This window comes from Serinus canaria, chromosome 4 (assembly GCF_022539315.1).
Source record: "Serinus canaria isolate serCan28SL12 chromosome 4, serCan2020, whole genome shotgun sequence".
Lineage (NCBI taxonomy): Eukaryota > Metazoa > Chordata > Aves > Passeriformes > Fringillidae > Serinus > Serinus canaria.
Window position 1 is genome coordinate 18,084,712 of NC_066317.1, and position 576,716 is coordinate 18,661,427.

Consider the following 576,716-nt stretch of genomic DNA (forward strand, 5'->3'; position numbering starts at 1 on the left):
TTAAAGCCACAACCATTGCAATAAAAAGATTTATAGATAAGTAATTGATTTTAATAAGTTACTCTCCTGCATAGACTATTTTAAAACTTTAAGATTGCTAAAATAAGACATTTAATAAACACAAAGGGAAAAGAATTTCAGTAGCTGGATTTAAAAAAAAACCAGACAACTGCCTTTATTCACACATCTAACATTGTCTGGGAAAAAAAAAAGAAGAGTTTTAAAAATATTGTGGTTAAGTATTTGAATAAAGAGTATAGAAAATAATTTTTCAAAAATAGATCTTTATTAGCAGCCTGGGTCAGAGAATTGGATATTCACTTTGATTAGGGTTTTCCATTGAGAGGAATAAAAATTTTATTTCACAGGTTGCAAGTTAAAAGATATGGAAAGTGATGCATTTACATTGCAGAGATGAAACTGAGTTACAGTGGCTAATAGGATAAGTGTTGCAAGTTAGACATTAGAAGAGGGATGTGAACCCAATTTACCAGGCAAATTAACTTTGTTAGAACACTTGAGCTGGAGCAAAGATAACAGCACCTTTAGGAGACAAACTGCCTGCCTTGCTGGTGCACTCCAGTGTTTCTCTAATGATTATAAAATTCTTTAGGCAAGATTTTTTTTTCACCAGCCTAAGGGCACCGAAAGGTACTGATAAATGTGCAACAGAAACAGAATGAAATCTGGACTCAATGCCCTGACTCTTCATATCCCAATACCTGCTGAAGCAGTTCTGCTTCTTTTGCTCAGCCTAACTAAAATTGTGCTCCTGCACGACATGGGTGCCACTGATTTGCAAAGAGAGCTACTCAGTGTTTCCAGGACTTGAATAACAAGCCCAGAGAATCCCTTAAGAAATAACGTCCTGGAAAGCCAAGTAGCAGCTAGATCCTGTCCAAGGAGAAGGGGAGCTGAAGCCTGTCAGCAGTGTCCACCTGAGGCAGTTCAGGTATGGACTGAAATGCATTTGGCATCTCTCTCCTGTTTGATAATGAGCCACACTCTGTTTCACCTTGTGCCCAAGGATTTCACACTGCTTCATACAAGTAAGGTGAATGGTGTCTGGATGCAGCCAGGCACTGAACAAGGGGATCTTAACACACTTGTTAGTGCAGAAGGCTTTCTGCTATTTGCAGGCTGTTCAGTGTGAGAAAGGGAAGTGAGCCTCAATGATGTACCCAAGGTTATGCCTCAAATTAGTTACAAGATGGGAAGCAGTCACAAGCAGTCCCCTTGTGGGATTGTGGGGATGATCTGCCTACCTAAAAATAAAAGAAAGACAGTCCTCTTTGCTGTGAGCAATTTAAGCCAATTTGTATTAAACAATTTGCTATGAGATTTGATTTAAAAAAAAAAACAGAAAAACTTAGTGAAGCTAGACTAAACAGTGTTCACAGCACAGTGGTCATCCTTTGATGTGATGCTTTAGAGGATCTGAGGCAAAATGTGTTTTTCCTGTGCAGCTTAATAAAAATAAGGCTGTGAAACATCTTAGGATGAAAAAAATCCAAGACTCTCCTCAACATCTATAACTGAACCTTAAAATTACCATACCTGAATGTGGCAGATGAGTTGTGTTCATTAATTTTAGCAGCATCTGTGCCCATTTACACCAGCTAAATATCTAGCATTCAATATAAGCAATTTTCTTGTCCCTTTTCAATTAGCTCCATTACAGAAAATCTAATTAAATCATATCTTTTAGCAGGAACCAAGAATTCAAGAGCTACATTTTTGCATTTAATTAAAACCTCTTCATCTTGAACTGTTAATTTCCTGAAAAAGATATTCAATAGTTTTTCCTCTGATCCACTTAGTTCCTGAATGAAATGGCTCATTTAGCCTGAGTTGGCTCTTGAAGTGTACACTTGGGCTCCAACTCTGGTGACAATCTCAGAAGATGATGGGAATCATGGCTGCTTTTCTCCTCACTTCTGGATAAAATCTCTTCAGATACAGCTTGTGTTTCTTCTGGGCCCACAGAGACATCTGGATGACCATCAGGAAAGCAAAGATGCCAACTAGCAGGGAACAAGATTTAAAGCAAAGGATCACGTGTGTTCTTTCAGTGCCTGTTTCTGGAAATGCAGTAGGGTTTATGGCAATATTTGCAGTCTCTTCTGTGGGCAGAGACAGCACAGCAGGTCCTCTCAGCCTGGCACTTGCTGATATACCACAGCCCAAGGCTCAGCCTCCCCCTCAGAATTCACATTTGTTAGATCCTGTACCACCTCTACTACACCATAAATCCATACACCACAAGGCTTCCTTGGCCATGGTGCTGTCTCAACCCATGACCTCCCTCAACCATGTTTCTAGTTGGCTTCTGAACTACAACACTTCTTTGTTTCTCCCTCTGGCTCCCAACCATGACAGGGAGCTGTGCTCTGACTCCCTGCTATGTCGAGGGAGAGCTCAGCCCTAAAGCAAGCAGGCAGTAGCTGCCTGATCCAGCAAATAGGCACCAAATAGGGGACAATTTTACTGCATGTGCATTTTGGAAATTCATTATCCTTTGATTAATGTGGAGGTGGTTAATGAGAAACATCCATTTGGTGTCCAGTCAAGCTATATCTGGGACTATTACAGCAAGGATGAGTGTGCTGCATGTGTTTCTGTTCCTGCCACTTTAGGGACAGCCCTACATTGTCCCCAGACTTTCAGATAATTTTCATACCAAAGCTAAAACACAAGAATATTTCATCTTTTTAAACAAATTTTCAATTTATTTTTTGCATGATGCAGTTTAACCCACTTTTGAAATTCCTTCTTTTCCATTTGTAAGCCATGTGGGGCTACTTCTTACAAGTAGATTTTATAGGTTTCTTTCTGGAAATGGAAAAATAATTGAAAAGTGAATGTTTTGGAGAGCTCAGTCCCATATTTTTGTGAGTGTTTAGGTCTTCTAAGGATGCAGCAAAGTACTGAGGAAGAGTCACAAATTCCAGTAAGCTGGCTGCTCTTATGAGCATCTTGGAGGTTTATCTCATATGGCAAATTTGATGGCAATATTTCATATACTACAAACTTTTTTGGCAAATCTTAGATTTCTAGAATTCTCTTCCACAAACACTTTAAATGCTGTCTTCATTCTGTTTCAAACTTACCTGGCAGAGTTTGTGTCATCACCGTGAAACTAATCCAAGACCCAGCCTGTTGCAAAGAAAAAGGCACTGTTGGTTCTATATTTTATGTAAAGCAAAATGGCAAGTTTTCAAAAGCTCCACGTGGAAAAAGAGTGTGGTACTTGTACTGAAAATGGGAGAGGAAAAACAGTAAGAAATGAACCCCCCAGTGTGCTGGATGGGGTGAAGAGATGGGTGCTAAATCTTGAGATCACTGGGGAGACTGTAGTGCAGGGGAATATAGACAAAAGCCCATGTGAGAGTGATGTGAGGAAAGAGGAGGGTCTGGGGGAGAAACACTTGTGGGAGCAAGGAAGAGACTCTGACATACAAAGCACAAGGATGGATGTGCTGAGGAAACTGCTTGGAGGTGTTGCAGATTTTCTGCAGACAAAGGCTGAAGCAGTAACCCCCTACCCTTTGCACATAAGCAGAAGAAAGTCATGTACCTCATATGTATAGTTGGGACAGGATACCAGCAGGAAGAGCCACGTGAAGGGGTTGTAGGTTGGACTTGGAAAACAGGTTCTATTTCCTTGTGAAAGGCGAAAAAAAAAAAAAAGGGTGGGGAAAATCAGAACCAGTTTCAGTCCAGGGAGAGGAGAACTGAGCCTTATCACAGCCTGCCTATGTAACAGCAATCCCCTGGGCCAATGCTCTCAGGGTACAACCTGTTAGAAAAGTTTCAGTGAAATCTTTTGAGGTAGCAAAAGCTGTATTTATCCCAGTGAGAAAGAACTTAAATCAATTTTTTGGCTCTTTCTGCTTTTATGCTGAATTAAGCCCCTTGCAAGAAATAACATAAGCAGTTTCCTAACCACAGTGCATGAAAACATTCCAGAATAGAAATTGACTTCTGTGTGTGAAGTTGATCATACTGTGGTATTTACTTTAATATAGGGTGTTCTATTGGGGAAATTACACTATTAGTGTCTGAAAACATATTTTACTTTTCAATATATATTGCATAACCTTTATTCTCATGACACAAAAATGCAGAAACCCCAACCTGTTAAAAGCATATATATATATATATATACACTGTGTAAGTATTCATGAGTCTGTCTCTGTGTATTTGAATATATGCATGTACATCTTTGCATGAGATGAATGTGTCTAAAAACTCTGCAATATAGTTTAAAAGTTTTTGAGACTTATTTAAAAAATGAAATGCATTGATGTCAGTCACCAGCATGCTTTAAAGAACTTCAGCGCTTAAATCCATATTTAAATTGCAGTTGTGTTTAATTATGACAAATTTGCTATAAGTTTTGAAACAACAGCAGTGTTGCTAATGTTTCCTTGTCACAAATTTTTGAAGGTGTTAGACCAGTGGTATGGTTACTACTTTATCTTTCTTTATTCAATGGCTGTAGGTATATAAATCACTGTACATCAGCAGAGGATGGATAGGTTAAGGAACAGGAAAAAAAGACAGACCTGAATTGGTTTGGTGAGCTAAAGCTACGTTGATAAAGTGATTTCCAGCTTCACACATCTGCAAGACATTAAAAACATATTTTCAGTTGTATGCCTAAAAGGCTGTGGCAACTGTGTGCAGTGCATAACCAGAACCCTCCCCATTACAGCTCAGTCTCTGTATCCTGGAAATATGTATTCCAAAAAACAGCCTGTCATTTCTTGTCACACACACAAGTGTCCAGTGAACACTGTGGGTGCAGCCTGGGCTGAAAGCCCCTGGCACATCCCCACAGAGCTCTGTGCAGCCAAGCCTTCCCCGGGGTTCCCATGCTCAGCACGTGCAACCTGTTTGGCCCTGGGGAGAGCAGGGAGATTCCCAGGCTCTAAGGCATTCATCAAGGTGCTCTTTTTGATTTTTTTTCAGGATTTAATCCAAGCTGCAAAGAAGCAGGTGAAAAGCTGACCTCTGGTTTTGTAACGATGTCACGAGTTAATGTCCCTACCCCTCTTCCTTCCTTCTTCAAAGGTGTTCAGCAGAGCAGGAAGGAAGGAAAGGGTGATTAAAAAAGCAGTAATCTCTAAAAGGCAGACTGATTGAATGGACAAAGGAAGGGAGCCAGTCCTGTTCCTGGCTCTGGAACTCTCTGGTTATCCCATTTCCAGCCATAACCAACTTCTCAAAGCTGGTCTCTAACATTTAGGTGTGTCAAACCTTTGGCTGTGGTACCATTTCTCTCCGTTTGGTTACACAGCCTGCAGCACAGGCTGGGTTCAGATTTGCTTCAGGCTTTCAGTACTTCATAAGGTATGACTGCTGAAGAATGAAAATCAATATTTGCCCATATTTAAAATGGGAACTGGTAGGAAAATCAGTTTAAATTCCTGAAGAAGATAATCTGTCATTTCAACTATGTAATATTATGGTTTTCATTTTTTCCCCTACCCTATGAAGAAAACTAAAATGGTGCATACAGGTCAAGCTCCGGCTGAATTTATTAATTTCTGGGGTTGCAGCCTGATTTGGCCTCTCAAATTGAAAAAATGCAGTGTTAAAAAGTTGCATTTTCTTATATAATTGATCATTCTATATCTTGCAAGGGTCAAAAATGTTTAAGAAATTAAAATAAAAAGTAAAATGTTAAAAGCTAGAGATGTTAAAAGTGTGAAGTTACAAAATTAATACAAAAAAGGAAGAGCTTCAACTGTCTTTTTTAAGTCAATTCTGAAAGTCATCCATAACAAATTTTTGTTAAAGCTAATTGAAAGAAATATGCAATTTCATTTTATATTGAAATGTGCTATTACCTGAAAGAACATTGTAGATAGAAGAATTGTTGAAGAATTTTCCCCTTTTTGACAGGGATTTTTGTGGGGTTTGTTTGGAAGATTTAAATCAGGCTTATTGGTAAATAGATCTGTTATTAGCTGTTATTCTGCATGGGTAGGTAGTTACAGTTCATGTCCTGCTGTCCTTTTAAATTCTTTTCATTCCAACTAACTGACAATCCTCTACTATAAATAGCAGATGTAAAACACTAAATAGCCAGAAAATGAAATTCCATTATAAAATACCATATCAGAAGCTATCACTCTAAGCATAGCAATGGGCATAATTTTAATTTACATACTTCCAATTATGAGCTGGGAATGTGATTTGTCTTTTCTGATTGCTATTATTATTTTAAAGAAATAGGTTTTGTGGTTAGAAGTAGTTTTGTAAAACACTATGGCTAATGAGATGCCTATAGTATTGAAGAGCAAGAGATGTTCACCCACTATAATTAACCCCTACTGATTCTGAGTCAAACAAGCTAAAGGCATTTCTGCAGGGATTTTTATTGGCTTACCTTTGACTCAGCAGCTGCATTCTGCTGTGATTAACTCTATGTCCCTCTTTAGACATGTGACTGTTATTGTTCTACATTAATAACCACTGCTAAATTTAAGCTAGTCCTCAGTTTATCATATTTAAAATATGGGGCAGTGGGAAACAGCAAAGAAAAAGCTGAAGCTATTTGCAGTTATAAAATATTGAAGTCTACACACTGTTTCACCTCTTTGTATTCCAAATGTACCCTATGAGGAAAACATCCCTGCAAAGCTTAATTTCTCTAAACATGAAAACTTTCCAGGAGGACCTGCAGAAACTCTTCATATTACTCAGTACTGTTGTTTACAGCAGCTGCAGATGTATACACTTAAATCAGGATATGTTACAAAGACAAGACTTAAAAGAGGGTAAAAAAAACATCTTCCAAATATTTTATTCATATGTTTAGAAACCTGTGAAAACAGCCCAAATTATTTTATTTTGTCCATTGATGTTTTAAATTCTTTGTCTGGGAATCTGCCAACACAAGATCTCAAAGGGACAGGTCTTGAGTTTCCATGGGTAAGGAGTTCTCAAAAGAGCTGTAAGAATTCAGAGCCTAGACCAGGTGCTGATGCAGATTTTAAGGGGATTGACATATTTTACAGCAAACACCCCCAACAGGACTCATCCCTTTGCTTGATGGCAACATTTTCCTTGCAGGGCACATTCCACTGATGCAGGGAAGGATATTTCAAAGGAGAAGGAGGCTTTCTCTAAGCAGAGACTTTGGTGAAGACTAGTTTTGCTGGAAACACTGAATATTTAGGCAAGCGGTTTGCTTGGATTGAAACACCCCCCGCGCCTGGGAAGGGTGCACACAGCAAGGTTCTGGGTGTACTGCTGGCTACCAGTGCCACAGCCTCCTGTCTCTGCACTGCTGGGCTATTGCTTTTGGCTCTAGAGCATCATGGAGTGTGTGAGCTTCTTCATAGAAGTGTTTTTCTCATCTTTGCTGTACCTTGTTGGAGCAGGAAAAGCTGAGAACTGCATGGACAAACCCAGAGACAAACACTGCCAAAACTGTGACCTGTAAAGGTCCCAGTTTACAAAAGCATTTAAATATTGCTAGCAAGTTTATGGATGTTTTTCTGAATAGTGTTTGCCTGAAGGAGCCTAGACATATTATTGTCCCATCACTCTGTCATGTTTCTGGAAACTGATCTGTATCTGATTTTCAAAGAGGATGCTTTGGCTCTGGCTCAGCAGTTCCAGAGGACAGAGAGGATATACATTTCCATGAGAACTTCTTACCAAGCCTCTGTCTCACTGTAAAGTTATATTCAAACAGCAGGTTGGGTAGTCTCAGCCATCCTTCATCAGCTACGCTTTCCCTTGGTTTATCCCAAACTGGTTTTTCCCAGCCTGGCAGGGCTTATTTATATTGTTTTTAATAGCTGTTGATGTAAGTTATTCAGGTCACACTGAACTATTGCAAAGTCTGCTTGGTACATAATTCTTCAGTGTTTTAAAAAGGACAAGGTTCAGTCTGTCTAAATATTAGTGTTCTAACACAATTACCAGTAGTAATAATGCTGATGATGCTCTCACAGCTCACAAATACAGTACTTCAGTTTAAACTCCATGTACGAAAATATTAGTAGGACACTTCCTGACTGAGGAGCCTTAATAGATTAGTACTAAATCCAGTCAAAGTACAGAAGGCTGTGGACATGGACTTATATGTATTTATACACACAAATGCACAGAAGCACTACTGCATTCTGCTAAATTGTGAGTTAATCCCACTCCATAATCATAAATAAAACTTCATTTTTGTACATACCAGAAAAGCAAGAGCAGCGTAAGAAACTTGTTTGTGGCCAAATGCTAGAAAACAGAATGAAATTAGAAATTGCATTTTACGGTATGCACATGGTTTGCTATGGATGAAATTAATCTAGTGCTGAGGAGCAGAAATGCTTCTTTCCTGACAGGCTCTGAAGAGAAATTGGATATTATCACACACAATATGAAGACAATACAACCAGTAACAGCACTCTAGAAATGCCAGCTTTACACCACTGATCTCAACACAGTTTTCACCCAATTTTTTTTTAGTATTTGCCAGCTTCACATATCCAAGTGTTTTGTCAAAGCAGCTGGTGGTGGTGAATCCCTCAAAAAGTCAAGGAGGGGAGTGGAGTGAGGGTCAGTGTCAAAATCAGGCTGAGAATTGCAGCCTGATCCAGAGACCCTTCTACTTCCAGGAGCAGAAAACTCAATGCATAACCTGTCCATTACCTTCTTTTTACTCTAGTAGTGAGGCAATAGTGAGGCTTTACTACACAGCTACCACCTGCTTCACAGTCATGCAAGAAATACATTTAATATTTGTAAATTTTACCCGCCATCTGGCTGCCCCCTCCTTTTTCTGGTTGTCCCCAAACCAGAGTAGGGCTCTACCATGTTCATGTCCAAAGGTTTACAATTCCCAAGCAAACCTTGGCCATAGCTGGGGGACACAAACCATGTGTACCTACCTCATTTGCCTTGGCTATGTCTCATCAAGCCTTTACTTTTGAGAACTCCTTTTTCCTGGCTGGCACAGGGCCCCTCTGTGGTGCCAAAGGCATTTTAAGGCAGTGGCAAGCAATTAGAAAGATTTCTTCTGGATGCTTCCTCTTTTGTGTCTTGAACAAAGAGCTTCCCCTATAAAGAAGCTGCACTTATTGATTTGATAGCCCAGACTGCTAAAACCTGTGTCTAGGGAGGTTTCTGCACTGTTTGCAGCATTGTTGTTAAAGCTGCACCGAATCCAAGTGTCATTCAATGAATCACACAATTTTGAAATCGAACTTTTGTGCTAGTTTGAAAGAAAAGCAAGTGTCACCTAGGAGAAATTTTTGATTGAAAAAACTTAGCAATTTAACTAAGCGTAAATAAAAATGGCAAAGCAAATGCTTTTCCCCCAAAGTTCATATATAAATCTGAGATACAGAGGAAAAGAAAGACTAAGATGTAACAAGGAAAGTAAAGTAGCAGAAAATAAAACCTGTGCCAATTATTCTCAAAAGAAGCAAAAGTGCACAGAGAAAACAGAAAAAATCATGAAGAAACAGCCGTGCAAAAATAAAATATGATGAGAGGGAACAAAATGATGGATGGAATACAAATTTTTTTAAAAAAACTTTGTGTTATCAGCAGTATGTGATGGATTTTTACTGGTTTCTCAGGGAAAAAAAAACCAAAAAACCAAAAACTTTAATTTTCATGAAAAGGATGTATCTTTAGGAAGTAAATATCTCCACCAAGAAAATGCAACCAGCTCTATTTCTTTCCTGCCTTCTTTAAGACAAATGTTGTGAAGATGAGCAAAACATATTGATCTTTGTGTTTTCTCTGCTGGTCCAAAATGTCCTGCTTGTAAACTGGACAGCAATTGACCATTGCTGAAGAGGCACCAGCATTCAGTGGCACAAAGCAGAGCTGCTTCCAACACAACAATCTTCCTCCTGACAGGGAGCAATGACTAATTTCTGGCTGGATCAGTCATAGGATTTAATGTGGGATCAATTTCTTGATTTTGGAGAACTTCAGGTTACACAGCAAAGAGTTTTTCAGAGCGAGTCTGTCAGTTTTGTGTCCTACCCATACCTACATGGCGGCGTGTACCGAGGGTGGTTGATGTAGTATGCAATCCAGGATGTGAATCCCCAGTAAAAGGCACAGCCCTGGAACAGACAGATAATGTTTTTGAAAGGGCAATAAGGAAGTGCAAACTGTAACTTTAAAAATTCTGCCAAGTGCAAAACCTGGGTGACCATTGAAAGGCTTTGCAGTTGTTTTTGAGCCTTAGAATATATATCTTTCTAAGATGCTGTGAAGCCAGTAAAAAAAAAATAGGGACACAGTGTAGATTTTTTCTATTATTTTGTTGAAAGTTTTTTATTCCTGTTGTGGGAATCGGCACTTTTCTTCTCCTTTTTTGATTTTACTGCTGAAAATCACATTTCTATGAGCAGTGCTATTAAAAGTCTAGGGCTGCTTAACACAGCTGAGCTGTTACTGTACCTGAAATTCAGCATTTCCAAGCAAGACAGAGCAAGACAAACAGAGCACTAAACCAGGCAAAAAAAGAAAAAGTGAAGCCCTGTGTCGTAGCCATGTGTTAATCTCCTTCACCAAAATCCTAAATGTTTGAAGGGAGGGTCTTTACATCACACTGAATGGGACGGAGGGGTGATACAAAATGGCCAAGACAGAGTGTGTAAAATAAAAGAAAAGAAGGCCTGTGAGTAATGACACACTGTTGAAATTCAGGAGGCTTTGGAAGAGAGAAGATCTGGTCAGCTCAGTATCTTCCTGCCTGAGGCCCCCATCTACAGAAGGAGAATGTTTTTTCCTACTTGTAATTTGATTTTTACTCCCTAGCACAAGGCTGTTTCTTGCTCTGTATTTATACCGCACATAAGAAGCAGTGTATGATTTCTGTCAACACTGCTAGATGTTACAGCAGCAGCTATCACCATAAAATAGTACTGAGTTGAAAAATAACCTGGACTTGACAATCAGCCCCTTGGGTGAATGAGTCAAAGTGGACATTTACATGCAGGAGCAAAAATGGACATTGATTTCAATTTATGTCCTTGGGAACATGGTCCTGAAATCCATCCTGTTGTCTGTATTTTCATAATTCAACATAATTCCTGTAGCAACAAAATAAACTAATTTTTATTCCCCTCTCTTCTTCCAAGGACTGCTTTGATATGAGGATATTCTCTCTTACACAAGACGATAAAAATATTGTCACCTTTATCATATTTTTCAGAGGAGTGTGCCCTTCCGAAAACTTGTGAACAAATAATGTCTCCAGAAGATGTCTGATGTAGTGTAAACAGTGACAGAAGCAGGCCAAGCTACAAAAGGAAAAAAAAAAGGGAAAATTTAAGTAAGTGAAAGATTATTTTTATTACTTCACAGTTAATGTCACGAAAGGAATAAGAACTAATATTCCAAAACTGCAATCACATTAAAATTGTGGGATTTTAGATACTGTCTTAAGTGAAGCTACTGGAACCAAAGATTAATGGAATAATTTTCAGTGTTAAACAAAGTTGCTTGCATTCTGCAGGGAAGCAACTTATTTTTACTAGCCTTGAAATAAAAAGAGCTCCTTGAGCTTTGAATGTGATCCGTGGTCCTGACAAGACATTTAGACAGGACAGCTGCATGTACAGCCAGGCGTCTGACGCGCTTTTCCTAAAGATGTCTCCCACGTTTTAAGGCCACCTTAATGCTCCTGTAGGATGTGTCTGACATTTTAAAACACTCTGATTTTCTTCTGAATGGTTTCCTTGTCCTTTGCCAACTCAAGTAGCTGCATGGAGGTAGTTTGTGTTTCATTTCCTTGTGGACGCCAAATGAGATTTTGTTGCAAGTTAATCCATTCTGATGGCTTTTTTGCTGCCTGTTATAAAGAAATGAGGCAATTGTGGTAGAAATTATTATATTGATTCTCTTTTGAGGAAGATTATGAAACAATAACAGGCATTGCTGATTTGCTTCCGAGAATGAGCTGCAGCTCCTAGTGATTGAGTTTCAGAAACAAATGTCAGGAGTGATTCCTGATGGCATTTTATCTTGGTTACATTTACTGTACTACCATAGCCCTTCTTGCTGCAAACCAATTATAAGGCATAAATGAAAAGTGTTTTTCAGCATGTGAATTCTCAAATAATTTTATTATGCATTGTGTATGGTAGCTAAAGTCAAAAATTAAACAATTTCAAAGTAATTAAACCAGAGAGAGTTGAGCTAAGAGAATTTTGAACAATTAAAGACTTATCCAAAGCCTGGAGCAAATTTCCAGCTTTGCTGGAAATTTTAAAAATAATTTGGCTTAGGATGGGGACCTCAGATGAACCCACTAAGGAGTGGTCACTGGCAGGATTCTGCACAACCCTTGCCCACATAGAAGAAGGCAAAGGCGTTGCAGGTTCTTCTGTGCTGCCAGAAACTCTCTCCTTTTAAGCATATGCACAAGAGAAGGAAGACAAGTATCTTGCAGCTCTGGATTTGAATTCAATTATTCTGTGTTCTCATTCCCAGCTCCACTAACTCCCTTAATGTCTCTCCAAGTGCCTGTTCCTCCATCTGTAAATGGCATTATTACTCACTGTATTTCTCTGCTGTGTACCAGTTCCCCTGATTCTGCAGTCACAGTGTGGAAGAAGTGTGTGGGAAAGCCCTTCAGTCCCTGAGCCTCCTAGGTGCCTGTGTACCCTCCTATGAGTGGTCCAGCTTATGCAGGTGACAGGCTTTCCTTGATCACTTGTCACCTTTCTGCCAGGCACTAATCACCCAGAATGGGGACAATTCCACTGAAGGAAAGTTCCTTTAAGTGTGAAAGTTCCCAGGCTGCCTGGTGCATTCTGCCTCCATCCTGTGGAGATGCTCCTCTTGAGTTTCTTGACCTGACTCATGACGTGCACACCTGTTGAATTTCCCCCTTCCTGTGCCTAGCTGAGAGCTGGTGTGAGGGTAGTTATCTTCTGTGCTGGATGCTGATGCTGCTCATCTCAAGGGCAGGAATGTGCTTTAAGGCAAATGGGAGTAGGGCGCCTGAAGTCTTGTCTTCTCTGTCAAGCATGGCTTTGGGTTACTACCCACTGTGATTATTATTTCACTTTCTGATTTGATGTCAAAGTTCTAATTTGAGTAGAACACTGCATCTCCACGGTGACCAGGTGCAGTGACCATTGCTGGGATCCCATTTTTGGTCAAGCTTATGAGGGTTGCTAAAATGACACACAGGTATTGGTAATGACTGAATCTGACCCCAGGCAGGCAGCCTCAGACCCCCTGTAACGTCCTCAGCTCTGGAAATGCAATCTCCATCCCTTTGGTTTCTCATGATCCAGGAAGATAACTCCACAAGTGTCACTTACTGGACCACTGGGTGGCGGAAGTTCTTCCTGCTTTCCACTTGATCATAAATGGTCGAGAGGCGAATGTAAAAGAGCAGATATATGAGAAGAGGCCCGGTGTATTCTGTTAGAAAAAACTAGAAATGAAAAATAAAATTATATCAGGAAAGGTGTGAGAGAGAGGATACCCCTATCCACAACCCTTATTCATCCTTCAAATTACTTTTGGCTTCATTTTCAGGACTTAAATGACACATAGGGGATTCTTCTACAGTCTCTTTAGCAAAGGAGTAAAATCCATCTAGAAAATGAGAGGTAGGTTTCTGTGCAGAACATTAACCCAGTCAGGAATGCTTCGTGGAAGGTGTTCAAAATCACAGTTATCTCATCTCTATATTTTTGGCTGTGCCATCAGGTGCCTATTTGGAATCTAAACAACACTGAAAAACAAGGCCAAGAAACTGAAGGCAGCTTGCTTTCTGCCAGTGCTTTTTGCAATTAAGTGGTACATCAGTTAAAAGCCAACCAGGCATGACAGAAACAAACACAGCTTTGAATCCTGGTAGCTTGCAGAGTCATCTGGAAGAGAGGCCATCATTGCTTGACATTTGGTGGAGGATGGAAGAGCAGGACCAGCCTGCATGGTGCTTTGAGCTCTTTTTTGGTTACCATGTGTTTCTCCTGCCTGTGCAGGCACCAGCAGAAATAGCCTGTGGTGTGCAGACTGGACAAATTACCCTACTGTGACAGAAACAAAGAAGAAACCATTTCATCTCACCATTGTCACCCCTGCTAGGCACAGAGAGCTGAGAGGAGGGGCAGGGAGAGAAGGCAGAGTCATGGAGATGACATGAGCCACCCTCAGTTTTAAGGTCTCACTTTGGTTGGGTACAGTCTGTATTGCTTTTTGTTGGGGAACATTCTTAAGCCACACACAGGTGGAGGAAGTAAAACAACATTAGAGTGATGAGAGATCTAGACTTGATCACCTGTCCCCACTGGACTGAATCCCAGAATAAAATGGAAGTGGTGTAGTCCTACACATTTACAAGGACTGGCAAATCGTATCTCAAGTGCCTATCATTGCTTCAGGGAGAAAGATTTATAGCTGCTGGGTGTTTTGGCTTTATGGTGTCTATTGGCACTGCTGTAGAATTGTAATGAAGGAACACCTGTGGCTTAAGGAAGCAACACTGACTTCAGACCTTTTACAGAACTAGTATTTGGCTTCCCATCAGGATGTTCTTCTAATCACTCTTCAGAAGAACATTGAAAGAGAAAGGTTTTCCTGCAGGAATATCTGGCAATTAGGTTCTCTTTTCCTCTCTTACAGAGGGAATCCTTTTGAAATTTTATCCTTTCATAGCAGGACAGTCTCCAAAAGTAACAACGGACTTAAGTGTTCTCTACCAGGGGAACATCAAATTCCCTTTTGTTCCAAGTGACATCATGATTCCTGTGCTCCATTTAGACTCTGCATGACCCCAAGAGCAGGTGTGTGTTTGTGTGTGTGTGTAAAAATATTTAATCCAGGAGTCCAAGAGCACTCATTGTGGAATACCCCACAGCCAAGGGCTCATTAGAATTTTGTCCTGACAGCAGTTGTATGGATCTGTTCCAAAATGTGAGCCCACTGTGTTTGGCACTCTACAAACACTGTAAGGGATGGCCTCTGCTATTTAAACCTAACCACTAAAAATCTAGGCTATGGTGGTGTAGGGGGCAGAGGTGCAGGTAATGTGGTCTGGGCAGGTCAGGGGAAGAGCCTGGAATGAGCTGCTGTGTTCAGTGAAGCTTTTTCTCTCTGCCATGAGCTGCACCACAGAGCCCCTCTGTAACTGCCAGCTTTCAACATCTGTTTGGCCCAGGCACATTAGAAAGCTGCCAGGAAGAGTTTGGCAGGACTTAGCACCAAGTTGTGTTTACTTGTCACTGCACCAAGTGCTCCCCCCATACCCCCTGACTGATTTCTGATGTTGAAAGGAGAAGAAGAGTTTCAAGATTTAGTAAAAAATCTCTTTTTAAAAGCCGAAGCTCCAGACACAAGATAACTGATTACGTGTGATGCATGGGGTTTGATGTGGGAAGGGGGGATGCATGAGTGCAACTCAGAGCAGCAGTTGGGAGCACTGACAGAGCTCTTGAGCTGGGGTTTGTGGAGGGGAGCAGCATCAGGATGGGGACAGGGTTCAGTCTTGTCTGTGTGTCTGTCACATCACCCCTGTGGAGGCCAGTGGTGCAGGGTCAGCCACGAGATTTGCAATCTCACTGGGCAATGTCTGGCAGACAGGACTGTGTTTGCCTTTGTCATAACTGAGTCACACTGACACATAGTTAAGATCAGTAACTTTCTGTTTTAGAGGATGAGGCTCAATTTGCTATAGTAGTTTTTGCTGTACTTTACATTAGTTTAGGTAAGTTTCAGACTCTTTGCTTCTGTTGCATCTCCCATGCTGTGATCACTGCTCTCAATCTATGGTACTGATTTTAAATTTGTCATAAATGAAAAACAAGTTTCAGAAAGGCAGGCAGAGAAACTGCTAAAAATTGCCATTAATTCAAGCAGGTGAGCAGGAAAGTAGTCTTAAATTAACACATTACAATTATTGGTTCTGCCCACTGGAATCAAGGGCAAGCACCATTCTTTTACTATTGATTCTCAATGATTATATGCAATTAAGCCTAACTAGTATCTTCATACTCATCCTATAGCTGACTAATTGCTGGGCTTGGGGAGTTACTTGTTGTGTCAAGGATGAGTCCAACCCATCATCTTATAGGTGCTCAAAATTAGTAATTCCTGCTGACACATTCTGCAAAAATAATAATCACATTTTAAACAAAGGCCTGAAAGTAATAACATTGTATCTTGCTGTTTCAGAAAAGGAATATAATTTTATTTTTTAAAAAAGTTATCATTCTAAGCACAGAGCACATTTACCCTGTAGAAATGTAAAAAGCAAAACAAACAAACAAAAAAACCAAACCCCAGTATTTAGAAAAAAATTATTTTTTCTTTACCATCTTGTGGTCCTGCCTAGATTATTTTGATGTATTGGGTGCAACCAACTGCAGTGATCCATAATAAACACAAATGTATTTTCCTGGAGGAGCAGTGTGTCTCTAAAACAATGAGCAAATCTCAATAGGATTTAACTGTTGAGCTCATCATTAGCTCCCTGAAGAGAGAAAACAGGAGATTGCCTTTTCTTTCCACATCTGTACACTCTTCTTCATATCTTGCACAGTGTCCAGTTCTCTTACCTTCCTTCTCTCCTCTCCAGTGTCTGACATTATATAATTTCTAGACCTCTTAGTAACATAAAGTGCTCTGAAATGAAAGTAGTCTGGAATCAAAACTCTCCCCAGCATGGTCAGCATACAGGGTGCTAAAATCAAGCTTCTTTAACCATCTCACTCATCAGTCCTCAGAGATCTGATTCAGTAACACCGAAACTGGAAATATCTACTACATAAACATCAAAACTGAGATCCAAAACCAGTCAAAAGAGAGCTAAGTAGGAGTTTCCATTATCCAAGAGATGATGGAATAAAAGGTAAAACAATACAGGAGAGCTAATCAGCAAAGCATCTTTCCTAAGCCAGTTTGTACCTGCTTCTCTTATCCCTTGTTCAGCTCCTGGTGCCAGGAACACCTTGCTGAACAGAGTACCAGCCAGGAATTCAAATCCCAGACCTGGTGAGGTATATTTATGGAGCTATGAATGCTGCAGAGGTGAGAGGAGTTCTCTAAGGATATCAGAAGGATTTTCTGGCCGTTAGGGCTGACATAGTGCCTGACACTGTCCCAGGTCTGCCAAAGAGAGTGGAAAGGATTTTGCTGTGAGTTAAAGTACCATGTGTACTGGCTGGGAAAAGGCAGAACAGGACAAAAGGAGGCAATCTGGAAAAAGTCCAACCAAATCTTTATAAATGAACAGCCCACATATTAGTATCTTCACATGAGGGCATCAGCTAATTCCTCTCTGTAATGTTTATGACCTGCCCTTTCTGTATCATCACACAGCACAACACATGCCCTATCTTGTTGCCTTTTGGCATAGTCTCACATTATCTCATTTAGGACAAGCAGCAGAGCTGAGGAAAGGCCAAACAGCCTCTTCCACACTGATCCCTTTCCTGCACCTCTTTCCATGCCATGTAGGGCCAGTTTCCCAGGCACCAGTGCTGCTTGTGATGCTTTCTCTTCCACTGCCCACGGGATGTCGGGATGGAAGCAGAGGGCATGGGATGAGGGTAATGCCTGCAGCCAGGACAATGGCTTTGGGTCACTGTCTGTAGTCCTCAGCCCAGCAAGAGATAGAAAACAGCTCAGTAATGTCCTGGGTGACTCTGATGGAAAAGCAGCTGCAGTGTATAAATTATCTAATGGCCAGGGCTTAGTTTCTCTGATAAATGTGAGATAAAGGCAGTAGCTGCAGGTCTGAGCCAAGGTCAGACTGGCACAAAGAGGAGGATCTCCTGCTATCAGACAGACAGACCACTGCTGTGTGTGAGTGTACAGAGCACAGCTGGAATTTCAGAGAAACCCAAGAGAAACAGGCAGTTAAATTCTCCCAAGTCCCCAGATCACCTTAAACTCAGCATATAACTGCCTTAGACTCCTTTTACAATCCCAGCCCTAAGTACTCTTGAGCTAATGATCATTAAGAAACATTAATTTCTAGTTTAATTTCTACTTCATATGCTTTGTTACCTCATTAAAGGCCATATAGTTACCTGGGGATGATAATGGCATAATTTTAGCACCTCCCCTAAATCTTCACCTTTGTAAAAGTTTTCTAATTTCATGTTTGCAAAAATCCACAGCAGCAGCAATTTTGCATCAGGTAATACAGTTCTTAAGGGCTGCTTGAATATTCAATTAATTTTTGTTCCAGTTCTCATGGAACTGACTAATCTGTTCTACAAAACCTAAACTGTGCATGGAGGGGCACGTGAAACTTCCCTTGTCTGGGCAGATTTTGTAGGGACTCAGTGTCTCTGAGTATTTCAGGTTGCTGCTCAGTATTTACTGCAAATACCAGAGATAGGGATGGATTTGCTGTAGGATTTTGTAGGCTAATTGCAGCTGAGTCTGGCCAGTTTCAGGAGCTGGGGAGTGAACAGCGATGGATGCTGTTTGTCCCTGAGTCAGGCCTGTGAAATAAGGGAGGTGAAATCCCAACTTCCTCCTGTCTCTCCTCCTAAGACTGACCTGTCTGAAACCATGGCATCAGACCACTTCTTACTATGGTCAACATTCTTCCATGAGACTACAAGCCATTTCATGTTTCTTTCTCAAAATGGAAAATTATTGCAAATTAACAGATGTTATTCTTATGCTCACACATACATGTATGTTGTATGTGTTTGTATCTATACGTACTCAGTGAAGAATTCAAGCTCTGTTTGTAACCAAACACCAATGTGAGTTCAGATTTGCTGCCAAAACTTTCCAGGTCTTTGACAGCATTTTGAGATCTGCCTTGTAATGTGCATCATTTTAAAATGTGTATTTATCATCTGCTATCATCATCACCTTTTGATATGATGATGATGTAAACAAAATAATGCTTTTTAAACACCTGGTTATTGTAAATAACTTTGTCTGTGCTTTTCATCCAGAAGCCTCAAAGCACTTTGCAAAGTGGAAAATACTGTTACTTTCTTGCCAATGTTTTGGAAGCTGAAATACAGAGAAATCCAGTGACTTGTCAAGGGCAGTGATTTGGGTGAAGGGACACCTGGTCCTCTCAAACACTGGTTCAGTCTCTGGTTCTCTATGCTGAATGCAGGTTCACCCTGTGGTTCACTCTTCTCTGTGCTCTCCTCACACCCTGGATGGGGTCAGGCAAAATTCCCCCTACAAAATAATTGTGCCAGGTTTTTGCATTCAAGAGGGACTAAAACTGCTCAGATTTGCATAGAGTGACTAAATGTCAACCTCCCTGGTTACTCTGAATACAAATAGGAAAATGTCTACATTTACCAGCTCTGTACATCAAGCAGCTCTTTGTTCCTTCAGTAGCAGGAAGGGTTTCAGCATAAAGTTATGCACAACTGAAAGAAACATATTGTTCAATTTATGTTTACTGAATTCCCCCTACCTTCTTTTTGCACCCAAAGGGGTAAAAACTCAAGGGCATCCCTATAAATACTTAGGCATAGGTCTTTCAGTCTTTACTGTGCTTAACAGTAACTAGAACCCTCAGAATTAATTTTTCTAGTAGCTCCCTAATTCCCTTTGGCAACTGAAAAATTGACTCTCTGGCATGGTTCATTGTGGCATTTGTTGCTGAGACCAAGAGAAATTATTGCAACACTGTTTGCATCATTGGAAGCAGCATCTGAGGAATCCAAATCAGCCAGCTGGGCAGTTTCAGAGATCTCCTCTTCCCTTATCAGTTCACTTCATGCTGCCACTGGGCAGTAACAAAGAGCCAGAAGTACATGTGACCCAAGGAAAGGCACAAACAATATAAAGCCATGGCAAGAAATCAGGCAAAGGCAAGCTGTTCTCTCCTGATAACCCTGGAGGCTGAAAAATATTAGACTTAATTAAATGAAAAATAAGAGCAATCTTGTGTGAGTAGTTTGCCTTTGTGAGAGGTCACAATGTTTTTAAAAGTCCTCAGCTTTTGACTGGGATCAGCTCAAGACTTGGCCAACTGTACCAAGGTAGAGCAACACTTAATGTGTGTTCAGGCAGAGACCTCTGCCAAGTACAAATTGTTAGCTGTAAAACAGAGGTGCTTTGCATTACAAATAATTGTAGTTGGGAAACGTGCTGTCAAGGAAATAGTGACTTCTTTTTTTTCCTGGAGATCATCTTCTATACCAAATTATCTATTGATCCAAGAGGCTTAGCAATGAAAATCAGTTTGACAATTTTTCTGTCTTTGGCACTTTTTGTAGCTGTTATTAGGCTACCCACAGATCCTCACAGAATCAAACTTTATGTTTTTTTGGCATTTCTGCAAAGTTTCTCAGATATTCACAATTCCCTGAGTGTGTTATTCAATTTTTAGGATCCTAGTCCAAAGACTGATTCTGTCTGAATTGGCCACAAAATATGGAAACCCTGATATGCATCTGCTGAGAGCCACATTCAGTGACATTCTCCTCTACATCCAACAGATCCTCAGTTCTCTGTCTTACCTGGACCTCAAATACCTCTCTAAGCTATGATGAGTTTTCTTACTCTTATCATCTTCACACTGTCTCACTATTTTGCTGGGATTCCCAGTCCTCACCCTTCTTCAAACTCCTCAGATCCTCTCTTTTCCCTTCTGTTGTAATTGTCTGTACTTTTGCATCCCATTGAGAGGTTATAAACCTTTATTGAAATCTCTTCTTCTGTTCCCAAATTAGGGAAAATATCTTAAGTTGTTCCCCATGGGGAGTCCAAGTCTAACCTCAGTGTAGAGAAAGTGGAGAAAATGAGTCTGCAGAAGTTTGGCTGGGTTTTATTCCAAACCCATCAATATGCAAATTGCTCCCTATCACAATCATCCCATTGACTTCTTGGGACTGTTCCACATTTACAGGACCAATGGACTGAGCTGTGCCAGACAGACAGAGCAAACTGCTGCTCCCCTGATCACCAGCAGGACTGAAAACTTTGATGCAAGAGGAGAGAACCACACTCACCAAAACACTGCTTTCCCTTGAGAGAGCAGCAGCACCTCCTCCCACTGCCCACACCTGCTGTGCATAACCAACAGAGCTTCACACACAGATCCCTTCCTGGCTTCTTGTTCACTTCCCACAATGTCTAACTTGGTGATAAATTTGCTTGCCAGCCGGGAGAGAACAGATGAATTAGTGAAAAATGTGGATTTTCAGACTTCAAAGATGCTCCTGGGTTTAAAGAAGTATTAGTCTCTACATTTCTAAATTGAGCAGGATCTTTTTCTTTGGGAAATTTGAAGTGGAGCAGTTCTGCTGCCAGCTTTACTATTTTAAGACCCTCAGGAGTCAAAGTACTTAAGCAATCTCTAATTTTAAATCACAGTAACGAAAAATATTTACTGAAGTACTGTGTTTCAGGATTATTCTTCTGAAATTCACTGGCTTGGTTGTAAAATTATTTTTTTTTTCAGTCCTATGCTGTTTTCTCAGTTCTATTTGAATCCTTTTGGTAGCTGCCCCAGGTAGCAACAGGACAACAGAAGCTGATAAATCAGAAATTGCAATCTTTGCTCAAATAAGGAAAGCTTTAGCAGCAGTGTGAATTTGAGCCAGAAGAATGGATTTTTTTCTGTTTTTTTCTCTTTTCACTACAGCAGCAGTGTGTATTCTTAGCAGTTAAACACCAGCAATGTTTCCAAAAGTCACCACGCCACATTGCAATTATGTAAAAAGAGGTGTCTGTCAAACATGCTTAGAACCAAAATTTCATAAAGATTAAAAATAAAAGCCATTACTCCAGTGGTGGGAATTTCAAACATCCCTGGGGGTAAAGTCTTTACAGGGCCATATAGAGCAAATCTATAAATCCAGCTCCCATTAGTATCTCTGCAGCACCACTCAGCAAACCTCAGCTATGCCCTCCAGGCAGGGTAAAGAAATTGGTGAGCCTTGTGCAGAAGTAAATTATGTGTTTCAGGTAATATTTGTTTTATATAAAAGAAGGGAGAGTAGAGCAAGAGTTCTTACAAATTTCATGGTACTAAGAAACAGGTTTTGTTTTGTCTGAATTGTATTCTGGAAATCAGCCTTGAGGGCCTCCTTTCTTCTAAAAGAGCCAGCTGAGGTTGAATATCTACTTTTATCCCAGAAAAGGACCTCATTTCTCAAAAGAGGTTGACAAATAATTGTTCCAGTGGAGGAGAATCACAAATCCCTCACCCCAGTTTGTCCTCCTCCCTCCATCAGAGCAATCCAGCCTCGAGAACTTGTTGAAAACTGATCAGCCAATCTCAGAGCTGTGGGAAAGTGTGAGCCCAGGGGAAGTCTGGCCTTTCACAGCACAAAACAACAGAAATATTTTGGTCACTGTGCTACAGTGTTTTAGGAAAGCTGAGGAGGAGGAGGAGACATCCTTCCTGCAAGGTGTCAGCCTCTGGCAGAGGGAATAAGTAGGCAACAGGAGACAGCAAACCCTTGAGCTGCCAAGGTGGAGTGTGACAAGTATTGTAAATCTGAGACTGCCCAAGCTCCACAAGGAAGTCTTGATTTTCCCAGACTTATTGATACACAAACTCTTTGTTTGGGAACAGATAGCAGCATCACCTTTTATTTTACAGCCTGTTTGGAAAGGGTGCTGCTCCCAGGAGGGGGAGGTCAATTCTGTTTTCCCCTTTTAAAAACCAGAAGTCTTTGTCTTGGTGTAAATCCCCAGCACTGGTGTTCTTGGCCCTCAGGTGTGAGTTCCAGTGAGGAGAGAGAGCCCCAGAAAACCCAGCTCTGTGCTGAGGCTTCCCCTAGACAGACCCATGCCCAATGCATCGACCTCTGGAGAACCAACATGTCTCCATGTCCTTCTGGATCTATTTTTGGAGTTCAGACCTGAATGTGGCCCTTTGTACCTTAGCTATCATTTTGCTGATGAGATAAGAATATTTTTATTCGGTGCTTTGTTTATTTAAATGTCAAACCTTTAAATCAGAAGCCTCCCTCACTGTGTGCATAAATCTGGTAGAGCATCAAGGGAGATGGGAGCACAGGAGATCTAAAGACAGTAGAAATGGCAGTAAAACTACACATCCTGTGTACAAATGCATTTGTAATTGCTGTTGTTAGGATATAGTCTTCTGTGAACCTTTTCTCTATTGCTGTAGAGTAGCTATAATATCAAAGTCTCTTGACTGTTTAAATGACGTGGCTAGGAAGAAGATTTCTCCCACTGAGAATGGAGACAATTTAGAATGTGGAGCAGAATGGGATAAGATGAATATTCAAAAACTCACACAGAGTCAACTTTTTACATGCAGATTAACTCATAAAAAAATGCCACTGCCTGCAGTACCTACTCCTGGTCATAACTGCAGTATTTATAATGGGATATTAAGCTTTAGTTATGTTACTGTCTTAGGCTACATAAACCACCAGGAAAAGAGAGAATAAATAAGGTTCTTGCAGATTACTTAATTGTAGCAAACAGGAAGCTGCAGTAATCACAATTTTGCTTTGCAAGGAAATTCCATGGTTGAGAGGTGGTGGAATGGATTCGTGAAGGAAACAGGACTAGCATTAATTAGTCCGGTCCCAGCAGGCCATTAATCAGGATGGGGTAAAGCCTCAGTAAACTCACAGACCTCTGCTCAAACAGGTAGGTCACACAGTGGGAAATCTCTAGCTCCACTGAAGTAAGCTGCTGGTCACCCCCTGGGGATTTGGATCCTGTCAGAACTGGGAAGGATGGACACAGGTCATGTTCTTCTTCACAGGGACTAAAAGCTGCCAGAATTTGTGCTGCTCAGGGGAGGGAGAAGTGCATGTGATCTCAGGCAGCTGGGATGGAGATGTGACCTTATAGACCTGATCCAGAGGCTGGCTTTTCCAGGCCAAGGGTTACTGTTGGGGCACTACCCTTCACCTTGAGTGTACATTTCAAAAGATAAGGAACTGTAAAGTAGCATGTCCATTCCAAGTGTCTTGTAGGAATGCTTCCTAGCCTGTAGTGACCTGTTGGAGAGAGGGACTGGGACTATCACCTGCAAGCTGCTCAAACAGCTGACACTCACCATCCTTGTAGGCACAGCCAAGGAAGGACAGTGGCTTGTAGTCCTCCCATGTGAGTAGGGTGGGATCTGTGAGCTGCCTAATACTTTGGCCAACAGCCATGATGCCAGTTAGCAAAAAACTCCCTTGCTTCATTAAAGGAATTGCAAGCAATCAGTGGTTTGCTTTCCATTGCCATAAGTATTCTTTTCATAGCTTTTATGGCTTTCAGAAACTGGAGTTCTATCTTACCCATGTTTCTCACTGCAGAAATTGGGAATCTTGTTGCCCAATATCCAGATGTGGGCTGTGTGTTACTTCATCTAGTGCTCTACATGCAAACTGCAGCAAAAGCTTGGTCAGAGTGATTGTGAGACTACTCTCAGCTCCTCCACAAGTGCCTGCTGCAGGACATTAGAGAGGTCTCTCCTTCTCCCATTCCTTCACTGTCCTTTCAAACCCTTCTACTGCCTTGTGTTTTTGAGCTGTGAAAGAATTTAATCTTTCACTTCTCCCTTTCCCAAAGGAGCCTGAAAGGTTAGAGTTCCCTACATCCTATTTGAGTGGAATGTACTCCCCTTCTCTCAGCACCCTGACTTTCCAACAGCTGCTTATAGGAAAATAACTAAAGTCAAACCAGGTCTACATACAGCATAAGACAGGTACTATTGTCATGGCAAATGCTTTTGTTTTACAAGGAGATTCAAAAGTTTTTACTCTTGAGCCTGGCTGGACATTTTCTGCCTGGAATCCTTGGCCCCTGTCAGAGCTGTTCTTTGCTTGAACAAAGAGTAAGGTATTTCCATCCAATTATTTTCCTGCATTAGTAACAGGATTACTAGAGATCCATATTTTCTTTATAGTATCGTTCCACTTTCAAAGCTGAGGAGTCTTTCAGAAAATTAATGTATTTGGCTACAGTTCTGCACAGGCATATGAGCCCAAGATAAGCTAAAACTGTTTTTTAAAATTGGTTTTTTTCCCTCAGGCAATATTTTTGTGTTCCCCTTCTAATCTTTAATTGGAAGTCAGAGTTAGCATATTGATAACTTGGCTCACTCTCCATTTAATTCTGTTTTGAGTGCTGATAATCTAATTACACCATTTTACATAAGGAAGCACAGGCTGGGGAAGTTGAAGCAATTTGATGCCAAAACATACAACCCATTAAGATGTATCATGCTGACTGGTACAAGGACATACTTACTGTGGTCCAACCAACCTGCTGACCCAGGTCTGTAAAATACAGTGTAATGATGGAGGAGACAGCCAGGCTTTGGATGCTGATGGAATCCTTCAGAAAGGGCCCGTCTGCAGTGACAAAAATGGAAGAGGAGAAGGTGTGAACAGCAGGACCCTCTTGGGGGCTGCCCTGCTAGTGCTTCAGATGTAGGCCCAGCTTGGATTCTGATTTACTTTGGTGACTTGGTACCTACTCTCCAGGTTAGCAGCTCAGAGCTCCTCCATGAGAGTTGTTCTCTTCCTATTTTACCCCTCCAGGGTGCTAGATTCCATCAGGTGCTGGTGGAATTTAGCACCCATCAGCCTCATTTTCTGTGGCTTTGCACTCTACACACCTACAGACCAACCACCAAACAGCCTCTGGCAGCTTTGTCTTCCACTGCCATGTATTGGTGATTTTTTGGCTCAATGTCCGGGAGGAATGACAAGGAGGATTCCATGTTATCAGAAGGCTAATTAATTACTTTATTATACTACATTCTTCTATACTATATTACATTATGCTACATTATATCTAAACTGAATCTGCCAAGCACCCAACTGCACAGCATCTCGTGACTGTCCCGACACACACACTTGGCTCTGATGGGCCAAGGAAACAAAACACCATCACCCTGGGTACACAATCTCCATACTGCATTCTACTTTGGCACAACACAGGAGCAGTGAATGAGGTAAGAATTGTTTTGATCATTCTTTTCTCTGCTTCTCTCACTGCTTCTCTCAGCTTCAGAGAATGTGAATCCCACAGCCATGTCCACCAAGAACTTGTGGACTGACAGGGAGGTTGTCTCTGGCAGCCAGCTGCATCTTCTGCTGAGGCAGGGAGCAAATATTAATACAGGTAATGCAGTGAGGGAAGGAAGGAAGTGAATGGGCTTAAAACAACCTTGTCTTCATGTAATGGTCATACACTGTATTCTGGAACATTTCACTCAGTGCCTATGATAACCATTAGGTTCCTTTACTAATGAGAAGAACTAGGAAGGGAATAGTTGATGTCAGTTGATGAGAATGTACCAACAGTTCACTCAATAATACATATAGAGAGAGCAATGCTGTGAGGAGGAGAATCTGTCAGAGGATTAGTAATACATTACATGGATTAGTAATTAGTAATACATTAGGTGGATTAGTAATTAGCAATACATTAGGTGGCTGTACTCAGCCATATGAATTACTCACTGCGTTCCAGTTGCAGGCCAACACGGGATGGGTACCACTGGGGACCTGTTCCAATCACAAAGCATGGCTGTTAATTTCGTGATAGAAAAGCTAAATTTCTGTTAGGTTTGGGGTGGGTTTTTTTCAGCTGATAGCTACAGAAGTGAGATGGAATAAAAAACACCTTTCTTCTGGTCTTATCTATACAGGGAGAATACAAGAGAGCTGGGAGGAGCAGAAAATACACACATTAGAGCATGAATCCCTTCTCCCATTTCAGTGTTGGAAGGGCCAGTCTCAATGCTGAATGCTCCATCAGCACAGATTGTGTGTGCAACACTGGGAAATATAGAGAGGATACTGTTTATTGCTGCATTTGCCAAAACTCAGTACCAAATGTATCAGCCTTGCCCCTCCTAAAAAATATGCCTGTGCTAGACTCTGGTCTAGGGCTTTGTGTTTCCCATTTAGGAATGTAAAATCTAACTAGGGATGTGCAGCTTTTCTTAGCTCTCAATCAGAAATTAGTAGAGACACCGAAAGTAGAAGTACATGGATAGCTAATACTGAGTGACTTATGACTTCCTTCCAACTTGAGGATGTTTCCTAGAAGTAGATTTTTAAATGCTCTAGTTTAAAGGTCATTCCAGAATGCACTATTGCAGTTGGCTGCTGTTATTGGATTCCCCTTGGTGATTTGGAGCAGAGACCTGTCAGGTTGTTCAAGCAGGAATGGATCTCCAGCTGCCTTTGTTTCCCTTGGTGTCAGAGTGAGCAGGGAATTGCCACCAACACGCTGCAGGGGGATCATGGCTGTTCAAGCTGTGCACTTGGCCAGCTCTTGAGTTCCTCTGTGCAGGAAGCTGTGCTTCTGCAGCTGAATGGACAATACAAATACTCGTCCTTTGCATCACAGGACAACTTTGCTTAACCCATACACACTCTTTGCTTTGCTGTTGAGGGTTTTTAGGGCTGACCTAGCACATTTCTGGGCTCAGCTGAAGCAATGTGGTGAGAACTTCCACAGTCCATGGTGTTGACTGACATTTGGGGGAAGCAAAGATTGTCAGAGAAAAGTGAGGAACCTGCTGCACTATCACCACCCCCAGCCATTTCTACCACACGTCTGTCTTTATTTCCTTTGACACACCTGAGGACAGTTGATAGCCTGAAGGAGATTTGCTTTGTCTTTTCAATTCAAAGCCTATGTGAAATTGCTCAGGTTTTTTTTAGATCTGTCCTACAAATCTTAGTGATCCTGTGTTAAAGGTACAAATATTCCCCTACCTCTACATGGAAAAAAATGTTTTCAGTGACTGTGATCAAATGTGGAAACATTTGCCCCAAGAAGTTGTGGGATCTCCTGGACATAGTCAGGGCCTTGTCTGGGGATGCCCTTGAACAGCCTTATAGGGCTTTAAAGCTGGCCCTGTTCTGAGCAGGAGCCTGGATCTGGAGATGAGCTCTGGAGGTTGTTTCTCTCTAACTTATTTCAGGGTGATGAGGAGAGCTTTTTCACTCCACCAGCTGCCAGCTGGAGGGGAAGGAGCTGTACACGGTGTGCACTGTGCAGTGACACTCAGCACACTCATTTCAAAAGCACTTGGTCTGACTTTTGTAGGCAAGAACAGGCATTAGGTGAACCCATGAACCAGGGCTAATAGCAGGAGGTGAGACATCCATCAAGTAAGTTGCAAACATTTTTTTCAAGGTACCACAACAATCCATGGCTATTAAAGATAACAAAGGGAAGATAGAGAAGGAGCAGCTGTCTGACTTGTCAGGGAAGATATGATTTGCTCCAGGACAGCAGATATCAATAGTTATTTGGGAGCCTGAAATGCAATGTATTTGTGTTAAATTGGAATCTTCCCCCCAGCTCCCCCCTTCATATTACAGTATGTTTCAATAAAAGTCAATTTACCTGATCCTGTGGCAATGCTCTTTTAGGTATGGCTCATAATCTCCACAAGGGCAAACAGAGGTTGTGCATTTAAGCACGTCATCCCACATTTCCAGTCCTTTAGCCTCAGTGCACCATTATGCTCAAACATACTCAAAGATTTAGACAGATGGAAGTGTGCCTTTGCTGCTGCTCCTCTGCAGTGACCTTGTTGGTACATCAGTGTGTCTCTGGTTTCCTGGCCATGCTTGGAAAGCTGTGTGTATTCTTCTGGAAGGATCTGGAATTAGCTGTTCCTTCCCTGCTCCTACTCTTGGTAGGGGGCCACTAGCTAATCTCAAGTGGAAATGCTGAATGGAGTGGGGGACAAAGTCCAAATGTCTTTCTGTGTTGGTCTGAGTGAGAATACCAAAGCTTCCCACTTTCAGTCTTTACTGTCAGCAGATTTTAGCCAGGCTGTTCCCAAGTGTTAGCTGTCCAGGGTCCTGCAGAAACCAGCGTCGCTTTCTGGGGAGAAGTGGGACCCCAAAAGGAGTCTGCTCTCCTGCCTTGATAAGGCTCCTTTCAGACAGGAAATCTCACACATTCCTGGGCGTCCTGCTCACCACTTGGTAACAGTCAGACAAAGGGACCTGGTCCCACCTGTCACCCCTTATTTGCCATAGTCCTCCTATGACTATATTCCACAGGGATCCTCCAAAAATCTCACTGGAACTGCTCTGGATTTCTGTTTGGCAATATGGGAAGATATTCCAATCCAGCCTGCCTATGGCAGACACACATTCCTCTCATTCCTGTAGCAGGACAGCTCTCTTTTCTTTAAATAGTGAAAAGAAGCCAAACCGAGGGACTAATTATCACTTGCATTAATTCTTGCTACTGCCTGTCAGAATGAGGGGTTGATGGCTCTCTTGGGTGTCCAGAGCCAGGGCTGTCTGGCAGAGCAGCTTCACCTGGCACCAGCAGGAGTCCAGGAGTGCCTGTGGAGAGTCCTGCTCCCAGGCAGGGGAAGCACACTCACTCGCTAAGGGCACAGGCACAGCTGCAGCTGTGGGCAGCACTTGAAGCCCCTCTGCACTGCCACACCTGGTAGAGCTCCCTTTGCTCCCAATCTAAAGCTGAAGGGCTTTCCTTTTGCAGGGTTGTTTTGGGGGGTTTTCAGCAGTGTATAATTCCCAGGATTTTCTTATTCATGTTTTCCATTGCTGCCTCCTGCAGAGATTAATGGCAATCCAAGGCCACAGGTGGCAGAAGTTTCTCTTGTAACTCCTGTTGCATCTAAGATCAGGCATACATTAATATTTACTTTCTGACATTGTGATGGTGCATCAGAGCTCAGCCACAGCGGGTCACAGTCTCTGTACAATCCTTGTGGTTAGCAGAGCTGTTCAGCTCCCTTGTGCAGGGTTTATGGGTTTGGATGTGTATTTCACACTTGGAACAAAGTTGGAAAAATACCACTTCAGCTCACTTATATCCCAGACTGGCTTTGGCTTGGAAAAGCAGCTACAGACTGTCCAGAGAGTAAGAGTGGCCATGGTGGTTCAAACCACAGGTCTGTTTAGCCAATATGACATCCTCTAATCTTTAGTCAATATTGTGGTTCCTCCACATCTATTGCATTTCTAGCATTTAGGTAAAACAGCTTTGCTTCCTCTCTTTGCAGCATCATTGCACAGCCGCTGAAATGTCTTCCTAGTTTTCCATCTCTCTTTGATTACTTCTACTCTGCTGGCTTGTCCTCCTCTGGAAGGCTGTTGGCCTCAGACCCCACTATGGTCACCCCCCAACTGCAGGCATGTTGGCACCTGAAACCTTTGCCCATTCCTCAGCTGAAAAGTCATTCACAAATTCCTTGAATTTAGGTTATATCAATTTCATTCTTCTTCACTGTGCAACTTGATTTAGCTGAGGATGTTGCTGACCATACCAGGGAGGCTGGACTAGGTGATCTCTGATTTTAACCCAAACTGTTCCACTGTTCTGAGTTATTAAAGACAGAAACATAACACACATTCTGTGTGGTGCAATTCTGTTATGATTCAGGCAAAGTTATATCTATGTGTACAGGCTTCCATTAGTCTGCAAGTGTAAGCAATTATGACAAGTCTTAAGTCTTTGACCACATTCCATCTTTTCTCTCGGGAATTTGTTCCAACTTTGTGTTAAAATATTCATACACCTATTTTTTTTTAAAAAAAAACACTTAAAATATTTTAATTCTATGATGTTTGAAGCATTGTAATTTTCCCAAACAGGATGGTATTTGCTTGGAAAGCAACTCAATGTTTACCTTTAATAACCTCTTTTTAAAAATGAATCTGAGGAAAAATTAATTTTGTGGGGGTTATTTGTTGTACCTGTCCATATTTAAAAGAGAAATTTAAATACAAGCAAACTGACAGGACACATAAAAAGAGACCACCTTTAATTTTCCCATAGCCAGCTATGGAATTACCTATTAATACTGGCTATAAAAAGGAGATGTAGTGCTGTCAAACCACCATACAAACACCAGCTAAAATGACAGCCTCAGTGCCATGCCCAGCTGCAAATACCACTGCACAAAAATGCACAGAAAACCAAATTCCACTGGTCCTGCTGCCCACATGGTGGGTTTTTCCACTGCCAGTATACTAGAATCCCAGTAAATTAATCAGCTAATCAGACAATCCTAGGAAGTAAGAACAGTAAGAAAAGCCCCTGTGCAGCTTTAACACTGTCCTAAGGTGCTCTAGCCACATGACTCAAGCTGACCTTAATGTGTGCTCCACCACTTAAACGTCACAAAATGTTTTGAAAATTTAACAGCTAAGAAATCTAAATACTTGGTACTTTTCAATAGTTGTGAAATTGAAGAATTGGCCTAATTTTTATTAAGTTTCGTAAAGAATCTTCTACACACACCAAAAAAAATAGTGCACTGTCTGCTCTGCAGTAAATTGCACAATCAAATGCCCATTTGTCACAAAGTATTTATGAAGTTTTGTGAGCCTGTATGAGAACAAAGGTAACATGATGAAGAGCTCCCTTGCTGGGGAATTTGATGTGTTCCTTAGAATGCAGACCTGCAAAAGCTGTTCTGCTGGGGAGAGAAGAATCTAAGAAATGCAAAACACAACTGACAGACACAATTTGGAGATAATTAGCAGATTGACTTTCCATCATCAGCTAATTTTATTACCAGTTAAATTGTTTGCTTCTCATTGTATTTCACCACCCATGCATCTCTAATAACAAATAGCCTTAATAATTACAAACAATACCTGCTGTGATATGAATAGGGTGATATGAACAACAAAATTACTATAATCAATCATCAGCAGCATGTTGCTTAAATTTGCAGAAACAGTGGAAATTCCAAGGAAGCACTGCGGCACCAACCTCCCTTATCTGATGACAAAAATGTTGCAGATGAGCTGGGAAGTGAAACAGCACCTGCTCATGTGAACTGAGCGTGGCTGAAGTGCACTCCAGCACCTTGACCAGATGGCAGATTTGGTACCCATGCAGCAATAGGAAGAGTTTGCTAGGGAAGATTCACATTTTGGTATGTGTGGGTGTGCTGGCTTTGTGCATAATTTATAGAGACGGGCAGATTATCTTAAAACTTGCTGAGGTCTTTCCTTGACAAGAAACACTGAACAAATACAGCTGTTCCTTGTCTGTGACTTTAGACAGTGGCCATGCTGTTGTCTCCCTTGGTTGCACCTGCCCTGTCTGAGTGTTCCCAGGAACACTTCTGAGAAAACAAGGATAGAGGCATCACCATGCCAGCAGCCACAGCCTTTGCAGGGCTGAAGTTTGCCTACTTCTGCTTCACTGAGCTGACAGCAGGAAAAGCAGGATGCTGAAATGGCTGGAAGCTATTGCTTTCTGCTTTTATTTGGGAAAAAAAAGGCTGTGTGATTTATTGTGCTAACATTGCACTCAAGTGATTCCTGAGCATGATGGCAGAAAGCAAAGTACACCAAGGAAACCACAGTAAAACTAAGCTGGGCCACAAGATCAAGAGAGAAAGTATCTGAAGTGATTACTGGCTGTGCTTGCCTTCCCTGTAATAAATGGCAGCTGCTGAGAGCTGCAATCTGAACGACCAGCCCACTTGAAGGATTGCAGCTCTCAGCAGCAAGCCTGGGGCAAGCAGGGCCACAGCATCTCTTCACATGGCCCCTCTCAAAAGGCCCTCCTTGGCTGCAGGCCAGGAGATGTTTTGACACACTAAGCGCCAGCACAGTCACCTGGGTCTATTTTCCAGGGCTAGTGCAGAGACCAGCTCTGGCCTGGCCCCTCCAAGTACCACTCAGCTGGCACCAGGCTGAGCTCCTGAGCCCAGCAAGGCTCACCAGGGTCAGGCTACCAATTGTGTGCTGCTTCTCCCTCTTGCTAAGTCTTTAGGGCACAGGGCTGACCTTGGGAGAGCACTTTCTGGACCCAGGATCGTTCAGCTAGGCTGTGTTTTCCTGGCAGAAGGACCTTTGAGAAGGTCTATCAGCATATTAAAGTGCAGGAGCAGATCTTGAGCTAGATCCATGTTTTTATGGGAAGTTAGTGGAAAGAGTAGATCCAGTGTTCAGTAAAATCTCAGCAGAGAACTGAAATGGATGTTGTTTTTAATGGTTCCATAGCTGGGGATAAATCCCTTTTCTTTGTCAGCTTTTTTCTCTGAATACTCTCTCTGATTTGTTTCGTTTGTAACCTTTCCAGGGATGATCTTTGGCCATGTGTTTTACAGAGGCACCTTGAACTCTAGTTGCTATGGGGACACAAAAAAGCACTTTCTTAATGGCATGTGGAATTTGAAAAATTAGCTGTTTAATCATAAGCATCCATTTCTTTCCTCTGGTTTTTGCAGTACTTGAATTCATCAAGCTACAGCCACAGTGCTGAGGGAGAGCAGGCAGTGGGCTGGCTGAGCTGATGTCTCCAGACACACTGGCCAAGTGCTAAGGACAGGCTCTGGCCCAAAGGCAGGACAGCATGCACTTCCCACACACTACTAAGCAAGTAAACCCCAGCCTGACCGAACACCTGGCTAAAGGCTTCTGCTTTACCTGTTCATTTCATTATTCCCATTGGCCTTAGGTGTTTAAAATCTGTGACCACCTATTTTTCCTACATAAAGTCATGTACCAGTCACCCTGGCAGCTCCACTGAAGCCTCACAGAGACTGATCCAGAAGGTTTCTCAGAGCATACCTAATGTCTCTATAGCACAATGCACATAATTCCTGCACTCATTCCCCTTAAAAAAAAAAAAAACTGTCAGAATTTTGCCTTTCTTTTCCTGGCCAAAAAAGCATATCCCTGTCCATATTTTGGTTCTTGGGAGCAGTTCAGCTGCTGTCACTGTGCCCAGATGTGAAGCTCCAGCCTGTGGAACTCTGCACTGCACCTTGACTCACACATTTACTTGACTGCATTTTTATTTTAAAAACTTGTATAAATGCCTGGACTTGTTGAGGAACAAAACACTCCCCCTAAGCCTTTTTATTTTCTCCACTGAAAAAAAAAATTAAAGTCTCATACTTCAGCTTTATTCTGATCAGGTAATAATGGACAAATTTCTTAAGAGTCAGCATAGTTTTTCTTAATGGAGATTGATTCTTATTAGTGGTAAACAAAATATTATTTGTCATTTGGATGTCAATTTATGTCACTGAGAGATTAACCTTTCAATATGCCTTCTGGAACAGTCTGCAAATGAAAGCAACTGTGGAATTTCGCACAAGAAAAAACATCAGGAAAAAAAAAAGCAACATGCAACATTTAGATGCATATGTTAATATTTTTCTGCATTGTTTTTTCTTTGCACTTCCAAAAAATCAAGGAGAAAAGGGAAAAGCCAGCCCTGTGTATTTCCATTTTCCATGTAGCCTGCTGCAGAAAGCATAATTAATTTTGATCTTTCTGAGTGAATTTGCATTTAAATTAATGTGCGTGGGCAAAGGAAGGGAAAGGGAATGAGGCTCACCTTCTATTTCATTAATAACAGCCATAGACCAGAATACAAAGAAACAAGAAAATAGGTGCTCTGACAAGCCTGGAGCTGGAAGGAACCTTCCCATGGGGGATTGTCCTTCATCAGTGCAGGGAGGTGAGGAGGAGCCGGGCAGGTGGTGCTGCCCAGGGACAGCAGCGTGACCCCACGGGCAGTGGCACTGCAGGGCTGGCCCCTCGCCCTGCCCTCACTGTGACACTCACACACTGCAGGGTGGCAGGGGTGGCCACAGCAGCTGGGCTGGGCTCTGCCCCATGGGTTTGGGCAGTCCTTGGGCCAGGGCTGCCCAGGGAGGGCTGTGCCTGTCACCCGTGCACTGTAGCAGCGCTGGGTTTGCTTCGTAGGCACAGACAGTCGTGTTCTGGCTCTGAAATGCCAGCCCAAATTAAGAGATGAGTAATTTATGCCAAGTGAGGATCTGTATTCTGGTAGTTGTGTTTGCCTTTGAGTCTCCCATCTCCACACGTCTGGAAAGGGTAACAAAGATAATTGTTCAGGTATCAGGGACTGTGAGAATTTGAGCAGGATTCTCTTCCTAAACATAAGCTCTATCAACGAAGCCTCCACACAAAGGGCAACACAAACCTGACAAATTGCACATTAAGAAACACACATTTGCCAAACTAAGTATGTGCTTCAGGGCTGAAAAAGATCCTTCTTTCTCTATCTTCTTGTCCATAATTTGGCACGGGATTTCTGAAAATGCAGCTTAATATTTGGTGGTTTATGGAATCACTTGCTGTCTATCTCAATCCATAAATGCTTAACCATCTCTGAGGTGTGGAGCTGCCAGCCCAGACAAGGTTTTCACTGGCAGCAAAGCAGAGCATTTAAGCACAGGTATCTGTCCACCCTTGTGGTCTCAGGAAACACAGGCAGTAAGGCCTGTTTTAAAATGTTCCTTTTAAAACCTTTGCTCCCCCTCATCCCGTGCCAGGTTCTGAGGGAACAAACAGTGCTGTGCCTTGCAGAGTCGTAGATATGCTGTGCTTCAGGACACTGATAGCACAGGGCACTGCTCCCTCTCTGCACAGAGTGTGGCTGCTGCTGCAATCAGCACTGCTGCTGAGTGCATTTAGGTAGCAGCTCTCCACAGAGCTGCAAGAGGGACAGAGAGCAGGGAACTGCTCAGGTCAGTGTTTCAACCCAGTGCTGCTTGCACGCTGCCTGAATGCATTTCAGTGCCAGCAAAGGTTACAGCAGGACTGTGGCCCTGCTGGTTTTATGTTCCAGCATCAGAAAATACACAGTGGTCCAGCAATCACAGCTGATACGGGAAAGATGGCTCAAAAGCTCATTTGTGCCTTCCCTGCTGATGTACTGGGAAGAATCCTACCCCAGGCTCTAGCTGTTTCTTTAAAAGCATTCCACAGTCAATTAGCTAATAAAGTATGCTAATTAAGTATAATTTTCTTTCAATATTGACTGTCCAGGGGATACTGCTCTCTCCAGCCACTAAGCTGATCAGGATGCTTTCCCTTACTGACCCCCAAAGCAATGTGGGTTTTGTATCTAATGGCCACACCAATGCCATCAACGATTAACTGAGCACATTTGAATTGACACGATTTCTTCCTGAGAACAAATTAACTTCTCATAAGTTCATTGGTAAATTCACCACACTGAAAATTAATCCCCACTAAGAACAGGGCTAAACTGTAATTTCTCCAGGAGCAGTGAGAAAAAGGCAGCAGAGATCTGCCCTGCTCTGGCAGCAGATCAGACACTAGCATGGGAGCCAGAGGCTGTCATGTTCCACTGTCCTTCCTGGGAGAAGCCCATTAGGGCTGGTTTAATTCCCCCATCCCACCACTTTATTTAGGTCGTGGAAAGGCTTTTGTGCCTCAGAAGCACCGCTGTGAAGCTTGAGGGGACCTCAAGGATCAGTCTCTACAACTCCCTGAAAGAAGTGGTAGGAACGTGGGGGTCAGGTTCTTCTCCAAGGCAGCCAGTGTCAGGATGAGAGGACATATCCTCAAGCTGAGCCAGGGGAGGTTCAGGCTGGGCATCAGGAGGAATTCCTTCATGGGAAGTGTTCTAAACATGGGAATGGACTGCCCAGGAAGGTGGTGGAGTCACCATCCCTGGAGGTGTTCAAGAAACAACAGAACGTGGCACTCACTGCTGTGGTCTCGCTGACAAGGTGGTGATCAATCAAAGGTTGGGTGCAATGATCTCAGAGGCCTTTTCCAACCTAAAAGTTGGTCAGCAAAGTCCTTTCTACAAAAGTCCTTTCCACAAAAGCTTTCCACAGCTTTACAGACAGAGCCCATAAGGGACTGGATTGTGGTGACACTGCTTGGTGATTTTCATTCTCATACCTGAGGGATGATGTTTCATCCCAATCTATAGGCAAACACTTTGTGGCCTTTGAACACTTCTACTGCTTCCCCTCTGCAAATGTGACAGACACAGCTCATCCAGACTGTTTGTGCACTCTGGACTTGCAGTCTAATGGCAGAACATAAAAAAAATATTGCCTTCCACTAGTATGTGTTTAAACCAGAGCAACATACATTGTTCCAGTATAACTCACACATCATTTGTTTCACAGTGAGTAATTTCCAACAGCAAATATATTCAATATCATTGCAATTGGGGACAATTTAAAAAGAGGCAAAACTGCCACATTATTTTTACTGTGAATCATTTGTTCACCTTCTTGTCTTTGATGCATTGCTTTCATTAACTTGAAACAGTTGCAAATACCAAATTTTGTTTGAAAGATTTTGGTCGTTCTTAGGGTTTCTTTCCCACCATGCACAAATAAGAAAATAAAGACAGAAATGGGCTACAAATATGAGAGAGTGCTTGTGTCTGAACAAAGACAAAACAAGCCACTATCACAGGGTGAGATCTTCCCCATGAAGTTCTGAACAGCCCCCCTTGCTCTCGTGCTCACCTGACCCTACCCCTGGAATTGCAGCTGCTTGTTGCATCACAGCTCTTGGCCCCACAGAAGGGAGGGGCTGCAAAAGCACATCCAGGGAATCCATGAGGAAGAGAAGACCTGGGGGAAAGTCTGAACTTAGAAGCTGAAGCTGCTGCCTCTTCTCTAACCTGTCTAGCAGAGATGACCCCAGAGGACTTGTCATTCATTTCTCTTGTTCTCACAGGTTTTTCAAGGAGGTAGGTTCCTCTCACTCTGGCAAGGGAGATTCACTTCCTCTCCTGCTATCCAGTGCCTGTTGGCTGTCTTTCACAAGAATTCCTGGGACACTTCATACACATCCATTCCAAGCAGCCCTTTGTAAGGGAAGCTGTTGGACCTTTCAGTAAAGCCACGTGCCAACTTAGGTGCTCAAAAGTGCAGGGACTCCTGTGAAACACCTGATGCAGATGCAGAGCACATCTACAGCCTCAGGTGACCCTGACCCTGCCTTAATCAACAGTCTTATCCATGGACATGAGATTCTTTTCACACTGATGAAGGCCCACTGGGACTTTTAGCATCCTGAGTTCCTTGAATGAACATGAAACCCACGAGTCTGCTGGTGAACACCAGGTTAACGCTGGAAATGAGTCTGTTCTTTGGACAAAAAACATTAATATCTGAGTTTAAATTGATGTAGGAGCGGTTTTAAACCCAAAACTACTTTGGCATCTTTTCTTGACAGTTGAGTAGACTTTAATTCCTCAAGACTGGATATTCCTGGGGCCTGGATTACTTCTATAGGGCCTCCCTCTGTAATTTTTCAGCTGCACCATAGGCACTAATATAAGACACATTGTAAATAATAACAGGCAATTCTGGTAAACAAATTTGGATGTTTTTCATCTAGATCTGTCAATTAAATCTACTATAAAATCAAGAAAAGCAAAGAATCTAGCTATGAAATTTCCCTCCCCTAATGAGGCATTTAAATAGCATCTCACATTTGTTCTCCAGTTGTTTACATAGGATGTCATTTGTGATGCATTGTTGGAGCCCTGTAAATCTCAGCTGGGAACAATATCCCAGAGAGCAGAGGGGGACAGTTCTGCTTCAAGCTACATCTCAATAGATTTTCTGCCTTTTCTTTTATTATGTTACTCATCTGAAATGATATCTGTAATCCTGCTAATGAAATGCAATAACATCAGATGCAGCAGCTGTCAAAAAAAAAAAAAAAAAAAAGAGAAATAATGTGAATTTTCATTAAACTTCTTGAGCTGATCTTCACTTTTTCCATTGCTGATTCAAATATTGCTGGTTTTCTGAAGGTCATCTAATTTCTATAAGGCTTTAATGAATCCTGGCTTTTGTGTTTTAGACACCTTTACTCCCTCTGGTTCAATAGGTCATTAAACATATATTTAAGCCATCCTTTGTCCCAAGTCTTTCTTATGGGATCACAGCCAAAAGAGAAAAAAGATCCCAAGGTGGATGAAGGGCAGATTAATTATTCTTATTTTATAGATGAGAAAATGAAGTTTAAAAGGAAGAAAGTGTCTAGCACACAACTCACCCCTGTCAATAGCATGACTCCTATTGGTCAAGCCTTAAAGACCTAAGTCTTAAACATCACATTCATTTCATTGTTAATCAAGAGACTTCAAAAGTCCCAGGGGACCTTCTGGCTTTTATGATTCTCTTTTGAAGACCAGAATGCTTTAAACATCTGCCTCTGAAAGTCTTGTTTAAAGTTCCCTGTGCCCTGCTTCTAAATCAGCTTGCTGAGCCAAACCTCCACCATAGTTTCCAAATTCAATAATAAAATATTTTTGCAACTGTGTATGTATTTCAGAAAGCAAAACATCATGGATACCTGATCAGATGCTTTTCAGACTGCTGCAGCATCTCTTTTTCCACAACTTATGATGAGATTCAAGTGCTCAGCAGAGAAATGACCTGCAGGTGCCTGGTCTGGTGCTCTCTCACTGTTGGTACCTCAGCAGCCCAGCTAGAAATGTCCAAATGCAAAATCTGGGCCTTAGCAGCATTGAGAGACATGAGTTGGGCTTGAATGGGAGGCTTGTGACCACAGCTCAGGATGCACAATAGTGTCTGTGAAGTGCACAGAACCTTCTGGAGGGCATATGCCATGGGCTCCATGCATTGTCTGTCCCTTTTGGAGCAATTCCAGAATAATTTTCTCTGTAATTCCAGCACAGAATGGGGTGTGGGGGGTGTGGTGCCTGAGTATAAGGCACCACACACTCTCAAGATTAAAATCATAAGGTTAACTCAGTTTGGCTTCTCCTTTCTTTTAACAGTGTTAGGTCAATGATGCCATTCTCATTTCCTGGCTTTTGCAAAGGAGTGAAAAAAATTCCCAGCTTTCACAGGAGGGCTTCAATTACTTTGACAGCCAAGCCATCAATTCAGGTCACACAAATCAGTATCAGCAGACAGATTCCTGTATTTGTGTAGGGAGATTTGCACAGATATGTCACAAATAAGCTGAGAGGAGGTCGTTCTCCTGATGCTTCTCCCTGCACAGGATAGAGATTAGGCTACTGGACAGGCTGGTTTTGTGACTAGAGCCCCATCCTGAGACAAGAATTCTGATAATGCTGCACAGGCAGGAAGCAATTTACTCATGGGTGAGATCTCTGATTGTGAGCTGGGAAGGAAGAGGGTAGCAACCAGTCTGAGTTTTGTGGCAGGAGCTGTTGCTTACTTTGTGCTTAGAGCTGGGAAGCAAAAAGTAAAGAATTCAGAAGATACAAGCCTCACTGTGTCAGTAACAAGAAATTCAAGGAGTTTCTAATAAACTGGGTTGTACTGACAGGCATAGAGAAGTAAAAAGATCTTAGAATTGTGTCATTTGAGGGGTACTGAAATTCATCAGGAGCTGGCGTCCTATTGATCTCTGCTGCGGGACTAAGACAAAAGAAAAATAAATTATAACTATAGGATGAAATAAATACCATGTTTCCTCCTAATCTAGTAATTTCCCTTTACAGAGTCAGCACAGATGAATGAGCAATTTACACAGATGAAATCACTGTCCTTCTTAGGGCCCATTTGTAACAACTGCCCATCCCCAGCCATTCGCCTCCGTTGTGCCCTTTCCAGTGGAGCTGTTATGAATGCAGAGAGGGGAGAATTTATGGAAAACAATAGCTGGATGTGACTGCCAGCCCAATGTGCTCTGAGAATCCATACTGGGGATGTAATGCTGGGCCTCTGAGCTCTGCAATCAGACACTGCTCAGCGGGATATTGTCTGTCCTTTGGAAAACTCCTTCATATATGGATTCTGGGCTAGTGAGAGCTACTTAGGACACAATCAGGGAGGAAGGAGTTTGAGATCTGATAAAAGCTATAGACTTTGTAGCTGCCTTTCTGTCCAGGGAGTGCATCCAGCTCATGGTGGGATCAGATCATTGCCCTCTTTCAAACATTTTGGCTTTCTCAAAGTCTGATCTCCTAATATAGGACAGAAGAAAGATCCCTCTGGAAGGCTCTGTGCCCTAGATATAACTTATTTGGGTCTCTTTGGTTTGTGAAACACATGGCTGATTGACAGGCCAAGACTATGAAGTCAACTTTGCTGAGCCATAAATAGCATAATTCAGCTTCTCTGAGTCCCAGCAGACGTATTCATCAGGCACATGAGTCTCTCCAGGCATCAAAATTGACAGATTTCATTAACTTGCTGCAACCTGAGAATCCAGCTGTAATAGACAGTGTGGAGGAATCAGAGGAAGTGCAGGTTCTCAGCAAGACTGTGTTATCAGACAGTCCTGATTATACAGAGCCGGTAGGCAAGGACTGGCTTAGCAGTCACTGCTCTCCCTGGTACTGCTCTTAATGACTAATCCCCACAGCATCCTTCCTCACCTCTCTGAGCCTTGCAGTTTAACATCACAGCCAGCCTCCAGAAGGGAATAACGTGATGCAGTGCAGCCATCCTTTCCAGCAGCAGCTCTGCATCCTTCTCTTGTGTGTCAGCACAGGCCTGGCAAAAACCAGTTATTTCTGGTGCCCTTGCTATTGAAATCCTGCTCCTAAGTGCACCTCACTGCTCAGGTGTCAAGAAAACCAGAAAAGTTTTGCATTCAGGGCATAAAAACCCTTAGCAGCCTTTTTAGAAAGGAGGAAAGAAAGAGGACTTCCTCCACTAAAGAATTATTTTTACTACTTCTTGTGCCTTGACCTGTGCTCACAAAGCCTGCCTTGTGATTTTTAAGTAATGAGAGATTCTCCTCCTTGCTCTTCACCCCATCAGCTCGACTTCCCCTGATCTGTGTTTTGAAGATCTGCTTCAGAGGTCTAGGTGAATGAGGACCTGTTGACTTTAAAATGCTGCTCTCCCTGCAGCTGCTGAGACTGCCTGAGCTGAGCACTACTGATGGGTGATGGGATCTGCAGGGCTGCCAGTTCTCCTGTGGCTTCTGGGACACATGCAGGATGAGAGCAGTAGGGAAAACCTGGCAGATGACTCCTAACACACTGCCCCACTCTAAGGAGGAGGCTGAAAGAGAGATTGGTCCCATCATGAAGGAGGACTTACACTTGTTCCTTGTCCTCTCTCTAGAGAAAAGCAACAGAGAATATTTCAGCAGCATTCCAGGGAACATGGCTCCCAGGATCACTATAGAAATACCTGTAAGGAGCAGTTATAAGATGGTATAGCAGGGTTCTAAAGTTTCATATTGTTCAGAAATTATGATGTTTATTCTTGAGTGCCATCTACTGACAATTCCTGTCTTTATGATTTGCCTTCATTGATATTGCTTATTTTATATAACCTCTATATAATTCTATATAACTTTTGTTAGCTTAGATGTTCCTTATTCCTTGAGCACTTTATTGCCCTCTGAGGACCAGGATACCCTGTGCATGATCTCTTGGACTTCTCTTTTTCCTTCCACTCCTCACCAGGCTTCCTCCTTTCCCTGCCTTCTCCTTCTGCCTAGAGGGCAATTTCTGGCCTTCCTGTGCTCACCCTTCTGGCTTCAAAATGCAGCTGTGCTGTCCCCCTTGAGCAGGAGGTTGCCTCTATCCATTTGTTACAGCACTGCTGAGATCTTATTTCCCCATTTCCTTTCAGTTCTTCCTCTTCTTTCAAGAGCTTTTTCAGCAACTTTCATACAGTGACCTTGAAAATATTTAATGATCACTGACTCCACTATAATATATACTACGTGTTCTAGGAGTATTTTATTTTAGTTATGTGATACTTGAATTAGCATTATTATTACAGTTTTTCATTTTCTATCTGTAAGATTTCCTCCCCCAGCAGTCCAATACATCTTGCAAAGATAAAAATAAATTAAAGGTGAAAAGTTATTGCCAAGGACAAGAGCTCAGGAAGTTTAGCCTGCAAGATATTTCTTTCTCCATTGAAAACATAATCTATATAGATAAAGAAAATGCCAGGTAGCTAACTCATTAAAAGCAAAGGAGAAAATGGGGCAAGAGACTTTTTTCTTACACACTCAGTTTTTGGCTTGGTTCCATCTCTGCCAGCTAGCCAAAGGAATGAGGAAAATTCTAGTAAAGTCTCCTAATGCATGTCTCCTACAGTTTTGACTGAGGCCCATGCCTCAGACAGCTCAGCACGATGGCCAGTGATAGCCTGACACTCAGCTGCCACTCAGCCTCAGGCTGAAAACATCAAGCTGCAGAAGTGCAGACACTCCTCCACCACGGGCTTGTACTGTGGAACTCCTTCCCTGAGGATTTTGCTGAGGTCAAAACTGTAAGTAGGTTTAAAAAGGATTAGACAGACCCGTGGTGGGCAGGTGTGATGTTTGCTATTAAGCATGACAGCCTGGCTCTAACATCTGTTCCAGAAAGCCCCTGTGGAGCTGGTGGCTGGAGGGGGCTGCAGCAGGGAATCTGCTGTTCTGGGCTGGCCCCAGTTGGTGCTGCCCATCCCTCCCATGGGCAGTGGCTACAGCAGCCAGGGCATGATTAAAAGCTGCTTCAATCTGGAAAAAGCCTTTGAATTCGCATGAAAACAGCACTTTGTCTTAAATGGTTCTTCTCCACTGAGATCCCTGAATCTCCAGCAATAAAGATGGGATTGCCCCCCTGAACTCAATGGCACAAAAAGCACAAGGTTAGGCCTTTCTGGGGTTCTCTCAGTAGAGACAGTTTTGCTGAAGCGAGGGCTGAGGAGTATTTTAGTATTTGTTCTTGGACTTCTAAATCCATATTCTGCCTTTTGTATAAACACACATCCAAACTAATATTTGACTAACTTAGAAACTGCTTATCAGTAAGATGGCAAGTGTCACTTGCATCCCGTTTCTTTTATTTTAATGACTAACAGCTTGTGCTGCAATTCATAATTCAGTCTCTTTCCTCCTTTCTTGAATCAGGCAGCAAAACCTGATCAGTGACAGAGATGATTCTTGTGAAATTGCTGCACAGGGGTTCCTCTCACTGAAGGGCTGACAAGACACCAGCTGAGGAGAAAGCTTAATTGCATGGGTGATCAAAGGAGAATGTATGAAGCCAGGGAGCCTGTAAGGGGGTGTGCGTGGGAGAGTGTTTTAATGAGAGATTATAAGGGAACATGTGAGTCTGGCACACACAAGATGACAGAAATGAATGCATGAGCCAGTACAAAATAGCATGCTAACCAAAGGCACCCACAGATCAGCTTCAGCCCCTTCTCAGCCCTTGCCTAAGAGAGCTGCATTCTATGAGCTGTCATCCCACTAACTGTACAAAGAGAAAAAAGTCAAGGTTTGATCTTTGCAACTGGGAAAGGAGAAGGGGGGAGGGAACCTCTTGAGACAACAACATCCAGGCTGAACTGGAAAAGAGAGAGATGAAAGCAATGAGCTGAACTGAGAAGAAGGGACACAGGACACTGATACGGCATGCTCCCGGGAATGGGATAAATTGATGTAAAAAACTGAGAATTTAAAAAGCATGGATGGCACTTGCCAGCCCTTGCATGTGCTGTAACACACTGCACAGACAGAGGGTTGGTTCATGAGGTATACTGTGCTTTCTTGTGTGCTTACTGTCTTACTTTATACTCAGCTCCACTTACATCACTGGGGGTACTTGAGGAGTAAGATGCCTTTTAATATCAAAACAGGTGCCATTAAAATGGCTTATGCACAATCTCACATCATTTTAGCACAAATCCATTAAAAACCTCATTACAGTTATATTGGCATAAACCTCAGTGCCAGTGTTCTCCAGCTGATTTAAACTGCATCAATATAAATCCAGTTCCAATTGATTTAAGAGATTCTAGGCAGAAGTGCACTGCATTTGACAAACTAATGGGAGGACATACTCTTATTGAAATACTAAAACTTCTGCACTCGATCTTTTCATATTCAGCAGCGTGGCTTTTGAACTTTTGCCATTTTGTATTTCACAAGCCCTTACAGGGAGGGAAAATAAGTAACTTTGGAGCAGTCAGGTTAACAGCCTTTCACTTCATCAACTGAACCCGTGTGCAACCACAGATGCCTTAAGCTTTAGTGTTTTATAAAATGATAGGGACACAGGAGAAGCATATTGCCTTTTCTACTTACCCTACTCTGAACTCAAGCATATTAGTGGCTGACAACCCTTTTTTGTTTTTTTTCCCTGTAAAAGGCATCTAGCCTTTAGTTGAACATACCTCTTTTTTTTGTAAAAATAATGAAAGCTCAGTATCTAAGATGCCACCCAAACTAGACCAGGTTGCTCAGTGCCCCATTCAACCTGGCCTTGAACCCTTCCAGGGACAGGACATCCACAGCTTCTCTGGGCAGCCCGTGCCAGTGCTTTGCCACTCTCACCATAAAGAATTTCTTCTGTATATCTGACCTAAATCCAGATGTTATTTAATAATTCTGAGCTCATGTTCTCCACTACAGCAGCTTTCTGGTCAGTTTATGGCCACCATGAAGCAGTCTATAGTTCCTGAAGTTTATCCATTATTACACTGGGAGAAGAAATGCAGTACTGGCCTTGAAATGACACCATGCAATGTTAAAAACAAGATAAAAACTACTGCCCCTCATGTGCTGGCAGTGATGAATTATGCAGTTCTCTCCTTCCAGTCTCTCCCATCTGCACTAGTTACAAGACAACCTTGGTTCAAACACTGTTCTCATTGAGCTCTGGAGCTGTCAGGCCAGTCTCAGCTTTTGTGTGAGATTCCTGAAAAATAAATTTGACAATTTCTTTGAGCAAAAGGCCTCTAACCATGTCTCCAGCCTGGTGACCATAGTACTTACATGCTTTGTGAAATTTGTGTTTCACATCAAGAATGGTAGATGCTGGAGGTACCTGGAAAAGAAAGCAAAACGTGTGCAGATTAATTCTTCATTCTTCTTCACTTTGGGGTCCCTTCTCCACCCCTCCAATGAAGACATGCTTAGATTTGTCTGCAGGTCCTTCAGGCTAAAATGAAAAATCAGCAAATTTATTTTCACAGGTTGGTATGTTATTAAGGATTGTCCAAATTTGAATTATACATCAACTGGACCACCTCTGCTTGGTCAATGGAGGGGTAAAATCACAAGGGTCAAGAGGGAAAGCTGCTGGCCCTGCTTGATGCAGTAATTGCACCCTAGATCAAACCAGTGGGAAAACTTGAAGGGTTTAGCTTTAAAGTTAGGTTCAAGCACACTGAGGTCCATGTCCTGGGGACATGAAAGGGCTCTCTGGAGGGGGCAGTAGCAAAAGTGGTGGGCTCTGTCCTTTCTGCCTGAAATGAGTTTGCTTCTGCATGCTTTTGTTCATGTGCACTGAGGCAATTCAGGTGTCACAATTTTAGGGGGCAGCCTGGAGGCCTTTTAGGCTCTATTTTATTATGTATATTGATTTCTTAATATACTTTGTACAAATTACCTGAGAAACACATTTAGAATTAGAATTAACTAGAACAAACTACTTGGATTTGCCTTTTGTTTACAAGGAGAGGCAGTGGGACTCTTGAGGAAGTAGCATGTTGAGCTACTTATTAGTGGATTGTGACAATAACCACGCAAATAAATAGAGAAGAACATAAGAAATTCTCCTAGTAGAGATCATTTAGCACCTTAACAAAGGCTGTGTTGTTGAAAAGACTGTTTGGAGAAATACTGATGCAACAAAATAAAATTGCTGACTCTAAAGCAAGAAATCAGTGCAGAAAGAAAAGTTTACTCTTATGTAATGTGACACCCCACACAAGTGTACAGTGTGTGTGCTTTTAGCACCTATGAGTAACCCAACTTGCTTCCAGTAATATGAACAGGAAGAGAGCTCAATACAGATTTCAGTGATCTAAAGAAGTAAAATGACACCTGGGCTAAGAGGTAGTAAAATACAGATCTTTTCTACATTTTATCTTAGGTTTAGATGAGAACACTTTATTTTCCACACTTACAGAGGGTTTCACTGGGCATTTACAGAAACTGCTGTAAATGAAACTCCACTTAAACCCTGACTTGCCTCCCTAGTGTGGCTGCTAATCAATGCCAGCTCCACCCAAATCAAGGCCAAGGCTCCTCGAAACCAAGGATTACCCTTTTCCCCTGTCCCCAACACCCATGTTGTCCCAAACCATCCTGAACTGTACTAGGCCAGGCAAGAGACACTGCCCTTGGAGACCCTTTTCTTCCTAGCTACAGGAAACAATAGAAGAAGCCATTTTATCTTTCTTAGTTTAAAAAGGAAAGAAAATATTTTATCTGAAAGAAAATATTTTATTTTATTTATTTGAGCCATGCAACACCCAGTAGAACAGCACATCTCTGTGTATTTTTCCTATCATGTGTGCAACATCTGTGGTCTTGGGGGGGTTATGTTCTCGAGATCTCTAAAAATGTCTGAAATTGCTTTCTCACACTTTGTAGTCTCCCACCTGTGAGGCCTGGAGCCCAAAATCCCCCAGACAGGTGTGCAAGCTGTTAGCTGGCAACACCTCTTCAGCATACAAGCCTGCAGACCGAAATCTGTCATGTGTCCTAGCACGGGGCAGATGTGCAGGTACTCAGAGCTGGCACTGCCAGCTGAAGGATGGGGATGGTCTTTTCCACTTTGATGGAGGATGAGCTGGCTTTCTAAATGCAGTATAAGCCACATTGCTGCAGGGCCTGCAGCCCTACACATCAGCACCTCACTGTGATGGGTTCTGGGATAGAGTAGCTAGGGCCACCCCATGCTCTGGAGAGCTGATCAACCAGTTTAGGCAAAGAAAGCTGAAAAACTGTAAAGCTTAGCATGCTTAAAGAGCAGTGCTTGCTCAGAACAGAGCCAGGTCTCCATCTCCAGCTCTCCTGAGTATGTTTTGACTTCAGGGCAGAGCTGCCCTCAATCTGTTCAAAATGTCTAGCCAAGCCTTGTTAGCAACTCTACCTTTACATCCTTCTTCCTTTTTTTCACCCTGAGACAATCAGCGATTTCTCCCCGCCACATCCTGCTATGGCAGCAATGGGGCTCACATCATCTAACTTCAGCTGTTTAAAAAATGAATCCAAGCTCATGTTTTAGGTTCACCAGTGGATCCATGCACATGCCTCAGGTGTTGCCAAGATACCAAGAGCTTGCAGTGTCCTGCTGCAGCCCAGGAGCGGGTGAGTGGGCCCCTGGGGGGGGATGAGCAGCACCAGGCAGCACTCACAGCTGGAAGGGCCGTGCCCTGTACATCCCTGAACGAGGCAGAGCTCATTAGCAGGACACTGCTGTGCCAGCCACATCCAAGCTGCTTTAGGCCAGAGCTGGTTTAAGCCCTGCCAGCCCGTGGGCAGAGATGTGCTGGGCTGGCAAGTCACGGTCTGGCAGTTCTGCTCAGCTCCACGCAGGTTGTGGGCACCCTGGGAAGGCATGGGGCTCACATCCAGCCAGCAGGGCAGCAGGACACTTGTTCTGTATGAGCCAGCTGCCTTCCAGAAGGACCCTTCCACTCGAGACAAGCTACACAGGTGAAGAATAACACAAATACTTTCCCCTTCAGAATGGGCTGTGACACAGAAGAATCGCAGTGTCCTTTCCCAGGCAGAATAATGAGGTTGCAGCCACAAAAGAATGAAATACATTTTTTTATGATCTTGATAATTCTGTGTCCTTTTCTAAAGACCTCATAAAACAACCAGTGAAGTTGTAGTTTCCAATATTGATCAAGGAGAAGATGGATGCTGAGACACCAGCTTACTACTAAGAGTGTCCTCTTCGTAGACCATTAATTATCTTTTGTTCCCTTCATTGTACATCAATACAAGGTAAGGAGTTGTAAGGACTGGGAAAGCATCTGCTCTTATTGCCCTTTGTGCTAACTGAATAAAACCCCCTGGAATATTTCACTGTAATTATTAGTCTTACTCTCATTCTTTTGAATTATGTCTGAAAGTGTTAGAACCCTTTCTTTCCTCTATTTCAGCGCTTTACAAATATGCAAAGGCAAAGCAGAGCCAGAGACCACCCTTAGTTTGTTTAAAGCAGGATGGATTTCTGCTCTTATTTGTATGTATCTTCTACAAGCTGATGGTCAAGCCACCTTTTCCCTACAACTTCTTCACTTGTAATCTAACACCTGATTTAAAGAGTAGTCAGCTTTCCAGTAAGTGACTATCATGTGTAAGGTTCAAGACTACTTTCTTTTGAAAAAAATGTTATGAATGTTATGAATAAATGCATATTTTACAGCTTGGATTGCAGTCATTACACTTTTCGTTCAAAAAAGATTATTTCAAAATGTCAAATCCTGATTTTCCTGTACTTTTGCAGGCAGAAAACTTTTCCATTTGAAGCAAATGGAAGTAAACTTTTCATTTACAGGGATTCAAGAATTAAAGGACCTTCTGGGTCATCCATACCAGTTCTATTTTCCTTCAGACACCAATGCACAAAGCACCACATTTCTTATTAAGATTTAAAATAGTATTTTATACTAGGACTGAAGGAAGAGCACTAAGTGGAAGATATTAAGGGAACTTAACACTGCCTTTTGTGAGTGCAAGGTAATCAGATAGTTATCCACTTTCATATCTCTTTCACATTTGTAAGTCAAGGAATTTTGCCAAATCTAGTGATCTGTAGGTAATTGCATCACACAGTTCTTGCACTAAGGAATTATTGTGGGGGTCAGAGGCCAGCAGAATATTAAGAAAAATTTGAATAATAGAATTTCAGCAAATAAGTAATCTTTCATTCAACATTTCTCTCTGAATACCTTTTTCTCTTTGTGACATGTCAGTGCCACTGCACTGCTGAGTTGCCTACTTTGTAACAGACATTTTCCATAATTGCAGGAATTCAGAAATTCTGCCACTCCAGTTGCTCATTAACCACTGCCCCATCTTCAGCCACTGTAAATTTGTTCAAAAGGGTGACATCAGTTTATTGCAGCTGAGGATCTGGCTGCAAGACAGATAACCAGCTAATGGAAAGCCAGGTAATTTCCAAATTCAGCACTCAACAAATACTTCATCATTACTACTTTTGCACCCTGTCCCTTCTTTGGGACTATGCTGTATTATAAAAAAAACAGCAGCATTCCACAGAAAGTTAATTAGAAAAACACCTGTTCTAGCTGATGTCTGTGTTATGTGAATTTGACCTCTAGATCAGATTGGCTCTTTCTTATGGTCAGTTTTCACAATCAGAATTAAAAACTGGGCACTGTTTTGCTTTAACCTTTCCCAGAGTGTCCCACAGAGCTCTCTTGGGGAACCAGTGTGCTGGTCATGCCCAGAGAGATATAAATAAATGAGCTCACCATGGAAATGACATAGAGCTACCTGCATATAGACAAGTGCTGTCAGCAGCCACACAAAGGCTTTATCTAGAACCCAGTATTTTCCTCAGCAGGCTGCAGTGAAGTGGCTCCCAAACAGCTGGCTCTGGCCTCAGCCCAGCCCTGCCAGAAGCAGGAGATATTCCGAATTACGGCTTTCCAGCACACGGACGTCAGCAGAGGCTGTCTCACTGAGCAATCTTCCAGATTATTTATTATCTGGTCACATGAACCTTGGCATATGAGATAATCTGACTGACTAATATTTCCAGTGATTATGGGCCAAATTAGCTAAGAATACACAGAGCCACATGCTTGCTGCGTGCAGTCATGTCAATTTACACCAGCCAAGTTCGTCTCTAAAGATGATGAATTGTTTTTGTGCTGCTAGCTGGGTATTTCTATTTAAAAAAAAAAAAAGAATAATTAAAAAACCCCAAAAAAACTCTCTCTTTGCAAGAAATTGCCTGAAAGAGTGTCAGGCACCAAAAAGAGCTTTTTCTCTCTCTGCTAAAGATGAGAGTGAAGTAAAGAGAATGTGATTCATTAGCAGGAAGAAGGTGTGCAGAATTGAACATGCACACCAATTTCTGAGCAAATCTGACAAGATTGGTACATCCCCATGCCCTGTGACCTTTTATTAAGGGGAGCTGAGTAAGGTTCCTGTTCACCTCAGCAGCTGAACAGCAGAACCTGTCAGGAAGCCTCTGTCACAACACTTTTCTACCAGGGAAATAAAATTTTTCTGGCACAACCCTGGATGTGTAAATTTGTGTTGACTTCAAATGTTAAAAATTGAATAGAAATTTATAAAAAAATCTGCTTTTGGCTCATGCTGGAAAAATGGATTTTTTTTGTGCTATTTTCATTACTTTTTATTTTTCATCTGTATCAAACTTTCATTATTTCTGCATTATTTTATGACACATCTATCATGATAGTGCAAATAATATAACACATGGCTCTCATGTCATTGAAATAATCCAGTAGGAAATAATATGCAAATAAATGCACTATTAAGTTGTAAAATAAATTGAACTTGAAATATTTATTGTGTCATAACAGATTGAAATATTTCAAAACTAATTTGTAATGTAATCTTTCCCAAATTCTACCTCATCAAAAATTCAAGACTCATTTTTTTCCACTGTCATTTTCAAAGAAAACAACATTTGGGATACGCACTTAAAAACAAAATAGTTGGCAAAAATAAAGTGATATCAACTGCAAATAATAAAATAAACTTTTTTAAAATTATAATATTTAAATAGAAATAAATATAGTGATGTTTTATTGAACAAAGTATAAATCATAAAGAATAATAAGCAGTAATTTTAACCCATACTTCTCAGGAATAAAGTGAGGCTTAGGGTGGTGTTTATGTTTTTTGTTGGGATTTTGATTGCCAGTTCTAGCACACATAAAGCATATGGCTGAGATGTGGAGCCTCTGAATTTGTCTTCCCTTTTCTATCAAATAGCTGTATAGATTTTTGTTTGCTTTTTATAGCTACACACACTGCTAAAATTAAAAATCAAGACGTGCACCCAAGAAACTCAACCAATATTTATCAGAAGATGGTCACAATCCATCTGGGGGACTGCATGAAGTGAAAAAAAAAAAAAAAGCCAAAAGATCAACCAATTCAAAAGAAAATTCACAGAGGAATATATTTTGGCAAAACAAGTGGTTCTCTGGGTAGGAGGGGTAATAAAGCAGGTCCATGGAGGGGAGCTGGAAGCTGAGAAGCAGCAGAAAGGGATGGGAAGTGAGGGTGATATATGAGAACAACCAGGCAGCATCAGGTCTGTTGGAAATCCAAATACTTTTCTTTATTCAATACCAAGTGCTTGCTGTACTTCTGATAGAGGTCCTCTGACTGCCACAGTTTGTTCTTTTGAAGCACAAGAAATGTAGCTGCTAAGGAAGAAAAGCTCACATTTTAAGGAACTTTTTAAGGAACAAATGCAAAATTGCCTAAACACAGGCAGATGCAATAACAGCATTAACATGTACTGCTGGGTATTTACAGGTCCATGACTGCATGGATCAGATGTTCTGTGAAGAATCACACACTGGACTTTAGAAAGAACCTGAAGCATGTTCTGATGAAGCAATAAATCATTTGAAGGGCTATTTTAATGCTAATAATGCCTATAAGAGATGCCATTATGCACCTAACTTTCCATCATGGGCTGTGCTGTTAACTATTAGACTCATAAAACACCTACTGCTCCCCATGGTTTTGTACTGCTCCAGTACCTTTATTATTTGCAATAATCTCTGAATTATCTCTGATGCAATAAGGCAAATGTGTGGCTGGGGTAAAATGTCATAAATTTGGTGGGAAAGAGGACGTTTCCACACTGGCTGGGAATCTGTCTCCACAGATACAATTTTGGCAATGTTCATTGCTCTGGTGGCGTAGCTGGCTTTTGCTGCTGGCCAGAATGTTCAGGAAGAGTTGGAGCACCACCAGTGTCTCACAAATTCACTCTTGTTTTTGCTCAACTTTATATGCAACTTTAATTTTTTGGAATATTTATTATATTTGCTTTTTTATTTCTTCCCCCAGGCTTAGACTTTTTTATCTAAAATAAGAGATGTATAAAATCTGTCATTTAAAGGCACTTCTAAGCTTTGATTGGTATCAGCTGAAGCATTAGTCATCTGTTGCAGCTTCTGTAGTTCTTTAAATTATCCCTTTGCAAATGCTAAATGCCCTAAAGTTACCAGCTTCTCCCCTCCCCAGTCTCTCTCTTCTAGAAAAATCAAAGGCCATTTCTCCAGGTATTCCATTTAAAAAGCCATCTCACAGCAAGCAAAAAGTAATATGTATAGTTGCCTCTTTTCATCTGAAGCCATCCGTAGCTATATTGACATTAAAATTATGTGAATTTCTAGCAGAGCAGGAAGAACTAAGTGTCATGCATTGCTACAACAGAATTTGAATATGTTTACCTACTTTACCAAGTATAAGTAATAACTGAGGAAGAAAATACTGCTGTCATCACTTCCAGCACTGTGGGCTGGGCAGAAGATTCAGTGCTTACAGGCATGAAAAGACAGATATTTTAAAATTGTATTTTTTCTCAGCGCCCCCCAGCAGGGGCCAGATCCCCGTTGTGCTGGATGCTGAGAAAACATACAGTGAAAGACACAAGACACCATGAAATCCTCCTTCCAAAAGGAAGTTAAAAAAGAGGATTTCCACAGCAAAGAGCCTACATCCAGCTGGTTTTTTGTCTGTGTCCCTTCAGCCATTTCGCTGTGGGAATTGCTGCTGTGTGGACTCAGCATCCATGTCTCACTCTGGAAGCCCCCTACTTTGACACAGCTGGGTATTCAGCCCCTTTTGGCATCTCTGGCATCAGAGGTGGCACACCACCAATGACAGATTGCTTGAGTGAGAAAAATTATGGTAAAATCCTCAGCATGGAATGAGACTGCTGTGGATGGTCACAGGTTCTGCTTGTTCTCCACAGAGAAAAATATACAGCCCTCTGAAGTGAAATATTAGAAGTGAAAGATTTAAGGGGGGAAAATACTTAGAATGGCCATGAAAGTATTAATCTCTTTCTTGGGAAAGGACTTCTTTACTTGGCTTGCTTAGAATGAGGCTAATGGGAAGAACCTGACATTAGAGGCAATGTTCTGAGTTCCTTTGCAGAGTTTCATTGCCTGCTTTAATGACTGCACTCGCTCACCTAAAATGAATGTGGTATGTCTAACCTCCAAGCCATGATGTGAGAAGTTATTTTTATTTGCTAGAGCTGACTGTGCAAAAGAGATGACTGTTCTCCTCGGCTGTTCCCTTTCTGTGACAGAGCAGCAACCCACAGGCAAGAGGAAGAGATTTCTGATACCAGAGGCAGCATTTCTGCATGCAAATGGCTTTGCTGACAAGCCAGTGGAAATTCATTGTATTGCTAAGCCATAGCATGCAGGTACAAACACACTGCTGCTTCAGGTGCTTAACAAACAAACAAACAAACAAACAAACAAAACAGAAACAAACAAACAAAAAGCTTATAACTCCTTCAGAGAAAAACAGGTCTTTCAGAGCAATCAGAATAAGCCCTAATTCATCTTTGGCAAAAGATGCAGTGATAGACACTCTGTAATATTTAACTGCAAGAAGTGTTGAGTAAGCACAAGTGACTGGGTTGATGCATAGACTTAGTGCAAGGGTGTTTTAATTCCCTAAAAATAACAATATTCCCATGACATTCATTGTAGGCATTGCACAGCAAACAATGCCTACAACTCACAAACATACAGCTAGAAGTTCCTCCAGTGTGTACTGCCAGCCATAAGTGTTCAATTATCACTAAGATAATTTTACAAAGATGTTTCAGAGGGAGGAGGCACTGGGTGGAGGACAGAGAGCTGGCTTAAGGAACAGTAGGAAAGCAACCTCCATTATCTTTGCAACACATCAAGGAAAGAGGCTCCTCCTGCACATCTGAAGAAGCAAGATCTCTTCTGCAGGCTTGGGAAGTGTTCTGAAAAGGGAGGGTCCCTGCACAGTGGCCAAAACCTGAGTTTTCACCTCTGTTTACAGCTTAACTTGCAAAATTGTACAGCACAAAACTACTGAGCTCTGAGGCTTTTGATGGGAAAAAAGCTTTCTCTGCTGGCTTCTCCAGAGGTGATTTGTTCTGTAAAAACTGTACTGTGTAACATTTCCTGCCTTAAAAGCAACTCATGCAAAGTTAATTACATTGCACTATGTTTGTGGGAAAATGCATTTTACTACAAGTTAATTTGAAGAAAAAAAATATTATACAACGAATGCTATAAAAGAAACAGTTATGAGTTGCTTTAACAGCATTTGTAAATCAAATCACTGCACATCAATAACTTTAAAACCAACCTACATCAGGTTTTTGGAACAATGTATGAGGGAAACAGTTTTTGAGTAGCCATGTATTTTTCATAAGTTGTGGGTGGCAAAAAAAATGTGGGTTATTTGTTAAAAAGTACAAAAAGGAATTGTTTTCTTTGATTTATAAGACTTGATGATTTTTGCGTCTTCTGCTGTTTTCTGTGGCTTTTTGGAAGCAACACAGAAGCCAAAATCCTTAGACAATTTGTGATGCTATTTAGTTGAAAATATTTGTTACAAGAAATCTTTAATTACATGCTTTCCTCTTTACACAGAGATAGGACTTTCATCCATACAAATTAATAAATTGTGAGAAAAAAAGGGACTTTTGATTATCTAGGCTCACCTGCTTTTTTACACTGGCCAAAGAAGAGATTTATTCCTTGCTAAATACTTCTTTCACTCATTGAGTGAGAAACATGTATGATTCATGTTTCAACTACAGAATATCTTCACACAAATGCAGAATTGCTGTGCATGTTAAAGAGCTGGACACTGGCCCACAAGACACTCAGCTCTTACTTACCATCCCTTGGCTGTAGAAATATAGGCCAAAGTTCTTGGCTACATTTTCCTAATTGTGGCTTTCAGGCACCAGCTCTTGTAAGGCCTTTGGCTGCTTGGCTAAGAACCTTTCTGCTCAGAAACATCCCCTCCTGGGGAGCAGGGGAAAAAAGAAGGAAAACCCAGGATGCTGTCCTGCAAACTGGCCCAGACACCTGGACTCTTGTCCTGCCATGGGCTGTGTGTGGAGCAGCAAGCTGTCCGTACACCTGCTCAAAACTTCAGTGCCTTGTCCCAGGGCACCTCCTCTGAGCATTTATATACTGCTTTTAAGGAGAGTTGTAGCCTAAGTCTAAATAACTTTCCCTACTTGAGGATTTCCCCTAGTTTGGGGACATTTTTTAGAATAACTGGGAGAAAAAAAAACCCTGAAGCTGGTTTGTGACTCCTCCCCATCCTCCAAAATCAGAAGCCTCTTCTCCATGGCACATCACCTCAGAATTAATTTCAAGAGCAAATATGGGGGAAAAAAATCTCACACTGCTATTATTTCTCCTCTAAATTCTTTAAGTAACTCACTGGAAAAGCTTCTGTGCACCAAACTACTTGCATAATGTCATAGCCAAAGCAGAGAAAGTCCCCAGAGCAGGCTGACAATATTAAATAAAAGAAATTGTACTCCTATAAAGAATTTCATGTTCACAGTGTGCATGTGAAAATAAACTGCCACTGTTGCTGACTCGTGTGAATTTAGGTTTTGCAAGATTAGGTAATTTTCCTCCAAACCCTGCTCCTGCAGGAGGTGACTATGGGACCAAAATGTCTGGGATTTTTCTCTTCTTCTGATTCCTTTCAGTATTTTTTCTGCCTTTCCTGGTTGTGGAAAAACCTGCAATATGATGTGAGTGTGTTTTAAAGGCTTAAAAAAATATATGTATTTATTCTGTTCCTTGAAGTTAAAGACAACCAAGAACTTTTAATAACCATTTAATGGACTTGACTGATCCTTCTTAAAAGTGTAAGATAGGTAAGAAAACTCAAGGAAATAATGTTATTTTTCCTTTTTTAAATGGAGAATTAATTCAGAGAAGTAATTGTGCTGGATTCAAAACTTTTGGATTGATGCCAACTGACTTCTCAAGATAACACAGCCAAACACACCTTTTATAAATTCCTGATACTGCATTGAGGACAGGAAAATATTTCTTGCTAGATGCCAAAACTAGTTAAATGTTCCATAATTTTGGAGATTTTACAGAGCTCCCACTAATCTGAATGGGATTCACAGGGACATGCAAGGATCTCAGAGAAACTCAACCTCTTTGATAAAGCTCCACAGAGCATTAGCATTGAATCACTTGGCCTGAGTTTCTGTTGGGTGGAGAAAGAAAGGGTTCTTCTCTCTGCCATTATAATACAATTTTTCCCTTCAGATTTATTAATCTGAGAATATTATAAATGCATTTGCTCTAAATCATACTATTCTGAACCACTAGCAATATGCAATAAGAGTTTAAATACGTGCATTTTATCTATGTTTTCCATTATCTCCTATTCTGGCAAGCAGTAATTACATGCAAACCCAAGAAATTAAGTTAATCAAAGCTATCTCAGAAACAGGCATTAGAAGTGTCCTGTTGGGCCTGTACCAGTTATATTTAATTAAACAGAAAATTATGCATAATCCAGTACACCAGTCTCTTGCTTGCTCTCACAACCAACTGAAATTAAGTTCACCAATAGTAACAAGCTCATGGAAGCAAGGGACTCAACTTCTGTAACTTCAGGGCTGACTTAGGGATTATCACAGCAAATAAAAGCACTTGAACAGCCAGGTGAATGAGCATTCAGAAACCAAATTCTTTAGGCAGCCTTGGAAATCTCAGCCTTGCACTGTACTTGTACCAATTCCTTGATACTGTGCCAAAATTTTTTTAAAAAAGCCCATACTGCTGGCCATGTAGATTGAACATATATTTCTGGTTTTGAGCAGAGACTTGCAGCTGTTATTGCTACCCTGTGTGTATTTCACCTCTGAATAAAGAGCACTTAGCAATCACTACTCCTGTCTCTCTTTTCACCGCTACAGGGGCAGAGTCCATGGTTTGGAGGAGGTGTAAAAAATCTTTGGGGTCAGAAAAATTCAAAATAAAGATTTAAACACAGCTCTGGTATCATCCCAGCAGCATGGAAGGATCCCTGAAACATGCATGGCTCTCTGCCTAATGCTGTTTCTGTACCCTACTACTTCTGTACTGTACTACTATACTACCCATATTTTAATGACATTTTAGGAAAGCCCAATATAAGAAACAGATTTGTCTTTCTTTTGACCAAAACCTAATTCTAAATGTATGTAGATAAACTAACAACTGTGTAAATATCACTCAATAAAGTAATGTGAACGCTACCATCAAAATTGTTATTAATAGTGATCCTATTTGTTTGACCATTTTGTGCATGTTCCCTCTTTGGCTGGATTAACAAAAAATAGCAGAAAATATTTTGCCCCATTAAGAATTAACAAATGAGACATTTACCTTTAACTAGGGACACAAATTGCAAAAACACCCTTTAAATTACCAAGAACACTGGAAATCTGGTAGTATCCACCTTGCATATTTCAAAGGCATGAAATTAAACATTTGAAGCAAACTTATCTACCTGGTCCAGCTGTTGCCAATGAGGATAAGGGAATCTTTTTTCTAGAAAGACAGTAAGTCCCGAAACTCCACTAATTTACTGAAAATTCCATAGGCTAAATAGATTAGGATTCCCATTTTCGTGGCATGAAAGAGACCAACTCTTTCACCGAGGGACAATGAATCACAAAAACTGTGATGAAAATATTTATGAAGCATTTTTACCTGTTATTTGTGGGTTCATGAACTTTTGTCCTACCCAGTCCTCTCATCTATTTATGCAATTTGGCTGTAGTTTATATTTTACTCACATTATTAAAACAAACAAATAAATAAACCAAACAAAATTTCAAAACACCTCTTTTAGCTATGACTTTTTGTTTAAAACTAATTTTTTTTTTATTGCCAGGTCCAATCTAACAAGCAGGGCACAGCTGAGTACATTTAGGTACCACCAAGTCCTCATAGCATTGCAGAGATGGTAGGCTTTACAAATGTATTAAAAATGAGTATCCATTCTGAAACAAATGTTTAAGTATCGTGCTCTGGAATAGACACTGTGATCTAAGTGTCAAGAGTCAGCCTAAGGACGGAACCTTGAGCCCACAGAGCTGCCAAGAGGTCTAAAACAAACCAGTGCAGGATTGTGTGTAAAAATCCTGGAGAAGACCAGCCCAGGGTTGTGACTCACAAGGAATTCCCAGTGTCTCCCAGAGAAAGGAATGAAAGCACTTCCCCTGCAGAGTAAGACCACAGCACACGGAGAGCAGAGTCCCTGGATTGGCGCCGTGGGAGCCGGGCACAGCCCCGGCGGGCTGGCATAACACACTCACCTTGTCCACAATGCAGATCTGCTTCTTGCTTTGCACATCAACAATCTCTACTTCAAAGTAGGTGATTTTCGAATGCTTGAGCGCTGGTGATGGTTTGATTTGGCCAGCAGAGAGCACCAGCTGAGACAGGTTGAAGACAGAGCGTGAGTCATTGTGAGACATGGGCAGAGCTCCTCCATCGGCTGCGAGGTGCCGGCTGTGCTCGGCAGCGCCGGGACTCTGCCTCTTGAGCATGCTGTGCCCCGGCAGCAGCGAGCGTCATAGCAGCAGGGGACACTTCCAGGGGGAAATGCTTCCTCCCTGCTGCAGTTAAATACAGCCACAGACCGACCAGACACAAAAGGTCAAGTGGCATTCCATGTGAAGTGTGCTGTCTTATTTAGCAGGGGTGAAAACAATGGCTCTGTAATCCGTGTCTATATTTAATCTGCTAGCGTGATGTCCTGTGTTGGTGCTGCTGCTTTCTTATTTTCTTTTTTTCATTTTATTTAAAACAGCGTTTGAAACAAGAGATCCTGAAATTCCCTATTAGCAGGTATCAGATCTTGAAATTCCAGAGCCCCAGAGGAGCAAACAGAAATGAATGTAGGAAATTCCACTGTTACCTACTGAGACAGATGTTTAAAATATCCACGGACACACACATGTGTAGGTATAAATGTCACCTATTCTAGATAATCATGATCAGATGCCAGCTATTCTTAGAAATATCTACTAACAAAATAGCATGAGTTCATCAGCAAAATTTAGGGGATGCTTGCAAATATCTGCTTAGATTTGGCACATTGGATTTTCTGGTATTTAATGGGGTAGAGCTTTCCTCACAGTACTGCCAGGGAAAATCAACTGAAGGAATGGAAATCATAACCTTAAAGGCATTCATTCAGGGCTTGGATCATTTCACTATTTTCTTATTCTTTCCTGACAATTTTTACAATGAAAGTCTGCAACAAAACAAAAGCAGCTTTAATGGTAAGAATAAAGACTATATAAAACAACGATTTTTCTCTGAAGCAGCTTCCCCAAGCCTTGTTTAAACTTCATTTCTCCATGTATGGCTTTTTAATAGGATTTAACAGAACTAGCAGCACTTTTCCATCCTGAAATTCTCCCCAAATTTCCCTGGGCTGCCTAGGATTACAGTGTAAGAAGGGCACCATGAGTTTCAGCAGACAGCTCTTTCCACAGAGTAAATTCTGAATACATTTCTCCATGGTAAAATCTCAGGAAAACTACAATCACTATTACAAAAATCATGTGGGTTTGTTACACTGAGGAAATTATTTATGTGGAAAAAGCTTCCACAAGGTAAAAATCACCACACAATTAATACCCACTCTGGGGATGCAGGGTGGAAACAGAACAGCTCTCTTTTCTCTGATTCTGGAGAAAATGTGGTGGTTCTTTAGCCATAGTTCTGACTAAAGGAGCCAACCCCAACTCATATCTAAGTTGCTGTATAAGAAATTTAGAAGTAGCCTAGACTGAGAGAAAAGCCCTGACTGGGGGAATGCAGGTGGACAACAGCATCAATCCACTACTACAAAAAAAAAAAAAAAAAACAGGATTAAATTTTGACTATACTGGAATCAGTGTATTGGCATTGGTGCAGAACAAGTCAGCATCTACAGAAAAAACCAGACTTGATTATGTCATATCAAAGTTCACCTGTCTCTGAGGTTAAATGAAAGGGGTTCAAGGAACCATCACCTTGGTGGAATCAATACAGCAAGCAGAAATTTTGGTAAAGCTAGTCACAGCAGGGAGAATGGCAAATTATTGTCTTAGTGCAAGGGGCTTGCTAAAACCAGCCACCCAAAGCCCACAGAACACACAGGTCCTAAAATCCAAATGTGAGAAACACTTATTTGAGTGTGCTGCTCTAAAGAAACTGTACAAACTGCTGTACAAGGGATGAGACAAACTCATACAATATCCCCTTTTAGCTGTAAGATTTATATGAAGTGAGCTGTAATAGCATATATTAATAAATTTCTAAATTTATTTCAATTCAAAACCCATAAAGAATAATATTGATCATCAAGGCTAATTTCTGTGTATATAAAGGAACTGGTGTTACAGTCATTACTGTGAGTATATTTATAACACTTAAAATGATAACATCTGAGCTGCTGCTGCTGCTGCTGAGAAAAAAAAGCTTTTGATTTACTGCAGACATTTAAATGATCAGAATTTTATTACTGACCAATGAATGCTAGAATATCTGAACCAATTCCAGGAAAATGCTTACAAAAATATACTCCCATTTTTTGCAATCCAAGCTAGTCATTTGCAATTGTAATATTTTGATGAACAACCATCTCAGCAGACCCAAACACTTTGGTGACATTAATTAGGAGAGCTTCCCTAAAGGTGGCTGGCCTTTTCCTCCCTCTATTGTATTATGGATTTAGGATCAGACTGCAGGAAACATAATGCTTGTATGTAAGGTGGATGAGAGCTACTCTACCAAAAATAATCAGGGATAGAGTTACCACTGATAACCCAAGCTCTGAAAGGGAGATGAATAAAAGCTGTGATGGTTTTGCCATTATTGTAACAAGTGCTGCACTGTCTTGAAATGGCATCACTGGGTTTGGATGTTCCAGCTCAGTGTGAAGCCATCCAGCCCATTCTGTATGGAAGTGCACACAGAAGGGAAATATTAATTACTGGACAGAAGGCACATCTTTCCTTTCAGTGCCATTATAGTGCCTCATCTCAGTCCTCACACTGGAGATGGGCAGTCCCAGCACATGGGGACAGGTGACCAGCCCTATGGAGAGATTGATTGATCCTCATTACACGGCCATAAGGTGCTGTCCCCAGAGCTGTGACAGTGCTAGCAGCCAGCAGCCACCCAGCCCCTGACCTCAGCTTCGTTCTGGGACTCTGAGGAGAGTCAAAGATCACTCAGCAAGAATTAAATCATCTCTGACAGCTTCAACTCACACTGAAGTTCAGGCCATATAAGGAGCTGATATTTTTGAGGGGCTGCAAGAACGGGCATCACTCTTCTCAAAGTGTGGCTCTGCCTCCTCTCCTCCCTTGGCACTCAGCTCACATGAGCTCTTTTGGAGACAGGCAGGCACTTGGTTAAGCCTTCCTTCCAAAATGCACCTTTTCAAGGAGGCAGAGAATGCCTGTCCCAAAATCTCACAGCCTGGCCACCATCTCTGGTTAACAGAACTGCTGATATTTTCAGAAAAAAAGTTACACCTGTAAAGGATTTTTTTCACCCTTCTAAACAATATCTGGAAACAAGCATCAGCCTATGCTGGTCATTACAAAATAGGTGACAAACCTTTGGTCAGGGGCTAAGATTTAGCATTCAGTTTCTGCTTATGACACTGATTTCCTGTGAGGTGTTGGGGAGCTGCTGGTTTTCCTGCTGTTCCCTTCCTATTCCACATGCCATCCCTGTGTGAGGCTCTCTTGCACTGTGCATTTTGCAGATAGCCTGGCACAAAGGGATTTCAAAGGATCTCAGCTGGGGCCTGAAGATGCTTCTGAAGTTTCTTTTCATCTCTGGTGATGTTTTGAACTCCTCCTTCCCCAGTGAATTGGTCATCTCCTCTCAGCCTGCAGAATGTCAGCTGCTAAGTCAGCAGCAGAGGGTCACCTCTGTCAGCCCAGATGCTTGTCAGCAGCCCCTCACATGTCACTTTTTTATCCCACACATTTGGAATGCTTGGTGGCACCAGGGTGATTCCTTTCCCACAGACAGACACAGAACTCCAGAGCCCAAAGCATGGGGGGTTCAGAACCACAGGTCATGAAATCTAAAGCAGAGCAGAGTGCCAAGGTCACACTTAGCTCAGTGTGCCATTCCTGGAGATTTCTCTGGGCCATTTCTCTTGCTGGGGAGGGAGATCTGGACCTGTGTGTTCACATGGCCCTTGGCCTCACACCTTTCCCAGCAGCTGTGCAGCCCTTACACCTGGCACTGTGCTTGATCCAACCACACTGTGAACATCTCCCTGTTGGACTTCATGTTCTAAGGGCCAGCCAGGAGTGTGGAGCTGTTCTTCCTGTGCCTTTTTATTGAGCTGGCCAAGGAAGGATTTAAGAACCTGATCTAATTTACTCATTTGGAAGAGCACTGACAATAATTTGTGTGTCTGGCTTTTTCTGGCAGAGAGTTTAGGAATAGGTTTATCAGATTATTTGGGGGGCTCCTGCATTTAAATGTTTGGTTTGATTCTGCTACCCATAGCAATTAAATAACAGCTAGAATGTATTTCTGAAGCATTGCAGAAATTTAAGCATGAGCCTGGCTACTAGGGAAAAGAAACAACCAAAAAAAAAGACCAACAAAAACCATTGTGCATGAACCTCTGGCATTTCTTTGCCTGCACACACCTACCTCAGAAGTTATAAAGTCAATTTAAAACATTCTATCTACATGCTTGCACACAAAAATGCCACTTAGATGCAGCTCCACAGCATTCCTACGAAAACTACTCAGGTCAATTCGTTTTCTCTCTTGAAGCTAAGCCTCCTAAAACAGTAGTGGACAAGAGAAAGGCACAGAAGGAGAGCGTCCTGACTCTAACACTAAACAACCCTAAAGCTATTTTAAATAATGCTGAAGTCAGGACTAAACCCCACCAGCTAGGGGCCAGGTAAAGGTGATATACCCCCATGTTCCTCCTCTCCAGCTACACTGGCAGGGCTCCTCAGCAGAGGGTGACAACCTTGCTGACCCTGTGAGCTGTGCAATGGAAACATTACATGGCCACAAGCCACAAGCCTCAGGCCACATCCTTCAGAGGCTGTGCAAGGGAGAGTCAAAGGAGCAGCTTGCAAGCAGAGCCCTGGGATCTCCAGTGCCCACCTTGTCCCTGCAGGAGCTTTTACCTCTGACCAGACCAATGATGTTTTGTCAGCTGTTTAAAATCTCACTGTACTAGCCTGGTTTTATCCTCCTGGCTTTGAAAACTGAAAATATTGACTTAAAACTTTGGTGTGGGTGGTGCCAATTAGAAGCAAATTCACAGCACAAATCAAATCCAAAGGCAGTGTTTGTTTTATCCCCTACAGACATCCACGAGAGACACAAGGGAAATAAGCAAAGTTGAAATCCAGGATAGTAATTCTATCTGCAATCAGTACCCAGTGAAACCTCCATCCCCAGCTCCTGTAGCACACAAACACACACCTACTTCTCTACCAAAACAAGTCTGATACAGAACTCAAATCTGCTGATGGGCAGGATATATCATAGCTGCTGGACTGTAGTATGGAAGAAGCCCAAGAAGAGGCTCCTGGTGATGAAGAGACCCAAATGAATTTTCAAAAGCGACCAGTCTTTTAAGGTCACTGACAATAAATAGCATATTCACAGCTGAGAAGTTTCAATTCTTGTTTGCAGGAAAACAGTGGAAATTGTGCTATTCCATTACTTGAGGCAGGAGGTCTTCTCCTCTGTGCATCTGGAAATACATGGCTATGTGAAATGCTATGTGAAAAGTCTTTTTCTTAAACTTATATATTTTGTCATACTCTTTCACTCAGGTAAATGTGTAGCCCTTTTAAACACACAGGAACATCTGAAAACTTGACTCCAAAAAGCCTAAGGAAAAAGATTCTTTTTCTTAATTTCAAAACAGAGTCTGTGATTTTTAAGCTAGTCTTGGCATTTTTCAGAAAGACAGGGAGACCAACACACTACATATTTAAATCCTTGCACAGTCAATTTCTTTGTACCCCATTGTTTCTTTGAGGCAAAGATTAGAAATCAGACAAAAAACATCACCCAAACTTGTCCACTAACTACTTTTCAGGAAAACTCCACTGACCTTTACCTGCAGAATTTCCCCTACAGCATTACACTCATCCTTTAGCATGTCCTCGAGCTGCTTTTGCCTCTCAGTGGCAATAAGTGCTTTCATACATTTGCCTTAATGTAGTGTGACTCCCCTTACTGCATCATCAATTCTGCCTAATAAAATGGCACTTCAATTAACAGGGGTTAGAAACTGGCTTGCAAAGGTCTGCCTCTGTTTCAGCTTTTCACAACAGGCTTTGTGCACCTGAGGAATGCCACTGGGATGAGCTCCCTGCCAGCCTCAGCCCAGCAGCAAAGCCATCAAACAAGGCAGCATCTGGGTGGGTGAGGCTCCTCAAAGCACAGGCAGGCAGCAAGTTTGCACGGATTTCATTGTGGCTTTATGACATTGTGTCACTTCACAGAGCAAAGAGGAAGGGCTGAGCAGATTAATGAAGGACAGGTGCTGATACCCTGTGCTTTGCAGCACTGAAGCTTACTCCATGCCCTCACTTAAATTCAGTTAAGAACAGGTATTACTGACAGCATTTTTTAAAATCCCCTCTGAGAACATACCCTGATGAGATAATGGATTGTCATTTCACAGGATAAGATCAAGTAACCACATTATTGGAAGCTGATCAGCCACTAAGCAAGGATAATGAAAAGAACTACAGTAAGGCAAAGCCATTTTTCACAAATGGCAGCAGTACAGAACTGGCAAATCCAAGTTCTTACAGCTGAGATTAGGTGCATCTTACATTTGGGCAAAGTTATTACATGCAAGATGAAGTTGGAGTCACTTGGAGTAGTTTCAGGGAAAAAAAATGTTGTTCAAATATGCATTTTTCAGTGACACTGAAGCAGTCAAAAACATTTACTCATTTGGATGAAAAGATTTTGAGGTTCAGAACAATCTGGTCTCTTTAATAATTTCTGACCAGTAGGAGGGAAGAGCAGCCTTGATTAGAACACCTACAGATTCCTAAAGAAGCTCTTTCAACGTTAACATATTCAAAAGCTCTTGTTTGCTAATGCAGAATGTATAAAACCCTGAAAGCTCAGTAACTGCCACAAAATATAATCACACTCTTTCAGACAGTTCTATCCAGAGGTATGTTTAAAAGTTTATAATGACAAAAAGAAACCTCACTCCAATTTACAATCCTTCTTTATTGTCTGCAGTTCTCGGGGTGATTGGTCTTTCATTGCTTTTGAAATGGTACGTGGTATTTCTTCTCATGCAAGAAGCCAAACTGCTCTCAGTCTTTCTCATTTCAGGGCTTCATTAATTAGGTTTTGAAACATCTGTCAGCATAACCTCCTTCTTTCACAAACTTTCAAGTTTCCAGAAAAGTTCCCATTTATTATGACATTTTTAATACTCAGTCTCAGTCCCTGAGCTAAATTATTAGTCTTTTTTTACAATCATTTTGTGACTAAAAAATATTCTTGTGACACTTTTCTTTCAAAGCTGAATAATTTCGAGAAACAGTAGAATTACTGGAAACTGGAATTAGACAAGTAAACAAAACAAGGACCTCATTTATTTCATTAGAGCTGTTGTTCAGTGCTAGTTTTTTTCAGACTTGAAATGTTTGAAAAATTTTTCTATGAAGCAAAATCTGGGGGGGGGGGGGGTAGGAAGCATGCTCATCAGAATGAAATGCAATTTTTTTTTCTTTAATTCTTTCTCTTGTTAAGGCTCTTCTGCCCCCAGACTACTGCCATTCCCAGTAACAACCCTGATAAAAAAGTGACCCTACCCCAATATGAGTATTGTGCTGGTGCCTTCTGTTTTGACCATTATTCCTGTCAAGCCTGCACCAGAACCACACTCTCCTCACCAGAGCAGGAATTCTCTCCTATTTAAGGCACTGCAAGAAACCCATTCCTTATTTACACTTCAGAAGCAGAAAGAAGCCTCACCTGTGGACAGATCACTCTCCTGCTGGGGCTGGGGGCTGGTCCAGCCCCATGGGAAGCAGGGCTGAGCCAGGCAGCTCTGCTGGCAGCAGGCTGAGGTAGGCACATCACTGACCTACTGCCCCAAACTGAGCAGGTTCATGTGCTCAGGATTACCCCCTCATCAAACCTGCCATCCTCACAGCACCTGGAGACACCACGTGCCCTGAAATAAAATCTGCCTTTCACAGGGGGCTCTGACAGAACCACAGGATGGGGTGGCTCCAGGGGGAGCCCAGTAGCACACCCCGTGTGTCAGGCTGACCCATGAGATCTGGCTCTCTCAAAATCCAGTTCTGCTCATGCCTAAACATGATAGCTGCCCCCAGACATAATGAACCTCAGCACAGCACCAGGGCATCCTCCCATGCACGAGAGGATGGAGCCCATGGGAGCTCAAGGCTTCCCACCAGAAAGAAATACAGACACAAACAAGAGTGCATTTCACCTCTGTATGGGTATTGTACCACACAGCAACCTGGAACAAGCTGAAAAGGAAAATGGCACTGTTAGCTCCAGAAATGCCTTTGTGCCTTCTTGTGAATCACCTGCACTCCTCGTGAATAAAGCAATTTCCACCTGGCCTAACCCAGTTTACCCACGCTTTGTTTTATCACACCAACACTGGCACAGAAGTGTTTTAATGTTAAAAAATGCTCTTCTGTCCAGCCCAGCTGGCAAGGAAGAATGCACTAATTTGTGTGAGCTGTGAATGCACAGGTTTCCCTTGTCCTGTACCAAGTGAAAAGCAGAGAGGCTCGATGCAGCTTATATTAGTTAGCATGTGACATCTCAGTGATAAGGAGTTTGGCTCCAGAGGCAAGCAAAGCAAGATTGCCGTGGTGGGCTCTAAAACCTTGACAGAACTGATATGGGAGCTTGGGCTGCCAACAGGCAACACTTGTTGCTTGGCACATGAGGACAACAGCTCAACACCTCTGGAGCCTGAGCTCCAGCTGAACAGCTCTCAGCCAGGAGTGACTGCAGCCAGCCTGCAAGCAATGGCAAGACAACCACCACGTGGTCACATCCAGCTGTCAAAATTATCTTTGCTTTTAAAACAAAACAAAAACAAAAGAAAAAGAAAAAAAGAAAAAGAAAAAGCTGATGGTGTTCCTGGGCTGACAGCTGTCTGTGTAAGGCATTTCTGCAATTTCCAGATCCATCTCAGGGCAAGGTCATGGAGATAGGTGTGACAAGGAGAGTCCTGACATTGAACAGTCTGGGAAGCAGCACTGGAGGATTATAGGTAAGATACCAACATGCTTCACCACGAGATGAATTCCTGTTGCAGAAAGCAACTCCATTCCCCAAACAGCTTCAAAATGCTGTAAAATAAAGCCTCTGGATAGAAACAATGCCCTCTCTTTATACAATGCCCTCTCTTTATACACAGCTGTGGGAAGTACTCTAAACGGCTGAAGGTGCAGTTCATATACAAAGGGTAAAATGAGAGAAGATTCAGTGTCACATCTGCAGTTTTCCAGGGCTAGAAATAAAATGGTGGGATGGGAATATCCACAGCTGCCTAGTGGGATTTGATGAAGTTATTTTAGATATGACAATTTGATGAGATACATAAATTCTTTTTTTTGATTGTTGTTTTTTTGGTTTTTTTTTAAGCCTGGCTTACCTGTGTTCATCCAGCAGGAGGCTGGAGTATGTCTGCATTTGAAAGGACAGGGAGGTGTGAGGTGACCAGGGTCACAGGCTGGGCATGTGTGACAGCCCCACAGTGCCTTCACAGTGTCCCTCCTCTTTCTCTGCAGAGCTGCAGACAGCTGTGGCCACCACTGCCACCCAACCAACACTGCTCCAGCTGCTTCCTGATGCAACTTTCCCCGAGACCAGACCACAGACAAGCAGCAGAGATGCTGTACCTGAGTCCATCCAGTTTCCAAGATTTTGTGCCTGAGCTCTTGGTGGTGTGTCAGCCCCAGGACCAGCTGGCTGTGCCTGCAAGTTTCCTCTCAGATAAGGAACCTGCTTTGCTGTTGCTGCTGTTCATACGGAGGATCTGGGAGTGGCATTAAAACAAAGCTGATTTTGCATGCAAAAGCACAACAGCCAAGAGCAGACAAGGAAAGAAACTTTTTTTAAAAGAGTTGATCACTGCCTTTGTAGGTTTAGGTATTAAAGTCTCAGATTTCTAACTGAACATTTGAATTCACAGCATTTAGAGCAAAGCTGCCTGACCACTGGTGTCAGCTTGCTGTAAGCAAGCTGAGCACAGGGCACTACCTTCTTCATGAAAACCTCAAACTCCACCTCCAAATATATCTTTCAGAGCACTCCCTTAGCAGACTAATACCCATTTAAACTTAATTATTTGGTTCTTCATCAAGAATAAAAAATACGGCTTTAATGAAGAGGGCCAAAAAAATTAATTTCTCTTGATGTTACTCCCAGAAAACATTTCTGTTTTCAGCTAGCTGTAGCTCTCAAGGGTGAAAAAGACTCTGGCAGAACAGGAACATAGCAGCCCTCTATCTTTCTTTTGCACAACTTACCACAAGGCAAGGATAAAATAATTTCTACTTGTTCTGCTTTTATCACTTTTATTATAAATCCATTTTAAAGCATTCCTAAACAGAGAGGGGGTTTTCAAGAACACCAGAGGCCCCAGGAATGCTTCACACAGAGCCCAGCAGAGGAGAGCCCCTCTTGTAGGTGATGCACAGGCTGGAGTCATTGCCAGGGGCACACTCTGACTGGAGCCAGGCTGAGCTCCTCAGCTCCACAGCTGCACTCAGCACTGCTGAGAGGCTGATAAAGGAATAGTCAGACATCTTCACTGGCAAAACCCTTAAAGGTTGCTTTTTAATAATGTTCTGTGTGTAGCTAAAGGGCAAGTTCTGAGCCAAAAGTTAATGGTTTCCTGCTTGATGCCCTTTGGACTTTGAGAGACAAGCATCTCAGAATCAGTAGTTTCTCTCTTGAATACACTTTCCCAGCTCTCTGCTGCAAAATCCAGCTCAGAAAGGCAAAATATTCAACAGCAGCATGTGCCTCATTTTCAATAGTTCTTTCAGCTTTGACTCAGAGAAGCTGAAGCACAGTTTACATCTCTCCCTCCTGAAATCCACCAACTGATGGAAACAATGCAGGACCATATAAAAGTGCCAGTGAAGCATCTGTAACTACTTAAAAACAACAGAACAAGCAGAAAGTCATTAGTAAGACTACTGAAAACCACAAATTAAATTATATATTTCTCCCCTGAGGAAAATGGGAGGTTGAGCATCACAAACTATTCCAGAGGAAAAAACCATCTGGGCAGAATTTTGAAAATCACAGCAAGTGCATTAGCATGGACTGGGCATTTGGCCAGGGGGAATTTACCAAAAACTGAAGGCCTCAGGGGGCTCAGTGGACAGGGACCTGGAGACTGAGCCCTGGAACAACACAAACTGGGATTAAACTCATTGCAGCAACCAGAAGAGACTTGGTTTTGCTTGAATAACACCAAAATGCTTGTGTCCTTGATTAAAACCAAAGGTAGCACTTAAAAAATGAAATATAGTGAAACCTAAAAGAGAGACTAACTTTTTATAGGATAAAAGGTTTAAAGAGTTTTCCGTTTAGTCATCTCATCCAGATGATTTTGAAAAATTTAGTAATTAATTTATTTAGAAATTAATAAAATAAAGCTATTCACACCATCCAGCACAGGTAACTGCATTTTATACCTTTCCTACATACACAGGGAACAGAAGGAAAATCAAGGCATCTGAATCAGGCCTGAGGAAAAAAAACATTTCCTTTTCCATGGAATTGCACACCTAAGGTCAGGCTCTTTGAGCATCCTTCTGGATGCCTACCACCAGAAACTCAGAAGGAATGAAATCTCTGTTTCCTGCTCTGCTTTAGTCACTGCATGGCTGAAATCCTGGGACTAGCAGAGGTCTCAGAAGAGGTAGGCAAGGATCCCACCGAGCTGTACATAATCAGAAACTGCACCTTGTTGATATTTCAGCTACAAAAAGCCTTCCTGTGGCTCAGGACTCCTGTTGGAGTTAAGTCACTACCCCATTCTCATGTGAGCCCCTGCTACCAGAGAGGGAAGGACAAGGTCAGAATTCCAACACCAACACTTGAGACAAGTTTTTTATGATGGAAACATCTGCACAAACCTGTTAGCCCCAGCACATTTATTGACACTCCTTAGGGGGTAACCAAGATCAGGATCTGGGCTTTCACTTTCCCCACACACAGTCCAATTACCAGCAGATAGAAATATAAAATCACAGCCTACTTTGAGAACTCATTTTTAAAGATGGATATTTATCATTTTTCTGCAGATTAAATGGCTAGGTTAAGTTTAATTCATGTTTATTGAGGTCCATGAAAGCCCCTGTATGAGAGACAAATAAAATTATCTTTACTATGGGAATAAATGTATAATGAAATCCTGGCTTTCCCTTGTTAAAATAATACACTTCACAATAAGCACAGATTTTGGCAAAGCAACCTTCTCCTGCCACACAGCACATGTTTAATGAAGTTACTCCTCAGCTGTTACTGAACTGAGCCAAAATGAGATCAGCTGAGCTCGTAAGCACTCCTAGTCTATTAAAATGGAAACCTCCACTGAAGAAAAATGCTTTAGAGTTTCAATCTAAAAACTGTGTCAGCTTATTGAAAAGACAATCATTCTATCTTCTCTCAGAGTAATTAGACCAGAAAGTAATCACAGAAGGGAATTAAGTATTTGTGGTCAGATTTCCCATCAGGATCACTCAGACCAGCTGTGTTCATACAACCTCATATCTTTCCCTTTGCCTTGTCACACCCTGGCCAGCAGCAGCTCTGGCACAGGTATACTGAAACAATGCCAACAGCACTTGAATGCCCTGCAATTAATATGCAATATTCTAATTTACATACTTTAAAAATTCTAGGAGGGTAATGAAAAGCCATTTTCTTAACAAAACAAACTATTTTCTCTGGTCTGATCTAATTATCCTATTATTACACAGCCCACATGAACACAGATGGGAAGATTTTTGCCTTCATAAAAAAAGCCCAGGACTTTTTTGCCTGGAAAACCGTGTCACTGGAACAGTATGAGCTGCAAAGTGGCACTTTAATAGTCAATAAAGACAGAAAAAAAGACACTGCTTGCTACCTCGTAGCTAGCAGGCTTTCGAATTATGGAATTCATCTGTCACACTCCACTTAGCATATCTATATCACTCCACCAAGTAATGCAACCATCAGATAGTTATTTTAATAGTAAACAGGTAAATTAATAGTGTAAAGAGTGATAGAATGGGGAGGAAAAAGAGACCAGAGAATTAAGGTAAGACTTTTTTCTTGTTCTCTGACACTGCAGAGTGAAGATTCCTCTTTGGCTTACTTTAAAAGGGAAGGAATGTAAAAAAGAGAGAGAAAGAGGCACATTTAAAAAAATACAGGAGAAATCTGCAAGCTTGTTTCAGGGGCACACCTCTAGTGGTGCTTGCAAGCTGCCTCCCAAGGGTAAACAGAACCTACTCTATCCATTTACATAATGCAAACTGTGGTCCAAACTAAAGAGTGGCTTGAGGCTAAAAATCAAAGCCTTTGATTTTTCAGTCTCGGCTGCTCTGCCGAGCAGTTCTGGAGGCTCTTGAGCAGGCTGGCTGTGCCACCGTGCCCGCAGTGCCCCCTGAGTGGGCAGCCTGCACAGCTCTGCTCCACCTGCTCCCCCCAGCACTGGGGACCTGGGGAAATGTGGGCTGCCTTTCCCCCACCTCACACTTGTTAGCACAGCTGAAGCTGTCAGGAGATTTTAGTAGCCACTGAGTTTTGCTCCCACAAGTTGTTTCCCCCAGTTGCTCTGGCTCCAGTGCCAGCTTGGGCTGGAGAGGCAGCACAGAGCTCAGCTGCAGCCTGGCAGCTCAGGGCTGTAACATTTCATGGTTTGTTTTTAAGCTGCCTTCAGCTGCTCCTTTGCAGAGCAGGGGGACTGGGGGAGTAAAGGGAGCAAAGAAAGAAGAGCTTTTGCACACAGGGCATGTTTTCTAATGCAGAGCCCCAGCACCCTCTGATACGTGCAGCCCACCCATAAAACCTGCCCCCTTATAAATTGCTGCTGCTCACATACTGCCACATTTATTAACCACCCCACCAGAAAAAACCCTGTTCTTCCAGTCTGCCCATTCCTTTTCATAAAATGTAGTGTACCAATTGCACAAGAGATTATCTGAATTTTGCAGAGATCTTTTGTTCATTATTTACTAGAAGACGATAGCATACATTTGGGGACTATAAAAATGTTTTATTCACTATCTTCAGCTGACTCTTATTTTTCCTCTACCCCAGTAATAGCATTAACACATTTGTACACATTCTCAATGTAGCATGTCACATTCCACCTGCAGATATGTCTTTTTGTCTTTGAAATATCTATGAACTGCATTGAATAATCACTGCAAGCCATCTTCTGTTGATAACTTTATCATTTTACTGCCCTGAATTATTCATACAAAGCCAACACCATATCTCTGTATTACTACAGGAAAGCAATTAAGGTGGAATGCACAGTTTCAGGAAAATGGAAACCCCTTTATTCTGCTGCACAGAGCAGATTGTTTCCACCTTTTACTTAGGTCAGTGTCAGACAACATCAGAAGCCTGCAGAGCTATTTGGGTGTACGTGTGTGGGAGAGGATGGTTGTGCAGTGGTGTTCCCAGCTGCAGAGAGAAATAAAGACAGGTTTCTTAGCCCCAGTGCCTGGCTCCAACTGAGCACTTGTCATCAACACACACATAAAGAAGTTGAGTGCAATTTTTCCCCTGTGCACAGCCGGTGAAACAGAGGTGTGGCAGAGCCTGCCTCAGGTCATACTCACAACTCCTGGCTGCTGCAAGGCACCTACAGCTCCCAGATGCTGGCTCAGCACACAAACTGCTCTGCCACACAAAACCACACCAGCAAACAAAAGACCAACCCCATCCCAGCAGCTGGAAGTGGCTGATTTTAAAAATGCAGCAACTGGTTTCAGGTGCCTGAACACCTGTGTATTGCTTTCATGTACCTGTGAAAGCCACTGATCCTTTAACACCAGCCTGGAAATTAAAGTCTGCACTGTGACTTACTTCATGGCAGAATCTGAGTCCATCTGAGCACCAATCCTCTATCTGTTTGAAACCTGACTTACTAAAGACATACTTATTTCCTTCACACAACACTCCTTATATGAGATAAGACTATCCAATAATTGTTGGCTTTTTTCCCCCTTTTAACTCCTGGAACACTGAATAAAGCCCTCTCCAATCTAAAATACATATCAAATTCATGGATATAGTTGATTTAATGAAACCAACTGGGAAATTTGTATAGACCATCAGTATAGTTTTTGTGTTCTGATTTAATACAAACATGCCAGAACAGAAAGTAGGAGCTGTCCCCACACAATCTCTCACAGCTGTCATTATGTCCTGGAACAGCAAGCCTGTGATAAAAATGTATCCTGGGTGATACTGACAGAAAAGGGAAACACACCACAGTAAGACATCTCCCCAAAGCTCTCTCTTCATCATGAAAAGCTTTTGCTATGAGAAAGTATAAATACCATTAGACATACAAACATAATAGAAATCTAAATCTAAATATACCTATAAATAAATATAAATATAAATATAAATATAAATATAAATATAAATATAAATATAAATATAAATATAAATATAAATATAAATAATATAAATATAAATATATTTGGGGGGTTTTTACTAGTCCCAATGATGAGTTATTCTTTTCTAGGAAGCACCGAAGAAGTCGATGAAACATTTTCTCGCTCTACAGAGACTTATTTGGGATAATAACTGTGAAAAACAAAAGGAAAAAAAAAATAAGCAAAAATAAGAGCAGGGTTCAAATACTGAGAGAAAAAGAAAAAGAAAAGAAAAGAAAGAAGTCCCTCTCCTTACTCCCTCTCCTTTGAACAGCTGAATTGGTTAAAAAAAGGATAAAGAAATTTTTCCTGCTTTGCTGCTATCCCCCACATCAGCAACTGTGCCTTCTCACAGGAACTGCATAGTCAAGTAAAAATACCAAAACATGCAGCTATTGCATATGGAAAGTGAAGTGAAGCCTGTTCCCTCTGCCCAGTGCTGTGCAGCACACAGATGAAACCACAGCCCCGTGTGAATAGCAAAATGGTGAGGCTGAGCCTCTCTCCAGCATGTCCTTGAGGTCTACAAGACATCTCCAGCCTCTCTGGAGATCCTGCCCACTCAGCACTGTAAAGTATTGGGCAGAGAGTCACCATCCCTGTAAGCAACAATCAGGAAAGAAAAATAAACCCTCCTGCCTTTAGGTAGCTCTGTCCTTTCGTATTAACTGGAAACAGCCCTCATGGATGTAGAGCTCAGAAAAATCACCTCTAGGTTTGCAAGAAACCACTTTAGGGTTGATGGAAAGAAAAAAAACCCTCTGTCAAGTCACTTTCTCTGTCATTTGCACAATGAGACAATGGTCAAATAGGCACTATTTGCTTATTCACACTCAGCAACCCAGAGCATAAAACAAACCAGGGAGTTGGCAGGTTAGCTGAACGTAACATGCTGTGTAATTTATTATACACAGCTCCCTAATGAGCTGTGAAATAAATTCAGATGTGGCCATTTTAGCAAATTCAGAATAATCTCTGTCTCTCAAATACCTGAGGTACTGATTCACAGTTTGTTCAGAAATGGAAATGTCACTCCCCTGGTCTGTTGCTACTGGTTGAATGTAAGGGGAGCAGCAACAACTCTGTATCCCTTCTTTACATCACAGAGGTACCTGAATGCTCCAGGCAAACTCAAGTTTTTCTCCTACCTGGGACTGCACAGTCTCTTTGCACCACCCTCACTGCAGGGAGGATATTTGCTAAGAATTTTGAGACAGCTCAGAAAATATCTTAATCTGAGAATTTGGGCAAGGACTATCCTGGCTACTCTTCCACATAGTTATCATCACTTTTGTCCATTTAGCCATAAAAACAGCTCTCTATTAAGCATACCTTGGTATGAGATTTTGGGTTAGAGTTGTTGGTTGGTTTGGGTTATGGGTTTTTCTTTTCCAAAAGAGAGAGGAACACATACACATTAAAGGCAGAAAAAAATATAGTTGGTTTGTATGACCCTTAAACACACGTGATGGCAGGCAAAAGGTAAGATGCACATGGTTGAGCCCAAGGCTGCAAGCAGCTATAAATTTACCACACCATAAATTTCTCAACCTTCAAGACACTTGTATTCTGTCACACCCAGTTTTAAGTCTCAGGCAAAGGTGATTTTCAGACTATTATATTTCATTAGCAAGAAGCTTTCTGGATACTCATTTACAATTTTCCCTTCCTTAATTAAGTCCAACTACTTCTAGTTACACCTTTGTGTGCTTCATTAAATCATTTAATTTCCTCCTTGGTGTTTAATAGCCTTCAGTCATTTGCAGAGCGCTGGGCCCTCTTCTCACCCTTTAGGTTAGCTAGTGGCCAAAACTAAACTAGCCAGCTCAGATCCTCAGCTGGCATAAATCACTTCAGAACTTTTAATCTTTCTCATACTGTACCAGTTGTTCATTCCAAGTCCACGATCTGCTCATCAATTTATTTCTTTTTCAGCTCTGACCTCTCCCTGCTGATAACCCAGTGCTAGCCAGTTCTTGAACATTGTGCTAGCCCAGACTTAGCACAATGTTCAAGAAATGAGTGCACTCATGTGTGAAGGCAGCCCAGGTTGCCACTGGCTTCTTCTGAGCAGGTTGCAAGCCAGTGTCTAATTCTGGTCTGCTGTCCAGACAGTGGACTCTGTCTCCTTCGGTATTTTCTTTCCATGCTGCCTAAGTGTGGATGGTTCTGATAAAAATCATTGGGAAAAATACAATTTCATAAAACTCACCTCACTTCCATGTATAATTCTGTGGGTTTTTCCCACTCCAATGCTTTTTGAATCACAGACTCTGTCTTTTTGAATCACAGACTCTCAGGTCTGTTTCTCTCATTCAGTAAAACGTAAGCCCCAAACAAATCTCCTTGGAGCGTGCCCCATTTAAGTGTTTGGGATTAGCTACCTCTGAAATGCAATGGCATAACCTACTCAAACCTGCTTACCTGGAGGGATGGAGGGGACACCTGTGGTGCTTACAGATAGCTACAGTGCAGAAGTGAAGGAACAAAGCTAAAGTCCTCCAATCTGAATTATTATCTAGCAGTGCTAGGGCTGCAGTGCAGACAGAAAATGAGTCCTTGGCTATGGTGCTTGCAGCACATGTAATTCAAAGAATTGCAGGCCTGCTTGGGAGTAATTTTACTGCTTGCTACTGAAGGAAGTATGCCTGCTGCATAGTGCTGTCATGAGGTGCAGAACTGATCTCTCTAATTTGATGTATTGTCCTCAGTAATTTCCCAGTGACTTCAGCTGAATAGCTGACAGAAGGAAATAGCTCCAGGCTTCTGCATCTCTGAGGACTCAGCTTCCCTCACAGCCCAAGGCAGGTGTTGCTGTTCCTGCTGCTCCAGGGACTGTGCTTCTGAGTTCTGCTTCCAAGCACAAATGCAGTCCCAGAGTCCAGAGTGCTCAGAGGTCATTCTGTGCCAGGCAGCGCCTCAGAAACCACCACTAACCAGCAGGCTGGGGATGGGAATTGTGACAAATGGGTGTGCTAGGAGCAGCAAGGGCTCCTCACAACAAAGGAGGCAGGCTCAGGGCTGATAAAAGACACCAAAGGCATTTAACACCCAGCTTTTCAATTGCCCAAGTAGAGTGATTATTTTCCTCCAGAAAGAATATAATCACGACTAGGGTATTGCAAAATAGTGTGAGCTGAACACAAATGCCAGGAAATAGTTTTCGACAGAGCTGACACAGCTGAGCTAGTGTTTAGCTAACAGGTCAGTAGCTGGGGCTATCCCAGAGGGCCCCAAATGTCAACATGGCCAAGTAATTTCTGTGTGAGATGAAGGGAATTACATCCTGCCCATTCTCTCAGAATAGCAACAGAAGGGACAGTGGCGTGACTGCCAGCTTCTGGAAAGATGGCTGTAGTTGCTTCTTGCCCTTCCACCCTAAAATGGAACACCTTTTGCATCCCATAAGGCATAAATATCTATCCCATAGAGCAACAACAGGATGGTGAGCTGAGAATGCAGGTTAACAAAATAAAAACTGCCCTTTAAGACACACTAGCAAAAAACCAGCCCTTCATGCTCACCAAAGAGCAGTCAGGCAATCAGATGTTCAGATTTGTTAATTGGACAATTCCTTGCTATTTCTTACTAAATCACCAAAATTAATCATGACCGCTTTAGAAAATCCTGTTCTTTACCTTCAGATACATCATGCTGAACACTCACAGCTTCTCAAAGCAAAGTGATTAACATGTTAGAAAGTGCAGACTATGAGAAAGCTGCTTCCAACACATTGATTCTCGAGACCAGAACTGGCCCCATTATTTAAAGCTGCTCTGGGGCTGCTCTGAGCTGCACCACACACACGGGATTTTAACACAGACAGTGCCAGTGCAGGAAACCAGCCAGCCCCAGCCAGAGATGCTCTGTACCTTCCTTCCATATGGGCTGCATATTTCTTCTTTCATTATTAGATGCTAGTCATATTGTAATGAGTGCTAATATTTGTCTCATCAGTGATCTCACAGGTCCTTCCTGCTCTCAGACACTAAATGTTTGGCCCTGATCTATGCCAAATGTGGGTACAGCCACATGATCCAGAAATTAGGGCTGTTATTAACTCTTGACAGGAACATCTCCCATTCCCACATAAACACCATTTCTCACCAGCTGTGACACATCCTAGAGCTTTGGGATGACTTTCTAACCCAAGGAAAATTCACACAGAAGTTGTAATTTTAATTCAAGCCCTTAGAGTGTCATAAAATAAGCTGTATGCAGCAGAGTCCAGCCAAATTTCAATATGCATGAAAGATTATTGATATCAGATGATAAGAGAGAAGTCAATACAGGAAAATGTGGAAATCTGTGTATTTTACCCAGCAAGTTATAGGAAGAGAAAGTGGCAAGTAAGGCTGAAAAGACGAAACTAGACCTGAATCAAGAGTCAAGCTGTCATCAGGAGTTCTGACAAGCTAGTGCACTGCAAATTATCCTGGACTATAAAAGCTACAGTTTGAAACTAAACAATTTTTAAACTAATGAAATACAGGAAAAACAAACTCTATTTTCTCTTAGAGAGGTCTTTCTTCCTAAGAGGGTATCTTTCCTTTGTTTTCTATCACTTAAACTGTTTTCATTCTGCTGCTGACAAAACCAAGTCCCATTATGGCACAGACTGCTTTTCTCCAAATTTATCCTGTTCTGTAAATCAGATCTGCAGAGATATTAAGCACAAACCTTGCAAGTTTTGAGATTTTCAAGACTTCCTGGAAAAATTCACCTCTTGGACTAACCTCTTAGTTATGCAAAACCACACTGATCCCAAATACTAGTGCTGACTTCTTCCCAGTGTATCTAAAGTGTTGGGGGAGTGACAAGCTGTTTGCCTTCAATTTTGGAGCAGTTTAACCTCAAGACCCTATCTAATTTGAATGCAACCACTTCAAAAGGAAGAAATGTGAGAGGGCATTATCAAATGTCTCCTGCAATGGCTGCTTTAATTTAGCTGTGTTGAATCAACTGCACTTTGAGCTTCCTCTGCCTCTGTTTGCTGGGCATGAATCATCTTCATCATTTCTGATTTCATTCTTTTGCTGATGGAAAAGATAGCAGGACAGGATTCCTCAGGATTGATTAACTGAGCTCTCACCCCATTACCCTTGGTAAGTTTAAAGAGACTGGAGGTTATAATCATCTTTGTCACTGCACCATGCAGAGCCACGCAGATTTCCATCTTTCACTTTACCCCGACTTTGCACTTACAGGAGCACTTTGCTGTGCTAAAGCAACCATCCCCTCTCCCTCCAAGACAGTCCTGGACAGATCTGGAGCAGACCACGCTGAGGAGCCCCCTTTGGTGAACATGGCTTTGTAGAAGTGCTTATTGTGGTGTAAAGTACCTGCCCTTGATTATACGGGGGCTGAAATCGGCGCTCCGTCCTGCATAACTTTGGGCTCTTCTTCAGGTTGGATTACAGGGACAGAAAAATAATCCTGTAGCCATAATGGCATTTATTTTTTGTCAGCAGCAGAATTAAAACAGTTTAAGTGATGGAAAACAAAAGAAAGATCCCCCCTAGGAAGGAAGATTTCTCCTACAGAAAGTATATTTCACTGTGTTTTTTGTGGAGCTTGCCTTAGTGATACTAAAGAGATGGCCTGATGGATCTGATGGAGCATTGATTCCATCTCCTGGTTGCCAACTGGAAGTCTGAAGTGGGATAAGATTTTGTTGCCACACACAGTAAAGCTTTCTAAGTCTCCTTCTTCTAAGCAGTAAAGCAGAACAGAAAGGAATTGCAAAGAATAAACACACAGACTGTGGATTTTTTTCCAGGGTTTAAAGGTGAAGTTGTACAAATATCAGAAACTAATTAAGCTGACTGTGTGATATTTAGTTATCTTAGATCCTGGGAGAAAAAAATTGATTTCTGTTGCACTGAATTAAATTACATTTTCACACTGATTGACACAAGCTGACTTTGCTTCTACTTGTCTTAGAAAATTACCCATTATCTGACTTTATTTCTTGAAACTGGGCTGCTGACCCTCTGCAGTGATGCTATTTTAGCACTGTATTGATGAACAAACACTTTGTCTACGGGTAATATTGGTCTGAAAGGCCTTACATACATCTTACCTCACTTGTTCAGCTAAGTGCAGGTTTGAAAAGGACATTACTTTTCCTAAGCAAAGCAGTATTTTTAACCTGTGCAAGTATGCTCTGCTGCTACCAGCTTCCACATGCAGAACCTGTTGTGTGACAGTGTGAATGCACATAAGAAAAGCTTTTTTCCTCCCTGAACTACAATCAGCTTTTAAAACAAAGTCAGTGCCTGGAAACCAAGCACTGTCACATGTCCCAGCTGATACCAAGCACCATCTTCAGGAAGAGGAGCCTCAATCCTCCAGCTGGTCTCCTGTCTGGTGCCAGAAGGATGCTGAGCTGCATGATGGCCCTTGATCAGCAGTGGGGCACGTGTGCAGGGTCTGGGGGGGACAGTACCTGCTTTAGCCCACTGCCTGCCCTGCTCTCTCCATGACCTCTTCCACTGTAGGCTGGTTCAAGCATGAATTAAACCGCAGTACAAATTGAGGTGCAAAATGCTTCAAATTATGACTGCTCATCTGACAAAACCTCCAAATTCAAGGATGTGACATCTACTGCTTGGTAGTATTTGATCTCTCATTGACAGGTGAGCTGGTGCTCTCATCCTCTGAATGCTGATTGCATTGGCAGTCCACATCCCTCCTACACCACAAAGGGAGAGGATGCTTGTACCTGTGGATTGACAGGGAGAGGCAAGGAGGATGTGGCACACTGCTTTTAAGCGAACCAAGGAGATGGTCCCAAATAAGTGGGAAAAGCACAAAAACATTTTTGGATGATACTAAACCTGCTTTATTACTGTGAGAGAATTTATTATTTGCTTGGGGTGGGGAAATAAGAAGGTTAATCTGAAAGTGTTGTGTTGCTATTTTGATGCACTTGGTAATGGATGATCTTCCTTTGATCTTCTAAAACAAGTTTGAGAATTGTTAGAATTTGAATCCTATGGAAAGCAGGCAGACCTGGAACCGTCCAAGGACTCCAGTTCAAACAATTTATTGAATGCCTGACTCCCTCCACTCATTCATGCTTCTCATGGATTCCTGATGATATCTGTAATGGAAATTGCATGTGACATGTCTTTCACACTCATGGGCTTATCAAGGTAAAGCTGACAAGTTCTCTTTTCTCAGCCTCTGACTCTACATGACAACCTGTAGTAAGCCTTGGCAACTTCCAGACAGATGACTTCTTCTGTTTGGCACCAGAGCAGAGAGGCTTTGTTGCAGCGATAAAGTGCGTGTCACTGAGTGCTGGGGTTAAGTGCTGCTCAAAATACACCAAAAGCAATGGGGAACTGGCACAAGAAACCATGAAAGGGAGGAAAGGAGCTTCACAGACCCAAGGATTCTGAAAAAGTTGGTCACTTTACTGGGAGAGCAGCTCAAATTGAGCTGGACAAAGCTTGAGTGGACAAGCTTTGGATGATAGACAAAGACGAACTCACATAGATTTCTTAGGATACAGCCATGTGCTCTACCTGCTTCCCAAAGTTTTAGGTGGTTTTTCTAAGCACTGTGAATAATTTGGACACAGAAATCTGTGCTCAGAATCTCTGGGACGGCAAATCAAGAGTTAAATTATGTAAAGGTTGTCTAAAAACCTTCCTGTGTATTTGGGTTATTGTTTCTAAGCCCTGTAGAAAGAGGTGAAAAGGCTTTATCCATTTGCAGTTGTTTCTTTATCATAAAAACCTGTCCTTCCTGTCCCATCTTTATCTTAAATAATGTTCATTAAGGCACAGTTCCCCTTCCTTTATGAAGGCTGAAGTAGATGCTCTCTTAGATGTTATTTGAAGAAAATCTGGATTCACTGAGTATTATGCAGACTTCTTACTCATTGGGTTCATTCTTTCATTTTGGGTAGTTTACATCAAATGAGTATAAAGACATTTCCTTTGTTAGCAAAAATTATTCCAGTACTGCCTCACACAGGAATGCAGAGAGACAAAAAGTCCTAATTTGTAAGACTAAAGTTTGTGAGACCCACTAGCAAATGTGAGATGGTTGCAGATGGTGTTGATAAAAAGCAAAAGTGCCAGGATAAGCAGAAAGGATAGAAATAAATGAGGTAGAAAGGACATTCTAACAATACCAAAATAGCCTTCAAAGATCAAGAGGTTGTAGCTGAGACAAATGAATAATAGTGGAAGCACAGGCTGCTGATGCAAAACCAGAAGAGAAATGATGGCTACAGAAGTGGCACTGGCCTTCCCCTAAATTCACCAGCTTACATGGCCTCTGTTAGAGCAGATTTAGCCTGCAATCTGTTGTTTTTATTCCCATGCCAACATTAGCTCCAGGTCAGAGGTGGACACTGACTTCTCAGAGGGGGCACAGGGACAGTGGTCAGAGAGCAAAGCCAGCAGTGCTTCTCCTGCCCTACACTACCCTGCAGCCCACCAGGTGCCTGCTCTTCCTCTGCTCAGCCCGTTCCAGAAGCAGTACTCAAGGACTAAATTTCCACTTAATTTAATTGAGAAAGGCTGCAGGGCTTTGCTGCTATCATTGTTTAGCAGTTATTTTTCCTGAAGCTGCAATTATCACTGCCAATGCAATTCAGTGGGTAATGGAGGAAGTCAGGACAGTGTATGCTTCACAACCTCCCAGGTGCTACCTACCCATGGCACTTATTGATGAGGCTCCCACTCTGCTCTCTGGTTTTTCAGGAAAATTATAAAAACTCTCCCTGGTTTAAACATCCAGCTCATCTTCTTCCCGTGCATTTGAAGGAGTAGGGAAGGAGTGCTGGGGGAGGAGGGGAAGAAAGTCACTAAGTTAAACAAGGATAATTAGAGAACAAAGGCAAGAAGTCAGCCCTTGCTAATTTAGCCCTTGAAGAGCTGATGAAGCATCAAAGTAAGAGACAGTTAAAGTCATGGCCAGGAAAGAATTTTAGCTACTGCAATGTGGACCAGATAAAGTTTTTGTAAGAAATGGTGGTGGGATTTAGGCTTTGGTAAATATAAATACAGGGGTCACTTGGCACTCATTAATTTGTACTGAAGTGCTTCCAGTTTCCCCCTTGAGGTTCTCCTTCAGAACCTGGATCCCAGCCCTTGAACAGAAGGTGCTCCTATGACAGTCAGCCACTCTACATATTTCACCCCAGCCCCTGAAATTTTTTAACTTCGGGCCGTGGTCATTTACATTTTTCCATTTAGGTTCTGCCCATAAAGAGCTGATAAATGTTTCAATGCTTTCTTCATGAAGTCATAAAGTCCAACAGACCAGCAAGTTGTTTCTACCTGTGGTCTGTAGCCATCTGCAGCATTCACTGATGTATGTATAATCATGCAGAGAGAAGTGGCATATGTGACAACATTTAATATGCATTACTAAACTCAAATAGACCGCTGGAGAATGTTACTTTGATATGAAGCTGAATCATAATTTTATTATTCAAAGGACATAAACTAATTACCACCTACAGTTTAGCCAAACAGAAGGTATAATTGTTTAGTTTCAACAGCAATTTATTATTTATTTTTAACTGAAAGGACAAAAGAAAACCCTGAACCACCCATGAGCACATGCAATGAGCAAACCTGCTACCTACAAGCCTTCAAGAATAAGAATAAGAATAAGAATAAGAATAAGAATAAGAATAAGAATAAGAATAAGAATAAGAATAAGAATAAGAATAAGAATAAGAATGAATAAAATATTGGGCAAGGAAGATTTGTCCCCCTTGCAAGAAAAGGCTCATCAGGACAAAAGCAAGTTTCTTACCAAACTTACTGAAATAATGAAAAAGTAATGAATTATCCAGGCAAACTTCTGGGATTAAAATTGCAAAATACAGGGCTTTCTTGATGTAATTATTTTGTATGCCCTGCTTATTCCTACTCAATACTACAGTGTTAGATTTCTTTAATCAATTAAACAGGTACATTCATGATGCAGAACAAATTAAGTGGAACAACTTTGGACAGGATTTGCATGTGGATTCCTCTTGCCTTCAGCCGACAGTGCGCTATGCAAGTGTGCCATCAAGTGGTACAGAGAGAAAGAGCTCGGCAAAGAACTGATCCTCCACCTCAAAGACGGGAGACCGAGTGTCCCCTGAAATGCCACCTTTTTATCCGAAAATAATCAGGGACAAATATTCAGATGCCACCATAGAACGAGATGGGAAAGAGCTGTATGGCCGGGGCTGCCGGACACGTGGCTACAGGGGCAAATGTCTGTGAATTGAAAAGCCTCTGAGGCTCTTGTAACAGGCTTGTGTAAAAGCCTGACATTTCTTAAGTCTGCCAAGGGCCCTAATTACCACCCAGCTCAGAGAACAAAGCAGCCCCTGAATGACCCTTCTGAAGAACCGCTGAGCAGCATGTCTTGGTCACAGAGATGATGCTGATTTCAATGCAGCTCAGTTGATCCCGGAGGGGAAATTGTCACTGCCATCTGGGACCTGCTGGTAGTGCCTGGCTGGGGGAAGACCTCTGCACCCATGTGGTGACACCGAGAGATTCTCCATCCTCATCCTTGCACTGCTTTCAGCCATGCTGGAGCTGATGAGTTTGGCTCTGACTTGGGTCAGAGGACTAGGGATTCATTTAGGTCAATAAAGAAACATTTTTGGTGTGAAAAATGCGTATTTTATGATTGGCTTTTCGCAAATATTGAAATGAATATTATATGTATTGTGTTAGAAAGTAACGCTGTGTTAATTCTCTTCAGTAGTGTGTTATATATAGTTTTAGGTTATAAAAATTGTTAAAATAGAAACTATGCTATGTAGGATACTTTTTTTCTAAAGAAAGGACTTGCAGCGAGATAGCAGGACACCTAAATCTTTCAGAGAAAGAGAATTTATTGCTCCCTTATCAGAAGAAACAAACTTCTTCCCACCTTGAAGGCACTGTTAGGATTAGGAGGAAGAAGTTGATGATGACCAGGCCGAGTCCTGTGTTTGAATGGAATTTATGCATCATGCATGAAGTGTATGAATATGGAAAAGGCTGTTGTTTTTAAGGGTTAATCCTTTGTTAATGGGTGTCCTTTTTCGTGCTTATGCTGCCCAGAAAAAGGTACCGGGGCATCCGTAACTCTTTGTTTTTATTGCCTCATATTGTCTTATTTCAAATTGTCTAAATTATTATTACCCTAATTGTATTACTATTTTTGTAACTATTTTATTACTATTAAATATTTAAAAATTTAAAAAACAAGTGATTGATGTTTTTCACATTTGGTGATTTCTGAGCATTCCACAACCCTTCCATCACCAAACCACTTCAGCATCTCAAACCTGAATGCCATGTAACTATGAAAAAAATGTTTTCTTACTTTGTTTTGGGGAGCTTGTTTTACACCCAGGTAATTTGAGCACATACGAGAAAATAGCATACTTCAAGAGCTGCTAAGGCACCTGTAACTCAATAAAATCCCTAGAAATTACCTGTCCCTAAATACCTTTACAAATATGATATTAGGACATTCATCTCTGAGCATACAAGTACCTTGTACAAGCCCACTGTTTTCTTGGTGGGTGGTGTGGTTTTCTAAGTGTGGTGGGTGGTAAGACCAAGAGCATCTTAAAGCAGATCTTTTATTTTTCAGACTAGCCTGGCTTTGCTTTTACCTCATGTATATCTCTCACTTGGGAATTACCATTGCACTTTCCATTCTGGTGGAACTGAGCACCAAATATTACCCTGTTTTTCCCCCCCAATATCACCTGATGCAAATCACATCTCAACACTGCCTGCTTCCTTCAGTGAAAAAATTTGTGTTACAGTACACCTCTGTAAGACAGTGTGTGGTTAGTGTTGAAGCAGACATCTGAAATAACACAATAGGAAAATGCCAAGGAACAAGAACAGTATGAGCAATAACTGAAAGATTGGTTGGGGAGCATCAGTAACTTGTGATTAGCCACACAGAGATGTTTGAATTGGGAAGACAATTGGTAATTTCCTAAAAGCAAACAAAACAAACCTTTATAAACCAGCTTATTCTCACTGTGAAAAGTGCTAGGACACATTTTCTCTTTTTCACTGATTGTGAAGACTTACACTCAGTACAGTTATCCATGGTCAGCTGAGCTGGGATATCTGTGTTTCTGTTCTCAGCCACAGCCCACCTTCCCTGGCAAAAAGTCAGTGGAGCATAAAGGAAGCCCTCATTTACCCCTTGAGGACTATCTGTCACCCTGGCATGGTGAAATAGCCAGGTGGTCTATTCTCTTTGTTATCAATTAAACATATTGCATACTGGCAGACCTCCTATGCTACCCAGGAAGTGTGAGTGACAGGGAATAGTTCCTCAGAAGACAATGACAAAGAATGAAAGGTGATTTATTAGGAGATCTATACCAAATTATTACCTGGGAAAGCAAGGAAAGGAGCACTCTGCTCACTAAAAACATCTACACATCCGAAAATGCTCATTATTAAAACTGCAGATATTCTCTCCTCACCTCAAGTGCTGTTGGAAAAGTAAATCTGCTGATGCATGGAGGCATGACTAAGACATGGGAGATGTGAAAAGTAGAGGTTGTGCTCTGAAGTGATTAAGGAAAGTGAACATCAGAATTTCCCAAACTCTTCCAAGGTGCTGCCTTCTCCCCTCCTGTCTTGGCTGCTTGAGTGACTGCATTGCTGGTTCATGGAAAGGGCAGCTCACCCTCTGCTCTTTAGCCCTTTTGTTGTAAGGCACTGGCTTTGTTCTCTCTTTCAAAAAAGCAAACTTTAAATGAGCTTTCCTTTTCCTCACACTGTGGCTAATGTGCTGCTCTGTCCTGTACAGCCAGACTGGCCCAGGCTCTTGCTTTTGGTAGAATTGGGTCTGAAGTTTGCTGCTGACAGATCTGTGTCAAATAAGGGCCATGGCAGCTGAGGGCAGTGCCAGAGGCACCATCACATAGGTACTCATGATCTAGCTGTATTTGCTATAAGCCCTGTGTTTAGCCTGCAAAACTGAATGAAAATGCTCCAATTTATAGAAAGCAACAATGTATTATTAAACAGAGGAGCTTTCAAGCATCTCTGTTTATGTGTGCAAACCTCCCTGAGGGAAAGCAGGCGGAGTTCAGTGAGACTAATGGTCTCTGTGGAATAGACAGAGCTACTGTGCAAATGTTCAGAGGATCAGAGCTAATGGTGTTAGAAATCTCAATGGCAGAGAAGTATCCCACAGCAGTAGGATGCAAGCTGCCCACCCCTCTTCACTGTCTTAAAAATTATGAAGTTGACTTAGATGGCATTTTAATTGAATTTACCTTTTCCTCTCATCTGCTCTTCAGGTCTTCTTGCTGCAACTTGCAAGACTGCTCAATTTCAACTCTTCAAATTGATTTTCTCACAATTAATTGGACAATTAACTGTAACTTAGTAATTATTTATCAAGTATGCTCATTATGCAAATACCTACAGATCTAAAATATATCCACACTCAATGAATTGAATAAGAAGGCATCACTGTGGATATTATAGAATTGTTCCTCACTTGCCCCAGATATTTGAAAAGCAAATGTTAGAATTATATTTGGTTTTGCAGTCACCACAGATTTTTTAAATGTGTTGTAGAATGTGTTCACTGTCACCACAGACCAGTATGCAATAGCTCAATTAATGCTGAAAGGTCTGTAGAACATCCCTTTCATGCATCCCATGTCTCACCCATGAGCCATAACTGGACTGTGTGCATTCCTAGAGCACAGAGTTGTGCTTTGTGCTCCTTGGATTCTGCCATTTGATCAGACTGATACCTGGGCTGATGTGCAGCACCCTGTCATCTTGGATTAAATTAATGGCAAAAGCTAATCACTGAAAGGGCAAGTACAAAAGGAGGAGCAATTTTACTGGTAATCACCTTGGCCTGGGTGGTTCTTTTTTCCTCCATGCTTCATTCTTTTGTCTTCCCTCTTCATTCATTTATCCACTGATCCACAGTACATTAATGTTTCATATAGATATAGAGAACCAAGGAACCATAAATGTCAGTTCTTGGTCTTATTTCAGCATCCCCCACTCCTATACCCATAATGAGTGACTTCCTTTGAATTACAGTCAGTTCTGCCCCTCTCCCATTTTTTTTTTCCTGCTGTTGCTGCTGTTCTTATCTCTATCACAAGCCACTCAAAGGAAGGTGAAAACACTGAAATGGGAAAATTTTGGAGGTCTATGGCCATTTTTGTGATTGGCTATTTTTATTTTTATGGCTGCTTGAGAGGAAAAGCGTTGGAAATATTTGGCCTGCAGTTATTTGTCACTACTGTTAAAATATTCATTTTCCCGACAAGTTGGAAAGTTCAGAAGGACATTTTATGATTGGAAAATTAAGTTGCATCAACATTTAGCAGAAGAAAGCTGCAGAAACCCAAGGGCAAATGTAAAGAAAGGTATATATCACTTTAGGAATCAGAATTAGAAAGAAATATTCAGGAATACTTATGGGTGGGAATCCAGAAAGTTTTTACTCGTATATTGACCACATAAAGTTTTAATGAAAAACCTGTGATATGATCAGTCTGATTAGGTTGTTTTCAAATATTTCAGCTTTCACAGCATGCTCAGTGAATGGCTTTTTGTTTTCCCTTTTTGAAACTTTCCCAGTAGGATAGTTTTGAACGATATTTTTCCCAGTCTGATTTACCTTTGTCTCTGTTTTCCCTGGTAATCTGACTGCCTGAAGAACCAGTTAATCATATCTGTGTTCCTGGTAATTCACTATTCCATTTGCAAAAAGATGTAGAAAAAGCCCCAAAGAATTCAGTATTGTGTGGGTATAAATTATTCTGAATTACTCTGCAGGTGCTTCTTTTTCCACTGTGGTAAATCTCCAGGAAGAAAAAGAGATCCAGCCAAGATAGTTCTGGCTTATTTCTAGCATTTTAGGAATAGAAAATGTCTGGATGTTTAAGGAAGACGTATCCCACCTGATCCACAACTCAGGGATATAAAGATGTAACATTTAGTGGCAGGTTGCACAATCACAAATCCACAGATTCCTTGGGCCACGTTGCTCAGTAATTATGCAGTGCTTAGATGTTTTCAAGTGAAAGTGGGTTTAGGCAAAAGCAGAAGTAAAGCAAGGCCCAAACGAACTGTGTGTTGTAAAAATTCACTATGCATCATACTCTGGAAAGTAAATAAAAATCAGTGGCAGCATCAGCAGAAATGCTATTACATTTACTCACTGTGTAAACACAGAGAAAGAATGAATAATCTGATCTATCATTTGAGGTTTTATATGCTCCCAGGTAAATAAGCCCCAGTCAAACCAGTAGCCCTTCTATCACAAATATGAATAAAATACAGTCACCACTGTTGTCAACAGAAAATGTATTTCCTTCAGGCAGCCTCTGGCATCTCTCTTAGAAATCATTTTAATTGAAGTTAGCAGATTAAAAACAATAAGAGAGAAGGTTTTCCTTCCTTTTAAATCTATATCCATTTCCATCTAGGTTTTCATCTTCTTACCAGCACGACAAATGTTTTTGAGGTTTGATGTTAATGTAATGCAATTTCAGGAGAACTCAAAACAACTTAAACCTTTTTTGACAGATTGTTGAATATCAGAAGCATGTGTATTATTCCTTATGCTTTTCAAAAGCTGACCTGTTGGCAGAAAATGGAACAATGTCACTAAGATTTTGTCATACATATTAGTCCTAACCCAAGACTGGAAATAGATTGGTGCAAGCATCCATTTACCAATGTATGTTCATAATGCAGCTCAAGATAAACATGTTAACATTGAAAAGAACATAATTCTCAAAAATTGCAGGCAGCAAAATGTTCTTTCCATAACTAGTTGAACCTAATGCATTCTTTTCCCCTTTTAAGTAGTGTTCTCAGGATTTATACATATGGTTACTTTCATCCTGTCACGTTGGTTGACCTTGAATTTCAGTGAGGCTGCCCAAAATGTGATGAAGGGCTTGCTTGGGTTTTGTTACTTTGCTGTTTTGCTAGAATTTCTCTTTGCTTGGCATAAATGACAGCTTTAACCTCAATTTAGTTATCTAAGAGTTAGGCATGTTTAATGATCTTCAGTTTGACAGTGAAATGATCTGCACACAGGGATAACTTTGAGTACAACAGTTCTGCACTCACTCTCAGTGGTGTTCATTTCCACTTCAGCCAGTTCCTTTAATTTGTAGTGTGTTGCTCCTTTAACCACCACCAGCTTCACCTCTCTCATGCTCCATTAGCCAGACCAGTGCAGTGCACTTTGCAGTGATTCCAGAGAGTCCCCTCAACCAAAAGGTGACCAAAAGGCTGCCTTTTCAGAATCAAGTATCATAACCCTAACCTAAGTCCCTGAATGGTTCAAACAGGAACCATGTTTTGGCCTGCATTGTTGGGAAACAGGAAATTTTATTTCTGGTTGTTTTATTTCTAGGCTTACTGTGGTTTTGGCATCTTTCTTAAGCATGGCCCTCTACATGTCCCTCTTTCAGAGGGCACTGACAGCCCACAGACTCCTCCTGACCCCCTTTGTCTTTAGTTTTCCTTTTTGTGCAGGCTTAGGAATGGGGAGAATAGGATTTGCCAGTCCTTGTGGAGTTAGGCTAATAAATGCCATTTGTTAGCATCCTCACTGCTTTCTCAATGACTCTGTATTCTTAGCCCAGATCTCAGGGTTTTCATTTGTTAAGGTCACTACACATTGTTAACTTGCTGAGGGTTTCATCCCACAAGAGCCCCTGTTGATTTACTGTAAGATATTAAATGGGTCAATTGCATATTTTTTAATAAACAGCACACATCATACATTCATTCCCCTCCTTGCCACAGAAGCTTTCCTTACTGGGAAGTTCTGACATCACTCTTGGTCATCCTCAGGATTTATCCCACCAGTATCACATTTAAATAAATTGAGCAGCCTGAAGAAATTTGTGTGAACTGGTTTAATTGGCCAGTTCCTGCTTCTCAAACAGGACTGCCAGCAATAAACCAAGTGGCAGTCTGCCACTGCCCTCACTCATCCAAAGGTGCTTGTCCATACAGATGCCAGTGATCCTGAAACACACTCATTCCTTTTCATGACTTCCATACTCAGCAGCACTGACTACCACAGCATTTCAAAGAGTCACAGGCTCTTTTAAAAAGGTTGGATTATGTATTATCACAAAAGAATTCCTGGGAGCTACTACACAGATGTAACCACAAGTCCTAGAGTTGCATGGAGGGAGCCCAGAGTGCCCAAAGCCCAGCAGCAAGGTTGTAACATGGATGTCAAATGATTATTTCCAAAATGCTTGCTGGATTCATAAAGATTGGATGCTCAAATTTAAAAGCATTTGCCTGTCCACTACAGTTTCAGCCAAAAATCTCTAACCTTAAAATCTGCTGGATTGCCAGTAGGGATAAACCTTAAATTTTGCCCCAGTGAACCCCTGTGTCAGTTCATTGCCTGGTAGGTTCTAGTCAAAGATTTTTACTGCATTTCCCAGTTGGTTCACACCAGTAAAAAGATGTCCTCTAAGGCACTAATTTGAAAGATTTAGCTGCATGCATACTGACATATTTCCTAATACTTATTGGGAGGAATTTCTTTTACTTCTCTAAATTTCCCTTATTCCTTGGACAAAAAGGAGTCATATGCTCAAAGCTCTCTGCCTGTGGGTCCCCTCACCTTGTAGAATTACAAAGTATGAACAGCATGTGAGGTTAACCTCCCTCTGTTGGATACCATGTTTTCACACTTTTTTTCTTTTCTCCCTTTTCCCATATTTCCTCTGCTTGTCATAACTGCAAGAGGTTCAGCAAATTCTCAGAACCTTTGCACATGCATTTGATATATTGTTATTTTCTTGTCCCATTGTTTAATGTTTACAACATATTTTGTATTTGCAAGATTTTATTAAGGTCTTGGCAAATCTGACATTTAGAAGCTCAAGGACCTGCTTCTAACCTCTAACTCTGCCTGCCTTGACTTTTAGAAAAAATGTCAGGCTTCCCTCACTTCCCTGTGTTTTTCTAAAATTAAATGTGCTTGTTTTGCAAATATAGAATGTACTGAAGTGGTTTTCTTATCTTATAGACAAATAAACCAAAGCTACACCAAATGTTCTAGAGGTGTAGAATAAAATCTCTCTCTTTTATAACTGTGGATAGCTTAATTCAAAATTCCAAAATTCATGTGACTATATACCTGCTTATTAATTTCAGACTAAATGCAGTACAATCTACCATGCACAGGGAAAGACCAGGACTAATTTTGTAGTTACTTTTTTATTTTCAATTAGCAAATGTGTAAAGGCTTAAAGGTATTGCTTCTGACCCCAAGAACTGTTTGCTGAGTTCAGGTGTACCCTTAAAACAAATGCAGTATATTGTCTTTTGTAGTTTTGGTTATGGAGCATACATCAGATCACAGACACATGATATTTGATCTCTGTGGACAGATTTCTGATAGTTGTGTGAAGACAACCTGTAGTTATTTATGTTTCCCTCTGTTTGCATAACACTTGTCAATTGTAGCCCATTCTAGAACTCTTTTAAGGTCTCTGGGGCCCAAACTCCAGGCCCTGGTTTTGAAATGATCCCGTGGTGAGATTTGCACATAAGACCACAAAGTTTAAACCTTGTCTCTAAATGCAGTCCTCTTTAGGCAGTTTCTGCTACTTACTTTTTTCTTCTATTTGCTCCTGTTTTTTCCCTCTTCTTTACATTTTGAGTGTTTGAATTTCTTAATCATTTTACCTTTCTTTTTCCAGACACTTCAGTGATGGAAACAAATCCAAACTTTAATTCTTCCATAAAAGTTTGAGAAACAGCCTGTGCAAATTACAGTCTGTTTCACATTGGGAACAGAGTGACACCACCCCAGGCAGTGCTCCAGGAAGAACTAAAGCCACCATATGTGTGAGAACTTTACAAAGCCAAAAGGCAGAGCCAGGCTAATTCACCTCTGCAGCCCATGACTATTATGCTAAGCAATTGATGCTTTTATGGAAATCAGTACCAAAGCTACTTTTAAGCTGGAAACCAGACAGGCAGGAGTGATGGATTCTCCTGTGGCCTGTAAGCACAGCTCTGAATTCAGGCAACTGCAGAATTGCATCAGCCCCAAAGAACATTATAGTGGCTTTTGCCTCCAGAAGCTGCAGTGCCTTTCACACCTCTGACGTGCAGAGGGGAAGTGTTGTCTACCAGCCCCTTCTCATGATGTACATCATCCCCACACCTGCCATACAGCCAAGGATGAAAAGCAATGGGTGGCACTTTGGTATCTTTCAATACCTCCACCTGCTTTTGGGTTGTGATATTAAGGTGGCAGTTCTGGCAGATCTTGATACTCTTTCTCTCTCACCACCATCTGACACATGTAAATCATCCAGGAAGAACTTTGGATTGGTGCATTTGTTCAAGATTCAGAGGTCCCTGTCTCAGTATTCTTTTGCATTCTTCTCAGTTTTCTTGCCTAAGACGTAAACTGCACAACAAGAGATGTTCACGCTGTTTCTACACACATAAAGAAATTGTTTAGCCTCTTGTCAGCTTAAAAATGTTCAAGATACACAAAGCAACATGGTTCTCCCATTTAGCTATGAGCAAGTCAAGGAAAGTACTTGATAAATCCATGGCCTGCTCAAAAAGAATGGGCAGAATTTGTACAGGGGTTGGTTTGCTGTGTGTGTTACAATAGTTGAGATAAATGTGGTGCTTTCTCTTCCATCACCACAAAAGTAATTTTAAAAAGAATCTCTCTCAAAAAAAAAAAAAAAAAAGCTTCTAGAATCTTGTTCTTAAACATTAAAAAGATGTGGTTTTTTCCTTTGTAAAAGGGAAATTGAAAATCACAGCATTGTGAAGATTAGCACAGCTAAAACAGATAATCCTCACACCAGTCCTGCTGGCAACTCCTTCAGTAATTTTGGCAGCCAAATGTAAGGCCTGCCAAGAGCACAAAGTAATCCAGCCAGGAAGACAGCTACAGTCCTTTATACCCATGCTGGAAAAAACACATTCTGGAGCTTGCTGCCTGTGCTCTGAGGCTTGCCAAGCACACCCTAGGAGTGGCCACACATGTGCTGGCTTTCACAACAGAGAAACAGAGGAAAACAGGAGACCTCTGTGAGTCACAGCCTGAGCAGTGAGGAACATGCTGCCATAGTTTATTTTTCTCTAGAAAGAACCAGAAAAGGCTTCCTGAGAAATCAAGGTGAGAGTGCACATATTTTGTCTAATGTACAGGAGGAACTGTAGTCTAGGCTAGAGACAGACTGAACACATGTGAGAAACATTCCCTGGGTTCACTGGCAGCAGACTGACCTTCATAAAGAACTGATTTTCTACACTGGGAGAACTGGGCAGCTGCCAGCAAGGATAGAGAACTCCCCCAGGACAGTGCTGAAACCAGCACTTCTCAAAGCCACCATGGCCCCACCCAGCCCACCCCATCTCACCAACCCCCAGCATGGGAAGTAGGGAAGAAGGTGGCAGTGCAGGGCAAGGAAGGGCTGAAGGGAGTGGCAGAGCACACAAAGTGGCTCCATAGGAAGTCCCAGCACCTTCACATAGGGGATGAGAGCAGCCCTGAGCAGGGCCTGCACACAGACCCACATGGTGGGCTGAAAATGGGGGGAAACAAATTACAAGGCAAAGGGATAGGTTTCCCTAAAGGAATGCCAAGACATCCCACAGGCAAGAATGGTGAGAAGAGAATGCTGAATGAGCCAATGATTTCTGCTGATCACCCAGGCTTCTTCAGGACAACAGCCAAGGACCCAAGGACAGCAGAGCTGCCTCTGGGGACCAATGGACTGACTGAGGAAAACATCAGTGGAACGGTAGGGAGATTAGAAGATACTCTTTTTTTGCCTCTTTTTCAGCAGACTGACTGGCCACGTGTCTCTCACAGTCTGCCTGTCTTTTGCAGATTGAGCACTTTTATTATTGCACTGGAACTTTCATGTGTTTAGCAAGATGCTCATACCCAAACAAAGAGTGCATTCTCAACTAGGCCAACAAAAGATGGTCTTTGAGAAGTTTTATTCTATACCCTTGGTTTCCAAAACCTGTATCCAAGCTACAGAAACCAAATCAAAGCAGTGAATTGCAAAACTTTCCTCTTCAAGCACATGAGCAGACCTGCTTTTCATTAAATCACTTTTCCTGTGTCCAAAAGCACACCCTAATCTGCTCCAGATGCTGAAGGAGAGAAAGGACACTTCTGGTCAATGTTGTTGAGTCAGTATCAGCCACCAGAAGGGTCATACCCACACTGGAGCATTCCCTGCTCCTTCCAACTCCCCCCACCCCCTTAACTATGGAAACACCTTAAGAACGAGGTGATGATTTCTGACATGAGGGAGCATGTCTGCAAGAAACCACCTACTCTATGACAGGTCAGGCAGGTGAGCTTCCACCCTGTATTTCAAAAGGGGACAGGTAAAGGGATCTGCCCATCAATGCAGATCCTAGGGAGAAGCAGTTTCTCCTCCCACAGCAAGGTCCCAGCCTCTCAGTTCATTCAAAATGGATGCAGTTCAGCAGCTGGATCAGATGTGGACTTGTGGAGCTTCCCCACAGCTCTGCTTTCCAAAATGTGTCTGCTGGCCTTTCAAAATGAGTCCCAACATTTTCTGAATACCAATAAGTCACAAGGTTCTCCAGGGGCTGTTCTGGCTTCTGCCTTGCTCAGATGCTAAGAAGTGCTATCTGATTCCCGTGGTTCTTAGGTTTTCCACAAAGGAAGGAGGCTTTTTGGTCCTGTAGGCAGGAGTGCCTGGGATCCTGGCCCCTCTGATGGTACTGATGTAAGGCAGAAGGGGAGGCTCCCTCACCACCAATGCAGTGCCCTTGGGAGTGTAGGCTCGGAGCAGCAATTCCTCTTCCTCGTGAGCCGTCACTGCCACCCAGCCTGCACAGCCAGAGAGAATACAGACAGTGAGGAAGACAAGTCCCTAGGATCAAAACAAGGTTCTGACACAAACTGCTGCCTCCCAGAGGGGCTAAAAATCTGAGCTACCCTCATGTGGTTGCTGGAGTAACCAAGCTCAAAGGTCATCTCCAGCCCTTTCCCAACAGAAGGCAGCACCTAAAGCCACGTTACTCTTCTCAGACACAGCTCTTTCCTGGTAAACTTAAGAGGGATGGTGGGAACTACAAAAACACAAGAATGAAGCTTTCCAATCAATGGCCCTTTCCCTCTCACCTGGACAGCTGACAGTGTCACAGCCATTCCTGATGCTGTAGAACCAGTATGGCAGCCAGAATATAAAGTATTCCAGTGTTGCCATCCTTTACAAGCATGGCTGCCAATCTCCATGGCTGCCAATCTCCATTCTTGGAGGCTGCCACACTTCAGCTGGACAAAGTCATGGCTGCTATGATTTTGTGTTGTTGACAGTCCTGCTCTGAGCAGGAAATACAGCTTCACCCCTTCAGAGGCCTCTTCCCATCAATGTTTCTAGGATGCAGACCCTGCAAAGCAAACTAATGAAGAAATATTAAATTACCTGCAGAGGAAAGCTTGATATCTGCAACTGCCTCAGTGGCACCAATTCCTTTCAGTGTAATGTCCTGAGGGACAAGTGGGGGGAACTCTTTCATTCTCTCTTCCCCACCCATGGGGACCTAAGATTAAAACACAGAGAAATTACTTAACAGTCAAGAGATTCTTCAGCATTCCTACCTCAAACTGGGAAGCAAGGCACAAGGAAGAATAAAGACATTAAACATTTGTTAGCCTATTAAGAGCTGGACTGCATAACCTCCAGGAGTTATTTCAGATTTGTCAGAAGAGAGTCAGGATCACATCCAGAGGAACCCTGTGGGAGGTGAGCAAAGATGGAGTGCCCACTACAGGATGCAGCTGGTGAATCAGGCCAGCTGCCTTGATGTGAGTGACAGCACTTGTTGTCTATGTGCACAGGAGTGGAAATACCAGGACAGGGACAGCTCACCCCATCTCCCATCAATCTGCAAGTGCTACACAGAACATAGCCATACCAAGGAATAAGTCAGACCACCAAGAGATGAAGATATGTGCAGAAGATCTAGCAAGGAAAGAATAAGAAAAGTAAATTTTTCAGCTGCAATCTGGTCTGAAACCCTAGTCTGCAGGTTTGCCATGGAAAATATCCCCACTGCTGCCTGCACTTTAAGGCTGTTCAAGAAGAGCCAAACACGAGTAAGCAGAGCACTGCAAATCTTATCAGCCTGAATGCTAGAAGAAGAAACTCTGCTGAAAATGCATCATCTTGAGTGCTCTTTCCTAAAACACTTCAGCCACACAGTCTTGTGCAAGACTGCTCCACACTGAGCTTTTCCACTGACCCACTGCACAGGAGCCAAACTCCTGATACCTGTGGATGTTCCCTGTCAGTTGTGCCCCAGACAGGGGTCACCTGCAGCCACAAGCTTCCTCCAGCACCTCCCCTTACCTTTAGGAACTCTTGGCCTGCATGCTGCTCATAGATGGTGTCTGCATTACTCAGCGTAGTAACATGGACTGGCAACAGGTTAGAAGCCAAGACAGAAAACCAGGCAGGCTTTTCTCCCTGAAATAAATGCCAAAAGGATGTTAATTATGCTAAGAGAAAGGCAGCCCTGAATTGCTCCCTCCTGCCCCATTTCTTTCCTGCATGTTGAAAACGTGCCTTGCTGGATGCCCCCTCCCTGTTTGAGAGGTCCTTGCCTCTGCCAGTAACAGCAGCCATGGTTTATATAAAACTGGGATTTGAGTTTCCAGAAGAGAAGACCCACAACTTCAACTTCACCATCCTGCCTCAAAGCACCCCCAATGCCACATTCACAGCCAGCACAGCTGCTCAGCTCAGGTAAATCATCCAAGAGACATCTTTGCTCTCATTTAATTCACAAGAACAAACTCAGAGTGGTTATTCAGTGCAAGAGGTGATGGACATCTGGTCGGGTGCATCTTCTCCTATCACTCTACACTTCTAACACACAGTGCTCATTCAACAGGACTTGGCTCCAGCTGCTCTCAAGCTATGCTAAGCTGGTGGAACAATTTCAGCAGGCACTCTCATCACATTTGGAGGCATAGAAAACAAGGTCAGAGAGGGGAGAGATCTCTCCAAACACTGCTAGCAGCCAGAAATAAGGGCAGGAATTCCTTCAAATTCAAAGGTGTAAGCTGAGGCAGGAATTTCTGTCATGATCTGAGCACAACTGTCCTCCAAGATCTCAGGAGGATAGAGATACACACGACTGATACAGTGATGTGTGCTCCTGCCATACCAGTACATTTTTTACTTTACAGAATCCAGCCCTCTCCACCTTTCTGGTTTTCTTCCAGCAGGTCAGGAGTGTCCTTAGCCAAGTACCAATCCAACATTTCTGTGGTGATCCTGGAAAGCAGACTGAAACAAAGGAATAGCCATACACACCCCTGAAACAGGGCAAGCTACTGAGAAAATGATCTAAGACTTATGATAATGTCTAATGTTCTTATGAAAGAAACTGCCCCTTACAGAGGAAGCATCACAGGAAGTCAACTCCACACAGTTCAATAAAGGTGTATGGCATGGGATTTTTAATAAATGGAAAAAATCTGAACAACACATTTGAACAATACTTTTTACAGAAACTAAAATACACGTGCAATTAATTGCTTCCTTAGGCAAGCTCTTCAGAGGTCTGCCAGGAAATCAAAATGTCTATGCTCTTCTCTCTTAGCAGGCAGCTTTCACAAAACATAGAAATGAGGAAAGCCACCGATTTTCCCAGTTAATTCTGACATTCTCCTCCCATTCTGACACTCTCCTCCCTCCCTCATGCCTCTCTGTATGCCATGGGAAGCACATGAAACTGAAGATGGTTTGTCAGCATTCAAAAGCAGTTCCCATTATACACCATGTAATATTGCATGCTGGTACCAAGTAAAAAACCCTCCAACTACCCACTCCAAGGCATTCTGACTTCATGCAGTGATTTAGTAACTGATTCATCACCTCCACAGCAGCAATGAAAGGGACTGGGAGAGCTACCCAGAAAGCCTTTTATGGCTGGTCCTACAGTAAGAGATGAAGCAGCTGCTCCCAAAATCCTTTCTTCCCTTACCTCTAAGTAGTCTATACGTCCCAAGGCTGCTAAAAACAACACCATTCCTGGCTTGAGAATGAAGGTCCGTGGAACAATGGCATGTGATGGCAAAACCAGTTTTACTTCCTTCTCTGTTAGGAGATTCAAAACCTGCAAAATAAATTGTCATAACTCATTCCAGATGTTTCAATGGGAACAACGAATTTAGTATTGGCATATTGATAGAAGAAAAAGACCAATCAAAGCAATGTCAAGAACATCTGACACAACAGTTCAATTCTGGTCCACACAGTAAGCGAGAAACAGGAACAATGTCCCCTGCCAAAATCTGCCACAGACAATCTGCTTGTCCTCCACTCAGATTGAACATGGATTGCAGGAACAAAATTTGATCTGGAACTTGGTATGGAACTCTCCAAAGGAGAGCACGAGGATAATCAGAATCAGAAACAGAAGCAACTATTTCTGGATGCAAGAAGTATTTTCCACAAGTATTAAAATCCAGAAGAAGGGAAGAACACACACAACCCCAAGTTACCAAACCAGATCTCGAAGCTGATGTCAGTCTTTACACTGGCTATCAGAAACCAAAGTGCAGCCTAGTAAAACAGGTTATGGTCTGACAAACACATCACTAGAAAACCAGGAGTTTTCCTAGTGTTCATGAAAGCAGCACCTGCACTTGAGCTGTAAAGTCTCACCACAGTCCTTGCATTCATTCTCTTCAGAATTTTCCTGTCTGCCTGTACTATTAAATCTTCCCCAGATGACCTGCAGTTCTGCACAGGTATTAAAAAGACCAAAAATCAAAACATGCCTGTTTTAGACATGCACTTTGTGAGCACTGGCTTCAGGAGGGCATTGCTCTACTCTCTACTGACAAAAGCCTGACATACTGGAGCAGAATAAGCAACACTGCAGATCCACCTAGCTTCAGGAGAATGCTTTCTCTAAGACGTGGTTTGGTCATAAAACTCTGGTTATCCTCCTAAGCTCCACCTTCTTCCGTAGGCTGGGAGCTGAAGAAGTGTCAGCTCCATTGGGTGATGCTGGAGTGAACTTGCTAAGAGCACTCTTGCTTACTTTTCTTGGTTCAGAGGTTGTGGCAGTTTGGTGACACAGCCCTGCAGCTCCTTTGCAAAGCTGGAAGTATTGCACTACTCAGAAATGCAACAGCATTACCACATGAACTCCTCTCAAGTAAATACAAACCTTATCTTAACACATCTCCCAAGCTAAGAGAATGCTAATGCTAGGACTACAGCAGAAGCACTCTCCCACAGGCACAGCTAAGACAGAACAGCCCTCCCAAACCCTGTCACCCCAAAACACAGCACCACAGAGTACCTACACAGTCTTCCTTTACAATTCCTGGAGTGTCAAAACACCACCGAGCATCCTTCACTTCGTTGTGAGTGAACTCCTCCCTTTCCTCAAGCTTCTTAGGGGCATCTCTAGGGTCTTCATCCATGCTGTAAGAGAGTGTGTCAGGGTCGAAGTCAATCTCAGCACTAGACTTCTGCTGTTGAAATGTTCTTCCAACTCTTCCTGGATTCAAATGAAAGGTTTTCCTGGTGATTTACTTTTTAACTTGCTTTCCTTTAATCAAACATCTGCTCCTTTCATGGCTTAAAAGAGATACACAGGAGTAGTATAAAGGTGATAAAGACACTATGTGGCTTGAAACTTGTGTTCAAAAGACAAAATGCTAAGAAATCCCTTCTATAATTCTTGCTTAGCACTCCTCATATCCCAAAATCCCAGTAGGGACCAGATCACAGACACTTAGTTATTTCCAATTTATGGTAAAGCAGGCTGCCTTCTATTTTCAGAGCCTCAGACTGCCAAACACAGAATTATCTGAAAATCCAGAGCTATCTTCTGGCACTCCCCCTCTTTTGAATACATACTAAAGTGATGTACAACCCCTGTAGCCTGCAGCCCAAATGTGATTATTTAAAATTAAACTTCTTTTCTTTATTTGGGAACAAGAGATGGCCCCTACTTGCAATATGATATCCTTGCAAGCTACTAAGCTATCAGAATTTGCCAGCCTCCTTCAGAGAGGAGATGCATTGCACAGGGGAATTCTCTTCTACTACAGCAGGTGACAAGTATTCAAAAGTACTAATGATGCTGCTTATGGAGGAGACAGAGGTCTTGCCCCCATTAATCTGGGACCAAACACTGGTCAAAATAATTTAACCTTTGTGTAATGCAGTATTTTCATTAGGGGCAGAAAGATAACACCTTGACTCACCCACTAGGTAACCTTGCTTTTTAAGTTGATTAAGGTACTTTTTTTCTTCACTGCTTAGCTGATCTTCTGTTTTTGTTGCCTCCTCTTTTAGCCTCTCCTGCCTTCGGAATATCCTGTCACATGTAGGGTTAATAATTGGAAATTTCAACAGGTTCAGTGTGGTTCCTGGAAAAACAAACAGAAAGCACTTCTGGATCTCTGACTACTTGTCAGCTCTGAGGAACAAGATTACAAAAAACTTTCTCTAACTTTTTGGTGAAACCCAATAACACAAAGTTAGAGGTAGAAGTAGAACTACAGGGGCTCCCATAAAGTGCAAGCCTCCCAACTTGAGGAACCAAAAACAAGCCATCCAGCTGCTTAAGACCTGTTCTCACCTATAGTTTGAATAAAAGGGTCTCAAAGGTGGTGCCAAGGCTGACAGTACACCCCATTCAAGCCTCAACTCCAGACACCTTGGTCTGTCCTACAGGTGCTCACTATGGCACCTCCCAGCCTCTCCAGACTGGAGGATGCCTCTAATAGATAGGGACAGGCAGGGCATGCACATCAGGTGCCATCCTAACTGGCAGGGGTACACACAGACCCACGCTGGTTTAACAAGCCTCTTAGTGCTACAGGATGTGCAATAACCTCAGCATATGCATCCCACTCCTGCTGCCCCCCCATGAGGAATCACAGAATCAATTAGGCTGGAAAAGACCTCTGAGATCATCACCACACTGACTAGACCATGGCACTGAGTACCACATGAAGGCACAGCGACTCCATCACCTCCCCAGGCAATCCATTCCAATGTGTAATTACCCTTTTGGTGAAGAAATTGCTATTAATGTCCAACCTAAAGCTGCCCTAGCGCATCTTGAGGCTGTGTCCCCTTCTCCTGGCTGCCTCGGAGAAGAGACTCACTCCTACCTGGCTAGAACTCCCTTTGGGTAGATACAGCATGATAACATCTCCCAACCCGCCTTTTCTCCGGGTTAAACAATTCAGCTCACTTCACCTCAAAAGGTGAAAAAGTGAAGCACGGCACACCTCTAGAGCTTGCTGCCCACCATGGAGGTGCTCAGGGAGGCAGGTACCGCTCTGGTGACAGGTTCTCCTGCTGCAGGGGTGATCGAGAGCAGCCCAGAAGCGTACAGCTCCCTGTTTTTTACACACCCCACATCCCCCATTACCCGTGCTACAAAGGGCCGAGCAGTGCACTGACCTGGCCACGGGGACACGGTGGCCCTGTCGATGATGTCGGGGGCGCGGGACTTGCAGTAGTCGGAGCGCAGCAGGGTGTTGAAGAGCGTGGACTTGCCGGAGTTGGTGGCGCCCAGCAGGTAGACATCGCCGGCGCACTTCCAGGAGCGCTGCAGCCGGCTGACTAGCCCCTCCACGCCGTAGCCGGTCTTGGCGCTCACCAGGCGGATGTCCACCAGCGCGGCTCCCCGCAGCCCGGCCCGGGCGCAGGCGGCCGCCACCCGCTGCCGCAGCCGCCCCAGGTGCCCACGGCAGTCTGCGGGCAGCAGGTCCACCTTGTTGCCCACCACTAGCACGCCGGCGGCGGGCACGTCGGGACCCAGCAGCGCCGGCAGCTGCGGCAGCACCGGGTCGGGCAGCTCCATCACGTCGAGCACGTAGAGCAGAAGCGGCCCGCGGCCGTGGCGCGGCGGGCGGCGCAGGGCCGCGCTCACCACGCGGCGGTGCTCGTCGGGCGGCAGCCGCAGCCGCAGGGCGCTGCCGTGGCGCGCCAGCGCCCAGCACCGCTGGCACACGGCGCCGCGCAGCCCCGCGGGGCCCTCGGACACGAGGCTGCGGTACCGCTCGGCCGGCACGAAGCCCGGCGCGCCGCCGTCCCCGCACTGCAGCTCGGCCCCGCAGCCTGAGCAGCTCACGCCGCTCGGCGGAACCGACGGGTCGGATAGGCTCGGCACTGCCGCCGCCGCGCCCCGCTCCCGCCGCGGCTTCAGCTTCAGCTCCCGCTCCCGGTGCGGCTTCAGCTCCCGCTCCCGGCGCGGCGGCGGCGGCGGCCTCTCAGCCGCGTCCGGCTCGTACTCGAGGAAGACGAAGCGCTCCTGCTCCTCGCCATGGCCCGCCGCCGCCGCCGCCGCCCCGCACGGGCGCAGCGGGGCGCGGAGCGGGGCGCGGGCCAGGCGGGCCAGGAGCGCGGGGCCCAGGCGGAGCATGGCGCGGCCGGACGCACCGACACCGCCGCGGGGCGCGCGCGCCTGACGTCACGGAGCGCGCGGGCGCCTGGCGGGAGACGCGGGTGTGACGTAGCGGGCCGCGCAGCCGCCGTGCCGCTGCCGCCGCTGCCGCTGCTCGCCCGCGCTGCGCCGCGCTCCCGCTCGCCCCTCGCTCGGCCGCCGCCGCTGCCCCGCCTGCCGCCACCATGTACGACGCGGATGAAGGTGAGGGGTTTTCCTTTTCTTTCTCCTAGCCTTTTACTCCCGCCCGTCTCGGCCAGCGGTGCCGCTGGGGCCTGCGGGAGATGGGGGGATGCGGCGGCCTCTCCCGGGATACCGGAGAGTCCCTGAGCCGGTCCCACCACGGCGGTGGTCGGAGCCTAACTCACACGTTGTGCTTCCCCACAGATATGCAATATGATGAAGACGATGATGAAATCACGCCCGACCTGTGGCAGGAAGCCTGCTGGATTGTTATTAGGTGAGCTACTGGACTCGCTGTCCTTGTCCCTTCAACACCTGGGCTCTCGGCCTCGTAGGTGACATCCACCTTGTTCTGGGAGCTGCAGGCTTGCTCACGCTGAACTCTGTGCTGCGGCACGTTCGGGGCAGGAGGGCTTGTAGGAGAAACAAAGGGTTGTAGGCACGGATTAAGAAGTTCTGCTGACCCCCAGCACACAGTTTTTTCAGTGAAGAAAGAGGTGGTTTTGGTTCCATATCAAGCGCATGGTTTTGCCCACTAATCTCACTGCTGTTGCTGGCATTAGGAAATCAGTACTTGGGTATTTTCACCATTTTGGTGGTGGTGTTGTTTTTTCCTGTGTGGCTGGAACAGAGGGGATCCAAGCTAAAAGTTCTCAGTACTATTACTTGGACTTGGGGGCATGCTCCCAGTTTACTGCAGCTTGAAAAATTACTAAAGCAAAGTCACTTACAAGTGTTACTGAAAACTTGAGATGGAGCTGCTTTCAGTGAGGCTTCTCATCACATTTCTCTTCCAATTTAAGGGAAATTTGAGGCACTCGCTGTGCATGCAGTCATGGCTCAGCCAAGAGGTGGCAGCAAGTCTGTCATCAAAGTGTCTGTGTCTTCAGGCAGGGAATTGTTAAATATTTCTGAGGAGCATCTGTGTTTGAAACCCATGCCTTGAGTTAAGTGAATGTGTTTGATTCTGCACTAGATTTCATGATGTGTGGAGTTTTGGTAATAAATGTATCTTAAGTTTGTTGGTGTGTGAAGGACATTAATTAAATTAAGATTTCTTATTAACTTGCTCTTTTTTTTTTTTTAAGCTCCTATTTTGATGAAAAGGGTTTAGTCAGGCAACAGTTGGATTCCTTTGATGAATTTATTCAGATGTCTGTGCAGAGAATTGTTGAAGATGCTCCACCAATTGATTTGCAAGCTGAAGCCCAGCATGCCTCAGGAGAAGTGGAAGAGCCAGTAAGTGGAGAACCTTGGCAGAGATTATGTGTTTTTACAATTCAAAGTCATTTTTCATTTGTTTTATTCAACCCCTGATCTGCTGTTTGAGTTGAGAGGTGACCAAGAGCAAGTGGCTGCTGCAGCTTGTCAGTCCTCTGCAAAACTGCATGGACAGAGATTTAGTAGAGCAGGCCAGGTAGCCAAGACCAAGCTGTGTTTTGGTGAGATTTTGGTTTTTCAGCAGCTTTACCATGGCAGGGCTTATGGCTGAAAACTTCTCTCTTATCTTTGACGCAAGTTGGGCTCAGGCTAGGCCCAGGTTTTCAAAGGGTGCTGTTGTTCATGTTCTTCCCTTGGCACCATGTTCCTAAGAGCACAGATTGTCTCAATTCTGCACCCCAAGATGGCTCCTCTACAATGAGCGTGCACCTTCTGCAGTGGCTCTGGTGCTTTCACCTGTGTCCCTTGTGTAGTTTGATCCCTGTTCCATAAGGGCAAATGGTGATGAGCCATTGCCCTGCTGTCAGTCACTACCTTGCTGTTTCCCTCCAGGGATTTAAAGGAACTTTAGGACACCAGAGCATTGAATTTGTTATATGGTTTTCAGGTTCCTTCACCTTTTTTGCAGACAAACAACTATCCTGTAAAGAATAACTGAGATGTCTTTTGGTTTATTTGATAGGCAAACAGTTCATAAACATTTAGCTCACTAATTCTTAGTATTTCCTCTGTGTGTTATTCTGTGTGTATTATGGCAGAATTCTCTACTTGTGCTGTTCTGCAGCTGATGTTTGTGCTGTGCCTGGTCACAGTTCATACTGCAAGCGTGGTTTATGCTGGTCTGCTTTTTGCCCAAAGGCTAGTATTTTACTTCCTCAAATAGTGTCTCATTCTCATTTATTTAATGCAGGTTTTTAGGAATAGGTATAGAGATGAGAAAAAGAAAACTTGCTTTTACCTTCAGAGTCACTTGCAGGCAATCTCTCACCACATTTGAGGATTCTGGACTAATTTAAGGAAATCGTGTGTAGCAGGAAAAACTTGATTTTTTTTTTTTTTTTTTTTCTGTCTTCCTCTGCTTCTCAGTCTCAAATTTTGAAGGCAGTTTAGAGCACATGAGAGGGTTTAGCAACCATGCTCAGACATAAGAATGATGGTAAATATATTCTTAAGATTGCTTTCATGAGAACTTGGGAAATTATACTGTATGTGGCTGTGGCTGCAAATCCAGGAAGTGGTGTTTCTTCACATAAGAATTGAGATTTTTTTTTTTTTTTACCTACGAAACATTTGCCAACAAGGGTCTGCCACCTCCTGTTTTAGGAAGCTTTTGAGCATTTTAAAAATCAGAACATTTTCCAAAAACTCAAGTGTTCCTTTGTTTACTTGTGCTATAGAATCTTTCTAGGAACTGGTGTTACCCAACTTGTTGTGTTTTCATTTATTGGTAGTGGTTGTTTTTCTGCAGTAGCAGTTCTGGTTGCTAATAGGAGAGATGTTTCTTCCATTACAAGTAAATGTATTTTTGTTTTCCAGCCCCGGTATCTGTTGAAGTTTGAACAAATCTATCTCTCCAAACCTACACATTGGGAAAGAGATGGAGCACCCTCACCTATGATGCCAAATGAAGCCAGACTGAGAAACCTTACGTAAGAGCCAACTCTGTGGTAGATAAACACAAGGAAGAACTGCCTCTGCCTTATTAATTCATAGCCTTTTGCCATATAGTAGTGCCTTGAAAATGTAATAGTTGCTGCTTTGTTTAAACTTCCATGTCTAGTTGTTAAATGCAGATGGTGATTTGGTAATAATGCTTAATACACTTGTGAGTGCATTACTCAGGGTTGTACAGAAAGGTAGGAACTGACAAGTGAAACAGTGCTGGTTTTATTCTGTAGGTATTCTGCCCCCTTGTATGTGGATATAACTAAAACAGTTATTAAAGAAGGGGAGGACCAATTGCAGACCCAGCATCAGAAAACCTTTATAGGAAAAATTCCTATCATGCTGCGTTCCACGTACTGTTTGCTGAATGGCTTAACTGACCGTGATCTTTGTGAGCTGAACGAGTGCCCACTTGATCCTGGTGGCTACTTCATCATCAATGGATCAGAAAAGGTAAGGGATATACCTTGCACAGCCATCTTTACAGACATTGGAAGTTCTGTCACTTGTTCCCATATGTTTTGCCAGGAGCATAAACACTCTTATTCCATCCCACAGAGATGTTGTGGGAGCTCCTGATCTTGCAGTAAGATGAGCTTTTAGTCATCTGTTAGGGCTTTCTCAAGCCACCTTTTCTTCTTTGAGGCACATTTCCTGTCTTCAGTTCTTCCCTTCTACGGTTTTGTGAACTGCTTTGCATTTGGTGAACTGTTTGCCAGTAAGTGCTCTAGATATTTTTATTTCCTTTTCCAGTATTGCAGAGAAGCATGCATTCTGAAATGAGGCAGTTCCTCCCTTGTAGTGTCTTCCAGCTTGTTCACAGCAGTATTTTTGATGCATTTTGCTGTATTTTTGCTGATGATTTTGCTGTATTTTTGATGCATTTTTCTTTAAGAAGAGGTTCTTGCCTCCATTGCTATGGAAGCAGCTTCAGAAAATCATATCCACACCCTGTTAGTGCCTCACCAGTGAAACTGACAGTATTTTCTAACTGATAACCCAGGTAAACACAGCAAAATAATTAGAATTTTATATTTCTTCTTGAGGGTAAAAGACTTCTGGCTTTGATTGTTGAGCTGGCATTTAAATTTGCCTGTGTAGTGCATTGTCCTTGGAAAAACAGATAGTGAAATGTTTTATTTATCAGTGTGCAAATTGTCTCAGCACAGCCAGCATGTGTGGTAAGTGATAAAAGACAAGAGTTCCCTGAGTCTCTTGTTTGGACTATTTCATCTTAACTAGCTTATATTTTGTTTAGACCTGAATTTTTAAAATACAGAGTTTGGCCAATTGACTTCATGCTGTGCAGTGCTCTTAAAGTTGAGGTACCTGAAGGAATAGTAGAAACAGCGTGAGTGTTGCTTTCAGTATTCTCTCTTGTCAGTTATTTACTGGTGCTCTTGTTTCTCACACAGGTTCTGATTGCTCAGGAGAAAATGGCTACAAACACAGTGTATGTGTTTGCAAAGAAAGATTCAAAATATGCCTACACAGGAGAGTGTAGGTCTTGTCTGGAAAATTCCTCTCGACCAACAAGTACTATATGGGTCAGCATGCTGGCCAGAGGTGGACAGGTATGGCTAGGTGGTAATAACCCCAGAAACTGATTTAGGAGTTTTGTTACTGTCCTGTCTCTTTGGTTCATTTGCTTTTGGGATTTTGAGAAGAAACTTCTTCTGAAATTGGCAGTGTTGTAAAGAAGATAAAAGCAAATGAAAATTTGTTTGTCATATGTTATGCTTGTCCCTATAATAAATTATTTGAGGATTGAAATGAAGACTTGTGGCAGGTTTTAGGGCAAGGCTAAAAATCATTTTTAAATTACTATGCATGAGTTTTTAGAAAATTCAGACAAGCTGTGTCCTGTTTTTTCACAAAGAATAAGTAAAAGAGCAGGGATCCTGTCTTTGCTGATGTCCAAGCTAGTGTTGAGATGTATTTTGCAAACCATATATTAATTCATATTTAACATTTAATTGTGCCATCTGTGAGGGGAAATAAGTGCTACTTGGAACTTCAAAAGGTGTCAGTACTCATTTAATATTGCACTGATATTTTGTAGTTTTCCAAGAGCAACTTAAACAGAAGCATTACAGTATTCTCCTGATGTCTGAGGCTCTCCTGATTTCCTATGCATCCTTCAGTATTTCCTTCTGGAGAAGGGGAACAGCTACTTGAATAACCACTTGCACAGTGGGTTAGAAAAGCTGAGTTTAAGCCTGACAGAAGGAACACTGACAGTGGATAGGATTGCTCTTGGCACTGAGGGAGAGAAATGATGCATATGGGTGAATGAGTAGTATTGATATTCCTTTGTATCAGCAAAAACAAGTTTTCACGGGCTTCTAAAGCTTGAAATGTTTTGAAAATAAGAAGTCATCGCTGGAGTAAGGTTGCAGAGTAGCTCCTTAGTTGGCCTGCTGAGAAGCCATGTTTTCCTGTGGTGCTTGAATAAATATGCTTGTGTTGTATCATCCAAATCCAGAGAGAGACTTTTACTGAAAGGCAGGATAATTTAGAGACTGTCATTGAAAGGCAGGATGATTTAAGCCTAAGCCCTGCTCTCCCCCATCTTTGCAGGGTGCAAAGAAGAGTGCCATCGGTCAGCGCATCGTAGCAACTCTGCCGTATATCAAACAAGAGGTGCCCATCATCATTGTCTTCCGTGCACTCGGCTTTGTGTCCGACAGGGACATCCTAGAGCACATCATCTATGATTTTGAAGACCCAGAAATGATGGAAATGGTAATATATATGAAATTATTTCCTGTTCTCATGTTCAGTGGTGTGTTGGTGCAGGTAGTCATCGCTTGAAGCGTTGTTCATTTTCTAGTTATAATTTATTTATTATTTTTGTGGGTTCTCTATTAGAAGTGTTGAAAGTTCTCTGCCTGAATCTATTGTAATGAGTACATTAAGGGGACAGAGCACATGGAAAATTTTTTAAGAGTTAAAATGTGTTTAGAGAGTTAGGGTCTTCTCCTGCTGTTACTGACTTTAACTGTAAAATATTGATTATATCTGAAATAGCATCAGACCTAGAATGAACTTGAATGACAACTATTTTATGAAGTTTAAACTATTTTTTGTGTTTTTCCTGCATGTTTCATTGCAGTTTTCTAGTGCGAGAAAGACCTGGCACTAGAAAACAGCACCAATAATTAGCACCAATAGGCAACAATAATTAGCAGATCCTGAAAAGAATCATTAACAAACAACTGTGTCATTTCCTTCAGCCCCAACAGGCACTGGTTGCTACAGGATTTGTGCTGTGTTTTTCTGCCTTAGGTCAAACCATCTCTGGATGAAGCATTTGTCATTCAGGAGCAAAATGTTGCCCTAAACTTCATTGGCTCAAGAGGTGCCAAGCCAGGTGTCACCAAAGAGAAGAGAATCAAGTATGCCAAAGAAGTCTTGCAGAAAGAAATGCTCCCACATGTTGGTGTCAGTGACTTCTGTGAAACCAAAAAGGCCTATTTTCTAGGGTATGTCAGAACTCTGTGTAATACCTGCTAATGGATATTTTTTACTCATGTATACAATTGGAAGAATGCCTTGAATGGAAGTTTGTTTTAACCTCAGTCTTCTGGATACTCAGTGATAAACCTTGGGGCACTGGTATTATTTTTCAGGCTGAGAAAATGCAAGTTTTGATAAACTAGGAAAAAGATGAGCCTCAAACACATTTTAGATATTAAGTTAAATATGATGAGAATGCTAAATGACTTTTTGATATCCAGTTGCATGGATAACATGGATAAGTAAGATTTAGATAAGTACTGATAAGCTGACTGTAATGTAAACCACTCTTAAAAACCAGTATCACATTGCCTTGATCACTGTTTTACTGGTATGCAGATGAACTGTAGCATCAGGAGACTTATGATTTTATACCTGATTGCATGTGCTTAAACAGAGCCCATATTACAGATCAGAGCAGATATTTAGCAGAAAAGGCATGACTTTCATGATGTAAATATTTTCTTCTCCCTGTCCTTAGCCTGAACTTTCTGTGGGTCATCCACCTCTAAGGATGTGCTGAAGAGGTTTATTTTAGGGCAGTGGTATGCTAAAGATCTAGAATGGACAGTTTTTAGGAAAGAGTTCACTGACTTATCTATGAAAACATGTAATCTTTGTTGTGAATGCCTGCTGTCAATTTAAAACATAAACTGTCTTATTTGGTTAGGTATATGGTTCATAGACTGTTGCTGGCAGCACTGGGAAGAAGAGAGCTGGATGACAGAGATCATTATGGCAACAAAAGACTGGATCTTGCTGGGCCACTCTTGGCTTTCCTGTTCAGAGGGTAACTATCACATGCACATTTTTGTTCATGGTAGAGGCATTGCCAACTCTGTGCTTCTAAGTCAAACTAATTCTGTTGTGTCAGGGAGCCAGTCTTGAGCAACACAGCTTCTGTCTAATTATGACTTTTTCATGGAGTGGTTGAGTTTCCTATAACAGTAGGTGGCCAGCATTTCCTTTTTTTGAAGCATATTTTGTGCATGTTTACAAACAGTTGCATTTGCTTTACTCTCCTCTGCCCTCTCACTCTGGTTAGAAATTGCTTCTTTTCAGGAGGCCAGTGACTTCTTTTCATATAGACCAAAGTAGGCTGAATTGCACATGCACTGTTTAATCAGATTTCTTGGTGTCTTTCTTCTACAGAATGTTCAAGAATTTGCTGAAGGAAGTGAGAATATATGCACAGAAGTTCATTGACAGAGGGAAAGATTTCAACTTGGAGTTGGCAATTAAAACAAGAATTATTTCAGACGGTTTGAAATATTCATTGGCAACTGGAAACTGGGGTGACCAGAAGAAAGCTCATCAGGCTAGAGCAGGAGTATCTCAGGTACAGTAAAAGCTTTGTCAGGTTTACAGTTCTTATGGTAAAACTGTTCTTATGGAAGAGTTTAACATTGCTTAGCAGCCATGCATGTTGTATGTTAAACAGAAATATTCTTAAAAGGAAATTTCCTTAGGTGACACAAATCAAACAGATCCAAACAGTTGGATCTTAATTAGTGTGTGTGGTTTAGGGTTTTTTTTGTCATGGTTTGTTTGCTTTGGCTGTTGCACTCACTGCTAAAAAGTTGGTGTAACTCCTGTAAAGATTTTTGTGTTTGATTATACACTTTTGTGTAAATTCTTAGTCCCAGGGAATTATCCAGGATGGTTTTCTTTCCTTTAGTTACTTCTAGTGCTTCACAGGTAGTTAAAAAAAAAAAAAACTTGAGTGACACCTTATAATATAAAAGTTCTGTATTCTGTGGCAAATGATGAGGAGCACTGACTTTATTAGTCCATGGTCTTGCTGTGGTAAAAGCATGCTCTGGGAACTTCTGCCACTACTTCACTGCTTAGGAGCTTGGGATTCTAGGGGTAGTGTGAGGTCAGTGGAGGTGAGCTGAAAAGTGTAGCTAACAAGAAATCAAAGCTGTTTTAGTTCTTTTTAAGCACATCATTTCCAGAGGACATTGATCCTTTGTGCTAGTGTGCCATGATGCCTGTCAGCAACACATTTAAGAAGCTTTGACTGACTGAACTCCTTCCCACATGCAGGTGTTGAACCGCCTGACTTTTGCATCCACACTTTCCCACCTGAGACGCCTGAATTCTCCGATTGGGAGAGATGGAAAACTGGCCAAGCCCCGGCAGCTGCACAACACCCTGTGGGGAATGGTTTGCCCTGCTGAGACCCCTGAGGTAATGAAAGCAGGATTTGTGTACTAACTGCCTTTCCCTCACGGACATTCTGTAACCATGGCACTTGTGGAGGTCCCTTGCACTTTTTTTTTAATAATGCTGACACAAATATTTAGCTTTATAGCTAACTCAGTGGTTGGAAGCAGGTTTTGTGTCTGGTTCCTTGAGGAGTTAACCTGAAATTCTTGAATCTTCTTGATTTGAAAATGCAGCTTTGTGTTTCTGCTAGGGTCATGCAGTAGGACTTGTGAAGAACTTAGCCCTGATGGCTTACATTTCTGTGGGGTCTCAGCCATCCCCAATTTTGGAATTCTTGGAAGAGTGGAGTATGGAAAACCTAGAAGAAATATCTCCAGCAGCAATAGCTGAGTACGTGCAAATGAAACTCTTTAAACAGACTTAAGCTGTGTCCTGCACAACACTTCAAGGGTTTGAGGGTTATTTGGTGGGGTGGGATATTTTTAATTACTATTTGTTTGTGTTTCCCCTTTTAGTGCTACCAAGATATTTGTTAATGGCTGTTGGGTAGGAATACACAAAGATCCGGAGCAGCTGATGAATACCCTAAGGAAGCTTCGTCGTCAGATGGACATCATTGTCTCAGAGGTATAAATCTTTACATTTAGAGTTTGGGTGTCCTTTTAGGCAAGAGAAGATAATGCCTTGATACTACTTTGCAAGTTTCAAGTAGCGTTATTTGCAAGTCTCTTTCTGAATATACTTCCTGTTGGGTTTGTTTTGTGGGTGTTTTGGGGAGGTTTTTTGTAGTTGGTGCATTTGATTTACTACTATATTATTATTATTATTATTATTATTATTATTATTATTATTATTATTATTATTATTATTATTATATGCTTGATTGTGTATGATTTGCTGCTTGGTTGTGGGGTTGGTTTTATTAGGGGGGGTTTGTTTCTAAAGAGGTTCAAGTTGAAAGACAAAACAGTTGAAAATAATCTTCTAAAACACTCCTGTTTGTAGGAGTGTTACTCTTTGTTCTGTGGTTCTGATAGTGCCTGGAGAGTCTTTGCTTTAGGGAATTTGGTTATCCTGTTTTGTGTTCTGTAGTTCTGATTCCAAGCTGAGACTCTGTACTCATGAGGTGCTGCTGTCTTGCCCAGGTCTCCATGATTAGAGATATTCGTGAGCGGGAAATCCGCATTTACACTGATGCAGGCAGAATTTGTCGGCCCCTTTTGATTGTGGAGAAACAGAAGTTGCTGCTGAAGAAAAGGCACATAGACCAACTGAAGGAACGAGAGTATAACAATTACAGGTGAGGGACATTCCTGAAATTCAACTGAAGGTGTCATTTTCCATCTTGGAAGCTGCCACATTCAGGTTGGAGAGAGGAATGTTTAAAACTTTGTGCAGCACAAAGATGCTTTCTCTGCCTGGTAGTTTAATCAGTTTTTTTAATCACACTGAGGCAGTGATAGTAATAATAAGCCAGAGAAGACTTTGTTCCTGTCACTGCTGAAGAGACCCATTTTAGGTGTTAATTGAGTTATTGGTTGTTCAGTTGGCAGGATCTCGTGGCCAGCGGTGTGGTAGAGTACATTGACACCCTGGAAGAAGAGACTGTGATGCTGGCAATGACTCCAGATGACTTGCAGGAGAAAGGTGTGGCATACTGCTCAACATACACACACTGTGAGATTCACCCATCCATGATCCTGGGAGTGTGTGCATCTATTATCCCTTTCCCTGATCACAACCAGGTCAGTGCACTTCTGCTGATGTCCTGCTTGTAAAGCTGCTAGAAAACCCACAGGTGGATGGGTGTGTGTGTAATTATTGCTCTTCCCTTTGTCTGTCTAGTCTCCCAGGAACACATACCAGTCTGCTATGGGTAAGCAGGCTATGGGAGTCTACATCACCAACTTCCATGTCCGTATGGATACACTGGCACACGTGCTGTATTATCCCCAGAAGCCCCTGGTAACAACACGCTCCATGGAGTACTTGAGGTTCAGAGAGCTACCAGCAGGTGTGTTGTCAGTTCATGTTCATGGGACAGAAATACTGCTCTTTTGCTGTGTTTCAAACATGTCACAAATGGTGTGTGTAGAGTACCTGAACACTTAGCAAATGTGTGCAGTTTAAGAAATAAGTTTAGGTTAAGTGTTATCTTCTAGCTGGACACCTAGACTGCAGAAAATTTGTTGGTAGTGTTGCAGCTGAAACTACTTTACCCAAAAAAACCCTGCTAAAATCTAACTGAAAAAATGCATTTTCTATATTGATGTTTGATAGGTTTTTCACAAGGGGTCACTCTTGACTCTTTTTTCTACCCAGAGTTGAATTTGCTGATACTGCATGTTTTTGTGTGTGGGATGCAGAGATTTTATCTGAGAAAGGGCAGAATGGCTTCACTGTAGAGAGTGAAGCCATTCTACTCTAGCTCATTCTTCTCTGTAGAGAGTGAAGCCTACTTTGAGTTAAAATAGTGTCTGTCTGGGCATGTGTGCATTCTATCAAAATATTTTCTCTGCATATTGTAGGTATCAACTCGATTGTAGCCATTGCATCATACACAGGCTATAACCAGGAAGACTCTGTCATTATGAACCGTTCTGCTGTTGACAGAGGCTTTTTCAGGTAAGACTTTAAATTTTTTAACTGCTTGGAGTTAAAAGAAAAAGCTATACTGAGTTGTCCAGAGGCTGAAGAAAAGTTAATTTTATGCTGGAAGATGCCGTTCTCCAAATCTTTCCAACTTGAGAAGCATTTTAATTTTTTTTTAAATGGGGATGGAGGGAGCAACACAATGAAAACGGTGAATGTGCATCTTAGCAAAACACCATGCAACCTCACTGCTCACTTTGTCTTCTTGATCTTCCATTTTGATCTTTATTCTGTTTAGGGTCCTTTGTATCACAGTTTAATGAAAAAACATTTGGACTCTTCCCTGGTGTATTTTCATATCAGTCTTGCCAGTTACCAGAACAATGTTCCATCATTTTAGCATAGTCTTGTCTTTATTAGTGAGACAGTTGCTACCAGTTAGGATTGGAATGTTCCTCTCCTTAGAAGGAACTGCTGTTGGCACAGCTGGTGGCTGATGTGACTTCATGCATTATAGTATCTGAAAGCACTTTGATGTGCTGGCAACTGAGGCAGTAAACAAAAACTCTTAAAGCACCAGGAAGAACCTTATATTAAATTGAAAGTTTTTCTCTGCAGCTCAGTTGTACTGAGTGTAGCCCTGCAAGGTAGCAGTAGAAGCCTAAAAAAGTTTGCAAAATTGCATGCATAAGGAGGAAAGTAATATGAGAATGATATGCTGAAGATGTGAATAATCATTAGGAGTAATAACTACTTCTGTGGTGTCAAGTAGATACAAAAGTCTTCGCAGTTCATCAAAAATTAACCTGTTATCTTAGGTACTTTGGCAGTATCTGCAGAGTGACCATCACAATGCCCTCTGAAACTTCTCTGTGTGGTGGGTTGGTTTTTGTTTTGTCCTCAGTGAAGGTCAGATTAACAGGAAATCAGAGGAAATGTTGTGTGGCATGCGCTCATTATTTGGATTTGGTTGTCATTAGTAACAGCAGCCATAATGTGTGAAAATGAGATCTGGGGAAAATGATGCTGGCTTCACTGGAGAAGACTTTATAACTTCATTTCAGGTCTGTGTTCTATCGCTCATACAAAGAGCAGGAGTCTAAGAAAGGGTACGACCAAGAGGAAGTTTTTGAGAAGCCTACACGTGAAACTTGCCAAGGTAAGAAAAAGGAGTGGTTTTAAATTAAGGTCTTGTGGGCAAAGTAGTGTTGAACTGATTCAGCATTCATTTTGGGATATATTAATACAGGCATTACTGTATTTTATAGAATTTACTGTATCAGTTGAGATATTTACATTAGATGGTTTAGCAGTTGTCTGAAGCTGCAAGCAGACTTGTTGAATTACTGCAGAACATCAAGAGGAGTATGTTGGAAAATTTGGGAGTCTACTTTTTTGTTTCCTTCTTCCCCCCAAGGTATGAGACACGCAATCTATGACAAACTTGATGATGATGGTTTGATAGCCCCTGGGGTACGTGTGTCTGGGGATGATGTCATCATTGGCAAAACAGTCACACTGCCAGAAAATGAAGATGAGCTGGAAAGCACCAACAGGCGCTTCACCAAGAGAGATTGCAGCACCTTCCTGCGGACCAGTGAGACTGGCATTGTAGATCAGGTCATGGTAACCCTGAACCAGGAAGGATACAAATTCTGCAAGATAAGGGTGAGCACTGGTGTTTGTGCTTTCTGCTTGAATGATCTCTGGTCTGTATTTAAGTTACCAATTGCATGTTTTCCTGTGGCTTACAGGTACGTTCTGTAAGAATTCCACAAATTGGAGATAAATTTGCTAGCAGACACGGTCAGAAAGGAACCTGTGGGATCCAGTACAGGCAAGAGGTAGTAATTTATTTTTTCTTCTTCTTCTGGAGATTTTACCTGTGATGATCTTAGCATTCTAACTGTCTTAAGTGAATTGTCTGTGGACTATCTACTCAGGTGCAATATTGACTTAAATGTAGCTAAAATATTTTTAGAAGGAGACACAGCTGCTTTTTACATATTTCCATGTCTTTTAAATTCTTTAAAAGACTTAATTTGGATCCAGGCACATACTTTTCCTAAACATGATGTTCTGAGAGGAACTGACTGTGTGTTTTCCTGTACTAGGATATGCCCTTCACGTGTGAAGGCATCACACCTGATATCATTATCAACCCCCATGCCATCCCTTCCCGAATGACCATTGGTCACTTGATTGAGTGTCTTCAGGGCAAGGTAAGAACAGTCTTCTATACTGCATGTCTCAGCAATATGAATTAAAAAATTAAAATTTGGTGGGGAATGCTGTATGCTTTGAGCTGCTTTTTTTTTTTTTTTTTTTGGTAAAGATAAACCCTATGTAGTAGGTGTTAATTCACTTAAAAATGATTGTTCTCCAGTTATTTGATAGCAAAAGGAAGGAGGTTTCTTAGGGAAGATGTACAGTCCTGTAAATTTTATCCACAAGGTCAGTGTGCTCTCTCATTTGTTGCTTTTGTTCCTGGCATTTTCCCCTGACCTAGAATAAGGAGAGGTAAAATTGTTTATAGTGTGTATTTTTTAAAATATGTGGCAGATAAACACAGCGAGATAGGGTACTACCATTGGTATGGAATCTCAAATTCCAGTATTAAGAGTTACAACTGTTTGAAACAGCTAAATGTGGTCTAACCAGTCCTTCAGAAACCTGACAAACTTTTCCAAATCTCTTCTCTGTAGGTGTCTGCAAACAAGGGAGAAATTGGTGATGCTACACCTTTTAACGATGCTGTCAACGTGCAGAAGATTTCCAACCTTTTATCAGATTATGGCTATCATCTAAGAGGAAATGAGGTATAATCAAAGTATCAATCCACTGTCATTTTTTTAATACACCTTTGATGGGAAGTATGGCTTACAATTGCATTGACTTCTTCAGGTCCTCTACAATGGCTTCACTGGTCGAAAAATCACATCCCAGATCTTCATTGGTCCTACCTATTACCAGCGCTTGAAGCACATGGTGGATGACAAAATCCATTCTCGTGCACGAGGGCCAATCCAGATCCTTAACAGACAGCCCATGGAAGGCAGATCTCGGTAAGATCCTGCTAGTTTCTTTGTGGGGTTTTGTTTTACTGTCCAACTTTTAGCCACACAAAGCTCCAGCTTTGCAGCTTAATTAGCTGACCCCAAATAGCCACCCATTTTTGCATGTGTTTGGCTTAAGATCTTGTATTGGGTGCAGGTGCCAAGGTTTTGGTAGCATGGGTACTGCTGGGGTGGCCTCTCAGAGAAAGGACCAGGGATTGCCCCATGCTGGACACAGCCACTTAGAGCTGGCCCTGGTAGCCCCAGTGCTGCCAGAGCTGAGCCCAGCAGTGGTGCTGGTAGCACCTCTGTGAGAATATATTTAGGAAAGGGTAAAAAATGGTGTGCACCAGCTGTGAGAGAGGAGTGAGGAAATGCAACAGGAATTTCAGGCTCCTGGTAGGAGGTATGATCTGTGGGGGACCCCTGCTGCTGCAGTCAGTTCCTGAAGGATTCTACCCCGTGGGAAGGGCCCATGCTGGAACAGTTTGTGAAGGACTGTCCCATGGAAGAGGCCACATGCTGGAGCAGGAAAAAATTGTGAGGAGAAGGAAGCAGCCAAGAGCAGCTGTGATGCACTGACTGCAGTCCCCATTCTCCCAGTCATCACAGGGAAGAGAGGAAGGAGTTGGCAATGAAGGAGTGAAATAACCTGGGAAGAAGGTTGGGGAGGTGAACATTTTAGTTTTGTTTCTCATCATTGTACTCCATTTTTAATGGGTGATAATCTCATTTTCCCCCTGCTGAGTCTGTTTTGTCTGTGGTGATAATTGATAAGCAATCTCCCTGGTTTTATCTCCACTCATGAGCTTTTCCATTTTACTTTCTCCCCATGTCCTGTTGACATGGTGGGGACCAGAGAGCTGTTTGGTGAACATTCTGGCAGACCCACCACAGATAAGCAGAGGATGATTTAATAGTACACTTCATTTTGCTGTATGGTTGTGCTGTGGCTGTCAGGCACCAGCTGTATAAATGCTCATCAGTAGTTATTAATGACTGTTTTCACAGTTTTATTCTGTGATGTTAGAGGAAAATTAATGCACTGCTTTTCTCCTGCCTTCCAATGCAGATACTTGTTCCAACAACAAGAACTGATTATTTTGCCAGTGAACTCAAAAGTTGAGGGTTTTTTCTGTTCCTTTTAGTGATGGTGGCCTTCGCTTTGGAGAAATGGAACGAGATTGCCAGATTGCTCATGGAGCAGCCCAGTTCTTGAGAGAAAGATTGTTTGAAGCTTCAGACCCATACCAGGTCCATGTGTGCAACCTCTGTGGAATCATGGCCATTGCAAACACAAGGACTCACACCTACGAATGCCGCGGGTGCCGGAATAAAACTCAGGTGCGTGTGGTTCTCATCAGCCATTGTTTCTCCTTGTGGGCAGGAGGAAATGCCACTTGAGTGAAGCAGGAGGATAGGGAAGTAAATATTTAAAGAAGCACCAGAACAATTGCTATTTTAGTTTCATAACTGTTTTAAGTGTTTATAGCGTTGTAGTCAATTTGGATGCTTCCTTATTAATTTTACAGTGTTGGCTTGTCACTTGGCAGGAAATGCTGCTCAGTGCAGAGTTTTCAGAGACTGTAAATGCTTGAGAGCTTGTTTTTAGAACTAAAACTCAGAATCACAGGAATTTAGAGGCATCGCCCTTGTGACTGTCCCATGAAGATATTTATGCTTGCAGAGCTGGGTCCCCATGGGAGGTCTTTTGTGCTGCACTTTGGTGGGGTTTTTTAGTTTAATAAAAGCTCTGCAGTGCATGCTTGGTTACAGAAGTGTGTCAAGGGACAGCAGTAGCAGGGATAAAAATAGTAGCCTTGAACAGGCTTCTTTTTGTGCCAAGGACTGACTGCTGCAACTCTGAACAATGGCACTGGGGTTACAGAGCGATGTGTGCTGGAAACCTTACCTGCATTTATGCACCTCAGGCACACTCTGCTGTGCACAGGTTCTATTAAATGCTTCTTGTTTAGGATCAGATCCCTTGGCTGCATTTTTATGTAAAAAATGTGTTCTGGAGAGCTGCTGTGTAGCCCCTACAGACAGGCTCAGCTTCTTTCTTGCTTTGGTACTGTCTGTGAGCAATTCTCCTTAAATGCTTTCATGCATAACTTCAGATTTGCTTTTAAGCCAAAAACTCAACAAAGTTATTTGTGTAGAGCGTGTGGAAGTTGATGCTTTATGAGTGTTTATCACAAGACTTTTGCAATCTCTTTCCAGATATCTTTGGTTCGAATGCCCTACGCCTGCAAACTTCTCTTCCAGGAACTGATGTCCATGAGTATTGCACCTCGTATGATGAGTGTTTAGCCTTAAAAGGGCTTTTTTTTTTTTAATTATGAGACTCAAGTGAAATACTCAGGTTTTGTTTCATTTTGTACACGTTGCATTCAAAATTACAGTTTTACTCATCTCCTGTGTGCAGTTCAAAAGTATGTTTATTTCCTGTAAATAGAATTAAAATTTGTAATCGAGCTTGTGAATCTATTTGTGTATCTGTGAAAGAAGTGTGCAAGCAAATTGGGACTCAAAGAAAAAGGGAGTTAAGAGGGACTGATTAGTCAGCTAGAAAAAGCCAGAGCTTGCAGCTTTCCAAAATACTAATTTAAAACTGTGCGTAAGTGAAAGTCCTCACATCACAGCTCTGCACCATCATCTGTGGAAAAACAAAAACATGTTACACTCTGTCCTGTTCCAAGGGGGAATATTGCAACTTTGGCAACAGCTTTGGGATCTCTTGGCTGAGGATGAGACCTGACCCCTCCTTCCTTCCTGCCTTCTTTCCTTCCCTCCCTGCTGCAGGGGATGATAATAGACATGTTTTTCTGTGCTGAGATCACCTGGACATGGCACACAGACTCTCAGTGGAACTAGGATGTCTGGCAGTTTGTTCCATCAACTTTACCAATTTCCTTTAAAGTGGCAGTCTACATTTACTTATCACTTAGCTCCAGATGCCTCAGAGCTTTCCTACAGCTGAAAAGAACCAGATGCAGCATGTGCTGGGTGTGTACAAGAAACAAACTGTTCTAGGGTATAAGCTTGCTGTTCATGGCACAACTCAGTAAAACTCAATTTCATTCACATCCATAAATAAGGTGTTTGAAAAGGGATTAGAGACTACCTTAAAACCATTAGCAAAGTTCCTGTGCATGATATTTGGATTCATTGTAAGCTCTCATTTCAGTGCCAGGTGCTGCTAATGTTCTTCTAAGGGAAGTATTTCAGCTCTTCACAGACATAAGGACACAAAAAGTCAAGACTGTATAGTTTGGGTAAAGCTAGCAGGGATTAAAACTAAGGATTACATCCAGTAGGGGATTTGGGCAGTACAGTATTCTCTAGCCAGGTGCTTTATTCCCTGTCCCTCTGCCTCTCGCAGGGTTACAGTTACTGTTCTGGCTCTCCAGATTTATTCCTAAGCACATCATGGTGGCTGTGGTGCTGAGCCATCCTCTGCAGCTGGGATGAGGGTGGCTGGTTTGCCACCAGCTTTGCACACAGCCTAGCAAACAGGACATGCTGTGGCAAATCTCCTGAGGTTTCACATCCCAGCATGCAGAGAACATGGCAGGAACTGGAATGTCTGCTGTGCCAATACTGCTCTCAGGAGAGAGAGGAACAGGTTTGAAAGCATCCAAACAACACTGAAAGGATGATACAAATGTGGAAACCCACTGGAAATTGCTATATAAAAAACCCAGAAGGTGTTTCCTAATGTTATTTCTGTATTTCCAGTATTTTACAGCATGTGGGGAGGGTTATTTAACAATCCCTTGAGAACTCTAACAGCTAAAATTTCCTGGAATGTTCTGTCAAATGCAAAAACCTGCATGTTAAACTGGTATTTCTAGTGGTGGGGGGAGGGTTTGTTGGGTTGTTTTTTGGGGTTTTTTTGAAAGTGTTAAACAGGGGTAGTCCTTTTGTATCAAATAACAATAAACTGTCAGGGCAGAGAGCTGCTGAGTGTTCAGCCACACTTACCAACCTTTGGTCAGGGCTATTTCATGCAGAGTCTCCACAACGTGGATTTTCGCAGAAGCTGTTGCCTCTCCTTTGGCATTTGATGCATGGCACTCATATTCCCCAGCATCCTCTTTGCTCAGAGGAGATATCTAAGGGAAGAAACACACCCCACTCCATAAGTCAGCATCCCGGGCACTGGCAGAGGTGACTGTTTTCAGGTATCTTACAGAACTTCTTTGTGTCAAACACTGTCCTCCCCTCTACTCCCCCTCTGATTTTGCAAGTGGATGCACTCTGCAAAATGCTGCATGATAGACAGAGGAAGGGTGCATGCAAGGTAAGACTGCATGGTAAGACTGGAACCAGCAGCCACCCTTATCCTTCATCTTTAACTCACACAGGTTTTCCTCCAAATTCCCTGTCTGTTGCCATTTGTCTGCTGTCCTGTTCTCTGTCCACAAGCAGTTTGCAAACTGCACTCTGCTGCCTGTGCAGCTCTGTGCACACACAGAGTACTCACCAGCACCCAGCCAGTCACTTCGTGTTTCTCAGGGCCCCCACGGGTCTGGATAGCCAAGTTCTCCCGGTCCCCAGGCAGAAGCTCCATCCTCTGGACACCATACTGTCCTCGAATTATCTAAACAGAGGGGCAGGAATGGGTAAGAACTTTGTGGCTAACTTATGCTGGAACTGCATGCTGAGCCATACCTGCACACAGATCAACATTAGATACACATGGATGTGTTTTATGCAGCAGCAGTGTCTTTCCAGTGTCACAGTTTGACCTAGTCCTCTGTGTAGTGCAGCCACACCACCCCAGTGCCTCAGCCCTGAGGCTGGGTTCCTGTCACCTCAACAGAGTGGCCCAGTTTTCTGGGATGGAGGATGGGCAGTGGGGTGTGCCAATATGCCTTGTGCTGATCTGGCCTCACAGAACTTGGTGTGTGCCCAAGGGTGTGTTCAGTGACTGCTTCTGCTGCTGCAAAGCAGGCAGTCCCTCCTGGTAGGCACAGCATCAATGGGAAGCAGCACTGCAGTCTTTCCCCAGTGTCTGAGCCCAGAGCACAGCACAGATAAGTGGTGCTCAGCCCTTGTTACCACCAGGTCAAGCAGTCTCTCAGCCATGAGGAAGAGGCATGAAAAGCAGAACAGCACTGACAGTGTAAACTCAGCATCTATTCATAAACAAGCAGAACACGCTGCCTGAGTCAACAAGCCCACACTGTGCTTACCTGACAGTCTGCTCTTGAACCCCTACGAATAAAGCTTGCTCTCTTACAGCAAATTTCAGGCCAATCTAGTTTTTTTTCTCCATAGTATCCTTAAGCAGTAATGTTTCAGCCTAATTTTAAGACCCTTCACAAGTGTGCACAAACCTGTGGCACTCGAGGGGGCTGCAGGAGCCAAGCAATGCCTCTCAGCCCTACAGCCAGGATCCTCTCCATCCAACACTGGCCCCCATCCTAAGCCAGATGTTACCAGTGCTGCCAAAATCAACATGCTGCTGGCTACTGGAGCTAAATGACTGCCCCATGTGGTTCCTGTTCCCAACGTGGGCGATGTCTAGCCACCTCAGAGTCACTGCTGCCAGCAGGGTGAAGGTGAAGGCAGGTCAAGGGACATTCCCTACATGCTCCGAATACCAGGCGCTACCAAGAGAAACACGAGTCCTGTCCTGGCTCGGGATCAACAAGAGTTTATTTGCTAAATAATGTCTAAGAACTAAGCAAAACCAGATGTGTGGGGGTGGACAGAACTGCAGAGATGAGAGAACTCATCAAAGAGGTGTGTTTCTACAGAGATCTGCTATGGCCTTTGTGCTTACCAGGCACTTTCAGCCACCTCAGGTTTGCTGAAAGAGCTCCTAGCAGGGCCCTTACCTTGTTCCAGATGAGGACAGGGGTCGGGATGCCAATGACTTCACAGCTCAGGTAGATCTGTGCTCCTGTCACATTCCAGATGTCCTTAGGAGGAGTCACTATGGAGGGTCCTGCAAAAAGGGAGAAAAGCTTTAAAGTCCCAGGTGACTGCAAGCCTGCCTCCAGAAAAAGCCTTTTAAGTGGGAGCCAGTCATGGTTTTGAGGATGAGGTGAAGGTGATCCCTGCTAGGAGCAGAGTTCACCAGACTGATCCCACATCACAACACTTCTCTCTCCAAAGTGACACACATCCCCAGCCTTGAGCTATCCAGACTGATGGGCACTTGCCCCAGATGAAAAATCAAGTGTTGAGCAGTTCAGGTGATGAGTCCTCCTCCTCACAAGGTTGAGGTTAGAAGTGAAATGCTGTTTGTATTCTGTTATTCAGGGGCTGAGCAGAACTGTACCAACTCTGGCCTGCTTACCATGCAGTCACCAAGTCAGCTGGCATGGAGGAAAGGACCCCGAGGAGACAGTGTGCATCCCACTCTGTCATGCCATGAAGAGCTTGCCCAACTTTGCAGCATCATTTCTCCCAGCATGATTTCAGTGTGGGCTAGCAGAATTCCACGTTGTGCTGCTCCTGTTTTACCTGTGTGCAATGCTCAGCCAAGGAAGGCTGGCTGGGTGGTGGCAGAGCTCTCCATGGGTAAGATCTGGGAAGGGGGAAGGTGAATGCAGAGCTCTGTTGTTCTCCAGAGAGCTCCAATTCCTGGTTAAATAGAGAGTTGCTTTTAAAGCAGATCAGAGCAGAGTTGTTTTGCAGATCTGGCTGGAGATGTTTATCCCTCAGGCTGGGAAATGCTGGAGACATAACCAGCCATATCCCAGGAAGGGAAGAAAGGCCGTTTCTGTTCAATCCCTCTTTAGCAAGGCTGTTTTGTAGAACTCAGCTATTAATTCCCTGTAATAGGAAGTGCAGACCAAAGGAGCATAGAGTGTTTATTTCCAGTTATTGATAGTTCTAAGAACACCACAGTCAGCTTTCCCCCTTCTGTTCTGAAGATGCAGGCAGTAACAGGAAACTAAAGCTCCCATTACACTCCATCAGGAGAAGGCATTTCCTATGCAGACAGGTACTCCAGACCCAGCCTGACAGAAGCTCCTGGATATACTGACTCACAGACCACACACAGCCATTCCCATTCCCAGTAAAAGAGGGGCAGATATGGATCCTAATGCTCCTTATGGGGTCCTGAATCTGCATTGATTTCAGCCCTGCATGTGCACTCTACCCTGCAGCCCTGTTGCAGACAGTGGGGTGCAGGTTTCAAGTGCATCCCACTGCACCAACATCTTCCAGCAGAAAGCTGGTGGCTTCTTCCTCCTCATGATCAGGGGCAGACCCACACTAGGAGCACAGCCAAAGGGTATCAGCCATGCTTTTATTTTAGCCCAAGAGATGCTGAGGTGGTTCCCTGCTCCCGAGCAGCTGGTGCAAACCCAGAAAAGTGTTTGCTCTTCTCTTTCAAGACTTCTCTCTCCAGGAATGACTCTCTCCAGGACAGCCTGCTGGAGGGAAGCTGCTTAGAGACTAGGGGTGGCTGCACTCAACATTCTCTGTTACAGAAGTATCCCAGTTCTGATTTTTAACAGAAGGCAGCTGTGGAGAAGCAGAAAAGTTTTATGTGGGCGATGGTTGAAACCACACCTAATAGTCAGCACAGGCTGGTTTCCTGGCAGACACCACAACCCAGGTGCTCCTCATCAGCACAGAGATGAGTCTCTCAGCTGAGAAGAGGATTTAAGCAGCATTTCAACACCCTACTGTAGGGTACTCCCCTGAGTACCCTACAGTAGCCGGTCCATTGCCATCTGCAGGATGGGGCTGCCTCAGGTCATGCACTCTGCTCCCCTTACCCAGTGCAGCACTTCCTGCACAGCCCAGCTGTTCTTTTTTCTGGTGTCCCTTAAACAATAGGGACAATAAGGTGCTTGGAAGCTGTGATGGGACACAATGTCCCCAGGCAGCTCAGCTGGACCCATGCTCTGTGAGGGGCTGATATGCACCCAGCAGAGCCTGCTGCTGCTGCTGTTATTCTATTATATTCTGTTCCATTATATTATGTTGTCCAGCCCTCCACATGCAAATTGGCTTTCCTAAAGCAGAGCCTGGGACTTGTCCCTGGCTATCAGGGCTATGTCTGTCCCTGCAGGACACCATCCTACCACTGGGGTTCTTCCTTGAGGCAGGAAAAACACAAGTGCTCCCCAGTGCTCACCATCTGGCACCACAGAAAAGGAGAGATCCTCACTTTTACATTAAGAGCCAGGTGGATGTTAAGGCACTGTTGTGCTCTTCCAGGACCTGGCTCAATTCTCCCCTGGTTGGGAACTGGCAGCATTCAGCACACCACTAAATCCACTGCCTGAGGTGTCTCAGTCTTGGTTACTGCCAAGTTTCCCCCTGTGCCAAGAGTTCAGGCATCCACTTGCCCAGGGGTGTTTATTCACCCTGCCAGGATGAACAGGTCACACCACGATTTTACAGCAGCAATTGAAATCAGGCAAAAAGAGACATGGAATTTCTACCCACCTCCTCAGTGAGGAGACATTGTTTATCTCCTTGGACAGGGGAATTGCCTGCACAGCTTCACAGCAAAGCCCTGTCTGGCTTGGCACAGCAGCCACAGCACAGTGAGAGCTTGGCTGTTACAAGCTTGTCCTGAGCTCGGGATGTACATCCTGATCCAACCAGGCAGAACATGACGTTCTACATTTGGCTGCAAAATGAGCTGGAAGCATCCACAGGCCTCTGCCTGTATCTGACACAGCTCTGTGGCCAGGAGGGAATACACATCCTGAGAGATGCAGCAAGTGTCATGGGAAAAGTCACTGTGCTCCCTCTGGACATTTGACTTAAATCCATACCCAAAACTCTAGAGCTGGGCTCTTCCGCCACTAAAAATAAATGAGAAAGGCCAAGAAGTCACCAGATTTAAAGTCAAGTCACAACTGGCCACAGCAGTAGCTAAACTCTCAGCACAGTGGGCTGACACCCAGGTGCATGGCAGTCACCCTGCTTGCTGCCTGTGCTGGTCCCAGTCATGCTCAGCCCTCGGAGTGGACAGAGATGGACAGATGATATGGCAACTTGACGCAGCGGGAGAGGCAGGGGATGGCAGAGCCTTGCAAGCACTTCAGAAGATGTGAGGACATTCCCTCCTCCAAGTGCCCCTCTTGCTTGCTTCAGGAGTTCTTGTGAAGGGAGCAAAGCTGAGATTGGAAACCAGCCCACCTTGTACAGAGCAGATGTCTTGATTCTTGCCAGCAAGGAGTCCCCCTGCCATCATCCCACAGCCTGCAGCTCGGGGGCCTGGCTGCTCTCCTGGCAGCACTGCCCACAGAGGGAATGGTTTCTGCATCAGCTTCCTTCAGGCTGGGCACCTCAGGGCTGCACCTGCCCAAAAAAATGGTCCCCAGCACCCAGGTGGCTGAGTGATCCCCACTGTCCTGCCGGGGACACTGTGGATGTACAGATGCTCCCTGACTGCACATGAGCTCCTTAACCAGGATGACAGCCCGGGCTGTTGATGGAGATTAGCTGCTCTCCACAGGCACTTCAAGCATTTCCTCTGTGCTCTGCCCATTGTTTGTAAAACAAACAGCTCTCCCTGGCCCAGGAAGGCGCTTCTTACAGAGCCCCAGAGCTCATTCACCCTGGGACAGAGCCTGAAAACACTTTTTCTGCAGCTTGCAGGGAACTGACAGCCTGTGTCATGTCAAAAATAGCAGCTGGAAAGGCGTTCCCATTGTTCTATGTAGCTGCTTTTCTGCCACAGCAACGTGCACAGCAGAGCCTCTGGCATCCTTGACGAGGATATTATTATTGGATATTATTTGGATATTATTGGACATGAGGATATTATTTGGCACCTCTTCCTGACACCCCTCCTGCACCAGGCACCCCTTTTGTGCCCAGCCTCAGCTGGCAGAGACCTGGCATCTCCCAGCCCACCCACTTGTCCCTCACTGATTCCTGGATGGTCACTCACAGCTGAGGGTGAGAGGCTCCTCACCAATCTTCCTTTGCTGTTCACACACACAACCCAATAAAAACCACACAGCAAGCACAGCAGTAACTTTCTTTGCTAAAATCAAGGGGCCTACAGGTATGTGACTAAAGGCAAAAATCAGCTGGCCATTAAGCACCATGGGCTATGTCCTGGTGCTTGGGAGTACCTGGATGCCCAGACCATGAACACATGAAGCCATGTGCCAAGGCTGAAGCTCACATGGGTGTCAGCCTGGCTCCCAGGCAGCACTGCACTGCCCTGCCACAGCCCCAGGTCACACACTGGCTGGGAACACTCCCCAAGAGGACAAACTCAAGCAAAAGCTGAACATTGTTCACTCTCACAAGCTATTGCAAGTCTGAAAATAAACCAACTCCAGTCTCCTGCGTTGCTGGTAAAGTACTTTCCCTTCAAAATTACTTTAAATGGAAAAAGGGAAACCTTCCATAAGCAATGGACATCCAGTCATGTTAGCTGGCATGGCCTCAGCTGCTCCCTCCCACGTCAGTGCCCTGTGAGAGGCAGCAGCAGACGGGAAGTGTGGGCAGCTCCCAGCCTTCCCCACTCCCAAAGCAAGCAGCCTGCAGCCTTCTGGCAGATGAACAAACCTCCTCTGTTACCTTCTGAAGGCATCTCTCATCCTCCTGCAGCCTGTCTTGGAGGACACTAAGGAGTCACAGGAGGGAGTCAGTGTTGGATGCTGTGCCTGTTTGGGTGCTCCTCCCCAGACTTCAGCAGGCTCTGGAAAGGCTGCAAACACGAACTCAGCTTTGGCCCAAGCCCTGCAGACTTGAGCCTGAGTCAGCTCGGTGAGGAAGGGCCCTGGGCCACCATCACTGTGCCATGGAGCAACTCCTGCCCTGCACAGCACGGAGCCCAGCGTGGTGCACACCACTGCTGCTGGAAACCCCAGCCCTGCTGTGGTACCGTGGGCTGGTAAAAACCACCCTCTCTGCAGAGACCTCGTGCATGACCTTTGTCTCACAGAATCACAGAATGGTGTGGGTTGAAAGGGACCTTAAGGATCATCTACTTCCATGAGCTAAAGCCTGGAAAGAATGTGAAAATGGAGACAGAAAAAAGGCATGGCAGCATTTCTGCATGGAAAAGCAAGCAGGGCTTTCAAAAATCCGACCTGATTAGACTTGTTACGTGGTAATCTCCTATTTAGTTCTAACCTCAGCCAACCTCAGCCCAACAAAGGATTAAACACATTTTTTAAAACACAGCATGCCTTTCCAGCAACAGAAAAAACAAGCATAGGGTGGAATTTGCTGATCAGTAGTCATTCTTTCCTAGTGAATTTGGGTATGCTGTGATGATTGAGAATGAAGACACAGGTGAAATACAGGACCCTCCTGAGCAGTGAAGCTTTTGCATAGTCCCTGGCATACTGCTGCTCTCTAGGACTCTGACTAGTAATATATTCAAAAATTCCATAGCAGCTTTTAGCACAGTAACCATGAAAACTCAAGCTCCAATGAACCAAAACCTTTTCAAATAGTGGAATGCCTTTTAAGGAGGAATTTATGACCTGTGCTGTAACGGTGGAAGTCCCCAAAGTTACACATTAATTTTAAATCACCCGTCTTTTTGAACACTGAGAGCAATGAACAGCAGTGTTGAGGAGTCAGTCATGAAACACAAGAGTCCAGGAAGGCTGGATGTGTTTTTAAAAATTAATTGTTAAATATTCAGGCTGTCCCCAAGTGTAGAACAACCAGGGGGAAAGACCAGCCTCATTAAAGAGAGAACTTAGGCGGGAATTTAGGGAAAAAAAAGGAGAATCTATCACTGCTGGAAGAAGGGCCAGGTAACATGGGAGGACTATAAGGATGTTGTGAGGTCATGTAGGGAGAAAATTAAAAGGGCCAAAGCCCAACTAGAATTATTTTTGGCTGCTACAGTTAAAGACAACAAAAAAAAGTTTCTATAAATACATTGCCAGCAAAAGGAGGGCCAAGGAGTGTCTCCATCATTGGCTGAATGCAGAGGGTAGTGCAGGGAGTGGGGATGAGAAAAAGGCAGAGGCACTCAATGCCTTCTTTGTCTTAAATATCAGGGCCAGCTGTCCTCAGGATACCCATCTCCCAGAGTTGGAAGTTGGTGATGGGGAGATGAGCAAAGCCCCCATAATCCATGAGGAAATGATTCGTGTCCTGCTCTGCCAATCAGGCACTGACAAGTCTGTGGGCTCTGATGGGAACCACCCCAGAGCACTCTGCCACAGGCTCTCAGGATGCAGCACAACAGTGCTGGAAAGATCCAGCTACAACAGCAACGTTTTCCTTTGCAGTGGAAGCCAGCAGGTAGCAGGCCACCACTGCAGGACCCCCACTCCCACCTGATGAAGAAACTCAAACCAGATTCCCAGGAGAATCAGGGAACTGGGTTCATTTCCAACCAAGATAACTCAGCAAAAACTTTTCTAAATCTTTCCCCAGCAAAGACAAAACCACTCATGAAATGTGTATATTCTTCTAAGTCCCTTAAATCCAGAAAAGGGAGGATGGAAGGAAAGAACTAAAGCAATCTCTTGTTAACAAATCTAGAAGAATTTCTTGCAAAATGTGCCTGGCTATGAGCTATGTTTTGTGGTGTCTAGAGTTGGGGGCCTTTGTATTTAAGGCAGCTGTATCAGGAGATGAGCTAATCTCAGTGATAACAGCAGTCTGCCATTTCCCACAAGCTTTTTTTCTCCCAAACTCCTGTTTTTGCTCTACTCTGGTGGTGGATTAAAAAAATAAAACAAACCACCCTCAAAACTATGACATTTCTGGCAGAGCCTCAACAGCTGAATTTGGATGGAATGAGCCAACAGATGTGATTCATGTCCCTCGTTTTGAAGTTGACCTGTGGGAACCTGGCACTTCTTTGTTTGCAGCACAGATGAACCTTTATGGAACAGTGAAGTATCAGCAAAGCAAAACCACTGATGGGGTAAATTGGCAGGAATTTGGAGGGGAGATATATCTGCCCCTGCGGCTGCCAGTGTCCACAAGAGCCTGGCAGTCACAATCCTACATCCATCAGTTTTTTTAAACCCTGTGGACAGCCAAGAAACCTCACACCCACCTTCTTCTGTGTCCCAGTGCTGGAAAAACACTTTCCTGGAGCCACAGAGTTTTAAACCACATTCAGATGAATAGAAATAAAGCAGACTGCTTGGCAAGCCAGAAATTTACCCTTCACACAGAGAGGCCCTGAGTTTCTGCCCCCAGGGAGGTCTTTGTAGGTAGGCTCAAAGCAGCACCAGTTCCCCTGAGAGTGAACACTGTCCTCTGAAGTCTGCTGACAGCTGCTCTGTGGTACACTGCATTTGAGCAAGTATAAGAGTTTGGCTTCCACCAAGAGAGAAGGGAGTGTTACACAAAGAGAAAGTCTTGACTGACAACAGCAAAACAACCTGAACACCCCAACCCTCTTGGAACAAGCATTTTAGGGACTTCAAACCACATAGAGAGGCAACATTTCCAGCAGTCACATCTCTCAAAGCAGGTATCTGCTGGCAGCTAATGATAAGAAACACTCAGCAGTATTTGTCCCTTCCCTCATTGGTTGGGCAACAAGTCAGTGCCTGGTACTTTTCAGCTCAGAGATCATCATCAGGAATCCTGATAGCTTTTTTTTAATGGGGGCTGGTGCTTTGAGGTTATTCTTCTGCCTGGCTTGAGCTGAGCCACGCAACGCTAATTCTTTATGCCAGCTGGCTTTGCATGGCAGTGGGTACCACAGTCCTGCCCCAGGTCCTAGCTGGCTGCAAACAGCCTCAGTGTGAGCACTGCAAATTGAATTTCAGCCTTCTTTCCTGAAGCCACCAACTCCTCAAGAGGCACATCTGAACATCTGTGCACAGCTGTGTGACAGCAGTGACAGAGGGCAGCTCCCCAGCTGTCAGAGCAGCCTCCCCTCCTGCCAAGGGGGCCACCAGAGGAGGCACCCCAGACTGCCTGTACCTGCCCCACCAGCAGGCTTCTGCTTTGTGTCTGGACCTGCCCTGCCTGCAATACCTGGAGGCAGACCTGAGCTGCATTTTCATGGGCAGAGAGCAAACAGACAATCTGTTTAAAGGCAATGTAGAAAGCAGATGAAAAACTTCACAGCACCCACCTCCTGCATCCTCAGCGCTGCAATTAGCTACAAAGAGGCTGCTGGGACACACAGGTAGAGATGGAATGCAGGCAGTGGTGCCCTGGCAGGGAGCAGGGCAGACCCAGGGCCAGCTCTAAATGCAAGAGTGAGGCAAAGCAGGAGCCCAGCCAGTAGGGAGCATCATGGCATCACTGCCTGCTTCCCCAGAGCAAAAAGGCAGGCAGCTTTTTCTGCTGGCACAGCACCAAGAGCAGCCAGGCTGTTTCAAGGAGTTGCCAGTCAAGTAGGATGCCTTTTTCCAGACATCCCCAACAGTCCTGCCCACATAAAACCCACTCCAGAAAGGACCAGCTGGACCACTCCATCTGCCAAGTGCAGGTAGAGCAAGGGTTATTTCCATCCTTTCAAACTCTTCTCAACTGTGTCTTCCTTTGCCCTCCAGCAGGAAGTTTTGGCTGCGGCAGAATTACCTTTTTCAGCATGGCTTCATGATTTCTGTACAAAACATAGACATCCCATTTGAGAGATCTGGGAAACAATCAAGAACAAGGTCAAGGCAAATTCTGCAGGGCTGAGAATGTGCTCATTCCTTTTGCTATTTAATATCAAAGAAAGCTCCATCAGGATGTGCAAAACAACTCTTCCCCCTTCAGCTCCATTTGAACAAAAAAAAAAAAAAAAAAAAATTTAAAATCCCAAGAGCAATCAAACACAGTTAGGACTCACTGCTGAAAACATGTTTCTTGATCTCTTCTTAGATACTATCTTGAAAGGCTGCTCTCTCTTGGAAAGGACGTGTGAGGGCATGCAGACACCTCAGAGTCGATCTACCACAAGCAGGAAGCCCAAGAGCTCTATCACCCAAGGACTTCTTTCTGTGCAAAATCTGTCACAAAAATGACTGATCCTGCCTGTTTGTGGTCTCCCTGTGCTGGATCCCACCCTAGATAGTGCCTTAAGGAGATCACATCTGTTTGTGATGGGAAATGGCAAAAAACAGAACTCCCACTATTTGACTCCCACAACATTCAGGTCCTTCTAGAAACCTAGAAAAGTGTCATCTCCTCTCTGGAAAGATACTGGAAAAGGCTCTATCCTGTCAGGCTGATGGGATGAATGTTCTCTCCTGTCAGTGTTTCAAAATCCATACGAAGATTACAACTCCCCGCCCTTCCCACCCAATGCTCCTAGCTGCCTGGAGGCCCTGAGGGATAGAGAAATACTTCCAGCTGTCTAGCATGGCTGTTGGATGAGTCCCTGCCTCTGCTGCAAGGCACAGAGCAGTGCACATCCCCAGAAGGCCCACGGCACAAGGAAGGCTCATGCAGCTGAGGGAAATCTCCAAAGGGTCAGTTGTGACACCCCTGCTGAGCAGCCCACATCCATCCTGCTCCCTTCCCTGACACGCTGGGTCAGAGCTCTCCCAGCAGCAGAAGCCAAAAGAAGAATTGGTCCCCTGAAGGATGGAGGACAGAACATTTTGCCAGTTGCTCTGCATCACATGCTCCGGTGAAATTCCTGAACAGGTAACAGCCTGCAAAGGCGTCTTGCTGCAGATCTGCACACCTGAAGAGGCCTTCTCCAAGGAAGGGATGCAGTTTGTGCATGGAATGGTTGTCCCACTCTGAAACCCAATGTTTGCATTGACCTCATCAAACTCTGTCTCCATAGTCTGGACCAAAGCCCCACCAGGTCAGACCAGCATCCAGTCTGGGACAGACACCAGGAAGTGCAGGCAAGGGTGGGAACAGGACCTCAGAAGTATCAATACCTACTTTGCAATGAACTCATATTACTGTGGGCAAGACAAGTGAGAACACAGCCTTCTTCTCAAGTGCACACCCGAAGCATGACATCTTTCAAACCCATCTGCTCACTTGTCTGGGCTGGCAGAGCCAAGAAGCAGCACACACTTTAGGACTCCTGAGGCCTAAAATGGGCAGGAAAGGCTCTTGCCAAATACTAGACACAGGCACAGACTGAGGCCATTCTCATCTCATTCCACATTGCCCCGAAGGCTGAAATTCCTTCCCTCCAAGAGTTAATACTGTACCACACTGTTTCTGGCTAATATGTAAGCCTAATGCTTTGGACAAGGTTTGTGAAAAGCCACACAGGGCATTTAATGGGCAACGTCAAAGCGCATAACCCAGTCCTCACCCAGTTTTTCATGCCTGCCTTGGGAGTTTCAGAAACATTTTTTTGCAAAATACTTGGCCTCAGTTATGAGAAGCAAGAGGAGGAGGAGGTGGAGGTTGTGACCTGCAGATACTGTGTTTATGAGAACACTCCTCCACCAAAACAGCACTGGCGCTGCAATCTCGTCGTTGAGATGTTTAGTATATGGTTTGCGTGCTATGCCTTACTCCTCCCTCCCTCCCGGCAAAAACTACTCTCAGAGGGCAGAACTTCTAGTAGAGGCTCCACAGCAGAGCAATTTCTTCCTTGAGCACCATCCCTAAGAAAAAGCTTGGGATGAATCAAGCTCCTGGTCAAAAATGCTGCAAGTGCAAACCGCTACGTGCAGCTCACAGGAAAGTCACTGTTTTCATTTAGAACCAAAGCGAGCCAGTGAATGCTGGCTCTTAATTTCTGTGGCTTTCACATCCATTTAATCATTTCCTTTCCTCTCTGCTCGCAACCATCCCGGGAAGAACACTCCCCTGGACAGTTCACCCCTTTTGTTCCATCTCACAGCAGCCCAAATTGCAAGCTTCAGGCAAAGTATGAAAAGTGAGAGCGTGTGGTTCTAGGGCCGCTGGAAGCCAGCAGTGAGTGCCCAAGTTCCTCTGCGTTTCTGCGCCTCGTCCGAAGTGTTACTCCAAGTTTAGGCAGCGCCATCCGACTGGGACTCTCCAGTCCATTTAAGGGGGCTCTGAAATCACGTCCATTTCACAAAGAAGCACCCCGACGGGATAAATCGGCAGGAGGAGCGCTCGGGAGGCGCGGCGTTTGCCCCGCGAAACCGGGCAGCAGAGAAACCGGCCATGCCCCGTCCCGCACCCGCCCGCCCCGCTGCGCGCCCCGCACCTTGCTCGCAGGCTCCCTTGCTGCGCTGGCTGATGGCGGGCTCGCCGCGGCTCTGTGCGCGCAGGCTGGCGGCGCGGAGCTGGCAGCCGCTGCCGTACGTCTGCCCGTCGCTGCCGCACACCGGGTAGCGGCTCTTGCAGAGGCACACGCCGGACGGGCCGCCGGCGGGGGGAACCGGGCCGCCCTTGGCTTTGCGGCGCTGTCGGCTCTTCACGCACTCGAGGCCGGGGGCGCAGCGCCCCCCGGCAGCGCCGCCGCCGCCGCCGCACGCCTCGCCCTCGCCGCGCCCGCACTGCCAGCAGCAGCCGCAGGCGTCCCGCACCCGGCCCAGCGGGCAGCCCCGCGCCGGCAGCGCCGGGCACCGCGCCGGATCGCAGGGCCCGCAGCCCCCCGCAGCCGCCGCCGCCGCCGCCGTGCCCGGGGCGGGCACCGCCAGCGCCGCCAGCAGCAGCGGCAGGAGCAGCAGCGGCATCGCGGAGGGCGGCATGGCGGCACGGCGCCGCCCGCCCGCCGCAGCCGCTTAAGCCGCGGCGGGGAAACCCCTCCCCGGCGGCGCCGCCCCGGCCCCGGTCACGGCCGCGGTCACGGCCACGGCCACGGCAGCGGGGCACCGCTGCCATCCCGCGGCCGCCGGACACTCCGCGCCGCCGGCTGAGCCCTTCGTGCGCTGTGCCTCCCGGCTGTCCTGCACTCAGCTCCGGCATCCCCTCTGCTCCCCCTTCTACTTCCAGCAGAAAGAGAGCCGTGAGAGCGGGCTGGCAGCCGGCCGAACACGAGCCAGCTGTGCCCAGGCGGCCAAGAAGGCCAATGGCATCCTGGCCTCGGTCAGTAAGTGCGGCCAGCAGGCTCAGGGCAGAGATTGTCCCCCTGTACTCGGCACCTGGAGTGCTGCATTCAGTTCTGGGCCCCTGACTACAAGAAGGACATTTGAGGTGCTGGAGCATGTCCAGAGAAAGGGCAACAAGGCTCATGGAAGGTCTATGAAGAGCATGTCTTATGAGGAGGGGCTGAACGGTTTGTTTAGAAGGTTCTGAAGGCATTCATTGCTCTCTACAACTCCCTGAAAGAAAGCTAGAGTGAGGTAGGGGGTCTGTCTCTTCTGCCGTGCCTGAAGTGAGAGAATGAGAGGAAAAGGCTTTAAGCTAAGGCACATTCTGTGCTAGATAGAATTCAGACTAGATAGTGAAACATTTTTCACTGTTAGGGTGAAAAGTTTCCACTGAGGCACTGGAATTGGTTGCACTGGGAGATGGTGGAGTCACCTCCCTGGAGGTGTTTAGAAGGCATCTGGATCTGGTGCTGGGTGATGATTTAGTGGTTTGGGGTTACAGTGGTAGTGTTGGATGGATGGTTGAATTTGATGATCTTAAAGGTCTCTTCCAACCTTGATGATTCCATGACTCTTACCACCCCACTCTTGCCTCTGGCTGTGGGGGACTGCCGAGGTGCTGGTGAGCCTGTCAGGTTCCTTCAGGAGTAGAGGCAAGGAAGAAAAGGAGAGCTGTCTGGTTTCTCCTGTCCATTCTTGAGACAACATTGCTTTCTGCTGCCTTCTTTTACCTTAGCTTGTGGCTCCTGCCCTGGAATGGCTCCTGAACAGTCTCCTAGAGTGGGGGGTTGTTGCCACCAGCAGAAACTGGGACTATTCCTCAGGCAGCAGTGGGCAATGTTGCTGTAAAAACAGTGTCCTGAAAGTGCCAAACCTAAAGCACTGCAGTGCTGATAAACCCCTCAGGCAGAGGGGCAGCAGGACAGCACATCCCCTGCCCTCCTGCCTGCCTGTGCCTGTGGGAGCTGCCATCTCCTGCCCGAGATGGTGTTCAGCCTTTGTTCTGCCAGGGCCTGCGCAGGGGAGCTGCTTTGGCACTCCAGGGAGGAGAAGGACAGAGGTGGCTGTTGTCCCATGCTGTGATACTGAGGGATTTGGCACTGTCTGGTTTGTGTTGCCAGTGCCTAGCCCTGCTGGGTAGCCCTCAGGTCACCATGTCCCTTCCCATGGAGAGAGCAGCTAGAGCTGTGACTCAGCCCAGCTGAGAGGGGCTCCAAGTTCCCCATGCTCCCAAATCTGCTCTGGAGGCATTGACCCACTCATGCCTGTTCAGCTGCTGATACTGTGGGAACAGGCTCCCACCACATGCTTCCTTGGCTCCCTGGGGCTCAGCATGAGACATTCCTCCATTTCTCCTGGGACCCTGCTGTCTGCATACATGTCCTTGGATTTCTCCATCTCACTCTGGAAGTGCTTCGTGCTGTTCTCCTGGGAGAAGGGCTGCCCTCATAAGCAAGCAGTACCCCGCACTCCAGGAGTTTTACGTGTTTTGGTTGTTGTTGGGCTGTGCTTTACTTTGCTTTGGGTTTTATGGGCAATTCACTAGAGGACTGATGGAAAGGGGTGAAATGTTCAGATGGACACATCTGTCAGTTCTAGCTACAAAAACCATTTTGCACAGTTCACCTCTTCTTGCTGTCTCCTGCCAGTTGCCACACATGTCCCTGTCAGGCCCCTAGATTGCTGCTCATCAGAGTATTATGAGCCCAGATACTCTTGGGCAGAGAACCACAGGGAGTTTAATGAACCTGCTTACCAGAGCAAGCCTTTCTGACATGAAATCACTGTCAGGAGTCCACATGGAGGGAGGAAGAATGTAGCCCTGAAAGGATGACATCAACACCTTTCCTTGCCTTTCTTCCCCTCGAATCTCTTTCTTTCTATGCCAGGCGGGAGGCAGTGCTTGGAGCAGTTTTTCCTCGCAGGGAGGAGTCCTTAGTTCATGCTTTGGTGCAGAAGGACCTCTAGTGTCCCTTCCCAGCTGATGCTTTGGCATTACTGCTCTAGCTCTGTATTTCTTGATCTCGAGACTTTCCTGCATGCTGTGCAAGGAGATACGATCTGCAAAGTGCCTGTAGGGAAGTGGCTGGGAGAGATAAGGCTGGGTTGCTCCTCCCTGGGGAGCAGTTACTTACTGTATGCCCGAGCCTCATCTTCCATGGCTCCTCCACAACCTTTTTTCTTCACCTCAGGGACCTCTGGGTGCCTCTTTGTGGACCACAGGCTGCTCCATTTAAATACATTGCAATAGATGCTCCTGTAGTCTCAGTAATGAATTTTCTGCTGAATTTCAGTGAACACCAGTGTAAATCTGTAGATTCATGTTGTCTTTCTTGGGACTTTTGTAGAGTGCCCTACCAAAATCTCTTCTTAGTATTCAGCAGCATAAGATTCTCAGAAACAACTCAATTCTGCAATTGAATTTAATTTATCAGTGGCAGCTATTAGGAATACAGGAAAAGTGATTTTATGTGTTTTGATCTGTTTCATCATTGACACGGGTATCCCTTATTTCATCACCAATATAGTCCTGCATGCATCGCTCCAGTGAGACAGTGTGGGAGGAGAGGCAGGCAGGGTGGTCTTTCTGGGATGGAGGAAGCTCCCAGGGTCTTTGAAAGCGGGGGAGATTCAGCAGAGACTATGTGAGAATGTAAGCAGATGGTTTTTAGATGTTGATATATTTCCAAACCGAGTGTTTCACTTGCGGTTTGACTTCCCCCAGCCAAGCAGCCCCTCTGGGTTTGCGTGGGCTCTTAGTTGGAACACAGCTGAGCAGCAGAGTAGGTCTCTCGACTCTCCGCAGGATGGACACGGACGGGTCACTCTCCGAGGTGAATAATGAAGTCAAAAAGCGCATTCTGCACATGGAAGACCCTGGCATCCCTCCACCCGCCTTCTGCTTTGCCCTCTCCTCCCACCCGGGCAGCAGCAGCAGGCTGAGGAGAGCAGGGAACCCCCCGGAGCCCAGTAGCCCGCACCTTTTCACCGCAGGAGTCAGAGTTCCCCAGCTCCGGGCTCCCAGGTATCAGGAATCCCTCCCGCTGCTCCTCCCGCTGCCGCGGCCCCTGATGAGTTTCGGTTTCCATTTCCCCGGCTCGGCGTTCCCAGCGCTGCCTGGGCACTCCCGAGCTGTCGGCGGACGAGGGATGGCGGGGAAACGGCGGCGGCAGCGGGGCCGGGGGCGCGGCACGGGAGGTACGGACCGGTGGGAGCGGCGCGGTCGGGAGGACCCTGGGAGACCCCCGGGGATGGGTCCGTGCAGGTGGAAGCGCTGGAAGTGCAACAATCTGCTGGGCGGCCCCTCGGGGACCGGGCGTGAGGGGCTTAAAGGTGTCCCAGGGCGCGGGACTGGAAGGGGGGAGAACGTGCCGGGGAATAGACAGGGGGTTTTCCACTCTAGTTCCATGTCTGATGTGTGAGACGGGTGGGCAGCTAGTCCCCAGAGGTGTTAGGTAAATTAGGGCAGGCTTTGCTGATGACCGCCTTTCACTCTTGGACATCCTGGGTCTCAGACACTTGTGCTGTAGCAGAGCTACATGCGAGTAACTGAGTGCCTGGTGCCTCTAGGTCGGGAGGGTATCTGCAGCCCCTCAGCTGTAGACAAGGAGGTACTTGAGGTACTTCCTTCTGCTGTAAAGAGGCAATGAGTGAATTTTTTGTCATTGTTTCTCCAGCACCTTGTAAAGTGCTTGGCTTGAAGGCATCCAATCCCCAAGGCTGTGACAAGTCTGGGGTGGCCAGATGCCTCAGGAAGTGCTTTGTCTCCGTCAGACACTCTCCACAGGTGTACAAGAACAAGAGACTGTGCTTCTGCTGATGCTCCACTGGTTGTCTTGGGAGCTGGTGGCACAGCAGCCTAAGAGATGGAGAAAGGTCCTTTAGTGAGGAGTCATCCAGCATGAAACAAACCAGAGGGTAGGCAGGACACTGAAAACCTAAGGGGCCTGAGAAAATAAGAGGCACATTTGTCTCACTTCCTCTTAAGCAGAAACTCTTGTTGAAAGCAGTAGAACACTGAGATCTTGGGAAGGGGGCTGAGGTGGTTAAGATGCCTGCTGCCATAGTGTGACCATCTGTCTGTCTGTGTGTGTCCTGCAGAGAGCGCACAGTCACAGAGGAACGAGGAGGTGCGCTGCTCAAACCATGATGCAACACATAAGCTCATTCTCTCCCCCGACGGGAAGCTTTCTGAACACTGGGCTAAAGCTTCAGGAAACTGCCCCAATACAAGGTAAGAAGCTTTCAGAAAATGCTTTTCCCCAAGGTAACATCCAAGAGTTTGGGGCATGTTCCTGATGTAGAGAGAGAACTGGAACACATACCTTCCTAGTATTATCTTCTTTTTTAACCCAGCCAGAAGTGCACAGATTTTGAGGAGAATATCAAGATCTGAGCTGCTTGGGATGCACATGAGACAGGTTTCTCTCAGTTAGTAAGGGTCAGTAGAACATAGCAGAGCAATGCAGATTCCTTGCAAATCACCCGTGGCTTGGGAAAACTGCAGGTGAAAGACACAAGCATGTCTGAACCTTACCACATTCCGACGAAGCTGTCAGGGTAACCAACATCTACAAATGGCCCAGCAGCTTGCTGTGTGATGTTTCTTACCCAGGGCAAGATAATAGAATCAGGCTGAGCATGGTTCTTTTCCAGCTTCTCATGGAGCAAACCAAGTGAAGTCAGTTAGCCCACCTACATCAGGTCAGCAAAAGAGAAGGGTGAATCATCTTACAGCTGAGCTGTATTTTTTCCCACATATTTCCTGCTAAGGAAATATTTCCTGCTAGGGCTTGGTGAGCAGATGATCTTTGTCCTTTACTCGTCTCACAGCACAGCATCTATTTATTTCGATTTTTGTTTCCTTATTTTTGCAGGCTGGTGAAAGAACTGGGAAACCGAGTTATTGTTCAAATAGCATGTGGGGACCAGCATGCCATGGCTTTATCCAGAGGTAACCTCTTTCAAGAACACTTTTCCTCCAAACAGGAGTCACACTTGCTCTGAGAAGGCAGTGTTTGTGCTACTTGCAGTAGTTGGTGACACCATTATAGAGTAATGAGCAGCTGGGGACACAAAGTGCACTGGCTGCCAGTGCTGCTCGTTCCTCCCAGCATCCAGGGACCTGCATCTCTCTCTGTCTCTCTCCAGTTCCTGAGCACTGCCCCTCCCCAAAGGTGTGTTGTGGAGAGCAGATGTGGCTGCCCCACTCTGCAGGCACCAGACCTGCTCATTCTTAAGTTGCAACACCTTTCTGGTAGGGAGCATCTCATCTAGCAGGCATGACTTTAGGGACCTTTATTCTTGCTGTGCTGAGTCACATGGCAGCATGGGACTGTCCCAAAGAGGTCATAAGAAAACAAATTTGGCCACACATGATGTTCTTGCCTTGGAGCTAGGTCCCTGACAACAACACTGAGTTTTGCTCCTACTCCCAAAATGCAAATACTCAAGGGAAGCAGTGAGGCTGAGCTGTTTTCTTTTGTTCTGTGTGTGAAGGAGGTGAGCTCTTCACCTGGGGCCAGAATACCCATGGACAGCTTGGAGTGGGGAGCCAAACCACGCTTACTCCCAAACCACAGCTGGTGGAAAGAATAAAGGGCATCCCACTTGCTCAAATTGCTGCTGGAGGAGCTCACAGCATGTGTGTGTCACTCTCTGGAGCTGTGTTCTCCTGGGGAAAGAACAGTTTTGGACAGCTGGGACTCGGAGACACGAAAGGTAAGGAAGGAGAGTACCAGGAGGGTGTTTCCCTGGTCAGTGAGCTCATCAAATTGCTCCTCACTATTGTCAAGCTCCTGTGGAGCATCAGTGGGCAGTAAAGTCTTTTGAAGAAAGTATATCTGGAGATGTTCTTTGTTTCCTGACCAGGAAATTCATGCAGGAATGATGTATTTAGTGGTTGTTTTTCTATAGACAACTTGGAATCATTTTGTGTGGATAATTGGATAGTGTGGGCTCTTAAAACCTCTGAGGTCTTACACATCTATTTCCACTCCTGTCTCCTCTCCAGGAAGTCTTGCATGAAAGAAATTAATTATATATTTTTTTAATTCTCTTTAATTCTTTGTAAACAGAAAGTGAGAGAAGAACTCAAATCACCTCTTGTCTTCAAACTTAGAATGCCAGAGAAGAGTTGCCCTAGACAGACAGAACATCTAATCTGAATGTGTCCACACCCTTGAGAATTAGATACTTTGAAGCCAAGTACCATTTGGCAAGCAGATATGGAAGTACTGCATTTTGTTTCAGACCAAAGTAAATGAAAATAAAGTAATAGGAAAACCAGAACATTATGAGAGAGAATATGCTATACTGGAGGGGAAATGACCCAAACCCAAGTTGTAATTACATTAATTGCTGTAAGAGAGGGCTGAAAAGCACTTAATCTTCCTGTCTTCTATTTTTTTTCCTGTATATGAGACCGTCCAGTACTCTTTCAATTTAGCAGTATTATCTTTTTTCCAGACAGGGACTGCCCAACATATGTTGGAGCTTTAGAGCACTGGAAGACTGTATTTATCTCATGTGGGGCAGATCATACTGCAGTTCTCTCCAAGGTGAGTCTGAAACGGAAAGTCAGCCTCTGAGACCTCACCTTGTGAGAAAAAATACACTGCTAAAAGAGAGAGAGAGAGATGAAGAAAAGAGAAAGCATGGAGAAATTAGGATGGTAATGCCTGCTTCCACCTAAGCCTGAAGGCCATCCCCAAGGGATGTTATCTAAGCTATTGCGAAAACTGGTCTTTTCTAATATTCCTGTCACCTGCATGCAACCTTTGCTAGGGATATGGTGAATGGGAATCCTGAGGCAAAGAGGTGCAGTTCAACTCCCAGTACTTTATGAATTTATTTTTTAATGGTACATTGGGGACTTCAGAAGATGTCCCCAATGACATCTAATTCGCTAGGGTTTACTCATACAAGTAAAATTCTTAAGCAACAGGGAGTTATTCTCAATAGTTAAGTTGCTTTTCCCATGAGCTAAATGATTTGGATTTTCCAGTGTGTGATCCGACTTGATGCAAAGTGAACCCTCCTCATGTTTGAATCAGGGATGTTTTGAATCAAGTTCCACATAACATGTTGTGTTTTGCTGGCCCTCATTCTTGGCTGTGACCATTTGATTGTTGTTAATAATGCAGTGATCCTGTTTGTTTCTTTGTTTCAAGGAGGGGCTGGTGTGCACCTTTGGAGCAGGAGGGTCTGGCCAGCTGGGTCACAACTCCACCCAGAATGAACTCCTGCCTCGTGTGGTGGCTGAGCTGTGGGGAGCAAGGGTTTCACACATTGCCTGTGGCAGGTGGGATGTGCCAATGACTTGTCTTCTAAGGTCAATGCCTTTGGGGAATCACTGAAGAACAGTAGGGAAGGGGGTCACCAAGATGTTCAAATCCCTGTATCACAATAGCACTGTCAGAGTATCCATCCACTGTCCAAGTATAAGCCACCCTGCTGCCAGAGCCCCAGTGAGAGCAGCACCCTCACTCCCTGATGAGCAGTGGGAGAGAGCTGCAAAATCCACCAGAGAAGCCCTTGGTCTTTTCTCTCTAAATAAACAATTTACAGTTGGGTTCCAAAGGGCAAAGGATTGTCAAAAGCCTGTATCAGGAGAGTCACTGGATTCCCATCCAGACTGATAAACTGGTTGGTTCTTAATAAGAATTGAAAAGCAATGATAATTACCCAGTTTCACTTTGCCCTTCTGGAACTGGGCCAGAAAAAGTCTCCTGACAACTCACCTGGGCTTGGTATCTAGGCTCAGCAGCACAGAAACTGCATGTTTTAAAACAGAAGGGTGCGAAGCAAGCATGGTGTAACTGTTTTTGTATGTGGAACCGAGGTAAATCACAAACATTAGAGGGTAATATAGGAAATCTGAGTCCATGTGTGTCTTTATTGCTGAATGATTATGCAATGAAGAGTTGTAACACTGTGGTTAAAGGAATTCTTTATCTGGACTGTCAGGACTTTTAAAGACAAGCTTCAGGTGTACACTCTGAAAATGTATGTATCAATTTTATTCTGCTTTGCCCTGTGGTTTTTGCTTATTATGACTTCTTTTTTTCCCTGAACAGACAATACACCCTGGTCTATGTCCGTTCCTTGGACAAATTCTATTTCTTTGGTTCTGATGATGAAGGACAACTGGAAGATGAGAGGAAACACAATCAGTTGATACCACTTCCCATCAATTCACCAGTGAATACTGGAAAATCCTGCCATAGTAATGACCACTGCAGAGGTATACAATCTGTATTTGTTTCTTCCATGGAGATGTTTGCTTTCTTGATTTCATGTTTACACTGAAAGGCAAACATTATCTTTCATCCTTGCTTGGCCATCCCAACAAATTCTAACAGGAGTTATTCCATTTGCTGCTTGGTTATCATGGGTAATGGCCTCATAGAATCAAATTTTCAACACTTTACTATTTGAAGGGGTTTTTTATTGTTCCACTTCTGTGCACTTAACTCTCTGCAAATAGTGACTGTCTCTTCAAATGTTCCTACAACAATCTTTTTGTTCTTTCACAGAAAAGGGTGCATCTAAAAAGGGGATTAAAATTCCTGCAGGAGTACACCAATGTTTTGCCCGTTGCAAGGAGGGGAACAAGGTATGTGCACATTGGATCATAGCTTCTGATTTTACCACTGTCCACATTACTGCTGGAAACATTTGGATTTTCCAATGTGCTTGTAGCACTTCAATTTTATTTATGTCTGTTGCAGATTTTTCTGTGCTTTACCTAGAGACTAACTTGTACTGCAATTATATATGTTCTGTGGTTAATGCATCTGGATCATGCTGGATGACCATTAATTTGTTCATACTTAGGCTGAAATCTTGTTATGATTGGATTGAAAAAAAAAGAACCCCATCTGCTACAATGTAAATTTTGTCAATGTTTTCGTGTATTTCACACAGAATTCATATCTGAATGGAATTGCCACTCTGGAGGATAAAGAAGTAGATGCATGGATTTCTAATTCTAAATGTTATGAGAGTATAAAAAGGTAAATCAGAAACTTGCTGTTTGGGTTTGTTTGTGGTTTTTACCCTGTTGCATGAATTTCTCTAAAAATTATTATTCTTTGGAGGCTATTGTAGGAACTGTTGTTCAAGAATTTAGCCAAAGCACAATCTTGTACCTTGGCACAAAGTTCATGAGGAGCTGACAAGTTAAATCAGTGAAAGACCCTGCCTGCAGACCAAGGCCTAGTGCAAAAAGCCTAATCTGAGTACCCAAACTGGAATGCTGCTCCAGCATTTAAAAATTAGTGGTCACTTCTTTAATAACCCATTTTCAAATGCAATATGTATATACCACTGTGAGATGCCTTACACTTACAGTGTTTCACAGGTTTTATATGGGAGGTTATTTTCTTTGGGAAAGTCTGGCTCCAGCTGCTGATTTTGAGCATATCAAAAGCTTGGCTAACTTGGAACTCAATGGTTTCCTGATCACATTTAGAACAGTTTGGATCATGTGAAAAGTGGTGGTTGAGAGGGTGAAAGAGAGGGTTCTTTCCAGATCTCAGTAGGAAGGACCTGACAGCAAATTGCTTGATAAAATAGCTGCTTCAATAAGAACACAACCAGGAATACTGGGAGTTAGTAAGTCTGGTGACCCTTCAGGTTTTTGGGAATCCAGCTTTTGTGCAGCAGTAAATTGATAGCCTTTGACTGATGGATTTTCTCTCCACCTGCTAAAAAGATCCTGCCTGTGGAGGGGATTCTCCTCTCTCCCATGTTGCAGCACCTTTTATTTTGCATAAAAAACCAAAATTAGCTAATGTTCTGGCCTGTGAGGAGAAGAATCTCCATGATAACACTCACCAGAATGGAGCACTGGCTGGCATGGGGCAGAACCTTGAGCAGGTTCCCTTACAAGGCCCAGGAGAGCAGAGTTGGCTTGCCAAAGATCAGTAACTCCTTGAGTATGTCGTCTTCTGCAACACTGACAGGGAAGTGGTGCTAAGAAAAGTTTTGTGGGGTCAGGTGCAGACACCCTTGTACACGGTTTTTGTTCTTTCAGAGTTAAAAACCTGAAGTTGAAAGGACTGACTTTTTGGTTTTTTTTACTATCAGGAATATCAGACTGATCTTTTCATCTGAGGCTTGCATCAATGGAAGCTTCCTGGACAAAAGGTAGCAAGCACTGACTTAGACATAACAGAATATATTGGCTGCTTGTAAACTGACTAGAAAGTGTTCTTTTAGGTCACATATGTAGAAAAGGTTCATTTTATCTGAATTTGCAACAAGCAAGTTTTTATTTTTCAAAGCTCAAGCTAATATTAAGATTTTTATAGCCCTGGTCCTACTGAAATGTGCTAGAGATACTCACATTCTAGAAGATTATCCTTTAGTGATATTTGGCAGATGATGATAATTTCCCAGGCAATATTACAGCTCTTGAAGGATCCTTAATAGATCCTTCTGGCACTGAAGTGGAAGTCATTTTAGGGAGAAATACAGGAGTCTACCATTAATAGTTCACAGCCACACAAGACAGAAAGGGCAGGATGTTAATCAAGTCACTAAACAGTGGCTTGTGTTGTCTATCTTCTTAGAACACATGAAATTATACCCAGCTGGGGCTGAACTTTCCAAGTATTTTCTGATATTACAATGCTTCATTATTCAGTAGAAAAATTATTTAGTGTTCTTTTTTTATGTTGTGATAGGGACAAACATTTCAAAACTTCCAAAGAAGTCTCAGGCCTAGACATGTCAGAAGTGAAACGTTTTTATGAGAAGATCAGAAAAAACCAAAGAGTCTACCAGGAGGTAAGGATTTGATATAAGGATGCTCACTACACAGGTACTGAGGAGCTTTGGATTTGTGCATGAAACTTAAGAATTTCATGGCAACCTAATTACTTTGGCAAAACACAATTGCATTTTAACCCTTGTCTCTTTTTAATTTTTTTTTCCCTCTGAAGGTGCAAATGGAGATTAGGAACTTACTGGAATCATTGTCTTCCTCTCCCATCTCTCCCATCTCACCAGAAAATTTTAGAGTCTACTTGATCTTGCCTTTCCTTCTGAGAGAGAAGAATGAAGGCTCTGTCCTTTCTCTGATTGTTCTGGCTGGAGCCATCATGAAGCTCCCACCAGAGGGTCTGCAAACTCTTGGTAGGGTTTTATAATGATAAAACTGAATTATTTAAATGCTTGGTCATTTTCTGCTGCGGAACAAGTGTTATTATCACTGATGTAATGTGTTCCAGAGCTTGAAATAACTGCTTTTGATAGACATAGAAACATGGGAACTATGCAGCAAGGCACAAGAATTTTAAAAATTCTGAGGTTTAATAGTTTTTGTAGTGCAAGCTTAAACTTTTTTTTTGTTCAATTCATTTGATAAAAAGAGAAAAAGCAGCTTCGTCCACAAATTGCAGTGATCTGTATGTTACCTGTGACCTCACTAGCTGTTTTCTTTACAGAATGCCTATGGTCAAACCTAGAAACATCCTTTTTCAAGGAGCTGGTCATTCTGTATCAGAGGGCTTCCCAGGAAATTCTGTTCTCATTTGTCCAGGAGTTTAAGGCCACGGGGCCAAACCGCCTCTTCAACCTGGACCCAGTTGAAACTGGGCCTCTGCAAATACTGCAGATGCTTTACCAGGTGAGAAGGTGCTTGGATCCCAGTTAGACAGGTGTCTCAATGTAGAGTATTTTAATACTTCTCACTTGTTGAATTCTCTGGGTTTGACACTGCTTCAGGAATCTCTTTGGCTCTACACCAGCACAGTTTTGAAGAAGTCCTGCTTGAGTTGTGCCAAACTGATCCTCTGTAGAAATGAAGAGCTAAAGCATGTTATAGCCCTGGCAGGGGGAAGAATGCTTTCAGTGCTGTCAGGAGTGCATCCATTGATGCCTACACAGCTATGGATGTGGTGTCCTCTATGTAACATGTCCATTCCCCTTTCTGCTGGTGAGATCCCTCATCCCACTAACTGCTCAGACAACCTATCTCTTTGGCACATTGCAGCTGCCACAGAAATGCTCTGTGATGCTTTAAGAGCCTGTTAACCTGACAAATTCTCTGGGACAACAGCATTAGAACACCTTTAGCTGTACATGAACAAGGGAAACAAAGGAAGCAATAACTGTGTTCTTCTGGACAGCCATACTTTCTCTCCACATTCCTGTGGAGATGTTCAAAGGTTACGAAAGTTAAGAACTCGAGCACACAGTATATAAAAAATGCAGCAGGTCCACTCCTCCATGACTACATGGTTTGGAGATTTAAAATGTTCACTGTCCCCCTGCAAGTATCTTTTCCAGGCAACAAGCCAGGAATATGAATAGGGAACTGCAGAAACATCAATGACACTCCAATGGAAATACACTTTTTCTGATGGAGTTCTGTTAAGGGATCTTAATAGTAGATGAAAATTGCTTTCCTGCTAGTTTATACACAGCTTTCTAAAACTTCTCACTGTGGAGCACTGTGCTTCTTGGGCACTTTTATCCCATGACTTCTGTACAGGGTCTCAGAACCCTTTCTGAAGAAAGCCCTGGCAGTCCTGTCCTGCCAGACAGACACAGCTCACTAGTTCTGCTGCTGATGTATTGCATGTTTCAATGCAGGTGAACTCCAGAACTGGTTTTGGAGTACATGAAAGCATCTTTCATGTACATGAAGTGAGAGAGATTATCAACATAAGTTCATTCTTCAATATAATAGTAAGTATAAATCTTACCAGCAGTTCAAAACGCTCTTTTTTTCTTTTATTTAAATAGTTTATACATATATATATATGGAAGTCAACTCTAGAGACTAACCCAGCACATCTCAAAGGCATTTCATTTTCCCTATTCCTCCAAAGGTCTAAATTATGCAAGCCCTTTACCATCCCAGTGTTCCAGCAACTACAACAGAGCTTTTCCTGAGATGATCCCTGGTTCTGAGAGTTGGAGCTGCCCTCCAGCACCTTAAGCAGCTATGTTTGCTTTGAACTAGTAATCAATGTGAAATAGCAGCACGAGGGATGGTTGCTATACTTTGTGTTACTCTGGATTTTATTATGTTTAATTAAGAGAAATATTTTGAGGTGTCTTTAAACTTTTATTTAGAAATTCTATTGAGAATTTTAATGTACTTACATCTTAAAACAAAGCTGTAATAATAAAAAATAATCTGTGGCATTTCTTGACACAGAGTGAAAATTAGCTACCAAATGCAGTCAGTGTCAGAGGGAGCAGTATGAAATGGAAATGTGCATAGTAGGGGTTTCCTCTGGCAAAAAAAGTAAGCTTTGATGCAACTTGGCTGGAATCTGTAGGGCAACTGCCTAATTCCTGCATAAGCTTTTGTTTGCTAATGTACCAATTTTGTACCAATTAACCAGAGTGGAGGAGGAGGTTTGAGCAACAGCATAGAATTAAAAGCCAATTAGGATGTTACCTGAAGTTGGTGCCTTATCGCACTGGAGGTGTAGCACTTTAAATTAGATTCTTTTTAGACCAGTATCTGTTTTTGGTATTACATATAATAAACCCAGCAGTTTTTAAAAACAATATACCATAACCTGAGTATCCAGGACATTTTGGTTTAGCTGAATTATGGAAGATGCTGTTAAAATCACTCTCTCTGTTTTATTCTTGTGGCACTACTATAGACAAGTGTCTGTCTGCACAGAGAGGTTAGATGCCTCTCTCTGCTTCTCACTCCCAGGAGTGTGTAGGAGCTGTTTTTAGGATGTGAACCTCTGTTAGTGCAGTGCTCATGCACACAAGGGCTCATTTCTGAGACACGGAAGTTTGCCAGGGTACAGACTGGCAGTTCAGTCTGCAGACATGTCCCTGAACTCTGGTTTCACAAGGGAAAATCAGCAAGTCTTTTCCTTTCTTCCTTGTCCTTTCAGATAGCCCTACAGAAGCTGAGCAAGTACCCATGCATCTTCGACAGGGAAAACAAGATATGCCTTCATATTACAGAATGCAGGGCTCTGGCCAAAGTCTTTACTTTGGTAAGTCTTTGCAGTTTGGTAAGTGCAACCAATTCAGAAGAGAAGAACACACTGCTAACAGACTATTACTTCAATCCTTGGATACCCCTTATCCAGAGACCCTTTACAGGGAGCCCTGAGCCATGGAATTTCTGCGTCAGAAGACAATGCCTTCTCCAAGACATACGGGAAAATTTAAAGTTCGCCTCAAACCAAGATTTCAGGAAGATGTTAAAGGTAAGATACTAAATTGTATTATTTGTTAGCTTTGAGTATCTTGCTGCAGTGTTCCTTGATTTTTAGTGTTACTGTATATTGGTACAAGAGTTTCAGTATCTTCTGAGCATAGAGCAAAAGAACTGCTCCTCAAATTATTATAAAACATGTTCCATAGATGCTGTAGAGTAAATCTGGAGGCAGTATTTTACATCCTTATTCCAGGCAGCTTTGTTGGCATAAGTTAAATGCAAGTGGCAGTGCTACTTACTGTGAGGTTGCTTTGGGGTAATGGAATAGAATTGCTCAGTTGTCAAAGTCCAGTACTGCTGCTGCTAGGCTGACTTTTGAGACTTTCTACTAGTACATTAAAACCCCAGCGTCTGGGGAACGAGCCTGAGGGGTCAGCAAGCAGCACAGCCACAAAATTACATTTCTCTCATGGAGATGCTGTCTGAAGGGAAAGGAAGGATAGTGCTGGCCAGAGAGATGAGCATGAGTACAATGCTGCTGTCTCCACGTGCCTTTAATGCGTGGCTTCCACACAGATGCGAAGGCTGTGGCAGCTGTATTTCCTGCAGGAACGGCGATGCTGGCCCTGCCCTGCAGAAGCCATTACCTGGCTGACTGGGAACAGGACACTGCCCAGAGCAGAGCTCAGCTCAGGGACCACGTGCCCCACCTGTCACTAACACCAAGTCTGGCACCACACCTGTACCACAGGAACCATGGACCTTGGAGCCCTGGTGCTTTCCAAGGGAGCTTTCTTGCCAACCAGAGCTGTCAAAGCTTTTCTTTCCCACTTACTTGGGAGAAATTCACAATGGCTCCCAGAGCTACCTTTCCTTCCTGGTTCCTCACTACACCAGCTGAGAGAGGCATTTATTTACAGAGGCAGTAAGGACATGCTCTCAACTGTCCTCTAGATTTCAAGTCTCGACCTATTGTAAAAGCTCTGACAAAACAGCTGCCCTTAGCTGAAGTCAGCCTTTGGGCACCTGTGAGCTCACAACCTCATGAGCACTGCCTTTCACACTGTGCATCACATTATTTACCCAGCAGCAGCCTGAAAAATGTAACTGCACTGTTAGCATCCCACAGCACTTACAGCCTGGTGCAGCATTTACAACTTGGTGCTTCATTTCTGCATTTTCCAGCAGGTAAAGGACATGACTGTGTTTTGTGTTGCAGATACAAACTACCCAAATGCAAAACATAAAAAAGAAACTTTCACTGTAGCATTGACCTGCCCTCTTCATAGCTGTGTGCTGTTAGAAAGTTTTTCAGACAATACTGAGAACTTGGCATGTGGCACTCTCATCACGGCCCTAGAAAGAAAAGATCTGCAGGTACTGCACATACAGACACGGGTATCATCCAAGAAAGAAATGTCTTCATTTGACTCATCTCAAGTTTTGTTATTAAACACCAGCCTGATTTATTTTTTGTTCTTCTGACAGTGAGACAAACACTTCAGTAGACACATCTGGTTAAAAACCCCCAAAGCTCTCAAAGAGAGATTCATATAATTGCATGTTTTAATTTTAATTTAGTTTATTCAGTCAGGGTACTTCCTAATGAAAACTAAGGTTCTAATTAGTGCCACTACAAATGCACAGCACTCTTGAAAGGATAAAACAGAGGGAATTAGTGCTTCTTATTACTCCTACTCTTCATCTGCATTAGCAGTAGTTAACAATGGCCTGCTGCTTCATACAGTTCCAGATCCTAGCAGGAAAATGATGCCAGTCACTAGTGCCAGAAGGAAACTCGCTCAAATGAACTGCAATACTCGATGAGATTAAACAAATTATGTTGATTTAGAGAAACCCAGGGGTTAGCAAAGGCACCACACTAGTTGTGCCTAAATAGCTTAATCCCCATCCAGGTCCACAGGTGAAAGAACACATAAACCGGTACTGTAACGGGAAGGAGGAGGCTGTAGAAACACAGGCTGGTTGTGCTGGTGCAGCCCTGGGGGAAGTTTTCGTCTACGCTGGCCGAGTAGAACAGGCCTGCCAGAGACAGGAGGGGAACGAGCACAGTCAGCGTGGGCAGCGAGGGCAGCAGCCCTGCCCCGGCCATCAGGCCCCGGTACCGCCGTGCCCGGCGGCTCCTCACGGCTGCTCCGAGCCCTCGGCCGGCGGCTTCTTGTTCGTCCTCCTGGCAGCCTCCGGAACCATGTTCGGGATGCCGTCGATGATGGGGTACGCGATACCCAGCTCCTCGTTAATGAGCTCGTTCGTAGCTTCTTCGTACCTGGTCAGCCAAGTCGGGGAGGGGGGAGAAACATCCAAGCGCAAACATGAGGAGCAGGGACTAACCTGGCTTTGCCCGGGGCTCGGGCGCAGCTCCCCCGGCCCATCCTCACCTCAGCGGCCGCTTGGAGAGCGGGCACACCAGGAAGCGCAGCAATGACGGCTCCAGGGGCTGCGGCCGCGCTGAGCCGGAGCCCGAGTCTGAGCCGGAGCCGGAGCCCGAGTCTGAGCCGGAGCCGGAGCCCGATCCCGAGCCCGAGCTTTGTTCCTGCTCCTGCTGCCGGTGGCAGTGCCGGCCGTGCCCGGGGCCTGCCGGGGCCACCCGCCGCAGCCGCAGCGGCAGCAGCAGGGCCGGGCCGCGCAGCATGGCCGCCGCTTCCGCCGCCCACGGCCCGCCCCGAGCGGCGCCCGGCCCGCTGCCCGCCCCCTCAGCGGGGCTCCGAGCGTGTTTCGGAATGCCGAATAGATCGAGGTTAAGTCGCGATGGTTGCCGGTGTAAGAACTTTGTACACTCTCAAGCTTAATCAGGAAGAAAGGAGAACTAGTCAGTGGAACAGGCAGCAGCCAGCATTCCCTAGCCAAGGACATCCGGGAATGAAAAGCCTTAAGGATGCAGTAAATCAAGATGTTGATGTATGTCTGTATATGCATTGCTAACTTGGCAAAATACTCAAGGTATTTTTATTTAGGCTGTAGCTGAACTGTGTTCATTATGATAGTTAAAATCATGCCCACAGGGCAAAGAGACCCCTGCCCAGGTGAAGACCCTTCCCCTGAGTCTGTGTGGAAGTCAGCTGGGGTTATGTAACTTGTTTGGAAATTACTAACCAAGCAAAACAGACTTGGCCAGTTACTAACTCTGAATTTCTGTGTACAAATAATGGCTCAAAAAGTCTGGTGGGCTGTGCTGTGCTTGATTTGTGGATTAGCACCGAGTACCCAGGTTGGCACAACTGTGAGATAAATAATCAGCGTCTCTCTCTTGGGTTGTAATTATTGGCTCATTGCACACCGGGTAAGGATTTTGTGAGTAACATGGGTGTCTCTATCTGCGGCTGTCTGTGGCCTTGCAGGTGTCCTTTGTGGATGAGCTGGGGGTGGATGAAGGTGCAGTGTCCCAGGAGCTCTTCAGTGTTGCAGCCAGGACCCTCTGCCAGCCCAGCACCATCACCTTCTGCCACTTCCCCTCTGGCCTCGTATGGTTTCCCAGACAGGTAAGGCAGCCCTGCAGGGGTGGATGGGGGCCCCACCCATGGGAAAAAGCAGTCATGGCTTGTTCCTAACCAGGTGTGCTTGTTCCTAACCAGGCCCCGAGCTGTGAGGATGAGGACATCTTCCTCTTGATTGGGACACTGTGTGGCATGGCCCTGTTTAACCAGCGCACAGTGCCCTTCCCCTTCCCCAGGGCTCTCTACAAAAAGCTACTGGACCTGGCCCCCACCCTAGAGGACCTTGAGGATCTGCTGCCAACTGTGGGCTGGTATGAGCCAGGCATGGCCCAAGCTTTGGCTGGGCCCCTTGCCTTGACTGTGCACTGGGAGATCCCAGAGGCTGAATTTGGGGCACCCATAGCATCTACATTTGCTTTTGTGAAGCTGCTAGAAGCTACAGATTTCCAAGAGGTCCTTGTCCAGGGCATGGATGTTGTTCTCAGAGGCTGGCATTGCCAAAACAAAATGCCAAGCCTCATGACTTAGAAGGTGTCAGATCTCTGCCTCACCAGAGCTTAAGTCCACACTGTGAATATATGTGTTCAAAAAACTTTGGGCTATAGTTTGGACTTGAAAGAACTAATGACTCAATTATTAATGTTGGGTTTTTTTTCTGATTTACTAATTATCAATTTCCACAATATTGCCTTGCACAAGTACAGTCATACAGAATGCTGCCAATTCTGAGAACCCTTGTGCAGAGTTTCCATGCACTAGGAGAGGAGATATCAAGCAGACATAAGAGGGAGAGGTGCTGCTGCCACCAGCATAATGCTTCTAGGCCCCTGAAGCCCAGTCTTCCAGGCAAATAATATAAACAAAGAAGATGAAAATCCCATCCCATGAGCCAGTGACTGTGTTGAGGTGCTAAATTCCTGAGGTGCTAAATTCACCTGAGGTTCTTCAGTTAATTGGAACACAAGGTTGACTGCAATACTTGGAAATGTGCTGCACCCCAAAACAATTCTCCCAGATCATCCCTCTGTTCCACACTTCATTCCTCACTAGATAATATCTGGAAGCAAGACTGTGGTCCCAAACCCAGTTGTCACTGATCTTGCTGTAAAGTTGTCCACACAGGGCATGGGGATGGACTTGCCTGGAAACTTTTTTTTACTGGAGGCATTTGTGCTCAGCAGCATGATGAAATTTCAGTGCCATATATCATGTTTCTGTGTGAGTGTAGGTGTTGTGTATATGTATGCATTTAAATACTGCTTGTCAAAGGAGGTGTTTTACCAGAATTTGCAAGTGCCCTGAATGGTGACATTTCTTCTCTCTTTAATCCCTTTTGTGTTTGGACAGGAATCTTCGGAGAATTTTGAATGAAGAAAGTGATAGCTTGGACTTGGACTTCACGGTAAGACATCCCACGAGGGTACTGTCTCGGTTTGGAAAGACAGGTGCCTGCTAAGGAAGGCAGGAGCCTCCCCTGAAATGGAGAATGTAAACCCTCCCCACTCCTCTGAATTGCTATAAATTTTAAATTAAGGGGCTCTCAGGCAAAAAATATGGAAGCAGGAAATAGCAGAAATAAATAATTGTCTTCTTTAATAGGGAAGAAAATAAAAGGATAAAATAAACAATGCAAAACACTAAAACAACACTGACAGAGTCAGAACTCAATCTGACACGCTGTGGGTCAGGGTGTTGGTAGCAGTCCAACTGGAAATGTGGCTGCAGTCCTCCTGGAGTGTCAGGTGTGGTTCTCCTGGACCAGGCATTCTGTAGAAAAGGGTGTAGTCTTCCTCTGAGATCCAGTGGAAGAAGGGGCAGCTGCTGTTCCTCTGGGAAAGCCAGTGTGAGAAGCTGTGCTGGTATTCCAGAATCTCCAGATTATATCTGGGTAGAATGCCTGGCTCCTCCTTCGGGGCAGAGCATCTCACAATGGGATACCACAGTTCTTATCAGTCATGCAGTGACATTCAATAGCCTGTTATCAGCAGGTGTCCCCTCCTGAGGAAGGAGTGATTGTGGAAGAGATAAGGAAAACTGCCCACTTGACACAAGACAACTGCCATGCAGATGGTAATAGAATACATCTTGCCTTGCAATCTGGGACAGGTACTTGGACAAGACACTGTCCCAGTGCAAATGACACAGCCTGTCTGTAAACTCAAACTAGTGAGAGTGCCATGTCAGGCTCTTCAGGAGGAATGAGAGATGTAGCACATATACACCTGTCACATAGCAGCCAATGTTTTAATTTATTTGCATAGATAATGGAAGGAGATTCCACAGATGTTGTTGAACTTAAAGAAAACGGTGCCAACATTCCTGTCACTAAGGATAACAGGTCAGTTTTATTTTTATATTTCTTAATCCTGTTTTCTTGTTACAAATGTATGAAATACCATGTCTGTACTCATCCCCATATACTGTTAGAAAATATTGACTTCTGTATTGTGCCATTGGTCTTGGTCCCATAGGTTGTACACTTTCAGCTCCTGTAGTATTTGCTGCTAAACACTAGCAGTTTGTGCAAACAGTGGATAACATGGGGATCCTTGGATATCCTGGTATCTGCATATTCAGGTACCTGGCATTAACAGGAAAATTCCTAACAAATGTAAAAAAATAACCTGGAACAGTATTTTCAGGCAAAACCAGATGATTTTTCCATGAAACCCAGCTATAGTTACACCTCTTTAAGAGTTTTTTAAGAGCAAAATGTTTCCTGCTTAGTTACCCAAATGGAATGTATCTTGTACATAAAGGAGAAGGAGCAATCTACCAATAAGGCTTTGTGTCAATATTAATCTCTGCACAGAGGACAGAGAGAAATTTTGTGTCCTGAAATATGCAGATGACCTGAGGACCCATAGGGATCCATGAAAGGGCTGTTTAAGAAGCTTGCAGTAGAGCATTTACATTGAGTTGATTGTACAGTCACTACACAAATCCCCATCTGAAGTAGAGAGAAGAGTGAAACTATTGATTAACAGCTGTGCAAATATTTATCTAGATTTTAGGGAAATTCTTGGGCATTCAATGGGAATTAGGTCTGCTAGTTCCATCTTTTAAAATAATCAGGTGTCTGGCAGGATTTCATTGGAGCATTCACATGAAGTACAAGGAGTGTTACCAAAATGAATCCGTTCTGGCCAGCATTCTCTTTTATTTGTGAAGATGCTCCCAGCTTATTCAGTAAATAATTAATTGCCAGTGACAACTAGTCTCAGTGAAGACTGAGTCTGTACACCACAGCAGGTCATATGGAATAAAAGAATAAAGTTCTCTATAATTCTCCTTTTAGTAAAGCACCAATGCTCGTTTGGTATCTGTTGCAGGAAAGAGTATGTTGATTTGTATGTGAATTATAAGTTCAATAAATCAGTACAGAAGCCATTTGAGGACTTTATGCAAGGGTTCTTAAGAGGCTGCCCAGCTAGAAATTGGAAGATGTTTTCCCCTGAAGAGCTGCAGGTTCTTCTCCAGGGACACCCAACATATGACTGGCATCTGCTGGAAAAGGTATTGTATACAAGCAGAGTGTCCTGCTCTGTCTGCTAAGCATAAACTACTTCTGACCTGTTCTTTCACTGAGTGCATAACAGATGGACAGAAGCTCCAAGAACTTTCTCTTTTTTTTTTGATTTGTGTCAATGTTCTGTCTCTAATCTACGTCAGCCACAAGAATAAAGGGGAGTAGGTATCAAGCCATAACTCAGGGATTATCATATGAATCTTTGAAAAACAAATGAACAAGCAGATTCCAGAGGTTAAGGGGATTTGAATATCTATGAACAGGATTATAAAATTTATCAGATAAAATGATGCTTTAAATATAAATGGAAATACTGAGGATTAACTGCCCTGTTTTATTTTTGTCTCTTTGACAGAATGTGATATACGCAGAGTATACGAAGTCAGATCAAACCATCAGGAATTTTTGGACTGTGTTTCACGAGCTACCAGAAGAAAAAAAGAAAATGTTTCTTGGTAATATATCAGCATTTAAAACTTTGCATAGCTCTTTTCTTTCCCCCACAACATACATACTACATACTATACTGTACTATAGTTCCAAACTGTAGCTTTTCAAGGTGTTCGCCCCTGCTGCTGCCACATTTTCTAGGGAAAACCACAAAAAAATGACACAAAGAGTTGCACAGGGATAGCTCTGACCCTCCTCACATCCTCTGAGATTTGCCTGAGTGCACCCTGAAGCTTGCAGTTACTTTATCTCTTACTTTTGTGGTTGTGTTGTTGGTCAGAGGCTGCAGTTTGTGAGAGTACACTGTGTTGATGTAAGCAGTTTACCTTTTTCAAAGGTTTGCAGAAGCTAGGTCGTCCTTTTTAAAGGTAGAAGGTCAGACCTAGCCTGGCCTTTCTCATCCACACAATCTATAATAGAAAGTAGAAGAGGGCTTGTAACTACTGTGAATCAGTAAGAGACTTTAATCTGTATTCAGATGCAAATTCAACAAAACATAATACTTAGCTTAGGAAAATATCTGTATGTTTACACTAATTTCCCTTCATGATTTTCATTAACATTAATTATTTTAATGATTTTCAGCTAACTTTTTTTTTTTTTCAATTTGCTAACTTATTCTTGTTTTTCTATTTTTCTTTCCTTCAGTTTTTTTGTCAGGATCTGATCGAATCTCTGGCTATGGACTGGAACCTTTTAGATTTTGCATTGTAGATCCTCAAGTAGAAAATCCAGATGAGAGCTCTCCCTATGCCAGTACCTGCCGCCTGGCTTTGTTCCTCCCCAGATATAGAAGTAAAAAAATACTCAAGAAGAAGCTGCTTTATGCCATAGAGCATAATGAAGGTTTTGGCCGTAACTAACTCTGGGATAGAAGCACTTAAAAGCCAAAATAAGAATATGAGTCTTTGTTCACTTGCCATATTTTCTCTTAATAACTCAAATTTACTGGTTTCTACCCTGCCTTATTTTTACTGTACTTTATAAACATGTGATTATGTGTATTTGCTGAGATTTTACATTGCTTATAAAATTAAGCTTCAACCAGATATTTCACAGTTAGATTGTAAAGTTAGGAAAGAAGAATCCTGTTTGGCACACTTCAGAGAAGCAAGCTGAGCACCAAGCATATTTACATATATGTGCAGGCAGGGTCTGCACTGTTCTGGTTGTGTTAGGACAGTGAGCTCCCAGCAGCAGGGATTCTGTGATTTGTGCATTTATGCATTAGCAAGCACACAAGCAGGATGTGCTAAGCAGTCACCCTTGCAAGGCAAAGCTGGGGTAAGGTTTTCATCTGTGTTACTTAAGGGTTCTCATGGGAGCAACTAACACATTTAATGAGATTGTGAATTGAAGGAGCAGTCTGTGCTCACCTGGATATGGTCTATGATTTATCTGAGAGAAATTTGTAGGAGGATTTGATCATTCCTAGACTTTTTCAAAAGCTATATTAATGAACTATAATAATACAATTTTTTGTTATTTAGTGTGATAATTGTGATATTTGTCATGTTTCTTTATAACGTCTAAGGAGATGTTTCACAATTAAATAATAAAATCTTAGGCTTGCAGAACAGCACTGTCTACAGAGCCCTGTGGACATGAGGCTGGCAGGGCTTCAGGAATCTCATTGTCAAAACAGTGCAGAGCACTGGCAGGATATTAACCATGTCAGGCAGGATGTGTGTTTACTGTGTATTTTGCTATGTGGAGAGAGGGAGAGAAACAACAGCCATTCTTTTTCAGCAGTCTTCTCTTTGTGCATTAAATATGCCAGGGGACATCCATATGTAAAGAAGACTTCCACTGTCTTAAATTAAATGGTGATGGATTAAATTTTCACCCTGTAGCTGTGTTCTTCCTTCCTTATGCATCTGCCTACATAGATGAGCATAGCAGGCAGTGTGTCTGTGTTCTCTGTCCTCCTTGGAATGGGGGGGCCTTTCACAAGTGGAGTCAAAGGCTGATGTAACCTTGTTTCAAAGAGATGCATTGTATATGCTGAACAAGTCAGTCTTTCCTGTGTGATGAAGAATGACATTGTTACCTACTTTAAAGAAAAAAAAAAAGGCAAGTTTCCTTTTAAGTTATAGTATAGTAATCAGTAAAAAAAAAAAAAAAAAAAAAAAAAAAAAAAAATTCAAGCACTCACCAGAAGCACCAGGGCAGCACAGGAAAGCAGATGGTATGGGAGTGTTGATTGGAAGAGGGGAAATAGGACTTCAGAGGACAGCAACTCCCAGCAGAGGGGAGCAAGGGGACATGGCCTGCTCAGACCTAACCCCTGTCCCCCTCACCCCCCTGGAACAAGAAGGACGTCACAGGGCTGCTTACATCCTCTGAGGAAAGCACTACTCTGGTATGTTTTTGTGGAAAGAGGGAACTGGCAGAAACCCAAGGTGTTGCCCACATCTCACGTCCAGCTGATGCTGCCACACCACCACAGATTTCTGTTTTGGCAGCTTAGCCTGCTGTTCTCCATCAGCCTGCTCCTGGCTGTTGTTTCCCTTTTTATGGTTTTCTAAGCTTTAGAGTGATCTTCTGTGCTGTGCAAGTGCACAAAAAGATGTATTCTCTTTGGAATTCAAAATAACCCATTAGAGATTAAATGATAAAAGGTTTATTTAGAGCCTGGAGGTATTTCCTTCTCATTATGTATGATGCAACATCACATGGGAGATTAAAGCCCAGAGTCACTTTCAAGGCTATTTTTAAGTTGTCCTTAAATAATCTCTGCTTTTATATATGTGTGTGTGTATATATATACACACATTACATAAAGACTTTCAGAGTAGTGCACTCCTCTCTCTGATTTTCTGAAATTAATTTGGACACTGGATTGTGTCTACATTTTCTCAAGCAGTGCCTGTTATAAAATATGCAGGAGAATATAAGATGAGTGAGCATCACATTCAGCTGTGAGTTCAAAAGTCTTCACACAAGCAGCAGAAGTATATTGAACCTGCAGCAACATTTTTTTTAGGCCACTCATCTAAGCTAAGCATCACCTGTAGACAAGTGCAAGAACAGCCTTGAAAGTTCTCCAGGAAGCTGAAATGTAACCAGTTAAAACTTGGTTTCAACAAAAGACTCCTGTCTCCCTCACACAAACTCCAGGCTTTTCTCCATTATTTTCTTTTTTTTGTTTGTTTTGGTTTTTTGTTTGTTTGTTTGTGTGTGTACCTTCTCCTCCTTGACTACGCAATCAGAAACAGAGGAAACTGAGTGTAAAGGGAAATGATCTATTTTGCAAAGGTCTCCAGACGATGAAATAAACAAAACAGAAACAAACACAAACACAGAAAAGTATGTTTTCCTCTATGTATGCTTTCAGTTATTCCAGAAGCTGTTTGTAACACTAGTTAACCCAAAGATGTTACATGACAGGTGTAATTTTATATTGGAGTAGCTATTTACTCTAAACACGCATGATCCATGCAAATACAGGTGATTTTTCACCTGACCTGTCACACATTTTCTGCCAAATGCACAAACACTGCAAACTGCCAGAGATGCAGCAAAAGGGCCGCAAATACTTATGGCACTGGACACACCTCAGGGTCCCCCATACTGAGCCCTTGCAAACATCTGTCTGAGGTTTGCTCCAAACATTGACTGTCGTTTTGGTGGTCTGAATGGGATCCAGCTTGTGCATTGCTCTTGTGGAGCACAGTCTTTTTCTAATAGATGGCACTAAAACCAGAAAATCAGTAGTTGGGAGTTACATAATTGCTTGCTCATTGGCCGCTTTTATTTTTTTTTTCTCCCCCTCTCGCTCAACGGAGATTTTGACAACAAACGTTTTTTTGAGGTTGAAACTTTCTATAAAATTTGAGCTCATAAACAAATGAACCTCCCAGATGACCAGAGGCCACATAAAAGGAAGAAGAAACAGGCTAGGGAGAAACTGACTATTGTTATGAGCAAGTGACATCTCGTGCTTAACGCGTTCTCAAACACGGGAAAGCTGCCTTTCCCTTGAGACCTTCATTTAGAACAGCTTAAATTCTGGAATGCTCTTAACTTGGCCCGTCGGTTTCTGCGGTGTTTAGAGCGGCGAGCGATCGGCAAGGATAAAGCCCCGCAGCCCAGCGGGCGGGGGCCGCCTGTCCCCAGCGCCCCGCCCGCGCCATTCCAGCACCGCTGGGAAGGCCAGGGGTGGCCGAGCCCCCACCACGAGCGCGAAGCCGACACCGTGCCCCGGCCCCGGGAAAAGGAGATTCCCGATTCCCGGCCCTCCCCGCGCCCGCCGGGGGCTGGGCCCGCCCTGCGCATTGGTCGCGCCGCGCGTCACTCCCGGCGGCGGCAGCGGGGCCGGGACTTCCTCGTCGCCGCGGCGGCAGCGGCGGGGCTGGCGGCGGTGAGTGCCGGGTGAGGACGGCTCGGCCCCGCGGTGCGGCTGCTGCCGCTCCCGGTACCGAGGCCATGTGTGGGGGAGCCGGGGCTCGGGCGTGGCGGAGCCTCCAGGCGGCTCCAGCCCGGGGCGGCCGCGGGGCTGCGGCAGGAGCCGCTCGGCGCCGCTGCCGCTGCTGCAGCATCACCTGGCTGCGGGGTGGGCACGGGGCTGCTGCCGCTCCGGGGTCCGTGTGTGCCCGCCGGGAAGCGCCGCTCTGGGCGTGGGAAGCGGCCGCCAGAAGCCCGGGGTGTCCGGGGTGAAGGCAGGGAGCGAGCGGTGTTTTTAGTGGGGTTGCAAAATGGAGGTGATGGCGGGGGGGTTGTCGTGTTGATTTTAGGTATCTCTTTTTATCTGTTTTATCTGTTTTCTGTGTGGGCATCTCCATCTGAGGGTATGCGGCTGTGCAGTGGAAATACTCTGCTCGTGCCTTTACTCATTTGCTGCTGCACCTTGTATTCTCTTGCTCTGTAACCTGCTTTACATTGGACATTGAGTTAGCCTGAAACGGAGGCAAAAAGAAGAAGAAAGTGGGCTTAGAGGCTTGGTGGCAGAAAGAGGCAGTAAATTCCGTCATTGTTGAGCAATGCTGGTAGAAGAAACACATTCGTTATCTGAAATCTCATAAACAAGAGGGAAGGAAAAACTTGTTTATTCATGCCCTGCCAGTTGGCAGATCTCTTTGTTTAGAGAGCATTGAGCCTTGAGTGTGTTGTTTGTTGCGATCGTGATATTTACCTAGGTGACTTCCCCGGAAAGGGCGCTGAGTGGAAATGGCTTTAGAATATCTTCCTGTGATATTGAGGAGAGACTCTGCATGACATGAGAGCTTTTAAAAAGAGAGAGGAAAAGAAAAAGGAAAAAGACAAAATGTGTCCTGTCATGATCATATATGCAGTGTTATTATTTTACCAAACCACGGGGGCTGTTTTTTCACCAAAGGGTATATACTTAGTATGTCAGCAGAGCCTTATTATAGCAGAGGGTGAGTCTTCCACCCACAATAGATTTCCTCAAAATATTCCTCACAGTGTGAGGTTTTCCTAGCTCTGGCTGTGCTATGTACATCCTTCGCTGTTTTGATGAAGAATTATTCCTGGAATGTCAGAGTCTGAGGATGTGGTGTTATATCTTCCCCTCTCCTTTTTATGTGTGGGGAATCTCTGCAAATGCCTGGCTTTACTGCATTGCATCTGTTCGTATCTCTGAAACATGAATGCAGCTGGCTGCGTTGGGATTTCTGAAGAGCAGGAATAGGTTATGTGGTTGGGTATTGCAGTTCTTGTGCTTTTTGCAATCCAATTTTTAAAAGGAAGTCTGAACTTTAATCCCTAACTGATGCATTTAAGAAAAACTGTCTCTCCCATAAGGGTTGCTCTGCAAAGATAAAAATTCAGCTTTTTTAAGGTGTGTTGAGCTGGGCATTAGGAATATTAATCACTTACAGAAAATTTCAGATAAGTGGATATGAACCATATGTTTAATCCATACATGTGTATGTGCAGGCACGTGTCTGTTAGTGCTTGCCTACACCAGAAACTTCTTATGTCATTGTTTTAGTATGAGGAAGGTATGCAGTTTGTAGAGGTAGCTTGCAGTGGCACATGCACTTTTACTTCCTCTGCTACTGTCAGAGAAGAGTAACTGCCTTAACCGGATTGGAAACAGAGTGTGAAATTGTTATTTAAAGTCTCCTTGTGTTTCAGGACACAGCTCCTACTTGAACATACAATGTATTAAGACCTCCAGCATTTTTTTTTTTTTAGGGGGAGAAAAAAAGTCTTAAAGTTATGTTTTTAAAAATGTCTTCAGTATAAGTAAATTCACCAAGCCATTTGAAATATTTAGCTGTGCCTGTACACTCAAGTTGTGAGTGGTTGTGTTTTTTGCTCTGCTCTCCTCTGGAAAGTGTTGGTCTGTTTCTGTGAAACTGAGCTGCACAGAGATTTATTGGCAAAATGTTGGAAGATAGGAGTAGATAGAGATGGCATAGTCCATAGAGATGATTTAAAAAGAACTAGTGGAAACCAGATTTACTCTATCTAGTATAGGGATAGTTAAATATGAGGAGCTTCAGAAAATCTGGCCTGTACCTCCTCAATGGAGGGTTGAACTCTGGAATATCACCCTAGTGTTTATATGGATTACTGGGAGTTTGAACTCCTCCTGTTTCAGTAGTGTTGTCTTAACTGGAAGAAAAACCCATCTCTTACCATTCACATCATATTCCTTTGCCCATTAGCAGCAAATTCTTGTGTGGAATATGAACGCAAGGAAAGTAATTAATGTATTTTTAGCATTTTTTAAATGCTAAAAGAAACTAGCACTAGGGAAGATGACAGTAGTCTCTAGGGAGCAGACTGTTGAGGTACTCTTTTAGAAGGTATCCCAAATTAATATTTAGCTCATGTGGTACAATGTCATTGTAGTTCAAGTCGTATAGTGGTGAAATCTTTTCACCTTAGAGGCAGTATCTATTTATCCTAGCAGGTTAGTGATCCTTAGGTCTTCAGGGGTGCTGCTTGTGTCTTTGTAACACACAGTTCCCCAGGCTGAGAGAAATGGCAGTCCCAGATTTCTGCCTTTCCAGTGTTAGTTTTGAAACGATTCCCTGCCACCTTCAGGGTGTAGCTCATGCATTTTTAGTTTGGGTTTTTTTGGTGGTGTGATAGAACATGAAGTTCACTCTAAATGTAGCTGTTTAAAGCACATTTAAAGCACATGCACACACTTCAATTTTCTCGTGTCCCACGGCATTCCTATTCTTAGCATAGCCAGCATAGAGGGTGTCTTCCATCAGGCTTTTGTGCTTAGGGCAACCAAACACAGAGTGTACACCATGACTGATTTAACCAGAACCTGGTATGCTCCTGCTTTTTTAACTAGGCAGAGCCTGGTTAAAGGCTCCTGCTTTTTCCTCTGCATGCTTTGGAGCTGGCCAGTGATAAGCACGTGTGGGTGTGAATGAGTTGAATTATGCTGCGAAGGAAGAAGCTCTGCTAGAGATAAACGGGGTCCTGCATTGCTTTAAAACACCTAATAAGAGATCCTAGGAAACAGTTTGTGGTAGGAAATTGCACCACTGATGAAGTACTAACTGGAAAATCCAATCCTCTCCCTTCCCCTTCCAGCTCAGTTGTGCCTCAGTGGAAGTGACCACAACTGACAGGCAAAGGGCAAGAGATGAACACCCGTGTCTTAGGGCTTAGATTAGGAAAGGCTTTATTGCTAATGCCTAGAGCTTGAATTAGCACCAGGTTTTGGAAACAAACCAAATGCACGTGTTTCCTGTCTGCTCAGAGTGGGAGAAGGAATCTTCAGCACTTCAGGGGTTACCCTTTGCTTTTCTATCTTGGGCTATGTTAGTAAATGCTGCTGCTGCAAATTGCCTTAGCTAAAACTTGGCATGGTGTGTCCTAAGACTTGATGTCTCAGATCTTTCATTTTCTTACCTTTCTCCTTCCCTTTGCAAAAAAAAAAAAAAAAAAAAAAAAAAAAAAAAAAAAAAAAAAAAAAAAAAAAAAAAAAAAAAAAAAAAAACCAAAAAAAAAAAACAAAACAAAACAAAAAAAAACCCAAAGAAAACAAAAAAAACCCACCAAACAACAACAACAACAAAAAAAAAAAACAACCAAAGGAGCATTACTAAAATCTTTCACGTGCTTCTTATGGAATACGGTTTTCTTCCCCCAGCTTTTACGCATTAGCATCCTGTTGTCTTTATCAAGTTCAAGCCTAGTAATTCCTTTTACATTGCTGTATTTTCTGCTTTCCCATGTTACCCCACTCTGAAATCCCTGACTTTCACTGAGCACTGCACAGAAGATAACTCCTGAATGCTGGCAGGTTGCAGCAATGTGACCTGTCCATTGCTGTCAGGGCCAAGCTGTCAACGTGCTGCTCCACGTGAGCTGCTGCTTCTTGTGTAATTCTTGCTGCAATTCAGGGCTGTGTGTGTGTTCAGTGTGTGGCTCAAGTTCAGTGTGTGTGTGTGTGCATGCACAAATTTGGGTTGCAAGACTGTGTTCAGTTGAGCAAAGTACTCTTTAATCTGTTTTTATCAGAAATAACATATTTCTGCATTGGCCAGTACACTACAAATACCTGTGTTATTCTGTTCAGGGCTAGTCTAACCAGCCTGGACGTAATTTTTAAAGATTTATGTAGAAGTGGTCTCAAATATGACACTCTCAAAGTTCAGATTTGGACCTGTTAGTCTGAATAGCATTACAGTTGGTTTGGGGCATAGTTTGAGATTTGGTTTTTGAAGCAGAGCAATTTTGCAGTGTAAGAGCTCGGTCTCCTGGATTTCAGAACATTTCCACTGCCTTGCAGATGGAGATGGCCAAGGCATGAAGGTGCTGATTCAGTACCACAGCTGAGCTGTCTTGATTACGCTTTGTCTGCGTAATGGTTTACTGACAGTTCACAAACCTGACAGTCATGCAGGAAATGCCTTTTCTGGTTGTTTCCACCTCCTGCTGTGAACAGCTGGATCTCTGTAGGATCATTTGTGGTGTACTTGCTTCATTCACACTCATTTCCCTGTTTCTCTTGCCCAGGAAGGATACATGATTTGCTGAAAAGAGAGAAAATGCTATGCTGGGGCTACTCGTCTTATGGACAGCCTGGGATAGGTAGCAACCTCCAGGTCATCATTCCTGAACCACAGGTGTATGGGTTCATCCATGACAGAAATGTCAAGGAGGTGGCATGTGGAGGAAACCACTCTGTGTTCCTGTTGGAAGGTGGAGAGGTGTATACCTGTGGCCTGAACACCAAAGGTCAACTGGGGCATGACTGTGAAGGAAGCAAGCCAGGTAAGTCTGCTTTTTATACACTCTTCAAACTGTCTCGAGGCTGGTGGGCTGAGAGCATTATGAAAGCTGCTTTGTGCTGATTGCTGTAGAGCTGGAGCAGCCAGCAGAGCTGATAATCATGTCACATAACACAGTGGTGATGCTGAATAACACTGGCTGGCTCTGGAAAGCTAAAGCTGAGCAGCACGGGTGAGGAGACAGGTCTGCTCGCTTCGCCTGGGAAATGCATCAAAAGAGAGGCAAGCACAGATGGTCTCAGGGCAGATTTTGTTATCTGGCATTATGTTGTCCCTTTATGAAAAGGAGGAGAGGCCCATGAGTCACAAGTGTCTTCTGCTTTGTCTTTCCAATTGCACTGCATTGTTATGCCCATTCTTACTCAGCTGTTGCTGGGAATTTTCTCACTTACACCAAAGAGTACAAGTGGATCTGTGTTGAGTAGATTTGTGGAGAATAAATTTGTGTTTGGCCAAGAGGGTTTGTAAATTTTGTTTCCTGCTTTCAGAATGCCTTGTCAACTTGTGCCTTCACTCCTTTATGCTTTCTTAGTCTGAAGGTCACTCTAGTGTTGTGTTCCCCAGACTGCATCTTCTTCATTGTCTTCTGATGGACAGAACTCATGAGTGCTGAACTGAGGCAGCTACTGCCTCTCCTTCCCAGGGTGAGGGAGTGCTTTAATTGTAAGTTGTTCTTGGAAGAAACCCTGAAGCCTTTCTTCTGGACTCTTTTGAATGTTGGCTTTCCAGTTTACCTTCCATTAACTTCTTGGTTTTGGTATGTGAAAAAGATACAGGTATTTCTGTTTCCATAATAGAAAAGTCCTGTGCTGTGGGTAATTAGAGCAAAAATTCCTCAAACTGCAGGCTGCTCTCTGTAGGGATTGTGTCTTCTCTAGTGTCACCTATTATTGCATGATAGAGAGAGATGTATGCAAAATATCCTCAGTTCCCCATGCAGTATGTACACATCTGACCTGACTGACCCTATTGTTCCTTTCCTCTGTCAGTGTCTTTTGTCTCTCTCTCTCAAAATGAGTTGGCAGGTGTTGGTTGCTGAATGGCCAGGGTGCTGGATTTGAGCAGTTCACCTTGAATCTGCCCTCTTGCTTTTCCTACTAGTAGTTTCTAGGAAAGATAAAGAGATTGGGAATAGCAGGAGTGCTGAAGTCCTCTCTGTGCACATCTTCTGAGGAAGTGTAAATTTAGGCCCTGATATAAATGAGATGCTTGGTAAAAGGAAGCCAAGCCTAGTGAATATTCAACTCAGACTGCCGAAGATACTTCATCCTGCAAATCACCCAGCTAGCTCAAGACTAGTGCAGAGGCCCCAGAAATTCAGTGCTGTTTTGAGTGCTGCAGAGATATTCTGAGAAACATCTTCAGGCTATGCTGCTGTTATACCCATAAAATTAAGCAAGTGTAAGCTGCTGGTGAAAAGGGAGGATTCACAGCCAGTAGATCAGAGCTGGAAATGGACTCCATGAATCCTGAATGCTCAAGTGTAGACCTCTCTCAGCTAGGTAATCCTGCTTTCAGCTAGACCAGCAGAAGAGGGCCAGTCTCAGCTTCTGAAATAGAAATGAAAGGTTCTTTGTGTTTGATCCCAAGTGCCCTTCTTCCTCCCCTTAAATTAGGGTCTGTCACCAAGGTGTGAAACCACGTCCCAGTTATCCTACAGGTTTATTTTTTTTCTGAAAAAGGTTCTGCAGTGCTGCTCTCCGAGGAGCCTGTGGCCATCCCAGAGAAATGGTGTTTCAACATAGCATTACTGGCTGTGCCTCCAGTGGGATTTCTGCTGGCTGGGGCAGGTGGGAGGGACGTGCTGTAAAGCAAGGAACAGCTGCTCTTTTTAGCTCACAGTGAACAGTCGCAGCAGCCTTTATGGTTACAGCAAGCTGGGGGAGAGCCCCATTACACTCTCCTCTGTGCTTTGTCTTGCAGCACTGGGAGCTGAATTTCTTAGTTTTCATTTGCAAATGGGAATGAGAAGAATCAAGCCTTCCTCTTTCACCGCCACTTCCTCTGCATGGGATAAAGATGGTATAAACCTTATACCTTCTGTGTAGAAAGGCCTGTTGAAGATGATCTGTTCTGTTTTCCATTGTTGTGGGCCTGTGAATGAAGCCATGCCTGATAGGTGATGAAGATGCCTGTGTGGGACACAGGGTCCTGAGCTGTAGGAAATGGTAGAGAAGACTGTCAGGAGGAGTCTGCAGGAGAAATTGGGAGAAATGCCAGGATCTGGGAGTCCTGGAGCTGCATCTCTCCAGCCTCTGCTGGACAGGGCAGTGTGGGCTGAGGTCTCTTGGTTTTCCTGCCCTGTGGCTTGGTCCTGTCAAGCCTGTGAGGGCAGCTGCAAGTGGGACCTCTGCCCAGCTCTGGAAGTGAGCTCCATCTCCTGATGTAGGAGGCTATGACACAATACTGACTGTCCCTTACAGACAGCCCTGGGGTGCTTCCTCTGGACTTCAGAAATGCTTTTCAGGGCTCTACAGAGTGCCTTGGTTGTGTTTGAGAGTAACACAGAGACACAAAACTGTGCAGGGGGTTTTGAGCCTTGCGAAGGCTGCATTGATTTCCTAGGGGTGGAGTGATCCCCTTCCTGCTGCCTAGGTCTTCCCTGAGAGGAAACTCCCTTTTATTTCTCACTATTCAATTTTGCTTCTCATTCATGCTGCTCGTGTTTGACATGAAAATGTCAAACGGTGGTGCAGAATTCTTTCAGCAATTCCTCTTGGAGGAGCCCTTTAGAGGGCACCTTTTGAAATGAAAGAAGACATGTTAATTAAAAGCTGTGTTTATGGTCACATCTGCTGGCCTTGTGGATGTGATGTGGAGAGGGGGATAGCAGCTGGCAGAGTGATTCTCATGCCTCTCTACAGAGAACAGAAATTACTGGGGGAGTTCCAGAAAATAAACCTCCACTGACTTATGCCACTGAAAGAGCATAAGTCAGTGGAGGTTTATTTTCTGGAATTGCCCTTTCCTCTGGATTTTACATTGAGGTGCTAAAATTAATATTTAGGATGCCTAAGAAGTTTAGCCTAAAAGAACATGCCTTTTGACTAAATGCTAACTGCTTCTAAGTGTTTCAGACTCTCTCCTTTTGATATACCAGGGTGATACCAGGTGTGGCACTCCCGTGGCTCTACCACAAGCCATTTTCTGACATTGTCATGCTGCTTACCAATTCATTTTTTCTTCATGGTGATTAGCAGGGTACTTGAAGAGTCTACCCCTCTTAGGGGTGGATATCTGGCTTTGTTAATACTTGCCTGATCATTTTTGCTCGCCTCTTTTTTTTTCCTTTTCCTCCCAGAATCATTCTGTAGTTTGTGTCTCTGCAATCACTTGGCAGGGATGCAGCAGGGCAGGAATGCTGTTCCAGCGTTCTCTCACCAGGACCATGATTAATAAAGCTTCTGTCTGACCTGCCCTAATTCTCACTTCTGTTCTTATGCCCTTGAAGTCTCCGGAGTCTCTGTCCATGTCTTAGGAGAAGCAACTTGGCAGTTTTGGTAGTGAAGTATTGAACCTGCTGTTTTGCAAAATTAGTCTGAGTTTGCATTGATTTCCTGAAATTTATCAGATGATTACAATAACATACAGTATGTCTCTAATGGGAAACAATAATTTTGTACTGCAGTAGTTTTAGAAAAAAAAATTATTCTTCATAAGTGTATCTAAATCTTGCCTTTTTCAGTCCTGTAATTTCTCTTGGATTGATTTTCTTCAGGTCTGCCATGATGTCTTGGCTCCCTGTGATGATTCTTAGATAAGTGTTTTTTCTGAGTCTGCATGCTGGAGACCAAAAGACAGGCTGAGGTACCTAAGGTAAAGGCTCTTTTGGGGTCTGGGTGGAATTACAGAACGTGAAACAACTAGCTGGTTGTTAGTAGTTTGTAAAGCTTTCAAAACCTGCTCGAGTCTGAGATGTGAAACTTGTTCTCAGCTCTAGAGATCTGTTCTGTTCAGGTCATTTGGACTTCATTTGACTTCTGCTAGTGAGAAAACCTGGGCTTTGGTAGCTAATGTCTCAAGAGAGTTACAGAACAATGTCTCAAGCAAATTTGCCTCAAACCTTTTGTCTGGTAAGATACAGCAGACAAACCTATGATTTTTTTATCAAATTCCTTGTCTGGATGCAAATTTGCAGGGGAGCACTGCCTTTCTGTGCATTGTGGAATCTATCTGCTCATAGCTGCTGATAGAGATATCATCATAATGTTCATTCTCTTTCAGAAAGCAGGAAAAAACCACCACCAAAACAAACAAACCAACCAGCCTAGGTGATCCACATCTTCTGGATTTCTCTGAACTGAGTGGCCTTTCTTTTCAGATGTTACTCCACTCGTCCTGAGCCTCAGCACAGGATTACAGCAGCAGAGAGCTCAGTGTTCAGGTCAGGGCAGCATGCTTGTTAGTCATAAGCCCTGGAACAGCTGAGAATTTAGATGTGCCACCTGCTTGGAAGGACAGTGTGTGTGGATCTTCCTGTTTTAGCCTCTTCCCGGTGGGTGACGAGTCAGCCACGAGGTCCTGGTAGCTCTGGAGGAGAGGTGGCAGGGCTTGTGTTTGTCATGAGCAGGTTGCAGACAAAGAGCTGTGTATTTTTATGTTTCAGCACTCATTGTAAATGTTTTTTTTTTTAAAAAAAAGATAATTAAACTGGTGACCCCTTGCAGAAGTCGGGTATGTTCATTTGTACTCATCCCTCTTGCTCCTTTGATCGATCACAGGATCTGACCGAGCTGTTTCAGGTTGCTGTGCCTTCACTCCTGGCTGCAGTGGATTTGCTTTATGGAGAGTCAATTTCAGCTGAATTGATGCCATCTGGGCTTCAGAATGATTTTAAAATTAGATGTCAGAATTTAGAATTAACCTAATTTAGAAACAATTGGTCTTTGGTTGAATGAGAAGTAAAGGAGGTGCTTTCCCTGAGATACCTCAAATATGCCTGTGCTGTCTTGAATTGGCTGGCTGAAGGATTTGAATATGCCAGATATTTATAGTAGGGGTTGTTTTAAAACTTGTGTGGTCTTGATCATGTGAACTGACTTGTGCCAGTATTTTCTGAGACTGCAGGACTAGGAGAACCTACACTGAGGAGAGAGAAGGCTCTTAGGAGGGCCTAAACAAGTAAAAATTTGATTTCTTGGCAGTAGAGAAATCTACTCAGCACCTAAAATGGCTGTAAGATGTTCTCAAATGCAACTCTGAAGTCTCATCTCTAAATACACGTGTATTATTAGAACCACCAGATTCCTCTTTTGATTTCATTTTGCTGAGAGGTAAAAACAAGGATGAGCCCAGGGAAGCAAGATACTAGTTTTTTTTACAGTCAGTATGATCTGTTGTTAGAGAGGACAGGAGAGACAGTTTTAATGCTTCTTTACCTCAGAGGCAGAGCTGCAGTAAGAATGAAAAAGCTGCAGTTTTTTGCCTTCTGACTGGGGGTTTTGTAGGGCAATTTGGCAACCTGAAATAGTACTTACCTCTGTGGCATTTGTTACTTGTCCCTCCTGCACCATGCATACCCTTCAGAGGCTTTCTGAAGGTGCAGCTGAAGTAAAAGCCTGCCAGTGAAGTGAAGGCTGCCTGCCTGCCTGGCTTGGAAGGAGCAGGCAGCCTTGGCACGGTGTGTGGCACTAATGGGTGGCCCCTTTCCTGCACCATGCTGAAGCTGCAGGATGTGTTCAGGATAAAATGGCTTGGGTAGCTGTGTGTGGTGAGTTAAAGGAGAGGGCAGGGAAGAAGCTGGAGGTGATAGCTGCAAGTTTTCTGAATGCCCCAACCTTTTTGTAGTCAGAATAGTTGTTTGTGCTGGACAAAAGTGATGACTTTGTTAAGGTAAGTATGGCTGGGAGTCACAGCTTCTAGGAGAGATTTGAGTAGTTTGGTGGCTGTTGATTTTGACTCAGTTATCTTCAGCCAGCCCAATATTCTTCCTTAAGCTGTACTGGAAAGAAGACTTTTTGCCAAAGATCTGTGTGAAGCTTCTTATCAGAAATCAAGTATTTTTGGTAGCTGAAAAGAGCTGGTAAGACATGCTCACTCTCTTCAACACCTGACCTGCCTTTTAAACAGCTGCCTGCCTTTAAAAACTTACCAAAAGGAATCTACAGATGCTCATATATTTTCTCAGAATGCCCAGTAGATAAAATTAATTTTTTTAAAAATGTTTCTTAGGACTGCATCCTTTGCCTCCCCTTTTCCATGCTTGTTTGCCGTAACATATTTTTGAGCAATATTTGTGAAGCTGATGGGAGTGCCTGTGAAAGCAAGGACAGAGGTGCTCTGCTGAGTGTGCACTGTGCAGGTGTGGCTTTTCAGAAATATGGCTTTGTCTTGCTCCCATACAGACCACTGCAAGACTGAAATAAATGGGAACAGAGTGAGGAGCAAATCAAGTGCTTTTGAAAATCGCATTACTCAACCAAAGCCTGGGCCTGCCACAAGTGAGATTCTCAAATGTCTCAGCTTTGCAGTGGGTAGTACCAGCCCATCAAATCTGGCATCTAGGCACCCATTTCCCTGGTTCCCTTTTAAACTTCGGGTATCCATCCTCAGTCTGTCATGCCAAGGTTTAGTGCATCCTGCCCACCTTGCACTTGCTGCCTTGGAGCTGTGGGGTTTGCTGGGGTGTGCATGTTGTACCTTGGGGGTTTCTCAGTGGTCCTGGACCAGCCACAGCTGTTGTGCTGCCTGCCAGTGGCCAGCAAGCCTGGCTGAATGACCACCTTTACAGCTCTCTGCCATAACCTGAGGAGGAAAATGGGTCTCTTTGGATTTTCTGAACATAAGTTTTCCTTTATTTCTTTGGAAGAACTATCCTTGCTAGTTTACCTCCAGGGTCTGAAGGTGGATTCTTCCCTCTGCCAGCTGATGCTTGCCAGACTGGAGCCCTCTGTGTCTGAGCAGCCCTTTCCAGGAGCCTGCTCCAGCTGTCTGTGCCCATGCCAGTCTGCATCTGTAGCTCCTCAGAGAGGCTGTGTCCTCTAGACAAAAGGCAGCAAAGTGGGGAGGGATTTCTGTCTGTGCCTGAGGAAGGGCTTTTCTTCCTCAGGGTAGGTGTCTGCTCACAGCTGTGAGGGGGAGTAGCTGGCAAAGCGTATGTGATGTGACACCCTGGGATGTCACAGGGTGGGTGGCCTCTCACTTCTTGCTCTTGCATTCCTGCCTTGACATGACCAGAAACAGCCTTAGAAAGGGAAGGCAGTGTTAATAACTGAGCCAGCCTCTCTCAGATTTTAAGACTGTAAGTAGCCATGCTAAATGAATGAGTGAGCAGTACCACATGTATCATGCAGGTAAACCATCAAGAATCACTGGTGACCCTGGATGAAAGGCAACTGCAGAATCTTTTTGTTGCTTGGAAATTCTCAGCCTTGACCTATGGACTGTGTTTCCACTGCTGTGATCAGCCATGTTCTGGGGGAGTGTCACCTGCTTTGGTCTGTGCTCTGTCCTTTGCTGTCTGCCCCCACACTTACTTTTTGTTCAGTGAGTCTACTCTCTGTTTACATTTCCTCCCTTGTAGCCAAATTATCAGTCTTATCAGCTTCAGTGCTGCTGTTGTCTGTCTCTCTGATCAGGCTTTTCTTCCTAGTGCTCTGCTTTCTGCTGCAAGCATAGCACCCTTCAACGAGTTCAGGAAAGGAGGACCTCAAGATTTGCAAACTGGACTTGTAAAACCCAGCCTTCTTGATGGATATGGTAAACTTAAGTGTTGAAAGTCAGAGGATGTTCCATTTTGATGTCAACATTGCTTGCTCCATACTTCAGAGGTTTTTCCCATGCTAAGAGAGGTTTGAGCATGAGGTGTGCAGCTGTATTTAGGTGAGGGCAGCAGGCAGGTAGCGAGGATAGTTCACATGTGGTGGGGATGTGGGCTCCCCATGGGCTTTGCTCTTGTAGTCTGGTGCTGTGCAGGTGCAGAGCAGAGCATTTCTCACACCCTTGTGTGCAATAGTGTCACATAGTCCGAGCACAAGATGCAACAAGCATGTGATGCCTTCTCAGAGAGGCTCTGCAAAGAGCAGGGAGGTGAAATTGCAGGGCTGGTGCCAGGCAGGGCCGTTCCAGCTGTCTACGTGTTGTGTGTCTCATCTGCCTGGCTGTGCCAGAGGCTGTAGAGTCACCAAGGTGTGTTCTTGAAACTGTCCAACAGCCCCAGCCTCCTCCCTGTGCACCTCCCTCTGCTTTTACTGCTGACAAACCACAGCCTGCAGAGGTGGTGAAGCCACAGGAGCAGTTTTAGCTGGCTGAGTTAGATTATGTTTTCAAAAAGCACATGACAGCTTTGCAAAGTCTGTGTTTAGTTGAACTGGTTTATAAAGTCCGATTTCTTCGTCCTGCTCCAGGGCTCCAGATGTTTCCTGTGACAGCTGGAGTGTGGGATGCCTAGGTGGTCAGAGTTGCAAGTGGGCAGAGGGAAATCAGAGGGTCCTTCTTGGGAGCTTTAAGGGAGAGGGGAGGGGGCAGAAAGGCCTTGGCAAAACATCATGATTTCCCCCTCCCCAGTTACCACTTTCCAAGTGGCAGAATCACACTTCCACTGGGGATGATGTTTCCTGGAAAAGCTGGTGAGTGTACTTGTGCTGCTACTGGTTAAATAGCTGGTATGTTACTGCTATTTAACTGATAAAAACTGTGAATAGCTGGGACATGGAAGTTATGCTGACAAGAAAAGGAGAAACTTTCATAAGGGGAGGAAGATACCTTCTCTCATAGTGCTCTTTCAGTTGCAAGCATTTTGATTGTTGCACATTGGTTTTCTCTTTTTCCAGTTTCTTTAAAGCACTTAGAAATGTTTTGATATTCAGCTGCTTCTATAGGACTGAAATAATGAAGCTCATCACAGCCTAGGAGTAGAGCCATGCTATCCATATGCAGAAATGTCTTTGGGATGTGCCATTGGAGATGGGGAGTCAGCTGAAATTTACTAATTAGTGTATAAAAATCTTGTCTGAGCATTTGGTGGATTCACTGTTTCTTACTTGCTTTTTATACAGTGGCTTAGTGAAATGGTGGTGACTGATCAGTTTGGGCCACGATGTTTTTCTGATTTTCTTGTGGTGCTTGTTGAAGGCAGTAGCAGATTTTTATGGAGATTTTGGCTGTTGAATCATGCTTCCCAAAGTGCTAATGCTGTTAGTGTCACCTTGTTAGAGGGTTTAATGTGTTGGTGCAATTCATCTCCAAAAGGAGAGAACTCTGCTCCTTTCCTATAAGAATTAAGGCTTTTCAGTATTCAGAGAGTAGAATGATTATACAGGTGAAATTTAGGTCACTCTTGGTGTCTGATTGAATATTCAGCTGCCTTATGCATTGAAACATTGTATCTCACACTTCTGATTTTTAGATCTGGGTTGCACAACGCTCGCACATCCTCAGCGTGGATGTGGATATTAACAAGCAGGGCAGTGCAAAGAAATTGGCTCATCTGTCCCCCAGACTTGCAAGCTGCTAGCATTTAACCCAGAGGAATTTCTTACCTTAGCTTACCTGTTTCTCTGTTCCCTGTGTTTCTATCATCATCTCTTATCTGGGCAAGGTAAAGGTGGTAAGACATTTTTGAGAATCTGTGAGCACTTTCCTTGCAGACACCAACAACAAAGAAGAGTAAATGCTCTGAGTTGCTTATTTTCAAGCTGGGGAGTTGATGAAGAGTTTTGACCAGATGTCCAAGCAGACTGGAATCACTTGAAATGCTTCCAAGACACAGCTTCTTTTGACCAGAAATGCAGATTTTGCCACTGAAGGTGTAACCTCAGGGCTGTTTGTTTCTGTATAGTTTCCAGGCAGTAGAAACCATCTGGTGCTGTTCCTGTACATCCTGGTACACGTATGGCTGAAGGATTTTGCCCCATCCTCTAGCAAAAGCCTGTCTTGTGAGCAGCTGGAAGCTATGCATAGGCAGGATGTACCAACTCTCTGATAAAATTACTAGGAGTACAAAAGCTAATTAATCATTCATTGCCTGTGCATTCTAATTAGAGCAGTCTTAGTGAGTGCTTCGTGCTTCTAGCAGTTGCAGGCACTGAAGATCCTGTATAGCCTTCCAAAGATATAGGTGCAAAGGATGGGCCCTGTTTTATAAATAGGGAAGCTATGGACTGATGGTGGGCTTGTCAGGGGTTTTCATTCTTGTCCCAGCCTTACTGCCATTCCCAAACCTTCAAGCTAAATGCACTGATTGTCAGAAAGTTGAGTTGCAGAAACATACTCCACTTATCTCAACTTTTGCTGAAAGCAAGAAAACACAAGAGCAGTCCTGGGAAGCTGGCCTGTCACCATTCACAGATGGGCTGTCCTGAAAACATTGTGCCTCATTCTCTACTGCAGTGTGTTTTATGAAAAGATCTAACAGGGTTAAAACCAGAAAAAGTCAAGTATACCTTGGTATACCTATTTCTGTGGAGATCCACAAGTTAAAGTGGCAGAAGAGAGAAATCAAAGCTGGAGCTCCAGCAGATAGGAAGAACTGATAAATGACTTCTAAGCCTTGGTGCTGTTTTGAGACAGCTGACAGCTTCAGGAGGAAAAGAGTATTTCAGTGTCTACTTCTTGGAACTTAGGAGTTTCTGTTTGTTTTCTGAAAGTTTAAGAGGTGTTGAAACAATGTATTGCATACCTGCTTCAGCCCTTCCCTGTTGCTTTCAGGGTTTTGTTCTGCTTAGCTTTGTAGATAATTGTGCCTGTTAAGCCCCACTTGACTGGTTTTATTCATCAATTACACAAGACACAATGCCAAGAATAAACTTCACCTTTTGTACTCTTCATCTCAGTGCAGTGGTACATCCTCTCTTAGGAGTGAATAATGGTGTTGTGATGCTTTGGAAGTTAAATGTATACCAACCACTAAAACATCTAATATTTTGGTGGGAGTTCAACAGAGAAGTAGTTGTCAGATAGATGTTTTGATATCCCATGTAAGCTGAGAGATGGTGCATTCAGTGACTTGGCCACTGACAGTGACCTGGGACCCTTGTTGGACTGCCTGGGCAGCCTGTGATCCCAGGAGAAGGCTGGCTCTTTTCCATCTCTGGGAAGAAACATGTCTGAGTGTATAAAACTTAAAACTATTTGGCATTTACTTTTCTTCATGACTTTTCAGGCAAACTGCTATTGACAGGGTCTTAGGAATGTGTTGTGGTAAGATGGGCCATACATGTACCTTTCTAAAGGCAAAGAGCTTCATCTCCACGGCAGGCTTGGGTTTTTTTCTGTCTGTGGTTATGCAGCAAGTCCAGGTGAGGCTGTGCTCTGTTCCATTGGTGAGCAGTGCAGTCACTGAAGGCTTTCAGTGACATAGGGCAGCCTTTCAAAACAAGTTGGTATTTGTTTGTCTCTTGGGATGGCACGTAGAGCAAGGTCACATTTGTGTTGCCAAATTAAACTTCAGGTGGAGCCAGAGGGGACTGAAAGAACCTGGAATTTCTTCCAGACCTATTGGGTGTCCTCTCAGTGTCCCAGTGTGTGAAGTCCTTGCCACAGCCACATACCTCAAGGTACTCTTTCTCCATTTGCTGTACTGCTGTGGTCAGAATCCTGCCTCCTCCAGCTCCTGATGCTAATCTTTGGTCCCTGGAGTCTTCTGTCACCTCCCCAAGGTGCTTCAGTGATTCAGGGTCAGCTCCTGTGGAAATAAGACTTATTGTGGCAAATACTGCTTTCCCAGGGAAGTGTTTTACATGGCTGCAGGCAGCAAAACAGTGTCTGCTGTGGATGCCCCAGCACCCCACGTTGTCCATGTTTGCTGTTTTGTTGGACTCATGATGTCCCCTGGAGTGTTTGGCAGTGTGCAGGGAGCAGCTTTGGAAGCAGGGCTGGCTGGTGACTTTGGGACCACTTTTAGGAGCTCAGGTGCACTGGCTGACAGCCAAGTCTCAGTGCACCCTTCCAGCAGGGGTGAAGTGGTGAAGTGATGGGTTCATAAATCAAAGGGTTTTCCTTGGAGAAGGGGATGGCTTTGTCCTGCTCCCCTTTTGATGGTGTGATCCTCTCCAACAGCAGCTTTAATTCTGGACCTTGAAGTTGCAGAAACACACCTGTGTGAGCTCAGGGGGTGTGTTGGGCACGGTGCAGCAGGTAATGTTTGTCTTGCTGGGTGTCTGAGAGGAAGAGACCAGAGTCACATGTGCTGCTGGGACACCTTGTCTGCTGGCTGTCATTGACCTTGATCAGCCCTTACAGCTGCTGGTTGTTTAGAGCTCTCAGATAAAAATAGGCTCCCTCATTTATATATATATATGTATGTAAATGAACATGAACCAGACTGCCAAAGCAGTGCTATAGTTGGGTGCTTGTGGGCCCAAGTGGGAAGCTGTGTGTCTAAACTGAGTTACCACCCTCAAACCTGGCTGTGTCTCTGCACTGGCAGTGGGACTGGGTGAAATTAGTGCTGCTGGAAAGAGCTGCAGGACCAAGGGTGTTACTGGGTGGCAGGTCTCAAGCCCTCCTAAGATGTTTGTGAGCTTGTTACTTGTAAACTGCACCTCTGTTGCCATGAAGTATTTTGAGTGAAATGAAGCAGTGTTCAGGTGGCATTTTCCTCAGCTAGAATACGTATTTAAATAGTTATCACCTTTTTCTTCAAACACATCCATTAGGGATTTTTCTCCTCATTTTCTCATTCTCAGACACAGAAGCCCTCCTAGGGGTACCTTTTTCTCCAGTCATTTAAGACATGTAGATTAGTTGGTAAGCAGGTTTTGGTGCTAAGTGTGTTAATGATTTCTGGATGCCTGTGATGTGGGGTATCTTTTTTATGGAATTACAGGTAATGACCCTTTCCTCTCATGTCCCAGCAAGGGGGATTTCAGGAATACTGATCACTGCCTTGTAGCTCACAGGGTGAAGTCTTTCTACACTCACCTGGGACACTTGTATTTGTTCAGAGAAAAAAAAGGAAAGCAACTTTGCTTCTGTCTGGCATGCAGGGAGCTTTGCCATCAGTTGTGTGGTATTTCAGTGTTTTTCAATAAAAAACAAGACGTTTTTTCATGCCCCTTTGTAAAAATTGTGTAATGAGTAAGATTTGGTTATGGCTGTTTTTAGAGTAGTTCTCAAACCTGCTTCAGTTGCCTAACGTGGTGTGATGATGAAAAGTCAGTTGTGGGTTGTCTTCCAGAGGACTTGAGTGATGATTTATTTAAAAGTTTTTATTCCTTCATCTCATTTTACTTCCTTTATGTGGTACTTTTTTTAAATCAGTGTTTGATGCTGATAGTAATAGGTTGATAGGTTGAAACGTGTTCCAAGGTTAGCATGGAGGGTGTTGTAACACATACACATCAAGCAATAAATCAAGGTGAGGTGGATGGGTTGTGGATGACATCCAGTTTTGTGGATGACTCATCTTCATTGGACACGAGAGCTGTGCAAGGTCAAATGTTTTACAGGGTCTGCTGTCTTCTCAGTGTTGGGTGATCCCTGAATCAAAACTGAGTGGCATCACATCTGGAATATCTGTCCCTGAATAACCTGAGCAGTTTCCCTGTGTCTCTGAGGCTGGCTGCCATTGTGCTCGAGGCATGTATACCTGCCTGCGTTCCGTGACCTTCAAACCAGGCTTTCAGAAGAGCTCAGCAATGACACCTTTTCAGTAAACCTGCTGCTTTTCCTCCTGCAGGACATGTTTTAAAGCTAAACTGGGGATCAGGGCACCCACCCGGACGGCTCTGCGTGCGGATTTGCGCGGCCCCGTGTCCGTGTGTGGCTGTGGGATGAGTGCCGTGAGCAGAGACGTTGTCCCTGTGTTCCCACAGAGCCGATCGGGGCGCTGGCCGGGCAGCACATCGTGCACGTGGCCTGTGGGGAGTCACACAGCGTGGCACTCAGCGACCAGGGCCAGCTCTTCTCCTGGGGCGCCGGCAGCGACGGGCAGCTGGGGCTCACCACCATAGAGGATGCAGTGACAGTGCCAAGGTAAGCCTTTTCCTGGGTCAGCTTTCCTCAGGGAAGCTCCTGGGAGGGTTGCTCACCAAGGGTTGGTCAGCAGGGATTGTGTTGGAACCCAGGAAATTCCTCTGGCTGCCCTGGAGGACTCAAGACCATGGCAGGGGGCTCGGAGTCAAAATCACCCGTGCCTTCGATTTTAACCCATGGAAACAATTACCAACTTTGGGTGAAGATGTACAAGCCACAAAAATTTAAGTAGAGTGATAGTTAATTTGTCACAGGGTGAAAAAGTAGAATTTTGGGGTTTTAGAATGGGGGTTCAGGAGGCAAGATGGAGGGATTTGGGCGTGTCCAGTCTTTCTCCTACTTCTTCTTGGCCTCCCTCTTCTGCTTTGATGGTGGCACTTTTGGGTTCGTTTACAAACTGTCTAACATAGGTGATAGGTATTGGAAAATTATTATAAATAAAGTACAAGTAGTTTTTAGTATAAAAAGATAACACTGCCCTGAGGGTGGTCAGTGTGCCTGAACCCAACCTGCCAGACAGACCTTGGCAAGTCAGAGAAAGAATGTTATAGGTAAGAAAAAAAATAAACAACCTTGAGAATGACAGCCAAGGAATCCCATCTTCTTCAGTCTCAGGACTGGGAAAAAGAGACTTTCTAAACACCTCGGGGTCATCTCGACACCAGAGACCTCATCAGGGTTGCTCACTTTCTCTCAGTGTGGCAGGAATAGGGCCCTTCTCATCTTGGGGTGAAGGTGATTCCTTCTCCTCGTCCCTGCTGCTCCCTGAGCCCTGCAAGTCCTCAGGAGGTTTGGGCTGAACAGACCTTCTGCCCATGGATGGCTGAGGGATGGAAAAGAAAATTGCAGCCTGCTTAGCTTTCTCTGTGAAAAATGCCACAGTGTTTTGTACAGAAAAAGGAGGTGCATGAAAGAGTACTTAAAAACAGAAATGTGTTTGTAGTTCAAGGTGTTTGATCATGCTGTGTTGACAGCAGATGCAGTCCCTCATTTGGTCTGCCGCTGCAGATCCAGTGCAGAGCAGGAGTTTGGGATGTGTCTCTAGGATGGCTGTCATTGCCAAAATGGTATTTAAAGGAAGAGTTTCAGTGACAGAAGATTAATGTCTGAGCTGAAGGGCTCTGTGGGAAGACAGTCCTTAACTTGCATGTGGCTCTGATAAAACAGGCAGAGAGAGGGTCACATAGCAATGCGATAGTGCCATTTTAAAAATAACATTTTTGTGGAATAACTTGAACCTTGGACTTGCTATTTTCTGTACAAAGCACTGAAGAGGGTTTGTGCTGTAACTCACTGGATCTGCTAGGCCCATAACAGCATGAAAAATGTCAGTGCCTGAAAAAGAATAGTGAAAGAGACACCAAGAACCAGCTATTTTCACCATTTCCAGATGGCTGGATTCAGTGTTATAGCAGGAAATGTAGTTGAGTTACTAGTCAAGTGTCTAGAGGTCTCCATGGATTTGCATCTATTACAAATGGATCTGCATTGCCTTCAAGGCACTGTTCCTCAGTCTCAAACCCATGGATTTTGTGTGTGTGTATACAACAGGTATCTGAGTGGAAATGGTAATTTTTATCTAAGGTGTTACTGTATTTGTGGACACTTACTCTAAAATCATGTTGTCATCTTTAGGTTGATAAAGAAATTGAACCAACAGACCATACTGCAGGTTTCCTGTGGAAATTGGCATTGCCTGGCTCTGGCAGCAGGTACTGTAACATCTGTTATTAATTACCAAAATTTGTGCTGTTATTTTGCACAGTGTCCAAGGCTGCATATCTTTGCATTACAAATCAAGGACATCCCATGTCCTGACTGCTTTTGGGCCAAATGGGATGCTATAAAATGGATCAGGTACCATAAATATTGAGGAGAGCTTTGCCAATACTGTGAATAAGGAAAACATTACACACAGACCACCCACTGTCTCACTGGTGAATGATGGCAGGAAAGCTTTCCATCTTGATTTAGAAAAATGTGTGTAATTAATTTCTTTGTGTTGAAATTTTCCTTGGCTGTTACTCTTCTATGTGAAATGAGGACTGGTTTTGTTGCACTGTTTGTTACAGCAGTTGTATTTTGTATTTTGCACTTAGTTGCTTGTGTGTTCATTTGCCTGGTGGCTTCAGGCCATGCATTTTTATTTATTTTTTTTTAGCAGAGAATGTCTCTCTTGATTTTGCTTTTTTTCTTTTCATCATGAGGCTTCGGTGGGAGCAGAGTCCCCAGGACTGTTTATTTTTAATTTTGGCAAACTTGCATTTCTGTTGGCTAACTTTCACCCACCATTCTCTTTCTTTCCTTGTTTCAGATGGCCAGTTCTTCACGTGGGGGCAGAACAGCTACGGTCAGCTGGGCTTGGGCAAAGAATGTCCCTCCCAAGCCAGTCCACAGCGAGTCAAGTCTCTAGATGGGATCCCTTTGGCTCAGGTTGCTGCAGGTGGAGCCCACAGTTTTGCCCTTTCTCTCTCAGGAGCTGTGTTTGGCTGGGGGAAGAACAGCTCAGGACAGCTGGGACTGAGTGATGAACGAGGTATGAAAATTCTGCTGCCAGGTGAAAGAAGGACAGACTCCTTTGCCTGGTGTCTCCTGTTGCATTGGCAGTGTATTTTTACTGAGTGGGTCTATAACACTCAGCAGCTCCTCCTGGGACGAGATGGCAGAGAAAGTCTCTGTCTCTACAGACTTTTCATACTTAGTAGAAACAGAAACATGATTTTTCCCCTTGTGGGTGTCCATTTAAATGAGGAGGGTTAAAAAGAGTGGTCTTTCAAGTGTGACTGTCAACATGCAAATATCAAAGGAAGCGCTCGTGTTCTCCCTCCCTCTTCTCAAAAATATTTTGTTTGAAGTTGTTTGGAGCAAAGGCTTTCCCTGCAGAACAGCAGGCTGAACCTATCTCATTTCCCAACATGATTTTGACTGGTGAGCAGCTGTATGCCTCAAAACAATGGCAATGCTGAATATCTCAGTGCTGTAAAATGTTGTCTAGTTTATTTGTTGCACAGTTTACCAGACATATAGGGCCAGTGGTAGTTTTCTCAGGTGCTAGTCTGAAAAGCCAGATCTCTTCTGCTTGTTATTCATACACTCTTAACTTTTTGGAATCAAACAAGGGAATGGAAGGTTTTCTTTGGAGCTTCAGATCAGCCTGCTTATTAGTTTCTGCATAATTCCTGAGCAGATTTAAGTATCTAGGTAAGTTTCTGAGTGTAGATGTGATAGCTAGCATGCACCTAGATACCTTCTACTGTCTATAAAGTAGGGCTGCTTTAATAGAAGAGCAGCAGTGTCCTTTCCATGTAGATAAATGGCAGATAAATGCTTCTAATTAAAACAAAGCTGCAGTTTACATATGAGAGGCTTACACTGACATGGGGCTAATCTTAAATGAACAGAATAGGCATCAGCTTGTGGGATGGTGCTGGCCAGGGATCACATTCTGCTTCCCCCTCAGTGCCTGGCATTGTAGTAAATATGTGGTATTTATGGTAAGTGAATCACGATAAGACACTGTGAATTATACTTGTCAAACATGAACAGCAAGGTCTGCAAACATGGGTGTTCTGCAGCACTGTTATTATTAACAATTATGCTGTAGAGAGAAGTGTCATTCCTGTGAAAAGAAAGATCAGAGTGCTAAAATATATAAAAAGGTAAATCAAAAATATGCTCTCGATTCTAAACTCACGGAAGTGTGACTGCTTTTCTCTCACTTCCCAGTAAAAAATCACCTTACAAATCCTAAAGGTGAGAATCTTAGGAAATGGGCAACTTCTATAGGTAGGAACCTGACTTTTTGTTGGGATGGAATAAGCAGTTGCTCCCCTTAATATCTAATTGTTTTGGGGTGCCTACTGCTCCTTGAAGTGCTTAGCTTTTATTTTTACTGTATTCATCCCTGGGAGACAGACTTAAATGATTAGGGGTGGCAGAGTGGAGGAGAAAAGCATCACTTAATGGTTGGTAGTGATTAACCTTTGCAAGCAGGAGGATCTTCTGCTTAAAGGATGACAAGAGAAGGAAAGCTGAGTATTTAAATACACATTGGGATTCAGCTTACCATGTGTCTTGCACAAGTGTCTCCCACGTGTCAGGGTTGTTCTGTATGGAGAAAGTCTAAGTCAGGTTTTGGAAACAAATATCTGCAGTCATCCCTGAGGAGTGTGAAATGGAGCATGAAGGTGAAGGTGGGTGTATCTAGGCTGCACTCACCATGTCTCCCAAACAGCAAGTGCATGTTGAATTTATTCAGGATAATCAACATGTGCACTCTTGCTCTAGACAACTTTGTTTGAGTCAGTCAAGCCTTTTAAGAATTTGAATGGAAAAGCAGCAGTGCAGTACTCAAGGCCATGTGGGACCTTTTTCTCCACAGTTGTTAAAAGTTTCCTTGTGCTCATGGACCACATCTGAAAATCAGACTGGCAGTGCTTTTCTGGGACATGCAGGTTTGTATTTATGGAGCAGCTGGTTTATTTCCTTTGGCTTCGTTGCAGACCGAGAGTCCCCGTGTCACGTGAAGCTGCTGCGCTCTCAGAAGGTTGTTTACATCAGCTGTGGGGAGGAACACACTGCAGTCCTGACAAAGGTAAAGGTGCTGACCTGGGAGCCCTGGCCACTGTCTCACCTGCCTGATGGTTTCACAGTAGCTTTCTGTGTAGTGGTAGAAAAACACAGATCAACTTACTGTATTCCTTCTGACCCCAGTAAAAGAAACTAAGTGGAGAGTGTAGCCTCATTGTTTATTCTGAGTATCATTCCCAACACAATCCTTTGCTGGGTTTGAAGATGAAGATGTTAATAATCCATGGCAGCAAATAGCAAAACTCAGGTGAATAACTTCAAAAGAATAGCCTTGGGAGGAAAAAAAAATTAACACACACACATCCAAAGGGGTGAAAACAGCATTTTGTTGGAAAATAGAGTAATACTGTGCATCAGAATAAGATGCAAGCTAAAATTAATGAGTGTTTAAATTTAACATTAGCAGTCACAACATTTACAAGAGATTTTCAGTTCCAAACCTGCTGCTTCCTAGTGGTGTATAATTTACAGCCAGTGGACAGAGTTAGGGTTTGAAAGAGAGCAGCTCAGTTCTTGCCTTGGCTTTGCCACTTTGTGGTTGTTGCTTCTTGTTTTGGAGCCTCCATTGTAAAATGAATTAAACAACTGACTTTGGGATTCCTGTGGGGAAAAAATACCGTTGTAGAAAACTAGTTCTGTAGGAGCTTGTCTAGTGTAGAGATAACCTGAAGGTAGTTCTGTTTGTTTCTGATGGGTGGCAAGGTAGCTTATTTGAAAGCTGCGTTAGCAGAACCCAAGTTTCTTTTCCGAATCTTTTGAAAATCCCCATCAATCTCTGCCTAAGCTTTGGGCTCATACTGAAACTGTAGTCAGAGAGATCCTGCTGGGCTATGGGTCCCTAAATGGAGACTCTGCTGTTTGGTTTGCTAACAGAGTGGAGGGGTGTTCACCTTCGGTGCAGGTTCCTGTGGGCAGCTGGGCCACGACTCCATGAATGATGAGGTGAACCCCCGAAGAGTTCTTGAGCTCATGGGCAGTGAAGTGTCCCAGATTGCTTGTGGCAGGTGAGTCCTGTGTGCAGTCAGAAACTTTTCTTTGGTGGAGGTTATTGCTGTACTGAATCATGCAAACAGGGGGAAGTAGTTCTGCTTTTGCATTCTATGTATCAAAGCTAAAGGAATTTAAATCTTACTTTCCATGAGAATTTTCAGACCCTCTAAAGGAGATGTTTTTTTAATTGGGGTTGTACCCTGCACTCTAACCTGTAAAAGATACCTTCCCGACTTAGTAATTCAGCAAGACTTTAGAGCAGAAGCCCCTTTGGTCACAAGTTTCCAGCCTCTTTAATGAAAAGTGAGTTAGCAGCACTGGTGCTGCGTGGTTGCCTTTCAGAACTTTGTACAGGCTTAGCAAGTGACTGAGCTGATACCAGCTGCGTGTCTGCACAAGCTGCTCTTTGTCCCTTCCACCTAAAGGGTTCCATCCCACAAACTGGTGCCATCAGGTGGCAAGAACTGGGCATTGGTGCCCATGTAAAGGTGCTGCTTGGCACCAGCTTCTGGCCTAGGAGAAATGAGAATCAGCTGTAGGTTGCATTTGGTTTAGTTGTTGGGGTTTTTTTTCCCCTCCTTGGTTTTGGTATTTGTTTTATTTTGGATTTATTGTTAAACAAGGCCCAAACTCTGTGCCCATCTCTTACAGACATCACACTTTAGCCTTTGTGCCTTCTTCAGGAATGATCTATGCATTTGGCTGTGGAACAAGAGGCCAGCTGGGAACAGGGCACACTTGCAATGTGAAGTGTCCCTCTCCTGTCAAGGGTCACTGGGCAGCTCACAATGGGCAACTCTCAGGGAAACCTGGTATGTACTGTGCTGGATTTGACATGGCAGATGGACATAAATAACTTCACCCATGGCTGTCTAAAGACATCTTAACATTGTTCTGTGAAATTACTGGAAATGCCAAAAGAAACCCATCCTGTTGTCCCCGATGCACTGTGGTAATTTCCGGGTGACCTCTCTGTTAATGTGTGCTCTCTCCCTTTCTCTTTTTATGGCAGAGCTCAGCATCTGGCAGTCTTGAGACTTCATGAAATTGTACTGATACTTTACTAATACTGCTCCAAACAATTTGTTCTCTCTTTAAAGCCCCTATTGCAGTTTAAAAATGACAACTTTCCCCTCCTGTGTACCTCTTATGAAAGTGCTACAGTGCTTGAGTTCCAGCTGATTTCAGCAGGGCTTTCAAAGGACCCAGGTGCTCCTTGTGGTTGTTCTGGCAGTGCAAATGGGAGGGGAGAAAGTATAACTAGGGTCTTGTATTCATCAGCCTCTAACATAGCTGTGTCTTTCTCAAACAGATGCCTGTAAATACCACATTGTTAAACATATCTTCTCTGGAGGAGACCAAACTTTTGTGCTTTGCTCCAAATACGAGGTAAACCAAATGGAAGTATCTTTTCAAGTCTTCTCCCCTGTCCCAGCATTCACAACACAGCTTTTGTTTTTGCTAAAATCTTCTGAAATTGAAGTATTGCTTTGGACTCCATTCTACCTTACAAACCTTGCCAGCTCTGACAGTTGTTACAGGGATTTCCATCTTCAGTGGCTGAAAGTTGCCTTTCTTTAGAGGCACATCAAAGCCATTGGGAAGACACTGATTCCAGTTTAACCAGCAGGGAGGGGAATCCAGTCTTTGCAGATTGGAAGCAGGGGGCTGCTTTCCACCTGTGGCACTGGCTTCTGCATGGTTGGTGTGTAGGACCACCAGCCCCATACAATGGGATTTTATCAGTCAGTGCTGGATGGAGGGCTGAAAGATGAATTGGTTTTCCCACGTCTTTCTTCTGTCCAGAAGTGTTTGGGATAAACCTTTGAGGCATGGAAATAGGTCTAAAATAACTGTACTAAGCCTGTAGTTACATATGACAGTATGTAACTGGGCTTTGGTGCATCTAGGAAATGATGTTTTGATTTTTTTATTTTCCTATTTTTAAAATGTATTTGAGGATCATTTTTTCCCCTCAAACTTTTTCATACCTTCCCTTTTGGACTTCTTAGCACAAAACTGCTAACCAAACCTTTTCAGAGACCACACTAAGGAAACTATCAGTTATTTATTAAAACAGAGATTATGGATAGGAAGGAATTGTTTTACTGGCCTTGTCTTTGCTGAAATCTGTATCTTCTCACAGAATTCCTTGCCTGCTGATGATTTCCGGACCATAAATGAAACACGTTACACCTGTTTAATAAATGATGAAACTATAGATGTCTGGAGGCAAAAGCTTTTAGAAAAGAACAGTTCTAATTCTGTCAAGTAGGTATTGTGGCACTGGACAAGCCTTTTGTTGAAAGTTCTTTTGAAATAATTTTGTTGGCTTCCGTGCCATGCTTTCACTTGAAATTTAGCAACCTTTTCAAGTGTGGTTCTTGCTCGTTTCCAAGGGGAGGAGTTGCCACTCAAGGCTGCAGGTGAGAGCTTCTGAGCAAAACCAGAGGAATTTGAGACTGCCTCAGCATTGCAGGTGGTGGGTGGGAACTTGATTTTTAAAGTTGTCCTGTATTGTGTGCTTAAAATTCATGAGAAGCAACAAGAACTTGTGAGCAGATTGATTAAGTGCTTTCCCCAGTGTGCCTGCCATGAGAAGGGCAGAATAGGTGGAAAGGAGGCACTAATTCCTCCTTTTAAAGAGGGACCTTTCATGATCCTGAATGAAGTCTTGCCCTCTTTGCCTCTAAAGGGGTTATCCTGACATTGTTTCCCATAAAAGGAGGGGAAGAGAGATGAAGACATTTACTGGGGCATCCATTCATAACCTCTATCTCTGTTTTCTTTTCTCTTCCTGCTGCAATCAGTAATGTTGTTCAGATACTGTCCTCAGCTGCCTGCTGGAATGGAAGCTTCTTGGAAAAGAAGTAAGTGCCACATTTCCAGATGTATGGCTTTCCCTTGATGCAGACTGGAATCCCTTTGCTTCACTCACTTCTGCAGTGGGATTTGATTTTTGTTTTTTTTTTGATCAGGCAGGAGATGAGGGCAGAGGATGTTCCCTAAAGGGGTGGGGTGGTCAGAGCTGGGTAAGGAAGGCAAATGGTCTAAGAGAGTGTATGGTGAGTGCACTGTAAGTGGCACAGATTTCTTGGAGTTGCCACAAAGACATTGTTATTCTTCCTTATGAAACAGACACCAATGTCTTTAAAGAGAAGGATGGGAATAGGGCATTAAGGGAGATTAGGGATGCCAGGTATGTGAATAGTTTTTTACCCAGCTGAGCTAGCTGGTGCAAATGAAAGTACACTTCCACACAGGCTGCTCTTGAAAATACATCAGGGGCAGCAAGGAAGTGCTTTCCTTTTAGGTGACATCACATGTGGAAAGTTTTGTGGCCCTGCTTGCAAAAGGAGGAATTTCAAACGGGTGTAACCCACAATAGGTGGTGACAGGGTTGTAAGACACATAGCTGAGTCAAAGGCTGTGGGTTGGGAAGGCTTGTGTTGGCTGTGTCTGTAATGCTGTGGAGGTAACACCATAAGATGAGGAGGAGGAGAATTTTTTCTGGTGATGAGTAAATGACCTGTAACTAGGTGAAGAAAAACTTACTTACTCTGAGTAGTCGTTGTGTAATACATTTCAGGAGCAACTTGAAGATAGTTTGCTAATTATTCTGGTGTTTTTCTGCTTGTCCAGTGGTTTCTTCTCTAGTGTTGTGACATGTTATTGCATCAGGAGAGTTGTCATGTTGGTTCAAAACCCTTGTTGAGGTATGCTAGTTGCTGAGTCACTTTAAATAGTCTCATGTCTCTTTGTATGTGGAAATGAGTGGAGTTTATGGCTTCATCAGCCAAATACAGTTGTTCTTCCACTTCAGTGGTGTCTTGGCTAGTGCAGGACTTAACTTCTACAGAAATCCTCAACCAAATGAATGTTAAATTCTGAAGGCTTAAATGAGGCTGTATTTAACTATGTATTTTTACACATGAAGTCTCATGTCAAGGATGTCAAGGTGCACTTGACAGACAAACCCCAGTGCATCCCTCCCGTGTCCTAAGGCCATGTAGGGCTGCTTGCCTTACAGGATTGGATGGGGGAGCAGCTTTTCCATGGCTGTGTGCCTGAGCACAGCCAGCACTACCTTTGCAGAGCACAGGCCCAGGTGCTCTGTACCACAGTGTGTCTCTGGGGTGCTGATTCCAACCTGGAGCCTGTGCTGTTATGGGAATAACCATTCTACAGCAGCAGGCTGTGTTCAGCTCCTCATGTGGTTACAGTCATATGGTAACACCATCAAACTGACAATGCATCCTGTCTTTAAGAGCTGCCTTCCCCTTCAGGGTGTCTAATACACTGCTCTTAAGTCAGTGAAGGAGTCCTGGGGACACCAAAGACTTTGAAGTGTTTCTCTGCAAGAATCCCAGCCCTAACTGAGGCCCAGAGGAATTTGGAAGGGAAAGTCTTATGAATTCTCTAGTGGTCATTCCTCTACTGCTTGCTCTCAGGCCATGTCAATACATGGGGTCTCTTCCTTATCCTTATGCCTGTCTGTGATTTCTTTTTTGAAGAATCGATGAGCATTTTAAAACCAGTCCAAAGATCCCAGGGATTGATCTGAACTCCACGAGAGTGCTGTTTGAGAAGCTGATGAACTCCCAGCACTCCATTCTCCTAGAGCAGGTATTGCACTTCTGAGATTTGGATATTCAGAGGGAAAGTTAGAGCTTTGTCCCTCTCTAACATGCAAGTACCAGCAGCATTGCTGGGCCAAGGTTGTATTGCAAATCTGAAATCCAGACACTTAATGGTACTTCTCCTTTTACCTGGGCTGATTTTGACCTCCTCAGAATGTGTCTTTTATTTTAAAATACTTTTATTTAAAAACAAGTTTTATCTCATGGCATTTATACTTGAATGTCTGCTGAAATAAACTCTCTGTATGTTATATTTGTAATTATTATGTGTCTGTCAGGAATTGAGTACTTCATGGTTGTATAATTTATTCTGACTCGGAGAATTTCTTTCACAAGTGCAGAGCTGTGGGATAAAAGCATATATGTTCCCATTGCCCCTTTTAGCTGTAATATTTATAGCTTTGGGTTTTTTCACTCTGGGTTTGACTTTTAAAACAGGCTTTTACCATTTCATCAGCCCTTAAGCATCGTCTACATTGTAGGTGCTCTATCCCCCAGGATAAGTTGTCCTTTTTGTTTTGTTTTCTCTCTAGATACTGAAGAGCTTTGAAAGCTTTTTGATTCCTCAGCTGTCTAGCTCTCCACCAGATGTTGAGGCAATGAGGATCTATCTGATTCTCCCAGAATTCCCACCATTCCAAGACTCCAAGTATTACATCTCTTTGACCCTTCCTCTAGCAATGGCTATTTTGCGCCTGGACACCAACCCCAGCAAAGTGCTTGGTAAGTGTCATTTAAAAATTGGTTTAATTTAGAAGTAAAATATAATTGCAAAGAACACTTACTGGGGAAGTTAATCTAATTTACCTTATCTGCTTTACCCACATTCAGAGACTCAGTTCCAGAGAAATTTGCATTTCTCTACAGAAACATAGATTTTTGTTCATAATGAAGATGAAGTTATCCTATTCTCTTAAATTTAATCAGCTCTTGATCACTTCAGAATACCTTTTCTGTATAATGTAAAAAAAGAATGCTAAGTATAATATTAATTATTTTGTCCTCTACAAGATGCAGACTAACCTTGATCTGTTATTAAGCTGAACTTTTAAGCTCCTCTCCCACTTCTGAGTCTTTTAATTTCTGATATATTTTCCTCTGAACTAATTTTAAACTGGACAGAACATATGCTGCTTAGTGATGTTTCTCACATTTGTTAAGCTACTACTGTTCTTGTTACCTTACTCTGTTTCTTAAGGCTGTCTTGTACTAAACCTGATATTATCATGTAAAATGCTATGTGGTGCATTCAGACCTCCAAAAGAATCCTAGGCTCCAGCATTTACTTCTCAGGTTATTGGCTCTAGGAAAGAAGTTAATAGTCAGTGCCCCTTCAGGGGAAAGCAGGGGTTACCTGTCCTTGGCAAGAAAGAAATCAGCCTCTCTAAAGAGGGGGAGTTAATCCTTTAGTGCAGATGTGCCAGGAGACACGCTCTGACCCTGCTAGAAAAGTCTGTGGTGCTACAGAGAATTGCCCAGGCAGCTCTTTGCTTGTCACTCCTGTGAGACAGGTGTTTGCCCACAACATCATAGTATCCTGAATGCCAGGTACTTGAAACAGTGTCTTGAATTAAAAACTGAAAAACTTCAAATTCAGGCTCTCACCCTGATCAGGGTTTGGGCTGGGTAATGACTGACGTGGCTGGATGGGAGTGGAAAGGGAGAAGCTGTTCAGTTTCTGGTATTTTGATGACTCTGCCTCACTGTCCTGTTGCTACAGCTAGGGCAGGAATAGGGAAGTTTTTTTAAAGAGCCTCAGGTGTATTCCCCTTTTTTTTCATGTGTAACCCCTTATTTAGGGGATACTCTGGCCTTTGGTTGAGATTTATATTGATGTCCTCTGCTTTCCAGATAACTGGTGGTCTCAGGTGTGCCCACGATACTTCCTCAGGCTCGTGGACCTCTACAAAGGTGCAGTGGTTTACCTCCTCAGTGGAAGGAAGACGCTGCTGATCCCAGTCCTGTTCAGCAGCTACATTACAGCTGCTCTCAGGCTTCTGGAGAAACTCCACAAGGTGAGAGGAAAGCCTGGGCATGTGTTGGCTCAAGATGATTCAGTCCTGTCTGCCCTTGGCCAGTCGTGAGCTGTCCGTCGAGTCGCAGTGTGGGAAAGATGTTAGTGGCTTTCCTAAGTCCAAGGTTCTTGAAGATTGTTTAGTCCTGCCTCAAAGACTAGAAATAAAGTTACCCTAAAGAATGGCATCACAAACGCCTGTCCCTTGACAGTCTCTGCTGTCACTGTTGTTGCAGGGTGGTTGGGGTGAGGAAGAGAGGGAGCTAAAATAAGTTATAAAGAGGTTCTATTTGATTCTTCTTGGTTTGTGCCAAAATATAAGAGATTGTGTATTGTTTGTAGAACATTCTGGGTCCTTTTGTTGCAAGCTGCTATAACTGAATTTATGAAAGCAAACCTGAAAAATGCTGAAAATATGTTAAAATACATCAAATATTTCCATCTGGTCTCTTCACTAGGTGAATCAGAAGGTTAAACACGTGGAATATGATAAGTTTTATATCCCTGAGATTTCCAGCTTGGTGGACATTCAGGAGGATTATCTCATGTGGTTTTTGCACCAGGCTGGAATGGTAAGAGGTTTTATGTATGGTCATGAAATAGCTGTCCATGATTGTGTCTCTGGCTGTAGATCTGTATTTCCAATATCCTTAATCAATGTATTCAGTATAGGAGCTTCTACATGTTAAATATCTCAGATCTGAATGCTTTACAGAATTGACCTAAGAATAAGAAGGCTGTCAAAAGAGTTGGAGTTAGCAATATTTAACCAAAGCTTGCAACAGTCTCTGTGATTGTTCATGTGAATTCCATTCAGTCTTTGCACGAGGTGATTAATTCAGTCACTGGATCCTTTTAATGTAATCAAGACCTCAGGAGCCAAGTCCTGTATTCTAAAATTATAATTTTTGCCCTTTACTTCTGCTGTTTAGGCAGGTATTGTGAATAATGTAGCCAGTGATGTTAAAATGTTGCTCTGTAAGAGGAGGCAGTGTGGCGTTCTGGCTAGGGGACTGAACCAAGCCTCAAGAGATGTGGGTTCTGTTCCTGGCTCTTCCAGTAACCTGCTGGGTGATCTTGGGTAAGACCCTTCACCTCTTTTATGTCTCACTTTCCCATCTGTAAGACTAAACTGAGGGCTGGAATATGCTGTGTGGGAACCCAGTGAGATTATTTAATCATAGCAAGGAGAGGAATCTCAGGTGTAAAAAAACCACCAAAAAACATCTGCCCAAGGATGCTGCAAGAGTAAAACCTGACTGTAGTGATAACTTCTGTGTGTGTTGTCATGGGCTTTGTAAGTGTTGTGTGTGCTGTGCCCCCATCCTCTACTTTCCATCATTTAAATAGTGCTGCTGTGTGCTTACCTTTAGTGAGCAGAACAATAAAGTCCTGGCTTAAATTTATGTAAGGGATAGTTACAAATGTGTCAATATGGCTAATGATGAGTAATTTGCATTGCAGGGGTGTTCTTGTATCACCGTGTAGTGGCCTTATGATCTCTCCTGTTGTTTCGTATGGTTTCTGCATTTGTTACTCTTCATAAGAGCAAGTTTCACTCATGGCAGACCAACACAGGATTCTGTGCCAGTCAGTCCTCTTAGTGATGTTTGATGTTCATGTTTTGAATTAGACTTGTGCATTTTCTTGTGAAGGAAGTTCGCATGCTTTTCTTTATTAGGAAGAAAAATGGGTTGTTGGTCCCAAAGGAGGAAAATTTACTTTGGGTCACCTTTGGACTAGTCCATCCAAAAACCCACGAGACACAAAATTGAAAGAGTAAAAGATTTTCATACTTCTCTTTTTCTTTCACAGAAAGTAAGGCCGTCCATCATGCAGGTAAGAAAACTGTTTAAAGATTGTTCTTATTTAAATTAATAAATTGTTCTTATTTAAAGAAATGCTCTGGAAGCTGTGGATAGGAACAAATCTTGCCTGTCTCTCTTGCAGGATGCTGTGACTCTCTGCTCTTACCCTTTCATCTTTGATGCTCAAGCTAAGACCAAGATGTTACAGACAGATGCAGAATTACAGATGCAGGTAATCATTCTCTCTCCCAGTTTTCCTGACACATTTCTTTTTCTCTACTTTTTGCAATGGTGCCTGCATGGAAAGGGTGTTAACTGGGAGCTGGTGTGTGCAACACTTCATTGTTTCCGTGTGCAGGAGAGCAGTGTAGCTGGAGAACCTCTTTGCCCTGGATACTGCAGAGACAGTGCTTGGTGTCTTTCCCTTCAAAATATTTGTCTGGCAACATCAGGACTGCCACATGTGCATGTGGTGGAAATTTAACCTGTACAGGGAAGGGCTAGTTATGTATTTATGATAATCCAAGGATAAGGGGTCAGGTGAGGAGCTCTAAGACTGGATAAGCAGACGGAAGTCCAGGTAAGAGGACACTTGTTTTGAAATTTTTGCCTGCTGCAGGAGTGGTTGCTCCATCTAACAATGAGGTGAGTGTTGTAGACCAGCTGCTGATGCTGTTTGTGCTTGCAGGCAGCAGCTGCTGCCAGCAGCCCACCCACCCAGGTGCAGTGAGTGGCACAGCCCTGGGGCCCTCCAGGAGTGTGCTGACTGCAGGTGTCCAGCTCCAGCACCCTGTAGGTGGCAGCCAAGCCAGCTCACAGCCCAGCTGTGACTAGGGCAGCTGGCCTCTGTGCCTGTGGAAGGATTTGCTCACACAAGTCCCTCCTGAGATGGGCCCAGCATTGGGCACTGGGACCTGTGTAAGCAGGGCATACAGGCACGCACACAGTACAGAGGGAGAATGGGATTCTTCAACCCTGGAGAAACCAAAAAGGCAGAAAGGAACACCAGGCATGTAGTTGTTAACTGTTTTCCTTTCATAGGGAGAGAAAAAGGCTTAGGCATAGGCTGCTTATCACTTCTCTTCTATTTACAGGTTGCAATAAATGGTGCAAATTTGCAGAATGTCTTCATGCTTCTCACCCTGGAGCCTCTGCTGGCCAGAAGCCCTTTCCTGGTACTTCATGTTCGCAGGAGTAACTTAGTTGGTGATGCTTTAAGGGAGTTGAGCATCCATTCAGACATTGACTTGAAAAAACCTCTCAAAGTAAGTCTCCCCCATATCTTTAGCACCCTCTCATTTAGCAGACATTTCTGTAGCTTTTCAGCCATTCCCATTACCTCTTCACCAGTGTGCAGTAGCTTCTCCATAGGTGTTGCACACAGGAACATTTGGTCTAGTCAGTGCAAGGACAGAGTCTTTTTTCTGACCCCTGGAGTGCTTTGGCAGTGGATAGTTTACAAGAAGGCAAGCACAGGGTTTGCTCTCCTGGTGTGTTGAGTGTACAAGGGCCAGGGGAGGAAGTGTTTTGTGATGTTGTGCAATCTCTGGTTTGCCCTTCTACAGGAGCAGGCTGTCTACAATAGGATGTGTTTAATCTCTGAGAGATTGCCACAATCTTCAGTAGCTGCTGTCGTGCTGCTGCTTTGATTGTTGGGATGGCAGGTGGTTATTTGTGATTTGCATGAGGATTTAAACATTCTCAAAATACCTGATTTGCCACCCCTGTTCCCTTTCCGTCCCTGCAGGTGGAGCACTGAAATGAGCTTGGGTGTTGCCATGGGTTTGGGCATGTTGGTCAGATTGCTTTGCATGGCTCTCAGTTAGAGAGAGGTCTGATTCACTCAGTCTCAGCTCTGCATCCCTGTCACTGCTTTTTCTACAGGTCATCTTTGATGGTGAGGAAGCTGTTGATGCTGGAGGAGTGACAAAGGAATTTTTCCTCCTGTTGTTAAAAGAGCTACTCAACCCCATCTATGGCATGTTCACTTACTACCCAGAGTCAAACCTGCTGTGGTTTTCAGACACGGTAAGCCCTTGCCCTCTGTACATGCAGGTTGGAATAATATGCTGCATTTATAAGACAAGGAAGTTAGTGGCAAACTATGGGAAAGAAATGTTCTTCCTCTCATTTTCTACTCATGATACAATGTGAACTCTATTTTCAGTTAGTGTAAATAGGTCCATTAACCCTAGTAGAATGGTGATGGTTGTGCCTGTTAAAGAGTTGGCTCTCTCTCTTTATTCTTATCCCATAATAAAACTTGTATTAAGGATCAGGTGACAGGTTATAGAGCTCTTATTATCATGAGTGTGGTGGTCATGTGCTGTTTTACAGATTGAGAGGTTTAGGTGGTAATGGCATTAGAGTTCTGTGCTTCCCTTGCTGTTCCCGTAATTGCAGCCAATCCACTTAGCCATGCATCACTATTGCCTTCAGGATCTAAAGTTCTTAATGCTTTGTATGAGGAGGCTCTTAAGCAGCAAGAAAGGTGGAAGTAGAGGAAGGTTGTTGGTTTTGGAAGAGTCTAGAGTGCAAAATCTGTACCTGTCAGATGGCTGGAGATGGTGGTTTATGTCCTTTTCCTCACCTCCATCGGTAGCAAGGTGGGAGATGACATAGCCAGTCTTCCCTTGAGGTGTGGCTGTCCTGCTAGTGGCGTTACAGGGAAGGAAGTGGCCTGGTACCTTCAGTAACTTGTAAACAGTGTTACAGAGCATTCACTCCTAATGCCAGTGCTATAAAACAAGCCTTTTGGCACCAGGAGTGATGACAGTGTAAGCACTGAAAATGAGTCGTGTGTTGGGAACATTTAAGGAACGTGGGCAGCCAGGCTGTGCCTGCCACAGCAGCATGAGAGTCAGTGTGTGAGGAGAAGGAGGCCTGTGCTAGCACCTCTGCTGGTGTGTCTGCCTGGGTAGAGCTGTGCTGATGCAAAAGCTTTTAATAGAAAAGAGGGTGGGTAATGGGGAGAGGACCGTTAACACATTTTCTTGCAGTACATAGGCAGTAAACACTGAAGCACTGTTAGTCTCTAAATGCAGAGGGGTTTAAAAAGGAACTGAAAGGCAGGTAAGGTGGAAAGCTGCTGTTTCCACAGTGATCATGGCTTACAAAAGTAATAGAGCATGGTTTTTGAAGCTTCATTTCCATGCCACACACCACCAAGAAATTTATAACCAAAGTGGCACCTGATGGGAGCTCTCTGACTCTGTCCCAGTTGGAAAAGCAGGGTCTGGCTTCTTAGTGCATGGAGGAAAGGGTACTGTGCATTGCACCAGTGACAGTGTCTCATCAGGATTTCTCTGTGTGGTTTTGCAGTGTTTTGTTGAACACAACTGGTTTCACTTGATTGGCATCATATGTGGTCTTGCAATCTACAATTTCACAGTGGTAGACCTTCACTTTCCCTTGGCTCTGTACAAAAAACTCTTGAACGTGAAGCCTTGCCTAGAGGATTTGAAGGAGCTGTCCCCTACAGAAGGAAGGTACGAAAATCAAAATTGGCAGCTTTTCTGGAAGGTAGACCCTCCAGCTGAGAACAGGAAGTGCCAAACTAGATAAAAGCTGATGCATAAAACACCTCCTGGTCTTTTTGAGTAACTGATTCATTTGGGTGACTGTGAAAACATGAGCTGGTGGTGGGTTTTGTGTACAACTTCTCTCCCACAGGCTATGGGATCAATCTGCTTAGGCTCCCACCCTCCTACCCCAGAAACTGGGTACCAACACAGCCAAAAGGACACCTCCCACACCCCCTTTTTGAGAGCAGGGGTGGAAGCCTGTCCCTGCCCTGTGTGGTTGTGTGCATGATCCCAGATCCTGGTCTCAGCCTTTCCCCTCGAGCTCAGACTAGCAAGCAGGGAGCTGTGTGTAGAGCTGTGAATCGTCACATCCATGAGCCAGAGTAGCTCTGATCTGCTCCCATGACAGGAAGAAGTTGAGTGGAGTGAAAGAATTATTTTTCCAATTGATATGTTGAATCTTTTCTACCTAATTCCATATGGGTACTGGTTCCCCCTGACACTCAGAAGATCCCACTGTCTGACTGCTGTCTTATTTCTGTTTCTGAGTTGCCATCTGTTCATCTACACAAAGTGACAGCTGTATTTTTCAATACTGAGGTAAAATGCCAGGAAGACAGCAGCAGGATTTTGGGGGGTAGCAGAGTATTTTCTATATGATGGGCACACAGATACAGTCCACCTCTGTCTCTCTCCATTCCCTCAGACCTTTGTGTGGTGATGACATAGAATTAGAACTTTAGAACTAGGAACGTAATTCTTTTCCAAAGCCAAGATCATTTGTCTTGGTTTGGAAAGACAGGTGGCTGCTAAAGAAGGCAGGAGCCTCCCCTGAAATGGAGAACGCAAACTCTCCCCACCCCTCTGAATTGCTATGAATTTTAAATTAAGGGGCTCTCAGGCAAAAAATATGGGAGCAGGAAATAACAGTTCTTTAATAGGGGAGGGAAAAAAATGAAAGGATGAAATAAAACAATGCAGTACACTAGAACAACACTGACAGAGTCAGAACTCAACCTGACACCCTGTGGGTCAGGGTGTTGGTAGCAGTCCAGTTGGAAAAGTTGCTGCAGTCCTCCTGGAGTGTCAGGTGTGGTTCTATTGGAACAGGGGGTCCTGTAGGAAAGGGTGTAGTCTTCCTCCACAGATCTGTGGAAGTAGAAGAAGCAGCTGTTTCTCTGGGAAATCCAGTGGAGAAGCCGTGCTGGTGTGTCGGAATCTCCAGATTATATCTGGGTACCAATGCCTGGCTCCTCCCTCTGGGCGGAGCATCTCACAATGGGATGCCACAGTTCTTATCAGCCATGCAGTGACGTTCAATAGCCTGTTATCAGCAGGTGTCCCCTCCTGAGGAAGGAGTGATTATGATCACTCAGAGAGAGAGGTAAGGAGAATTGCCCACTTGACACAAGACAACTGCCATACAGATGGCAATAGAATACATCTTGCCTTGCAATCTGGAACGTCATTAAAGATGATCCATGAACTAGGTAATCATAGACTGTATTGATAGTTTCTGTGAACTGGCATTTATCCTTCTTCTAACAAAGTATCTTTTTAGTTGAGGTGTATTTTCTTTCTTACTGCTTCAGGTGACTCAGATTCTCTCTTGCAATCTTACTACCCAGATAAATGATGTTGTTTACTTCTCCTGAATTTGTTTTCCCTGTTAGAGATATGGCTTTTAAAATCTCTGATTATTCTTTTTTTCATTTCTTTCCCTACTTGTTATTCAGGAGTCTCCAGCAACTTTTAGATTACCCTGGGGAAGATGTGGAGGAGACATTCTGTTTGAATTTTACAGTAAGACACATTTGACATATCAGCTCTCTGATTGCTTGGTACAGTTGAAGCCTATCTATATTTTCATGTGTATTCTGGCTGATTCCAAATGGCTGTAGCACACAGCCCATGCTAATGTTAATACGTTCTTTGCTCTCAACTCCCTTCTTTTGTATGTATGTGGTCCTAAAAACTGAGGTAGTAAGTAGATTAAGTTGAGTTGTTTTCAAAATAGCCTTGTTGTCACTGTTCAAAGACCTGGTGCTCTAACAGGTTGTGAGTGATGGGTTCATCTTGAGCTGGATCATTTTTTGACTCTCTGTCCAAGGCCTGCCCTGGGGTAAAAACAAGGTACCATAAAACTGCTCCACACTGCGAAGAACCTTGCTGAGCAAGGAGAGCGGTGCCCATTTCCTTTTTGCATGAATGAGGGCACATAAGCTCTCCTAGGTCAAATTTACTTCTGGAGTGAGTCAGACCTGCATCTGACTGTGTCTCCTGCAGCACAGAGCTGTAACTTGGGATGAGACCATGAAGCCATTGTGATGGTAATGCAGGCTGTGTAAAAAAAGAATGCCTTTAAAGTAACAAAAGAAACTCTTCTCCAAATTCTTTTTCACACTTAAGGGCCTCTTTTGTCTATGACCCTTTTGCATTCTTTATAGGTAACCAGTTAGTGTACAGAGTGTAGGTTTGTACTGCTGCCATCCTTGGCTGGCAGAAGCAGGAAAATGTGTCATTTATTTTTCCAGTGAGAGAGGATGCTGCATTTCTGTTTAAAAAGGGAATCCTTTTTATTGCCAGGAGTCATGAGCTTAGTTAAAAACAGTTAGTTTTTAGTTACCAATCTCCTGGGGTTTTTTCCCCAGGAAATTTACCTAAAATAATTTTTATTCCTTTCTAAGTTCACATTTCAACTTCATAGCAGTCCAACTGCAAACATAGGTGATGGTGGGTGGTGAAGCACACAAGGTACTGAGAACAGAGAACAGAAGTTTCTGCACATACCATTTTCTCTGGCCCACCCTTTACATGCCAGTCCTCAGCTGTCTAAGAGTACTCTGTCTTTCTTACAGGCACATGCCCTGGAAAATACTTCTGGTAACATTAATTTCCTGGTTTTGTACAGATCTGCAGGGAAAGCTATGGTGTGACAGAGCAGAAGAACCTGATTGAAGATGGAGATAAAATTCTGGTGCAGAAGGACAACAGGCAAGTGGGGCACCTGTGGGGGTGGACTCGTGCTTGTGGTGGTCATGTGCCACAGAAACTCTGGCTGAAGGGAAATGTGGGGGCTAATTAGCAGTCACTGTGAACAGGTTTAAAGACCAGTTGCTCAAAAGTTGCTGGGCACTGGTGGCACTTGAACAAAAATCAAGTTTTCATCATCTTTTCACCAATGTTTGGGAAACGTACTGTGCACTTTGATTGGCATCTTCCCTATAAAAGGCCTCTGTGTAGACCCTTGGTAGTTTTTCTCATTTTAAGTAGACACGGGAGACATGATTTTGGCCCAGGTTAATACCCCTGATGGCTCAGAGGGGAACTGTATGTGACCAACAAAACTGAGCCTGGCAGACTTGTTTGTACTTCTAATTCTGGAGCCGGAAACTTTCCTTTGGGCACAGCCTGACTCCCATCCCTGATCACAGCCAGAAGGACCTGCTGTACTTGGATTGGATCCCTTTCCATTTGACTGAACACCCCAAAGTTATTACTAGCACAGCTGCCATTCCCCCCTCCTTATTTTTGTCCAGCTGCTGAACTATTTTCTTCCCATAATCTTGTAATTGGATTTCTACAAGTGCCTTTATTACTTGAAGCAGTGTTCACATTCTTTCTCTGCTGGCAAAACATTGTGATCCAGTGACTACTCAGCAGCATGGCTAGGACTTGTTCTAGGATTGCTGAAGACCTTGCTGGCAAGGCTGGAGATGAAGTAATTTCCTATTAATCTGATTATTTAAAAGGGTTTTGAATGTGTCTGAAGCCATTGCTATAGCAAAAGCTTTGTCTGTGTTACTTCTTACCTATTTTGCTACTGCCCAAAATGGTGCAATTACACTGGTAAAGAGCTGCCTCCATGCAAAACCCACATGGGTTTCTGTCTCCCTGCAAAGATAAGATGGATTTCAGGTAAAACAGGAGTGTTTAACCTACCCCTGCAACAGTGAAGGAAAGACAAAAACTGCCAGCATTAGAACCCTTTAGGTTTTTAGGGTTGGGCATATACATTCTAAAGAGAACCTACCTTTTTTTTGCTCTATGCCTTCCAGTACACTTGGGAAGAGCACCAGGGTTAACTACTGGAACTGTTTATTAAGTCAGGATCGGAAACAAGGGAAGAAAATCCTTAAGGAGAAAGGCTAGTGTGTAGTTCCACCAGCTTAACATTCCAAAATTCAGTTGCTTTATCCTGACTGGAGTTCTGAACTCAAGCTAACCTCTAAATCCAAGTCTAGACATGACTGTCAATTTACCTTACAGTGCTTAATGACTTCCTCCACCTCTGCATTTAGAGGCCAGGGACCAATTTGCCACCCTATGGCCTGAGTAGTTTGTTGTGTACTTGTCTGTAGGCACTGCCCTTCCCATGTGAGGAAAGTTCATTGGGACCTGGGGAATGCACAGGATTGCTGTAACTAACAAGTGCAGAGTAGGAAATGTCTGCATTTTCCCTTTTTCCTTTGGAGTTCATAAAATGTTCTGGATGCAGAGTTCATGACCGTAACAGCCAGAGAGGAATTAAGCAACAGTTAAGTGCTTAATCAGCTTGAATTTCCCTAATGCTCAGGTGACTATGGGGAAAATGACAATAAAACAAATGCACTGGAAAATAACTCCCCCTTTGGTATATGATTTTTTAGTCCAGGTTTTTGGTTTTGTTAGTCTGCTTCCTTATTTCCTTTTTATTTCCTCACCTGTCCCTTGCTGCTTTTGCATAGTGGTGAGAACTCCACCAAATGGCAAAAATGTTTCTTCTAGTTGTCAGCTCCTCAGCTTTACTGGTGGCAGAGAGCCTAGGAGACCTCCCATGCCACCATTGCCAGGGAGTAAGCAGACACACGGTGGCATTTGCTGCTGAACACTCTGTCCGTGTTCAGTGACTTGGTGAGAAGAGGGCAGTGGGTTGAGGCTGCTGGAGATTCTTGTTTGCAAAACACTTTACAAGCAGAAGCAGGAAAACTTGGCAGTGCTGCTGCTTAGACATGTGATTAAAAGTGCTTTCCTCTGCCTGCTTTCTCTCAATGCATTAGGGAAGAATTTGTCGAAGCCTACGTCAATTACATCTTCAACGTCTCCATCCACGAGTGGTACACGGCCTTTTCTACTGGCTTCCTGAAAGTGTGTGGTGGGAAGGTACTGGAGCTCTTCCAGCCCACAGAGCTCAGGGCCATGATAGTTGGAAACAGTAACTACAACTGGGAGGAACTGGAGGAGGTAAAGCTTCACTCTTGTACTCTTTTTTATTTTGCACAGGTGGCAGGATTGTGCAGTTGCTTGAGGCGGGCATTAGTCTGTGTCAGGAGAAGGGATAAGCTGTGATGCTTGTTTTTTTTTTTCATGCTTCTTGTACACCTTGCTGCCATTCACATGAAAAGTTTCTCACTTTGCTGGCCTGCTACAGATAAAGCTCAGGGAGGAAATTCAGGATGAGGAAGGACAGGGAGAAGTACTTCCATCTGCTTTTTTTAGGGATGAAATCTATGACCGAAGGGAGGACAGAAAGGGTCTTCACCTGTAGTAAAACTCCACTGCACAAGGGCAAAAACTACACAAGTATTCAAAGGGGAGTCAGGACACCCAGAAGGGGTTGTATCCTCTCAAAATCCATAGACCAGCAAGTCACAGTGCAGAGTGTGTGATCCTGTTCATAAATTCAGCCTGTGAAAGGCACTCTGGAATGGCTCTCCACGCTTGTAATTAGCTGAAAAGCAGAAGGCTAATGTCTGCCTTCCTCACATTGCCAGAGAGCCCTGGCCATGTCATTGCCCATCACCCATCCTGTGTTCCCTTTCAAAGCTATCAGGCACAGCTCTAATGTCAGATATTAGAAAAGATCAGGTCCGAGTTCTGCTTAGTCTTTGCTTTCTGGTGCCACCTGAAAATGTGGTATCTTGGTTTTTAATAGAGCGCTGTCTATAAGGGAGACTACACTGCCACACACCCAACTGTGAGAATGTTCTGGGAGACCTTCCATGAATTTCCCTTGGAAAAGAAGAAGAAATTTCTCTGTAAGTATCTTGCAGTGGTGCAGAATTGAAAGACTCGGGTGGGAGTGGCTGCAGAGCTTCATTGCACTGAGTTGGGTGATCCAGCGTGAGTGACAATATCTGCTAGTCAGAGCTGGGGCTTCTCTCTATTGTAGTTCTTTCCCTTCTGTCCTGGCCACCTAGCTGGCTCTAGGTGGACCTGCTTGAGCAGGGGGTTGGCTCTGAGGACTTCCAGAGGTCCCTTCAACCTCAGCCACTTAGATTCTGTGACAGATAAAGGATAAGATAAGACGGATAAGAAGGATAAAGTCCAGTGCTGTGCTGCAGCTCCCCTGGGAGCCAGCCAGGTGCTGCATGGACTTCAGTCAGGATTTCAGCCCCTCCAGGCAGGTGGGGCTGAACTTTTCCTGGTGGGAGGTCCCTCAGCTGTCCCACCTGCCCGGCCTCCCTTGTGCCTCTGCAGTATTCCTGACGGGCAGCGACCGCATCCCCATCTACGGCATGTCCAGCCTGCGCATCATCATCCAGTCGACGCCCAGCGGGGAGCAGTACCTGCCCGTGGCTCACACCTGCTACAACCTGCTGGACCTGCCCAAGTACAGCAGCAAGGAGATCCTCAGCGCCCGCCTCGTGCAGGCCATCGACCACTACGAGGGCTTCAGCTTGGCCTGACCCCGCGGGGCCGGCGCGGACTCTTGGGTGCTGAGCAGCAGAACGATGGGCTTGGGATTTATTTTTGTAAGGGAATAGATCTGAACTACATTTTTTTTTTTTTTTGGGAGGGGGGTAAATATAAACAATAATAATAGAGATGATGCAGTCTCAGCCTGATGCTGCCAGCATTTTTTGGGGCTTCAGCAGGGAGAGGCTCTTGCTTTGAATTTTTTCATCTGCTGAACAAAACCAGTTCAGTGGGCATTTCTGTTGATCCCCTCCAACTTGACATCACTGCCCTCCTGGCAATTCCTTGTAGTTTGCTTTTGTTGCCCCCATACACACACACACTCTTACCTCTTATTTTAGTTCAGTTGAAATATTTTGATGTCCCTTGCATTTAGGGTATGGTGGAAATAGGATGAAATAGTGATCTCCTCTTCGAAAAGCTGTGATTTCCCCCACACCCTTTTTTCCTCCTTTTTTTAAATGCAAGCTGGTTCTTGCTTGCTTTGAATAGAAATATCTCCTCTGCCCTTCAGACCTTGGTGGATGGTACTGGGCTGGGATGTCATTTGTGACCCAGAGCGGTGCATTAGTGATGTTCCATCTGTTTGCACCAGGATGTCTCATGGAAAATATAGTAGTTTACAGAGGTTGGCTTGTTTTTCCTCACTTGTATTGAAATTTGTTTTAAAGCTTCTCAAAGAAGCCTCAGAATCCCTCTGGAGTGGGGTTTGTGTTCAGGCTTGTGGAAGGACAAACCCTGCCTATCACAGCAGGTTTCTCTAAATGCGGCCCTCTTTTTCCATCCCAACAGCCCAGCTACTCCAATACAAGGTGAGGTGGCTGCTTTTACTGCTGCCACCTTTGTCCAGAGGAGCTGTGTGCATGGATGTGTGAGTGCAGGGGTGTGTGAGTGTGAGAGATGTGTGCAATCTCTCCAGTCTCATCAGGTCAGGTCAAAGAAAGGAGTAGAAGATACACATTTGAGTGATAGCCCCCTGTCTGGAGATTGGTTTGATCTTTGCAATTAGGCTTATTACTTTGCTGTTTGAGAACAGCCCTCGCTCTTGGCAGCTGTTTTGCCAGGGGGCCTGAAGGACATTCTGTATGAATTAGACTGAAAATGTAGAAAAATCTCTACCTAAATCTATGCTGTATAATTGGAGAGCTTTTGTCCTCTTTTCCTCAGTCTCACTGCCCCATTAAGTGAAGTTTGAATGATTTTTCTCCTTTCTCCCTTGCCATTTTTCAGATCTTGGTGTAAATCTCATTTTAAGCCTAGGGTGGTTTTGACATTGACTTGTTATTAGGACATAGTATTTATGCACCATGTTCAATTTACAGTATTGAACTTTGCACCTCATTACAAAAGGTTTTAGGCTTCTGGATTGTTCTTTTTTTTAAAGACGAGCTGTGGGCTACATTGAGAGCCCCCCAGCCTCTTTCTAATGCAGCATTGAAGACAAATATACAATTATATCAAATGTTTATTTTCGATGTGTGTGTACATAGTACAGTATTATGCAATAAATTTGATGTTTAATTCTGATGGAGTGCCTGCCTTTCCATGTGGGGAGCAGAGGAGAGGCTGCTCCAGGCACCAGCACTGCCTCTCCCCCTGTCCTGTCTCAGACAAAAGGAAGTCCTCTGAGGAAGAGCTTGGACTTGAGACCAGCCCTCAGTCATTCCATCAATGCATTTGTAGTTAGACACATATATTGCACATACTTATTTGTTTAGGTGGATGGATCATATGTGGACAAAGGAGTAGGCACATATCCTCTTATATACAGTGTAATGTGTGCTCCTTACTGTGTGACCTGTATTATTGTGTAAGGTCTAGCTACTCTTGTATCTAGTGTATATAGTCTATATTTTGTATATAGTGGGTTGCATTGTTGTATATAACACTTATTGCACTACAGAGGTAAGTGTGCATATATTTTATATATTATATAAATGCAAAATGTGTGTATATCTGTATTTATACATCAGATATCTCTTTTCCAGTAGCAAGTGTCAACCCTGTTCAGCTGAGGAGGAGGAGGAGGCAGGAAGGGGCCAGGGCTGTTGAGGACTTTATGAGCCACTTTATTGGGCTGAGCCATGTTTGGCAGCATCCCACACAGAACAGAAGCTGTCACCAAACACCTGCAGTCAAAATAGTTGTATTTTCTTGTTTTCTACAAAACACAAAGCATACACATAATGTTTTTCAATCTATTAATGTTTAAAAGGACACCATTGATTCAGTTTGAAGTTGCTTTTACATAAATCATGTAAACAGACCCGAGTCTAGAGTCACTGAGATGTCATTAGCTGGGGAATGCATTCCCAAGTTGCTTTTGTACACCAAATGAAGTCTGAAGAAAAGGGATTATTAACAATTTTTTTTTTCAGTCAGGCACCCACACCTACCCTGGTACTGGCTTCTGCACTCAGCCTACCCCAGTATTTGCTGTATACCAAGTTATTTGCAAAATTATGTGTTGCTTGATGTATGTACATATTTGTTATTCTAGGAGCTGGTTCCCTGCATGCATGTGTTCAAAGAGAAGCACAAGGATCATACACTTGCTGACCATACAAGGTCCAGCAAGTTTTCCACTCCCCATGCTGTGAGTGACCATGCAGGTTGGTGAAACTTGACTGCCCTCTCCAAGAGCTGGAGATGTCAATCCACTCCATTCTCTAAGGGCAAGAGCTTTTTCCATTAATCCTCTAAATGTAAGGCACCAAGACATGCAGTAGGGGTGTGGGGTGAGTTGTCCAATTTGGACTCACAGAGCCAATTCCTGTGTCTTCCACCCCAAGCAAAGGGCCTCTGACACCACATGCTGTGGCAGTCAAAGGCACCAAAACCCTGGTAAACACCTGAGGGAGAAACAGGAGAAGCCCAGGAAATCCTGCTCGGCCATCAGCACAATTAATTGTGCTACACCAGGCCCACTCTGCCCCATTTACTCCCCTTCTACCACCTGTGGGCTACTTTGTGCTTCTCCAGATGTTTCATTTTATACTTCTCCCTGCTGACATTTTTTTTTGACTCAACCTGTAACAGTTTTGGTCTGGTTGCCCAGCTCTCACCTCAGCAGCAGCAGTCAATCACTGACTTGCAAACAGCTCCCAAGACAGCTCCTCAGGCAGGAGGATGGCTGGTAGCACTTAGCCTCTGAAACTTGCACACACCAAAAATAACAACCAGTGTATCAGCAAAATGATTAAAAGAAAAATGCTTTAATTTCACTGCCATGAACAGAAACAGCCATTATTCAACTGTTTACTCAGGAGTAAACAGAACAAAACCAAATGCACCTTTTTAGAATGACAAGTTTTCCCTCTGTCTTTCAGTCCTGCAAGCTTATTTGGTGCACCACCCGTTCATGGCCAGCATTTACATTTTAATGATTTATTATACCACAATGTGGTAACACAGACACGTGTCCAAGGCTGCCCCCGTGGATGGGAAGCTCAGCAGACCCTACTGCCATCCTACAGCAGACAGTTTTGTTCTAGTGACATGGAAAGAGGTTGTCTTAACACTAAACAGCTTATTTATATCACATAAAGTACGATTTTGTACAGTACTTCACACCTTTTAAAAAACACAGTCTTTTATTTAATATTCTCCTGTCAATAATCACTGATGTTGGCACAGACAGATCATCAAACAAAATGCACAGCTCTTGCTTAGATTGACCTGGTGTGGTGGGGCAAACATAATTTCTGGCTGTTTGGGAAGTGGGAAGTTAAATTGTCTGTGTACGAGATAAAGACAATGTTTTAGTGCTCAGGAGTCTTCCTCCTGTGCAGGTTTGGGAGAGGGGAGTCACAGCACTGCAAACTCAGGACAAAGTTCAGCATTGGCATGTATATTTCCAGGACTGGAATTCTAAAATTAACTTCTTTCTGATAATCTTTGCCCGCAGTTCCCTTCACAAGGAGGCAGCTTAAGTTTTGCTTTGTTTTTGCCACAGGAAAGGACTTGAACAGTTCAAAAAGAGATGGCTAGGTGTGTTTCTTTTTTTTTTTTTTTTTCCTTTTAATGTACAATCTCCATTAATAGGTTTTGTTACTATTAGTTTTCAAAGTTCAAAAATATAAACTCTCTAAAGTGCATAACTGTACTTACATTTTATAGAAACTATGTAAAATTCTAGCAATATACCATGTAAACAGCAGTAACTAAGCATCAGAAAATGCTACAATCTCATCAGTTTAAAAATAAAGTTCCCTACATATCATTTATCAAGACTTGTCAGGGGAAAAACCCAGCTGTTGAGGGGTGTCTCAGGTTACAATGGAAGATGTAACCAAAAGTATCTATTACCAGCTGTTAAAACCAGGTGGGGCACTCTTCTTTTCTCTTCCATGACCCATCCCTCAGAACTCCAGGGGGATATCTTCTGATAATGGGCTGTTGTGTCTTATAGCATGATAAAATTACATCCTCTCATTGTGAGATGCTCCACCCAGGGGGAGGAGCCAAGCATTCCTGCCTGGATATAATCTGATATTTGGAGCACTACAAGCAGCCTTTTTCCACTGGATTCCCAGAGGAAGACCAGGCCTATCTACACCCCCACTGGACCTTCAGAGGAAAACACCCTTCTCCAGGATCACTGTTTCAACAGAACCACATCTGTCACTCCAGGAGGACTGCAGCCACCATTCCGATTGGACTGCTACCAACACCCTGACCCACAGGTTGTCGGGTTGTATTCTGACTCTGTCAGTGCTTTTGTACTCCTGCATTTTATTTTAATTTTCCTAGTAACCGTTAGTTCTGACCTGGGGTCTCCAACTGGTTTGCTTTCAGACTATCACAGGGGGTTCAGTTTCTTTCCTTTTGTTCCTTTTTACTTACAGAATTTTTTCCCATCAGTTGCTAGGAAACATTAACGACTGGCTTCTTCAGAAAAACAGGCTACTTAAGGAAAACAAAAGAAGTGGCCAAGCTCAGGGGAGGAGGGCATCTGGTTGCACATCTGTTATCTGGGAGTTTCTCTCTGAGGGGCAGAGATACCATGAGGATTGGGCAGGTAAAAGACAGGGCTGGGGCAGCTGCTAGCTCTGGGTTTCAGAGGACAGTCGGAGCTGCTGTTTGGGGAAGGGAATTAGCTCCTGCTGCTGCTTCCACTGCTGCTTTCCCGGCTGCCGTTCCTGGCTCTGCTCTGGTCTGCCTTTGGTCTCACCTCAGCACCACCATCATGAACAACAAGAAGCAGCTGTTCCTGGGCATGCCCACGCCCCTGGGCTACCTGCCAGAACTGGGCCATGGAGCCACGGGTTTCACCACCCGCTCTGATATTGGCCCTGCCCGCGATGCCAGTGACCCCATGGGTGACTGGCATGCCCTGCCAGGCAAGAGAACTCTGGGGGACCAGATGAAGAAGAACCAGAAGACAGCAGATGATGATGATGGAGGTTTGAATGACACCAACTACAATGAGTTCAATGGCTATGCTGGGAGCCTACGAAAAAGATGATGAAGAAGCAGATGTGTTTATGCAGCTTTGGATAAGAGGATGGATGAACGCAAGAAAGAAAGGAGGGAACAATGAGAAAAACAGGAAATAGAAAAGTACCGTACAGAATGACCCAAAATTCAACAGCAGTTCTCAGACTTGAAATGGAAATTAGCGGAAGTTCCTGAGGAGGAGTGGGTGAGTATTCCCAAGGTTGGGGATGCCAGGAACAAGTGGCAGAGGAATCCTTGTTATGAGAAGCTGACTCCTGTCCCTGACAGCTTCTTTGCAAAACATTTGCAGTCATGGGAGAATCACGCTTCCATAGACCCATACCAGACACAATTTGGTGGACTGAATACTCTGTATCCAGTTTGAATACTCCATACCCAGAGGAATGATGCCAGGCTTGATGAGACCTGGGCAGGTGAATTGGAAATGAGGAAGACGGGCCAAGCCAGGAACACCTTGGTGGATATGAGGCTAAGTCAGGTGTCGGACTTGGTGAGTGGCCAGACTGTGGTGGACCCAAAAGGATATCTGACAGACTTGAATTCTATGATTCCCACACACAGAGGAGATATCAATGATCTCAAAAAAGCCTGTTTGCTCCTGAAATCTGTCCCAGAGACCAATCCTTATCATCCACCAGCCTGGATATCATCAGCCCAACTGAAGAAGGTGACTGGCAAACTCCAGGTGGCTCAAAACCTCATCATGAAAGGAGCAGAGATGTGCCCTAAGAGTGAAAATGTTTGGTTGGAAGCTGCTTGGCTTCAGCCAGGAGATACAGCCAAGGCTGTTGTGGTCCAGGCCACGCGGCACCTGCCACAGTCTGTGCGGATCTATACCAGAGCAGCAGAGCTGGAGACAGATATCCATGCCAAGAAACTTGTCCTTAGGAAAGCCCTTGAGCATGTCCCGTACTCGGTGTATTTGTGGAAAGCAGCTGTGGAGCTGGAGGAACCTGAGGATGCCAGGATCATGCTGAGTGGGGCTGTGGAGTGCTGTCCAACCAGTGTTGAATTGTGGCTGGCACTGGCAAGGCTGGAGACGTATGAGAACGCTCGTAAAGTCCTTAACAAAGCCCGGGAGAATATCCCAACGGATCGTCACATCTGAAGGATTACTGCTGCCAAACTGGAGGAAGCCAATGGAAATACCCAGATGGTAGAGAAAATCATTGACAGAGCCATCACATCTCTCAGGGCTAAGGGTCCGGAAATCAACAGGGAGCAGTGGATACAAGATGCCGAGGAATGTGATAAAGCTGGAAGTGTAGCCACATGCCAGGCAATTGTGAGAGCTGTGATTGGGATTGGGATCAAGGAAGATCAGAAACACACCTGGACGGAAGATGCAGACAGTTGTGTTGCTCAAAATGCCCTGGAGTATGCCCGAGCTGTTTATGCCTATGCCTTGCAAGTCTTCCCTAGCAAGAAGAGTGTGTGGCTGCGAGCAGCCTACTTTGAAAAGAGCCACGGAAGCAGGGAATCTTGGAGGCTATTTTGATGTGACAGTGAGCTGTTGCTCACTGTCCCAAAACAGAGGTGCTATGGCTCATGGGAGCCAAATACAAGTGGCTGGCGGGAGATGTGCCAGCAGCCAGAAGCATCTTGGTCCTGGCTTTCCAGGCCAACCCCAACAGTGAGGAGATCTGGCTGGCTGCTGTGAAGCTTGAGTCAGAGAACAGTGAGTATGAAAGAGCGAGGAGGCTGCTGGCAAAGGCTCACAGCAGTGCCCCCACAGCAAGGGTCTTCATGAAGTCTGTGAAGTTGGAATGGGTGCTTGGGAACATTGTTGCAGCCCAGGAGCTCTGTGAGGAAGCCCTGAAGCACTATAAGGGCTTCCCCAAACTGTGGATGATGAAAGGACAAATTGAAGAACAAAAAGAGCTGGTAGAGAAAGCTCAGGAGGTTTATAATGAAGGGTTGAAGAAGTGCCCCCATTCCATACCCCTGTGGCTTTTGCTGTCCAGGCTGGAGGAGAAAGTCAGGCAGCTGACTAGAGCAAGAGCTGTCTTAGAAAAGTCTCGCCTGAAAAATCCCAAGAATCCAGACCTCTGGTTGGAGTCTGTATACTTGGAGTGCCGAGCTGGGCTGAAGAACATTGCTAATAGTCTGATAGCCAAGGCCCTGCAAGAGTGCCCCAATTCAGGAATCCTGTGGTCAGAAGCAGTTTTCCTTGAAGCGTGACTGCGACGAAAGACCAAGAGTGTGGATGCTCTCAAGAAGTGTGAACATGCTATTCTGGAGTGAGCATAAAATAACCAAGGCCAGGGAGTGGTTCCACCACACAGTGAAGACAGACTCTGACCTGGGGGATGCCTGGGCCTTCTTTTACAAATCTGAGCTCAAGCATGGCACAAAGGAACAACAAGAAGAGGTGAGGAAGTGCTGTGAGAATGCTGAACCTCACCACGGAGAGCTCTGATGTGGTGTCTCCAAGGACATAGAAAACTGGCAGAAAAAGACTGGAGAGATTCTTCTGCTTGTGGCAGCCAAGCTGAAAAATACATTCTAGAGTGTGCTGGCCTCAGCTGCCTCAGAGGTCCCTGTAGGACTTAACCTGCCCTTTCAGTGACACAGATTTTGAAGGACATTGTTGAGGCTTAGGTTTCTTTCCTTTTGTTCCTTTTTACTTACAGAATTTTTTCCCATAAGTTGCCAGAAAACATTAATGACTGAGTACTTAAGAAAAACAAAAGTAGTGGCCAAGCTCAGGAGAGGAGGGCATCTGGTTGCATTATCTGGGAGATTCTCTCCTGGGGGAGAGATACTGTGAGAATTGTGCAGGTAATGGGCGGGCTGAGGCAGCTGCTGGCTAGCTCTCTTGTCTTTGGAGGATGGGAACTCAGCATCTCTGAAAAGCTAAGCCCTAGGTCACCACACAAGTCCTCTGGACTGTTTGGAAATACAAAATTCAGTCTTTGCTGGTTTTATATGGAACAGTCAATTCTGCAATTAATAAAAAAACAATCCAAGCTATGAGTGCCCATCCCAAGTGCTTTCACTAATACATCTCTGCATTACCCCATGTCCTGGGGTGACTTTATGATGCTTTTATCTCCACTCATCTGTTCTGTTTATGCAGGGTATTAAGTTCCACACCTTTAAGGCTGGTTCTGAGAGCGAAGGGGGCGGCAGGAGAAGTGCAGTGTTTGTTATCAGAAGCTGCACTGGCTGCCCCGCATCCCGGTCCTGGACTGTGCTGGCTGCAGAACGGATGGGGACAGAGCTCTCTTTTGCCTTTTAGTTAGTTTTTAGCTAGCTGAATTCCGTGGACTGTGGCTTTTCCTTTTCCTGGAACTGTTCAAAACTGCTTTGGACCAAAATCTCAGAAGAACACCAGGAGTTCACGTCTGTGGCCCACTGGGGCTGGGATGCTGCATTCCAGTGTCAGAGGAACTGGGAGACATGCAGCAAGCTGAGCTACGCTCCCCAGAAAGAACTTTCTGAATTTGCCATCACTTCAGAACAACAAGAGGTTTTATTGTTTGGTATTGTTCATTTTTCATGTTTGTTGGTGCTGTTTGTTGAATAAACAGTTTTTTCCACTTTTTTCCAAGGAAATCTTTTCCCGAACCAGTTGGGGCAATTTGCCCTAAACCAGGACACCCACCCTGCCTAGCAAAGGGCACGTGCAGCCCATGACCACCTTTGGAAGAGTTTAAAGGATCCTGAAGAGACCAAAACAGAAGCAATTTTGGCAAGAACACACAAAGCACACATAGCAAGTGAAAGGGGATAAAGCACCCTTATGTAAGTCCCACAAACTAAATACTAAATTTGTGAACCCACTTGCCCTTAATAAAGAAGGAAGGGGGAGAAGTTGTTCTGGGAGTCCTTTTGGCTCCTCTGGTGTGACATGCATGAGGCCTGGGTATAACCAACACTGGATTTCATCTTGGTTATTTGGCTTCTGTACATTGGCAATGATCCCCCGGGGAGCTGAAGAAAGCACTACAGAAGTGCCCTCCCTTGGGTATCAGGGTGGAGCCTGGCTCAGGCCAGACCAAGGGGTGCACATAAGCCTCTGGCGTGGAAGAGTGAGCCCAGGTGTCCCAGGATGGCAGAACTGTGAGCCCTCAGTGACTTGGTGTCCCTGAAATTGGGGCCTCTCTCTCCTTCAGGCAGCACCTGTGTGACATGAGCACCTTGTTGGGGGTTAGGTTCATTTTCTTTTGTTCCTTCTTACCTATAGAATTTTTCCCATAAGTTGCTAAGAAACAATAACTACTGGGTACTTATGGGCACTTAAGAAAAACAAAGAAGTGACCAAGCTCAGGTATCTGGTAGCATTTCTCTCATCTGGGGGGATTTCTCTCCAAGGGGCAGAGATACCCTGAGAACTGGGCAAGTAAAGGGATGGGGGCAGTGGCTGCTCTCACTCTCTCCCTCTCAGTATCAGAGGACAGTCAAGCTGTTGCTTACTGCAGGGAGGATTCACTGTCACTGCCAGAGCCCAGTCCTGTACTGCTTCTTCATTTCAGGGGTGAGCCTCTGCTTGTGAGAGCGGCTACTGAATGGAGACCTTATTAACACGGACCTCACTAAAAGAAAGACCTATCCCCATCTGCTTGGGTGCCCAGGATCCTGAGCTCACCCCTCTGAGCCCTGCTGGGAGCTGGGCCACCTCTGTCCCACCCTCACTGCTTCTTTGGCACTGCTCCGAGCTTTCACTGCACTGTTGCCCCGCACCCCTGCCTGCCCATAGTTCCAGCCACAGCTCCGGAATATCTTCTGATTCATCTCCTCTACCACACCGGGATTGTTTTCCTCATTGTTTTCTCAGAGTCCTGCTGGGGCACTGGGATTGGCTGTCCTAGGGTTTGTGGAGCAAAGCCTCTCTTCCCTCCTTTCCCTCCCTTCCTGTGTGGGCCCAGCCGCCATCCCCGTGCGCTGTCTGAGCTCACAGCACAGCGCCCCCTGCAGGCCCGGGGGAATCACTGCACCAGCCCCGCCCGGCCAGGAGCCAGCAGCGCCCCTGCTGGCCGTGCCCAGAACTGCACCAGAGGGGACAGTGCTGCAGCGGAAAGGCTGGGACTGGGTTCCAGGTTCTGTCTGGGGTTAATGCTGTGTTGTTGTTGTTGTTTGTTTGCTTTATTGTACACACTAGTAAAGAACTGTTATTCTTATCCTCATATCTTTGCCTGAGAACCCCTTAATTTCAAAAATTATAATAATTCGGAAGGAGAGGGTTTACATTTTACACTTCAAGGGAGGCTCCTGCCTTTCTTGGCAGATACCTGTCTTTCAAACCAAGACACACCTGAATCAGGTGTACCAAGACTTTCTCTTCTGAAAGTCATAAACAAATTTGGAAACAGTAAATTGTCAAAGCTTGCACTTGAGACAGGTGCCCTTTCCACTGGCAGAGCACAGCTCCATGCTCTCAGTTTCCTGCGGTATCCTCTGGGAAGAAAAGCCCATCCTCTGCTGCCACCATCAGTGTTGCTACTGCAGCCCACACAGGAGTGATGTGCACAAAAGAAGAAAATACAGGTGAGTTTGTGGGATACCTGTGTGGACTGCTCAGCTTGGGCTCAGGTGTCTGTATCACGATGAAGCACACATACTAATTGGGTGGGTCTTCCACATACCTACCACATATTTGACACCAGATATTTAACCAACCACCAAAATCCCAAGGGTTTCTGACCTAAAGCTTTTAAAATCTCTTCTCTGTTGCCCAAACATGGTCAGAAGGTCTCAGTATCACCCTCCAAGCAGAACAAGCTGGTAAGAACCTTGGCTCCATGGCTCATTTTCTTTACCATCCCAAACATGCAGGTACTTCCTTCTACTCCGGTTGAATTGGCCATCAAAAACATGGGAAGAAAACCCAAGCCTGGGCAAAACTGCAACTCACACCAGCTCAAGCCTGGGCAAAACTGCAACTCACACCAGCTCTTGCTGATGACCAGGAGAGATTATTACAGCATTTCTCTACAGCAACAGAAGATGCTGGACTCCAAACAGGTCAAAAGTCTGAGCAAATCTTTACTGTAGCTACAGGAAAACAGTCTTGGTGCTGCCTGACCTGTGCCCTAACATGAGATTGGTCAGGGCACTTGTCTGTTCAACTCAAATAGAAGCTATTTGATGATTTCATTACTATTAATCCTATTTTGCCTCTTGCTATAATATCCTGGGAAAAAAGAACAGGATGGCTGGCTTTGATATTCTAAATATTACAGGATCTGTAAGCAAATCAATACAGAAGGATCCCTTCAGTGCAGTCACTGAGCGCAGTGTTGTGCCTCCTACACTGGCAAACTCCATTTTGGGCATCAGGCCTGGAGAAACAGTGGGCAACAGCAAATGTAGAGAGTTACAGAAATCCACCTTTCCTCCCTCTCCCACCTCTGGGAATGACCCTTCAGTTCCCAGGGAGCTCCTCAGCTCTCCCAGTCAGGCTCCCGCTGCATCCACTTCATGCATTTGTCCGTTTGGTGCTCTCTCCTCCTTGTTTATTGGCAAAAACAATCTCCTCCTTTACATGATCTTGGAGCTAATATCTCTCTTACTGATCAGGACTTCCAGCAGCCTCAGCTTGGCCTTAACCTGCTTGTATTCATTGTACTCTTCAGCCATGGGACTGCGGTCTTCTTTCTGCACATTCCTAGTGGGAGTGAAAGCAGACCATGAAGATTTCTGAAACAGGAAGCCTCCCTCAGCAGCCTCCCTCGCTCCACTGACAAGACCTACAAAGTAGCTCCTCTCCCCCACTCCTGATCAGACCAAAACATTTATCCTTTGAGAGAAAAAACAAACAAAAAAAGGGGCAAACAAGCTGCTCCAACAAAGTGTGAGATGCTTGTGTGCTGAGGCTGAGCACAACCCCACAGTTCCAAATGCAAAATCCTACTTAAAACATGCCCTGCTTCTCTGAAATCACCAGCTCTGCAAAACAGCTGGAAAACACTCCAGGAGCCATCAGAGTGCCAGCCTGTGAGCCTGGCCAAATAAAATACAGCCTCCCCTGTCTTGGCACCACAGCACTTACACAAACAGGCACACTCATGCAAAAGAAAGATGGTATTTGATCAGATTGCTCTTGGCTTACAGGAACGTTTTAAATTTTCAGAGATTTTACAAAAGCCCCTAAGGATGATGGCTGGTAGCAAGAAACAGACAAGATAATTTAAGAGTATAAATATATGAAAACATTCTTTCAGCTCATTAATGAGGGACATATTTTAAAACAATAAAACCAATTACACTAAAGCAGAAATACTTGATAAAACTAGTGTCTGAATACCTCACAGACAAGCAAGAATAGGACAGAAATCACTAGGGAAAAAACTAGTTATTTTAACATTGAATAACTCTTCCACCTTTCTAAATGTGGGTAAAGTAATGATAATGATTGTGAAGAAGAAATACATAATACTAAATTCAGGTAACTTTCCGTATTTGGAGATCTTTGTAAATGCAAAACAGATGAAAAGTAGCTGAAGAACAGAGAGGCAGCTGAGAAATTGTTACCTTCCATTTTGTCGGAAAAAGTTATCTTCAAAGTCTCTCAATTTTTTTCTGATTCGCTTTTTCTCTTCCCTGACTTCTTGGAGCTGCTCTAACAGTTCAGGGCTGTTGGGTTTAAAGATAAATGAGATTATCCATATGTATGCAATAAAGCCAGGAAACATACAGTAAACCTAAAAATGTTTAGTTGTACATATGCCAAACAATGGAGCTGCTCCTGGAAGGAGCTCTGGCAACCTCACATAACTTAAAACAAAAAGCTCTCTGAATTTAGTTCAGCAAAATGATCATAGTCTTAAGCTGCAGCTTCTAAGGAGGGCAAGTGTGCACTTCACAATTTACCACTTATCTCCTGCAGATGGGTCTGGTTTTGGTGACTTTTTATAGGATCAAATTCAACGGTCACAACTTAGGGCTACCACCCTCGCATGTATGCGCCAGACTTGAAAACAGCAAAGCTAGTTCCACTTGACCTCTCCAAAACATGAAAAACCTTCTGGAGTGCAGGGTTTTCATGATGAAGGCATGCCAGTGGTGGAGTCTTTGGGTCTTCCCAAACCCTTTCCTATGAAGGTCTATCGCATTTAAAAATGAAACATGAAAATTTCTGGCTCAGATCATAAATAGAAAAAAAACCCTTAGACACTCTTCTGACAAATAAAATACTATCTTAGCAAGAAAAAACTTTTTGCAGTTGCCTGTGAATTCAACATACATGGATGCTTCATGGAGATTTGAAAGCCCCATATCCTGACTGTTCCTAGATGGCATCTTATCATCCACCGGGGAAACAAAGCCGTCAGCATCATCTTCTAGTTGATCCAAGAAGCTGCGCAAACTGAAATCTGTTTTTATGGTAATTGTGAGATCTGGCTTCACATTGCTGTCCTCCTCAGAGCCTTCCTCTTCTTCCTACACACAGGGACAGAGCACCCCCACAACAAGACAGGTTATTGCTTCCCTTCTCAGGAACAGGCTCCTCCTCTTACCACATGCACTCGGGAACAAGAAGTGGAAAGGCAGAGCAAACACTTCAATTGCCAAGCAATACACAGGACACCAGAAGGCCATCAGTAAGACACCCTAGAACCAAAGCATGACAGAGAAATTGCCACCACAAACTCAAATTGGTTAAGGAGACCCAGAGCGACACAACTGAGAGAAAAAAATACTTGGGGTTCAGAGCAACCTGTTGCTTTGTTTAGTTTGTGTATTCTCACAAAAAGGAACCCAGTTACAGATGTTACACATATTGTCCAAAGCACACCAGCCATCCTCTGCATTTCCCTGCAAACATTTCCCAGCATAGAGACTGGCAGGTTAAAATGTGTAATTTTCTCTCAAAAGATGCAGCTCAACAGCTCTCTCTAATGGCTGAATTCAAGACCTCAAATGCTCATACAGTGATACCAGTGAGCTCAGATGAATCTTACAATTACACAAATGTGGGATATGATTGACTGTAAAAGGACTGCTGCTGCTAACATGTTCAAACATTAGCTCTGACCATTTTTCTGGCATACACTAAAAACTGGACTGGAAACTCTGCACAGTGCAATTTCCCATTTCCTCAATGCACACTGATGAACTGGTTGTATTCCAATTTTTTAAAAAAATTTATAGGCATGAGATTTGAAAGTCCCTGCTGCACTTGGTATTCACCAGTTCACTGTGTTCTCAAAAGTAGGGCTTGTCCTGTGACACTGTCCAGAAATAATTTTAATTATCAGGGAATGAGGCCCAGTCTCTTATGTACTGAGACATATCTAGAAGGCAGTTTTCAACCTTCAGGTAAGGAATGAGGCTACTTAGAGAAAGCAGCAAATGCCAGCATGGACAGTAAATCTCTCAAATATGTATGTATGTGTGTGTAAATGTATTTCTTTTACAGCCATGTAACTCTAGCCAGGAAGGATCTAAGCACATGAATATCTTTAAAAGCTTTTGGGGGCTAATATCACTTAAGTCTTCAAGACGAAAATGTATAGTAGCACTGGGATCAAAAGCAGACATTTTCTTGATTTGTTTTTTCATAAGATTCCTTGTGAATAGTTCAACTATTCCTAAGAGACTGGTCCCATATTTCAAGCAAAAAGGGAGAAGGCAACAGCAAGACCTGGCTTAGTCCCATTAAACCCTCTGTGATTTATAAATGTATACATTTAAATTAAATTATAGTTTGCCCAGAGTTTTAATTTAAAGCTCTAGGCCATGATGATACATTGCAAAGCCACAGGCTGAAAATTACAACCAAGACTGAGGCTGCAGGGTGAAAAAACATTATCTGGGAAGAAGTTTTGAGTAGCAATAATAACAAAAGACATAGAGAAGTTTGAATGCATCTTAGGAAAATCTGCAGGGAATGTGTGGAAGTTGAAGCAATATTTAGCACATGATTAGACAAGACCCATTTCTCCAGACATCAGCTGTACAGTTTAAACAGAAAGCACAAACCAGCAGCCATGTACTCTTAAGCCCTACCAACAACTCCAGGCTGAACTGGGGAGGGGAGACCACCTTTCACTGCATTTTCCCTGTCCCCAGGAGTGTCCCCCTGCCCAGACTGGGAAGGGCTGCAGCAGGAGAACACAGGTACTGCTGTGCCACGGAGGAGGATTTGCTAAGTCAGTCTGAGCAGTGAAAGCAGCACACTTTGCTTCAGAGAAATCTCTCTGGCAACAGAGGAGGAGCTCCCATGCCTGTTTCTGGGAGAGCTCCTGCAAAGAAAGCAAAGGGACAATTTCCATAAGCAGCATGACAAAGCTGCTCCTGAGGACTGATGCAAGGTGTTTTCCTCACAGATACCCATGAGCCTTTCTTGCCTCGCTGCAGACACAACACACTGCCTGAGCCAGCAAGCAGCTCAGGAGACAGCCTCCTGCCATGGGAGGCCACAGGAGGAAAAGAAAGTGTAGAAATTTCATTTAGACCTCAGAGTCAACACACTGCATCTGGTTCTCACAAGACCTCTGAAATAATTTTGCTCTTAAATAGAAAGGAGTGAATTAAAAAGGATTTTTAGCCAGAACTCCAACAGAAAAGGCCCTCTAAGGCTTTCCCTCTAAAGTATCACATAGGAACCTTACTTTAAACCAGCAGCAACATTTACACCTTGAACCAGAATGATCTTCATACATGAGATTCATGGAGCAGGCACCTGCTTGCATTGTCAGGCAATTATGAGGCATTCCAGAGTTACAAATGTCAAATCCCCAGAGTCTCCTATCATCGGCACTACCACAAAGCAAGAATCCCAATGATTTTTCCAACACAACATTCCAGATATTGTACCAAAATGTTTGGTAAGGTCTCCTCAAAACACCTTTTAAGTTCTTAGGCAACTGTCCCATATGCTTCAAGAAAAACTCAGCCAGAATCACACAAATACTGACATTGTCAGCAGCCTGCCCAATATTTCCCTGCCCATAATGGACCTATGCAGGAGCTAAGTTTTGGGGTCTTTTGCTAATTTCCTCTCTTTACTTCTGTTCAGTACAATGCTGCCAGATGCAGCTTCACAAAGCCCCATTTAAGTGTTAATAGGCACTTAATGTTAGCAGGCTTAAGGCTGTCATCTAAATCTTCTCCAGAAACCCCTCCAGCTTTGTATTCCCCGCAGGACACTGCTGAACTGGTTTGGTGCTGTCCTGGCACAGCATCAGCCCATGCTGGCCATCAGAGATCACCATAATTGACAGCTCTAAGTTCTCACACAGGGTGCAAGCAGTGGTGGGGAAAAATGACACACTAAAACAAAAAAACAGAAGCAAACAAAAACACTCCCCACCAGACCAGTACTGCAGGTTTGATCCAGCAGTTATCTAGAAAATACTAAGAAGCTCAGTGATCATTAACCAGCTTCCAAACAGCAGCTTAACATCTTCAATCTGCAATCTGGTATTAAAGAATATGTGCCTTGAATAGTCCATTAATATACAACCCACTGGACTCAATCACCTTGGATCTCTAAGCCTGCAGTACTTACATTTAACCAAGCTCTGGCTGGATAACAGAAATATGACCCTAATGTGCTGAAGCACTTCTCTCCCTTGTTACACTGCAAAGGCACACAAAGCAAGCCAGAGCCCAGCTCCATGCTGTGTGTCCTGGTCTGCTCTTGGACTTTATTCCTCAGGGGAAGGCCCAGTATCATAGCAATCTTCTCCACCCCGAATTATTACTCCACAGCAGCACAAGAAAAAAACACAACAATTCTGCCATCCAAATCTGACCAAGCATCAACCAGCAGAACCAAGCTGTTCTTACTTCTATCCTCATTAAGTTAAAAAGGCTCTGCACAAGGTGGTGAAAAAGAGCCTGGATAAAACAAGTGGAGGGGAGCAGGAAAGGATCCCGTAAGTGCCCCAGCTGGCTCCATGTGCGAGGGTTAGTTTTGTGAGAGCTCATTCCTGCCACGGTGCTGTGAGCAAGCCACAGAGCCTGGGAGTGAGAGAAATTACTGCAAAACAAGTTAGTGTCTTTTAAAAGAAAGGAGGAAAGCAAGAAAAAAAGCAAGGTACACGGGTAACTGTGATTTTTACTTTTTTTTTAAGCAAAATAAAATATATTATGTGCAGATGGAGGGGAAAGGACAAGGATAGGAAAGAATGCAAAGCCAAGGAAACACTGTAGTCTTATCTACAACAAGGGAAGAATTTGATCAGAATTGGCGAGGCTTAAAGCAGCTACTGATTTTTCAGGAGGACACTGCAAAAAAATCAACACTGATGAAAAAAAAAAATCAATCAACCATTCTGTTTCATTGGTATAAGGGGAAAGTTGATGCAAACTGAGCAATTAGTTAGCAGCTGGAGGTCTTCACCTTTATCTCCTTGAAGAAGGAAGCTGTTTCGCCCTCGATAATTGGCTGCAGCAAAGGGCTTCTCCGCTTGCTGGAGGGGGAACCCTGTGACAGGTGTTAACAAGTATGTTACATTGTGAACCCCTTTCTCCTCCACCACCTGCTCTCAGCTCATTCTCACCCACACACTCCCAGCTCATTGCTGGACCACCAGGAGAAACAGCTTTCTCAAGGAAGTAAAACAGGCCTGGCAAACCCCCTGAACTTGGGCTGTTTTCTCTCAGGATGCTGCTTAGCAAAGGACACCACTGCCAATCTGTTTTTAAAAAGAAACTTGGATGATTATTAGCTGGGTAGTGACTATGAGGCAAAGGCTGCAAGAAAATAATCCCCAGCCCAATGGCTGGCTCTCCAGAGCTACAGGGTAAGATGAGACAGGCTCTCCAGATGCTTTCCAGGAGCCTGATTCCCACTGAAGTACCTACCGATGTAGAGATGGATTTTCAAATGCATCCTGTCTCTCTATGAGCCTCTCACTGTTCTTACTCAGAAGACTGGGGAAAAAAAATACCCAGTCTCATCTCTCCTCTGCTAGCCTCTGTGGATTTGCAGTTTTGTGTCTTAACAGGACCTGGGCTCTCTTTGACACCTTTGCATTAAACTGCCCATGCACACCTGAACAGCCTCCTCCTCGATTGCCAGCACTGTCTTCACAGCACAGATTTTGGGGACTATTTTGCATATTCCAGGAGGAACAGCTTTTTACTTTGTTTTAAATGCAAGACCAGGAACACCTCCCAGCATTTGCAGAAAAAAGCCCCACTCCTGAGTGACACTTAACTGGGTAATGCTGTGCCAGCTCATTCACTTCACTGGCTGTCTGTCTACAGAAAGGGGGCAGGACATGAGCACTGCTCAGGAAAAGCAAAAAAAAGGTTCATACATGACAGAGAGAGTAAACAGGAACTTGACAAAAGAACTCTTTTCCATAGTTAGGCTTGAAGTATCTGTGTGGGTTTTTTAGATTAATTAATTTTTAAGAACTGGACTACACAAATTGTCTAAAATTAAAGACGGTGAATTTTCTCCCTTGAGGGGTGTATTGGGTTCCTTGCTGGCAGCAGAGCATCACCTTGAAAGAGGGAATATCCACCACTTAGAGGATCTCTTTAATACAAATTAAGTGTTAGAAGACTGAGGGCCCTTTCTTTCAGCCAAGGACATGCCTGGCATCTCCTGTGGGATCTACTCAAGTCTGTGTTCTGTGTACAGGAACCCTGTACATACAACCCTGTGGAACCAAGCAGCTTGGAAGACCTACAGCTCAGCATGGGTTGGTATGGAAAAAGAAGTGAGGCTGTACCAAACAGAGGATGGATGAAATAACAGCAGCAGCCCAACAGAAAGAGAAGAAACAATACAAGGTGAGATGTGCCCCGTGGCTCACAGGTGGGCACTAAAGTCCCTCGACCAGCTTTCCCAACTTCAGTATGAAGTGTGTCATTGATTCACTCATTTGCTTGATCTTTGAGTGATAAGGGAGGTTGGGACTTAGCCTTAGTGATTGTGTTGTAAGTGGAAGTGTGGTGATTCCTGCTTCCTCAGCTTGAAACCAAAGAAATACCCCACAAAAGAGCGCTCTACTCACAATAATGGGGATGGTGTTGGCTCTGGAGAGGATCTGTTTGACCAAGCGATACCTGTCATACAACGGCTTCATCACCTGCCGCTCATTTTTGGTCACCTGAGAAGGAAAAACACAAGACATCCATGAAGCCTGCAACAAATACTCCACTCTAGAATTCATGTGCCTATGATCACCCTCAGTCTGAGTGGCTCAGAGACTTGTATAGGGATGACAGGAGAGCAGCATTAGCCCTGAAACTTCTGTTTTCTCCATGAAACTCCCATCCATCACAGCATCACCTGTGCCTGGTGCCACCTGAAGCTGTGTGGGGTGTCTTGTAAAGGGACTGTCTTGTAAGACACCTGTCTTGTAAGAGACAGGTGGTTTAAATGACCAATTAGGGATCAGATGTCCCCAACACAAAATGACCTGAGGAGGCAGCACTCTGTGCTTGCAGTCACCTCTGCCACCCTGAGCACCAAATGAGCTCTGAGCTTTCCCATCCCTGTTCTTGTGGCCGGCCCTCAATAGCCGTGTTTGTGACCCATGAAAAGAGAAAGCAGCTGCACTGACTGCATGGTGCAATGTGAGGAGACTTCCCTTGAGTACGGTAAACTATAGATTTTGCAATAGCTGACTTTCTGGCTTTGCTATTCCTCCAAATTTCCTGTACAAGCCAGCAGTTTTTCATCTTTTTAGCCCCGTAACCTTGCCCTCCATCCTTCCTCACAGCCACTTTGCTGGGAAGGATTCACTGCAATGCTTGGAAGGGATGAAGGTGCCATGGCTGTGTGGCATAGAAAGAGAGAATAGTGCTGTGATGTCCACCTCAGGTGTTCCTTATATTGCTCTCCTCCTTAATTCCACTCCTCATTATTCCTTGCTGTGCTCCCTTCCCAGTTTTGACAGCATTACAAACTGAGTATGTTATTTCTGGTTTTCTTTCAGATTCAAGGTGGGTTTTATTTCTTCAGTGTTTTCTTACAGCACATTAGAAAACAAACAAAATCCTCAGCAATACCTGATCATCATTCAGCACTGTCTGACCCACATCCTATAAGTGTCCTTCCATTAGATCTTTTGTCTAACTTTAGATTATAAAGCTCTTAGGAGGAAGCTTTAACTGATCTCATGCCTTTCTACTTGCTGCTAATCACCAGAGCACCTGAACAACTGCCATACAAAAATCAGCATCAACAGAGTAACCCCTAGGGAGCTTTGTGGAGCCTTCTCTTTCTACAATAGAAACAGGAGAAAGGGGAATACAGTTTGAGACAGGGAGGCAATTTCAAACTGCCTTTTATTTTGTCTGCAGTTAACTTTCACTGGCACAATCCTTCTAAAGCTTTTACATCCTCCCTCCAGAGAAAGAGATGGTTTTGGCTTGGGAGGGGCAGAAAGTCTGTGAGTATTGCCAGGACTGGGATGGCAGGGATGAACTCTAAGAATCTGGAGGTAGCATCCATCTTCCTCCTGATAACCAAGCCTATGTTCCCTCTGTTGGGGGCAAATGAACAGGGCGGAAAAGGAAGAAGATCTTTATTCCTTTCCTGGTTCAAATATCCCCAGGCCTGATAAAGGGGATATAGACGGGCAATCTTGAGCTCTGGGGGCTGAATGTCACACACCCCCAAGGCACAGCAGGGCTCCCATTCCTGACAGCCTCAAGCTGCCTGTTCATTGAGTAAGCAGCTCACATGGATTAGAGGGATGTGAGCAGCATGAAACAATTCACTCAGTGCTCTTTGTGTTGAGTTTTGTGCTGATGTGCCTGCACTCAATTGCACTGGCTAGCAAGTTGCCTCCAACTTTGGACATTTCTCTGTAACCCATTCAGAATACAAGTAGAGAAACTGGGTAACCTAAATATATATATAATATTATTCCTAGCTTTACAAGATTAGCAGTTTGTGGAACAGGAGGTACAGCACTACTGTTGGCTCAGACAGTCTGTTACTTAAAAAAACCCCAAGACTATGATGAGGCTTATGTTGAGGCTGAGTATCAAACCTTCAATTAACAACATTTCAAAGCTGATTAACAGCACTGTTCTGTACAGAAAAATAAACATAAGCCTTGGAATGGGTACAAAGTCCTTAGGTATGTTGAAGAATGGAAAAGTTCAACAACATCCTTCAGTGTCTGAGTATCAGTGTGGAGGAGCAACACAGATAATTAATACAGGCATTGGAAGTTAAGTGTGTGGAGTCTGAGCCTGTCCTGCAGCCCATTTACACCAGCAAACTTTACAGAAAGCATATTCTGAAAGTAAATGTTCAGTACATGGGCACACTGTCTCATTAGGTAAACATAAGTAAGACCAGTAAAAACCTGAGTATATTTTGGGAGAACATCAAAATGCAAAGAGACTTTTAGAATAATGGAGCCTTTGACACAACTCTGGGGCACACTCCACGTGGCAAAAGAGCAGCAGCTGAGAACAGACCATTGCTTGCATTGTTAGAGCAGCTCAAGAATTTCTGCAGAGACAGACTTTTGGCTTAATTAAAACAGTTCAGTTCCACCTTTGCAGGTTCATCTATCACTGGTACAGAAAGACCCAGCTGCACAATAAATCTGAGCTCTATTGTTTTTCTTGTTTAGTTAAATATCTTTAAGGAAAAAAAAACCCTTGGCTGAACTATCCGCATTCTCCTCAAGCTCTCAGTACTTTTCCACTGCTGCTCTGCCAGGAGCTGGGAACAGCAAAAGCTGATCAGTCTTCCTTGCCATGCAGTTCAGTGTTACTAGGTATAGGCAGCTTATTTCAAAACAAAACAAATTAAAAAGCAGTTGCATAAATGAACCATTGAAAAAGGTAGGTGGAAATAAAAGTAGGCTGACAAGATAGGCTCTGGGCTTGTTATTTTTCTGAACAGACTGAAGTGAGTTCACTTCAGTAAGATGCCAACTGTTGATTTAAATAATTGTAAAAGCAGCAAAAAAAGACTTGGTCTCACAGAGAACACATGGAAGTTTAAGTGGTTTCCCTTGTGCTGCCCTTTTTCTACACAAGAATAAATCTGCCTGTCCTCTCATGTAACTATGCCATTTTCAGTTGCTAGTACAGCTGTGACTGTACAATATTAGCACTCCAAGAAGACATTTAAATAAATTAGTGAGACTTTTTAAAACAATGGATAAAGGAAGATATAATTCAGAAGGAAAAGATCAGGAATCTTGTGCAGCAGCAGAATGACTTGATTGGTGAGCTGCACCAATCAAGTACTCCTTATAAGCAGTAATTTGCTGCTCCCAAGCCACTGCTCAGGGGATTAGCAGCACTCTGAAATTAAGTTACTTTACCTGTAGAGATGGTCACAAAGATTATAATGACATCAGTGAAAGAGAAGGAGGGACTCATAAAAAACTAACTTTATGGCCTGGAAGCCACTGTGTTTCTCCCACAACAAGGATCAACAGGAGACAAAACTTAATTCTCTGTATTCACAAATAAGCTGGCCTTATACCATTGATACCAGAAAACTGCAAACTTCCTGGCTGGATGGGGGACCATGCACAAATATTCTCCTGCAGATTGTCCACTGGACCTCAAATTGGATGTCTGTGGAACCTGATGAGCACAATCCCAAAATAATGACCACTCAGCCTGTAGGTTCTGTCCTGCAGGTGTCTGTCCAGCTCAGTGCTGTGTGAGGACATCACCCTGCCTGGAACAGACTTCTCAGCAGCTGCGGAAGTGAAGGATCAGGGAGGTGGATTAGAGGGTGCACGTGTGGTTTGGAGAGCAAGAAGTTCTAGTGACCTGACATCAAAAGGTCATTAGGGGCATCATTTACCACAGACAAAGACATAGAAAGATGTACTTTGAGACAAAAAAAATCCCCAAAAAACAACAAAACCAATACAAGCTGCAGTACATACCGGTCTGCCATGAATGCCTTCATAGTTCAGCAAAGCCCTCTGAAGAGCCAATTTTTCAGCTGCTATCTGATCTCGTGTCATGTCCTATGAAAAGTGGCACAGAGAGAGGGAAAGGGAGGAAGAAAAGAAAAAAAAGTCAGATTCCTGGACTCAAAAAATACTGATCTGTGCCATAACCAAAGTCATGTCATACCATCATTATGTTTTAAAGACTCATCTCTACCTTCCAGTTGTCTTTTCCCAGCTCCACTGCCAAAGAGACTGTTAATGTGCGTAGAAGCCTATGCTCAATGCAGGCAGATTAAACACACAAACTTTGCATATGAAGGTATTTCATGTACCTGAAGTGGATTTACAGATTATAAGTGTCCTTTGAAAAAACAACACCATGCAACTTTTAATGCTGGTGCATCTTTTCCAGTTAAGATCTGAAATGCAAATTCTGCAGCAGAACACATTTCCTTTTTTTCTCCAAATCTGAGACAAAGTCCAGCACTTCTTGTAAAGCTTGACACCTTTGCTTTGACTGCCACAAACACACTTTACCAAGAACTGAAGTACAGTCAGAATGTGTCTTTCTGTCAATTCTGCTATGGAGTGACAGGCTGTAGCAGACAAGAGGGGACAAAGCCCGCCCCCCCCCCCCCCAAAAAAAAAAAAAAAAAAAGGAGGGAAGACAGAGAAGACTTCTCTAACTAAGTTGGCCAAAATTCCCCCACTGAATTTGAAAGACACCAAGACTTTTCTCCCTATCACAGCACCAAATACTATCACAGTCCCTCTGTAAGTAGCCAGGCTGCAGGTTCTTGCCACAGTCAGAGAATAGTCAAAACACATGCTGTATGTTTTTCTTCTGCAGATCTAGCAAACAAAGATAATGCTGTCTGCCTCACTCTTACACAGCAGTGCACAATTTACATGTCAGCAGACTCAAGGACTTCATTTACAAGGCTGCACAAACCTCAGGAGCTCACATCACACATGACGACCTCCCTGCTGATAACCCTCAAAGATTACAGCAGCTAACAGAGCTAAATGTGAAACTCTGAAGGTTAGCAGTAACACACCCTGAGAGAAGAACATTTCAATTTTGGAGTGAACAAGAAGCAAGCAGATGACAAAATCTCCAGAAGCACTGGAAGACTTAGAATTTGACAAAAACCTTTAGATGGAACAACAGAAATAGACAAAAACAGAGCAGGAAAAAATGGCAATAATTCAGAAACATTAGTAGGAACATGCAAGGGTCAAACAAAGAACACAAGATGACATACAATAGAAACAGCGCTGGGAAAAAAAATCAAGATGCTAGAGGCAGAGGGAAAGGAATTAAAGCAAGTGAGCCCAGACTAAAGGCTGCAGGCTTTTTAACAAACTGTAGAGGACCCCAATGCTTTCACAAGTGACTATGCAGCCACAAGTAACCTATTTGCACATAAAGGCCTAAAGGTGACCTGTCTACATTGTACCTTAATGTCTTCAGGTCGATTTGTCTCTGCTCGTTTCTCTTGAAGCTTCTTCTGGATGGATTCAAGAGTCACTTCCACGGCAGGCTTGGCAGATTTATCTGACAGGTCTTGCTTCTTGTCATCCTCCTTCTCCAGCTGAGAGCCGAAGCTCTTGGGGAGCGTGTTGCTGCGCTGACGCACAACAGGGCCAAGGTCTTCCTCAGAGATCTTCAGTTTTGACTCTAAGCGGGGAAAGATGAGCAATTTTTCATTTTTAAAATGTGATAAGTGTCAGGATCACTGCCTCACATCAAATTTAAATGAGGCAGAGTCAAGCTACCCCCCAAAGGTGCACCAGTGGCGGTTCTCACCTTTAAGTTGCTTTCGGAATTTGGCCAAATCATTTGTCCATTTGAGCACTTCAGGGTTGGCTGCTTTGTCACTGTGGGAAGGCTGGGAGGAAAGAAAAGCCATGCTGAATCTGTGTTAAACCACCAGGAGCGATTCACTGAAACAAGTCTGTGGCACAAAGGGGTACAGTGGAATTTGGACCCAGCAGAGAGCACAGGCACTGGCTTCAGACTGGCAGCTGCACACCTCTGACCAGCCCACTTCAGACCTTGCTTTAATTGTTCCTGCCTGTCACAACACTCTGTCTTAGGGGCATCGTGAAATGGATTTTCTTTTCAGAAAACACAAAACATTTGATGCCAATGATTAAGCTGTAGGAGTGACTCAGAGGGCCAGATGCACATTGGAATCCTCGTGTCTATTGTTTCCTAACAAGAGGGTACCTCTAAAATAGAGGAAACCTAGCATGAACACTTGAAAAAGTGTTATGACTCATGTATCCACACCAAAGGCTGCCTTACATCCAAAGACATCAAATAGCCCAAATTCTAGGCTACAGCAGCATTTTTTTTCAGTCTTTCCTACTGCAGGCCAGAACAATTCTTTGCCATTTAGATAGCAAAAGATGCACCCATGCAAAGCTTTACAGCTCCTTCCAAAGCTTTCTGTGTATCAGAAGGGCATGTCAGAAGAATTAAGAGTCCAGTAGACTGCTGCTGCTTAGCAGCACCTGACTGTGGTTCCTTGCTCAGGAGTGAAGGCAGCTGCAATGCACAGGTGTTCTGGGATTACCATCAAGCAAATGAGATCAGCCACTGTGCTTCCCATATGCTGAAGTTAAATAAATAAACAAACAAACAGAAATTGAACATAGCTATTCCTACATGCTGTCTTAAGCAGTGGTTGAAATCTTATGAGTTCATTAGCCTTCCTTCTCATGCTGCATGGATACTGCATAATACCTGGAAAGGTAATTTGCTTGGTGTGTGCATACACATTTCTGGGGCGGGGGGTGGGGCAGCAGGTCTTCTGACTTTGTTTTTCCTTTCCTCATTATGAAAGCTATCAAGCCCTCTGTATGTCTGGCATGTTTCCCTGGTGTCCCTCTGTATGCTTGATCCACTTCCCTGGTGTCCCTTCCCTTTGCTGCTAATGCATCCATCTCCACATAAATGCTTAACTCCTAGAGACTCACTCTGTATTTCCTCTCCTCTTCAAATTTGTCCTCAAATTTCCTGATCTTTTTCTTCAGCCCCTGAATCCTTCGGGTGAGTTGTGCAGGGGTAAGGTCTTCTCTGTCATCTTCATAAGATCCTAAAGATGAACTCCGTCTCCTGCCAAGAGCAGAGATTGCAGGAAGATCTTATCCAAACAGCCACAGTACATCTTGATGCAGAGGCCACACCAACTTTGTGTGAATAAAGGCAAGGCCCACAAAAGTGAGAACGCTATGTTGCTACTCTGCAATGACAGATAGCAAAAGATGCTCTAACAGCCCTAGATATTAATGCACAAACCCAGAAATCAACTACAAAGAACTTTTTATAAAATATCAGCTCCCTGTGAGTAGGGACAGAAACCCAAGGCAGCACAGCCGACCCAAAGAGATGCTGCTTGATGCAACTGTGCAAACCCTTAGCAGCTGCATGTGAAAGCACTGGCGAATCATAACCCACCTCATGAAGGAATGAGAATTGGGAGGAGAAGGAGGCACTTCTGTATCATCCAGGTACTGTTGGCTCTGTCCATAGGCATAGAAGCGAGGGGACAGCATGGGATCGCTGTCCTCATCCAGAAGCTGGCGAATCAAGCGCCCGGCCTGCGGGGAAAGGCGAGCCTCATCTGAGTCTAAGCCGTCTCGCTGCCATGAGGAGAGAGCAGGGATGGGCTCTGGGAACAGTAAGACAAAGGCTGGTTTTATCAGGTTTGTTTTAAACATAAGACAGACTCCAGGTAACTTTCTAATGAACCTTGACCTGCTCAGGACTGTGACTCTTGTCACCAGGAATTCTCTGGTCATTACTCCCATCTGCCCTATGTAAAAAGCATTACAAAGCCTGGCCACACAAATATAAGTCATGTCTTAGGTGCAACAGAAAACTGCCCAAAGGCTTACCAGGAATTACCATGGACTGACACCAAACAAGGCAATCACCAGCTAGCACCTTTGAGGAAAAAGTTATGCTGGATAAAGAGTATCATTGGCACATGGTATATAGAAGAGGCAATTGGATTCCAGAAGGAATTTTTTTCAGTTTCAGGATGTACAAATGCTGTAAATGAATAGTGTATTAATGGTTTTCCTACAGGCCCCCCTGATGCCTGCTACTGGAAATTCAAAGCCTAGGAGTAAGCATAGGTTCTTCTAATCTGCAAGCAAAAGGTGTCCCACATTACCACCTCTTCCACAGGGTGTCCAGCCCACATATTAACAATTATAGTAATATGGTCTGAATTTCCCCTTTTCCCTTTCACATGCAATCCTCCTGCTTACAGTATGGTCGAAAAGTGAGGAAATCTTCAGCCCCCTGGACAACCTAACCAGCCAGAAGCAAAAGCAATGTTGTACAGGGAGGTGGTGGAGTGGGAGAGAAAGGGAAACCCAATTTAGCACTGCTGATTAGCATAATAGAGCCCACGGAAAGCAATCGCCTCAATCTTGTGATCACTCCCTCCAGATGCCATAAGGAGTATAACATTTTGTGTTCAGATAGTTTACTAAGCTGATTTGCATGCTCCTACTTAAACTGTCTAATCCTGTGGTGCTAAGAGCCAGGCTTTGAACTTCTAAATCTAACAAATAGTTCTAGAGTCAAGTAACAAAACAAAAACCTTATAGAAAGCTCCCAGACCAGTCCCAGAGCTACGAATTAATTGTTTCCTGTGCCTAGTGTGTCTATTCTTCATTCACAAAGAGAGGGGGCTTTTGAACATATCAGTTGATGAATAAAAAGCAGGGTTTCCTTTTGCTGAAGAAGGTTAATGTTTTCACAGCTCAGAGTGGATTGCATGAGGATTCCCCTGCAGAACCTCTGTGCTGTTTAACATTCCCCCTCTGTACAATTCGGGCAGTGCGACATCATTGCCAATGCAGCAATGATGGGCTCAGTGCTCTTTTGCTTGTGCACATCTTCCAGTTATGCTCTCCTCCTTTTGCCTTCTTCCTTAGCACATGGATACAAATGGCAAGCCTCTGTTCAGAGGCTGGTGCTGCATGCACACTGATGTGCTACCCTGAAAGGGATGACAGGAGATTTTTGCACAAGCTTTTTGCATAAGAGCCCCTCAAAGGTGTTGTGGTAAGAGAAGCACATACAAGCCTGGCTCACAGGGGCTGCTTACAGGGGGTGTGCAAGCCCCAAGTGTATGTAGGCTGTTTTGCCATGGTTTGGAAAGCTTAGGTAGCCTGAACTTCCTTTGGGTAATTTCTGAAAAAAAGAGTTTTTCTAAGCTCTGTTCAGCCTTGGCATTTTCTAATACCTGAAATATTTTGCATCCACTTCCCTGAGTCTCTCATGATTTTAGGAAGGGTCTCACAAGATCTTTTGTAGCAAAATAAAGGGTAATACAAAGGGGAAAAAAATTATATATTTGACCAGCAGGAACAAGAGTTAAATGATGCATGAAATTCTTCTAGACATCTCTCACTTCTAATTGTTTGAATACCTCTCACCCGCAAACTGAATTTCCTCTTGGAAATTGCTAAGTAACACCTCCATGGGATTTACATAGATGGAATAAACTTAGAAAAAATCAGGCATATTTAGCAGTAACTAAATTAAGCTCCTACCACACCAGCTAACAAAGCCATTATTAATCATGCATGGTGTATGTGACTTTGTCCAAGGTGGATTTAGAACCAGATAGCACGCGACATTCAGGGAATTGCAACGGCTCAAAGAGCCTCTGATCAAACCCCAAAAGACAGCAAAGCACTTTATGTAACCTAATTGAGACTGGGGTGTGTCTACTTTGTATTTTGTTGATTTCAAAATACTCCCCCAAAACAGAAAACTCCCATTCCAAAGAAGAAAGTGTTAAAAAGGAGAAGAAAAAAAAAGTGCTAAAAGGAAAATCTTCTTGACAGAAGAAATGGCTGCTACAGAAAATCAGTTTTCTTTACCCCTTGCTCCTGGAAGGCCTGACTCCATGGGTGATTTTGTTTCCCTTGCTGACCATACACATTTAGAAGACAAAACCTCAGCCAGAGACAAAATGGCGACCCCTGAGAGCAACACAGCAATTCATCAAGGAAAATATTTAGATATGTACAAATTACAAATTTTATCTACATCAGATCACTGAGTGGATCAGCACTGCAGTCTAACTGCCTTCTCTCTCCTGCTGGCCAGGTGCCAGGCCCTTCAGCTGGAACCACTGGAATTGCTGGTTCACACAAACACACAGGAACCCACTAAGGGTAAGCTGCTCCTTTTTTTGACAGTGCACAACCAATTAATTCCTCTTTAACAGGATGCATAATATCTTTTGCTATTCATTTAGCCAAGATAGCTATCAAAGCATTGAGCTTTTTCTGAAGACTACTGCACTCCTGGACTGAACGATCTGCTAAGAAGTCCAGTTTTAAAGCATCCACTATTGTAATTAATGCTGTCAGCCTTTCCTCTTCCTGCTAACTGAAGAACAAAATCTCAATAGAGATTGTAAACATTTCACCTTTCTTTGCCACTGACTTGACAGAGCAGGTACACTTACTCCTCTTCTGTACTGAACAGATCTCTCCTGCTCAGGGAAAAATCTCAGTTTTCTACTCATCTCCACCTTCTTTCCATGTACTATTTTCCCCTCCATTTTCCAGAATGACAGCTTTTCATGGGGGGGGGAGGGTGGCGGCCAGAGGGAGGAAGGAGGGAGTATTTAGCCACCATGGCTGTACCAGTGCAGAGAAAGGGTGAAAAAAATTTTAATGCCTTGGTCAGACTCTCTAGGCATTTCTTCCAGGCATGCCTTTTCTAAGCTGGCACAGAAGCAGTGAACTGTGTTGGCAGTGAGACTGCAGTCCTTCAGAAGTGCTGCCCTCCCTCTAAAAATCCCACAACCAGCTCTCATCTTTCCACAAAGCTGTCAGCCATCTGCCAGGTGTGGCTCTGCAGAGCTCCACAGGCACACAGAGCATTGCCTATGGCAGTACAACCTCTCTGCCAACCTGCTGCATAGAGGGCTGGAGATTTTAATAAACCTCTAAGTGCCTCACACAAGAAGAAAGATTTATTGTATCAAACTGGTGTATTACAGGTGAGCTCTAAGTCATCTTGCTGACAAAACCTGTCTTTTTGTAATCACTGCATTGTGTATTTGCCACAGGGTTACTGGGGGCTGCAGGGCCAACAGAAGGGTGTCTACACACAAATACCACTTAAGCTGCAGGCAGCAAAACGCCACAGGCATCTCCTGTTTCCCTCTCTGCAGCCACACAGCTCATACATACATGCTGCTAACACTGCTTCTACACACACCCATCTGACAAACAAATGAGGCCAAACCTTAGCTACTGTAAATTCAAGTAAGTCCAGAGGGATTGAAAAGTCTAAACTCACTGTAGCACCTGAGGTGCTAGTATCAAATGCCACTTAAAAGACTCCAGAAAGACCTCTCATAATGAAATGAATAAAGTAATTTAAAACTCCATCCAAAGCATTCAGTAGCTCAGTAACAACCTATTTTCATCTTATAAATAATTATGAAAATATCCTTGTTTGAATAAATCAGCAGGCATTCTTCCTACATAGATCAAAAGAATAGCCCAAATACAGCACTACCACACCTCTTCACTCAGTGAGATGACACATCTCTCAGCTAGCAAGCAAACTTTGTATTTTGTTTATAGCACGGCATAACAATCAAAAAGCCAATTTTAATATTTTGATGTTATTCAGTAAACAATGCAATTTTTTTGATATTTAGTAATAAAAATAGAATGTGCCTCACCCCCTTTTGATTTCTCACGCTAAAGAGTGTTACACACAAATAAGCTTATCAATCTAAGTTCACAGTGTTGGAAAAAAGAAAACTAAGTTCAGCTTCCCTTCTGCTATACTATATGGATTTTTTTCTGCATTACGTTGAGTTTTTTCCATGGGAAAGCATCAATTACATCAGTGCCAAAACCATTTGTAGATCAGCTTCATCCTCAGGGTCTCAAGTGCTGCAATGCTTGAACTCAAATTGTTTTTTAAACTTCTGCTTTTATTTATTTTTTTAAGCTTGAAGAAAAATGCCAGCTGATTATTTCATAAGAGCTTGTTACTGCAAACTCTGCTTGAAATCTCAGCTACAGAACTTTTTTAAAGTGTCAGTAATCGGGTGACATCAGCAGCAATCACACATCATATTGATTTACTGAGCTGCCTGCTGACAGGGCCAGCCGCTGCTATGGAGAGCAACATACTTCCAGATTTTCCTTGAGGACAGGATAGTAAGTTCTGGGCTTGAATTAGAAACATTTGGTGAGAAATCTGCACAATAGTGCTGGCCTGTGAGAGAACACTCTGTTCCCCTCAGTCACTGTGCCCGATTCAAATGTAATCCACAACAATTAGAAACCTTAGCTGTGGAAGCAGCTCTGGACATGCCTGCTCCCAAAGCCATCTCAGCTGGCAGCCCCTGACCAGCTCAGCAGGCAAACCCAGCAGTGACATCCCAGCTCACAGGGACAGCTTGGTCCATATCCAGGGCAATAAAACTCCCTGATCCACACCTGCCAAGTGCACACCAGGAAAATACTCCTGGACTATGGGAAATGCACCGAGGCAAGGAGTTCAGTGCCTGAATTTGGCTGGGGCACTGCTCACGCCCTGAGTGCTGCGTCAATAGCCTGATGATTCCTACACAAGCCTCTATACTTAGCAGGTGAGTAGGATGCAGAAGGTGGGTACATGGCAAAGTGTGAGGCTGCATTGCAGGGAGCAGGGAGAAAATGTCTCTGTCCTCTCTGTGCTCAGCTTTAGGTAAAGGGAACACAACCTGGAGAAGTACAGCCAATCTCTCCTTGTGTACAGATCTGACTATAAGACGAAAGTTATGGGGAAAACAAATCTGGTAGAAATTACTTCTAGTGTAACATGAAGGGCACAGGGCCTGCCAGCTCACCTGGCAGCAGTTCTCATAGTTCTGTGCCCCTGAATGAGGGCTTTTAAAGTAGCTCTGCTCTTTAAATGATGGAGAGCCTGCCTGAGTGACAAATAAAATCTAGTCAATGGACAAGGTTGTCTTGTGTAATTTTGTGCCCATTGTTAAAGGCTCTTTCCTAACACCTGACCGGAGGCAGTGGCAGCCACAGCTGAAAGCAAGTCCTCAACCTGTAATTGTTCTCACACATCTCTTGTGCAAGTCCCAGCAGTTGCCCTGGTCACTAGCTGGCCTGTGTGTATGATACAGACAACCATCACCCCTAACATTAGCTCAACTAGGTCCTGAAAGAATGGGTAATTTCCTAAGAGATGGACCTACCACATTTGCTAGAACAAAGCAATAAACAGCTCAGTATTAGGGCTTTTGAAGGCACAGTCTTTTCTGTTTCTCACTGGGGATGCAACCAGAGCTGTGGCATGGATCCTGCAGAGATGTGTGAAGGATTGAGAGACTTGGGCCGGCTGGTAAGGAAAGGGAGGATGGATGTCCTTGTTGCTAGAGGTGTGGATGGGTGGCACAGCCCTTCCCTGCAAAGCCAGTCTCAGCAACAGACTCTGCTGGTTAGCTACAGAAGCAGTTCGAGAGTTGATTTTAACATATTCCTCTTCCTGGCTTCTGCAAGCTTGATTCCATATCCACAGCTAGGAAAGACTCAGTCTGTCCTTGCTGAGACACAGAAGGCACCATTTTGCTGCTGTTCACCCACACCAACAAAATGGTGATTCTGGAAGGCACGCATTTCAGAAGATGATGTCTCTCTTACCCCAGACAGCTGATTCTTTTGCAACTGCCCACCTCCTCCTCCTGCAAAATACACGTGAACAGAAGGGAGGAAGGAGCAATCAGAGAGAAGCACAGTCACATGTGCCCATAATCCTGCGTCACATTTGCAGGGCAAAAGAAAACTAGAATCCAAACATAAGAGCATGCCTACTAAGAGGGAGTTGTACCAAAGAAGCAACTTATTTCATACAATGGGAAAGCCTCTGGCAGGTAGAAAGGAGCTGTATTCTCCCCTTCATGTGTTCATATGACTGCTACTAGTAATGCAGGAAGGAAAAAAAAAAGTCATTATTCCCCAGGGTTCACAGGAGGGCTGAAGCCACACATCATCTCTGCCGAACACAGACGTGCTAACCCTTGCTTGAGACCCTGCAGGGCTCTGCTAATTGGCCCCTCAGTAAAAATCCAGCAGCCAGGGCTGCTTGGGAGCCTTTCCGTGGCACTTTGATCAGCCGTGCTGCATGTGTGGTGATTCCACCCAGGGAATCCCCACCCAGCAAACAAATGGGAAAATTCCCTCCTGTGCACGGTGTCTGCTGGCCTGGCTGAATCAAAGGCAGCCATGGCTGTGGGTTTTCTTTACCTGCACCTGAAGTGTCATAACTGCTCATCTCCTAGAGGGAAAGGCAAAACATACTAGGTCACGTACACTGTGGAGGCAGGAGCAGAGGACTTCCCTTCTCAGTGTTCATCAGAGATTGTTATTTTAGAGCAATGAATTTGTTGCACATTTTCCCTCTCTTGCTTTATTAAAATACCACACTTGTTTTCCTGCTTCTTCCCTGTCAAAACCTATCTTTCACTCCTAAAGTGTAAACTAACAGAAGAACTCTGGCTTGTACACAGACACATACTCAGTAACTAGAAAAGTGTTTGATCCCAAAACTACTGGACACCTTCATTTCATCTCAATTTCAAATGAAATTAAGGTCATGGCACCCACAGAGTTTGCCCAGATTCCCACTCTTAAATGAGTAAATGTATAGCCAACCAAGCGTGTACTCTGCAGAGGAGAGCTAAGAAATTGTACTACAGCAATTTATATGACATACAATCAATTTAACACTGCCATTTAAGCTGGTCATCAAAATTCCTTCACAGCATACACAAAAAAAGTTGGTTGTAAGACAAAGTAACAGATAGTATTTTTTACCAGTTGTGCTTTTCAGGTGTGAATCATTATTTCCAAACAGTGATTGAAGAAAAGTTCTTTTTAGACTCTCAAATACCCAGCTGCTTTGAAGTGTAGGGCAGTCTAGATTAATTACCACTGACCAGCCACTAAGAAATAAGGTATCTTGAAATCCTCAGAGACTTAACAGTACTAAACAGAACATGAAAGTAACTTCAGAAATAAAACATTTCAGTTTCCACCTCTAAGTGACAATTAGAGTTAGTACCATTCAGTATTTGCTTCTAGTTTCTCCAAACTTTCAGTTCTATATTCAGGACAAAGTTGCTTTTCTATTGTTTTTAGCAAGGGAACACGGTCACATAAAGGATAGACCCAGTCAGGTTTCCCTCTCTCCCGTTTCACTCACACAACGAGCCATCACACAATCCTACCTTCCCAGTTGTTGTCATCGCACAGTGATGTTAAATCCAGCCGAGGCACTTCAGATACAAAGCTGTTTTCCTGATCATCAGCATCTTGATTTCTTTGCAACTTGTTTTCAGGCATGCTTGGATGTTCCTGAATCTTCATACTTGAAGTCAGCTATGTTCCCATACACCAAAGGAAATGAGAGAGAAATGAAAAAAAAAAAAAAAGGTCTTAGGATGCAGAGGGGGAAAAAAACCCCTGCAAGTCACAGCAGGAGTAAGCTCATGCCTTTAGCTAAAAAGATCCAAACAGACCCTAATGTTTCCAGCTCCAAACCCAAATCCCTTGCCTGGTGACCCCTGTGTACTAATTGCTCACTCACTTCAGTAAAAACATCCGTCCATCTGCCTTCCTTGAATTTTTCCTCCTTTAGAAAGCAACTGCAAGTTCCTGAGACTGTCTGCCCTGACAACTGCATGCAGCTGAGAAAGCCTCCAGTAGTGGAGTGGGATGAAGTGGGAGGGAGGGAAGCAGGGAGGCAGGGAGAAAGGGAGAGGGAAGGGGGTGGCTGCGTACACTTCCTACAGGAGCGCAACTCCTTCGAGCAACAACAAAAACGCTGCTGCTGCTGTTGTGAGGCTGTAGCAATATGGTGCCTCCTAAAAAGCAGGCACCAGAGCTCCCGAGGCAGCAGCCGCAGCCAGCCAGCAGTGCAGGCTACGTACATGAATGCTCTCATGCAGGCTGTGCTGGCTCAGATCAATTAGTGCCAGCTAAGCTGTGCTGGCTGCACATTCCCCGATTTCCTGTGGTTGTTTTCTAGCTGGGCGTGGGGAGAGCAGAACTATTTATGGAGGAGCTCTGGGTATTAAAGCGGTGTTGCGCAAATCCAAACAGCAGTAGGGTTTGGCATCTCAGCTGGAAGCAGTGTGGACTCTGGGAAAATGCCAAAAAATTCACAGAAGCATCCAGTAACAGGGATAAAAAACCAAAAAAAGGAGAATTCTGTCAAGCACATGATTCATCAGCTAGTACTACCTAGAAGCAATTGCTGTTTGTCTGAGCACTGTTCCCCCCCTGCACATACCACACGTCGTGTGCGTTTATGCAGAAATCCCTGCCATTCCCACAATCCAGAGACACAGTGCGCGTGTCTGTGACAGCACCCGATGAGAGCGCTTCTGGCACTCCAAAATAAATTAGCTGTAATGCCTCACAGAGGGCAGTAGGCAAAAGGAAGTGTAATGCATGTACATAAACATGTAGTGTGATATGTATAAACCCACCAACAAACACAGAGCTAGATGAATAGACAGGATTATGTTACACTACATAAACTATGTGGATTTGTTAAGAACAGCTTAGGCATAATTCTCTCAAATACAGTCTAGTGGGCAGTCAGCATGCAGAATTTTCCTCTGTAAATCTAGTAAACTATCTGTATATTCTGATCTGGGAAGAAAATGGGGAAAAAAAAAAAACACCAGCATTTTTGGACCTATTTTCCTTATGAATCCAGAAGCATGGCCAAATGCTTCAATATCCTTAGCACATGCCACTAAGGCACATTTACTTTTTTCCATCTGCAGAAAGCTAATAATGTGTTTGGTGCATCTTTTCCCTTTTGAGCAGAGAAAAACAAGTAACTTTCATGAAGAGGGAAAAAAGTTGCCCAGTAGACAAATCATATGAATAAATGTTTTTATCTGAATACAGTTCCATCAATCTCTGCAATTGAACAGGGTGCTAAATAATCTCATCTAGGCTTCCTTTCCCACAAAAGGTTGGATCAGGTGATCTTTTGAGGTCCCTTTCAACTTGGGCTGTTCTACTGTTCTAAAAATCTGATGAATACCCTGCTATTTGTAAAGAGTGTTTTGCATTCTATTTCTGTAAGGTGTGTATTTCCTGTTCATTTCAATAAATGGCCTTTTTGAAACATTATAACAAAATGAAACACTAGATGATACTTTGCCAAGCACTAATAACTCATGCAGCTTGACGCTAAATCTGATTACAAATGTGTTTATTGGGAGAGCTGTGCATGGAAAAATGCTAATTCACCATTCAGTATCTTTTAAGCTGCTTCCAGGCTGGGAGGACTTAAATATTTCTCTAAGGTCCATTGACAAATTTCCTGCCAGGATTTAAATAGTCTGTGTACTCACAAACAAAGACTGGTCAGTGGCCAAATGTACCAGTTGATAAACTGCTTGTAAATTGCCAGCACAGTATTTAAAGGTGATATTTTAAGGCAAGGAAAGAAATAAAGCACTGAGTTTCAAAACAGGTGCTATTTTTAATAACAAAGAAGTGTGAAGGAGAGGAAGGTACCTAGATTTTAACAATTTCAAAGGGAGCAACCTGAGAATACCATCTCATCACCACTACTGATACTAATTAGAGATAAATGTCTTTCTATGAAGAGTGTACAATCTCCTGACTTATTAAGACTCTTAAAAGATATCTGTAGCAGCTATAAGGGCACTTCCCAGATAGGCAAACATTTCCATTGCACATATATTAGAAAGATGGTATCGGTGTCTTCTTCCTCCTGAAGTCATTTCAGTAATTAGAAATATTTAAAAGGTGTGTAAAAACAGGCCTGTGCCCTGCCTGCAGCCAGTTACTCTCCTTTCCTTGCTCACTGATGTAGGCTCTAATACAATGAATAAATCATTAGGTGCTCTGAAGAACAATGGTGGTACAAACCCAGGAGACTCAAGAAAGCAGATGTTTAACTTCCTTTGCATTAATGCTCCAAACCCAAAGAGTGGTAGATAATTCAGTATTCCCATAACTTATTTTCTTTTTTGATTGCCTGACGCCATCAGCTGCCACTCTCTAGGAAAAGAATCAAGTAAGGGAGAACTACTTTGCTTTAGGTATGGATGCAACACAATTTCTTACAAATCATAGGGGCAGCAAGTTGATGATTTTGGTAACAGCTGGCAGCCACAGTTCACTGCAAATATTGCATAAATGACCACAAAAAAATCTTCAAAGCAGGTACTTGAATTCTGCTTTTTAGAAGCTGCTTCTGCAGCCATGCTTTGCAGGCACCAGTAACTACAGATCTAAGCAGCCTGGGGATAAGTCAGCTGCACTCATTCTCCCTGCTCCAATGGAGACTGAGCATAAAGAGTAGCTCAATCAGCAAGAAATAAATGGCAACAGAAAGACTTTTAAATTCTGATCAGGAGGTTGTATTCTCTTCAATTACATATGAATTCCAATCAACTCTACATAAAAGGCCTGCTTCCCCCACATGTGATGTACCATTACAGCCACAAACAGGAAGCATCCTTGAGCACATTTTTGGGATACAACCTGATGCAAGAACACAGCCATTCTGCTGCCTTCCTCCTACCTGAGCCATGCCAACACCCTTCTATACTTGTTGTCATGTTGGTATGAATCTTAAATACTTTTCCCTTATCAAAACCTGGGTACTAGAAACCTGTGGTTTTCCTCCTGGAACTTGCTACTTCCAAGAGCAGATCATGAAAGTTACACAATCACTGAAAATTCATTTGAGGCTTGTGTTTCAAGGTATTTTTACAGTCTCACAGAGACCCAAGTCAGCAGAACTGGTAGCTATAGCAAATTCCAAATCCTTTTCCTAACAGCTTTAGACTGGAGGCAGGGTGAAAAAGAGGAAAGAATAAGAAGAACCTTGTCCCTTCCTCAACCTGAATGAGCTGTTTGTTATGAAACTTATGTCTTTAAGCTGCCCTAAGCAAAAGGCTTATAAGGGGCAAGGAATGTAAAACAACTCTGCCGGAATGTAACATTTTCTTGACCTTGTAATTCCTATATAATACACAATCTCTGGTTAAGATCCTCTCTTGCAGGTAAAATTTTACACTTTAAAACTTTTCCTAAGGTGTAGTTTATTTTAAAGTTATGATTTCATATTTAAATGTATCTCCACCAGGCTAATTTAAAAGCTTTATAGGAGTATTGCTTGCATGGCAGCAACAGCAGCTTTTCCACATGCAAGTGGGTACGTGAGGAACAAGCTGTTGCAAAATGCAGGCTGGAAAATACAACAGCTCACGAGCAAGTGCAAGGGATTACTGACTCCCTGGGAGCAAAGTAGGAGATCCATGTTAGCCCAGTCAGAGCGGTGATCAAAGGCAGCTCTGAACACCCTTTGCAGGGGCTACATATTTCAGGGTCCAACAAACTTCACCAGCTACCACACAGCTGATCAGAGCTCAGCTCTTAGCAACCTTTTACCTTTCCTGCTAGGTGGAAGTAATTCCTACCAGAAATGAAGTCTTTCGAAAACAGTAAATGCATAGTGGCTTTTATTTTTAAAAGAAACATAAGAGGAGTTTAATTTAAAAGTACTACCAACCTTCAGTCAACTCCAGACAGCCAGAGAAATCAGACAGTGGCTACAGCTGATTTACTGTGCCCATTTGAAATGGATGCACAACTGAGGAAGAGATGCCTCAGATAACTCTCCCCAGTATTTGAAATGCTTGGCTGTCTAGAGATTTTTTAATTAAACCCAGATGAACCAGTGACTGCAAAGGTGTTTAACCTAACCCAACCCCAATCTTTGAAAACACCATAAAGCCAATGCAAGAAGTGTGTATGTGTGTGTGTGTGCAAGAGAAATTAAAAGTTGGGGGAAAAAAATGCTGCCATCAACATCACATCTCCCCTCCTGACATCCACCCCAGCCATCAACTTAGAAAGAAGCAGGAGGTGATCCAATTTTCTAAGACAAATGGATTACAGACACCCATGTTCAAGAGCAACAGGCTGCAGTAGGAAATGATAAATAAAAGGCCCAATTATTTTAGAGAACTCAAGAGAGACAAACTCATCTTACTACCCTGCCAGATAAGAAGTCAGGTGTCTTGTTTGCCATAATTAATAAGGGAACTTCATGTCACTTAAACCACAGTGCTGACTTCAGTGATCCTTCCCTCTTTGGCAAGGAGGGATCAAAGGGATTGAAACAGAATCTATCAGACTCCCCAGTGGTTGAGAGGCTCCCCCAACTATGTGAATAAAAAGCAGGGGTAAGGGACAGAAAAAGTACATGCTAACTCCATTTCTCTTGTGAAAAACAAAACTATATGCATAACTACTTGTTTCTGCTCAATAAAACGCTCATTTAGAGACCACAAAACTGAAACACAAAAACAGCAACAAAAAAAAAAAATACTAACCTGAGAATGCCTGAAAAAAACCTCATCGTTTTCACTGTCTTTGCTATAAAAAAACAAAAACAAAAACAAACCAACATATTACAAACACAAAACCAGACTTGTCTTGTAACAAAAACAAGCAGGACTTCTGCACACAAAGGTTTTTACATTCTTGCTCCTCCTGCACACTCATTAATTCACACAGTAAATGAAGGGACTCTCTGGGCTGCAGCACTTCAAACTACTAAACTATGCATTTTTTGCTTCCTCTTAGGAGCTATTTGAGAACAAGTATGTATATTTAATTCCAGTGCCCTTAATTCAAACCAATACACCTATCCCAACAAATGTAATTGTTGAGAGAAATTGTCATCTCAGGTGAGCAGAGTGAGGCTGCACAGCTCTCACAGAAGAGTGAAGCACAAGGGAAAGGGCTGGATTCCCAACCCAGAGGCCAGGTGAGACAGGCCCTGCATTCCTGTGTGCAGCGTGCTGGTTCAGGTGCTCCACAGCTGATTTCTTTTCAAGTCTGCACCATCAGCACCTTCAGTGACATTCCTATCAGGCTGGGAAAAGAGCCTTGGTGGCATTTGCTGCAGGGCAAAGCCCACACAAGACACACAGTGCGCCTCCATGAAGCTCTGCTTGGAAGTTAACGTGGTGGGTAATCTGTTCTGTGGCATCCATGTCCCCCCCACAGCCTGGGTGGGAGATCTCTCAGGCTGTACTACAACCACAGGGAAAGGAAAACATATATGTACATAAAATAAGATTAAAATCACCTTTCTTCAGACAAAAATTCCATGTCATCAGGTCCTGTTCTGTCTATAGGCTTGGATGAGCTAAAGCTTTCCATACTCTGCAATACAGTAAATATTAAAGCAGTGAGATATATATGAGAAACAGATTCAAGCTGCAGGCCATTAAACAGATCAAATACAGAAAGATCCAACAGGATTTCTAGGAAAACGGTAACACTCACACTATTGCCTACTGCACTAAACAAACCCCACAATTTATTGCCCATAAACTGCCAGAAAACCCAACTGCTCACTGCTTTGTCTCTTTCATCAGACAACCTCGGATGTCAGAACAGAATAAAGCTGCATGGTACCTTGCTAGCTCCCATTTTACAGACTGACAGACAGCCTAGGCTTGGGAGCAATTCTTTGGTCTGTGCAACTCCTGTAAGAGCAGGCAGCAAAATCCACAGTAACCTCTCAGCAGAACTCCTTTACATTCATGTTAGAAAATTCTCCACTTCTCAGCCAAACCCTTCCTTAGTTTCTTCTTAAACAGGCATAAGAATGAAAAGAGACTGACTGCACAGATGCAATGCTGGGCTAATATGAATGCAGGGCAAACAATCCAACTGGTTATGACCTCATGTTCTGAGATTTGTCTTGGCTACCATTAAGAACATTAGCACTGTTGAGTACTGTGAGACAAGCCATGTGGCCACTTCAAGCACATGTCAAGGCTTTCTACCCTGGGTTTTGGGCAAGTCCCTCTAAAACAGAAGGAAGTGGGTTTCTGCCCTGGCAACTACATGCACAGACTTCTTGGGGCAGCCTTCTCTCATCTGCTGCACCTCCAGCCCCATATGGCGACACAAGGTCAGTCATTCCAGCCTTGCCTAATTTGATTCTTCGAGTCCTACTGATACCTGGCTAGCATGTCCCTAAAATGCAGTTACAAGCTTTTAATGCTTTGTGAATGGTTTGCTTGGGAGTCTAAGTGGAACTGACAGTTTCTCCACCGCTGACTTGAGCTTTTGAGCCAGATGCAATCAGACAGCTAAGAGAAAAGCCTCCCCACACTGTCCTATATACTCTTTCAGGCTTTGGAATAAAGGAATACTCAGTAAAGGGTGTTTAAGGAGAGACAACATCATGCACTTGTTTACATGACAAAGGCCTATTAGTAAATGCTAAGGTGCATGTTATGTTATAATCCAAGCAGGTAGCCTAATTGGGATTATTATTTGATGTGTAAAGGTGTAGCCAAAAGAAAGCTAAACCATCACGCATCCTTCCAGCAGTCTTTGAAATGCAAGTATGTAATAAACATGCTCATTAAAACTTAAAAAGCAGCTTCTGCTCTTCCAAAACAATAGCACCATGCTTTCTGCAAGATGTTTCATAATGACACTTGCAGTTGATCATCCCACTCTGACATTTCCTATAGCAGAGCAAGCAAGAACTGCTGGTCATCTTGAGCAACGTGCTTTTAATACAAGATTAGTTCATTTTACACTCCTTTCAGCCTTTGCCCTTCAAGAGATCAAAAAATGAGGGGCAGGGTAAAGTCCAGTGGACACAGCTAAGTTTGAGGACATTTCTTCTGGGCACAGTTGAAAATTTCATGATTGCTTTTCAGGTCTGCAGCAAAAGTAGACACTTCCATTAGTACTTACTTTTAAAATCCTGATAAAAACTCTCGTTTACATTGAAACTGCTTTAGACTCCACAGGCACAGAGAAAAGGTGATGAAAAGATCATTAGCACTAGACCTTTGCCTATCTTAAAGTGCATTGCTACAAGCAAAGACAGAAGTGTGAATGTGTCTGTCTCACTCTGCTTTCATGAAGTATCACATGAGAAGATTGTGGATACTGAGCACTAAATTTAAGTTACTAAATTGAGCACGGTGTACAATTTTTGGCATCTTGCCTTCTTTTGATCATAATGAAATGCAAATCCACCTCTCTCTAGAATCTCTGCACAGGGTAAGAATATCACATCATTGCAATTTTGTGATCTAAACAAAATGAGTCCAAACACAGGTCAGATTAAGAACTTGCCTTCAGCAGGTTCTAAAACTTAATCAAGCATCACTGAAGGAAATGCCCTATAGGTCAGAACAGCATTTTCACACAGTTCTTGCTGTTCCTGTTAACCATGCAACACATGCTTGGTGCAAGGACAGCACTTCTGCCACTGCATGCAAATCCTGCGCTGAAGCACAGTGTGGTTTCTCAGCTGCTGACACCCCAGTCAGTGTTTGCTCTGGCTGAGAGGGAAGGAAGGTGAACCAGTTTTATTCTACAGCTTGTAGAAGTGGGCAAACTGTCCTCTAATGCGAAGGTCACAGAAAAATATGCAGGAAAAGTCCTACAGTATTCCAGATTTTTACAATGTTATAATGAAGTCATTGATGTCTTCAGTAAAAGGTGGGTAGAGGGATCACCTTTTGGACCAACACACTTCCAAGTGCTTTCCAAATTGCAAGCACCACAGCAAAACACAGGCTTTAGGGAAATTGCATAAAATACCTTTGCCATCTCATTATCAAGTAGTCACTTGAAATCTAGTTTCAGAGCTTAGCAGGAATATGAAAATAAACTTGAAGTGAACATGATAACCTACATCTAAGGTTGCAATCTCCTTGCAAGGCTTTTGAAACACTGGGAAAAAGGCCTGTATCCTTTTATGCTTTCCAAAATGCTTCACCAAATCCAAAAGCAAAAAGCAAAAAGTGGTAGAAAGAGAAAATGACTACACATGAAGTATCACAGCAGAAATATGGCTCCTCAGTTGCCTCATCACAAGGGTTACAAGTGTCAGATCCAGTGTTTCTCATAGTCCAAAATAGGCACTGAGGCCTGTACTGTAGGCAAAAATGACTACCTAAGGGAAACATGTGCACTGAAATAAAAAAAGAGCTTTTCCCACCCTAGTAACAGACATCAAATAGTGCAGGGTGCTGGCTTACCACAGGACTGTCCTGGTTGTCATTAAGCTCTGAGAGCTTGGTGCTGGATTTTTGCCGTTTTGATTTATTCCTTTCACCAAGGTATCCAGAGCTGGTGTCTTGTAATTTTTCTACATCTTGAGCAGCTAGAATACAATCTTCAAGACTGCTGAATCCAGAGGGAATGTTCTCCTTGTTGACAACTTCCCTAAAAAGAAAAGGGACATTACAGCAAGAGGTTGTTTAAAACACTCTCTCACTACATTTATGGTAGCAATAGAGAACTACATCATATGGACTGGTGCAGTTCTGGCAGCACCATCTATTCCCTTTGAAACCATTATCTCTGGTTCTGCCCAATGCAGCCAAAAACACACACTGTGCAATGCTAAATCCCTCCGAGGAGCAAAAGCCAATTGTATACACCTCAGGTGAGAAAGCTGTGAGGATCCATGTTTGGGGTTTGATTCACTTGCCACTAAACCAAACACACAGAGGCCTTCACATGGAAGCTGGACTAGCCCCTGGCTGCTTGTGCAATTTTTATAGAGAGTATGAAGCATATTTTCCTTTGAGACACGAGCTTTTAATTTAGAAAAGTGATTCACAGCTGCGGTCCAGGGATCTCCTTTGGTGCATGACACCACATAATTGGCCCTTTTACTCATAACTCTCAAATGCAAGAGCAGGACTGGGTGGTGCTTTAGCCAAATGCTTGATTTCTATTTGGGAATTACACAAAACATAAAAGGGAATGTACCTCTGCAATGGTAACACAACTGCTAGGAGAGAGGACTGTTTTGCTATGTTGGGAAGAGGATGGGACAGCCAGCCCTAAGACACCACGTGATGCACTCGCTGGGACTCTCTGGGCTTGCAGGGTTTGTGCATGTTTACCAGAAGCCTGGCATATGGCTTATCTTGCCCTGTTGGATCCTTCAGCAGGCAGCTTTCCACTTGTTAAGTAGTCCTCCCTCTACTTTGCCCAGCAGTGAAGATGCACATACACATCACTACACCATGGGAACAGGAGAAACACAGGGCATCTCACTGCCCTGCCAGGGGCTAAAGGCAGTGTCACCTGCTTACACCTGACACTGAATCTGGAACATTTGCTAACTCTGTGTGGCTGTCTTGCACAGTGCTGTGAAACTCCAAAGCCTGCTTTCATGAACAGCAGGAGAACTCATCTAGACTTGACTGGTGTGATATGAAACCAGTTACTCTGCAGTATCTAGACAGTGCCAGCATGGCAAGTATTCAGAACAAAAACAAAACTAGAAGGTTCCAGTGACTTTCTGGATGACAAATTCTAGGTTTTGTTGGTGGAAAAGAGATACAAAGAGGTATGACAGATCTCTAAGATCTCTTAGAGGTATGACTAAACTTCTAAGATAACACATTTGCCTTTGTGGAAGTTTTTACAAACCCTTCAGCAGACCAATTACACAGAGCCTGTAGATCATGTAATCTTCAAAGCCTGGGAGTTCACCTATGTGATTTTGTGATAAACACTCTTCCTGCCTGTAGTCCCATTTTGTGACATTACAAATCCTCTTGTGATCCATCACAAGGCAAGGAGATGAAGTCACTAACAATCAAAAAAAACAACAGAAAGACGTTTTGAAAGGAATTCTCGATTTTGATAATTTACCCAGAGAAATCCCAGCACTCTGACCTAAGGGAACCAGGGAAAACAATTTGGACCACAGCCAGCATCCAAATCTTCCAATGTGCTTTAAATCCTTGGCTCCAGCTTTCTGGACCGAGCCTGAATGACTGTGTCAATCATATCTAGAGGCAGCTCTGTAACTCAGGGTTGAAGAAAAGCCCTGCAGTACTATATGCTTCCGAACACGTACACTAGCCAGTCTCTGACCTACTTACCTGAGAAGCCTGTCAGCAGGGCTACTTAACAAGAAAAACTACTTTAGAGCTGCTGCCAGATACTTTGGTGACTTCCAAGAGCCAATTTCCCAGGCCACCTTCACAGTGTATTTTGATTCACTGTGAAAATGGTGGGGATTTCTTGGGTTTGGTTTTGCTTTTTTTTTTGAAACTACAGATTATTTTGTACAATAGCAGCACTGACACATTTTGAGAAATACCATGGATGCAATATTAACAGGAGGAATCGGTGGCTATGCGCCTGTATAAAAGTAGCTTCATATAAGAAAGCACAGATCCAATAGAATTTGGGGAATTCAGCACCCAGGAAACAACAAGAGGAGACTAGATGTTTATTTTGGAATCAACTTCAAATCCTAGCAATCCAATACTGCAGTGAGGCATACACATTCCTTACAAGAACTAGTGCTGTGTTACAGATAAACACATAAGTTGAACCTGGCCTTGTCTGTGCTACAGTTTCTCAAATACAGCTGAGCCTTGTGTAAGAACTTTGTTGAAGCTGTGGTGGTAATACATTTGTACCACACAATACATGTCTCAGCTAGAGGACTATGAATGGAAAAACAGGTATTGTCTTCACTCTTTGACAGACATTTAAGGAAATTCACTACTAAGTCATGTTTAAACTTTGTGTAATAAGGTGGATAAAAAAAAAAAATCTTAGATTCTGATTAACCAAAAGGAAGATTTTTCTAATTTCAGACAAACTCCCAAGTCTCCTCACTAAACCCAAACACAAGCTGTGCCTCCACACACAAAAGTGGAACTTAATCTCATTTTTCAGAAGACATTCTGAATTCAGAAAAGCAGCCGAGCCCAATGTTTTTATCTAAAAAAAGTTAAAGGCAGCAGAGCCAACTGCTTGGGAAATTCCACTAATGCAACAAATACCGTAAGTCACCAATTCCAAATACTGTAATTAAAAACTTGACTGCATAACCCCCCCTAGATTCTTATCATGCTTTGCCCCACTCCATGATCTAGCCAACTCTACATTTCCCAGCTCTGACTGATGCAATGGAGCTCTGCATGGGCACTGCAGTCAGGCCAAAGGTCAGTGCCTTTCATAACAGAAGGCAGCATTGCCTTGATAAGAAGAAATGACTGCGGTAGACTTAAATATATTTTCCAAAACAAAGAAACCAGGCTCATACATGTCTCTGTTTCTCCGGGCTTCCTCCTGCTCTTTGTGGTGTCGCCTCCTCTGCCTGGCAGACACATTAGAAGAGGCTGAAGACGTCCCGGCTTCAGAGTCCTCTGAACTCTGGCCGCTTGAGCCATGAACATCAAAGAGATGCTGCTCCACGGCTGAGCGGATTGTCTTCTCTAAATACCTGTCAAGCCGAAAAATAAGGTCAATTGAGCTCAAAGATTTGGTGGAGCTCCCTCTCTGCAACAATAAATAAAACAGGGGTATCTGTGGGTTATGTTTTCTTAGGATGGCAGCACAAAATGTTCCAGTGCTACGACATATGCAAAGAGCAACGCCAAAATCTTCAGATATCTGCTGGTTCAAGTCCCTCAGAATAGCTGAGCCTTCCCAATTAACATTGCTCTTTTTATTTCTAGGGATGTCTAAAATTTCAGTAAAACAACTAATTTTACTTACTGCAACTACAGACATTGGTGCCTGACTTTCATCCTCCACTTAAAAACCCATGCTGTGACAAAGCTGCATTTGATACCCAGCCATGCTGACAGGGGTCAAGTCTGTTGTGCAAAACAAGCTCAGTAAGGCAATGGATCACCTGCAAGAAGATGATTCACTGCTGTCTCACAGAGGGATGACAATATGCAGTAGCTCACTATGAACTCCTCACATACATTGTGACCAAGCATGGGTTTTGTTCTGAGTTCATGCCATTTTTACACATTCTTGGGCCACATTCTTGTGCATCCACAGCCACCCTGACACTGGTGTGAGACCACCCTCACACTCAGTGCACTAAGATGGCCTCCACAGAAGCCACCACAAGAGAGTCCCTGCAGTTGCATCAGTTAAAGGTGTGGGACTACTTGAATTTTCAACACAAATGAATTTTTGTTTTGGTACTGCCATTCTCTTCCCTTCCTTCATCAGAGGAAGCTTTTATGGGAAAAAGACTTTTTTTTCCCAAAGAGATCATACAGAAACACATTTTTGTATACATCCCCATCCCATCTCTGTTTTTTGCAATGCTTTAAGCAGTCACTGAAGAATGGGTTTTTCAAACTTGCATGTCCAAAGTCCATGTATGGCTTCTACTGTTTTTTCCATAATTAAAATATTATTTCAGGATTTGCTGGTTAATTTTCAGCTGAGCAGCTACAGTATGGGAATCTGTGCTTGGGCTCATTTCTCCTTTACAAAGCTGTGCCAAGTTGCTATACTTGAAAGCCTGCTGAGACTGCAGTTCCTGGAAAAATCAGAAGACCTTAGCAACTGCAACAGCCCAGATGGTTTAACTAGACAAGTATGTCACTATTGACAAAGATCAGTTCTGCAAACCCATCAGCCATTGGGAATTCCCAGCTCCAGTAAAGGAGCCAACTCATTTTAGTTCTGCTCCTCCCAGTTACAGCAGCAGGGTCAGGTCACGTCCTCTGCTGGGATGCAACAGGGAGCAAACAAGACCAAGAAGATGACAAAGTACAAAAAACTTCTCAAAATATGCAAGTTCTGCCTAAGCAAAACATCACAGGCACAGTGAGCAAAGAACCAAGGGCCTGAGAAGTTTTCAGGAGGAAGTGATTTATTATCATTGTAGATTAATTGCTTTGGGAAACAGTGTCTCTTTATTTGTTTATGTTAGAACAACTCTTAAAGAGAAATCAAAGAATAACCAGCAATACTTTAAAAAGCTCCAAGAAAGATAGCTACAAAATTGTAAAAGACACTTACTCTCCAGTATCAGGAACGTTGCTACTGACTTGTGATACGTGGGTACTGTATAAAAGAAAAAAAAAAAAGAGGAGAAAGGTAGGTCTTATTATCAAAATAAGGTCTTAAAACCTCTTGCTCTTTGCAGTGCTAAGATTCAAAGGTCTGAGCTGTCTCAACAACAACTGTGTACACAAGTCACAGGAATTTTCACTCCCACTGTGACGTGGCACATTTTGACAAGTCAATATCCTCAATAATTAATTTCCCTGTCATTCCCATAATATAGGCAAAGGTCTAACAGCAAGTATTTCAACCTCAACATGGTACAGATTTTTTCTTTTCTTGTGGGCTTTCTGCTGCTGATGTTTTAGCCTCATGACAGCAGTCTTTGCCTTTTGAAGCTGACTGGAAAACGTATACACTTAATATTTAACTGCTCTCTCTGTTTAACTATTCTCTCTTTGAACATGCTCAAAGAGCATATTCATATTCTTTGCTTTACATTTCAAAAAATGAAATCTATGCATGCTTCTCTGGTTTTTACCTTGGTCTGTTATCAGGCTCAGGAAGAGCTGACACAAACGTAGATGTTATCACTTGCTGTTCAGAGCCCTTCTGAACAAGCTGACCTGGCACAGGTGTCACCACTTTCTTCCCTCTGCCAAGCTGAGTCCCATCCTGCCCCTTCTTCATCCACTGACTCAGCTGACTCAGCCTTGCAGATAAGGTGACCCTGCCTATTCATTCTTCCTGTGACCTCCCTTGAGTCAAACTACAGGCCTAGGGGTTTCATTTCAAATTATCTCCGTATCAGCAGAGTACAACTGGCTGATAAATCCCAGTGAAATGTGGTCAGGGTACAAAAGCCAAGCTGGATGCAAGATGTTCTTCCTGCCAAAATAGCCACTCCTTGTTTTCAGTCTTCACCAGTTTCTCTAAAATCAGTTCACTGCAGAACCATCAACAGCTGATTTGCCTTTGCTATCCAAAGGCAAATTCTCTCTACTTCCCTTGAATACTTTGCAGTTCACTGTGTGGGGCTAGAGCCAGCTAAGAAGCTGCAGCTCTCTCAGATAACCTCTCTGTGGCTTTACTGGGCTTGAGCGTCACTTGGGCAGATGACAGGCAACAGAGGAAGAGAAGGATAAATGAGGGGTCACTACAGCTAATTTAACAAAACCAACAAACCAGTGTGACTCCTCCCCACAAACACCCAGCTGCAAATCCCACTTGCAATGTGCTTCAGGCTGAGCTGGTGTGCTCACACACATACACATCCTTGCCAGTCCCATCTTCACTCAGTGCTACTCTCCAGTCCCAGCACAGGTCACTGGAGTGGTGGCACACCAGGAAAGCAGTCATGGACTTGCCAATATGTTCCACATTACCTGAGCAGTTGTGCCATGCAGATAATTTCATGAAGACATGCAAAAAACTATTACTGTACCTATTATTACAGATAAAATATCTGCATAGAGGAAACAAAATTTGCAAGATCACACTCTTCCCACATCTAACATCTAGACTATCAGCTACAGGATGGCATTGGAATTTGAAGTGCACATGCTTTCTGGTTTGCTTACAGGAACTATGCGGCCTCTTCCCAAGCCAAAATTATTTTTTAAGACCTGGTCTCCCATGGAGACATATTAGCAAGTAAGGTGCAAGTGTGCTAATGTGGGCTAACCCACACTATAAGATACAATTCATGTGCTTGCTACAACTCCTACACTCATGGGAGTAGACTGATGCTGTATTTTATAGCACCTACATGCAAGCCAGACTGAGTGAGGCTGTCTTCCATATCACACTTTTCTTCTCTGTTTTCATGCCAGGCAAGTGGTAGTGGAGAGGAAGAAAGGATTGTTCGGATTTTAGATTTTAAAAACAGCCCTAGGATATAGGTTTACTTATTCCTACAAATACAATTTTTTCTAACACCCAGTACATTCTAATTCACTGTGTGATTTAGTTAGTTAGTTAGTTAACTAGTTAATTAGTTAACTGTGTGCTTTACTAGCAATAATTCAGTTTTAAGTACATTAGCGTGACTAATTTTTAATGATGCATAACAATTAATTCACTGTATCTAGAAAAGCCCTATTCAGGCAATACAGATTCTGTAAGAAAGACAGTAACATGGTGATTTTCAAACTACTGACAAACAACAAGGAAGTATATATCCTACACATGCCAGCTGAGTGGATGACTACAAAATGAAGCTCTGATATTCTGATTTTATTGTACTGAATCCAAGTTTATCCTTAGCTGTGTGATAAGTTAATGCTCTTTTATTAGCCCTCTCTCAATAAGACAGAGATTTTAAATTAGAGTTTTTCTAGATACACTAACTTCCTTTTCATTCCACAGTTGGTAATTTTTCTGGCTATTTCATTTTGAAGCTTAATTTAAATGTGTTGCTAAATTGCTTTACTTACTCTCCACCAACCTTTCTTACACCAAAGAACTTCACATCCAAAACAAATGGTGGAGGGGAGAGAGTTACACAGTGCTTTTAGGATTCGAGCCTTCTGCAGGACAGAACAGGCACTGCAAGAGCACGTTGGCAAACGCAGGCAAAGACACCACCCAGTAAGGATTACAGAGCCCAGACGAGCAAGCAGGCAGGCAGGGTGTATCCTGCGGGGTTTTCCAAACTTCTTGGGTGGCAGAAGCCGCTCTGCTGTTGGATTTCTGGGGAGCAGGCAGGGCGAGCCATGCCTGAAGAGCCCTCTTGGCTCTTGCACCCGCCTGCGCAGGCAGCTGCCCTGCCCAGTAAATCAAGCGGACAATGGAACTCATGCTCTGCTCCAGTTCATTATTTTCTCCTCACATCTGCTCCATTTCACTGATCTGTACGGTCAATTATCCCCACAGCTAGATTATCTTTATTAGATTATGCAGCTGCTGTTGCAGAGCATGCTGAGAAATACCATCTTCTCATAGAAAGTACAGGTTCTCCTCAGGTGACTGAAGGCAGCAGGACAGCTTCCCAGTGCTGGGGGACTTTTACTTTCAGAAAGCCAGCCAGAAAACCTTCATAAAGGCACACAGCTGTTTTAAGTGCTATGAACTTTTGAACTGGTTTCTTATGACCCTCATGCTTTTCCTTCTGGGAAGTCTGACCTCTAGCACTTCCCAGTTTTGTCTAACTTGTTTACCCAAGTCTTTTGCTCACTTTCAGAGGTGCTCTATCAACTCTAGATAATGTACACTTCACACGTAAGGCAAACTCTTACTGCATGGCCTCCTTTTTTCTGTTTCAGCCCCAGGACAAGAAGGTGCTATCTTCCATCACCATTAAATCTCACCTGCACTCCCTAACTAGTCCTCCCTAAGTTTAAAAGATGTGCACCAGAGTGAAGATTATCTCATGTAATGCCTGCAGCTTGCCTGGTCTGCGTTGGGCATCTTGTGATAGCAGATGCTGGAAATCAATGAGTTGGATATTCTCCTGATTTCTTTCATTCATGCCACTATTGAGCAAAGTACCTTAGCATCTAGACAAAAAGAGCAACAAAAAACCATCAAACAGAGCAAACTAGAAAACTGGCATAGGGTTTTCCCAGACTGGGTTTTCATTTATAAAATAATTTAATTAATTCTTAACTATACCTAATGGCCTAATTCATAGGCTGTACTTGCAGTCTGGTACTAAAGTCACCTGTTGCTGAGATGTACTTACAGTCCATCCCCTTTATTCTGGAAGCAAAGGTGGCTTTTGTTCTTGTTTTTGCTTTTTTAAAAGCCGAGTACAACAGTAAGAAACCCTCAATAGATGCAAAAACTTTTCACCGTTTTGCTATTCCAGCAAGGCTGAGGATGTTTAAATGGCTTCGACATAACAGATGGGAAATTCCTGAAGTCCTCCTGAACATAGTATTCCAATCCCTGATCTAGGAAGTTCCTGTTCATAGGTATTTATATGGTCTAAATGCTGCCCACTCTCCACACTGTGACATGCAATACTGCAAACTCACATGGGATCCCTTTTAAGACAACTACTTTGTTTGACACACTTTCACCAAAGATATATGTGGCAATGGCATACAAAATGTGAAAATAATTACTTTGAAAACAAAACAAAAGGGGTGTGCTCTTAGTTACTGGGATTTCCATCACACAAAGGGCATGCTTTCATTATTTTCTCAGCACCTTCACACTCTCACAAGCTCAGATCAAATTATGCCTCCTTTAAACATGGTAAATTATTTTTTACACTATGTTACTACACAGAAAACTAACCCCACTAAAAGCAACTTTATTCAGGATTCCTATTGATTTTCACTTGCACCTCCTTTATGACAGATGCACACTGACACCTACTGCTTGGAGCAGAGACAACTCTGCAGGGGATTCATAGAGGCCCCATGATTCAGCTTGGTAGAATCTGCATGGCTGTGTCAGTGCAGGCTGCCCTGCAGAGCAGGGAAATAATCCCCAGGGAGCCTCAGAGCTGCATGGCAGCCAGGCACCCAGAGCAGGGACACCCAGTGGCCTGGGATTATTTTCACCAGTGCAGGTGTGAAGGACCTGAACACACACCACATTTGAGATGGAGCCCAGCACTCCTGTGCACTTAGGATCTCTTATGGCACATCCCATGGAAGGGGAAGTGTTCAGAGTGAAGGTGGCCATGCAAATTTCTCAGCAGGTGTGAAATCCAGAGCAAAGTTTTCCAGTTTCTTCAGGAAACTGACCTGAGAACAAACAGCATAAAACCTTACCCAGTAAACTTCAGGGTAAGAATACCTGACCTGCATTATTTAAAGAGTTGTCTCAAATAAAAACTGTTATAAGGAGAAACAGCCAGTTGTACTGAATAATGCCTGCAGGAGTACTTCTAGGAAAAGAACCAGGCAAAACTGTCCAATGCCTCGCCCAGCACTCATGGGTATTTAATACAAACTTTGGCACTGCTTGTGATGTCAGGTCTCATTGCAATTTCAGTTTCTGAATGTTAACAAGGAAGCTCCACACTACAAAGCTTTTGCTTTTCTTCCCTGTAATACCACTCTGGCTTATCTCAGGACATACCCATCAGGGAGCTCCTCTGAAAGCATCTACATGACTAACATCACATCTAAGGCACACAGGCCAGCACAAAGCATGCCTGAAGATTCCCTGTCTTCTGAGAACTCACTGCACACATAGAGTGGAATTCTACTTACAAGGACTTAGTGCTTCATTAACTGAAACTGCTGAGTGTTTCTCAGTACTCATTACTCAAACATCCTGCAACTGATATTCACAGTTTCACTAAAGAATTATACAAGGAAGACTTTTTAACAATCTCAACTCCATTTACCACAAGGTTTTGTTATTACAGAAGGTTTTGGAACGTAAATGCCCTTCAGGCATGACTCCCTGGAACAATCAATCACCTCACAAGGTTTTCCTCTTCTTTTAACAGTATAGAAATCTTCTTGCCTGGTACTGAGTACAGCTGAGCCAACAAATTACCTAATCAAGGACTACAGAGAGGGAGAAGGTAACTCTGGTCAGCAGTAGGTGAACTGATTTGAACCCCAGGGCTCTCAAACTGGTGAAGCTGACATCATCCTTATTATGCCAAATGAGAGAGGACTCCAGCTATGAAATTATTAATTTTCTGCTCAAATAGATTAATAAACTATTTGTACATGTCCTCTCTTGCATCAGTATAATTATTAACATAAACATCCTCCCCTCTCTGTCTAAAACTCAGGGGGAATATGTGTGCTCTGGTTAATTTCTTACAGTAGCTAGGATCTCCATGCTCTTTTCTCCATCTTCTAACAGTCTTCCCATTTCTTTAATCATCTTCACAAACCTAAAGCTACTGGAACATGAGTGACTTGAAAGTGTTAAAGGCTCACCTGTCTCTTGTACAGGGGTACCATACTTCTAAGTGTACTGAAAATGCTTCCTTTATATATCCACTGTCACATGATTATTTCAGCTTAGGTATTTTTATCCCATACTTCCCTTTCATCCCTCCATGAACAACTATGTTCACATCTTTTTTTTCCCCCCAGCACTTATAAATGTGAGGAATGCCCCTTTCAGGGCAAGATTAGACCTCAGGTGTATGACTTTATTATTTATGTTATTATTTCTTTTAGTGTACATCTTAAATTTGATGCTTATCTTTATAAATATATATGTAAATATCTTTTATATATATATGACAGTGAGATATTTTATATCTATATATCTCACTCTATATACTATCTCACTGTCACGTATTTTCTCCCAGAGGACACTGCCAACCCATTCACCCTCCTAAATTTCTGCTATAAGCTCAATTAATGAACATGATTTGACTTTATTATGCTAGTGGCAATCAAGGAAAAAAAGTTCATGTCACTAAAGGATCTCCAGCAGCAATCCCCTTCCTTTCCTACCAGCAGTATCTATAGGTCTCACCTCCCCCCTACCCATGTTTAAGTTCTAGTACTCATGCCCACTTTTTTCATATAGATGGCATGATATAAAACATTCTGCTGATATCAACAGATGAGGTCCTTTTCTTTCACTCTCTCGAAGTCTTTTAAAAAACAACATGATTGTACTGGTGTTACCACTCTTTACAAACCCATGTCACATTTTATCTCATTTACTGCTTACTCTCGTACTGCTACAGATTGTTTATTCCCTTACAAAGTAGCAGTGCTGATAAAGTCTTGACTTACCCAATACTGAAAGGGAAAAAACCCAACCAATCAGTGTCATTTTAAGAAATAATCTATTTATTGGTGGCAGTTCTGACTCAAAAGTGACCTTCAGCATTTGTCTTATTGTTAAAAACATCAACCAGGGAAACATCTCAATTGTCAGCTGACATGGTACAGCACTGAATAATCAAGCCTGATTTGATCCTACTAGAACTGATTTAAGGAAGAGGAGGAAGAGGAGGAAGAGGAGGGGACATTTTCAGTGATGACATCTGCCTTTCCAAGTAACCATTACATGTGACAGGGCCCTGCTCTCTGGAGATGCTGCCTGCCCATGGGAAGCACTGAATGAATTCCTCATTCTGCTTTGCTTTTGTGCACGGCCCTTTCCTATTAACCTATCTTTATCTCAACCCATGAGTTTTCCTGCTCTTACCATTCCAGTTTTCTACCAAATCCTGCTGGTGGGGGACTGAGCAAAGCAGCTGGTTGCTGGCTGGGGTTAAACCATGACAGAGGGACACAGTGTTCCTTCCATCTGGCAAGAGCCAAGTATTATGCAGTGTTTGGAAGCTAAAGAGCTCTTGTTCCCACTTACTTAACTTGTTGTATAATTATCTATATGGAATTACTGCATTAACACAGCAGTGACTGCCCTGTGCTCAAATATTCACGATTCACTTGAAAGATTGAATACTTGAGCAGTCTTTCAAGCTATTTAACTGTGGCTGGTAGTAACAGAAATAGATTTGACCATCAAACAGCTAAAGCAGACAGTCTTCCCTTCCTTGCCCATGGTGTGAAATGCAATTCCTACATATGTTATGCACAGCCTCTGGGACAACAACCTGAGCTTTCAAAGTTACACAGAAAAAACTGGCCACCCACTCAAGTTCTCAGTTGTTGAAGCACCAGGAATTGCCCAGCCAGCACCAGCTCTCCTGCCAAATTAACTGCACTTGGCAACTGACCTCAGGATTTCTGATGTGTTACAAACAGAAGCAAGACTTACAAGCTGTTCCCTTTATTTACAAGTAACTGTATCCCAGCAATGTTACAAAAGACACCGGCTTGGCAAGAAGCCTGGGTATCAAGGTGTGCAGCTCTCTCTCTGCTCCTACCAGCCATTTCTTCACTTCCCAGCTATGTGTTTATTCCTGACTGTTCCCTTCCTATTTGCAAGACAGATTCCCATGGAAACCCATCCCTTCATTTCACTGGACACACCCAGTCTTTGTTCTCCCCCCTCATAAGCCTACATCTTTATTTAAGATGATTAAATTTGCTCCCCTCCTCTCAGAAATGTCCTGCTTTGGTATCAGTTTTCTCAGGTCCACTCCTTGTTCCCCATCTCTCCTTGGTGATCTTGACAAGGTCAGCCAAAGAAAATCTTCATGGATCATCTTTCTATAATCCAGGAAAGGGCTTGGAAGGACAGTTCTGAGCAGTAAGACAGATGGAAATGTAATGAAACCCTAAAATCATTTGAAGGTCACATTTAGCCAGAAAGAAAAACAAAGGGGCAGACAATTTTCAATGGAAAGATATGAAGATTTAAACTAGGAAAAAATTGAGACAGGGGAATGTATGTATGCAGCTACACAATAATCTCCTGAAGGAAAAGGCAGAATCTCCTTTGACAATTTGAAGCTTTGGAGGCACAGACTGAGTAACATCTGCACAACTGGATTACAGGGAATGACAGTGCATCAACCTGAAGGCAGACAGGATCATGCAACCAGGCTAGTCCATGAACAATTCCCTGACAGACATTTCTGCACAGTATGCATTAACTGCACTTCTTCTATGCTTCATGTTAGAAAAATTCTTTAAGAAAAAGCCCAAGCTACAAAGATAAACAGAAATACATGCCAGAGATTAACAAATTTCAGACATCACTGTAAGAATTCCAATTATCACTGTTCTCACAAAAAGTACCACTGGGATTTCTTTTTATTTGTTTAAATTCTGTAGAGATCAAAGAACCCAATTATAATATCTGGCCCTTCCTCCTCTGCAGCCCTTCATTGTTAATTGCTCTGGCTCCTGTTCTTCCACTAAGTATAAATGAAAGCACTGGAACTGAGCCTGCTACTGAAGCAAGCAGAGCAAACTTTCACAGATGTCAACAGAATTAGACCCTTTTTACAAGCAGTGACTTTGCCCTCCAGTTGGCAAAACAAGAAACAATTTGTTCAAATGCAGCATGAGCACCATTCCCTCCAGTGAGGCTTGCTGGGTACCCAGGCACTCTCCTGCTTTTCTAGGTTGCAGCAGGGAACTGGATGGGCTGCTGACTCACCATCTGGTTCCTGGTTTCTTTCTGAGCAGCACATGCTGCCAGTTCCTCAAATCCTGTAGCAGCCATCTCTCCTGTGCCTGCAGATAAGCTACTCGGGCATCTAAGATACGTAACAAACCAAAGAAAAGAGGAAAACCACATCCATCTTGTAATAAAGACCTTAAACCCTGGGCCTCCTCTCTAAATACAAAAGAATCCAACAGAGATGGTATCTACAAAGACTCATGCCACTAACTGAGCAATAATTACTAATGTAAAATTAATGCTCACTTTGATTACAGTCTGTTCAGCACTTCTGAACCCCTCCCCATTTAATTCCAATAAGGAGCCAATCCCACACAGAAAAATAAATGAAAACTGAGTAAATACCTCATGTAGAAGGGTGACATAGGCCGCTCATCTTCTTGGGAGCTAAAAACAAAATATATTTTGTAAGTTAGTATGCAGCTCTGATTTGTATTTGAAGCTCAAGATACTCACTCTTAAAAAGCAAATACAACAAAAGTGAAACTGCACCCGTTACAGAGGTAACACTTAAGTCTGTTTCGTCCTCTGGTTGATGCATGGAAGAAAGCTTTAAGTTACTTTCCTTAAATCCTGGCAATCCAATTCATTTCCCAATGTCCACAAATGTGGCGTAACAGATCTTCTGCTAGACAGCCAGGAGTCATTCTGACTCTGCAACAGTGCTAGGGCTATTCCCATAGCAACAATAAAGCATTTTGCCAGGAAAACCAAGAGAGCCCTTTGCTGTCTGCTGCTCCAGAATTAAACAATCTGCCTATTAAAGCCAAATTTGGGGAAAAAAACAAAGGACATCTTGAATAACCAAAGAAACAACCATGGCCATAGGTGTATGCATAAGGCTACATATTCCCCAGTTTTATCACTCCTGTGGAAAGTTTATCTGAATGACATTTCTGTAGGCTTGAGATCAGGGATTGCCACTGGCTGATGTGGAGGTCGCCTGACAAAATGTTTAGTTGTGTTTTAGCTGTCAGCTGGCCTGGCCCAAACATAACCACCTGGCAAGTGACTTACCAGCCCTGATCCAGCTCATTGTGCCTGTGCTGGCACAAGGGTAACAATCAGCTGGGACACAGCATCACACATCACCTCTTGAATTTAAAAGGATTTTATTTATTGACTTATAAAAGCTGCTCTAAACACTCAATAAATGGGAAAGGAACATTGCTGTAGGATTTGCAACTAGGAAATCAAGTACTCAGGTACTTTCTGCAGCTTCCATTGGAGCCAGCATGAAGCTCCCTCAGCAAGATGAGCTGAAAGTGGCCTGCAGCCAGGTAAGTACCCTGCCCTCACACTGCACAGAGCCAGAGGCAGATTCAACCACACCTCATTTCCAACCCAGCCATTGTTATAAGAGATCAACAAATACGAACACCAAATTCACTGAGGGGGGCAGAGCGTAAGGTAGAAGGCAAGATACAAGGGAGTCAAAAAGGCAGGCTGACAGATAGGCAAGGCAGTGTTCCAGAGAAATAATCACAGGGATTCAACCCTCCCAACTAGAATATGGAAAGATACTCAAACAGACATCTACAGAGAAGACCTTAAAGGACAAGATGCAGGAAACCTAATTTGACGGTAACACCAAACACCACAGACTGGAAGGAAGAGAAACTGCCTCTGAAATCAGTGTGACCTGCCAGAACTTCATCACCTCTGAAAGGCAACAGTGACTGGACAGCTTTCAGCAGCTCCCCAAGAAGAGTGGGAGCACAGCTGCTACTGGGAACCTTGCTGCCACTTCCACAAGCCCGTCTTCAGTAGCCTGAACAAGGAGCAGTGCCCAGAGCTGCTGCTGCTCCCAGAGCCAGGCAGGACACAGCAGGTGGAGAGTGCCTGCCTGTCAGCTGAGGCTAACAGCACCTGAAGAGTCTTCATGAGAAACTGCTACAGCTTTAAGACTGCCTAGAAAAAGTTGATGGAAACATGGAAATACCCATTACTGCCTTCCCTGAATACAAACTGCAGCAAAGACATGGGCAGGAACCTCTGCCAGGTAAGGCTCCCTCCCCTGATGGCATGCAGTCTCCCAGCCTGCATGCCTGCTATCACTTTATTTGGCACTCACAGAGTATTTTTTAAGTGTAAAGAAAGCACTTTAAACTCACAAAGCTGCTTATGAAGTTCTTTGCTCTGTTCAGTTCACTGCATTAAGAGCTGTACTTGTAAACTCAGTGCAAACAAATCCAAGTAGTGGACAGAAAACATGAAAAATTGTTCCTCACATAAATTAAAGTTCGCAGTGCCATCAAGATTTCTGTGCATTAATGCAACTTCACACAACATCAAATGCTGCTTTATGTACAAGTGGCAGTTGCTGAAGCCACATCAACATGTTTTCTTTTCCATCATAAACAGCCCTCCTTATTTCAAGGTTTGTAATTAACTTCCAAATCAAAGCAGCACAATCATACAAAGTCCAAATAATCTTTTACATTTATGCTCCCAGTGTTTGTTTTGACAGAGCAGATGGAAAAGTATTATTCAGCAAGGACTCTGAATCCTCTTGCATTTCCTTCCCTTTCTTCCACAGCAAATGCAACTGGATGCTTCTAAAGTTCAAGCAAGTTTTCCAACTGTACAAAAATTTATCCACCCATACAATGAAATTGAGGAGAAACAAATATTTTAAGCCCATTAGCAGGGAATGCCAGAGAAAGAAGCTCTTACAGAAGTCAGAAACCAAATATCAGTTTCATTTAGATCATCAAGTGTCAAGATTTCACATGATTGGTAATAATTGTGGCTATTAAAAACCTCTCTTACTCAGTTGCGGTTCATAGCTTTACATGTGCAGCAAATGAGCAGTAGCTGAATTTGGGGTGAAGACCTCCAACTTAACTAGTATGAAATCCAGTATGGTTTTTGACAAAACCATAAAAATCTTCTACATTTCTACCTTGCCCAGCAAAGAACTTATCCATTAGATAAACAGGCTTAGCAGTGAATTAAATTTGGGATTTTTATTTTTTCTTGTTTGGTTGGGATTTTTTAATCCTCAAAGTTTTGTCCAGATTTATATATGCTTTATGTCCAGAAGGCAAGAAATAACTTAAAAAAGCTCCAGTTATTTATTCAGCTATCACTGATTACCTGGCCAAGCAGGTGAGTGCAAAATACAGCAGTCTCTTTTTTCTCGAGTATAAAAATAGCTCCTCTAAATGCACGGATTAAACAGAAATTAATAGCTTCCATGAAATACTTGGGAGATTGCCTGACAACTTCCTTCCTGCTAAAAACCAAAACAAACACCAGCCAAACTAAGAAAAAAACCAAAACAAACATAAAAACCCATAATAAACCACACTTGTTCTGTCTATTTCATGGCTAAAGTAATATTATGTATGTTTGTGATGAGCACTGAAATAATAGAAAGTTTGTCAGACTGGAAGGAACACCCACCAGTTAGTTTAGCACATCTTGGGATTATCAGGCACATCCTTTCTGGTTTTGAAGAAGGAAATAGGAAAGCCTGGGTGAAGTCTAACTGTAAAATGATGAATTTCCTTTACAGAAGGAGAGTTACCCTTTTTTGCCTTCCTCTTTTGCAACAGGAATGTTACAGGCAACGTTACATTCACTCCTCACATCTTTAAACAGGTAATAATGTTTGGGTTTTTTTTTTTTCTGACGTCTCATAGAACCATAGAATCATTGAGAGTGAAAAAGACCTCTCAGAACAAGTCCAACCTTTAAATCATCTTGCCCTGCAGGCAGAATAAGGGAGGTGCTGAGCCTGTTGCAGAACACCCAATTACATTGAAAGTTCCCAATTTATTTAGGTGCATAAGGAACACCCCTGTCTCAGCCCCTCTCCTCGCTGGCCTGAGCTCCCACTGCAGGTCAGAGTGGCTCAGGGTCCTTCCTCCTTGTTTCATTTGCACTTAACCAGCAGCAGCTTTTCTGTCTCAGCTTCCTGGCACTGGAACCACCCTTAAAAAGCTACTGCTGCTTTCCTACTACACATCTCTTTTCAAAACTTAAATGGGACATTTAGTAGATGAAATTTAGGAAAAAATACTCCAGATTTCGGCTTTGTGGAGTTTTTTTGTTGGATTTTTTAATTTTTCTTTTACAATTATGAAAATGTACTTTGACTCAGGGGTCAACATTTTGCACCAGAGATGAAGGGCCCAGACACTGGCAGGGTCTTGCTGCTCAGCCAAGGTCATGTTTTCCTAATGCCCTGCCAGAGGCTCTGTTTGTTCTGACCTCAAATGTTAGATAAGGGAATGGCTCCCTTTCTATTCTTCCACAGAAATTCTCCACTTGGAAAGAAATGCAGTTGGTTTTTAGTAAGAATACTTTTTTAATGCAAAGAATAGCTGCTTTTATTTTTAATGCAATCATACAAAAAGCCAATGAAAATTCAGTGACATCAAATGACTAATGGTATCAAAAGTTAATGCAGGTTTAGAGGGAGGAGAAGGAAGGCTATGTTTGGGTGACTTCTTAAGGCTTCAAACTTATCTCCCTCTTGTTTTTTTTTCTCATCATTCAGAACACCTATGCCTCCTTGGATTAAAAGATATACAATTTTTGCAACTATTGAGAACTTTAACAGTATTGTTTATTTACTTATTATGACATTCAACACCAACAACACTAAAAACAGCTTCAAAGAAACATTGATTTTGAGGCCACTTTTTGCTGAAGGTCTCATCTTATTCACAAGTTTTTCAGCATTTCTTCACCCACCCAAGTCATTTCCCCATAAAAGTTATTTCAATGTTGAAAAAAAATGCAAGATTGAAATGGCTCATGAAAATTTATTGCATGCTTATTTTCTCAACAGAACTATTTACTCATAGCTTGTGCTTCACAGCAGTGGGTGAAAGGCAATGTTTTTGCAAATGAGAAATAGCAGGCAACACAAGCTTTTGCCTTCAAATAAATCCTTCAAAATAAACTTCCTTCAAATAAATACTGAAGCACATTATGCTAAAGAAGAAAGAATAATACCATTCTTGATGCAAGATTAACCATAAATTTAATCTAACATCATAACACTGCAGCAATATAAAGATCATCATTAAAGTCAGGACCTACCCTCAATCCTTGAGCAATACCACCCTTGCTCTATATCCTTAAACAGAGGGGGAGGAGGGAATGCCATATATGCACTGTTTAAAAAACAAATGCTCAACAGCTATTTTCCTATGAGAGTTATTTCCATGCCAACATTTCCATTTTCCCTGAAGAGTAACTTTCATAAGTCAAAACCATAACGTGTTGTTTCAGATATTTATCTCCAGTCTTCACAATAGCTGTGCTTACATCTAACCATGCATACCACTGAAAATTAAGTAAGCTATTCAGCAAATGAGCCACATGTCAAAATCCAAGGCTGACAACTCAGCTTCTTCACTCTGAACTCATGTATTCTGCAAAAATATCATACTATGCAAAATATCTCCAAGTACTTGGGTGTGGGTGAATTGGTTTAAATATTAAGCTCCAAAGGATCCCATCATCTTCCTCAAAGCTGTTTCTTCAGCATGTTTCTCCTAAAGATCTCTCAAATAAATTACACTGCACATGCATCTATCCAGAGGCATAGCTGTGCAGGCTGTATGTGAGGAGGCACTGAGATTGAAGCATATTACCTGAATAGGAAAAAAAGTTTACTGAAGGCTTTTTGCACACCTCCTCCTACTTCAAAGCAACGTTAGAGATCAGGAAAGTATAGGCTATCCCATGGCAAGCTGAAGTGAGCAGAACTTCTTGCTGATTAAGTGCCACTGTGAGCAAGAGGCAGATTTTCCATTTATATTAACATACCTGAATATCCTGGAGCCCTTGACAGCATAATTTTGTGTAATTATTTTCTGCTTACTATTCTCCTAGATTGCAAATATGTTTATCTTTTATAAAATGACGTCAATGTTAAACAGCTCACTTTTGTTGTTTTGCTTCTTAAGCTAGTTGGGTCTTATTATGAAAGATCGGGCAGTGTCTTTTCTTTTACTTGTGGTTTGGCACTGGTCCTCACTAGGGTACAACCAGAAAATGGCTCAGAAAGAGGCAGAATGAATGTACCAGCCAAAGTCTCACCTCTTCTCAGAACTTAACAGTGAAGTTGCATAACACACACATACCTGTTGCATTATAATGGCAAAGAACTGTTACTAGGTAACCAGTGATTTCAGTTTCAGGATTGTTTGTTAAAAGCTTGCACACTTCAAATAAATGTATCTAACAGGCCAGTTTTTAGGCAAATATTAATATTTTCTTGCTTAATCAGGGGGACAACTCCAGACACAAACACCAAAGAAAATTTCCACACCAATTTCCTCTTTTAGTCACAGCCTTCCACCCCAGTGGTACTGAGGAAGAGCTTCCACAAGCTCCTACACTCACCATGTCACAGCTGCAACAAGACAGGGGTCAAATCTGAGCTTGGAAGACAAAAAAATCACACAGCATCTGCTAAAAAACTATGACCTGAGGAAGATGAGAGCCATAGGTTTAAATTTTTCTTCATTCTTCCACCAGAAGAAAAAACCCACCCAAAGCAAACAAAGAAAAAACTAGATTCAAGTTCTCTCCACCCTCAGAGAGCATACTTCACATCCATATTCCAGCATACACTTCATTAGGGCTTGTCAAGCACTCCCAATACCTTGGATAGAAAGTGATAGCAAAGTCCAAAAGATCAGACTTATTTACTTATGTACAACTTACACAAAAGTGTTCACAAATGTGATAAAGAGAACACAGCAGCCACCCCTCCCAAAACAAACAAACAACAACAAAAAAAAAAAAGGTGGGGGAATACAGCAGTGTTCTCGAGCTAAACTGCTGGGAACTTGTGAAAGATCCCAAATGAACCAACCAAAAAGGTAAATCAAACAATGCTGGTAACTGCAGGTGAGACTGCCCATGCAGACAACGGCTGCTGTACAGGTTACAAACAGATCAGTCACATTCCCTACTGCTTTCAGATGCACTTGCTAAAAATATCTGTGATGGCTTCACTCTTCCACTACCTTGACTTGTTAAGCAACAGGGGCCATTGAACACAAACAAGGCCCAAGTGTGTACCTGCCTTTCTTATCTCCTACAGAAACTGGTAGATATCATTGGCAAAGGCAGCCACAGCCTCAGCTTTGCACAGCTGTTGTTAAATCTGCAATAGACTGAGCTAGAATACACGAATCAAAACATGCATTAACAGCATTAGTAACACTCTAACTAGGAAGCTGGGATACCAAAGTAAGCTAATGCTATTTTGAAAGGATGGTAGCCAAATAGCAATAGAAGAGACAATTACTGGTGGGTAAGCTGTTGGAAAATCAATGATGCAATCCATGTGACATTCACCAGTGCCTTCGACAGTGTTTGGGCAATATAGTAACTACTGCAGTGAGGAGTCAATACATTTGGCCCTCCACCTCTTCCCTTGCAATGAAACATAACATCCCCTGACATCCCCACTGTCACTCCTTCACAGCAGGACACCATACCCATCACATGCCCTTCCACAGACATCTATATATAGGGTGACACCATTATAGTCCATATGGCTCTATGCAAGCACCTTGTATGATCTTCTGGAAGACAGACTCACAGCTCACACATATCTTGGTAGACTCAGAGCCCTTCTCCCTCTCCCAAGTTTTACACACCAGCTACACATTTGTACTGCTTCAGCACAGGAGGGTTTCCATGGCAGGCACAACATGGCCAGCCTCGTGGCCCCAAAGAGAGCATGGAGCAGAGCACCTGCAGGAGATGGGCAGGAGCAAGTTCACTCACCCAGAAAGGGAACCAAGTGTGATTACTGTAGGCATCTCATTCCCTTTCTTGAGAGGGAAAGGCAGACTCTTTCAGCTTGGCATGTGTCCTAAATCACAGAACCTGAAGGGTGCTTCTACTCTGATTAAACCCAGTAAAAGGAACCATGCACTGCAATTTGTCCTCAGCTGGAACAGCAACATCAGCTTGTCAACCCCACAGCAACCAAAAACAGAGTGCTATCCATGCTGGTACTAACCAATACTGGAGGTATCAGCTTTCCTGAAGCTGACAAAAAATGCTCAAAGCCAGCAAAACTGTGCCCTGAGGGAGGGAAGAACGGGAAAATAAAGGTGCAATCTGGAGAATGCCATTGTAAAGGGATCTGGCAATCTGTGCCAAAAAAAACCAAGGTGCTAAAAAATACAGTATACACAGCCTAAAAATAGATCAAGGAGATGGAAAAGGAGCCAGAATTGTGTGAATTATTTTAACTGAAAAACTCAAAGACAATTCTGTATCATGCTTATGGCTTAATAGACTTTGAAGAAAATGCCTCATTTTTGAAGCGCTGACTGCATCTCTAACTGATCGAGACTTAGTCCTTGCAACAACAAAGAGATTAATTAGAGCCAGCCTGTGAAACCTATCCTCCCCTGGGGTGAAGAGTCAAGAGCACAATAACAACCACTTGTTCTGACCACTGATAGGACAGTCAGATCCTTGAAAGGTTAAAGATATTATGTGAGACTGGTCCTTCAAATAGAAATGATGCACCGTGACCACTTCTTTAAGACATTCAAACCATATTTCTGTTTCTCTGCAGTCATCAACATGGAACTCCATGACTGCAATAGTGCCAAAGAGACTTTCTCCACACCTACCTGCACTTTATCAAGGCAACAGCAGCAATTTGGGCAGTAATTTCAGTTACTATTTTATTGTGTTCAAGTGCGCAGCAACTCTGCAGCTTCTGCTGAAACAGCACCACCACAGTGCTGAAATAGCACAGTCAATTTTTTATTTACTGTTTCGTAGATTACAGAAAGATTGATATTCAGGCCATTCAAATATTACTAGGGGAGATATGGACTGCTTAATTTTGAGAACTGAAAGAATAGTAAAAATAAAAATAAGAATTTGATGACCCAGTGAAAGGGCTGTGTACACTCCACCCCGCAGCGGGTCTGTGCCCTGCCATTTCAGAAGCTTGACTGCAGCTGTCCCTGCCATAGTGTGGCGGGAGCACATGCCAGCACAGGTACTTGCTGACAGCTGGTGCTGAAGGGAGGTGTGCGTCGGCACCCTGGAAACACCCAACCCTTTTTCTCCGAAAACTAAACCTCTCGCCCGCGCTGCGGCACGCTGGGTGTGTGCGCTGCCAGCCGGAGGTGGGCTGTGCGCAGGGGCAGCCCGGCCGCGCTCCCGTACCGCAGTACAGCAACCTCCGGAGGGATTGGGATTGCCCGGGCGCACGGAGCCGGTGGAGAGCCATGGCTGGCCGGGGTCCCTCTACACCTGAGAGCCGCTCCTACCCCGCACGGAGAGCGCTGTGTGGATTTCGGGGCGCTACATGGAATCCCCATCTCCGTCCGAGGACGCCTAGAGATCTTCGACCCCCGGAGATCCGCTAATAGCCCCACTTGTTGCACAGCCGGGTATCCCACTCCCGAGCGGGCATCCCCGCTCCCAGGAGGGTCCGACTCCCGGCTCCCCCGTGCCGGACAGCCCGGCAGAAGCCCCGGGTTTGCCCCGCCTGGACACGTACCTCTGCAGGGGCATCACCTCGCACGCCATGCTGGCCATGGAGCCGCTGCCCGCCCGGCTGCCCGCCGCGCCTCTCGCCGCGCCCGCAGCGCCGCCAGCGCTTGGCCGTGGGGAGCGCCCGGCCCCGGGGAGGGGCGAAGGGGCCGCCGGGCCCGGGTTGGCGGCTGACGACGGCCCGCCCCAGCGCCCAGAGCCCCGGCCCGGCCCCCCAGCTGCAACACCCGTCGCGGCCCCTGCGCCTGCTCGTCCCACCGGGCTCGGCAGGCACAGGTTAACCGAAAGCGGCTTCTGATGTCCAGTTGGTTCTGGGCCTGCAAAAGATGCCACAAGCTCAGGGCTAACGGTTCCTTTCAACAGAAAGACCCCACAATGTCATCTGCATCCCTTTCAGTGACCCACCGCCCTTCTCCCTAAACTCGCCCAAGTGGTAATGCAGTCTCCCCCGAGCTGCCTCCCCACGGCCGCAGCGGCGCTCCGCTCCGGGAAGGACAGGCGCGGTGCCCCGGGCACCCAGAGCCCCGCAAAGCTCCACGACACTAGCAGGGCTGCTCTGGCTCTGCCCTCACACACCTTTACTATGGATCGGCGTCTAGCAAGGCTGGGAAAACCTCTGAACTTGATCCCTTCGTGTTGCGGTACAAACTACCGCGGTTTGAAAGGCTTGTGCTGTAGCTGGCCACCCAGTTCCGACCCACTGCAAAGAGAACTCTTCCCTTAATATTTGAACTGAAGAGACAACTGCAGAGCCGAACTCGTGTTCCCAGTGGACTATTCTCAAGCACTCCTGCTTCTACATCTGCGCCTGCAGACCAAATACTGCTCTGAAACAACAAATCACAGCATTCCACTGGGTAGAATTTTGGGGCTGGGAAGAACAGTAGAAAAAGCACCACACACAAAGGGTCACAGCAGCCTTCAAAAATGAACAGCACAAAATCACTGAGGTCTTGCACTGAAACATTTAACGGCTACTGAATGAGCACACCCAGGGTTTTACTTTTCACCTTTGCAGCTCCTCTGCCCAGAGGGCCTGAGGAATTGCTTTCCATTTCCCCCACCATTGGACAGAAACATTCTGCTGCAGCCCTGCCTGTGAACAATGTTATCACACACTGCATACTTTGTCATGGGGAAAGGGATGATCCTAATCTGATAAAGGGGACTAAGAGTGTCCTTTCAACACTTTAGGTGGTACAAACATAATGGCACATGTCAATCTTCAAAAATTCAAGTCAATATTGAAAGTACTACCCCGTTCAACCCTAGAGAGGATTAGTGCTGGCTTGGGAGAAAGCCGTGGCAGGAGCTTAGTACCTGTATGTTTAACACTTCCATAGATATGCAGGTCATGCAAACTAAACATGAGCCACACCAGCTTTCTGGAGAAGCAGCCAACACTCCCAGGTCAGCAGAGGGTATCAGACATTTCACAGGGATGCCCATCAGATCCCGACCTTTACCAGCAGGGGCGTTTTCTGTTGCAATCAAGAGCAGTGGGCAGCTGCAGCCTCAGAAAGCAGTGGCATGGAGTAGAGACACGGGTCAATTGAGACGTGGCTTTGCTTCAGTACCCTGAGCTGTTTAATATCTGCTCCTGTCAGCTGGCTGACTGGAAGAAGTGCATTAGTAATGCTTCTGCCCACTGCCTCAGCACAAGCCTGTTCTGCTGTGACAGTCACGCCAGGCACAGCCCAGGGCCCCTTTTTAGGAAAGTCAGCAATGCTGATAAAGCACTCTGCCCTCATGGATCTGGGCTGCTCTTACCCATTGCAATTAAGTGAGTATCTTGATGACTTCCTGTTAAATTAAATGCACCATATGTGCTCATAAGCAACTAAAACTATAAGAGAAATATTTTACTCTGATACTTAAAACTACTTCAGTATAACACAAAAGCATCTTGTACTATTTCACAGTTCAACAATAAATCAAACTGACTTTTCCTGGCCAGTCTTTTTTTTATACACACACAATTATTCATAGTTTATTACACTTCTATAAACTGAGTGTTACCATCGGGATGCCATTAAAAAAACTTTATTTTCCACATTTAACTAAGGACCCATCTACATAGGCAAGGAGTCAGGGTTCTCCAGAGCAGCTTGCTGAATAAACAGAAGTGGAATAACTCAAATAGCTGCTGTACTATGAATTTATACACTAGCTATTCTGCCATAACTTCCACGGGACTTGCTTGTATAAATAAACTTAAAAGTATTAAGCTCCTTGACAAAGAATTCACTAACAAAAAGAGATGCTGTAATAAACAGAAAGATTAATTTATGGATTAGCATCAGTGAAGAAGGTTAGCTTGTGTCATCATGCTAAAATTAGCCAGATGCCAACAGTAAAATTGCAGGGCTCCTTGTGCCCTCAACACCTTCAGATCTACCTTTTGTTTCCGTTCTCTTCTTTTGCAGTCCCCTCAATGGGTATCAGCTTTCTCCTTTGCATCCTCATATGTCTCCTTCAACATTGCCAAAGCCATCACAACAAAGAAGAGGTACAGGAGCTCATGTTTCCCTGCACCTATTGGCATGCAACTTCAGCAGCTGCTGGAAGAAAGGTGACCAAAGCTGAAAAAATGCTATCTGGTTGCTAGCACTGCTGGTTTCCCAAAGTTTTAACTATTTTGAGAGCAGCTGCAGACACTGCAACAAAAGATTTTAACATGGAGAAATGTCAGAGTGAAATTTTTAAAACCCCTTTTGAGCACTGTGGACAACCACTGGTAAGAGTGGCAGTACAGGATGCATGTCACCTTAGGTCAGTTCACACTGTCTCAAAGGGCCTTTTGAATCTCTCAGCTGCTAAACAAGAACACAAATCTTAATTCTTCACCTCTCCTGTTCATGTGTAGGGACCACAAGTGATTTATTTGTGGCACAAAGCAGACAGACAAAAGCTGCCAGAAAGCTGCAGTCTTATCTCCAAACAATTCCACTTCCTTCACACAGATGTTGACAGTAAAACCAACTTGCTATTTGTCAGAGGCAGGAATTCCTACCCTCCCCTTGCCCTCTTATGCCTTTTTTTAACTTGCATAAACTCAGGCTGGGCTAGCACACATAAAAACTGGGATTATACAACATTTTGGTTTGGATTTGCTTGTACTTGTTGCATTTGTTCTCCCATGTTAAACAAAGAAGACAAAACCTCTTCTACCAGTTCATATAGTTCTTGCATTTATATTACTCAGAAAGGCCAAACTCATCTGTTGGCACCAACAATGCTCCACAGAAGCCCTTTATGCTACCACCAACTACAGAAACAGAGGATGAGGAAAAACCCTGTCTCAGGACAGGCACAGCATCCTCTCCACTGACTGTATGCTCCCTAGTGTATTGAGAACACTTAGGGAAAATAGACAGCAAATAACAATAAAAAATGATAAAGTCCCTTGAAATACCAACATTCACTGCCACACTTCAGCACCTACACCAAGGCAACACCTGTGTTCACACTATTTGATTTGTAAATTTCTTACTGAGTTTCAACAAAGGAAGAAAAACACTGGCTGGAACTAAATATGAATAATCACTTTGCTCCATCAAAGTTTAAAGAAAACTGCACGTTTGGGAAGGAAGTCTCCTGTCAATCATCATTACAGAAGTGCTTTCTCCTCTTTCTTTCCTTTTCATACTTTGCTGCACACCAAGTAATTTTCTCAGCATATAAAGCAACAAAAGAAGAGGATCTGTGAGCAGCACCAGAGGATACAAGATATGTGATCTAAATAATGGATTTTATGAGGATATGGTTGTGTCTGCCTCCTGAAAAACAGTTATCCCTTGCTTCACTGCACAGTCATACACAAATCAGACACTATTCAAAAATTAAATATTAAAAAAAAGAAAAGAAAGGCAATCCTTCCTGGTCTGACAAAATCTGAGGGCTTTGAGGATGCTACTCAATACCATCAATTTATTCCCACAATGCTTACTAAGTTACACAATATTTTCCTTCTGGCAGAAACATGAAATGCAAAGGAAAGATACTGCCAGACTGAAAATTACAGAATGTACTTTTCAAAATACTACCAATACAAAATTTAAAATTCCATTGTTTATGAACACATACTTATATTAACAGATACATTTTCCTCTTTAAAGTATCTATGCATATGAACATCTACCACTATAAATGATAAATACCCTGGAAAATCTCCTGCAAGCCAGAAGACCTGTGTGCACATATGAAATAAGCAAGTCACATGTAAATAGAAACTGTGGCCTTCGAGTCCAAACAAAGCAGACAGACAATTAAAAAGGCTCCCCTCCAAAAGGGCACAAACAAGAAGAAAGAACAACCAATATGTTAAAAGCATAATTTAGTCAAAGGGGACTCCTCAAAAAGGTTTAAAAATAGTAATGGTGATTTTGCAAAGCTAGTGCTTATCCTTGTTTCACTTAAGGATGGTTCAATGATTTGTAAGTAAATGTAAAATTATACTGGTGGTTATTTTAATGCATAAATACTGGTATATTTTTATGTATTCTGATGGTTTTTATGTATGTTGTATGCAAGCCAGCACTAAAAATTTCAAAATCTGGGAACTATGTGCAAGATGGGGGTACAACATCATGCTTACAAGCCCACTGTGACTGTGTGGCTGAAGAAATTACCATCATCATCCTCAGAGACATCAATATGGGTATTACATTGAAAAGGTGTATTATGTCTGTATTTCCTGCTGGGTTGGTTGCTACAAAAGACTCTGATCAGTTCAAGAATTCCCATTTCCAAGCAAGTTGTGAAAAACTGGAGTGCTAAGAGACAGCCCATGAAGGGCACACAAAAACTAAACCCACACATTTCGTGTTTTTTAAAGAAAATCATTGATGCATGCAGGAAACATTAATACTTGACCTAATACTCACAAACTGATGAAGACTCAATGGTTGGAAGTCAAAGATTAGCAAATTATGGGTAGAAATTAAGACATTTTAAAGTGGTGAGAATATTTAACTACTGATGTAATTCATCAATAATTATAGTGAATTTTTAATGTTACAAATTCCAGTTGCCTCTGTTTAGGAACACCAAGCCATATGCAAACAGTCTAGATGGAATTTGCAGAACTTTCTTTCTTATTTTTGTAACTGATACTCCTCTTGTCCAAAAGAGGAGCAGGATGCTCTCAGCTGACTTCATTCTACCCCTTTTCTTTTTTGCACTGGCATAGAAATACAAGCCTTGTTGGCATATCTGTGGAGAATACATTGGTTTTTGCACAATAGCTTTTCTGTTCCCTCCTGCAACTCAGAGGCCAAATTACCTTTTAAACCTTTTAAGCTACTTAAAATCTGTTAAGGAGGAAACACATTCCAGAACTGTTCTTTAAACTTGCAGGGACAAGAGAAAAGTATGGACCAAACTGAAAGCTTCTCAGAGCTTCAGGTTCTCAGCACTCCTGATCTCACCCAACAGATAAGCACAAAAGTTCATTTCCCATTGCAAGGGACACTGCATGCTCCCTGGAGACCTGGATTTGCTGCTGTGGCTTCCCTTCATTAAACAGCAGTGTCCTTTGCAAGCACTGCCACACCCGCTTGCCCGCTGCTTTAACTTGTTCCAAAGGACTCTCACCCCATGGGATAGCCCAGAAATTATTTCCTGGCCTCCATCCTAGAGAAGGGGGAGGATTGGGAGTAGCTTCCTAAAGGGTTTCCTGGGAAAACAACAAGTGATGAATGGTTGTGCCAGCTAATCTGCTGTGGGAACAGGGTAATGCATGCTGAGTGACAAGGTCACTAGGTTCTTCATCTGCACCACTTAGTGCAAGTGCCAGAGCATGGGAGAACAAGCAAGCAAGCAAGCAAGCAGGAGTCCAGTCTGGCACAAGCTATTTTCAAAGCAGGCTTTCTCCAAAGCTCTGCTAATCTAATGAAATTCCTAAATTTTAGTGCCCAATGAAATTTCTCCCACTCTTCTAAATTGTTATTTCTTTAAAACACTAAATTGTTTTTTCTATAAAACTGTTTGCACAAAAGCTTTTTAAAAATCCAGCTGTTTCAGACCAATGAAAATGTCACTGAAAATTATGAAGAACAAGCATTCACTTGTTAGCAAAAATGTTTTAAAAAATTTAAGTGAGTCCCTGGTGCTCCCTCAATGATTTATATCACCTACCAAAAATATCACTGTTTTTACACTTTCCCATCTTCCAAAAACATCCTTCCAATCCTCTACAAAATTACTATCCTTTGAAGTCCATACTGCACCCTTCATGTTCCCTGCTTCCTAAGGTACCTTCAAGTGACATGCTTACAGTCCACCCAAAAAACAAGGATATGGGAAGGGGCTGAGGAAAGCAGAGGAACAGGCCACAACATTCACGTTTGCTGCACGTGGCTTTTTACTCCACTGAAAGATAAACTGCTGTCTGTGTTGGCAAAGGAGGCAGTCTGGCAGAGTCACCCTCCAGAAAAAACCCTCCAGGAATAGCTCCTCTTCTGCAGCTGACAAAGTGACTGAAAGGAGTCCTCCCTTTGCACCAGTGCCCCAGTGGCCGGCCTGGCTCCCGGGAGAGCTGGTGGGAAAAAGATGACTCGGCAGGAGAGATGGACTCTGGCTGGGAAGTGCTAAAACAAGAGTGAGATGGGTGAGAATAACTCCAGCTCTCTGCCTGGAGCTGCAACATGCATCTGCCACAGGAGAAAGGGAGGTCCTGCTAAAAGGCAGCTCTGACCAGATCCATTAAAACCTGACTGCACTTGAGCAGAACACAGCCCTCTTGGGTCAGCCTTGGGGCTTCTTCCTGTGCCCAGCTGTGTGTACAGCAAGAAACAACAAATGGTTGTTTATGCACAGCCAGATACAGAGATACTGGGCTTAATCAGCACAGCTCACTGCTGTGCCCCTCATTTGCAACATCAGCTTTCAGCCTAGCTGCTCTGTACGTGTCCAGGCTGTGCAAACACCCTTCTGTCCCACGGCAGGACATTCCTGTCAGGACTGGCACAAGTGGATACTGCAGGAAAACAAGTTCAGCACATGAGTTCACTATCAGGAACATTCAAAACAACATAGGTAAGGGTCTGTAAGTTTTCAACTTCCCAACCATCTCTCAGTCTTGGGAAAAGGACATATTTTTCTACTCAAGGAGCATACATCCAGCAAAAGCTAACAAGATTTCAGAGGAAACTTTTTTTTCTGTGATGCTCAATAGCCGTTAGAACAGTGATCACTTGAATTTTTTTTTTCAATTTGACACTTTCTGAAGTTTCAGGATGGGATTTTTTGAAGGAAACTTCTATGCATTTTTTAAAATCTGTTGTAGTGTTTGTAGTGCTCCCAATCATTTTACAGTGGCTAGTTAGTTCCTAACCATAATGCAGACAATAAAACTGTTATTTTATTAGATATTAATCCCTTCCTATGTGACCCAAACTTTCTGAATGTACAGAGCTTGAGACTGTGAAAGGAATTGGTGGTGGAATCTTTTTTTTTTCAGGAGTCCTGTCAAAGCCTTGACAACTAGAAGTCATTAACAACCAAGCAGCTTTTGGTTTTTCTTTGCAACTACCTAGCGGCCTTTCTTTGCAGGCATCCCTAGCACAAACAGACTATTTCAGCAGGTGCATAATGAAAAGAAAAGCTTTGGTACAGGAACAGAACTATCTTCACACTTCCTAACTGCAACCCTCTCTGGCCAGGAGGAAGGCACTGAGCCAATGTGAGAAGTGCAATTTGTAGATAAGCAGTCAGCTTGGGATCATACTCCTCACAATAGATAAAATGAGAGGAAATCTCTGGTGGCCACTGACCATGAAAGAGAAGGGTTTTACAAGGCTGAAACAGCTCGGAGCCAAACCGATGCAAGCAAAGTGACAGCAGCAGCGAGTGACAATCTGCCACGCCACGCTCAGCCTCTTCTTATTAGACAGCCAGCTGACCACTTTGAATAAAAATATACATGTGTGTCATAGGAAGTCACAGCTGAACCCAGCAGCCTACGCTGCAACGTGCTGAACACAACGTCCAAAGGCACAGCTCTCCCAGCTGAACCGGGAAATTGCAGCAGCAAACAAACCTGACTGAGAACCCAGTGACCTCTGCCTGCTGATCTTCCTGTGGGGACTGCCTGCAGGACACAGGCCCAGGTCCCCTCTGGAGAGCCACAGGGGAAGGAATACCTCACAACCTCAGGTGGTCAGAAACTGCTGGCTCTGCAAAGCTAATGGAAAAAAAGCACTCTGTGCTGAGCCTCCCCTTCTGAACAATGGATCAGGCACTTCGCAGACAGCTTAAGGAAGTTACAGGAGAGGGAACTACTTACTTATTGAAGCAAAAATAAGCCAAGTCACAGGGCAGAGGCTTTGTTTCTTCCCTACTTGCTTGAAACACAGGTTAGTGATAGGTGTCTTGGTTTATGTACACATGAATATTAAAAGATTTCCAAGGTTAGCCTAAACTCCTTATGATTCACTGTGTGTTCTCCAATAAAAGGTCACATATTCTTTTGTTTAAAAACTACTTAAAAATCATACAGAAGTTTGTCCTTCATTTCCTCACCACATCTATTATGTGACCCAGTCACTATCAGAAAGCCATCAGCTTCATGAGATGTAGGGACTTCCTCCTCGCAGCAAAAGCAGATAACAAAATAAAGAATCCTTCTACCTGAGAGAGTAATGCCTGAGGTATAGAAAGTGAGTAATTTTTCTCCAGCTTTGTTAGTCAATTACTGTGAATTTACTGTACTGCCTTTATGGATTTCTAAGGCTGCTGGATGCTGTCCCAGGAAACAGGAAAAGCGAATATGGCTTGGCTTGGCTCATGGACCAAAAGAAGAACTTTTGTTTCCATATGCATATTATGACAATAAAAGTGCATATGTGCCTTCCACCTCAAATAGCCACCAGACTCTTGTTTCATATACGATTTTTCTTGCTTTCAAGATGAATCTCCACTTCTGTGGCACAGGTCAGGGTATCAGATTCAAAATATTCCCCATTGCACAAACCGTAATTTGTCACCATGTAAATCTTGCAAAGAGAGACAAAGATAAAATGGCTAGAATTATAAAGGAAAGTTATAATATTGTGAGGGACAAAGACTAACTTAAAGGAGTAACCTGTGCAGGGTGGAAGAGAAAGGTCAAATACTTGGAAAAGTACACTGAAATCCACCCAGGTGACTTGCATGGAAAAAATCTACATAATTACATGGGTCTGTAACTGTTATTACATCTGGGCTATAGACAGGGGAGAAGAACCCAGGAAGAGCTCAAGCCACACCCTGATTTTCCATTCACACTCACCTGCCTTGGAGAGACACAGAAATCACATGTCTTTGCGACTGTGTTTTTAGAAAACTAAATGCTTTTCTTAACAGCTCATTATGTAAGGCAGTTCCTGCTGCCAGCATCCCACAATGCGAGAAAGAAGGGAATTGATTGCATAGGAGGGTGGAGACAAATGTGCTTGCAAAGTTAAATGAGTCAGCTTGGAAAAACTAACTCAACACAACCTAAAGAGAGAAAGTGGCAAAAAGCAACAACACTTTACATAAAAAGTTCTCTCTGAGGGCTCAGAACAGGGCCTGCCAGAGGCTGCTGCATGCTGAATGATGCAGAAGGCAACTGTGCTTACTACCTCCCTACCAACATTCCAGACCTTTACCCCTTTCTTGAATCGTTTTCTTGAAGAATCAGGGCAGCCCTGCCTGCTGCCTGGCTGCAATCCCTTATGTAAACCAGGCAGCAAGGCTCCTCAGTGGTAAGGCAAATTATTACTTTTGATGGGGACTGAATGTACTGGCATGACAGACTTCAAAAACAAAAAAACCCCAAACCTAAACAAAAACAGTCAGCTAAGCAAACAACACTAGCCCCCCTGTTTGATTTGTTCTGGCAAGAACAGGCCAATTCTTATCACATGCCAGAGAATAATAAGTTTTGGCTTGCCTCGGTTTTAAACCTCAGCTGCTGAGAGGAAAGCCAATAAATAGGGAAACTGTTTACAGTAAGCACAAACTTCTCAGTGTACAAATACATGTATGTTTTCATACCTCAATAACTAGCAGTGAAAATACACAGTGTCATTAAGAAGAAGGCACAGCAGGGTACATTAACCAACCCTTTATTTTAGGGATGCTACCACGCTACTAGGCACATGATTCCTTTATTTTCAGGACACAGGCCAGATATAAGGATTTTTGTGAACAAAAGGTTGATGTGTAAACAAACCTCTTTGAGAACTTGCACGTGTTAGAAAGCCAGCACAGCGTTATCTGTGCTGGCAAATCTCATTGCAGCTGTGATGGCAGTCACAAACAGGAATTTGTGATCTCTGGCACACAAAGGCATGGTGGCTACAAAATACAGAAGGCTGGCTCACTGAACAACTGCTGTGGCTGCTCTAAGCTATGGCTCTGAGGAGCTGCACAGTGTTTTTCATAAAGTCTGTCTGCCATATATGGCACCCATTGCCCAGCACCTAACCATTGCTAAGCAAGGATGGGTACTCAGCTCATTCCTTTGATGTCTCCATGCACAGAGCCTAACAGCACCACAAACAGCAGGATGCTCTCCCACTGAGGGATCCCTCTTAAAACAGTCCCAGGAGTGCAAAGAGATGCAGCTCCAGCAAGTGCTAGCATAGACACGTACAACAGCAAGGCATATTTCAGTGCCCTTTCCTGGACAAAAGATCCAGCATAGTGTCAACCAAAGCCTGCAGACAGCTTGCACCTCTGAGCCAGTATCAGGAAAGACATTCATGCTCACCATCCTCAATCCCCTACTTCACATTTTGACTGCAGGAAGCATCTTCCCTCCTTCCTGAAGGCTCTCTCTTCTCTTTACTTGTATACAAAGTTTAGTACAAAAGTCAAGAGAATTGCTTGCAAGAAGCTCTCCCACCTTTGTATCCATGTAAGTCTTAATAATCTATCCCTGAAGTAAAAGCCATTTGAATGTATTATTTGAAGCAGTTGTTTGAAGTTTTAGTATTTAAAATCATGCCAATTCCTACTGCAGTTATGTGTGAACCAGAGCTTTGCGCAGACTTTTTCCTTCTAGACAGAGAAAGAAAGAGGGACCCAAACAGGGACTCAGCTTCACAGAGCTGCAGGACCATTCCAGACCCCTCTCACTGAAGGTCTGGTAAGGCCCCAAGGTGGCCCATTCCCTCCAGCCCACTCTCCAGTCCAAAAGTTGTTGCCTTCCCCAGCTCCTGAGTCTGCAGTGTGTGTCCTGTGGCTCTCATCCAGGTAAAGACAAAGGCCGTGTTTGGTTCCCAGGCTCTGGAGGTTTGGCCCTGAAGTTCTGCACAGGAACTCTTGCAAAAATGAGATGAGACTCATAGAAGTAAGCAACAGGTTGCATACTGCCTAAAGACTTGAATCACTTTTTCAGAGGACCAATCTCTTCTTCCCCTTCTCTTTTTCCTTACTTTCTCTCCTTCTCCACAGTTTTTGAATTTACTCAAGAGCTGCATACAGGTACGCTTTTCTGCTGCTGCATAATTAGCAGTTTGCCCTTGGCATACAGCTATAATAATGAGGCAATTTTCAAAACAACACATGCATTATGTGCTAGTGGGGACTGCAGGTATATAGAGTTAATCCACTTATTTTGTTCAGAAAAAAATAACATAACTTATAACACTTTCTTAAGATAACTGTTGTGAACAGAAGGTGATACAGATTTTATGCTCTGCAATGTTTTGACTTCAGCTGATGTATTGTAAGTTTCAGATGACAGCAGCACCATCAAAAAATTCCTGCAATGAGGAATTTCATACCTGTAAGGAGGCATAACATGACTTTCAGTATTTTTTAAAAATGCTGTCATAGAAGACTTAGTCACAACTGCAGTTGCTACTTAATATGTGGATCGTCATTTTAAGGACAACTATATGAAGACACATATTAAGAGGCATTTCAAATAGCATTAAAAATCACTAATCAACCAGAAGTCTCTTAGTTTCTCCCTGAAGGCTCTAGTGTCAAATGAAACTGATGGAAAATTTACTGAAGATTGCAATCCTTGCTGGAGGGAGCCTTAGGGACTTAGTGTGTGCGGTTATTTCTTCACTGTTACACTTGTAAAGCTGCTAAAAGTGGAATTCTGCATCTACTGTTCTATGTAGCCCTTCATCCTCTTCTAATCCACCCATATCATGGTATCGGAGCATGGAAAGGGAACAAACCACAGGCGTTTTCATGAAACAGCAAATGATTATCACTGCCAAAAACAACCTTTATTCTTTTCTAACAAAGATCATATCATAGTTGAGCAGATACAGTCGTTTCACTAAAACTTATCTGGTAATTACATGTAATTAATGATAAGATTTATTTTAGAACTGCTGGTACCTTGTGACACAAAACCCCCCAACAAGAATAGCAGTGTGTTTGCAAAGCACTTTGTAATCTAGGTCAGATGCCAGAGTCCTCCTGATGAAAAAGGTGAAAACTCCTAATAATAGCCTTGTACTGAAGTAACACCAGGTAATACTTCATTGTGGGCTTAAATTACATGGCAGTGACACAAGGCTGCCGAAAGCATGTTTAAAACCACTCCTGATATATCAGAGCTCTATACTGATGCCAGTGAATCAAGGTTTGTGCCCATTGCACAGACAGGTGTCCCCCAAGCATGCCAGGTCTGCTAAATACCTCTCTCTGCTCTCCCCCTGGTCCACAGCCTTCTCTCCACCCCATCCTGCCCAACAACCTGCCAGCCTGAAGCTGGGAAGAAAACAGCAAACACTACCTGCTCCTCCTTCAGCAGCAGCAGTAGATCACTGACAAAAAAGTACCAGAAAGAAAATGGCAGCACAGATATTCAATGCAATTGGGTGAATATGTACAGAAGTGTGACAGGACAGAAAACTAGGGCATTCTTGAACAAAATGGGATTACAAGAGAATTCATTTCTACAGTTAATTAATTTGCCAGATAAAATCAGAGATGCAGACATCTTCCAACCCAAGGCCCGAGCATGAAGATCAGGCTTCTGCCTAATCACAAATACATTTCATTTGGAGCTTAATGTCCTGTGCCAGCACTGGCCCAACTGTCCCATGCTTCAGCAGTACTCACATTGACAGGAAAACAGGACTCCCTACAGCAAATAATTGCTTTGTTTGGGGACTGTTCTCCTAAAAGAAAGGAAGTTTGTTGGGGTACCTCATGAAGTACATCAGTCACACACATGACACACAGACACATTCCCAGACATGAGACCTGGCAGTTCTTTATTTCAACCCTTGGGCAACTCATTTCCCTTTACACCTGGGAACACAGCAGACTACAGGCACACTCTCTGCCAGCCTCCAGCATATCAACACAGAGGCTGGAACTTCTGCCACACTCCACCTGCCTGGCCCTGTCTAGCTGCTAGAACTGTATTGCCTTCTCCAATTTGCCAGGTGACCTGTTCTGATCATTGATTTCTAACTCATCTCAGTGAAAAGCAGCTGGATTGATGAAACCATGTAAACAAACTTGATGCGTTCTGGCTGCAGGAATTTTTGGGGAAGCTTGGGGAGAGCGAAACACACAGCTAAGAGTTAAAAAGCATGCGTGCCTGCCAAGGGCTAGAAACCAAATTCAACATCTATGCTTCACCACCATTACTATGAACCAAAATCCAGTGTTAGTGCATAATTTGCTAACTTGTCTCGTAAACTGTCTGCTCTGGAGCTGAGAATAGCACACATCTCCTGCTTACACAGTGAAGTCACTCAGCTACGTGTCTGGCAGCACTGCCTCTGCTTTGTGCTCCTGGTTGGTGTGCTGGGACACTGCAGTGTTCTGTTCCATGGCATGTGAATAGCACTATTTCCCACATCAGGCCAATTCCATATTTCAGTAGCATACTGCAATTTCCCACAGTAACCTGAATCCCTCATGTGCTGCACTAGACACAAGAGGAGAGAGAATGGCAGACTCAATTCAATATCCTGAGAATAATGAAAAGATCCCAGTTCAGCCTGATGTGCAGATAATGGGCATTTTGCTTTACAAGAAAGCAAAATGCCCATTATCTGTTCACCTTACAGACAATCTGCCAGCAATCAAAACTCAAAATACTCTTTTAGATAGATACTTTTATAGATGCTTTACACCAATAGACTCTCATAGATAAATTCACAAGGGTACTTGTGTAGATACTCTACATATACTCCTCTATTCTTGTCTGAACGGAGTAGTACTACCAGTAGCACAATTTTTGCCAGAAAGAGAAAAGCCTACAAAACCCTCTTACTTTTTGGATTTAAGAGTGAGAATAAAGTCAGCCATCTGTTAAGACTTATACTGGGCAGATCAAATACACTTGATTGTTCAAGAGACACATTTTGGTTGCATCTTGTGCTTGATGTAATTTCTATTGCCTGACTGTAGATCAGACCTGTCCACCTGCACTCCTTCACCAAGCAAGCTACCTTCATATGTTTGAAATTTTATGTTGGCGAGGCAAACCAAAGCACACAGCTGTCTTTGGAATGTGTGGATTCAACCAGAAAAGGCACATTAATTTATCTTATACCCCAGTATCCTGTTTAAGTGTTCAAAATACCCAGAGTCAGAGATGCAGGTACAAAACAAGCAAAGAGAAAACCGCCCCCCAGAAAAAAAAAAAAAAAAAAAAAAAAAAAAAAAGAACACTAACCTGGAGAAAAACACATCATTGTTAACAAAGGAGATTTCATCTGCTAAATCCATCTCCCTCACACATGAATCACTGTCTGTTAGTGAGAGGCTGACTTGAGATATTCCTTCTGACTGGCCTGGTTGTGGCAATAGGCACATTTGGCTGGATCGCTCCGCTGGGGGTTTGGTCATCTACAGAAGCAAGGAGAGAGAAAATTGAAATGTGACAAGAAGAAAAGCCAGACCAGCCCTTTCACATTATCTGTAACTGAAAGACATTCTGTACCAGTGTACAAACAGCAAAGGTGACAAGGTGAAACACAGTATTACAAAATACATATAAATCAAACACTCAGCTTGATAAAGACTATTTAAAGAAAAATAAAGGTGTGTCTATTGAAAGAGCAGGGGCAAGAAAAAAAAAAAGAAAAAAAAGTCAAGCAAAAGAAACACTTATTTTCTGCATCACAGCAGACAGACTAAAAAAGTTTGCATTGAATTTGCTTCTTGACACTACTAGAGAAACAGATGCTAACAGCAATTATTACAGCTCTTCTCAACTCCCTTCCCACCCTTTTTAATGACAATTGATATCAACATGTGCCCTAAGAATGCTAAGGGGAGAAGAGCAAGCTTGGAGGTCTGCCCCTCATTTTAACAGCAAACATTGAACCTAACCTTTGTGATTATGTTCAGTTTGCTCTTGAGTTCACTTCTCATTTTAGCCTTTGCAAGATCCCATGACTGGGAGTTTTGCAACATTGTTACACATTGATTAAAATTGATTAAAAAGTACTTCTATTTTAGGTATGGTGACATAATCTTTCCCTTGGTTTTGAATTATGAGAATTTGCCAGTAATGTTCCTTAACCACCTTCCCCATACCAATCCTGACTTTATACTACTCCAGTAGAGGTCTCTAATCAGACAGAAAAATATTAGTTTGTCTTGTCTTTCCTTTTACAGAAGTCATACTCATGTGTTGGATCATTTTGCTGCTTTTCGCTACACCTTTTCACTTACTATGAAGTCCTTTCTAAAATAGAAATAATAGTAGTCAGAACTGCATGTGGCATTATATATGAAGGTGTATTTAGTGGTGGCTTCTCATGAAAATCTAACTCCTAATGTGCTTTCATGATTGGTTAACTTGGAGCTCATCAGTACACATTTATATACACATTTATATAATCTATGGGGTTTTGTGGACATAGTTATCACATAGCAATGGAAACTCAACTAATCAGTTTTTCACTCAATAAAGAATAAATTAGAAGCCTTGGAAAGTCCTTCTAGCCTTGTAGCTCATAGTTTTTCCTGCCTTGAATTCTTTTCTATTAGCAGTACATTGAGCTTTTTCTAGGTTATTTTGGAAACAATTAAATAGCACAGATTCCAACAAAGATCCTTAAGGGACTTCTCAGAAAACCTTTCTCCACCACTAAACCAATCATATCTTTCTACTGCTTTCCAGTTATTAATTCTTAAAAAGTTTTTCCTTCTGATCACAAGACAGATTTCTAAAGAATCTTTGCTTCTTTAGAAACTGTTGACAACCCCATTAAAACATTTTGAAAATTCAAGTGCACTATACTGACTATACCTATGCACATGCTCACAGGCTCTTCTGTATAAACAAGTTTTTCTCTGAAAAAATAATGCTGGTGCCTCCTAATGACTTTAATTATCCATTTGTTTCTCAGTTCTGCTGCCTGCTGTAGTTGTCACAAATCTTATGGACAGTAAATAAGAACTCCTGAACTTCTTTTCATACCTGGCTTCCCCTAAGGTTTTTATGTAAAATTTATTTTACTTCTGTTTCTAGTTCTTCATTCCATTCACAGCTGCTTTCAAATGTTTTGTGCATGCTGAAAAGTTTCATGGGACAAAAGGCTGCTTCTTACTGAGCTTTGTAGATAAGAAAAAGAAAAATAAAATATGTACCAGTGCAAAGGGAGATCAGAGAGAAATACTGAGAGGGCTTCCCAGTTTCAGCCCCTGGACTGCTTGCTCTGAGTAAGATGCTGACTTTGCTGACGTCAATGGGCATTTTGCCTGAAGTCAGGATCTCACCTTTGGACCACTGCTGGTTCCAGCAGCACCCTGTCAGCCCATCACCTGCAGCAGCCTCTGGCTGTTGGCACCACGGGAACTGGGCACAGAGCACATGGGCACCAGGCAGTGCCTCTCAGCTGCTACCAAACAGCAGCAGTGCAGTGGTTTCAGAGGGGAAAACCATGTCTGTGGGGAGGAGGGCAGACAGGGAGCTACACAATGGCAGTGCTACAGGAAAGAATCACAACAGGAAGCAGCAGGGCCCGGGGTCTGGAGGCACTGAAGAAGAGACCAGAACTCAACTGGCTACAACCTCCTTTCAAGTATGTGTAGAGAACAATGTAACCCCTCAACCTCTTTTTCTCCAGGCTAAACAAGCCCAGCTCAAGAATATATGACCAGCTGCATACTGAGATGCCTGATGTGGTTTGGTGTCTGTCAAATCAGCATTTTGTCCCCAGGAAAACCTAACCACTAAACAAACACACATCTATAAATCTTTGTAAATACATACCAGGCTTCACTTTGGGAGATGATACCAATAAATCCAAGGACAAGCCTAGTGAATAGGCTTTGGCTGAAGAAAAAAACAATTTGATTTTTGTTTCCTGAAAGTTTTTTCTCTGGTGAAGCTTAACCTCAATTGCATTTGACAAAGATCAGACTCAGCCTGAAGCAGGTGACTTGTGGGCTGTTACAGCACAGCTACAGTCTGTGCCCACTGAAAGCATGGACTCTGCTGAAGTCTGCTAGTCTGTAATTTAAAGTACACCTTCATTCTCAGCCAAATACAAGCAAAACAGCATCAGATGCTACTGACAATCAAAGGGACAAGAAAGGCTAATAAAAACAAAAGCACTGAACCAAAGAATAGAAAACTACAAGGAAATATTACACCATACATCCTGCATTTGGCTGTCCAGTTTTGTTGTCTCAAAGTTCAGGTGCAAGGAACTGTGTTTGCAGTTGTAATAGAAACTAGTCAGTTTTATGACCAGTATAAACATGCATCATGATGGGTGTTGAAGAAAGTGCAAGAAAACCTTTCACCTGGAGGCACAAGCTGACCAGCCAAGTGACATCATCCCACACAATACCAACAAGAAAATTCCTCATAAGTGACTGGCTGCATCACAGGGATGTTTCATCTCCCTGTGAGGTGTCAGAAGCTCCTGGGTGCAAAGATCAAAGATAAATCTGACATATTCTAAAGATCTGATGTGGTATGGTGAGTAATCTTTCTCTGTTCTTGAAGAACAGGAGCTGCTCCAGGTGAGTCTGGAGAGCTCTGTGCATATCAATCAACATAGTTTGAAGACAGATCCTTAGCCAAGGTCATCCTGCTTTTCTGAGTACCCCACTCATGTTCTCAAGTAGGAAAACAAAAAATTTCCAGTATCTCAAGCTATGCATGAACATGTCCAAATAGTTGGACAATTCATACCCATTTGAGTTAAGTAATTATGAAGTCTAAATGCAGATCTTGTGGAAGAAACTAGCTGTGAGTTTATACTTAAATGTCATCACTGAAAGGATAATAAAGATATTATTAGGATAAGGTAATCCTCAAAAAACCCACCAGGCATTAAAAACATACATAACGCATTTTTTATATGTTCATAAAACATAAAGTTTTATGAACATAGTACTCTTCCAGACAAGAGAAACCTCCCTCAAAAATTTGCATAATACACAAATGGAATTCTTACAGCTGTCCACCAAAGCACAGAGGTCCCTATGACTTTTTGAAAGGCTTCATACTTTGTCACCCTAGTGCTTTTTCAACTTAGAAGTTTTCTATATCAATACAATTATCCAGTGGAATAGAAAAAGGTACATTTCTTTGGAAAACCATAGGCATGGTTGAGTAATGCGTGGAAATTTGGAACGCTGGTTTCTTTTTCACTCTAATCTCAATTTGGCTAGCTATCAGCACAAAGCTTTAATGTCAGTCTATCCACTCATCAGCATTACCTCTGTTTCATGAAGGACTGAGAAAGGGAGAACATTAGCCAGCTGTAATTCACTCCTGACAGTAATCAACCTGACTCAACCAGTTCTGCCCAGTCAAATGACCAGGGAATGAGCCACCTGCCAAAGTCACCCACACTTGGTATATGCCCATTGAAACCTCTTGAACAAATATATTCCAGTCACTCCATTCATACACACAGCTTACAGCTCTCTGCCAAAGTTAATGGTAATGACAATGACAGTCACACCAGGCCTTGTTTGGAGACAGATTTTGCCAGAGGGCTTAGGTCATCCTGAATTGTCCCAGAGAATCAGGTGGAAATTCCTGCTGAGACAGCAAATCCCCTCAAGTCATTCAGTGAACAGACCAAGTATTTATGCTGCACTTGTGTTGGTCTCCAAAATTTCATTCTGCAGCCAGTTCTCACACAACACCAGCTCCACCACCATTTTATTGCAGTAAAGGACTTCTGGGATGAATCTGGACAGGATAAATCTCCTGCAGCTGTGAGTACTAGATATATTTCATGCCCAAATGGCTTTCAAAGACAGGGATAAATCTGCAATGAGATTTTTCAGTTACACTCATCTCACACTTCTTACATTATTCTCTCACTTTCTATGCTCCTACTGAGGGTGTGATTACATTACTGGCCATAGCACAGAATTTCAGTGCCAAAGTCATGGTTTGAATGCTATGTGGACTAGACCAGTAGGGACAAAGTCAGAGAGGCTGTGGAACAACATAATCCAAACCAACTTGAATTATTCTGGCATTTTTTTCCATAACAGTAGAGCTGAAGGCAAGGGAAGAACTGCAAATGTTATCTGCTGGACCTTGCAAGGCCTTTGACAGAGCCCCCGCCACATCCCACTCTCCAAATTGCAGAGACACAGATTTGATGGATGCACTGCTCAGTGGATGAGGACAGGATTGGCTGGATGGCTGCATCCAGAGAGCAGCAGTCAAGGGCTCAATGTCTCAGTCAAGACTGGTAATAACTGGTGTCCCTCAGAACAGTTGTCTTTAGTAGGGCTGCTGTCTTACAATGGGCTTGTGCCCAAATGCTTCCCCAAAACATAGATTCTATTCAGAAAGTAGTGAAACGTAAAAATGTCACTAAAATCCACCTTGATTCATCACTTCACCTACCACCTACGACACTGATTTTAAAACCACATAGGAATATTACAGCTGTGAAGTTTTTCTCAAATTAAAGATGCCTTATCATCTCAAATTACTGACACTGGGAGACAAATATCAATAGCTCTGTAATTGTTCCAGGTTTAGCAGAGTCAACACATACTTGAAAAATAATTTAGCTACGGACTCTCTTCCACACTCCAACCCAAGCCTAAAATCCTTCCTTGATTAGCTGCCATACTGAAACCATAAAGTCACGATAAATGTGGTCATCTTTACAATTCGTGCAGCTGCCACTGCCAAATTTGGCTTTCTCTTACTCTACTTGTATTTTTAGGCATTGGATGACTAAAACACCTCCTCTGCACTCTGCTCTTCTCAGATATCGAAGTTATAAATTTGATTCAACCCTAAAGTGTACAAAGCTTTACAGTTCAATGCAATTCTGATGTTTTATGCAAATTCAGATGTCTTAACGACAGCAAGACTCTTTGGAATCAAAGAGATGAGTATCATCTTCCTTTGAGCCACATCCCAGTCCTGCTTGTCCAACTTCATTTCCTTTTATGATGAGGTAACCCATCTAGCTGATCAAGGGAACCCTTTGGATTTCAGTAAAGCTTTCAATGCTCTCACAGTATCCTGGACAAAATGTCCAGCACACAGCTGGATAAACACATCATGGTATGAGTGAGCAGCTGGCTCATGGGTTGGGTTACAGTGACTGGGGTGACATCAGACTGGTGACCTGTCACTAGTGGCGTTCCACAGGGCCCTATCTTAGGCTCTGTGCTCTTCAGCATCTTCCTGAATTACTATGGATGCAGGACTTTAAGGGATACTAAGTAAGTTTGCAGAGGACCCTAAATTGGGAGGAGCTACTGACTTTCTCTGCAGAGAGACCTTGATGAATCAGAGGACTGGGCAATCACCAACCATGTGAACCTCAATAAAGCAAAGTGCCAGATTCTGGACCTGGGATTGGGCAACCCTGGATCTACAGAGAGATGGGGGAATGAGAGGCTGAAAGGCAGTGCCATGGAAAGGGACCTGAGGGTCCTGGTTGATGACAAGTTGAATATGGGTCAGGAGTGCCCTGGCAGCCAGGAGGGCCAGCCTTGTCCTGGGGGACATCCAGGGTGGTTGGGCACTGGAACAGGCTCTCCAGAGCAGGCTCCCCAGAGCAGTGGTCACAGCACCAAGCCTGACACAGCTCAGGAAACAACACCACAGCCTCCATATTTGACCAAAGCCACAGTGAACAGCAGAACTGCTCAAATGCTTGAAAGTAAACACACACTTTGCTAACACTGCTCAATTCCAGAGGTAAGGAGCTAGCAAGTACTCTCAGAAAGCCTATGATACTCAAGCACAGCTATGCAGATAGGGCATTTCTAGCTCCAGAGGTAGTATACTCATCGCTGACTGTGAATCCAGTAATTTTGTTTCAGTAAACTCTCAAAGTCAAAATTATGTCTCTATTAAACAAAGCAGATTCAGTGAACAAACTCCACAAATTTTCCCTGAAGGCTAAACAGTAAAACTGTACAGTCCAGAAAGATGTAACCTGAACCCAAAGCTATCCTTCCTAAAAACATTCAAAATTTAGAAATCAACGTAGTAGCAAGATTATCTTAGCCTGTGACTCTCCATGGCACACACACAACAGGATGTTGTTGAAATGAACCAGCAACACCTTAAGGCCCTTTTTCTGCAGGAGGTCAGGCACATTTGCCTAAGGGAATCCCTTCACCCTCCAGCCCTGTGCAGCTCTCCAGGCAGCTCTGTCAAAATGCTGCAAGCATGCAGTCTGCATGGGATGTAGGCCAAAAAGCAACACGATGTACAGGCCTCGAGCCAGAAGATACAACCAGCTCCCAGCGATGGCCAACTGCTGCCTGGCATCTGTTTGCCAAAGGAAACCTAGTGCAGGCAATGTTCTGAACCAAAGAGAGCTTGAGCCAGGTGGAGAGGAAAGAGTGTGATTGATGTGGACTTTGCAGATCAGGGGTCCTAGGAATCTTAGCAGAAGGCAAGTTGAGGACTCCCTGGTGGATTAAATAGAAAAAAAAACACTTAAAAGCAAAACAAGCATGCATGACTTCACACTGGAGAGATACAACAGCCCACTGTCTTATCATCTCTGTGCAGCAACAAACCTTCCTGCCTCTTGGGAAACAAAAATCCAGCCTTGGTCACAATCCTGAATGTATCCCACAAGGATACTGGAAGTTATTTGCATCCAAATCCTAGAGTTCTGACTACACTGCTGGGACAGGCTTCTCTTGGTGTAACTTCTGCCTTTTGCCCACTTTGGGCTCTCTTAGATTGAATGGATGATGCATTGAGAGTAAGAAGCACAAATATGGCCAGATGATCACAATCACAGGAGAAATGCAGGAATGAACTTAGAAGGCTGATTATGGAGACCAGACTTTCTGCTCATGTCTGTACTCACCTTCCCATTCAGAACAATAGTGAGAACAAGCAAAATTATGGTACATTACTGTAGTTACAATGGGCACACTATTTGGTATTTCAGTATATTCTTAAAATAAATGTCACCTCCAGTGAAGGGATCCTAAAGCAAATGCTCTGTAACTCTCTGCTGTGCTGTTAAAGGGCAAATGTTAATGAGCCCATCAAAAGCCAGAGAACAAAGGTAAGGCAGTACAGTGCCCATTCCATTCCCTCATCCTGCTGGCTAACTGTTTGAGGTGTAAACAAGTAAGTGTTTGCCAAAGGATTTCTTCATTAGAAAAATGTGAAGCTGTGCCAAAATTCAGAGCTCTTCCACTGAAGTCCATGTAAGTAGGTTGGGAAGTTTAAAACAAGCTGTTAAGAAACCTGTCTTTCTCCATGTATGGTGCTTCTCCTGTTCACAGCATGACAATGAATTACACAGTAATGGAAGAACTGGCTGCCTAAAAGACACTGTTGGCACTGGTCTGAACTGTGCTATATCCCATAAATTGCAGGCAGATCCTTCAAGGAAAACAGATTGGTTTTACGTCTGTATTTCTCCCACCTTGCATTACCCTATGGCCAACTCATTAACCAGGGAACCTGAACAACTGAAAAGACAACTGTAAATGCTGACTCCAGCTTCCACTCTTCAATCCCTTCTCCTTCTCAGCAATAAGGAATGCTGTTTACAAATTCTGTAATAAAAGCAGGTTCAGGCCTTAGGAATTTTGAGGTGGAGCAGCACTCTCATACCAATAAACTGGCACTAAACGTGCCCAAGCTCATTTTTATGACTCTCTGAATCAACACTGGGTAATACAGATAAGCTGAGACTCCACTAGAAATTCCACTAGGTCACGTAACAATCCAGCAACTAAAGGACAGGAATGATCCTGTTCTTGGATCATTCACCTCTGAACTAGAAAAAGGAGTTAAAAATACATTCTGTACTCTAACAGAACCTTCAAGGTGATCTCATGGGTGTTTTCTACTTCCCATTTTTATGGCATTGTATCTTCATTACAACTACACCTCCAGTTTAAGTACAAGTCATCAGACAAATGACTCAAGTGAATCATGTGTGCTAGATCAGAGTCTTCTGTCACCTGATGGCAAAAGTTAGAAATCAACATTCCTGTAGTTAAAGTAGGACCAGGTTTGCCACTGACTGAATACTACTAAGTGACTATGCAATAGTCAGAGATTTCAGGAATCATGCAGTACAATAATTGCTTTTATTATGTTGAACAGAGATGAAAAACGAGAACAGAAGTGCATGAACTAAAAGCTGAAAAACCTCTGATAGCACCCTATTACCTGCTCCATCATGGATTCTGTAACAGTACACATATATTCATGTGTTTCAGTACAGAAATGAATTTAATTTGCACAAAATAATACTTCCAAGGGAGCAGGAGATCCATATACTGGGAACACAGCAAACAGCACTAGCTAATAACCTATTAAATATTAACTTCCAGAAGTCTGCTAAATGCAGGCTCTGGCAAGAGGTCTTAATTGCACTAGGCAGAATGCACACAAATATATTTTTTTGGTTCTGTAAAAAAAAGATCATATTTACAGTTTATTCCAACATTTACAAATTCCAACACCTGCCCCTTCCCTGCTGTCCTTCATTTCATGCTGTTTTTTACAAGGCAAACATTACTGTAAGATTATACCACTCCTACAAACTGGCTGTTTTTTCTAACTGTACAGGACATCTTTATGTTAATTAGGACTCACCACCATAAATATGAAATATGCAAATTGAAAGACAAAACTTACTAGGAATATCAGGCAGGCCTATTAGTCACATTTTCAGGCTGCCCAAGTTCCTAGGCTACTTGGAAAACTTATAAACAAACAAAACCAGAATCTCATACATAGTTTAAGCTGAGAACCCACTGCTGTCAAGTGTTTTGCTCTTGTATATTAACTTGTGAAGAACTGCCAGTATGTTTGATTTTACCCTTTAAAATCCAGAAAGTAGAAAGAACATGCTCACTTCCAATAACATGTTGTACTTCAGTAACAAAGCATATTTTGGAATATATTTTATTTTTCTAAACATCCTGTGAACTTATGAGATCAAAAAGTCAAATCAATTAAGATATTTTTGACAACAGTTAAACTGATACCTAACTCCACTAGCATAGATTCAATAACTGTACATGTTCAGAAACCTGACTCCTGCTCTCAGAACACTCTTTAGTCCTGGTATTCAATAAACATAAATTGTAATTTTCAAATGCAAGTATTTAAAGTCAGGCACTTGCATTCCACACAGAGTAGTAAAACCGACAGCATTTAGTCAGGTCACACTTGCAAGGACTTAAAGGGCACTTGTCTGTCTGCATTTCTATTAAAAAAATAACTATTACATAATACCTTTTTGCATTTCAGTGCATCTTAGAATTACTGAAGCTTGAGAATTCTTTGAGATTTCTGTTTATTCATTTTTAGCATTGCTTGTGAAATACGCGAAACAGTGGGATGAAATCTGTTGTGCTTTAAAGCCTGATTTCCCTTAAAACCTATGCCATGGCTCCTGTACAACTGGGATAAATGAACTTGGAGCCACAAAACGACTAGCATGGAGAAGTACTACCTGAGTATCACTTTTCTAGAACATTACAAATCTCCAGAGAATGCTCTAATAAGTATGGCTTATTAGCAACTGAATACTTTTCATTCTCATCTCAAGAAAAATTCTCCAGTGCAGCAGACTGGATACAAAACAAACTTTGTTTTGTTGAACTGTGTGTACTCAACAATCAGTGTTAACTGTTTACACCTGGAAAGTTACCCAAGCCCTGCTTACTGTCAACAGCTGCCAGCAATCACCTCTCCATCTCCCACCCTCCAAAACCTGCTCCACCCAGAGTACCTACTCATGCTGGCATCAAGTCTCACCACAGTTAATAAGTGAAATTTTCTATCAAGAGTACTTGAGCCAAAGTAAATCATCAGCATCTCTACAGGACACTTTCATGCAGGTTTTGAACTAAGTTTCTGTAATGACTTTCATGCAAGAATTGACAAGATCACAGAGAAAGGCAGAGAACATTTGATTTCCTAAATATGACAGGCAATATTTTTTGATAAATTGTGCAGTCAGAAGTCTATCAGCATAAAGCATTCAGTCATTTCCTACATCTGCAAGTGTGGCAAATGTAGAGACCTGCAGCTCCTCCTAACCTTACACTGTAACAATACACTGTCCTAGTTCCCTTATCCATTGCCGTTAATAAGCAAGAGGGATTCATACAGTATACTTGCATCTTACACTGTTAACTGTCTTGGATGCCAAGTTCCAAACAGAACAGAATACTACCCTTGCTTTTATACTTTCCAACAATATGTTGAATAGGCATAAAAATTGTTATATTTCAGCTTCAGCTGAAAAGAGATACTGATCTCTATAGTTAAAGTCTTTTGTATTTGTAGCATGCTACCACACTAACACAAGACTTGTAACTGATGCAACTGATTATGACTGCTTAAGGAAGGATTTAAGAAAAAAATAGCTACTAAAAACAATGGTTATACATTGTGCTGTAATGACAACAATAAATTTATTTGTTGATAACATAATATTCCCAGTTATCTTTGGAACAATCTTATTATTAATGCTGTGCTCATCCTCTCTTTCCTGCTTGATTCAGTAATTAATCTGTTTCTGGTCTCACACACTGCATAATCAGAGGAAAGTGGCCTGTGGGTTTCTCAGTTCAAGTTTTAAATGCTTCTAGAAAGCACCAGATCTATTTTTTAACTGTTAATACATAGAAGACCACTTTAATTAAAATAAACTTGAACTTTTATAAATGTGAAACTTTTTCTTAATTAAAGCAATGACTAGGGGTTTTTTAAACAGAAACAAGGAGTCAGAGTCCCTTCTGCAATAAAGAATGTGCCATTCTGACTTCACCAAAATGTCATCCAATTTACTTCATCAAAGTGTTTGGCCTTGTGCCCCAAAAGAAAAAAGCTATTATATGGGATTGTTCACTGACTCTGTGGAGGGCCTTTGACAGAAAAAATAATTGTTGTCAGCACAGTGATTAGGGTTGGAAATACCAGAGGTAATTTTCCATCAGGAAGAAAATCCCCAAACACCACGGTAGCTTGTAAGGGTCATGGGCGGTGGAGATGTTCTGTTGGACTGTTCACTACGTCAGTTCAAAGCAAAAAAAAAAAAAAAAAACCCAAAACAATCAGGTGACCTTCAAATGACACTAGTGAAAGCCATATTTATAACAAACAAAAGGAGTCAGTTCTTCACAAGAGGAAGCAATTTGTGGCACACTTTTACAGATGTTATGTTGGAAGCAAAAAGCTTACACATGTGCAAGAGAGGCACGAGACAATTACTCTGGACATCACTAAATACAAAAACCCTCTACAGAGCAGGAAAACTTATGAGAACAGTCATGAACTAGTAGAAAAAACGAAGGAAACACATTGCTGCCCTATCCTTCTCCTCCCCTCTCATCTCCTTATGGGCAGTGCTGGAAGCAGCTCACTGAGTTAGATAGATCCCCAGTGTGAGCCAGCACAGCCACTCTAATGTATGATGAGCAGACATTAAGAGGATTATTCAGTGAATTCCATGCTGTAAATGACTGCAGGAATGATGCATTAGCTGATTGCATGAGGACAGACTGCAACAGCTGACTCTTTACTGGGTCAGCAGCTGTACAGCACAGAGGAGGGAATATCCTGCTTCCCTCCACGGAACACTGCAGGGCAGCCTTTGCCTCAGGTAGGTGACACCAGGGCCACACCTGTGAATGCTCCCAAGGCCACAACAGTGTTGTGCATGGAGCAGTGCAGAAGGAACAGTGGATTAAAGAGCTCCTGGCTCTCCTTTTATTTGATGCTGGAGTGGCAAATACACCACCTCCTGCACTAAGTTCCCGGTGCACAGCAGGGCAGGTGTGTCATGCGGCAGGGCTGTCAAAGGTGCCAAAGTAGTTACAGCACTGCTCTTCTTACTCACAGAATGAAGACAATATGGTCTTCATTTCATCCTTTGCATGGTCTACCCCTCTGTGACCATGTAAAACTGCTCATGGCTGATTAAGGCACGAAAAGACATGCAAGGTATCAAATAATCTGTATTTCTAAGACTAAAATTGTGTGGCCAGTGGGACGGAGATCTTCACAGGCATCTTCTAATTCACATGGTCACAGGTATTTTCATGAATGTCAACTGGATGGAATAACTGATTTCTATTCAGCTATCAGTCACAGAGTTGTCATTCAGTGGCACAGATACCTTCAGGAAAAATACAGAAAAATTATTTAACATGAACAGTAAAAGAAAAAAAAAATCCCCCCCAATGTATTAGGCATGCCTTTCATTTTGTACCCAGAAAGTGATGAGAACATCATTGTTAGAAGGAAGAACAATGTCAGTAAGTCATCCTAAACAAAACTGGTAACAAACACTGAAACATCTAGTATTTATAAATGAGTTTTTTGCCTTGGCTGCTATTAGCATATAAATACTGGGCCAATTTCTCCCTGTCTGCTGTTCTTCCTTGTCATCATTTACCCTACACTTTAATAACCACAGTTCAGCAAAGCTGTTTCAGATAGAAGTGATAAAAAGGAGAATCTCAGTGTTTGCAAAAGAAACGTATCACTGCTTTCCAATATAAATCTAATACCCTTTTCAGTTCAACTTTCATTTCCTTTTGTTCTCCCAAGACTAATTATACATATGACCTTTTACCTGAGACTGTAGCTCTTAATAAACAGCTAAAAGCTACTCTGTGTCACATCAGTACAACCTTAACCTACTGCACTCATTGCCATAAAACACGTACAAAGGTCATGAGCTGTGATACGTAAGCAAGAGAGAGATGTGGAAATTCATTATTTTTAGAGAGGACTGCAATATGTGAAAGGAAATGACAAACATAGTAACAATCCCATGATGCACCTCAATGTTACCAACTCCATCTGTGGAATATCATGGTATTTTCCAGGAGAAAGAGTAAAATGTGTTTCCAGCCATGCAGAAGGACTGCATGATGCAAGAAGTTAAACTGCTAGCGCCAGGATCAAACATAATTTCAGAATTTGTAAAAGGTTACAAAGACTTCACTGAGGGAAAATAATCATCTTCCATACCCATACCCACAATCTGGAACTAAAACATCCCTGTGTTATCAACACTGTTTCCAGCACAAATCCAAAGTAAAGCCCCACAAAGGTTACTATGAAGAAAATTAACTTTACCCCAGCCTAAACCAGCACATCATCATATATAACTGGCAGGGGATCAAGGTGTCAATGACCACACCACATAGGAAAACTGTAGCAGAATTTAAGATTAAAAAAAACCCAAATTAAGCATTTACAAAGTGGCACAAGAAGACTTCTCTCTTGCTGGGTTTACCTAACTCTGTGTGTATGTGCACAGATGTGTTCAGTAACAAGAGAGCTCAGATCAGTTCAGGGGAACATTTTATTCCACTTTTCAGTTTTGAAAACTGGAATCTGATTTATCCATTTACTGTAATATTATTCATAAATGGAAAAAGGATGATCTAAAAGAGAGCTGTGACCTAGATATGGGAAAAATCCAGGCTCTCCAGATCTGCATCTCACATTACAGTTGCTCAAACTCAGTCTTGAAAAAGCTAAATTGTATTTTCAGATCTAAAAATCAAAATACTCACAAGGAAAGAAGTTTTTCACACATGGAATTCATGGAATGTTACTTTCAAAAGAAATACCTGATCTGCAGTAAATTAGGGAGTCTTAGTGTTTCTATATTGTTCTAGTTACTCGTGTAAGGTTCTCAGTGCACAAAGAACAGATCCTTTTTTAACACTGAAACTGAGATGTTCACTGCTAGCGATTAAAGTCAAATGCTGCTGGGATCTGCTGGATATTCAGATTTTCAAGAGTGTACATATCCAGACTTTAGGAGCATCTGGTCCCATGCATCACATGCTCCTGTTGCTCTCAGACTGCCGTGAGCCCAGTCTATGACAAGAAGCTTTGGGGCACAAAAAGCTTTGGGGCAGAGCAGGTTGCACCAATCACCTTCTGGAAAAACTGATTTTCACAGTACTCACAGGAGAGGTTTGAAAAAACTCATTGAATTTATACTGAAGTCAATGAGCATTTCACTGCTCTTAATTTGGGCAAAAGAATTAATTTAGTGCTGACTCCTTCTGAAGCTCCCACCTTCAGAGCTGTCCAGATGAAGCTAATGTCAGAGGCCAGCAAGAAATAAATGCCACAGATAGAAAAATCTCTTACACTTCTTTACTTTGGGTCAGTTCTGACTGCCTGCAACATGTCCTTGTCACAAAGACAACACTGACTGCTGGTCAGAGGGGATAATGCTGATCATTTTGTGTAATCTGATTAACTGAGTGACTAATTAAGAAGAGACAGAATAAACACTGAGGAATCTAAACAGGAGGAACAGAGAGATCTGTCTTAGCTGAAGAATTTTCACCTTCTTGTTCATCTCCTTTTTCCCCCATGGGTACAGCAATGATGCTCAGCAACAGCTGGCTACTGGAGAAGCTCACATGCTTATTTTACTGTACCCTGTTTCTTGGTGCTGACTGATGCCTCCCTTTTGAAAGGTGATGATGTACTGCCTGAGATGGACTGCTTCCAAGTGCTAAATCACATCATACCCCTCCAAATAAACAAACCCCCATAACAAAACAAACAAATGAACAAATAACAGCAACAAAAGCCTCAAAAAAACCCCCAAATCAATAACAGACAATGAATGAAAAACATTTCAAATAAAACAAGTCCAATTACAGACCAGGACACACATACACATATGGATCTTATTTTCTCTATGTTTTAGCTATGTGGTATTATCATGGAACCATGATGCTACCAATGAGTATTTGTTTCAAGAAAAAACTGTGAGAAAGCAGAAGCAAAATTCCTAAGCACCTCAACTACAAAACTTGTCAGCTATATTCAAACAATTTACAGTATACTATAAGTATGGACAGCAGGAGGGAATGAGACATTTGTTATGCGCCTGTCTTTCTTTTATATGTCCTGAATCTTGGCAAATTTCTTCTCATAATGTTTTAAAATTAAAACATGGCTGGTGAAATTCTAGCGAAAAAAGTATCAGCATAATAATTCATTAACAGGGTTTAGCATTAGCATATTTGTGTAAATATTCAGGACTGCATTTAGTAACACCACAAGTGACAGATTTATACTCCTGTAAATGCTTCAGTGAATTTCAAGAGCAGAAACATTCTGGTTTAATAACACATACACAGGGTTGACAAAACCAGCAGAGCTAGAAGCACTGGAAAGCCATTTCAGAATTACACAAGGAATTGCTCAGGGTTTTTTTTACTTGCACTTTCTGAATCACAGCCTAAACATAACCATCCTCCTCACTCCAGACTGAATTTCCTATAGGTGAAGGGTTTGGAGGCTTATCAACTTTCCCCTACAAATCTCATATTGCTCATTTCCTGTCAGCTCACATCTTAAAATGTCATTCTGGCTGAATCACTATACACCCTTACTATAAACATGCCCATCTGCTCACTGGTGGACAACTGCAAAGTGAATTCTAGCTGAAGAAACACTAAACAAGAAAATGGAGACTGACTTCCACAGGTGCTCCTTCTCCTCATGCACTTTCCACCCATCTTCACGTGTCCTACGTGAACCCACTCCTACTCCTGGATGCTCCTTAGTCCATGCAGGAGCAAACTGGCGTGAGCTGCCCAAATAAGGGGACACTGCAGAAAATGGAAATGTTTGCTCAGATCTTCGGAAAGGATTTCCAATGATCCGTTCCTGCTGTCTCCTGATGGGAAAGAATTAATCCAGTACTGAAAGCTGACCATTAACATGATGCTAAAATGGTCCCAGACATGAAAGAAGAATAAAGGAAACTATCTCGACCCTGCAGGCTTAGCCAGGGCAGTGTAACATGGATTAGAAATGGATGCCTTTTTTCCTGACGTAAATGAGGGGCTGCTCCTGTGTCTGCTGAGTGTGTAACCCTGAGGTGACAGGGAAAGGGACTTATTTAGAGGGAGCCCATTAGTTGTGGAGTTGGTGGCTTTTCAGAAGTTTCTCCCAGATCTTTTCAACGGATTAAAACCTCATGCTATAGCAGAGGAAGGGAAAGAAGCATCTGTAAGAGAACATCCAGCTTTGTTCATGAGGGGAAATCAGCTGAAACTTTGTGGCTTTCAGGGGAGGTGGAGCTTTAAACTTAGCTGCAGAGGGACCAGCCAAGCCAAGATGGAGAACTTTGTGACAATCTTACCTTTCCTACCTCTCCTCAGGGACAAAAGGCTCAAATCTTACTTCATTATGAATGATCTGCTCAGACTGTTCAATGGGAAGGAACAAGCATTCCACTTTAAGCTAAGTCAGCTGGAGCATTCTCCTTGACAAAACAAATATGCACTCTGGGGTTTTGCCTGGCACTGCACACTTTACACACACCAAGCACCCAGAGGTGCAGCCACACCTGCAGCAGGGGACTGCCTGCATGTCACAAATCTCAGAGCAGGCTTGCACAACGCTGTGCATGCACTTGTGCTGCCAGTTAAAGTGCAAAAACCTACTCTGTCAACTCATCCTCCCCACTGAAGTGGCAGCTCTGGCTAGAAGACTGGAAACAAACAGGATAAAAATGCAGGGAGGTAATTGCATCTAAAATAAGAGTTTTTTTTGAAACTATTTGTTTTTGCAAAAATCAGCAAGAGGCCAGTTTCTGCAGCTCTTCAGGAACTGAAACCTGCCTGTTCAGAGGTCATCAGAATGCACCTACAATATACTCAAAATGATAAAACTGTACATGTATTCACTTGACCTTGTAGGATTGACTTTGAATTTGATTTTAGTGTTATATTACATTAATATTATTTTAATATTATATTAATTTTCAAAATGTACTTGCTTTTTTTTCTTCATCAGGTGAACAGGGTATGTATTCTACCACCCAGCAGGTGGCTTTTCCCATTCCACCAGCAGGGGTGGAATGGGAAAAGCCTTTTGCATTCCTGTCCCAAACATGTGATCAAACCAGGAACAGCATTACATCTTCATAATGTCAGTGTTCAGTGCCAGTGCAAATATTTATGTGCTCTGAGCAGACTGGCTCTTGAAACTAGAAGTGCTCTGTCAAGAAGGCATTGGAGGGAAAAGGTGAAAATACAATAGAAAAAAAATAGATCTTGTAACCCTGTATGACTAGGTAATAGAGTATATGCTTTATTTGAAGACAATACTGAGCTATAAACCATGCTATTAAAGATGACATGTTTCACCTCAAGCCAGTGGAAGGAACAATTCTAGAAATCTCTCAAGAGCAAGTCTCATCATAGCTCTCCTGCCTAAATTTCCCTTGCCACCTGAACTAAATAAAAAATCTTCACTGCCTATCTCTGATCATTAGAGAAGCCTAATGACTGTCATTCCAAGGTCCCAATTCATTCCAGTTGTAGCAATACACCATTGGCTAGTGCTACAACATAGGACTATATACAACTACCGTTCAAACAGCAATTCAAGACCCTTTTTATATTTTATTATTATTTATTGTTCAAATTATCATTTCTGTTGTTACCATAGGCTTTGTAAACCTATTTCTTCCAGAAGATTACAAAATTGGCAGTACTGCAACTCAAGACTGACTAATTGTTCATTACATGAGTTACCACTCAGTTTAGTAACACAAAAATCTATTAGGATCATATGGATTCACACTAGGAATTCTGTTGCAAAACAAAATATAAGCACCATTTTCTTAGGAACGCCCAACATTTATAATGTGAAAATGCACAACAGTGCAGATGTATTATCAGAAAATTAACTGTTTACACACAACACTGCCTAACAAAAACCAGGTATTTATGATCCTGTCCATGTGACCACAGAGCAAGCACCTAATCAGAATGTTCAATCCACTTCACCTTTTTCTCTCGAGCTAGCAGAGCCTACTGATCAACAGAGTGAGACTCCTACTGACTTAGGAAATTGAAGTAAAGCTTGGATTAAGGATTGCAGTAATAGCTGGCTGCAAATGAAACCTGTAAACTCCAACGAACTCCAGTTTATTTCAGATTTTTAAAAAACAATCAATGAAATCCCAAAATTCTTTTATTATCAGGCATTTCCAAATATAGATATATTTCTGAAGAAAGGACATGTTATACTTCCACCTGCTGGCCACCAAACTGGATAATCATCTGGTATCATTCTAGTAGGTGGAGCAAAATCCTCCCGGGCAAGGTGTCATGAACCTGACAGTTCAATTTCCCATTGAAATAGAAACTATTCTAAGACAAATTTTCTTTTTTGTAAAATTTTACTTTTTTAAAGAAGTAGATGTTTCCAAAGAAACACTTTCCATAATTTCTAACTATAATATTACAATATTATAATTAGAACTAATTGTAATATTGAGCAATGAGCAAGAGGAGGCTTTACAGCCCTGGGAACAAAGCAGGGACTGGCATGACACTTGCAGAGATTTCCAGCTGCCTTATTTTCTGAATTGTGATCCACTGAGAAAGCAAACTAAGAAATCCCTTTTACCTGGCACAACTTGTCCTTCCCAATGACTGAAAAACCTTTGAAAGAAGAAATATAACTGGGATTAAAGTGTTCCTATGCCTCCTCAGAGCACATACACAACAAGAATGGTAGTTCAACTATCAAGAGCCCTACAAAATCATGTCTCTTTTTCCCATCTCTAACACTAATTAATTTTCTGCCTCCTTGAAACATATTTCCTTTAATCTGCCAGAGTCTGTGCCTGATTCAAACGCTCCTCCTGGAAGCCTGCAGCATTGTGGATTTCTCCTAGATATGACCCACACAAACAAGATGCAACTTGCTCCACTGGAGCTGGTTTTTTTTTTCCAGTATACTGCTCCAAGAGAAGCTTGATGCTTCCATGACTTCATCTAATGATCCACATATTCTTGTTTTCATTTGACAACAAGAATAGTGGGACAGGGCTGTGGGAATTCAGAGAAAAATGTAAACATGGAAAAGTGAGGAAGGAGTGAGAGCAAAGGCAATCATGGGAAAGGTAGCAGTGAAGTGACTCAGGGTGAAGTTGCTGGCAATACAGTGAGAGATGTGAGGGAAAGGATGACGGAATACCCAACAAGGAAGTGAGTGAGATTAGCTAAAACTCTTCTCACCCTATTGCTGTTCCCAAAACAGAAGCTAAAAAGGCCACTTAAATAAATGCAGAGGATTTTGGTAAAGGGCAATTCCAGTTTCTTCATTTTACTTGCCATTCACTCCCCCATCCCACCATGGTTCAGGCTTGAATGCAACATCCTTAAAAGCAAGAGGGCCTCAGTTTTGGAGAGCACTGTCCTGATCATCCTACATTCTTCACTGCTTACAACAGGATTATTTGGAAAATTTCTATCCACCCACCTGCAGATATACCTATGGCTTTTCCAGAAGCAGTAACTATGCCTACAAATAGCTTGCTGTTTTCTGGACACTGTGACACAAGTCATGACAAATAATTCTCCGAGTCATTTGCTCTTGTATAACACAGACCAGCTTCTACTGTGTGTAATGGTTCATGCATTAGTAATTTGGCAATCACTTTTCTCTACTGAATCTCATCATCACTTGGTTTTCTCTTCAAGTGCACCATCTCTAGATTATTATACAAATTGACTAGGATAGGGGATATTTGCTAGGACACAAAAATTGTAACCTTTGAGAATAATATGAAACATCCCTTTATAGAGCCACCTGACAAATTTCAAAAAAACCTTCTTATTACCTTTGCTACATGAAGTTAGATGATTGTACTTCTTGTGCTTGAGTATGTGCCTTGATTAAATTAGAAACTTCCCACCCAAATTAGATGGACAACAAAGAAGGTCAAATTTTTGCAGCTGGCTGCCAGCAGAATTTGGAAAATACCAACAAGGTCCAAAGATGCAAACACAATGTGAGCCCTTGTATTTAGGCATGACTCTCTCAAGCAATCTGTCTCCTGAGGCAATGCAATGGGCAACACTTCCCATCTCACTTGAGTAATTGTATCTCAGTGTATTTTGTTGGAGTAATTCTGGTTGTCACCATGTAATTTGATAGCTTGTATCTCTCAACAGCTGTGGGAAATTTCCCAGATCTCCACCTTCGTGCAATCCCAATTACTACTAAGTCCTTAGAACTGAAAGACTATCTTGACTTTTGGAACTTGCTGAGGTTTGAAGGAGAAAGAACTACATCCGAAGCTTTTCTTCAGGGCTCTTTTATTTATTTATTTTTTTAAAATATGTTCTTTCCCTGGTTCTGTTGCTGAAGTGACCATCAGGGGCTAAACATCACTGTCACTGGCCAGGCAGATCACTTCCACTACCCAGAAGTTAGTGTGATACTGGAAGGCTATCAGCGATTCTATCTCCTTCCACAGAAGCATTTCAGCTGAGTGCTAGTAACAGCTAAAAGACAACTAAATACAGCAAAATACTTCCTCACTGATTCACCACTTAAGAAAACCAGCAACCCTTCTAAAGGCAGCTGAGCCCAACTCAGACCAATTCAGCAGACTCTCCTCTGATACATCACAAAGGCAGAGATGTTATCAGCTGATTTCATCTGAATGGCAGAACCTGGGCTCACACCAAACTTCCTGATCTGTCAAGGTCAAAGACACTGTATTTTTATAACTTTTTTCTGACAACTTCTATTCCAGACAGTGAAGGCCAAAGTGATTTTATCAGTGGGTAAAACCCTACCAAGAATAGGCACCTAGTTCAACGCTCCCAAACTCAAGAATTCACACCCTTTAAGAGAGTAATTATCAGCACATTTAACACACAATAAGAAACGAGGCACCTGCAAACCACCCTCATGACCATTTTCCTGCACAGACTTGAAGTTGTTTCCTGTGGTAGAGACAGGACAAGCCAGAACAATGCACTTTTGGCTGCCCTACTTGTCAGCTTTTAAATGTTAGAATCCTTTGATGTTACACACAAGCCCAAAGGTTTCTTCCCACCAAAGGTGTAATACTCTAACAACAACACTTTTCTTTAAGAGCTCCAATGTATTTTTTCCAAAGACTCTGATTTAATGCTTCTCTTCACGTGCATCCAGAAATGGCTGAGTCAGAACACCTGACTTTTAAATTCAGGTGCATATTTGAGACAGGCAGACTTTACACAAAGGCAAAGGTTAGAAACCTCTGTCCTAGAGGTTTGGTACTCTAGGATGATTGTCCTTAGAATTATTCTGCATCCTCATTTAAAAACATTAAAATTCTAGTGAATAAATTTCCTGCATAAATAAGTGTGTAGCCAACAAAGAATAAGATGCTTAATAGAATGAACTTCCAGACCAGTAATGAAAATTAGCCTGTCAGCAGAATCAATGTGTAAACTGCATATCAATCAATAACACAGAACATTGTTACAAGAGTCTGCCTTCCACTTATCTAAAAGATTTCTGAATTGAAGCCTGAAATAAGCCTGAATTATTGATTTGCTGGGAGAAAATGAAATATTAGAGATACTCACTTTTACCAAAATTATTTTTGCTAGCTCTTCACATACAGGCTTTTCTTCATCCTTCTTCAAGCCTTCTAATTCAAACAAGGTATTGTAATTTTCCAGCAGTTGAGTCATTATCTTGTTGCAGATCTCCAGTTCCTTCACCCCTTCAAATCCAGAGGGCACACTAGAATTGGAGAGATGACAAAGCAGAGTGTTACAGGGACCCAACATACAAAAGGTCCTGCAGAGGGTCTCTGTAACATTTCATTTGTGGATACAGGCTGTATAGCAGGCACAGGAAACTTTGAATTGGAAAGGAGGCCTGTGCCTATGTTGGTAACAACTATCACAGCTTGTTTGCAGTTTTTCTTATTGATATTAAATACCAGACCTGTTGGCCGAGCTATCCTATCCACAGAATCCAGGCAGGGATAGAATTGAGACTGCCACCAAATGAGATGCCACCAACTCTCCTGTAAGTTGGCTTTCACGACCCATGAGCCCAGACAGCTCAGGCATTCAGATGCTCTGAACTGTTAATGCAAGAATCAGACTCCTCCAACACCCAGTTCATGATAACCTCAAAGGTACACAAGAAGGATAAGTGAAAACATTAGGAAATCCCACATGCTAATCAAAACACTGAATGTTAAACAAGGTCCTTGACTTCAGATGACCCAATGCTGTAGACCAGACTTTTTAATCTAACTTTTGAGTTACCATTTCTTTTGAAAGTAGGGTCATAACTCAAAGGGTTTTCTAAAACATGTAGAGGGATGCTGCCTTTTGCAGAAGAGCCTAAAAGATTAATACAAAAAGTGATTCCTAAGCTCCATTTTCTGGGAGAATAACCAACTTCTTGGCTGCTGAAGAAGAGGCTTCTTTCTCTCTTGAAACAGGTCCCTTTGCAGCTTTCCACCGACCTTAAAGGCACACAGAAAAAGGAAGATACTGTATGTATCTGCATGTTTCCTTAGGTATTTCACACAACTCTCTCATGCAGAAAAACATGTATGTAACTTGCTACAGGGCTCATAATTGAAGCATCTAATGATCATCTGCTGGAATAGAAACTTTCTGCAAACTTTATTGACAATTTTATTGGCCCCAAACTGACTTAAATCCCATTTTAATGCAAAAATACAATATCTGAAGATATTGTATTGATATTCTTCTGCAATCATTCAGTGTTACCTATTGTACAGTATTTCCAGCAGACACAGGCTTCTCAGTAAGCCACAAAATAGCTGCATGGATGTGAATTTCCTAGAGACCTTATAAAGTGGCAGAGACTGATGATCAGGAGTAATGAAACATAGGTAACATTTAGATGGAAGAAGCAGAGAAGCCAAAAACAAAACAAAGTACCTTTTGATTGAAGACAACAAGACATTATGTGAGAAGAAAACACAACCCAAATCCCCAAAAGCAAACCACATTCCCCCTGAGCTATTTTACAGGGATGTAACTTGAAAGTAAACCATTGCTTACTGCAAAGAGTAAATACAAATTTACAAATAACTACCTAGCCTAAAACTTTAACTGTAGTTTATTGGGGACAGATGTGCATTTCAACAACAAGGCTCTGAAAGCTAACACTCCCAGAAATTTGTCATCAAAAAGTGCCTTTTAGTAGGGGCTATTGATCCTTTTCAATGCTTTATTCTGTGCCATACATCTATGTGTCAACAGGGAGAGTAACCCACTGCAACAGAACACATCTTTGTAACTCCAGAAGAGTCTTTATTGCTATTGTTTCAACATTTAATACATGCTAGAGTAGCAGGACCTGAATTTTAAAGGATTGAATCATTTTACACTGTAGAATATTGGCAGCTGTAAAAATGTGTCAGTCTCAGCTGATTGATTTCTTTAGTGTGGAAGTTGGGTTCAGACTAAATAAAGAAAAAATGGAAATGGAACAACTTTTATTGATGGATGTGCATGGATACTCAAGCCAATTCACTTTGAAAAATGTCACATATTCACTAAAACTTAGTAAGTGGCCTGAAGAAAGTGTATGTATGCAGTAGGCCCATGCAATTATCCTGATTGAAGGAACTCCTCTTGCCATGCTAAATGATGTGCTCCAGTGTTGGTGTAGTGCAAAGCCTGCCTAGGCTAGCTGAGGCAAATCCTGACTATTACCTTCCTGATTTCTTTCTCCAAAACAGAGTACAACTTAAATAATGGCACCCCTATGAATCTCATTCCTAGGAAAAGGACTGAAAATGTAAAAGAGCACGTGCAAGTCAAAATAAAGACTCCAGACAGCAGAATTTTCACCTAAGCCACATCTGCTAGGAACTACAGCCAACACTTGCCTACTGAAAACAGCTAATACAAAAAACTCTACCTGGTTGAAAAACAGTCCAGTCTATAGTTTCCACAAAGCACAAAAATAGTACTTAATTTCTGCCCAATTCCATTACTTTCTTGCCCTCCCTTCCCCCTGCTACCTTGTCACTTAAAATTTATTAGATCAAACCTGTGAAAAATCCAACATCCTATTCTGAAGAATTCTGTAGGAGTAGGGTGAGACACACACGCAAAACACAAGGCTAAAGCTCATGGCTTCAGTCTTTTTTAACACTTCTCTCTGAGTGTAACTAAGCAAAGGACCATGAAGTGATTTATTTTAATGGAAATTGAACATATTTTATTCATTGCCACCTCTCTGCCACATTAACAGGCATATTTAACAGAGTTTCTAATATATTTCTCCTATAATTGCTATTATTAGACCTCAATCATGATAAGGGCTATTACACTCTTTGAGCTCTCCATGGTGACATTTTCCTTTCAACAAATATATTCTGAGCTGAAGATAAGTTTACATTATGAGCATACACTACCCTGCCTATTTATACAAAGTAAACCCCATCTGCTGCCACACTGCATGATCTACCAATTTGACTAGACTTTTCTGAAAATGCATGTAAAAAAAAAAATAGCATTTTACTTTAGTTCTTCTCATTCTGAAAAGCCATGACATCTACAAATGTCACTTCAACTGACTAGAAAAACCCAGATCTGTGAGAAAATATTCTCACACACTTCCACTTTCCTGATGCACATCCTACTCCTTGGAAAATTTTCATGATAATTTGTGAAGATCTTGTTAAAACATCACAGTATAAAACTGTTCATAGTCATGGCTCCCTTATGTCTATTTTCATGTTAATTAGGCATTACAACTGTGATGCTTTGAGAGTTAGACACACAATTTACTCCAGTTACAAAATCCTCAACAGAAGGACCTCATCCCCTTCTAGCCACATATGTACAAATTACTTCAGTAACAGCACCAGAAACCTACCACAAACACCAGAAGGGTGCCATAAACCTGCAATTTCTATGGTTATTTCTAGAAGAAAAAGTGTTGATAAGCTCAGATCTATCTTAGCAATTTGAATTGGAAAACTCCCACTGAAGTTATCACAGGGGCTTGCAAAGTCATCAACACATACACAGCATAGGCAGAGCAGGAGCAAATTCCCTAGTGTGCCCTCCCTTAGATTCCACAGACACCTGCCCTTCCCAGAGAGATGCTCTGAATGATCTGTGTGCAAAGCATTAAATATTTGGAAAAAATGTGCCTTGTCTAAGTGAGGCACCAGCATTAAGAGTATCTGACACAGTTAAGAAGGGTCAAGGGCAAAGGTGCTTCAGTACCACAAGTTTTGCATGATATTAAAAACTGAAATGATTGGTGAAATCATTTTAAAGCAGAAAAAGCAGTAGTTCTCAAAATTAAAACATTACTTGGTAATTGGATCAGGCTGTCAGCTCTTCATTTCAAAATCTGATACCCAGCAGCATTTCACACTTCTGCACTATGTCCTAACAGCATGGCTGGCCCACCCAGTGCAGCTCCATGCAGCCCCTGTCCATGCAGACACCACACCCACATGTTCTTTGGGTTTTCCAGACTGAGTCCATGTCTCTTTCCACAGGGATGCTCAGGAAAGCTTGTCTCAAAGGGTTAAACCACAGCAAGGCTCTGTGTCCCAGCTTTTACTCAGAAGCAAAGTGACCTGAGGTCAGATTAACTCACTGTAAAAGAATTCCTTACATCTCAGGCATTTAGTTAAACGAATTTACCTCAGGGTCTCTGTAAACAAGCTGTAACAGGCTGAATGCAGAGTGGGCTTTCCAGAAAGTCAACCTCCAGACCCCACTGAGAGCAGTGCAGTGACACATACACAAACATGACTGCACGTGGCACAGGACAGGCATCCTGTGCCACGTGCAGTGGTGACAAGGCTCTGTCACCATCCACCTCACCTAGGAAACTTGCTTCAAGTGGCCAGGAGGATCTGGGAAGTAGTAATCTGTCTATAATGAGCTGAACTGAGGTCACTGAACTGATTTCCCCAGGCAGCAACTGCTGACAGTTCCCTGCCACAACTAAGAACCAGAGATTTCCATGTGAAAGGGTCATGTCATTACAAATTCCCAGCAGTGCTTGACCCCACCCTGTCTGAGATGAAAGATGCACATTACCATTTCCCCAAGTGGCTTTGCAGAAGCAGCTTGCATGGAATGACAGCACTGTAATCCTAATTTACAATCACAGGGGGCTATATGCTCTATTAACTACTTTTGCTGCTTGTACAGTACCTTTTGTAAAGAAACACCACAAAGTCACCTTATCATTCTCCCAGGGAATCCTGCCAGAAAAATGCGACTCAAAGGACAGGAAACACTGCATGGATTTTTTGTTTCTCCAGCCCCAGCAAAACATTTTCATTAGTACCTCAGATGCCCATGAGCCCCTCCACAAACACAAGTGGAGATTTTGAGAGCAGAGTTGCAGTAATTTATTGAGGCTACAACTCGAGGCAGTCTGTTCTGTGCCTCTAGGCTTCAGACTTCACTGTGTCTGTAACACATCCAACCTCATGGCCAGAACTCATCCACTTCAGGTGATGAAAGGGATTTGTCCTGACACACCAGTCCACAAACTGGTGCAGCTGAAAACAGGCACATATTCATGTCTGCAGACTCTGCTACAAGACCCCAGTCTAATAAATAGCTAAAGATACAGCAATGCTCACTTGAGACAGTTGTTCATCTCAGTCCGTGTGACTCGTTTACATGCTCTGCATCATTTGCAGCCCTACCAGCCTGGGTGAAATGCAATGACAGATACAACTACTGATATTTTGCAGAAGTGTTTTAGCTCTTGTGATACTGGAGAATCCTGGAGTCAAATCTGGGGCATGTACCTGCCTGCCTGTTAAAATCTCTTTCAGATTATCTTCTCTAGGATCAGATTTATTAGGCTAAGTCAACTCGGTAATTCTGTTCTATAAGCATTGCTTGCAAAATAATTCATAAAAAATAATAGCACTAATAAATAATAAGAAAACAACTGTACATAATGAATTATAATAATTAATAATAAAATGTAAAATGCAGGCAACTGAGGCAACACAAAGCAGTTAGAATGATGCTGCCACAAAGTCTTTACTGACTGGCTTCATCTATATGCAAAATCTTTTGCTTCAGCAAAAACTCCATTTTTCATCACGAAATTACAGTGGCAGTGGGCATCTTAGAGAATGCAACCTACATAAAGGGGGACAAAGGGCAGTCCATAGCCTAACATCCCCTTACAAAGTACATTGCTCCCATCTCCAAATATTTCAAAGCAGAGGCTCTTCAAAAACTCTCCTTGTGATTGCATTTGAGCTGTACTGCTGAGCTCAAATATTCATGAGTATTCAATATGATTATGGATGAGAATGTTTATAGCCTTGCTATATTATACTTGATGTTTTAAACTGTCATTATAGGCTTCAGCATACTGAATACTTAGGAAAAATTCCTTTGCAGTGCTGGAAAATGCAGTATTTAAAATCTATGTGAACTCTGTAAGAAAGGTTACGGCTGCATGCTCCAATTTGCAATAATTCATGTTTAAACAACAATATTCAGTACTCAGTTTGCCCCCAATCCTGGATTGCCATTTGTTTTGAAGACTGATGCAGGATTGGGGCTGCACTGCCTGAAAACAAATCCCATTTACATAATGCTTCAAAGGCCAACATTACTCACTGAGAAATATTAATTCAGCCCCTCTGCTTTCACTTCAGTTTCTATACTCAATCTGTGCAGGCTCCAAGGCTGCTAGAAACCAAGGTAAGATATTCATGCATAACTTCAGATCAAATTTTAATTTCTTCAAGTTCAGCATCTCTGAAATACCTACATCTACCCTACAATCTACCATTTTCTCCATATTCAAAGATAATATACTTTTCTTGTTACCCTTCGTGTTACAGAGTCATCATACAAAAATAACTGCATCTAACTCCAGCATTTTAACTGGACACCTGCATTTGCCAGCCACTTTTGGGGGGATGGAGCAATCCCTCACAACACAATCTCTGTTGGAATGAAACATAACCAAGTTTATGAGGGCTTGAATGACAGAGGCCACATGCAGAGATGATTGCTTGAGAGAGAGCTGCAAAAAATGGTGCAAATGGATCCTCTGATTACATCTGTTGGACCTCATGTCTTACCATGCCAACCAAAGGACAGGATAAGGGTAGCAGCTCCTTTGACACCCAGCTCCTGGAGAAGAGAGAAGAGGAGAGAAAACCCAGCTGGTCCTCTCCATTTCAGCACAAGCTATTAGAGCCAAGCAGAGCTCAACTAAGGCTTAACTAAGGCTATGTCTCTCCAGGAGCTGAAATTCAGGTCAATGGACAATAACTTCCTCCAAAAGTAACCACGCTGCAAATGTTAATATTCTACACAGATTAGCCCAGTGACAGAAAAGACAGCTATTTTTGTTCCTTCGTGCTTGTAGCTCCTCCAGGGCTGTATTTCTCAATATACTTGACCTTTGCCTCCCATCACAATAAATCTGAACAAACCAAATTGGGAGAAAACAGTGAACCAAATCTCCAATCTTTTTTTGAGCTGTTTGACCTTGCCCTTTACATGTTCTTGTATCTTACATCACATTTCATTACAAGGAATGCAAATAGCCATTTTTTCCCTTCTACTCATTAGAAATACAGAAAGCACAAGATAATCTTTCTTAGAAAAGCATCAGTGCAGTTTGTCAAACAGCAAGTATGGAAGCAGGGGAAGTTCTGGATAAGATAAAAGCAATAAGGGTTGAAGGTTTAGGAGATGGGATACATTACAGAGGATATGATGTAGAAAAACAGAATGAGATTAAGAGAATTAAAATGAAGGCTAAATATCTGGAAAGTGGCCAAGCAGCATGATTTATTCAACTGTTAAACAACTTTGGTTATGGAGTAGGAGATACTATGCTTAAGTAGCTAAATTGTCACTAAAAATACCTTGCCAAAAGAAGTCCTTCACTATCAGCAGATGGGCTTTATCTTCTCTGACACTGTGCCTTAACTACACAAACTGACATTAATTTTAGACACGAGTGTGAATTTCTGACAGAAAAATCTCAGTTCTCCCTGCTATGGCAGTGTAATTGCTGGCAAGCTGAGCCTTCTCTCCTTGTCGTGGAGAAACCCGCCATGCACTGCTCGGAACAAACAGCGCAAAGCGGGAGAAGCCATCGCTTCAGCCTCCTGCCAATATTTCATTTCTGCAGCTTCTCCAGGGACTGCCTGCAGCCAGCAGAGACAGCTCTTGCCAAGCAGGCTTCAGGCAGCCTTACTCTGTAGCTCTGAAATGTGTTCTGAGGATCTCCTGGATGCTTGACCAACCAACTGGTTAAGCCCAATACCTAAAAACAGTGCTGCAAGTTCTTTCCTCCCCCTGTCAAATCTTTGTTGGTACAGATAGTCACAGTTCCAGCAATAGAAGACTGCATCCATTAACACAGGAGAAAAGGGTATTTGAACTGTTGCTCACAATCTTTGTGTCTGGACAAGACTGAAATGCCCTGAAGAGATCAAGATCTGATAAAACACATAGCTGAAACACCAGATGGTGACACGTAGTTTAAATAAAAATCTACATGCCTAATTCTTATCTATTTGCATCTTTTAAAAACTCATTATCCATTTGGTAAATATGAAGCCTTGCTTTCAATGCCTCTTTTGCCATGTGAGCATTTATTTCAAGGTATCACATCCGCTGGGCTGGTTATGCTGACATCCAGACTCATGAGTGTTTGGTTTTTTCACCTCCAGTGGACTCCAGTGGACTCTGCCTTCCTCAGTCCTCTGCAATGGAATGAGGTGTTACCATCTTCTGTACCTTACAGAAACACTTCTATCTTTTCCATGCTGTCTTAGGAACAGAGATCAGTTGTGGCAACAACTGTAGAGCTTTTAACATGTACACTTTGGTTTAATATTAGGAACACCAATTGCAATTCTCTGCATTCTACACCAAAAAATATGCACAGCTAATTTTTAAACTCTCCTGAAAGAAGTGATGAGTAAACTAAAAATTATTCTAATAGCCACTTGGGAGCTTGAGTCATAGAGATTTAGCCATTGAATTCAAATTCTTCTAATTACTTTGTTTGTTTTGAACTCTGCTAATACATTTAGACAGGAATTCCCAAACCACCTATATGAATGCAAGTTTAAAAAATTGTTTTGCTTTTCCTTGTCAGAAATTCACAGTATTGTGCTTCCAGTAATTCTCATATTCATGCATTCCAACACATACTACTGTCTTTTGAGCATTTTTTGTTTCAGAGAGGCAAACAATTATTTTTAAAATATACTTTATCTTTTTATACTAACACAGTAAATGCTTTAATCCTGAAATTCACCTTCATCATCCACCAACAACATCTAAGATAAGGCAGCCATGTAGTCACTAGGACAAGCTTTAGTTTAAGTGTCTCATTCCTCCATGGTCTCTCCCTAACCAATGGAAAAGGGTATGCTCCTTAAAAAGATAGCAGGCAACAACTGCAGGAACCTAATTCTTACAGGAACCTAATTTCTGTTTTCTCTCTTTAAAGAAATCTATGTCTTTCCAAGAGGAAACTCAGGGGGATAGATTAAATTAATAGCTTCATGAGACTAAGTTTTACTAAACATTTCAGTATTAGCCCAGAGTGATATTTTACAAAAATCCATACAAATGCAACATTGATACAAGGAATTTAGTTGTCTTTTCTTGGTGATATCACACATCTTTCATGACTGATGACTGAACTAAACTGCTTAGGGGTCTCCCATGTAAAAGATCTTGGATGCCAGCCAGTAGGCTCATTGCAGAGGTGAAGGTGCTAATGCTGCACTGCATCACTGCAGTGACTCAAGAGAAACCTTCTCACTCAGGATGTTCTTGCATCTGGAAATAACTCTTCTGGCTGCTGCTGCAAGCTCCACACATCTTCAGCACAAGCACCCAGGAACTGCGCCCAAGGAAAGAACCCAGTAAAGCTACTGACCCCAGTAAGGAGTTTTAAAAGACCAGTGGACTCCCACAAGCTCCAGAGCAGTTTCTAAATACACTAGAAGGACAGAGAGACCAGAATCATCAGCATCTGAGGGCAGACACCAGATCACAAGTCCAAACATACAGACAGTATGCAGTACCCATCTCTAGAAATTATATAGCACCTGGGTGCTGCATTGGAGTCCTTTTCCACCAAGGATCCTTTGTCAAAGCCTTCTGGAGAGAAGCACTCATATTAACTGATTGCAAAGGAAGAAACCTGCATGAGCACACACCTCCTTGCACTGACATAGTCTGAAGGCCTTTCACTTTCTGCTACCAAAGCAGCAGTACAAAACTGATAAACAGTTTAGCAAACAGCAAGAGGAAATGGGAGAACAACTCCAATTCCACTTGGCTGAAAAATAGCTTCAGCACTGAAGTTTAACACAGAGCCCCAGTCACTGCCTCCATCTGATCACCCTGACAAAGTAGATTTTGACTTGACATTTCTGCCAGCAAACAGGGCATAGTAAAAAGCCCAACTTACTGAAAGCAGTTTGGTCCAAATACAGTGGCAAGATTGCAAAGACTCATCCTGTTCTCTACGTGATGTTCAGCAACCTTTATCAGGAACTGGCACAGGTACTTCAGCAAACAGTAATGAGCATCAGGCAGTTCTTTAAGCAGTTCTTTCAAGTAACTTTCCTTCTGCATGTCATTTCTAGAGTCTAGGAAAAAGAAGAGAAGAAAAAACATATGTATATGGTTTTCTTCATTGCTGCCAACTTAATTACATGGGTGAGCAAGCAGTGGGAACTAAAATTCACTCCTGCTTCTGCTCAGAGACACACAACTCCTCAGTCTTCCTCAGGGAACGTGCATGTTTGTCCTGAGGCTCATCCTGGCCACTAAGGGCGCCATTTCACTCTTACCTTTATGCTGTAACCTTTTTCCTGAGCAGATTGAGCAGTTACTAACAGTCTGCTAAGAGCTTTAGAGCATGTTTATCCCCACCTGGCACAGCTAAATCTGTTTTAACTCCCTCTCTACCAGATCTCCAGATTCCATGCTCCTTCTGGATGTCATCCCTACTTCCCAAGCCCTTCTCATACTTTTAGTTTCCCTTCCCATGAAAACCTTCAAAAATAAGAAAGCAAGAATGGTTAAAAAAAGGGTCTCCTGAAATGCACAGTGTTACAACAGCACTACTGTTATACCTTCTGTGGGTGACAACTCTGCTACATATTCAGGAAGGAGTCGTCCTTATGGGAAACAGACCATTTTGGGCACTGCCACACTCCAAAACAAGTCAAAATGTGGCCTCATGTTAGAGAGTAGCCTTGTTATACTGAACAATCTGCTAGAATTTAGGTCTGGATAAAAGTTTTCCATATTGAACTGAGTCACATCCAACTATTTAAGTAAAAATTGCATGAACTTCACAGATACTGAGTTTATACAGACTCAGGTGGTGAACACAAGCTTGGCCTCATACACAGCTTCTGCTTAACTGTGTCCTGCTGCTGGAATTGAATTCATGCGCAAAATTTTTTGCTCCCCTCCTCTGTCCCAAAAACACCTTCCAAAGAGTGATTTGTACCCCTCAAAATCTTGGATTTACATGTCAGTAGAAGCAAAGTTTTGAAAACAAGTCAGTATTGCTTTCCCTTTATAGCAAAACAGGATGTGTTAGTCCTTGCAAATATTAATTTCTACTCTCCACAAAAGTGAAATGTTAATGAAACTTTCACATATGCATGAAAACCCCAAGGACTCTGCAACATCATTTTCAGACAGAAGACCTCATGCCCTGAAGGTTTTCCACACCCATCTAATTATAAGCAGTGGCCATTAGCATGAGGCCATCTGTGCATTTCTAGTACTTTTTTTCCTTATTTATCAGCCTTATGGGTTGCTGGTGCTGCTCTGCTGTATGCCCTGCTACCAGCATGCAGAGAAGACTGGCAGGAAAACATCCCATGGCTTATGCTGCAAGAAAAAAAGAACATTTTACATTTGCTTCATGTTTTTTAGAGAGGAAAAAAAGGAGGGAAAACAAAAATCTTTGAACACCATTTAATGTATGCACAAACACTTCAGAAGTCTTGTCTTTGTTTTTACCTTTCATTTCCCAAAAATATTCAGGGCTGGGCTGAACAGCATTTCAGGAGTAGAGTGCTTTGAAAAGTGGTTAGCTGCAATATTATTTCTGTTTTACAATCAGACATTTTTTGTGGGTAATAAACAGGATTTATCCTGCAAATAAATGGCAAACAAATGAGGCTTTTTATGTATTTATTTGCCACTTCATACAGCTGAAACTTGAGGGACTTCATCTGCTTCCAGGCTTAGAATTCCCACCTTTTCTGACATGCCTAATACTGTACATGGCAAGAAAGTCTTTTTATGTTTTATTTGCACGGTGAATTCACTTTTATATGTCTGTTTTTGTACCACAGACTTAGTATGAATTCCTTCATCACAGCAGACCAAAGTTTAAAATGCCAGTCAAATTGCAGGACCAAACATTTTAACCAACTGATTAACTACATCCTTTTCATCCACAGATAGGAAATTAGCTCCTTCAGAAAAGTAAAATATCAAATATACATGAAGCAGATGAGAAAAAAAATCTTATTTGCTTGCTTATCACAACCTTTTTTACACTTACAGAAGAAAAAACAATCATGACTTTGCTACTACCAATCAGCTTGGCAACAGCAAGAAATCTGATCCATTATTGCAGCAAAATTCAGGAGGCTTCTGAAGGCTGTATTAAATGGAATAACAATAAGGAATTTCAGTGCCTTTCTATTTGCACTTATCAAAGTGGACTGTACAGTCTCTGACTTGATTACTAATTATCTTTTTATGAATCTTAAAAGAAAACAAAACACAACTCATTTCCATGTAGCCAAAACATACTTCTAACATACTTTTCTTTAGATAACAAAGCAACTAGCTCAGTGTTTTCTACTACAAATTGCTTGCAGTTATGATAAGAAAGCCAAAGCCATCTCCCAGAAAAAATGTACCTCTTCCATCACCACCACCCTGTCATCTAATTAGGGAATGCCCTTGATAACTAATTGTCTCTCTGAGTCTCCCACTGGGACTTTAGACTGATGGGTACTTTTTCATTTACTGGAGGAATTTCCATCCCTTCTAAACTAGGAAGATGCTAATAACCACCACAAAACATTCCAAACACAGGTTTGCACTCTGACAACAAAAAAAGCTATTGGGCCTGTGGCCTTCAGTAGTATTTTCTGGGTAGGATGTCCCTGTTCATTAACCATGATGTTTTGGGGTATGAGTCAACATCAAAAATATTATTGCTGGGCACAGTCAGTTCATTTCTGTACTTTCAAGAACAGACACAGATACCACATCACAAGATCATGAGAAATTACCCTAATTGAAGGATGTAGAGACACTGAGTAACATGAGGCAGCAAACCCCTTTTACTGAGCCATCAAGTTCCTTCTCTTTGTGAAATCTAAGAAAGAAAATAGGGTTTTGCTCTCTGTCCTCCTTCTCCAGTAAAAGGAGAAGGGAAGGAATCAAGTTTTCTTCCAAAAGAATCCAACAATCAGAATTAATTGGTTGATTCTTCTGCTGATGACATTTCAATGGATTTCAGCTTTATTTTTAAAAACTGCTTTAATAATTTGCAGTGAATCTAGACAGTGACATGCATACACAGTATTCCATGAACTTTGTACAGTTTCCAGGACAAGTCTACTACTGCTATCAATTAATGTATTTCTTCAAATATTACAGCTTTTTAATTTATTAGAGAGCAAAAAGTCTTGAGTCATAACAACAACCCATTCTTGGAGCATTCCTCCTCCGTTTCAGTTTGTTTCAAGTCAGTCACTAAGGTTTACTGAACTGGTAGTGACCATCAGGAAAACATCAGAGCACCAGAGTGCTTTATGCTACTCATGATTTTCAAGCACAGCATATTCAGTTATTTAGCCTAGGGGATAAGGAGGAAAATAAGAATGAAGGCTAAGAGGAAGGTGCCCTCAAGGCAGACAAAGTAATTCAATTTTTTATTTTGGAAGCTTTCCAAAAGCCATGTGCAATAGACGGCACCTCAGCCAAGGCCTGCAAGAGAAGCCTAGCTAGATGTGCAGTCAGCAAGGGTTTGAAACCAAGAATGAAACAGAGTGGATTGGGCTGAGGAAGGGAACAAAACCAGCAGCCTCAGGCCATGTCTAGGCTCAGCAGCCTGAGGACACAAAACACAGAGGATCAAGGAAGCCATCAAGGACAGCTGGCACCTCAAACCTGAACTAGGGACTCATTACTGAGGAAGGAGCCAAGGAGACAAGTGAAAAGGACAGGCAGTGTCTCCAAAAATGTTAATTAACTAGAAACAGGAGTCACAACAGTGTAGGAGGTACAGACACATTTGTGAGGGTGTTTTCAGTCTCATTTCATCTCAGCATACGCCCACAGCTCGCAACAAGAGGGAGATATTTTCCAATAGTTCACGCTATTTCTGAACATATTGAGTGTCTCTGACATACTAGATACACAATTTAATTCCCCAATTCATCTCTGTTCATGTTACTCCTTCATGCTGCCTGAACTTCGCTAAATATACAGAATTCATGCAAACAGGTGTGCATATTTGTTTTGCTCAAGTCTCAAATGGTCTGACCCCAAACAACTTCAGTCTGGAAGCACTCAAGCCACATTATCACAGTGCCCTAGCCAATTATCTGTGCTGTGAGGTGAGGAAGAAAGGCAACTGCTCAGTGTCATGCTACCACTGCATAGCTTCCAGCTGCCTTGCATGCTACCAGAGTGGAGGGTAGACAGAAAAGCTTGCATCTGTCAGCAGTTCTCAACGTGCCCTGGGAAGCTGATCTTTGGCACAGAGGCAGCAGGTTGTGCATTGCAGTACCATGGCACTCACTGGGCTGTGGGAGGAATGAAAGCATTTCTTTCCACCTCTGCAATCTACGGGAAGTGGGACTCCAGTCTCCCTCTGCCAAGAAACAATGTGTTTCAGACACCATCCTTCAGACATGACCCTGCCCCAGAGGGAAAAAAAAAATCATGCCTTGTTGCCTTCAGGAGCAGAAATGTTGTAAGCTCTGGTCATAAGAAAGCTGTCATCACAATCCAGCTTGAGACACCTCACTCTCTATCATTACAGCACTTTGCAGGGCTGTATTTATCCTTCACTCCAACTTCCTGCAGGAACAGCACACTTCTTTTGCACCTCTGGTGAGTGTCATCTGCATAAAAATCCAGTTCCAAGAGTTTTTACTGCATAACGAACGTCATCATCATATGGAAAACAGAACTTATTTCTCTGGCTTGGAAACACTGGTAACACTAAAATGACCATAAAAGACAAAGGAAAAGGTTAAAATCATGTCATAAGGGCCTGGAGAATCACAGATATCTAATGAATCAGATTTCATGCACTGCTGCAGTTACCATGGTGTTGGAAACAATGTCCACTTTTAAAAATTTCAAGGGTTTATTAAACCTTGACAAAATACAACAAAGGACTGAATAAGGAAAAATTACAGTGCTGGGAGTCCCAGTGCAGGGACTAAGCTCCCATGTGCTCACCCACAAAACAGCTGCTCCACCTTTTATACCCCTGGGGTTGCAAAAGGTAACCCCAGCCCCTCCCAAACTCTGCAAATCAACTCTTCTTTGCTGTCCACTGGTGGAGATTGCTTTCTTGCAGCTTGATTGGGGTCAGCTGTTTTCATGTAGTGTCCTCCTCCCAGCTGCCCTATGCAAGGGGCACAGGTACCCACCCTCCCTCCACATGTCCCAGCTACCAGTGGCAACAGCACAAGAGGGAGGGAGAAGGGGATTATGGGGAGAACAGAGGACGTCCAAATGACAAATCACAACAACATCAATAAAACTTCTCATAACATACACATAATATTCATCCCTTAACTGTGAGAGCCAGCCATCCCATAACACATCTACAGCAATGGTTAAAAGGTCAGCTCTCATCTATTCATTTTTGCAGTCATTGTTCAGTTTGAAATTTGACCTCTAAAATCCCCCAACACAAGCTGTATTTTTGGTTCTGCTTGTCCATGTAACTCAAACAGCTGCTGGCTACTAAGTGTTCTGTAAACTGACCTGTTGATCCAGAAGGGAACTGCTCCTTCCCTTTCACTGCCTCGCATCCCTCTCCCTGAAAAAGGCAAGGCTGTTCACAGGCACCAGACAAAACCATGCCAGTCATCACAGGCAGTGAGGAGAAGGAAATGTGTAATAGAAACATATTTCAGTATGTGAAATAGAACTCACATCTTGCTGCTGCTGCCCACTGAAAAAATATAAATTCTATAGGATGAACAATGTCAAGAAGCCAAAGTGATGAAATAGCATTAAACTTAATTAGACTGAGTAAGAAAGGAAGACAGAGTCCGTATTTCACTGTACCTCCACTGGAGGAGGAAATGAAACATAAAAAACAAAAAAGAAATGTACAGTACAGTAGCACTTTGTCTTGATGAAAGCAAGTGACCTGTGAAAGGGGTAAGAGCTGGGCGTACAGTTCCTAGTATGTATGGATGTCTTGAGAGTCACTGATCGCGATACAGAAGATAAGGAATGAAAAGCCAGAGGGAATAAACAAGCTCAGGCAGGGATTGCTGAATGGGAGCTGCTAATTTCTGGTTGAGGTTTCTCAAAGTACAGCCCTTTTCACACAGATCTACTCTGCAGTGAAGCCTCAGCCACAAAAGTGATTGTGATGGACACTTTTCACCCCAGAACTCCCCATGAGGAGCAGCCTTTATTTGTCAGGCACTGTGAGGAGACCGGCCGACATCAAGGTCACTATCAGTGTGTCCCTGGCCTGTGCTTGCAACACACATCTCCGGCCCTTCCCATCTCCCACTGCCACTGTCCTTCCCCAAGGACAAAGACAGAATGCCAGCACACACCACAATACACAACATGATGTTTTATGGAACTGCATAGTCTTGGCATTACGCTGAATATTAATTTAAACAGAAGTACTGTAGGATTTGAGGGCAGCAAGCAGAGCTCTGTTTCACACAACACTGCACAGGCTGCAGACAGCAATGTCAAACCAGCTGCATGGACTTCCTGAACACTAACAGGACAGCTCTTTCATAACAGGGCAGATTATTTCTCTTTGATTTGGTAACAAATTTGATAGCTGGAATTGAAAAGGGTAACAGCTACAGGTAAAATTTGTAATTTTCAGTTCAGCTACTTTTAACTAGAGGAATCATTCTCTAACCATTTTTATAGTAAGTAAAGTAATTATGTGTTCCTCTCAGGCCAAGATCTCAGCTGGCTTAAAAAATGCTGATAATAATCCCTAAAAATACATCAAAAGAAATCTAACATAATCCTAAAAAACATTTCCCATGCAAAGCTTCAACAGGAGGGAATACAGAGGTTGTGACAGAACTTGTATTTGCCTTCATTGTAGACATGTTGCAAAGTGGCTCCAGATTCAAAGTTATATTTAATAACCTGTTGACTCAGAAACAGTTTGACCTACTCTCTTCACAGTTTACAAAACGAACACCCAGGCATGCACTGTCCTGGTACCATTTTGCAAGCAATACCCTTGCACATACTTTGATAAGTGAACAGATAACTCCTGCAATCCTGCACAGCTGGTTGATCATTAAACTGCAAGAAAATGCCCACCTACTACTTAAACTTATCTGAACACGATGAAAATCATCAGTGCCTTTCATAACTACTCATTTATGCTGTATTTTCTGGGGTGTGAAAAACCCTTCAAGTTTTCTCCAAACTTTCCAAAAGACTTCCCCCTGCCACAACAGCCAACTGGCATTTTTCAAGTAAGACTTTTTATTCCTAATCAAAATTTTAATGGCACTAAGTTTGATCTAATTGTGAAATAAAGGCAAACTTAGCTATGAAGACACGTCACAGTTGGATGGATTTTTGCAGATCTGGGTTCACAGGTTACACCAGTAACTTTATTTGGAAACAAGAAAGTTTGGTGAATAAATCTGCTAAGTAATGATATCCATCTCATTTCCCTAGAAAGTACTGGGGGGATTTTGCCTTTCCTGTAGGAGACAGAACAAATTAACCTTTCCACAAACACCACAAACCGCCCACAAAAGACATCAGCAGTTCCTGGTACAATACACCATTATGACCTTTGTGGGGCAGATATATGGAACAGCAAAGGCGTGACTTATTATTAATTTACACTTAAGCTGTGATTTATGAGAAAGAACATAAACACAGTTCATGAGTCAGACCTAGTGAAATCTCTAAGTCCCCAAAGAAAGCACAGCAATGACCAGAAAAAAAGGGACTTTCTAAAACAATAGCACCTTCCTACACAATACTTCCTGAACCCTATCCTTGTGCTCCAGACAACTTTACTAAATAGGGAAGGTATTTTACAGTCCACATACAGCCTACAGCTGAAATGTCTGCACTCAAGGTAAAGCACAAAGCTCTTCTCCAGTGCACCATCAACACTTTCTATAGCCCACAAAACAAAAGGAAGAAAGTAAACACATGGCACTATTCTCACTCCTCTTGGAAATGGCTAAATCTCCTCTTCATGGAAGGAAAGAAAAGTGGAAGGGAGACCTAAAGACTAAGTGTGTGAGAACTTGGCACCATCTTCCACCAGGGATGCGTGTTATGTTCCTCCTCTGCATTCTCCAGTAACTTTACCCACTCACCCTGCAGTTTCTTAGGAAAACATAAAGAAGAAGTGTTGACTGCCTGCATCAAGAGAGATGAACTGTCAGTGACCCACATGGTCAGGGAGCAGGGCCAACCACCACTTATTCCACCTACCACCACCAGAGATTGTCAGATACAGATGAAGATGAATTAAATTGAAACTTGCATAACTCTCTTTAAAATGATTTCTCAACTTCCCACAGCAGAAGTGGTGGTCTTTCCTATGGCTGATCCACCACTTGAAGGTGGATGAGGGGGTGTGAACAAAAGAAAAAAAGAAATGTTCCAGGTTGTGTGCTAAGACAGGGAATAGAACATAAGGTCTGCTGTTACTTGCAAACTGTTTTTTTTTTTTGATGAAAAATCACATTACTTAGTGAGAAACAGAAACTTTGGTAGTGTATGCTTTTGGCCCAATCTGACAAGCAGATGAAGTTCTCACTTCTCAGTGTCCATTACAATGAAACTGCCAGAAAGCACCCTAGCAAACAGAAGTAAATCTATGTCCTAAAGAGACTGCAAATATTTTCTACAAGCATACCCGAAAAAAACAGTAGATCATTTCACTTTTTATTCAACAGATATAACTGGATTAGAAAATCATATATAGTCCAGACTTTACCAAATACATTAGAAATATTTTTCTGCCTCTTGTAACAGAACTGCCTATCTGGGAGCAGGTAAGAGCTGAAGCCAAAGGAAATGAGGAACAAAGTAAGTAAACTAAGAAACCAGATAACCATAAAGAAAGTGCATTGAAGGATGAAGACTTTACCTCTCACTTACCCTGGAAAAGCTGAATGAACCTGGGATGTAAGGCAGACGTGATAATTCCATCTGGCAACTCTCTCAAAAACAGTTTCAGCAGACTGGCTGCTGAGTACACATCACCATCTTTAACGAGTTCCACCTCCTCCCCACGCTCGTACTGCAGACGCAGCTGCTCCACCATCTTCATGCTGCCATTCACTCTGAAGAGACCTTCCTGTGTCATACCTGTAATTGTATATATAAAGACTGAGCTGAACCACCACATCCCAGTGACATGATAAAACAGATATTCTAGTCTGAATAACACACATGTAGTTATACAAACGAGGATAATTAATACACCACAATATTAAAAAAAAATACTCTGTCCCCAGAAACCCCCTCTAGTCAGGCAGTTAGATTATGATAAATAACAAATACTAATGACAAGACCTTGAGGCCTGGGATACTCTTTTGAGAACCCACAATACTACAATGCCACTGAGTTGTCTCACACCATGAGAAATCAACTGAGACAGATATTTTCCATTAGTATATTTCAGCAGAAAAGGACCCTACAAAGGACTTTACAAAACCCATCAGTTGTTTCATTTTTGCAAGTTTTGTTTTCTGCCATACACATTTGGATTACTTCCAGCTTCATGTTCCAGGGTAACAGGTGCTTACCTGTGACCCATCACGAGGCAAAAACATCTCAGTATGTGCTGAGTGCAGCAGTAACTCCATAGTGAGTTCTGCAACTTTATGGGAGTAGGAAATCTCAATAAGCAAATAATGTATCATGGACAGCACAAAACCCAAAGGATTTCACAATGAAAAAGAAATGGTATCCATCACTACAGGCCAGACACCCAGTAAAGGAGATGTACAACACCCTTCACCCAGTAAAGGGGATGTATAAAAAAGGAGGCTTCAACAGAGGAAGCCAGACTAAACATACTAAATTGAACAGCACTTTCTAGGCATTTGTTAAGATTCAAAACCTTCTGTGAAGACCCTATAACTGACCTCTGTAAATTATTTTTTCTCTGGAACACTTTCACTGCAAAAATTCTGCCTTTCTAATTCTGTGCCTATAGACCTGCTTGCTCTTCCTCAGAAGCGTAACACTATGAGGATTGAATATGTATTGTTTTCAACAGTTCAGACATCAAGGAACTGCAACCTGACAGAATGCTTCCAGTCCAGGAAATAAATTCTGAGACAACAGTTTGTAGAGAAATATAATCTCTTTTATTGGACTAGAAGACAAACTGGTCTAGTAAGGGGAAAAAATGGACAAGCACTCAAAACATTTTACTTGACTAATATGACATACTGCTGTCAGAGTTTGTATTCCTGCATTCACAACAAAATGCATTTTCATGTGACATGCTGTGCTGCCATCTCGAGGGCAGAACACACCTCATCTGAATAGAGATTTTCAGTTTTGCAGTACTAGGTGAGCAAAGGCCGCAGCCCCCACACAGATCAAATTCCCTCCCCCTCTGTCACCCATTTATGGAAATAAAGAGAGGCTAGAACATCCTGAAAACAGTAATTAGAAACTACTAAATACAGCACAGGGAAATTCAGCTTCATCTATAAATTTGGAATTAGGCAGCTAAATGCAAACAGTTTAAGGATGTAGCTGCCCAACAGGCAGCTCAGCCTGGGTGTCTGGGCCTTTGTTAAAAATTGTGTTAGGTTTGTTTTTGTGAATTAATGGCAACGTTAACTGTGAAGGCCAATTAACTTTGCCATTAATTCACAAAAACAAACCTAACACAGACACAGGACACTAATTTCAACAACTTTCCATATGAGAGGGTATCTTTGAGATCTTGCTTGCATTTTTGAGAAAAAGAATAGCCTTTATCTTTATTGGGGCCAGATAATCAACTTGGCATTCAGAAGCCCAGCTAATCTCACTTCAGAGTAGAAGACTTGGCTTGTTTAGTCCATATTTGGGACACAGTCGTGTGGAATCTTTTTATGGAACACAGAGCACAGCCCACAACTTGCAGTCAAGAGTGTCTGTCAGTTTCTGGTTTTGATTAAACCCTAAATGATGGAAAGCTTTTTCCATTCTTTCTCTTCCAGTGTCCAAGCAGGCCACTTTTATGCAGGCTGAAGTGCATCAAGGAAGAGGCTGCTGTGTAAAGGTAGGATGATGAAATTTGTACTGTTACCTTAATCCAAGCTAATTTTCAAAACATGTTTGCATCTATGAGCTTCTGAGGATCTACCAAGATACAGTCATAGAATCTAAGCCTCTACAGCTGGATTATCATTATTGAATAGCTAAAAGAAAACCTTAGGGTAAAACCAGATACAGCTCCTTAGAAGATGGCATTACCACCACAAAACCTTTTCCACTGCTGACCAAATGCCATACAAGACATCTGTGCACCAGTGGTGCTCTAGGCTTCTGCAAGGAGACATATTTCAACAACAGGAACTAAAATCCCATTAAATGAATGCAAAAAGAAGCTAAGAACTGAACACCTACTTAAGGGGATTAATAATAACTGGAATATACCTGAAAAGCTGTAAGAACTTGTATTCCTTTCCAGCAATATTCTCTGATGGGATATGTGTGTGTGTGTCTGTGTGCCTGTGACTATCTCTATACAGAAAAAGTGTTAGAGACAAATGTTTTGCAACTGGAAGATAACACAAACCTTCACAAATGGAATACATTCCATTTATAAACCGAACAGCTTGTTTACGAGTGTGCTGCTACCTAATGCTGTAGTTCACCTTTATAAACATGCTAAAATGTAAGTTCAGCATCAAGGCATAAATAAAAAAAGAAGCAAACCACATACAGTAACATTCTTTGCCAGTGGTTCATGCCACAAAAAACCCCTCACATTCTTCCCTTTGAAGAGCCTTACTAAAGAGAGCTGCTAAGGAGAAGTGACTCCACTGATCTTACCATGCTGGGTGAGGTACTCCACTATATTCCACACAACTATTGGGATTCCATTTTTGCTCAGTCCCTGCTGCTGGAGCTCCAGAAGACTCACACCAAACACCTTTGGACAGGTTGTGTCCCTGTGCTTGTTCAGTGGAGACACAGCTATCTTTTTCATATCCTCCTTCAATCTCACAGCTGATTTGCTTTGCTTAAAGGAGCAGAGAAGGAAAAAATGGGCATTAGTCACATTTGCTGCAGAAGGTTGTGTGGTCACAACACAAGCACATCCATCAAAACAGGCTTTTATGCTCCAGCATAAGGGTTTGGCCCCACTTAGTTTTAATCCACGGGAAAAAACCTCTGTGAAGTAGGAAAGTAAAAATGAACAGAAGAAAACACTAGAAGAGGAACAAGAATGTAGGTAGTCTGTAGGTAAGGGAGAAAGACTTTTGCAGACAAGCTTGTTACTAGAATAGCAAGGAACTGGGAGTAAGCAAGCAGGAGACTGATGTTGTTAACTCATGAAACACACATGGGTTACAAAAGTAACTGGACAAACACAAACAATCCCAATACACCACCAGTAGCTCAGCTTGGCTCCAAGATGCCTGTCAGGGAAATACTCTGGAGAAGGTTCACTACACTCTTCTTCCAAATATTGTTTCCCAGGGATTCATTCTGGCCACTGTCAGGTGAGATAAATCCTTATGAAAGATGTTCTGTTATGTTTAGTATCTGCTAAGTCTGAAATTTAATTACTGAGGTCTTAAGGTTAGAAAGAGACTATGTAATCTAATCACACATAACAAGGGGGGTGGAAAACCCACTGCACAATAAACCCTTAATCCCATAGATTCTTCAGGAGGCACAACATTCTCACAAGTTTTCAGCTGCAGTGACAGAGAAACCATGGGAAGACAGTTAATAAAACCCAGGGGAATAAAACAATACATGATTAATTTATAGGATTGATAATGGGCAGAAATCTTAATCAGCCTACAGGATTGCACCTTTGGGAAGACAGTTCAAGGCAGAGCAGCAGCATCACCCACCACAGCTTCAATCACACTGCAGGAACTGGGAGCCACTGCTACTACAGAGTTCAATGTCTTTGTTTAAGAAGACCACCACTGGCATGGTGCTTAAAAATAAACTTATTCCTACTGTGTTTCATTAACAAACTGGTAGTAGAAACTGTACACATGGAGAATACTGTATAGTAACATTAAAAAGTGCTCAGACTCTTGCATAAGTCTTGACACTTCACTGTGTTAAGACATTTTATCATTGCATATGTATATTATTTTATTTTAAACAGGCCTTTAAAATCTCTTCACTTGAGACACATTTTTATTGCAGTCTGTAAGCAGCATGAACATCTGCTATGTTGCTATTAAGCACGACTGTCCTTTCAGATATAAAATGATCTGGCAGCTCACTCACTTGGCTGTGCTTTTCCCATTAAAGAGTTATTCGAGGCATATGTGTGCTCCACAGTCGCAGGACTCACAACACTCGTGTGATATTTACGAAAGATGTTGCTTATATAAACATCAAAAGTATGTTTTGCTATTTGTGAAACAGAACCGCAAGATTGCATTATTGTGACCACTTTATAAATATTTAAAATGAGCAGTAGATGCAGCAGTGTTTGAACTAAAATTTGACTAACATTAAAATACCACATCTTTTTTAAAAAGACATGTTCCCATTCAGGATTAAATGAATAATAAACAATATTTATTGCAGGCAGACACATGGCAAGGTAAAAATCACATAGACTAGGTTAAATTCAGAGGACAGCAAAAATCCTTTAGGCAGTTTCTGAGCAGCTGCGATGCTTAGGGAGCTTTTCCAATTAAGGCCTTCAATTAGCCTCACAATCTTGCTCAGTTACAGGTTTCCAGCCTGTTTCAACATTTGAAAACCTGAGTCACTGAGTTGGATTTACTTGGGGAAACTCACTATTTAAATGCACATGAGAACCGACAGACATTTGCCGTGTCCACAGAAACAAGAGAAAAATTTTGAGCTTGCTTCACGATCTGAAGAGGCTGCGCTAAGAACAAAAAATTATGTGGTTATCCAAAATACACATCTAACCAAAAATCAAAACAAAGCCATTCCCTCAAAACGGCTCTGAAACAAAGAGTTCAGTGTTATGTTGCCTTATAGATGGAAGATCTGACTTTACCCACGGAAAACGCGTCCAAGTACTAATGCCCCTGTTGCTGATTTCCGAGACTGGGAAAGGAACTTAATCATCCCTGCACGATGCCGCCAAAAAGTTCCGCCCAGACACTTGGAAAAAAGCTATTTATACGCCACAGGGACGCACTTTTACAGCTCATCCAACAACTTGAACGCAGGGAACGCGGAGCACAGTTGTTCTCCGGGTTTAAAAAAAAAAAGGGGGGGGGGGGCTGGTACTAACTAAAAGAAAACCCCCTGGAATCGTCTTTTACGAATCTTCCCCTTTCCCAAACTAGCGGCAGCTGCCGTGCGGGAAGAAGCAGAAAGAAAGAGAAAGAAGAAGAGTGAAGGAGAGAACAGATGGAGTGCGCTCAGGACGAGGAGAAGGTGCCGGGCCCGGCCAGGCCTCCCTGGCCCCGGCCCCGCGAGGGACCCCGGCGGAGGGCGGCAGGAGGAGGAGGCTGATCCAGCCGCCATGCAGCCGCCCCCGCTCCCGGCCGCGCTGCCGTGCCCGTGCCGCCGCCAGCCCCTACTCACGCGTACGGCCAGCGCCCCGGCCCCCATGCCGGCTGCCGCTCCGCCCCGGCCGCCCGCCCTCGCTGCTCTCGGCGGGCGCCTGCCGGCGGGAGCTCTGGCCCTGAGGTGCCGCCCGCCGGCCCGGCCCGCCCCACAGGCCGCGGGGGGAGAGCAGCCGAGCCCCCGCCTCCCGCCGGAGCGGCCGGGAGGGCTCGACGGGGACGAGTCTGCTTCCCGGAGCTTGCCCGGGTCGCGGCGGTCGGAGCGCGGGCCCCGCGGCTGCACCGAGAGGCTCCCGGGCCGGGCAACCGGGACCTGCCGGGGAGCGGAGCGGCTCCGCTCGTGTGCGAGCCTGGGCTCGGGCAGAGCCGCTGGAAGTGTCGCCGCGAAGCCGCTGAGCCCAGTAACGTTAGCGGGGTGCGGGGGAACCGCAACCGCGCCCGCCCGAGCAGCCGGGGAGCCGGGCAGCGGGGCCTGGAGAGCGGGCAGCCGGGCCGAACAACCCCTCTGTGCCACGGCCCCGCAGGGCAGGATGCGGTGCAGCACTTGGCCCGAGTCTGGAAAGCGTGAAGCAGCCCAAGCATTGCCCCTCTATAAGGTTTTTCATCTAGGGATATGTTGGTGAAATAAGGAAAGTTTAGAGCGAAGAGTGGAGGGCAGGACACCCTCGCAGCTAGCGAATGCCCGCCGTCACGGCATGGCAGCGGCGGGGAGAGGAACTGTGCTTGCCCCAGTGCCCTTCTCCCGGTCACTGCCGCCCGGAAGCAGTGTTTGTCCTAGAAATTCAAATTACACTTCAAGCCAGAACTGGGGAGTTGTGGCGTTTGACTTTTTTTTTTTTGGTGGGAGGAAAGCACAACACACATGTGCTTATTTCTATTTCCTCTCAGATGTAAGCAGTGCTGAGCAGGGCCTGAGCATCAGGGTAGGAGGGAAGGTCTTTGGAAATTGCCTCGCAGAAATACTTGGCTCTGGCACAGGGACAAAAGGAAGTCTAGCCAAGTAGAGAAAAGGCGAGGAAGAAGAGCAATCTCTTTCATGATCAGTTTCTGTTTTCCTCTCTAAGCCACTCTAACCCGAAATTACAACTTTCCCAGTTGGTCAGTTTACAAAAGTCAGTTAGCATTGATGTTTTAATTTCACTTTAGGACTCTCAAAGTGAATTGATACAACATCCTCCCTCCTCTATCCCACTCTTTACTGTAAGACTCTAACTTACTTTTCACATGAATCACACACAGCCCTTTGCTTCTCAGTCCTAATTGCAGCTTCACCGGGAAAACCAGTGACGTGCTTCAAACTGCAATCCAGAGTGGGAATGATGAGAATCCGCAGCTCCTGCAGTGGGAGGGTGAAGAGTTCCAACATGAACCCACAGCACTGAGCAGCATCTATGGCATTAAGAATTTCATAAATGCATGTTGAGATGTAGCAGGTACAATCTCATTCTATAAAAAGCAAGACCAGAAATCAAGCTTGAGCATCTGCTTATGAGAGCCTAGAAAGTCACACTTTCTGTCAAGCCACTGGACACTTGTGGCTATGACAGGCTGGTAACTTTTCTCTGTAGTGATGAAGTCTTGAGAGAGCTGAAGGCCAGCATACTTGTTTCCTGTCAAACCCAGACTGAAACTGTTTGACTCTGTTTCAGAGTCAAACCCAGACTGAAACTTCCACAATTGCCTTTGTCCCCTCCTGATTTTACACAGGCCAGCAACCCCTGTGCAGGGCAGAGAAAGATTTATCTGAACTTTTTTGAACTCCACCCTAGAAGTAAATGGATTCCTTCCTGTACCTTCCACTCTTCCCACAGAGACATGTTTCTCTATATCCTGATCTTCTTCTCCTCCCTGAGGTGAAGCACTGCCTTTCAGGGTGACTCCTCAAAAAAAAAAGGTGTAATGAACATTATGTGTTTCTGGTGCCAGAGAAATCAGCCAAGATGCTGTGGCATTTGACTCTAGGGTGCATGTTACTCAGGAAACCTTCACTATTTTCCTGCAAAAAAGTTCAGAAAATCTTTAGAGAACAAAAAATCAGAAGCAGTCATGCCTATCATAGAGAAACAGAAAATTTCTCAAACCTAACAACAAAACCACACCTCTGTATACCTCATACATATGCTATTTCATGTTTTCTGGCTAAGATGTTGCATCAAACAACTGTCTCTTCCCTTTTCTCCTCTTGAGGAATGTAACACTACATGGACAGAACAACTGCAGGGTGAATATTTATGCAACTTATCATAGAATATGTCTAGATCCATGGGAGCTCAAATCAGAGCAAATGCATTGTGAAAGACTGGTGGAAAGTCAGTGAGACCCACAAGTTGTGTGTAGCTGCTTTTATCATAATCATGCCCACCTACCTTGGGTCACACAGTTGTTTCCAGTAGTTCTCAACTATTTATTATATTTGTGTAAGAGTAGCTCAATGGCTTTTTAACATGCCTCTCTTTTCAGAACAGCCAACAGAATAAATTCACTAGCTGAGATGCACCCCTTCATCATCTTCTCCTACTTCTACATAACTGCTAAATGTAAAAGCATTGCAAAGAATGGGCTAATCATGCAATGAATCAAAAAAGGAAAACAATTTTTTCTTGCCTTCCACTTGTTTACAAATAAGACATTTAACCTCAGATGTTGAAACAACATTCCCAGAGGGGAAGAACTGAAGCTGAGGTAGTGTTGGAAGTTCAAAGGAACTGCCTCACACCTCTTCTGTGAATGATGCAGTATGTTGCTTTAACCTGATTATTATTCATAATTTCCACAGTGACAGCAGAATTCAACACCCATTTCATAAGAACCCACATAAAAACAGGCTGTGAAATAAATGATTGCTGCCACCTCTAGCATCATTGACCATTATTCTGTTCCCTCCTGGCTAGCCCAAATAGCCAGCTGCAGGACTGACCTTCCAGGGCAGTCATGGGAAGGTCAGCCCAACTAAACATAGGGCATACTCTAGTGAGTAAGACCTGGCAGCAACAGGCGAGAGCAAGAAGCAAAACAATAATCCAGAAGCAGCTGGAAATTGCCAGACCAACACATGAAAGTAGGCTTAGATGAGATATTAGGGAAAACTTTTTACTGTGAGGGTGTTGAGGTGCTGAAACAGATTGCTCAGAGAAGTTGTGGATGCTCTATTCCTGCAAGTGTTTGAGGCCAGGTTGGATGGAGCTCTGAGCAATCTGGTCAGTGAAAGGTGTCCCTGCCCATGGCAGGGGTGTTGAAACTATGTGATCCTTGAGGTCTCTTCCAACCCAGGACATTCTATGATCTGGCTGAGAGATTAGTCTGTCACTGAGTAACTACTTCTCATCCAAAAAGCAGTAAGAAGACACCTTTTCTTAGAGAAAAAAAGAAAAAAGGGCATGCAATAAAAAGCATGTAATTCACTTCAATTAAGACATCTGTGCGAAGGTTTTGGAATCAAAATGAGGATGACTTTCCCCAGGATGTTGTTCTTGTAAATGCATTAAACATTTTAAATATCTAAAACTAGTATTAATAAGGGGTGGTGGTAGTTTTGCTTTTGTGGAAAAATCCATGGATACCTTGCACTTCTGCATGAAAACCAGAAAATGAAAGGGACTAGAAATGATCACATTTCCCTTTCATTGTGTTGTCCAAATGAAAAAAAACTACCAAATTCCATTAGGCAGCACATGGAGGACAGAAAATGAAACCCAGCCTTTTTGAGAGCTCTGTTACTGAAAGATGGGGCAAGGATTTATTGTGTGACTCTTTTCCAGAATAAACCCTACAGAAATGGCAGGTTGAATTTTTTATGTCTTCACATCACCTTTGCCCTTCAAGGCAGGGGAGGATGTAGAAGAAGGAGAAATCTGATTCAACAGTTATAATTCTAAACTAAGAAAACAAATTGTTGTTCTTGAAACACAATTTGCAATTTTATCAAGCCTGAATGACATTGTTCTGCTGCTCAGTATTATCTTGTTATTTATGACATCCCACTTTATACAGAATTTTCTTTACAAAAGGCAATATTTGTTAGAGGCAGTCATTACAAGTGATTTGTCTGAACATCAAATAATCTGAATGATGAGTCATCACAAGCAGTACTGCACAAGGAATCAGTAGTGATAAATAGAAAAAGAGGATTTATAAATAAATTACTTTTTATTGCAGGTCAACAATAAAAATGTACCATATCTACATTTTGAAATAGTGTTTGGGGGAGTGGGGGGAAGTGATTAGAACTATTCAAAAAGCTATCAGTGGTCCCAAGTTAGTGATGAAAGGATGTATCAGCTCATAACATGGATGATGAAAAATGGGATTTTGTGGGCTCTGGTCTGTTTTATCCTCCATTTATGTGTGCAAGACTGAGTAAATGCTGGCTAAGTGAAGGGCTGAGTGTGCTGAACACATATCTTTAGTTTGGAAGGGATGGGAGGCTTCATACACCAACACACAGAAAAGAGATATGTGACATCATATTTTATACCAAAACCTTTCAGGAGCTGCCCATTGTTATGTTACAAAGTGAAGCCTGTTAATCATTTCAGCCAAGCTGCCACCACTGCCAGCTAAACATCAGACCTGCAGATCTGCAGGGCCTTCCCTGGCCACATTTTAGCCTGGATTTCTTCCCTTGGCCACTTGGGACAGAACATTTGTAGATATTTGATGACTCTTGAAGTTGAGAACAGAAAATAAAGCAGCTTATAGAATTGATTTAAATGTCTAAATTAATAGCCAGCTATTATCTGACTAATCATTAGCTGACTAATCTCGACTTTGTGACACAAAGGTATTTTTAGAGAGAGGTTTGCCTCTACTGTTGCTGCAATGATTTAGAATTTGACCTGGATTTGCAAGGAGTTCAAATTGTTTCTGGCTAACTACATAACAGAAGTGTTTTAATTTCAGCAAAAATAAGAAAGAGGGGTTTTTTTCAGATCCCAGCATCCTTCAATAATATAAAATTATTTAAGAATTACTATATCTTGGGAGTTTGCAGATTCTAAATTATAGCAACAAAAGGAGGTCCCTGAACGGGCAAGGATCATGGAGATTCGTTCCTGCTGGGAAGAAGCGTGTTCATGCATGGCCTAAACTCGGGCTTGCATCCCCATCTTGTGGCAGAAGAGTGCAAGGAGCAAAAGGAAAAGCTCACCGTGGCCGAGGGTAACCCGCCGGTCTCACGGCCAACCAAGCAGCAGGGAATGCATAGGGAATGTCCTCGGCTCCGTTATTACTGCCACGCCGTTTCTAATCTCACACCTCATCAATATCCCTGCCTCATCAATAAAAGGGGCTCAAGGAAAATCCTGTCCTGGTACAAAAAAGCAAAACAACACAAAACATCAAAGCAAAAACCCAAACAAACAAAAAAAAAAAAACCCCAACCCCAACCAACTAACAAACCCCCAAAAACCCCACCCCAAACCAACACCACCCCACACACCAAAATATCAGCTGCATTCAGAACACTTTCACTTGGTGTAGAAAGTGTTTCCATCCCACCACTGTGACAGCCAGAAATGTGCTTGCCAAACTTTAGGAACAGCATCCTCTATTTAGTCCTGTTTTAGCAGGGGAAACCTGAACTTAATTCCACTAATTTCATGGACTGCTGCTAAGTTTTAGGTCAGGTCTGTAATTAAAAACCAAGTGAAAAAAACAAACAAACAGAAAATCCAGCAACAACAACAAAAACCCAACAAGACATGGGAAGATCAGAAATACCAGAAATCGTAACAAACCTACAGAAGAATTATAAGATTTCATTAGAAACCCTGTGAGAATAATGATGAGCTTACAAGCAGATAAGAAATGTTTATTCACTCTTTCTCTCCCCATCTCAGCCCCTACCTCAGGTTGTGAGTCAACCTTAGCAATTAAACTGTCAAAGAACAATAGTTGTAAAAGAAAAGAGGACATAAGTTCTGCCCTATCCCACAGTGGACTGCACTATCCTAAAAATTATGTATGGTGATACCTACACATATTTTTAAAACCAGGCAGGTCCAGGCAGCAGCTGGCAGGACTGCAGTGTGCTCAAAGGTATGTAGGATCTCCATGGGAAAAGATGAGTGTGGCAGCCTGTGCTGCTGTTCAGACACACATCTGAGAATGTTAATGGGATGGCTACACTATTCAAAAACCCTCAAAATTTTCAGTCTCTGTTTCCTGGCCTAGAAGACCAACATCATCCAGCCTCTGTGTCTGGCTACACCTCTGTGCCTAGTGCAGTCCAGGAACCCTGATTTTGATGGATTGAGACCCCACTAGGATCTGGCTGTGTATGGGGCAATGTTGTGTGAGCTCAGCTAACACACGGTTATGAGGCAGCCTTAGCCAGAAGTGAAGATTTAGGCTTAAGTCAACTGTAAAGAGAATCTGGGCTTGACTTTGTGACAATGTTGCAACACATCCCCCATGTTTGGGATGCTGCTGTTTGTAGAGTTCCAGTCACTCTAGGCAACTGTCAGAAAGCAGGGAAGAATTTCCAGCATTCCCCAGGGAAATAAATGAGGGAAGAGTAATAAAAATGGGAGAACAATAAATGGGGGATTTTTTTCTGTCATATTTTGGTAAAGAAAATCTCTTCAATATTACACATCAGAAAAGCTTCATCTTTCAGTAACCAGCTACACATGACAGCCCAGTTTTTCTTTCTTTTTTTTTTTTTCCCTGAAATACATTTTTTTATGTTTATGAGCTTAATCTTGCAGCCTGTTTCAGGAAGAGCTGGCAGCTGTGTCCCCACTGCTGCCTGCCTAGGGCATGGCTGGCAGCAGAAGCAACACAAGGCAGTTGGGGCCAGCTGCTCAGAACAGTCAAGATACTAAGATACTTTGCTCTTCAGTAACTCTCTGTACTACAGATGTAATAGCACTTTTTGCAATGAGGGAAATATATCCACAAAATATAGACCTTTGCTATGATTGTTGCAAGCTAACTTGGTGGCCTCAAAGATGAAGTACCAGCTGTCAAATTACAGTCAGAGCCATTCACCCCCTTTAAAATGTAACTGGGAGGAAGAAGTACCTTGAGCATGTCTCCCAACTCAAAATGTTGTGAAGTCCTAGCCACAGTGGACCATGGCTATGAGCATTGATTCATTTGTCAGAAAACTTTGTTTTTATTGGCTTAGAACATTGCAAAAAGTGCAATATGAGTAAAAGTTGCCTCTGAAGAGCCAAGACAGAGAGGTAACTGAAGTCATGTCCCTTATTGCAGGGTAAAATAAAGCACAATCAATAGGAGAGAAATGCGTAGGCTGGGACTAAATAAAACCTCTCTACATTTGGCGCTTTGTTGCCTTGACAATACAAGTCTGTGTAAATAACAAAAAAAAAAAAAAAGAAAAAAAAAAAAAAAAGAAAAAATAATTTCTGAGTACCAGACTGGATGGAGCCACATCTGATGCTGGGAAAGGATCCTGCCCATTAATTTGTATGAGCAGAGAAAACTACATGACAGAATTTGGGCATTGGAGACAAACCACTCAAGAGGGAATTTGCACTTAGGCTCCATGGTGGAAACATAAAATACTTGCAAATCTGACCCTGCTTTAGGAATTTCTGCTCCATGAAGAGTTTGTCATTCCCCACAAGGAGGGCAAAAGCCATCCTGCACGGTGAAGCTCTGAGGCCATACTGTGGCCACCCAGCTGCTTGCAGAGGATAAGAAGGAATATCTTGAGTCAGCTGTTATTGCCCTACAAGTTGGTTTTAATTATATTTTTGATTTATCAGGCCTTAATCAAGTGTGTAAAAGAATCATTTTGACAGTGAATGGCATTTTACAAGTTGATTTACTGCATCCCAGTTGAAGCCAGTTCAAATGGCCTTTAGAAAGCAACCTGTAACAAAACCATTAATTACGTGTTCTGGTTGGAAACTGCATCCTGGAGCCAAGAAAAATTCAGTCACTACACATTTTGTGAATCTTATTTTTTCCAGGTTTTACAGGACTACTTCACTGCCTGGAAGGCTAGTTCCAAGGAGAGATCTAGAGCTCAGTAGAGTCACAGCAGGAAAAAAAAAAGCTTTCACCAGAAGAATGTTTTTTCAGTAACATGTTAGCATATACCATTTTGGCTGAAAATCTATTATTTTAAATCTGAAACTGCCCCACCACAACTCGTGGACATTCCAGCCAGATGATTCCTGCTCCTATCCTTTTCTTTAGCTCAAAGTTTTGGCTGCAACAGGACAGTGACAGTGAACCCTGCTGAAAATCCCAGGATCTGTGATGTGGTGTGTTTCCAGCTGAATCAAAGAAATATCAGTTGTGCCATTTAAGCTCACTGTAGTCGGTTGTGCTTCATGGAAGGTTAATCTGGATGAAGTCAAGAGCAGAAAAGAACCAGTAGGATCAAACAGAGAGGAGAAAACTCACTTTGATATTGGAAAATGAAGACTGGAAACAAATATGATTGTTTACTGGTACAGTATAATAAACTCCAGAGAGACGAGAGAGTTTGTTATTTATGGAACAACATTAGCCAAAAGTGAAACTGGCCTGTGTGGCTTGTGAATTCCTTTAGGGTGGAAATAAAAAATTATTTAAAACCTAGCCAGGTTCTGGAGTTGCCTTTTGTAGGGAGCATTAAAGGCCAGAAACCTAATTAGGCTAAAGATGGACTATATGATGGGAATGTTGCTGCAGTAGGAGGCAATTCTGGAGACCCAGTAGATTTTTTTCCCATCTGTGGCTCAAGGGAAGGCCTGATAGGGAAGACACATGATATGGCAAATTTGGGTCACACTGTTTTACAGGAACTGCCTTTCCAAATTGATTTTTTTTTTGAGTTTGGGACTTTCCCTTTTCCATCAAAAGAAGACTTACTCATGGGAAGCAGACACACTCCACAAACATGCTCCTCTGGTCAAGGAGATGTTTCCCACTGAGAAATCATTCATCTGGAAATTTTCAAGTAGCCCCTGCACTAACGTTTGCTTGGATTTAAACCCCTTGGGCAATGGCCTCCTCTCCTTGTGTCTTCAGTGTCAAACGCCCTTGGCAAGAGAGATAATGACCAGGCGAGGGAAGCAGAGAGTGACCCAGCTTCTGCCATCTCCCCTTTCCATGGGCTGTCTGTGAGAGGAGAGGGCCGGGAGTGACCCTGGTGCATTCAGCAGCTGCTGAATTCCCTGTTGGGGCAGGGAATGCTGCAAAGATGTAAAACATACAATGAACCTGATTGGAGAAAACTCAAACATGACTTTGCAATGCACAAGCTCTTAATGAAATAAAGCTGAATGAAGGGGTAAAACAATAAATAACAATGAACTATTGCTTTTGGTAAACAAGCCAAGGGTAGTGTTGGGTGAGATAAGAAGGCATCTGAGGAACCCAGGCCATACTGAAAATCATGTAATTATTTGAAAAAAATAATTATATTCCAAGAAGAGAAAAAGTAGGACTTTAAAGCCTGGGCTTTTTTCAATGATTCCATTATAAAATTGTTCTATTTAAGAAGAATTCAAGTGTTGTCTGCAGCTGAACCCTTCTGTCCTGCCTGTTCTCTCATCCTGTGAGGCACAGAACTCTGTATATCTTGCGTATGAGGAATAACAAATTTTCTTCCTGGAGAAGATGAATCCTTTGTCAGGTCTTCCACATTTTTGCCACCGACAAGTCCTTAAGGAAATGTTGTTCAACAAGCTTGAGTTAGCAGAGAATCCAGCTCAGCCCTTTCACAAAGCTTTTTAAGAGCTTGATTATCAGCAAGATGTGCAGGGAGTGCTCAGCCACATTCATTTCACGGTCTCAAACTGCCCAGAGCTCAGGAGGTCTGAGTACAGTGCATAATTTTGGTTTGTACCCCAGCTCCTTTGCAATGTCAGCTAGCCAAAAAGTAAAAGAATCATGCATAGACACACACAGAGTGTTCTTCCTGCTGCAGAAAGAAAGGGTTCTCCATGCCTGGGAGTTTCTGTGGAGAAGCAGTGGAGACAGCAGCTCTACTCCAGTGTCACAGCCTGGCCAAACAAAAAAGAATGTGCACAGATCTCACTCAGACATGACTGATTCCTCTGATTTGTCCTTGTGGGTTTTGTTGCATTTTAGTTTTTTTGTTTGTTTGGGTTTTGTTTTATGGTTTTGGTTTTTTTCCCATGGTTTTTTTCTGCTGTAGCTGCCAGCTGACAACTGATTTAGTGTTCTTGCTGGCTCAGAGGCTGTAAGGTCATTTTTACTGTATTGCTCCCACACAGTGCCTAATGATTTGGAGTCACAGCACCCTTGCCTATAAAAGGGAACATAAAGCAGTGGGAATCACTGTCACTTGCTGGGCTTGTCCTGAGTGGAAACAGGATAGTCTCCATTAACAGATAATTATGTTTACATTTCACAGCCCATAGGGGTATTAAAGGTCATACAGGCACCAGACAAGGTCAATGAAAACAGCATAGTTTGGAGTAAATTAAACAATTATAAAGCCCAGTTTGCTGGAACAGTTGTATTGACCATGACAGGAGTGGAGCACCATCCCCATTTCCCAGTGAGGGTATAGATGGATCCTGCAGTGCTCTTCTGGCAAGGCCTCCATAAGCTTTGCTGCCAGAAGTATGAATTCAAGTACCCTGTAGATGCATATAATACAGCAGTTCTGGCACTGGGAATGCTAAATCAACAGTGAAAAGCCAACACAGCATCCAGAAGTACCTAACAGCTCAGGGTCACAGCATTGATGTGCACTGCTCACTCCTGTGTGAGGACTTCACTGTGCACTCACCCTCTTGGGATCTGTCTTCATGAATCCCCTTAGCGTAGGGTCAGGATTCAGAAGAGGAGAAAGCAGCAATAAGGTGATTTTCATGGCCCTGTCCTGCTGTGAGTACTTGCTCATAATTGCTTTTATTACAGAACACAGCACAGGATGGCACATCTCATCTATCCAGCCTCATGGGTTTACCCAATCCATGCTCTATTCTCTCCCTACCCAAACAACTTCTTCCTTTCCCACTGTTCAAAGTGGTCTGTGTAAAAAGCTCACTCCCCACTATCAGCACAGGGGTGTCAGAGAAAATTTACAGGTCACTGCCAATAGACTGAAGACATTTTCACCTGTCAGGAGTACAAAGTAGAGGTTTGGAGTTTGCCTTGGAGCAACTAAGCTGATCTTTGATGCCAAATACTTTTTACAGAGGTTGGCAATGGACAGAAACAGGCACCCATCAGGAACTGAAAGCAAACCCTCTCCTGAGGAAAGCAGCACCCGGGCTCTGCCTGCCAGCTCAGGACCACAGGGAGGAAATCCCCATTATCAAGCCACCCTGATTCATGGGTAGCCAAATTAATGACATGAAGGCTAACAGGTCCTAGGATAATTCCAATTAAATGCATTTGTGTTTAGGGACCTCACAAGACAACAGCAGAGGGACTGGAGAAAGGCACTGAGCTGAAAAATAGGCTTTGTATGCTGGTGGGGAGGAAAGGGAGGTGCATCATGGGGAAGCAGGGAAAGTCAGGTCTTGCCAAGCTCAGGAGATACTCAATGACAAAGTTTCCTCCTGTTGCCTACAGTGACCATCCAAATGCTTCAGCATTGCTGAAATACTTCACAAGCACTTGTCAGTGGTTTAGACATGTTGAATCATAGGTTAACCAGTTAATTGATGAGTACAAGTAGGATCCCTGACCTTCCCAAGGACTAAGGTTGTTAGTCCTTGTTAGTCTTGTTCACACCATCACTGCTGCCTCATCAGACTGTTGCTACAGCTAAGCCAATAAAAACACTTCAGTTTTTCAGTCAGCTTCGTAATTCATACTCAGACATGGTCCTGAGTGTCTTGTAAGCACTGAAATTTTCTTCTCCTGTTTCATGGTAAGATATAAAGCTGTCTAATCTTGAAATCCAGACACAACTGATATGTTCTTCAACTGCTTGATGTTTTTGCTTGGATTTCATTTTTCTTTTTTACTTTTCTGTTTAGCAGATCTTCAGACTACTGTGACTTGCTGATTTTCTTGTGGCACAAAGAAAATTTGGCACAAATTTATACAACACCCCCAATTTCTGCAGCAAAAGAACACTCTTTAATCTGCATCACTCAGAATTGAGGAGGAGCTTTAAAGAGGGCTGTCTGTATGGCTTTAACTTGACCCCAAATGCAGATGCATCATTATATAGTCCTTAATGACACAATTACACAGTATTTTTCTTCTGAGAACCCCTTGGCAATTTACCACATGAGGAGTGTTTTCATCTTTGCTGTTGAGTCTCTCCCTGAGCCTTGTGCTGGACGATCAGGCTGGCATATTTCCTGCAGAAGATTCAGTCAGAGGAACAAAAGGGACCAACCCCTCTGTTCCCCCCACCCCAGCCCTTGCCCTAAACACAGTCACTGGTGAATCCAGCCATTTGTTTCTGCCAGAGTCTAAGGAGCCTGAGAGACATTAGGTTCCTATGATTGTTGGCTGAGGAAGGGAAAGAGGTGATTTTCATGTCCTCCTGCAGGGTTAATATGCCTGTAGGCTCACACCAGTTTCTTCTCCTTAAAATCCATGCCCTTACCCCAGGTGTCCTTGGCTCTGCAGTACTGGAAACAACTGCTTTTTTCCTGGTACTCATTCCCATGTTGGTGCTGGCCATCTATAATTATTCTGCCTCCTGGCCTATGATTTTTTTTTTAAATCTTGCAGTTCCCTGGGGCAGAGCAGTGGCTCTGTGAATGCTGGAGAGCAACTAGCAGCAGCGTGAGAAATTGAATTCCTCGTAAAAAAAAAAATTAAATTTCTAAGTGAGACATCCTGTCCTGAAACAACAGAAAAAAAAAAAAAAAGCCAAACAGGGGAACAAGTAAAATTTGCTCTTCTTAGTAATAGGGTAAAGCTGGAGTGCATAATAAGGCGGTTCCTTTCCAAAATCAGGGGTGGGGCTAGAGCATCCAGGGTCCTTCACAACACTCTCTTTGGCATAAAACTCCCTTTTTATGGACTAGAAAAGGGATTATGACTCTACAGAGTCAAGAGGTCCAAAGTCTCATGGTATCCTGGGAGGGGAAAAGAAATTAAAGATTGCATAATATGCAGATTGCCATTAGTTTGACCTGTGCAAAGCACAGGAATCTTGTCATCCCCCAAAGTTTGGGCAGCTGTTCAGACTGTGCACTGTTGTAGTTTCCTATTTAAACATGTAAATTGCATTGTTAATAAAATGCACAAGGGCTTGTATCAGCTCATGATTACAGTCTGGGTTAGCTGATGAAGAGATTAAGTGCTTGAAGAGATCTATGTCTCCTTGTCTGGCTTAGTATCCAGGAGCATCCCTGCTTGTCCCTTGGGGATGGGAGAAATGGAATGCTGTGAAGGTTTTGCGGAGAGGCAGGCACTGTGGGCTGGCAGGGAGGATGAGAAAGTGAAACTGGCCCCCAAATTAGCTCAAGGTCTAACAAAGTTAGGTGGAAAGGACTCGGCAAAGTGCTGGAAGGAAGAATATTCCTGGTATTTGTTACCAAATCAGATGGGATGTTTTGGTGACACACATAGAAAAGAGGGCCCCAATAGCTTTGAAACAGATCTGCAGAGCACTGATGAGAGACTGCACTGGCCATGCAGACTCACAGCAGATTGCCTGCCTTGAGAACCGAGGTGGATGCAGTGCCTCTCTAGCATCACTGCTGCTAGGAAATGAGGAGAAAAACCTCTTTAGGTGCTCTTTTCTCACTTCTCACTAGTTTTCTTTGCCATTATGATGCAGATCTTGTGTCCTGCTATCCTGAAGGCAGTAGATGGTGCTATTGATAGCACTATTAATGCATATGTTAATCAAGTAAAAGTATCCCTAGATGAACCATGCTAAATGTTTGTGTTTTCCTCATGTTTATCATCTCAAGGAACCTCAAGGCACTTGCCAAAATTGAAAGCCTGCATTTTTATGTCAGTTCATGTTCAACCTCAGTGCAGCCACTCTTGTGTGAGCCCACGGGCTCTGCTGCAGAGAGAAGACAGAAGATAGCACACTGATGGTAAATGACAAAGAGCCTTGCTACTCCAAGTCCCACTGAGCCTTGAAAGAATTTCAGGAAGAATGATGCAAAACAAGCGAGGCTGGAATCTGGCAGGGCTAATATAAATCAAACTAATCTCTCAGTTTTACAAGAGAGCCCTTCACAACTTGAGGTCAGGTTGCCATCTCCATTATCTCTTGGGAAGAGCTGTTCTCAAAAGCCAGCACTGATTATCCTGTTGGCACATGGTAGCTACTCTGCTGCTTCTAAGAATGGGGACTTGTGATCTTGGTCCCATTACAATACTTGACTGTTATCAGTCTCACAGTAGCAGCTTAGGCAAAAGCCATGGTTCCCCGGGGAGGAAGAGATGGTGCAAAGATACAGCTCTTGCCGGAAACGATTTACAAATGCAACTGCTCCACCCTGAGAAATTAAAGTACATCAGCAGTATCACAAAGCTGACAACACTGATTTCTGACTCCAGATCAGTCGTATTTCCAGGAACCAACGGAACTCCTTTTGCACCCTACACAAAGTTGTCATTACAGTCACAATCCATGCATCCTAACAGAGATGCTAACAAAAGAATGGGCCAAAATACACAGCAAAGTGTCCCCAAGGATGCTGAACTGGCCAGCTCAGCAAGACACTCAGCAGAGTGCTTTGTGTTACCAGGCTTTGTGGAAAACATCTGATGCCTCATAAAATCAAGAGTCAAATTTCTATTTTTTGAAAGTGTCAGTGCTCATAGGAAAGACAGCTCCTTATCTGTGAAAAAGGTGCTCAGAGCCAAGAGGAGTTCAAGTTTTTCTGCACATCTTAAGTCTTCTGTGTTTTAAAATCAATGTTTCAGGGCTGTATACAGCCCTTTTCCAAATGCATCCGAACACACATCCAGCTCTGCAAAACACATGCCAAGCATGAGAACATCAGTCTGGTCCAGCTCCTGATCCACTTTAAAATTTCCAGTATTTTCTATAATTTTCCTTTGTCAGCAGCAATTCTTTATATTGATCTTTTGAATGTGTACAATTTTTTGCTCAGAGAAGATTTATAGAGCAGCAGATTGTGTTTGAAGCCTTCCACATTGATGGAAATTAAAGGTCTATCTCCCAAGGCTTTTAAATACTTGTTTAACTTTGGGCATATGAGCAGTGCTATTCAGCAAAGGGATATTCGTGTGGTTTGCACAATAGCTGGATAAAAATACAAGATGCTCAAGTGAAATTCATGAGATTACATATTTTCTTAAAAAAAATAAACCTACAAGAGGAATACTACTTGGCAACATGTTTTAGGAAGGGAAAGAGGACCTGGTGACAAGGAACACACAGTCCTGAGGAACAGAGTGTGTTTTGTCTCACTCTTTATAGGTTAGACTACCCTTAAATAACCCAAGATCCTGAGACCTGGAGAACTGGGAGGGGCCAAGTGTTTGTAAAACAGCTGCACAGCAAAGGACGTGGGGATCCTGGTGCACACCAAGCTGACCATAAGTTATAATCGTGCTCTTCCAACAAGGAAGCTCACCAAATTCTTCAAGAGAAATTACAAGGAGTATTGCCAGCAGGATGTGATCCTTCCTCCAGCACTGGTGAGACACATATGGAGTGCTGAGTCCAGCCCTGGGCTCCCTATACAAGGAACATATGGATTTACTGGAGTGAAACCAGGGGATGGGCCAGAAGATGATGAAGGGAATGGACCGTCTGTCATACAAGGAGGAGCTGCGAGCTAGGACTGTACAACCTCAAGAAGAGACAGCTGAGGGAGGAGCTCATCAGTCTGTAAAAATATCTGATATGGAGGGAAGGGATAGAGAAGATGGAGCCCAACTCTACTCAGGGGCTATCCAGGGACTGAACAAGAGGCAATGGTCACAAATGGAAGTACATAAAATCCCATTCAACTATAAAATGAGACATATCTTTTTTTCCCCTTCCTGTGAGAGTGGTCAAACGCTGGCAGAGGTTCCCCAGAGAGGTTGTGACCTCTCCATCATTGCTGGTACTCAAAACCCAACTGGACATGACCTTGAGAAACCTGCTCTGACTCTGCTCTGAGCTTAGGGGTTGTTCTCAACAGATAGGCCAGCAGCAGCTGCCACAGATCCCATGCTAAATTCAGATTTACATTAAGATTTTTCACCTTACTTTTCCTGTAAAATAAAACTTCTAAAGTATAGCAGCATGGCTGCTTTGTTCAGCTCAACCATGAAATAATGGTCATTAAAATATACTCAAAGTGAAGGCACTAACAACCAATGATCCTACAAGTGATGGTTTGTGCAGAGCTGACCTTTTAGTCTTTACTCTGTCTTTTCCAATGCTACTGTGCTTCCATTAGAATCTAAATGGACAGTATTGGTTTAAGTCTAAAATGCCTGAATGAAAGATACAACCTAGCACAATGGAGTTACATCTGCTTTCTCCTTTTAACTTCTGCCTGCAAGGTTACAGGAACAATAAAAACATCTGCTCTCCTGCAAAAGTCCTTTCTGTTGCCAACTAAATTGTTGCACTAAGTAAGGCCTGCTCCATAGTTTCCTCTTTTATCACAAAAGCAGCAGATGCATTTTAAACTTGCAGCATAAGCCAGTGAAACTCCTGGAACACTTATGGTTCCTCTAGTGCAGGCTGAGTCATATTAGCACCAAGGTGCTGGGAAGCCTGAAACGCTCTTAGAAATATTGACTCTGTTGGTGAATCAAAGACTGAGTTATCCAGGTCTGACTAATTGTCAGTCTTCTGCAGACAGAGGAGATTGGCTGACCTCCCTCACCATTCAGGGGAAGTGTTTAAATGATCAAATAACACAAAATTGCAGAAAAGAAAAAAAGGAAGTTTGCTGTGGAAAAGAACCGAGTATTACTATTTGACAGACTTTAATGACTACCATCAAACTCATTTCAGCCATATTCCAGTCATGTCAGTTCAGTTCAGACCTTAATTCTAATGTCTTCCTGGTTTTGTGGTGGGCTTGGAAGTACAAGGTTCACAGTTGGAATCTGATCTTAAGGGTCTTTTTCAACCTAAATGACTCCATAGTCTATAGTATAATAACAAATGCACACATACACTATTATTGTCAGTGCTAAAGTTTTTGCAGCAGCAAAAGCACCAAACTAGTATCTGGGCAAGCCTTGCATTAGCAACAAATTATTTCAATCAATATTTACTTTGCCAAGAATCAAACCCAGGAAGATCTACAGATCAAGGGAAAACAAGAAATGCTGGTAATGTGTGCAGAAAAGCCAGTCACTTGGGTACCATATGAACAGTTTCATTTTCCCATTAGGAACTAACACAGGAGTCATCCACCACTACTTTGTGCAGTTGCTCATGATTTTGGTATCCTAGAGCCACAGAAACCAGATGCTCCAAACAGCAGCTCTCGCTCCTACCCTATGGAGATGATCATTCTACAAAGAGGAGACTTCATCTGGTACCAGCCATACTGTTTTCTTGTTTGGAATCTAAAGCAGTGTTGAGATCAAGTCAGTAAAATTGGTTTTCTCAGGCCTTGGAGGTTACAGGCTAAAATTTGAGTTGCTGTTTTAAGCTACCTTTCACTTTAGGAAGTACTTATTGCTGTGAACACTGTCCTCCTTTTCCACTTAGTTCAAAAGAAAGGTGAAAATTTGGAAACATTTCTGCCAGGTTTAGTTTGTTTTTTTTTTTTTTCTCCCTTCTGCATTCCCAGCGATAGAAATGAACCAGAACAAAAGGAAGGGCCAGGCTGAGCCCCTCTCTTGCAGTTGGCACACAAACACTCTCATTAACCAAATGCATTGTAGCCTGACTGCTGACAACACAGAGCAGGAGCTGAATCACAGCTGAGCAGGGCTAGACAGAGCCTGAGTTTGATGTAGAAGACATTTTTGGAGTCAGTCCAGCAACACAAAACCTCTTTTCTAACTCTGCATGTCAGGAGTTAACAGTCTGAGAGGAGCAACCTGCCAGGTACTAAATGAGAACACTGCTGAGGCTCACAATAGAAAACCAACAAAACTTCTGATCAGTACAAAAATACCATCACTGGAGGTTTTTACTCCTTGTTGATTTGTCTTAGAAAGTTTTTACCTAATTTTCAGCTGGTCATTTCTATAGAAAAAAAAAAAAAATCTATAGAAGTTTCCTACAGTGAATGAAGCAGAATTTAGAGAAGCATTACAGAGCCCACATGTCATCCTTTCACAGACTACAAATAGTGATTTGACAGTGTTTGAAGTGTTCAAAGTGGTTTTGCTGTTACACATACAGTATTTTAGTTTATAATCCTAATTATAAGTTTCCAAATCACTTACCTAGTTGCAAAAAAATCCTAGAGGAATAAAAGACAGAAAACAGAGGTAAATAGTTTACATGTGTTGTCATGAAGATTATGGCATTTTTGGTGATGTTTCAAATATTTCAGATAGGCAGTACTGACACATTTATTCAATGGAAAACAAAATAGGAATAGCTCAGATTATTACTTTATATACCCATTGTACACACTTTCCACTGAACCATGAAGTTAATCTCTTCTTACCAACGCTGATTTATTACCACTTTTGCCTGCAAGAGCATATGTATAAAACATTACATCACAGTAATATTTGCCCTTTCTACAGCCAAACCAAGGGCCAAAATACCCGGTATGGATAACACTGACCTCCCACAGCTGCTCTCAGGTATTGATGTTATGTGGACAAAAAGAGAATGAGTGGGGAGTGAGCAGAACCTCTATATCCTTGGAGAGCTTTTGCATCAATCATTTCACAATTTTAAAAGACAAATGTTTAAAAATTAGCAATGGAAGTGTTTACACTCCCAGCCCACTGCAGCCAGTGTCTCTGTGGCACAGTAGGTAGGAGGAAGCTCAGCATAAAAGCTCTTGGAATGTGCATGTAAAAAGGGATAGTATTTCATGAAGTTAAAACATTGCCTCAAAATGCTGCTGGAACAGCACAGCTCTTGTTTCCAGGATTGGAGGGAATATTGAAGCACCACCAGATTGCATCTATAGAAAATTTTAGCAGTTCTTGATATCTTGTTTATGTAACTCATTTACCCATGGCTAGAAAGAAGAGTTCTTAAACAACTGGCAGTTGCTTAACGTTTTCCTGGACTGACTGGTTTGGTAGCATTTGCATTCTGCAGTCCAATCATAACTTCTTCCACTAAGAAACCCACCAACCTCTGTCTGCTTGATTTGTGTAAGAGATTCTATACATATGGTCTAGTTCAAATAGAAGTAAGAGGACTTTTAAATCCTGCAAACCTTGGCATTAAAGCTAAATATGTCTTAAAATCCTTCTTGGACCAGACTTGAAAGCCTGTGGAAATATTTAGGAAAATCATGTTGATGGTAAAATAACCTAAGCCATCAGGAAGGAGTAAAGAGTCCAATTTGGTGATAATGAGAGAAGGTCTGAGCTCTGTTTATACTGTTTAACTCTATTGAGTTAAAATCATAAGAGACTTTTAATTTTGCTCTGGGTTTCTCTATCAGAATAAAACATTTTGTGTGGTTTCAAAGGCACTTCAGATACAATAGTGGACAGGCAGTGCTGATAGATGGCTCCTGTGCTATTACAGGACATCTCTCACACACATACCTGGACTGTTTCTCACTGCTGTTTCTTTAAAGATGACAGACATGTTCTCATTCAGAAAGGCTGTCTATTTATATAATCCCCTTAACACAGCTTCCTTCACTGCTCTGTAGAAGCTTTATCCAAACAGGAAGGAGGCCAGTGTAATCTGAAGGATGCTTTGAAATGAAATTATGAATTCAGGCATGTCTGCTGGGAAGGCACAGGGGGCACATGGCTAATCCAATCCATGAGTATTGTTCCCAGTTAGCTTAGCCATGCGATTTTTAGCTGGGGACACCAATGCACTTTGCCAGAAACAATGCACTCAAAGTGGCATCTATATACCTAATGGTTTATAAACATGTTCTAAGAAATTAACATCAAGAAAGAAAATGTGCTGGGGGCCTGCTGCTGCTGTCCAGGAGACTGCAGCGAAGAAGGAGGATGGAGTGAACAGCAGATAGCCTTCTTGAGTCAACACTGTCCCAGCAGAAAGAGGTGTGTGTGCTTGACACATCTAAAGACAAGAGTGTCACAACATGCCCAGTCACCAGAGTAACCCCTTATTTGTCAGTCAGGGGTGTTGCCCCACTCTGAGCTTCATGGTGGATGTGGAGGTGTCTGAGGGGTCCTCAGGGACCACAGGGATGCCTTTTTGCTCTGGGACTCAAATCCAGCCTGCTGCTGGAGGAATGCATTACCCAGACGTTGTGTTGCTACCCACTGGCTCAGTCTGCAAACACAGCAGGACAGACACTTGAAGACTTGCCCTGCAGGATGCTACTTGCAAGGTATCCTGCTTTTTAGCTGGGCCTCAAAGTTAGCATATACTTGGTTCTGATGGGTTTTTTTTCTGCTGGGAATTTAGAGGGAAAGACAACATGCTCCTCAAGGGAAAAAAAATCTTCTGAAATCAATATAATTATAACATATAATACTGAGCAAAATGTTTGGGTCACCCCTCTTGTATCCATTTCTGGCCTTTTAAGGCCCTACCTGCCAGAAAGAATAACATTACAAATTAATCTAAATGCAGTTGTCTGAGACCTCAGTTTCAGCATAGTGAAATGCTGCCTGGTGAAAGTGATGGGCTTGCTGTTACTTCTGCCCTCCTTAAAATTGCTGTTTTCATAGTACAGTTTCACTGCAAGACATTTATTCTTTATAAAGATTTGGCAAATAGGAGCAAAACTAGGTATTAGAGCACTGGAATAACTACATTAATTCCCTGCAGAGAATGGTGCAGAGGAGACCCTCATAGCTTATGCTTTAAATCCAACACTAAAAAGACAGTCTCAGCTTGTCCTTTAAAAAAAATAATAAAAAAGCTGATCCACAACGACTTGCCAAGACTCACTGGACTTCCTTTTGTTCTTCTCCTATGTCCCTGAATCTGGGTACATCTGAGGACATAAAGATATGCTATTAAAGCCTTAAGTTAGCCTACATTCACTCATCTAATTATTTCTACAGGTAACATAAGGCACAGCTAATAGTAAATTTAAGGGGAATTTAAGATACTGCTTAGAGCTAAGGCAGCAGTGCACTTTTTCCTTGTCATTGAAACCAACTGCAAAAAATGGACACTGATGATGAAGTAATGTTTGATGATCAAGTAATGCCAGTGCAGCGTGGCAGCATAGTTCAGCCATGAAATACTCTTCCACATATCATCACGGATGACAGCCACTTCCCCTCTAACAAGCTGAAGATCTGCTGTAAAAGACAGGAAGCTTTAGAAATCAGAAGAGAGAAACTAGGAGGTACTGAAAGAGCTGCCAAAGAAATGCTTGACCTTGAAACAAGGATGACTTCTCCTGATGAGGAGCTCTCTTGCTTCCACATGCACAGTCCTCTAATTGCTTAAACATCCGGACCCTGAGCACTCCTCCCCTCAGGGCTTAGCTCTGCTAATTGAGCCCATTACTCCCTGGATCTCAACCCGGGTGTAAAAAATAACCGGGGGACAAACCTGGAGCTTTAGCATCTCCCAGTCAATCTTGCATTCACAGAGACAGAAGACCCACAGATGTAAACTGAGTGTTTGCCCCATTCCTCCACCTGTTTCAAGTGAATATACAGGCAATGCCAGCTCTGCCTCTACAACTGGGCTGTTTCTTATCAGTCCAGATGCCTCAGGCTGTTATTAGCTATTATGCTATTGATCATCATTATCTCTCAGAAACATCTTCAGAGCGAGGTTTGAATTTGCAGATGCTCTCTGCCTCCCAAACCAGCTCTGCTTGAACAGACCCATGAAATCTGGAATGTCAAATGCCCATTACCATAGACTTTCACTACAATTAACCCCCTGATGACACTCGTGGTGAAGGGAATGAGCTGCCCTCAAAGCACTTCTGGAGATGTAATGTGCTCACCCAGAGCTGTGAACTTCCAGCTGAAAAATTAACCCAATATACACTCATGGGAATAGGATGAAAAGGTCATTTGATGGTGATTAGCAACACCCCAAGCCTTCTGTTCAGTGTTATTAGCAACCCCACACATAGCAGCTGTGAGGGATTTCTGTGCCTTTCTGGTAGAGATCCCATTGCTGGACTGGGTTTACACGGAGAAGTGCATGTGTTAACCAGGCACAAAGCTGCCATCAGGGCTGTGTGTAAGAGAGCAGCCTTTCCCAAAGCAGAGGGGAAGCAACAGGACCCCATGGCAGCAGTGGTTTTGGGCCCTGCATGTGCTGAGGAAGGAAATGCCCAAGAGACTCCAGGAATCAGAGGGAGCTCAGGGGACAGGCTTTGGCTCTGCCAGCTGGGGTTGTGAAAGTCATATCCAGATGTGGAAAGAGCTACAGCAAGCAAGAAACTCCCCCAGTCACTCCTGAATATAAACACCATGACAAGCAAATGACTAACTAAATCAAGGGCACTTCAGGAGAGGGTGGCATTAACAGCTCAGTCAGCTTCTGCTGAGTGACTCTATGTTCAGGTGACAGCAAGAAGGTCATTCAGGAGGAAAGAGCCCCTTTGAACCAAGCACTGTACAGCCTGGGGTGGTTTCCCTACATCACTCCCAATCTGCAGTTGCAGGAAGACTGTAGCAAAATAGAACAGTGAAACAAAACAACTTGGGGTGAAAAAACAGTCAATAAATTCAGCTCTGTTAACTCTGAGCATGGAATTTCTGACAAAGGCTCAGTTAAACTCAGCCTCAAGATGTAACAGTCATATGCCTAACCTCCCCCAAAAAGGACAAAGCTCACTCTATCCACAGGACAGCTGTCAAGATCCAGACCTTAGGTATATGGGGTTTTTCAGATTCAAAGTTAATTCATCAGTAGCTATAAAGGACTGATGGCATTTTTGCAGTCAACAGCACTCTGTTCATTAATTCCAACAGATAATCTGGCCCTTAGGGTTTGATTCAGACACAAATCTTTAATCAACTAAATGCCAACATGAGAAGCTGCAGATGCATTTGTAGACAGCTCATTGATTAGAACAGGAAGAAAGAGGTGATTTTTCCACATATGTTAACCAGCCATACCGTTTTATTGTTTTCAAATCCAACTCAGTCAGACCTAATATGACTCTTAAGAGGAAGCTACATAAACCAGAGTCCCTGCCCTTTAGTATAAAAGGACAATGCAGTGCAGCTGAGGAGTATGATGTGAATGATTATTCTCAATGCACTGCAGTCTCATTACATTCCAGGGCAGTCATCCGAGTCGATTGCAATGTCCAGAGCACTGGCAATTGCAGTCCAGGGGCTGGCTGAACTAAAAGCCAAAGAGGATGCTGAAGAATAGGTAAATGCAGATTCCCTCTGCCTTTCAGAGGGGAATTAAAGCTCTTAATTTTGCTTCCTGGTCAGAATCTCCCTGAAGAGCAATGCTGCTGTGCTCGGGTGCCCAAGGTTCTCCTGGAGTGCCCACAGTCCAGGAATTTTTTTAGTCTTATCAACCTTTAAGATTAAAGAGCAGAGCTAGAGATAAGACTTGCAGAGGGAATTCTAACTGAAAAGGGAAAGTAGAGGTAGGATTAAGCCAAAGGGAATCCATTCTCTGCAATTCCCACGTGTGATCTGAGGAAGAGTACCACATTAACATAACATCCCACCTGGCCTGGACAGGAGGGAGCTGTATTTTCTCAGGCAAGGCAAAAATCCCAGGCAGGGCTGGCTGCTGGCCAGCTGCCAGGCTGTGTCCCCTTGCAAAGGGACAGCTTGGCCCAAAGGCCAGCATGGAGGCAACAGGCAATTTGCTCCTTCAGGCTTCCCCCAACCTTGTCCTTTGTCAAGAATGGCCGTGGCCACCTCCTTTCCTAGTGATGCAGGCAGGAATGGAAGCTGACATTGAAGAGTAAGCAAAGCATGAACTGCTTGAGGGCAGCCTGGGCTGTGCCTCATTCACCCTTCTGCAATGTGCAGTGTCCCCACACAGCATCAGAGATGGAGAGGTGCCACTGGGTGATGCTACTGCAGGTTTGTGTGGCAGATGCTTGGGCAAATTGAAAGACAAGCATTGATTTACACATTCTTCCAAGGAAGCATCATTATTTAATGCATTTAATCAGGTTCCCAATTCATTCATTTTGTCTACTTAGCAAAGGGATGCCAAGGCTGTCAGCCTCCACTCACTGGAGATCAGCCTGGAGGCCTTTGCTCTCTGTTGAGCTCTGTGGGAGGTGAGCAAGCTCAGCTTCTGGAAGGAATTATTTTCTGGGAGATTGTGTCCTTTGAGACATGGAAAACCCCAGTGACAAGAAGGTCTTCTGTAGGTTTAATCATCAGAAAGCACTGTCCTAGACACCTGAACAGATTCTTTGCCTAATATATGCCAGAAAAACATGCAGACTAATTTCTGCACCCAGCTGACTGAGCTAGAACATACTGGTCTTGTGTGAAACACTCCCAAGAGATTTAGTTGAAGAATATTCCTGGACTCTGCCACTGACACTATTTGATATCTGACAGCCAGCATTGTCTCATACATTGCACCTTGTCCAGGCCATGAGGTGATGAACAGCTGGTAGTTTTAAAAACCCCAAACCTGAGCACTTCCCACATGGAAGAGAATAGGGTTTTAGTGCTTGGGCTCAGTACAAAAGCTATAAAACGTCCTGCAGTGTGACTGCAGCATTTTCTGGCTCCCCTGCTATCATCCCATCTAAGAGACTAGCATTCTCTTAAAATAGAGGAGCAAGTGCCTGCACCCTCTGTTGTAAGGGACAGGGAAGCAAAGACTTTCTCTAAATGGCAGGTAATTAGAAGGCTAAGAAGCCTCTCTCTCTGTCTCTCTCAGACCTTAAGGCTAAGGCTTGGAAGACCCATGCTGGGGTCATAAATCACAAGCTGAAACTTACCTACACAGTAGTCCCCAAAATTCCCTGATGTCCAATGGCTTTGGAATAGCCTACAATAAAAGTGGCATCTAAGCAAATGAGATGCCACAAAACTGCCTCCACAACTGACAAACTGGCTGCTTTGAGGGGAATTCATACAAGGTGACACAGTCCTAAAGCTGACCCCTCCATTGCTGGTTCAGCAGGCAGAGACAGCACTGCTCACTGGAATGAGACATGTGAGAGCTAAACCTTGGGCCAACACAGTTGCCCTCTTTACTATAAATTGTAGAGCAATGCAAGAGTCCTGCCAGGATCAGCTGTTTCCTCTAGATTTCTGTCAAGCTTTGACAGCTCATTAAAAGTTAGGAGGGGAAAGGGTTTGATTTGCTTCACTTAGAAGCAAAGCTTAGAGGCTTACCCTTTTGCACAAACAATAAAGAAAAAATGACCTTCACTCTTCCCAGCTTTTCTATGCTGCACCATAGCTAACAGCAGGGGAGGACCCAGTTCTGTGCACAATTATTGCCAAAAGTCTTTTAGAGCTTTAAAATTGATTCTCCAGTCAGATACTAATTTGCACTGCAAGAAAAGATTTAGAGCTACCTGCAGGTTTAAGGCATACAGCCACATCGATTATGCTGAAAGCATTTCAGGCAATCTTTGCAGCTTGGAGAGTTAACATCACATTTCCCTCCACCCTGTTGGAATCCCCCCACAGACTCCTACAAGGGCAGATCCACTGCAGGCCCTGCATGCCAAAGGTAGAGTGTGAGCTAGAGTTAAAAATCCATGTGACAGCATGGCTGGTGCTGGCACTGCCAGGAACTGTCATGGTGTTTGTGTGCAGTGTGTTAGTGTGGCATTAAAATCAATGTGTGCTCTGCATTCCTGCAGGAAGTGCTCAGTCCCTGGTAAACAAGGCAGGCAGGGCTAGGATGAGAGACAGAGGACTCAATAACTCTGCTCTATTTAAAAGAGATCTCATTTAAAATACATGGCAATTTCATGTATCTTGCCAAGAACATCCAAAATACCGGAGCACCTTTTTGTTCTTCTGTTAGAGCTTTAATGCTAAAAAAAGTGCTGACAATATCTTTTTTATGCAGGAAAAAGCTTTTATGTCACATTTCTCGAATACTCTAGGAAGTGACCCAATCAATCTACATCTGCCTTTTCTATTTCTCAAACCTCAGTCAAAACATTCTTCTCCCATTAAAACCAGTGCAAACAATCTACCAGGGATTTCTTACTTCTTTTTACAGCTGTGTCTGATGGCAAGAAAAAGAGAGGGAAACAGTAAAACTTCTGGGGAAAGCCTGGCCTTACAGAGTTTTGTATGCCTCTCTGGTAAGTCCACACCCTTGAGTCACTCTGCACTCCCTGGGCTGCCCTGGCTGATGGGGGCACAGACACAGCTGCTGCAGCCTTAGCTCTTTGTCCTTCTGTTCTCTGGACCTAACTCTACTTGTTCTTACTCTTGGCTGGCAAAGCAAGCCCCATACATTCAGCCAAGCATCTCAAACCACCTCATTCCTCTGCTGGGAATCAAAACCTCTCCCCGAAGCTGCACCTTTTAATTGCTATGCATTAATAACACCATACACTCCATGTAGCACAATATGCCCACATCTGAGTCCCTCCTCTCAACTCAGACCCTCCACCCTCTCCTCTTGACAAAGTTTCACAGCCCTTTGAACCAACCTCAGATAAAGGCATCACATTTGCAAGAATTCCATGTTGTACCTTACCTGCAGCATAGACAGTCTTGTTTGGAAGCTTTCCCATCTCTCCTGAGGGGGATCTTTAGCCCACTGTTATACCTAAGTGTCTGCTACAACTCACTGCATCCTCATCAAATGCCTTTAGGCTCATGGCTCCTATCTCCTGCTGCTCACCAAGCTCAAGTAATGAAGAGAACTCTGCCCCTGCTCTCTCCCCACCTGTTAGAGCTTCACTGCCTCCTGAGCTTAATGCACATCACCAATACACCTGGTGTTTGCAAAGGTGGGGAAAAATGGGAGCCTCCTTTCTCACTGTCCTTGCCAAGTCCAACCTGCCAAGGTCACTGGTTAGAAACCAATCTTACAGGAAAGCTGCTCAGAGGCTTCTCATCTAAATGGATGTTTTTCTTTAAATGAGCTATAGATCATTTTCATGCACATTGCAGCATGTTGGAAAACATGTCAATCACTTATTTTTGAAAGCCAAAGAGAACTGTTTTAACAATGCTGAAATGCCTTTGCAAAAGATAGCTCATCTGCCTGGAAGGTGTGGAGCATCCTAGGAAAAGGAGCATTTAAACCTGCCCATTCCTTTCTCCACAGAGCTTTCGCTTTAAAGCTTTCTCTTTTCTCTCAAGCAAAGCTCTGCACTAAGGTTCTCTTTCTAATCACACTTGTTTGTTGTACATGCTGCATTCTCAGGCAAGGACACTGAAACCAAGCCTCTTTTTCCCCCTAGCATCAGGAAATGCGGGAATTTTGGAGGGTTGGTTGGGTAGATAACCTTTTAAGGAAATAGGTCACAGCACTGAAAGACTCAAATAATTTATTCAAGCAAAACTTGCCAAACAAGTTAAAGAAGTATGAAAGCTCTTCTGGGGCTGGTATTGAATGTCTCACAATAACAGAAAATTGTGTGATCAGAGCAGACTGCCAGGAAAGAGCAGTGTGTACATTGTGCCACTCTATGTGTGCTTGGACAAGTAGAAGAGACAAGTGTGCCCCAGTAGAGGGAGGAATCAATGAAAGCATTCTTCCATTTTCTATTTGAGCCTACCTTGGAGACAGAAAGGATCAGCTGTGCTGAAGCTGGACACAACCTCCATATGTGCAGCTATTAAAAAAGCTGAATCTATACCACATAGCTCTCCTTTTGTCAGGGGTAGGTTCTACAAAAGCTCAGCAGAAATTAAGAGCATTTAGGGAGTGCCTTCAATTTTGGAGGCTCTCTCTACAGTGCCATCAATTAGCTTGCAGTAGCTATTCCAGCCTGTATTGAGGCAGGCTGGAAAGAAAATACACAAATGAAATGGCACAGATTTTCTCCCTGAAAGCAAAGGAATGTACATTATGAGATGTTCACTGCAGCTTTGACCATTTGGAAAGTGTGCCATCTCAGAGAAATATCCAGTAGAAAAAAAAAATAAATAGGGCTGCTTTTTGCTCCACCTGTGCTACCAAAAGGGAACAGGCCAGAGAACCTGGCTTTGGCTTTGCAAGGGCAGAGAGATGAGTGACAGATCAGGAAGAAGCTACTTATTCACATCCAGCCCAGGAAGGAAAAGGCATGTAGTTGCACTTAGTTTAGTGATGTCAGGATATGTCCCCAAAGCACAGGAATATGTCCCCAAAGCACAGGAATGTACATTAGGAATGCAAGGCCAATATCACTCAGGGCAACGTCCAAAAAGTGAGGAGCAAATGAGAGTGAAAAACCAACCACTTCACTCTTCAGCTGTCCTTCATCATCCACTGAGCCAAGCTGGAAAGGTGGGTGAGTTTGCAAGGGGAGAGAGCGACAGGACTGTCAGCTCCCAGGATAATAAAGCCCAAGATGAGAATGCAGAGGATAGTGCTGTCAGAGGGCTTCAGCCACAGTGAGTGCATTATTCCTCTCTAAAATAAGATGAGTGCAGGAAGGAGGTATAGTCTGTCAGTGCATAAGCTGTACAGCAGGAAAGTTAGGGTGAATACCAGGAAGACTTTCCCAGCAGGAAAATGTGTAAGCATGCAGAACTATGTCAGTGAAGGGAAAGAGATAGACCTGTATTAAAGGATATTTCATGTAATGAACCAAAATTAGAGCATATTTTGCATTTGCCTTATGTGGTTTGTAGGACTCATTACAGGGGGCTTACTTAAACTGCTCTACAGATTTTCACTTTCTTAGCCAGCATTTCTCCTTTAAATAGCTGAAGAAGTCACACCAGGTGCAGGGAGATATTTGGATATGACCTGAGCAGCCCTATTTATTTTCCATTTTTTCTTTCCTGCAGCCAGAAAAAAAGGGAAAGCCTTTCCATCAGCCTCTGCCTACGGCACAGGCACTCAAAGTGTCCAAAACCTAAGGGGAGCCCAGGAGTTCAAGTAGGGTGAGTAACCCAGTGCATGGAGACAGTATCTCCCTAGAGGCTTTTCCCTAGCTTAAGACTTATTAAAGTCTTAAAGAATTGTCTCATGAACTGGCAACTCAGTAGCTGTCCTTGAAAAAGTAAGGGACACAAGAAAGGAAGAAACATGAGGAGCTCCCAAACCCCAGAACAAGCAGCTTCATGGATGGTCTCACCTCTGCTGGTTCCTGGGCAGACCTGGTCTCTCCTTCTCACAGCTAGGGTGACACAGTCCAGCAGTTCCTGGCTTAGCCCAGGTGTGGGGGCTTTGCAGAACCCAGCAGATATTCCTGCACACCAGCCATTCTCCACCAGGCACTGAGGGAAAGGTGGGTGCTCAGTGGTTGTGCTCCAGCTGCCAGGGTGTTTTTCAGCAGCCTGTGAGAAAAATGTCCCTATCTGCTCCGCTCACTTATGTCTTTCTGATGTTATGTAAGTAAATGGAGAGAAAAAACACTGCCACAAGCAGGTTTCTAATTAGGAAAAGAAATAAAAAGAATTATGGAATTAAGGCAAAACCTCAGCATGAATGACCCAAATCCCTTCCTTGTGCTGCAATCCACAGCAGGCTATTAGAAGACTTTTTTAAAAAGAAAATCTATCACTAAGATGGCACAGCAAAGTCAAATTCTTTTGTAGGCTGGCACCCGCTTTCCCAAGTAGCTGATCCCACTTAATTTGTCTATTATAAGTGTGAAGGACTTGTAAGTGTGAAGGACTCTTTAGAAAGAGGTGGGCTTTGGGACACAAGCACTCCTACAAACGTTGCTGAAATATGAGTAACAATGGGGCATACCACAGAGTCTTAGAATCATCAAGGTTGGAAGACACCTTTAAGATCATCAAGTCCAATCGTCCACCCTGCACTACCAGGATAACTCCTACACCATTTCCCAGCACCACATCCAGATGCCTGTTGAGCACCTCGAGGGATGGTGGCTTCACCACTTCACTGGTCAACCCATTTGAGTGCCTGACCACCAACGTGGAAAGTATTTTTCTGATATCAAATCTGAATCTCCTGTGCCTCAGCTTAAAGCCATTTCCTCTGGTCCTCACACTGCAGAAGAGACCAGTGCCCACCTCACTGCAGCCTCCTTTCAGAGAGAAGGATGAAGTGCCTCCTGAACCTCCTTTTCTCCTGACAAAACAATGTGAGCTCCCTCCTTGCTGCTCATCAGGCAAGTTCTCTAGACCTTTCACGAGCCTTCTTGCCTTTCTCTGGACATGCTCCAGCACCTCAATGGACATTTTAAAGTGAGGGGTCCAGAACTGAACACAGCACTAAGGGTGCATTCACTCACCAGCACTGAGTTCAGGGGAGTGATCACTTCCCTGGTCCTGCTAACCATCCATACAATCACCATACAATCACCATTTCCTAATTTGTGCTGGCAACTTTCTCTTGGTTGTCTGCAGATTGTCATTGCTATTGAGAGCTGCCTACAGTGAATAACCTGCTATCACACAGCATACAGGTTTCTCATCAACAGTGGCTTGCTTTGTGAACATTTCAACCATCCACAGGTGTCCATGACCTGACCTTAACAGGCGGTAAGAGCACCCTATATTTCTCACCACTGAGGTTGTATTTCTTTAAATACTCAGTTGCAGATGTACGTGCCTCAGTTGCAGATTTAAGTGCCTACGTTTTAAAAAACATTGGCTAGCCAAACTAGTCATTTTATGGTTCTCATAGGAGCAAGTAATTTGAAATTTGCTGAGGAAATTTTCTTTTCCCTCACAATCCTGCCTATTGAGTGGAAACACCTGTCACACAGTGATTTTGATGGCATTTGAAGCCATAAAGGAATGGGAATGTGGTTTCTCTAGCAGATACCCCAGGATGTAGCGAGGCTGTTTGGAAAGCTCACATCCTCAGTAAATCAGTTGGTGTTTGAACAAGAAGCCAGACTTATTCTCTGTTTTTGAAGGCACCATTTCCCTGAGACTGCCATGTTACATGACAAAGTCTGCATCAGCCAGAAAATGTGCACTGGTCATCACTGGTTTGATAGGATGGTTTGATAGCTTATTTTCTGCACTTGTCCTTTTTCTGCTGGGTCAATGCCCTCAGGGTGAGGGATCTTTAGGCTTTTTCCTTACTGCAGCAAGGCTACAAGAATGAAGTACAAAAAGGAGACCTCAGCTTTCCTGCCTACTAAGAGACCTTGAAAAATGCAGCACAGACTGAATGAACCAAGCTGCCACAGGGAAGGACCCCACTCTGGCAGCTTGGAGACTAATGTTTGGCAGGCACTGGCATGCAGAAACCTTAACCATATGAGAAGGAATCCAGCAAAGCTCATTCATAAAATACCTTCTGCAATTGCCCAAAGGACTGGGCAAATTGTTGAAGCACCCTGACAACTACAAGGCACAAATAAAGAAACACAAACAACTATTTTTGGGAAAAGACTCCAGCTTAGGGTGAGCAGACAGAACATCACTGGTAGCAGAGGCACCATGGAACTGCATTATCTCAGTCTGTTTTGCTTCTGTCCTCTCATCATAGAAAAGTGTGTGCCAAGGTGGGGTCTTCATGCCTTCTAGAAGATAGGTACATAGATATACCATATCTAGGTACATGGATATCCCATATGTGTGAGTCAAAACACTGCCATGATCTGTTGTCTTATGATCTTTTGGACTATGAGACAAAACTTCCCTTTTTTGGGCTGGAAAATAGTTACTGTGATGCTGATGCTCTTGGCTTTGTGTGTGGTGTGCAGGCAGCTGGTGGGTGGTGGTGACCATCTGCCACAGCAGTGACACTGCAGGGTTAAAATGCTGCCTTTTCCACCTGGGCTCAGGGCGGGCTGTGCTGGCTGAGTAACGTGTGGTTCTGTGGCAGGGGGCTGCTGAAAGGCTGAGTGAATTGGTGCCAAAGGGGCAGCAGCAGCTGGTGCAGAAGAGCCTGTGCCCATCAGCAGCTGTGCAAAGGCACTGCACTCACACAGAAGGAAGCAGACAGGTCTCTCCTCTGGCAGGAACAGCACATGGAAGCTTTCACCACCGCGCTGAGCTTTGCAAGGTGCCAGATCTCAGGCCTGAATCCCTTCATAGCTGCTCTGACCTACACACACCCACAAATTCTGGCAGAATGTTCACCCTTAAAAGTCTTCCTTTTCCCATGTCAGCCTACAAACAGAGACCCAGAATAATTAAGACAGTGCTCATTTTATTGTACTCAGCATGGAAACCAGATGTGAAACAGCAAAACATTAAATTCCTAAGGGACTCAGTCAGGTGAGTAACATTGCTTTAGTATCACTTCAAGACTTTTCACATGCAAACTTTTGTTGGTATGTCTCAAATGAATGCCATGGTACACCTGGTAGCCTAAGACTAGCTTTATTTTGTACAGTACATCACATTCAATCATCGTGTAACTATAAAATTAATAAAGCCACAATAATATTAGTTGTTGTTAGAAGCCTCCAAGTTGGTTTTCTTCTGATGCTGGCTGACTCATGGCCACAAGTTTTTGAAATTAAAAGTTCAGATACACTCCCTACCTTTAATTCTGGGCAGAAATCCCCAATACTGTTCAGTGTCACTGAGACCTTTACTTCACAACTCAGACTCAGTGCTTTTATGTGCCACAAACACAAAAATGGTTCTCTTCCATTTTATGGAAATTCCTCAGGGCAGTGTCTAAACTTGCTTCTGATGTACTTGAAACTATTGATTGTGAACTGAGCTAAGGGAAGTGTCATGAGGACCCTCCAGCAGAAGCTGCTGAGAAGTATCTGAGCAACTTGTATTCTGCAGCAGACAGCTGCTGGAGACTTTGCAGGCAGATTTGTCATCCATTTCTACTCCAAGGAGTGTCAATCTTAGCAGAAAGCTAACAAAAACTTAAGGTCTCATATTTCAAATGGGGATTAGTTGATGTGATTCTGTTCCTAAGGAGATCAGATGCTTCCTATCACCCACAGTCTGTTTTTTAGAGACCTGAGAAGGAGAAGGATTTAAACTTGCCTCAAGGTTGTGGAAAATGCTAAGCCTCCAGCATTCAATCAGGAGGGCAAAGGGGAAAAATCATATTAGAGCATGAGTGATGCATGAGACCTGCACACATGTACTTGCCTTTTAAACAAGGACACACACATAAACTTACCTACATCAGAAGTTTTCCTAGAGGAAAAAATATTTCCTCTCTGTGTGATTTGGTTAAGTAATAACATCACTTTTCTTTAAAGAAGCCTAAATTATGAAAAGTAGGTTTCACTTTGCAAAATCTTCTTTGCTGGGATTTGATGCAAAATCCACACTATAAACTCTAGGAAGGAAGAGCTACTCAGAAAAACACAAAGCAGAAAAAACAATATATCTCAGCGTTAAAAAAAACCCAGTTTGGCTCAATTCAGCTGTAATACTTCAGTCTTTCTTTTAAACATCTACAGTGACTCAAGGGGGATAATTTAGGCCCCTAAAAGAATATTGAAGCCAGTTCAAGTTACAGGATTTGGCCTTCAGGTCACACCCCAGCATCCAGTGGCACCAGAGATATTTCGTAGTGTGCAGTATTTGGGTAAGGATCTACCTTCATGTCTTTGGGACAACTGAAAATACTGACCACTCATACATGCATCAGAGACACCAAAAAATAAACCAGCAGAGACTGGTTACAGAAACAGGGAGTTAGGGAAAAGGAGGGAAGAGTTTCCCTCAGACCACAGCCCTTAATTTCCTAAGCCCACAGAGTCTGACAATCGGTTGTCTGTCATTCAGGGCAGCCACTCCCACAAGCTGTGTGCAAAAGTTACTCTGTTGTGGCAGCATTTTGTGTTAATTTTTACAAGGTGTGGAAAGATAGACACACAACAAGATAATGGAGCTAATAAGTTAATAAAATTTGTACTTTCATACAAACCTCGCATATACTGAGCTAACTAATGAAACACTGGTATGGCACATTCCATGAAGTTTCCAAATTGAAAACCAGTGGCAGCCAATTTGAATTCCTCATCAACACTGATTGTCATTTGGATTTCCATCTCCAACTTTAACACTTCAACACAGTAATGAAACTTAAGAGAAAAGCTAGTGCTATCTTTAGAGCATTTATTCAGTTTTTTGAATCCCTTCAATATACTTCTTCAAACGGTGCATTTTACAAGCTCTTATGTTTTAGTGGCAGTAACAAACAGGTTGACTGCTTAGGGGTTTTGTTGAATCCTATTTGGATATATCTGTAAATACTAGCAAAATATACAGCCTTTGGAAATATTCATTTTCCTAAAAGACATGGGACGCCAGCAAATAGAAAAAGACATGAGGTCAGAAAAAAAGTGGGCAGAACAGATATAAGAATGGGAATTCCTCGTGAAGCACCTACACCAGCTTTATTTTACTTCTGGTTTAGTCCTTCCCTCCCCATGTTTCTCAGCAGTTTCTTCTTCTGTATTCAAAAGAATGTTTTCTTCTCCTGAAATGGAGAAGACAGATATGGCCCTACTTGTCCCTTCAGCTCTTTCCCCACTCTTTTCCAAACCAAGTCAGCAGAAATGAGGCAGAACTTCAGCACTTGTGCCCAAACAACACAAAGCTGGCAGATCCCAACCAAGTGCACACGGATATCACAGCCTCACATGAAATCCAGGACTATATTGCAAATTGCCTGCAATGAGATATTTCTTCAATTATTATTGAATTATATTGGCAATATATTGGCATTATAGTGGCAACACTGAAACGTGCTTATTCTCATCTTTGGATCTAGGGGGCATCTATGGAAAGCCCTCTAAGTGAATCTAGAAGTAAATCTTCCATTCTTATTCACTGCTTTTATTTAAGGTTCTTGCTACATTGGCCTTTCTATAAGATGCAACTGACAGGGAAGGGTTTCCTGACACAGAGCTTGTTTGCCAAAATCCCTCATATTGGGAAAAAAAAAATTAAAAATTTAAGAGCTATTTCAGCTGGCTAGGCAGGCTGAAACACAGGTTTGATGATTTTTTTTTTTTTTAATATAGATTTGCTCTTGGCAATGACAAAGTATTTTCTGTTCTGAACGCTCTCTTTATTAGCCCAAATGTATTTCCTTGGTTGTTGCCCATGCAACTAATGCAATGTGATTCTGAGTCACTGGGCAGAGAAAAAGAATGGGATGGTGGCACATGGATCATCTCCACCCACTCTCTGCCATACTGCTACTCCAAGTGCATTTTCATTTTTGAGACTGACATGACACCAAGAACAGCCTTTCTTGGCTGCTACAAGCACTCTCAAATGCAAAATATTTGCTAATTGCTACCCCCAACGTGGTTGTTCTGCTGTTGGTGAAAGATGTGTAGTCAGTGAGGATTCACATTGTCATCTAGACACCGTACACAGGAGAAAGCACTTATCACCAGTGTCAAACTAGCAGGTTGCCTAAAGTCTGCCCTAGCAAGGCACAGTCAAAACCTAAAATATTTTCCATGAGATGTGCTGGTGCTTATCAACTCATTTTTATGTGTTGGCTTTTGGCACTTTATTGCTTGGCTTCCAACACATGTCTGCGGGACTTCTGCAGCCACCAGACAGTGCCATGGACAATTTGCATCTTTGCACTCCTATTTGCCCAGAAGACAGGCTGAGCACTACATTTTGTTTCAGTTATGCCCAGGTGCATCCACTCAGGAACTTGTCCATCAGTGCTTGGCAGTATGAATGCACCGGTGAAATTTTCCTGGAAGAAAGGTCATTTGGTGTGGGAAGGGAGGGTGGACCAGCTACCAGACTCACAGCTGAAAGAAGCTGCAAGGAACCAGAGGCAATCTCTCATTCCTTCCAAAGAAGCAGTAAGTCCAACGCTGCCCCAGCATGCTGCTCATTCATTGCCAAGCCCAGTTTGGTCTCAATAAAGCACCCCATACCCATATCCTAGAAATATTATGCAGAGCTGATGCTAAAGGATAAAATTCATGGGAATCAGTGAATGAGTGATAGCTGTTTATTCTCCTCTGGAAGAAAAAAAAATTAGGACAATCCATTTGCATATTCAGACTGAGCTTATTTGTAAAGGGACAGTTCAGAATAAGCTGGCTCACAGCTAAAGCAAGGGGAGCGAGCTGAGCCAAGGGACACGGCTTCACAGGAAGACAGGCTGGGCAGCAGCTAGCAAGGGAAGGGGCAGAAGGGAGGCTAAAGGAGCAGCACAGAGCCTTGGACCTGGACAGGACACAGCAAGAACTGTAGGCAGCTTGGGGAACCTTGTCAGGGCTGACACAGACACAATGTGGGAAGAGACACTGAACTTGTTGACTAACCTGACCTAATGATACTGTCAATATTAATCCCACACAGAAGTTCACATGAAACTCACATCTCAGACACTGCTAGGAAGGGGGTGGGAAACAGCAGTACTAACAGAAAAAAGGTTGGAAATTTTCCTCCTGGTAGGCAGAGGTGGGAAGACGCTCTCTAATGTGGTGTTTCAGAATTAAAAACTCAGCACCACAAGTAGGAGAGGACTTGAAATAACATACAGAAATTGAACAAGGACATGACATAAAGCCCCCTGGTATATATCTGAGGAAAACTAGGAGTCAATTCAGTACTATGTTTAGGGACAACACTTTTCATTGCACTGGGTTAAAATGTTGTATCTTACAGTATTTTACTTTTCTGCTGGGGAAAAATTGCCCCCAAAGAGCTACTATGAAGGTTTGGCAGTTGATATACTCAAGAAGTCTGGCCTCCTAAATAACTGGGGACCACTTCGGTTCACTTCACAAAAAAGAAAAAAAAAGAAAAAATATACTAATACTCATTTACACAGTGTAAACCTGTAAGACTTAGAGTAAATTGTAAGAGTAAGATCTACAGAGTAAGTCAGGTGTGTAGTACTAGAGACAGAAATAAATTATCATCATGATTCATGAAAAATCTTTAATGGACTAAAAGTATCTCCTATTTAACTCTAGTACTCTGCAGGATTACAACATCCAAATCATCAGTGCCTTGCAGGATTGATAACTAAATTTTCTACAAACTGCAGGAGTTCCCCAGCCTCCCATAATGAACTCTAGTGGACAAAATACAAAGCTACTGGGAAACACATTTCCCAAGTTGAAAAATATTATTGAGAAATGAGACCAACATATATTTGAGACATTATTGTATATCATACTTCTGGAGAAACAGTCACTAAGCTACCTTTTATTAGCAGTTTCTATAGCTAAGTTCAGAAATACAGCAAAGATTGTCTCAAGATTTCAGTACTGCTGCAAATTTTTCAAGTTAACAGTATAATGGTTCATAATATAGCGTGTTAGGTAAAACAAAATAACACATAGGCTAAATAATCCGTATTTGGGTTTTGAAAGGCAGCAAGAAAAGCACCAAAAAAATGAAAAACCAGTAGAGTTGGCTAAGGACTTAAAAGGGGAAAAAATCATCAGTGTAACACACTAGACATAGAGGCTCATGGACTCCAATGAACTGGAAAGCCTGCTGCTATGGGAAAACATTACTGTGCATCTCTGGAGAAAGAAGAAAGATCCACATCACTTTAAAGGGTGACTTAGAACAGAGGTGCTCAGTGCCACAGGAGGCTGGGAGCTGGGGCTGCCCACCCCACCTGAGGAGGCAGAACAGCTCCCTGCTTTTTAAAGCCTTGGCAGGAGTACCAGAGAAAGGGTGGGCACCATCCTGCTGGGTGCAGGTCCATCTACCGACGCGCTCTCCAGTGCCTCGACGCTCACACCTGAACAGTGGCCACTGCAGGGGACAAAAAGCATCTCTCTCACCTCCCCTTCTGGCCATCAACATCCCACTGACTTAGCTTCTCCCAAAGAGAGAATCCTTCAGTCTTGATCCTCATTCTTTGCCTGGTCCTGCGTTTCAACAGGAGGGGAAGAGCGGGCTCCCTGGGGCTCACAGAGACCGGTGGCCCACAGTACCAACAAAGTGAGGCTGCTCAGTGATCAATGTCCACAGCCTGTTCATGGACTTGCCTCAGCACAGGTAACTTACAAACCAGGAAAGTTGTCTTCTGTTAGGTCTTTACAGCTGTTGAACCTTAATTCCACCTCCCTCAGCTTCCCTCAGTCCACCCCTTTGAGTAAGACCTCATTATGCACATAAATAAATTCCCATAATTCTGACAATCCCTCTGCTTCCTGCTTTATCAGAAGGTGCTGCTCTCCCTGCAGCAAGGTGGCAATTGAAATTTGTGCTTTTGCTAAGTGCCTAACTTTTCATCTGACAGCAGTCAAGGTTAGGGCATAACGTGGAAATACACCAGCTGTGACAATAATAATGGCAGGATGGAGCATGTGGCTAGTCAGAAAACAAAGGGAAATAATTTTCCACTGTTGCATCACAACCCCAATTACACAACCAAACAGCAGGACTTGAGGGAAGGGATTCTCTCCACCACCACAGGTATTTAGGCACCCCTGTAAACCATGTCAGTCTAACACAGAAGAAGGAGCAGGTCGGACGCAGCAATTAGGACGCCTAAAATTCTGCAGCATGGACTGGAACACGTTGTGCTGCCTCCCTTTTAGTTTTTTATTTGAGGATGTATCTGAGGAAATGGATTTCCGGGTCTGACTGTTCTGGGCCCGGATCAGTTTCTCGTGTTCCCGTATTTGTCTCTGTAAGTGGTTCTGGATGGCGATTCCCAGGGATTCTGGATCGAGGGAAGCACCATAAACCTCCCACGTCATACCTTGCTCATCCCAAACAACATCCCTGACGTGTTTGGACTGCTTCACCTGTACTTTGGCCTCCATGGCTGGGGTGGAATGCTTTTTGTTCTCCCCCAGGTTTGGCACAGCCTGAGAGGAAGCAGGAATTGCTGCAGTGTGGAGATCGTGTCCGGACTGCCTGGCCCGCAAGCCCTGTTGCTGGGGAGCTGCCGATGCTGCCACGGGAGGGGCAAGACTTGCAGGACTCACACTCAGCTCAGGTGTCAGTCCTGCCTGCAGGTTCTGGCCACCAGCCATCTGAGACTGGCTGCTGTCTCCGTGGCCTCTGCTCTCCTTTTCACCTGCATCCTGTGGGCACACCTTTGCACGGACAGCAGCAGCCTGGCTGCTAACCTTCAGCCCTCCTTTAGGATCAAGCACCACCAAGTCTTCCTTTGGTTTTACCACAGATTGATTTGGACTGGCCTGCCCTTGACTGCCACCCTTGCTTTGCACAGGCTTTTGCTCAGAGCTGCCCAGGACCTCCTTCTGCTTGGCTTCACTGTCCTTGCCAGAGAGTAAAGGTGACTGGCTGCTTCCTGCACGAGGGATGAGATCTTGCACATTGTTCTGGGTTCCTGGGACAGCATCAGTGCAAGTGGTGCTTGGCTCACCAGCACCAGTCCCAGACTGTGGTGGAGTTTGATTACTGGAGTCAACTCCAAGCTGCTCAGCTGGGATGGGCTTTGGTGGGACTGGAGCATCCTTTGACAGCTGAGCAACATCCTTGATATCACGGGCTGCACTGCTCATTTCAGCATTACCCACAGATGTTCCTTGAGAGGTAACAGCTGCAGGGGAGCAGGGGAGAACAGGTTTCGTGTTATCTGCCGATACTGGAGATGCCACATCAGATGGGACCCCAGGCTGGGTTTGGGCTGAAGCAGTCACAGCCACCACAGTAGATTTTGATGCGATACCAGGAGAACATGGAGATTTTTGTTGTGAGGATAAACTGTCAGTAAGCACAGCCTGGCTCAGCCCCATACTTCCTTGGTAAATTATGTGCAGTTCTTCCTTCTCCTCTGGAGAAGGATTCCCTTTTAAGAAGGCAGCAAAGATGCTGGGACTGGTGGAAGCTGATTTGCTCTCCACAGTAGCCACGGCCTGAACCTCAGCATCCCGCCATGTCCTGCTTACAGCTTCCTGAGTAAAAGGGCTGCTCTCTGGCTGAGCTGTCATTGTACCTGTCTCTCTGAATTTGGAGAGCTGGGTGGGGATGGGACTCCCAGGCGTGGGGCCCAGGTTATGTACAGGATGGGGACTCCCGTGGCCAGACTGGGCTGGTGCCTCGCTGCTCTGCACCACTTCAGTTTTATCTGGGGGATGCAAATGCGGCGTGTCTGCAGTCCCAGCAGACCGGTCTTTTGCCTCCAGGCTGGTCTGTGAGTCTCTCCCCAGGTCAGCTTCGGTTTGCCCTGCTGCCAAGGCTGACTGACACACAGCAGAACCATTTTTCTCTGCCTCCCTGTCTTTTTCCCCTCCTTGCAGAAGGTTTGCCTGAGAAGTATGACAGAATTGATTAACCCCAACAGGATCACCCGGGGAAGAATAATTTAGCACTTTGACCGCCGGCTGATCATCAGTTCCTTGAGGTTTCAAGGCAGAGTCATCTATCTGGGTCAGGGAGCTTGTTTTGGCCTGGCTGCCTTGCACAAACTGCCGGGAGCTCTGGGGGGCTGGCATCATCTCTGGCCCCTGCCCCACCGAGAGGGCTCCTGCGGCAGCAAGGGCTGGCACTGCCGGTGCCTGGATGCCCGCTAGCTGGGAACAACCAGCAGGCTTTACATCTGCAGGATGCCCCTCTGCAGTTGTGCTGGCCAGCCTGGGAGAAAAGGCTTCCTGCTGGCTGTCTCCATCTGTGTGGCACTGCTCACACCTCTGCGTGCTGGCAGCCCCTGTGCAGGTCAGGTCGCAGAAGCAAACCCCAGCTGAGCTGGACGGTGCGCACGGGAAACCATTGCTGGCCCTCCCACCACCGGGGGCTTGGGGCTGGTGCTTAGCAGGCTGCAGGTCTCCCAGGTGCTCCTCCTCTGCAGAAGTTGAGACCAGGGAAAGCTTGGCAGATCTCAGAGGATCTGGTACAGTCCCCATGGACTGTCTTCAAGATGTTGTTTGTCCTCAGCTTCTCCTTGGAGTTTTCTCGCTGGGCAGGCTGTCGACGACAGGTTTCCTGTGAAGCTAATCTGTTAATGAAACAAACACAGTGTTAGCAGCAGTCAGATTCAAGAAAAAGTACCCATAACTGATTGATTTTACAGTGTGAGGAGAAATACTTGCAGGCAGGGGGGGAAGTGAAGCACCCAATTCTGCCTGAACAAAAAAGACACAGATTTCAAGGACCTCCCAATTCTCATGTTGGGATGGAGAAAACAATACTAGGAACAATACTAGGAACAATACTAGGAACAATACTAGGACAATAGCTCCTGTGCTGTTGATACATTAATGAAAACATTCACATGCCAAGAGAAAGGGGAAAAAAGAAATATGAAATCGAAGAAGAGGTACAGACTTTGCATGGAAGTTACAGTCACAAAATAAAATCCCTGTGATCATATTCTCTAGCAAGCCACCTGTGGAAGGAAATGCCAATGTGAAGAACAGATCCCTAGGTTTGAGTAGATTCCACATCTTCAGTGAGCACCAGTTCCCTCCTCCTCTCAAGGACAGCCTTCCTGGCTCCACTACCAACAAGGACAGGGTCACAGGAGGCAACAGGTAAATTCAGACTAATGTGGATGAACCGAAACCTCACTGGTAAAAGGAGCACAGAGGGATCACAACCTGCTGGGTGATGCAGATAGAAACCAAGAGGAGGTACTGCACACCAGGGCTGTGCACATACTTACTGCTGTCACATTGAGATCCTCTGAAGTAATTACAAGGAAGCCAGCTTGATTAACAAATGGGGTACAGATGACCTAGAAATCAACTTAGAGGTAAGTGGTATGAAATTGAAAGGGGAACATCGCAGCACTGCAGAACAGGAGGAGTTCATGCCATACCAGGGAAATGTGGAGGAGGGATTTTAAACAGGTAGAACAGAGTAATCCAGGTTGGAATCATGCCAGGACTGCAGAGAAACCATCCCTTCAAACTGGAGGTGATCTCCCAATGTGTTTGCTGGCTTTCCAAAGGGCTGAGCCTGGATACTGCTAGAGATCAAGGATGGGATCCATGTCAGCAGAGTGGTGGTGGCCAGTGATAAAATCCCACCCTACTCTTCTTTTAAGCTTCAGGCTATCTGTGCTTGTTTAAAAAGCTTTAACTGGCTTATGCTGCCAGCAAAACACAGGTATGAGACCTGGGAGACACTCAAGTTTTGTTAACCTGATGACAAGAACATTGCTGTACCTGTTTGTGTGCCCCTGTCCCTACAGGCACACAGCAGGATCTTCCTTGCTACATTACTAGGGAGATGATGCTGGAAGCAGTGGTGCAGTCACTCAGCTGCCTTCCAGACCCTCCCTACCCACTAGCAAAATCAACAAAACTTCTCTCCAGAAAAATCTCTACTCTCCTTTTCTCAGCCTGGATGACAGTGGTATGACTTCCTTAGTTTCTGTAAATCAATCCCAAACTTCAGCATCTAAGGATACTTTGAAAGAGCAACAGGAGAAAAATGCTCAATGAAGGAAAATTTTTAAAAATACAGCCAGTCCATTTTTTTTTTAAGAAAAGGAAAGTGCTGCAACTTATTACTTATTCATTAAGCTTTCTGTCTTCTAGGTATTAAAAATTGATTACTTTTATACTGCCTCTTTGGGCTCTGTCCAACCACAGAGCTACAGGCTCCTGGGTTAAGCCAGCCCTGAGAAACTGTAATCCTGCCCCTGAAGGATCCCAAGTTCCTTAGCTGCACTCTGTCACAGCATCCCAGCATGACCCCACCACAGCTTTCCAGGAGGGCTAAGGATGGCCAAGCTTTCTGGGAAGTACTGAGTAAGTAAACCAGGCTGCAAACCAATGGAAGTTTGTGGCTGTCCACATGTCTTGCCTTCATTTTGTTCTCACTTTAAGGACAGCCAATATAGTCCTGAAGGAAGGACAGAGTTTCCATGTTCACTCTCTTGTGCTATAAACATCTCAGGGCTGCAAGGAGAGGAACAGATGGCTTTGGGTATCCATTGGACTAAATTCTGTTACTCTCTTCTTTCCTTTTCCAAAAATCTCTGCAAACCAAACCAGTTCATACAACTGGGCAGGTCAGATATCTTTTTTCCTTCTTTTTTGGATCCAAAGTTTATTTAAGAAAAAGTAAGCAAATAATGGAACAAAGATCAATCCCCATTTTTAGGATGAGGTACTCCTCAGCAAACGCAGTCAGAATAAATAAAGATGTCAGAGAAAATCTATTTGGTTCTTCACTATACAAAACCTGGCAAGGCAATCTGCATACAGGAGCATTATCTTTTAACTCATACCCACTCAACAGGGAAGTGATTCCTAATTTTTCAATGAAATGAATAGTTCTGGTCTGAATTCTGCATAAATTCTCCCTATCTGTGTAGTGGCTCTTCACTAGAATCACCTGAAACACACAGTTGAATGTCTGCCTCATATGGTAATTAAAAGAGATTTTGCTACCAGTCCTTGATATACAACATCAACAGAAGAAATTTCCCCCAGAAAACCTACCTGAACCTGTCCTCTGATGTGGGACAACTGAGCACAGTCCAGACATTTTGCTTAACCCTTGCATATGGGTTGGGAGGGTGGATCATTCTTCTGCCTGGAATGACTCTGCATATGAGTTAGTTTATGAGCATAAAGTTTCTATAAAGACTTTTTTGTCAAAGTCATGGGAATTATTTTCTAGACTGTCACTAAACCCTCCTAATGACAGGAGCCAAAGACACTGAAGTAGCCTAAATAAGCATGGTAAGTTAAGAAAATATTCTAACTTAAGAATTAATAAAAAAACAGAAAAAAAGCAAAGTCCTGTGAAAGAGAGCAGCAAGGAAGCCCTACAGATTACAGAACTGGAAAGGCATTTGTATTATTGGAATCTCATTTACGATTATTGTCTCATTTTTATTATTTGAGTCCTGTTATATAGGAATGAAGAGCAATGGTGGGACCTGTGGGCAATGGTACTCAACTGCCAAGATAGTGAGGATTCAAACAAACAAACAAACAACATTGCCTGCAAGCAAATACTTAGGAAAAACAGAAATACAAAACTCAGTAGAAGGCCAAAAAACACGTCAAAACAAATCAAGATCGCTTTTCAAGTTTTGTATGCCAGACCTGGAGCAATCATCCATAATTTTCTTTTAACAGGAGGTGAAATTAGTATCTCTACGAAGGTCAAAATCAATTTTTAGTAATAATAACAGATTTGCTACACCAACAGAGTTTTTATCCTTATTCTTGCAAAACAAATTAGCCTGCCTGACTGTGTCATTCTCATCTCAACAAAGAGTTCCGGACCTTTAGCAACAAGAGGTTTCTAACTTTGGCAAAGTCTATGTTTGGCTTAAATGGTCTGGGAGGGTCCCTGTGTGGCCAGCAGACCTTCACAGACTCTTATAACTGAGTAGGTCTTTTTCATGTGCTGTTAAAAAGTCCAGAAACCCTTAAACCCCAAGAAGTTTCCAGGCAACTCAATGCTGACAATGTAAAGAAACTCCTATCTATTTCAGTAATAACCAACCCCCATTATATAAAACAACACTGCAAGTGTTAACAGTATAATGGTTCATAATATGGAGTGTTAGGTAAAAACAAAATATCACACAGGCCAAATAAATGGTATTTGGGTTATGAAAGGCAGCAAGAAAAGCACCAAAATACTGAAAAAACAACCTGAAGGTTTGGTTTTTTTTTTTTTTCTCTTGCTTTTTATGAGAAACTCAACAAAGCCAGAAAGTCTGCATGTTTCATAATACAAATCAATAAATTTTCAGGAAATTCCTACATAAGATTCTGCCTTTCATTCCCTCTGGAAGAAATCTGAAAATCTGCTAAAGTAAAATAAGACTTCCAGCATCTCCACCTACCCTCAACCATAAAAACAACTAAAAAGCAGCTCCCAAAGGAATCAAGCACCCCTTTCCCAATTCCAGATTCTCATCACCTTTCCATTCCTTGAGTCCCCTAGTCTTTGAGCCCTCTCTTCAACCTTGTCTCTGCAAATGGAAGAGCTGAACACTTGCTCTTAATAGCTCTAATCTTACAAGATCTCTCAGATCATCACAAAAAATCATTATATAGCCACATCGGTTAGGAACAGAGATAAACATCTGCTGAAGTGGGAATTCAGTCTCTGTTCTCATTTTCTGATCTGAGGAAAAAGACAATGGCTCACTTGAACTCATATCAGACCACTAAACACAAAAACCCCATACTTTTAAAAATTTGAAATATACAAACATCCTTCTAATTCTGCAGTCAATGGGGTTTTTTACCCTCTTTTCAATGTCAAAGGGTGTTTGTTATCCTGGGTTTTGTGAAAAATTTGCTTTATGGGCCATTTTCTCCTAATTTTCTGTGGGGATCAAAAAGACTGGCACTACAAATAAAAGACAGCACAAAACAAGGACACATTCATTAAAATACCTAAGAGGTTGCCTGAAAAGGTAAGATACAAGATGCAGAGCTTCCATCTTTAGGTATGTTTTGGGATGCTGACAAGAAACAATTCACTGTGATGACAGGGAGGGAAGAGGTGGTGGGGATGCCCACAGACACCTGGCACGCCTGTGATTCCCACCAGAGATGGGGCTGGCATTTCAAGCAGAGGGTGCTCCAAGTCCCAGTCCCCCTTCTACACCTCAGGAATGCACAGGTTATAGCAGGTCAGACCTGCAGACAAAGCAGGAACCCGTGCCAGAGAGAGGCAGAGAGCAGGACAGCAGAAGCGACACGTTCAGCACACAGGGCTGCAGCACCCTCTGTGCAGACATTGAGCAAAGTGGGTGATTGTATGCACACCACAACACCAAATCAGCTGGAACTACCAACTGAGCCACATGGACAGCCCTCAGAAAGGGGTCATGACACAATGAAAAATGGAAATGGCAGAGGCACAAATGGGAAGTAAGTCCAACCACAAAAACAGAGGCTCAGGGCTTGTCCTTGCTTCGTAATGGTAGTAAACCGAGGAAAATCATGTGAAAATCAAGGGCAAGGTACACTACCATTTTCAGCCATAAAGAGATGGCTGCCAATCAGCCTGACACCTACTGAAGACTTATCTAGCATATTTGTACATGCTGAAAAAAACCACATTTTTCTGGTTGTTGACTCCTCCCATCTTGCATCTCTCTGTCAGGTACAGAGGTTAACTCTGCAGAGTGCAGAGCATGGGAACTTCACTTTGGAAGGACAAAGCTCAGCTTAACCTGCTGCCCACAACCTACAGAGAAGAAAAGGTGTAAAACCAGTCCTACAAACGGTACAATGGCCTCTGGAACTAATACAAAGCAAAGCAAACTGCTTTGCACCTTCCTTCATGTCTCTCAGCTTCTGGCAAATCTTAAATACATCCTACCAAGAGCCCTGAGCAGGACCTTGCCCCAGCATTTCCAGGGACACATGGGTACCTCAGCAGTTGCTCAGGGACAGATGTGTGAGGATATCTGCAATCAGCTTTTAATGGGCAGGCACAGAGAATAAAAACTGTGTTGTGATCAACCATGATTCAGCTCTACCGTCCTGCTGGCAGTCACCCTACAATTAGAAAGATGTCCATCTAAAGGAAAAACAGCTCTGCTCCAAGACAGGATGTTCCAGCTGGTGTCCCATCTGTTCCCTGTGGGCAGCACCCATCTTGCCCTGGCCAGGAGACAAGCAGCAACCCCCACATCCAGCTCTGGCACCTGCTGATGGGGCCCTGGCAGGAGCCTCTGCATTGTTAGCAGTGCTACAATGCAACTCAACCCCAAAAGCTGGGCTGCCCCTGCTGAAAATGTCATTGTCCTCTGGCCATGGCCAAAGGCAACAGGCTGCTATGTGCTGTGAGAGCATTTTGTTTCTGTGGGAGTAAGAATCAAGTGGTTATGGATTTACAGGTCCAACATGGTTTAGCAAAATTCTCCCATGTTTCCAGAAAGAAAACAGGTTTGCCTTGCACTCCAACACCTTAAAGCAAGAAAAAATAGTATTTAGAAGTGATAGGAAACACAGTATGGAGAAGATTGCTAGAAGACAACATTTGGCAAGGAGAGTGAAAACCCTGGTTAAAATTAAGAACTGTGGTATCATCTGCTGCCGCTGAAGTTTTGAGCCTTCCAAGTTCACCCCTTTTGCACAGATTAAAAGCCTTTTCCAGGAGAAGCTCAGATCCTCATGTAACTGCAGCCTGTAGAATCTCTCCAGAGAGCCTCACACATCATCAGAGCAGGGTGACATGGGAAGGAACCATGGTAGGGTTGGATGAGAGCCTGAATGTCCATCCCCTCCATGCTCTTCTCCCGGGTCATCCTGCCCCTCTGCTTGCCCACTCAGCTCACCTTCCCAAGCTTGCTCCCTGCTGCAGGCAGGGCCCCTGGGCAGCAGCAAGGGGTGCAAAGAGAGGCTCTGTCCCTGCACACCTCCTCCCAGGGCTACAGCACACAATAAAAAGGCGTTCTTCCCTGAGGCATGTAAGCATGCAAAAGCCCCTGCTGAACACTGGGCTTGCTGCTGAGCACCCAAAAGAGCCCATCAGTCTTTCTCCTCCAAGGTGAAAGGGAGGATAAATGGCTTTATGAAAACAGCTAAATCGAACAACAACTACACCGACTGGCAGCCAGCTGCACCAGTTGCATAAGCCAGAGCTGTATTCCTGGTATCCTAGGCCACCCCGGAAGGGAGGCAACACCAGGGAAAACCCACGAGGATACACCTTTTTTGTTTAATTGCATGTTTTTATGTTTATCCTCTTTACTTATCAAGAGTTTTTTCTTACTCCAGGGTCTGACCCTGGAAGTAATTTTTAAGGAAATGCAGCCTGACTTGAAGGGTAAGCCATGTTTCAGGAGGAAGTCTGCAGGCACACTCCTGACACATGGACATGAGAGGAAACCAGCAACCTGCTGTCCACATCAGGCAGCTGACTCCACATAGCTCACTGCCACTGCTTACTTTATTTATTTCAGCTTACTATTGAGTAAAAACAAGGCGTGGTTTTCAAGGAATGTGAACAGGAGGGTCACACGGACCACTTAAACACCACTTTTCTATTTGGTGTCAAAAGCAATAGAATTTCTAACAACCAATGGGAATTTTGCCCCTTACCTATGCTGCTATCTTTCTGATAAAAGCATGGTGAAATCTAACCCTTCATTAATGCATATTATGCAGCTGAGTGCACTTGAATGTTAACAGCTGACAACCAAAAGCCCTTCATGAGCTTTTTGTGAGAGCAATTTAGCAGTGACCAACAACAGATATATTTTTCCTACCCAACGATGCCAACATGACTTCATAAAGCAGAGTGATCATTTTTAGGGATGAAAGCATAACGTTGGCTTGTTGCCCATGCAATTCTTGCAATTCTTCTTTGTTGCCCAGACAACTTGCAACAACCAGGATGATGTGGTTGACACGGACATCAATCCACTGGAAGCTAGACTAATACAAAAATCACATTTCCGTGGTCAGGAAAACATAACCACTGCTGAGTAGGTGTGTCTTGGAAAGGGTGGCTTCTAGGGACAAAAGCTGTTATATACTTCTAACATACTTTCAGGCCCTCAAAAGGAAGTTTCCTGAATTTCATTAGGACTTCCTTAAGAGCATTCCCCCCAGTGCACTGCATACAAACATTCATCTGTGGCCGAAGCATCCACAGGAGCAGTTACCACCCTAGACAATCAGGTCTGATTTGCTGCTGAATAACTATATTATCAGAGCCCAGAGAAATGTATTGTAGCAGCACTTTGTATTTTAAAACCAATTTTGCAAGTAAAGAAATTCTGCCTTGGAAGAGCTGACAGCAGGATCAATGTCTTTTGCATAAGGTAAAACCCAAAAATTATAACGTTTGACTCTCATGCACAGTCTGAAAAAATTAAGTTCTCCTCATATATCATATTATTTTAATGAAGATGGTGGGCTCAGTATTAGAGAGGGGAATAGATCTTTACAGAACAGGCACCTGGCAAGGGGCATATCCATTGTCATTTACAGGCGTTATCCTAACGGAAAAGAACTACTCCCAAAGGCATGTAATTAGAGAAGAAGGATGCCGTGCCTACCCAGTCATTACTGTAACAGAAATGTGCTGTACTGTGTGATTAACCTAAGAAAGGCATGATGATGATCTCACCATGTCTGCTCTTACCTCCTGGCTATCACAAAACTCAACTCATGTGAATAGAGAGGCTGGCAGCTGAAACAGCTATCACCGTGGTTTTTTTTTTTTTTTGTTTTTGTTTTTTTTTTTTAAAAAACCCCTACAGTTAAAAATATCTTGCCTTCTTCCTGCTGCCACCTCAGCAATTGCTTCCTGTTTTTTTCACGTTGTCACTTTGCTCTGCTGCTGGCTGTCATTGACAGTAAGAGCAGCAAAAAGAACAAAATAATCTCCTTAGCAAACTGCCTCCTGCTAAACACCTTCTCAAAAAACCCACGAGAGGAAGTGCCATGTGCTGGGCCACTTTTTGTCTGATGTATTGAGGCTCTGCAGGAAACCAAATGGCTGCAGGTTGGAGGCCTTCCGTGTTCAGGGATAAAATCTGAGCAATTCTGCAGTGTCTTTACAATGACCGTAAATGCTCTTCTGAGGGCAATGACTCAAACCTGTGTGTCCAGCTAAGGGCTCTAAGCTGCTCACCTCAGTCACTCAAGCTTATGATGTGACCTTACTGTGACCATTAGATGAGAAGCTGCCATCTCAGCCTCTTATTTTTCTTCACCTGAGGTGATAACGCTTTACTGCGTTGAACCCTGACCCTAATGGAACTGGAGCACACCAGCACCTCATTCATTATTTGTTTAACCCATGAAGAACTGTATGTGGGATGTGGGGGAACCAACACTTGTCATGTACTGCAGATAACCAGCGAGACCACTGTTCTTTATGTCCAGAAATGATGGAACAGCCTAATGGCATACAAAGCACTGTAGGTGGGTGATGGCTTCCAGTCACCTGACTCTAAGGAAGGTCAATGCCAGATGGGAAAATGGGGGTAAAATATTACAACCATAAACCACTGCAGGTTTTCTTTGGTCTCCATCCAGAGCTGACAGTTGGTGTTGAAAGATGCATCTGAGTAACCTCCCAGACGACAGGGACTGCCACTATGGCAGAGCTGATCAGGTAAAATTGAGAGAAACTGACTGCTCTGGCTCTTGGCTTGAGCAAAAGGCAATTCTGGCACAGATACCAACTCAGCATTGCTGAAAATCAACTCCCAAACCTTGCATCACTAACTTTGGGTCCTGGAATTCACTATGTAGCCAGAGACTTCTTTGGGACAAAGAGAGGCTCTTAAGTCTTCTTCATCCTGCACTTAGATGTGCTTGAGCAAAGAGACTGCAATGTTTCCTCCAGGTGAAGCAGCCAACTCAGTCACCAAGTCATTCTCTCAACACCTCCACCCTCCTACAACAGCAAAGAAAAACACCAACAGCTGTGCTGTATGATGGCTTATTTTAGGAACAATTATTTGCAGTCTATCCCACAGGTGTTTGATGGCAACAACTTTTTAAAGTTGCCCTTGCAGGGAGCCCAGGGGTGTAAAAATCTCTTATGCTAACAATTGCAGGAACCATCCTCACTTCTGTTAGAATTGTTTCCTAACAATGGCTTATACAAAACATGTATTTTTATCCCTACATTCAATGTGCTTCTATCCTTCTAGCCCCAAGAAGGGGGGCTAAGGTATCCAACTGTCTGCAGTATTTTATACTGTGATTCAAATATGATTTTCACAGGCTTAAGAATAATTACATTCTCTTCTCCTGAATTCCTAAAAATCTCAGTGCTCTTAAAACAAATCCTTATTTAGCATCTGACCTGGGAAGTCCCATCTGTGTTGGGACCCAACTAAGCCCAGGACCACTTCCTCAAGACAGACAATACTTAAGAGGCAGCAGTGCAAAATCTGGAGACTAATTCAATAAAACAGGCTGGAAACAGAGACACAGAAGGTGCTGTAAGCCAAAGCTTTGCCCACTGCAGTATGGCACAGCCACATCCATACCACACTTATGGTCCAGTCCACACCCTAGAACACTGCAAGGCTTACACCAGGCTAAAGTGACATCCCCACTCCTGCCAAAGGCTGGCATCTTCCAAGAGTTCAAGGTTTACACTGAGCCTATTGCTGGGCACACCTCTTGTCCTTATTCTGCATTTAGGACAGGGGGGTTCACATTTACATTTTTCAGGTGACTGAAGCAATGCATACAGTGATGAAGGCACTGGTAAAAAACATTGACTTTGCCTTGAATCACTGTGCCTCAGGATGATTGCCAGATTGCTTAATGAGAATGATTAGCATTAATTAAAATGACAGCTCAAAGGAGTTATATCACATCTGAGTTCAACTGAGTTTCAGGTTTACTGGAGCTGGCTGCCTCAACCACTTGGCCAAACCCAAAGCAGACATCCCCATGGGCAGTGTGACTGGCACTCACCTGGCAGCTATCACTCCAGCTCACCTTCCAGCTTCTCACACTACACACTGCAAGCAAATCACACCCCACACATTCAAGGAAAAAAAAAAAAAAAAAAGAGAGGAAAAAAAAAAAAAGATGTGGCACCCCCAAGCAATTTCTGAGTTTATCACCCAATGGCCAGCACCTCCCATCAGGCTGCACTGGTTTTTACTCCTCTTAGGAGCAGTTTTAGCTGCCCTTGATCAAGCTGCCAGCATATTGAACCTGTAGATTTTAGAAGTGATCTAAGGTCAAGCTGTACCTTGCTAGAGCACAGCTGTGAGCGAGCAGGGCTATGGGAAAGCTTTGTCCTTGTTTCTAAGTCAGCTGGAGTGGAAGCTGGCAGGGTGTGAAAAAGGATCATTCACGGCTTAGGGTTTAATTACTGGACTCACATTGAACATCAAAGCCCCATGCACAGAGGCATACTTGAAAGAGTGAGAAAACACATGGCAACCTTAGAGCCAGTATGAAAATCCAGACAAGATGGTTTATTTCCACACAGGATCTTCTTGAAGATAAGTACTAGATGCTTCAACCAGTCATCTGACAGCTGTGAATGCACAGCAGCCTTCCGACCACAATTTTATGGATACAATTTGAATTACCACAAACTATGCATACTTACATGACTGAAGACAGACAAACACATAAAATCTGATATATCCTAACAAAGATAGTCATCTAGCCTAATCTGGGTGATTAGAGCTGGGCATTGAAATCAAAGATGCTCAAAAGTGCTGAATAATCAGAAATACCAGCAAAGCCACTAGGATTTAAAAGCTGCTCAATATTTTCGAAAATACAATCTTTTTATTCCTGTTCTTATTCAAGAAATGCCAGAAGGTTCTGACATACTCTGCCATTTTGCTGGATGCTACATGTGAGCATAGAGATACTAAGCATTCATCACTTTGAGCAGAGAAGATACAGAGCAAAGGTAGGAACCTCTACTTTTTCTGCCTCTTCAATACAATCCAACACAGATGAAGATCACAGAGAAGGCTGTGCAGCAGCCAGTGTCTAATGCCAGTAATTTAAGTACAGAGCACCTTTCTTCTACATCTCATCATCTACTACTAAAAGCTGTGCAATCATGAACCCAGCAATTCGGGCTTTAGTGATTCCCCTCTGCAACATTACCAAAAAATATTCAAATGAGTTCCTTCCCTTCCTAGATTCAAGTCCTGAATCTACAAAGAGGGAAAGAGACCTCTGCTAAACAAAAGGCAGAAAACAAAACAAGTGTACAGAATATGCTGCTAGCATTTGCAAAGGAAAAAAACCACACCCCAGAAAACCACCACCTTAAAGCTGAATAAGCAAAGGATGTTACAGACCCAGGAAAAGTACTTGCTCCACCCAAGAAAAGTACTTACAACCACTGCAGATTCATAAGCGTTCATACAAGGAGGTAAGCACTTCTGGAAAAAACTCTCTTATTGCTCTTGCTCTTCACAAAGCTCAGGCAGGGCAAGGGATCAGTTGGGGTATGAACATATGACAAGAGAGAATAGGACATCCAGTGTAAACAGGGCAGCAGTCCACGAGATACAGAGCCAGCAACTCAATAATCTTTTCATCTTCTTACAGATGAGCTGCTTCTCTTGCAGAGAGCAAGGCTGGCACTTTGTTCTGAAGCACCTCTCCTATAAACCTGTGTGCCAGAGCAAGAGAACTCAGAGCAGACCATAAACAAGTGGAATTAGTATGTGGACACAGGCAGAAGCAGATTGTGTCAGAGGATCAAGTAATGCCAGGCTACAGAGCTGGGAAACTTAAGTGCAATTTATCAACTTGGCTGTCACTAAGGTGGGAAGTCTTGTCCTCCATCCCTGCTCAGCTGCTGGTCAGCACAGTCCAGGTAATTACTGCAGCTTCATTTTCATTATCTCAGCTCTCTTCACTCTGGTTCCTCATCTATTTATTAACAATCCTGAGCCACGGGTGTGGGCAGCCAGAGGAAAACTGTTAGGTTTGTTTTACTCCAAGTCAAGAGGAGAAAAATATTTTTGCAAATGCAGACTGCCATGTGAGGTGGCTCAAGAGAGACAGATGTCTGATTAGCACTGCAGATGGGCTGAAAAATCCCCCATCACCACTTCAAAACTCTCACCCTTTTCCTTTTCCAGAAGGACTGAAAATGTGTTCTTTTCCCCTCATGTGGCAGCTTTGCCTTCATTTTAAGGGAGAAACTGCAACACCTAAACATTCATTAGGCCCCTGGACTTCTTTCTGGGCAGCAACTAGATGAAATGGCTCAGCTGTTGAATTTTGAGATTAGCATGCCCTAGTCCTAAGTTTCTCCCACAAAACTAGAGTGTTAATGCTGATCTTTGGGGAAGACCAGCCTTCTTCCATATGAATTCAGTGACTTGATTCCATTTATGAGGCTGACATACCTCTACAGCTGCTGAGTAAGAAGGCAGGGGGAGATAAGGGGTGAAGGGGAGACTTGCCCTTTCAGGAAAAAAAAGGAGGGTGTGCAGAGGAAAGTAAGCTGGTTGGTCCCTGTGATAAGAGAAATTCTTTGGCCCTCTGCCTCCTGGACCTAGGCTTGAATGCTCTTCCAGCACTGATTCCCCATCTGTCTCCTACTGTGTGCTCCTTGCCAGACCATTTCACAGCTTCATATCGCTCAAGGCCAGGAAACTGTTCATAAATGGTTATTTTAAAATTGCCTTTTGTACCATGGTATGGCATCATTTTTGAAAGACAGGCATTTGTGATGTTGACCATGTTCCTATCTCTTGCTGCCTCCTGTTGCATGTTCAAGTTGAATAGCGTAAACATTGCTTTGTCTTTCTCTAAGCCTCTGATGGGCACTTTTCCCCATTTTCTGGGGTTTTCTTGGTATTAGGTCTCTCTTTTAATGGTTGACCAATGTCAAACACAATTCAAAAGGCTGCTCTCTGATCATACAGAAAGTATTTTCCTGTGTATATGGACATAGAAAAAAGAAACCAAAACAAAAAAATCCACACCAAAAACCTTCAGACAAACAAAAAACCCCAAATAGAATTAACTTAAAAAAAAAAAAAGTATATACGCATAAGGGGGGAGAGCTCATTTTCCCAAAGACTGCCCTCTTTTCAGTCACAAACACAAAATCCTCTCTCAAAACAGAACTAGTCATTAGGCACATATAACCAATTAACACAAGTTTCAACAGTGAAGAATTTAAGATCAAGACTAGGTGACCTCAAGATATTTATCCCAGTTAAATTCTGGTCCTGGAGGTCAGCTCAGAAGCCCAGGAATGAAATTCCCCATGCAACACACAATGTTGATCCTACATAAATTCAAATATATGTTTTCCTGTGCATTTCTTCTTCAAAATGCTCTGCAAAGGTAAGCTAGCAGGTTTACCCCAAAACACATTTAACTGTGTCTTTAACTCTACCATGCAAAAGAGTCACCATATGGTCTACTAGAAAACAAACACTTTTCATTCATCTCTACCTCATCTGCCCTACATTCATTATGAATCAGCCATCTAAGACAGGATGACTGAAAGGATGATGTGGTTTGGCTTCCTGTCAGAACAGCAACTATGGTATTTGGAACAATTTCATATTAATTTAGCATCTCTGGTTAGGTACCTCTGGTAAAAGGCCAGATTTACCTCCTGTAAACGACAAAGGAATTACAGCCTTTAACTGCAAGGTCAAATTTCACCCATCTAATTAGGTTTCCTGCTCTGAGCAGCATGTTAGCTACTGACTTTGATATGATTTTTACAATAACAGGTGTGGCTCTGATTGCCAACTAGTTGAACTCATGTGGTCATTAAAGACTGATTTTGATTTCTGAAGTCAAGATTTTAGATCACATTGAAAAAGAAGAAGGGGGTCAACAGACAAATGAGACAAAATGAGACAAACTGAGGCTGAGTAGGTGGCATTCTGAGTAGGTGGCATTCTGAGTAGTCACTAGAAGGCAGGCTCTGCTCCTGGAGGAACAACCACCACATGAATTGTCCTGGAGCATCCACACAGACGGAACTGATGAGTAACAGCAAATAACACTTCTTACAGAGCTCTGTTCTTGGGATCAAAATATTACAGGCATAATGTAATTGAAGCTTGCTTTCCTGGTACATACTTAAGGAAACTATTATTAGCTTTGCTGTCTTTTTACTTAATTTTCCTCTCCTAAGGCTTTTTAAGGAATGGCTCAGACATTGTGTGGGTTCTGTCCCTGTCATCTACATGTTTGAGCTGGCTGCTGGAAGGAAGGTCTGCTCATATTCCTGCAGGCATGCCAATCTGGATACAACAAACACATACAAACAGTCTGCATGCAAGAATCTAGTGGAAAAAAAAATTAAGAAAAAACCAAACAAAAACCCAACCCCAAACAAACAACACAAGAACACCCTGGGGTTTCAGAGTGTTATCTCATGAACACCTTCAGTCCACTCATCTTCTTATTAGGGAGCAAGTGTGAGTGTGCTTATTGTCCATCTCTTTGGCAAGCATCCTGCTACCTTCGTGTCCCCTCCAGCATGGAAAGCTGCAATTCTAAAACAGGTCATTTTATTATGAAAATTTGTTTTCCAAGCAGTATTCCCTTGAGGCCCTACATATTAAGAGCATCTTTTGAACTGGATAAGTACTGTTCTCCTATTTCCCAATATCAACTCACATGTTTATGTGATAATGGCCAAGCATGGTCCAGCTGGAAGCAATTCTCAAATAGACCATTTAATAGAAGAGTCTTTCTGGGGGAAAGCTCCCAGGCTTTATGACAGGGTATTATCTGTTTTTACTGCACTGTGGCCCCACAACTTGAGGTTTGAATTGTTCCTTTTAAGATGATGCCTACCCTGAACCCAGAGAGGGTGTAAAAAACCCTTTTCTCACCAAAGAAAAGACCATCTCTGAGTTTCTGTGCCTGCTATATGCAGGAGGAAACTGCTTGCCCCTTCCTAGGCATCAAGCTAATTGAGACTCAAACCAATCAATAAAGGCTGGATTAATTCCCGAGTGCCAAAAGCACATGTAGCTAAATTAATGAAGCTAATCCTTTTGTAGTACCCATTTGTTAAAACTCCTCTGCAGCTCCTGATGCAGCTTGCTTGACTTCTCAGGAAATGAATGAACCCCTATCATTCCTCAGTCGTAGTTCACAGTGCATCCTCATGCATTTTTAGCACCACCAGCACACGGCCAACACCATGGGCTGAATTCAGCTGGTGAGCCCTGTGCTCTCAGGCATGGGGTAACAGCACAGATTCTGCACAGTCCCAACCTGAAGCCATCACCTGCAGGGACAGCTTCTTGGCTGAGGTAGGTGAAAGCACATTTGCAGTTACTAATGCTCACACCTATGGCATGAATGGGTTTATTTGAAGAATGGGGTGGCAGACAGAGACCTGAAAGCCTGGTCACTTTATTCTGCCATGCCATGCACTTGAGGTGACTCCTTGAAACACCTCCTCTTACCCTTTCTGTGAAAATGCCTTTGGTGCTGCAACTAAGAATTATCAAATGTTACCACAGCTGACTTTGTAGATGGGATACCTGTCCCTATGGACACCTGGAGACTGATGCTGTTTTATGGAGTACTGAAACAGCAGATCTTGTAAGGCTGCTGCTTAGCTTGAGCAAAAATCTGGGTGCTCAAACTCATGCAAACCCTCATAGCCTCTTTGAACAGCTTTTAACAGATACTCCCTAACTATTAACCTCAAGGGCAAGATTAACATTTTTATTTTAATTAACATGGAGATGCTGTGGTGTGCAGCAGTATTATAAAAAGTTCTGAAATGCCAGCCTTTCAGAGTGGAATAATTCTGTCATCTTGTTTCCACACAGTTCTTCTCAAGACTATCATCCTTCTGACAAGTATTTTATCACTATTACTTCTACCCCTACTACACTCCCCAGCATGCTTATTATATTCCATAATTTTCTTAATGAGTCATCTCAACCTTAATCTTTCAATTGAAGTTTTTCATGAAACTGATACTACAGAGGAAGGAGAGTGACTGGAAGGAAAGTGACCCTTTAGTTTGTTAAATACTGAAGTGCAATTATCCTTCAGCAATTCCTAGCCAAAGGACTGGCTAAGTCTTCAACAGCCAGACCACTTCTAGGAGAGCTGAGCTGGCAAGATTTAGGTGACTTTTACACCTCTCCACTTTCTGAAGTTGGGACTTGGTGATATCTGACTCATCCCTCAATGCCCAAAGGCCATCTTAGAAGCTCCTCTGAATTGCAGCACCAGTAGTCTAAGAAAACAGGGACTTGCTAAGATGCAACTGTGCCCTGTCCACATCACCTTATTTGCTGGAAAATTTCTTACCTGCTTTGTTATACCAACTTCACAGACTTAATCTGTTATTTTACCCTGGTTTTGGCAAATCTCCACAGAGTCCTGGGGCCTCTGGAAGGGAAGGGACTGTTCTCTGGGCACTCAGCAGACACACTACTTCCTGGACAAAGATCTCACTGGCAATACATTGAAGGTAAAGCACTAGTCCCTGCACCTCGAAACATTTTACAGTTTCTTTACCAAGACAAAATAACAGCCCACAAGTAGAAAATAACTTTCAGTCATGCTGGCTCTAGGTTAAGGGACTCTGCTCACCCCAAAACTGGCAAACACCACATTTCCCTGACCAGAGAATCCACCTGCCAGCTCCACTTGCTACCACGAAGAACACTCATCTCTTCCCAAAACCATGTAAAAGCAGATTAGTAAGCAGTCTACTGTTATTTTCCTTCTCTGTTTCACCCAGGAAAGGAAAAATCCATCTGAAAATTATGCCTAACCACATTTTTTTTTTCCCCCCACATAAATGTTAATGAATTGAGTCCTGTTTATGCAAATTTAAGGTAAACATCAGATCCTTTGTTATCCCATACTGGAAATTCCCACTGTTTCCATGAGACCATCTTGACTGATTTTCTCACCTTTCTAGTGATTATTTCATGCATGTAAAGAGGGTCCTGGAGTCACCAGAAAATTCCTGAATTAATTCTTCACTGACTTCACTGCCATCATTTGAGATAAGCCATTGCTTTTTATAGTATCCTTTTCAGATTAGTCATAATGTAGCATAGTATTCATGGCCTCTGTTTCAATCTGTTGAGTTTTTGCATGAAGAATATTAAAAATAATTGCACATCTTGTTTCATTTTGCCTTTTTTCTTGTTTGACCTCCCTTTTAAAAACTGAACTTTGTTTGTTTACACATTAGCATCACTGGGAAAAAGATTTTCACCATTAGAATGCAGTCTGGGATTCCAACTGCAGTAGCCAATATTTGTTCAATGTTCTCCAAAAGAAGTAGGAAGGCACATGTGCATATAGAAAGCCATCCTGTTCATCCAGATAAAAATGCAAGCTGGTGATAATTGCCTGATGATTTTGAAGAGCTGACAATATTAATTATCATCACTGAACTACAGGAGAATCTCAGGATAGAGGTGTCACTGTGAGGATTCAAGCAAACATTGATTACTTCTCAATATTTTTAGAAACACCCTGTCCATTTAGCAGGAAAAAAAAACAAACCTGACACACCAAACCAGAAAAAGAGAAAATAAGTCAGAGCTGTCTTTCCAAAGCTGAATGTTTGGTCAGTATGTTCTGCTTATATTTGGTATGTTTTCTTCAGAAAGTAAGAGTACTCTGTTGCAGGCTCTCTAGGCAACCTTTCCTGCAGTAGTCACTTCAGTCCTGACCTGTGCTTTAGCTCATAGCTGTAGCTAACTGGAGCACTAACATCACTCTTGCCAGAATCATCCAGACTGCCAAAGCCTCAGGGAACACTGCTCTTCCCCCAGCTTGTGTGTGCATTAATGTACAGGCACACAAATGGGAGGAGGTGTGTTATCACTACGTAACCATGATCAATCCACAGATGATACGAATGCTTTTCAACTTAGCAATGCTGCTGCTTCCTGGAGCAGGGGGTCACCAGACCACAGTGAAGATTCCTGTCTAGCAATGGGCCTCATATCTGTTTTATCATAGCTGAATTTGACTATGAGGGTTGCCTGCAAGGGAGATGACAGATATCTCAGAACACATACTTCTAATGATCCTCTTCTACAAAACTTCTCCCCCACTACCTCAGCATAATATTTCTTCTCCAAAGCTAGTCAACAGGGCTATAAATTAAATTGGGTAATGAATTGCAACCACTTGCCAAGCAATACAAGATTTCAGCCTCAGCTCAGAGCTGGTCTCCACTATGTTAGACGCAGACAGCAGCAGCATGTGGTGATGCTGACAGCACAGATAATACAGTGTAACAGAGCACTGGGATTTCTGTGTCCCCCTGGATTAACTCCTTGCTCTTCTATAAGAGCTACTGCCAGAGGGAGGAAATAAGCAAGCTCAGCTGTTACTACCACGTTCTACTAATGTATAATAAGTACAGTAAAACAATCAGTAGCAGTAACACGTGCTGCTGACAATTACACTCGGAGATATAATAGACACAGACACTTTTTCCTGGATAATTTAATAGATACTGTATCTTCCTGGATGCCTGGCTGATCCTGGCTGTGGTAACAGCTTCCACACCTGCCACCAAGCTTTGTTACGCGGGATCACAGATTTAGAGGCATGGGGGAGATGAGGGGAAAGAACTGAATCTGCCCTCTGTGAACACACCTGCAGCACACTTTTACCACAATGCATGGTAATATTTGTCATTGCTGGCATTCTTCCCTCCACTTAATTATTCTCATCAAGTACACCACTTGTGCACTTGTCCACTGCTGACAGAGGACAAATAGGTGCAAAATGCTATTATGCAGGTTCCCAGTCATTCCTACTCGAGTGCCCACCTTTTTCTTTGCCTTTCTCCCCCTGCACAGCCTGCATGGAGTTGCAGCTGTTGGCACTGCATTTTCTTCCCTATTTACTCAGCAGCATGCTGACACCTCAACCCTCTAGGATCTGCTGCCAATCTACAAATGTGAGCTCCTGGCCACAGACTCCCAAGAGACAAATAACTCGATGTTAATAAGTAACTGATCATGTGTGATTAAATTTTTAATCGGCATTGTGTAAGTCTTTGTTTCTATACAACTGTTACTGAGATCAAAGTCCATCTATATAATAAAAGATATGTATACCTTTTCTATTTTTACTATTTGCAAAAGTAAACTGTATTTACATATGCTTTCAAAAAGTTCTCCTATTGGACAGTAACCTAATTTCATTCAGAATATGTCCAGAACTTGTCTTCCCCTAGTAAAATCATCCTTCTTTTTTTTTGTTTGACTCTCAAGAAGGTGATGTTTACCTAAATTACATAATATCAGGACTTAATCCAGGATTGCTCCTAAATCCACAAAGGCAGCAGATTCAGCCTGTATCCTAACCCTGCTTTTAGTGTGGGAGTAATAAATTAAGAAGTGATGTGCTGCTAGGAGCATAATTCTCAGTTATGAAATTTTGTTCTGCCTGTAGCTGTGAGACTACGAGCAGATTGCTGGTACTCCTACAGCAGGGAGGATTTCACAAACTGGAGGCAGGATGTTGTTCCCCTTAGCTTTGGCTGAGTCTGACAGAGGGAGTTTATGGTCTTAAAAAGAAGTGTCAGTAACAGTTTAAGGATCCAAATCTGACAAATTTTACCACTGCCATAGTATCTTGCTAGTGAAATCTGTCTAGCCTAGTGCTCACTGGACAGTCTTCAGCAAGCCTGAGACTCAAAAATACTATCTTCTGTCTGTTTACAATTAATTAACAGCCTGTAGAATTAATTACCAGCCACTATTCTTAATGCTGGGCTGACTTTGGATGGGTTCCATAATTCAGAAATGTGTAATTTTTGGGACCAGCCACCCCAAGGAAACGCACATTCTTCTGATTGCAAAAGGAGTTGAAGAAAAGGTGCAACCATGAGAAGGGAAAGCATATGTTGAAAAAACTCAGAGATATTAGCCCAGTCTGGGGGACAGAAGGTGAGTTTGAATGAGTGAGGCAAAGATAGCTCTCAGGTGGTAACGTTTCAGAATTTCATATTGGGGAGATATACAGTTGGACAAACACTTGAGAAACAATTCTTAATATGCTGACACCAGCCTGTAGAAAACTCAGAAGAATTCTGGAGCTGTAGTCAATCAGATGTGATATCTGAGCTCTGTGATGATTTTTCAGACTGTTTATATTTAGTGCATCACTGTCTATACTTCATGAAATCTTATGAATAGACATTTTCTAGGACTTGTAATTAAAAAATCTTCATGAAATTTCAATAACACTCTTTGTCCTGACATTTAAAGTCATTACACAGAATGTATTTTTCTTAATTTTAACACTTTGAAGACAACTGGGTCATTCTAAAGGCTGAAACCTGCTATCATTATTGCAAACAAACCTTACTCACAGGCATCATATCACTTACTCCCTGTGATGGTCTGCATGTAAAGACCTTTAATTTCCAGAACCTCTTACACCACCCTCCCTCACTGCATATTAAGCTCAAAGACAGGGCAAGTCAAGGTGTTTACAAACATACAACCCCCAAACAAAAACAGTCTCAACCCAAACAAAAAAATTAGTTAATTTCAAAGAACTTGGTTTTGTACCATCTCCCACAGAAGGTGCCTTCAGACTACTCAATCTCATAATTTTATTGAGATTCAAGATGCTACCTATGTGCTGCTGGAAAAAATGACAATATTCTCTCAAAGCAAACTAACCTCTGGCCCATACTCTCAGATATTGTGCTTTCTAGAGAGCTGTAACTCCAGACTTAAGCACACTTCAGAGCAAGTAAAACTCACAACATTCAGGTTAAAGGCTCTCAAAATAAGGACACTGTGTATGTCAGCCTAAACACCAGTGCCAGTGATGAGATTTACAGCTCTTTAAGACAGGAAAGCAATTCTCTTTTTCCCTCACCAACACTCGGAGGCACAGTTGAACAAAAGCAGTTACAAAAGCAATTCACTATAATGGCCACTTTCAGTTTGCAGTTTATATATTACTCAGCGTAACTTCTCAGTACCTTTTACTCCAAGAGGCCTTAAACTTATTTGAAGTTGGCTAGGGGAAAAGACAGACCTTTAGGAGGGAGATCCTGGGAAAAGAAGCCCTTCTGACTTCTAGAGGACACCAGAGATATATTGTGATTCCTGAGCTACAGACTCCACAGAAGTGAGGTGAACCGAGGAGGGGAAAAAACTCTAATATAGGCAGATCCAAAGGTATAAATGTAGAAATATTTAATTCAAATGCTCCTGCCAGGACAGGCAATGAGCTTCTGAGAAAACCTTGGCTTCCAAAGAAGCGCAGAGATCACTGCCTGTAACTAATGGAACAGAAGTTCCCACCATGTAGTCGTGGGAAAGAAAAGTTTGTACCACTGGGTGAATAGACAGGGGAATACTGAGCCCGAGGTTATTATCTCCACACGTGACATTAACAAGGGCCTTCCTGGAATCCTGCTGCTGTGCAGCACCGGAGGCCGGCAAGGATGGTGGTGGAGGCTCAGAGAACAGCAGCCCAGACATTTCTCCTGGGGAGCATCTGCATTCCAGGGAGAGACCAAGGGAGTCAGGTCTATTTATCTCATCAGAGACAATGTTAAGTGGCTATTTAATTACTGCCCTTAAATACTTGAGCAGAGAGATGATCTGAAACTAGATAGCTATTTAATCTGACAGGCAAAACATTACAAGATCTAGTAGCTGGAAGATGAAGTCAGAGAAGTTCAAAGGGGAAAAGAGATGCAAACGTTTAACAAAGCAATTAGAAATTGGAGCCAATTATCCAGGAATGTAGTCAATTCCCATCGTTGGAAGTCATTTAATCAAGACTGTTTAAAGAGGCTGGTGGGCCAGACCTTGGAACCACTGGGGAATAGTCTCTGCTTTATATTATGGAAGAGGTTAGGCTATGAGGCCATAATAATGTCTTATGACTAAAAAAACCACCACCCGCATTATTATTTTCCTTGACAAAAGAAGGATGAAGGAATAAAGTATTAAAGAAGCCAAGGCCTGGATGGGGCACAGAACACAAGCTGAATGTGGACCACACATGCCACAGATCAGGAGCTGACATCATCAGTAGTTTTGTCACCAACTACAGCAAGAGAAAGAAAAGGCCGTGAGGGATTCATGCCCAGCCCCAACGCCCTGAGCCAGGCAAGGGACATCACCTGGCCAGTCCTCACGGCGCGACGCTCCCTGAGCGTGAGATCCCAGCTCGCAACCCCTGCGGACCCTCCCGCTCTCGGCCGAGAGCCGTCACACTACCACGGTCTGGGGAGCCGCGGGCTCCGCCGATAACCACCCGGGGGTACCCAGCTCACCCTCACCGCTGCTTCCGCCCGGCCTCGGCCCGGGGGACGCCCCTTGGCCACGATCCCCACTCCGGGCGGCGGCTGGGGTTACCCCCGCGGCGGCGGCCGCCTCCGGGGCACCTTCCGCGCTGCGGCATCGCGGGCACGTTGCCGTGGCGACCGCGCCGCGCATCCACCCCGGCCCGTCCCGGCGGTGGGGGGCATCTCATCAGTATTCCCTCCACCTTTTTTATTTCTTTTCTTAAGTTTTCCGCACTCCCGGACCACGCCTGAGCCAAAGTCGCTTACAAGCGCAAGTAAAAACGAGCAGAGGATGAGAGAGGCGCCCTAGGGGCCGGCTCGGCCGCTCCCACCCGCTGGTGCCCGCTCGGCGGGGCGGGAGCAGCCCTCTCGCCGCGGAGCGGGGCATCGCCCGGCTCGGCTCCCCGGGCACGGCTCGGACCCGCGGCCGGGCGCGGCACGCCCGACTCGCCCCGGCACCTGCCCGCGCACCCAGCCCGCTGCTCTCCAGCGCCGAACGCCCTCACTGGGGTGTGTGCGGGCCGTGTAGGTGCTCTCCCAGCCCGCTCCGCTCCCCCCGCCCCTTACCTCCGCGGCGGCGCCTGGGAAGCCGCGGGCACGCCGCCGCCGCGGGCAGGGATGACCTTGCGGAGAAATCCATCATCCGGGCAGGAAAACAAGCCGTTCCTCGGGGTGTGCGGCGGCGGGAGGAGGGCGGGGGGGAAGGAGGAGGGCTCCGCTTGGGCGGCCCTTCCCGCCGCGGGGGCAGGACGGAGGCGATCCGTGCAGCCGCCGACGAGGGGCGCGGGCAGCAGGGCCAGCCCAAGGCTCCGCCGCCGCCCGCGGAGCTGCGGCTCCTGCCGCTGCCGGCTGCGGCTCCCGGCCGGCTCGGGAGGCGGGAGTGCCGGGGCTGCGGCGCCGGGCCGGGCTCCCCCCGCGGCCGCAGCGGAGCGGGGCAGCTCCTGGGCCCCGCCGGCGGGGAGGGACCGCAGCAGCAGCCCCGGTGCGCTCGGCCGCGCACTCCGCCCCGAGCCCTCCCGAACGCGCAGGGCGCGGACACGTACCTGCTTCCAGGGAGACATTTCCCGCTGACGCCAGCCCCACCCCGCGCCTCTCCTGGCTTTTATAGCGCGGGAGCTGGCGGCTCCTGTCCTCCATCAGGGCTTAGGGCTGAGCAGGGGGCCCTGGCAGCCCCCCGGGAGACCTCGGCAGCCGTGCCGAGCCCCGGACTCCCTCTTGCATTGCCACTTCTGCCAGCCGTCTTCTCTCCACCTCCTAACCCAAAACTGGGCGCTGAGCTGCTTCACGGCACAAGAGCTAGGACCTCGCACCTCAAATCCGCCAGTTCCATCCACCTGTGCTAGCCATGCATGTGTCCGCGGAGGAGGCGTTCAGCCAGCCAGGCACCTCCTGAGCCCTCTGCTTGCGGGCTGGTACGGGTTTGCGCGGGGAATCGCAGCGCATGCAAATGCGGTTCAGCTCTTGTCACGCTTTCAGTTTGGGTTGTTGGTTTTGATAGGCAGATTTGGCTTCCTGTGTGAAGCACTGCCCTGTTTGCCTAGGGAAAAAAAAAAAAAAAAATAGTAGAGTCAAGCGAAAAAGAGGTTTTGGTTTGGAAGTCTTAATTATCCGGAAATCTTTGATCTAATTTCGGTTTATTCCCACCACAGTGGAATTTTATCTCTCTCTGCTGCAATCACAGGAAATGGTTCTGCAGTGCCCGGAGACTCAAGTCAAGTACAGGTTTTCAACCGGGAAGGTTTTAACTCTTCTGCAATCCTTTAGGGATGAAAAAGAGCAAGATTTAAAAAAATAACAAAAACAAACCAAAACTGTAGGACAAGCTGTGAACAGAGCTCTGTTGCAATATGAAAAAAAAAAAAAAAGAACTGGGTATCTAGAAAAAAAATAAATTATCCCTAAACATTGTAGGCTTCAGTGAATCATCTTCCCTTTATCCTTATGAATGGACCCGTATTTTATTTACTGCTTTAACAAACACCCTCTGCCTCAGTTATTGATCCTAAATCTCCTTGACTCAATAGTTAAGTGATCATGAAAAACACCTTGTATTTCCTACCATAGCAAATGCAATTCTTCCCCCACAGCAGCCACTGAGATGAGCTCATATTCCTGTAGTAGCCATTCCTGAATGTGGCTTTCTGACAGTTACTTAAGCATGAAAAATTCAAGATATGTTTTCAATGTTCACCTACAATAACTACTTTTTCTCATATGCCAAAGCCAATCCAGCAGTACTCTTAAAAGCCTAAACAGCCCAAGCATCCATCACTGGAAGGAGATTGGAGAGAGCATCACGTTTTATCAGGAAAAGATTAACAACACTAACATATCCAAGGCTTCCCTTCCCAGTAGCTCTTCTTTACTTCTCTTCACAGTTTTGCTACTTTTTTTGTGCTCTGGAGGGCTGAACAAAGCCTGGTCCTCCCTGTGCCCGTGTCTGAATCAGGAGTACAAGGTCAGCTTGGCAAACTGAGTCAGTGTTAAACTCCTCTTCATTATTCTGCTAAATGACCTATTTTTAAAGAAACATTGCCAAACTTCCTAGAATTAATCCTCCTGCCATTAACATTACTATAGGGGAACTTCCCTTTTTTTGATAAAGAAGGAAAAAAGCTGGATGATGCAATTTCCTTTTGTCAGCAATTACACTTTTATGAGGAGATAGCTGTCAGCACTTACAGGCCTTGCAGCTGCAAGAACTTTGTGGGACCTCACAGGCTACTCAGCAAGGGAAAATTACAATTAGTCTTGTTTTCATAAACCCTCCTAAACATGAGACTCCTAATCTGGATTCTTGAGAGACCTTTCTGTTGACAATTCAGCCTTGAAAGTCACAGCAAGAAGAGTTATACACATTCAGCTGGAAAGACTAGGGAGCTTTTCTATGGGTTTTTGTGTCTGAAGCACCTTCAGAGCACGTAGGGGACTCAGTCCCAGAACCTGTGGGAAATTGGCATTCTGAAGCAAAAACAGAGAGGAACCAGGAGCTTTTTTGCTCCATGTCCCTGCATGCTCACGGGCTGCCATTTTATTGCAAAAGTTCCATACCTTCTCAGTGATTTCTCATGGGCAGCTCCTCACAGCACTGCCTCCTTCTTCACAGCCAACATACTCCAGCTCATCTTCCCAACCAGCTAACCCACTCTTTTGTAGCACGCTTCTTATTGGACACAGCTTTGGTCTATTAAGGGCAGGCCTGTTCCTAATCTTTGGTGATCAGTACAGCTGCACCTCCTCAGGTGTGAGATTACCTTTTGCACTATCTTATTTTCTTACAATCTATCCCTCCACACTCACACACCTCATAACTAGTGCCCACGTGCTTTCCTGCTGAGTTCAGATAAACATTTCTTCTGCCTGTACAGCATTGCTGAGAATCCCCACCCTGCTCTCAAGCAGTCATATCTGAGCACTGGGGCTGCTCTTACAATGTCTGATGGACAAGGAATTCCAAGAGAATGGAAGATTAAAATACTGCTCAGCTGATAATCTCTTTTCCACTCCCACTAGGGCATGGCTGCTTTAGCCTCCAGATGCAGTGGTGATCTGGGAAGCTGAGAAGAGGTCTTAAAGAGACTCAGGTCAATACAGAAGCTGATTGAGATGATGCACTTTGGGCATGGTCACTTTGTTTATGACTTCTTCTCACATAACTGTTTTTTCCCCTTCACTCTTCCCTGAACCACAGTCTGCCATGTAATGGCTTCATTTGGTACATTAGACAGTATTGGTTTTATAGACCTCTAAAGCATTATTATATGGTTTTAAAGTCCTCTAAAGGATTTTCTAAAGCCTGTTATGAGCTCTGCAGTCTGCTAGCCACTGCTCCAATTGTACAAGACAAGTCATCACATCTCAACACGTCAATGTGTCACCATATCAGTGCAAACTAAAGACTTAGATAATTCTGATTTATTTATCTGAATGTTTAACTCCCTTAATCACCTGTGAGTCATGGCCAATTTGCTACTACTTATCCATCCTTTTTTCTGCTTCAATCTCCAGCTATAAGCATTTGGTTTATTTTGACTTTTTGTAGGTCTCAATGCAAAAAGTGCTCATACTGAGGGCAGCGCATAGATGGTTGCTTAGCTTTGGTCACTGAACTGAGAACTTTAAATAAAGTCAACATGCTTAAATTAAAGTGTGTGCATAGGTCTCAATAATATTAAGAATAATAAAGAATTCAACCTCTTTAACTTGCTAGTATTGTCTGAGGTGAAAGCATAAATGTAACTGCAGAGGGTTTATCTTTTGATATGTGTTAGACCAGGGCAACAGGAACCTGGGCTTTTAGGAGCTGTCAATTACAATCAGCCAATTTAGGAGCTGTCACAGTACAATTAGCCATCAGAATGACAACCACACTTCTGCAGTGCCCTTGACTCTTGTAGTGTATTTTAAAATCTCATCTTCAAACTGTATCACTGTCTGGGTAAAAGATATTCCTTACTGTAGCTGAAAAAAAATTATGTATTTATGATGATTTATCAAAATGAGTAGTGGTATAACATGTTGAGAAGATGTGCAGTTGGCCTAAACTAGTGTGGCTTCATTTACTTCGGTAGGGCTAGGCAAATTTACATGGGTGGGGATTGGGCCAGTTGTTATTGCACTGCTTCTACCATATTTCTTAACATATTTTGATGAGTTTTGATGATATTAATAACAATTTTAAGATGTGTGTAAGCCTCTTTTTTTTTTTAATGCGACATGTTTCATGTCTTCTTTAGGAAAAAGAGTTAAGAATACTTCAAAAAGTAAATAGAAGCATAACTTTTCCCCAGCAAAACTTCACTTCAAGGTAGAGCTGAAAAGGGCAATGAAGAGCAAATTTGTGAATACAGTCATTTAACATTTATGCTTTCCTGAAGGCACTTATAACTTTACTTTCCATTAGTGTGAAAAACAAGTTGAATGGCTGGATGAATGTGTTTATTTGGGACCAGGAGCTGAGCCAAAAGAGGTGCAGGTCCTCTGGTGTGATAGCTGCAGTTGACAGCTGTATCATTAGAGACAAAAGCATCAAGAAAGAAAACCCTGCCACACACAAGGTGATGTTGTGCATGTGTTCTGTGATCATGCACTTTCTGTCTGACCAGCAGAGCAGAGTAAATATTCATTCCAGGTATTACACAGCATCTCCCTCTCTCTCTACCTCTCACACACCTAATGGGCTGTACCAGGCACCTCACAAATGGATGCACTGTTTGGCCACATAATAACTCTCCTGGATCATTAGACTGGGACTGATAGTACAGTTTATGGCTAGAAATAATGGGTTCTGTTGGTCATATTTAAGAATGTTTCCTTTAAACACTTTGGTCTTTATAAAAATAATAGTAAAAGGGATATAAAGAAAACTGCATTGAACAAATAGTATGCCACTGTGAGGGAACACAATATTTGGGATGTTTTTCACAGTCATCCTAAGACCCTCTGCATCCATGAGCTAACTGCTGTACCTCTGGCACTTATGTCAAATTTCAGTGAAAAATGTGTAAGCACGTGAATTTCTACAGCGTTGTGAAAATGTTTTTGCATCTTGCCATGCACGTCTTGACAGCTTTTGCTGCTGTCTGAGCTGTGAAGGTCCTCATGGGGAACTTCAGCCACCCCAGCATATGCAGGAGGGACAGCAGAGTAGGACACAGACAATGCTGGAGGTCCTTGGAGTACGTCGGCTTCTTCACCCAAGTGTCAGAGGAGCAGAGGAGAGGTGCTCACTGCACCTCCTGCTCACCAGCAAGGAGGGGATGTGGGGCTCAAAGGCAGCAGTGACAGTGAGATGGTGGAGTTTGGGGTCCTGGAAGGAGGTAGGAGAGTAAAAAGCAAATTCACAACCCTTACACCAGGACAGCAGATTTTGGCCTTTCAAAGGGTAGAGTCCCTTGGAATAAAGCCCTAGAGGAAAAAGTGGTCCAAGAAAGCTGGTTAATATTCAAGCATCCCTTCCTCCAAGCTCAGGAGCAAACTAACCCAATGAGGAGGAAGCCAGGCAAAATTTCTGCACGAATGAACAGTGAGTTCCCAGACTCAGAGACAAAAAGGAAGCACACAAGGAGATGAAGTGAGGAGAGGTAACCTGAGAGAAATAGAGGTACATCATCAGAGCATCCAGGGGTGAAGTTAGGAAAGAAAAAGCCCAACTGGAATTTAATCTGTCTAGGAATGTCAAAGGCAACAAGAAGGCATTCTATGGGTACACAGGTAACAAAAAGAAGATGAGGGAAGATGTGGATCCCATTGCTGAATGAGATGGAAGACCTCTTTACACAGGATGTGGAAAAGACTGCAAGAATCCCATCCCCTCTTCACCTCAGTCTTTACCTGCAAGACTGACCTTCAGAAATTCCAGGTCCCTGAAACCAGGGGAATCTCTGTATCAGGAAGACATAGCATTGGTGGACAAGGATCAGGTTAGACAACATTTAAGCAAAGTGGACATGCACAAGAAGGTCAGGAAGAAGAGCCCAGGCCAGTAAGCCACACTTCAATCCTTGGAAAGTGATGGAGCAGTTAAACTTGGAAACTGTTTCCAGGCACATGAAGAATCAACATGGTTTCACCAGTGGGAAGACGTGCTTGGCCAGCTTGATAAACTCTGATGAATGAATGGCTTTGTAGATGAGAAAAGAGTTGCTGTCTACCCAGACTTCAGATAGGATTTTGGTGCTGACTCCTCTAATATTCTCATAGCTCAAACATGAAGTATGAGCTGGATTGAATAGTGGCTGACCAGAATTGTCCAGAGGGGGGTGATGAGTGGCAAGAAGTGTAATTGTAGGCCAGTCACTAGTGCTATATCTCAGGGGTGAAGACTGGGTTAATATTTTAACAGTATTAAATAATATTGAATAATAATATATTGAACATCCTTGTTTGTGATCTGGATGATGGTGCAAAGGGCACCATCAGGTGCGCAGAAAGGTCTCTCAAGAATCCAAACAAGGAGTCTTATGCTTAGGAAGGTTTATGAAAACAAGATCTTGCTGGTGGCAAAGATCTGGTGGGGTGGCTGACACACCAGAGGGTTGTGCTGCCATCCAGAGACACCTCAGGGGGCTGGAGATTTGGGCTGACAGAAACCTGAGGCATTTCAGCAAAGGAAGTGCAGGGAGGAGTAACCCCAGGCGTTGGTAGATGCTGGGGCTGCCCATCTGAAAGGCTGTGAGGGTGACCAAGGACTGACACACTTGCCCAGAGAAGCTGTGCAGTCTCCATCCTTGGAAGTATTCCAAGGCCATTTGGATGTGGTCCCAGGCAGCTTGATCTAGGTGGCCCTGCTTGAGCAGAGGTGTTGGACCAGATGACTTCCAGAGATGCCTCCCAACCTGTAGCAGTCTGTGATTCCGTGATTCCTTTGGTTTGATGGGAACTCTTGGCCAATGTGCTGTGACACTTCAGTTCTCACCCTCAGACTCTGAGGAGGAGAATTGGGTATGATTCATTTCACATTCTGCTATTCCCATTTAACACATTCTGTGCATTCATTACTGTGTTCCTACATGTGAAGCTGGCCACACACACAAAAAAATAACCTTCTCCCTTCTCAACAAATTACACCAAATGATTTGATGAGTCAGTAATTTATACTGTTTACCTCCCTTTATGTCAACAATCCCAAGACCTGGAACAGCACATAATCATAATGATTATAGACATAATGAGCTGATTTATTACGTAGACACCACATGGTATTCTGGTGCATATTCAGCTGTAATGATGTCAAACAATACGACTGGAAAATCTATCTGCTCAGACAACTGCTGCCTGCTGGGAACAATAAATTAAGCTAATGCAGTACCAGACACATGGGTTCTCTGGACTCAGTGCTCCATCTCTACTTAAATTATGCATATATCAAAAGCCTTTGACATTTTTAGAATTTCAGGAGAAAAGGAAATCAGTCGGGCATCCTTTTGAGGAGTGGTTGTCAGTGCTGAAGGTAAATGTAAAGGAAATACTCTCCCAATACAGTTCTGTGATATGGAATCTCTCTTGCAGTTGTACATTTTCACTGAGCTTAAGAAACTGTTTGTTCTGTTAGCAGGTTAGTTCTTCCTACTTCCTGGGCTGTGTAAAGTGTTATTCCAGAGGGGATCATCCTTTAACAGGGCTATCACTGCTACTGTCATACCTTTGCATTTCATTGCACAAGACAGAAACTGCTCCTCATGCTGCCAAAAGAACCATTCCCTGGACCACTACAAGGGAAGTTTATGGCTCACAGTTACCCCCTACAACATGGATTTATGCTGATTCATACAACAGGTGAGATGAAAAGCAGATGTAATACGTGCTGCAAGGTGAGTAGATAAATGATGGACGTGTGCAAGCAAGGAAGATAAGTACCACAAACAGTAAAGAGTGGAGATAAAAAGAACTACAGAGAGCAGAGGCTCTTGTTTAAATATAAAGAATGTCAAAACTCCCACAATAAATAAATAAACCAACATATATATATAGTGATATATATATATATATATATATATATATATATATATATATATATATATATATACACCATAGGTCAGTGTACAATCATATGTCCAAAAAGAAAGAAAATCTGGATTGAAATCACTTGTTCATATGATCTCTAAACATGTCAATGCTGCATTGGAACAGAAAGCCTTACATTAATTCCAGGCAGCTGACAAAATAAAATATCAGGTGTTTCTGTTTCCTGGATATATTCACTGATTTTCTCTAGGATCCCACTGATTACATGGTCTTAACTGTCTGTGATGCAACTGTGCTTTGTGAAACAACATTCCTGCTTATCCTCTTTAAATTTGCCTGTGCATACATTATTCCTGTGTTCTGTGTAAAAATGTCTGATTTACTTTCTTTTGGCCATTCTTTGTGTTGTACCTATCATCTTAATGTACCTATTAGTCATCTATTTATTATTTTTTTAAATCTAAAATAAGAAGTCAAACATTTACAGATTATTGCCTTTTCATGCATCTATTTCATCTCTTGCCCAGCCATGGCTCTAATAACATTATTGGTATCACAAACAGGTAATAACTGCTCTATTTATCTGAATACAAAGAAATTATATCTTTGGCTGAAAAAGCTTAGCTGTAGCTAAGAAGCTAGAAGCAGAGCTTGATCTTTTCTTTTCAAAAACCTGTTTTGCCTTTTTTTTTCCCCTCTTTTTCTTATCATAGAAGCAATTACCTCCACTTGGTCAAACCAACTTGATTTTACAGTTTCTCAGTTTAAAGTAGGTCAGGTCCTGTCTTCTGTTTGTCTGGATTACTCTCTGTTTGAGCTTCCATGCGTGTTGCAAACAGCTCACCTGATCACACAGGGCAGCCTCACCTGCAGACTCAGCCAGCCCCATGGAAATGGACACAAATGTGTCCCAATGGACACGCTGCACTTTCTGCCTGGGCTCCCCTGGACTGGGCTTCACCTCAGGGCTTGCACTGGGTTAGTGTCACTTGAGTGGACAAGGTCTGCCTGAGAGCTTCTCCCTCGCTCTTGGTCCTTGTTGTAGCTCTTTCTGCTAGGCTGATTTTCCACTCTGCCTTGCTTCTGCTCCCTTTACAGTCCTTCCTTGCTGCAGGGATCATCCAAACGCTGTTCCAGCACCAAGAACATGAATCATTCAAGCCAGGGCTGAACTGATCCACTGGGATATGTGCAGGGCCCATCCTGTAAGATTTCAGCATTTTTATGACTTCTGAACCCAAGGAAAGCATTTTGAGAGAGGCTTTCTGCAGCACAGACCATCACTGTTTCCCACTCCAGTTCTACCAAAACACATGTCCATTTTGTCTTCTGGTGAGTTGCATTAGAGGTAGAAGCATGATTATGGTACAGAGTTTTGTCTGATTATTATCATTTAAAGATAGTTTTACTAATATTTAAAGATGGCTTTTCCTCTAGAGTTTGAAACCTCCCCCCTGATCATGAGCTACTCAAGGTTCAGTGATCCACAGGGAGATTTGCTGCAGAGCAAAAAGACATTTTTCTGTCAGTGCTAAGAAAATGTCAAAAAAAATGTCTCTGAGCTCAACACAACAGACACTGAAGTTTCTAGGTGACTTCTGATCTCAGTGGACAAGGCAAAAATCATGGAATCAGTCACAGATGGCAGATGACCAAATGTTTTACTATCCCTTTAAAGTCAATATCCCTTAATATAATTTCAGAAGAACTTGACCTTTTCTCTGAGCTAAAAAATCTTCAGACTCCTGTTAACCAGGGAAAAGGCCAGGGACAAATAGCTGAAACTAATTCTAATCATTTTATATTATCTTGCCTACTGTTAAGATATTTGAATAGAGCTCAGCATGGAAAAAGAAGGTAAATTTTCCATCTGCATCTAATGTCACATTGCTTTATGACAGAAACTTTGATTAATTAGCAGCATTCTAAACTCAGAAACTAATGGTGTGTGAGTTTTGCTTGTCTCTACAAGGTGATTAACTTAAAAACCACTAAGAGTTTTCTTTTTAGAATCATAGACTCATTTAAGTTGAAAAAAACATTTAAAATCATCAGGGCCAGGCATTAACCCAACACTAAGTCACTCCCTCTGTCCTCTCCCTCTGGAATTTGTAAAATGAGGTACCTTCTACTAGTGAAGGTGTTCCAACCTGTTCTTCTGAAGACAGTATCAAGGTTTTTCTCAACTGATATTAATCTTCTCACCTGTCCATGAATACAAATGCACTTCACAGTGCAGCTTGCCAGATGGAGTAATAACCACAACATCTCTCTACTTGATAGCAGGGGAAAGACTATTTTTGTGGCTGTTCTTTTGAGTGTTTCAGGCATATTTCAGGTAATGGCACAAGAACAAAAAGTATTTTACCACTGGCTTTGTTAAATAAAGTTAGACACTATGGCTGACCAAATGACTTCATGGGTTTGGTCCATGGTGTAGCAGTAAGGCAAAAAATGTAAATTCTTGTTATATACCTGACAAAAAACTTCCCCAGCATGTGTAAATTTTATTATATTGGTCTCAGGAAGCATTGTAGAGGTATAATAGTGGTGAAAACTCCCCAGACTCCAGAAAGATATTTTAGAAAAGGCACTGAATACACAAGCCTGTCTCTGTCTTTCATTTAATCCCTTACTATTGTTATTTGCCCTTCTTCTGAGCTGAATATAAAGTGCTACTCTCTGTAGCTAAAGAGTGTTAAGATCAATGCTCTGTGCTTAGCCAGAGATATTAAAAGGCACTTGCTGACACCATCAACAGCACTGAACCTCCACCACCCTAAGAGCAACTCCCACCCCAAACACTGCAAAGTAGAAACAAATTACCTAGATGACCATCTGAGAGGCTGAATATTTTAGAATAAATTTGTTAAAGATGCACTCATGGGCTTCAGTACAGTTTACAGATTAGTCACCAGAACATTCCCAGTTGGCACAGAAATGTGAGTGCTGGAGCTGTAGGACTCTGTCTCCCTGTGCTTTTGGGTATTGACCAAGGCTGGCTCAAGTACTTTGGGAATGAATTTTTTTTTTTGTTTTACAAATATGAGAAAGACAGAAATGGTTCAGTGGCTGGAGCACTGGATTCTAACATGATTTTATATCCATTTGGGCATAACCCCAGATGTCCTTCATGGTGCTAGCCAAACCCTTTGGGCCTTGGCTCTCTCTACTTCCCAGTTGCTCAAGAATAGCCTTGCTGAAGAATAACAGAATTGGGAGCTATTTGGAGCAAAGGAGACAGCTCTCTAAAACAGCGCTGGCAGGTTTGTAGAGTTTTTTTCCTTCTTTTCCAAGCTTGCAGTGAGTAGGACATACTTGAGTACTGGGATCACCAGAGCTGACAGGGAAGACTCAGCCTAGGTTTGCTTTTTCTGAGCTAGTATTGTGTGAGACAGGAAGAGACAGAAAAATCAGTGGTAGCCATGTCATCAGTCAACAGTTTGCAGATTTGATATTTGGGAATAGCAATTGCCTGAAACCTGTCTCATATACAAAATGGCACCTTTTTAATGGATAATAGAGTTTGACAGATTCTCCTGAGCTTTGACATTTCTGCCCACAGGGTACATGTGACAGAAGCCAGGCAGCTCAGGCCAAGGATCTCACATGTTTCCATCTCACTAGAGCAGCTTTTTACCCCCTCATTCTTCCTGTGCAAGGTTGACTGATCTCCTTACCTGTGAATCCTAAGGTGCTCCCAAGAAATAAATAAACTACTGTCTCCCAGGAAATAAAAATGTTAAAAGCAAAATATTACGAAAGTGGAATTCTTTGGGTTTTCTATTGATATAATCCTTTTCAGATTTGTTTGCTCTTTTGGCATCCTGATACTCTGGGACTTTGGAAAAGGAAATCACCCATTTGGAGATACAACAGAACAAGTGTGACAAAATCTGTCCTGCTGTGCTCTGATGAAGCAGCTGCTTGTTATTTTGGGGTACATATTGACAGGGTGTTCCCTTGTCAATGGCACAGCACTGTTTCCTGGCTGACAAAATGCTATGGACAGCCTAGCAGCTTTCCCCAATCCAGTTGCTAATTCCTACAGTCTTCTACCTTTAGAATAGCCACACAATCTTCTCCTCTGGCACCACTGTTAAACACAAAGACACTCTCACCCTTATGAGTCTCCACCAGATCACAATCCTCCATGCTCCCGATGGGAACGACCTCGGCCTTTATGTGATGGCACCTGTCACCCCTCCCATCTTTTTCCTATTTGTGATAAATGGATATGAGTTAGGTGCCATTTTTCCCTCCTGTGATGGCATCCTGATAGGATGACTACAAAATCAGGGGCCTGGGACTAGTCCTGCCTTCCTGCTCACCATCAGAATTGGCTGACATGAGATCCTGGATGTGGTCACTGAACAGGATGCCAAAGCAGCAAGAGTGAAAAGCAAACAAAAATCCTCTTTCCTCCCTTGCTTCTATATAATGGATGAAAAACAGCAAAATTCTCAGCCACTATGACCAATGCTTTCTGTGGTTGTATACACACACACACACAGAGAAAGACATAATGCAGGATAAGGTTTTCCATGCCTACATCCTCATGCTGTATCTTCAAAGGAGCTGGAGCTCTCAACTTTTCTTAATGCTCGTTCCCTTAGATATAACCACATTGGATTCAAATGAGCAAATTGTACCTGCTTTTCTTGCCAGTGTGCTCTGAGCCAGCATCTTGATGAAAGTGAGGCCAGCTGGCAATACTGTAAGAAGCAATCATTATCAGTAAACTGAAATCAATGAATCTCTAGCAATTTATAGTGGGTAAGGATTTGCCTTTAGCAAGAGGGAAAGCCTTGGAACTTGTCTGAGAGGTGAGACAGAGCAATCCTCATCACCATAAAGCTGTCACAATGGGCCTAAGCTAAAAGCTCAGGGTTAAGTGGGCATCCTGGGACTCACAGAATGGCACTGCCAGATACAGGAACCCCCTGGTTGATGCAAAACCCTGAGAAATAAAGTAGGTGGCTGCCACAAAGTAGTCATGAAACTGCTTTTGCTGGGCATTGAGAGCTGTAAAGAGCAGGGGAACAAGGTGGTGGCATGAGCCAGGCTGGGTTTTGGAAAGACACATGGAAGTCCAGTCAGAAAAATTCCTCAGTTATCAAAAACAATTGTAAATTAATTAACTCTGTGTTTTACCTTTTTGTAATACTCAGAGAGAGCATGTTTCTTACTTCCAACAAAAGATCATGTTTCTATGTCAATGGAATAACAAACAATTTAAATTTAGAGGGGGTTGTTTTAGATCAGCTCTTTGCTGAGTATAAATCACTTTTCCTTTTTCCAGGGGAAGAAAAGCATAAATATGACTTGACATTCTTATCACCTATCCATTCCCCAACTAAAAGATTTACTGTGTTGTTCTCTGGGAAACATTCCTGTAGTTAAGGGACTCATGTAGGAAAGCTTAGCTGTGAGACAACCTTATGTGTCTGGAAGATGTAAGTCAAACTAAACTGATTTCCATGAATTTCCATGAATGGTAATTAGCTGCCAGATTGCAAAGGATGGATAAGACCTAACTTTGATATGACTACCATACAAGCTACCGTACAAATATACTCTACAGAGCTTTGTGATGCATGAGAGGCTTGTGGCCATTAAAATTTACTAGATTATGGCTTACTATTCAAAACAGAATATCTTAAGTGAATTCTTTGCTAATATCCTCAGTGTAATTGAAAAATTGATTTGTATATGGTCAGTGTTATTTGATGCTGTTAATGTTACAGCTGGACTCTGCTGGAGTACTTCTGTAATGTTCCTCTAATTCCTTTTAATGTACATGCAGAAGTACCCTGCTTCCAGAAGAAACCAACATCCTCTTTCAGGAGTGACCACAGAGATTTAGGTTTTTTCAGTGACGTCCCCAGTTTTCTAAAAGTGTGTGATTACTTCACATGATTCTGCTCTGCTGGAAAGGGTCACTTTGGTATTGCAGCCTGAGAACTCTCTTCAGCATAGGAAATTTGGTGGTGACTGGTTTTAAGTGGCTTATCCTAGTGGACAGGAAGGCAGCAGCTTGTTACAGATAAAGTACAGCCATGCTGATATCACAGCTTGTAATAAAGCCTCATCCTTGGCAGGCCCTTTGGAAGAAACTCTGTCCCCATGTAACTCCTTCAGAGCTCAGCACAGCATCAAACGTCACCACAGACAAAAAAACCCAGAAACTTCAGTAATTAATGAAGACACTCAGTGATTGCTAAGTCTTCTTTTTATCATTTCCACTAAAGCAAATTAATTTGCTGTTGATACTGATGGCCATTCCTGTACACTTCAACAGTTGTCTATTGTGCATATACCTATAAAGAATTCATACTTTTATATTAAAAAGGGGGGAAAAAAGTTAAAATTTAGTTTATCTTAGCTGAAGAGCAGTATCAGCTAGTCACACATGAAGAAAAGTCACTTCAGATTCTGTTCACCTGACTGAGCTCATCTCTTTTTTTTTTTACTGAGCTGAATCCTTTGCGCTAGAATAAATGGCAGGCTGCTGGGAGCTTTTCTAAATGAGCCCTGGAAATCCTTGCTGAGTGATTGAAAGCTGCTTCTTCCTGTGATCCATCCTTCCTGGCAGGGATTTCCATCCTCAGGCCTGAGGGAGCAAAGTATGTGATGCTTTAACCCATCTTTCTTGTGACTTTAATAAAAATCCTTGGAGCCTCACGCACTCAGGAAAACCTTTCTCTGAGTTGACTTCATGCTACATACAGTAAGCTGCAGTAAGGGAGTGCAATGGGCACAGGAGGAAGTGAAAAAAAAAAAACAAACCAACAAACAAACAAACCAGAGAAGTGAATTCCTGCTTTACTTGCACCAGAAAGGGTTGCAAGTCTGTTTCTGAATTCTTTGAAAACATTTGTGGGATCATGCTAGGAGCCCTTGTGCAGATGTTAAAGTGTCTCTTTTCTGCCAGTGATAAACCTATGCCAGGAACTTCTTAATTCATTCCAGACATGCATTTGTCTCTGCTAGTTTTAATGTAGGAATAGTGACTATCTTGTTTATCTTTGAAATTTGTGCCTGGCTTGAGTTCTGGAGTTTTTGTTACCAGTTCCCTTTTTCCTCCTGTACCAATTCTCTGCATTTACTTTTAGTTATGCTGTTTACCTGTGTGTGAAGTGAACACTGAATTTATCATTGCTGCAGATTATTTCCAAGGAGGTCTTGGGCTGCCAAGGTTTCTATCAAAGGTCACAGTGTAATCTACAGCTTTTGCAGAAGATTTCCTTCTCCCTGTGATGCCATGCCAGGTTTTGAGCATAGAACCCACAGCTGTTCCTTACTTTCCTGGCTTAGGTTTGCCTTTCGCTGTCCCAGTGTATTCTCATCAGATGATTTTGGCAAGTCTCTTGACCCAAAGAAAGAAGCATCACTGTCACAACAAGGTGATGCTGTCAAGAACTTCCCGTGTTGCCTGTTTTCTCAGGAGTGTGGCCTGCAGAAGCATCTCAACCAACACATGAGCAGAGCACGTCCTGTACTTTCCCTTAGCCACTGGTGACTCTTCAGCATCACTGCCCATGAGCTTGCACACATCCACCAGCAGCTAAATAATTCAATGGCTGCTGAGGGATACATTGGAAAAATTCAACTGGTCTTCCAAAAAGTGTATATTAATGAAGTGTGTCTATTTAAGAAACCACTTTAATAGGCAGCAGGAGAATTGTTGAGAATTCTGCCAAGGGCAACGGGTACAAAATTTATACTGCTAACAGAGGATATTACTCACATCTAGAAGAATAAATTGGATATCACCGAGGCACTGAATTACTCTCTTGAAATAGAGGAGGGGAATAAAAGAAAAAATAATATCCCAAAAGCATTAAAGAACCCATCAAAGAATTTAGGCTTTTTATTAAAAACTGTAATCAAAGCTGGATCCCAGTGTGCTCTCACTCTAGCTTCATGGTTGGCAATGCTCCTCTGATCTCAGTGGCATTGCAAAGAAGGGAGTCAGCACAGTCAGAAACAGACTCTTTTTCATCTAATTTTTGTAAGTTAAAGGTGAACTGAAGAGAAAAACCTATTTATTTACCAAGATTGATGAGAAGAGGCTAGAGAAATGAAAGCAATATTCCCTCCTGTGTTCAGCTGTATTTCAGAACTGCAGGGACTAACCATGCCACCTCCAGGGACAGTCCCCTCCTTGTCACAGATGTAAGCCCTTCTGGCAGCAGGGCACAGGAGAATTTGCACACTCTGTGCCTGCCTGTTTGCCCCATGCTAGTGCATGGCCTCCATTAGTGGCACCACAGTGTTTATCAGGACTCCTCTCAGATGAAAAGGCTCTCAACGCTGGCCAAAGTCGTTGTTCAAATTCTCCTGGAATTTTTTTAACTCCTGGAAGTTTTTTAACAGCTTGGCACAGGCTAGCATTGTGTAAAGGGAGAGTATCCAAGGGAAAAGAAGGTGCAAGATGCACCCCATGTTGGGGAGAGATAAGGCAAAGTCAGCTCCTTTTCTGAAACTCACTGGGAGTTTTGTAATATTCCAGAAAGAGCAGAACTGAGTCGTCCATAAAAAACGTCAGCACCCCAACCTCTGAAAAAACCTCAGCCACTGGAAATGTCTCACAACAATGTTAAAGCCCCTATATTTTTCAAATGTGTAATCTTCTGGAAAATACAGCATGGCCTCTCCCATGTGCTGAGCACTGATAAGCCAGCTTTAGCTCCTCAAAAGTTGAAGAAAGTTGTGTAGGGAATGGACACAAATGAGTTAATTTCAAGTCTGTCACACAGAAGAGATGTGGTGTGTTTGTACAGTAACCAACATGTTGCTTTTCTGTGTAAGTCAGCAGTGTGTGGATTTTTCTCTTGTGCTGCATGTGCTGTTTACTGAGTCATTTGAATTGTCTTTCCACAGAGGATAACAATGTGCTTGCTATCTATAGCCACTGAACTCAGCTCTTTCTCCTCCAGGACTTTTCCCTGGCTGCAGGATACTGGAGTGAGGACAGCCATTCTGGGCACATTAAATAAAGGTGCAGAGGGGGTTCAACAGGGGCAAAAATGCACCCACCTGAAATGGTTTTCTTCCCTCATGTGAATTTTCTGATCCTCATGCAGCCCAGAAGCTTCATACAATACAGGGCATGCAGCTGGACAAATTTTTTTCTGGAGAACTAATGCTGATCAAAGTTGGAGGGTCCAGGGGGGATGATGTAAGCTGCTAGACCAGAGCATGGTGCTTTCATGTTTTTCATCACTTTACCAGGGCCAGCTAGCACTCTGCTGAGAAATTCCTGTGGCCTGGCTGGCTGGCAGATAGGATGCTCCAAGTCCATGCCAAATCACCTCATTGTGGAGGACACAAAAATTTACAAAATTCGATGGAGCTTGCTCCATGACATTTGGCTTCATCCTGCAGCAGAGGGGCCACAGACACAGTGTTTGCTTGAGGACTGCCAGAAGGATGTGGGGGAATGTAGTTTCAGGGCAGTTTTCAGTGCCCTGCCTGCCTCTTCCTCAGTCCAGCATAAACACTTCCTTTCCTCCATGGTGAGCTAGAGGGCTGATGAAGGCAAAAAGTATAATTCTCCAAATTATTAATTTTACCTATACCAGTTCTCCAAACCATCTTACCACAAGTGTACAGGGACCTCTGGCCACCTCAGGGTAGGAAGAGAAGTGAAACCTCCAGATCACAGTCTTGGGCTAAGTTGTTTTGGAACTGTACTTAAGCTGTGGGTAAGGTCCCAGCACTCCTCTGCCACTTCTCTTTACAATGCTGGTATGAAAAACAATTGTTTTTTAATTCTGCTTCAGAAACAAGAAGTGGGCCTTTCAGTTTCTATAAATAAAATCTGCCTTTTTTATAATAAGCCATCATAGCCCAAGGTTTAATTCAATAGGAAGAGTGGCTTTTTCAAGGTTTGAAAGATTTTAAAAATGTTTTAACGGATCTCACCACATAGTGGTCACTAATGAAGCAGGGAACTTATGAAAAACTGTGGACATAGAAACACAGTTTGTCCTGGGCAGGCTGAGTGGTCCCATACCAGTGAATAACTTGAGATAGGTACTGTAAACTCATTTGGTGTGCAGCCTTCCTCGTTCCACATTTGCACAAGGCTTTACCAATGAAACCTCATTCTCTGTAGCAGCAGAAGTAGTGCCACAATATGACACAGAACAGCTGAACAGGAAAAGTGAGAAAGTTTCCTGCTGAATTCAGGCAGATGGATCCAGGGCCCTGCCTACTATTCATTGGACTGCCACTGGAAGGTAAGTGTCTGTACAGAATTCACCAAAGCTTTTCCAGCTGAGAACTTCAAGTGGGGCAGGCATCCCTGCAGGACAGCTTGGTAAGCTGAACATACCATTCAAATTTTACCCACAAAAGTTAAAGCTTTCCCATTCTTCCCTTGAGAGGAACTTCAGGTGATGCCTGGCTGGCAGCCCTCTAGACATTGACCTTAGAAGCCCTAAAATCTCCAATTCCACAAGCAGTACATCTGTAAAGCATGCCTATTATTCACTGCTGTGCTACTCCAGCTGAATTCCAAAGCAGCTCCGTAACTGGTGCAAAATCTGACTAATGAAGTGCTAAATCAAGCCCAGCAAGTAGAAGGGTTTGATTCTTTTTTAGTTCAAAGCTTTTGAAATTAAGGATAATTATGATCCAATATTTAAACTGCTTCTGTTTCAGTTTTCCTGCGGACGAGATTTGAGTTTTGCACACATAATACTATTTTGTTTCAGTAAATATTTCAGTAATAGTATAAGTGGTCTATTATCATGTAGTAAAAATCTGTTGCAGCATTTATTTACTAATAGCTGTGAACTATTCAGAAATGGCCAAAAAAAAAAAAAAAGGGAAAAAAAAAAGGCAGCCCAGTCTGGAAATGCATGAATGAGTTTGCAAGAGCGCTGTTTGCTTTTTCCCTGTAAGCTTCTGTTGCTGCAGGGAAATTTGATTTATGAAGTCCTGAGTCCATGTCTGCTTCAGACCCTGGCCTGTTGCTTAATTTAGCAACAAGGCATCGGCTGTGGATTGGCTGCCTTGGAGCAGCACAGCAGTTGGGCTCACTCTCGCTTTCCCCTGTGTAAGGTCACTTTCTCCACCAGCTTGAACGTGTGATGTGCTGCATACAAATAGACAGGAAAAGGCACAAGCCTGTTGTGAAAACTGTCTGGCTCTCTGGTACTCATCAACAACATTCAGCCTGCTGAAGCTGAAGTGACACTTACTCCTCCCGCCTTATATCTTAAACCTCCCTTTAGCCCTGCTCTTTTTCTGCAAGTGTTTTCCTTCAACCCCCCCATGCTTCTTGTCTGCTTTATTATTTTCTAGCACCTTTATGCAAGAGGCTTTATTTTGCAGACATTTGGAGTGGTGACAGACCATCTGAGCTCCAGACTGTTCAGTTCAATAGACCAAAAGGAAGGTGACATGACAGCTGGAGTAAGTATCATACCATTTAACACACATAGTGGGAGGCAAGGGACTCCAAAGTCTTACAACTTCACATGCTGACTGGCTGGAAGATGGAGGTGTAATAGGTAAAAAACAACTAACAGGAGCCCTAAATGGTTCAGCACCTAAATTTTAGCTATATTTTTTTCCAGGCCTGTCTCTGTGTTTTCAGAACCTGAAGTAAAGTTCCTTTCTATTTTTACCTTGTAACCCTTCAAGTGGATATTCTTTATAACCCAGTTTAGGTCTGGAAGAGCTGCAGCTGCTCCTGCAGGAATCAAATGGAAGATATGGTCCACTATAACAATTTGCATTTTTCAGATGGCAAAGAACAGAGATAAAGCAATTTTTAATGTCATCTTCCAGCAAGTGCAGAGCTTATATCTCTAAAATTTTCTGACCACTTTGGCTGGATTAACTCTTCAGTTGTTGACTTCAGGATGTGTTCTACTTGACTCTGCACCATGTACCTTTTTGGATATACATATTGCCATGGATGAAAGCTGTATAGAGCTTCATAAGCAAAGCAGAGACATTCTACCACCATGGGACAGTCCTTCTGCCAGGCAGAAGGCTTATTCAAGCAAAGAAAAAGTCTCAAGAACCCTTTCTAATTAAATTTTTCACGGAATATAAATATAGATATTTCTGTCAATTCCCTCATTAATAAATCACAAAGAAGAAAACACAATTGCTGTTTACACAGGAGAACAAACCAAATAATCTAACCTTTATTTAGCATTGGTTTCTGCTATGACTTTTTTCATAGTTGACCTTTTCTACTTCAAGAGAGATCTTTATAAAGGATAGGCATGGATAGGGGGGGGAGGAAGAAATGAAATTATCTTGCTGAAGTGATAATTAAGCAAGACAAGGGCCGTGAAAATAATATATTTTCAAAGGTCTGGGCACACTCAGTCGCCTTGGGCAACAGGACAACATAAGTGACGCTCTGCCCCTCCTACAGCCCTTCCTGTCCCTGACATCAGCACATCACTGTCATTAAAACTGTCATAAAAAAATAGACAGGGCTGATGGGCTGGCTGAGAGGAGCTGTGACAGCTGCTTTGTGTGTGTCACTGGGTTTTATCACTCCATTACAGGATAATGATAATGATTAGCCTTGCCTTGCTCTCAGAATGGAAAGAGGTATTTTTGATGAAAGGAACTGAAAACTTGGTTTGGGCATCATGGCAAGATTTCAAGAATCAACAGCATCTGTCAGCACAAGTCTGAGTTATTTGAATCTGCATTCCAATAACACCCGGATGGCAAGTGTATGATACAGTCCCTGGCCTGAAGGTTTAAAGAAAAGGGTTCAAAGAAAAGGTTTTCATAGGTTTAAAGAAAAAAGGGACACAGTGTAGAAGAGGAGGCCATTTTTGTGTGTGTTAATGTATAGCACTGACTGAAATACATGCCTATGTGCATGGACATTTTGCATACAAACGTAGGGCAAGCCAGTTTCTAGCACTGCCTGTCAAGCAGCTCTTGCTTGTGGGACACTGAGCTACCTTGTACTCATGCCAGGTTGATTTCCCACTCAGCAGGTGATGTGAGACAACTCATGCAGGCTCTCTGAACTGTGTGACAGGCACCAAACTCTTCCTGTTGCCTGTATGGGAAACCAGGGTATCCTGAGTTAACTCCTCTGCTTTGCAAAGACTGTTTTGTTCTGGGCTGAAAGCATTAGAAAACAAGTCAAAGGTTCTGGGTTAGTTTCAGGCTTCCTTGTTGGTGCTAAGGATTTAACACAAGAGATTTACACAAGGACCTAACTGCACAGATAATACCAATTCCTGTATTTTCTGGAAACTAAAGATTTCAGTCCTCATGCTCATTAATGTAGTGTTTTAAGCTCTCAAACAAATGTGAAACGTTCCAGATTGTTATGTCTGGTAACCATACATCCTGGTAGGTATTCTCACTGCTTGCAGCATTCCTCTCTTCACTTTTCCTCTAACAAAGGAACTAGAAATCTGACTGCAAACACACCAACACTAAATGACCTGAAAATACGTCTGGTACACCAACAAGTACTTTGTGGCTCTTTTTGGGCCAGGATCTTCCGCCTTTATTTAATTCTGAGCATTTCTTGCTCAGGAGACAGTCCAAATATAATTAGTTTTTCCTCCAAATTAAGCATAGGGAAAACAGACTGACGTCTCTATTGAAGTGTCCTTTCTCTGAAAATGAAAATGGAAGTTTTCAGCAAAGCAAGCACTTTAGGCTCTATCGTGGGACCAAGGGTTCTGAAAATTGTTCAAATCACATTCTCAGCTTTCCTCTCAGGGTAACATTGTAGCTGCTTTCTCAACAGCAATTATCTCTAACCAGGCTTTAATTTTTCCCGCTTTTAGAATTTTATCGCTTCGTTCAAATGGACATTCCTTGGACACAAATGACTTTTCTTGTTTTGTGAATTTCGGGAGTCCTCTCTGTTGCACATGCAACAAAGCCATGGGCTTTTAATGACTATTTGGGACAAAACAGAGCCAGTAAAAAAAATCAGCCAGAAACACAGACGTCTTTCCCTCTAATCAAATGGCCCCCAAATCAGATTGCTCTCTGGTGCAAGAGACCCAACTGTGCCACTGTCAGATGAAAATGTGACTTGACATTTGTTCACCTCCCTTGCCACTCAGTAGTTGCTCTGCTCTGCTCCTCAGCTGGAGCTCTGTCCTGCTGGGTCAGCTCACACTTCTCTGACCACAGGGGGCATGGCCAAGATGGACTCTGCACCCTGTGGTTCTATCACTTGCTGGCATGCAGGCTCCAGAGCCTCAAGCTCTTATCTGGCCTCATTTCAATCAGATGCCAGTGATGACTGAACCGTCTGCTGATCTTGGGACAACAGGTGTGGTATCTCAGAATGTGCAAATGGAGCTTTCTTCATTTTGTGTAGTAAGTTATTTATCTTTATTCTCTGTCTCCCAGACTCCTACACGTGTTCCAGGGTTGGTACGTTGTATAAACCCCACACAGAGGCCACAGCCAGAGAAGTCTAAGGTGTGGTCTCTTCTGAAAGGTTCATTTCCTAGCAGAGCTGGTCCATACCTTTCCAGCCAAGAGAGAGCTGAGGATGGGCTAAGCCATAAAGCAGGTAACTTGTCAGAAGGAGAGCAACTACAGCTTCAGAATACACTAGCAATGCAAGATCCTAGAAAGACCTGTCTGTGATCCACATGGTGAGGGTAGGATCTGGCTGCATGCTGCTGGTCTCAGTGCGAGCAGAAGCACTCATTCCACTGTGGGTGTGTAACGAAGTCAAATATAGTTTGGGAGTAATCCAAAGATATCAAGTTAATTGCTCAGTGCTACATCTGCATGCTGTGCAGAGGAAGGAAATGGCAATTTCATTAAGCTTTTAGTGCAAAGAACACACCTCTTTGTCTTGCTTAGTTCCTACATGTTACTCGACATTTGCTGCCTTCATCATATTTCATTTGTATAAACCGAGCTGGTATTTTGCAAAGGGGACACTGGCTTTGATTTAACCATCAGCAACATTGTTTAGTACATTCTGGTTTTATTTATAACAAGATAAAATATATGTGGTCCTCATAATTGGTCTTTTGGTTTACAAGGCAAAGGTATGAAGTGCAAAAAATATGGCACTGTATGAGTTCTGGATTGTAGTAGTCTTCAAAACCACCAGCAAAAAAAATAGCACAATATCCTGACCTATAATTACTTGAACAATATCATTTGTGGCAGAAGCACAGAACATTTTGCAGCACAGTGACATTTTAATACCTGCAGAAAAATTCCTTTAGGTAAGCCTTGAGAAGAATCCTTTTCAGCAGCCAGACTCTCCCAGTGGCAGAGTAGGCAGATGGATCTGTCCCACGGAGATGTGGAGGAGGAGTCACAGCAGGCAGCAGAGGGACAGCCTGCAGATTTGGACAGCCTCCTTGACTCAACAGCAATGTAAACACCTGCACCCTTTTCCCCCTCTTTGCCATCCTCACTCAAGGGAAGGCAGCTCTGGTTCAAGTCGCTGCTGCTGCTGCTTGAGTGGAATGTTTGTAACCTGTGGATACACAGGCTCCAGGAGTGACCCAGCTCCTTCTTGTTCCTCTACAGCACTGGGACCTCTGCTATCCCTTCCAGGCCAGTTATCTCAGGCTGTCCCTGCCTGCCCCAGCTCTTCTCCCCCTCCCCTGTGAGCTGCACACCTGCAGTTGTTCCAAGTCTTTGCTGTCTCCACCAGGAGTCCATTCAGCCCTTTGCTTGCTTACTCCTGCAAGGGAGTAAGTACCATGCAAGGGCTTCAAGATGCCCTCAGCCTCTGACCAACACTGACACTCTGTGTTTGCCATTTACTCCATCTTCTCCTGCCATGGCAGCCCCACTGTGCTTGTTTAGAGAGGCAGAGAAAAGCCCAAAGCAAACCTGTCAAAGCTGCCTCAGGGATTCCCAGTGCCTGTTCCAGTGGGTGGAACCAGGCAAAGCTGTCTCCCAGACATTTCAGATGCCTGCTAAAGGGCCCAATCTGTCACAATTTCATGCACTTACACTGTCAGGAAGAGCATTAGGAAAAGAAATTGCAATGAGTTTCTAACCTGAGAATATTTTTAGTTGCCAATTGAAGCATTTTGGCATTCAGAATTGGAGCTGCATGGAATGGGCTGCAATTTCCCTGCTCCCTGTACTGATGTGATTTCCTGCTCCTTCAATCTTCAGAACAATTTTTCATGGAAACTGCACATTTTCCATGTTTTTGAGCAGTTAATCTTCATTCATGTAAATGGGGACCTTTGGATGCTTTCTAAGATTAATCAAAATTTTTAAATGCAGCATCCAAATAAAATTTGGTTATGACATTGCGAATTTTGATGAAAATAAGACCTTTGCAAAAGACTTTTTTGCTAAAAACTCCTCAATTGCTTACAGAGATGGCTAATATTTTAATGTTCAAACAATGATGAAAAGAAAATAATATGCCTTTTCTGACTACCACTATTACTTGCTGTTGGAAATCTTTAGTGAAGAGTACATGAACTTTCACTTGGAGAAAAAACATCTCCATGTTTTACCTATGCAGTTAGCACCTTATCAGTGCTGGGGGCTTGGCTGGCTGATTGCAGAACTGGCCTCTTGATTGGTAATTTGCCTTTTACCTAAATACCTTACAAGGCAATTTTGAGAAAAAGGCCTAAATAATTTTGTTTGTTGTTGGTTTCTTTAAGTTTTCTTCAAATTGGTTCCTAGGCTGTGGCTCTACAATCCTTGATGCCATAGTTTTATAAATAGGAGCTAAATGAACTTCAGCTGGATTGAGAGTGTACATGTGGTTGTGACATTTTAAATCTGGTTTACAATTGGTAGTTCCTTCAAAATTAGACTTAATTAATTGCAGCCAAACAAGTTTAAATCTAAACAATCTTATGACCAGACACAACTGTTTAGCTGAATGAGTAAAACTACACCTTAAGCAGGCTGTTGGTCCACGATGGGTTTTTCTAGACACCAACCACAGGTAAAGAGAATCTCAAAAAAGCTCATTATGCTAATCATGAGGTACCTGGGTGGTTGTTCTGACCCTTTATGGTCTTTCTTAGCACAGCCATGCCGCTGCCCTCTCTCAGCTAACCAGTGACACTGAGCTGTAGCACAGCCCCAGGCCAGGGGCACTCTTTAGGCCAGCTTCACTGCACTGCCGATGAGGAGGAGGCAGGCTAAGGCACAGCCAGAGCTCACCTCCTGCAGCCACCAGGACCGGTTTCCAGCTGGCTGGGGAGGTTTGGACACCCAGCCCCTGCCCCCCTGCACAGGATGTTTGCTGCCCGGGCTGCCCGTTCGCCCTCCTTTGCTGCAGCTGGGGCAGAGCCAGGCGTCACATTCTAACCAGGTGAAATTACAGCTGGTGGGTCCAGGGGCACTGGGGAAAGGAACAAAATGGGTGATTTCATGTCTTGTCTCTATTGTGTTCCAATTCCTTTAGCCCACAGAATGTGAAAATGTTCAGTGATGTCCTACATCACTGCGAGCAAATGAAATAGAAACAACGAGGATGTGTCTGATTGCAGGTTCTAAAGGAAACTGTGGAATGTTTCCAGTCATATTAGATTTAATCTAATCTGGCTTTTCTCTTTTTATTTTTTCCCCATAAGATAGCAGTCAATGTTCCTTTTTCACAATTTAAAGGGATAACACATCACTGCTGAAATATAGAACACTTGCTAGCATTCACCTGTAGGAAGTCCATAACCCTGGCACTGCCAAGCAATACATTTTAAAGCATGATGTTGAGGATAAAAAACAAGGCAATGAATGCTACATAATCCCAGATGCAATCTGCAAAAGGGGCTCCAGACTTTATGAATGAACACCCTGTTGTTAGCCTCTCATCTCTAGGCATAATAAGGGATACAGAAAAGGACATATTACTTTGTTTTCAACTTTTTTACTTTGTCAAGTGTAAGACTTGAACTTTTGCTCCACATCAGTGGCCTGTTATTTTTTGGCTTTGCACCAGTCTGTTAAAACAGAAGAAGGAAAACCTTTCAATCCTAAAGGTCCACAGGGAAAAAGATCTTAGTTTGATCTCATTTTCCTTTTAACATTAATTGCATGTTTATTTTTTTGTAGGCAGAGGGCCAAAAAGTGAAATAACAGCTTCCACCATGAGCCATGACTGGGCCAAGCAGCAGAATTTAAGGCCATTTTGTTCTTAGTGTTTCTGGCACTGAAAATCCCCGACTCTGGCTCAGTCCTTCTATTACCATCTTGGATGTGTTACAGAAGAACCCTGTGCATCTCAAAGTACAGAGTGGAACAGGAATGTAAGTGCCTGCAGAGCTTGAGATTATCTACACAAACATAGCAGTTTGTAAATACTGCAGTGCACCCTCACTGCTCTTCTGCTGTCTGTTCCCCTCTGCTCTTCAGCTGCACAAACCTCACTCTCATTAAGAAATGGCACTCAAGACTTGATACACTTCTTTTTTAATCTGAAAATGTTTGTCCTTACCCTTTGTGTGTTCCAGCAAATATAACCACTCCACTCAAAAAGAGAGCAAGGCATTTTAAAGAGAACATGCAGGGAAAGAAAGCATATTTTCATTTGGTTAGCTCTCAGTGCAAAAGAGATTTGGTTTCCATCAGTGGCACAATACAAACTGAGCCCAATAATCAGCTCTTCACACTTCAGGAGCTGGGCTTAAGTTCATAACTTGATGTGATCCCAATTAGAGAGAAGAATCCTGATACAAGATAGCCCAGGACAGCTGACTGTGAGAGTGGCAGGCTGGAGATGGGAATAAAAATGATCAGTGGTATAAAATGGCTGTGGTTCCTTCTCCCCAGAACTGACCTGAGAATCCCAGAGTCTGTTGTGAATGCTCTGAGGACCTTGATGAGAACAAGAAGATGCCCTGTCATTGCCCTGCTCGTGCTGGAGGTGTCCTTGCTCACAGATCAGCTCACCACAATGCCCAGGCAGGTTTGGAGGAGCCTGTGCCTCAAGCTGTGTTCTCAAAACAGGGCAGGACTGGGCCACTTGCAGAGGGCCTGAGTTCACCTTGGTGTGCCACAACCACAGCTTCTAAGGCAAGCAGGAACAAGCTCATTCAGGGCTGTGTTTTTTCTTCTCAGCCTATTTTGGGTGTCCTTATTACAGCACAAGCTCCTTCTGCTGCCTTAAGGATTATAACAATTTAATCAGCTGTCATCTACTGAATGATTTCCTTCCTTCTACCAACACATTCTCGGGTCCAAATTCTTTAGAAAAAAGCAATTAACCACAAACTTCATTTAGGTAACTAAAATGAGAGAGGTTCTTTTTATTTGTTTGCGTTTATTACTGCAATAATAGCACCAATTTTGTTGGTTTGTTTTCACAGTGACTTAAGGGGAAGCAAACAAATTATTTTAAACATGTAATAAATACCTAGAGAAAAATAACAATAATTACACTTTCAATGTCAAATAAGTTTTACCTACTCTTATCTGTGTTTTACAATTTTATGCTGTTTCCATTTTTAAAGACTGCTTTTAAAATAAATGTCAGTAAGTGTTCCCCAGAAAATAATGTGTTTAATGGCATTTCTTTTCTTCTGTGCATGAATGGCTTAGGGATTACTGTTGAGTTTTCAGCTGTAAATGCAAATGTAAACCTAACCCAGTTTACAGTTTGAATGTGTGCTGTTTGCTCCAGCTGTTCTGTGTTTGCAAGGTGGTCTGATTCAATCCCCTCTATCAAATGGCACTGTTTAAATTCTCTGGTTGTCTGGAAAAAAACACTGACAGGTGAAGAAAAGAAAGTGATTTCATGACAGACAAATACTGTTTTTCTGGTTAGACATGTAGGGAAACCACTACCTGTCCAGAGATTTCATAGGGCTTTTGAGCACCACATTTAGAGAATGGAAAGAAAACAGAACAGAATTTTTGATCCCAGTGAGACTTCTGTGGGACAGTGGATGGGGAGGTTTGGGGGCTCACCTCTTCAACTTCTGTGGAGCTGCAGGCCTCTGTTTTTTCCTGGCCACTCTGCCAGGGAGAGGTACATTATATTTTCATGCCAGGAGTAGGCTTGCTGAGCCAGTAGGCTGAGTGCTCATGCTGCTTGCTGCACACAGTCAGGGACTGAAGGCATTCCCTGTGGAACAGGTATCTCAGCACACCTACATCTTGCAGGCTGAGAAATCCTGGTAGCAGAGTGGCCAGAATGGTGAAAAATCAGTCCTGGGCTGGTGAGGCTCAACACAGAAGGCACTTAGTGCTGGAGACAGGAATGCAGTGGCAAGCCTTAAAGCAAAATCATGAATTGCATGACCTTTTGGGGAGGGAAGAGTGCTCTTCCTGGCTGTGCCTGTATGAGATCTGCCGCTCGTCAGATGATCCCGAATGTCACAATATGGCACGGTGGGAGCAGCGCCAAGGCTGGCAGAGGGGCTCTGACATACAGAGCATGGATCCTCCTCTGAACCTGCCCCAGGTTCCCTGAGGTTTTGATTAGTGCTCATCCCAAGGGGTTGCATCATTTTGTTTGCCTTTTTGGAGCGGCTGGTGTTATTGCCACAGCTCTGCACACCTCGAGCCGAGCACACCTCCAGCTCCCCTCGCACATCCGTTGAATTATGTAGGTCTTGGTCACTGTGGTGAATTTGTCTTGGGGCAGAGAGCCTGGTTATTTGAAATGCTGCTGCATCTGTGCTCAGTCCACATTAGGGTTGTGCAACCAATAAAAAAAATACAAGCAAATTGCTCTAAGTGCCAGTTTGGAAGCATAAATGAAATCTGGTTACATGCATTGTCAGATTGACAGGCTCTGCTGCAGGAAAGAATAACTTTCATTTTATGGCAGTATTTGCTTATGAATCTACTGGGAGAACATTTCTTTGTTGCACAGTCTTTGCCAGCAGCCTTGTGAAGCTTTGGCATTCCCAATGTTCTTTGTCTTTCTGGTCAAGCACGGTGACCAGCCAGGACTTGGGAGTGTGACTTTCTTTTCCCAGCTCTGCACTGGCTATGGAGGCACAACCTCACCCAACTGTAGCCAGATCAGCTGAAGAAGTGGGTAAATTCTACCTCCTTTCCCCTTCTTTTTGTCTGATGTTTAAACATTTGGATTTAGGAGCACCCCCAAAGGTACCTCCCTGCAGCACCTTTGCAGTGGAGAGGGGAGGGAAATATCCAGGTTGCCCTGAAGAATCAGCATGAAGCAACTCAGCCAAGTCCCACACCCTGCCTGGCATCATGTAGCCAGAAGCACAGAGCTTTTACAGCTCAGATATTGCAGACAAGATCTCATCTAGTTCAGTTATCTTGGGATTCTGCAGCATGCAGCCACCTTTCCTACGTTTCTGCAGCCTGGTGACACAAAGGGTTGATGTATTACAGTGGCTTTGTGATGTGGGGATCAAGCTCCTCCAGGATACCGTGGTCTGCTTTAATGAAATTGAGGTCACTTTCAAGCAAGGTATCAAACCACAGTTTGTCTCATCAATACAGGCAGGAGATGGAGCACTTTAAAGGCTTTGAAGGCTGAACAAAAAGAGTGTAGAATCATATCCCCCTTTTTGGCAGCTCTTCTAATAGAAGGCAAAAAATCATTGTCCTTGGCAAGCCCCTTTCTTAACACCCAGAGACATGCCCCAACCTCAAAGCAGCTGAAAATAAAATAAAAAGAGCAACCAAAAAAACCCATTTTCAGTAACCAGCAAGGCTCTTTCATCAAGCCCTTGCTTTGAGAACAGCCAGCATTAAGGCAAGGAAGGCATTGGGGTGAAGAGAAGTAAAAATTGTCTGCAGGAAGGCAGCCCATCATCTGTAGGGGTGCTCCCTGCTTCCCTCCCCACAGCTTGTTTCTCCTTACAGTGCACCGTATGGCTTAGCAACTCTGCAAATGCTGAGACAAGTGTGCTGGGGAGCAAAGAAATGTTTCCTTATAGCCATGCCAGGCTGTCACTCCTCTGCCTCCCCCACTGTTAGGAGCTGCTAGACTCTTTCAACCATCTGGTGCAGGATTTGAAATTTCCTGCTGCTAACCCTGGCCAGTCCTGGCATTGCTGTGCACTTGCTGTAGGGAGATGAGACAGGTTTTGAAGTGTTTCTACAAAGCTGGAAAAGCAGTGGAAAGGCTGGAGGAAAATGAGTGGGAAGGTGTGAGCTGGAAATAAGACACGCTGGTGATGGAGGCCTCAGCACTTATTTCCCTTTTGTGGGGGATAAAGGGAAGAGCTTTGCTGTTAGATTTTAGTGGTCATGGGACACAGCCATGGCAGAATAAATTGTGGATAACACACTCCTCTTCATTCCCTGCTGGGGAATGGAGATGCAGACAAATTTCCAGAGAAGCACAAGGACATGAAGCCCTTTGGATGAGGAAGGGTCTGAGAAGCCATCTGCCTCAGTTTCCTCTGCCAGCTCCTCCCTGTGGGATGCCACTCACATGTGACAGTTGGGAAGCTAAAGAAATCCTTATGAGGTGTATTTAGTCCAGCGTGCCAGCAACTGGGATCAGGACCAAGCTGTGCCTGCATAGTCTGCATGGACAAGAGAGGAAGTCACTGCTGCTCCTGTGGCTCTCCCTGCTGGAGTCTGCTCTGACCCCAAGTTACTCAGGTTTGCTAATGCACAGAGCTGTAAGGCAGGTGTTAGACCACTGTGATTGTGCACTTTTTTCATTCCACTGGCACTCAGAAACCCATCACACTGAATGCATGATTAATTTGGCCATGTGAGGAGATGTAGCCCTTTCCATACACTCAGTGACAGCAGTGCTAGCAAAAGCAGAGAGCAACCCTTTCCCTGGCAGACAGGGGATATCCCCAGCTGTCCCAAATCATGCTCTGTGATCCCAAAGTGCTTATTCATCACTGTGAACATATCCCTCATAGTCACTGCGATGAGTTTTGAGCTGGTCCTAGAAAGCCCTGAAGATTCCCAGAAATTCATGCAACTATTTTTAAAGTATTAAAGAAATGCCACAACTTCAATAGGTTTTTTACTTGGGCAAGAGTCTCATAAGGATGTAGCCTCTGGTTGGGTGGAGTGGGTGTGTTAGGCTATTCTTAGGCACCATGAATACCCAAAACAGACACTGCCTTGAGTGAAACCCTTGACTGGGTTTCCCTCTGAACATTATTACACAGCAGATACAGTTTCCATGCAAAGTGACTTGAGTTTTCCCCAGTAAGAATGATAGGATGGTCAAACAGTTCTTTAGTTATCAATATGTGAATTTTGAAAATATGCTAGCTCCAGATAAATGAGAAATATCTTAAAGTATAGAGAAAAACCTTCAATTCTCCAATTTTAAACAACTCTTTTAAATTTGTAGTCCAATACCTGCAGTGTGTATGGTGGGTGTAACAGTATTAGTGCAGGACTTCTAAGAAAAATACCCCATCTTTCCACAGGCCAGCATGCAACTGCTTGAAAATAATGAGCTGGAGATATTTTCTATTTCCCAGTGAACAGTTGTTGAAATTATTTACAGTCTTCCCACAGTTCCAATTATTTTGCTGTGTGTCCTTACAGGCTCTCTCTATGTGTGAGGCATTTTATTCCTGTATTTCCACACAGAGAAGAGAATTTATTGGCACAAGCTGGCACAGCCAAATTGACTTTAGCTACCTGCAGTGATTTTAAGTTGTAATAACAGAGGATGCTTCTCACACTACATGCACCACCCAACTGTGTGCCCTGAAATTCAACTAAAGGGTGCCCATTAATTTGAATACTGTTTTGGTGAGGCTCTAACAAACTACCTTGGTCTTATTCAGGGCAACTCTGCATGGACTTCAATGTGAATTCACTTTCTGAACAAGGAACAGGTAACATCTGCCCCATTAAAGATGCAGCTACACTGCAGTGGGGAAGGTTGATGGTGGTGGTGAAGAAGATGACAGTGATGACCATGGTGGTGGTGTGCTCCCCAGATGTCACTCAAAGTCTTTATCTCACTACTTAGAGTGCCTTCCATTTTGCAGGCTAAATGCTGGACACAGAGGTTTGCACTGCCACGTTCTTCAGATTGCCCTTGAGCTTACAGGCTTTGGAGAAGAGGATGAGCTCCAGAGAAGCTGTCAGTGCTCCTGTCATTGGCTGGCAGTCATCAAAGGGACATTATAACCATGGACACAAGGAGCAGCTTGGACCATAAACAAGCTGTCTGGATACCAACATGTTATTCTCAAAGAAAACAGTTTTCTTGGATGTGTGCACAGCCTGCTGCTCTTTTGATCTTCAGAGCACCAAAAGCACGATATTTTCACCTAAACATCCACCTGAACCCATCTGGAGGAACAGAAGGCCTTGTGCCCCAAGCAGGGCCTGTTTCCTTTTCCCCCTACATGACACAATGGCCACAAGAGTGGCAAATCTTATGCCTTTAGCATTTTTTCCCCCAAATCAGTGACTGTGGTGGGATGAAAAGAACACATGCTTCTGACTGATAAAACCAAGACTGTCATTTTCACCTGTTAAAAGAAGTCTGTCTACTAACAGTCAAACACAGTTGAACAAAGAGTCTTGACTATATTTAAATTGATTCATACTTTATTTATAATTGAACTCAGGAAAAATGGAACCATATACAACAAGAACTATACACATGAAGGAAAAGGTCTTTATACCACCTAACCCCCAAAATCCACCTGAGTCTGTGCTGAGGAATAGAAGTACTCATCCATAAATGGGATCACATTCTTTGTGAGTGAGTTCTGTCCTGCAAGCTGGGCAAACGCTGGCAGTCTCAAGGATGACAGAGAAGCACTGACTGCAGAAGACAGGGCCACAAAAGAGTTGGCAAAATCGGTCATTCTCTTTGCACAACCTGGAACCAAGGAAATCACAACTTGTATTGGGAGGAAAAAGTTTGAGTTTCCTGCTCTACTGGCACCAGGCCAATAGAACTTGGAATATCTGAAGGAGTCTGTTACTGTTTGAATAATGAGAGACCCACACATCTGCCAATGCCATCTTGGCTAAGGTTTCTCTCTCTGCCTTCACCACCAAGAAATATCTTTGGAGCTTCAAAGAAGCTGAAGCTGCACACATCATCCCAAATTATGTGGGTTGCACAGCTCCCTCCCTGCTGCATTTCTTGACCCATAAAGCTGAAAGAATGACAAAATTTGGATCCTCACCCCTGAGTTTTCATCCACCCAAACTGGAGAACTCCCAGGACCTGCTGACCATGTGCTAGAGGGACAGCCTGCGCATTTGGACAGCCTCCTTGGCTCAACAGCAATGTAAACACCTGCACCCTTTTCCCCCTCTTTGCCATCCTCACTCAAGGGAAGGCAGCTCTGGTTCAAGTCGCTGCTGCTGCTGCTTGAGTGGAATGTTTGTAACCTGTGGATACACAGGCTCCAGGAGTGACCCAGCTCCTTCTTGTTCCTCTACAGCACTGGGACCTCTGCTATCCCTTCCAGGCCAATTATCTCAGGCTGTCCCTGCCTGCCCCAGCTCTTCTCCCCCTCCCCTGTGAGCTGCACACCTGCAGTTGTTCCAAGACTTTGCTGTCTCCACCAGGAGTCCATTCAGCCCTTTGCTTGCTTACTCCTGCCAAACCCTGCAAGGGCTTCAAGATCCCCTCAGCCTCTGACCAACACTGACACTCTGTGTTTGCCATTTACTCCATCTTCTCCTGCCATGGCAGCCCCACTTGTGTGCTTGTTTAGAGAGGCAGAGAAAAGCCCAAAGCAAACCTGTCAAAGCTGCCTCAGGGATTCCCAGTGCCTGTTCCAGTGGGTGGAACCAGGCAAAGCTGTCTCCCAGACATTTCAGATGCCTGCTAAAGGGCCCAATCTGTCACAATTTCATGCACTTACACTGTCAGGAAGAGCATTAGGAAAAGAAATTGCAATGAGTTTCTAACCTGAGAATATTTTTAGTTGCCAATTGAAGCATTTTGGCATTCAGAACTGGAGCTGCATGGAATGGGCTGCAATTTCCCTGCTCCCTGTACTGATGTGATTTCCTGCTCCTTCAATCTTCAGAACAACTTTTCATGGAAACTGCACATTTTCCATGTTTTTGAGCAGTTAATCTTCATTCATGTAAATGGGGACCTTTGGATGCTTTCTAAGATTAATCAAAATTTTTAAATGCAGCATCCAAATAAAATTTGGTTATGAAATTGTGAATTTTGATGAGGAGAACTTTGCAAATTTCTTTTTGGTTAAAATTGCTTCAATTATCTACTGAGATTGTTAGTACTTCAATGTTCAAACAATGATGAAAAGAGAAAAGAGGATAATATGCCTTCTTTGACCATGTCTGCTTCTTGCTGTAGGAAATTATCTCCTCAAACTGATTCCTAGGCTATAATTGCATGATCATTTATTCTGTAGCTCTTCAAATAGCAACCAACTAAATGAACTTACACTGGATTGAGAGTTTACATGTGGCTCTGGCATTTAAAAATCTCATTTACAATTTATAGTTTCTTCAAAATTAAGCTGAATTCATTCCAGCCAAACTTGTTTAAAATAAAATAGTCACATAGCCTGAAAAAAACTGTTTAACCAAATGAACTTCTGCCTTAACTGGACTCTCCTAGGCACCCACATGGGCCCCTGTACACCAGCAGTAACTGAAGGGTGCATTTAAAGTTATCCTTGGAAAACCATGAAAGGGAGTCAAGAGATAAAAATGTGTTTTGCCTTTTATTCTGTTCCATCTAATTTCACATTGCTTTTATCATTCACTCAGCCATTGCTATAAAAATAAAACTACAAGATTATGTTGTCCTTTTCCACCTTCTTCTCATGCCTGGAGTTTAAGGCCTGAGGATCCAAAACCATGGTGGAATTAAAGTGCAAACTTCATATCAAGACAGATTCAGGTCTACACAGCAGAGCTGATTCTGGCCCTGGTATCTACCACAGATGTGCTGAATTAATAGATAAACCAAAACCTACACACTGAAAATCCAAAATCTCTTTCTGCAGAACACCCTAAACTGGAAGAATAAAGAACCTGTCTCTTCCAAAGGATCATCTGCTTCTTAGAGCTTGGCTTGAAAGAGAACACAAATGAGTATGACACAGAAAAAGAGCAGGGAGAGAGTAATTTCAGTAAAAAATAAAATAAGACATCCTTTCTATGACATGAAAATTAATTTCATTACTTCATACATGGTAATGTATGAGGAGTAGCCAACCTATCATAGCAGGTAAGCATAAAAAAAGAAAAACTTTTCTCCCTCAGTCTCATCTGTGGATTACTATGCTCAGCCTTTTTTTGTTAGGCTACATTTCTTGCTAATATTCCTCCATCTCAGTAGTAATTTGCCAGTTTGGCCAGCAAATTGAGAAAAATTACCTGTACACTCAGCACCTTCAGAAGGCCCCTGCCAGCCATCTTCAGAAGCTGAAGATATTTGCAGTACAAAACAGAGGGTTGTGGCTGTTCCAGCATTGCACCTCTAATGCTGAAAGAAACATAATATTTGCATATTATTAGGAGCTAAATAATCATCCAAGAGTATAGAAAAACCTTCAGACCACGCAAAATTGCACGGTTGGAGATGAACTTATAAAAAATCCTCCATAACTTACAGATATGAAAGTGAGATAGTAACCTCAATTCATTTTTGCGCTCTGAGAACTTGGCTACACTAAATTATTTTAATATATATTTTTATTGACTTTGGAAGGGACAGGGATTAATTTGTTGATATTTTCTATTTCTTAAAGTGAAATCCCCAACTGCCAGTGCTTGGATGAAAACTGGGATTGAAGGTAAGTGGTAAAGGGAGACCACTTATTTGCCCCAAGCTCGGTCCCAGTTTCCATACCCAAGTATGGTGGCAGCTTGGACCCTGACCCAGAAATCCTTATTCTTGCCCAGTTTGGATTAGCTGCTACTTTTTTTCCCCAAAAGCTATCAATATATCCAGAAGTAAGTGCATTTGCTTTCTGTATTTTTTCTGGAACGATAGTGATTTGTTTGTTTGTTTGTTTATTTATATTGCATTAAAAAGATCAAGTAGTATCTGAACTTCAAAAAAACACCCCCATCTGACAGTTCCTCTAGAGAACTTCCATTTCCTCAGAGTCCATGGAGATGGTGCTTTTACAGGTGGGGTTTGGGTCAGCCTGTTCTCACTCTTCATCTTTTTGTGTGTGTGAAAGCTCACGACTTGACAGGCAGCTCAATACCTATAAATGGCCATTTGTTATTTATGGTGATTAGAAAGTGTCCATGTTTTCAGACCTGTTACGTGTGCAGTGATGTAATGCTTCTATTTTAAAGACAGTGTTTATTTGTCATACCAGAAGGGGCTGGTGTCTGGAAAGGTTATATGGGTAAAGCAAACACGGAGCACTACTGAACAAAGGATAGCCTAAATGGCCTGTTTGCATTCAGTATTGAATTTTTAATCTCATTTCCCCATTTTGTTACAAACAGTGAGGGGAAAAACCGATACAGAATCCATAGGGAAAAAATCCAGGGCACTGTGCATTGCATGTGAGGGAAAAGTCCCCGTGATATCCTTCTGCTTTGTTATCAACAATGGTTTGCTCCCTGACACTAACAGTAAGAGCAGCAGAGCTTGCTCTAAATTATGGTTTTCCTGTTTGTAGCTAAGTAAGTTTATTAGGGGTGAAAAAAAAAAAAGAACAGGTGGAAAGGGGGACAGGAAGGAAAGAAGGCCTTTATGGTGTGTAGGTTGCCCACTATAGAATAAATATTTAACACCCTGGTACCCTGTAAAGGCTGTGTTCCCAGGCAGCTCTGCTCTCTTGGGATGCAGCCAACAGATAAGGGAACATACTTCACCTTCAAGTCCCTTCTTTTTACAGTTCTGAAGGTCAGGGTGAATAAGAATTAGAAGAGCCAAGAAAAGGGCAGAGAGAAAGAAGATCAGATTATTAGCTGATCTGGAAAGGTGTGGGAAGTCAGACAATTTCTGAGTCCTCTGTGGACTCAGTGCAAGCTAAGACAGAGTCCTATTGTCTTAGCAGATATGTGAAGAGAGAGCTACAAGTCACGCTGACCATGACACTTCAGGTTTCTAAAGCCTTTCCAGATGATCCTACAGGGAGCCTAGCTCAGAACAGCTACAGAAAGAGCTCCATCTTCCACTTTGACATGGTTTTATTCCTAAATCTTCTCATGTTTTTGGACACCTGCTGCCACATCAGTCTTGGAAGAAAAAGGAAAGTCGCATGTTGTATTATTGATTTGAGAATCAATAGAAAGTCAGAGTTCTGATAGGATTTCTGTGATGGCACAAGGGAGATTAAAATGGCAGTTTGCCATAGAAAGCTCAGGAAAGGGAAGATAGGGTGAAGTCCTGAAAGGAAGGTTTGTCAAAACCTCTCTGAACAAAGCAAACTTATTTGATTTCATGCACTCAGTTGGCACAACCTTCTTAGCCTCAGTTTTCCAATGAGAGTCCAACAGCCAAACCCACAAACATTTTTATAAACAGTGAAAGCAACACAAAGTAGAGAAGAACAAGGCAAATCAAAGCTGACTTCTATTGATTTTGTGATAAAGGCTCCATGGAGACTAGCTTTTAATTACCTTTCAGAGGAGACACTTGTTTAGCTCGTAGCCAGGGTTGGGGTTTTGCCCCTTTCCTCTCAGGTACAGCAGACTGTACCGCTAGGATTAGCATAGGATTGAAACTATAAATGTGTATTGGGACCCACTTTTAATTATTCATCCCTTTTATTATGGTACTGCCAAAGACCAGGCAAGAATGAGACAACACACAAAATAGACATGCCCCATCACAACTGCTCTACTTGTGAGTAATATTTTCAGCAGTTTATCACCTCTTTCTTTCTAGTCAAAATTATGCCAAAGCAGCACGTACCTGTCCATCTTGTTTTGCTGCTGTTTCTACATATGTTAGTGACTTATCCCTGGCATGAATGACTTAACCTTGGGAGGTACAGAGCTCTCCTGATGCCTTCAGGATGGGGGCAGAGGGGAGACACAGTGCTGTGTCTCTGTGTTTAGCTCCTCTCTGAATAAAGCCAGTGAGTCCCAGCAGTACCATGGCTCTGAGCTGTGCGTGGTGGAAGACAAGCAAGTAGGGGCAAATGAGGCTTGAAAACCATCTGTTCACTCACCAGAGCCTGACATGGGCTGATTCAGTGTTTGCTGCCCTGCCTGGGTGATGTGAACTGTTCCTTAAGGCAATAACAGGTGCAAAGCTTTCTGGTGTAGGGTTGTTTTTAACCCCCTGAGTCCCTTCAGTAATCCAGAGAGGCAGTGAGCTGAGCTCTCCAAAGCCATAGGACCAACTTTGTACACCGGGCAATTAGGGATGCAAAATGAATCCTGCAAGTGAAGTCACACTGTTCCTCACTTCCCAGAATTACTGGGGATAGTGTACACAGAGCAGGCTGACACACAACAGCAGGATGACATGGTTAGACTTTGCAAACACATATGCTTTTCCTCGAAAATCTCCCTTCTGCTACGAGGGCTGATGCAGTTCTGCTGGAAGTCCTGATGCAGAGATTATGGAATCACAGGATTTCCAGGGACATGTTCTACTAGACCAGGCTAGACTCAAAGCCCCATCCAACCTGGCCTTGAACACTTCTGTTGATGGGGCCACCACAACTTCTCTGGACAATCTGTGCCAGTACCTCAACACCCTCACACTAATGAATTTCTTCCTAACATCTAATCAAAATCTCTCCTCTTTTAGTTTAAGACTACTCTGCCTTGTTTTAACACAATCTGCCCCCTCTTTTTAAGACCCCTTTAAGTGCTGGAAGAGCTTCCATTTTTTTTAGCTACCTTGAGAAAGAAGGTCAAAGAGAAAGGATGTTGGTGACTGCAGTGCACAAGAAGATGAGCATTTAAATTATTCATTTTATACAAAATCTCCTTATACATGATTGAAAACAGGTGGTGCCTGGAATGACAGCTCATAGCTGCTTTCTGATTACTAATACACCATTATTATGTGGTGTAAGGAGAAGAGCTATAGCAGATGGGGCTCTCTAAAACCAGACAGCAGCAGGCCATACAGGAAAATTCATGACTCTGTTTTAGCTTACAAGCTGTAAGTACAAATGTAATATGATTTTGACTCAGAGGGGGGTCTTTGTGCAGTAAAACTTGGGAGTCTTCAAACACTGCAACCACTCTAAGGAGACAGACTTTGATCAGTCACTCTTCTCCTGCCTATCTTGAATTTCTTTTTCTTCTCTGTGCTTGTATAGCAGCATATCTAGTGCAAAATAAGCAAACAGAGTAAACTAGAAACAATCAGCATGATGATCTTGGTTCACACTTCAGCTCACACATCAAGAGTCTCTGTACCTTAACAAGCTGCCACTCACAAGGAAGCCAACTCAATCACAAATTAACAACCTCTGCTGGGTTTTGATTCCAGACCTATTGTGCTTTGAGAAATATTACATCTAAAAATACTCTGAGTTAAGGTTCCCCCATGTGCTTCAAGCGGGGTGTTCTAGAAATGATCTATAACATTTTGCATGTTAAAGAACAGCAGTGCCCTTGGTGCAGAGCACTTTGCTCATTTGTATTTATATACATTCCCAGACCAGCAAAGTGGCCAAGGTGACTTTGGGAGGAAAAGGCTGCTAGAGTACAACCAGTGCAATTGGGGCCCACAACTTTCTGTGCATGTCAAAAGTCATTTGCATATTCATTATCTTTTGATGAGCCTTGTGTGGTCAAGGGAAATGTGCTTTCCCCTTTGGTGCATATCTCAATTTGATCAGCCTTCTGTAAATCTCCCATGCTCTGTATCAGTGTGGGTATAATTTAGTCCATTTGCTGTATGGAAAGATCCTTCCCCCAGATTACTGTGGTTTTAACTGTAAACAGAATATTTGAGAGGGCAGAGAGCCTGGCATGGGAGTTTGCTGGGGGCAAATATATGATGGCTAACTGTTTAGTTAGGACCAGTCCCTAGAAGTTTTCTAAGAGATAAGAGAAGTTGCATGCTCACTAGTGTTGAGCAGAAGAGGTGCCAGGCAGGGTTACTTATAAAGCCAAGAAATTTTAGTGTTAGGATCAGTCCTCAGCTCAGAGGTTATAAAAACCCCACAGCTCTTCTGTCCTCACAAGAAGGATGAGAACTGAAGCAATTCTCGATCCACCCTTAAATATGAGACAGAAGCTACAGAAGAAAGAGTAGGGACTCAGCAGATGAGTTAACCAGTGCAAGGGAATTTGGAGAGGTCATGCTATTCATGTTCTCGGAAGCTGCTTTGCTCCAGTAACACAAGGAACAGCCTGGCTTGCAGCTCTACAGGAACAATTCCATCTCTCTCTCTCTCTCAGGTCTACTCTTACAGGACATCAATGCCACTTAGTGGCTTCATGAAATCTGTTTCTCATGAAAAGAATGCCTGTATTAGAGGGTGAGGTGTTTGATGGAATAGCAGCTTTTTGCTGAATTCTGAGCAGAGCTGCAGAGTAAGGATGAGACACCACCCAAATCTTTTGTCTTCATCTTTTCCAGGTGTTACACAAGATATAACCTCCAGTGGGATGTTATAGCCCTGCCTGAGTGCCCACGTGCCTGGGAGGCTGGCGGGGAAGGCAAGGCTTTGGGCACAAAAGCCTACCTTGCCTTAAGAAGGAGCTCCATCCGAACAGTGGAATTAGAACAAATAACCAGAGTTCAGCAGGAAAAGCCATTCTCAGGAAAGGAGAGGAGGCTGGATGGCTCTCACTGTCTGCCGAGCGTGTTCACTCCCAGATTTGTCAAGGTGCTGTGCCATCTAGAGGAATTTGCAAGGCATTTTCCCGTGCCTCTCCAAGGAGCTCGTGGCTGCCCCGTGCTGGCTGGCAAAGCTGCGCAGGGCTGCCACAGGAGGAGCCAAGCCCTGAGACCTGGTCCTGGGCCAAAACCACTCCTGGCAGCCCCTGTGTCTGGTGTTCCTGCCCCAGCACAGCACCAAGGCACAGAGGGGATTTGTGTGAGTTATACTAAATGCCTTTAAAATGTGTTCCTTTCACTGTTTGAATGTGTTTTCTTTACGAGTTCAATTTACATCCAAGTGTGATTTACAGAAACAAGGGCACATCCCTACCCAAATTCCAGGCTATTGCTGACAGAGCCACCTGCTACTAGATTAAACAAGGGCTTCATTGGTTTTTTTTTAATTTTTTGTTTTACTTTGTCATGTACAGATTCCCAAAGAAAACCGCTGTAAAATCCAGCTACCAGTGACGACAGGCAGAGATGGGCTTCATGGCTTTGGGTGTGAGGAAAATACAGAGCACACTAATGCTAATGAACATGAAACAAGCTGTGGCCTACAAAGAGAGGCACAGGGTAAATAGCTGGTGTCTCAGGATCTCTGCTGGTCAGAGTGACCCCGAGATATGTACAAGTCTCTTTTCCCAGCCCAGCAGTCGAAGAAGGAGTCAGGATTCCTCGGCTGTGGTTTTCAAGGTTGTTTATTATTTCTTATCTATAACATTCTTTCCCTGGCCTGCTGAGGTCTGTCAGACAGAGGCACACTGACTGCCCTCAGAGGTAGTGCTGTCTTTTATACTAAAAGCTATGTGTACATTATTTACCATACCTTCCCAATACCTATCACCTATGTTAGACAGTCCATCTCTACCCTAAACCAATCCAAAAGTGCCAACATCACCCAGAACATGAACACCAGGAAGGAGAAAGAAGAAGGACAGGGCACACCCAAATCCCTCCATCTTGGGACCCCGAGCCCCCATTCTAAAACCCCAAAAATTTACTTTTTACCCTGTGACAAACTAACTGTTGTTCTACTTAAACTCTCTTGATTGTAATTCTTCATATAAAGGTGGTAATTTGCTCCACGGGTCAAAATCAAAGTCACAGCTGTCTTGGGCTCTGTGCCAAGGTCTCTGAGCCCCCTGGCAAGGCTTGAGCCATCCAGGACAGCCAGAGAGATGTCCTGGCTTCTGACATTGGTGAATGCTGTTGTTGATTGAAAATAGTTATTTAGCCTTTAAAAGTGTTAAGTTGATGGAAAATATTGCCTTCATTCCTTTCCTGCTCAACAACACCTCAAGTTTTATTCACCCCCTGAACTGGCCATCCTCAGCTCTTTCCTGCCCCATGTGCCTGTCCTGGATCACATTTGTCTCCTCTGACTGGGAGCCATCCAGAGCTGATGGGCTGATTCCTTTGCATTACCAGAATAACCCCGTGCTCTCAGCTATGCACAATTCTTTTAGGTATCCTAATTCCTTATGTGATTCTGACCATCAAAGACATGAGCCATAAATTAGTAGAAAAAAAGTCTGTCCAATTTGCTGTAAGAAAAATAAAGGAATTTCCCAGGTTCTCATGATTTCGAAATCATCAGATGAAAATTCTACAGCCCACTTCCTTTTTGACTTGCCTTCAGTTTTGATGCCCTCTGCTCTTGATTTTGTCCCCCCCAGCCTGTGGGGCAGTGCTGTAAGGCTCCAGCAAAAGGGTGACTTTTTCTGGCAGGAGGTGACTGTTACCAAGTGGCTGTCAGAGTAGGATGTTTGTAGTCAGAACAATCATCCCACACTGTTTGTAGTCTAGCTACAAAAACTCCAAATCCAACCAAACACAAAAAGAGTGGAAACAAAAAAGCCTGCTGTTACAAGAAGTACTCCATTAGCATCTTTTTTTTTTTTAATGCTTTAAATTACCATGTGTGTGGGAGGCCCCTTTGTAAACTTTACTCTGCTTTTTTACTCTGCTTTCTAAGCTTTACTTCGCTTTCACAGCAAATCTAGAGAGCTCTTCCATGTCACACTTTAAAAAAGAAGATGGTTTTTCACCTCCAGAATCAATGTGCTTTCTCCTGACTATCCAGGGGGTGAGGTCAGGGTGTCACAGGCTTGCAGTTGAGGTGCTGACATCCCCACCTTGCCCGTGAGCTCCAGGTGCTGGGCCAAGATCTGTTTCTGGCTCTCATTAACTTTCTCAGTAGCTCTTAGAAATCAGTTACTTCCTTCTGCCTTTTTATCCTTGTCCTGAGCCATAGGGCAAACAGCATGAAGGACAGAAATGAGCTCTCAGTGTATTTGCTTTCCTTCTGGGATTTCTGCAATGTGCTCAGAATGAATGGTTTGTTTTGCCCCTTGTCCCTTGTCCTCACAACCTGCCTGGGTCCCCACCTCAGCCTCCTCAGGAGAACAGAAATAATTATTTCAGGGAATAAGTGAAACACTGCTGAAGCAGCAAGGGTTTCACATTTTAGTCTGATCCTGTAGTATATCTGGGACCTGTAGAAAACAGAGGAGCACATTTTAAATTTAAAGGATTAGACTAAGCAAGGACTCCAACCACCATAATTTCAGAACCAAAGAGCAGATGGTTTGTATGTACACATTCAGCTGAATTTGACCTGAAAAAATGATATAGCTCCTCTGGGTGTAGCTATTCCTGCTTTCCCCATGCCAAACCTGGTTGTGCTTATTCACTAGAATAGACTAGAAAAACAGGTTCAGTCAGTGCCTGGTAAGAAATGGCACCACTGTCTTGAAAATCAAATCAGGTAGACGAGGAAACTACATATGTACATTTTGATTCATGATATGTTTATCAAAATTACCCTGTGTTCTGTGAAAGATTATGTGTATGTTGCAAAACAAGAAATTAGAATGTGGCTGAGTAACTGGGTAAATGTGTAATATCATAAAGAAATGAATAATGATGATGATGATGATGATGATAATAATCTAAAATAGAATAGTAAATGACAACATGTGTCAAGGGTCCCTGTTGGGGATAGTCTGTGGAAGTTAATGCAGTGGGACCTCAAGGTAGGAGGGATTTCTGGGCTGATTGGTGAATATAAAAAGGTTAAGGGATGTAAAAGAGTTCATGCTTTGAGTCACACAGCAATTGTATGGTTTGAATCATCAGGCAGACCTAATTGAGGCACACAGAGATGCTGCCCTACTTAGAGTACAGCTTTGAAAGCTGATCAAAGTCTGGACAAAAAATACTACATTTTTATGTAGGAAAACCAGGAAAATTCTTACAAAGTGCTGTTAAACCAGGCCCTTTAGGACCTTGCAGGAATATACAATTGTCCAAACTGCTCTCAGAAAGGTCTTGCAGGTAAGCAATGAACACGGTAGAGAATCACACCGCACAGATGGGGTAAGGGCTGCAGAATGCTGAGTGTTGTACAAACATGCAAGGCTTCACTGACCTTTAGGGCTTTCAGCACAGGCAAGCAGTGGTGGAGAAGTCAAAATTCAACACAATGGAAAGGTTTGCTAGTAAAACCAGGAAGCATGACCAAGCCTCCCAAATCTCTATCTGTCTCCTTACCCCCAACATCCTTTGGGTGATATGAAAGAGTTTTTACTGCTTTGTGACTTGTCTTATAGAAGAAAATCACAGGAAGGAATTCTCACAGCAACAACATGAAAATGAAAGAACTAGACTGTCTCTTTAAAGAAATTTTGGCAACTGCACAATGTAAATTCCATGTACTGGCCTGAAATACCTGTTTTGATGCATTGATTTCTGGGAGGATTTTTGGATTGTTATCTCTCTATTTCAGTTGTCTGAGGGCCCTAGTGGACAACAAGCTGTCCATGAGCCAGCAGTGCCCTGGTGTCCAATGCTATCCTGGGGTGCATTAGGAAGAGCATTGATTCCAGGTCAAGGGAGGTGATCCTGCCCCTCTGCTCAGCTCTAGTGAGGTTTGCCTATGTGCAGTTCTGGCCTCCTCAGGACAAGAGAGCCTTAGAGCTCCTGGAATCCATATGGAAGGCAATAAGGATGATTAGGGAGTGGAGCATCTCTCTTACAAGGATAGGGAGGGGATCTTAACCAAGACTTGTCAATAAGTGTCTGGAGGGAGGGTGCCAAGAGGACAAAGCCAGGCTCTGTTTGGTGGTGCCAAGCAATAGGACAAGAGGCAATGGGCAGAAAATGGAACATAGGAAGTTCCACTTCAACATGAGCATGAACTCACTGCAAAGGTGACTGAGCAATGGAACAAGATGCCCAGGAGCTTTTTGCCTGGGTATACAAAAAGCTGTTGGGACACAATCCTGAATGACATGCTCTAAGGAGACCCTGCTTGAGCAGGAAGGTTGGGCTAGATGACCCCCAGTTGTTCCCTACAATGTTATCCATTCTGTGATTCTAATTAAATACCTGAAAGCTGAAATCCTTCAGGAAGGCTTGGAATCTTCAGAAGGAAATGTGATTTCCCCCTGCCCCAAAGAGTGAAGACAAAAAATTGTGGCTTCCTTAGGAACACAAAGTAATCAGCCCATACTCTTAATCAAGCCTATAAATGATCTTGAGATGGATCTGTGTTTTTTGGAAAATGTCCTCTAGCCTGACATCGTGTGGTGCTGGAGCACAGCCTGCCCTCAAAGCTAATCAGCATGTGATTTAATGTGAAAGAGCTGAACAGCACTGCTCCTGCTAGCGGCACTTTCCTCCTAACACTGCAGGTGTCACTGTAAAATAGGAAATCTGCTTCCAACAGAATCTGTTCTGGTGACTTTGCAGGGGTTTGTACACAGCTAGAGTTTATGGGAAAGTGTTTGTCCTCTGATGCTGGATTACATGCTATCCTCTTTTCTAGCACTGTTGCTTGATCTGGTTCTGGTGATCATCACCAGGAAGAACAGAATGTTGATGTTATAAAAGTAGATTTCCCCCTCTCCTATGATATTGCCATTTGTGAGAGAAAGGCAGAGCATCCTTGGTCTGCAAAGCCAAAGTGTTGCTTTGTACAAATGTAGCAGAGCAGTGAAAGTTCAGCAAAATGTAAAAAAGAAATTTGTTTCTTGGGCACGTGATAGTCCATGGAATTTTGTCTTTCAGAGATGCCAGAGTAACTCTTTGCAGAAGGAAGTTCAGATGCTTTAATTTGGATGGGTGTATCCAGTCCACCAGTGATTAGGATGACACAATGAGGGAATCCACAGCAGTCTGTTATATGTGAGCAGTATCTTAACTTTGCTGCAGCTCGGTTCCATAAGACAGAGAGATTGTGTCCTACCACAAAGGACACATTGAGGGGATAAATGCATTAAAGAATGTGAATCACTTAGATATTTTAGGTGTGAAGGCCAGATCAGATGCCAAATGAGATTCACCTCTTGTAGGAACCCAGGAAATTCCTCTGGCTGCCCTGGAGGACTCGAGACCCTGACAGGGGCCTCAGAGACCTTGGCACAGAGCCCAAAACCCCTGTGCCTTTGATCTTGACCCATGGAAAAAACAGTTACCAGCCTTTATATGAAGAATTACAAGTCAAGAGAGTTGAAGTAGAATAATAGATAGTCATGAGGTGAAAAATAGATTTTCAGGGTTTTTAGAATGGGGGTTCAGGGAGCAAGATGGAGAGATGTGGGCGTGTCCAGCCTTTCTTCTTCTTCTTTTTCTTGGTCTCCATCTTCTGCTGAGATGGTGGCACTTTTAGGTTGGTTTAGAGTAGAAGTGAACTGTCTAACATAGGTGATAGGTGTTGGAAAGTAATTGTAAATAAAGTACACGTAGTTTTTAGTATTAGAAGATAACACTGCCCTGAGGGCAGTCAGTGTGCCTCAAAACCTGACCTGCCAGACAGACCTTGGTGGGTTGGAGACAGAATGTTATAGATAAGAAAAAATAAACAACCTTGAGAATGAGAACAGAACAATCCTGACTCCTTCTTCGACTGCTGGGCTGGGAAAAAGAAGCTTTTACAGATCTCAGAGTCACTCTGACCAGCAGAGATTCTGAGAACCTCCCTCTAAGAAAAACTAGGTTTTGACTGTTGTTTCACTGTTTTAACTCTCTGATGAAAAACCGTGGTGTGAAAGCAAAAAAAAAAAAAACCAAAAACAATCACCCTGATGTATTCCCATATTGCAAGCAAAGTTATCCAGCTTATCCACAATTATAAAGATGCTTGGAAAGGAAAAATAAAATGCACAATCATGAGGTTTTTTTTTCTTTTTGCATTAATTGCAAGCATTTATGCCTTTGAAACATCCCTAAGGATTATTTTAGTAATATAAATTTTGGTACATTAAAAAAAGTCTTTGAAGCCTTTTTTAAGAATGATGCAAGAAATTCCAGAGAATGTGACCATACCAAATGGCATAAAAGACTGTTTTAATTGTGTAGATATATTAGAGACATAAACCAGTATGCTAGCATTTATATATTAGTATTCATATATTTGAGTATATTAGGACATATCAGCTCAGATATCCTGGAGGGAGAAAGACCCTAGCTGTCTAGGAAAGTGACATCAGCACCCATTTAAGCATCTGTTATCTAGGAAAGCCAGTGGGATGTTTGCCAGCATAGCAGCATCTCCATATTTTCTGTTTCTCAGGTTGGGCAGTGATTATTCACAGCCCAGGATTAATTTCTGCAACCCGAACTCTCCAGTGAAGTCTCGACCACTGGAGTTCTGCCCCTGAGCTCCACAGCACTCAGTACAGACACCCTGCCAGGGGAGTCATTTCCCTTGGCAGCTGTGTGTCAGGGTAACAACAGCATCTGTGCAGGATCTGGAAAGAACAAGGCTGTGAACCTGCAGGAAAAGCACCAAAGTGCAGCCAAGCTGTGTTGTGCCAATATTTCAGGAAGCTGTCTGTGTGGGATAAAGGTTCTCACCTCTCCTGGTATTTTGTGTTGATTCTCTTTCTATAACCAGGAACATGGAAAACTCTTGCTGCTTTCCCACACTTCAAAGAAAATGTTTGCCTCAGGCAGATTTTTACCTTTGGCTTGTCCTGGCTAGTATTCTCAGGTTCTGAGAAAATGAAAAAGATACATTTTAATGATTGATTCATTATAATTCCTGTGCAGGGATTCCTTCCAATGCTAGTGTGGATACAGCATACCACTTCAAATATTGTAGATATCTCATTCAACCTTCTGTTTCCTTTACTCCTGCCCTGGACATAAGGATAGACTATTTTAATTTCTTTTATTTCTGATGGTGTGCCATTCCTAGATAATACAGTATAAATTTTTTTGGTGACTTCCACTTACATTTAACTTATTACACTTACTTGTCATAAGTTGCATATTCTTATAAGCCTGTGGAATGGCAATGTTTTTCAGACATTGCCTGTAAGTTCAGTATTATTATTATTATTATTATTATTATTATTATTATTATTATTATTATTATTATTATTATTATATTATTATTATTATTTAGGTTGACACATGAAGACCAGATGGATATGCAATAAAATAATTTATTAGACGGTCCCTTTTTTTTTACTTACACTCTTAGAAGTCAGTTATAAATTGTATGTATTAGCATGGTGAAGAAATGAATGTAAAACTGAATGTGAAATATATGTATATATACTGGGCAATTCCCTTCAGGTCACAAGCTTCAGAATTAATTATTTTTGCTGCATATTTCACCCTTCCAGTGTCCTGAAATGACAGCCTTGGTTCCTAGCCAGCAAGCAAATGAATTCCAGGAGTATAAGGTAAGTAGCTCTTTTGTATTCCTGGATTACTTTTGATCCCTACAGTTCAACAAGAATTTATAGACTGTGCAATGCATTGCCAGAAAATTTCTGTAGTCAGAGAGTTTATTATCTATTCCCATCTCAGCTCCTGTGAAAAGTCCATGAAAGGAAGATTTAAAATCCCAAAGCTGTGCATGACAGCTATTCTTATGTGCCCACATTAGAATTATTTATTATTAGGATCAGGTGGGTTTGAAAGCAAGTGAAAGAGAAAAGGAGAAAGAGAATAAGCTGGGGGTTTTGAGTGCTCTCAGGTGACTTAAATATTTTAATTTATTTTAAAAGATTTAAATTCATTTTAATTTAATTAAATTTGTGCTTCTCTTTCTGGTAGTCCCAATGGGTACTCACCCATTTGGAAAACCTGTGGCTATTAGAAATGTCAGAATGTTGCAGCTCCTATTTCATCCAAGACAGCTGAGACTTCGGTACTGTGCTCTGTCATGAACATCTGCAGAAAGAGGTGCAAAACTCAAGAATGTTTTCTTTGCCATTAGCTTTCAGAAAAACCCCTTGCTGGTCTCTGGGAAAACACCTTGGACTGCTTCGTATCCACAGATCAACCCTCTGCATCTTCATGTGTTGTAAAATCTGATTCCTTTTACTGCTCTTGAGTGGATGCCCCAAAGCTGAATTCTCAATGTTCCTTTGCTGGATTGGGTACTTTGTTATCCTTTGTACAACAAAATGCTGATAACTCTGCCCTTGATCCTGCCAAACACTTAAATAGATGCTTAAACCTACCTGCACATGTGCTTTGATGCACAGCAGCCAGCACTCAGCAGTTTTCAGGTCCATTAGCCAGGGGGAATAGTTTTGAAATATTCAGCGAGGACTCCACAAACCAGAATTCTTTCAAGCAGATCAGTGCAGTGGAAGATATTTCTGTTGTTTTTTCACTTTTTTATTTCTTGGGCAGGAAGGAAACACAGTGGAAAGATAATGAAAGACCTGATGCAGAAACAACATTCCTATTCCTTACTGGCATAGCAAACTTAGGACACACATTCAGTTAATAAATATCCTGCACTGTGATTTTCTCCCTCTCACTATATTCAGGTTCATCCCATGGCTATATGAGAAGCAGGGAACTGTAAGAATAGCATAAAAGGAGAAGTAACACATACAATTTATCTTTTCCATCTTATCTAGGCCAAAGAAATTGGTAGCCTTTACAAGAGGACTGGATAATTGTCTTAGACGTGCTCAGAAATGTGACTCTTTCCTCTGATTCTGGATAAGGAAATGTGCAAACAAACGTGACATACATGTTTACACCATGTACAGTGAAACCTACAAGAATAAATATTATGGAAGAAAATCATAAAATAGAATCTAGAGATATATTACTCAAACTTTATTTAGGAATGCACTAATTTACTGCCTTAGAACATTTATTTGAATAAGAGACATATTTTTTTCTGTTAACTGTGTGCAGAATTAGATAATGTTGTCCAGTTTCATTACAGGAGGGAATTACTCTCACACTCATATATATAGGCATGTACTAAGAGAATTTGATATTAATCTTTGCCTCTCTTTTCTCCCAGGGTAGAATTATTGACTGAGATTTTCCTTTCATAATGTTTTTCAATGAAGTAGAGGTTGCTTCAGTCATTTAATTAGAAAAGTACATGTATTTATTTTTCTTGTTTGGTAACCTTGTTTTAAAACCAAAAAATGTAAGCAATTTTTTTCACACCTTTCTAAGATAGGTAGAGATAAGGTACTAATTTGAAAACCTTAATATTACACACAGTGGCAGACAGCATTTAGTATTAAGGGCTGTAATTTCCCTAAATCAATTATAATAATGTACCTATTATCCAAATAGGAATTTAAAACCCATTTATACTGTATTAATAATATTTAATGAAGCCCTATATCTGCAAAAGCACTTAGAAACTCTGGTACTGCCTAAAAGCCCAGCGTGAGTTGAGAAGCCCACGCTTCATTCTGCTGCTTGTTGATCCCATGCCTTCCAGAGGTTTGTAAGGTTTCTGCAGGGGCTTTCACTAATGAAATCCCAGTGCAAATAAGACTCTAAAGTGCAGGGCAGTGAGGTGCTCCACATCCAGATGTTTCACTTCCACCTGCCCATTCTCTGGTGTCAAGACTGGTATGTATTCAAAAGGTCTCTGAGAAGGCAGTGTGATGACCCTGCTGCAACACTTCAGCCTTGCAGCTGCTGAATTGATCGTCTGGGATGCCAGAAGCTCAACTACATTTCCTTCCCCTTCTTGAGGCAGTTTCACTCTGCCTATTTCCCTATCTTCCCCTGCAGCAGAATTGCCTTAGCTCGTCTTGCTGCTGCATTTTGTATGTGGTAATTGCACAGTCATCAGACAGAGAGACTCACCATGTTCATTTCTTGCTCAGGCATTAGGCAGGACATGGGAATTACATGGTGACAGCACCAGGAATGAATCATGCATCTTAGCAACTCTGCATCAACAAGGAATCCAATTGCAGAGGATGTCCTTCTCATCCCATCAGCAGCCAACTGCCTACAGAGCCATTCTTGCTTTCCCCAGCCATTTAAAAAAAATCAGTGCTATTCATCATTTTCAGAAGTTGCCAAAAATCTTGGAGGCTTAGCACCTGAAGAACTATATTAGACACAAGCATTTTCAGTAGTTCCCCTTAGAAAGTCTCAGGTTTTCATCTTGTACTGAACTGACACAGCTTCACTTAGTTTTCTCGCTATTACAAATTGCTGTTAAAAAATAAAAAACCCAACTTATAATATATTTAAAATATTGGTTAGCACACCTCCATAGGAAAAACAGCAAAAAAGGTGATTTTTTCCTTCAAGTGATTGCTGCCTGTAAACGTGAAAGTTTGGAAATTTTAGCTGTAATTAATCTAATGCAGAGATAGAAGAGCTAAATCATAGTGCTTCTTCATGTTTTCTTTCCACTAAATGAAAGAGTATAGCTATAGACCTTTCTCCAGCAGCAAAAAGAAATTGGTATATTCAGCCCACTGTTGATATGGAGGAAAGAACAGAAGTGCTCTATAAAACATGCTCACCAGCAAGTCCATCCATTCTAAGACGGTTGCCAACTTTAAATCCTGAGCTTATCCAAAGGCCCTACAGTGACAGGATTTCTTCACTAACTTTGGTAAAGTTTGGAGCTGGTTATTACTAGTTATGACACCAGAAAAATAATATCCAGTTTCCAGTCCTAGTCTGTTCATGGGAGTGGGAGAAAGAAGGAAGGATGTGAGCTGTCCGTTGGATGCTGGAACCCCTCCAGGGCACTGGAGGAAATCTGAGCTGTGGGAGCCAGAGACAGGCACCAGACAAAATGCAGGTAGGAAGGGCACCCAAGCAAGCGACTGCAATCCCTGCAATCTCTTTCAACAGAAAGGACAATATGAAGGACAGACTTGGTATCACTGTCATATTTCTGAAAAATCTCTTTACCCAGGATTTTTTCCTGGGAAGGTGAGAAGCCTCAGAGAAAAATGAAAACAATAATTATCTGATTTGTTTCTCCTGTATATTGCTGCTTTGGAATGTGTTTGCACATTGTTCACCAACAGGTAATTCTTTCATTGGTTTCATGTGAATTGTTTTTGATTTAATGACCAACCACGGTCAGGCTGTGTTGGGACTCTGGAAGGAGTCACAAGTTTTTCTTCAGTATCTTTTAGCCTTCTGTCTGAATCCTTTCTCTATTCTTTAGTATAGTTTAGTTCAGTATTCTTTAATATAATGCAGATCATAAAATAATAAATGAGCCTTCTGAGAACATGGAGTCAGATTCATCATTCCTCCCTTCGATGGGGGTCTCTGAAAATACCACAGACTCGGGGTGCTGAGGACATCTCATGGCCTTTTTATATTGATCCTTGGTTTATGAGAGGACCCAGGACCTGATAATTTAGTTATAGGAAATAACCTAATTCATGGTTTGTTTTTTAATTCTGCATTTTTGTGCTAGACATGGCCATGACTAAAATTACATATGTGGTTTTATATTCACTAAGCATTCTCTACCAGTTCACTAGGAGTTTCTCTTTGACTTAGGAAGGGGTTTTGGTTTCTTTATTTACTGACAGTTTTCCCTGACAGGAGGAAGGCACTAAATGTTGCTGTCATCATACTGCTGCAAAACTAAGGGCAAAGAATAGTTTGTCTTGTGGACACATACACAAAAACCCTGAGTATTGCATAAATGAATGGCCTAACTGGCTTTTTTACACTTAAAAGAGGAGATGTCAGTTAGGCAAGAGGATGATTATCATTAAGTTAGACACAAGCTTTTGGAAGAAAGAAATCCCTCTTCCCTTCCCCCCATAAAATAAAAAAGTCAGGGGATATGGATCAAACGTTTCAAAAGATAATGTTGATTTCTGGTAGAGTTGAAAAATAGGAGTTTTATCCATTTCTATATTAACTTAAATGGTGAATACTTTTTGGCAAGATCTACGAAGACAGGGCAGGTAGGGCTCACAGAAAAACTCTCACAGCATCTTCCCTTGCTTTGATCTCTAATGAGAGAACTGCTACAACGCTCATGAGTCCTTACACAAGAGTTCATGTCAAAACCTATGTAAAATTTACTGTGCAGAGCCCTGGAGGCCCTTTAAAATGCAGAAAAATCCATGAGATGTAAGGGAAAGGGAATGTAATGCCCTAGGTTTACAATTTGTACTTCCTTTTGAGTTCTTATGGTTTTGCTAAAATTAGAAGCAGAAGGCACTTTATACAATTCCCAAGTCACTGTAGCATTACACTGAGGCAGTGTATACACAAGGTACATGCTATATGTTATTAAAAATATATATAATCTCCCTCTATTATACATACAATCTCTATATGTTAACCTAAAGTCAAAGTATGTATGGAAAAGATGTATTCCAAAAAAGGAACAAAAGGAAAATAAATAGGGAAAGAAATCCCTTCATTGTAAGGAAACATCACTTTCAATTTTGAAAAGTTGGCTGGCTGATAGTGCATAAGGAAATTTAGACACCTCTCACTAAATGTGATGTCATTGTAAAATAACCTCTCTGAAGCACCTGCAAAAAACCCCCAAAATCTACATGACTCAAATAAGAGACATCCTAAATACTTATCTAAACTAAGTGTCTCAAAATGGGCTTTTCTGAGTCAGCAGGTTTGTTGCATATTTATATCTGATAACTACAGCATTACTCCCTTACTTTTAAAAGCTGTGCTGAGTTCCTGTTTCTAAAACCAAGTGAGACACAACCCTTTCCATCTTGTCTACCAGAAATATCAGCTAAATAATGAAATACTACTTTTCAGAGTTGTATCTGTGGAATCTGATTGAATCTGGAATCCTATGCTTCATCTGAGCAAAAGCATGCTGGCAAACTGCAATTAATATCTATGTGTGGTCAGCTGTAAAATAAACTTGACAGGAAGTGAAAGAAATTCATACCAGTTCTGAAGAGCTGTCAGAAAAAATATGACCCATTTCATAATGGCTAAAAAGCATCTCCTCCCAAACACCTCTCCCTGTAGATCATTGGGAAAAGCTGTGGCAAGCTGCAGGTCTGACTCACAGATAAAAGTGTGAGAACAGGTGCTGTAAAGACTGGTATTATCCTTTAGAAGGGTGAATTAGTATTTTATGCTCTCTCTCTACATAGATCTCAAAATGTTTTTAAAAAAGCTAGAGAGTAATTTACTGTCATTCTCCAGTGGATTGATAATGGACCCAGGAACAGCTTAAATTCATTTATCTGGGTTAGTATTCACATGACAGTAGAGAGAGAAACATAATTTAGAATGTGCTATTTTTTTTTCCAGATGGCTAACTCCACATTTGTTGGCAATGATGGAGAGATAATAATGCCAGAAAAGAATAAATAGGAATTCAAATAGTATTTACAGACATCAGCAAGAAAGATAGATTGGCATAAAATATCCAACTCTTCTGTCCATTGTCACAAGCCATTTTAAGACAGATTTTCATTCCTACTTCTCATTGAGATGCATCTACAGACCAAGTGGCATCTTTTATTATAAAGCAAAATAATGTTGCCATCTCTGGATTTGTGCTCTGTCACTCTGTTTCACAGCTCGAGTTCCTGAGCCCATGGCAGTGGCAATGCACACACATCAGCTTCCTCCAGAGGCTTTGTTTACTGCCATGTGTCTCTTTCCCCACTCCTTTCTCCCTGCTCCCTGGAAAGCTGCTGGAGCTAAATCCTGCTCCCAGCCCTCCTTGTGTAACTCTCAAGTCCTCATTAGACTCTAGAGGTTTTCATGGATTTCTTTGCTTGCAGATCAAAATCCACATAACTCTACTGCCTTTAAGGTTTTGGGGTTTTTTTTTTTGGTTTGTTTTTTGGGGTTTTTTTCCCAGTGTGTTGGAACCCTGGATGCTGAGAATTTTAAGCTTTCTGTGCTGAAAGGCACAGACCCACAAGAGAACACTGCATTTGACCTGAGGCTGTGGAAAAGACCTCCAAAATTGAATAACAGCACTGGGATTACAGGTGTGTATTTGGTTAAAAGTGTGCAATATCACAGGGTGGAAAACTTAGAGTTTGGGGTTTTAGAATATAGTAAAAAATATGAATCAAGATGGAGGTTTTAGGGGGGAGGCAGATTGCTCTTCTTTACCTTCTTCTTCCTTCTTCTCCATGGGTTTGGGTGACATTTTGTAATTGGGCAGAAAAGCCTGCATTGCAGGCTCTTTGGGATCAGTTATTGGGGTAAAAGGGGAAATAATCTAGGTGTCAGTTATTTATGGGATAGTTTAGCCTTAAAAGATCTTGTAACAAGAGATTTTGTGCCCTGCCAATGACAGACTGCAGAACTCACAGAGGTGGGGCTGTAGCATTAATAAGAACAATAAACACCTGAGTCTGAAGGTGAACTATGATCTCAGGTGCCTTCAATCCTGACCCTGACAGAGGCAGAAAAAACAAGCAGAGAACCTAAACCAGTGCTTTTCTGGTGCTGTGAGTACACCAGGAGGCTCCTTTGAAGACAGAGGGCTCAGCTGAAGAGCAGTTTAAGAACATGTAGAGCTTTTTCACTGACCCAGGACACTGCACTTCTCCAAACACATGGCATTTTAATCACTGATTATGCCAGCAACGTTCAAGGTTTATATTAGGCCTTGTTCAAGTCTTAGAGCAGCTTTTCCACTCCTGAATTTGCACCTCTGCCACAACATCATTGGGGGTCCGCTGTAAAGGCCTAAAATGGGAGACACAGTTTTCAGCTTACTACAGTTCAGGCACTGAGGTCACTGTGTAAGGCAACAAACTGGGACTTGAGGCACTTCATTTTCCAGTCAGGAAATTCTCTGCCTTGGTAGCAAACTTCCCTGGGACTTGAGCTGTATCATGCTGGTATCCTCCCAATGCCTTCCCCTGATCTGGGACATTGAGTTACACCTGGAGATAAAAAACCATCCAAAATCCATCATCTCTGCCACATCTAGCACTGAATCTGGATTTAATGCTAAATCTAACTAGCATGCAGAGTGTTTCCAACTTACTGGCAATATTTTGAACATAGTGAGGATCTTCTGAGTTTTGTGTGCATATAATTTATTTCCTGCTTCCTGACTCACAGCATGAGGAAATTTAATTATACTACTTGAACAGATAATTTAGCTTTTAAAGCCTCAGCACTGAGGTGTGAGCTCACAGCTTCTGCCAGTGAGCAAAATCAGTCACGGATCATGCAAGTTCCTCTCCCCAGTGGCACCACATCAGCCACAGCCTGGAATTTCGTGGAGAGCCTGGACACTCATGACAGCTTGCCAGACACAGAGGCTTGGGCAGATGGCTCTGAGATGAAGCAGAAGTCAGGGTCACACAATTGCTTGGGGTGCATTTAAATTGAATTGTCTATTGGCTTCCTGACAAAGGCTAAGGCTAGTTTTCTCCTTGGATTACTCAAGCACAAAGAAATATACTCTGCAGGGACCTAAAGGAGTGAAAATCTCTAAGCTAGGATTGCATTAGGAGAAATTGCTGCCTCAAGAGTGTGTCCTCAAGACACTGACTCAGGGAAGTAATTTAAGGGCTGTAGAAAGCTCTCTCTGTGTAAAATATCTGCTTATTTGGGCTGCTACCAACCCAGTGTTCTGCACTGGTAATTCTGTAGTGGATGAAACGTACCACACTGTCAATTAATATAAATTAATTAACTTTGCACATAGTTTATAACAGCAGTATGTGCAAGAATATAGATTTTTCAAATGTAAGTTTCCAGGAGAAAGACAGCTTATCTTGTGCCCATCCCTGTGTCAAATTTTCAGGAAATTGCTGTTACAGTTCCCAGTCTATGTAATTTTATGTAATTCTTATCAAAATGAGACTCAGTATTACGTACACATTTCACCTCAACACTGAAGAATGCACATAGCTATAACCTGTGTGCCTGATTTTCTGCTTCTGTTTTGTTCTGGGTTTTTTTGTTTTTGTTTTTGGGGTTTTTTTGTTTTGGTTTGGTTTTTTTTTTTTTTTTTTTTTTTTTTTTTTTTTTTTTTTTTTTTTTTTTTTTTTTTTTTTTTTGTTTTGTTTTTTCCTGGATTCCGTGACATAAAAAAATTTTAAAAATAGGTACAATTGTAAAAAATCCCAAGCATCTACTGCCCTGATAGAAACCCAAACAAACAAACAAACAAACAAACAAACCCCACAAACAAAACCCCCAACAAAACAACAGATTAAAACAGCCTCAGCTCTAGTAACTGACAATTAGTAGCATTTCAGACATTTTGGCTTTGAAAGTCATTTTGAGCACAGCAGTCTGCTAGCATTCATGCAGATGTCTCAAAAGATAGCAAATAATTGAAAATTGTTCTAAGTAGGTGAAGACAATCAGATTTATTAAAAGGACAAGGGGTTCAATATTAATGGTAACTCTGATAATCTCTGCCATATTCAGTGCCTTAGTGGTATTAAATGCTCTCAGCTTTTCCCTGTTCATGAAGGTCTCACTTCACAAATAATATGTATTTATTTATGTCTTTGCATGTTTGGTAGCAGGATTTTCAGGTTTTTTCCCATGCTACTAAATATACTATCCTTTGGTAGCATTAAATTCCCTTCCTGGAGCAGATTTCCAGCAGAACATTAAATATAAACTAACAGCAGTGCAGGAAAGCCTCTCCAGGCAGGCAAAAGAATATTGCAGCAGCTTGTCCATGTGATCCTCCTCATTTCTGGAACTGAGCACATTCATCATCTTGACAGCCATGCTTGAGAGAAGATCTATAGTTTCTTTTTCAGCCACATATATCTCTGGGGCATGTGGAATCAGAATGGTTTGGGTTGCAGGGGACTTTTTAAGGTCACCTACTTGAAGCCTCCTCTTAGATCAGTTTGCTCAGAGACTTGTCCAGCCTGACCTTGAATGTTTCCAGGGATGGGGCATTTACCACCTCTCTGGGCAACCTGTTCCAGTGTTCCACCACCCTCACTGTAAAAGTTTTTTCCTTACATCTTCCTTATATCTTAGTCTGAATCTATCCTCTTTGAGTTTAAAACCATTTAAAGCCAAATTTGTCCTGTATCCACAGGCCCGGTTGAAAGGTCTGTCTATATGACAGGACACAGTTTTCTTCTGCTTTCTAGGATTTCCTGACACATGGAATTGATGTGCACCTTTAGCCTGGTGGCTGCTACTCTAAAAAAACATCTCCCATCAACTTTATTCAGGGTATTTCTACAGATGAAGATTTCATAGAAAGAAAGGAAAAGCTCCTATGTCCCTAATTGCACACTGAGTATACCAAAATACAGAACTGGGGATGAAACTTTCACAGAGTCCCAGAGGGAGGACTTAAGTCATGTTTTCATTAGAAACCCAGAAAAGAATTCATGGACAAGTTCAACTGATACAAAAAGCAGTTCAGAGGAGGCTGGTGCGCTGTGATCAGGATCTTAATTTCCCTTGAAAATGTGTTTTTCTTGAAACTGAACTTTGTAAAATTGTACTAATTTGGCAAAACACTGCCGGAGAGTGGAAGAATTTTTACAATAATGCAACATGCCACTTTTCATAAGAGCTTAGTTTTAGGTGTTTTATTTAGCAATTTCCTATGGTAAAAAGGAATCCAGAGTGTTTAAATGGTTTCAAGGTCATTTTTCTGTTTAGCATGAAACTTAATTTGGAAATCTGAAAAAAGACAATCAAGCTTTGCATTCTCTACCTCACTTCTGCTCAGATGATTTGTGTTATATTTTTCTAGGCTTCTTTCTTCACATTGATTTGTGAAAATGAGAATTTATAGAAATTGCCCATGTCATGGTTGATAGAGATCACCATGTATGAGGTGCTTAAAAGCCTTTGAAAAAATCTGACTCCAAGTCTCCATGGTATAATGTGGAGATGCATGTAGATAAGATTGATGAATGCAAGTTGGGCAGAGAGAAAAACATAATTAGGCTGTTTCTGATGTTTATCAGGGAGGAAGGAGCCATGAATGAAAAGCAGGCATTTAATCAGGGTGGAGAGACGTGCTCATGGCTGTAGCTCGCTGTGAGCAGACCTTGCCTTGCTCCTTTAGGAAGCTGTTTGTCAGGAGCCAGGGCAGAGCAGTGGGAAGGCACAGGGACAGCAGGCACTTAGGGAGCACAGTTCCCTAACTGCTGTGCCAGCACCCTGCAGCAGGGCTGGCACAGGGCAAAAAGTGGAAACAGAGGGTTTGATAGTACCAGTTTGATATAAGGATTTGTATCTGACAGTCCCGTGGATGTCCCCTCTCCCACGGAGCTTGGGAAGAGGACATGGGAGCTGAAGCCCTGTCATGAACAGCTGTCCTTTTTTAATTGCTGTGGCACCCCTGGCAGTCTGCAGAAGCAGAATGTTGGGTATGCTGGTGTCCCCACTTGGCACCAGACTGTGCTGTTGTCACAGCCCCTGGCCAGGTAATCATTAGCATTGACTCCATGATTCACAGAATCAATCACTTTAGTTACTAAGAAACCCATTCCCTTACAGACACTCACAATACAGGTGCACCCAACTGGTCCTCCAGTCCAAACACCATCAGCACTGGCTAATTAAGAAACCACCCTTTGGTCAACAAATCTCCATAACATATTCCACATGTTCACAACAACAGATGCAGCACGATAAAATAAAAATTGCTTATCATTCTTTTCTCTGATCTTCTCCCAGGATCTTCTCCCACACTGTGCCACCCAGACTTTGGGTCACGATTTTTAGGGAATTTTTTCAAAAACATGTTGGAAGAGGGGGGAAAAAAACCATAAAAGTTTTCTTCCAATCTGAAAACATCCATCCATCTTGTCAGCCTGGTGCAGTCCATAACACCCCAAGAAGAGAATGGCAGATTCAGGGTCTTGGAGAACTCTGTGCAGAGCAGAGAGGACTGCAGACTAAACCAGCTGCAAGGATGGCTCCAGTTAAGTGTCTGACCCAGTACACAGAAGCCAAGTTTGATAGCTTTTTTAGTATGACAGTAACTGAGCACGGGCAGTTTTCCCAGAGGGGTTGTGGAGTCTCCATCACTGGAGATTCTCAAAAGCCATCTGGATGTGATCCCAGGCAGCCTGCTTAGCAGGAAGGATTGGATCAGATGACCTCCATGTGTCCCTTCAAGCCTCAGCCACTCTGTGATTTGTGGTTCAATGAGATTATTATTGTTATTGTTGTGTCCACTTGCTGTTTCTCTGTAGATAGCACAGCAGAAGCTCCTTCTCCCAGCCCCTGAGCTGTCTGCTTATGTCTGAAGCTGCTCCCAAGGCACAGAGAACCTCTGGCTCAGTAAGGGTGCCAACCCTGACCTCAGAGGCAGCTTCTGGCTAATATCATAATACTGCACTTGATCTAAAAGCCTCTTCAGTCAGGGGAAGGAGACAGCATTTTCAGTGTGTTTTCACTGAGTATCTATACAGGGTGGCCCAGAGATGGAAGCAGGGCTTGGCTGCTTATTTCCCATCACCATAAGCTGGAAACAAAATTAGCCTGAGGTGGCTCACACTGATATTAGGAAATTGTTATTCACCCTTTAGTGTGAGGGCATCTGTTTAACTACAAAATAATTACAAGCAGTAAATTCAAGCAATTTTACATCCTTTAGTTCCAGTTCTAGGTTTATACCACCTCAACAACAGCTGTAATGAGTTCTGCCTTCTTGGTCATGCTCAGTTTGATAGACGGATGGAAAAAGAGTCTGAGCACTGGAAATGCACATTAACACCACACAACCACTGGGCATGGGAGCACATCCTGGTGGTGCCAAATGTAGGTGCATGTTGACTCACAGCATTTTGGGCACTTCTAGTGCTGCTAACAAATGCCTCATCCTAGCAAGTGAGCAGAGGGTGCACCGAGCATCACTCTGTTTCATAATCGAGGTTCCCATGAGATGTGAGGGAGCACTGAGCAGTTTGGGCCATCTCACACTGGTAGGTGGAGGTGGACATTGAGGTGGAAAACCAGCCCATTCCCCCAAGTCCTTTTCCTTTTCCCATTTTCATGAACTGCCAACTGCCATTTCAATGTTTAACTCTTCATCCCCTCAGATGTACCTGGAACAGCTTCAGGAACTGCCACAGCAAATGCAGCCTTAAACACACAGGCAATAAACATCTGGAAAAGGTGTGCAAGCACCACTGCACGGCTCTAGATCCACAACAGATCACAGAGTCCCCTCACAGAGACCTGCAAGGCTGAGCCTCATCTGGACAGGGTAGGGGCAAGTGCATCCTTTCCAGGAAAGTACACTAGAGCAGCAGGAAGATGGATACACTGCACTCTCCCAGCTTTCTGTGGCGTTAGGCACTGAGAGAGGGATGGCAGAAAGATGTCACTGTTCAGATAATGCACTTTCAAAAGGCTGTGCCAAATACTTACACTTTTTCTGATGAAGTACCAAATACTTACACTTCTGTTATTCTTCCCAGATACAGCTTGTTTCTTTGAAGACAGCATGGCTCAATTCAGTCCAGGTGTATTTACAGTGGCTTCTCTTGCAACCTCCTTATAACCAGGATAAAATTGTTCTTTTGTTCCACATTTTCTTTTTCCTAACCAGCCACAGCTCCATTGTCCTGGCTTTTAACACTTGTAGCAAACCAGCAATTGCTGCCTGAAGTGCTTTTGTTGTCCAGTTGCAAGGGATGACCTTCCTTTTCTCTTGGCACGGGTCTCCAGATGGAAATGAAATCTTTCACAGTTGAGTGGCTTTCAATACACAAGCAGAATGAAAAAACCTAGCACTGCTATTAAAGCTGCTCTCTGTAAACAATTACTTGTCTTAATAGGGATTATTATAAGAAATAAGCATTGAAAGAAAGTGAAATCACTGCAAAGCCTGTTTTGCAACTGTAATTTCTTTCTGCAAATAGATCTGTGAAGCCACTAAGTCAGGCACTCTCCATCGAGTAGGTAATCATCAGAGTGAGTGGAGGAACAAACTACACTGGTATCCATGGGAAGAAAACCTGTTTGTTTATTTGTTGTTAATGATGAAGACTGCAAACACATGCAGACATACAGAAAGCATATGCTGTAAGGAGTCTGGTGGCTTTTTAGCAACATAAATTTTACATAAGACTTCAACTAAAGGACAAACTTGTGTGTGCAGAACACTAGAATAAGAATAAGCTAGGTAGTAACTTATATTTGGTGAATTTTAATGCACAGTCAGTTCATTAGGAGCCACAGCAATAGAGAACTAACTACTCAGAGATGCACTAGCATAATCAGCTAGATTAAATGCAACCTTTTGAACCACTAATAAGATTAGATTGCAGTGAGCTAATCAATGCAATATTGTGATTACATGGAGTTAAAATAGATTTTTAGAATAGAAATCAGGCCAGTCATTTAGATGGAATTAATAGCCCACCTTTCCTTGTTTTTACATTTCCTAAAATTCAAGCTCAGTGCTAACAGCTTTACAGAATCCTTTCTATGTTCTGTCTACTTGCCATTCACTGGAAACATCTTGTTCAGGCAGGTGAAGTGATTAATGAAAATCTCATGCTTTGTTGTAATGTGTGGAAAAGGGACAACGTCTGGGGAGATGCTGGTCTCATTTTGCTAAGGGACACCAGTCACACAAAGACACTAATAACTGAGCAGCACAAAGACTTCTTTAAATGCTGAGTGTGGACCCTGCAATCTGTCTAACTCCTGTTCTGGTGACAGTGCTGGCCTGCTCTGCTCCAGAGTCACCTGTGTCTCACCTGTCTCGAGACAGAGGCTGTTCACATTCCTCAGCTTCTCCATGGAGCTCAAGAAGTATCCCTGAGGTTAAGAGATTGCTCTGGACTCAACCAGCACATCCCACTGAGCTGTGTGGCTTCCCTGCATGTGGCCAGCTGTGGCACTGCCACCACAGAAGCCACATAAAGGCCCACACACATCATCCTGCTCCTTTTCTCCTTTTTACCTCCCCAGCCAGGCGGTCTCCTGACTGCCCACTGCCCTGTGGCCTTTGAGCAGTTTATCTGGGATTTTTGGTTTTGTATTTGTTTTTTTGTAGGGTTTTTCTGGTTTTTTTTTTTTTTTTGTTAAATCTTGTCTCCCTCGGTTTAAATAGTAACTTTTTTTTCTGGTGGTAGAGATCAAATACTGTGCTCTAAATGTAAGTTAGGTGAAAACTGTTCTACTTTCTCATCTCTTAAAAAAACCCAAACATGCATCTTGCTTTAATCTGCCACAGACCACTGCTCAAGGCTTTTATTTTTCTCTGTCAGATTTCAGAATTCTGTGCATTCTGAGGTCAGATGACAGGATGCAGTGTTTATGCAATTTGGTTTTTAATGTTTCTCCTTAAAAAAAGACATTAATTTACTTTTTGATGGTCATGGTATTTATGGCATTCTGATTCAGCATTCATTTCAAATAAAAAAATTAAATCTTTTACACCTTGAGCCAGAGCTCTGGGATGGAGAACACCCTATTTCCCTATGTTCAACACTCAACTATTTATTTTTATAGGTCAGAGAAGCCTCTGCTGCAATCTTCATTGAAAACTGATGCCAACTGTGCTGAATTTAATCCATCTCTTTACACCACTCCCCCCCCTTTTTTTTTTCCCCGTGAGACTCTTCCAATTTCCTTTGCATGGCTAATATCTGCCTCAGCAGCAGCAACTTTTACTTTATCATTATTCTATAATCTCCTAATATCCTTTTTAATATCCCCCTAGTGCAAGCTTTGTTATCCTCTTTTACTAAAATAAATAGCAATCAGAATATTATTATTAAATTTTATAAAGATCATACATATATAAATTCTATAAAGAGAATAAGCAGGCAAATGCAATAGAAATAAAAGGCAAATGCCAGATGAGTGTGACATTCTTGCTGTCATCAGCCTGGTTTTTCTCCAAATGACCAATTTCCTTCAACCAAGAGTTCAGGTTAGGAATCCTCTCCCCTTATAGGGATGGTCAAGGATTTTGTATTGTTCCTCAGAGCAGAAAGGTTGGAATGGCTTTCTTTGCTCTCCTGGACATGCATTTAAGTATCTGCCAAACAAAAGCAGTTCCTGGGTTTTGTGGTAAATCACAGAAGCTCAATATGCACTGTGAGCAAATTCCCACTTTTCCATCTAGAGCAGCTTCATGGTGGAATAAAACACTGCCTGCAAAAGGCATATTCAGATAATTTTGTTGTTCTCTTGTGAACTCTTCGTAATAACGGCAGAGGAAAATAGCACACTTACAGAAAATAATGGTATTACATTGATGCTGTCAAAAGAGCTACAAAAGATCTGACAAAGGTTGAATAAGCCATTGAAATGCAATTTTTCTTTTATGTTACCTGTTCAAAACGCAAATTTCACTTGGTAAGTTTCACATTTGTGACACACCTTCTGCCTGGAAATGTAATTTGCTTAAGAGGCAGTTAACTTTGTAAAAAAAAGAAACTTAAGTCTGAGTGAAATGGATCTATTTACATGATATTTACTTCCAAATATAGACTTATTTTTTATTTTGCATTTGTGCAAGCATTTTAGGTAGTTCTTATGTCTATTCAAAAATGATTTAAAGAATTCTCTCATTTCTTTTTAATGTATTTTCCCCCAGACATTTATTTTAAGGTTAGAAGGACCTCTGTAACCTTCATTGCTTAATCAAAATACATTAAAAAAAAAAAAAGCCGAAGTTTTCCTGCATTTTCTTCTGGTTTTCAAGCAATGACAATGCCTCTAGGTAATTCCTTCCTGTTGATCCAAGTACAATGCATGATGAGAGGGCACAGCTTGAGTACAGGACCATATCAACAATTTTGGCAGCATGATATGCAGAAAACCAAGGAGGGCCTGAGTCCACACCCAAGTCTGTCTGCTTTTAACTTGACCCATACAGAATCTTGCCACTTATCATTGTCAGACCTGGCAGCCCACATGCACTTACACCAAATTACAGCTTCAAAAACCTCGAGGGACCTGCTGTGGAGTAGCCTGGCCATGGTACAAACAAGAAGAAGGCAACAAGCACTGGTACTAAATCAGCTGGCTATTTTGTTTCCTGCTTCTGAGCAATGGAAAGCAATCAAGAATGCACTTCTGGTTTTCTGTGGATGAAAAATGAATCTGGTACCACATCAGAAAAGACATCAGCTCCTGCAGGATCTGCTATCACAAGTTTGTCATCAGCACATCTGGCTGGCAGGCGAGTACAGGAATGATGGTGAAGCAGAGGACAATAGTTTTCTACAAAGAAGCAGCAACTATTTCTAGTTATACCCATATCTTTTTGTTTCACTGCAGTCTTCTGAGCGAGTATTTGGAAATTTGCTTTTCTCAAAATGGCGCAGAAGCAGCAGATCACGCCTTCAAAGATGAATAAGAACAGTTCTTCACAATTCTGCACCTAGCAATTTTATGAAGAATGATGTATATGTCAAGAAATTTCTTCCTTTTTTCTTCTATTTTTTTTAAACAGGTCACAAAGAAATCAGGTTAAAAGGCTTAGCCAAATTTATCAGCTGCACATTGCCTCATACTACTCTGTCCAGACATTTTTGTTTCCTTTACTCTTCTGTTCTTACTTTCCCTCCTCTCTCACAGCATAGAGATTTTCTCAGTGTTTTCACTGTATTTTTGCATGTCTGCAAGCAGCCTATGAGCAAAAAAATTGAAAGAGCATAGCTTATCTAGATAGCAAAATGAAACCTAAAAGAGGGTAGGATTTCTAGTCAGGAGAATTGCAGAATGGTAGCTGCTACAAATAGAGAATGCTGTTAAAACTACTGGGCTGTACTGGCAGCAAATCAAACAGGCACCAACCAGTTATAAATTAATTTCACTTGGATGTTTTGAGGGTTCAGTGCTGGGTCTGAGCTTCCAGAATAGTCTTCCAACAGGAACATGAGGATAATTCACCGAGTGGTATTAAAACAGCATTCATTACCACTATAGTAAAAGGTTCATCCTGTACAGTTGTAACACTGAATGACTGGAGGTCCTCTCCAGATCTATTAGCTCACATTACCAGCTGCCCAGTCCCTTTTCCTGTGCTGAAATTTCCTATGATTCTACATGAAAATTCATGCATTCAAAGAGAAATAAAGACAAATAAAAGCCTCCTCACTCTGTGCAGCCTTGAACTGGCCACATGCACCAGCCACCTCAGTCACAAAGTGGAACTGCTGGTAACTCCTCAGGGTAGCAGCACTTTGTTTTCCCTAGGTCTGCTCTCCAAAAAATAAAATGCATGAATTACACTAAAATGCAACAAACAGTAACACAGGTTTTGTAATGCTGCTGTTGTTACCTCACAAATTCCTGTCTCTTTTTGTGAGGCTCAGAACATCTGTGAGTCTGTCGCTTACAGAAGGTAATTAGCTCTTGATTAACACTTTCACCTAATTTTATGTAATTTCACATTTTCTAGTTTTCCCAGCTTAGCCTGCTCTGATTCTTTCTGTACTGAATGTACAGCTCTGTCTTACCCTGTGCTCCTCTCAAGGGAAGCATTCTGGTGCTTTCTGCAGCCTGGTTCTCAGACACATCCTGCTGCACTGCTCTGCACCAGAGGGACTCTTGCAGGGCTGTATTTCTCCATGTACAAAAACAAACAAAAGTAACTTTTCTAACATTTTCAATGAACTTCAAATTAAGGCAAGAGCACCCTAAAACTATGAAGTTGAAGAATAAACAGCATGAAACAGGTATGAGTTGAATTCATCCTTCAGATGAGTTCAAGAGCTATGCCTGAACTCATCTGAAGGATGTTTTTTTGTTCTGCATCCACCAGCCCAGCACTCTTCTGACTTCTTAGACGTCATACCTGTGTGTGAAGTAAAAAGTGTTGTCTCAGATAGCACGAGCTCTAACAACATTATAATGCAAGGATTCCATATCCCCAGAGCTCCATACCTCCTCTGTGTTCCTCGTGAGCAGCTCCTCTAAGCACTGCCTGCTCCTGGTCCTTGCAGCAGCCATCTGACTCCAGATCCCACCAATCCACTCTTTTATACCACTTGTTCTTATTGGCTACAGCTGTGGCCTGTTAAGATCAGCCCTGCTTCTAATCTTTAGTAATTGGTCCAGCTGCAGCTCATTGGGGGATAAGATTACCTTCTACACCTCCTTCATTTACCCGTACTGTATCCCCAACATGTTTCTTTTTTGTTCTGCATCCACCAGCCCAGCACTCTTCTGGCTTCTTAGATGTCACACCTGTGTGTGAAGTAGAAAGCTCTTGGAAAAAAATACACCCTCTCTCAGAAGAAAGAAAGAATTTCTCTCTTCAGCATCAACCACTTTGTCAGGCAGCAATCGAATATGTATTTCATTTTTCATTAAAGTTCCTTTACCTTTGGAAATCTGTAAAGCTCTGAACAGGTTGTTTGGAAGACAACTGAGCATCATATATTTTGGTTGATGGCTGGAATGTGCTGGAAGAATCAAGTGTCAAATCAGGCTCTGAAACATAAACTTGGTTTGAATTTTTGCTTTTTACTGAGAACATATGTTTGGGAAGATGCCCTGAGGCCAAATCACGCCTTATCTTTAGATTTGCATGCTTTATATATTCACACAATTAAACCACAAACTCTTAAGATAACAGGGAAATCATCACAATTGGATTAGAATATGAAATATCAGTCTTGGTTAGTTGGTAGCTGAGGATACAGCTCAAGCTTAGTCTTATGTGGGTACACTTAGTTCTGCCTATTGTCTCACTGCATTTGTGTGTGCTTTATTTTCCATTGGCCACAAGGCCCACCAGCTTGCACAGGAGTTGCCACTGTTAAGAGGTGGGTGGTGATAAATGGTGTAACTCTGCCACTTCTGATGGTACTTTACCCTTCACAAATGTAGCTAATGAATGCTGACCTCAGAAGTCCTGTCCCTATTCACTGGATCAAGGTAAACAGCCTTTTCCTTTAACACTTTTTGTCAAAGCCTTTCTGACATGCTTCACACACGAAGGATTTTGCTGCCCTTCTTGAAACAAGAAAACCTTTGCTGCAAAGTTAGAATGACCTTGATATTTTTCCTGCTAAGATTACACTCCTTGCAGGTACTGCTTCCCTTTGAATGGTTTGCTCTGACTTCTGAAGTGACTTTACAAGGTCTTCTTTATCTCTTCATCCCAGACTAATTCATTATAAATGTCTACAGCCTGTCTCAGACCTTGTCAGTGCTTGTACTGCAGTGCCTTTCCCAGGTGCTGCCAGTGCAGTTTGCTGTGTGTCAGGCACCTGTTTCACACCCTCCACACCCCTGGAAATCTTCCTGCAGTGACCTGCTAAATACTGCTGACCACCAGGCTAGACTGGCTCCAGTTAATGCCAGCCATTTTTTGCTTGGCTCACTGCTGATACTTACTACAAGATAACAGGGATTACCATCAGCAGAAACCTTTGGTCTGGTCACAGTGTCATGCAGTAAAACCTTCCTAGCACTGTTTTTCCTACCATGTTGGTAATCTCTCAGGATGGACAGATGAGGTGGTGAGCACCTTTTAAAAGTGACACTTTAAAGAGCTGTCTGTAAACATGTACTTCTATAGTCTAGCAAGAAAAATCACCTGCTTAGCTAAAGGAAGATGTAAGCTTTTATCCCATCAGTACATGTGAAATAATTTTTTTTTTGTAGTGGATAGACACCAACCCATCAATATTTACAGTACCTCTCTGTTAATGACACAGTTAATGTCACAGCTTTCCTGCAAGTATTTCACAAAGCCCTTGACATCAGAGCAGACCAGTGTCTATGTGTCAGCTCCTTCCTTTCAATGAGGAAATACCCATGTAACCCTGTCCTAAACATTACAGCAAGAGAAACGAGTCAAGATTTCATGGCCTTAAGAGGCAGCTGCCAAAAGCAAATCATGGTGTGTACAAACCTGCTCCCATATCAATGGCACTGGCAGGCAAAGCCAAACCTCCCAAGGATCCCGTTTCTCTGTGTGCTGAGCTGACAAAGACTTTAACACAACCAACAGTGATGGCATGTCACCCAGTCTGATTGTTTTCTCCCCACATTTGCTCAAGGTTACCTCCCAAAGTAAGGATCTAGACAGGGGAAACATTGCAAATTTTAGATTCCTTAACAGCACTGACAGCCTGAGTCGTGTTTTCCAAAGGAGAGGGAATCAAGCTGGGCTGTGCAGTGACTCAAAACCATTTTCAGATGAGTAGCCTTTGGCTGTACTTCAGATGACACACGCAGCCTACTGAAGCAAGCACAGCCACCAAAAGTGGCAATCCTGCCCTTCTCCCCAGCTGTTTGTTTCCACACTGCTTCCTTGGGCTAACACACGCTTTTCTGAGACTATTCTGCAGTACTGGGAAGACTGAAAAATAAATCTTTTCATTGGTTTTGGCAAAGTTATTTTTCAGCTCCCAGAGTCTCACCTGTCATCTGACTACACAAATATTTGTGCCAGCCCAAAGATGAGGCAGGTTTGAGGCCACAGAAGCTACAGCCTTCCTAGCTGTAGTAATCTGCACAGGCTTTTAAAGCCAGATAATCCACCAGCTGTCCTTTGTCAGCAATGCTGTTTCTCCAGGTGAGGGTTGCAAGCCCTGTTCCAAGATTGATGCCACACCATGACACAGCCATGCAAGACCTTTGGCCTTTCCAAAAGAAAACTACCATGAGTAGATCTGCCAACAGCAAAACAGCCAGAGTCATGGGTCTGTGAACAGCTCAAATGACAGTTTCTCTTCATGTTAAAATGAGATATTTCTAAGATGTGTGTATTTTCACAGAGTAGCTGTAATTGCTTTTTGTGCAGGCTGCTGGTTTTGTTCCTGAAAATTTACCTGGTAGGAACCCCTTTTAGGAGAGAACAGAAAAAAAGATAAATAAAAGGAACTTTGTAGTCTTATTGCTGAACAGCTATTTCATTCTGGTTTTGCTTTGTCTTTTCAAATCCTTGGTGTTCCAGCAGTAAGAGAGCAAAACCCAATTACACCTGAAGTAAAGCTGTGAAATGAAAACAACTGAGAAAGCAAAATAGAGAACAGCAAGTGGTCCAGGAGAGCACATCTGGCTCTGCCCAGGGAACACAAGTACCCTGCCACTTTGTCAGGCTCATGATGACTGGGCAATTGAGCAGCCAAAACTACCTGAAAATGACAGACTGTGGGTGCTGTTAGGAGCAGAAAGTGCCCTTCTGTGTGCAATCACTTTATCTCCTCCTGGAGGGGGTGGCATGTCTGTGTGCATGGATGCTTCAGTCACAGCTCCAGGGCCAGTGAAACCAAGGAGTGGAAAGGGCACTGCTTACAGGGGGAGCCTAACTTTACTGTATGTGAGCTTTTCTGGGGCTCAGACCAAAAATTATTATTTAATTATTATAAATAATTAAATACAATAAATATTACTATAAAATATAAAAATAAAATAGCAATATTTTAAAAACATGTTGCTACTTGTTAATAAGACTTATCATGCTGATTTGCTAATTAGTCTGCTCAAATTGAAGTGCAATCAACACCAGGAGCTTTCATAATGCTCTCTATGTAGATAAAAGCAATTATCAATGTATAAAGGGCTGCAGACTGGATGATGCCTACATTTTAGGGACCTGCATTGCTTTCTCTCTTAATACAAATACAAGATGGTACCCAACAGCACAAGGTGTCTAAGGAATTTAACTGCAGCTACTTGTATCCTTACAAGCTTGAGCTGAAATATGGGGAGGCAATATTGTTTTGTTGAGTCTAGTGCTCAGCTGTTTAAATTATCTAACTTGCTGAATAAATTACATGCAGGAGTTTTGGGGGTTTTTTGTTTTGTTTTTTAAACTTTTTTTAAAATATTTTTTTCCTCAACTACTAAGCCTCTGTAATGTTTGGAGACAGATCTTAAGAAAGGTGCCCTAGTGCAAGACAAGCTATGATGTGCTGGTGACCTTCAGCCAGCTCCCTGGAGCCTCCCTGAGTGTGTGATCATCCATTCATTTAGCAGATTCACTCTTCATCATGGACAGGGTTCATCCCACTCTCCTTTAATCGCGAAGGTATCTCACAGAGGCAATTTCTCTTGTCTTCTTCTGTATGAAAGAAAAAAAGTAGTCTCCAATTAGTTATAAAAACCAGAATTGTAAACAGAAACAGAGGAAAGTGTAATTGCAAATACTTGAAACTCTTTTAGTTCAGTAGAGGTTGTTTTGTAGCTATTCATTTTTGAAATTTAATGCTCTGGTTACTTTAAGACTTGCAAGCTATGGAATGAAAAATAATTTGGGTTTTTGTTACTTTTATATATTGAGTTAATTATCTACCATTAAAATAATGCAGGACTTACAGAACTAAGAAGTACATGTACAAATTACAGTACTATGTGGATTACCTGACAAGCCATGGCTCTTTCCTCACTGCTCCCTCTATGATTATTTTCATGTATATAACCAGATTTTTGACCACCAGTATGACTTGTTTGTGCCTCCGGGCAATGAACAGATGCACCTCTCTTTCAAGCAATAAAATTCTTTACAGGTGATGGTGTCTTATTTTATTTGAGTCTAGAATGAATCTCTTGCAAGAGGATCTTTCTTTTATTTAGCTCTGCCCAAAAGAACTGTCTTCTGTTGTAGCCTTGTGCTTATACAGCTATTCCAAATGGGTTTCCTTTGTTCTGATTTTCCAAAGGGTGTATGAAACATTATTGACCATTATTCCAAGCTTGTTCTGCAGTGGGCACTCAGCCTTGCACTGGCAGGTGTTTACAGGACCTTCAGCCAGATTAAAAGAGAGAAGATTTGCTGATGTTGCACCTCCAGGAAATCCTTCCAGCTAAACATCTGTAGTCATAGATAACTTTACTGTATGTGAGCTTTTCTGGGGCTCAGACCAAAAATTATTATTTACTTAATACAATAAATATTACTATAAAATATAAAAATAAAATAGCAATATTTTAAAAACATGTTGCTACTTGTTAATAAGACTTATCATGCTGATTTGCTAATTAGTCTGCTCAAATTGAAGTGCAATCAACACCAGGAGCTTTCATAATGCTCTCTATGTAGATAAAAGCAATTATCAATGTATAAATATATTTTATAACCACAGCTGGTCTTCCAACAGGTAGTAACTTTACCCTAAAAAGAGTTTTTCCTTCATTCTCAAAGATTAGATACTTTTGGCAAAAATAACCATTCAACTACTGTATTTAAGGTCTAAGGTCTTTTCTATTCATCCACAATCTCTGGAGTGTTTGCTGGTCCCAGTGATTCCTTTAGACATCCCAAAGCTTAAGTGATTTCTTTATTTTAATATGCTAAAGTACTGGGCTGGTTTTTTTATTGTTTGTTTGTTTTTCTTTTTCTGAACAAAGAAAAAGTATCCTGAGTCTTTTGGGTAGTCGGAATGAGCCTCCTGCCCCTGTCAGACTGAGCACCTTGCAGTCAGATTGTCTCAATGCACTTGGGCTCTGTTTTTCTCTGCTGGCACAGTGAGCCATCACCTGTGAGGCATGAGCACAGTGACATAATTTTTCTTAATTTCACTTCATTTCTTATGCCATTCATGCCTTTTTATAAAAAGGAAAAGATCCTGCAGGTGAAAATGAGGTATTCTTTCCCAACATTAAGCAATGCTTTACCAGTGCTTAAATGCACATATATGTTTATATTTCTCACATCACCAGCTCCACTTTTCCCCTGCATTATAAGGGAAAAACTAGATTTGCCGATACAGAATGAATGTGGAGAAGACCAGCTTCAAAGCTGTCGGGGGGAAAAGATCCTTAAATTGGGAGGACAGGAGAGCAAACACAGCTCCCGTTTTGAGCCCAAGAGCATCACCCCCCCTGGCCCCAGCTAATACCGGCAATATCCCTTGGAAAGTTATCCGGGCGTTTCAGCGGCATTTCCCGGCTGCCGGGCTTGCAGAAGGACTCGCGGCTGGCAGAGGGGGCACAGCGGAGGGGAAGATGCCCTGGCAGCGGCCAAGGTGGCAAAGAGGGGTCTCAGGGCTCCTCTCCCCGCCAGGCACCAGGTGGCGATGCACGGCCAGCGAAACCCAGCGCTCCCGGCAGCATCCCCCGGGAGATGCTCCCGGCCCGGAGAGCATCCCTAGGGCCGGCACCGCCCTCCCCGAGCACCTTTAATTATGGGGCAATGTCGGGTGGCTCCTTACTTAGCTCTCCCTCTTCCCGCTGCTCACCAGGTGAATCTCTGCTTACCCCTGTGAGAGCTGGCAGATCCTGCTCAGAAAGGCACAAGATTTATTGCTGACATTTGTCCCTCACTTTGTTTTCCCATCTATTTCTAAAATATAACCAGGCAAAATCGTTACTAAATACAGCAATTTTCCCTGCATGCAGCCTGTCTGAATATTTGCATTAAGTACATACAGCTTCCTTGTGAGGGGAAGAGGAGGGGCAGGCACTCATCCATCACTCTGACTACCACTGACAGGACCCAAGGGAATGGCCTGAAACTGTGTCAGGAGAGGTTTAGGCTGGATATTAGGAAAAGGTTCTTCACCCTGAGGGTGGTTGGGCACTGAACAGGATTGCCAGGGAAGTGGTCACAGCACCAGCCCGACAGAGCTCAAGAAGCGTTCGGACTCCCAGGCACAGGGTGTGATTCCTGGGACACTCCTGTGCAGGGCCAGGAGTTGAACTTGATGATCCTTGTGGATGTTTTCCTACTCAGCTTATTCTATGTCATCCTTTGGGCCAGCTGAGATGTGGCAGCAAGAATATCCATGCCTAAGAATTCCTTTGGATGACTGTTCCACTCAGTCATCTGGCAGTGACTTGCAACAACCAGAGGTCTCCAGTACTCTGAGATGAGCTGCTTGTATTGGATATTCCTCCCCCAGAAGGAGACTTTGTGTTCTGAAAGGCTCAATAACCTCAGACCACATTCCCTAACTTTGGAAGACCTTTCAGCAATAAGCCCCTTTGAGAAAAAGATGTATGAATTAAAAAATGTTAATGCAGATTCCACTTCTATCTACAACTGAGGACGCAACTAATTTTCTATAGCCTACCACTAAGACTTCTGTAGCTGTGTTATTATTGTGTGCCAATCCCTTCCATCTCTTACAGCCCAGCAACTATTTGCAATTCAGTTGGAACACTCAGAACTGTTTCTTAGGAGGGAAGTGAGAATAAATTTTCATAATATTTAAAAGAAAGTATTTTCTAAGTTAAATATGGGCCATTTTTTCTTGCATTCTCTAAGGCAGCATGGCTGTGCTGTACTTTCATAACCATAAGCTCAAAGTCACATGATGGGTGAAATTTCAGAGTTGCAAGATTAAGTATTTTTGTTAGTCATTTCAGTTTTGCTGGATATAGCTCTGTAAAGAAAAATTCACAAAAGATGCACAATTTCTAAAGCTGCCCTGTAAAGATTTCACATTGAGCACAGCTCTGCAAAAATGTTACCTACCATTAATAAAAAGCTGATTGAAAGGGCACCTACAACTTTCACTGACCTCTCCTGGCCTCTCACACCCTGTAATAAACACCTTCCACCAGCAAGAAGAAGGACAGAAATGAGAAGGGATGAACTGCTCAAACAAAGAAAGTCAGAGAGAATTTCAGGGCACTCAGATATGACAACAATAAAATTGTAGGTAGGTTTATTTTGGCAGGAAGGAGCTATGACTAATCATGCACAAAGGAAGCCTCTACAGAGTGGGAGTTTGAGGTGCAGGTGGGGAAAAAAAAGGACAACACCAGGAGAAGGAATATTAATGGGACAGAATTTATATTTTCAGTGTCTGTTTGGGTTTCCCTTCATGATGCCTCAGTCTGTGTCAGTAGTACTCATTAAATCCAGAAGTTGCCATGATGGCAAACTTGCACCTACCTTGAAATTCTGGAGTTCAAAGAAGAATGAGCAGATGCTCATTAGATGCTGAGAGCTGAGTTTGGACTGAAGAGGAGGGGGAGGAGGGAAACAAGCCCATTATCTGCTTTATTTTTAAAAACAAACCTACTAACAGTTTGACTTAAAAGCAAGCCCAAACTCTTCTCTAGGCCAAGATCAAAGTAACTAATCCAGGAGTATGCATGAACTCCTCCTGAAGTCTGTCCATGTCCATCTGGGACACCAGCAGGTACATCCAGCCCCTGGGCACTGTAAATGCTATCATGGAGCATGAAAACACAGACCACTGCAACATTTTACCTCCTCAAGTTGTGCCTCACCGTGTAGGTCTTTAAATTAATTAGTTTTTTGACTTAGAAGTAGAAATTTGCTTGGCAAATATACTATAGTCTTATATGCTCTGCAGAAGATGGAAATTCCCAAGATTATTTTACCTTAAAGAAGTGAGTTTCATGTGCCTAAACAAAGACAAGAGTCACCCCCAAAAGTTCAAACCTGTTTTGTTTTTTGTTGGTTTTGGGTTTTTTGTTTTGTTTTGTTTTTTTTTACCTGCTTTTGTAGAATCTGTCACTCTTCTAAGGACAACAGGGCTTAAACCAAGACTCAGGTATGTAATGGCCTGGTGATATGGTGACATCCAAGTGGCTGGCTTGGTACACCAGCAGCTAAAGGCAATTTGTCTCCAGATCACCTATGTAGACACTAGGGAGAATCCTCCAGGGCCTGGAAATCCCAGAAGAGGTGAAGAGAGCTTATTCTGTAAGCCTCATCTGCATCTGATGAGCACCCATCTCACAACCCACTCTTGGTGCAACCTGAGAAACAACCCCAGATTTTCAGCATTCCCACAACTGAAATCTAACAAAAATGGCCAGAGCAGGCCTGAGTGAAAGGGGGGAAAAAAAATCTCAACTGTTAAACAACTATTGGGAATTAGCTAAATACTACATTTTTAAAAATCAACCAGACCTGACCTTGTAAGAACTCTCTGGAGGGATTTCAGCTCAAAGAAGCAGCTTGAAAAGATAATAAATTAAAGTGTCTCAGGAGAGAGAAGAAAATATTTAGCCTTTCCAGAACAATGGGAAATCATCAACCAGGTAACTGCTGGAAAGATAAAACTGGATCTTGTGTGCTGAACATCACAGAAGGACACAACACTGAAATGTGGGACTGAATATAAAGAACAAAAAAGGAGGGGACACCCATTCCCTGTCAATTATTAATTGGTTTATTGACAATGTCAGCTCTGCATTGATAGCTTAGAAGCATAAGCCCAGCTCAGCTGGGAAATCATACACAGGTGAGACCATGCAGAGAAGTCAGGACTAGGTGTTCAAATCCTTAGATTAGATCAGGTTTATCAGATTTTCTACTGGAAGATTGTTTCTTTGTTTGTACCTAGAATCAAAATGAAAACTACCAGAAGATGAAGAAAACAAATATATCCTGAGCCATGAAATAAAAAATAGGTGAAAGATGTTCTTGCAGGTCAAATCAATCTAAAACAGGCTTGCTAGCTGTCTTATGAACATTCTAGTCTAAAAAAATAAAATTATATCTTCAATCATCATCTGCTGAAGAATGAGAATATGCAGCAGTTTTACATCACAGAGTCAGAAGAATTCTTATCCTTAAGATGATGATTTTCCCTTGAAATTTCCAAAGCTCTATGAATGGGTCCCAAATTAGTCAAGAGTTCAGTCCTATGGCATTTGCAGGACTATTCTTGACATCACAGAGATCAAGTGTTGTATCTCTGTCTTACTGTGCAGTGTAAATTCTACTTGGCTCCATATCCAAATTTTTAACACACACACACAAAAAAAAAGGTAAGTTCAGAGACACATGGATGTATCCTGAGGCTTACAGACATATTCCTCAGCTGTGGGGAAAAAAGAAACTAAGATAGCAGTTCTCATATCTTTTTAATTTTCAACATAAAACTTGAATGGGGATCATCCATCCCGGCTGGGCAATTTCTAAGAAAGAATCTGCTTAATTGTGGGGCTGTTACACTCTATATTGCATGCATCTAAAAGTAGGAAAGCCTGTAAGTTATAGTCCAAGCCAATTATTAGTCTAATCAGTGTATTGTGCTTATTGTAACTCAGTAATGAGTTGTTGGAAAGATTTCTCTAAGCTGTTCAGAATAGCCTGGAAAAGATCCATCACTTTACACATCTGAGAGGGTCACCAGGAGGAGAGGAATTAGATGTACAATGCTATTGTAAGAAAATGTTCACAATTTCCAATGGTTTTTTTACCCCTCTCACAATACCCAAAGCTGAATATTTTGCAGTGACAGGGACTGTGAGTAGTAACATTTACCTCACACATATTTTTGTCAGATTCCTGCAGCCTAACTACAGGAAAAAAAACCCAAATTAAACCATTCTTCAGAATTACCCTTTAAATCAAAGTCAAGCCTGCCAGGCATGAGTTGGAAGGATTCAGAGTCAATACTGCTGTGTCATGTTTGGAGGTAATTGGTTTGTTTTATAAATCTCTCTGTAAATAAAAAGCTATGCTTGATGTGTCTGAGGCTGTGTAAACATTCCCCATTTGTGGCATCCAAATTCTGTTTTGAGCTAAATAATTTAAAATGCTGTCTGCAGAAACCTTATAACAAGCAATGAAGAATGTAAGTCTGACACTTCACTTTAGTCCACTTACTTTGAGATTTTGATTTCTTGAACACTCTTCTGGGACCCTGGGCACCTGGTTAATGATTTCAAGGTTCAGAACCTGACCACACTCTGCTCCTGCCTCTAGAGTAATAACATCCTGAAAGAGGCCTCCTAAAAATGCTAATGTTCCTGGGATGGAGGAGCTGGAAGTTCTGGGCTGCCCTGAAGCAATTTGTACAGCAGGGATGCCCATGGGACAAACACACCAGGGACTCCCTTCCTGCTTCAGAGACCTCATGGCCAGCAAGAGGAATATTATGGAGCAGCTCTGAGTGAAATATTTACTCAGCTCTGGAGCAGCTGCTGAGTAAAAGATTTTGCTTCAAACCTGCTGTAGTCAGGTGCTTCTGAAATAAAGTTTTCTTTGCTTTCTGGTTCACAGATTTCTGCTTGAAATAGAAGAAATTAAATGAAAAGAATCAAATAATGCCTCATAAACAGTGGCTCCTGGCTGTTCAGTGATCCCCATGTAGTACTGTTCTCTAGAATAAAATTTTATTTGAGGACAGTTCCCATTGCTTTTCTGCTGGTGGATAAAGCAAGGATAAAACAAGGATACTGGGTATAGCTGCACTGCAGCTTGCTTTAGTTCCAAAACCTCATGAAGCAACTGCAGCCTTAACATCTGCACAAGAGAGAACCATACACAATTTTGCCAAAATCAATCAATGCAAGAATCTTTAAAACAATATCTGACATGGGAGTAGAAAGAACTCCAGCTCTGATCCATCACTGCCTTCACTCAAATAAGGTATTAATTTAAAAAGCATTGCCTGCAGCAATCTTTAGCAAAGCAAAGAAGGAGGAAGAGAATGAATTTAATCAATGGGTTTTCACTTCACAAGAGGCTGGTTTGGTAAATGTCTACAGGGATCACCAACAGGCATGCTGCTGTGTTCCTTGCTTTTTCTGAATGGTGCCCTAGCCCTGAAGAATTTCAGCTTCCTGCTCAGTGGCACCTCAGTGAGAACTGGCCCCACGGGCACAAAAGTGACTGGGGAATTGTGTTCCTTCCTGTGTTCCCCAAGCAGCAGCTGCAAACCTGCTGGTGGGCACCCCCTCTATCTGAGTTATGGCTAAGATAATATTTATTCTGGTGTTTAAAACACAAGTTCTGAGAATGAGGTCAAGCAGGCATCTGGAGCTGGGTTTTTCCCTCTCCCACCATTCCTGGCACATCTACCTTTTTTTTTTTCTCTCTGGGCAGCTTAGTAGGCTAAAAGTCATGAGGTCATCCTCCAAACAGCAGCAGTAGAGTGGAAATACTTTACCAAAGACTGGCAAAGTAGACCCCCTTTCAGAGAGGAAGCAGTGAGGTGGTGTGATTTCCATTTGCTGTCCTCTTGGGCACTTGGCAGCAGTTCTGCAAAACTACTCTCACCAGCAGGTAGAATTTGGCCAGGGGCAAGATGACAGCACCAGTGCCTCAAAAGAACTGGAAAAAACCCTGCTGCCAGGGGTATGCCCAGTGTTTTCCAGAGGTATCTAGGATATAAGCTATCAGTAGTGTTCTTAAGCAAAGGCTAGCTTTGGTCAGTCCAGGGTGCAGAAGAGTATTCCAGCAGGAAATACTCCAGAGGTCCTGGGAAGTTGGATTGCAGCCACTTAAACAATTTCTAGGATGGTGTCAGTCAGTGTAGACAGCAGAGACAATGCAATTATGCACTGAGCCTAAGCAGAGGTCAAGACTGCGCTGCCTCTGAAACCACAAAAACAACTTAAAAACAAAACCAGTGACACATGAAGAATGACAGCTCTTCTTCTGCATCAACTGGATACCACTGCCCCATCTCCTCCTTAACTAACAACTGAAAGAGTGAGAAAGAATCCCTGAAAACCCAGGCTTCAAAGTCTCAACATTTAGTCTGACTGAACAGGTGGGGAGAGTGGGACTTGGGAATCACCTTTCTCATTAAATTGCTGAGACTGCCCCAATACACAGTGTGGGGCTCAGTCTCTCCTTTCCAGGTGGGAACTCTTGCAGCCTAAGAGAGGGTAGCACACTCTTCCTGCTGCCAGCAAGAGAAAAGGCTCCCACTGCTGGTACTCAGAAAACTCAGCCTCCCTGATGAGCTCCTGAGTGCCTGACCTGGGTCTGTTCTCTAGAGAATGTTTTAACAAACATCTCAATTGTTCAGAGACACTGAAGCCAGTGAAAGTTGCTGTGATTTAACACCCTTGAAGCCAGGAGGTGCCTGGACCCCCAAGCAAGAAGTTGATTCTGGCAGCAACCACACCCAGCACCTCTGGTGATGATTCCCTCCATTATCTGGAGTCAATCTGGAGATGTTATTTTGAGTAGTGATACAACAAAGGACTAAATGAAATATTAATCTCCAGTAGCTTTAGAAAATTAGCTCCATAGGCATTTTTGGTGTTATTTATTAGATCATTAAAACTCTAGTAAGCACTTGTTAAATTATAAAAATTGGAGGTAAGGAGAGAAGCTGCAAACACATATTTGCTCAGCCTTGCCTCCCTGCTGACACGTCTGTGGACTATGATTCATCAACACTGTTTTGGGGTTGGATTTACTTTTAAGCCCAGAAGCACACTTAGATTAAATGAACAACTTTGCAATGCATTTGCTCCAGATTCTCTAAGAAAAATTAAACTTGGCAGTTCAAGTTACCCTGGCTGCCAGGCAGTCTACAAAATGTTTTTCTCAAAAGCCTTTGCACAGCTCAGAGTGGTCTTTGGGTTTGTTTACTTCATTACAAATGCCAGAGAGGGACTGGTAACATCACTCTCAGATCAAAATATTTCCAAGAAAGAGTTAATAGAATTGAAGGAAATGAAGACAAGAAGACATTGCTTTCATTGTTAATCCCTAAGCAGGAGCTAAAAGGCTGGAATAAACAGAAGGACATAAATATTCTGCCTATGTTTCAGCTTGCTTGCTAAATGTTTACCTACCAACATTGTGGGATACAAAAGGGGCTTTAGGATGGGCTAGTTTTTCTCTCATTATTCCTATTAATAGTTTAATTGAACATTTGGCTGTAATATAAGTTTATTAATCTTAGTTAAGACATTTGCAATTCGTAATACTTTGATAGGACTTAATTGGTTAAATTCACTAGATACTGTGTGTACCTTAGGCTGAAGATGGAAAGGAGGAGAAAAGGGAGAACACTGGGCTCGCTGCAATGGGTGAAGGGGAAAATCACCAGACACAATTTCTTGGGAAAATTAAGGAATGTTAACATTACACTCTTCTTGTAAAGGAAGGCAAACACTGCAGACAAAGAAAATGATGAGTTTGAGAAGGAAAGCTCTTGGTTGGGGAAAAAAGATAAGAAATTCAGTTCTCAATAGAATGAATAACACCATAAACTGCAGCAGGCTTGTCACTATGAAAAGCAGCAAGTGAGTTTAATTAAAAATGCTGCTTTTTCATGTAAGAACATGCAGTCTGGGCTGTGTCAACATGCTGCCTGCCTAATCTGAGTATAAAAAGAGCTGGTAGCAGTGAGATAAAGAGTGCAAGCCAAGGCAATGGTTTGATTGTTTGGATTTTTTGTTTTCTTTTTTTTTTTTTTGGAATCATTACTCTACCTTGTGGTTTGTTTTTTTTTTTTTTTTTTAATTTATTATCAGGCATTAAGCAGCCTCACTCTTTCTCAGATCCATATTAAATAGGATCATTCCATTTGGAACTGTAAAACACCAGAAGATTGATCTGGATTGCAAAGGGAGCAAAGACATCCAGCTTGGATTCTGAGATATGTTGGACCCAAGAAGTTTTGGAGTGCTCTTGGCCCAAAGACCTGTGAACTTTCTTCAATTTATTGCAAATTGAGTATCTGAAGAACACACAAAGGAGGGTTGTGGACGAGGCATGAAAACGCAGTAAGGATCTCACATGCAGCAGATAGGCTGAGTTCACTCAAGGTTTTCCTGATCTGCAGAGGAAGTAAATTCCTATGTCATAGCCAAGACTCTTACAAACCTTTAAAACCATTTGGAGGGAAACAGAACATGACCTGAAAGTCTTTGCAAATGCTGGAATGGACTCTGATGGGTTTTAGCTCAGAGTAAGAGGATTCTCACTGTACAGAGTACACCCAAACATGGAATCCATCAGACTAGGGGAAAGAAAGAAACAAAGGAGGATTAAATTCCAGAACTTGAACACACACCTCCAGCATATTCTGACAAACCTTCTCATCATTTGGGAATTGTCCAAGAAACCTGAAGAGTATAAAAATCAGTCAAGTCTATCCATTAAGCATCTTTTAAATTTTGCTAGTTGGTACATTTGCATGCCAACGATGCTACAAACAGTTTTCAAACTGCAAGATTTCAATTGCAAACAATTGAAATCTTTATTTACTGTTAGGAAATAAAGATTTCAATTGTTTGCAAATTATAGCACCCATGTTCTGCAAATTTCAGAGCACAATTTTAGTACTATGATCCAGTTTATTTTCTGCATGTGTCTGCTTGTTAGGAATGAAAAAACTGAAGTGAAAAATTGTATTAATACAAGCACAAGAGACTACAATTCTCAAATGCAATTACAGCGAATCAAAGCTGAAGACCTGGAGCAGAACAAATTAAATGGTGTAAGTACTAATACTTTTCCACATTTTACACCAAAAAAAAAAAAAAAAAAAAAAAAGAGAAGAGTTGAGGGAAGAAGGTTTGAAAGCCCTGCTCAGTCTCCAACAAGGCACAGTCAGGAGCAGCCCAATGTCATCAGAGCCCAGAGACCTCTAGTGACAGCAGAATCAATAGGCAGGGTAGAGCCTGCATTAATGTTATGCATTAATGTTAAATGTTCTTAAGTCTAAGAACAAAAGAGTAATCTTTCTGGTGACTAGAAGATGGAAAACTGCTAAAATGCATATATATTTTTATCTGCAAAAATATCCTTAATTTAAAATGAACAGAATACTTTTTCTTTTCCCCCTGCAAATTAAGACAGCTATTGCTGACCCTACAGTGTCCCTGATTTTTTTTCCCCTGCCAATATTTTATTCCTGGCAACTTATCTTGAAGAACTACTGAAGAAAAAAATATGGGTATACAAAAGAAAAAGACAGAATCAAGTGCCTAGCTGACAGAGTTTAATTTCCTTTCAGCTTCTAAACAGAATGCAATGAACTTTCTCCAGCAAATGTAGTTTTAAACAAATAAACAAACATACCTCTATTGTTTGACTATCAAGCAACAGTGTTCATTTATATCCATTTTCAGGAGAAGAAAGAAATCATCTGATGTTTTTAAGATTCATGTGAGTAGTATAAAAACTTAAACCTGGAGATACCACACGGGACAGAAACTGGAAAAAATATTTTATAAATTAATTCTGGCATGCAAGCTTAGTGAATTTTCCCATCCAAAAATTCAAAAAGAAAAAGGAAGATGACCTAGGGAAATTCAGTTAACACCAGTCCCAAGCAAAATTGGGGGAAAATAATTTAAGACTCAAGTGATAGCCAGTGAAGGATATAATTAATGCCATCAACACAGTTTTATGGAAAACATCCTGAGGGATCTATGGTTTGTTTAATGGAGAAAACTATGGGTATGTAATATTGTGTAGTAGAGTGTACCCAGACCTTGCTGAAGTGCTCAGGTAATCTCTGCAGTATGTTCTGATAAAAACTGGCTCAAGTAAATGGATTTGATGAATTGACAGACTGGCAGACACAAATTTATTGAACAAGCATAAATGAAATCATATTGTTTCTAGAGATTTTTTTTTTCATTGAAGTAAATTAGATCTGATACAGCTCAATAGTTTTCATTAGTGATCCAGAATTATTTTTCAAAACTTGGATGATCAGATTTTCAGATGACAAAGATGAGTAGAATAAAAACATTAAGACAGACAAGCAGTCATAGAAAATGACAGAGACAATCTGAGAGGGATGAAATTTCCTTTTTACAGGTTTCAGTGCAAAGCACTGTATTTAAACACAGAGATTACAAAACAAGCTCAGAAGATGACAACATCCATCCTAGAGCAACAACTCAAGGAGGACTCTGCCACAATATTCAGAAATCCCACCCTGAAGTCTCTGTGTCATGCTATGATAGAGAAACAGGTCCTGGAGCAGACATCAAGGGCCTGAACACCTTATTATGTACTGTTCCAGTGCTTCATAAATATGGAACAAAAGGCAGCATCCCTTATCCCCAGAAATTAAATAGTGCAGATGCAAGAGATGCAAATTCACTGACGAGTGGAAACAAGCATTCACATATCCCTGCAGCACTCACGTGGGTCTGCTGCAGAGGCCAATTAAAACAGCAAACCAGGTAACAAATCCAACATCACATGGGGAAAATGGCAAGCATGACAGTCTGAACCCTGCTGCGTTTCCTCAAGGTGAGCAAGAAAAGAGAAATTGTGCAGACACAGCTCCCTGAAACAAAGCCCAGTGCCTGAGCCAGCTGAGGCTGTGTGATCCATGGCATTAAGAATCCTGGCTTCTGGGAAGGTCTGGGATCATGTGCATAAGCAGCAATAGCCAGCTGGACAAGGATCAACTCTGGCAGCAACAGCAGCACGTTTCACAGATGGAAATGATGAATGCTGAAAAGAGGCTTGTGGATTAAATATTATATAAAAATATATTAAAACATAAACAGAAAAATATAAAATTATATATTAAAATTATATTAACCTGCACTGCACTGTTTTTTATTTCTGCACCTCCAAGCCCCTGGTTAATCCCTCCTTGGCAAGGTTTCCCTGTGCTGTTCTCCAGTGGAAGGTGCAGGAGCTAGCTCTGATCCTGACTAAACAGCATCTTAGCACAAGAACAGGGGGAGTCTTCAAGGTCAGCTCTCAGCCACTGGCTCCAGTCCTGGCCCTGGCAATAAGCCAGAGCAATCTGGGCTTGTTCTAACCTGTGACAATCAGTTAGGGCCACCAAGGGACCACTGACCAGCAGAGAGCTGACACTTCCCCATCCCTCTCTTACTCACCCTCCTAACATGCTTTCTCCTTGGAGTCCTAAACCAGCAAGGGTGTGCTGGCAGTGCTCCAAAAGCCACCTTGATGAACATGAAGGACAAGCAGAGGGATTAGGCATGAACACATTTTTCTATTTCAGGACTCCTACCTGAGGGGTTGAAGGCAGCAATGGCCTCTTCCACAGACAAAATTCACTGTGAAGATTTGCCTACAGCACAGGGAAAGATGGGAAAGCTGCTGTCTCTGGAACACCTAGCAGGGTTTTGATTACACAAACTCAATTTTTGGTCAGCAGTTCTTTGCTAATGCAACAGTTCTTCCTGTTGTTCCACGCATACCAGTGGGAGTTCTAGTATGAATTCTATATACAAGCTGGAGAACAGAAAAAATACTCTTGCTACCTTATTTTACTGAAAAAGCCACCAAAAGATAAGAGGCCAGCAAAACCTTTACCTTGAAAAGCAAGAATAACTGCAAACTATTGTTTAATATATTTAATTTTCTGTTTGATAAGGACCCAAGTAGTTACCTACTTCAGGCACAATATATGCAAATTCTTGTTTAATATCTATACTTTTCTGTTTCACAAAGACCCACTTGAGGCACACAGAACACATTCTGTGGACAGTAGAAGAAAGTACAGTACAGTAAATAGGGTGCCACAAAATGCCTCCCTAACACCTCGCTCCAGCCTGCATTGGTCAGTGAAGTCAGCAGGGCAGCACCCCTGTTGGGAGGCACAATGCTGTCCCCATGCTCATTCCTGGCCCAGACACGGGAAGTGCAAAGATGCCAAGTCCTCCTGGAGGGAGCTGAGCCCTGAGCTCTCTGCAGGAGAACACCTCATCCCTTCTCCATACCTGTGATTGAGTGAGAGCCCCACAGGTGACAGGTTAAGGACAAGGACCAGTGATACACATACCAGTCACTGAGGTCTCCTAACACCTGGACTCCTAAGCAGATGACAGACCAGAAGACTGATGTACTGATGTCAAATTTTCCTCCTCCACTGGAATTAACAAGGTTCACCCACACCAGCCCAATGCCAAACCCAGCCCTATGCCAGAAATGAAATATCAAATGGGTTTGAGGCCTTTCCATAACTGTTGCATGAATGTGTTTTTCTCAGTCTGAAGTATGAGAAGCCTTAACCAGACAACAACCACCCAGAGTGCCAGAGTCAGCTGCAGGCAGACAGCAGGAATGCTTTGCAGCAGGCAGGTGAGCAGCACCTCCATGGGAGGTATCACCAAGCTCCACAACACCTCCCTTTCCCTCCAAGACACAATGAGCATCCAGCTCCCCAGGAGAGACAAAAGCTTGACCTCCTGAAGAAAAGCTCTGAAGCTTTGTTTACACTTGACATTTAATATATCACACAAAATCTGTTGAGCTTCAATAAATGAAAGCAGGTGATCATTCAACTTCTTGAACATTACCCTTTACTGTACACACAGACTGGTACAAGGCATTCCTTCCAAGTGTTACAAGGCAACAGCATGTGATAATGCAGATTCAACTCCAAATACTGTGAAAAGTAAACACCTGCCATTACCTGATTTCTGGTAATAGCGTAGCACCTGGCTCTTCAAAAGATCTCTGTAAAATAAACAAAAGCAATAAGCAAATTTAGGTATCACTCACCAGTACAATAACCCAAAGCAGCAATTAGAAAGCATTTGGGCCATGAAATGTGTATTTATGACTGTACAGCACCTAGCACAAGAGAATTTTGAAGCTTGATTAGGCTGAAACCCTTAGACACTGCCACCCAACAATTAATAACCATATTAACACTAGGAATTAAAACACAAGCTGACCACGTTGCTATGGAAATATGAGGATATGGCAAATACACCCTCCTGAATAGCAGCCAATAACTGGGAATGGCAGGAAGGAAATGAGCCTAAAATTAATCACTAAAATAAAGAGAATTTATTTTAAAATGGAAGGAAGAAAGCCTTGCCTAGCCAGGCACCAGGAAACACAGGTGCATTAGTACTTGCACTGATCTTTACCTCCAATAATAACATTTCCAATGGCATAGTTACAAAAAGGATGGAAAGAAGAAAAATGAAGCAAACAAACAGAAGGTAGATAAACACCTATTAATCTAAAATTATAATCTAAAATTAAACTAATCTAAAATTAAACTAATCTAAAATTAAACTAATCTAAAATTATAATCTATTAATTATTAATCTAAAATCTTTTTTAAAAGCACAAGCTTTCTGTCTTGTAAGAAACAATGCTGCATCTTTTCTGCTTTGAGAAGGAAAGCTCTACTACAATATATCAAGATAAACAATTTAAGTGCCAGAAGACAACTAAAGTGCTATTCTTCACTGAAATTTATACACCAGCCAATGCAGGGATACACCTAGAAGAGAAAGATCCTCTTTGGACTTCCTTTTATCACCACATTTCCATCTGGTAACTTCAATCAGAGCACATGTGCCTGAGTCTGCATTTCTCTTACCCCTAAGGGAGGGCAGCACCTTTCCCCAGGTGCTGAGTCTTTCCAAACTGTGTGTGATTCCAGCTCATGGAGGCCCTTGAGTTGCTAACTGAGAGCAGTCACACTGCCTCTGTGGATAAGAGAAGGAGCAATATGAACAATTTCTGGAAAAACTCAATAGAAGGGCGATGAAAAGGCCTAGGAAATGACAGTGCTTGTTCAGGAAAGCAGTGAGCAAGAGGGGACAGAAATGCTTTTGCTTTACTTTCCCCATAAAGCAGTACATTTCCTGAGAGGTTTGCTTTCAGCTGTTGACAGAAACCTGCATCCAAATTTTCTCACAGGATTGCCTTCCCTGAGGTTCTGCTGCGCTCACACCTAAGAGATCTCTGCTGGTTTGTGTTTGTGCTCTTCTATTCTCCCAGCATCTGGAAATTCCCTCACATGTTCTGGGAGTTATTTCCCAGCAGAGGTGATTAATTTTTCACACACAAAACATTCTGGTGATTTTTGACAGCATTTATTTTTTTGTGCTCATATGTTCTTTTACTGATTCTCCCTCAAAATTGTGGCTGAGAACATCATTCTGTCATCTATGTGGTGGATAAATCCAATATATAGGGACAAGGACATAACTCCCTTATCCAAATCCTGGGCAGTACACTGCCTTTTGAAACACTGACATATCACTGCTTGAAGATACTCTTCTGAGCTGGATTCCCTCTGCAGCATGAGGAAGCAGGGAAGACATTCCCCCACCTTGAAGCACACATGTTGGGCACAGGTACCCCCACTCAGAGCAGTGGATTCAAGAGCTCTGCTCTTTCAGGATTGCCCTGGTCAGCCCCAGATGACAGAGCACACAGAGCAGAGGAGCAGGCTGGTCAGACAGAGATTTAAAGGGGAGGGAGCAGGAGAACACACACACCAGTAGTATTTATACACCAACTCCCCACCTCGCTCTGGGTAGAAGACTGCTGCACACAGCCAAGAGCTCTGCAAGCCCCCATGTGAGCAGCTTGGTTTTAAAAACAGATGCCTATTAAATGAAATACATCTCTATTCACATCCCAGTAACAATTTGTACTTTTCTTTGCCCACGGACAGTACACAGAAATACATTAATAACAATTTAAACACCAGAGGTTATGGAAATTTCCCAGTAGAATAAAGCCTTATATAGCAGGAGAGACACAGACTTTATGGCCAGAAAACTTTTAAACAACAGGCAGGTGAAAAAAATGGATTATTAAAAGTGACTTGTCATTTTTCTTTTAAAGACACCACCATCAATAAAATCAGTTCTTTGCCTTGATGCAAGTTCCCTTGGAGGCAGACTCCATCATTTCATTTTGGACTTGGAGTTGTGTCTGAAGCACGAAGATTGAAGATGTACCTGGAGTAAAATAAACAAATTGCAGTACAAAGCCTGTGGCTATCTAAATGTTGTCAGCTCCTTTGAAAAATATTTCAGAGTATCAGCAGAGTGGCAGGAAGGTCTGCCTCTCATTTCACTGCTCTGAATTGTCTAAGTATTTAAAGGTCATTGACTAGGAATATTTTTCACCCAGGACCAAAAAAGGAAGAACCCATGGGTATTCATTATTGAGCACAGAACAAGGTATCATCTTTTAGTTCACAGAAAAACTCAAGCACTTCCAAAAAAACTGCAGCTGAGCACCATGAATAAACTGCTGATAAATGACTGGATCTTAATTAGAAAAAGAAAAAAGCCAACAGTGAAATATATGTTTTTAAAAAGAAAAGAAAGGAAAAGAATGATGACTGATTCCACTGCTCCCCCTATTTCAGCTGATTAAGTTCTCTCTCATGAAAATACAACCCCAGAAAACAACAGATCCAGAAAGAAAAAAATACCAGCAACCAAGACAGAACATCACATCAGCTAAAGGGGCAAGCAGGAGCACCATGCCAGTGCTTTGAACAGCAGGCTCTACTCCACAGAGGCTTTGTATGGAAAGCTGATTTACCATTTATGCTCTATAGGCAATGTTCCAATAGCTGGTCTAATCACTTTTTTTTTTTTTTTGTAATATTTTCAGGAAGCCACACAGGTTGGAAATGTAATACACTGTTTGGTAGCTTGTGAAAGGGCTGTAAATGTGAGCAGAAAGGACAGAAGACATCTGTTTCCATCTTTTCTAAACTGAATTTCAGCCCAGGCCTTGTTGGAGATTGGATAAAATACTAAGAAATCTGTATTGTATTGACAAGGCAACAACCAGACTGAGTTCTTACACTGAACTAGAACCTGTTGGACCTGAGACATCAAATGCTCTATCAGAAAATTTTCAATTATGAAGCATTAAAAAGCAAATTTTTTATTGCAACTCTCCAGCCCTCTGCACCTTCTCTAGACAGAAACAAACTTGCTCACTGAAACTGAAAAGAGTGATAAAATGAATAAAGGGGGAGGTGCACCCATAAACAGCATCTGTCTATATAAGGGAGACATAAAAAGCTGGGGAAGAAATAATGAGTTTTATGGAAGCAATAAGAAAACAAAGATAATTAAAACCAAAATAAAGCTCTTTACCATTATGATGCCCATATAATAGCTTCCCTGCAGGAAAATAAAGGAACTACATCTGAATATACATGTACAGGGGAAGAAAGTTCTCTTGGCACCAGAAATAAGTGCGGAATCTTTTTTGTTCGGTTGCTTGTTTTTTTTTATTTTTAATTCAAATGAGCACCAAAGACACTTGACTTCAGCTCTTGCAGTGCTAGAAACATTTGGGTGCCACTGGCCTCCAGTCACTGAAGGCACCCAGGAGAGGCAGGGTCACTGTCAGTTCTCTCTGCCTGGGCTGCCCATCTCCAAGTAAGATGGTTTGCTTGCTTCTGTGGAGAGGGAACATTTGCCTGGTCTCTCTGTTAAGCTAAGACAGTGGATGTAGCAGTTAATTTCACTTGTATTAATCCTTTCCTGCAAGCACTTAAAAGTGGAAACATTGCCCTCCAGCAGTGTTCTGGTCACCCTGCACTTCTCCAGCTGCCATCACCCAAGCTCCAATACTCCATACCCACCACAAAACATCCCCTCCAGTCACAAAACTCCATGTGGCACAGACATCAAGCTGTTTTGAGAGCTAAAATGCAAATAACTACCAACAGTTACACCTTCCTTCCTGCTCATTAGGAACATTCTCCAAACTCCAATTCTCACCTGTTTTTAGCTGCAGTTAAAAAACACTTTTCAGGAGTAACACCACACCTTAGCCAAAGTTCTTGCAGATAGAATCCATTCCCTGGTCTTGTAGGCAGTGATGGACAGAGCTGTACCTGTTTCTCCATCTCTCCAGAAACCTTTCCAGTAGGAGAGATGCAAGCAGCCTCACCCAACACCCTGCCACCTCCTAGGGCATGACAGAAAGGCACCTGAAAGCCCAGACTGCACATGTAGCTATGGCTGTAGGGACAGCAAAGATCCCATTTCAAGGCTCATCTAAAAACCTTTCCCTGTGCATGGAAGTCTGCCAGAGCTTTAAGGAGGTGCCTGTGTGCCAAAGGCCCATTTCAGAGCACATATAACCATAAATGGTTATGTAAATAAATAAATAAAATGTGTAAATATTGGGTGTAAATATTGCTTCCTCTTCTTTTACACTCTGCTATTGTTAATAATGCAGTTAAATTTGAAACACTGTGCACCCAAGGTCTCTGGTGGGAAGCACAGCCCTTGCAGATGAAGCAGCTTAAGCCAAGAGCTTCCTTTCCTGCAAGCCCTGTCTGAAGCACCAGCTGTGACTGCCAGAGTGAGCCCTGCCTCAATTCCCTCTCCAGACAATAAGGTCAGGCTGGCAACAAGACAGTTCTCTTGGAACAAGTGCTTTCAAAAAAGGCAAACACAAACCCCATCCCATTAACAGCTCCATGCAAGCCAGTGGAGCTTTAAAACCAAGAGTTTCAGCTCTGTCTCCACCTTGCCTATGACTTCATGCCGGGGCCCAGCCCTGATGCTGCTTCTTCACCTCCCCTTCTCTCTGAACTCAGTGAGCACATATTGTGCAGCAGATGTGTGAGCTGCCTTCCCTCCCACCGTCCAGCCACCAAAGCCCCTAAGTCTCTGCTGAAAACACTCCCAGAGACTCTGTCATGCCCTTGACCTTCTCTGTTGTGCTCATCTCTGTACCAGTTTATACCATGGAAATGAAATGCTCTAAACATACTTTCTGTAGGATCCTTACCAGGATTCATCTTTGCCCCTTTCCTTGCTCTCTCCATGATAAAACTGATGAGCAAATCCTTGGAGATCCCACCTGCCCACAGCACCTTTGCTACAATGCTCTCTCACCTGGAGAAAGAAATACACTGCATTTATCCTCTGAGAAACAAGACTGACTGTAATTCTGGTGCACAGCTGAGCAGTATGTAATCCTATTTATTATATGCAATAGTAGACTGCAAGACATTAACCAAAATTTAGGCTTTTGGGTGCTAATGAGAGCAGGCTGGCAGACATTTATGAAGTTTTCTTCACATTTTTGACCAAACTCATAGCAAAGAATATTAAAAAATAACAACAACCACCATCATCATCAACCACAAAACAAACAAAGCTCCAAATCCAACAAACAATCACAAAAAAGAATGTTTCATATCCTTCAGACTCAAAGAAGCCCTTTTCATGAATTCAGCAATGCAGGTCAGGGTAAGATACATGTTGAAAACAACATATAGCTGATGCAAAATGCAACAAAAGCTCTTCCCCTCTGTTAAGGGCACTTATAAAACAGTTTATCTGTTTGAGTAATCTCAGTTTTTCTGATGGCATCAAAGGAGACAAGAAGTCTGCCTCCTCCAGACAAACCACTAAAGCTAGCAGATGAACACTAAATTCAAGCAGAACCCATTCTTCTCTTCTGGAAGGATTTGCTTAAGTTTCTCAACATTCTTTCTACATCTGTATGCACAGAACTGAGCATTTACCATTTTCCTTGTCTTTAAGGAACATTGCAGGGCTGAGCAAGTGTCAGAATGTTATGCAGCCCTTGTCACTGTCAGTATTATTTCATACTGTTTTCTTAGCAACTCCTGCTGAGATTCATAAACTGTTTGCACATAAGGATTACTAATGAAGTTCAGTCTCATTCTTCAGCCCCCCTCCAGCCCACAGTGCAAAATATAGCTGTACTTTGGATTTAGAAGACTGACTAATCATGCAAGATACCTATCATTTATCTATGGAGAAGGCAGCAGTTTCTACAAGAGGATTCCTGCAGGAGGATTTTTCTCCTTTGCTCAGCTCTGTGTCAAGACAGAAGGACTATTCTGTGGACAGGGAGATAATCAAGACATCTAACCACAGAATTTCAGAATGGGAAAGGCTGGAAGGGAGCATTGCTGGGGTCATCTGGTCCAACCTACCTGCTCAAGCAGTGTCCCTTGGAGCAAAGAGCACAGGATTGCACCCAGGTAGTTCTTGAATGTCTCAGGGATGGAGACTCCACAACCTCCCTGGGCAGCCTGTTCCAGTGCAGGGTCAGGCACACAGCAAATCAGAGCCTTCAGTCCCAAGGGAACTGTCAGCAGGTTTCAACACCCTACTCTTTAGGAAGACTGCCCACCATTAAGAGGTCAAGGATGATTGATCTAGTATTTATAGTATGAATCTGGGAGGAAAGATGCACCTTAAAGTGCTGCCTTAACCTAAGTTTTCCTATCTTGGTACTGAGCAAATGCCCTGAAGTCCAATAAAACTGATGATGACACAGCTCTCTTGGAAAAACTTGGCTAACACAAGTAGGCTTTCACAGATCAGGTAGTTATCCCTTCCAGGCTGTATTTTATAGTCCCAAAATACTTGGTGTTAATATTCATCCTCTATTAACAGTATCAAAGCATCATAAGAAAAGTCCTGCTACATTTTCACACATTTTCAGGTACAGAATCTTTTTTCAAAAGCCTCTGTAGATAAGAAGAGACAAAATTTAAAGACAGGAAATATTTGTCTGGGCATCAAATATTTGTTTGTGCAGCCTTTACAAAGAGCACATCTGGAACAGAGAGAGGAAGAAAAATCTTGCAGAAAAGCAAACCTCAAATAAATTGGTTGCATGTCAGAATCTGTCAGCAGTGTGAGTCATTCTGTGCCCATTTCCACTGTAACAAATTATTGCTTTTCCAGGTTTGAGTTTTCTCACATGCTGTTTTGCTACAGCACTGCATGAAACAACCCAGCACTGAGCACCCCACTGCAGGAGTGCCACATGCAGTTTATCATTAGCAATATAACTCTGGCAAAGGGTGGATAAGGGTGGTAGTGGAATGCATGAATGAAGCAATATTAAACAAATAAACAACGTGCAGCAGCAGCAGGTGGATTCAAAACAAGCAGCAGGCCATCATTACAGTAGGCTATTTTACACTGAACCATCAGCTTGAGTCCTGCCTCAGTTTGTCAATGTTGCTGCCATCAAGCAGCCACTTATTTTCCTATTTCTAAACATGGCAGTGGCCACAGCTGTTCTGAGAGGGAAGATCCAGATTTTCAAGCCAACAGAGCACACCTACGGGCAGAGAAGACAGGGTATCACTGTGTCCCTGTTCTCCCTTTGCTGACAACAGACCTTCCCTTCAGCAGTTCTGTTGTGCTTGCTCAGCCTCACTACCATCCTCTCTGCATGCCCCCTCTGTTCTAGCCCTGGCATGGTTGCTGCAAAACCTGAAAACCACTCCCTAGAAGGCCCAGCAGAAAATTGTGAAATATCAGTGAATGCTGGACTTTGCCCAAACACCCAGAACTGCCCTGAGCTCCAGTGTGGGGAAGAAGAAAAACTGAGAGTACACAAGCAGACATAAAATAAGGAGGCTTCTGGTGTGAAAAGGACAGACTGGAAGATATCCCTTGCAGGACACTTCTCTACTGTTTTCAGAGCTTGGAGGACAAAGACCTGGCTTCACTCCCACACCTTCCTTGGGCATTTGCCACAGGGTTTTTAACTTGCTGAAATAATAAATTAAAAACTCAGTTAAAAATGGCATACCAAAAGCATTCCCCACCTCAAAGCACATACCCTCAGCATCCTGTAAAATGACTGTCGAGGTAGTCCAAGGTGAGTGTGACAGGGGAGAGGCTTCCTGAAAGTCAGAGTTGATGCAAGAAATACAAACTCATTAATATGAAAAGAGATTTACCTGGTACAAAGTTAAATGATTGGTTTTAGAACAGCTTAAACAGAGCATACCTCTTTTCTTCCCTTCTAGCAGACGTTTCCCTCTGCGTTACTACAAGTGACAAAAAGATGACTTCTGATCAATAGTAATTTAGAAATCAAGAGCAATCTCTGTGGTGAGACTTCCCAAAAGCACTGGGCAGGCTGCAAAGACAAGAACCTACTCCCAAATTAAAAGAAAAACCAAGAAAATCTTCCTAATTGTGTCCATAGCACTGACTCTGTCTAACATCACTGAAGCTAAACACCTGTGAGGACAGATTTTTAAAAGTGTTTAGACAAGGCTTCTATTTAAATACAGAGGTGAAGCATTTTAGGTGTTAGCACAGTAACCCTGACTTCCTGGAAAAAATGCTCAGACAAGAGCTTGTATCTATCTGTAACCCTGATATTTGTATTTCTGCATGTCCACCAGCCCAGCACCTAAAGGCTTGACCTGCAAATTCCCCAGGCTTCATCATCTGCACAAGACACTTCAGGCTGCATCTGCACACGTGCCAAAGGAAGCAGAAAATGGTAGAGCTATTATCTGGTGTCACCGACATGTTTTATGAAAAATCCTTTCCTTAGGATTTTTTCCCTCCTGAGAAGCTGAGAGGCCTCAGGAACAAACTGTAAACAATTCTTATCTGCTGCTGTGGAATGCAACAGGGGGAATCTGTGATTGGTCTCATCAGGCTGTTTCCAATTAATGGCCAATCACAGATCACCTGTCCGGCCGGTCTCGGTCTGGAAGACCTTTGTTATTCATTCCTTTTCTATTCTTAGCTTAGCATTGTAGTGAAATCTTTCTCTCTATTCTTTAATGTATTATCTATCATATAATAATAAATCAAGCCTTCTGAAACACGGAGTCAACTTTCTCGTCTCTTCCCTCATCCTGGAACCCCTGTGAACAAGACCACAATCTGGTGAATCAATTGTTCAAAGGTCTCAGTTCTAAACAGACTGAAGGCTCCTCAGCTCCCTCTCTGACAGCCTAAATAACACATTGTGTTTAAGGAAAGAAAAAACCAGGTGTGTTGGTGCTACAAAACAGATGAGAGGGTTGTGGTGGTTCTTTTAGGTCCTTTTTAATAAGAATCCATTTGAAAACAGAACACAAATGATGACACATGAATGACATTCCTGGTAGGGTTTTTAAAGTATATTCAGACATGGCCCCAAAAGGTGATGATGGTTTTTGAGATACCCCACAGCAAGGTTAGACTCAACATTTGGGGGGGGTCATTCATCTAAAATAACAGTAGTGATAAATCTACAAATCACCAGAATTTGCTGGGGGGAGGGAGGTAAAGGGAGGAAGATCTTGTGGTGGCACCCTAAACAAAGTGAGGAGCATGCTGAGTGCTGGCTTATCTCAACACCTGATGTTTAGCTGCCAACACTACTCCTCAGTTTCCCCACCCTTTCCCCAGCAAATGCCAGAACATTCCATTGGAGGGCCAGAATGCAATCCCCAGCAGGTCAGTCTAAAAGCCAGGGCTTTTTTTCCAACTGAGTCTGAAAACATCTCCCTCACACTTAAGCCTATGTGATCGGTGGCAAACAAGGGACTGCTGCCATTTAAAACCAAAGTATTTAACAGCCTTTCTTTGCAATGTTGTTGTTTATTTGTGTGGCACTGGGAATATGCCAGATGTTCTAAAAAGCCACAGAAACTCACCTCCCTTTCAGCTTCGTAAATAGCAGGTAATACATTTACATTCTTGGTCAGGTTTGTTTCTCCACCTTGGTATTTTAGAGCCCCTTCACCCAATCATGTCTGGGGCCTGAGGATGCTCTACTAACATCAGCAACAAATAATAGCTGAAGCCCCTGGGGTTTCTGAAACTACTGAGAGGTGAAACAGGCTGCCAACCTGTCCAGAGTATTTACAATCTCATAAAACCCACAAAAATGACACCAGCAAGCTGGCTGATAAACTGCACATGACAGCCACAAACACTGATCTTCCTGCAACCAGTATCATTAAAATGGCACTAGAAATACATCACTGTGTCAAACTGGATGAAAGCCAACAGGAAAGTGAGAGGTCCTTCTGTGCTTCAGCACAGCTGAAAAAGCTTTTCTCAAGTGATAGGTGAAGCCTTGCATAGCCACAAAAAATTGTAGAAAGTTCCTTTTAAAGGTAAATCTGATAAGCATCAGCAGAGAGAGAGGCAGAAATCTGAAGCCCAAAAGCAGAAATGTGAAACAGGAGGAGGAAATGCCTTATTTGAAGATTTTTGAGCAGCAAAGTACTGTGCCAAGTGGGATTCAAAGCAACAGCAAGGTGACTCCCCTTCTGGAAAAGGAAATCATATTGACAAGTGTGAAAATAAACTACTTGGATTTCAATGAGCAGATTTAATTAATATGGCCTCTGAGGTCTGGCTGACTTTTAATTGTCCCTATAGCTGAAAATGGATTTTGCTCCTCTGGGCATGTTCACACCTGGATCATTTATTCCAAGGTTCCCTCTTGGCTCTGCAAAGCCAATCTCACTAGATTGTGACATGTAACTAAAATCACTGACATAGAAAAATGCCTATGGAGAAGCCATTGCAGTGCTGGTTTCCATCCTCTATCTCTGTGACTATTTCCCTTCAGATGGCCAAGACTCCTACTTAATGGCTAGTAATGTGCCCAGGAACATAAATATGCTCATAATCCCCTGGTTTTGAAATAATATAAATGGGAAAAGGCAAAAATAGAGCAGACTTCCTTTTAAAAAATCAGCACATGTCCTTTGTACTAACCCTGCACTTTCTGTACATTGTGTCTCCAAAGAGATTGCACTGGGACTCAGGGATGTGCAAGGCTTTGACCTGATAGTCAACACATCTTGGGCTTTGTAACTGAACACTGTCAGATCAGCAGGAAGACAAGGATAAAATTTAAGGGAGAAAATAGACTATTTTTTAGCAAGAGTGTTCTGGAAATATTGTGAGCGAAATTCTTCCCAAACCCTGAAGAAAAAGTCTAGGAAGGATGTACTCCAACTCCTGACACTCAAGCACACAGTACCAGAGCTCAGACTGGACTCTTGCTGGCCCAATCAACAAGTTTAGTGATGACAGCAAGTCTCAGCTCTCCTCGAGCCCAGGTGTCACAGGGGTACAAACCCCAGACATGGGGTCAGCATGTGGCTGTGGCATAATCCCAAGTCAGGGAAGATGGAAAAACAATTACCTTCAGGTACCTTGGCTGTGAACTGATGCTGTGCAAATCAATTTTATCCATGGGAATACTCATGTTCCAGTTTATTTAATGAAAAACATAGAGAATTTTTTGCATGTCACATCTAATTGAGCACATTGCTTGCTTTCAAGTTAAACTAAGAAGTCAGAAGAAAAGACCTGCTGTTGCTCTTTTCCACCACAGAATGATAAGTGAGATGATAAAAAAAAATGTTTTGGTAATGTTCCCCTTTAAAAAACATCAGCCATCTATAAATAGTATGGCTTGGTGGTTTTAACAGAAATACCTGCATGTCAACAGGGAAACCTGCAAACTTATTCTTGTACACTTTCCAGTTCAATTGTCTTGATCTTGTCCTGTGTTTCTTAAAGTCATGAGAGCCAGTTAGCCCTGGTAAAAGACACAAAAAGTGTGACAGGAGAAGTCAGAGGAAAAGAAACATCAAACTATGGCAACTAGCTATCAAATAATTTCCCATTCCTTATCTTCTACTGCTGTATTTTGTCCACATTATTAAATGAAGTCATGAAGGGTTACATGAAGTCATTAAATGAAGGGTAGCTTCAGAACTGGCAGTAACAACACCTCTCAGATCTGCAAGCACTTTGCAAGAACAGCTATTTCTGGTTTAAAGTCGGTGTCATAAGTTCAGTTGAGGTGATTTCCCTACCACAACATCACAAGCAAATAGCAGAATTTGAATCAAAGTCTGCCTCTATATCCTACATCACCAAAGGATGACCTTGTTGTGCCAGTGTTGTGGGATCTGTACTTGCCCACTGATGTAGATTTCTGATGGTAACCCTTCATGTCCATCACAGACACAAAAAGCTGAAGGCACAGCCCAGTACTGGCTGTGCTGCTCCTGCAGGTACTAAAGAAACAGCAAAGCAATACTTCCCACTTACCTCCAGAAAGCACCTGCTCTTTGCAGCATCACAGTCACACACTCTTCTTCCTTTCCCTCCCTTTTCATTCCAGCATCTCCTCTGGAATTTACATCCCTGTCAGCCAGGTGGAGGTAGAGCTGGTTCAGGCACTAAGCAGGAGATAGAGCTGGGAACACACAAACATATAATTTCAAACAACACAAAATTCTTTGATGTTGGGTAAACTAAAACTTTTTTTTTCCCCCATGACAGCACCTGCGCTTTGTCTAATGAGAAACCTGGCAGGAACTTAGGCAACAATTTACAAAGGGTTGAAGTAGCCCACAGGGACTGAGAGTTGAACTCTTCTCCAACACCACTCATACCATTTTCCTGAAGATTTCGAAAGGGTCTCCAGAGACAACACGCTTGACTCTGTTCTCCTGACCTTCAATTTAACACTATTATCCTTTTACTTCACTTAAGTTTCAGTAATATTTAAAGTCCTATCAAATAAGGGAACAGACACTCATGGAAGAGTCAATGACCTTTCCCTCCAGCAACCTTGTGATGTGTAAGACAAGAAAAAGCAATTAAGAAGAGAAAAAAGATGGGCAATTTATCAACATATTAAATGCATTATCTCACCAAAAGCTCTCCTCTCTTCACCAGCTCTTGCCTTTTGGATCCAGAGGGAGTGAGCACTTGTGTTCTCATTTCTAGACTGACTTGCATTAGTCAGCTAACATCCTCCAAGGAGCTGCCTTGGCGTCCAGCTGCTCTGCTAACACTCCTCTATTCAGCTGTATAGTCAAGCTCAGGATAATTCCCTTTATTTAAGCAGCACAGCTTATCTCCTTATGAGAGAGAGACAGACTACCCTGATTTAACATGATTGTTTGCATGATGGTCTACCCTTGACAGGAAGAACTTGTTGGCAGTCACACAGGAGCCAAGGTCCCACTGGCATTGGGTTCAGAAAAGCCATGCTGCTCTCAGGAGCAGAAGGTTTGCCAAAAAACTCCAGTGTTGTCACTAGGAAATGCCAGGGTTTCTGGGCAGGGTGCTTTTATTACCACGCTCAGTTAAGTGGAACTGGCACTATGACAACTGCTTCAGAAAGAGCACTAAGCACAGTGTAGGGGAGAAAAAAATATTGGATCTCGACTGATGGAGCTGTATCATCCAGAACACCTAGCCCAGAGGTGTAGTAACAACAGAGCATCTTTATTACACAGTGTATGTCACTGTAAAGGAACAAATAATGTCAGTAATGCTGCACTGTAGGTAAGATAAGCCACTTACACAGTTATGTGCTATCTGCAAAGCTCTGCTATTCAGGTTTGGGCTGTTAGTTGTGAGGCTTGAATTTGGCAGCTTTCAAGTATGTTACCTAGTATTTGTCTTAAATGCCTTAAAAATGGATTCCTTGAATTTGGGATAATCCCCCACCCTTGAAGACAATTACTGAAATACATTTATATATACTTGAATACACTTACAATACTTGAAGACAATTACTAAAATAAACTTACAGTACCTAATGACAGTGCATACACATACTGAACAATTACAGCAAGAAAAGACTTATCTGTCTGTGAAATGCAGAGTGCAGGAGAGCTGTCACTCTAGTGCACAGCAACTGCCTTTGCACAGACTCTAATAGACTGGAATTATCATCTTTGAATTTTTGGGCTTTCATAAGACATAAGAATGAAAATTGAAGCCCTTCAAAAGTCCATTTATTTCACACCTTGGAACACCCAGTTGGTTATTAAAATAAAATATATATCACTCTCTTGCTGCAAATCTGGGCCAGAAAGGAACTGGATTTTGGAATGAGAGAGTTGAAGAAATAGGAGGAATTTTGTTTCAAGGGTTTTGTCAGAGATGCCACCACTTTCCTCTGCCAAGGAAAGTTGACATTTAGTGGACTGAGATCACAGATTTCATTTCTTTTTGGCCTTATTATGTGTTGCTTGTAAATCACTGTTCTTTATATTCTCACCATTAACATGTTTTCCTGTATTACACAACAGCACTGTTGTGTCTTCTTGCTAAGGCTGCTCCTTTTGAGATTTTTCTGGTTTTGGGATAATGTAGCCATTTCAGGTTTTAGGTAATGCAGCCATTTCAGCAGGATGCAATCTTAACAACTGCTAACATTAGATGACCATCTTTGTTATTTTTGCAAGGATTCACAGAATTTTACAACTGAAATTCACATGAATAAAATGACTGGAGGATACAACCCTAAGGGCATGGTGCAGTTTCCTCCTCTATTCAGGAGACTGATAAAATCAGATTTCATAATTTGGGGTTTTTTAATTAATCTATTACACTCAGTAAAATGCTTTTGTTTTTCTGGTACAGAGGATTTCAGAAAAATAGAAAAGGAAATCCAGCATAAAAATCCAGGTCTCCTCAAACAGCACAGGAATTCTGGCTCATGGAGAGTAAAGCATCCCTGTTCTGAATTTACCTGGCTCCTGGAGGTGCCAGTCCCTGGAGTGTTGTAAAGCCATGGATATTTTCTATCATTAGCCTCTGACACCAGAAGTAGTGCCTGGGGGAGGGAAGCAGGATGAATGCCAGCCAATTCCCAGCAAGGCTCTCATGCCTGGTTGTCTTCTCCAGCCTCTTCAGCTGCCCTTGCACAGCCCCTGTGCCCCCCAGCTCAGTGCCTTTGGACACTGCCTCTGCCTTGCCTTTGGCTGCTGCAGGGGTGGAGCACAGCAAGGAGGAGACAAACTGTCCTCTTCTCAGAGGGAGGACCAAGGACCAAAAACCCCAGCTCTGCAGACATGCTTACAGCCTCATCACAATGTACTAGACACAGTGGCTGGAGTAAAATTTTGCAATGAAATGGGCACCCAGCAATGGGTACAGGGTCAGATCTGACCTGCTGGAAATTGAGCAGATTATTGGAGATAAAGAAACCAATGGGACAGTGGTGAATAGAAAGAAAAAGAGAAGATGAGGTATCCCAGCAGCTGCATTTTCATAAAACATTATTCTGGTTAAATCTCATGTTTAATCAGTAGTGTATGGGTGCTTTGGCTTCCTGTGAAGAGCTCTCCCATGCTGCAGCTGAAACCCACACCCTTGTAATCTCAGACATTCACCTTTTCTGCAGAAATGTACCCTACAGATGTATCAGTTGCTGGCAGACTCTGACCTATGCAGAGCTGTGAATATTAGTGGAAAATGATGAAACCCCACTTTAATGCATCCAGTGGAGGAAGAAGCATTTGTGAAAGCATTTATTCCACCATGGGAGAAATCTCATCTGACCTAGTTTCCTATTCTGTTTGTTACCTCCTGGCTGTCTCATCTGAGGTTCCACCTGCTGTTTCTCCATCTGCCAGTCTTTTTTATACCAGAGGAACCTTGTGAGTTACATGTTAAATGTCAGGCAGGCTGGAGAAAAGTTGTTTATGTCTGCATTTAAACAGATTTCCATTAAAAGTGCTTCATGGAGACACTAAAGGCTAAGATGTCATTTGCATTTGGTTATTGCAATTCACAGGCAGGCCTGCTTGTGTGAAAACTCATGCTATTATTTCAGAACTTCATACACCCATGAAGAATGACCATAACCTGTGAAGTTCATTGTTAGTGTCTTTTCTAGTAACATGGAAAGTCTTAAGCTAAGGGCCAAAAAGTTACCAGATAATAAAGTCCCTGGAAACCAAAACCACTTACCTCCTAAGCTATTTCAGAGCACAACACAAAGAGGTAGTTTGGAATAATGTGTGAATAAACATCAGTTACCTTAAAAAGGAATTAACTCTAAGGTTGCAATACTTAAGGGCAACCACCCCATTCAAACCCAGCACTTGAGGTATATTTTGCCAGCATATAAAACCACAGCTATGCTGAAAATGCCCAGTAAGGACTAAGCTGTGATATTTTGATAAATGTTATCAAAATATTTATCTTTGCTTTTCTGTCACTTTTGCTATTCATAGATATTTAGCAAAGAACTTCCTTTACTTTCAGCAAGTTAAAGATCAGGAGCATCACCTCCATCCTATATCATCTGCCTGACAAAAAAAGTACTGTATAGCCAGTGGCTCAGGAAACTCCAGAACCAAGGGTCTCACCAATTATTTTCACACAAAAAAGCATCCAGAAAAGAAGTGGAAACTTACCATGTCAATGCAGACTGCCATACAAAATTTGTACAAGAAAATCAAATTTATACTGGAGCTACAGCTGTCCTAACACACCTATGTGAAGCCAGTAGGAGTATTTTCACAGATTTCAGTAAACTTTGGATGAAATCTTAGGGGCAATTAAGTAGTCCTATTTTGTATATTAAGATTTTATGAATATTTGTAGGCAGACATTCTGTACCTGTCTTGCATTGTGCTCCTGGATTAGTTCAGCCTTTAAATGGACAGCTGTGGATCTTCCAGTCTCCCAGTTCTTGGAGGCTTGACTTGGAGTTTGCTGCAGCTGTTTGACCCACTGTCCATTTCTGACCCATCCACATGAGCATCCCTGGGCCTAAACTGCCCATGCTATGAAAACCAGGATGAATAAAATCTGTGTTTCCTGGAGAGATATAGGCATCTTACTTTTCTTTGAGTTTATGACATTGCAATTTACCTCAATTTGCCTACAACTGTCTTGAGGGAATGAAGGAAAGTCTTGGGTGGGGAGAGGAAACACTTGAAATTCATTATATAAAAGTCATGTAACACAAGCATTAACACTGATTTACAGTAATAAAAACATTATTACAATGTGTTTAATTAGGAACCATTACAAGACCAATTAAAGTTGTCAAAATAGAACAAAAAAGCAACATGTGTTTTTCCCCTGGAGGAGTGGGATATGGTGAGGCTCATTATTAACTCTTAGTTAGACAATAGAAGATTGCTTTAGCACTGAGTTAAAATCCAAGCTCTCAGCAAAAAGAGCTCTGAGTTACATTCCTCTCTGTCAGACATGGTTTAAAAAATTTTTAGCACACCAGCAGAAGCATTTTTTTTAATACACAGAGTAGACATTTTTAAAAACCTGAATTCCACAGTACCTATTTAGTGCAGCTTTAGCACCCAACACAGTTCTGACATTTGCAACCTGCATGCTAATATCCATCTCACTGCAAAAATTAAGACACAATGACATTTGGTTTACCTGGAAAGGATGATCAGGCAGCCCTTAAAGGATCTAATTAAAATGCAGCTTGTTACCAGAGCAGTGCATCACACTGTGCTGCCATAGTAACCAAGGTCCCATGGACTTCTGGGGCCATCTGAGGGCATGTTTGCAAGAGGCACACAAGAACCAAACTGATCACCTTTGGTACATTTTAAATGACCTAAAAACTCCAAATGATTTGCTGATATTACAAATGAAATAAACTAATTAACTCTGACATGTTCAGACAAGAGACCAACCAGTCTCAGAAACAAACTCATTATTGTTCTTTATAACACTCCCCACAGCTTACTTAAGAAGTGCACTGCTTATTTACAGCATGTGAGCAACCAGTTTTAATTGATTCCCTGGTAAAGAAGCAACAGAGAAATCAAGACCTGGGCTGTGAAAGTGAAGATGAACAACAGAAATACATATTCTATTTAGACTGCCCTTTCCAGTGCTATTTTCTGAAGTACCAGGCACAAGACTCATCTCAGTTGTTGCTTTTGATGGACGATGGGCTGGGGAAATCACACTATAGTACCGACCTTTTCTTTCCAAGTCCTCCTAGAACAGAAAGAGCCTTAAAAATATTAAGGTATACAAAAAAGCAGTATCTTACCTTGTACCCCATCCTGATATAATTTTCCAGGAATGCAATAGATTTGTAATGGAAGCATTAATTTTTTGCAGTAAACATGTCCAGGTCAAGAAAATCTTTTGATACATCACCTGTGAAAGAGACTTTGAACTGTTGGTGGGTCGCTACAGATTACCATGAGAAATTTCTGCAAAAAAGCACAGGACTTTAGATTCTGCTGGGCAATTAAACCATTGATGAAAATACCTGAAAGTTGTCTGAAATGTTCAAGGGGATTTTTCATTGCTTTGAAGAAGAAAACGAAACAAAACAAAAAAACTTGATAGTAATTCTTCTGAAATAAGTCAAAGTCCTGAGAAATATTGGGTTGGGACTGAGGGATGACTGAAACACTGGTATTTTAAGCACCATGAAACCAGCAAGTTCCCGTGACTTTGGCTCACAGTGCTACATCATCAGCTCCCACTGTCCATAGATGGAATGGGCACACAGTTGCAAAGATCTATTTCGTGTTGGGCATGATAGTACCAGAAAGGTTGCAGAAAGCCAGAAAGGAGCTCAGTTGACCAACAAGTTGGAGAAGTTCATCCTCCTTGGATCTGTGTCTTTCTGAGCACACCAGTAACATGCATTATGTGGTTGTGCCTAAGTTTCCCCACTTTCAAAACCAGACAATGATATTTACCTGTTACCCAGAACACTGAAAAGGGTAGCTGTAAATCAAGTTCAAAATCCTACTCAAGACTAGAAAACCTTAAACACAAAAGCACTTCAGGTTAGAGCCAACACTTCATCCAAAATAACAAAAAATAAAACATGATAGAAATAAAACAATTTCACATTTAAATCTTTATACTGCATGGAAAAATATCCAGGCAGCACATGCCTAAAAATAGACAGCAGACTGTACTTCAGCAAAATGAGACTTTATACAAGACAAATTCACTACAACTAAGCCATTACTTTATATCCCAGCACTTTAACAACCTTGGAACAGTAATTCCTCAAAGGGCCTGATGATTTCCTGATAATCTGCTGCAGCCCATAATTAATGGCTTCATTCACTTTCAGGTTGCCCTTACAACAGCAAGTTCATTAACCTACAAACAAATCTGTCTGTCAGCAAAGCTGCACCCAGCTGCAGCAGCAGCCCTGATTTTCTCATTCTTCATGGTTTTTGTACAGACTAGGCTTACATTTTCTGATTTTGCTTCTCCAGTTTCTTCAAAAGAAGGCACACAGCTTGACTGGTTCAACAGGGGCTTTTGGAAGGGAAAGGTGGTGTTAGAAATCATCACTAACTTAGAAATTCCTTTTTAATGGGTTACGTTTTATTTGCTTCAGTTGAACACCATTATTTACAGACACAAGTTAATAAAACACATCACAAAACAATAAAATTTCAACAGCTAATATTTATAGGTGCATAGTTCATGCTCATTACTTTTTTTATATGTATAATACATACACATATATATAAAGCTCTCACAATAAGTCATCTCTGCACAGAAAGAATAGTGATAGGAAACAAATAAAAACTGTATCATAAACAATATCAAATTACTGACAGCCTATCAACAAAACATGTACAGAATTAGAAATAAGCAGTAGACACTTAGGTGTTTTCACTTAATATTTTCTTTTTTAACTTTTAAACTTGAAGCCACAATATCCACAGCACAACAATGATCCTGCCAACCAGCTTTCATTTCAGCAGGAGGGAAATGCTGAAACAAGGTGGATGCAGTCACAGATACTCCAATCATTGCTGATGGAAGACTTCAAAATACACCGTAAAAACAGTAAAAAAATTGAACGACTGGGCACATTGGAACTCAGCACTTGTACAGGATGGGATGTCTTTAGTAGTTAGTAGACTTCAGGTGATAGGAAGGAAGGAAAGGACTCTCATGCTTCAGGCTCATAGTCTTGATACTCTTCCTATTGAGGGAGAGCAGAAATCAACACTACTGCTATTTTAGATAAAGACATCCTATTTTCTCTATTCATTCTACTCCTGATGGATTCAATGCCCAAATATTATGGATTCTCATGTGACCAGGCTATGAAATGTATTTGGGTTTTGTCACAATTCCCAGATTCTGTACCTTACAAGTCATGGTACTTTGAGGAGAATTAGACTTTTACAGTGATTAACCCATCATTCAGCTGATGCTGCCAGGAACTCCTGAGGCCACCCATGACAATTCCCCAGGAGAGGAAGGAATACTGCTTCTGGGCTGAACAGCACACCAGGTGCTGCAGATCCTCATGTGAGTCAGTAAATCATTTAAAGGCATGTTTAACTATAGCCACATGAGCAGCATCCATATTTTCTGTGATATTCAAGATGTTACCCTCAAGCCTTTAAGTCTTTTATTGGATCATGGCCTAAATTTTTTATACCTCTCATTTTCAGCCTTATTGTCTGTGCTACCATAAAACTGCTAGTTCAACTAACAGTGCATCATGCCAGACATTGCAGAGAGCTCGTTCATAAAAAACAACAAAATCATTTACTCCCATAATTGCATTAACTTAGGATCAAGCTTCACAAAGCATGATGCACTGGTGAGAGGCCAAGCTCCTCAATCTATGAAGATGCAGTTTGTCTTGCATTCCCTATTAAACATACAAAAAAGGATCCTTCAAAAACCAGGCACAAGTGTTTTGAAACACAGAAAATAAATTCCCATTTCACTTCCTTACTACCAAAAAAGAAAATAATTTTGTGACTCCCAGCACTATACCTCTGGCAGATTTGGCCAAAGAGACCATGTTTCTGCTGTGCCCTTGTAGCTCCCAGCACCAGCCTGGGCCAGACTGATGTGACTTGAGCATGCAGCTTGAGCATGCAGCAAACCCACAACCCTGTGGCCTTCTCTTACATGCATTCCCAGCCAACACCACAAAAGATTTACCTCTGGAGGCATTTCGTAAGCCTCGTTGTCAGGATCCACAGCAGCACCTGTATTGTTCACCATTCCCTCCTGCAGGAAGCCTTCTTCATTCTACATTTAAAACAGGGAAAGAAAAGTGAGTGACTGCTCACCTCGGCACTCCCACCCAAGTGTGAGCTTCCCCCCCATCAGTGGTTGACTTCTTGGCCTGCCCTGTGGTTTTGGGATTTTACCAAGGATTGTGGAGAGTGAGAGGACATGAGTTGCAGAGAGATCTTCTCCGTGTTTCACAGCGGTATTCTATGACAATGATAACTTTAGAATAGCTGAGACCTCATTCTTCCCTTGCCATGGACAGGCCAAGAAGTCAATGTGAATAAAAGAAGAGTACCACCACCAGCTTGCTGAATATCTTGGGAAAATATTTTAATCCCCCAGAAATGCTTTGGTCGAGTCACAAAACAAACCAAAACAAGGGGGTTTTTGTGCCTTAAGAAACCGATCTGGGAAACAAAGTCCTGCACAAATGGTTTAAGTATCACATTAAGTTATCACATTAATTCATGTTTAACTGCTTTGGGGAACACAGTGACAGGTATGCAAAAGTGCCTGTAAAAACAGGCCAATATCAAGACACACAAAACAGTAATTTAAATATTTTCTTAATGTTACAGACATATCCACCCTGTCATAAACCATTATTAGTTTTAAAGTCTTAGTCTTTTCATTTTGCAAAAAGGGGGACACATGGTGCTTTATTTCCTTCTGTTTTAGAACCTAACTGTATTGGAAAATTCTTTTTTTTTTTAATGGGTCATACCTTTACATGCTTTCTTATGTCAACCAGCATGCTACTCTATGCACTACTGGTATGTGATACATGGTATGATACTTTTACCCAGCTTCTTGCATTTCTTTCTTTATTATAGGAGCACTTCAATTTTATACGGCAATTTTAGTGAGAGACTCCTGGAGTTTACAGGATGGCAATGGTGTGAGGAATAACGTGTTGAATAAGACTATTAAAGAAAGATTATTATTCTCCTAGAATTACAGATACTCTTTACCATATGAAACCAACATAAAGGAAAAAAACCCACAACATTTCAATTAGGCCAATCCTCTTTGTAGTTGTTACTCCAGAAGTTCACAGAGAAGAAGCATGAGCTCTGCCAGAGCAGAGGCTGCTGGCATTCATCCTGAAGTATAAGAAAATTGATATGAAAACAGTCAGAGTGTCTCAGTGGATCTATTGTGACTATGCTGATTTATAACAGGTGTTGACCTAGACAGAAATGCACTAAAACCAATTACAGACACTCAGGAAGGAATTAATTTTAAAAAACCCACCTGCAGGCTGGTAGAGTAGACAGAAATACAAAATTAAGTTAATCATAAAAGCAGACTAATGACATAATTCTTCAAAATCTACAAGTAAGATAGTGGCACTGAATTAAATTTAGGATACAGATGAAATGAGGCTAAGAGAAGCTAAACCTGAAATTCACCTCTGAAAGCTTGACACAAACTAGAATATAAAATGCAAAAAAAGGTGGCACTAAACCCTCTTTACCTTCCCACTATTTAACTGTGCTCCCCCATTTGCCACATATTGGCTCCCTCAGTGGTTTAACCAGGTGACCTTAGCCATAACACTCTGTTCCTCACTTTCTGCACCATCTCAAGGACAAACTGGGACTTCATCTGCCAGATGCCTGTTCTTCCTTGGCTCTGTCACCTATCTGATACATACGTAGGTACACATTTCTCATCCTCATCATCCAAGCCTACGACGTGCAGAATTTATAGCCATAATAAAGATTCTTCTTTTCAGCTCTTACTTCAGACTTTAAAAGATGCAGTTTGAAGAGATATCTGGTCCTCTTACTCCTCTATGCTTCTTCCTTTGGAGGCAAGCAGCACAGTCTGTGTGCAGTCTAACTGCTCTGCCAAGTTCCCTCCATGCATGTGCCTGCTCTGAGCCAACACCCTGAGCTGCTCTATGGCACAGACAACATGGACAAATTCCAGAAAGCCAAAGGATGCCAATGAAGTACCTGCAAGTACCTTTATTTAGGTATCTAATAGGCACCAGTTTGGTTTTCTGGAACTGCCAAAAATTTGGGGTGTTCAACACAAAAGGTAATTTTTCAGGCTTGAAATTATGAGAAAGACTGGGCCCAATTATATTTCTGCCTCATCTTATTAAAACCCCTGAGCTCCTCACATTACTTGATTTCAGTATTTATTTCCATTAGCTTCTAAACACATTTTTAATAGCATTTTTGCCTGTTTCCTTGTATGAAAAGTAGCATCAATCCTTACTAGCTTTAACTGAAATAGCCAAATAAAATGTGCAAAGCAAATTTTACAGCTGTTACTGTGCCCTTGACCTAATAGACCAGCTCTAAAGACTTAAAGCTCCTGTTGCATGCTCTCCTGCTTAATCCAAAATATAATTTAATTTCTGCTTCCCCCAGCCATTGAGGAACAGCTTCAGCTAACAACCAGCTTATCGAGTAAGACTGTGCCCAAAATCAGGCTTGAGGGTGCACAAGAAAGCATGCACACAGCTTAATGTTACCTGTAGCAGGAAAACAGATGGCAAGTGAAACTGCCAGGACCATTATTAATGACAAGGAAAAACAGTTCCCAGATGAATTTCAAATAAGAGCTCCAAAGTTTGTATGCTGTTGTTTTGTTAGGATCCTCTGCAATGGATCTGGACTGTCCATCAGGATTATACTGAGACACAAGGTCTAAAAGACTGAAATTATCATCTTTCCAAGTCCCTTCAGCAAGTTCAGGAGGTAAGTTTCTCTACAGCTTCTAACAAAACAACCAGCAGTGCTAGAAAAAACACAACATCAACCAGAGTTTTCAAAGGAAGTAAATAATAAGCCATAACAAACCTCCAAAGGAACTCCCTGCCCAGGAAAGGTTTATCACCTTTGCCCAGCTGCAAACAGCACCACCAACACCACCTCTCATGTTGATGTCACTGCAGTTCAGATGAGGATGGCATTGCTCAAGGTCATCTGTTGCATAAAAATGCACAGCACAGGCGACCACCTCCCTCTAAATGGTGGCATGCTTTGCTTCTGATGTACAGCCCCCCTAAAGTAAGGGTATCACAAAAGTAAACCACCACCCCCAGTAACACAGAGACACCCAAGGTACACCTTAAATCCTATCTGACCTCCTTTAAAACAAAGAAGTGCAATTTTATGTTGTCGTGATCGGTAATTCCATATCCTAATTCAGTTATGGAAGAGGAAAACCACCCAAAAGACCAATTCTTGTCTTAGTATGAAAGACACATTTTTCTCTAGAAGCTACAACCTCTCTTAACCACACTGAAGGGCATTTCCAGAGGGAAAGATTTTTTTAATATTAGATCATCTGAAAAGCTCAACTAAAGCTTCTCAGAAATGAAGTCAGTTTTTAAATGGGGAGCAGGAACTCTTGCTGGAAAAACACTTGAAAGGGGAAATTACAACTCACCCAGTCAAAAAGGTGTTAGAAGAATGGGGAGGTGAGGACTTCGGCTTGTCCCCCAAGCATTCTCTTAAGGAGAAATGAATACCCACCCATATATCAGTCTGAAGCATGGTCACTCTGGCTGTATTTTGACTCCAGAGAGTCTCATGCCCTCAGACCCCACGTTTACAGGAAAAAAGCTTCTGCATATCCCAAGCAGAGCAGATCACACTGCTATTGTCAGGCATTAACAGGGGTGCCACACTGTGCTATCAGCACTTCTGCCTGCCTTGCTAAAGACATGTGCCTATGAGAGCTGCACAAAGGCCATGTGCTGCCAGGCCACCTGGCAAGCCCTTGCACACTTTTCCCAGGAATACATGGCTACGTTACAGAGTGCATACCCTCTCTTCCATGAGGTTCTCTCCTTTGATCAAGCAACCTGTGTCCTTTTAGAAACAAAGAGGAGATGGTGTCCCATCATGGGGAAGTGACACTTTTGCATGACCCAGGGCACCAGATCTGACTCAAAGAACAGGTATGAATATAAGTGGCATACAGGAGCATGAAGCAGAACTGCTGTGATGGCTCCAAAACATTGATTCCTCCTCTTTTACTGTGGGAATGAATCCTGCAAAGCTCTGTGCACAACAGTGTGAAATGACCCACTTTGCCAATAAAACAGTAATCAAACTAATAAAAAACTCCTCCTGAAGACCTGGGCCTGTCAAAATACAGAATACTTGACAAAATTTCAGAACGATTCCTTCTATGATGTAAACATCACTAAATAGGTTTTACTTATTTCAGTGTTTTTGGTGAAAATTGCACCCCATTCTTTCCCTTCGCTCTCTTTCCTACCTCATAACACTCCTGGTGGAAGGGAAGAGACTGTTTAAGACCCCCTACCCGTGAAAAACATACCAAGTGGTTGACTCCTGGTGGTGCTCCTATGTCAGCACCATGTAGTGAAAGGGTCACCTTCAGGAGTGTGCATTCTGTCCTCCTGGTGACATGTTGGTGTTGCAACGAAAAGTTATTGCCATCAGAAAAAAGGTAATTTATCCCAAGTCAGAGACAAGAGCAACTTCAAAAGGAAGAGTTATAATTGTAATTTAGTGGCTGATCTAAACACTATACTCTGACATCTCCGTGTTTAGTAAGATGTTTTTTCTCTCCATTATGAACACTGATGAAATCTTACAGTCATGCATAATTCTCATGAATTATGGAGACTAATTCCTTCTGGAGTGATTCCACATCCTGAGATAAATAAACCAGGCTACCAAACTTTCTGCTCTTAGAACATTTCTACTGACAAGAGGCAATCACTCTGCAAGCCAGGAATCACAGAAGCCAGAAGAGACCTCCAGAAATTGCCCACCTTGAGCAGGTTGCTCAGGGCCACTCCTGATCAGGTTTTAACCATTCCCACAGAGACTCCACAACCTCACTGGATAACCTCTTCCAGTGTTCAACTAAATTCACAGTTAAAAACCTTTTTTCTGTATTTAAGTGGAGTTTCCTGCCTTTCATTTAGTGCCCACTGCTTCCTGCCATTTCACCACTGAAGAATCTGGTTCAATCTCCTTTACCTCCACCCCTACCAGGGGTTTATGCTCATTGATAAACTCCCTCCCCCCAAACTCACATTCATGTTGTTTCATGGTTGTTGATTTTCTGTCTGGTTTTGGGACCTCTATGGGATTTCCCATGCAGATATTGTGGGAGGACCTTTTCTCTAGTTCAAAGCCCTACTGATGACAATAAATACAATGAGGCTTGCCTCAAACAACTAAAAGATTAATGTAACCTGAGAAGTCACAGCTAATTCCAGCAAAATAGATTATTAAAACTCAATGAGCACTGGTCACTACATCACTTGCCAGTCTGTAATTGAGTGTTTTATAATGTAAAACTGTGAACCAATTAAATTTGATTAAATTAAATCTGTGTAAATTAATCAAATTAAAGCTGTGAACTGAAAAACCTATGAACCAAGACAAAAGGCCTTATTGAGAAAGCAATGAACTAGAGAGGGGAAAAGCTGGTTTACAAGATAATCTTCTGGAAAGTCCTTTGAGACCCCACCAAAGCATTCCATGCAAAGCAATTTTAACATAGCCCATTTGTTGTACACACACTCCAGTTGGTATCTGTGGGAGCTCAAAACAAGAAAATACACATCTAAAAGCATCATTACCTTGAAAAATTATCACATACTAATAGAGTAAAGCCTGCCTGCCAGCCATGGGCACATACATCTTTGCAGGCCCAGATGTTAATTGAAGCCCAGCATAAGTGAATTATTGAATTTAGTTGTTGTTACAGTCTGGATAATTGCACTAGCAATCTGTCTTTATTTATTTAGGGATAAAGTTATTTACCCCTAGAGCTGTTGGTCTTGTGCCTGTTACCACATCCCAAACCTGCAACTCGGCAGGGCTGCCTCAAGCCCTTACAACTGCTAACTCCATGTCCCTACAGCCTGACTAAGCCCATTTCATTTTAGTATTACCCACCTCATGAGAGCCTTTGTCAGGAGCTGTCAGTCATTATATGGCAGAGCTTAAAGTAAAATTCTGGGATTCCTTTCTTATACCCCCAGTGCAGCTGTTATTGCTCCTGCAAAAATCTGCCTCCTGCTGCAAGCTGAATAGCAATTTGCTGTGCTTATGGGCTTAAAATTCCCTTTTGAAAAGAAAATAATTTGCATTCCTTTTTCTCCAAAATGTCGTCCTGGATACTGTACTGAAGTGAAAAAATAACTGTCTTACTCATTTGGTAACTCATTTTTTACAGATCTTTTGACCATAAAGCCCAACTTATCTGGATGGGAGAAAGACCTTTGAACAAAGAATCCAACAAGAGGCAAAGCAAAGCTCTGCTAAAACGGCCTCAATTAATTTACTTTGCTAGTCCTAAGACATTATATTCATGGAACTGAGTTATAAAGTTACAACTGAGTTGCCAGGTCAGGTTAGAAAGCTTCAAAGCTCCTGCTTGCTCATTGCAATCGTCAGTGCCTCCAAGACTCAGCTGTAAATGACAAAGCATCATCATCAGTCCAGCTGTTTCATTCCAGGGGTACAGAGATCTATCTGTGCACTGTCTAGAAAGAAAGCAAACTGTTTTAATTATCCCTAAGTTGAACACCTAAGTGAAGGAAATAATGAGAAAGCATTATGTGGCAAAGAAATTAGCTGTTCCAGTGCACAACTCATTTATATACCAATAAAATGAGACTGTCTCCCTCCTTCTCCTCAAACCAACAGTTGAAATGAAGAAGAGACATTTAATTAAACAAATAAATATCAGCATTAGCACAAATCCAATGAAGGCTAAAACAGTGCCTGCAAGTTCTACAGGCTGTGTTCTGATTTGCATTTTTATGCCTTTCAGTTGGCAATGGCAAAAGTCAAAAGAAAAACAACTGAGGTGTACAGAAAAAGGAATAAGTGTCTGTGGTAACCTGTAACCACAGGCCCACCTCAGTGTCTACAAATAGCTGGAAATAACTTCTGTTTACAATAATCTACTAACTGTTGCAAATTCCTTGAAAAATAAATTTCAGTACAACATAGATTGTGTATTTTTTTTTTCTTTCCTTCGTTTAAAATTCCCCAGTATTACTTGTACAGATGAGATGCCTTCAGAGAACAACAGGAACATTTCTGTGAGAAATCAAATTTGCTGAAACTCAGATTCATGTTTGCATTAAGCAGGGTGGTCAAGTTCCTAACTGAACTCCTGGAATGTTGCTATTTCCTGATAAATGAGGATCACATGGAGAACCTGCTCACTGCACAGGCCAGACCAGAAGTTCCTGTGAGTTCTACAGCAACAGACATGCATCAATTCCAGGTGACAAAGTAAGAGGCTGCCTAAGGGCTGAGTCAATGTGACATCAGCAGCACATGTGAATGCAGCCAGGACACACAGCCCTTTCAGCTGCATCCTCTTCTGCTTCCAAATCCATGGTGACATTGGAAACTCCACAGGCAGGGAAAGAAAAAGCTAGAGCACATAATTTGGCAAGACTGAAGTTATTTCTAACTGCAGTATAGTGGGGGTGAAGCTAACTAGACATCACGTCAGAGATGTGACCCAGATCTGCCTCTCTTCCCATTCTCCTGAACAAGGTAATAACAATAATTTAGAATAATAGATCTGCTCAAACAATATCTGACACTATATGTAACAAATACCCATTCTCAACTTGGCATTTACATTCTCAAAACTGAAATTTCAGACTGCAGTTCCACAGCAATCTCCAGGCAAATAATACCACTAATTCCAGTAAGGGTTTGGAAGAAGGGCCAAGGACTGCACTGAACTGTTTGCTCAATCTTATGCAGCAAGAAGGAACAATAAACACTCCAAGTTTATTTTAACTGTTTTTACTACATAAAGACACCGTGACAAAACTGAGTAAGTGACTGAAATAATTAACATGCACCTCAACAGGAAAAAGTGTATATAAGTGTCACTTGGGCACAAACCAAATCAAAGATGACGGGCAAACAGTGCACAAACAACAACTACAAAGTCAAAGAGTAACATAAGCCAAAAATGTCACCCTAGTGCAAAAAGGAAAAAAGAAAAAAAGGAAGCGATTCTCTCATGTATTAAAAAGGCTTCTCCAGCCCTAGGGGGCCTTCTCCTGAACCCAGAATTCAGTCTACACAATGCACTTGGCTGGGGATGTTGGGAGATGCCAAAGGAGAACAGCAGGAATGATCACATCCTAGAACAGAGAGGAAAATTAAGGAATCTGTCAGACACTATGTCACTCAGGAGCTCCATGGGATTAGCTAAGCCCATCTGTCTCTTTCTGTAATGGAGGGTTCTCGATTCTGTGTGAACCCATTACCAAGAATGGCCTCCAAGGACGGTATCTAAACATTGTCTTCATTAAATAAAACTAGAACATAATGCATGACCTTGACAGATCATGTTAACTAGAAAAATGGCACACATCAGCTGGGAAGTCAGCATAGAAATGCGCAATATTGGTCAGACTTGGCTCTACTAGCTCAGTAATGATAACTTTAGATAGTGTGGTCTCAGGCAGAACTGCAATGTTATTTTACCATTCTTTATTTAAAACAGTTTGAATATCATGATCACATTTCAACATTAAGTACTTTTTTAGTACAGATAAACTCCAGAAATTATTGTATAGATTCCATGAGTATATGTTCTCTAAGAAAAAACTAAGGGAGAAAAACTAATTTCCTCCTAAAAAATTGTCCAGTTACACAAACAGTTGATTCGACACTGTATTATGTAAAACAGCAACTTCTGAACCATAGCTATTTCTCCTACTCTTAGAACAAGTCCTTTACACAGAACTGCTGGCCCAGCCACCCTTTGGCACTAAGAACTGCACGAGTTCCCACTCAGATGGCCCCAGAGAGAGCACACGTTCCAGCTCTGCACCCTGTCTATCTCCTGTGCCTGTAGCCACAAAGCTCACTCACACTCACTCCCAAGGAAGTTCTTAAAGAAAGGGGAAGAGTCTCTCATCAGGCACTGGGAAGAGGGCAGGTTTTACTCCCTTTTTCTTTTTCCTAAAGTATGAGCAGACAAGCTACTGCAATCAGCACTGACTCATTTGTTTGTACTCTCCAGCACACTGAGCTGTGGGCTCACAGGTGATCCAGTGGCAGGATGTCACCTTCAAAGGCTGGGACTGATTGACAGGACATGTTATGAATGAAGTGGTCACCCTTCAGTTATTATCACTGAGCATCTCCCTAAAGCATTCTTTCAACTCCAGCCTATTACAGCACTTTACTCAGCTGGAGAATTTATATTTCCTGTACAGAGTAAACCAGCACTTGCTTTGGAAAAAAATCCACTTGCAACAATTATTTGAACTACAAAGGTTTCAGGAGGATTTCTTGCCATTGTGATCTATTCAGCAGCAGATCAAACACTACAAGACTCGAGAGACAGCCTGCATTTTAAAACTTATACTCCTGAAGTGACACTCTTCATCTAGAAGCAAGTACACAACTATTCTGAGCTTTTACTTCAACTGGGAAAGGTTACATCCCAGCTCAGTGGCACAAAATGCAAACATCACAAACATCTCTTCAGTTTATTCTTCTCCTACAGAAGAAGGAATAACTCCTTTTAACTAAGTGGAAAGAATTTCTTAATAAAGTCTACTTAGTATGGTATAGTACACATATACAATACTTGAATATTTGTGCTGTCTTTCCCTCCTCCCCTGCACTGCTATTATCTCTGCTTTTCCCTCTGGCTTAGATGCAAGAAAGCAGCAGATGAAGCCAGCCATCCTCTATACTGCATGAGTGTGGACTTCAAAGCAACAGTTTCCCAGGCCAAATTCTGTTCTGTCTCTGTCAGTATAAGCCTGGTGTAGCTTTCCCCTTCACAGAGCCATTTCCATACTTACATCTGTATGTCTGAGGGCAGCCTGGGTTTATGAACCCCTTTCCAGACACCTGCTACTCTCCCAAAAGGGATGGACACCAGAGAAATCTTCACTACTACTTCATATATAAGAAGTCATAAAGACTAAGTTTGGATGGCCTTTGAGGAATCACCCAAGTTGCACCTTGGTTTTAGGCAGGTTGAGCTTTCCCCAAATCATTCCCAACAGATGTGTGGAAAAAGCCACTTAAAAGCCTTAAAGTAACATAGGTTTGACACTGGATAAAACATTACCCTGATTCATTTCAGTCTTCTCTGGGCTAACCCAGCTTTATCTGTCTACACAACACAGGAAAAACCTGTGGAGCATCTGCTACCCTGTACCTGTGGTGCTCATTTATGAGAACTGCAGACAGGTTGTGTCTTGCTAGAGCTGGGATGTGACCACTTGCTGTTTGGAACAGAGCCAAGTGGAGCAGAGATGCTGCTCCCTGGGATGCTGCTGAGAAGGAAAATGAGGGCAAGCCCCAGTGGTGCCAAAAGTCCAAAACCACCTGAACCAGAGTGAACTGATGATCTCAGCCACAGATGAAACTTCAAAGGGGAACTGTTGCTGCACCGGTTTTACCAGAAGCAACCTTCTATTAATAAACTCTATTAAACCATTTGACATTAAAATGCAGAGCTACTTCTAAAGGATCAAAGCACTAAATGTTAGTTATTAGAATTGTTAAAATGACACTTTCCCTCTGGTCCTTTCTTATTAATTATCACAGTAGCTCCTCAAACTTGACCAGCTAAGCAGGGGCTGCCCCTGGAATGCATTTAAGTCACAGTGAAGTTATCACCATAAACTGCTAGAATTCACTGGAAGCAGTCAGTCCCACAGCCACTAGGAACAAAAGGGAAATATCACTTTTCACATCAACTCTCCTGATTTGAAAGAAAGAATTCTAATCATACTCCAGCCCTCACCCTGTTTCTATTTAGGCATACTAGAAGAAAAAATTATGCATACACACAAAGAGGTATGCATAATTTTTGCCAGAGGTAGCACACAAAAACAGTAGGCGAGATAAAAGAATTTATTCTGTTCACAACATCCAGAATAGCAGGTAAAACCACAATTCTGCCAGGAAGTTTTGAGTGAAATGCTGCTTAGTGATGAGTAGCACTCATTACACCATCTACTTTGAGGATAAACAGGAAAAACCAAACCACTTTTCTTCAATTTCATGGCATAACAGTTGGCTACATGTGATTTATGGAATCAATGAAGCTGAAGAAGAAGAATTTCATGTATGTCACATCAATGAGACTGATTACCAACAAAGCTTATTCTATGAGAGACAAGAATGCTCAGCTAAAACACAGGAGGAGTGAGAGAACACATGTAACAAATTGATTACAGATGGTATAGCTCTTTCTTCTCCAAGCCAGATTTGCAGTTCCTGAACAATACACTGCCTGAAGCAATACAACATTTCCTCTATCACAGCAGAAACCCAAATGCTGCTCTTCTGTATTTTGAGAACTGAGGATGAAACATAAAGACTGACAGGATGAGTCCATATTTCAGAAGAAGATGTGTACTTAACATATGACTCCCTGTAGTTTGGAAACAACATAAAGACCTATCTGCTACCAGCCATAAAGATTGTTCCTCTACATGTGCTGCCTGATGGACATTTGGATAAGAACCAGAGGCAGATCTTGAGAATCACCCATGCAGATTTGAACACAACTGACTTTAAAGACTGCCACAGCTCACTGCCCAAGTGTTACTGAGCACTCAAGCAGTATCAGTTAGTCACTCAGCTGGTGAGTTTATGGACAAACATCACTTTAGAAATGACCCATACTGGAAAACACTTCTGTGGAATACAAGGCTAAGAGTAAATGTACTTTGACATGAACAAACAAAGTGAAATTCAGCACTATGCTGTATTATCACCTTTTAATAACAAGCTCCAAGTAATTCTGTTTCAGTTATCTGATAAGTATTTGTGCATTCCCTCAATAGGGGTATTGCAATGGCTCTCATTAAAGTAGGATAATTTTTGTAGTTGTTTAGTATATAAAGCCAAATGATGTGTTTACTGTTCCAGAACAAGCATTGTTCAACAAGCAGATTCAGTGAGGAAACAGAGCAGTGAAATAAGCAGTGATTTCTCTTACACATGTGCATAATCTCTGATACAAGAAGGCAACAAACCAACTGGTCCTTATTCTGTGGTTTAGTTGCTCATCTGCCTGGAATTACCCAAGAAACGCAGTAGCATTGGAAAAAGCAACAATTGACTGCTCTAATGTTATGAATCTCTTTCCCATACCTGGGACAGACAAATATGCCAGGTGTGGATGCTTAGAGGGCTCCATTCACCTGAAGTCACTTCTGCCAAGATGCTCTCTGGACCATCTAGCACCATCAAAAAGCTAAGACAGAAGAAGAACTAGTGCCTCAAGTATTCCAAAGCATTTTTAGCTTCTGAATTCAGCACTGAATAGACTACTGCAGAAAAGTTCAACACATTCTTTGCAACAACAGCAACAAATGTAAACCATACAGCATGGCTGCATGGTACTTATTTGCCAGCTGGACTTAAACCATGACAAATATGTAAGCAATCTGACAACAGAAGCTTAAAATAACATGGCTACTGAAAGCTTAAAAGCTGATCTACTTCAACTTGAATTATTTTTAAACATTTAAATTCATTCATTTGATTCAGCAAAGATTTTCAAGCATACGCTTAAGCAAGTAGTTAGTTGCACAGCAAAGCTTTCACACAGGTTTAATACTAACAGAACACTGCAGTGAATCAAGCATCACCTTCAGAAATCCAAAGTGTTTCAAGTGCCAAAAAATCTAACTACTTAGTATGGTAAGGTAGGATATCTTGGAAATTGGATGCAAACCACTTTCATCCAGTGAGACAGACTCAGCATGTATCCATCTGTAATCTCCCAGATGAAATCAGTGACAAGTGAGCTCTCCTACTGCACCCTCACTGCAATCAGAGCATTAAGATTCAGACATAAAGAGACTGCATCCAAACAAAATGTGTTCCTAACACCAGTTCCAACAGCCCTGTGGAAACCAAGAGTTAAGTCAATCAACGCAAACTTTGGAGACAACATTCCCCAAATGACTATTCACTGCAGGAACAGAATCCCTTCAGCACTTGAGGCTTTTTTTTTTTTTTGGTGCTGCTGATTACCCTGCACAGAGGAAAAATGCTCCAGTGCTTTGTGTTGTGTGGGTGATGCTCCCATTTCCCAGCTGAGTTTGGTTCAACATTTATAGAAGGGATAAAGCATTTTGAATTGGCTTCTATCAGTAAAATGACTCAGTGATCACTGTGCAAGTGGGAGGACTTCAAGCATTTGACATTGCTTCTCACATTCTTGCTGTCAGAAATGCAAATGCTGGGGAATTTAAACTCGTTCCTATCTTGTCATTTTAAAATCCTAAAGGGACCTTTGATCATTCAGTGGCCTGTTAAATATTTAGCAGTCAGGAAGAAAAACCATCACAGAAGAAAAAAAAGTCCTAACTGGTTTCAAATCTAATACTGCTTCCTTTATGTGAATACAGTGTATCAGCATTTTTCTCAGAGAAAAAAAAAGCTCAAATTGAAAATTGATCTGCTTTCTAAACTAATGCAAAAAGAAGACAAGTAATAGAAGATGACAGGGCTGTGAACCCCACAAGCTACATAACCTGCATGCACAGAGCACATGTCCATCTTGGGGGCTTAAAAAATAAATTTTAATTACTCTGTCCCTCTTCAAAGCTACGTGCCTTAGAAATATTGTCCTCAACTCAAGGACATGCTCAACTTGTTGAAGGCAGCACTGCCACCACCCTCTTCAGAGGCGTAGGGCTTTGATACGAGGGCACCAACACCCCTACTGCACTTGAACCCTTAATCCCACTGAAGCACCCATGACTGCTGTCATCCAATATCCACCACACTCCACGAGGAGATGTGTCTCTAACCTAGGAGCAGGAAGGAAGCACCAGAGAGCCCTGTGCTGTAAGCAGCCCTGTTGTGCTGGCTCAACTCTGCTGGCAGCCCGAGGAGAGAAGGCTCCTGTGGCCTCCCACACAAAGCCTCTCCCGTGCTTGTTAGCATGCCTGCTCTATTAAAGACTCATCTTCAGCGTAAAGCACCAGCTCAGGCTTCTCATTAATCACCTCAAGTGTGCTGGCTCCTGCAGTTTGCTCAGAGTCCCTGCTAATTCAGCCTTCAGCATTACAAACACGGGCAAGGAGTTTATGGGTCAGGCCCCACTCCTCAGCAAGGACTCCGTAACTTCACAGAAAACACCTCAGGGTCAGGATCTGCCTTTTCCAATCCAGTGTTGGGCAATTCCTGGATATTTTTTATGAGCCAAAATAACTGCTTTTAAAATATGATTCTTAAATTACATGGGTGGCCAGCAGGTTGCTGCTGGTGCATTCCCAGTGACAGGCTCAGACAGAGAACTAGCCCTGTACCACAGCCCAGTCCACCCTTCCTGTAGAAAAAACACTGACTAGCTTGTCCAATAATATGAAAAACCTAGAGTAAAAAACGAATGCATTGTACTGCAAATTGATTTATCCTTCAGGGGAAGAGAAACATATTCTGAAAAAGGCTCTATACACATTATGAGAAGGAGAAAGCCACTGAGAAGAGCTGCAGGTTGTGATGAGGAAGCACTGACTTTTCATGGTCTGTGGGCACTTTGTCTTGTATCCTAGCCACCACATTCACAGCTCCTTCTTTACACCTCCTTGGATTTCAATTACTGTTTCTTCATTATTCCTGTAATAACTCCATTTTATTCCATTTTACAGATGACCTTTTTTAATGCTAACTAAAAAGTAATATGGCTTCCTACTCTAGCTTAAAATGGATTTCGCACAAATAAACAGCAGGGCAAAGTGCGCTGCTAGCAAAAACGAACAGCCTATAACTGATGTAAATTTATGTCCACCCACTGGTTAGCCCATCAATTTCTTCTCTTATGAAATGTCAGAGCACCTGTCAATCTTGCAGACAATGTGAGAGGCTTCACCACAGAGACTAAAAGAACAATTCTGCCTTCTAACTTGCTACACCATTCAGCGGGTGCACTGTTCAATACAGAGGTTAGAGCCCAGACACAGCAGATATGCATCAGAAACTCGACAGATCTGTAAGCAGTGCATCAGGGCTGTACCACTCCTTGACACACCACTTTCTTAAAATACACACTAGATAACACACATCGGGAATCCATCTAGAACCATGGATTTGGCAGGTGTATACCAGCACAGTTGCACTGACTTTAGAGCCCCTGATTGATCACTTATCTATCCTGAAAGACTGCTTATCTACCAAGACTATTTCTGTATTATTGGAGCACCAATTCCCAAGTATCTGGTCAACTTCAGTCCAAGAGCTGTGCTTCATTCAAGCCAAAAGCACAGATCTTCATGTCACTTGTGCGCCAAGGTCAGGGCAGGAACAGGCAAGAGGCAGGATGGTAGCAAAGGCGAAGAAGGCTTTATTCAAAAGAGCCACACGGTTTTCATAGAGTGGTATGATAGATGTTTCTGTTAGTCAGCCAATGGAATAGAATCTTTCTCACACACTGTCCTTGAGAGGAACAGAAAAATAAAGTAGAAAAAAAGCACCTGCAAATTGTTTGTGGTCAAGAAGTTATCACATCTTTCCAGCTCTCTAAAACTTCTCACAAGCTACTGCAAGAAACACTTGCTGTTTCTCTCTTTCTGTCTCATAGCATCCACATTTTCATGTATAGCTCTCACCACAGAGGAAGGGGACAGCTTCTCCCCTGGCTGGGACTGTGAAATGGAACCTACAAAAGCCTGTAACACCACTAAGACTGGATGTGGGTAACTCCCCAGCATTTCTATCTTGAAAACACTACTCAATTTCCTTCCACGGGACAAGTGTCTGCAGCTCCCCTAAAGGAAGCGTTCATTCCTTCTTCCCTTGCCTGCTTAAAATAAATACCTTTCTGGCACAGAAAAAACCTACTTTTAGACCTGCTACATATGAGCAATACATTTTGCTGTAAGACAGCAGACTGAGACCTGAGCTTACGGCAGCAAGGGGCAGCCCACAGCTGACAACACTCCCAGATCAGCTGAGCTCATGTCACAGGCAGCATTGCTTGTCTGCCTGAAATACATTCTGTTTCCCCTTCAGCTTTAGACTTGTTCCTTTATTGGTTTTCCACTTTGGGATTACTAACTGCAAACCCAGCAGCCACATGTTGCTGCCCCTCCAAGTCCCAGCTCCTCTGGCAAATGGCCCCCCAGTGAGGACCTCACCATCCTCACTCACTGTGCTCTTTTCACCTTGGGTAAGAGCAGTCCAAGCCCAGTCAGCACTGGCCTGTGTAAGAAATGGTCTCCTGTTACACAGGAAAATTTCCTAGCTCAAGGGGCCAGGCTTCTGGAAGTGATGAAGCTTCTCTCCTCTCCATCCCCAGAGGACTGCCTGCTTTGCTCCAAGCCCTGCTCACTGCTGGATGGCTGTCAGGGCAATTCCAGAATGCTGGCCCAATAGCTGAAAACTGCTAAAATGCATCAGTGACCAAACCTCACTCAGCACTCCAGCTTGGGCAACATCAGTGCTGTGGCTTCACCACATTGACTCTCAATTTTAATTGGTTCAAACACTTGAAATCTCAGTAAACCATCCAGTGGCTGTTCAAGTCTCCCAGCACAGTAAGAGTACTCATGAAAATACTGAAGGAGCTTCCCAGTTCTCTGAATAAAGCAACTTTTTATTTCCTTCCATAATACATCGCTTTAGTCAGAGCAATCTGACACTGATCAAAAGCCCGTTTTTAATCAGTAGCAGTTAAAAGTTCTATTTCTATACAGGAACTTCAAGTAATTCATTTCAGCTGCTGAGCTTTTTGAGGACACTTCCCTGTCCAACACTCTCACACCACCTGAGCTGGAACAGAGGTCCCCTCATAGCTACACCCCCACACTCACACACAATAGTTTTCCTCACCAGCTGGACTCCAGGATTCCCACAGCACACTTTCAGATGACTCCACTTTTTAACTGCCTTAATCATAGTATAATAAAAAAATTACAGCTCAAGCTGGTGCCTCTGAGGAGGAATTCAGAACAAAGGACCCCTGGGCTTTTAGTGCAAGGGCAAGAGAGTCTGGAATGACCAGCTCCTACTGCATCCCTAAGTGTCCCCTGGCTGGGCTACAGGTCCCAGGGCCCTTTGTTCTGCAGAGGGCTGGCACTTCATGGCCTCTTGCCTGGGGCTTGGGCTCCTGCCCCCAGAGCTGAACCTGTAACTCCACAGCACTGCAGCCACAGCCTGAGCTACCTGCACTGAATACAAACTTGCCAAAATCCTGAGACAACTCTGCCGAAATTCCAGACTAAGTTTGCACTGGAGAGTTTTGCTGTATTAGTGGTACATAATGGGAGCATGAAACCAATCTGTCTTTATTGATACATCTGTACCCACAGCAATTCTTGCAATGCAGTTCCTCCACCAGTATAGCATATTCTGAAAAACTCTCTATTTTTTTTCCTTTTACTATAAAAGCTTTGTTGACATTTGGGATGAAGTTCCTCAGAGAGCTCTACCAGTCTCTGTCTACCTTCTAAATATAATTTTCTTCAGACATCTATCACATCCTCCCATGATACACACAGAATCTGTTCAAGCTTTTTGTACAGTCACTGACAGATTTAACTCTGCATTTGCCAGATTGGGAATAGTATAGATGTGCCAGCACTTCTTTGACAACATTTCTGTCCTTTCCCATCCATTATTAGACTGTGTACCTACTTGTCTCCCAATGCCCCACAACTGCTAAGAAAGAGACTATTTCAAGGTTTGTAAATAAAAAAAAAAAGGCCCTCTGATGCTTGTTCTTTACAAACTGCATAGCAGGAACCAGCTCCTAGTCCCTTCCCTGGATAACCTCTCCATTTCCCAGACTGCTTCTTGAGGTTCACTTGGAAGTGTGATATGCCTCGCACTGCTACAAAGCAAAATAATCCCAGAGGCTTGCCATGGTTTGAAGTCAAGGGCAGGCCATGCTTACTTGTGATTTCTGTTTTCTTTGGGAAGCCTTGCAGAGAAAAGTCAAGAATAAAATAATCACTGTTGACACAAAGCACTGCTTCCCAAGCACAAATGTTTGCACACAGTGTCTCTGAGTGCAGAGACACTCTAGGTACCAGATGTGACAATAACAGCATCTCTGCTTTGAAAACATGATTATTCTAACTTTTTTTTTTTTTTGGTGAGAGCAAGAAAAGGTTTTAATTCAGATAATGTTCTTCAAAAGACTGCATTAGAGATGCAAAGATAAGCAAAGCACTCCAAAAATCATGAAACACCATCTGCTCTCTTTTATCTTCTAATGTCTATCAGCATCACCAGTGTTGCCAACATTAGTCACCCTCCTCATGATATTGGGTGTTTTTCTTATGCTCTCAGCTCTCATAATCAAAATTATACAATAGCAGTTTACTTAAATAAACTAAAAAAAGGGTGATGCCTGAGAAAACTGGTGTAAGTCAGTCAGTGGCTCAGAGAAGTTAGAGCTATTTAGATAGAATTCAACAGCTAAAATTTGTAATGACATTAAGTATACTCCAGGAGCTATCTTTCAGAGTAGCTCAGCTTCCACAGAGGTACCAAAGGGATAACCACACTTATGACCCAGGGCAGCACACTGAATCTCTCAAAAACCTGCTTTTAACTATGACCACAGAACACCCAAAAAATCCCATTACAAGCCACATTTTTACACAGGCATAGATCATGACAGAGACATCAGCTGTGCCTTTAGAAGCTAGGCAATGCCCAAACACCCAGCCCCATGTTGATTACAGCCTCATTATCTCCTCATGGGAGCATCCAGGAAAATGAGTGCAGCCTCTGCCTCTCCTGCCAACTTTACACTACCAGGATTACATCTTACTCAGCTGCTTCACATAGCTTTTATTTTTATATAAAGTGAAGAAAGTTTTTGCTATTCTGAAACACAAAATACGTCACTGCCCCTGCCTGCTGAGACCAGGGTGCAGCTCATGACAAGTGCTGTAGGCACTGGAGAGGCACCAGCAGACCTTGGCTGACAGGTGAATGAGGGCAGCCCAGGAAATGCTGCTCACAGGTGCTTTTCAACAACTCAGCACAGCTGAGCTGGGACCTGAATTATCTGGGTCCCTCTGTATGTAGCCAGCAGCTGGGAAACACATCCATTATGCCTGCTCTGTCTCCCCCCTGCATCTCTAGCACAGGTGCCAATCAAAAATTCAGCCTCATCCTTGGCATTTAATGAGATCCAAAGTCTTTACCCCAACCTCCTGCTCCTCCTGTTAGAGCTGGGAAGCAGGGGCTGCACTCTGTGAAAGTGATCTGTTCTCTGCATGCATGTTACAGCCTGCATCTTTGCAGGAGGCTCTGTGACTCACGTCTGACTCATGAGAGACCTATACCACCAACAGCATCTAGCACAGCCAGAAAACAGAGTACTTGCCCTCAGGTTAGGAGCTATTTTAATGCCATGTGTGTTAAGGAAGAAAGAAGTACAAGGCAAGGTAGCTGGCCCAAGGAGATTTGAAGATGATGCTGCCCTCATCCCCACAAGCCTCACCCAGCCCAACACTGGGGCTTCCAGGAGGAAAATTAAACTGACAGCAGCCGCCACCTGAACTTCAGCCACAGCACCTTGGCAGCCAAATCCTGCTCAGAACTTTCTGCACATACCCACTTGAGTTCATACACCTACACAAGAGTGAACTCAAGCACACACTTGGTCTTTTCCACAATCAAGTCTTGGTCTTTCTGGCACTGTGACTTGTACAATGCATTTTTCAAAGTTTCATTTCTTTTCCTATATATGTTTTCCAACATGAAACAGCAAAGTTAGTAATTTTCATACTGTTACAGCCTTCCCCTGCCAAGAGGGAGGGGAAAACCAGGATTTCAGAACCTTTGAATATTTCTTATAAAGTCACCTCCCTCTCTCCTTCCAGCCTCAATAAAGCAAAGCCATTTCTCCCCTACATTTAAAACCACAAATCTCATTAACTACTTAATGAATTTTGTGCTTTCCTGCTGCACAAGCAGCAAGGCTCAGTCTGTTTTCCAAGTTACAACTGTTTTTATTTTTGGTTGTCATTTCTAATACACAGTTTTGTGCACAGAGGTTTCCTAAGAGTCATGTGGACCAAGACATGTTTCTTCACAGTAGGAAATACAGAAATCAGTAGAATAGCAGCACTAAAATGAAAAAAATTATTTGAGATGTCAAAGAAAACCTACACCACCAAAACCAGGACTTCCTTATTATATTACACTAGATTAAGAAAGCACAGGCAAAATATGTAAAATATAATGGAAATAGAAAATATGAACTCTTACAGGGTATATTATATTAAGCAATATAATTTAACTGGACAGTAAAGCAAAACTTCTTAAGCACTGGACATGTATATCATTTTAGCTTACCCACTGCATGTAACTCTGCCAGTGGAGACAAGGGAATTGTCTGTAGGGAATTCTTTTGGATGAATTATCAAAGGTTGGTTGAATATTCAAAATAAGATACATTTTAGAAACCAATTTCTCAAAAAATATCCTCTTCAGTTTGTCCTTCCAGAAAACCAGGCCAGATTTTTAATTGTGTATCTGTCAGTGCAGATGACCAAAACCAATCATTTAAATTATGCTCAGTTTTTAGACATTAGTTTTAAGAATAAGACGAGAAGAGATCACAAGATGATCTGCTTGGTTGATCTCTGGCCACTACTTCCACCAGAGCTGCTGGAGGGGAGTGTTGTCTTAGATATCAAGAGTTCTATTGTCATTATAGTGCAAGGATTCCATATCCCCAGAGCTCCATACCTCCTCCATGTTCCTCGTGAGCAGCTCCTCTAAGCACTGCCTGCTCCTGGTCCTTGCAGCAGCCATCTGACTCCAGATCCCACCAATCCACTCTTTTATACCACTTGTTCTTATTGGCTACAGCTGTGGCCTGTTAAGATCAGCCCTGCTTCTAATCTTTAGTAATTGGTCCAGCTGCAGCTCATTGGGGGATAGGATTACCTTCTACACCACCTTCATTTACCCATACTGTATTCCCCTACAAGGGGGAAGCAGACAGACATCCACACATGCAAGAACCCATCTTTTTAATCTACTGCAAATCAAATCAAATCAAATGACCACCTGGGCAGCATTCAACAAATGCCATTAACAGCAGTCACCAATACATGTCTAGAAGGCATCTTTGAACTAATTAGTCAGCTTCCAAACAGCAACAGCTTTCCAACAAGAAAACAACTATCTCATTTTGTCACTTTTTCAAGTCTATATTTTACCTGATCAAAACCATATAAAGCTAACATACCTGGCATTAAGCAAAAGGCTCAGATCCAAAGTCCGTGCCATAACTGCCAAAAACTTAAGTCAGTTTTGGATTGAGCTGTCATTTGTGTTATAGGCTTAACAGTCTTGGATGCTTAGAAGTGATAATAAAAAGCAAAATATGATTCTGTTAGCCTTACCACAAGTGACCTGCATCATATGAACTGCTCTAGCATTACCAGAATTCTAAACTTGAATGTTAGTTCAGATGAAAGCAGGCAGGAAACAGCAGTGACATTGAAAGTATCACAATTTCAGGAAGCATACAGTAGCTGAAGAAAAGGCCAGTGAGCAGCATCTTTCTCCACATCCCCAATCCTTCAATTACCCTGTGGTGAACCATGGAGAAATCACAGCCTTGGTCCTAGGAAGGAGAGGATATGTGGTGGACAGTGAGGAGGAGCAGAGGAGGTGGTTTTTAAGAGTAACCATATAAGCAGAGTTTACAAATCACCAGCAAATAACTACAGAAGAACAGCGAGAAAACCAAGAATGAGTCCCTGCCACAGGCAAAGAAGTATGGGCCTCTCTTTGTAGCTTTTCCTGACTGGAAAAGTCAAGCCAAGTGTCCTGTTGCCTGCAAAGTGGGAATAATCAGGCATCCCACATAGCCATTGCCTAGCAACACTGGTACAAAGAAAAACTAGCTTCTTCTACCAATTGCAGAGTAATATTTTTTTAGAAAAAAATTATCCTGACATCCACAAGTTTACAGACTTATACCTTTTTCCTTCTTTAAAACACTTATGTACTTAAATATAGAAAATAATGCTATTTGGCATCTAATAATTTGGCATAAAATCAAAGGAAAGAACACATGTAAACAAAATGCTTCAATAACACAGGAAATATTTATTCTCTTAAGATCTAACTGGGTTAAATCAATATGAAAAAAGGAATGCAATAGCAAAAGGTATCATTACTCATCCAACTACCATGGTATAATGAAAGGAAAAGTCTCACAGTAAGTCTGATCAAACTATTAGTCCTTGGTTTGATCACTCTGTTTCTCTAGAGATTCTGATGGGAAATATGTGAATGAAGTGAGGAAAGGGATCTCTCAACTACTCAAAACCCATAAAGATATAAATAAAAGCAAAACCCCAAAGCTGGTAAGACAGCTTCAGACACCTTCTTACATTCAATCCCTCTTCCCATCGCTTCCATGTAATGCTTCCATTATAACTTTTTTTTAACCTTACCATTATGGTACCTATGAGGCCCAGTTATTGCAGGGCTCCATCACCTTCTGGCCAATAAATCACTCAGCACAAAACATCCAGCCTAACCTGTCTTGAATGGGAATGATTTTTTGGAGGAGTGGTGCTCAAGCTCTATCATGGAGTTAAAGTGAGATTAAAAAAAGTCTATACACCTCTTTCAACCATATCCATTAATTTCAGCTTTCTGAATGCTTTGCTAAACACTGTGCTGATGCTCACCTTGGCAGAAGTCTCCCCCTTGCTTACAAGGGCATGCCAAGCTCATATTTAACACAGATAAGGCAGAAATATCCCAGCAGCTCTGCAGATAGGGAAACAGACTTATTAGATTGTCAGTGATTAAATGCAAAGCTGCAGCCAGTTTATGATAGACCAGAACCACTCCTCCTACTTCTTCAGCAGCCTCCATCCATGGATCTAAATTTCAAAGTAGCTCAAAGTACATCCAAGGCACTTTAAGCTCTGGAGTTAAAAATTAGTTTTGCCCAGCAATGTGCCCTTAAGTTATCTTACTTTCACAGAGGTTGTTTCAGTGATCCTTTTTGTTACAGAGGCAGCTTGGGCTCAGTATCAGCCATTTCATTTACAACTGGTACTGAAAGAACCTCAAAAAAGCTTCACTTCATCCATCCAACCTTGAATTTTCTTCCCTGCTTCCTGCACTAATCCTTAACCGAGTGTCACTGTCCCCATTTCCCCCAGAACAACAATTCAGGGAGATTACCTGTTTTTTGCAGTACAACACAACATATTAATTTCTGATTTTCTCTTGACGCCTGTGAGGATGCACAGAGTTCTCCATGGGGTCACCAGCTGCAAATGTCACCTCCCATATTTTCGTACAGCTTCTCTTGACTACCTGCTTGTCTGCCATCAAGCAAGTTATCCTGCATTACTGCCAGTGTCTCTGATTGTTTCCCAGGACAGAACATGTAACTGTTAATGATCACACATCTAAAATTCACCAGCTTCATAACTACACTCCAGCTCATCTAAAGATGCCGTGACAAAGCCTTCACATATTCACGTATCTTCCTTCAGATATCTTCCCCTGTTCCACCATATGAAAATTTGTCCTAGTCCTTTGAACACCTTATAGTCTCTGAAGAAAACCCTCCTGGCTTGTGCTTCACATACACACAGCTCCCTCCTAGTCCTTAGCAGGGACAAGGGACATAAACCCTATGTAAACAGAACAAAGTTTTCCTCCTTTGAACAGGTTTTCAGTGGGAGCCATATGAAACTTTGTGTTACCCAAATAATGCGGTTCAAGATGAATATTCCTCTTTTTTTAAAATTTTCTTTTTTTTTTTTTTTTGGGCCAAAATTCCTACTGTTGCTGAAGAAAAAGGAAGCCTTAAATTGTTTTTCAGCCACATTCTCTGCATTGGATACCCTGCCAGATCTTTCCTGATCACTATATATACTGCTGCTTTTATTTTTTTTTTTTTGCCTCTTGAACTAATGGTTTTCTTTTTTTAATTTTCACGTAATGTTCTTTGGAAAAATGCAGATTGTTTTCCTAGTTATGCAGCTTCCATCATTATCTTAGCCACAAGTTGTGTATCTCTGTTTTGGCCACTTCCCCTCATTATTTAGTGTAATTTATGAATACTGATATTCATTCAGCTCCATGCTTTTAACCAGAGAAAACCAGCCCATTAAATGCTTGCAGGAACTACACTACCTGTCATTCCTTCTGTAATCCCTGGCATTTTCCTGAGTAGAAAATGAAAAATTGAGGTGGGAGAGCATGCAACAGTGTCTCCTGCTGAAATGACTATTTTCTGTTCCTCCAGGAGCTGGAACAGAAGGTGTAGCTAAGCATACCACCTGTGAGTTGCATGTTCCTCCTGGGGATATTTGGTGGTCACATCACAAATGAAAAGCTCTAGGGCCAGGCTTCACCAGGTAGCTGATACTGAGTTCAAATTGTTCACAGTAGGGTTATGCAGGCTGAACATGCAGTCCCAGGTTTTAGTGGTGCAGTGATCTCCTCACCAGTTGTAACTCATCACTAGGATGTTCACTGAAGAGATTTTTGACACATTGCCATTTTTTATTTCCCTGCTACCTCCATTCTAAATCTTCATTTTGTCTTGATTTTTTTTTTTTTGAGTCAGACTCCTTTAGAGTTTCCCAGGTCATTCCAAAAAATGACCAAGAACCCTAATAAAACTTGAAGAATTATGTATCAAATGGTATTTTAACAGGGAATAAATTAATTGAAGCATAAAAAATGCTGAACTGTAAGCATCTAAGCAACTCTAATTGTAAGGGAAATTAGGCCAACATAGTGACAAGCTCACCTCCTCGACTCCCAAAATCATAATCATTCCTTTTGCCCTACTGTTTACAGTTACAGCCTTTAGAAAGACCTCAATTTTACATGTTCCTTGCTTTCTCTCATCACTCTGTGGTGGTGAAACCATTGGTATTTAGAACTGAAGAGCCTGGCAAAGAAGTGTCTTAGCTAAAAGAACATTCCTTTTGACTAAAAGCCAACAGTCCATGATGGTTTCCAACTGTCCCCTTGTGAGCTTGGGTAATACCAGAGAGGGGAAGATGCCATCTCAGTGCTCTCTCACTAGGGCCACAGTAAATAAGGTTTCTCTCTGACTTGCTCCCATTTGTACTTGCACTGCTACTTGGAGTCCCCAGAGTCCCTGAGAACTCTGTACCACATTTGTTTTGAACACAACAAAACCCCATCTTTCTCAGAGGCCCAAACAAATGCAACCAATGACTTATTACATTTCCTTTTCCCTCAAGGAGCACTCATTTCACTGCTGTGTTGTAGCTGGCAGAACAGTATGTCTTACAAACGAAGCAGTGAGAAGCAGCATTCCCAACATCCCATTGCATAATGCAAGACACTGAGCTTTACTATGTTGTTCTCCAGCCTTAACATACTGTACTCATCTATTCACAGAGCACTGAATCCTCCTTTTCAGAAAAGGCTCCTACATGTCCCATGCTAACAAAGATGACATTTAGGAGTTTTACCATGAGTCTTTTTTCTCCTCAATTAATTTTGTCACGGTAGGAGTATGTCACTTATTTATGGCACGCGTTTGGGTGGAGTGTGGGGTTTTAATCACCAACTGCAGGAATTTTTGTTGTTGGACATTTTGGCCAAAGCTGTGTTAATTTAAGAGCGGTTCAGAATTAGTAACCCTGTTGAGCACTTTAGGAATATCTATTTCAGGATAAGTAATCTCAGATTAGACACCCTGAAGTAAGAATCCTAATTAAGGGTCACTTAATTGCCTTGGACAGTGACCTAATCTTTAATGCTAAAATGATATCATCTGCTTTATTGCTGTCGAGAGGGAAAGAAAGTAATTAGCTGGTGCTTTTTAACAGGACAACCAGCAATTTAAGTTCCTTTTACAGGGAAACAGTTGAAATTGCAGAGGTATCTGCAAATGAATCTTCACGGAATTGCTTCTCCACTGCCCATAATAGGCCCCCACTGCACAGAAAGCAGAGGCTGATGGGAGAGAACTGCATCATTAAAAAGCTAAAATGCGTATGTAATTCCACTTTCTCATGCAAACATTGCTTCTCTTTCACAGCCTTACAGTAAGAGCATCACATTTGAAGGAAACCTTCTCTCTAGTTGCTTTGGAAGGAGTAAAATAACCAGTACAAGCCTACACAAACAAAGTAAAAAAATGACAAGGCCCTAGAAGTCAAAGACCTTAAGGCTTCTAAAAAGTCTGGTTATCCTCTCACCAAATATTCTATCAGATACTTGACCAGATGTTTAAGTGGGCAAAAATGAACATTGATGAATGTCAAATGGCAACCACTGGCACTTGATGAACAAGAAGGCAACAGTCTGGGTGGGGAATTGAGAACTGCACCAGAGTCACTGCAGTTGCTCTCACAAAGGAAACCAGTAACTCTTGCACTGACTGCAAGGGCCAACAACCACACAGCTGAAAATCCTGCTCCTGGACGGAAACTAACACAGGCAATAAAGCACCAGAGCAAATCTTGCCCAAGAAGATTGCTTCTTTTGCACAGAATCATAAGATTAGTCAATTAAGGGTGCACAGTTAAATTAATCTAGTCAGATTTTATCCAGGCAGCTGGTGTTGTACCTTAAAAATCTTAATTTGAAAATTAATTCAAATTGATTTGAAAAAAACCAAAGCCTTTTGAATTTAAGCTGTAAAGAAAGAACCACCATAAATGACAGTGTTTCAGTTTGAAGGAAGGTGTCTTATCAGTTACTACAAGGATTTTTTAAAAATATCTTCCTTAAAAGATCTGTGATAGAAAAGACAGCATACTAGTCACAGATTTAGAAGTGGTAATGAAGTGGAAGAAATTCTGATTACTGGCAGCAGAACAGGGACACAAAAATCTGAAAAGTGAATCTCAAACATTAAACTCCCAGAATTTATCTCAGAAATAATTGGTTCATAAACTTAAAGTCTCACTTAAAAAAACCCCAAAAAACTATTTGTAGCAGGAAATCTTGAAAACATGAGCCAAGCGTAACTGTTACATACATGTGTAAAATCCCAGAAGTACTCAGATGACAACTCAGAGATGCCTTCACTTCTGGCTGTTAGGTCAGAAAACTAAGAGCAAGAGCTTAAAGGTCAGCAAAATTAACTATCTCAGTAAGTCTTGCTACAAAACAAGCATCCAGCTAAAGCTCATAATATCCGCAACTTGAAAGCACTGTCTTTAAAATGCGTATTTTAAAAGTATCCCTGAGAAGCTGCAGTCACACCAAGCCATTATGAAATATCTCAGAACCCTCATGCAAACACAGTTCTTGTAACTGTTTCAACAGCATTCATAATTCCTTTTATTTACATTCTATTATCATACATATGAGAAGCCACTGCAAATATGCACACAGTTATGTATTTGCACAGTTCCTTCAAAAAAGGCTTTGTGAGCTTGGAAAACTTTCTATCCAAGAGCAAGAACATTCAGTGCAATCAGTGACCAAATGTGCACTTCAAATAACAAACTGCAAACAGCAGACATAGCAACTGATAGGCTGAAACAGCCAAATAATTTTGAATAATGGGCAAATTAATGGAAATTGAAATCTGTTCACGCATCATTTATGGACACAACAGCTAAAATCTCTGCATAACAAAGTTTTGAAATAAGTATTAGAAAACACTACAGGAAAAAGATGGCTGCCAGGACAAAGACTGGAAGATGGTATTTTTTCTTCCCCCCACCCAGTTTCTTACAATCATTCAGTCTAAGACAAGAACAGCACAGATAAACAAGTCACATTAAAAAAGCAGGATTTCCCCTTTCCCATTTTATTGCAAGGCATACATTTTTCAAGGAGTTCAGACAGAGAAACTCAGTTAATGTCAAAAGACATCAAGATGAAGAGCATCTCCAAGAGCTCAGATTTGGTATTTCTTTGATCATCAACTTGACCTTTGCCTGCTAAACAGCACAGAGATAAGGAATGATAGATCAGCTGTCTTCACAGATGAAAACTAAAGGACATCAAATACAGCCACCAGTGCCACAATAAAAACCTTCACGTGGGACACTGGCTGCAGAGGGTTATACGGATTCAAATAACTGCTCGAGGAGCTGAGAGGTACCACAGGGAAACACAGCACTTCTCAAACAATGGTTCTGACACCTCTGGTTAGGAAGTCCCTCAACTGAAAATCCCTCCTGGCAAGGGAAGAGTGAGACCATGCCCTGCATCTTCGAGATTGGCATGCCACACCAGTGTTTGTAACTCTTCTTAGGTTCTTATATCCGATGCATTTATAAACAAAATAACTAAGACATCTAATGCCCATTTTTTCCTTCCAAAGATCAGCAAAACAACACCATAAGAAACTTCAAGAATGTCAGCAATGGTTTTAATTTCAAGAAGCACAATGAACAAAAATCTAAATAGCAAATCTGGCCCAATGCTGAACACTGAAGCAACAATACCAAAAGATGCAGCTCTGAGGCTGAGCAACTCAACCCAGTGTCACATTTGAATTTAATGCTGCTCTGTGCAACTCCCCCTTGCCTTGCATTAAAAGCTTTTAAATAAAAATGTTGCTCAAAGAGCTGCTACCAAACTTTGTTTTCCTATTACTGTAAGAAATTTTATCTTAAGAAAAATGAAGACAGTCACTACCCAACTAAAATTTAATTAGTTTAAACTTAAGAGGACAAGCAATTCATCTGGGTTGAGCTGTGCCTGACTAGACAGATGGTGTTAAAATTTCTTTCAGTGTTCAGAAACTGTAGAAAGCACAGTTTCTGAAATGCTTTAGGAGTGCTGGTGTGTATTAGCCAGTAAATAGTTGAAGGTGAACCCCCAGAGGATGCTCCAATAAACCATTTAAACATATCTGTAGGTGCCTAAATCAATACCGTGATTGTGAACCTGTGCTCACATGTCCATGTTTGGCAGACATTTGACCAATTCAGGTTCATAGCTCTGACATCAACACTACTAATAGGACTAATTAATGTAGCGCATATCCTTCTACTCCTCCAACAGCAAGAGAAATCCAAGCTTCCTGCCTTGCATTTCCAACAGAGTAGAAGCATCTGTTCTGAAGATGAAAACTGGCATTTGCTTTTAAGTTCTTTGAAATAATCCCCATGCTTTTGAGAGTGGAAGGACTAATGATTTTTGTCAGTTTGGATGTTTTAGGATCCTGTTCTAGTGAGCTATGTTGCTGTCACATTTTTTTTCCTGGATAAAATACAAGTAAATCCCAATGCAACAGAGCATGCACAGCAGCAAACCCTTGAGAGGTGTATTCCACTCCATCCACCCAAACTACACTCTGTTGGATACAGTGTGACTTCAGACAACCACTACAGAAGTCTTCACCCAAAGATTACTAAAAACCACTGTGGTCTACTTGCAGCTCAGACTGTGTGTGAGGACAGTACCATGGCTGCTTAGAGAACAACCCCAGTGACTCAGAAACATGGTTTTTGTGGGTCTGGTCCATGCTTCCAAGTACAGAAAGAAAAGTATCACAGCAGCTTCAGGCCAACATCTGTGTTTTTCTTCGATGTGATCCGCTAAGGCACAAGGCATCTTCTCCCCCCACCATGCAAGAGGTGCACTGATTTACTCTCCACAAGGACTGGACTCTAAGGTAACCTAGTTGATGCTGAGAGACTGACAATGACCCATGGGCTCACCATCTTCTAAAGTGGAGTAGGGCCATGCAAACACAGTTACTTCTGCAGCACCTGTGTCTATAATTTCTGGACTGATGCCTGTTCAGGTAGTCTGAACACATACTTTTTAGCTGTATCTATAAATACTGGCACTGAACACTTGATTCAGTTTCCCATCCCTTTTCTCCAACAGAAATAGACATTCATGTGTGGCACTTGAGCCAATCCTGTCTAAATAATGTGACACAGAAGGAAGAGACTGTTGAGAAAAACATGCACAGAATGGTACTGCTATCACATCTCATGCTACTGCATGTGTGCTCTGACAGGAAGCACCTCAAATATAGCCCAACTACTAAGATGAGACTTAAATCACAAGGAGGAAAATATTAGTTCATGCACTAGAAGGCATGGTAAAAACAAGCAAGGCAAAATTCTTTCCCTGAAATTGAAAGTGCAATTACTTTGATGCAAAATTGGACACGTCTCACAGATATTTTAAGAGATGTATGTCTACTCCTCTGAAATGCCCCCCTATTGTAAACACATCTCCATCCTTGATTGCCAGTAATAAGACTGGAAAAAAATGAATCAAATAATCCAAACTCCATAGGAATCAAAAAATTCCCTCTGTTCCATTTCCACCTAAACACCTTTTTTTCCAGTGGACATGGACAAGGACTAGAAGATGGGCTTTTCTACCATTCTGGCTTCATAAAGCAACTGAAAACTCAAAGGCCACCAGCCTTGTGATCACTGTCTCATTTCAAATCAAAACTTCCTATCACCTCACAGTAATTATCTGCTTCTCTGGCTGTATGAAGAAGACTCCAATAACTTGTTACTGTATTTCAGAGTCTAAGGCAATGAAGAGCCAAACTGCTTGGCTTGGGAAAGGTGGAAAGCACAAAAAAAAAAAAAAAAAAAGACAGGAGAGTTTTAAACTATTACTACTTACCTCAGAATTAATATAGTGATCCTTCAGAAGGAAAAAGGAGTTACAAGGCAATACATACCATCACAGTAGACTAAATGCATATAGATACAATAGTACTTCAGGAAAACAAACAGATGACAGTCTGGATGATCTGTCCAAGAGCACAGCTAACATATGTGTTATTTTTTTTTAATTGCAAAGCACTTCTGTGCAATGCTTGACTGATCATTATTTCATATATTCACAGCTAAAGAAGCAGGTTCCCTGACAAGAATATCCCGCTGCCTGGCATTTGTACTTTTTACTAATATCCCAATTATGTTACTACCAGTGACCAAGAAACAGAATAAAGTATTCAGTAAAAAAATATGGCCATGCACCAATTTATCTTAGATTCTCAGATGTTCAGTCTACACAGTCTTGAAAAACAAAACTATTTATATGGCATAAAGAAGTACTCCAAGATCAGAACAATTTTGAATAGAAGGCAAAATAGAAATCAAACACCAAGTAAATGGAACAAGTTTTCTGTTGAGTAGGTTTGACTGACAAGATCATCCTTACTTGCTGTCAAAGAGTGACAGTCCACACTGAGGTGGCTGAACAAGCAGTGAAATAAAAACTTACTGTCAAAGGAAGTAAGAAAACTTAACTGCCACCAGCTGTCACTGTGCCAGCCTTACCCTCTTGTTCTTAGTCAATCCTAGTTGCTTTCCAACCTTGCCAATCTAGAAGGCATACCAGGTTGATCAAGAGTACAAGACAGAACTGACAGCAGACAGGCCCATAATAGCCTTTCTTTATGCAGCCTGACAAATCAAATGGGAACAAGGGATGAGTTTAACAGACCCCAACACCATTTTCCATGCTAAGACTATGATGTTATTTGCTGCTCTGTACTATGTGGATATTATCCACCCACTGCTTGATGCCTCTGGAAGAGCAGCTGCCCAGATGACTAACACTGACTCCCACAAAGGAGAGAGAAGACAACACTCCAAATGCTATGGAAGAACAATACAAGGAACAATGAAGAACAAAACATTTCCATGTCACATTTAAAGCCAGAAAAACTACACATCCTACTTATTTCCACCCTCTAGAGAATTATTTAATCATTACTCAATAATGCCTGGGGGCAAAACTCTCAGGGTTTTGGTTTATTGTTTTGTCAAGGAGAATTACTATATTTTTTTCTCTCACATGAAACTTTACCAGACAGTGGTTGAGATTATGAACAAAAATGTTAACATTGCAGCATCCACTGCAATAGTAAAAAACAAGCAGAAACAGGTCACAACTGTTCAAATATGGAGTTCAAAAAAGCCCAGATATGCCATATCCCAAGGGCTGACTTAATCAAACTATGAACTCCTTTTAGCTAGTACACTTAGACACTTGACTGAGAAAGCCTACTGTTACCCAGAACAACTACAAAATTATGTACTAGCATTGTCAACATATGCTAGAATTCTGCCTCAGCAGTTCTATACATGTGCACGTACTTTGGATTATTTTATGTTATCAACATGCCCATTCACTTCTGCTTGTTTTTCCTGCAATCACCTGTCAAACCTTCCTGCATTCTTGAGCAGCCCCAGTGGCTGCAGTTCTGCTTACCCACTCACCAAAGCACTGCTGGGTGGCTGAAGAACAGCAGAGTCTTACCCTTGATGCACTTTTAGTTTTAACATGAACATACTAAAGCACTGCAGCCTGCTTAGCACTCCTGAACAAAGGCAATCACAAGAATCATGCACTCAGGCATAAGCATGTTTTTGCAGTGAATGGTTCTCAAGCACATCCCAAGTACTTCCAGTGCCAGTCCACAGCACAGGCAGGTGTTGCACTCTTGTTGTTTGATTTTGGAACTGAAGCAATCTGTGCTTCTTGAGAGAGAGAGATCGAGTCACCAGCCAAAACAGGAGCTTCAGGGTCCATCTCCCGCACTCCTTGGTGTCCTAGATTCCCAGGTAATGTGAGTATTCTATCCCCATCTGTTAGAGGTGCGGCAGTTCTCTTCTGTTAACTGGGCAGTTTTCTTTATCTCTTCCACAACCAATCCTCCCTCTGGAGAGACATCTGCTCTTAATGGGCCATTGAGTGCCACTGCATCATCCCATTGGGAGATGCTCTGCCCAGAGGGAGGAGCCAAGCATTCCTAACTGCATATAACCTGAGATGTTGGGACACCAGGACAGCATTTTCCACTGGATTTGCAGAACAGCTGTCTTTTCCACTGGATTCTCAGAGGAAGAACCAGGCCCATTTGCACCACCACTGGATCTTCAGAAGAAGCCTACACCCTTCTACAGGCTCCCTGCTCCAGCAAAACCACATCTGTCACTCCAGGAGGACTGCAGCCACATTTCCAATTGGACTGCTACCAACACCCTGACCTACAGGGTATCATGCTATATTTTGACTGTCAGTGTTGTTTTGTATTACTGCATTGTTTATTTTATTTCTATTTTCTCCCCTAATAAAGAACTGTTATTCCTGCTCCCATATCTTTGCCTGAGAGCCCCCTTTAATTTCAAAATTATAACAATTCAGAAAGAGGGGGTTTGCATTTTCCAGTTCAGGGGAGGCTCCTGCCTTCCTCAGCAGATACCTGTCTTTCCAAACCAAGACACCTGCATAGCTTGGGTCCTACCAGCAGCCCTCCCAAGCTTCTGTTAGCTACTCATCCAAAACAAATGAGGGTAGGAACTTCATGCAATGCCTCACTGTGAGGAAGATAGCCCCTGTTAGGCAAAGATAAGTTGTAAATCTGCACTTCTTTGCCCCCACTTCTCAAATCAGTCTCAAATGCTGGCCACACACAGAATGATGCTTTGTGAAAGCACAGTGTGTTCCAACAAAGAGCAACCAACAGCTAGCTGGGTGTTCTGAACGACAAGCCACATGTCTGGGGATGAGCCAGGCAAATTCCTGCCTCTCCTCCAGAAGAGATTTAAAAAACCCAGAAAAATCCAATGCAGCTCAGATATCACAATGAGAAATTATGTGATGGTCTTACAATAAAGGACATATCAGGTGAGATACTGCAACACAAAAGCTCTTCATAAATATGCTTCATGCAGTAGCTTGAAACACAGTGATGATTTTAACAGCTACATTGAAATGTTTTTTTTTGCAAGTAGTCGACAGCTCATGTCAAAACAAAAAAATACAAATGATTTCAAGTTTTCTTCCTTCTGAAAAATGTTTGGTAAATGCTATGACAGGTTTGTTTCTCTCCTTGAATGCCAGATACACTCAAGTAAACATAAAGAAAACTCTGTAAGTCAACTTGAGCTCTTCTCCTGGATCACTGCTATATTTTACTAAAGATGTATCTATCCTAGCTACATACTCAATTTTGCCTGCATAGCCACTGTGGATAAGTCTTGTACCTGTTCACCTATGGACAAGCAAAGCCTTCGACAGATTTACAAAAATGAAGCTGAGCATTAGGGCAACAAAAAGCCTACCTTGACTTGCACCTTGATGATTTGTAAGAAAAGCAGGAAAGCACCCATCCAGTTCTGATCTCCTACCAGTCTATCTGGGAGATCAGAGCAAGAAGTGCACAAAACAAACATTCTGAGTAAATTCTTTATACTTTGTTGAAACAGTTGGCGCTTTCCTTGAGTGCCAGTATCTCTGTCACTGATGAAGAGTCACCCCCCTTGCTGCCCTGGTGTCTATCAATACACCGCAGTCATTGTTACTCCCACAGGACTGCTGCAGAGATCATGGCAAAGCAGCAGGGAAGATCATGGCTGGGGAGTTGGAAGCAGACTGTCTTTAAGGTCTCTTCCAACCCAAGTCATTCCATGATTCTCAGGCAGAGCAATATGATGTTGTACTGGACGGATGAAACAGCTGGTCAAACACTGCGCACCCAACAGAAACCAAAAGGATAGGGCTCCTCTACAGAGCACAGAAGTGCTTGTAGGACAGATGGACCTAAGGCCCAGATTTTAGCAGATTATAGAACCCACTGGACAGATTTTAACTCATTGGAAAATTTAGAAGGTATTCTGATTTTATTTTTAATGTGGATAATCAATAAACACAAAGCACATGGCTGTGGATTTTTCTTAAACTGAATAACCTTTAAGAATTCCTTTTGTCCTTCTTGCATGCATACAAACCCATCCAAATTCAAGATCCTCAGAATCTGCTAAGTTTCTTTCTCCTTGGGACAAGGGGTACTAATTAGGTGAGCTAGTGCGATGTACTTGGCTGGATGTGATTGTTTGCACACAACTCAGGCATTGAAGGGAAGGACAACATGATGGACCCTGCACACATCCTTTCAGATAATTTGAAATCTTAGCTGAACCTATGTCCCTGTGAAACAACCACTCAACACCCTGATTTTCCAAACTAGTCCGATTTTAGATGCTAGAATACATATTCAAAAGCAGTCAGCCCTTACAGAGTTCTGCTACGAATAAGTTTTCTGGCAATTATCAAAGGGATCAACATTAGGACAGATGCAGAGCACTTATTAAAAAAAAAACAAACAGAAATGCAACTTAGTCTTCCCAAAAACTTCGCATTTATTATCAATGTTCACCAAAAAGGCAAAACATCAGGCTGAAATATTGAAGTTCCAGAGCAGCTGAACTTCCCAGCCACTACTCTGCTGGAAAAACCTGGGTATAAGACAAAGGTGGAATCCATTGCATATCCCAGATCACAGTTTGAGCCCTTCTTCTGTATTTCCAGAAGCAGAAAGATTTCTAGAGAGTGAGTTCTGTGCCAGCATCCCATATCCCAAGGAATAGGATCAGAGGTTGCCTCATGGTGCTCGAAAGCAAGGGGAATCAAGAACTACCTTCTCTCATATATGGCCACTCTCTCCTCCCACTCATTCATTCCCTAATCTTCAAATATCCCCTACCCAGTCCTTCCATTCTCCCTGAACCCAGCTCATCTCCACCCTGGGCTCTGATTCCACAAATATACTTTTCCTAACTAGGGGATGCAGAGAAAGGTTGGGTTTGACATCTGTCCCCATCAAATCAGTTACTGTTTCCTTAGGCCAACTTTAAATCCAAGAGAAACAGCGAAAACTTGAAGCAACTGAATGTCCTTAAGTCTCTGTGGAATGCATTAACCTGACACGTTGAAAAGCTATGGTCATCCATTTTATTTTGAGTACTACCAAAAGGGCTCCACATTCTCTTCATGTAGCCTGCATACTAGGATGTATTCCCAAGTTTGATTCTCCTTCAGGAGGCCTGCAAAGGCTTCCCTTCCCATCACGTACCACACACAGCTAAGGAACACAGAGGCTGGGAAAAGAAGAAAAAACGAATACACTACTACTCATCTTAACATAAGTCATCAAGATGTTTACAAATAGACTTCAAAGTAAGGTGTAAACTTTGCTTTCTAAAGTGGTTTCATTACTCTTCCCAGCCTCCCCTGTTTCTCAGCTGGGACAACAGCTGGCATTTACAGCAGTGCAACCAGCCGCATTTTAAAGCACACATCCAAAATGTAGCTCAGGGAAAAAATCCACAGAGACAGCTAAGACTTAAAAACTCCATCTCATAGATGGAGTGTAGGAGGTGGAAAGAGGCACTGCTAAATCTGTTACCTTTCCTGTGAATGATGAGTACACCACCCCTTCCAAAAATAGACCCCAGAGGAAGCATTATGCTGGTGACTGTGAAAAAGCAAGCTCACCACTCCAGCTCAGACACCAGGTCAGCTGTATGCGAACACATGCCCTCCTTCAAAGGTCCTGGAATAACTATTACTTAGGGTTTTTAAAAAAAGTAAACACAAGGAGTCTATTGAGAAAAATGGTACTTAAAAAAAAGGTACCCTCCTTTCAAGAAGCTGTTTTATAAACTCCATACTATCAAAAGATGACAACTGACATAAGGCTCCAATAAAAGCTTCCATCTTCCACCTGTGGGTCTGACAACCCTGCACTCCATTCTATCACAACAGCCATCACTAATCCCACCTGCCTTCACCTTTTTAACTTTAGCTATGCAAATATATGCTCATAAAGCCTGTCTCTGTGCTGTGGACAAGGGAGAGAGTGCAGCTGCTGAATGCATTGGTCCATCATCAAATACATCAAACACACTTCAGAAAAAAAATGTAACACCATTGTAGGGATGAGGAAAAGGGAGGAAATCTTTCTATCTGAAGATCTGTGCCAAGCCAGTGACTTCACTCTTGACCTGTTAGAATCACTTTCTCCAGAGAGGGAAATTAATTCAGCCTCCAGCTCTATTTGATCTCTGACCTTTCTCTATGAAACAATCTGCATACAGTATGTCTGCACTCAATCAGTTCTATCTCGAGGGATTTGTAATATGATCTGGTGCATGCACAAAATTAAAAATTACCCAGCCATTAAAATTGGTGCTATTAGGAATTTGAACAGAATCCTTTGTGCAGATCAACCACATGAAGTGTTAGCTAAGTCAGGGGTTAAACAACCATCTCTGAGTACAGTCCTTACAGGCCTAAGATGTGCTGGTTGTTAAGTAATGAACTGAAGTGTTTGGTGCCACCAGAGTAATATTCTTTTAATTGACATAAGTATATTCATTAGGCAAAGTATAAGTGTTTCATGCACACATTATCATCTTTAAACTGCATTATGGATATAAATTCTACCAAACTGGCCAGCAACTGCATACACATTTGTAATTAAACCACACATTTCAATACCTTTAAAGTATTAACTTATTACAAATTATTGGCTTAGTAATTAAAAACACTTGAAATTAGAAGCAATCAGAAGTTCACAGTGAGCTCTCAAGACCAGAGATGCTAACAGGTTTTACAGCTTCCAGCCTCCTTCCTCAAGGCTCACACAAAAATCAAGAGAACCTTCAAGTCAAAAGCACACTGTATTCCAGCTTAAGTGCCCTTGTTATTTCCTTCCCAAAGCACATTCTGCATTACAGGCTGCTTATTTCAACCACTGCTTCTTGCCTTCTTCATCTTGAATGGACATTCCCTGTTAGAAATACTGTCTCTATGGATAAGAAGAGATTTCTTGTGACTGACACATAACCTGACACCTTCACTGAATTTTTCACACCACTCCAGGGCAATGCATGTTCATTCAGACCACAGTGAACCCTTTGGGCCTTAAAACCATCACAGGCAATTAGTAAGGGGAAAAAAAAAAATCCACATATCTTTCTTACATATAGGAGCCCATGAAGAAAGACCTACACTACACAATTAAAGGGTACAGCAGAGGTCAGCCAAAGAAGCCAAGAGCCTTTGCTTCATCCCACAGCCCCTGAGAAGAAATATGCATGGCTGACAAAACACTGGGAGGGTATCAGCTGCTCCAGGTGATGCCCCTGCTACAGAGGATGGAGTGGGAGGTGTGACAGAGGGATTAGGCAGCTTCAAAGGCACAAATACTGCTTTATGTGCTTCTGAAGGAAAGGCAGTTTGAGACAGGTCCTCTTTCTGTTCATAGCTAACTCACCAAGCAGGGTAAAAGTAGTTCTATACTGGCTGCATCTTCTCATTTTGAGCTTGATTTTGACTTTTCTGACCCAAGTCTGGCAAACCTCCAGGGCATGTGCTAATAAAGCAAAAGGAAATACCTCTGAAAGCTAACACCAAAAGCTTGGAGGGCAATCAATATGTCCAATACACTTGAGAATCAGGCTGCCTGCTTCAGTCTTGCAAAAAGCATATCTTTTTTGAAGGACAACTTTAGCAGCTTACACCTCCAGTTTCCTCATAGGGAATATTTTGCATTAGATAAGCCACTGGCAAAAAAAGATGTTTCCAATCTAAATGTTCAGACACATTTCGGAGACATTCAATGTAGCTTTGTCCAGTAACAAATTCCAGTGTCCATATATATCATGGAAACTTTTGAAACACTCTGAGAAAGTGCTTAAAAACTGAAAAATTATTAGCAATCATGCTTATCCAGGCCACTTAACTTCCTCTAGCAAACAAATTAACACAGTTGATAGCAGGTAAGAACTAGAGTTTGATGACAGTTTACTGCAGGAAAGATGGATCATCTCTTCTCTTTCATTATGTCCTAGCAGCTTCAAAAAAGTCCCAGACATCTGCAAGCTCTGTCCAAGCTTTTATCAATTACTCCACAGATTATTTAAGAAGTTCTGTCAGTGGTTAATATAGTCATGAAAAGGGTGTATATCATATTACACTAATATTTGCTAATCATCACCAGCACCCTGATGATAAGCTTCCTTCCTTCTGATAGTAACAGCAGCAGTGCCAGTTATTAGGCAGTCCCAGTAAAGCATCCCACCTTACTTCTTTCATCCTCCCTCTCCCTCTTAACCTACAGGATTTCTTCAGGAGGGAGATGACATTGGATTGACATTCTGAAAATACAGATTCATCTCTATCTCCACAGAGAAGTATTTACTCCACATTTCAGTTCTTGAAGTTTATACAACCCTCATCATCACATCAATCCAAGACCCCAATTTGCTACTCATCTATTAAACATCCGCTGCAGTGCTTTGCTGAACAGACTGCCAGACATAAACACACAGTGCAGTGCTTTGCCAAAATGTCATTTCAGCACCATAAACTTTCACTGCTAGCTAAAAAAACCTGCCAGCTGCAGTCCTTGGTTTTTACAACATCAGCAACCAGCCACCATCACAAATCCTCTGGAGACAATGACTTCCAGATAGGCACAGAATGAATCACGTTTAAGCTTCTTACCTTCCAAGGCTTGCACACTCCTCCTTGGCCAGCAGAGAAGCACTGAAACATGGCAGAAGATGCTAAGGAGACAGCTTTCAGCTTGTAAACCCTTACCCTAAGTTGCCACTTTACAATTTGCCCAGCTATCATGTGTTACATGAAACTATTTCCCATCTGAAATTGCTGAATCTTTCACACAAGTGGGCAAGAACGGGAAGAGCTGGCATGAACGTGTATCATCCCCAAATGAACTCAGAAGTATTCCTCTCACCAAGTAGCACCTTGCTGAGAATTTAGCATAGGATTGGCAACTATTTAGAACAGGAAAAAGAATTCTGTGAGTACTGCATGAAATCCCATAGATGGATACATAGGAAAAAGTGGGACACTACGAAATGGAACTGGTTCCATAGTTAGCCTGAGAGAATTCCATAATGCAATGGCCTTAGCTACATAGGGGAGATCAACACAGAAGCCTGGAATGTGCTGTGGGGGCACATTAGGGAAGTTACATGGAAACAGAGGCTATGGGAGGTGGAAGGGAGACCAGAGTAAAGAAGAGGGAAGAAACAGAGCAGATTGCAGACAAGCAAATCCTCGTAACAAATTCAAAAGGCAGACTCCTGGTAAAGGATGGGGAATGTCCTTTGCTTCTCTCTCATAAGTTGAAGAAAAAGAAATTTAAAATGGTGTTCTATTTGTAGATTTTGCAAATGTTGTGTCATTAGCATGACCTAGTGGAGAACGTTTGCCCTTCTATCAGCTGGCAAACAATTCTTCTTGGAGACAAGGGAGATAGGCATACTCAGATTAAAATGGAGATGCCTAATTTCTCCACAGTCAAAAATAAACCTGAGGTTCAGCAAATGCTAGAAAACAAAGAAAATGATGCCACCCAAAAGCTCCTTAATCTAATCTTTCCACAGATAATTAGGAATACATTATGGTCAGAAGCAGTGAAGGCAGCAGGTAGACCCTGAATATCAGTCTGCACTAAAATGTTCTCACAGCATGAAAGCCATTAGGAAACCAGGAAAACTCCAAGACCTTTATATTACATTGACATTTGCTCCTGAATTAATGAGGAGCAATAACCTCCAGGATATTTTGATAACACCTTAGTAGTTTTCTTTCCCCAAGTTCTGCTTAAGTCACAGATATGGAAATGCTTTGACAGAGAGAACATGGCTTTCCTTCAAATACTATTTTGCCCTCTGAGAAAGAAACACTGGCAACATGCCCCACAGCAGGAAAAATATTTTCTCTGCCAACCAGAGAGGTCAAGCATAAGTTGATACTCAAAGTTCTACCAGCACTTCAACAACCTCTTCAACAAACACAAAAACTCCAGCACTTCTATCTACAGTCATCCATTTTCCACCTTCTGCTTTTTCCCCCCTAAGTATTGTTATTTTCTGTGTACATTCATTTATATATTGCCCAGCCTAATTTTAAATATTTCAAACAGAGGTGTTAAAAGTGACATAAAATTAATCTACTTACATCCAGAAGTGCTACCAGAATGTGTACACACCTGCTAAGGAGGAAGTGACAGGTAAGAATAATCTTATAAAGCAAAAGAAAGGCAGAAAAAAACCATTCTATCTCCTTGCTGGCTTTGTGACTTCTGTACCCTTCCTATTAATCAGCATATTTTCTGTGGGCATCATTAGCATATTTCATCAAATAAAATTTCCTGTAAACATTGGAGTCTGCTTCACACACTCCACACTGCTCTTTACTGTGCCATTAGGCAGTATCAACATATACTAAGCCACATATGGGAGGCTTGCTCATGTGGAAACACCAAGAGAAAACAGAACTGCATTAATGAAACTGCATTGAGTGACCTCAACTGCAGCTGAAATGTGCTTCCAAAATAAATTCAAACTACTAAATCAAAGCCACTTGCATTCCAACACTCACAATTCATACTGGATTGCAACACAATTTCACAGGTCTACTGATATTCATACCTCTGTACAACCTAGATGAGTCATGAGCTTTGCCATCAAAAAAAACCACATGTGCTGTCATGAGGAGGAGATTGGACTGTGTACATAAAGCAGATTTGAAACTTTAATATCACCTGCCTATGTGTGCCTTATGATTCATAACAAATTAGAGTTTGCTGTTTCTAGAATAGGCATTAGCTTTATAGAATGAATTTCTTAAGATATTTTAACACAATACACCATCATTAATTCTGAGAGCAGTAAGAAAAGCTCTACCAAAATAAATCAGTCCAGCTCTGCTACAACCAAAGAGTTATGTCAGCTCACTGACAGTTCCACTTCCTTCAAGAACTTAAAGAAACAGCTAACAAAGGTTTTCTCTTAAGAGGGTCCTCTGTGAATTAGCTCTGGAGCAGTGTGGATTCCCTAATGGGAAATCTATCCCTCCTTCTTCCACTCTCAATCAATCTACAGACATTAAACAAGGAGACACTGCTAACAGCTGCTAAATATCCTCTTTGTTTTGCAGCAGCCACTCATACATTACACATAGATCAAAAATAAAATGATGAGGGGAAAAAGAAAACTTACCCTGGACTATACGCTCTGCACATGATGGTTCAAATTGAAATTAGAGAGCAAGTGTCTGACTGATGTTCAGCTGTGACTATCTGAGCAGGTCTTCTCCTAATAAATCACCTCAACTACTTTGGTTTCTTTGAGGAAGACTGACCATGTGCAAGTTATCCCACCAGAAACCACCCTATGCAAGCTTGCAGGGCCAGGTTGGTGGGGCACTGAGCAACCTCAATAGTGGAAGGTGTCCCTGCTTGTGGCAGGGGGTTTGGAACTAGATCATCTTTAAAGCCCCTTCCAACCCAAATCATTTTAGGCTTCCAAACCATTGCTGTAAATGCTCCCACATGCCAGGCAGGAGTGTCACACCAGAACAAAGGTGAGGCCCACCCTGAACAGCCAGAAAGCCCATCTCCCTACATGGCACAGGACCAAGTGGCATTGCTTCCCTCAGGCATAAAGGGTCAGACCTATGACTGTGTGCAGGCCCACTAACAAACTAGGTTATTTAATATATTTAATCAAACTTATCCATTCTCCACCATGTCTTTTGTTAGAGCCATAAAGGGTAAGAAGTAGCTGAGGAGGGCAATTAGATGCTGTACCCATAAAGCCTGCCTGCTCTACAGTCCCTACAGAAAATATTTAACTCCAGAAGTTAACTGGGTGGAGGCTATTTTGCATTTGACATGTCAAAACTTTACTGAAGTTTCCTCACTTAAATCAAGAGTTGATGTTTTGCTCATACTAAACGCTCTGGGAGATCTGCATGCTCCAACTAAAGATGAACAGTTTCAGTCTCATGCAACTTGCACTTACCATCCTGCTTTTCATTGGGGTCTATTTGCCTTTGGGACATATCTAGCAAATAGCAAAAAATGGAATGCAAAGGTGAAAAAACTCTAATTCCCTTTCTGAAAAAGGGAATTGGACATCTCTGCTTCACAAAATTACCTGACTTCAAAATTATTTGACTAACATACAGACTGGAAAGAATGGTGATCCTTCAATAAGCCAAGCATCCTCTACAGTATACTGAACATTAAGGTGGTCAGAGAACCAGGAGATCTTTGTATTCTATCAAAATATACAGTTCCCCCTACACCCAAATTCTGTAACAATCAGACCTACTTCTAGAATTTTATCTATAACAAAAAATACATTAAAATTAATTTTAAAATTTTCAGGAATTTTCCATGTGGCATGTCAGTATTATGGCACTGTAGCAAAGAAATGTTGCTAAATAGATCTCACAAAGATAAAAAGAGACAAAATGAGAAAATGCCTGTTGAAGCTTTTTAATTACCAAGCTAGACATTTTTTATCCTATGCAGGTAACAAGGAGAGCACTAAAGCAGTGTTGGGGAGTTTAATGTTGGTGTTCAAACTTTGGAACCTGACATCCAAGATAACTTAAGTAGGAGTCAAATGTCATCCCTAAGTTACTTCTGCCTAGGACTGCCTCAGAAGGGTTTCTAAACTGATCTCTGTTTTACATCCAAGTGCAAAGTGCAAAACCTCAGGATTTTATATTCAGCTTTTTTGGTTTTTTAAACTACAGATGGCAATCAAAACTTCTTTGGGAACACACAGGAATCTCAGTTTGCAACAAGATAAATCAGTTATCTTTGAAAGAAGTGGTACTGCTTACATTCAAGAAATTGATGCCTAATAAAGCAGAAAAGGATCCTTCCTTCTGCCACTGAAAGGCAAATTCTCAGAGACACTCACACGGTTTGCATTCCTTCTACAAGTAAGGTTTCCCAAATGAACAAGTAACAGATGACTGGAGTACACTGTGATATTTGGTGTCTCAATCAAAACTGAGTTGCTCTCACGAAAATTAAAAGTTTCATCACGTCTTTAGTCTCAGAGCTTCCCTGTAAGAAGGGTCAAAAAGGCCTCTACAAATTTTTATATTTGATTACGGTGATTCCCCAAAGTGGAATCATTCACCCTGGCCCTGAAGAAAGGATAATGTCTGTGGAAAATGTTGGTGGTTCACAAGATTAGCTGTTCTAGAAAAGAAAAGTAGTAAGACAAGAAATACTCTAAACCTGTGGGTTCCGCTGCACTGAATGTTTATGCTGTGACACTGCTTGAATTCTAAGGAGTGCCAGGAAAGGCAGGGGGTGGGAAGGGAAGATACAGCTAACTTGCCATTGCTTTTACTCTTAATTTTCACATTAAATGCAATTAGCAAGGGCTCCTGCTTAATTCCCATTTTCTATAGAAGAAAACACCTAATGCCTAAATTGTCAGTCTTGACACAGACTTTTTCTCTGAAAGCTTCATAATTAAACCAATGAGTTGTATTACCTCCTCAGGAAGCATATTGCCAACCTACTTGTTATCTGCTACTGTAGCTTTGTTTTTTCAGAGCTCTTTATTGCAAATGTGTTAAATTAAGAGACACTACAAAAAAAAAAAAAAAAAAAAAAAAGGATTTAGCACGTAGAGATACCAAACATGATCCAAACAGAACCCAAAAATCTTAGGGACAAGACCTGCTCTTCTGTTTACTTGAGCAGAATTTACAGCACATGAAATCCATATGACTATAGTGCCCATAGGGCACTCAAAGAACCTTGACATTTCAGCTTGACTGGGAATTAAGGTGCCAGAAGAGTAAAAATAAAATTACTCAGCATGGAAATCATAGAAGTTGGCAACTGTTTATTCTTGAGATGCCAGGGAACCAAATGCCATGGATTCAGTGAGGTTAAGAACTTCAACTGGTTAATTAACTATCCGAAAACCAACTTTGAAATCCATATTTTGTTTTCAAAACATACACTAGACACTCAGTTGCTGGTACACCCCCACCCATTTGTATCCATACATTCGGGCTGACTTGCAAATAGAACATTCATGTTCATCTTTGCATTAAATGCAACTATCAGTAATTTTTACTTTTTAAAAAACTCATTTAGAAGACACAGAGAACACAGAAATAAAACACACACAGGCACACAATAAATGTTCTGCCATTCACTAAAACAGTGCTTGCAGTACATTAGCCCTTTTATAATTAATTTGAGCCTACTAGCCACCACTACCCTGGCTGTGTTTAGCAGTGAGCTCCTGCCAAAGCAGAAATCCCCCAGGCAGCCTCAGATGGGCACTCTCAAGTCATCCCTGTCTGTCACTGTCTCAGCTGTCACTCCACACTGCCTGCTCACACCAGCTGCAGGGCAGGTGGGTGACAGTGGGGTGTCACAGCAGCCCTCCAGCCTGGCCTCACTTGCCTGCCTAAGCCTGTGCTTCATGCTCCAAAGCACATCAGTTTTTAAGGCTGCACTAGGCCAGCTTGGAGAAGCTTCTTAAGAAAGAGCTTTACCAAGAATTTGCTGCTTACTTCCTCTGCATAAGTATCATTGTATCCAGTTTTTTTTTTTTTAATGTGTTTTTAATTAGTTGAAAGTCAAAGCAAACTTCCATCACAGCACAAGAAAAATGCCAGTCACCACGCAAGACAGCAGGCTTGCCCACAGGCAAGCAGCCCTAACACACATAACCTTACAGAGAGAGATAAAGGACACAAAGTTATATTGATACTTTGAACGCTTGGTTGGCACCTTCTGTTTTCTCAGAAAGACTCAACCTGCTTCCTTCGAGATCCCACTGCTGCTCTGGATGCCCACACCTGCCCTATCAACCTGTCAGTCTACTGGAAAATCCAAGCAAAATTTATCTCATGTGCCTCTGAGCTGCAAAGGAATGCAAACCCACCAGGTTTTAAAATAACTACATGTCACTCAGTGTTGATATGAACATTTTCTAAATGGCCACTCATCCCTTGCAGAACCAGTAAAACACAAAAGTGCAAGGCAGTCCAGGAGGAACCACAGACACTCATCAGCTACACGGCCACACTGCATAGATGACTGAGAATCTCAGTCTAAAAATATCAGTATCAAGCCTCAAATGAATGATTTTACATATCTACAGAACAAAACACCAGTTCAGAATAATGTTGCTATTAATAGAAATAATATGCATGTACATTATGGATGTTCTTTCACTTCACAGATGTGATTTTATTCTGTTACAGCCATCACGACTTATATTTAAGCTTTACAATACAGAGAAGAGATTTAAATGAAAGTCAGCAGACATTTGCTTTATACTTGATAATTACAGGGATCTCTCCCTATAGAGAGAGATAAAAAAGGCATTAGTTATGGTCAATACTAAAGGGAGTAATTGTGCATTACAGCAGTGATGATCCTTATTACACGGAGTTTCAAGAGCTGTGAACAGAAAAGAATATTCTCAGCATAAAACTACGCAAGAGCTTTAGCAGAAATGAAGAGCAGAGGCTACTGTGACCGTGCCACATTCATACATTCCCTGGCAGGTCATTAGATTCTCCATTTTGCAGATCTTCCCACACAGCTTTTACAAAGATCCATCACCACATCAAAAGCACCATGTTACTTATAGCTGAAAAAAAAGAGGACTAAAAAAATGCCCCAGGAATACTGATTTGAAAGAGAATAAAAGTGCTTGTGAGATGTTTGCCAGACAATCCACCACAGTGCAGTGAATGCCTACCACAAGGTAACAGCCCTTTCTGCTCTCCATAGTAAAGCACCAATAAGATTTGTCAGACAGACAGGACTGCACTTGAATAAGGATAAAAAACTCCAGTTTTTAAGGATTCAATTTTTTACTGCTCCTCTGGACACCAACTGCAAATAAGAGACACAATAGAACTTCATGCTCAATTCCATGACAGCCATATTCTTGTGTAAATATTAAACACTCTTCCTAATTCTATTTTTGTCTAACTCTTAAATGTTCATTAAAAAAAAAAAAAAAACCAAAACAGCACAGAAGGAGGAATTTGTCTCTTCTGAGTTATTTTTGTCTATTAAAAAAAACCACTCCACACATTTTGGAAAGCATTGTTCCTGCCTGCTGGTACAATGACACTTTTCACCTAGTGTCAGTGGAAGAGTATTAACTACAGTGTATGAATAAAAATACCTACAGTGTTTTGTAGGATGACCTAGAGCAAAGTTGACCAGCATAATTGAGGCTATTTAGAGGCATTTTTGAGACAGTATCACTGTATCAATGGAAGACAGTGACTCTACAGATAGTACTCAACTTTAGATGCAATGTGTCTAACCAGTCAGTGGATTGGTAGACAAACCCTCCTCTCTACAACTAGAGAGGATACAACGTGTGCTGTTAAACCTGAGATTTGCTGTTTGACCTTTCAGCACTAGCAGATTGCTTTTCAATCCCAAATTACTGGGGAAAACAGTTATATTTCCACAAAACTAAACAGCTATCCTACAGCAGCTGGTCTCCACTAGAGGCTCCTGAGTTCAGAACCACCACTAGATCACACTTTAAACCATGATTCAAATTAACTAAAACACTTCAGATTAGTAAAGTTCCATGCCTAACTTGCCTACTCAAGTTCCCAGATCCTGCAAGTCACTCAAAATACCAGCTATAAACAGCAGATATCTTTGCTTTTTGTTTGGCACAACACGATTAATCTTGCATTCATACAACTGAGAGACAGAAAACACTCCTTCTGCCTCTCAGCTCATGAGCCCCTCACTGCTCACTTCTTCACCTGGAAAAGGCTGTAAATAAACCTACCTGTTTGGCCAACTGGTCCTTCTTCACCAAGCCAGTGGCTGCAGCGATGTTCCCTGCTCCTTCCACCGTCTTTTGCGCCACCGCCGTCACTCCTGTCACCACAGCTCCCCCAACATTGGACACCTGCTCTTTGGTCTTCTCAGCCACTGAGGAGAACCAGAAGATGGAAAAACACATGATGCCTCTGGGAGCTCTAAGTTTTTCAAAGAATTTATCACTGACAGCCCGACATCATGAAAAGCCATGAGGCCGTTACACTTTCTGTACCCCAAGTGGATCTTAAGAAATTAAACTATCCATCTGGTAATGCTGGAGCAGCAGAGGTAAAAATAAGCCTTAGCTAGGGCTCAATTTCTTTCATGTGAAAGATATCTGACATTTTCATTCATGTCTAACTGCACTTCAGGGAAGAAAAGTCATTATTTAGGTGCTCTTATTATGTCCATCTCACTGTATAATATATCCTAGTTTGGAAATGCATTCCAAATAGTCCACCAAACTGCATGATACTAGGAATGGAAGATGTGATTTTCTGTGTTAGACTCAAAAAATGTTGATTATTCCTTTTTTATTTTCTAAGATCTATTTCATCAAAAAACAGATCTACCAATGCTCAACCAGAGCATTTCAAACAGAACCTTTTATCTGACCCCCTTGAGATTTTTGCCCCAATGCTGATACATAATATACTAATTTATAAAAAGACTGAATGTCAAAGCAAACTGGATTAATAGCTAACTTCCAAGCCCCAGGGAAACAACAACTCATTTAGCCTGCATATACATCAGCAGTTGCCATTCTACCTTTCAGAACATCGCTGGGGTTTTTCTGCTAGTTCATCCCCAAGGGCTCTTTCTGACAGCAGCTTGAGCTACAGTGAAACTGCTCTAAGAAAAGAGATAGAATGACTTCATGCCTTCAAGTTACACACCCAGATTTTTAGCAAAACACACATTTTTGTACTTCTCTAAACAAGGGAATGCTTTTCAAAAACATCTATCATATATCTTTGCCATTCTAACTAATCCTGTACTTCAGGCTAAATCCCATTGGATCCATAAAATGTACTCATAGCTTTATCTGCATCCTTCACGAGCACTGGACAGATTCTGCTCCAAAGTTAGGCCACCATCTCTGAGGTTTTTTTGGGAAGCACATATAAACATTAGACTTTCTGTGGATAAATTACATTTCTTTAATTCCTTGCATAAAGAGCATCAGTTGTCCATATCACAGAGCAGGCAGCATGCATTACTATGACTGATAATAAAGAGCAAAAATTAGGAAAATGCTAGAAAGTAAACATGACTAACACGAAATTTTTATTAAAGACCCAAATTATAAATATCTGCTGACTGAAAATGGAGGCAGATAATTTAATGCTCATTCTAGCTAATTTAAAGGGAAAAGCTAGTAACTAATTAAGTATTATCTCTTATGACCAGGAGCTTTCATTATGGAGTAGAACAACAGACTACACATTGTCTGAAATTAGAAACAGAAAAAGTCTGTTTCAAATATCTCCCTCACTATACATGTTAATAACCTCAGAGTTCATGAGAAATTTCCTTGTATACATCCACTACTGTATTGCCATGCTTTTTTAGAGAGGGGGATGGAAAGATAATCAAAAGTGGGTTTTGCTGAAAAGCAAATGTTGCCCTCAGGGAAGGTTTGACTTAATGCTAGCAAGTGCAAAAACACATCTGTTAGGTTGCCCCATTTGATTATTACCAGCTTCAGACAACAAAAAGCTTTGTATTTTATGCATGACATTTATATAGGAAGCTTTCCACTAGTTCTTGAAAGCATATATCTTCAGATGTGTCTCCTCATCTCATAAAAGTAGATTCAAAATCCAATTTTTCAATAAATATTTAAATTTAAAAAATTAAAAGAAGATATGTTTTGGGTACATTTCAGTACTGCCTTTTATTTTTCCTCTGTTTCATTCATCTTCTGGGAGAGATCCTGCATAACCAGCAGGTCAAGGGAAGGGATGCTGGCCCTCTGTTTTGCTGAGACCCCAGCTGCAGGGCTGCCTCAGTTCTGGGGTCCCAGCACAGGACAGACCTGGGCCTGACAGACCAGGGGACACCACCAAGATGATCAGAGGGATTGAGTGCCCCTCCCATGAAGACAGAGCTGGTGAGATCCTAATTGTGGCCTTCCAGCACCTAATACCCCACAAGAAAGGTGGAGAGGATCCTGTGATCATGTTGGGACAGGGCAGGAGTAGATCACTTCAAACTAAATAGGACAGGTTTAGATATGGAGGTAATTCTTTACTGTGACGGTGGTGAGGCACTGGTGAGGTTGTCCAGAGAAGCTGGGGATGTCCCATCCCTGGAAGTGCTCAAGGACAGGGGGCCATGAGCAACCTGGTCCAGCAGAAGGCATTTCTGCCCATGTTAGGGAATTAGAATCAGATAATCTTTAAGGTCTTTTCCAAACCAAACCATTGGGTTTGATTGTATAATTCAAGGTCCTTTGATTCTGTTAATTTTTTTTTGTATGGAAGTGCCACACATTGTTTTGAAAACTCCCCTTTCCAAAAACTGCTGAGTGGCAGAACACACAAAGTACAAATTCAGTAGGCTTGATGCTGACAAGGGCTCAGTTGGCCTTGAGCAGACTCATCCTTTCTGATAAAATGATAAAGCATGGCTGTACTGTGCTGATGGTCTCAGGCATTATTAGTTTCATTATCTCAAGCTCTTGAAGCACCTTCACCTCAAAATATGAAGAAACAGAGTGGAACTGAATGCACTGAGGATGCTGCAGTATAAACCACCTGATTCTCAATGCCATTATTACTCCCACATTTCTTACACTATGTTGTCATGGCAGGTACAACCAGCTACCAAGAGCAACTACCCAGTGGCTGCTGTTCCCACTAGTACAGGATTTTGGGAAAGCACTGTCTCAACTACATTTCCTCCTCCCTGCAACACATTATCCTAGGAAAGGCCTAGAACACACAAACTCAAATGAAAAAGGAAAGAATCAGGCCACTAACACTGTTACTGGCACAACAATAAGATACAGATAAAAGTAGTAACAAAAGCAGTGTACTTAAGACTGCTTGTATTTCAGACAGCCATGGTTTAACCCCAGCTGGCAACTAAGCACCACACAGCTGCTCAATCTCTTCTTCCCCCAGCAGGATAGGGAGGAAGAGAATTGGAAGGGTAAAAGTAAGAAAATTCAAGGGATAAGTATGGTTCAATTGAAATAAAATAAAAATAGTAATAAAAAATTATAACACAAAGGAAAACAACAAAGAAAGAAAGATAAATCCTACAGGTGATGCAAATTCAAACAGTTGCTCATCACCAACCAACTGATGCCCAAGCAGATGACCCCCACCAACCTTCCCCAGAGTTGTACTGCTCAGTATGATGCCATATGGTGTGGAATATCCTTCTGGTCAAGTGTGGTCAGCTGTCCTGGCTGTGTCTTCCCCCAATTCCTTGTGAACCCCCAGCCTTCTCACTTGGGGGTGAGGTGAGAAGCAGGAAATGCTGTGATGTGTAAGCCCTGCCCAGCAGTAACTACAGCATCCCTATGTTACCAACACTGGTTCCAGCACAAATCCCAAAGAGCCCCATACTATGAGGAAAATTGCCTCCATCCCAGCCAAAAGCAGCACACAGACACAGCAAAAGAAAGCTGACACAGGAGTTACCATGGAAGATCTCTCACACACTGCTTCAGAAATCAGAGCCATGAAGATAAATTGAGCCAACTATATAAATAGCACAGTTTGGTAAAAGCAATCACAGTAAAGAAAAAAATCTTCTTTCCTGTCTCTAAGGAATAACTAAACATCAACATCATTACCAGAGTGACTCTAATAATGAGATCCAGCCTGGAGACCCTAGGTCTCTAAAACCCCACAACAGGAGAAGAAAAACCAAAATAATTTTCCAATCTCATTTATTTTATTGCTTACACTAAGTAGTAATGGGGAAAGCACTAAGTGTGCACAAACAAATCAGTTCAGAAGGCAGGGGATTGATTCCAACCTAGTAAATTTATCTGAATACCAGGTTGCTTAATGTTCTTAAGCCATTAAGTCTTTGTAAAACTGATATTTGCTTTGCATCACAGTGTCAAGACCCAGAGGAAATCAGTTTCTGCAGAGCTTTACTGTGCTATGGCCTGATTACTTCTTTTATCCATGCAGAGACTGTCCATTCCATTAAACGACCCTGGGACAGTGTACAGTGACCACACCAAGGGTGAGTTTAATTTCTAATTCTGCCTATAGCACTGTGCAAAAAGTATTAGCATTGAAGTTGTCTTGGCACTACTTATTACAGACAACTGGGTAGCATACAGTACCAATGCAGAACCTCTGGAGCAATTCAAAATAATAACAAGTTACACTAAACATTGAACAATACAAGTAGATTCAAACCACAGAATTTCTCTGAATTGATGAACTTACTGTTATTATACCAAATATACTTTTGAGTATGTATTTCAAAGAGTAAGTTTGTCTTAAGTACTTGAAGAACTCATTTACAAAGATGCCATAAATATGGTGGTTCTTTAATTTAAGCAATTTTCTGTAAGATACCTAATGGAGTTAAAGAGCAGGAATACCAATGACTAAGAATGTTAAGAAGACTGATCCTGAATAAATAAAGAATTAAGCCAAACACCTGACTATGGTTTACTACTATCAATATTGTGCCCTCACTCACATGATTGAAGAACTAAGAGCTTTTTTGCCCTGACTTATTTACAAATAGTGCTTTATTTACAGTATGTGGAGATGGACTGTAAATATTTCATCTTTGCTACTGTTCATTTCTGGGAGATAGGTAAGACAGGTGAATTATGCATTTACAGTCAAAGGCCAGGAGACATTTCAATTAGGAAGTCAAGTCTAAACATCAGGCATACACCCCATAAAACCAATAAGCAAAGCTGCTTTTATCAGAAGTTCAGAGGAAGGGTGACCTGACAAATAACAGCATATTGCAGTGACTCACAGCCTGTGAATGAGATAGTGTGAATCCTCATTTCACAGCATCTTGATGTCAATAAATCTGGTACAATCAGGTCACATTTAAAGCAGGTCCTGAGTCTAGTAATTCTGGGATTGGAAATGAACTGACTAAAGAATGCAATTAGGTTTTTTAGCTCTTCAAGGTGTGTCATTTCACAGTCATTTCACCAGCATAGGGGCCTAAATCACAACTTATTCAAAGACAGCAAAGCTATCAAGATTTTGGAACTCAGGCATTAAGAAAAGACTGACTGCAGAACTGTGAACACTCATTTTGATCTGTGACTCTAGTTTGTATCTGTCTCCAACCTCTCAAACCATTTTTATTTACATAACAAAGTGTTTATTTCACCTCAGGTTTCACATGATACACTAGGGAGTTAATATCATAAGACCAGCACAGCTTGTGAAATCCCAATCACATGAAAAGAGACAAGTAGGTCTTTACAAGCAACTTAAAAGGCATTTTTGTCACATCAACTTTAACAACATTGATTTAAATTTATTTGATTTCTACATCAACTTCACTAGCACCTCTGTCTTAAGGCTACACCTCACAGAATCACTATAGTGAACCCAAGTCTGTTTTTATCTACCTTCTCTTCTTGCCAGCACAACTATTTATAGGCTTGCTGTTATTTTTTTATCCCTAAAATGTGTTCAAGCACTTGCTCTGTTCTTTCACTAGCAAGCCCATACTGTTTCATTTTGGAAGCCGTGACCTCCAGACCTTGCCTGAAGTCTTCTCACTGCCACAGTTCAGCCTGTTCACTCCTTGTTCATTTTCCATTTTCATACAACAGCCAAACATCTCAAACAGCTTGAAAGGACAGAGGGTGGCAAACTCCAGCACAGAACCCGTTATTCCCAAGTTTTGGGTGTTTCACTTTGTGTCACCTGTTCCCTAAAGTGTGTGAGGAGCAGCGACTGTTTTGCCTAAAATCAACAGTAACTTGTCCAAATTTTCTATTCACAGGCACAGCACCTAACAGGTGTCTCCCCCTTATGTTTGGCTTTACAGTCTGTTTCGTACCTCCCAGAAGAAAATTTAAGGTATTTTAAAACCTATTAAAAATTTTATTCACCCACTGAAAATTTCCTGCCTAATTAAATATATTGCAATCACATAAAGAGAGGCACAGCATTTGAGATCAGTAGTTTCTTTCAGGATGAGGAAGAGAAGTCCCCCACTGAGGTAGCCAACTAGAATCCCAGTGCTTCAGCATGTTCCATACATGTGCAAATGCCCTTGACTTAGATTCTACCACAACCCAGCTTGGTGAACATCACCTCTATTAACTTGCTTCCTAGTGCTGTCAGCTCCTGCTCCCACATCTGTGATGATATTGGATATAGGTGTCCCAAATCTCATTCTACTGCAATCCTCTACTGGTCATAGCAATGATCCCTCTGAATATTTTTCTTAATTGAGGTCTAATGAGCTGAGATTTCAACTCTCATAACAGCACACATGCTCAGCCTGAGCTCTGAAGGACTATCCTCAGTATTCTGTTCTGTTTTGTTACTGGAAATACTCTTGACTGGCTTTTCAACCATTTCTGTGGGTTGTGTACTAAGGACTGACTTTTGTTTACTTACCACTGTTTATCCTTTGCCTTGTGAGCACAATGATGCACTGACACGTGAGCTGAATGGGAGACTGGCTGTACACTGAGAAAAAAGAAATGCTTTTCTACTATCTTATTTGTTTCTGAATTTGTTAGGGGAAAAATAAATTTATTGACCATGCATTCTCTTTACATCTTCAGAACTCCCACTGTCTGCAGCAGAAAATTACACATTTTATTCAATGCCCTAAGGTCAACTAAGGCTTTTCTGCACTCTGTAGATATCAAAGACATTGCCATACATCTTGTCCCTTAAAACAAATTACTGGTTACTGGTTTCAGTTCATACCTAAAATGATCCCTGCAAATCAATTTAAAATGCAAATTTACTCTTTCTTGGTGTAGAAATGCCATTGTGAAGATATATGCCTGGCGTTAAATTCCAAGTTTGAAAGTGCTCTTGCTACTGAGAGATTAGTCAGTTTAAAAAAAAAAATTCAAAACATTCATAACTGTGACAAAGTCAAATCAAAGCTCTAAAATTTGTTTTTTTCCTCTAAGCCATTTCCATTCAGTCTTTCCACCCAACCAGATATCTCAATTTTCCTATGGTCTTCCATCTTGAATAAATTATAGTGCTCTCAAAAAACTCAATTTTTAACTTTGCTCGTGAAGCAAAGAACCTGAAATCAAGAGGTAATTACCTTACCTGTTGTAACACCATGAACAACTCCTTCCTTGGTCCTGGAACCTAAACAAAGAAAAATATTAGGTTGAAAATGCATATTCTTAAGTATTGGTAAAGACTAGACAGATGATAAAGAGGGATTACATGCAGACTGCATACTGTTGCACACAATATTTTCCAAGGTTATTAAGAAATACAGTCTAAGGGAAGAGGCAAAATCATCAGTAAAGAACAACTGTTCTTTAAACTAATTAGCACATACTGCTGTTTAAAACAGAAGTGGATGTCTTTCTCCCTACCAGCCCTCTACTTGCCCTTGTCAGGTTCCATAATTTGGCTACATTTCAGGGATTAGTATCCATCTGTGGACTATGATGCTTAACAATGTGCAATTAACAGAGTTTATGGCTCCTAGTTAATCATTTCACCTAGTCTGCCAGAGATAGGATGACATTTTATTTTTCTTACCAACACAGAAATGACCTTATTTGTAATGCAATTCTTTTGCTGTCATTCAGTATTTGAGACATTATAATTTATACTTCTGACTTTACACTTCCAACAGGAGAAAATGCACGAGCAGAAAAAATATTAGGAAAAATTTTTTTTTTTAACTTTTTTTCTCCAAAATTCTTTGCAATAATACAAATAACACAGAAACACAATATAAGCTCATTCATCAATATGTCCCACTTGCTACTAGTGCAAATTTATGGAACTTTAGCCATGTAGTTTTGGCACTATTAGATTGATTACAAGACTGAAAAGCCTCTCTTACCTATGGGCAAGAGCAGAATAATAATTTGTGATAAAGACAAGAGGAAAAAAATTCTGCATCAAATAAAATGAAATGTTCCTTTAGCTAGTCATGAGGTTAAACAGCTGAGAGGACTTTTTCCCTCTTTATTCCAAATTTATAATTTAAAAAGTTTGTTTTCTCTTACTGAAAAATATCTACCATTGAACAAGAGCTCAAGAGTTTCTTTGTATACAGTTCATGCCTAAGGACCTGTTTTAGGAATCTGCTGCTCAATTTTGTACCACCATGAGACCCAAAGAAGCAAAGCACATCCTGGAACTCAAGCAGATGATGGTTCTACTGACTTCTAGCAACTAAACACCACTGCAGGCTTAGTGTGTCCATTGGAATACTTAATAGTAAGCACATGCTTTTAAAGGCATTGTCAGACCTGGCCAATATCATGTTCATGCTGTTGAACAGACTGCTTGCAAGCCAAGCCATTAAAGACATGGCAACCTGTGAACTAGCAAGTAGCCAGTTCCCTAAGGCCAGAAAGGGATGGATGGTATTAACAGAGTTCCCTGAGGACTTGTGCCATGCACACTTCTCCAGAGGCACCTATTCCATGTAGATTCTTACTTCTCACTTGCCCAGACACTGCTGTAACCAAAACTCGCACAGAAATGTTGGTCTCTTTCGTGGAAGACAGACTTTTCTTTAAAAAAAGCTCAGCTCACAGACCCATATGGAACAAGGGTATGTATAGCCAGATCCATTAACTGGCAAACAGCCAGCTGGTAGGTGCTCCAGAGCCTACAGCATATGTTAGAGCACAAGAGTACTTGCCCCACTGCTGCACACTTGCATGCAAGTGGCTGTTCCTGCCATGGCAGCTACAGCAGCATCCAGAAGCACATTAGGATCTGCCAGAACTGGCCTACAAATAGCAACAGTTGAATTCAGTAGGACGACTTCTGGCTAGCCATGAAGGAAAGCTGGTTGTCTACACTGGTTGCAGGATAAACTAGCATCTTTCATCCTGGCATTCCCAAAATACCAACAGTCTTGCTCACTGTACACTGCATAACAAGGGGAACAGAGTAATCAGAGCAGAGATCATATGAAGACCAAGGAACATGACTCTAACCTAAACCAAGAAGCAATAGTGGTACGTGGTAATGCTACTTTTCCTAGCTGTAGTAGACATCTGTGTGAGGTGAGGGAGAACACTAAACAGCATTTTTGAGTTTTTTCCATTATAAAAAATACCATAGGGTCTCTTCATGATTTATTATCATGCTGTCACTGTGCCAGAATGAAGGAACGTATCAGCTGTTTACAGATCCACTCATTTCTGGACAATTTGAGAGACCAAGAGACTACTGACATTGCTTAGTCAGATCTGGTTACAGATTGGGAGACATAAACCCAAATTAGAAGGGGCAATCTATGCTTAAGGAAAGCACTTGCTTCCGAGTCCTGAAGCCATTATGCTACCAGACCAACACTGAGTTCCTCAACTACTCTGCTGGCTTTTCTACCACCAAAGGGAAATAAGAAACATTTTGAAAAGGGAGTGGACGAATTTGGATGGCTTTGCCAAATAGGTCATGACTGCTCTGCTCTACTCTAAGGCCATGTGCCAGCACAGGGAGTAGTAAACAACTGTCAGCCACGCTGCTGCTAATAAACTATTCCTTTGTTCTGTGAGCTTATGACACAACAACAACAATCAGACTGGAAACTTCCATTCCTGAGCACTACACATGCACTCAAGAGACAACTGAGCAAAAACTCCAGCTCCCTGGGAGCACACAGAAGCTCAGCAGACATCATGAACATTGCATTGCCAAGAGTGTGTGAGCACATCCTTACTCAATTCCTGGTTTCAAAGTGAGTGGGGATTAAGGACTGCCCCTCACTTCTCTCTGCTTCACACCAAAAGCTCTTAAAGGCTACAGAAAGATGCATTTTTATATCTACAGCACACACAGGATTGCTGAGCCTCAATCCCTTGTTCTAAACAATGACCAGGACAGTTTTTGACATTGAGAAAGGTCCTGATGCTGTGCTTCAAAGAGTTAAGAGTGAACCACCAATTTGAGTCAGCCAATGCTGAAGTCCATTGGCAGAGAAATTTAAGGGAAAAAAAAACCCCAATACTTGAAAGCATAAAAAGCCATGGTAGACTGGATTGAAGAGATCTTGGGTACTTAAAAGGAGGCCAGACAGTGGACTGAGGGAAGGAACTAGAGACTTCAGCATGGATAGGGGAAAAAACCAACTAACCTCAATTAATCCTCCAATATACTGCTCAGTTTCTTCTCCCTTTGCTAAGAGAAATTTTCCTTGTGCCAAAAAAATCCTAAAACTAAAACAAGAATTAAAGAATGACAATTACCACATTTCATACCTAACAGCAGCTGTTGTTTATAGAACTCTTACCAGGTAGTCTTTCACATAATAGTTAAGAGCAGCTTGGACAGAAAGGTCCAGATGTTTTCCACATTTACTTGATTCTTCCCACATTTTAGTGGGAAGCCACATCACCTAGGGGATCTGGACCAAAGACTCTGCATCTTCTTAACTCTCCACCAGCAACTGGAGGCTGAATGTTATGAAACTGAAAATGATTAACAGGTCCCACTCAGCCCAGTGTTGTTAGGTTATTTTTTGCAAGATGTCAGGCAGCTTTCACAGTATAATGTGGCTGTGAATCTCAAATCTGAAAACCCAACTATAGAAAAAGGGAGTAAGAAATCTCCATGAGCTCTAATGAATTGTGCTGCTCCTCTCCTCTGCTCATAAAGGGGCTTCACCACCTTTTGCACTGCAGTCATTATCAGCCTACAGAACAAAAGATTATCACACTGGCCTCTGCTAATGCTGCACAGGTGGAGTGATACCTCTGCTGTGTGCTTGGGAAGCAGACAGACAAACACTGAGCTCCTCCTTTCCCTCTCTGAACTTGTTGAGACATCCTGCCTGTATGGGCAAGCACACAGCTGGACACAAGCTACAAGGCTTCTGGACACAGCTTCCAATCAAAGGCTCTTTTGCCTGCACAACAAACTGTGCACGGAGACCTTGCCTCCTGAAAAGGAGACACCTGGTGGGAGAGGGATCCTCCACCATTACTACAGTCACATGCACAGGTCCTTACCATGGCTCAGACTCTGCAGTCCCCAGTAATGTCTTAAAATTCTTGCAAAAAATAACAAGCCTGCCCTCCAAAGTTCAACCTCAGCAAAAGCATGTCTGAAGACAACAGGAAATCTGTTGCCTTTGGGAACAGAACTAGGTTCAAATGTTATTATGGTCTGGAGAACAGGTCAGAAACAAAGATTAATTTAGCAGACAAGGCAGGTTTCTAATATAAAGAAATCAATGACCCCAGAAGCATGGCCAGGGCTACAAGAAAACAGAATAAAAGAAAGTCCTACTTCTGGAAAATAATTCCAACATCAGGCACAATATACAGTGGAAGAACATCTATTCTGCTGTCTTGAAAATGAGCAGATGCTCATTTTAAAATAGATTCATCCTACAATTAGTGTTCAAAATGACTGCCATCCCTGTTGGCAAGAGCACTGAGCTTTGCTATGGCTTAAAAGGCAGGGAAGTATATTCCAAATGAGTAGTCCACACTATCTGGAGCAGAAATAATTTCTTACAGACTGGCACTAGGCTGCAAGAGGGAATCCAAAAAAGGCACTGGAATACCAGAGACCTCAGTACTCCCATTGAAAAGAAATGTCTCTGGTTTTCAGCTCTGTTTAACTTCTCTGTGTTATGTGAGCACATCTCCCTCAGCACACACAGTGTCCATCGCAGAACTGACCCTCTACAAAACCAACAGAACAGAAATGACCTACAGAAAAGGGTATCTTTTCCCCCTCCATTCTTTTATAGACTAGCTTTATTTGATGAATAAGAGAAACAGAGCCATAATCATTTTTTTATAAATAACCACTTACTCATAGTCTTGGCAGATTGTTTTTCTGTGAATTTTTCATGACAGCATTTGCATGACACTCTTTACAGTCCAATACTTGCTAAATGAAGATGACTATCCTGCATGAAAGTACCACTCAGGGATTTTAAAATAATTTTATTCCAGGCTCTATGCAAAACTTGTTTGGCCTAGAATAGGACACTAACAACTGCTTTGCTACCTTGGGTTCTACCTGCCCTACCTCATTAACTGCAGAGACTCTTCCTTGAGAAGTCGCGGAAAATATTTGCCATGAATTTGCAACTGCAATTACAGAACATGAAATTAACTTTCAGAAGATGACACATTGCCATACAAAATGTTACCATCAACATACCAAGCAGCTGGCATGTCTAATACTCAACTCCTGAGCTAAACTCTGAAGTGTCTTCTCATGAAATCCTGTTCAAACTCCACATGCTCTGTAGAATGTTGTGAAGCCACCTTCACCTCCAGCTATTACATTTTTTCACATTTATTTTTACTGTACCAACCATCCCTTCAGCCTTGATCTGGCAAACTTCTTGCATGGAGTGCCACCCAATGACCCATACTGTAAGGAACTTGGCTTTAAAGAACCAGAGCTCAGGAAGGCACAAATTTCCTCTTGCTTCTTTTGCAATGGTCTCCTATGAGCAATTACATATTTTATTTTTGCAGAAGAATGGGCCTAATGAGGATCCAGCTGTGAATGTTGGGGTGCACCAATCAGCAGAGTGCTCTCTGCTGCCCACCTACCCACATAGAGGACTCCCTCTTTCGTCTTTCCTGCTGCCTCTGCCACACCCTGCTTGGTTTTTTCTGCTGCTGCTACGACTCCCTCCTTTGCCTTGGAAAGCCCTTTCATGAACACATCCATGGCTGAAGACTTTCTTCACACAGCTCTAGAGGAAAAAAAAAAAAAAAACAAAAAACAGCACACACTTTCAGTAAGGTTTTTTCAGCTTCAGAAAGGGGAAAAAATATTCTAACTGAATGGGATCACAATTACTTCAAAATTATATTATTTATACCCCCAAATTGTATAGCTATATGAAACAGACATCCTATTTCCACAGAATCCTATGGAGAGGCTGCCAATAATGCAGGTCTGAGTGAAAGATGGTTCCATTGATAGAAATACCTTCCTTGCCTATCAGGGCATCATTCTCCCAAAGGACAGTTCTGTTCATGTGCTGAATGCAAGATTTGGTCCTGTGATTTTATGATACTCCACCTCCCACCCAGAGAAAAAAGCCAGCTTAAATAAACATCAGCGACTTAAAAACAAACAAACAGACCAAACTGAAAACCAAAACATCTCATAAATGACAAATATTCACTTGTAAGAAAATGTCATTACAACTCAGGACTGGAGGAAATAAGAATTGCTGCATTTCCATTAGTCCAGCATTTTACACACAGTCCACATCATTCTTTTGGAAACTGAGTTTTCCTGAATGAGTTCCTTGCATGCATCACAACTGAGAAAATATTTTACTAAAAAGCAAAAGCAAAAACACAGCATTTAAAAAGCACTGCACTAAAGCTACCAAGAGATTCCTCTGGCAACAATACAAGCCAGTGCTACACTGAAACCACCGAAATAGTAATTAAAACCCAGGATCAGCGTCCCTTCAACAAATCCATTATCAGTATTCCTTTCTCTTCCTCCACCCACACAGACAGAAGTGCTGCCTGTTATCTTCTCTCCTTTGCCAGAGGCTGAGTAGGAGGAATGGATGTCTAGGAAGGCATCTGGGCTGTCGCAGCTTTCCACTAACTCGTGACGAGCGTGCGAAGGAAGGCAGCGTTTGTGCTCCAGCCAGCCTGCCCACGATACCTGCCGCCCCGGGGATGGCGGAGGGGCTGCGAGCCTCACACACAGCGCCGGGGGAGGCAGCGCCGGCCCGCGGGACCCTCGGGCTCCTCCACCGGCAGGGTCCCGCGGCCCGTCCCCAGGGCAGCGCCGCGACCAGGTGCCGGGGCACCTGGGGACCGCGGGTGTGCATCGAATAACACACGGGCACCTGCAGCCAGAGGAGGAAGGGAGCGGGGCGTCGCGCCCATACAAATGCAGGCGCATATGTATCTATACATCCACAAACACATGAATACATGCACACAGTGAGGCACCTACCGAGAGAAGCAGAGCGGCGCGACCATATGGGCACACGGCGGACAGGGCGCCCGGCTTCTCCTCCCTCCCCCGTGCCCACACGGGAACGTTCAACAGGATACCTCTATCTCTATCAGAGATACACACCGATAATTCTATGCAGACAACCCCGAGCGGCCCCGCCCTGCCCGCACTCACCGCCGGCTCCTCCGCCACCGGCGAGCGACCCGTTCCGAGCGGGCGGGGCAGGGCGGGTGGGCTGCGGGCGGCGGCCGAGGCGCGGAGCGGCCCGAGGGAGCGGCACTGCTCAGCACATCCCGAGGAGCGGAGCCGGCCGGCTCTGCTGGCACCACCCCGGCGGCAGCCCCGCAGGCGGTGAGAGGCGAGGGCGGGGGGCGGGAGGATGCGCCGCGGGAGGGAGGAGCGCAGGCTCCTGCTCCCGGTTGAGTGTGCGCCCCCCGGCCGGCCCCCTGCTATGCCCACCCTATCACGTCCTCCGTGGCGGTGAGGTGGGAGGCGTGATGAAGTGAGGGCACCTGTTTGCTGGGCGCCGATGAAGGGAGAAGTAGGGGTAGATGGCGTGTCAGGCGGCTTGGTCCCGCTGGGACACCGCACAGTCACCACTCCTTCCAAAGGCTCGAGCGCCTCATCTTAGAAGTGTAAGGAAGCTGTTGATGCCGCACAGCCCTGAGTCACTTCACCAAAGCCTTAGAAAATCTCCACCAGCTTCTAGTCCTTTTTCATTTGCTTCCTAATCTTCAGCCCTGAATGACTGCAGTTCAATGTCACTGTTCTCACAAGATTCATGATCCCAGCTCATTTTAAGCACGGGAGGTGGTGCTCTTGCAGGTGTAATTCCAGTCTTAACTCTATTCCACACACAGGAGAATTTTCATCCCAAATGAAGAGCAGTACAGCCAGACTTGCCCAACCCTTACACCTTGCCCATCCTCCACCACACAATCCATTGCAACTGCCACCTGAATCCTAAACTTAGGCAGAGAAGTCACTTTCTCCCCATTAAGGGAAACCTATCAAACTTCTCTATTTTGGTCACAGAATTGAAGCATGAAAAGCCAAGACCAGTAGGAGACAAGGCACTAGAACAGATGGACCTTCAGCTTCAGTACATCAATTCAAATCCTGCAAGACTTGCAGAAACAGCTTGGGTTTTATTGCACTCCAAAAGGAGAAACAGAACATGGCATAGATGAGATACAAGGTTGTGAGCTGCAAGGAGCATCTTGCATCCCTCATCCCTTGCAGACAGCTGATGCATCCCTGGTTTTGTTTTCATGCTGAACATGTAGTGCACGGTCTTATTCTTGTCAGATTTCTCTGTAAGTAATATTTCTGTCTTGTTTGGTAAGCTTTCTTTTGCTTCATTCTACTAGTATTTTTAATCAACCAAGCATTAGGCAAAAGATTTTACTTCTTTTTGTAAGAATGTTCAGACTAGTAATACAAATAATTTTCTCATAATTCTGCCCTCAAGAAAACCTTTAAAAAAAGCCCAGAAATTAAATTACATAAGGTACCTCACCTCGTTCATCCTGTGCAGCACATTCATAGTTAGTAGTGCAACAGCTAGAAGTGGTATTTCTATTTTCTTCCTATTTTGGGGAGAGAACAATAGGTACATTTCCAGACAGTAAATAAAATCATATTCTTTGCACATGTTAACTGGCCCAATTTATGTATCTTAGTATGTAAATTGTCTCATTAAAAACCCTTGCCAGTCATTCTCTACTACCCTGAGCAGTAAACTTAGACCCCAAAAAAGAATTAAAGTGAATCACGCACTCCTTATGTAAGTATTATCTTCCAGATTTAAAGAAGGCTTTTGTTTTTCCAGCATGAAAGTGACTATGAGTATGAAATGTTGCTTTTTATTATGCTGATATAAATCTAGATATACTTATTGTATTTAATTATGTTAGGAGAAACAGATAATCCAGTATGATAAACAACCTTGCACATTTATGGCTCTGTTTCTGAAAACGTTACAAAGAAGAGCTCAGATATTTGCATCTCCTAGGTTTTGTAAGAATTCTTTTTTTTGCTTTATGTTTATTAAAGGCAGTCATTATGTTCTGCTGTTAAACAAAGTAACAGCTTGTCCTTTAGCAAAATCATGCAGCTAGAAATAGAGAGGTAAAGGCAAGAGGGATCAGTTGCCACATCAGAAGTAAAGCTTAAAATTTCAGCTGTAGTATTCAAACTAGGCAGCTGTTAAATTCTAAATCACTGGGTAAGAGGCACAGTAAGAAAAAAAAAAACAGAGTACAAATGTTGATACAAGAAATTCTTCATTCTGAAAATGAATGGGACTTAGGTGGAAACCAGAATTAAAAATGGTAGAGAATGGGCATTGTATCTCCAAGGTAATTGCTATTTAAACCACATTGTCTACAACAGCTGGTTGGGGCTTTTTTTAGGTTGTCTCTTCAGTACTATTAGTATCACAGTAAGTTCTCCCCTGAAGCCTTTTCAGTCTGAAGAAAGGATAGTAGCAAACAGATTGCCCACTGATCACATTTAAAACAAATCTTTATTTAATGACACTGTTTACTTCACATGAGCATCTAGAGCAAAAATCAATTAAGTAGTACTAAAATCTTCTTTACTTTATCTTGCCTTGCAGGCTAACTTATTGGTTTAGTTGCTAGTGATCAAGTACGTCTACTTTATCACTATAAAAAGGACAATTGTGGACAATTGAAAAAGGCTGCAGAGTAAAATTGATCTGCATTTACTGGTTTTGGATTACTGACTCACACAGGCTCCCTGTGTTACCACAGAACTGATAGGTGATGATTCTTAGAGGAAAGGTTCCTTTGAACACCTGAAAGCTGCAGTATGAAGGGAAGCTGTCTTAGGGCTCTCTGTTCACAGTTAACATTGATTACTCCAATTCAAGGCCCTTCTACTGACTGCAGCTAATCTGAAAACGGTCTTAATTGGATAAATAGATTAACTGTGAGAAACTGTGAACACTTTATGCACATATAGTCCAGTACTTGGATTTCTTACAGAACAGTTTACTATGTGGATTGCTTTAGAGGCAAGTGGGAGTTCAGATCAGTTTCCTAGACTCTTGCATCACAATGTTTGCATTTCTATTCCCACTCAGCTCTCTCTGTGGACCATTGCTGTCTTTACTGACCATGCTGTAACTACCTGTATGCATAGCCCCTTTCTGAGAACTCAAAAATATGCTCAATTAAAAAAAAAAAAAAGGTAAGGATGACCTCATCTTTGCTTATAGGTAAGCATGAGATTTAGAAAACCATTATCTTTTTTTTTATCATGCTCATAAGTGTTATAATTTGACACTCCAGATCATGCATGGTGTTCCCATGATGTTTACCCAACTCAAAGTTAAGCACATATATTAAAACCTTCATACAATCAAGATACAACTCGTATCAGTGTTAATTTCCCAGTGGAAGAATTCAGTTTATTAATTAAAATTAATATTTGTTATCATGCAGCAGTCCCATTGCAAAGATTTCTGTTTGTGGACTGTTTTGATAGATATAACTCTAGGTGCTTATTATGGGCTGGGCTATTGGATGTCACTGCCATGCAGCCATGGCCAAGAGACGCAGGTAGAACTGATCAAAAAAGTTTTAACTGATATAGACATCTATATATTGTATTGGAATACTTGGAGGTATGTACACACCTACACACAGAGATGTATATTGTATTTGTGGGGTTCCCAGATGAAGGAAGGAATGATGCATCTGACTCCATGTTCTCAGAAGGCTAATTTGTTATTTTATGATACTATATTATATTAAAGAATACTATACTGAACTATACTAAAGAATAGAGAAAAGATACTTACAGAAGGCTAAAAAAATAACATGGAAACCTTGTGACTCTTTCCAGAGCCCCGACACAGCTTGGCCCCGATTGGCCAAGAAGTCAAAACAATTCACATGAAACCAATGAAACAATCACCAGTTATGGATGAACAATCTCCAAACACATTCCACATGAGCAAAACAGAAGAGAAGCACTGAGATAATATTGTTTTCCTTTTTCTCTGAGGCTTCCCAGCTTCCCAGGAGAAGAATCCTGGGCAAACGGATTTTTCCAGAAAAGATGACTGTGACAGATGTACATATATTTATGTCAGGAAGATTAATGTATTCTCTCATCTGGTGGATTTCAGCTCAGCTTTACTAATCTTGACACCAGACAGAAGGGTCCCACAGCTTTATACCACCTCTGTTACAGGCAGAACCTGCCAGACCTTTACCTCTTCTTCACTTGCCGTTGATGGTGAAGTTGCAGAGCCATCACAGCTTTCATAAACAGTGGTAACATTTCATTAATTAATTAACCTCTCTGGGCTAGAAATTCAGTCCTAAAGGGCACAGAAAATCTGTCTGTTGCACCTGGGACCTTAGCAAAGCTTTACTCTGAAAAGCAGCATCTTGAGTGCCAAGGAAGCCATCTGGCAGCATGTTTCTACTCAGAGACAACCAGTAGGTCAGACGAGGCTGACCTAAGGGTGCCTGGCAAAATCAGTGTTGATTATTCTTTAAGATGTTTCCCACAGAATTACAGAATAGGCAGAGTTGGAAGGGACCTCATTGAGTCCTTTTCTTAGCCCTTCACAGGAACATCCCCAAGACTCACTCCAGGTGCCTGAGAACATTATCTAAAGGCTTCTTGAACTCCATCAAGCTTGGTGCTGTGACCACTTCCCTGGGGAGCCTATTTCAATGCCAAACCCCTCTCTGGGTGATGACCCTTTTTCCTAATATCCAGCCTAAATCTTCCTGATACAGCTTCAGGCCATTCCCTCAGTCCTCTCACGGGTCACCACAGAGAAGAGATCAGTGTTTTACCCCTGCTCTTCCTATCATAACAAAGTTGTAGACTGTGATGAGGTTCCCCTCAGTCTCCTCTTCTCCAGACTGAGCAGGCCAAGTTGCATAGCACCAATAAATTGATTTTACCTGAAAGAAACAATCACCTTCCTCATGTGTGATGCAATGTGTTATCAGCACCTCATATAAATGAAAATGCTAATGCTAAAAAAGTGGAAATCACCAAACCAGAGTCAGGTCTGACACCTGTCCTGTCCCAAGTCCTGTTTGATTGAGAGGCCAGCACCAGATGTCTCCAAGGTCAAAGATAAGGCAGCATGTTCTAAAGTAGCCTGCTGCAAATGTAGGTCTCTGAGCCAGTGCAGGCACAGCCCATTAATTACCTGGATGGCAGCATTTCTCAAGGGGTGCACCAGGAAGGCAGGAGCTTTAATTAAATACTATAGTTAGTTACCAGAAAACTGTTTGAACAGGTGGAAAACCCAAACAGGAGCATACATCATTCTATCACACTGTCTTATTTCTGTAATTTCTAATGGAAAGTAGACGTTACATAAAGGAAAAGGGTTTTTCATTCAGGTATTAACCCACAGGGGAAACCTAAAGGCTTATCTGGCAACACACGATTCTCTTCTCATTTCTCAGATTCCTATGTTCTAGCTTCCCAGCCAAGTTGTCCCTTGGATATTTTTGCTTGTGCCACTCCAATCACCATAAACTCATAACACTGTTATCAGCTGCCAGCACTTTTTTTGTTACACCAGCCACTGGTCCAATTCAATTCCCATTCATGCTGACATTAAACCAGAGATTGACTCAGGGAAACCAAAAATAGCAAAGGAAATATCACTATAAGCACAGTATTATCTGTTCTGGTTTCTTTGGCTCCTTTATTTATTATATGGAATCACTTATTGGAATCCTATTCTAGTGCAATCTCCAACCCACAGGCAACCTTATTGTTGATGTTTGTATTACCACAAAACATAGAGGAACTTGTCTTGATCTAAAATTTTTAATTTTTGGCAACACTCTGGGCTATTAACATTTATCTATATGGAACACTAAACAGAGCATGGAATAACTGTGGGGAGCCATTTCAGATTTCTTCACAAGGAGATGTATACTCAGTCTTGGGCAATGTAGACAATAGGAAAAAAATTACTTTTCCTCGTAATCACGCACAAAATAAATGTACTTGCAAATTTAATTTAAATTACCATTTCAGTTACAGCCTCAAGCTCAGATCTTGGGAGAAAAAACCCTACCCTAGAAACATTTAATTTCTGTTATGCTCTCCAATTTGTTTCAATTCACAGGCAGTTTGAAGCATTCAATTTGCAGTGATGCCCAAGAGGCAGGAGAAAAAGACTCAAAACATCACTTCAGTAAGAGACAAGGCAGTTAGGAAAGGGACAAAGGGACAACTAAGCAGCAAACAGGGTGACAGTGGTCAAAATTAAAGGCCATAGTCAAACCCAAGTCAAATTTGTGTAGGTATCTCAATGAGGGGTTTGTCCAGAAAGAAATTGCAGGTTGTCAGTGAGCTAAGTAGAGATTTCTGGAGAATGACTTTTCATCTGTGAAGATTTCCTTTTGTGTAATGAAATACAGATGTAGAATTTATGCAGAATCAGTGTCTCAGAAATTTACTTTCTTCTCATGCTACCAATCTACAGGAAATATTCAAAATATTTAATAAGTTAAATTCTTTCCCTCTATCAATATATTTTGGCATTCAATTCACTCATACCTACTGATGAATGCCCCACTGGGCTTGATCTTTTATAGCCATGATCAGACAATTTTCTTGCCTCAAAGGGGCTTATTATCTGGGTTTCATGACAAGACTCCGACTGGGGAATAAAGCACAGATGAAGAATTTCAGAAGTAGTGAGAATGAAACACGTGAACCATTCACAGTAACCCATGATCACAGATCACTGCCTTTCTAGCTACTAACTGCCCTGTGAAATGAGAATTTGACTTTTCTGTAGCAGTAAATTCTTTGTACCAGTGGTACATACTCATCAATAATATCTTCTGCTGGCATCCTCATAACCATGTTACCAGGTGCTTATGAAGTTTCCTCCAAAAGTTAAACTCTTTCAGAACTACTTGAAATGGGCATAAATCAGAATTTCCTCTTGTTATCCATGACTCAAATGCAAATTTCATTATTCTATGACTAATCAGAACGCTCTGGTGAAGAAAGGCTTTGCCAATCATCAGCAAAGTTGAGTTTCAATTTGAAATATGTCTCATTACATGCATTTGAACTGAACATTCAATTTCCTAAATGAACTTAAATGTTCTTCACTTAAAATCATTGTGCTGAACACCTTAAAGAAATGTTGTGTATTATATATTCATTTAGTGATTTTAAAAGATTGTGTTTCAGTCACTGCTACTTCTGTCTGTTGTAAGTAATATAGCATTTACACTGCAGGGGTCATCTGTGCTGCAAAGTACTAGCAGCATGAATGAGAAAATGAGACTTTGACATTTCATTAAGCCATCTCAGTCTGAGAACAGCCTTTTCAGTCTCTAACATTTTTCATAAGTCAGCTCTGTTGCTCCCATCCAGTATCTTTTCATCACAATGTTACATTTTTGCAGTTTTGACACATCTAGTGTGTAGTCACCGAAAACAACCCTCTCCTATTTCTTACTTCAGTGATCTCCATTTGACTTTACCTGTCTGATTTGGGCTACCATTTAGACCAGCTCTGTGGAAGACTGATTCCTCACAGGCACCACAGAAGTAACTTTGTATATAGATGCTGAGTCAGCCAAATCCACAAGAGGCAGATCTATCTTGTCCTTGTCTCAAAAGATCAAACATTCAAACAGCTAGGTATTTATAAAATAAACCAAATTTTCTAGTGAAGTCAGCTTAGATCGGACCAACTAGTTAGCCCAACTGAAAATAAAAATATTTATACCTGACTTTGTCCCACATTGCCATGTTCTGGCAGCAGCTTTTGCTTCCAGACCAGCTCATCATTTTTCTGAGTTGCAGCAAGCAAGCCCTGCATGTTCTCCTTTGGTCCTGGGAAAAGTTCTTCAGCCCCACCTGAGGTTAGGGAGCTGCTCACTGCTCTTCAGTGCCATTTCACAAGCTCTGTGAGCTGTAGGCTTTGGCTGCAGGTGGTGCTGTGTGGCCCTGCCATAGAACCTTCCCTCCCTTACCACTCCACCAAAGAGATTACAACCTCTTTCTGCCTCCTAGGAAGTCTTCCTGATCCAGTCTTCTTAGGCCATTTCTCATCAACTACGAAAGCATTCCCACCCTCTTAAACTACCCTGAGCAGCACATTCATAGTTAGTAGTGCAAACATTTGTTCATTTAAATGTCACACCCTGTTCAGACAGAGCTTTGTTGCAGAGACACAGCTGTGTCTGGAGATACTACATACCTTGTAAATCTGGAGATACTACATACCTCAGATATTGAGCTGAAATCCCATGCTGAAGGTGGTCATGGTCCAAGCATGTAGAAAGTAAATGACGTTTTAGCATTGAGCATTGACCCAAGTGCTAGTGGCACAGTCTGTTTGAGACTTTTTTCATCTGCTGTTGAGAATACAGATTTCAGACAGACAACCTACATTTGACAGAGGGAGAAAACTGTAAGCACCAGAGCTGCTTGAAAGAAGCAAGGAATGCATTTAGTATTCATTGTAGAAACAGCAGAATTGTGTTAATCAATAGATCAGCAGGATCCAGTTGCAGTATTCCTTTGCAACTGTAAGGAGAGAGAAATTTATTTCTTGCAATAAAACCCTATCTGTGTATGTCTACAAAGACAGGCTTATTCTTTCTAGCTGAGAATATGGTAAGGATCAAATGTGTTTCTCCCAACAACATGTCTGCATAGGCACATGTAGGAAGACCTCAGTCTGCTGAAGTGAGATTGTTCTGGGAGGGTGTAATAGCATAACTCAGCTCTGCTGAGAATCTCAGTGTGATGTACAGCTCCCAGTCCAAGTACTGCACGGAAACAAAAGGGCCCTCTCTAGCCAAGGGTATGCTGCCTTAGCAGCATGTGTTGCTGCAGCTTCTATAAAAATCTTAGTGACTCTCATTTATAGAGTAGATCAATACTTCAGCTTGCATGCTTCCTGCATGTTTAGTCTTGCCAAGCTTTGCCTTGTTCTGTGTTTTAAGTTTGGTGATCATCTTATCACTGTGCAGCCACTCACTCACTCCCCCACAGTGGGATGGGGGAAGAATCGGAAGGGTAAAAGTACAAAAATGTGTGGGTTGGGATAAAGACACTTTAATAGGTATAGGAAAAGCTGCACAAACAAGCAAAACACACTAAAGAATTAATTCACTAGCTCCCATATACAAGCAGGTGTTCAGACATTTTTTAGGAAAGCAGGGAACCCATCACATGTTATGGGTACTTGGAAGGTGAAATACCATAATTAGGAATGTACCCCCTTCCTTCTTCTTTGCCAAGATTTTATTGCAGAACATGGCACCATATGGTATGGAATACCCTTTGGGTCTGTTATGTTCAGCTGTCCCAGTGTGTCCCCTCCCAACTCCTCATGCAGCCCCAGCCTTTTTGGGGTGTGTGAGGAGCAGAGAAGGCCTTGATGCTGTGTAAGAGCTGCTCAGCAATAACTAAAACATCCCTCTGTAATCAACCCTGTTTCCAGCACAAATCCAAAACCTATCTTTATACAATCTACTATGAAGAAATTTAACTTTATCCCAGACAAACCAGTACACCTACTTTTGGTTGAATAGGCTTTCAGTGTGGTTTGCAATCTTCCAGGCTTTCTTCCAAACATGCAAGCAGCCATTAACATTAGAAGCTCAACTCTACATCTGTTTCTCTGAGATGCTCTGCTGTGTCACTAGCTCCCCTATCCTGTTTTGCTTTGTGAGTTACAACTTTGTCTCTCTCTCTCTCTCTTTTAGACTCACATAGGGGAGCATGAAGAGCATGTCATTATGTTGTGGTTGAAGAAGAGGTTCAGTAACTCAAGCAGATTCATCAAGTGTTTCCTCCAAAGGATGAACACATCTCTGTATTTGACCTTTTCCTATATTCTTTCCAGTTTTTAGATACTGAACTCTCTAGGCAGCCAGGATGTGTTGACTTCAGTGAGAATTAGTCTTTGATGAAAATTTCTGCCTGTTCCTTCTTCTGTTACCTTAACAACCAGTATATGTGCCTCTCGAGTTACATCTTCATCTGAAGTGCCTCCCTCTTCCACATACATTTCTACTCTGAATATTCACTGAAAAATTATGCTGGAAATCAAATATTACACAGAATTAGTATATTCCTGTGTCCTGGTTTTCCCACAGTAATTGAAATTGTCAGATAGCAAGCAACTCTCCTGCCAAATTGTGTGGGTTTTTCTTTTTAAATGTACCCCAGTCAAAAAGGATAACTTCTTGTTTAATCTGTTGAACACCTAAGCAGAACTAATAAGAAGTACTCAATTTCCTCCTAAGAAAAGATTCTGTCACATTCTACATTAACATCGTGCTAGTTTTCAGTGGTGGACTGCAGATTTTTTTTAATTTTTTTAGAATTCAACTCTTCAAAATTCAGTTAAAGCAACAAGATTCGCAATGATTATACATGTAAAAGTCTCACCAAAGTCCACAGTATACTTCAATAGGATACATCCTTAAGGCTTAAAAATTTTTATGTTCCAATATTTTTTTATGGTGATTTGCCTGTATGAAATAATTTCTCTGTATGGGAACACTGGTAGTTCAGACTTCTCAATTCAATGGTGTATATCAGCAAGTTCTTAAATTTGAAGTATGCACAGCAGCAAGCCAGACTTCACACATGTTTAATGCTCAATTTGTAGACAAGAGTCCTGACATTACTGATCATACTTTATCATACTTTATATATTTTCTATAAATACTGTCTCTAGGACTTTTAAATTTTTGTAATACTAATTTTTCCTTAAAGTCTATCATAAATGCACTTTGATGATGTAACTTGTGTTATGGATGTTAGATTTTCGTCCTTCAGTATCATGTGCACATACTCTGTGCTAGTAATCCTTTTCTGAAAAATAAGTCCCCAAGTCATCACACTAAAATGTCTTGCTATGAGATTACTTTTAAAAGTTGTGCTTCAAACTTGTTAAGGTTTCAATCAAAGAAAGGACTTAACCTTTTCTGAAGTACAAGTTCAAACACACTCTATCAAGTAAAAAAAATAATAGACTTACAATCCAATTGAAATATGTTTAAAGGTTTAAGGGGGGGGGGGGGGTAAAACCAACCCAACCAAACCCCAAAACATTTTCTGTGATGGTTTTTTTTCTTTTTTTGAAAATTTCTTCTCTACACCTATAAGAGAGTAGATTGGGATTTTTGTCTTCAATGTCATTTCCATGAATTTGTATGGAGGTTGCATTTTTGGCAGGAAGTGTGCCTTAAGATTGCATAGTTCAGGTATATACCTGACCCCTTTCTGCTTTTTGAGTTGAACTCTTTAAATGTTTCTGAGCATCTTGCAAGAAAAACACGGATTACAAAAACAAATGTCATTAACCTCTTCCTGTATTGCTGAATACAACAAACTCCTCCTCTTTGTTGCCTGTGCTTCATGCTTTGGTGTAAGGACACCTCAGCTAGGCTGCTGGCTGTGTTACCTTCTTAGAGAGACACCCCCTAATTCCTTTGAGGTATTTCCCTCGTGTTTTCCTGCCTGCATTTTTCGTTTCTCTGTTGGTTCTTTACCTCAGGAATGCCTGACTCATCTCTGTAAGGCTGGAAGTGTGCTCCAGTGTGGCTCACACCTTGCAGAGTCCCTGGCAGAGGGGTGCCACTGGTACCCTGTCCCTCTAACCTTTGCGTATCAACCAGGGACAGCCCTGACATTGTTGTGTGCCACGTCTGTCACTCCCCTAGCACACATAGTTTAAAGCTCTGCCAAATCCTGCTAGTTCCTGAGCAAAGACTGTCCTCTCTTGCTGAGAAAGGTGACTCCCATCTGATGCCAGCATGCCTGGTGCTGTGCAGGCC

At 42.6% G+C, this 576,716-nt stretch overlaps 11 protein-coding genes and 1 pseudogene across 29 annotated transcripts; 4 read left to right on the forward strand and 8 right to left on the reverse strand.

The window, feature by feature from the left end:
• Positions 1 to 264: 264 nt before the first annotated feature.
• Positions 265 to 59,010, reverse strand: TECRL (trans-2,3-enoyl-CoA reductase like). Of its 3 annotated transcripts, none has more exons than XM_018926846.3 (12): positions 58,744 to 59,010; positions 45,393 to 45,444; positions 26,385 to 26,429; positions 25,180 to 25,268; positions 13,311 to 13,426; positions 11,174 to 11,279; positions 10,022 to 10,094; positions 8,207 to 8,250; positions 4,569 to 4,626; positions 3,578 to 3,663; positions 3,111 to 3,156; positions 265 to 2,024 (listed from the first exon to the last, which is right to left on the reverse strand). In XM_018926846.3, the coding sequence occupies exons 1-12, from the start codon at positions 58,975 to 58,977 to the stop codon at positions 1,897 to 1,899; spliced, it is 1,077 nt and encodes a 358-aa protein (XP_018782391.1). In that variant the 5' UTR covers positions 58,978 to 59,010; the 3' UTR covers positions 265 to 1,896. The 3 variants fall into 3 exon arrangements, with proteins under 3 accessions (XP_018782391.1, XP_009099564.1, XP_018782392.1); XM_009101316.4 differs by having other exon boundaries at positions 25,165 to 25,268; XM_018926847.3 differs by lacking the exon at positions 265 to 2,024 and adding an exon at positions 2,730 to 2,832 and having other exon boundaries at positions 25,165 to 25,268.
• Positions 59,011 to 95,124: 36,114 nt separating this feature from the next.
• On the reverse strand, positions 95,125 to 103,617 carry NOA1 (nitric oxide associated 1). Of its 2 annotated transcripts, none has more exons than XM_009101315.4 (7): positions 102,632 to 103,617; positions 101,422 to 101,586; positions 100,513 to 100,709; positions 99,180 to 99,311; positions 97,538 to 97,654; positions 96,611 to 96,728; positions 95,125 to 96,012 (listed from the first exon to the last, which is right to left on the reverse strand). In XM_009101315.4, the coding sequence occupies exons 1-7, from the start codon at positions 103,593 to 103,595 to the stop codon at positions 95,807 to 95,809; spliced, it is 1,899 nt and encodes a 632-aa protein (XP_009099563.3). In that variant the 5' UTR covers positions 103,596 to 103,617; the 3' UTR covers positions 95,125 to 95,806. The 2 variants fall into 2 exon arrangements, 1 of the variants encoding a protein (XP_009099563.3); XR_007777513.1 differs by lacking the exon at positions 96,611 to 96,728 and adding an exon at positions 96,307 to 96,587 and having other exon boundaries at positions 95,867 to 96,012.
• Positions 103,618 to 103,716: 99 nt separating this feature from the next.
• Positions 103,717 to 120,502, forward strand: POLR2B (RNA polymerase II subunit B). The gene is made up of 25 exons (XM_009101314.4): positions 103,717 to 103,820; positions 104,004 to 104,076; positions 104,888 to 105,038; positions 106,557 to 106,669; positions 106,919 to 107,138; positions 108,101 to 108,259; positions 109,266 to 109,430; positions 109,974 to 110,170; positions 110,875 to 110,994; positions 111,357 to 111,543; positions 112,254 to 112,397; positions 112,627 to 112,766; positions 112,892 to 113,003; positions 113,522 to 113,676; positions 113,923 to 114,121; positions 114,222 to 114,390; positions 114,905 to 115,001; positions 116,033 to 116,127; positions 116,386 to 116,636; positions 116,723 to 116,812; positions 117,083 to 117,190; positions 117,674 to 117,787; positions 117,873 to 118,033; positions 119,173 to 119,368; positions 120,248 to 120,502. Exons 1-25 carry the CDS (start codon positions 103,802 to 103,804, stop codon positions 120,335 to 120,337), a joined length of 3,525 nt encoding a protein of 1,174 aa, XP_009099562.2. The 5' UTR covers positions 103,717 to 103,801; the 3' UTR covers positions 120,338 to 120,502.
• Positions 120,448 to 135,546, reverse strand: IGFBP7 (insulin like growth factor binding protein 7). 2 transcript variants are annotated; one of them, XM_030238792.2, is made up of 5 exons: positions 135,051 to 135,546; positions 123,874 to 123,983; positions 122,514 to 122,630; positions 122,016 to 122,142; positions 120,448 to 120,683 (listed from the first exon to the last, which is right to left on the reverse strand). In XM_030238792.2, exons 1-5 carry the CDS (start codon positions 135,535 to 135,537, stop codon positions 120,664 to 120,666), a joined length of 861 nt encoding a protein of 286 aa, XP_030094652.2. In that variant the 5' UTR covers positions 135,538 to 135,546; the 3' UTR covers positions 120,448 to 120,663. The 2 variants fall into 2 exon arrangements, with proteins under 2 accessions (XP_030094652.2, XP_050829493.1); XM_050973536.1 differs by having other exon boundaries at positions 122,012 to 122,142.
• A 3,414-nt stretch (positions 135,547 to 138,960) lies between these two features.
• LOC103826276 (E3 ISG15--protein ligase HERC5-like) lies at positions 138,961 to 159,310 on the forward strand. Of its 2 annotated transcripts, XM_018926845.3 has the most exons (23): positions 138,961 to 139,077; positions 139,981 to 140,113; positions 140,757 to 140,833; positions 141,379 to 141,600; positions 142,348 to 142,439; positions 143,052 to 143,182; positions 143,958 to 144,124; positions 144,417 to 144,496; positions 144,808 to 144,896; positions 145,972 to 146,031; positions 146,571 to 146,673; positions 146,829 to 147,021; positions 147,333 to 147,514; positions 148,483 to 148,578; positions 149,760 to 149,864; positions 149,961 to 150,080; positions 153,391 to 153,531; positions 153,625 to 153,797; positions 154,834 to 154,888; positions 155,748 to 155,824; positions 156,819 to 157,002; positions 157,371 to 157,470; positions 158,114 to 159,310. In XM_018926845.3, the coding sequence occupies exons 1-23, from the start codon at positions 139,029 to 139,031 to the stop codon at positions 158,326 to 158,328; spliced, it is 2,844 nt and encodes a 947-aa protein (XP_018782390.2). In that variant the 5' UTR covers positions 138,961 to 139,028; the 3' UTR covers positions 158,329 to 159,310. The 2 variants fall into 2 exon arrangements, with proteins under 2 accessions (XP_018782390.2, XP_050829811.1); XM_050973854.1 differs by lacking the exon at positions 145,972 to 146,031.
• On the reverse strand, positions 151,453 to 152,521 carry PIGY (phosphatidylinositol glycan anchor biosynthesis class Y). The gene has a single exon (XM_030239288.2). The coding sequence runs from the start codon at positions 152,142 to 152,144 to the stop codon at positions 151,914 to 151,916; it is 231 nt and encodes a 76-aa protein (XP_030095148.1). The 5' UTR covers positions 152,145 to 152,521; the 3' UTR covers positions 151,453 to 151,913.
• Positions 152,177 to 152,699, reverse strand: PYURF (PIGY upstream open reading frame). The gene is made up of 2 exons (XM_050973855.1): positions 152,431 to 152,699; positions 152,177 to 152,318 (listed from the first exon to the last, which is right to left on the reverse strand). Exons 1-2 carry the CDS (start codon positions 152,682 to 152,684, stop codon positions 152,177 to 152,179), a joined length of 396 nt encoding a protein of 131 aa, XP_050829812.1. The 5' UTR covers positions 152,685 to 152,699.
• A 2,443-nt stretch (positions 159,311 to 161,753) lies between the features above and the next one.
• On the forward strand, positions 161,754 to 206,383 carry HERC3 (HECT and RLD domain containing E3 ubiquitin protein ligase 3). 5 transcript variants are annotated; one of them, XM_030238904.2, is made up of 25 exons: positions 161,754 to 161,828; positions 166,424 to 166,681; positions 180,453 to 180,612; positions 182,248 to 182,324; positions 182,927 to 183,148; positions 185,115 to 185,206; positions 186,076 to 186,206; positions 186,844 to 187,004; positions 187,505 to 187,581; positions 188,339 to 188,463; positions 189,003 to 189,062; positions 190,707 to 190,818; positions 191,366 to 191,555; positions 192,684 to 192,847; positions 193,305 to 193,418; positions 194,662 to 194,685; positions 194,797 to 194,886; positions 195,749 to 195,919; positions 196,539 to 196,682; positions 197,976 to 198,142; positions 199,915 to 199,981; positions 201,090 to 201,172; positions 203,218 to 203,401; positions 204,093 to 204,195; positions 204,638 to 206,383. In XM_030238904.2, the coding sequence occupies exons 2-25, from the start codon at positions 166,456 to 166,458 to the stop codon at positions 204,844 to 204,846; spliced, it is 3,153 nt and encodes a 1,050-aa protein (XP_030094764.2). In that variant the 5' UTR covers positions 161,754 to 161,828; positions 166,424 to 166,455; the 3' UTR covers positions 204,847 to 206,383. The 5 variants fall into 5 exon arrangements, 3 of the variants coding, with proteins under 3 accessions (XP_030094764.2, XP_050830077.1, XP_030094765.2); XM_030238905.2 differs by having other exon boundaries at positions 161,758 to 161,839; XR_007777532.1 differs by lacking the exons at positions 204,093 to 204,195; positions 204,638 to 206,383 and having other exon boundaries at positions 201,037 to 201,172; positions 203,218 to 203,364.
• A 115-nt stretch (positions 206,384 to 206,498) lies between these two features.
• Positions 206,499 to 213,862, forward strand: LOC103826048 (pre-mRNA-processing factor 6-like; annotated as a pseudogene).
• Positions 213,863 to 216,284: 2,422 nt separating this feature from the next.
• Positions 216,285 to 332,831, reverse strand: FAM13A (family with sequence similarity 13 member A). Of its 8 annotated transcripts, XM_050974126.1 has the most exons (23): positions 332,744 to 332,831; positions 330,032 to 330,221; positions 327,127 to 327,336; positions 318,173 to 318,353; positions 308,296 to 308,455; positions 286,133 to 286,305; positions 262,342 to 262,383; positions 253,033 to 253,077; positions 251,306 to 251,485; positions 248,262 to 248,448; positions 245,330 to 245,406; positions 244,569 to 244,611; positions 239,403 to 239,553; positions 231,578 to 231,791; positions 231,097 to 231,235; positions 229,922 to 230,003; positions 229,572 to 229,792; positions 228,103 to 228,186; positions 224,239 to 224,334; positions 222,612 to 222,695; positions 218,505 to 218,701; positions 217,793 to 217,894; positions 216,285 to 216,926 (listed from the first exon to the last, which is right to left on the reverse strand). In XM_050974126.1, exons 1-23 carry the CDS (start codon positions 332,768 to 332,770, stop codon positions 216,800 to 216,802), a joined length of 3,012 nt encoding a protein of 1,003 aa, XP_050830083.1. In that variant the 5' UTR covers positions 332,771 to 332,831; the 3' UTR covers positions 216,285 to 216,799. The 8 variants fall into 8 exon arrangements, with proteins under 8 accessions (XP_050830083.1, XP_050830078.1, XP_050830081.1 ...); XM_050974121.1 differs by lacking the exon at positions 253,033 to 253,077 and having other exon boundaries at positions 332,744 to 332,811; XM_050974124.1 differs by lacking the exon at positions 251,306 to 251,485 and having other exon boundaries at positions 332,744 to 332,811.
• Positions 332,832 to 364,820: 31,989 nt separating this feature from the next.
• GPRIN3 (GPRIN family member 3) lies at positions 364,821 to 397,700 on the reverse strand. 2 transcript variants are annotated; one of them, XM_030239320.2, is made up of 2 exons: positions 397,284 to 397,700; positions 364,821 to 373,531 (listed from the first exon to the last, which is right to left on the reverse strand). In XM_030239320.2, exon 2 carries the CDS (start codon positions 373,437 to 373,439, stop codon positions 371,064 to 371,066), a length of 2,376 nt encoding a protein of 791 aa, XP_030095180.2. In that variant the 5' UTR covers positions 373,440 to 373,531; positions 397,284 to 397,700; the 3' UTR covers positions 364,821 to 371,063. The 2 variants fall into 2 exon arrangements, with proteins under 2 accessions (XP_030095180.2, XP_050829908.1); XM_050973951.1 differs by lacking the exon at positions 397,284 to 397,700 and adding an exon at positions 396,808 to 396,901.
• A 103,998-nt stretch (positions 397,701 to 501,698) lies between these two features.
• SNCA (synuclein alpha) lies at positions 501,699 to 565,134 on the reverse strand. Of its 2 annotated transcripts, none has more exon segments than NM_001302099.1 (6): positions 501,699 to 502,328; positions 503,309 to 503,398; positions 550,743 to 550,888; positions 558,040 to 558,081; positions 563,493 to 563,638; positions 564,874 to 565,052. In NM_001302099.1, coding segments are annotated over 5 exon segments (432 nt in total). In that variant the 5' UTR covers positions 563,614 to 563,638; positions 564,874 to 565,052; the 3' UTR covers positions 501,699 to 502,295.
• Positions 565,135 to 576,716: the final 11,582 nt, after the last annotated feature.

What these genes read in the sequence shown, in the direction of transcription:
- TECRL (XM_009101316.4), bottom strand. Translation starts at nt 58,977, where the DNA reads ATGCTCAAGAGGCAGAGTCCCGGCGCTGCCGAGCACAGCCGGCACCTC. An exon ending in AGATCTGCATTGTGGACAAG is followed by an intron (nt 45,445 to 58,743) that starts GTGAGTGTGTTA and finishes TTTCTTTTCCAG; the next exon opens with GTACCTCCAGCATCTACCAT. An exon ending in ACACAAATTTCACAAAGCAT is followed by an intron (nt 26,430 to 45,392) that starts GTAAGTACTATG and finishes TGATTGGAACAG; the next exon opens with GTCCCCAGTGGTACCCATCC.
- NOA1 (XM_009101315.4), bottom strand. Translation starts at nt 103,595, where the DNA reads ATGCTCCGCCTGGGCCCCGCGCTCCTGGCCCGCCTGGCCCGCGCCCCG. An exon ending in CACCGTGTCCCCGTGGCCAG is followed by an intron (nt 101,587 to 102,631) that starts GTCAGTGCACTG and finishes TTGTTTTTCCAG; the next exon opens with GAACCACACTGAACCTGTTG. An exon ending in CAGGCCAAGAGTTCCTAAAG is followed by an intron (nt 96,729 to 97,537) that starts GTAAGGGGAGGT and finishes TTTTAATCTTAG; the next exon opens with GTCCCCATGGGTGGGGAAGA.
- POLR2B (XM_009101314.4), top strand. An exon ending in AAAAAGGCCTATTTTCTAGG is followed by an intron (nt 110,171 to 110,874) that starts GTATGTCAGAAC and finishes TTATTTGGTTAG; the next exon opens with GTATATGGTTCATAGACTGT. An exon ending in GTTGACAGAGGCTTTTTCAG is followed by an intron (nt 115,002 to 116,032) that starts GTAAGACTTTAA and finishes ACTTCATTTCAG; the next exon opens with GTCTGTGTTCTATCGCTCAT.
- IGFBP7 (XM_030238792.2), bottom strand. Translation starts at nt 135,537, where the DNA reads ATGCCGCCCTCCGCGATGCCGCTGCTGCTCCTGCCGCTGCTGCTGGCG. An exon ending in AAGTGACTGGCTGGGTGCTG is followed by an intron (nt 122,143 to 122,513) that starts GTGAGTACTCTG and finishes TTCTTCCCTTAG; the next exon opens with ATATCTCCTCTGAGCAAAGA. An exon ending in TGAAATAGCCCTGACCAAAG is followed by an intron (nt 120,684 to 122,015) that starts GTTGGTAAGTGT and finishes GTTTTTCCACAG; the next exon opens with ATGATGGTGCAGAGCTGTGA.
- LOC103826276 (XM_018926845.3), top strand. Translation starts at nt 139,029, where the DNA reads ATGGCGGGGAAACGGCGGCGGCAGCGGGGCCGGGGGCGCGGCACGGGA. An exon ending in TACTGCAGATGCTTTACCAG is followed by an intron (nt 147,515 to 148,482) that starts GTGAGAAGGTGC and finishes GTTTCAATGCAG; the next exon opens with GTGAACTCCAGAACTGGTTT. An exon ending in CCTGTCACTAAGGATAACAG is followed by an intron (nt 155,825 to 156,818) that starts GTCAGTTTTATT and finishes TATCTGTTGCAG; the next exon opens with GAAAGAGTATGTTGATTTGT.
- PIGY (XM_030239288.2), bottom strand. Translation starts at nt 152,144, where the DNA reads ATGGCCGGGGCAGGGCTGCTGCCCTCGCTGCCCACGCTGACTGTGCTC.
- PYURF (XM_050973855.1), bottom strand. Translation starts at nt 152,684, where the DNA reads ATGCTGCGCGGCCCGGCCCTGCTGCTGCCGCTGCGGCTGCGGCGGGTG. An exon ending in CTCTCCAAGCGGCCGCTGAG is followed by an intron (nt 152,319 to 152,430) that starts GTGAGGATGGGC and finishes TTGGCTGACCAG; the next exon opens with GTACGAAGAAGCTACGAACG.
- HERC3 (XM_030238904.2), top strand. Translation starts at nt 166,456, where the DNA reads ATGCTATGCTGGGGCTACTCGTCTTATGGACAGCCTGGGATAGGTAGC. An exon ending in AACAGTTCTAATTCTGTCAA is followed by an intron (nt 188,464 to 189,002) that starts GTAGGTATTGTG and finishes TGCTGCAATCAG; the next exon opens with TAATGTTGTTCAGATACTGT. An exon ending in ACTTGAAAAAACCTCTCAAA is followed by an intron (nt 195,920 to 196,538) that starts GTAAGTCTCCCC and finishes CTTTTTCTACAG; the next exon opens with GTCATCTTTGATGGTGAGGA.
- FAM13A (XM_050974126.1), bottom strand. Translation starts at nt 332,770, where the DNA reads ATGGGGGCCGGGGCGCTGGCCGTACGC. An exon ending in AACGTTCCTGATACTGGAGA is followed by an intron (nt 251,486 to 253,032) that starts GTAAGTGTCTTT and finishes TCGGCTTGACAG; the next exon opens with GTATTTAGAGAAGACAATCC. An exon ending in GCCCGGAGAAACAGAGACAT is followed by an intron (nt 248,449 to 251,305) that starts GTATGAGCCTGG and finishes TTTTCTTTTTAG; the next exon opens with GGAAGTTGTCAACAAGGAGA.
- GPRIN3 (XM_030239320.2), bottom strand. Translation starts at nt 373,439, where the DNA reads ATGGGGACTGTACCAGATCCTCTGAGATCTGCCAAGCTTTCCCTGGTC.
- SNCA (XM_030238708.2), bottom strand. Translation starts at nt 563,613, where the DNA reads ATGGATGTGTTCATGAAAGGGCTTTCCAAGGCAAAGGAGGGAGTCGTA. An exon ending in AGGACCAGTTGGCCAAACAG is followed by an intron (nt 503,399 to 550,742) that starts GTAGGTTTATTT and finishes TTTTAAATGTAG; the next exon opens with AATGAAGAAGGCTTCCTGCA. An exon ending in CTTACGAAATGCCTCCAGAG is followed by an intron (nt 502,329 to 503,308) that starts GTAAATCTTTTG and finishes CTCCCTCAATAG; the next exon opens with GAAGAGTATCAAGACTATGA.